The 493,878-nt window shown below is 44.8% G+C and overlaps 10 protein-coding genes across 15 annotated transcripts; 3 read left to right on the top strand and 7 right to left on the bottom strand.

The window, feature by feature from the left end:
* SLC22A14 (solute carrier family 22 member 14) lies at window positions 3,039–16,378 on the bottom strand. Its single transcript, XM_021071665.1, is given in 10 exon segments — window positions 3,039–4,084; window positions 6,243–6,417; window positions 6,420–6,445; window positions 7,053–7,161; window positions 8,836–9,050; window positions 9,298–9,765; window positions 13,292–13,460; window positions 14,337–14,491; window positions 14,702–14,808; window positions 15,556–16,378. Coding segments are annotated over 10 exon segments (2,130 nt in total). The 5' UTR covers window positions 16,111–16,378; the 3' UTR covers window positions 3,039–3,933.
* SLC22A13 (solute carrier family 22 member 13) lies at window positions 36,119–45,289 on the bottom strand. The gene is made up of 10 exons (XM_003132117.3): window positions 44,636–45,289; window positions 40,676–40,779; window positions 40,325–40,479; window positions 39,954–40,122; window positions 39,686–39,806; window positions 39,505–39,599; window positions 39,068–39,282; window positions 38,781–38,889; window positions 37,983–38,198; window positions 36,119–37,804 (listed from the first exon to the last, which is right to left on the bottom strand). Exons 1-10 carry the CDS (start codon window positions 45,011–45,013, stop codon window positions 37,606–37,608), a joined length of 1,761 nt encoding a protein of 586 aa, XP_003132165.1. The 5' UTR covers window positions 45,014–45,289; the 3' UTR covers window positions 36,119–37,605.
* OXSR1 (oxidative-stress responsive 1) lies at window positions 48,345–144,463 on the bottom strand. Of its 2 annotated transcripts, NM_214342.1 has the most exon segments (18): window positions 48,345–51,089; window positions 51,514–51,578; window positions 52,976–53,044; window positions 55,188–55,240; window positions 55,909–55,973; window positions 58,528–58,680; window positions 61,736–61,771; window positions 71,506–71,628; window positions 79,545–79,610; window positions 80,253–80,301; window positions 81,011–81,144; window positions 84,503–84,604; window positions 88,449–88,558; window positions 92,638–92,693; window positions 108,139–108,280; window positions 118,742–118,850; window positions 125,296–125,408; window positions 144,348–144,463. In NM_214342.1, coding segments are annotated over 18 exon segments (1,590 nt in total). In that variant the 5' UTR covers window positions 144,418–144,463; the 3' UTR covers window positions 48,345–51,014.
* On the top strand, window positions 145,164–200,458 carry ACAA1 (acetyl-CoA acyltransferase 1). Of its 2 annotated transcripts, XM_003132103.4 has the most exons (15): window positions 145,164–145,287; window positions 146,427–146,676; window positions 147,048–147,150; window positions 187,889–190,198; window positions 190,414–190,507; window positions 191,593–191,650; window positions 193,910–193,989; window positions 194,292–194,334; window positions 196,423–196,521; window positions 197,442–197,522; window positions 198,648–198,838; window positions 199,001–199,180; window positions 199,454–199,509; window positions 199,595–199,740; window positions 200,065–200,458. In XM_003132103.4, the coding sequence occupies exons 4-15, from the start codon at window positions 190,022–190,024 to the stop codon at window positions 200,138–200,140; spliced, it is 1,281 nt and encodes a 426-aa protein (XP_003132151.1). In that variant the 5' UTR covers window positions 145,164–145,287; window positions 146,427–146,676; window positions 147,048–147,150; window positions 187,889–190,021; the 3' UTR covers window positions 200,141–200,458. The 2 variants fall into 2 exon arrangements, with proteins under 2 accessions (XP_003132151.1, XP_020927323.1); XM_021071664.1 differs by lacking the exons at window positions 145,164–145,287; window positions 146,427–146,676; window positions 147,048–147,150 and having other exon boundaries at window positions 188,441–190,198; window positions 190,445–190,507.
* MYD88 (myeloid differentiation primary response 88) lies at window positions 185,734–188,351 on the bottom strand. The gene is given in 5 exon segments (NM_001099923.1): window positions 185,734–185,896; window positions 186,168–186,259; window positions 186,444–186,624; window positions 187,002–187,127; window positions 188,017–188,351. Coding segments are annotated over 5 exon segments (882 nt in total). The 5' UTR covers window positions 188,345–188,351; the 3' UTR covers window positions 185,734–185,741.
* On the bottom strand, window positions 200,331–292,092 carry DLEC1 (deleted in lung and esophageal cancer 1). The gene is given in 43 exon segments (XM_021071663.1): window positions 200,331–200,784; window positions 200,877–201,000; window positions 201,211–201,364; window positions 202,080–202,241; window positions 203,253–203,462; window positions 203,613–203,697; window positions 203,873–203,967; window positions 204,071–204,196; window positions 204,266–204,373; window positions 204,458–204,645; window positions 204,648–204,662; window positions 207,555–207,625; window positions 208,080–208,198; window positions 210,711–210,862; window positions 211,786–211,856; window positions 212,771–212,962; window positions 213,468–213,598; window positions 214,705–214,815; window positions 215,394–215,547; window positions 226,775–226,914; window positions 230,261–230,343; window positions 230,346–230,418; window positions 230,504–230,634; window positions 230,835–230,928; window positions 231,358–231,526; window positions 232,085–232,143; window positions 232,920–233,112; window positions 234,015–234,177; window positions 234,747–234,837; window positions 237,952–238,044; window positions 239,475–239,611; window positions 240,275–240,448; window positions 241,280–241,367; window positions 258,781–258,859; window positions 260,371–260,458; window positions 260,461–260,590; window positions 260,794–260,987; window positions 262,323–262,433; window positions 280,751–280,901; window positions 281,793–282,311; window positions 284,270–284,418; window positions 289,668–289,823; window positions 291,287–292,092. Coding segments are annotated over 40 exon segments (5,229 nt in total). The 5' UTR covers window positions 282,189–282,311; window positions 284,270–284,418; window positions 289,668–289,823; window positions 291,287–292,092; the 3' UTR covers window positions 200,331–200,660.
* On the top strand, window positions 292,352–313,721 carry PLCD1 (phospholipase C delta 1). Its single transcript, NM_001243589.1, is given in 17 exon segments — window positions 292,352–292,492; window positions 300,946–301,110; window positions 304,357–304,585; window positions 309,632–309,761; window positions 309,863–310,094; window positions 310,632–310,833; window positions 310,952–311,096; window positions 311,173–311,271; window positions 311,274–311,321; window positions 311,412–311,570; window positions 311,804–311,963; window positions 312,132–312,163; window positions 312,166–312,247; window positions 312,599–312,777; window positions 312,871–313,003; window positions 313,077–313,226; window positions 313,363–313,721. Coding segments are annotated over 17 exon segments (2,265 nt in total). The 5' UTR covers window positions 292,352–292,458; the 3' UTR covers window positions 313,449–313,721.
* On the bottom strand, window positions 314,020–333,435 carry VILL (villin like). Its single transcript, XM_003358368.5, is given in 22 exon segments — window positions 314,020–314,287; window positions 314,511–314,618; window positions 314,621–314,767; window positions 314,870–314,941; window positions 315,102–315,223; window positions 315,226–315,286; window positions 317,917–318,061; window positions 318,999–319,144; window positions 319,732–319,911; window positions 320,501–320,659; window positions 320,765–320,902; window positions 323,317–323,417; window positions 323,564–323,696; window positions 324,188–324,286; window positions 324,388–324,466; window positions 324,856–325,055; window positions 325,355–325,465; window positions 326,914–327,022; window positions 328,182–328,381; window positions 328,675–328,749; window positions 328,917–328,983; window positions 333,286–333,435. Coding segments are annotated over 21 exon segments (2,565 nt in total). The 5' UTR covers window position 328,983; window positions 333,286–333,435; the 3' UTR covers window positions 314,020–314,173.
* On the bottom strand, window positions 336,529–457,566 carry CTDSPL (CTD small phosphatase like). 4 transcript variants are annotated; one of them, XM_003358363.4, is made up of 8 exons: window positions 457,431–457,566; window positions 371,335–371,489; window positions 363,009–363,041; window positions 355,422–355,523; window positions 352,239–352,295; window positions 348,858–348,950; window positions 345,158–345,343; window positions 336,529–340,284 (listed from the first exon to the last, which is right to left on the bottom strand). In XM_003358363.4, the coding sequence occupies exons 1-8, from the start codon at window positions 457,507–457,509 to the stop codon at window positions 340,159–340,161; spliced, it is 831 nt and encodes a 276-aa protein (XP_003358411.1). In that variant the 5' UTR covers window positions 457,510–457,566; the 3' UTR covers window positions 336,529–340,158. The 4 variants fall into 4 exon arrangements, with proteins under 4 accessions (XP_003358411.1, XP_020927320.1, XP_003132160.2 ...); XM_021071661.1 differs by lacking the exon at window positions 457,431–457,566 and adding an exon at window positions 455,766–456,260; XM_005669358.3 differs by lacking the exon at window positions 336,529–340,284 and adding an exon at window positions 344,394–344,846.
* LOC110256264 (translation initiation factor IF-2-like) lies at window positions 457,508–468,565 on the top strand. The gene is made up of 4 exons (XM_021069198.1): window positions 457,508–457,518; window positions 457,556–458,009; window positions 462,849–462,929; window positions 464,002–468,565. Exons 1-4 carry the CDS (start codon window positions 457,508–457,510, stop codon window positions 464,056–464,058), a joined length of 603 nt encoding a protein of 200 aa, XP_020924857.1. The 3' UTR covers window positions 464,059–468,565.

Genomic DNA, 493,878 nt, shown 5'->3' with positions numbered 1-493,878 from the left:
AAAAATAATCAGAAATTGGAACATGAATTAGACAAATCAGAAATAAAATTCAGTAATTTATATCTGTCTGAAATTTTATAGATTTCATCTTGAGATATGTTAGAAATGAAATACTTCTCTCTGCTCTATCTCAAAGGTAGTACAATTTCTTTGTTAGATCAGTGGGGAGCTGTTATGAGTGAAAGTAAATGTTTTGAACTACAGCCTCTGGAATGGCAAACGTCATTCAGATTTGTTTGTCCAAGTCTGAAGGTGAAGGTTGAGTCCTGCCTCCAGTTAAATAAGTAACTTGTGCAGCTGACATTAAGACTTTTTTTGAGGCTGATTTTATGTTTATGTCTGGAGAAAAGTATAATGGACTTTGATGTTTGAAAAGATTCTAAAGAGCTCTGAGCAGAAAAGTGCTTATTTTCACCCAAGTGAACAGGCCTCCTGTTTCTCTGTTTTCACTCAACTCAGAAACAAATTTGATTTAGGAAAATTAGATGTTGATGTGGATATCTTGCATTTTTCTGCTTTTACTGCATTCATCCCTTGAGATCTGACATTTCCCCCTACTCCATGAGTGTTTAAAGCAGGTAATTAAACCCTGTAGTGCTGTATATCTAAAACGAAGGTCTGAGGGAGTTCCCGTCATGGCTCAGTGGAAACAAGTCCAACTAAGATCCATGAGGATACAGGTTCGATCCCTGACCTCACTCAGTGGGTTAAGGATCCAGCAATGCCATGAGCTGTGGTGTAGGTCATAGATGTGGCTTGGATCCTGTGTTGCTGTGACTGTGGTATAGGCTGGCGGCTATAGCTCTGATTCAACCCCTAGCCTGGGAAACTCCATATGCCATTGGTGCAGCCCTAAAGAAAAAAAAAAAAAAAGGTAAAAGGAAGGTCTGGGAAGATATGCTTCAAATTATTATTATTTTTTTTTTCTGTTTGCTTTTTGCCATCTCTTGGGCTGCTTCCGAGGCATATGGAGGTTCCCAGGCTAGGGGTCGAATCGGAGCTGTAGCCACCGGCCTACACCAGAGCCACAGCAATGCCAGGATCCGAGCCGAGTCTGCGACCCACACCACACCTCACGGCAATGATGGATCCTTAATCCACTGAGCAAGGCCAGGGATAGAACCTGCAACCCCATGGTTCCTAGTCGGATTTGTTAACCACTGAGCCATGACGGGAACTCCTGCTCCAAATTATTAACAATTATCTGTTAAGAGTGGGGTGTTGGGCTACAGTCTGCCGCCTACAAGACCTAGAGCCAGCAATAGAGATATCAGTGGTTTAATGGATGGGGGAGCTTACAGGTCTGAAGCAAGGTCCTGGAGTGACCCCCCCCCCACCCCTGTACAGCAGAAGGCAGGTAGGATGCAGCAGCAGGCTTCGATCCTGAGGAGAGGGAGGGTTACCAGCTACGAGGGGAACTGGTGCCAGGTAGGCTCATTAGTTACCAGGGACACCAACAAGGGGAACAGCTCCTCCCTGCTCCTTTGATAAGAACTATCAGCAGCTGGAGCCTGGGGGCAAGTGCAGAGTCAAGTGCATAGGGTACAGGTTAAGTGGCACCGGTCAGGCAGAGTGAGCACAGAGAGCAAGAGAAGAGCCACTTTGTGTGGCCAGTGGTGAGAGGCGACTTTTGCTTTAATTTAATTAATTAATTTTTTTGGCTGCACCTGAGGCATACAGAAGTTCCTGGGCCAGGGATTGAACCCACACCAGAGCAGTGACAATGATGGATGCTTAACCACTAGGCCACCAGAGAATTCCAACTTTTGTGTTTTGTTTATTGGGGGGTTTGGGGTTTCTCCCTCATTCCCTCCTTTCCTCTCTCTTTTTCTTTCTTTTTGCTTTTTTAGGGCTGCATCTGAGGCATATGGACGTTCCCAGGCTATGGCTAGAATTGAAGCTGCAGCTGCCAGCCTCTGCCACAGCCACAACAATGCAGGATCCGAGCCACATCTGGGACCTAAACCACAGCTCACGGCAACGCCGGATCCTTAACCCACTGAGCGAGGCCAGGGATCAAACCCACATCCTCATGGATGCTAGTCAGGTTTCTGCTGAGCCACAAGGGAACTTCCTAAATGTATATTCTCGAATGCTTTCATTAAAGAGTGGAAAGAAATTAATTTAACCCAAGTAGTGAGTAGAATTGTGTGCTCTAAAAATGTATGTTCAAGTTCTAACTCTCAGTGCCTGTGAATGTGACCTTATTTGGAAAAAAGATCTTTGCAGATGTAATCAAATTGAAATGACATCATACTGGATTAGGGTGAGCCCTAATCCAATGATTGCTGTCCCTATAGGAAAAGAGAAATTTATTTTTTTAGTTTTATTTGTTTTGGCTGCACCTGCAGCATGCAGAAGTTCGGGGCAAGGAATGGAACCTGAGTCACAGCAGCCAACATGTCATGGATATCTTTTCATGATAGAGCTTTATCATAAATTGTATTAGTTATTTAATCTGAATAGTAGCATCCCCTACTAAAAATGTGTTTTTCAAAAATGTGTATTTTTAATGTAACAAAGCTGTAGGGAACATCTTTGTGTACCCATATTTTCCTATGTAGGTAATTATCTTCTTTGGGTAAATCTGAGGGATTCCTGAGTCAAAGGGTATACAGATGCTAAATATTTGTACATATTGCCAAACTTCCCTCCAGAAATGCTGCACGATGTGCCCTCCTACCCACAGTGCAGAAGGGCATTTTACTCTGCTGCTTATGGCTCTCCCTCCGCTGATCTTTTTTTAAAAAACTTACATCCTGGAGTTCCCATCGTGGCGCAGTGGTTAACGAATCCGACTAGGAACCATGAGGTTGCGGGCTCGATCCCTGGCCTTACTCAGTGGGTTAAGATCTGGCATTGCCGTGAGCTGTGGTGTAGGTCACAGATGTGGCTCGTATCCCATGTTGCTGTGGCTGTGGTGCAGGCCGGTGGCTACAGCTCCGAATGGACCCCTAGCCTGGGAACCTCCATGTGTTGCAGGCCCTGAAAAGCAAAATAAATAAATAAATAAATAAATAAACAATAAAAATCAAACAGTTAAAAAAAAAAAAAGTTTCATATAGAGTGGAATGGGAGTTCCTGCTGTGGGAATGATCTGGCACTGTTTTGACCCCCAACCCTGGAGGTGAAGCCCACGGCCTGACCCAGATGTTTCCAGGTATGACCAATGGATGAGGGGTCGTGGACCCTGCATGGAGGCATCCTCACTCTGGCTGGGAAGGCAGCTTCACCCTCAGGGCAGTTGGGACTGTGAACCAGGGTTTGGGGGCTTATGCTCAGGGTGGTAGAGGTTAGAGGTCACCTAGGATGGAACCATCTCAGGGAAGGCAACCCCCTCAGAATGAGACTGAGATAGGTAATTCCCAAGGGCATACTTCTTTGGGAGCAGCAAGGGAAAAACTGAGAAAGTCTGCACCATGGCACAAAGGGAGCTCTGATTATTCCTTTACACTGCACCCCTGCCTTGACAGGTGTGCACCTATCGGGGGGCTGTGGAATTGTCCTCAGCCTGCACCTGAGTGGGAAGCCCACCCATGCTAGCAGACGCCTGGGCAAAAGAATGAGGACAGTGAGGAGGTGAGTGGCACCCCTGCCCACTGCTGGCCCACCCCTATACCCCAGTCAGACAACTCACTGCCCCCTAGGACATTAAGGACTCTGGAGGGTCCTGTCTTGTCCACTGGCCTTGGTCTCACTCTCCTCCAGACACAGCCAGTTTTGACCTAGCCATCTCATGTCCAGCATGCTACCTTTATTGGAATGAATTACACCCTAGCTCCCTGAAAAGGGGCCATTCTTGGATCTAGAGGACTGATCCTGCCCCTCAAGCTGGGGTGGGCCTGGAATTCATGGCATAGAATCCATGGCCGCGCATCCAACTACATGCACCCAAGATCATCTGAGGGTCTGGCCCTCAGTCCTCCTGTCCATCTATTTCCTCTTCTCTGGTATGAAAGACTGGTTGGAGGAAGAGTCTTGGTCTATATTCATCATCGTGGCATTGAGAATGGTGTTCTTGGTCACTTCCTCCGTCACATCATCACATACCATGTCCTCACTGGAAACATCATTGCTCATGGTCCTGAAGAAGCCAGTGGAGAAAAAGGTTATGAACTGCATTTTCTGGGGACTTGAGAAAAGCAGCACTGGCCAGACCTGGCCCTGCATTCCTGAGAAGTAGGGCTTTCCTATGCCTGCAGGTCCCCAGTCAAGCTTCGCCGCAAACCCATGAGGGACCCTCTCCTTCAGGATCAGGCCTGTCCCATCTCCCAACCCTAGCGAGACCCTTCACTCTTCAGCATCTTTGGGACACTGTCCACCAACTTCATCAGGAGCATTTACTGAGCACTTGCCTTGTGAAACACTGTGCTAATTACTCTGTGTGGGTTTTACCTTCCCCAAAACCCCATGAGAGAGGAAGGCCAGGCTCCATGTCCTTACCTCTCTGTGCCTTGGTTTTCTCACCTATAAAATGGGGGGTAATGACAGGACCTACCTTGCATGTGGTTGTCACTAGGACAAGGTGTCAAGGGGTGAAAAGGCATGTGTCTAGAATAAGACCTGACAAATGGGAATTGCTCAATATGGTTAGCTTTTTTGTTTTGTTTTGGCTGTGCCTATGGAATATGGAAGTTCCCCAGGCCAGGGGTTGAACCCACACCACAGTAGCGATCTGAGCCGCTGTAGTGACAACACTTAACCTGCTGCACCACAAGGGAAGTTCAGCTATTGTTACTACTAAGTTATCATTCCATTTTGAAGACATAGACATTGAGTCAGAAATATTAGGTAACTTCCCAGTGCCTAAGCTAGGAAGTGTGAGCAGTGAGAGAAATCCAGGCCTTCTGGCTCCTGGACCTGTGTTCTTTTTTTCTTTCTTTTTCTTTTTATGGCCACACCTGTGACCTATGGAAGTTCCCAGGCTAGGGGCTCTAATCAGGGATCGATGCTGCAGCTGCTGGCCTACACCACAGCCATAGCAATGCCAGATCCAAGCTGCATTGGTGACCTATGCTGCAGCTTGCAGCAACACCAGATCCTTAAACCACTGAGTGAGGCCAGGGCTCAAACCCACATCCTCACGACACTATGTTGTGTCCTTAACCCACTGAGCTACAACAGGAACTCCAGAGAGCCTGGTTCTTTACTATGCTGTTACTCTGCTGCAGGACCCTCCCATCTCTACACTGGGGCAAACACCTATTTGTTTTTCAAAAGTCTACGCAAATGTCACTTTCCCTGTGAGGCCTACCTCAACTCCCCAAACCAGAGCTTCTCCCTCCTGAACTCCTATAGGTCTGTACATTACTGTCAGAGTCCAGTGGTGATAGCTGTTTGCACATCTGTCCCCCTATAAGCTATGGCTTGCTTAAGTCTGGGGACTCTTCCTCTGACAGTCCAGCCCCGGTACAATGCCTAGCACATGTGGTGCAAATGAGAGTTTGAAAACAAGGCAAAGGGCAGGAGAGTAGTGGGGAGGAGTATGGAGAAGGGCCAAAGGCAGGGGCCCCTGTACTACAAGCAGAGGGCGCTGTGGGACATGCTCAAGTCCAGGGAGAGAGTTGGTTCTACCAATCATGACAACCTTCTCTGGGGGCACTTTGGAGACCAGAGACCAGAAATGCTCATAAAGCAGTTGGGTGGAGCCCATTTTGAAAATGGGGTCCTGGGCTGCAGGGGCAACAAGACCAGAATCATAAATCAAGACTGGGTCTTTTTCATTTGAAGATCCCTGGTGGTACAGTGGGTTAAGGACCCAGCATTGCCACTGCAGTGGCTCAGGTCACTGATGTGGCATGGGTTAGATGGCTGGCCTGGACATTTTCACATGTCACTGAGCTGCCCCCCCCCAAAAAAAAGACTAGGTCCTTGTTGAGGAACTAGGAGTCCAGAAAGAAAAGGAGAGGTACTCAGAAACCCTGGGAGGGGAGGGAGCCCAGAACATCTGCAAGGGCACCACCCAGTCCCAATAGGCACCAGAGGATGAGGACAGGAGAAGACCTGGCCCAGGCTAGGTCAGGAGAGTCAGGCAGGATGGGAGCTGGCACAGGCTGGGCTGGACAGAGGTAGGCGACAGCATCTAGGAGAGCTGGGGAGACTGCTATGGACATAGAACATCCTTGTGTCACAAGACCTTCCAGCAAAGAGGAGGGATGGACAGTCCCTGACATACTCTCACGGCCAAGAGCTTGAGAACCAGACCCTGTTCTGGCCAAAACCCAGGATCCTCACATACCTACCTTGTCAGTAGAGGAAGATGCTCCAGGCTATCAAGGAGGGGCTGATCTTGTGTTTCTGGCAGCTTGGAGCAAAGGGACAAGGCCATGGTGGCTGAGATGGTGCAGAGTAAAATGGGTAGGATGGTGGTGCTCTGGCTGACAAGCATCAGGGACAAGATGCCTCCAGCGCCCAGAACAGACACATTAGCCCCAAACCCGTCGCCCTGGAAAGGGAGGTGAGAGCTCACTTGGGGGGCTTCTTGGGCCCAGAGACTGGAGAGGATAGAAAAGACAGCTCCCCCATACCCCACACCCTCTTCTCTACCCTCTCCCAACTCAGTGTACAACCTTGGAGAATTAAGCTCTCCATGATGCAAAGTAAGTAGTCATTTCTCCATGGGGTCAGGAGTGGGAGAAGACAGACCCATACAGCATATTATGGGGATGTGGGGATGGGTGGGGAGGAGGATACATGGCCATCACCAGGGGCGCCCATGGAGAAGGGCCTGAACATCAGAGTGGCCCAGACACATTTCAGGTGGTCAATGCAAGTCAGGGACTGGAGTCGACTGCCTAGGTCCAAATCCCACTTCTGCCACCTGCTATGTCTGACCTTGAGCTAGTATCCTTATCTCTCTGACTTTGGGTGTGAAATGGGTTAATGACAGTGTTGGGGGGATTTTGTGTGTGAGGTTAATGGAGTAATCCATGTAAATTGCTTAGCAGGGTGCCTGTCACCAGGTGAATGCCCAGTCTTAGCAGCTGTTATTCATCTTGTTATTGCCCCACCCTCCCCAAGCCTCCATGACCATCACCCACCAGGCTGCCTACCTGAGGACAGTGGGGAGGAGCTCAGAAGTGTAGAGGAACAATAGGGTGACCGAGGCAGCCAGGCTGAACTCTCCAAGCACGATTATCAAGACCAAGAGGGATTTCAGCTCTGTGGCCAGACAACATGGTCACTTGAGTCTGTGGCCATGCTCCCTTGGGGCAGGCTGGGGAGGCCTGCCCATCAGCCCTCCCTCATCCCTCTCAGAAGGCACCTGAACAGTCCCCCCCCCCCACCTGGTCAGCTGGTCAGCAGACTCAGGCATTCAGTCAGAGGAGGGTCAGCCAGCTAGAGGCCCAGGCAGGCCAGGAGTTAGTGTATCTATAGGGAGAGAGTTGGTCAGTGGGGTGGGACCTCTGTGGCCAATCAGGTCACCATCTACTGTGTGGGAAACCCTGTTTCTCAGGCAAGGGCAGCTGGGAGCAGACCCTCCGCTCAGTGACCTGGAGCCAGGAATTTCAGCCCTCTCCTGTCAGCCTCTGCTGGACCCTCCCCTAGCCCCACTTCCCACCCCCACTGTCCCCTCTGGGTCTGGCTTTACTTGGCTCTGGGACTGAAATTGGAGATTTAGTTTTATTTATTAGGGATACTACTTCTAGTTCCTCTCACACATTGGAGAGTTGCAAACCTTTCTGTTTGACTCATTATAGACCTACTTTAGAAAAAAAAAAATAGAAATTTAATAATGGCTTCGTTTCCACCATTTTGTTTTAGCCAGTCAAAACTGCCAACATCTGGGGGAGGAAGGGTCCAGGTCAAGACACACAAAATTCCAGCCTGCAAGGAAGTGAGGGAGCCCCTTCAGGCAGACCCTGGATGCAGCCTTCCCCGACCCCGCCACCGGCCCCAGCAGCTGAGGTCAGCAATTCTGATCAAGTGAATGAACACCACATCTTTTTCTTTTTTCTTTTTTGCTTTTTAGGGCCACACCCGCGGCATATGGAGGTTCCCAGGCCAGGGGTCAAATTAGAGCTACCACAGCCACAGCAACACCAGATCCGAGCCGTGTCTGAGACTTACACCACAGCTCCAGCTCACGCAACACCAGATCCTTAACCCACAGAGGGAGGCCAGGGATGGAACCCGCAACCTCATGGTTCCTAGTCAGATTCGTTTCCACTGCACCACGATGGGAACTCCTGAACACCGGCATCTTAATGGCCATATCCTCAGCCCTGCCATGCTCTTCTAGCCTTGTGACCAGGGCCATACGCGTTGTCCTAGGGTTCTTTGAAATTTTGAAAATATTGCCAGCCCTTCCATTTCCTTCCCTACTTCTGAACTGGCAGGGTGCAGGGCTCTGGGCTCCCCCCTCCCCCACTGGGAAGGCGTGGCCTCAATCCAAGAATTGTTCCTGAGAGTTTGGCCCAATGTGATGCTCAGCCTTCAGTGGGCAGGTGGTTTATTTTCCTGGTGAGGATACAGATGAGACCGGGCTGGGGCAGCAGCTGCAGGAAACACTTTTGTTGCAGGAAACACTTTCAATTACTGATGTTGATTGGAATCCAGCAGAAGACAGCTGCCTGCTGACCTGCACGAGGACAATTCCTCTGGACAGCATGTCTTCCCTACTGGGCCCCAGAGCTGCAAGTGCCCTGTCTTGGGACCTCCCAACCCTGGAGAGGGCAACACTCTAGTGAATGGCTCCTGCTCAACTTGGGCCTCTGTGGGGTGGGGGGCTGTGGATGCATGAGGCTGACTCTGGGGGTACGGTTCACGGGTCAGGGCTGGAGGCGTGAGGAAGGGGTTTGAGGAAGCCAGAAGGCTGGGGGGTGGGTGCTCTACCTGAGGGGAGGACAAGGCTAAGGAAGCACAAGAAGGCGCCTTGGAAGAGAGTGAGCATCAGGCTCCACTTCCTCTTAAACCGCTCAAGCAGAAAGATGCAGCACAGCCGGCCGGGCACCTCCATGATGCCGGGAATCACTTGTGTGAGGTGGATGTCCACACCCAGCTCCTTCATCCTGAAGCTCAGCATGTAATAGCTGCAACCGAGAGCAAACCTGCAAGGAAGCCAGGAGAGAGACACTCAGAGGAAAAGACACACACAAGGCTGGGGCCAAAAAAATTAACAGAGGCAGAGGAAAGAGCAGCAGGGTGGCAGTGGGGAGAGAAAAAAGCACAAAGATCTGGGGGCCGGCCAGGGTCTGCATGCCTTGGTCCCCCACAGCCTGCCCACGCCCCTTCTCTCCCCAGATCCCTGGTCTGCACACCCATTTGCAGTCCCTGCCGCCAGCCCTGGGCACTCACCACATGGAACACAAAATCAAGGCCACCTGGCAGAGATGCTTGTTGCTATAGAAGTCTAGGATAGAGGCTTTAGCCACCTTCTTTCCGGGTAGCTGCAGGTACAGGATAAGCAGGACCAGCCAGAGGCCAGGCTGAGACCCCAGCTGCTTCCTCCCCGCACAAGACCCACAAGGCCCACCTGCCTCCCACAGGGCCAGCCTGGCCTCTGTCTTTCCCCTGGCAGGGTTCAATTTTGATGTTACCATTTTCCTCAGGCAGTGGGTTGGGCACGCCCTCTGGGCCGAGGTCCCACCTGGAAGGATGCGGAGGGAAGAGGCCCTCCCCACTCCTGGCCTGAGGCCTCTTACCTTACTCAGCAGACTTAAAGGAATGGTTTTCTTGTTCACGCCAGCTGCATAGCACAGCAACTGTGTGGCTTCCTCTAGCTTCCCTTTCGTCATCAGCCACCTCGGGGACTCTGGAAGAATCCTGCAGGGCCCGTCCTTTTCTTATCCATCACTCCAAGATGCTCCTAGCCCCATCCCAGCCTCAGCTGTGGCCGTCTTGCTCCAGCCTGAGGTGACTCACATGCTGGAGGCCTTGAAGATGACCACCAGCCTCTGCCCCATCCCACGCCCCCTCCTCACCACTGGCAGTAAGCCCTTCCCCAGCTACGCACAGTACCCACTGCTGTCCATAACACAATGGCCACTGGCTGCCTCTGCACTATAGCTGTCTTCCCCGCAAGCGCCTGAAGAGTTCTCTATTTTCTTTTTTTTTTTTTTTTTGGCTGCTCTGAGCCATATAGAGTTCCTAGGCCAGGGATCAGATCCCAGCTGCAGCCATGACCTAAGCAGCAGCTTCGGCAATGCCATATCCTTAACCCACTGTGACGGGTCAGGGATAGAACCTACATCCCAGTGCTTCCAATTCACTACCGACCCCGTTGCACCATAGTGGGAACTCCAAGTTCTCTATTTTTCTCTCCTCCCCCCTTTTGCCCTCCCTTTTTCTTTTATGGCATGTGGAAGTTCCCAGGCTAGGGGTTGAATCAGAGCTGCAGCTGGTGACCTACACCACAGCCACAGCAATGCTGGATCCTTAGCCCACTGAGTGAGGCCAGGGATCGAACCCGAATTCACATGGATCCTAGTCAGGTTCATAACCTGATGAGCCACAATGAGAACTCCCCAAGTTCTGAATTTTCTATCTCAGGGTCAACCCCACCTGTCCAGGCATACGGAGGGCACCAGCCCACACCCACTATTAGAGACTCCTTCTTAAAGGTGGGGATTTTCCTCTTTCCTCTCTGTTTCCTAACAGCCTGGAGAGTATGGGGAAGGGGCAGGACCCTCAGGTTTGACCCCAGGGCCCAGCCCTTGCCTCCGTGAATGGAGATCTCCACTTTGTCCCATCTCCTCCTGGCCACATCCTCCATTGCCTTTGACCTCAGAATAACTTTAGGCCTTCAGTTCTTCCCAGGCTGAAGAATCCACACAGACTAATATTTAAAGCTTTTTTTTTTTTTTTTTTTTTTTTGCTGCACCTACAGCATGCAGAATTTCCCTGGTCCAGGATCAAACCATTGCCACAGCAGTGACCCCAGCTGCTGCAGCACCACCACCAGATCCTTAACCCCTCTATTCCATGAGGGAACTCCAAAATGAGACTTTTCTTGAAACTAAGAATGATTGGAAAGAGATGGAACTTGCCCAAGATATTGTCAAGTGTCAGCGGAGGGACAGCTAACAGGACATGTCTGAAGTAAGTGTTTGAAGAAAACCGTGCCCCTTTTAATAAGCTGTCTCCTCATAGAATGTCAAACTATGTGGACATCCACCAGAAGAAAAAGCTAAAGAGATTACTGTGACGGTTTCTGGGGAAAGATATAAGGGCTGAGAGGAGCTGCCACTGTTGACTTATTTTTCATCAGGAATCTTTTGGCACCACTTGATTTTTTTGGCTGCATCTGCGGCATGTGGAAATTTCCCCACCAGGGATCAAACCTGCACCACAGCAGTGACAATGCCAGAACCCCAACCCCTGTGCCACCAGGGAATTTCTGGTATTACTGAATTTTTAACCATATGCACCTATTGCATTAATAACATTTATTTTTATTTTTATGATTTTTAAAAATTTTATGGCCTCACCTGCACTATATGGAAGTCCCCAGGCTAGGGGAAAAATCGGAGCTGCAGCTGCTGGCCTATGCCACAGCCACAGCAATGCCAGATCTGAGCCACATATGTGACCTACTCTGCAGCTTGTGGCAATGCCAGATCCTTAACCACTGAGCGAGGCCAGGGATCGAACCCACATCCTCACAGACCTATGTCAGTTCTTAACCACTGAGCCACAACGGGAATTCCTGAATTAATAACATTTAAAAAGTATTTTAAGGTCAATGAAATCCTCTTTCTTAGCCATGTGACAGAGCCACACCACCCAGCATCAGCTGTCTCCTCACATTCACTAGGGTATTTCAACAATTATCAGATGAGATCAGGCACATTCAGGGTGGTATGGCCATGAACTCAGTGACTATCAAAGATGGTCTCTAGCTTCTGCATGATTTGGCAGATCTCCAAGGCACCTATGTGCCCTCACTCTCAACTGGTAAGCCCACTTTTTATGATCCATATTGTGTATGGTGCAGTGGCTAAAAGGCAGGGGCCCTGAGGCGGAATTTCCTGGTGGTCTAGTGGTTAGGACTTGGAGCTTTCACTGCCGTGGCCCTGGTTCAGTCCTTGGTCTGGGAACTGAGATCCTACATCAAGCCACTGCGCAGCATGGCAGAAAAAAAAAAAAAAATGGGGGTTTTGCAGCCAGACAGTCTGAGTCAAATCCCACGTCTACTAATTTTTAGCTGTGTGACTTTGGGCAAATTATTTTGGCCCTCTGAAGCCTCTTTCCTTGCTCCCCACTCCAGAGACTCACACGTATCTTCTTTTAGGTGTCATGATACATGTGATCACGTCAAGATCGAATAGGATCTTTCTTCGCACACAACGGCCTGACCCTTAGCAAGATGATTTCAGCTTTCTCACTCTCACCTCCCTATCTGCCCTCTCTGTCCCTGTTCCTCTCCTTTTGCCACCTGCCCACAGCAGGCAGTGCCATCTTGCTCTAGTGCCCAGTCCCTCCTCCTTATTCCTCCAAGTTTTACTCTATCAGTTGTCCCTTCATAGTTTCAGTTGTTCAGGTCTGTGGCCTCCTTACAACTAAAAACACCAGACACCAGAGGCCCTTCTCTGACTCTGTCTAGCTGCTCACAGACGTCCCCGCTTTCCTCTGCCTGCTTCAGCATGACACTGGGAAAGTGGCATCTCATGGATGCCCCCCCCCTTTTTTTTCCCCAGCTCCTCCTCAACTTCCTGCCATTCCACGGAAGCACCTCAAGGTCACTAAGGCCAACAGACCCTTCCCCAGGCTCATCTTTCTTGCTTTCTGTTTGGTGTTTTTTTTTGTTTTTGTTTTTTGTCTTTTTGTCTTTTTAGGGCCACACCCGCAGCTTATGGAGGTCCCAGGCCAAGGGTCCAATTGGAGCTGTTACTACCAGCCTATGCCACAGCCACAGGAATGCCAGATCTGAGCCACATCTGCAACCTACACCACAGCTCACGGAGGCGCCAGATCCTTAACCCACTGAGCGAGGCCAGGGATCAAACCCGCAACCTCATGGTTCCTAGTCAGATTCGTTTCCGCTGGACCATGACGGGTATTCCTCATCTTTCTTGCTTTCAACCCTGACCATTCCCTTGTCTTGAACTCTTGCCTTTCAATCCTTTTCCTTCTGATTTTCTTACCACCTCTCTGACATCTCTTTGAAAATCTCCTCTGATGGGTTAATGCGGGTTTCAGAGGCTCTGCCCTTGGCTCTTTCTCATCTCATCCTATATATTTTCTCCCAGGGAAAATCCAATTCACCCTGCCCCTCCCAGGACGCTCCATACCCCCCAGTCTACAGACCATCAGACCCATCCTTGTGCACGCCCTGTATTCATTTGCTCACCAGATATAGGAGATGAGGAGGAATGCAGGTGTCCCACCCACCAGAAACAGCAGCCGCCAATGAAGAAGGTTGTAGGCAAGCCCTGTCAGGTACAGGACCCCCACAGCGAAAAAGCAGCCTTCCAGGATGATGGCATGGGCCCGGTGCATGCCCACTAGCCACTCAGTGACTGTACAGAGGCCGAGAGGACAAAATCAGAATCAGTTCAGAGTTCTCAGGGCTATGCCTGCACACGACCTTCTGAGATGCCCCAGTTCTATTAGGGACAGTTGAAAGTGGGCAAAAGTTCTTCTGCCTGCTCAAGATCTGGTCCTTCAAAGCCCGGCAATTGCCTCTGTGCCCCTAAGGCACAGTGTAAGCCCTTGCCTGAGCTCCCATCCCCAGACATAGCCTCCAGGCTGTCCTCAACCTGGCTGTTCCCTCTGAACATCTCCCAAGGGACCATGTACCTTTCATTGAAAAGGCCTGGTCTGGGCACAGGACCTTCCAAGAGGCCTGACATCCACAAGGCAAGGCATCGCTGTCCTTGTCTTGGCTCTTAGTGCTTCAGTGCTGTGGCCACTTAGACCTTGGGCTCTGTGGCTGACCCAGTTCCCTCTGGCTGGGCTCTGGAAAGCTCCCAACAAGAAGTAGTTTCCATACCAGGTGATGGCAGCTGTGAGGCTAAATGAATGTATGGGGACTTGGGGCTTTCGCACCACACAGGCCAGGGGAGACCCTAAGCAAGTCGATTAACTTCCTGAGGCTCAAATATCCTCCTCGGCTAAAGGAATAATAGAATAGTGCCCAGTGAATATAGAGCTACCAGGATTAAAAGAGACAATACATATAGAGGACTGGCCCTTCTTAAAGGCTCAATAAGAGTAAGTCATGGGCAGCAGGGTGTAGCAAGGGGCATGAGGGAAGAGATATGTGGGGTACCAGGAGGATGAAGGATACAGATTCTCTAGCATCTCTAGGCTTCTACTGCCTGCCCAACTAGGCCACAACTCCATCAGCAGTTCTGAGGGCTGGATCCACCCCCACCCCCCAGCACCCCACTCACTTAAAGACAAGCTGCTGGTGCTGTAGCCCACCACAGCCTGGGACACGAGGAAGCGGAAGAACAGATATTGATGAAAGCTTTTGACAAAGGCTGTCCCAAAGCCAAAGATGATCAGCTCCAGCAGTGACAGCAGGATGGCGGGGTAGCGGCCCAGCCTGTGGGGGTAGAAGGGAGGCTGCGCCACGCGCGAAGTTTGTGGACCTCCATGGTTGGCCCCAGCCCGTACCCAGCACCAGGTCTTGAGCCACCCATCTGCCTCCAGACAGCCCTCACCCTTGCTTCCCCCAAAATGAGATTCTTCAGATCTGCATGGCCATGAAGAGGAGGCAGGGGCGTCCTGGGGACCAGAGGGAACTCCGAGAGACTTACTTGTCACTTATGAACCGAAGATGAGAGCTCCTATCAAGAAGCCTGCCAAAAACATGGTCTGCACCATTTCTGGGTTCGGTTCCTTGCCGCACACCAAGTCAAACTGGAGGTTATACGCAGGGATTGGCCATGGACCTCCACGCAGGGCCTTCTAGGTCCAGAGACTGAGCCTCCCCCAGGGTGGGCCTTTTGGCAGAAGGGCCCTGGAACAGGGGCAGGTGGTTGTGCCGCCTGCCTCAGCCTGGTACCTGTGCATCTCATCCTGCATCTAGCAGTCTCTGGGGGATAGGCCTGGAGATTGGGACCAGAGACACAGGGACAAGAAGCAGGACAGGTGGAGAGGCAACTGAGCAAAGGCCAGAAACATTGAAGATCTTTTCCCAAATACAGATGTGAGGCCCCAGCCTGGAGAATCAGATTGGGCAGGTCTGTACTGTGACAGGCCCAGGTAGCAGCTTAGGAACTCCATAGGAGGTACCAGATCAAGGCTGCCGCTTTTTTTTTTTTTAATTTTTTAAAATTATAGTTGATTTATAATCAAAGCTGCTGCTTTTCCCAATCTTCTGTGATTTCGGAGGGCAGAGCCACCACTACAGAAGCAATCTCCTGGACAGATGACAAAGCCTGCCACCTGCCATCTGCCCCTGCCAGCTCAATCCACTCTAACTTCCTAGCTAAGATAGGCAAGACCAGGGCTAGGAGGCAGGAATCCTGCACTACTTCTGCCCTGGCTCTGACTTGGGGGTAACCTTGGGCCAATTGCTTCCCCTCCCTGAGCCTCCCTTTCCCCATCCATCCAGGGAGGGTGAGGGCCCTGGGGTCGCTACCGACAAGTCAGGACAAGGCATACCTCATTGATCAGTGATCGCCACTTGACCTCAGGATAGAACCACCCATCTTGACATGAGTCTGTATGGTTGAGGCCAAATTCGATGATAGTCTCCAGATCCCAGTCCACAGGCAAGTACATGAGACATGTCAGGAAACTGCCGTTGGGTGCTCGGGGCAGGGTCAGATTCAGCTGCTCACTCTCTGAAAGGCTGGGGTCCAGGGCCAATATCCAGCTGGTGTTGCAATAGGGCTTCTGGGGTGTGAACACGAAGAGGTCAGCAAACATGAAGAAGGCGGACAGGATGCTGGGAATGAAGGTGAGGGCCACCAGCCTCCGCTGGAATGTGCCAAACTCCCCCATGGCATCCACGATTTTGGCAAACTTATCATTCTGCTTGGCTTCGATGGCCCTTAATCTGCGTAATAGCAGGTCCAGAGACCTAGGAGGGGGGCTTTCTGTTGTCTCAGGTCGGTGGGAGTTCCTGAAATGATGCTGGGATTTGAGTTCTGCTCTGAAGTCGTTTTCCTTTGCCATCTGTTCAAAGAAAGGATGCAGCTCAGTCTCCACTGACATCACCTTTTAGATATTAGAGATGAACACAGCAGCCCACTGGCCACGAATGAGTCCCTCTGGCTTGAAACACTTTCGATTCCAAACTTGATGTTCTCTATGGTGCCCTCCTTTTCTTCTGAAGTTTCTTTGTTAATTTGTCCCATCCCCCACTGGCCTACCCATCCCTGAGGCCAACACCACAGCCACAGCAAGGCCAGATCTGAGCCATGTCTGCGACCTACACCATAGCTCACGGCAACGCCGGATCCTTAACCCCCTGAGCAAGGCCAGGGGTTGAACCTGCATCCTCATGGATACTAGTCAGATTTGTTTCTGCTGAACCAGGATGGGAATTCCAAGATTTTTTTTTTTTTTTTTGCCTTTTTTAGGGCCACACCTTCAGCAGCACATGGAGGTTCCCAGGCTAGGGGTCGAATTGGAGCCGTAGCCACCGGCCTACGCCACAGCCATGGCAACGCCAGATCCGAGCTGCATGTGTGACCTACACGACAGCTCATAGCAAGGCCGGATCCTTGACCCACTGAGTGAGGCCAGGGATTGAACCTGCAACCTCGTGGTCCCTAGTCGGATTCGTTTCTGCTGCACCACAACGGGAACTCCAAGATTGTTTTAATGTTTTAGAAAATGCTCTGCTTCTGTTGCCATGACTATGTTCTGAGATTTCCTGCAACTTCCCAACTGAAACTCTGTTCACACACACCCCACAGAGGCACCACAAGTCTTGCAAAAAGTAGGAGAGTTCTCTGGGCACCATCCTTAAAAATAAAACAAAACAACAAAAAACTGGCTTACAAGTGGCCAATAACTGAGGACAAGGTGGGTAGCTGGAAGACTTGGGCGCAGAGGTGGGGAGCCAGGGCGGGATAGGGTGACAGACAGCAGCAGAGGGCCAACCTGGGAAGAGAGATGAAGCGGAGGAGTGAGGTATCAACACTGACTGTGAGAATGTTGCCTTGGAACAGCGACAAGGGGAGGTGAGGCCAGGGATGTATATGGCAGGGACACGAAACTAAGCTTAAAACTCTTGTTTTGGGAGTTCCTGTTGTGGCTTAGTGGGTTAAGAACCCAACTAGTATCCATGAGGATGTGAGTTCAACCCCTGGCCTCACTCGGTGGGTTAAGGATCCAGCATTGCCATGAACTGCGGTGTAGGTCACAGACACGGCTCGGATCCCTCGTTGCTGTGGCTGTGGTGTAGGCTGGCAGCTGCAGCTCCGATTCGACCCCTAGCCTGGGAACCTCCACATGTCATGGGAGCAGCCCTAAAGGCACAAAACAACAACAACACAAAAAATAAGTTGTTGAAATAAACACATTAAAAGGAAGGTTAAAAAAATTCAATAAGAAGATTTAGAAGACAGATTTGATGGGCTTCCAGCTGGACGCCCAGTGGGAGGAAGAGAGAAGCAATACTTAAAGAGATAAAAGCAATTCGTTTTCTATTTTTATTTTATTATTTTTTTTTCTGGCCACCCATTCAGCATATTAAAGTTCCTGGGCCAAGGACTGAATCCGAGCTGGAACGGTAGCAATGCCAGCTCCTTAACCCACTGCATCAGGCTGGGATCACATCAGCCCCTCCAAGAGACAAGCCAGGTCATTAACCCCCTGTGCCACAGAGGGAATTCCATAAGCACTCCATTTTCTAAGACTTGAAAAACATGAACGCTTAGATTCAGAAAATGGCATATCCCGAGTAGGATAAATAAAAGAGAAACCCATTGTAACAAAGCCGCAGAACACCAGAGACAAAGAAAAGATCTTCCAATAAACTAGAGAGAAGACAGATTTCAGGGGGCTCAGTGGGTTAAGCATCTGGCATTGTCACTGCAGTGTCACTGCTGTGGTGTAGGTTTGATTTCTTGGCCCAGGAACTTCTACAAGCCTTGAGTGTGGCCAAAAAAAAGAGAAAGTGGTGGGCATCAATAATATGTCAGGACGGGGATGATTAGAGCTGAGATATCCTAAAATCAGTTGTTCAGGTGTAGGAGAGAGAAGCAAGATTTCAAAGTCACATTTTCATGATAAAATTTCAAGGATAACCACCACAATAACGTACCTAGAAAACAGTACTGGAAAAAAAGGTAGACTAAAAAGAAAACCTGAAACAAAAAACCTCAATCCAGAAAAAGTAAAGGAAAGAGAGGAAAAAAAGAAACATAGAGAAAGTGGATTTCAGTAATTGTGATTAGACAAATGAATCAAAATATATCAATTATCACTAGTTAAAAGAGATAGTTGGATTGAGATTGTTAAAAGTCAAATTCGGGAATTCCTGCCACGGTTCAGTGGAAACAAATCTGACGAGCATCCGTGAGGACGTAGATTCAATCCCTGACTTCGCTCAGTGGGTTAAGGATCCAGGGTTGCATGAGCTGTGGTGTAGGTCACAGACGTGGCTCGGATCTGGCGTTGCTGTGGCTGTGGTGCAGGCCAGTGGCTACAGCGCATCCTCATGGATCCTAGTCGAGAGTTCATTTTCACTGTGCCACAATGGGAACCCCCCAAAATTTGTTTTTAAATTAAAAAAAAAATCAGGAGTTCCCTTCATGGCTCAGTCGTTAATGGACCTAAGATCTATGAGGATGCAGGCTCGATCCTGGCCTCACTCAGTGGGTTAAGAATCTTGTGTTGCTGTGGGCTGTGGTATAGGTTGCAGATGCGGCTCAGATCCTGTGTTGCTGTGGCTGTGGCGTAGGCAGGCAGCTATAGCTCCGATTTGACCCCTAGCCTGGGAACCTCCATATGCCATGGGTGCAGTTTTTAAAAAGCAGAAAATAAAAAATAAAAAAAATCTAATTCATATGCTGTTTTTAAATAAGGTGACTAATATCTTCCATTTCCATAGTACATATTCAATTTATGTCTTTTGTTCTCGTGTAATTATTCATGGTGCCCTTGTCCCTCTTACAAGTGTCTTGATTTTGATGACAACTTGGTCATCCTGTAGGAAGGCAGACTCGAAACATAAGGACATGAAAAGGCTGAAGGTAAAAGGATGGAAAAAGTTGTATTAGGCAAACATCAATCAAAAGAAATCTGATTAAGCTATATTACTGCCACCCCCCCCCCACACACAAACCCATATAGTATCATTTGGAATAGAGACTTTAGTTATCTAAAACAAAAGTTTCAGGAGTTCCCATCGTGGCGCAGTGGTTAACGAATCCGACTAGGAACCATGAGGTTGCAGGTTCGGTCCCTGCCCTTGCTCAGTGGGTTAACCATCCGGCGTTGTCGTGAGCTGTGGTGTAGGTTGCAGACGAGGCTCGGATCCCGCGTTGCTGTGGCTCTGGCGTAGGCCAGTGGCTACAGCTCTGATTTGACCCCTAGCCTGGGAACCTCCATATGCCGCGGGAGTGGCTCAAAGAAATAGCAAAAAGACAAAAAATAAATAAATAAATAAAAATAAATAAAAACAAAAGTTTCAGAGTTCCCATTGTGGCACAGCAGAAATGAATCCAACTAGTATCTAAGAGGTTGCAGTTTCAATCCCTGGCCTCACTCACTGGGTTAAGGATTCTGCATTGCTGTGAGCTGTGGTGTAGGTTGCAGACTAGGTTTGGATCCCATGTAGCTGTGGCTGTGGTATAGACCAGAAGCTACAGCTCTAATTTGACCCCTAGGTTGGAAACTTCCATATGCCGCAGGTGCTGCCCTAAAAATAAAAATAATCCAATCATTTGTCAATGGACATTTGGGCTGTTTCCATTTCTTGGCTATTGCGAATAGTGCTGCAATGAACATGAGGGTGCATGTGTCTTTTTTAAGGAAAGTTTTGCACAGATGATTGGATTAGGAAGATGTGGTATATATACACAATGGAATACTACTCAGCAATAAAAAAGAACAAAATAATGCCATTTGCAGCAACATGGATGGAACTAGAGACTCTCATGCTGAGTGAAGTAAGTCAGAAAGAGAAAGACAAATACCATATGATATCACTTATATCTGGAGTCTAATATATGGCACAAAGGAAACTTTCCACACAAAAGAAAATCGTGGACTTGGAGAATAGACTTGTGGTTGCCAAGGGGGAGAAGGAGGGAGTGGGGTGGATTGGGAGTTTGGGGTTAATGGATGTAAACTATTGCCTTTGAAATGGATTAGCAATGAGATCCTGCTGTGTAGCCCTGGGAACTATGTCTAGTCACTTATGATGGAGCATGATAATGTGTGAAAATAGAATGTGTACATGTATGTGTAACTGGGTCACCATGCTGTATAGCAGAAAAAAAAAATCGTATTGGGGAAATAATTAAAAAATAAAATAAAACAAAATAAATAAATAAATAATAAAATAGAAACAAGGAGTTCTTGCCGTGGCGCAGTGGAAATGAATCTGACTAGGAACAATGGGGTTGCGGGTTCGATCCCTGGCCTCGCTCAGTGGGTTAAAGATCTGGCGTTTTGGTGAGCTGGGTGTAGGTCTCAGATGCAGCTTGGATCTGGCGTTGCCGTGGTTCTGGTGTAGGCTGACAGCTACAGTTCTGATTGAACCCCTAGCCTGGGAACCTTCATATGCTGCGGGTGCGGCCCTCAAAAGACAAAAGACAAAAAAAAAAAAATAGAAACAAAAGTTTCAGTACACCAAAAATTAATTTTAAATATACATGAAGTTAGTAAATGTCCTCAAATATTTAAAGCAATAAGGGATAAAATTCATGGAAGAAAGTGACAGCTCCACTGTCATAATGAGAAATTTGCTTGTATCTTTTTCAAGGGGTCAAAAATGTAAAAATTTAGCAAAGATATAGATTATTTTAATAACACAATTAACAAGCTTGATCTAATGGCTATTTATAAAATTCTGCATCTAACAATTAGAGAAAACACATTTTTCTCAGACCAACTCAAAGCATTTGCACAACTTTTTTTCTTTCTTTTTTAGGCCTGCACCTGTGGCACATGGAAGTTCCCAAGCTAGGGGTCGAATTGCAGCTGCAGCTGCAGGCCTATGCCACAGCTGCAGCAATGCCAGATCCAAGCAGCATCTGCCACTACTGCACAGCTTTTGGCAATGATGGATCCTTAACCCACTGAGCAGGGCCAAGGATTAAACCAGCCTTCTCATGTATACTAGTCATGTTCTTAACCTACTGAGCCCCAAGGGGAACTCCAACATTTGCAAAACTTTATCATGCACTAAACAATAAAGTCTCCAAAATTTCTTTTTATTTTTTAATTAAAAAGTTTTTTTATTTCCCCAATACATTTTTTTCTATTGTACAGCGTGGTGACCCAGTTACATATACATGTATACATTTTTTTCTCCCATTATCATGCTCCATCATAAGTGACTAGACATAGTTCCCAGTGCTACACAGCAGGATCTAATGAGATAAGCAATGGCTTATCCATTCCCAAGGCAATAGTCCTTGGCAATCACAAATCTGTTCTCCACATCCATGATTTTCTTTTATGTGTAAAGTTTGATTTGTGCCATATATTAGATTCCAGATATAAGTGGTATCATATGGTATTTGTCTTTTTCTTTCTGACTTCACTTAGTATGAGAGTCTCCAGTTCCATTCACGTTGCTGCAAATGGCATTATTTTGTCCTTTTTTCATGGCGCTTTAGTATCATTTAGGTTGTTTCCATGTCTTAGCTATTGTGAATAGTGCTGCAGTGAACACGCGGGTGCATGTGTATTTTTCAAGGAAAGTTTTGTCTGGATATATGCCCTAGAGTGGGATTGCTGGGCCATATGGTAGTTCTGTAGTTTTCTAAGGTACCTCCATACTGTTTTCCATAGTGGTTGTGCCAACTTAGATTCCTACCAACAGTGCAGGAGGGTTCCCTTTTCTCCACACCCTCTTCAGCATTTGTTATTTGTGGACTTATTAATGATGGCCATTCTGACTGGTGTGAGGTGGTACCTCATAGTCGTTTTGATTTGCATTTATCTAATAATCAAGGATGTTGAGCATTTTTTCATGTGCTTGCTGGCCATCTGTATATCTTCTTTAGAGAAATGTCTATTCAGTCAGGTCTTTTGCCCATTTTTCCATTGGGTTTTTGTTTTGTTTTGTTTTTGCTGTTGAGTTGTATAAGTTGTTTGTATATTTTAGAGATTAAGCCCTTGTCAGTTGCATCTTTTGAAACTGTTTTCTCCCATTCTGTAGGTTGTCTTTTCGTGCTTTTTATGGTTTCCTTTGCTGTGCAAAAGCTTTCCAGTTTGTTTAGGTCCTGTTGGTTTATGTTGCTTTTATTTCTATTGCCTTGGGAGACCGAATGAGAAAACATTTGTTAGGTTGATGTCAGAAAATGTTTTGCTTGTGTTCTCTTCTAGAGTTTGATGGTGTCTCGTCTTACATTTAAGTCTTTAAGCCATTTTGAGTTTATTTTTATGCATGGCGTGAGACGTGTTCCAGTTTCATTGATTTACATGTGGCTGTCCAGTTTTCCCAGTACCTCTTGCTGAAAAGACTATTTCCCATTTTATATTCTTGCCTCCTTTGTTGAAGATTAACTGACCGTAAGTGTCTGGGTTTATTTCTGTGTTCTCTGTTCTGTTCCATTGGTCTATATGTCTGTTTTGGTACCAGTACCACACTGTCTTGATTTCTGTGGCTTTGTAATATTGCCTGAAGTCTGGGAGAGTTATGCCTCTTGCTTGGTTTTTGTTCCTCAGGAATTTGCTTTGGCAATTCTGGGTCTTTAAGCAGCTTAATAATTTAAATTCTCATATATTTTTCATATATGTATAATACAGTTACTTTCATTTACACACTCTGCATTCCTTCCTGGGATCCCTCCATCTCCTAAATGATTTAAAAATTTGTTTATGATAAGGTTCACTCTTTGGATGTGAAGTCCTATGGGTTTTGACAAACACATGGAGTCATGAATCTTCCATTAGAGCATCAGGCAAAAGTTTCACTGCCCTAAAAAAAAAATCTTTGCTTCACTTATTAAACCCTCCTCTCCTCTCAAAGTCCTGGCTACCACTAATCCTAATCTTTTTACAGGGTATCTTGCCTTTTCCAGAACATCGTATAGCTGGAATCAAAGAGTATGTAGCTTTTTCAGACTGATTTCTTTCACTTAGAAGCATGCACTTAAGGGTCATTCATATCTTTTCAAGGCTTAATTGCACATTTTTAAAATCACCGAATAATATTTCAATGTATCCATGTAGTACAGCTTGTTTATCCATTAGTCTTCTGAAGGACATCTCGGTTGCTTACAGTGTTTGGCAGTTGTGAAAAAAGCTGCTATAAACATTTGTATGCAGGCTTTGTGTGGACATAGTTTTCAAATCAGTTGAGATGATTTGAAAGACACACTTTCAAAATGCTGGATCATATGGCAAAACTATGTCTAGCTTTGTAAGAAATTGCCAAATGTCTTCCAGAGTGACTATATACCATTTTGCACTCCCACCAGCAATGAAAGGGAATTCTTATTCTGTATCCTTGCCAGCAATTGGTATAGCCACAGTAATAGATATGTAGTGTTATTTATTTTTTCCTTCTTTGAAATTACAAGTCCCTAATGACAAATAATATATACCTTCATTGGTGAGTTTTCTCCTCAGATATTTTGCCCATTTTTTAATTGGGAGGTTTCCCTTCTTATTGAGTTTTGAGTTATTTGTAAATTTTGGATTCAAGTCTTTTATCAGATATATGATTTGCAAATATTTTCTCCAGTCTGTGGCTTTCCGTTTTATTCTCTTAACAGCATCTTTTTCAGAGATGTTTTTTATTTTAATAAAGTCCAACTTACCAATTTTTTCTTTTATATATTTTGCTTTTGGTGATGTATCTAAAAATTTATTGCCAAACCCAGGGTCACTTAGATTTTTCTCCTATGTTGTCTTCTAGAAGTTTCATATAGTTGTGTGTTTTACACTTAGGTCTATGATCCACTTCAGGTTAATTTTTGTAAAATGTGTTAAGATCTGTGTTTACATTAAATTTCCACACATGGTCATCCAATTATTCTAGTACCATTGTTGTGTTGTTTTGTTTTGTTTTTCCCTTTTTGGCCACCTTGTAGTATACGGAGTTTCTGTGCCAGGGACCAATAACTATAGCTGTGGCAATGCCAGATCTTTTTTAATCCACCGTGCTGCACCAAGGATCAAACCTACATCCTGGCACTGCAGACAAGCCACTTGATCCCGTTGCTACAGTAGGAATTTCCTAGTATGATTGTTGAAAAGACCCTCCTTTCTCCACTGAATTACCATGCTTCTTTGACCAGTTGACTATATTTATGTGGGTCTGCTTCTAGACTCTCTATTCTGTTTCATGGTTTCATGCCAATACCATGCTATTTTGATTATGGAAGACTTTTTTTTTTTTTTTTTTTTTTTTTTTTTTTCTGCACTGGTGGCATGTGGAAGTTTCTGGGCCAGGGATCCAAACTGCGCCACTTCAGTGAACCATTGTCAGATCCTTAGCCCATCGTGCCACAAGAGAACTCCTGATTATGGAAGACTTTCTAGCAAGGCTTAAAGTCAGGTAGTATGAAGCCTCCAACTTTGTTCTTCTTCACTGTTGTGTTGGATATCTAGGTCTTTTGCCTTTCCAGGTGAAATTTAGAATCAATTTGTTGAGGAGTTCCTATCATGGCTCAGTGGTTAATGAACCTGACTAGTATCCATGAGGATACAGGTTCAATCCTTGGCCTTGCTCAGTGTGTTCAGGATCTGGTGTTGCTGTGAGCTATGGTGTAGGTTGCAGATGTGGCTCAGAGCCTTCAATGCTGTGACTGTGGTGTGCACCAGCAGCTACAGTTGTGATTTGACCCCTGGCCTGGGAGCCTCCACATGCTGTGGGTGTGGCCATAAAAAGACAAAAGACAAAAAAAAATCAATTTGTTGATATTTGCAAAATTGCTTGCTGTGCTTTTGATTGAAATTATATTGCTGTGCTTTTGATTGAAATTATATTGGAAAGAATCGACATTTTTTTTTATGGCTGCACCTGTGGCATAAGGAAGTTCCTGGGCAAGTGGTCAAATCACAGCTGCAGCTGCCAGCATATACCATGGCCACAGTAATTCTGGATCCAAGCCACATCTGTGATCTACACTACAGCTTGCAGTGATGCCCGGTCCTTAAACCAGTGAACAACGCCAAGGACTGAACCCACATCCTCATGGACACTCTGTTGTGTTCTTAACCCTCTGAGCCTCAACAGAAACTCCTGAAATAAAAAATTCACTAGAAGGAAGCAATAGCAGAATATAGGAGGCAGAAGAATGAATAAGCAAGGTGGAGGACAGACTGGTAGAAATCATTGACACAGAATTGAATAAAGAAAAAAAGAATGAAAAGAAATGAGGACAGCCTAAGAGAAGTGGGACAACTTAAAATGCACCAACATTCACATTATAGGAGTGCCAGAAGGAGAAGAGAGAAAGGATCATTGAAAATATTTGAAAAGATAAAAGCCAATAACTTCCCTAAGATGGGAAAGGAATCACTCAAACCCAGGAAGCACAATGAATATCATATAAAATAAACCCAAAGAGTAATACCCTGAGACATATATTAATCAAATTGACCAATACTAAAGACAAAGAGCAGTTAGGGAGAAGAAACAAAATGCAAGGGAGCCCCCATAAGGTTACTGGTTCATTTTTCAGCAGAACCTCGGCAGACCAGAAGGGAGTGGCACAATATACCTAAAGTGATAAATGGAAAAAACCTCCAACCAAGATTACTCTACCCAGCAAGGCTCTCATTCAGATTTGAAGGAGAAACCAGAAAATTTACAGACCAGCAAAAGCTAAGAGAATTTAGTACCACTAAACCAGCTTTACAACAAATACCAAAGGAAATTCTGCGGGTGGGAAAGAAAAGGCCATAAGTAGAAACAAAAAAATTACAAATGAGAAAGCTCACTGGTAAAGGCAAATATATAGTAAAGGCAGGAAATCATCCACACACAAATATGCTGCCAAAACCAGAAATTGTGAGAAGAGGAGAGTACAAATGCAGGATAATGGAGATGCATTTGCAGTTAAGAGACCAACAACTTAAAACAATTCTGAGTATACATATAGACTCCTATATCAAAACCTCATGGTAACTGAAAACAAAAATCTATAGCAGAGTTTCCATCGTGGCTCAGTGGAAAAGAACCTGACTAGTATCCATGAGCACGCAGCAGGTTTGAACTCTGGCCTCACTCAGTGAGTTAAGGATCCGGCATTGCTGTGAGCTGTGGTGCAGATCACAGATGCAGCTCAGATCCTGAGTTGCTGTGGCTCTGGCGTAGGCCAGTGGCTACAGCTCCGATTCAACCCCTAGCCTGGGAACTTCCATATGCCACAGGGGTGGCCCTAAAAAGCCAAAAAAAAAAAAAAAAATCTGTAGCAAATACACAAATAAGAAAAAGCAATCCAAACACAACACTAAAGAGAGTCATCACACCACAAGAGAACAGAAGAAGGGAAGAAAAAAACCAACAAAAATAAATCCAAGACAAATAACAGGAGTTAATTGGACAGTGAGAGACAAACATCATATATTACTTATGTGTTGAATCTAAAAAAAGGATACAAATGAACTTATTTGCAAAATAGAAGCACACTCACAGACTTTGAAAAACTTATGGTTACCAAAAGGGACAGGTTAGGGGAGGAAGGGGTGGCCTTATGTTGGGGATGGAAATGTTCAAAATTAGGATGTGATCATGGTTGTACAACTATAAATATAATAAAACCGATTGAATTATTTTTAAAAAGTGGGGAGTTCCTGTTGTGGAACAGCGGAAACGACTCCAACCTAATATCCATGAGGATGTGGGTTTGATTCCTGGCCTCGCTCAGTGGATCGGGGATCCGGTGTTGCTGTGAGCTATGGCGTAGGTCGCAGACGAGGCTTGGATCCCACATTGCTGTAGCTGTGGTGCAGGCTGGCAGCTGTAGCTCCAATTCAACCCCTAGCCTGGGAATTTCCATGGGCCGCAGGTGTGGCCCTTAAAGAATTTTTTTTAAAAAGTGGTACTCTGTGGGAAATTTATAGTTTTAAACTGCTGTAGAATAGAAAATCATAAAAAATGAAAATTAACTAAATGCCCATGATAAGAATTGAAGAACAATAGGAGATTAAATAAAGTTAAAGGAAGGAGATTATATAAAGTTAAGATAGAAATAAAAGGAACAAGGACTTCCTGTTGGGGCTCAGAGGGTTAAGAACCCCACATAGCATCCATGAGGTTTGATCCATGGCCTCACTCAGTGGGTTAAGGATCTGGCATTGCCAGAAGCTGTGGTGTATGTCGCAGATGCGGCAGCTCAGATCCCATGTTGCCATGGCTGTGGCGTAGGCCTCAGCTGCAGCTCTGATTCAACCCCCAGCCTGCAAGCAGCTATTTAAAAAAAAAAAAAAAACAACAACAACAACAACAGAAAAAGAGAAAGAAATAAAGGAAACAGAAAACAAAAGCAGCAAGATGTGGAAACAACTAAGTGTCCATCAAGGGAGAAATGGAGAAATGTAATATGTGTGTGTGTGTGTGTGTGTATTATATATATATATATCTCCATTGAAATTATATTTAGCCATGAGAAAAAAAGTAAATCCTGCCATTTGTGACAACATAGATGGATCCTGGGGACATTGTGCACCTGAACATTCAGAGAAGAACAAATACTGCATTTTATCACTATACATGGAATCCTAAAATTTTTCTTTTTCTTTTTTTTTGTCTTTTGTCCTTTTAGGGCTTCACCCACGGCATATGGAGGTTCCCAGGCTAGGGGTCGAATCGGAGCTGTAGCCGCCGGCCTACACCACAGCCACAGCCACACAGGATCCGAGCCTCGTCTGCGACCTAAACCACAGCTCCTGGCAACACCAGATCCTTAACCCACAGAGAAAGGCCAGGGATTGAACCCGCAACCTCATGGTTCCTAGTCAGATTCATTTCCACTGCGCCACGACGGGAACGCCTTAAAATTTTTTTAAAAAGTCAAACTCATGGAAACAGAAAGTAGAAAAGGTGGTGGCCAGATGTTGGGGGTGAGGAAATAGGAAGAAGGTAATTACTCTCAAATAGAAGACGTGAAAAGAGTAATTACTTTCAACCCTATGATGAATAAGGTCTGAGGATCTAATGTAAAAACATGGTGATTATAGTTGATAACACTATATTGTACAAATGAAATTTACTGAGAGAACAAATTTCTCATCAAAAATATATAAATATGTGAAGTGATAGATGTGTGAATTAACTGAATGAGGGGAGTCGTTTTGCAATATATATCAAAGAACCATAAAGTACACTTAAATATCTTACAAGTGTATGCCAATTTTATCTTTAGCTTTATCTAGAATTTTTTTATTTTGTATTAATTTAATTAATTAATTAATTTTTTATCTTTTTTTTTTTTTTTTTTTTTTTTTTTGTCTTTTCTAGGGTTGCACTGCAGCATTTGGAGGTTCCTAGGCTAGGGATCTAATCAGAGTTTGTAGCCTCTGGCCTATGCCACAGCCATAGCAATGTGGGATACAAGCCTCGTCTGCGAGCCACGTCTGCGACCTACACCACAGCTCACAGCAATGCCGGATCCTTAACCCACTGAGCAAGGCCAGGGGTCAAACCCGAAACCTCTTGGTTCCTAGTTGGATTTGTTAACCACTAAGCCACGATGGGAACTCCTAGAATTTTTTTATTTTTTGTCATGGATACTAGTTAGGTTTGTTACTGCTGAGCTATGACACGAACTCCCTAAAAATTTTTTAATGTTTCAAATGCTCAGTGCTTTTTTTGGAAAGTTTCTGGGCCAGAGACCGAAACAGTGTGACCCAGGCTGCTTCAGTGATAACCCACTGTGCCGCAAGAGAACTACTCAAATGACGAATTTTATGTTTAGTATATTTTATCACAACAAAAAATGGTTTAAAATATGCATAAGACCTGTGTGTAAAGTAATTGCAAAACTTATAGAAATATGTTCAAAAGAATTAATGGAGAGATATCTCATGGTCACAAATAATAGTTGTCAATTATTTCCATGTTGATCTGTAGATTCAGTATAACTCCAGCGAAAATCCAAAATTTTTAAAAACATTTTTCTTTTTAGGTCCATACGTGTGGCATATGGAAGTTCCCAGGTTAAGGGCTGTATTGGACCTGCAGCTGCTGGCCTACACCTCAGCCACAGCAACGTGAGATCTGAGCCACCTGTGCAACCTACCTTGGGGCTTGCGGCAATGCTGGATCCTTAACCCACGGAGCAATGCCAGGGATTGAACCCAAATCCTCATTTTTTCTTTCTGGCTGCCGTGAAGCATATGGAGCTCCCAGGCCAGGGATCAGATCCAAGCCACAGTTGTGACCTATGCCACAAATGGACCCTTGACCCACTGTGCCGGGCTGGGGACAACCTGCCTCCCAGTGCTCCAGAGACACTGCTGATCCCATTGTGCCACAGTGGGAATGCTCCGAAAGATATTTTTTTGTGTGAAATCCTAAAATTAATATGGATTAATATGGAAGAACAAAGAGCATGGTAATACAATTCTGAGAAATAATGAGGAATGATTTATCTTTTCAAACATCAGAATCTATTTTAAAGTTATATTAATTAAAGACAAGGTGCTCTCAATGCAGGACTAGTTAAGTAGAAAGTCCAGAAACAGATCTATGGAAATGAATCTTGGTATATGGGGGAGAGAATACCATTGCAGATCAGTAAATGGAAAGAAATTGACATTGAGTTCCTGTTTCATGCCACAAACAAAAATTTCAGCCCTATTGAGGACTTGAATTTCAAGAACAAAACTTCTACTAGAAAATATAGGGAATGTATTTTTTCCTTTGAGTAAAAGTGATTTCATGATCAGGAGACAAAAGTTATACTATTTTATGCTAACTATAAAATTTTTTCTTTTTCAGCTGCACCTGAAAAAAGTTCCTGGACTAAGGGAATATGGAAGTTCCCAGGCTAGGGTTCGAGCTGCAGCTGCTGGCCTATGCCACCACCCTGGCAACAGCATATCTGAACCCTATTTGTGAACTCTGCCACAGCTAGTGGCAACACTGTTATCTTTAACCCACTGAGTGAGGCCAGGGATCCAACCCAAATCTTCACAGCACTATGTTGGGTTCTTAACCTGCTGAGCCACAACGGGAACTCCCATAAAATTTTAAATTATGGAGTTCCCGTCGTGGCGCAGTGGTTAACGAATCCGACTAGGAACCATGAGGTTGCGGGTTTGGTCCCTGGCCTTGCTCAGTGGGTTAATGATCCAGCGTTGCCGTGAGCTGTGGTGTAGGTTGCAGACGCGGCTCGGATCCCGCGTTGCTGTGGCTCTGGCGTAGGCCGGTGGCTACAGCTCTGATTTGACCCCTAGCCTGGGAACCTCCATATGCCACAGGAGCGGCCCAAGAAATAGCAACAATAACAACAACAACAACAGCAACAACAACAAAAAAATTTAAATTATGTTCGACTACTCAAAAGTGAAAATCAGGAGTTCCTACTGTGCACAACAGGATTTGTAGTGTCTCTGCAGCACCAGGACACAGGTTCAATCCCTGGCCTGGCAAAGTTGATTAAAGGATCTGGGGTTGCCACAGCTGGGGCATAGGTTGCAACTGCAGTTCAGATCTGATCCCTGGCCTAGGAGCTCCACATGTCACAGGGCAGCCAACGAAGAAAAGAAAAAAAAAAACTATAATAGTTAAAGAAGCTACAACTGGAAGAATATATTGCAAACATATATTACTGGTTTGGGGGAAAGGATCAAGAATATGTAAAGCCCATAGATAAGTAGTAAAAAGTAGAAAAAGGGGCAAAAGACATGAATGAGCATTTCAAGAGGAAATTTAAATAATTTAATTATATTCTCTTTAATAATAAGGGAAATGCAATTGAAGACCACGACATACACTGGAGTTCCCACTGTGGCACAGTGAGTTAAAGATCTGGCTTGTCCCTGGAGTTTCCGTCATGGTTCAGTGGTTAATGAACCTGACTAGTATCCATGAGATTGTGGGTTCAATCCCTGGCCTCACTCGGTGGGTTAGGGATCCATTGTTGCTGTGAGCTGTGGTGTAGCCTAGTAGCTACAGCTCTGATTCAATCCCTAGCCTGGGAACTTTCATATGCTGCAGGGGTGACCCTAAAAAGACTAAAAAAAAAAAAAAAAAAAAAGAGAGAGAGAATCTGGCTTGTCTCTGGGCAACAGATCCCTGATCCCATACAAGTGGGTTAAGGATCTGGTGTTGCTGCAGCTGTGGCATAGGTTGCAGCTGCAGCTTGGATTGGATCCCTGGTTCAGGAACTCCTATATGCCACAGGATATAGCCAGGGCTGGTGTGGGGAAGACCATGACATACACTCATTTGCTTGAGGAAACTTAAAAGGTATAATAATACCAAGTGTCTCTCTTTTGTATATTTCTGACAGTATTATTCATAGTTCCACTTTGGAAAATAATCTGACATTGATTTATAGAGCTGAATATTCTCATACCTTATGACCCAGCAATTCTACTCCCAGGTATATACTTTTAGGGAAAATTTGTCTATATGATCCAAGAATAATACCAAAATATTCATAATAACACACTTCAAATCTAAAAACAAAGTGCCTACATGCCCCATCAGTGGAGGAATGGATAAGTTGTAGTATTTTATATAGTGGAATACAATACAGCAATGAAAATGAATAAACATTAGCTACATCTGTTAAGACTTGACCAGCCATTGCTGGCTTTTAAGATACAAGGGGATGATGAGCCAAGGAATGTGGGCAGCCTCTAGAAGCTGGAAAAGGAAACAAATTCTTCTTTAGAGCCTCCTGAAAGGAATGCTGCCCCGACAACTTGCTTTTAGCCCAGACTCATTTTGGCCTTCTGACCTCCAGGACTATAAGGTATAGTCTATGTTGTTTAAAGCCACTAAGTTTGTGGTAATTTGTTACAGCAGCAACAGGAAACTAACACAGAGTGGATGGGCAGGGTTGGAGGGGGTGCATTGAATAGAGGACATTCCCAGGGACAGAGGAAGTTAAGGAAGGAGGAAAGGAGGGAGAGAGGAAACCTTTGCTCTGTTCAGGTCTGGAGCCAGCTTCTTCTGCAGGGTCCCCTTCAGTTCTTCCCAGCAATACCTGAATACCCACAGGGCCCTGACAATCTGCAAGGCCCTGAAGCACTTGTTCCCAAAGTCTGCTGCCAGGTGGACAGGCCCCAGGCAATTGCTTCTCAATGAAAAAGAGGAAACTAAAGTCTGAAACGGGGGCGTTCCCATCGTGGCTCAGAGGAAACGTATCTGACCAGTATCCATGAGGATGTAGTTTCAATCCCTGGCCTTGCTCAGTGGATTAAGGATCCGCCATTGCTGTGAGCTGTGGTATAGGTCACAGACGTGGCTGGGATACTGTGAAATAGGCCAGTGGCTACAGCTCTGATTCAACCCCTAGCCTGGGACCTATATATGCCCAGGTGTGGCCCTAAAAATACAAAAATAAAGTCTGGAACAGGGAGGTAGAGGCAGAAGCAGCCCCCCTTCTGAGGACAGGAAATGGCCTGATGCCACGCCTAAGAACTCACACTTCCTGGGAGGACAACCTGTTCTTTCCACAGACTCGCCACAGCTGAACAGACCCTGGCAGGCTCCCATCCACATCTGTGCTGAGAATGTGGCTCCACAATTGCTGAGTGTCATAATTGCCACCTTCCACACCCCTCCTGGTCCCTCCTCCCTGGAGACTGGACCACAATCCAGGCCCTGCCAGATCCATGGAATCAGAACACTTGGGTTCCATGGTTTCCAGGGAGTGGTGTCACAACAGGGCAGGGAGGTCCTGAGGTGGGGTGGGCATGAGGAGGACCTGCATTCTACTCTTGGGGCAAACTGGCCACAGGCTTTAGGGACAGAATGGGGCAAGGCAGGCTGGGAAAATCTCCACATGAGCCAGCCCTATGCCTCCATGCAGACTGTTCCCAACCGGTAGAGTACCCACCTCCTCATCAGGGACCCACCTCCACTGAGGGAAATTCTCCCATCCTTCTAGACATAACTTTCCCATCCCCAGCCCCCATGCCAAAGCGGGGGCGGGGGAATGAGAGGAGAGTGGAGGAAGAATAGGCCCTCTGCTCAGCTGTTCCCACATCTCCTTCCAGGGGAAGAGGGAGTATAGGCTAAAGATTGGGTGGTGGAAAGTCTGGGGAGATGGCTTCTCATTTTTCTGCTGTTAGGGAGGAGAAAGAAGGGATATATGCAGGGTGGAGGTTAGAAGTAGGCACTGGTGAGGAGTTCCCTTGTGGTGCAGCAGGTTAAGGATCCAACAATGTCACTGCAACAGTTTGGGTCACTGCTGTGGTATGGTTTTGATCCCTGGCCCAGGAACTTCCATGTGCTGCAGGAGAGACTAAAAAAAAAAGAAGAAGAAAAAGCCACTGGTAAGAGATGGAAAACAAGCTGACTTGAAAAGCAAGTAGGACTATGAGGTGCTGTTAAAGACCTAGATGAGGAGTTCCCTGGTGGACTAGCAGTTAAAGGGTATGGTATGTCACCACTATGGTGCAGGTTCAATCCCTAGTCTGGGAACTTTCACGTGCCTTGGGTGCATAAAAAATAAACAAATAAACAAAAAAACAGACTCAGTTGATGCCAGCAAACATGGATTCACAGAACAGACTTGTCAGGAGTGACCAGCAGTCAGGGTGCAGGCAGAGAGAAGGCAGACAATTAGACTCATTTGCAGCTATGGTTCTGGTATTCGGACAAAACCAAAGGGCGAAAGGGTTAAACTGTAGGGTGTTGGCAACAACAGACGTTTAGGTGATGGCTTATTTCCTCTAATGTCAGTAGACAGGTTGGAGGTAGGGAGAAAGTAACAAGTCAACAGACCATAAGATCCAATCAAGCCAAGAATGGTGTTATGGACAAATGTTTGTGTCCCTCCAATTTATAAGCAGAAATCCACCCCAGAGATTTGGAAGTGGGCCCTTGGGAGATAATCTAGTTCAGATTAGATCATGAGGGTGATGGTCATGAGGGATTAGAGAAGGTGGGAGAGAAACAGAGACAGATCTCTTTCTCTGTATGCATACTCGGAGAAAAAGGGGTGTGAGGGCACAGCAAGAAGGCGGCCGTCTGCAAGTCAGAAAATGAGCCCTCAGCAAAACCTGATTTTGTTGGCACCCTGATCTAGGATTTCCAGACTCCAGCACAGTGAGAAATGTGTTTTTGTTGTTAAGGCGCCCAGTCTAGAGAAGTTTGTTATTTCAGCCTGGGCAGACGGAGGCAGGAGGGAAGGCTGGGGCAAACAAGCCAGAGGATGGGATGTTGTGGTCAAGAGAACAGGATGTCTGGTTTGAGATTCGTTCATTCATTCACTTACGGGCCTGAAATTTTTTTTTTTTTTTTTTTTTGGCTGCACCCATGGCATATGGAAATTCCTGGGCCAGGGACTGAATTCAAGCCATAGCTGCAAATTACACCACAGCTGCAGCAACCTGGATCCTTAACCCAATGCACCACAGCAGGAACTGCTAGGCCTGACATTTTTGAAATATTGGAGGTGGAGAAGAATTTTCACAAAACGATTGTAGGAGCTGGAGTGGGAGGGTCAATATGAATCAGGTAGTTCTGGATGAATGAGGCCATCTGAGCTGGAGGTCAGGAGGTGGGAGCAAGGAAGCGACAGACAGAAGAGGTTTTTACAAGTAGGAAGAGCCGTAATGGTCCAGCAGCAGCAATGGGGAGCAAGGAGGCCCTTACCCCAGCTCCTGGGCATGAGACAATGCATGACCAGAGGAAGAGTCAGGAGATGGAGGAACCTTCTAAGAAAGTCGGACATGGAGTTCCCATTGTGGCGCAGTGGTTAATGAATCTGACTAGGAACCATGAGGTTGTGGGTTTGATCCCTAGCCTTGCTCAGTGGGTTAAGGATCTGCCATTGCCATTGAGCTGTGGTGTAGGTCGCAGACGTGGCTTGGATCTGGTGTTGCTGTGTCTGTGGTGTAGGCTGGCAGCTACAACTCCGATTAGACCCCTAGCCCAGGAACCTCCATATGCCGCAGGAGCGGCCCTAGAAAAGACAAAAAAAAAAAAAAAAAAAAAAAAAAAAAGAAAAAAGAAAGTCTGACACATGGGACCTCCTGCCAGATTAGGAGCAGCACTAACAAAGACAGGGGGTTGAGATCACAGGGGGAGCTGGGTGGGGTTGGGGCTAGGTCAGTGGGGCTGGAGTCACTAGAGACAACATGGAAGAGAGGGGAGCTGGCTGGGGAAGTGTGGGGGTGCCATAGGCACTGCACACTAATGCAGTGCACACAATTGCCAATAGAGGGGTCTTCATCTCAGAGGCTTTCTGCAGAGATGGGCACTGGGCCTGGTGGCCAGGGGGCTTCTCATGGGTAGAGATGAAGGAAATCTAGAAACTAAGTTCTCATAAATTAGCGGGTTGGGATTGAATATACACACTACTATATATATTAAATACATAGGTAACAAGGACCTACTGTATAGCACAGGGAACTCTACTCAATACCATGTAATAACCTATATGGGAAAGAATCTGAAAAAGAATGGATATATGTCCATGTGTAACTGGCTTATTTTGCTGTACACCTGAACCTAACACAACTTTGTAAGTCAACTATACTTCAATACAATTTATTTATTTATTTATTTATTTTTGTTTTTTAGGGCTACACCTGTGACATATGGAAATTCCCAGGCTAGGGGTCAAATTAGTGCTACTGGCCTATGCCACAGCCACATGGGATCTGAGCCACGTCTGTGACCTATACCACAGCTCATGGCAACACCAGATCCTTAACCTACTGTGTGAGGCCAGGGATGGAACCTGGATAAGAGTCAGATTTGTTTCCGCTGTACCACAACAGGAACTCCAAATAAAATTTATTAAAAAAAAAAAAAAAAGCTCAGGTCTCACCCAGGGCACAGGACAGGGGAGTGGCTTCAAAGGGTCTTCACCTCCTAACCTGCTTTCAGATCCAGCCTCTTTCCAGTTCTGCTGCCAGCACCCCACTTTGTCACCGATATGAGCATGAAAGGAGGTTTTAAGTGTTTCAATTAACTTTATTATTGTAATGACACCCTGCCGTTTTTCTTTGTTGGATGCTTTCATGCTGGATTCATAGTCCCACACTTACCATCCCTCCAGGCTGCTTAACAGGTGGGAGTGTGAGAGGAAGGATCTGAAAGAACATTTTGGGGGACTGGTAGTGCCAGTGGGAAGGAAACACTGGACCTCATTGGTGGGAGGGTGGCTGGAGATGCCTTTGAAGTCAAGGCATGGGGACTGGGGTCATTTGCTGAACGAGCTCTTTTTCCACCATGGGGTGACATAAGGATGTATGGTGTTCCTTCAGGGCAAATTGACGCTGGAAGAAGATAGCCTGGCATGAGGGAGCCTGGTGGGACCCCATCTAAGAGGGCTGTCCTCTAAAGTAAGAGGAGCCACACAGTGGCAGGAGGTGAAGAGGGGTCCCCAGGGTCTGTTGCCAGCACATTGCTCATACTAAGGACTGATGCAGAGGTCCTGGGAGGAGACTTGAGAACCCTCAACTACTCCAGTGGAAAAGGGAATTTTCGGAGCCTGCCAGGGCCACTGACTGATGATTAATGACTGCAAGTCCAGAAAGAACTACCATTAGAGGCTGCCAAGTAAGAAGACCTCTGCCCCTTTCCCTCAGCCTGCACGGATGCTGCAGGAGCCAGAATAGCAGAGCATAAAAAGCATGAGGGGCCAGAAAGGAAGAGAACTAACCCGCTCCCTCTCCCCATCATTGGTCCCTGAGGGTGGGGCAGGGGAAGGAGAAACTTTGAAGAGAAAGAGACTGAAGCTTCCATTCTTCCTGCATCAGTCTCCTCTCAGCTGCATCAAATGTCCCACCTTATCCAGACAGACCTGGTCCAGCTACTGGAGGAAGTACAACCTTCCCTTTTCCTTCTTCTTCTTCTTTTTTTGCTTTTTAAGGCCGCATCCATGGCATATGGAGGTTCCCAGGCCAGGGGTAGAATCAGAGCTATAGCTGCCGGCCAGAGCCACAGCCACACCAGATCCAAGCCATGTCTGCGACCTACACCACATCTCACAACAACACTGGATCCTTAATCCACTGAGCGAGGCCAGGGATCAAACCAGCAACCCCATGGTTCCTAGTCAGATTTGTTTCCGCTGCACCATGATGGGAACTCCAAACCGTCCCTTCTTCCACAGTGTTTCCTCCACCTGCCTGGATAAAGCCCACAATTTTAAGTGTGTTTCTCTTCCTACTCAAACATACTTGGGAGGCACTACCAGCTGTTCTGCTCTGGGCTTGACTGTGTTATCTTGGCAGGGGGATCCCAGATGGAGGGGATGAGAGCAACCATATTTTCCAAGAGAACAAGTTAAGCCCAAGACACACCCAAGACCCTAACTTAGAACAGGGCACCGGGGTGGCGGGGGGAGGGGGGGTACTCTGGGGATGAGAAAGGTTTTGCAAGGAGGATGTCTTTGGGACTGGGCTGGGCAGTGGCTGGCTGGCTCTGGGGCCAGCTCACAGAGTGCTGTCTCCATCAGCAAGGCTGGCTGAGCTCCCAGGTCCAGCTGTCTCCAGGGGAGTGTGTAGGCAGCTCTCTGCTGCTGCTGATCTGGCTTTGGAGACACAGTCAGAGGTATGGGTTGCTCCAAAAGCTACCCCCGAGCTGGAAGTACTTCCTGAGGCCTCCAAATCCCCTTCTGAGTCCTTCTGAGACCTGGAGGGAGTAAAAGGCCCTCACTGGCTGACCAGGAACTGGCCCCTTATTATTCTTCCTCACCACCCCTTCCCAGAGCAGGGGAATCATGAGGGTGCCACATGGGCCTCTAGGCAACAGTGGACAAGGATGAGGCCACTAAAGGGAGGTCTCAGGCTTCAGACAGCAAGCAGCTCACCGTGGGTAGGACTTTTGCTCCAGGTCATGGATGGTGTCCTTCAGGGATTGGCCACGTGTCTCTGGCAGCAGGGCACAGAGTAAGCCAGCCCCGATGGGGAGGATGCCGTAGATGAGCATAGGGGCGGCAGCATGGTACTCGTCCAGCATGATCACGAATGGTGTCAGGATGCCCCCAATCCTTGAGGGGATGCCCACCAGCCCCAGGCCTGTCTGCCTGCAGGAAGGCCAGTGCAAGCTGAGCAGCTTCAGTCCCACTGGGCCACAGCCCCAATCATGCTCACCTCCCCGGGAGAGCCCAGACCCCTCATTTGACCCCCAGAGGTCTGCAGGGTCTCCAGGCTCCTGCGCCCACCCAGCCTTCCAGCCTTCTGCTCCTGCAGTGCTGAACTTCTCCTAGTCCTATCATGCGGCCTGCGTCTTCCACCTCCAGGCCTCTCTGCCTGCCTGATGCACGCCTGCTCACCTATCAAGTCTCAGGTCAAAGGCTGCACCTCCTGACCACCTCCTGCCCCCACCAGAGTGTTCCTTCTGAGCCATTCACGGAATTTGGACCTATTCCATGTTCCAGTCCTGACAAGCCCAGGGTGTGGTCCCTCCTGTATCTGCCCTCCACTGCCTTGGGGACAATGTGGGAGCTGGGACTAGACAGAATGCTCCATGCCTCAGGCCCCATCCATCCCTGCTGCCCCAGAGCCAGCTCTGTAAGCTCTTTGGGGAATAGCGTGAGGGCATAGGAGGGATGGCCCAAATCAGGTCTCAGGAGGAGAAGAGCAGGAGTTGCACCTGCAACCCTTACCTGATGACAGTGGGGTAGAGCTCAGCAGAATACACGTAGGACACAGTAAACCCAGCGGCTGTGGCAAACTTGCCCACCAGAGCCAGCACAGTGATCACCACGGGCAGGTCTGGTGAAGGATGTCAGTCAGCCAAACAGACAGTAGCCAGCCCCATCACCTGGGCACTGACCCTGCCCTGCCCTTCCAAACTCCTCACCCCTTCTGTACCCAAACCCAGAGAAGCCCTCATTCCTCAAAAGGCAGCAGGTGCATGAGGGGAGGCAGTTGGAGGAGCCAGCCCTGGTACCTGCTGGGACAAAGATGATGGCAATACACATGAGACCACCCAGAAGCAGAGTCCCCATTTGGCTCCATTTGCGGCCCAACCTCTCCATCATGAAGATGCTAGAGTAGCGGGCAGGCACCTCAACCGCTCCAAAGATTAGCTGCGTCAGGTAGATGTCAAGGCCAAAGTCCCCCACCTTGAAGCCCAGGCCATAGTACACGAGGCTGTCCACGAACCTACAGAGTGTTCAAGATGTTGTGTCACTGCTGGGTGAAGGGACACCATCACACTTAGCAGGAGACCCCACCTTGGCCAGAAGTGACAACAGGAGATAGGAGCACAGCCAGGGAGAGATGCAGAGTTTTCTGCATAGCCCAGCCCAGACAGCCACCATCCACAGAGAATGGCAGCCCTTTGGCTTGGGCCTCAGGGAGGGCCGTGGACCCCTCTGCACTCACCAGACGTAGGAGAGAATCAGGGTGACCTTCCGGAGTTGGGGGTGTCGGAATAGATCCAGGGCATTCCCCGTGGGGCCGGTCTTCTCTGGGACCAGCTGGGAGGGAAGTGCAGAGTGAGGGGCAGGCAGGAAGGTCTGTGTGGTCAGATGAGGGGCAGGGCTGGCCCAGCTGCTGCAAGTACCTGGCTCAGGAGCTCAGGAGAGAGTTTTTTCCTGTTGACAGAGGCTGCCTTCTGGATCAGTTGTTTAGCCTCCTCTACCCTCCCATGGGTCAGGAGCCACCGTGCAGATTCCGGCAGAGCCCTGGAGGTCGGAAATGGCTGTGACCTTGGGACCTGGACCTGAGTCTTGCTACTCCCGCAGGAGCCTTCTAACACACAGCAACCCCACACACCTTGCAGGCTCCCACTCCCAGACGTGACTCCTGATGCCCAGGCAGTTCCTCCTCACCAGATGTAGAAGAAGAGCAGAAAGACAGGTGAGGCGCCCGCGATCTGGAGGAGCCTCCAGTTCCGGATGCCATAGGCGAGCCCGGCTAAGGCCATCTGTCCCACCGAGAAGGAGCACTGGGCCACAACCACAGTCCGAGTCCTCCAAGAGGGTCCTACCCACTCTGTAACTGTGAGAACACAGAGGCTGAGGCTGGGCTGGACCCTGCCCTCTCACTCCCTGCCACCCACAGAGCCACGTGTCAGGAGCTGTGGTCCTGGCCCATCAGTGCCACCACGTGAGGTACAGGTTGCTGACTGGTCCTACAGGCAATGTGGGAATGTGGCCACCCAAACCCCAAAGCCTGACAGCTTCAGGGCTCATATACTCACGGAGGGTGATATTGCTGAAGGTATATCCAGCAACGGCTGTGGCCACAGCAAAGCGCAGGGCCATGTAGAGCTCAAAGCTGGGCACAAAGGCTGTGCTCAGGCCGAGGATGCCGAAGAGTAACAGCTGGAGCAGCACAGTGATCTTCCGACCAATCCTGGGGTAACAAACAGGCAGGTCGAGAAGGGAACGTCTGAGGGAAAGAGGAACAGAGACCAGCCCCCAGCCCTGCCCTGGGCGCTCAGTCTGCGGGAGGATGCATGGCCCCACCTGGGAGCCCTGGAGGGGAACCAAGCCCTGGGCCCTGAGCCCAAGAGCGTGTTGGGGATGGGGGAGTTGGTCAAGGCTCTTACCAGTCGCAGAGGGGCCCAAAGATGAGCGCCCCAACGAGAAGGCCAGCCATGTACACTGACTGGGAGGTCTCCTTCAGGTGCTTCCGATCACAGACCAGGTTAAACTGGGGCAAACACAGGCAGGTGTGAGTCTAGGGGCAGCTGGGGCAAGTCTTTTTATCATCTAGTCCATCCAAGACAAGCCTCTCAGGACAGAAGTGGGGCAGCTTCCCAAACTGTATACCAAGGCACCTCAGGGCACCAGCATGAACTCAGGGCACACAACACGATACTTAGAATTATAAAGGGAAATACAATATTGATGTGATACTGCTAGCTCCAGAGAGTTCACGCAATTCTTTTTGGTGATATCGTATCTGTTTGAAGTCGTGTCTTTGGTGGTTGCTATGAAAACAAGCACCACTGTTCTTGTTTTCATAGCAGAAAATGAGGGTGGTAGGGTTCAAGGATCAAGGCGTCATGAGATTCCCAGTACATCCTATTAGGAAGTAATTGCATTTATTTTAGGAGGAAATGAAAATTTTCTCTCTGTTTATGTGTATTACGTATTATTATTTTTTAAACAGCCACTGAGTTGTTAGTACATAAATCCTTCTTAAGTTGCTTAGGACAAATTACTTAATACATGAAAATGTTAGGTATTTTTTTGGCCTGAAGATGCCGTGTAAAATTAGTGACCTGGTAAATCAACTATAAGGGAAAAAATAAAAATAAACTGGAAAAAAAAATGAGTGACCCACTAAGGACGCAAAATTTGGGAACATACGACAGTCACTAACTGTGTCTTCTTGACAAATCAGGTCTCTTCTCTGCAACATGGCACCACTGTGACCTCCTTGGGTCTTCCCAACTTTTCCCAACTGGTTGCAAGATCCCTGCAAAACTGCCACCATTCATAGGCAATCAGAATCCTAAGGAGCCCTTGCAGATCCCGTGCAGAAGCAGATTATGATGGAAGAACACAAAGCCCTGTGTGTATGCATGCACATGTGTGCCCCCCCGCTCCTCCCACACACAATCTGTTAGCTGATCTGCTAAAGTTTTGTTTTCCCATGTTCAAAATGGGGATGAAACAGACACCATAGTACTGGAGCCTGATAGGATTAAAGGAATTAGCCCATATAACACGCTTAGCACATTGGCTGTGCTGTCAGCAAATGTTAGCTCAGGGAGGGTGCCCTGGTCCCTGTGCCATGCGAGTCCTCCAAGGCTGCCATCCTGCTCAGTGGACACTATTTACTACCTCCTTGGGGTTAGACATCTCCTATCTTATCAAATCCTCCTCCTAACCGCGTGAAGGCTTATCATCTCCTCTGTTCTACAGAAGTGACAGAGCCTTGGAGAGATGCCAAGACCTACCCAAGTTCACATGGTGGTATCATGTTGCAGATGGGACAGAGATAAAGAGGGTCCCAACTTGGGACACTGGTCATCAAGTCATCAACCTCGCAGGCCTTAATGCCTCCTGTGCGCAGTTCTGTCTGAGGCCTGCCTCACACAGTGGCTCACAGAATCCCAGGCCCACTTCTTGGGGCATATCCCATCACACCTCCTTCCCCCATCCAAAACCATCAATGGCTCCCTCTGGTCTCTAGAGGAAAGGCCCAATTCCTCAGCACTCTATCTGAAAGAGTTGGTTCTTGCCTTTTCCCTCTCCCCCTTTTTATGTCCCCATTGCTCACACAGGCCAGGCATTTTTGCGTTCTAGACCCTAGAAATGGCTATTTTCTCTCTGCTTCCCCTTCCCCCCCATTTCTTCCTTGGTCCTAGGACAAACCATGCTATTGCTGCTATTCGCTGATGGGCTAGTTCCCTTCCTTTTCAGATATTTGTGTGGACAGGTAGACTGAGAAATGTGCTCTGTCCTTCACGAGCACACAGTCTATAAAGAAATATGCTATTTTCTTCTCAAATTCAGATTATGTTTCAGCTTACATGTGAAGCTGCTAGTTAGAGTAAGGAAACTTGGGATGTCAGCTCAGAGGGAGTCCTTCGAGGCAGTAGCAGCTCCCCTGTTGACATTTAGGAAACAGAGGTGGAGCCCTCACACAAGGTAGCCTCACTCTGGAACAGAGTGTGGGGTTGTCATATAATTCGGGGCACAAAGCACCAAAAGTGTACATTTCCTTGGGAGTCCCAGTCATTGGAAGCAGGTAAGGGAAAGGCTAAGAGGGCCAAGGTCCAACCCCAGGGTCAGCAAAGTCTAAGTTGGTGACTGAAAATAAAGAGAGATCCCTAAATCCTTGAGAACATCCATTCACTTGCCCAGCCCTACCCCAGGCACAGCATGTTACTGCTTCTTCCCAGACATGGGATCTGCTTCCTGTTACCAGGTCATTCTTTTGCTGTTCTCTATCTACAAAGGCCTTCTCCCCTTCTCCAACAACCATCTGGTCCCTTGGTGACCAGCTCACAAACCAACACTTTCAGGGAGTTTCCCATCCATTCCCTCTTCAGGAAGAAGCAAATTCGAGGCTGAGAGCCCACCTAGTCCTTTGTCCCTCTACAAGGAGCCCAGATCTTCCTGGGTTCCTGAAGAAGGCAAAGAGGGTGCCTCTGTCTCTGACCGTTCCTTGGGTAGTTAATGCTCAGTGGGTGTTGGTTGGATATCGTTGCATGAATAGTCCAATAGTGGCTGTGAACAAGGGTAGAGTTTGCCCTGAGCATTCTGGAAGTCAGCCTGGGCTTTAAGGGTGGTGATATGTGGCCAGATGGACAGAGTTTATGAGTATGTATAGAGGTAAGCACCCCCACAGCATCTACGGACCAATGAAGACCCGACCTATCGGGTGATGCTGGGGAGATGATGGAAAGGGTACTGAGTCAGACCAGCCTAGGCTGGGCTAGATCCAAGGGTGAGCAGAGTTCAAAGGCCACTATTCCTCCTTGGGATGGAATGAGGTGAAGGGTCAGGGCCTGGGGGTCAGGTTTATGGTCACAATTTGTTTGCTTATTTGTTTGTTTTTTGCCACGCTAGTGGAATGTGGAAATTTTTGGGTCAGGGATAGATCCCACACCACAGCAGTGACCTGAGCCCCTGCAGTGACAACGGTAAATTCTTAACCTGCTGCACCACAAGAGGACTCCCATGGTCACATATTAAAAAGGGAATGTTTATTCTCCGGGCTCCAGATTACCCTCCATGAAGGCTTGGGACTTGTCACTGCAGAGGTGAGCACTGCACAGATCTTCAACACCTGCCCCTCAGCTTTCTAGGCTATCTGTGCTCCCTGATTCCCACTAGGAACTGGGCAGCAGGGGTCCTGAATAAGACTCCCAGATCCACCCTCAAATCTTTATGTTGCTCTGGCCACATCATCTCCCCATTCTGTAGTGTGTGGGAGGCAGCCCTGCCTGCTCTGAGGTGGCTGTGGTAGGACCCTTGCCACTGATCTCTCAGTCCTGCCTAAGAGAATGCACTAAGCAAAAGCAAATGCTCAGTTATGTGCGGGACAAGTCCCGGAGTTCTGAGTGTCCTCCAGCATCTCAGAGGCAGGTGGGCAGGCAAAGATCTAGAGAGACAGCCTGAAGGCAGGAAGCTGGAATCAAGCAATCAGGAAGGCAGATGAGTGGATAGGGAAAGGGTAGCATCAGAGGGTTAGTTAAACACAGAAGATAAGCAGGCAGACGTGCAGGGGTGGACAGAAAGACCAAGGTAAATGGACAGGCAGATGGGAACATGGGAGAGAGAGAGAGGCATGAGGACAGGAGAGACAATTGGGAAGACAGGCAGAGATGAACGATAGATGGGCAGATGCTCCATACAGAGGAAATGGATAGAGAGGAAGATGGGCCAGCAGGCAAAGGACAAAGAGAAAGACAGGGGACCAATGGTCATTCAGACAGGGGGTGCATGAACAGCTATAGAGGCAGCCACCCCAGGGACTGAGAGCAGAGAGTCAGGCAGAAGAGCTGACAGACCCCAAACAGGCACAAACACGGACCAAAGGGCAGCCTTACCTCATTCATTAGGGACCGGGGCCGGCCTTCAGGATAGACCCAGCCTGTCTTGCAAGGCTGTGTCTTGTTGAAACGGTGGCTAAGGATGTCTTCCAGGCTGGCACCGTCAGGGGGTGGCTGAAACATGAGGCAGGGCTCGGGGCTGCCTGCAGCATCCAGTGGCACACTCAGTGCCAGTTGCTCAGCAGTGCTCAGGTTCAGAGTCTGGTTCTTGACCCAGGCCACTGAACAGTGGTGGGTCTCATCCAGGACCATGAAGACCTGAGCAAACATGTAGAAGGCAGTCAGGAAGTTGGGGACACTCAGCAGTATCAATAGCTGTACCTGGAAGCGACCAAAGGTGCCGATTTCAGCCAGGACCTCGGAAAAGTGAGCCATGGTCACTGGTCACCACCTCCTTAGTAGGACCACCAGACAGCTCTGCAGCTCACTCGGGCACTGGTTCTTCTGGGCAGTGGTGGCAGCTCCGTTAATGTTTAATCCAGCCTCACCTGACTCCAACTGTAACATCTCAGTTATCTAGCTCTGGTCTAGGAATGATAAAATATTATGAAAAAGAGTTCAGGGAGTTCCCACCATGGCTCAGCGGAAATTAATCTGACTAGTAACCATGAGGATGCGCAGGTTTGCTACCTGGCCTTGCTTGGTGCGTCAGAGATCCAGCGTTGCCATGAGCTATGGTGTAGATCGCAGACACAGTTCAGATCCCTTGTTGCTGTGGCTGTGGTGTAGGCCGGCAGCTGTAGCTCTGATTTGACCCCTAGCCTGGGAAATGCTATATGCCGCAGGTGCGGCCATAAAAAGCAAAAAAAAAAAAAAAGTCCATGACTCTGGCTTGGAGGACCTGAGGATGTTTTACAGACTGGGTGACAGGCACCACAAGAGGAAATTCTCAGGCCAGGCACATATCAGCAAGCTTTAGCCAAATGTTATGTGGTGCACAGCAACAACACCCCTAACTAACTGTAATATCCTCTACAATTCACACCAGCACAAACCCCTGCCATTATGAGAGAATCCAAATTCTGAGAGTAGTTTCAACACTGCAGGGCAGTGGGGGATAATTTAGCAGAGTAGCAATGACACAGGCTACATGTTAACTCTGCCAGCAGACCAATCTGGTCTCATGACCCTGGTCTTATTTTTCCCTGCAGGGTCTCTAGCATGCAGTGGTGGCAGTACCAGTCAATCTCAGGGTAGTATCAAAGCAAGGAGACCCATGAAGGGCATAAATGCCTTTCCTTTCTGCATCAAAGACAATTCAAGAATGGAGGCTGATTACGGAAGGGCTAACAGGAGCATCTTTGTCTCTATCTTCTTAAGGAAGAAATCATTAACACCCTCCCAAGATAAAAACAAATGCAAGCTGCCCAAGAGCAGCCCCAGCTACCCTGGGCAACCTTGGGGAGAATAGGCGGACAAAGGACAAAGCTGCAGCCCCAGCTGTGGAAGCCCCCATTTTGGGGGGTCATTCCTATAACTGGGCGGGAGTCAAGGTTGGGATGAGGCATAGCGAGGTGGCTGGTAGGTCAAGATTCTTACAGGACTGGGGACTAAGAGAAGGTAGGACCTCTGACAACAGGACCTTCTCAAAGATAAAGGCCCTCACCCTTTTTGCCCTTTTGCCCTCCAGTCTTACTGGAGGTAGACCCAGGGCTTGGAAGACATCTAGTTCAATTATGGGAGGTGGGGTACAAAACACGCTTGTGTATCACACTGACATTCACATATTTGCTGGTATATGCATCAGAAAAGCCTTTTCAAGTGTTTTGATTTTGAACCATTTTAAGAGATGAGTAGAGGTGCATGGGTCAAGGGAATGCAAGGAGCAAGGCTGTGCAGGGCAGTTCTGGATACAGTGGGCCTGTATCCGCTGCCTCTTAAGTAGTCAGCATGAAGGGAGGGTCCAGGCAGGGCAGAGGCTGGAAGGCACAGCCAAGGGTCCACGACCACCCCATCCCAAACTCCCCACTGTTCCCAGCCCCACCTCTTCTTCCTCACCTGGCTCCCTTGTGCGTTCTCATCCTTAGCACAGCCTTGAGTGAACTGCCAAGAAAGCAGATGATACCAGTGGCCATTGCTCACTTCTGTGCTCCCATTTTGGGGGAAACTGAGGAGGAGACAGGAGTCTGGGCTCCTCCTCCTTGTTTCCTCACTCTGATCAGGTAAAGGACTGTTGGTGCTTCCAGCTCCAAGGCTGCAAGGGGGTTGGAGACAGAAGACCGGAAGCTTGGCTCCCCGACTGATTTGGTGTGACCCTCAGTCTGCCTCTTCTACCTCTCTGGCCTCAATTTCTATATCCATGTAAAGGGAAAAGCTTGAGCTAGATGGTCGCTAAGGGTTCTTCCATTGCTTGGCTTGGGATTCTAAAACCACAGATAAATGATGAGACTCTGGATAGAAGAGTAGGACTTAACCAAAGGCAGTCCACAGTTGTAACTATGACCCCTAAATGCCACTGAACTTATTTGTCTTCTTCTTCTTCTTTTTTTTTTTGTCTTTTGAGGGCATATGGAGATTCCCAGGCTAGGGGTCTAGTCGGAGCTGTTGCTGCCGGCCTACACCACAGCCACAGCAATGCCAGATCCGAGCCACATCTTGGACGACACCACAGCTCACAGCAATGCAGATCTTTAAGCCACTAATCGACGCCAGCGATCAAACCCTCAACCTCATGGTTCCTAGTCAGATTCATTTCCGCTGAACCATGACAGGAACTCCTCTTATTTGCCCTCTTAACTCCGCTCCCCACCAGTCTGCTGAAGGCTCCCCATGATGCTTTAAGCCCACAACTGGCTCTGTTCTTTGAGGGAGCCCTCCCAGGCACATCATAGCCCTAGAGACTTCCCTACCCTGTGGTCTCACTGACCTGGGAGGATGAGCTCAAAGTAGTATAGGTGCTGGTCTCTGACGTCCCTGAGCAGTCTGGTCACCTCCACTGTCTTCTAGGAGACTGCAGGGTAGGACCAGGTTGCTCTGGCCCTTCCTGTGAGATCCCACAGCCTGTCTCTCTCTTCTTCTCTCCTTGTACCTGCCTTCGGTCAAGGGCACAACTAAGACCAAAGAGAGGTGTAACAAGAGTGTTCTAACCACTGGAGCTGCATAAGCTGAATGAACACACAATCACTGGCAGTCACCTGTGTTGGTGTGTTGGTGTATAGGTGGGGGTGGGGGAGGGTATTCCACAAACATCGCCTATAGAGAAGCACTGGATGGTATCTCAAGTCTCTTTGAAGTCTGAGAAGGACTCTAGTAATAAAAATAGGGGATAGGAGTTCTGGTTTCTGCTCCAAAATGTAAACGGCTTGAAAGTTGTCACTCTGTTCCAGCAGATAAAAAGCTGAACAAACTGAAAAGCAACAGTTCTTAGATCTGTCAGAGACTCCCAAGGGCTTGAATCTGGGATCTTTCTCCTGCCCAGTAGCATGAGCAGAATTAAACACAGAATATCAGTGCTGGAGTTCCACATCCCACCCTAACAAATTTCCCTAGGCAGATAACTCTCTCTTCTGAGATTTCAGTTTCTCCATTTGTACAATGGTTTTAAGTTCTTCTAGATAATTTGTAGATTAACTCATGCTCTTTATCTTTTTTTAGTTAGTGGCTTTTCTCTCATCCCACGAAAATTGAAGTTAGTAGTGATATCTTGACCCACTTCCCACTGCTCCTACCAAAAGCCACTAAAGTCAAGAATCTTTCCACCAAGACAGACAATTTATTCTTTATTGATTAAAAATGAATGAAACATGCAGCAAAGTACAAAGTCAAAAGAGAAAAAAAAAGGGAAGGGGGAAAAGTCAAATATTTTACATCTTCCATAATCTAGTACACGACACAAGGAGGAACCTCCATTTAGTGATATACCATTATTCTGTCCTCCAGATTATTAGAATATGGGCTGGCTCTAGGATTTTGCTCAAAATGTAAGCAGGAAAAAAACCCAAGAAATCCATTAGTCATTTAAAAAGACCATACATTTCACAAATAGCATTGGCACATGTTACCTTGTGCTCAGTCAGTCCCTACCCCAGGGACCAGGGCATTCTGAGGCCCTAGGGAAACAGGTGAATCCTGAACCACCGCTGCTGGGGAGAAGTGAGGTTTGCTCACTAGGTCACGTGCTGTCCCACTTGGGAAGCTTCTGTTCACTCATTTTTTCAGCATCACCGTACAAGTCGGCAAAGGGAGTCCACCATACATCATGCAGAAGAAGAAATAACACTGTTCTGGGGCTTGGTATCTGGCTCCTAATTCCCAGCAGGGCAAAAGGTGAATGGAAAACAAAAAGAAAGCCCCAGCCCACTTCTATTGTCACAGCTGTCCCACTGCAGTTCAAAGATAACGGCTGGCTAGAGAAATTGAACAGGGGGATAGGCTGTTGCTTCCTCCAAGCCTAGGCTCTCAACCACCTCCAAATAAAAGGCAGAATAGTGATGCCACCACCCTTTGTATTCATAAATAAGTAGGTTATGATGGGCTGATTTGAAATCAAAACACACATTCCAAGGTAAGCCACTAGTCTGTACCAAAGACACTATCCCTTTTTCATTATTTACTCCTACCTTCCTGTCCTTGTTCCCCCAACCCTCTTCTAAAAAAAAAAAAAAGAAAAAAAAGAAAAAGAAAAAAGGAAAAGAGAAAGCTAAATATCTGTCCAGAAAACTGATCAATCTTTTCTTTCTCCAGGCTCAGCAGGCTCCTTCCTTTTACTAATCCTGCTGCAACCTTGGACTTTGGTATCTGAACATCTAATCTATTTTCCTCCCAACCCCCATCCCAAACCATCCCCTCCTTTTCTTGCCAACAGCCATCTTTTCCCAACAAGCCATTATATCCAGGGCAGGTGAAGAAAGCCCATGACTAAAACTACAAGCTCAGAATGAAACAAAACTGTAGCAAGTCAGTTGTAGGGAAAGCTTTCCCAGGTGCTCCAAGAGAAAACTAGGTAAAGCAATCTTGTTATTCACAGACCAACAATGCTGGAGGGCTACCACGATTCTCTAAGAAGCAACTCTCCCCTTTCCATGGGGCCAAAGCCCATCTTTGTGTGTCACTTTAAGGCCAGATTGAGGATCTGTTTTATTTACAAAACTTGTTAGGGCTATCTGCAGTTAGACAGATAGCCCTCACTACTAGGGCTGTGAAACAGTAGGAAAAAAAGAAAAATCAACTCCACTGATGATTCACATATTGCATTATGAGTGCTCTTTTTTAAACCTAGAGAATAATTTATATTATTTCTGTAGAAAATCAAAACGAACACTGTCTACTCATAAATCCTAAAAGTCACGGCACATGTGGTTTCACTTTCCATCTTGGGTCAGGTTCAGCGCACAGAAGTGTGGACCCCCTCCAAAGGGTCAGTGCAGGAGAGGGGGCAGAAGGCAGGCCTCTCTGGCCCAGTGTGAATCTCCTTTATTGCTGTAGAAATCTCAGCCTGCATTTCCTCAGGACTTGGAGGCCAGGCAAATTGATTTTCATGGGAGGATCAAGGAGCAGTTTTTCTTCAAATTTTTAAGGTTTGAAAATAAACACTTCCACAATGATATGAGTTATGATTTCTCCTGTTCAAAAACCTCTGCTGGGAAAATTCTCTTCCACAAGCCATTACTTGATGTTTTCTCTAAAAATAGTCCAAAGTTCCACTGTGAAGGATCCAATGGCTGATGTTCGATTACAGTCAGTGTTTTGCACCAGCTGAAGTTAAGGCTAGCAACCCTTTCTGGAGGGAGTAATGAAGAGGGGTGCCTGAGAGCAGCTTCAGCAAAATGCTTAGAAACGTCATGAACAAAACTAGAACACAGTTTAGGCTGCCTCCATCTGAGGCTGTGCTTTTTCCTAACATAGGTTGCTAGAATTCATAGCAGATACAAAAAGAAAAAAAAAAAAAAAAAATCACTAAATTAAATCCTCTGGGCTCCGGCTGAACAATCAACTCTGAAATGCTACTTCGGTGGTGAAGAGATATCCTAAGATGCCCACTCCTGTCAGGTGTGGGAGAGTAAGCAGGGTGAGGAGGCCCAACACAGCTGTTACTTTGCACCCAGCGCCATCACTGGAGTAAGGCAAGACTGACAGACCTCCCCTCTGGGCTCTGAGGCACCCAGGCCACTTCTTAGATGCAGGAAGACAGGGAACATGTGCAGTACGTTTACCAACGGAACTCCTTAAAGGGATGCTGGCCACTGGTGATCCAACTTTTCTTGCCCTATGGGAAAAAGGGTAATGATGGCAGGAAAAACATAAAGACAGACCTCTAAAGCTCCTAGCTGGGAGGTTTGTTGCTGGGTTCTTTGGCAGTAGTGGGTTTAGGCCAACAGAAGCAACAGAGATACGCATGTGTGGAATCTCCTTAGGCCGCCTCTTCCAGGGCTGTGTTTTAGCTGATGCTGAGCTGGGCAAATCCTATTAGTTTACTGTCATCAGGAATATCCGAGCCTTCAACACCAGATGCCTAAGAACCAAACAAAATGAGAAGCTGTGGCTAGTTATAAACAAAATTACAGGTGGCAATTAAAACTGATACGAGGACTGCAGGAGGGAGGGCAGTGGGGGACAGGTCCCTGGGATACAAACAAGAGGTTGATAATGGTATTTCTTCCAGAAAAGATGGAGTCTGGATACAAAAGTGGAATCAGGTTCATTAACAATCTCTCTTGAGAATAAATAATCAAGGGCCTTGGGTAGGAGGCTTTCTGGAAGGAGAGGAGAAGGGAAGCTACTGAGGGAGACATCAGCTCAAGGCACTGGGGAAGCTAAACAAACACAATCCACCATCTTTTAATACTCTTATCACTCAAAGAATAGGGAAGTTGGTCTGAGGAGGCCACTGGTGTGCAAAAGGTGAGATGGTTTAACAAGAAGAAAGGGATGAATACCAGTTTGAAAGTGACAGAACGATTTGACTGGGGTTCTTCCACAATTTTCTGCAAATTAGCTGCCACTGTAATCATACAAACAGAGAAAGTAATGAGAAACTCAGTAAATACACTTTCAACCTTATTTAAAAAATTTAAATGGTAATTCAGAATCTTCTATATCAAAATAGAAGCAGAAAGATAAATCACTCCCCGAACAGAAGTTTTTTCCTATTTTTAATTTTTTTTTTTTTTTTTTTTTTTTTAGGGCCGCACCTGTGGCATATGGCAATTCCCAGGCTAGGGGTGAACTGGCGTTACAGCTGCCAGCCTAAGCCACAGCAACACTGAATTCTTAACCCACTGAGCAAGGCCAGGGATCGAACCTACATCCTCATGGACACTAGTCAGATTTGTTACTGCTGAGCCACAACGGAACTCCAGAAAGGTTTTTTTAAAACTCAACTCCAAGTAGCAAAATAAATCTTGATTCACTGAGAAATTAACTTTAAGATGCTATATTAAATTAGGAAAGACACTCAAGTGAAAGAGGCATGATTTGCCTATTTGTTGGGCAGAAAACCCTTGAATGGGAACTGGCCAGCTATGGCCCTCGGCTTGTTTCTGTTCTGTGAGCTAGGAATGGTTTAAAAACAGACACTTGGGGTGAGGTGAGGGGTGGGGGTGTGGGCAAAAAAATAACAGACACTGTATGTGGTCCACATATAGCAGACCTTAAACTATTTTGCCCTTTGAAACTGCTGACTTGCCCTAGATGATAGCCTTTTCCTTTAGTAATATGCACCCATGGCCTGACTGTGCCTTTTCTTATTTCCTGTTTTTTTGTTTTTGTTTTTTGTCTTTTTGCCATTTCTTGGGCCACTCCCTCGGCATATGGAGGTTCCCAGGATAGGTGTCAAATCAGAGCTGTAGCCACTAGCCTACGCCAGAGCCACAGGTACTCAGGATCCGAGCCAAGGCTGCAACTTACACCACAGCTCACGGTAACGCTGGATCCTTAACCCACTGAGCAAGGCCAGGGATCAAACCTGAAACCTCATGGTTCCTAGCTGGATTCGTTAACCACTGCGCCACGACAGGAACTCATTTCCTGTTTTTTTTTAGGACTAAATCTCTAATGATTTTTGCTTATCTCTTAGCTCCATAAGGGTTGCGTTTATCCTTCAAAATGGATTAGGTACGGCCAAGCTTACTCTAACTTATGACTTCTGTCATGGTTTCTAGCAGAGTCTCCCAGAGGCCTGGGTAAGTTTTCATTTACTATCATCAGGGGTCACAAAGGAAACTCAGAAACGAGATTTTCTTTTTTATAAGAACCTGTCCCCTGTACCTGTTATTCCACAAAACTAAGAACCATTCCAAGAACCATTAGACCTACTCAGGGGAATAAAAGTCTGGTTTTCAGATCCTAAGTATATATGCAGAGACATGGGAACACAAGAGCAGAACGCAAAGTAGTTACCTATTACTAAATCCCTTCCATCGACGAGGCCAGCAGAAATGAGTTCCTGGGAGACACCCTCTGCTGTATCTGTAAGGACAAAGAAGAAGGTCTCCAGTTCCTGTGCCTGCGTGTCCCTGCTAACTCCTAGAGCTGGTGTTGGCATGGCCAGAGGCTAGCTGCTAAATCCACAAAACCATGACGGCAGGTGGGACTTCCTCCCACACAAAGGTTTTTGCTGCCACCAGGATTATCTCAAGTGAGGGACTCTCACAGGTCTAGCTAGAAGGCAGAACCTGTAACAACCATAAGGCAAATATAGGCTCAATGTAAAGATAACTTTCTAAACGATGGCATAATTTAGATGAGTTCTTGTCCTTGTCAGAAGAGCACCTGATAGTGATGCTGCAGAGGAAACTACTAGTCTGAAGTCAATCCTGGACCCAAGCCCTATGAGCTCGGAGACACGACAATGAGTGTGTGACATCTCCGGGGCTAATAAAACAGAATAATTTAGTCTCAAGTAAATCTTTTTTTTTTTTTTTTGTCTTTTGTCTTTTGTCTTTTTAGGGTCGCACCTGCGGCATATGGCGTTTCCCAGGCTAGGGATCTAATCAGAGCTGTAGCCGCTGGCCTACACCACAGCCACAGCAATGCCAGATCGGAGCCATGTCTGCAACCTACACCACAGCTCATGGCTATGCTGGATCCTTAACCCACTGAACGAGGCCAGAGATCGATCCAGCAACCTTATGGTTCCTAGTCAGATTTGTTTCCACTGTGCCATGATGGGAACTCCCCAATTAAATCTTAAGAGAACAAATTGTAATCTCTTCTCTTTGGGGATTACACTCAAAGTTTTTTTGCTAAAAAACATTTTCTTTTTTATTCTGATGGGCTTTCCTTCATATCTTGTTTTTACTCCAGGTAGTACAATCTGAGCAATGGGTATATAACTAGAAACTAAAAAGATGAGGACAGAGTACCATCAGTTAACCTCATCTCCAAATGATTCCTTCCTGATGGCTAAAGAGAACCCCTGGAGGGAATGGGAGGACCTCTACTTGTACCAATGAGCAGTGATTTGAAATCGTACCTTAAAATGTGACTGTCTGGCTTTAAAAAGGAAAACAGAAACACCTCTGTACATATGCATTTGTTCTTTGCATTTGAGAGTGAGCTGCTCATGATACAGAGACAGCGGGAAGAGTAAGAAAGGCACATAGGACAGATACTCGCTGGCTTCGGGCCACTTCCCAAGAAAGAATCCTGAGTAACGAAGGCAAGAGAGAGAGAATATGCCTTGTTTGTGGGGAGAAGTTCATGGCCAGAAACGATGCATGACAGGGCATAGCTTCAGCTGGGGAGGAAGGGCATATGAAGCCCTGCTGCTTCTTTGCTGTCAGAGAGGACAACCATATTCAGTGATAAGAGCAGGAACTGTGCACCAACAGATTTGGGTATGAATTCCAGCTACATCTCTTCTCAGCTATGTGAACTGTAACCAGTTACTTTACTCTCTCTAAGCCTTCATTTGATCAACTATGCCATGGAGACATAACCTTCCTTTAAGAGCTGTTCTGAGAATCTAATAAGATACTGCTTAACACGATGCCTGCTGTATGGTAAGGAGCAAATCAGAGCTATATTCATTACTGTTTGTACTATACTCAGTTTGCTAAATGAGGTAGTAATAAATGAACTGCACTTTTTTGGGCCACAGCCATGACATGTGGGAGTTCCCTGGCCAGGGATCAAATCCATGCCACGGCTGTAACCAGACCCACAGCAGTGACAATGCCAGATCCTTAACCTGCTAAGCTACCAGGGAACTCCTGTACCAGGAACCCATGAACTTTTTTTTTTTTTTTTTTTTTTGCTTTTTAGGGCCGCACCCACGGCATATGGAGGTTCCCAGGCTAGGGGTCAAATTGGAGCTGTAGCTGCTGGCCTATGCCACAGCCATGGCAACTTGGGATCTGATCTACATCTGCGACTTAAAGCACAGCCCACAGCAACACCAGATACCCGACCCACTGAGTGAGGCCAGAGATCAAACCATATCCTCATGGATACTAGTTGGATTCATTTCTGCTGCACCACAATGGGAACTCCAAACCAGGAACGTTTTTATCTTTAAGAGCAAAATATATCTAATGGATAGAAACTTCACACACATTTCCTTAAATGACAAATGAGAGGTTATTTTGTTTTCAATGTTTTGATGCCTCACCTCTCCCAGGAGTAAATTCGAATCGAATATCATTTAGTTCTTTTTTTGAATTCCTATGAAAGAAAAAAAAATGTATTAAATGAGTTCTGAATTTATTTGTACAAATTATGCCTACATATACCAGCAAACTTTGCCTCCAGAAACATCTTTCTGACCATAGAATCATATGATTTGTCCTAATGAGCTCACATTAAGGGCTCAGAGCAAACAACTGAGTGATCATCTAACTGTCCTATAACCCTTCTAATTTATGTCCTTGCCATTCTTCTTCTTCTTCTTCTTTTTTTTTTTTTTTTTTTTTGCCTTTTCTAGGGCTTCTCCCATGGCATATGGAGGTTCCCAGGCTAGGGGTCCAACTGGAGCTGTAGCCGCCGGCTTACGCCACAGTCACAGCAACGTGGGATCTGAGCCGTGTCTGTGAACTACACCACAGCTCACGGCAATGCCAGATCCTTAATCCACTGAGCAAGGCCAGGGATCGAACCCGCAACCTCATGGTTCCTAGTCGGATTCGCTAACCACTAAGCCACAATGGGAACTCCGAGGTCGCTATTATTTCTGACGGAAATAATATACCTGCAAGCAAACAGCACTTGACACTGGGAGGATGCACAACCCTACCCAGCTGCTCTCAGGCACATATTACTAGAAGGAGTAACTTACAAGGAGAAATGAGCTTATTCAGAGTATTCAGAAAAAAAACAACAAAATGTCTGCTTACCGTAACCTTAGTACTAGACTGATTGGGATCTTGGTTTCTTGTGAACCTGCTCCTGAAGACTGAGCCTAAAAAAGCATTGAAAAGTATAAAGTCATTGCCTGGACTATTAAGTGTGGACGTGACTAATGTTCGTCAGTAGAGGACTTGTCCACTCAGCAGCATTTTCCTCACCTCCAGATGTGACTATCCTAGTCCCTAGGACACTCTCTGCTGTGGGAAGACATGTACTGCAAGGCAGTAACAAGAACTGAATGTCAGCCCGAGTCAGACACAAGTACAAAGGCAATTCTCAAACCCACGTGAAATTCCATACACAGCCACACTGCAATGCTGTATTTTTCAGAACCCTGTTCCCCTCCACAAGGGAAGAGAACATGAAGCTGGGTTTTTCCCTTTAAAAATCTGCCAGGAAGTTTCTGTGTGGCACAGTGGGTTAAGGATCTGGCATTGCCATAGCTGTGGTGTAGGATCGTTCCCTGGCCAGGGAACTTCCATATAGCGCAGATGCAGGGGGCCAAAAAATCTGCCAGTGTATCATACAACACATTAGGTAGGGTCTAAACTGGCTTGCCCTGGGGAATCCATCCAAGCTGGAATTTCTAGGTCTTTAAGGACTAAACTAACACTTTCTGAAAGCTATACAGCTGTCCCTGGAGGATATACATTCTATTTAAGCCCTTTATAAAATGAATCCAATCTTTCCATCAGTTTTCATAAGATAATCGCCTCTTTTCCCACATGATGGACAGAAATGGAAAGCTTGGGCGAAGAAAAGGTGAAATGAAGTTAGAACATGTCCAAGTGGAAGTGCTCTGAGTAGGGGTCTCTTAAAGCAGAGCACCACTGGGATGCGGAAGAAAACATCTACATTTCCATTTTTTTTTCTTCTCACCTGAATTTTGGGAAAAAATAAAACAAAAACATCGGCATTATTTAATAAATGAATAGACTCTGGAACTCTTACTCTCACCATGGAGCACAGGGTCACGTACTGCAGACAGTATTTGAAGTTTCCTGAGGGAAGTGTAGGGGCTACAGAGCATGGAGATTCCCAGGGGACCCCCATTCCCTCTGCAACTTTCACTGTGCTCTGATTTAATGACGTCTCTGTGTGCCTGATTGTGCAGATTCACAGATTACATCACCAGATTTCAATAAAATCAACCCCCACAAAACTGAGAAGTATTTTTTTTTGGCCATGCCCTCAGCACATAGAAGTTCTAGACCAGGAATGGAACCCCTGCCACAGCAGAAATCTGAGCCACTACTGGGACAATGCTGGATCCCCAACCCACTGAGGCACTAGGCAAGTCTTGACAAGTATCTTTTTCTTTCTACAGCCGCCCCTGCAGCATGAGGAAGTTTCCAGGCTAGGGGTTGAATTGGAGCTGCAGCTGCTGGTCTGCGCCACAGCCACAGCCATAGCAATGGCAGATCTGAGCTGTACCTGTGACCTACGTTGCAGCTCATGGCAACACCAGATCCTTTAACCCAATGAGCAAGGTCAGGGATGGAACCCCCATCCTCACCGATATTTGTCAGGTTCTTAACCTGCTAAGCCACAATGGGAACTCCGACAAGTACCTTAAAAAGATAATACAGGAAAATCACAGCTCAGAGACAGATTAAAGTAAACAGAAAAGCCAAAAATGATCCTTAGTGCCAGCTATATTCTGAACTTGATCATAATAATGACCTAATAAAAAGCTGACAAGACAGGGCCCCTCTTCTCCTTCACTTCTCCTGGCCTGGCTGGAGAAGGCCCTCCCTGCGGGGGTTCGGAGTAGGGGTCAGGGGAGCCCCTCTTGTTGCGGTCCAGTCCTCAGGTTGGTGCCCTCACCCACCACCCCACCCTAGAGCTTCAGGACCTCCCTTAGGTGCAGGTGGTTCCTGTTCCCCTTGGGTTCTCACTGTGGTGGTTCACCAGGGAGCAGCTCTCTTGAGGGGTCCAGCCAGTAAGGCAGGCAGGCCTGTTCCTCCTGTGGGGCCGGGTGCCACTGGGTAGTGCTCTGGTCCTGGTCCTCCTCGCTGCTTGTGGGGCGCATGCGGTGGGCCATGCAATGTGAATGGAGGCCATCACCCTTTTCAGACAAGTGCCTCCACTCCCCCCAATCTCCGCCATGAGGCAGCATGGGCTTTGCTCACCCCAGGCTTCCCCACACTGCGAACTACACCACCCAGCCCAAGCCCAGCTGGGAATGGTGCCTCTTGGGCTTCTGTGGGCAGAAGGGGAGACAGTGGGTGGGGGATGACGCAATGGGTGAGAAAGCCCCCTCCAGGGTCCCAAGAAGGAGCCTCCGGTGCTGGGCCTCCAAGTCTCCCCAACTGCTGCCCCTTAAGTGTGCAGTGGTGCAGTGCAACTGCCAAGGCTTGGGCAGAACCCCTTGCCGATGCATCAGGGGAAAAGTGCTGACGCCCGCTAAACTTTTGTTGGATATTTCCAACATTAACTTATTTTGTTGCTTAAGAACCTCTGCCATCCTTGTCAGACTTTCTCGTTTGCATAAAAGTAAAACTGTGCAAATAGAACTTCTGCCTTGTTTCAGAACCTACCTGGACCTCGACCTTCTCCCCCAGGTGGTCCTCCTCCCCCACCCAGGGCCCCGCAGCACCACCTACCTGGGCTGCCTGCACTGGAGCCAACTCTGCAGCAGGCGGCAGGGAGACCGGAGTCAGCTGCGCAGGCATCTGCCCTGCGGACTGAGGTAGATGAGCAGAAATCTGTTCTGGAACTTGGAGTAAAGTACCCACAGGGTGCGTGGTTGAAAACAGCTGTAACAAAAACACACAGGCAGTGCTGAGCCGTGTCTGCGACCTAGACCACAGCTCACTGCAACGCTGGATTCTTAACCCATTGAGCAGGCCAGAGATTGAACCTGCATCCCCATGGATTCTAGTCAGGTTTGTTAACCACTGAGCTGCATTAGAAGCCCCCTGTTTTTAAGAACTTTTTGAGGTGTAATTTATGTCCCATCAAATTCACCAATTGTAAGTACACAATTCAATGGTTTTTCAAAAAGATTGGGAGTTAACACCACAGTTAACTCCCAATCTCACACTTAGCCCCTAGGCAACCACTGATCCACCCTCTGTCTCTACCAATATGCCTTTTTCCAAACAAAAGAAACAACGTATAAACAAAATCATACAATGTATGTTCTTTTGTGTCTGGCTTCTTTCATTTAGCAGTTTTTTGATTCAGTCATGTTGTAGCAGATATAAGTAGTTCCCTATTTTCCCCTTCTTTGGGTTCACTGTATCACATTTATTTTAACACTACCATTTTTTTTTTTTTTTTTTTCTTTTTTGGCTGCCCGGTGGTATGTGCAGTTCCCAGGCCAGGGATCAGGCTGGGAACTGAACCTATGTCTCAGTGCTCGCAAGAGACCCCTAATCCCACCGCGCCACAGCAGCAACTCCATGTTTATTTTAAACTGCATTTATTCTATCCCCTTTGCCTAGCAAAACAGCACCTATAAAATACAAACTTAAGTTATGAAGTACAAAATAACAGAAGTAACATACTTTTATGTTAGGGACCCTCCATTACTTACAGAAAAAGAAAATCAACCAATGATTCCTTAACTTATCTGAAATGCTGTTTGAAATGGATGTGAAGCTTTATAATTAACATAAACATTAAATATTACTTTGGACGTTTGAAATATTTCATAAATTTTAATTATGTAATAGGAAAAAAGATTGATTCTGAGTATAAAACAAGATATTCAAAATTATAAGTTAGTGGGGAAAACAAAATCAATGCAACAGCTAAAATTTAGAGTTAAAGGAGGAAAAAATTAAAAGGGCAACGAGAGGTCTAACAGCTGTTATTAAAGTAATATCAAAGAAACAAGGAAGTAGAAAGTTCCCATTGTGGCTCAGAGAGTTAAGAACCCATCACAGCGTCCATAAGGATGAGGGTTCAATCCCTGGCCTCACTCAGTGGGTTAACTATCTGGCATTGCTGCAAGCTGCGACAGGTTGTGGATACAGCTCAGATCTGGTGTTGCTGTGGCTGTGGTGTAGGCTGGCAGGTGTAGCTCCAAAGCAATCCCTAGCCTGGGAATTTCCATGTGCCGCAGGTGCAGTCGATCAAGTTAAAAAAAGGAAAAGAAAAAAAAAAGAAAGAGAGACAAGGAAGTAAAATTTTGTGTTCACTTAGCTTCATAGGAAACCGAAAGTTACTAACTGGCTCTGGTTTTTGGTAGAAAAACAGAACTTTAAGATTAATTTTGAGGAGTACCCATCGTGGCTCAGCGGAAACAAAACTGACTAGCATCCAGGAGGATGCAGGTTTGATCCCTAGCCTCGCTCAGTGGGTTAAGGATCCAGTGTTGCTGTGAGCTGTGGTGTAGGTTGCAGACGCGGCTCGGATCCAGTGTTGCTGTGGCTACAGCTCTGATTCGATCCCTAGCCTGGGAACTCCATACACTGCAGATGGTGTGGCCCAAACACACACACACACACACACACACACACAAAAGATTTTTTTTTAAATGTTTATAATTATCAGCACTATTTCAAAAAAGACAGTGGCCTCCAAACTGCATGCACATATACGTTTACCTCTAAGACAGAAAGGTTATACAATACAAAGTAATGAGAGGATGTGAAGAGACTGGAACTTTGTGCACTGCAGATTGGAATGTAAAATAGTACAGCCATTACGGAAAACAATACGGTGGTTCCTCAAAAAAATTAAAAATAGAACTATCATATAATCCAGCAATTCCCTTCTGAGTATAGCCCCAAAAGAACTGAAAGCAGGGACTCAAACAAGTACTTGTACAGCCAAGTTCATTGCAGCATTACTCACAAGGGCCAAAAAGTAGAAGAAACCCTAATGTCCATTAACAGATAAATGGGTAAGCAAATGTGGCACACACACATGTATTATTCAGCGTTAAAAAGGAAACAAAGAGGAAATGTTACACAGATGACCCTTGAGGGCATTATACCAGTTAGGAAAATGCAAGATGCCAGTTAGGAAAGGACAAATACTCTATGATTCTACTTATATGAGGTACCTAGAGTAGTCAAATTCAGAGTCAGAAAGTAGAACGGATGTTGCCAGAGGCTGGGGGGAGAAGAGAATGGGGAGTCACTACTTAACAGGTACGGAGTTTCATTTTACAAGGTGAAAAGAATTCTGGAGATGGCTGGTGCTGACGGTTGTACAACACTGTGAATGTACTTTAATGCCAGTGAACTGCATACTTAAAAAATGGTTAAGATGGTTAATTTTATGTTATGTGTATTTTATCATAACTTATTATTAGTAGGCTCTCCTATCACACTGAGGCAATAACTACAGATATCAGAATCTATTTGACAAGAGAAGAGGCCAAGGAAAAAGGTGGCATATGACAAATTCCTGGACAGATTAATACACAAAGCCTACTTTCCACTTAAGCAGCCTAAGATAAAAACAGCACTTCATAAAATCAAGCAAGAAAGGAAGAACATTCTGTCTGGGTCCTTAGGCCAACTTTAAAAATTAGTGTAGTGGCACCACTTTACTGCAAAGGTCCATTCAAACTCAGAATCGATACTGGTAAATTTTTTTTTTTGGCTGCACCTGCAGCATGTGGAAACTCCTGGGCCAGGGATTGAATTCAAGTCGCACTGTGACTTATACCACAGCTGTGGCAACGCCAGATCCTTAACCCGCTGTGCCACAGCAGGAACTCCTCTAATAAAATCTGACTGGCATAAATTCTCATTTCCATTTGGGTACATACCAAAAAATGTGCTTAATGTTAAAACCAAACCAAACCAAAAAAAGCACACATACTTTAACGATTCAATAATCATATCTACTTACCTCAGAATTTGTTAATGACTCTTTCACTCTGGGAGACTAAAAAAAATACAAAAAAAGGAGGCTTGTTAACTTTGACAACTCAGGTTACTTGTAGTCAGTTCCAAACTGCATGCATGGAATGCTGAAATGCAAGTCAACTCCATTTCATTCTGATCAAGCAAGAAAGGAAGAACATTCTCATTCTTTAACTCATCGGTAATTCTAGTGAGAGTTTTCTGGAAAAAGAAAGCTGTCATGATACTACTGTATTCTTTGTTCAGGTAGCCTCTAATGCATCAATATACTTATGCTATTTTAAGAGTTCTGAACTTGAGGTTCATAAGCAAACATAATGAGACTAATTTCTCAGGCAGTATGGAGATCACATTCTTCAAAGTATAATTCTTTCTACTAATCATCAACATATTAAATGCATAGTATCTCAAACCAATGTAAACATTCAAGGTAATTATCCAATACATTCTCAAAGCAGAGTAATTCTGATTATGGACTTTAATGAAGAAATCTTTTTTTTTTTTTTTTTGTCTTTTTAGGGCTGCAACCAAGGCATATGGAAGTTCCCAGGCTAGGGGTTGAATTGGAGCTGCAGCTGCCGGCCTACGCCACAGTCACAGGCAAGGCTGGACCCAAGCTGCGTCTCCCACCTGAGGGAGTCTAGGGATTAAACCTGTGTCCTAATGGATACTAGTTGGGTTCGTTAACTGCTGAGCCTTGATGGTAATTCCTAATGCAGAAATCTTAAGCCAAAATTGAAATACCAATTATAATCTTTCATTTGAAAAATCTAAGCTAAATTGATTTAGTAAATCTTAAATTAGTAGTAATTCTGGAGCAACGTCTATTTAGATCTTCTCACCATTTTTCAGTTGTACTGTTTTCTGATATAAAGCTGTATGACCTGTTTGTACATTTTGGAGATTAATCCCTTGTCAGTTGCTTCATTTGCAAAGATCTCCAATTCTGTGGGCTATCTTTCGTATTTTTTATGGTTTCCTTTGCTGTGCAAAAGTTTTTTTTTTTCTTTTTTGCTTTTTAGGGCTGTTCCCAAGGCATATGGAGATTCCCAAGCTAGGGGTCCAATTGGAGCTACAGCTGCTGGCCTACACCACAGCCACGCAGGATCCAAGCCATGTCTGCAACCTATACCACAGGTCAAGGCAACGCCAGATCCTTAAACCACTGAGTGAGGCCAGGGATCAAACCTCCAACCTCATGGTTCCTAGTTGGATTTATTGCTGCTGCACCACTGCGGGAACTCCCTGCAAAAGCTTTTAAGTTTAATTAGGTCCTGTTTGGTTATTTTTGTTTTTATTTTCCTTAGGAAGTGAATCAAAAAAGACAATGCTGCAATTTATGTCACAGAGTGTTCTGCCTATGTTTTCCTCTAAGAGTTTTAAAGTATTCAGCCTTACATATAGGTTTGTAATCTATTTTGAGTTCATTTTTGTGTATGGTGTAAAAACACAAGTTAGTAGAAATTCTCAATATAGGCACTAGGGAATACAAATACCAACAAGTGTCAATTTATGATAAGTTCTACCAAGTATAAATTTAGACTTCTTATAAAGGTCAGTTTAGGTTTTTAAAATTTTTATTACCATTTTATTATGGAGACTCAAGATTCAGGCAATAGCTAATGTATATATAAAAGTATATGGCCAACACAAAATCTTTTACAAAAAACTTTATATTTGGAAATAATTTTAAACATAGAGAACTGTTAGAATAAGAACAATACAAAGAATACTGCTATACTCTTTACCCAGATTTATCCATTACTAAACTTTTCCCTCACCACTTTTTTAGTGCTTCCTTTTTAATATATATATAATATATATATAAAAAATACATATATATAAAATCAATTCTGTACCATTTTGAGAATAAGATACATATAATCATAGCTGTTTACCACCACATAGTCACTATTTCTTTCTTTTCCTCTTTTTTTTTGGCTGCACTTGCAGCATGTGGAAGTTCCCAGGTCAGGGATTGAAGCAGTGATCCAAACCACTGCAATGACATCAGATCCTTAACCTAATGAGCCTCAAGGGAACTCCCAGTATTTCTTTCTTTCTTTTTTTTTTTTTTTTTTTGTCTTTTTGCCTTTTCTTGAGCCACTCCTGTGGCACATGGAGGTTCCCAGGCTAGGGGTCTAATCGGAGCCGTAGCCACCGGCCTATGGCAGAGCCACAGCAATGTGGGATCCAAGCCTTGTCTGCAACCTACACCACAGCTCACGGCAACGCCAGATCCTTAACCCACTGAGCAAGGGCAGGGATCGAACCCGCAGTCTCATGGTTCCTAATCAGACTCATTAACCACTGCGCCACGAGGGGAATTCCAACCTCCAGTATTTCTTAAGAATAGGGATAGTCTCCTACATAACTTCACACAACTAAAGTTATCAAATTCAATAAGTTTTAAAAATAACACTCTAATTTAATAATCCAACTTCTCCAATGACTTCCTAATATCCTTTAGAACCTTTGTTGTTCTAGTTCAGGATGCTGTCTGGTATTATGTACTGAAGTTAGTCATCATGTCTCTCTAGATTTTTTTTTTAAAGAGCTGTACCCATGGCATATGGAAGTTTCTGGACCAGGGACTGAGTCCGAGATGCAGCTGCAACCTACACAACAGCTGTGGCAATAGTAGACCCTTTAACTCACTGTAATGGGCCATGGATCGAACCTGAGCCTCCTCAGTGACCCAAGCTGCTGCAGTTGGATTCTTAACCCATCATGCCACAGCAAGAACTCCTGCATTTTTTCAGTTTGGCACATAATCATTGCTCTTGCCTACTACACACTCCACTTGAATAGAATATTCCTAGCTTGTGGTCTGTCTGTTCCCTCATGTTTCAGACTTAAATGAATTCTGCATAGTGATGGATCCTTCCTATGGTATCATATCTTAGGCAGCCACATATTCCTCTGCCCCTCATATGTGATGCTAATTTTAGCCGCCTAGCCAAAGTATTTTCCAGTTTCTCAGGTATGCAGTAGCTATTTTTTCCCCACGCAACTAATGGGCAATCTGTAGCGAGACAACTTAAGACCTTGTAAATATTCTGTTCCTACATATTTATCAATCACTGATGATACTTGTCCAATTCAATCTTTACAATTGTTTTATGATAACTGTGAAATGATGAATTTCCCCATTCATTCCTACATTTACCAGTCAGCACTGGTGGGTTTACTGTAATGAAAAGTCATCCCGTTTCCCCCATTTACTCATATATCTAATTATCACTGGCATAAACATATAGATTTCTTTTTAAATAATTTATAACCACAATTGATTTTGGTGGTTAAATTATCCCTAATTTGGCCAGTGGGAGCTCCTTCAACCTGACTCTTATATTATTAAGAACTTTTCTTTAAATAAAAAATTTTTCTTTCTGTCAAAAGAAGATACTCCAGATTTATCATGTGATATCCTGCTTACACTCTGGAAATCAGACATTTCTCTAATGAGCCCCTGTTTGTTTAGTAGAGAACGACATTAGAAACCAAGATTTTGGCATAAGGCGTGCTTACTGTTACTGCTTTCCAGATGCTCTGCATATCTGATAATCTTTGTTTGGATGCTAGACACTGAATTTTACCTTGTTGCATGCTGATAATTTTGTATTTCTATAAGTCTTCTTAAGCTTTGTTCTAGAATACAGTAATGTTACTTGGAAGTGGTTTAATCCTTCTGGATCCTGTTTTGACGAGCTGTTAGCTGGCTCTAGAGCAGTATTCAGTCTAGGGCATCACATTATACCCCATCTCTGAGAACTCTACCAAATACCCTGTGAATTATAAATTTCTCCAGTTTAGCTGGTGGGAATAGGTACTATGCCTGGCTTTGTGAGTGCTCCAAATGGGTAGTAGTCTGGATATAGTCTGCTAAATACTCAATGCTCTAAGCTTCTTTCTCTGTGTAGCTCTCTCCTCTCTGGTACTCTACCTTTTCAATTTTATCTGCCTTGATCTCTTACCTCTATTTACTCAACTAAAGAAAACACTTCCCAAGCCATAATGAAGAAAATAACCAATCAAATAAAACTGCCCCCAAACCAACATGGATGTTAGAATTGGCAGCAAAGACATTAAAATAATTATAATTGGAGTTCCCATCTTGGCTCAGCAGAAACAAATCTGACTATCCGTGAGAACGAGGGTTTGATCCACGGCCCCACTCAGTGGGTTGAGGATCTAGTGTTGCCATGAGCTGTGGTGTAGGTGGCAGACACAGCTCAGATCCCAAGTTACTGTGGCTGTGGCAGAGGCCAGCAGCTGCAGCTCCAATTTGACTCCTAGCCTGGGAACTTCCATATGCTTTGAGTGTGGCCCTAAAAAGCAATAAAATAAAATAAAATAAAATTAAATTAAAATAAAACTATATTACATATCCTCAAAAAGTTAGAGACCTTGAAGATGCAAAAACCAACACCAATCAAGCTTCTAGAATATAACAACCAAAAATCACCAAATCAAAATTTTAGTATGAGGTCTGAGATAGAAAACAGAAAGACTGGATGGGATTAGTAGCAGATTTACACTGCAGAAGAAAAGATCAATGAATTTGTTTATTTATTTAGTCTTTTTAGGGCAGTACCCGTGGCATGTGGAAGGAGTCTATTCAGAGCTGTAGCTGCTAGCCTACAACACAGCCACAGCAATGCCAGATCCTTAACCTACTGAGCAAGGTCAGGGATTGAACATGTGTCCTCATGGATTCTAGTCAGATTCATTTCCACTAAGCCATGACGGGAACTCCATGATTACTGAATTTAAAGTCTAGCAATAGAAATTACGCAAAATGAAACTGAAGAAAATTTTTAAGGCCAATTAATAACCCTACAATTGCCTCTAAGTGGTCAAGTGAAGAGTTATATGTCTCTCCCTATTTATTTATTTATTTATTTATGCCTACACCATAGCCACAGCAACACAGGATCTGAGACACATCTTCAACTTATGCCACAGCTTGCAGCAACTCCAGCTCCATAACCCACCGAGCCAGGCCAGGGATCGAACCCACGTCCACATGGTTACTAGTCAGGTTTGTTACTGTTGAGCCACAACAGGAACTCCCATAGGTCTCTCACTTTAAATCAAAAGCTAGAAATGAGGAATCTTAGTGAGGAAGGCACGTTTAAAGCCCAAACAGGCCCAAAGCTAGGGCTTCTGCACCAAAAATAAAAGTTGTGAATGCAAAAGAAAAGTTCTTGAAGGAAATTAGAAGTACTACTCCAGTGAACACAGAAATGATTTAAAAAAACAAAGGAGTTCCCTGCTGGCTCAGTGGGTTAAGGATACAGCATTGTCGCTACTGCGGCACGGGTTTGATTCTTGGCCAGGGAACTTCCGAATGCCATGGGTGAAGCCTTAAGAAAATCAAAAGACTTAAAAGAAAACAGCTTTATTGCTGACTGCAGAAAGTTTCTGTGGTTTAGATAAAAGAACAAACCCACCACAACATTCCCTTAAACCAAAGCCTAACCCAGAGTAAAGTCCTAACTTTCTACAATTTTATGAAGGCTGTGAGGTGAGGAAGCTGCAGAAGAAAAGTTTAGAGGTTGGTTTGTGAGATTGAAGGAAAGAAGCCATCTCCATAACATCAAAGTGAAAGGTGAAACAGCAAGTGCAGATGGAGAAGCTGCAGCAAGTTAAACAGGTCTCTAGCTAGGATAATTAATGAAGATGGCTACACTAAACAATAGATTTTCATTGGAAACAAAACTGCCTTCCATTGGAAGAAGAGGCCATCTAGGACTTTCACAGCTAGAGAGAAGTCAATGTCTGGCTTCTAAGCTTCAAAGGACAGGCTGACACTCTCCTGCTGGAGGCTAATGCAGCTGGTGACTTTGAGTTGAAACCAACACTCATTTACCATTCTGAAAATCCTAGGGCTCTTAAGAATTATGCTTAATCTACTCTGCCTGATCTCTTTAAGTGGAACAAAAGAGCCTGGATGACAGCACATCTGTTTACAACGTGGTTTTACTGACTATTTTAAGCCCACTGGTGAGAGTACTACTCAGAAAATCAGATTCCCTTCAAATTTGACTGCTCATTGACAATGCACCTGGTTACTCAAGCGCTCTGATGATTTAAAAGATTAACATTTCCATATCTGCTAATACAACATCCATTCTGGAGCCCATAGTTCAAGTCTTATTATTTAATAAATACATTTTTGTAAGGCAAGAGCTGCCCCAGTGATTCCTCCGACAGATATGGGCAAAGTCAAAAGAAAATCTTCTGGAAGGATTCACCATTCTAGATGACATTCAGAACATTTGGAATTCATGTGCAGAGGTAAAATGATCAATATTAACAGGATTCTGGAAGAAGTTACCCAGGGATAATTTTGAAGGGTTCAAGATTTTGGTGGAGGAAGCAGCTGTAGATGTGGTGGAAATAGCAAGAGAACTAGAATTAGAAGTGGAGCCTGAAGATGTGACTGAACTGGTGCCATCTCATGATAAAACTTTAAAGGATGAGGGATGGAAATGCTATATAAAATTTGGTTGTGACGATCACTCTACAACTATAAACGTAATAAAATTTATTGAGTAATTAAAAAATAAAAATGAAATGATAATTTAAAAATTTTAGCATTCCCATTGTGCCAGGGACTCCTTAAAAATGCTTTTTATAAATCAATTCATTTAACTCTCACAACTCTGTGAAATCCGGGCTGCAGTTGTGACCCAAGAAACAGTTGCAACCTAAGCGGCAGTTGTGGCAATGTCGGATCCTTAACCCACTGTGCTGGGCTGGGGATTGAACCTGGGTCCCAGTGCTCCCAAGACACTGCCGATCTTGTTGCACCACAGTGGGAACTCCAGTAAAGTATCTTTAAATTAAAGTATGTACATTGTTTTTTTAGACATAATGCTATTATGTGTATAGTTTATACATAATAAACTATAGTACAGGGTAAATATAACTTTTATATGCCATGGAAAACCAAATAATTTGTGTGACTCATTCTACTGTGGTATTTGCTTTATTGAGGTAATATGGAATCAAACCTGCAATATCTTCTAAGGTATGCATGTACTAAAAGCCTATCAATCTAGAATTCCTCTACTCAGCTAACAAATCTTTTCAAAATACAGGTGAAATAGGGGATATTTTCAGATATAACATTTAAAGAAATCATTGCCAGCAGATCCACACCACAAAACTATTAAGTGGAATTCATCTGCAGAAGGAAAATGATATATAGATGGAAATCTGAATCTACACAAGTCCTTATTATGAACATGTGAATTTTGTCAAAAGTCTTTTTCAGGCTGTATAAAAATTAAGAATATAATTAATACTACAAAATTTCCTAATATTGAACCATCCTTATATCACACCACACTCGATTATGGTACATTAAAAGATAGTGTAATTCAACTCAGTGTTAAAAGACTCTCTTTTTCATAAAGTATACATGGTATCAAAAATGGCTATAAGGATAATATGAGAAATAATGGATAATACAAGAAAATCAAAAAGCTACTTAATCTGTGCACAGAGTATATATCATCTTTTCTTTTTCTTTTCTTTTGGCCGCCCTGCAGCATATGGAGCTCTCAGGCCAGGGATCAGATCTGAGCCACAGCCTCAAACTAAGCAGCAGATGTGGCAACGCCAGCTCCTTAACCTATGTGCTGGTTCAGGGATCAAACCCACGTTCCAGCACTCCCAAGATACTACTGATCCCGTTGTGCCACATTGGGAGCTCCGAGAGTATATCATTTTCTATGCAGCTTAGACACCAGTGTATTAGGTTATAAAAAGGCTACTGTGGAGTTCCCTTCACGGCTCAGTGGTTAACTGATCCATGAGGTTTCGGGTTCAATTCCTGGCGTTGCTTAGTGGGTTAAGGATCTGGCGTTGCCATGAGCTGTGGAGTAGGTCGGATGAGGCAGAATCTGGTGTTGCTGTGGCGTAGGCCAGTGGCTATAGCTTCCATGAGACCCTGAGCCTGGGAACCTCCATATGCCACGGGTGAGGCCCTAAAAAAAAAAAAAAAAAGCTATTGTAAGTATTGCAAAACTACCAAACTTTAAACAACTAAATTTCTGTTGTAGATAGAGAATAGTAATCAGATACTGAAAAGCTATTGTTTACCTTTCTAAATATTATTTGTTGGTGTGAGAAAAAGCATCATTGTCTCTCTCATGGGAAGCTAGAACAACAAGGTTCATGTAAATCTATCTCCCTCCGGCCACTTCAATGTAACATTACAAGAGAACATAAATTCGGAGCTCCCGTCGTGGCTCAGTGGTTAACGAATCCGACTAGGAACCATGAGGTTGCGGGTTCAATCCCTGACCTTGCTCAGTGGATTAAGGATCCGGTGTTGCTGTAAGCTATGCTGTAGGTTTCAGACGTGGCTCGGATCCCGCGTTGCTGTGGCTGTTGCATAGGCCAGAGGCTACAGCTCCAATTAGACCCCTAGCCTGGGAATCTCCATATGCCGTGGGTGCAGCCCTAGAAAAGGCAAAAAAACAAACAAACAAACAAAAAAAAACAAAAAAAAAAAAAGAGAGAGAGAGAGAGAGAATAAGAGAATATAAATTCAGAGAGGAATCATACAAAAAAGGAAGGCTGCCATAGTCTCACTTCCATAAAGAAAAAAAGTCGCAATCGTATACAAACAAATGTTTACATTTATTACCTTTTGAAGAGCTTTTTCAAAGCAAGAGCTTAAAAAAATTTTTGTCAATTTTCATTGGAAAAGTCTTTGAAAACTTGGTTCTCCTAAAGGACTAGTCTCAAAGACTTCATTTGGGAGTTCCGTCGTGGTGCAGTGGTTAACGAATCCAACTAGGAACCATGAGGTTGCGGGTTCGATCCCTGCCCTTGCTCAGTGGGTTAAGGATCTGGCATTGCCGTGAGCTGTGGTGTAGGTTGTGGACGCGGCTTGGATCCCGCGTTGCTGTGGCTCTGGCGTAGGCTGGTGGCTACAGCTCTGATTCCACCCCTAGCCTGGGAACCTTCATATGCCACGGGAGTGGCCCAAGAAATGGCAAAAAGACCAAAAAAAAAAAAAAAAAAAAAAAAAAAAAGACTTCACTTGAAAATAAGAACAACAAATATTCAATGCTGATCAGCAAGTCCTAACCGCCATCACAGAGCAGATTCTAAAAGAAGGCAGAGATATACCACCTGACCATGACTCACCCCACAAAAAGGTTCTTAGTGGTCAAAGCTATGATGCCTCAAATATTTCCTATACACATTTCTATTCTTGGCAATGAGTCCTAACAATCAACTTGAGGAATTCAATGCTATATAAGAGTGATGAATTAAAACAAGACCCTTGTCTACAATGCTTTTAGCAAAAAGTAATACACACACACACACACACACACACACACACACACTGCAGGATATACCAACTGAAGAAGAGGTGCATAGTTCCTCTTCAGGTAGAAGGTTACTTTCAAGTTCACTAATCTTCTCTTCTGCAGTGTTTAATCAGTCAATAATCACATCCAGTCTGTTTTCATCTCAGACATTATAGGTTTCATCTCTCAATCTAGGTCATTGTTATATACCCTAAATATTATCAAACAGATAGGCCAGTCCCCTTTTCCATTTAGAATTACTTGGGCTCCTATTAACAAGTTGTTCAAGGAAATGCGTCCATATTTTTTATATTTTAGCTGGTTAAACTGAACAGAACCACAGACTGTAGTATTACCTCAGAGGCTTCAGTCAAGCAGGTAGAACTCTAGCTGAAGCACATAGTTTAACAAAACTTACCCTGAGTTGTGAAATTGCTGCTTTCCCTTCTTCACTTTCTTCATCAAATTCATCATCACTCCACTCCCAGCCACCATCTTCTGTCTTATGAAGACGGCCACTGGAACCCGGTACTCTCCGAACCTATTCGTTGGGAAGAGAGACATGGACTCTGGCAGTATTTGACACTTACTATATATAAGAGTCAACCATATTTCTTTCTCTTTCTATAACTTCAACACAGTAAGCAGATAACAATCTTCCCCACAAATAAGTTGTCCCATAAAAATTCACACCCTCCATCTTTCACTTGCTTTCTGTTCATAATCTCCACTATTTATCTTTATTCACAACCAATGACTTTCCCTATATTTCTATACTCTGAGCCTGAACATCATACAAATCCTTCTTATGTGAAGTCACAGGTCAAATCTAATTAATGGTTTCATATCCTGAGACATTAAAAAAGAATGGAGAGGTTCAGCCCCCAAATAAACTCAAGATAAAGAAGATTCTGCCTTTTTTCCCCTCTAACTTCAAATTTTAAAGTCACAATTATACTTGTATAGTGTTTCAAGAGTACTACAGCTGTGAAAGACTTGTTAAGAAAAAAAAATTTTTGCATCCCCAAAGTCAACCACTTTTAATTCATTTTATCCTTTTGGAATTTACAGTTATTTCTCTAAGTAATTTTTTATTACCCCTTGATTTTTTGGTTTTAGGAATTATCTATTGGATTTCTCACTACAGAAGAGAGAATTTAACCCTATTATCAATCCCCTTGTCTTTTTTTCAAGACACATTGGTTTTTTTTTGTTGTTGTTTTTGTTTTCTTTAAGGGCTGAAATCAGAGCTACAGCTGCTGGCCTACGCCACAGCCACAGCAACATGCGATCTGAGACGCATCTGCAACTTACACCACAGTTCACGGCAATGCCGGATCCCAGACCCACTGGGCAAGGCCAGGGATTGAGCCCACATGTTCATGGATACTAGTTGGATTTGCTTCCACTGCACCTCAAAGGGAACTCCCAATATATTGTAATTTTGGTTAAATCAAAACTCAATGTTTACATAACATCATGAATATAAACTATACAGCTGAACCTTATTACATGTTATAATTACTTTTCTTCCCTGCATAACTTTTTTTTTCTTGCTTCTTAGGGCAGCACCTGTGGCATGTGGAAGTGCCCTGGCTAGGACTCGAATTGGAGCTAAGTTGCCAGCCTATGCCACAGCCATAGCAATGTGGGATCTGAGCCTCATCTGCAACCTACACCACAGCTCAAGTCAATGGCAGATCCTTAACCCACTGAACAAGGCCAGGGATCCAATGCGCATCCTCATGGATACTTAGTGGGGCTTGTTACCACTGAGCCACAATGGGAACTTCCCCTGAATAAACTTTTTTTTTTTTTTTGTCTTTTGTCTTTTGTTGTTGTTGTTGTTGTTGCTATTTCTTGGGCCGCTCCCGCGGCATATGGAGGTTCCCAGGCTAGGGGTTGAATCGGAGCTGTAGCCACCGGCCTACACCAGAGCCACAGCAACGTGGGATCCGAGCCGCGTCTGCAACCTACACCACAGCTCACGGCAACACCGGATCGTTAACCCACTGAGCAAGGGCAGGGACCGAACCCGCAACCTCATGGCTCCTAGTCGGATTCGTTAACCACTGCGCCACGACGGGAACTCCTGAATAACTTTTTTTATTTCTCCTGGAGTTAATACTTATTTCTTACTTGCCATATTTATCCCCAAATTCTCTCCCTGCTGTGTAAATCTTCTCTCACCATATTCATATACAGTAGGTATTCACTGGTATCATCTTCTTGAGGAAGCCTCTCACCAGAGCCTCCTGATCTGCTCCACCAGATTCACATCAGGTCTGGTACTCACTCTACCATCATTCAGAAGACCATGCTTCCTGGATCACATGACTTCCCTGTTCTTACTTTAAGCACTTCACTATTAGCATGGTGCATTTATTAAAGCCATGCATTTCTGAACATATCTTGATTCCATCCCCACACTTCATATATAGTTTGCCTGGTTAAAAAAAAAAGTCTGGGTTAGAAATCATTTTTTTCCATACTGTTGAACACACTGTTGCTCCCCTGTGATATGGCTTCCAGAGGTGCTACTGAAGTCATTATGACTTATGATCCTATCTCTGACCTTTTGATCTTCTCTGGAGGGCTGCAGGATCTTTTCACCTCCAGGATTCTGGTCTACCATAGTATGTGCCTGAGTCTTAGTGTATTTTCATTATTTGTCTGGGTACCTGGGCTCTTTCAATCTGGAAATTGATGAAGTTTTTTCTTTCTTTTCCAAAATTTCCTTTCTTCTGTTTTTCTCAGTTCTCTTTTTCTGGAACTCTTTTAAAAACTCAAATGTTGAACTTTCTTAAATAATTCTCTCATGTTCTCATCTTTTCTGTCATGTATCTCTTGACCTTGTGGCTCTCTTTTCTGATAAATTTCCTCAACTTAACCCTAAAACCTATGTAATGAATTTAATGTTTTCAATTTCCAATTTTCTGGTGGTGGTGCCATTCTCTAAATGCTTAGCATTTTTTGTTTGTTGTTATTGTTTGTTTGTTTTAATGGCCACATTTGCGGCACATGGAAGTTTCCAGGCCAGGGATGGAATCTGAGTCATAGTTCTGACCTACACTGCAGCTGCAGCAATGCTGGATCCTTTCATCCACCTCAACAGGCCAGGGAGTGAACATGAACCTCTCTAGCAGTCAGATTCTTAACCCACGGTGCCACTGTGGGATTCCTAAATGCTGCTGCTGCTTTTTTTTTTTTTCCTTTTATAGCCGCATGTGAAGCATATGGATGTTCCCTGGCTAGGGGCTGAAACGGAGCTACAGCTGTGGCCTACACCAGAGCCACGGCAACAATGGATCCGAGTTGCCTCTGCATGCTATGCTACAACCTGCAGCAACAATGCCGGATCCTTAACCCACTGTGCAAGTCCAGGGACTGAACCTGCATTCTCACAGAGGAAATGTTGGTTCCTTAACCTTCTGAGCCCCAACAGAAACTCCAGCTGTTGTGTGTGTGTGTATGTGGCTGTGCCTGTGGCATGAAGAAGTTCCTGGGCTAGTTACAGCAGTGACAACACCATATCCTTAACCCACTAGGCCTCCAGGGAACTCCATAAAGTAATAGTTATATAGAGAAATTTCATATATGATTAATTTGACCCTCTGAAGTACTGAAATTAAATGATTTTTAGTATACTGGGAGTTGTGAAACCATCTTCACAATCAAATTTAAATCATTCTCATCACTTTCCCAACTCCCCCCCCCCCAAAATCCCATATTCATTAGCACTCACTACCCATTTCTCTACAATTTGCTCAAGTCTGAGGCAACCAATATGCTACTCTCTGTCTCTAATACATTTGCTTATTCAGGATTTTCACATAAATGGAATAATACAATATGTCTTTCAATTAGTGTATATATATATTTTTGGTCCCACCTATGGTATGAGAAAGTTCCTGGGCCAGGGATCAAACCTGTACAACAGCTATAACCAGAGCCATAGCAGTGAAAATGTAAGATCCTTAACCTGATAAGTCATGAGGGAACTCCAGCATGATTTTTTTTTTTTTTTTTTTTGCTTTTTGCTTTTTAGGGCTGCACCCCCAGCACATGGAGGTTCCTAGGCTAGGGGTTGAACTGGAGCTACAGCTGCCGGCCTACACCACAGCCACAGCAATGAGGGGTTGGAGCTGCATCTGCAACCTACACCACAGTTCATGGCAATGCCAGATCCTTAACCCACTGAGCAAGGCCAGGGATTGAACCTGCATCTTCATGGACGCAGGTTCCTAGTTGGATTTGTTTCCACTGTGCCATGACAGGAACTCCACTCCAGCATTTTTTAATAGTAATCCATGTTATTGCATGTATCAATGTTTCATTCCCTTTTTTTTTTTTTTTTTTTTTTTTAAGGGCCGTACCTGTGGCATATGGAAGTTCCCAGGCTAGGGGCCAAATCGGGGGTGTGGTTGCCAGCCTACGCCACAGCCACAGCACAGCAATGCCAGATCTAAGCTGAGTCTGTGCCACAGCTCAGGGCAATGCCAGATCCTTAACCCACTGAGTGGGGCCAGGGACTGAACTCGGGTCCTCACAGATACTAGATGGGTTCACTACCTCATTCGTTATTATTGCTGAATAAAATATTCCACTTTATAGCTATATGATATTCCATTTTATAGCTATATGAGATTTTATAGCTATATAAGATTTTATATATCCATTTATCAGTAAGTGGACATTCAGGTTATTTCCATTTTACAAATAAACCTTCCATGAACATTCATGTACGTATTTTTATGCGTACATGTTTTCAATTCTCTTGGGTATGCCTAGCAGAAACATTTCTGGCTCATATGGCAACTTTAGCCTTTTGAGAAACTGCCAGACTATTTTATAAAGTGGCTGCACCATTTTCCATTCTCATCAGTAACGTGTAAGAGTTCCAATTTCTCCAAATCTTTTATCAACACTTTTTATTCTCTATTCTTTTTGTTACAGTTATCCTAAAGAACATGAAGTGGTGTCTCCATTGTTTTGTAAGGTATGAAGAAACTCAAATCACTCTGGTAGTTGCAAACAGTGATTTAACAGAGTTAATTTTTTTATATTACTCAATGAATTTATTACATTTATAGTTGTACAATAATCATCACAACCCAATTTTATAGCATGTCCATCCCAAACCCCCAGTGCATCCCTCCAACCCCCAACCTGTCTCCTTTGGAAACCGTAAGTTTTTCAAAGTCTGTGAGTCAGTATCTGTTCTGCAAAAAAATACATTGTATCCTTTTTTCAGATTCTACATGTAAGTGATAGCATTTGATGTTGGTGTCTCACTGACTGACTTCACTCAGCATGGTAATTTCTAGGTCCATCCATGTCGCTAAAGATGCTGGTATTTCATTCCTTTTAATGACTAATATTCCATTGTATGTACCATATGTACATCTTCTTTATCCACTCCTCTGTCGATGGACATTTAGGTTGTTTCCATGTCTTGGCTATTGCAAATACTGCTGCAATGGACATTGGAGTCATGGTTTTCTCTGGATAGATGCCCAGGAGTGGGATTGCTGGATCAAATGGTAGTTCTATGTTTAGTTTTCTGAGGAATTTCCATACTGCTTTCCACAGTTGTTGCACCAATTTACAATCCCACCAACAGGGTAATAGGGTTCCTTTTTCTCCACACCCTCTCCAGCATTTATTGTTTATAGACTTTTTGATAATGGCCATTCTGACTGGTATAAGGTGGTACCTCATAGTGGTTTTGATTTGCATTTCTCTATGAATGAGTAATGTTGAACATCTTTTCATGTGTTTTTTGGCCATCTGTATGTTTTCTTTGGAGAAATGTTTAGATCTTTTGCCCATTTTTTGATGGGGTTGTTTGGATTTTTTGGTATGGAGCTGCAGAAGGTGTTTATAAATTTTGGAGATTAATCCCTTGTCAGTTGATTCATTTGCAAATATTTTCTCCCATTCTGTGGGTTGTCTTTCTGTTTAGGGTTTCCTTTGCTGTGCAGAAACTTTTAAGTTTAATTAAGTCCCATTTGCTTATTTTTGGTTTTTTTTGACATTACTCTAAGGGGTAGATCTGAGAAGATGTTGCTGTAGTTCATTTCGGAGAGTGGCACTCTCTAAGAGTTTTATAGTGTCTGGTCTTTTATCTAGGTCTTTAATCCATTTGGAATTTATTTTTGTGTATGGGGTTAGGGAGTGTTCTAATTTCATTCTTTTCCATGTGGCTGTCCAGTTTTCACAGCACCACTTATTGAACAAGCTGTCCTTTCTCCATTGTATATTCTTGCCTCCTCTGTCATAGATTAGTTGACTGTAGGTGCATGGGTTTAATTCTGGGCTTTCTATTCTGTTCCATTGATCTGTCTTTGTGCCAGTACCATACGGTTTTCAGGATTGTTGCTTTGTAGTATAGTCTGAAGTCAGGGAGCCTGATTCCTCTAGCTCCATTTTTCTTTTTCAGGAGGTCTTTGGCTATTCCGGGTCTTTGGTGCTTCCAAACAAATTTTAAAATATTTTGTTCAAGTTCTGTGAAAAATGTCCTTGGTAATTTGATAGGGATTGCACTGAATCTGTAGATTGCTTTGGGTAGTATAGTCATTTTGATAATATTGACTCTTCCAATCCAAGAGTGTGGTATGTCTTTCCATCTGTTTGTGTCATCTTTGATTTCCTTCATCAGAGTAAGGTCTTTCGCCTCTTTAGGTAGGTTTACTCCTAAGTATTTTATTCTTTTGGATGTTAAACGGGATTGTTTCCCTAATTTCTCCTTCTGATCTTTCATTGTTAGTATATAGAATTGCAGTTAATTTCTGTGTATTAATTTTGCATCATGTGACTTTGCCAAATTCATGGATGAGCTCTAACAGTTTTCTGGTAGAGTCCTTAGGATTCTCTAGGTATAGTACCATGTCATTTGCAAATAGTGATAGTTTTACCTCTTCCTTTCCAATTTGGATTCCTTTGATTTCTTTTACTTCTCTGATTGCTGTGGCTAGGACTTCCAAAACTATGTTGAAGATTAGTGACGAGATCAGGCATCCTTGCCTTGTTCCTGATCTCAGCAGGAATTCTTTCAGCTTTTCACCACTGAGCATGATGTTCGCTGTGGGTTTGTCATATGTGGCCTTTATTATGTTGAGCAGATGCCCTCTGTGCCCACTTTCTGAAGGGTGTTGGATTTTGTCAAAGGCTTTTACTGCGTCTAATGAGAGAATCATATGCTTTTTATTCTTCAGTTTATTAATGTGGTGTATCACACTGATTGATTTGCGGATATTGAAGAATTCTTGCATCCCTGGGATAAATCCCACTTGTATCATGATGTACAATCCTGTATTTTTGGATGCAGTTTGCTAGTATTTTGTTGAGGATTTTTGCATCGATGTTCATCAGTGAAATTGGCCTGTAGTTTTCTTTTTTTGTGGAGTCTTTGTCTGGTTTTGGTATCACGGTGATGGTGACCTCATAGAAGGATTTTGGGAGTATCCCTTCCTCTGCAGTTTTTTGAAATAGTTTCAGAAGTAGAGGTGTTAGCTCTTCTCTAAATGTTTGATAGAATTTGCCTGTGAAGCCATTTGGTCCTAGACTTTTGTTTGTTGGAAGTTTTTTAATCACAGTTTCAATTTCAGTTCTTGTGATGGGTCCATTCATCTTTTCTATTTCATCTTGGTTTAGTCTTGAAAGATTGTACTTTTCTAAGAATTTGTCTATTTCTTCTAGGTTTTCCGTTTTATTGGCGTATAGTTGCATATAGTAGTCTCTTATGATCCTTTCTATTTCTGTGATGTCTGTTGTTACCACAGTTTAGAATTGATTCATCAACTGTGTAATATACCTTTTCCTTTTAGTTGATAGCAGAGTAATACCTAGCAGAGTGGACTAACAATATTTGCTAAAAGAATATATCAAAGAATGCTAAAGAAAGGATTGAAAGGCGTTCTCTTATTGCTCAGCAGGTTGAGATTCTGACGCTCTCACTGCAGCAGCTTGGGCTGCTGCTGTGGCATGTGTTCTGTCTCTGGCCCAGACACTTCTATATGCCATGGGCAAGGCCAAAAAAAAGAAAAGAAAGGATTGAAAATGAGTATTACTTGGAGTTCCCGTTGTGGCTCAGCAGAAACGAATCTGACTAGCGTCCATGAAGATGCAGGTTCAATCCTTGGCCTCGCTCAGTGGGTTAAGGATCAGGAGGTGCTGGGAGCTGTGGTGTAGGTCGCAGATGCAGCTCGGATCCCATGCTGCTGTGGCTGTGGTGTAGGCTGGCAGCTACAGCTCCAATTCGATCCCTAGCCTAAGAACCTCCATATGGCGTGGGTGTGGCCCTAAAAAAGACAAAAAAAAAAAAAAAAAAGAAAAAAAAAAAGACGAGTAATACTCATACTGTTAACAAAGTATTACTTAGATACACTTTCAAAATGTGAAAGTAAATCTACCCTAAGTAATTTCCCAGAAAAACTCAGTTAAATCCCCATTTACCTTTTTGGCTCTTTCAGAAATGGTTGGTGCTCTCTGCAATATTTTTTCTTGAAGATATTCTTTATTCTGGAGAGGAAAAATAAGTATTTTCTCTTACAAGAACTTTTTATTGAACAAAAAAGTTAACACAGAAACATTCACAATTAAAATGTGATATAGCAACTGTTTTATAAAGAAGTTTGAGAAAAGTTTCCATTCTTTTATTCTGAATTTCATGTAATGTATCACTACCATGGCTTTATACATTGAGACAGAGCTTTAGTGTACTGTGTGAGCCATCACTGATGAAAATTTTGTTTTATCAGATGTCCTTTGGAATCAAAGTCCCTCATTTCCAACTACAGTAACATCTCACTTATCAGTTATCCTTGGGAAATGAGATTACTTACTAGTTCAGTAGTAAACCCTAAAATTAGAGGTCAGTATTTTTCACATAATTTTTCACTGATTGTATTTATAATAGAAAAGTTTAACATTCACTTTTTCCTCTTACAGGTTTAGCCTGACATTTAAATTTATTTATAGGAAAAATACATTTATCTTAAATACCAAAGATAATTTTACAGTACCCTTAGCAATCATTTCACCTACCATCATTCTTCCAAAAATAATAATTTCAAGATAATACAACATTTGAGGAGTGAGCCTAATTTAGGTAATTGAGGACGGTCATATGAACACATGAAATCAAAAGTTAGAATTTCCTACCTTTGCTTTTTGGAAAAATTTGTGCCTCAACAGTTCTGCTGCTGTTGGTCTAAAACCAGAAAAGAAAGTTTTTAGAGTTAATTAAAGTGTAATATGGGTTTTCATTATTCAAAATGAAAAAATGATTTCTTGAGCAGCAAGGTAAAAAACTCAGTGTACTCCACTTTTCTTAACCTGCTAAAAAGTGAAAAGGATAAACTCAGTACAAGACACTGAACAGAATTTTAAAAAATCAAATAGCAATGTTCTGATAATAATTACTGTAGGTTCTTTCAAAAATTCATTAATAAAATGTTTATTTTTTTTTAAGTCAACTAATTTGGCAGAAGCAAGGAAATAAGTATGACTATTTGACATTAAATAAAACATTTGCTATGTGTATTTCTTTTGTTACTAAAATTGTAAAGTGCATTAAGATAGTTGTTTACTCATAACTTTTAAATGCAAATTGAAAACAAACCCTAGCACTAACTTGGCATTTTGGTGAGATATATATCTATATCTATATATATGATTATAAAAAATTAACAGGAAATAGCTTATTTAGGGTATACTCTATACTAAAAAGAAGGGAGAAAGTAATTTACTCAATTCCAATCTAATACAATGGTCTGTGTATATTTTTTCTAAAGTTTATATGCAGTTCCTTCGAATATGCAGCAATAATTCCCTGTGCATGTATGTATGTGATTCTTAGCCTTTCCCAAAGGTTTACATATTAGATCAAGAAGAAAAGTAAGCTTTATCTCATAGTCTACCTTTTTTCTGGATCCTTTTGAAGGCACAATGAAATCATTTTTCTAAATGACTTTCCGTATTTTTTCAGCATTTCTTTATCCTGAACACCAGTTTCCAAAGAAGGAGGATCATTCTGCAGTGTCAGCATTAAAACCTGTAAGAATTTTCAACATAATATAAACTTCTGAAGACTCATAAAGTAAATTAAATATTGTGGCTAAGATTTTCCAATAGAGACAACCTCAAAACATACAAGCAGAATTATTTTCTACAAGTTCACATCTAGGAGTTCCCATTGTGGCTCAACAGGTTAATAACCCAACCAGCATCCATAAGGATGGAGGTTCGATCCCTGGCCTTGCTCAGTGGGTTATGGATCTGGCTTTGCCACAAGCTGCAGATATAGCTCACAGACACAGCTTGGATCTGGCATTGCTATGGCTGTGGGGTAAGCTAGCAGCTGCAGCTCTGATTCAACCCCTGGTGTGGGAATTTCCATGTGCCACAGGTGTGGTTCTAAAAAGAATTAAAAAAAAGGTTCACATCTAGACAGCTGTTTTGATACTAGATTTTTTTTTTAGCTGTTTGCACATAAGTAATATCCTATAGATAGTTGGTTTCCCAGAAAATACACCTGTAAGGGCTCAACTGTATCAATGTTGTATGTCCTTCAGTTGGAATCCTTTCTTTGTGTTCTTGGCCCCATTCTTACACCAGCAACGTATCTTGGAGATATATATATATATACATACATATGTATATATATTTATTTATTTATTTTAATAGCAAAATTAAAAGTGTGACCTTGCTTACTTTATGTATTCATGGCTCTGTTTCAACATCACCCCTTGTAACCTGGCCTTCTCTTTCCATAACTCCTCAGAAATTTCATAGCAATCACTGATGATATCCTAGATTACACAACTACACAGTCCTCTTTCAGTTCTCATTCTTCCTGCCTTCCCTGTAGCAACTGATAATCTTCATTACTCTGCCCATCTTTTTTTTTTTTTTGTCTTTTTGCTTTTTCTAGGGCTGCTTCTGAGGCATATGGAGATTCCCAGGCTAGGGGTCTAATCGGAGCCATAGCCACCAGCCTACGCCAGAGCCACAACAATGCGGGATCTGAGCCGTCTCTGCAGCCTACACCACAGCTCATGGCAATGCCAGATCCTTAACCCACTGAGCAAGGGCAGGGACCGAATCCGCAACCTCATGGTTCCTAGTCGGATTCGTTAACCACTGCGTGCCACGACGGGAACTCCTACTCTGTCCATCTTAAATTTCTTCCTTCTTTGACTTACATGGCAACATACTATCTTGATGTAAAAAGATTTAATTAATAAAGGTCATATATACATATAATGGGATTTGGGTTGTTTTGTGTTTTTCTGTACTGTTTAACTTCTTAATAAAAGTATACATCATTTCTCTAAGGACACAGTCAGCCAATACTAACATCAAAAGGCTATAATCAGGGTTATTATTTGCTATTCAGAGTCAACTTATATTTCCTAAAAGAGAATTACTAAGGTTGGCAATATTTTTTATTTTGAGCAAATAGGTTAACATGTTTATGTCTGGCTACAATTGCAGCAGTCACTGCCTACAATGATAAAAAGTAAACCTTATCTTTCTCCTCTACCTCCCTTTAAAAAAGCCATTTATTGGGTCTAAAAATAGCCTCCCACCTTACAGTTTCAAAAAAAACCATCCTTTACAAAACCTTGTGAATATCCACTTACACCTAGCAGTTCTGACCTTTAGGAAAACCATGGCCTTAAAATATCATTAACCTTTTATATAATCAAAATTTCATTCAGGAGTCCCCGTCGTGGCTCAGTGGAAATGAACCCAACTAGTATTCAGGAGGATGCAGGTTCAATCCCTGGCTCCCCGGTTAGTGGGTTAAGGATCCGGCATTGTGGCGAGCTGTGGTATAGATCGCAGACACGGCTCATATCAGGTGTTGCTGTGGCGTAGGCCAGCAGCTATAGCTCCAATTCAGCCCCTAGCCTGGGAACTTCCATGTGCTATACCTGCCGCCCTTAAAAAAAAAAAAAGAAAAAAAAAATTCATCCATCAAACACATAGGTCAATATCCATGTTTAAATATGGAGATACAGAGAGGTTTTTACTGGATTTCTCTCTCTCCACATTGTCAGAGCCCTAAAGGGGACAGAATAGCATTTTAAAGGTTCTGAAGTGCACCAAGATCACAGAGATGTGAAATATCACTTTGACAAAAGTTCTCAATAGTGGTCACCATTTTAAACAGGCATAGGGCAATTTGCAAAGTGATGCAAGCTGAACTATAAACAACAGCTAGAAATACAAACAGATACAGAATTCATATGCATATTATAACTAAGAGATCATATAGAGAAAAATGGTTACTAATAGTACTGGCAGGACCATTTTGAAACATGAATTTATTACTAATACTGGAGACATTGGGATTAAGAACTACTCCTCATGGGATATAATAGGCCTTTTAATAAAAGCTGCTTAATGTCCTACCACAAAGCAAAGTTTTATTCAATAACAATGAGAATAATACATAGGTATGGTATAACGAACACTCTGAAAAGGATTATCTTACTTAATTTGTAAAAAGCACTTAAAGCACAGATAAGTGCTCAATGAATGGAAGCTGTAAGTACTATAACATGGAACCTTTGGGAGTTCCCATAGTGGCACAGCAAACACGAATCCAACTAGGAACCCTGAGGGTGCGGGTTTGATCTCTGGCCTCGCTCAGTGGGTTAAGAATACGGCGTTGCTGTGAGCTGTGGTGTAGGTTGCAGACGTGGCTCGGATCTGACACTGCTGTGGTGAAGGCCAGCAGCTGTACCTCTGATTTGACTCCTAGCCTGGGAATCTCCATATGCCAAGGATATGGCCGTAAAAAACAAACATGTAACCCTTCCAACAACCTTATGAAGTAGAAATGATCATCATCTCCCCTCTACACAGATGACTGCAGGGAACACACATTAAAATGAGACAGATCAGGAGTTCCCTTCGTGGCTTAGATGAAACGAATCTGCCTGGTAACCATGAAGATGTGGGTTTGATCCCTGGCCTTGATCAGCAGGTTAAGGATCTGGGGTTGCCGTGAGCTATGGTGTAGGTCGAAGACGAGGCTCAGATCTGGCGTTGCTGTGGCTGTGGCTGTGGTGAAGGCCGGCAGCTGCAGCTCTGACTCAATCCCTAGCCTGAGAACCTACACATGTCACGTGTGCGGCTCTAAAGAAAAAAAAAAAAGAGAGAGACACAGACAGATCAGGTCCTAATATCAAACTGTTACACAGTCAAGGGATGGTGAGTCATTATATAAAAAGATCAACTACAATGTAAAGTCATCCAATGCTAAATACCAAATATCTATAAGATTTTTAACTGCTAGAAGGAATTCAGGGCAGAATTCTATGGATAACAATATCAAAAAAAGTAGGAGTCTGAGAGAACTGGGACTTCAGTTGGGGGAGTACTTTGAATATGGACCTTACCTTCATTGGTGGATATTTATGGTAAGGAGCTGCCCCTGTGGCCAATTCAATTGCTGTGATCCCAAAACTCCAGATGTCAGCTTTGAAATCATAACCCCGGACCTGTAAACAAGAGAGAGACGTACATGATTACTTTTACCACCTTCGAAGCACATTTATTTATTTATTTTAGGGCCACATCTGCAGCATATGGAAGTTCCCAGGTTAGGGGTCGAATCAGAGCTGCAACCACTTGCCTACACCATAGCCACAGCAACATGGGATCTGAGCTGCATCTGTGACCTACACTGCAGCCCAATGGCAATGCAGGATCCTTAACCCATTGACCAAGGCCAAGGACGGAACCTACATCCTCATGGATACTAACTGGATTTGCAATCTGCTGAGCACAATGAGAACTCCTTATCACCTTAATTTTTATTTATTTATTTTTCATTTCACCTTAATTTTTAGAATGAAAAAAGCTGCAAAGGATGAAAGTATTCTTAAAGTTGTTGGTGTGAATATGTTGCCAAATATCTCTCCTTTACATGGTCACCAGCATACTAAATAAATATTCTAATTTTCTGTCCTAAGCAATATAGGAAGAAAAACAGGTTTTGGGGTGTGTGTGGTTTGAGATCTAAAATTAAAGCTCTACATTATGTCCCGCCTTGACATTAGGAAGGCCTCTAATGACCTAAACAAAATTTCCCTTCCCCACTCTCCTCCCAAGGACAAGGTTCCCTAAGTTCAACAATCCTGCTTATCAAATCAATCAGGTATATCACCTTGAGCAGCAGATGTCCACTTTGTGCCAGCCCTCAGAATTGTTCAAACAAGCCAATCACACCTTCACAAAGAAACCAAATGGCATCCCACATCCCATAGGCATACTACAAAGCCTGTCTCCTATAGCAACTGTTTATTCACTCCCTTCCTAAGTACAACCCTGTGAGGCATGCAGTGTCCTCTGCCTCCAGATATGTGTATATGCAAATAATAAACATCTCCCAGACTTCAGACAATATTACAAAGCCACAGTAATCAAGACAGTGTGGTACTGGTACCAAAACAGACATATAGACCAATGGAACAGAACAGAGAACACAGAAATAAACTCAGACACCTACGGTCAGTTCATCTTCAACAAAGGAGGCAAAAATATAAAATGGGAAAAAGACAATCCTTTCAGCAAGTGGTGCTGGGAAAACTGGACAGCCGCATGTAAATCAGTGAAACTGGAACACACCCTCACACCAAGCACACAAAAAAACCCCTCAAAAGTAAGACAAGACACCATCAAGCTCCTAGAAGAGAACCTAGGCAAAACATTTGCTAACATCAACCTTACAAGTATTTTCTTAGGTCAGTCTCCCAAGGCAACAGAAATAAAAGCAAAAATAAACCAGTCAAACAGACCTACTCAAACTGAAAGCTTTTGCACAGCAAAGGAAACCATAAAAAGCACAAAAAGACAACTTACCGAATGGGAGAAAATAGTTTCAAACAATGCAACTGACAAGGGCTTAATCTCTAAAATATACAAATACATTATACAACTCAACAGCTAAAAAAAATGACAACCCAAGTGAAAAATGGGCAAAAGACTTGAATAGACTTTTCTCCAAAGAAGACATACAGGTGGCCAAAAAGCACATGAAAAAATGCTCAACATCACTGATTATTAGAGAAATGCAAATCAAAACTACTATGAGGTACCGCCTCATGCCTGTCAGAATGACCATCATTAATAAGTCTACAAATAACAAATGCTGAAGAGGATGTGGAGAAAAAGGAACCCTCCTGCACTGTTGGTGGGAATGTAAACTGGCACAAGCACTATGGAAAACAGTAAAGAAGTACCTCAGAAAACTAAATATAGAACTACCATACGACCCAGCAATCCCACTCTTGGGCATATATCTGGACAAAACTTTTCTTGAAAAAGACACATACACCTTATGTTCATTGCAACACTATGCACAATAGCCTAGACATGGAAACAAACTAAATGTCCATTGACAGATGAATGGATTGAGAAGATGTGGTACTGGAGTTCCCGTTGTGGCTCAGCAATCAATGAATCCGATTAGTATCCAAGAGGACTCAGGTTCAATCCCTGGCCTTGCTCAGTGGATTAAGGATCCAGCATTGCAGTGAGCTATGGTGTAGGTCACAGACAAGGCTTGAATCTCTTGTTGCTGTGGCTGTGGCTGGTAGCTGCAGCTACAATTCAATCCCTAGCCTGGGAGCCTCCATGTGTGTGTGGCAGGTGTGGCCCTAAAAAGGCAAAAAATAAATAAATAAAAATAAAAAAATAAAAGAAGATATGGTATATATACACAATGGAATACTACTCAGCCAACAACATGGATGGAACTAGAGACTCACACTAAGTAAGGTATGTCAGAATGAGAAAGACAAATACCATGATATTACTTATATCTGGAATTTAATATATGGCACAAATAAACCTTTCCACAGAAAAGGAACTCATGAACTTAGAGAACAGACTTACGGTTGCCAAGGGAGAGGGGGAGGGAGTGGGATGGACTTGGAATCTGGGGTTAAGAGATGTAAACTATTGCCTTTGGAATAGATAAGCAATGACATCCTGCTGTATAGCACTGGGAACTATATCTAGTCACTTGTGATGGAACACGATGGAGGATAATGTGAGAAAAAGAAGGTATATACGTATGTGTGCCTAGGTCACTTTGCTGTACAACAGAAATTTGACAGAACACTGTCAACCAACTATAATGGAAAAAATAAAAATCATTTAAGACATTAAAAAAAATAATAATAATAGTAAATTGCTGTCAATCTCATGAGGTCCACTGTCCAGTGCTGTGCATTCAGCCAGCCCCATAACCCTAGGGTAGGAAGCCTTCCTTCACCAACAGGGTCAATAGAAACACTGCAACAGAATAAAAAGAAGATTTATATGCTACATACTGAGTTTGATATACTTATAAGACATGTGTGTAAAATATCTATAGGGAGTTGGAAATATCTAACTGCAAGCTTAAAAAACAAGACTAGACAGGATATAATTAAGAAATAATTAACAGATGGGAAGTGGAGATAAAAATTTCTAGTGAGTATGTAAATTCAAAGGATAAGTTCAGAAACAAGGCACTAGTAAGCAGTGTTGTTAAGTATTAGAAGGAAAGCCAGAGGAGAAGTCAGAGAAATGACCCAAGTAGGAGAAGAGTGAGGAAGCTAAGAAGTGAATAAAGAAGGAAAAGGTCAACAGTTTGAAAACCCATAAAGAATACAAGCAGCAAAAAATGAGCACTGGATTGGAGAATTAGCTGAGTTTCCGTTCAATAATGGGATGAGTGACATCAGACTGCAGTTATGTGAGACAATTGGGAAATAGGGACATGTAGAAAACTAGTCCTTCATGAGCCATAGCGATTAAGCTACATATAAAAAGATGAGGTCATTTAATTTGTACTAAGGAAAGTATTAAACCAATCATGATTATACCCTTCCTTGGATTGCCTTTCATATAAATATTGAGGTTTATATGTTCTTGAAATGTTCTAGAGGTTTTTTTTGGGGGAGGGGGTTGTTTGTTTTTTAATCATAGACCAAAGTCTTAAACAAGGTACAGAGATGTATTTCCCAAAGCCAAACCAGTAGACCAAACAAACGCAAACTATTCAGTTTGTTTGTTTGTTTGTTTATTTGTCTTTTTGCCATTTCTTGGGCCACTCCCGCGGCATATGGAGGTTCCCAAGCTAGGGGTCGAATCAGACCTGTAGTCGGCGGCCTACACCACAGCCACAGCAACGGTGGATCCTTAACCCACTGAGCAAGGCCAGGGATCTAACCCGCAACCTCACGGTTCCTAGTCGGATTAGTTAACCACTGAGCCATGATGGGAACTCCTTCGGTTTTTTTAATGTTCTAACAAAATCTTAAGTCATTTTAAACAAGATAAAAGACACAGTACCTGTTCCATAACTTCGGGTGCCATCCAGCAAGGGGTTCCAACAAAGGTCTTTCTCACTTTATTTCGGGTTATGTCACCACCAGTTGCTAAAAAAGCACTAACCCCAAAGTCTAAAATAGAAATACAAGAGCAAGGTATTAAAAGTACAGTAACAAATAGACAGGAAAACATTGTTATATAGTTATAGTTCTATAACACATAGCAAGACATTTTCTCCTCTTTCTGCAGAACTTCTTGACTAAATTAAGATACAGCTTAGGGGTTCCTCATTCCATTCCTCTCACCTCCACACATCATCATCTCAGATTTTTCTCCTTGCTCCAATTCATTCTTTTCATTTTACTAAACTGAAATTCTATATCCATTAAACAATTATTCCCACTACTCCTTCTCCCTAGCCCCCAGCAACCACCACCACTCTACTTTCTGTCTCCATGATTTTGACTATTCTAAGTATTTCACATAAGTTGGAGTTCCTGCTGTGGCACAGTGGAAATGAATCCAACTAGGAACCATGAGGTTTCGGGTTCGATCCCTGACTTTGGTCAGTGGGTTAAAGATTTGGCATTGCCATGAGCTGTGGTGTAGGCCGGCAGCTGTAGTTCCAATTGGACCCCTAGCCTGGGAACCTTCATATGCCAAGGGTGTGGCCCTAAAAAGCAAAAAAAATAAAAATAAGAATAAAATAAATAAATAAATAAAAAATAAGTATTCCATTTAAGTAGAATCATACAGTATTTGTCTTTTTATAACTGACTTATTTCACACAGCATAACATTCCAGGTTCATTGTGTTGTAGGATATGCCAAGATGTCCTTCCTTTAAAGGTGAGTGATATTTTATTGCATATATATATATATGCCACATTTTGTGTATTCATTGATCTACTGATGTACGCTTAAGCTGCTTCCACATTTTAGTCATTATAAATAATGCTGCTATGAAAATGGGTGTATAAAGAACCATTTCAAACAACAACAACAATAACAACAACAAAAAAAAAGACAAAAAAGACAAAAAAAAAAAAAAAAAAGAACCATTTCAGTCCCTGTTTTCAGTTCCTTGGGGTTATATACTGGAACATATAGTATTTTTATTTTTAATTGATATGAAGAATTGCCATACTGTTTGTTCCCCACTATAGCTGTACCATTTTATATTCCCCCCAACAGTGAACAAGGATTCCTGATTCCTCCGCATCCTCTTATTTTATATTTTTTTGATATTAGCCATCCTGTTGGGTATGATGATATATACTTCTCCCCGCTCAAAGCTTCATTTAAAGTTAACCTTCTAGTGAATTGTTCATTTCACAATACAAGTCATTGTACTTTTTAGCTCCAGAATTTGTTTGTGGTTTCTTTTTAGATTTTATCTCCTATTGCTATTTATATTTTATTCACACATCAATTTCTTGAGTTTTCCCATATCTTCCTTTAATTCTCTGAACATCTTCAAGATAGCTGTTTCAAAGTTTCTGTCAGTAGATATGCCATCAGGTCTTTTTCAGTGATAGTTTATGTTGGTTTATTTATTTTTTAGCATAAGCCATACTTTCCTGTTTCACTGAATGCCTTGTTATTTTTGTGTTGTTGTTGAAGAATGAACATTTGAATCTAATAATGCAGTTAACTCTGGAAATCAGATTCTTCCCCTTCCCCCAGGGTTTGCTGTTTTTTGTTACTGTTTTGTTTGGGGAGGTTGTTGTAGGCAGCATCTGTGTCAAGCATCAACCTGAAGTATAAACTTGAGGTCTTCTTGGATCTTTTTTGCACCTTTTTCTGGGCACATTCATTTAATTTCCAATTTTCCCTCCGAATGTGGTTGTTCTTTAATGTCTTAAAGTCTGGCTCCAAAACGGGGAAGAAGGGAAAAATGACGGGAAGGGAAAAAACAAAAAACAAAAAATGATGGCCAGTTAAGTCTCCTGAAAATCACATGGAAGGGAGAAGGTGCAATGACAATGGGGCCGCTGCCCATCTCTTTGTCTGCACCTCAGTAACCAGAGCAGATCCCTGGTATTTGGAGAATAGGGTCCTTTCTGGCCCCCATGGTTCCTTTAAGCTGTGTGCAAGCCACACCAAAAACATGCGCATAGCTGCCAGTCATGTGGCTGATGGATGAGGAATGAGTAGCTCTGAAATTGATCAAAATTAACTGCAATTTACCTTGCAAGTCTGCCCCTAGAATTTTCAAGCAATCAATGGACTGTGGAATTTCAAAACAGTAACATCAGACGGATTCTGCCAATTCAATTATTGTCTAGGTGGGGAGACAGAATTTAGGTGCTTTCTACTCTGCCATCTTCTAAGAATTCTCTTTTCTTTAGTTTCTTACCACTGGGTTTTGTTTCTCTAAACAATACAACATAATTGTGCCTGGTCTTGAACTCATATAAATGGAATCACAAGCTATATATTCTATTTTGACTAGCTTCTTTCACCCTATGTTTTTATAACTGATTTAACATTTTTCTGTAAATTGTAGTTCTATCCATTTTCACCACCATGTGGTATTCCAAAGTATAAATTAACTACAATTTATCCATTCTAGTAACAAAAAGCTTGGGACTGTTTCAAACTTTTTTTTTTTTTTTTTTTTTTTTTTTTTTTTGTCTTTTGTCGTTGTTGTTGCTGCTATTTCTTGGGCCGCTCCTGCGGCATATGGAGGTTCCCAGGCTAGGGGTTGAATCGGAGCTGTAGCCACCGGCCTACGCCAGAGCCACACCAGAGCCACAGCAACGCGGGATCCGAGCCGCGTCTGCAACCTACACCACAGCTCACGGCAACGCCGGATCATTAACCCACTGAGCAAGGGCAGGGACCGAACCTGCAACCTCATGGTTCCTAGTCGGATTCGTTAACCACTGCGCCACGACGGGAACTCCTGTTTCAAACTTTTAATGCTTATGAGCACTATAGCATGCTGAAGTATGAATTTCTGTACACCATACATCTAGAAGTGAAAGTCTTTGGGTATGCATATCTTAAACTTAATAAATAAAGTGTACTAATTTATACTCCCACCACCAGAGTGTGAGATTTTCCCTTGCTTTACATTCACACTGACAACTAGTGTGTTTGCTAGGTCAGCCAGTATAATGCGGTATCTCGAGGTTACTTTACTTTGCATTTAATTGATAACTAGTGAGGCTGAACATCTTGCATTCCATTTATATTCTCATGTCTTCATTATCTGATTTTTCCTTAATGAGTTCTTGTATATTCTAAATTTAAGCCCTTTATCAATGATTCATACTGCAAATATCTTCTCTAATCTGTGGTTTTGCCTTATTTTTCTTATTAATGGTGATAAACTATTCCTCTTTCAATGAAAGAGAAGTTTCTAATTTTACAGGAGTCAAATTTATCAGTATTTTTCTTTATGTTACAGCATAATATGGCTTAGTAAAAGCATGATGTGGTTTGGTTAAAATATTGCCTTAACTGAAGACATGAAGATGTATGCCTAAATTATCTTCTAAGGCTGAAAAAATAACTCAAGGTTTGGGTGATTATCTTCCTCCTGCCAAACACTTGATTATCCCAGCAGTACAGGACTGAGCTGAGGTTTTTTCAGATGATCTGCTTGTTTAACAATCCTGCAGTTCAGCCATTCTGGAGTCTCACCCTGGTAGAGAGGGTATTTCACCGGGAATAGCAACAGTGGCAGGCTTTGGCCTCCAACTCTTACTCTTCAATTCTGAATCTGCCAAAAGTATACTTCCACCTTTTCCTAACTGGCAAATACTTCATTTTCCCCAGGACAGAAGCAGCTCTGTATCAACTTTCTATAGCATATTTCTTCTTCTTTTTTAAAATTTATTTTATTGAAGGATGATTTATTAAAGTTGGTTTACAATGTTGTACTAGCATATTTATTCTTAAATGTAATGAGGCTTCTTGAGCACTCCTTTAAAGGGAAGTACTATGAGAACCCAAAGAAGATGACTCTAATAAGGGTAAGGAGTGGATAACTGGAAGGTAATGTGGAATGGTCAGAAAATGCCTAAGGTTAAAACTAAAGGATGAGTAGTGGAAGACATCTTCAGTCAGCAGGGATATGCTAACATAGTATATTTGACCAGAGATGGTCCATGGAACAGGAGAGAAAACCACCTGAGAAAAAAGATAAATAATGTGGTTCTACCGACCATTAAATTAAAACAAAAAGAAATACTAATCATTACCTGCAATCTGTACTGAGCCATCTTCTCCAAGGAGAATATTTCCAGCCTTCACATCTCTTTGAAAAAAAGAAAACCACACATTAAAAAACATCTATTCTATGAAATCACATGATTTAAACAGTTCACTATATTCACTGGCAGTATTTATTTATTTATTTATTTACTGCTCTTTTAGGGCTGCACCTGCGGCATATGGAAGTTCCCAGGCTATGGGTCGAATCAGAGCTGCAGCTGCCGGCCTACGCCACAGCCACAGCAACGCCAGGTCCGAGTTGTATCTGTGATCTATACCACATCTTGCAGTAACACCAAATCCTTAACCTGAGTGAGGCCAGGGATCGAACCTGCATCCTCACGGATACTAGGCAGGTTCACTTCCACTGAGCCACAACAGGAACTCCCAACACTGGCAATATTAAATGCTTGATTTTGCATTAAAGGGTATTAAGGCCAAGAGCAGTATTTTTTAAATTATAGTCACTTGTACTAGAATCCAAACTTTGTATACAGAAAGCTACAATACCATAGCTTTCCACTATAAAATCTGGAAAACCCAAGGTTATTAAATTCTCACTTGAAATAACAGTGGCCAAAGAATATGGCCCTCACTTACCCTCATGTTATTTCTTTTTCAAATACATTGATTTTTTTTCTACACCCTAAGATATGATCAAAATTTTTAAATGGTCCATATGCAACAGGGATTGTTCTACACCTATAGCATAAAATATGATAAAATTATTCAAACATCTCTGTTTTTATTAATAACTATAACAATTCAAGTAATACACAAATACATTCCTATTGTAAAAACCTAAACATCACTGAAAAGGTCAAAATTCATTTGACTACCATTCTCAAGTCCAATATTCTTCTCTCCAAAATGTTCAACCATTAAATCCACTTAACAGAATATGTTCCTGTGAAATAGCCAGGCTTTTCTTTCAACATAAATGATATTGTACTCTCCATTCAAATCTTCAACTTGTTTCCTCATGCAACATGTCAGTAGTATCTGACAAAAATCTATAATCTCTAAATTCTATGAGTAGCAAATCAGCTCCTTAATAACTAGAGAAACTCACAATGTAAATGAAATGTAAAGGGCAATTCTCTACAGCTTTGGTTATAATAACAAACCCCAAATGATAAGTTAGAAAGCCAACAAAAGAAGAAAGGTTAAATTAATTCTGTTACATCCATGAAATAGATTAAGGTCAATTAACCTGTTATGACTTCAAACACTCTCTAAGATACCTTAAGTGAACAAATCAAAAAGGACAGTACATGTTGTATGATACCATTAATGCGACACACACCCCTTTCCATATACACGAAACGCAAAAAAATCAATTTGGTTCCTTGGCAGAGAGGAATGGGGCTGGAGTCAAGGAGGAACAGTGTTTGATAATCTTGTGGGAATGGACTCATCTATTTTACAGTTAAAAATAAATATAATTAGGAGTTCCCGATGTGGCGCAGTGGTTAACGAATCCGACTAGGAACCACGAGGTTGAGGTTCGGTCCCTGCCCTTGCTCAGTGGGTTAACGATCTGGCGTTGCCGTGAGCTGTGGTGTAGGTTGCAGACGCGGCTCGGATCCCGCGTTGCTGTGGCTCTGGTGTAGGCCGGTGGCTACAGCTCCGATTCGACCCCTAGCCTGGGAACCTCCATATGCCGCGGGAGTGGCCCAAAGAAATAGCAACAACAACAACAACAACAACAACAAAATAATAAAATCTTCAAAATAAATAAATAAATATAATTAAATAAACAAAAGAGAGCCAGGTCTTAAAGTTAGAAAAGAAAGAAAAATGAGGTTAGCTCACGGAAGAAAGCCCTACTTGTCAGGGAAAAGAACCTGTGAAAAGCACAACACTTCATCCTTTCTCTGCCCCTGTCCTCGTTCCTCCATCCTTAGATATAACCATTCTCTGGTAAACAGTGAACAACTGTGTCACAACTATGTGTAGCAGCACCACTGTATCATGAGTATATAATACCTTTCCTATATACTAAAGCTTAAGGACATCACATTACTGGGTATTACGTTCTGCTTATAAATCCAAGAAATTTATAGGATCTTTCCCCAGAGGCTGACTTAGAATGGAAGTTAGCTCACTTTGCCCTACACACCTAAAGTCTCTGACCATGAACAAGACAGAACTGAGGATATTCCCTTCCCTTGGTGACAAAGACCATTCAACTAAGACAACCATGAACTTTCAACTCCTTTTTCTCAGCTCATGCATAATGACATCTAAAACAACAGAAAAAACAACGTACAGTTTTTTTAATTTTATAACGATTTTTATCTTTTCCATTATAGTTGGTTTACTGTGTTCTGTCGAATTTCTACTGTACAGCAAGGTGACCCAGTCACACATACACGCATACATTCTTTTTTCTCACATCATCATGCTCCATCATAAGTGACTAGATATTGTTCCCAGTGCTATATAGCAGGATTTCATTGCCTATCCATTCCAAAAGCAATAGTTTCCATCTAATAACCCCAAATTCCCAATCCATTCCACTCCCTTCCCCTCCCCCTTGGTAACCATAAGTCTGTTCTCCATGTCCATGATGTTTTCTGTGGAAAGGTTCACTTGTGCAATATATTAGATTCCAGATATGTGATATAATATGGTATTTGTCTTTCTCTTTCTGACTTACTTCACTTTGTATGAGAGTCTCTAGTTCCATTCATTTGGCTGCAAATGGCATTATTTTGTTCTATTTTATGGCTTAGTAGTATTCCATTGTGTATACATACACACCACATCTTCTTAATCCAATCATCTGTTGATGGACATTTAGGTTGTTTCCAGGTCTTGGCTATTGTAAACAGTGCTGCAATGAACATGTGGGTGCGTGCGTCTTTTTCAAGGAAAGTTTTGTCTGGATATATGCCCAAGAGTGGGATTGCTGGGTCATATGGTAGTTCTATGTACAGTTTTCTAGGGTACCTCCATCTGTTCTCCATAGTGTTTGTACCAATTTATATTCCCACCAACAGTGCAGGAGGGTTCCCTTTTCTCCACACCCTCTTCAGCATTTGTTATTTGAGGACTTATTAATGACGGCCATTCTGACTGGTGTGAGGTGTTACCTCATAGTAGTTTTGATTTGCATTTCTCTAATAATCAGTGATGTTGAGCATTTTTTCATGTGCTTGTTGGCATCTGTATATCTTCCTTGGAGAAAAGTCTATTCAGGTCTTTTGCCCATTTTTCACTTGGGTTGTTGGCTTTTTTGCTATTGAGTTGTATAAGTTGTCTGTATATTTTGAAGATTAAGCCCTTGTCAGTTGCATTGTTTGAAACTATTTTCTCCCATTCGGTAAGTTGTCTTTTTGGGTTTTAACGTTTTCCTTTGCTGTGCAAAAGCTTGTCAGTTTGAGTAGGTCCCACTGGTTTATTTTTGCTTTTATTTCTGTTGCCTTGGGAGACTGACTTGAGAAAACATTGGTAAAGTTGATGTCAGAGAATGTTTTGCCTGTATTCTCCTCTAGGAGTCTGATGGTGTCTTATCTTATGTTTAAGTCTTTAAGCCATTTTGAGTTTATTTTTGTGCATGGTGTGAGGGTGTGTTCCAGTTTCACTGATTTACATGCGGCTGTCCAGTTTTCCCAGCACCACTTGCTGAAAGGACTGTCTTTTTCCCATTTTATATTTTTGCCTCCTTTGTTGAAGATGAACTGACCGTAGGTATCTGAGTTTATTTCTGTGTTCTCTGTTCTGTTCCATTGGTCTATATGTCTGTTTTGGTACCAGTACCATACTATCTTGATGAATGTGGCTTTGTAATATTGCCCGAAGTCTTGGGACAGTTACACCTTCTGCTTTGTTTTTTTTTCCTCAGGATTTCTTTGGCAATTCTGGGTCTTTTATTGTTCCATATAAATTTTTGGATTGTTTGCTCTAGTTCTGTGAAAAATGTCATGGGTAATTTGATAGGGATTGCATTGAATCTGTAGATTGCTTTGCATAGTATGGTCATTTTTACAATATTAATTTTTCCAACCCAGGAGCATGGAATATCTTTCCATTTCTTTGACTCCTCTTTAATTTCCTTGGTGATTTTTTTTTTTTTTTTTTTGTCTTTTTCTTGGGCCCCACCCACGGCAAGTGGAGGTTCCCAGGCTAGGGGTCTAATCAAAACTGTAGCTGCCTGCCTACACCACAGCTCATGGCAACGCCGGATCCTTAACCAACTGAGCAAGGCCAGGGATCGAACCCGCAACCTTATGGTTCCTAGTCGGATTCCTTAACCACTGAGCCACGACAGGAACTCCTCCTTGATGAATGTTTTATAGTTCTAAGCATATAAGTCTTTCACCTCCTTGGTCAGATTTATTGCCAGGTATTTGACTTTTTGGGGTGCAATTTTAAAAGGTATTGTATTTTTGTATTTCTTTTCTAATATTTCATTTTTAATAAACAGAAATGCAACTGATTTCTGAGTGTTAATCTTGTATCAGCGACATACAGTTTAGTTACCTCCTCCTCCTCTGTGTTTTTGCAGCAGGCTGCACTGTAGAATGTTAGTAGAGCTCATAAAAATATAATCCTATCTCTGGGTCTTTCTCATTTTACCATTAGCCATATCTGGGCCTGTATCTTAATATATTTCTTTATCACCTGCACTTACTTGGTATTACAGTTAGGACATAAGGAGGACCTGCCAGATATTCATCAAACAGATTTAAATAACTAAGTAGAAGACACCTGCCTCAAATCCTCTTAAGGAGATAAGTGAAGCAGTAAGTCAATCCATCCATCCATCCACCTATACACCAAAATAGCACAGAGAACTCTACCCAGTATTTTGTGATAATCTATGTGGGAAAATAATCTGAAAGAGAATGGATGTGTAGACATGTATAACTGAATCACTATGTTGTACAGCTGAAGTTAACACATTTTAAATCAAATTCTTCAATAAAACTTTAAAAAATGAAAACAATGTATGAGTTTAAATAGCAATTAAATATTAAGAAAATGTCTTTAATCAGTTCAGTAATAGCAACTATTCCTGCCTATGCATAACATTCTGTCAGATGTTTAAAATCTCAATGGCATATAAGGAGAAATTCAAAACTGAGTAACTTTGGCTATATTAATAAGAAATCAAATTTTCAATTAAAAAAACAAAAAAGTGATTGTTTCTGAAAGTATTAAATCAATCAATTCATCCAACTAAATACCAAAAGAATTGTATTATTTTGTAACTTAATTGTTCCCTCCTGCTGTCCCAGCCCCCAATTCCCACATCTAATCTCTATTCTAAATATTAGGGTTATAAACTAATATGTTGTAGCTAAAGAGGACAACTATCCATCTAAATAGAAGACAATTATGGTATAGCTATATACAATGAAATACTACCAAAACTAATGAATGTGTTTGTTAATATGGGACAATCTGCAAATATATCAAGTGAAAAAAGAGTACTTCATTTGCCATTTGCCTTTTTTTTTTTGGTTGCATCTGAGGCATATGGAAGTTCTTGGGCCAGGGACTGAATCTAGGCTGCAGCTTTGACCTATGCCACAGCTGTGGCAATGTGCACTCCTCAATCCATCACACTGGGCCAGGGATTGAACCTATGCTGCCACAGAGAAAATTACTGGATCCTTATCCTGCTGTGCCACAGGAAGAACTACCCCCTCTTTGTTTGTTTAATGCAGGAGGGAGGGGGATATATACAGTAGGTTTAAACTGGCATAAAATTTCTCTCAAAGGATTCACAAGAAAATGGCAAGAAGTGGTTCCCTTTAGACCAGGATACTAGAGGTTCAGGGGAAAAAAAGAGACTTTTTTAACGCTTTACTTTTTAAAACATTTTTTTTGTTTGGTTGTTTTTTTTAGGGCTGCACCCATGGCATATGGAGGCTCCCAGTTAGTCTGCATAACTGGGAGCTGCAGCTACCAGCCTACACCACAGCCACAGCAATGCCAGATCCAAGCCGCATCTATGACCTACACCATAGCGCACAGCAACACCATATCCCCTACCCGCTGAGTGAGGCCAGGGATTGAACCCTTGTCCTCATGGATCCTAGTCAGGTTTGTTATCGCTGAGCCACGACAGGAACTCCTAGAAAAATTTTAGATGTACATAAAACTTGAGAAGACAGTACAGAGGCATTCTCATATACCTGACACTCAGCTCCCCCAATTACTAACATCATATATGAGAAGGGTACTTTTGCCAGGTTAATGAACCAGTACTGATGCATTGCTATTAACCAAGACCTACAATTTACTCAGGTTTTTTAGTTGTAACTTAATGCCTTTTTTCTTTCCCAGGATACCATATTCCATTTAGTTGTCATGTCTTCTTAGGGTTCCTCCTGTTTGTGACTTTCCTTGTTTTTAACGACTTTGACAGTTTTGAGGAGTAATGGTCAAGTATTTTGTAGGACACCCCTCTGATGGAATTTTTATGATGTTTTCCTCAAGATTAGACTGGTGTTGCATTTGGGGAAAGAAAAATCACAACAGTAAAATGCCATTTTCATCACATCATATCAAGAGAACATAGTATCAACATGATATTGAGAAGATTTGTCATGTCATACACCATTTTGTGCTGTTTAAAAATTTTAAGCCTTGTATTTGCATTACTCATTCAGATAATGTTTTCTTTTTCTCTCTTTTTTTTTTAGTGGCCAAACCTGAGGCATATGGAAGTTCCCAGGCCAGGGACTGAATCTGAGCCATAGCTGCAACCTATGCTGCAGATGTGGCAACATGGGATCTTTTGACTTACTGTGCCCAGCAGGTGATTGAACTGGATCAAAGCCACTGCAGTCAGATTCTTCTGTTTTGTTTTCTTTAGGGTTGCACCTATGGCATATGAAAGTTCCCGGCTGGGGGTTGAATCAGAGCTACAGCAGCAGACCTATGCCATAGCCACAGCAATGCCAGATCCAAGATGAATCTGTAATCTACACCACAGCTTGTGGCAATGTTGGATACTTAACCCATTGAGTGAAACCAGGGATCAAACCTGGATCCTCATGGATAAAAGTTGGATTTTTGCTAAGCCATAATGGGAACTCCCTCAAATAATGTTTTCTAAGTTTTTGTCTTATGTAAAACAACAGTAATCCATTTTCAATAGAGCCTACACTTTGGGTGACTATTTTTCCTGATACATTTCCCAGATACTCAATTCATATTTCCCTTTTCAAACCGAAAGTATAATCTATAGATTGGAGTGCTTCCAAGAGTAAAAGCAGGAGTTCCTGTCGTGGCACAGTGGTTAACGAATCCGACTAGGAACCATGAGGTTGTGGGTTCGGTCCCTGCCCTTGCTCAGTGGGTTAACAATCCGGCATTAGACCCCTAGCCTGGGAACCTCCATATGCCGCAGGAGCGGCCCAAAAAAATAACAAAAATACAAAAAAAAAAAAAAAAAAAAAAAAGAGTAAAAGCAGAGGAATATCATGAAGCTAAATGGCTCACTGGAAAACCAAGCACACCAATATGTCTTCACACAGAACAGGATAACAGACCTTTCAAGAAAAAAACTTATAACTGGGAGTTCCTGTAGTGGCTCAGCAGAAATGAATCCTACTAGGAACCATGAGGTTTTGGGTTCTATCCCTGGCCTGGATCAGTAGGTTAAGGATCTGGCATTGCTGTGAGCTGTGGTGTATGTCGCAGATGTGGTTCGGATCCCAAGTTGCTGTGGCTGTGGTGCAGGCCGGCAGCTGTAGCTTTGATTGAACCCTTAGCCTGGGAACTTCCATATGCCTTGGATGCGGCCCTAAAAAGCATAAAGAAAGAAGAAAAATTGTAACTAAGTATCTGAAAATCAATATAGTAGTCCTTAATGAAAGAACCTTTTTTGGAGTTCCCAGTATGGTACAGTGGATTTAGAATCTTGACTGCAGCAGCTTGGGTTGCTGTGCTGTGGAGGTGAGGGTTTGATCCCCAGTCAAGTGGAGTGGATTAAAGGATCTGGTGTTGCCACACCTGTGGCTCGGATTCAATCCCTGGCGTGGGAATTTCCATATGCTGTGGATACGACTGTTTAAAAAAAAAAAAAAAGTTTTTTGTTTTTTTTTTTTACCCCACCACTAAGAATACCAAAGCAACCCAGCAACCACAATAGTTAAATCCTTTGACAAATCTTAAATAGTAAGAACAGTGAGTTTTATTTTTCACAGCTTAATGCCATTTCTTACATGGCACTATTGCACCAAAGTTACAAATTCCTTTTAAAGTTAAAAGAAACATCACAAACATACTTGACTTTCTCATTAGTACAGAACACAAGTTTCTTCCCACTACATTTTTATGACTCATCAACAGGCAAAGTTTATGGAACACTTGATAAAGGCCAAGAGAAGAAACAAATCAGCTAACCTTTTTAAACTGGAAAAATACTCACGTAAGTAAAAAAGAGAGACAGAGAAAAGTTTAAGTCTAATTTAGAGACCTGATCACCCTAGTCAAACGCTCTAAAGATTAGAAGGTCAAGGAGAAAACCCAGGAGAGATGGAATAAAATTATTTGCCCTAATCCACCATGACACAAATCTACATGAAATAACAACTGGACTCTAAAGAGAAGAGAATAAAATATACTGAAAACATCCAAGGTTCATACACTTGGAATATATACACTTCTATTCATGTTCTGAGGTGAAGACTCTGACCTTTTGTGTGTGTGTGTCTTTTTTTTTTTTTAGGGCTGCACCCATGGCATATGGAAGTTCCCAGGTTAGGGGTCAAATCGGAGCTGTGTGTGGCCTACACCACAGCCATAGCAACGCAATCTGAGCCTCATCTGCAACCTACACCACAGCTCATGGCAACACGGGATCCTTAACCTACTGAGCAAGGCCAGTGATTGAGCCCGAATCCTCATGGGTACTAGCAGGGTTTGTTAATCACTGAGCCACGACAGGAACTCTAAGACTGACTTTTAAAGATAGAGATATGGATATATTAAATAAGACAACATATAGCTTATTTGAAGAATAATAATTCAGTGGCAGACCTAAATTCTACTGAGTTAGTAACTAAAAGCTATAACTGATATTGAACCAGTGTATGCCCAGCTTCACTGATTAGCCCACTTTTTCCTAGAAGGCTCTGCAAGGAGATTGCCTAAATTCAGATCCCAGCTCTCTCATTAGCTGGGTGACCACTGGCTTAACTCTCTTTGTCTGGGTCTGTCATTTGTAAAATAGGAAGAATAATAATAATAGTACCAACTCAGAAAGTAATTGTGAAGATTAATTGAGGAAAGCTTGGAAACATATTTAGAAAATGATTTCACACACAAGTTTCAGCGACTGCTAGTTGCCATTATCATGGATACCAGAGATCCACATTTTCTTAAAGGGCCAGACAGTAAATAGTTTAGGTTTTGTGGGCCACATGCTCACCATCACCACTACTTTGTCTCTGTAGTATGAAAACAGCCATAGACAATCTGTAAATGAGTAGGCATGACTGTGTTTTAAAAAAGAAACAAATAATTCAGCCTGTGGGCTAGAGTTTATCAATCGCTGGTGATCTCTACGGCTATAAAAAAATTTTTTTCCCTCTCACATAATAGTCTGGGCATGAATGACATGAATCTGGCATGGACTGACTCCATAGAGGCAGTGAGTGACTCAGGTCCCTTGTATTTTATTGCTTTACCATCTTTAAGTTCTTGCTGCACAGTCCATGATGCCTTACTACCACATCCACATTTCAATGGAATGAAGGAAAAGGGCAAAGAGTGGTTATGTCACTTTCTGTTAGCAGTAGTTCTCGGGGTATACGGCAGTGTTAAGGGACATTTTCGGTTGTCACAGCGGACACTGATGGAGTGGGGATGGGGAGTGCTACTGGCATGTAATATGTAGAAACCAGAGATGTTGCTAGATCCATTCTACAATGCACAAGATAGCCCCTACAACAAATAACTGTTCAGATCAAACATCAGTAGTGCTGAGGTTGATAAAACCTGTTAAGGGAACAACTTGGAAATAGTACACAACACTTCTGTTCTCATCACGGTGGCTAAAAACTAAATCTCACAGTCATATCTGGCCTGCATGGGAGGCTATGAAATGTTGCCCTTTTTCTGGATGGTCATCTTCCCAGTAAAAAAAAAAAAAAAAAGCCTTTTTTTCTTGTTCTAAAAGAGGGGAGGAGTTCCTGTTGTGGCGCAGTGGTTAACGAATTCGACTAGGAATCATGAGGTTGAGGGTTTGATCCCTGGCCTCCCTCAGTGGGTTAAAGATCCAGCGTTGCCGTGAGCTGTGGTGTGAGTCGCAGACACGGCTCAGATCCCGCGTTGCTGTGGCTCTGGTGTAGGCCAGTGGCTACAGCTCTGATTAGACCCCTAGCCTGGGAACCTCCATAAACTGTGGGAAGCAGCCCTAGAAAAGGCAAAAAAAAAAAAAAAAAAAAAAAAAAAAGACTAAATAAATAAAAATAACAGAGGGGAGACATATTAGAGGCCAATTAGCAGTTGCTGGCATATTTCCTTCTAAAAGATTACTCAAAGAACATGGAATCAAACTGAGGTATTAACTGAATTATGTTCACTGCTAGTATCAAGGTATGATACGCAAGGTTATCATCATTGAGAGGATAGGAATGCTGTTTTTCAGGGCACCTTTTCCTCTTGACAGTGTGGGAAATAAATTCCCAAGTGTTTACTCTTTGGTCATGTCCCCTTTTCAGTCATTTGTTAACACATTATTTTAACTAGATACAAAACAATTGATTACGTATATTTAAAACAATTTTTTTTTTCTTTTTCCTTCTTTTTTTAAGGGTTGCACCTGGGCATACGGAGGTTTCCAGGCTAGGGGTCGAATCAGAGCTACACCACAGCCACAGCAATAGTGGATCTGAGCCACATCTGTCATCTACACTGCAGCTTGTGGCAAAGCTGGATCTTTAACCCACCAAGTGAGGCCAGGGATTGAACCCGGTACTTTTTTTTTTTTTTTTTTTTGATTAGGTACAATTTTATTTCATCTTATTTTATTTTGGCTTTTAGGCCCGCACAAGCGGCATATGGAGGTTCCCAGGCTAGGGGTCCAATCAGAGCTAGAGCTGCCTGCTTACTCCACAGCCACAGCAATACCAGATCCTTAACCCACTGAGCAAGGCCAGGGATCAAACCCACAATCTCATGGTTCCTAGTCAGATTCATTTCCACTGTGCCATGACTCCATTTCAGATGAAAAATCCTATTGTCTTAAATATACAACTTCAGTGTTTCCATGATTTCTGGTTTACATATTATTCCTTAGAATCAACTCTTCTCTTTTATCCCCATAAAAAGAAAGCTGATTTACTTTGTAAGACTTAAACAGGTTGAAAATTTAAACAACTATAAAGAATTATTCAGAGTTCCCATTGTGACTCAGCAGGTTACAAATGTGACTGTATGAGGATGAGGGTTCACTCCCTGGCCCTTTTCAGTGGGTTAAGGATCCAGAGTTGCTGCAACCAGTGGTGTAGATCACAGACGCAGCTCAGATCCTGAGTTGCTGTGGCTGTGGCTGGCAGCTGCAGTTCCGATTCAGTCCTGAGCCTGGGAACTTCCATATGCTGCAAGTGAGGCTAGAAAAGAAAGAAGGAAGGAAGGAAGGAAAAATCATTCATTTTTTCCTAAAATGAGATACTTCTATAGATAGCAGGTTTCGCCTATTATACCTTGATTTTCTTTAAAATGCTTCTAGTCTCGGAGTTCCCGTCGTGGCGCAGTGGTTAACGAATCCGACTAGGAACCATGAGGTTGCGGGTTCGGTCCCTGCCCTTGCTCAGTGGGTTAACGATCCGGCGTTGCCGTGAGCTGTGGTGTAGGTCGCAGACGCGGCTCGGATCCGGCGTTGCTGTGCTTCTGGCGTAGGCCAGTGGCTACAGCTCCGATTCAACCCCTAGCCTGGGAACCTCCATATGCCGAGGGAGCGGCCCAAGGAATAGCAACAACAACAACAACAACAACAACAACAACAACAACAACAACAAAAAAAGACAAAAAGACAAAAAATAAAATGCTTCTAGTCTCAAGGTAACTAATCAAATGTTTTTGTGTTCAGGGAGGGGATACTTTGCTTTTTTCCTCTCCATTTTCTGATTACCCCTTAAATACTTGAGTTTTAGGAGTTCCTGCTGTGGCTCAGCGGTAATGAACCCAACTAGTATCCGTGAGGATGCAGGTTTGATTCCTGGCCTCATTCAGTGGGTTAAGGATCCAGCATTTGCCATGAGCTGTGGTGTAGGTCATAGATGTAGCTCAGATCTGGTGTGCCTGTGGCTGTGGCGCAGGCCAGAAGCTGCAGCTCTGATTTGACCCCTAGCTTGGGAACTTCCATATGCCACCAGTACAGCCCAAAAAGCAAAACAAAAACAAAAACAAAACAAAACAAAACAAAAAAAAAACCCAAAAAAACCCCCACCAACCTTCAGTTTTACAAGTTGGTAGTTGTCTGACTTTTTTTTTTTTTTTTTTTTTTTTTCTGCTTTTTAGGGCTGCACTGGTGGCATATGGAAGTTCCCAAACTAGGGATCAAATTGAAGCTGCAGCTGCTGGCCCAAGCCATAGCCACAGCAATGCGGGATCTGAGCCGAGTTTGCAACCTACACCACAGCTCACACCAATGCCAGATCCTTAACCCACTGAGCAAGGCCAGGGATCAGACCCGCACCCTCATGGATACTAGTTGGGTTCTTTACCTGATGAGCCACAAGAGGAACTCCCTAAGATCTGCATTCTTGGCCTTCCTCAATCAATAAAAATTGACAAAAGGCCAGAAAGGATAATTCAGGCAAGGCTTTATTGGAGCCCCTGCTGCAGCAGGGGGAAATAATGACAACAGGTGCCCTTGCTTGCTCACTCCTCAAGGGGCACAGAGCTGGTTCCTTATATGCAGTGAGGGTAGGGGCAGGTCCAAGAGTCAGGTGAGAGGAGTGGTTTAGGTGGTCTTCCCACCTTGGTGGTGGTGGTGTGTGCAGGGGGCATGTGTAGTACTCTACTCTTGCTTCTGACACCCTGATTTGCTCTTGGCTCTTCAGAAGAGGCAGCCTGGTTTTTAGCTCTTTTTGTATCTTCTTGCTTATAATTTTTCCCAAATGCATATGTCCGCAGTTATTTTCAGTCCCTTACAGTTGCTTTGTATTTTGTTGCTCGAGATGTTTGTCTAGTTGAAAGCACTGCAGCCACTGCAGCAAAGGGTCCAAGGTCCTAGGTCCCAACCTGTCTCAGGCTCAGCCGCTACCTCCCATTCTTCCATTCAGGGTAGTGACTGACCTAGGCCTGGCACCTCTTGGACCTCCACACAGTGGTAAAGGATGACCCTGGTTCAATGTCTCCTAACACCCAGCCCAGCAACAAAAGGTGGCCCAGAGAGGTGCATTTCATGTCCATAGGCAATACCAGAGAATGAATGGGAGCCCAACTAGCACAAGGTGGCCTAGCTCACAAGCTGAGCCCAAGGAAGTGCTCACGGACCCAAAGGCACAGCCACTATCTCCACCTTCCACCTAGCAGCATCTAGCCTGGGGAAATACACTCTGCTCCCATGGTGGCATCATCAAGAACTGAGCAGAGAGCTCCAGCAATGCCATGTGAACAAAACAAACTAGAACACCACTGCAAAAGCTCTAAAAATCAGGGCAATTCCTAAAATATATTATTTCAATATATTATTATTTAAATAGGATCAAGAGTCTTCTAATATAATATCCAAAACATTCATGATACAATAAAACAAAATTACTCAACATACCAAGAACTAGGAAAAACTTAAATAAGAAAAGACAAATCAACTAACATCAACACCAAGATGAATCAATTGTTGGAATTATCTGAGAAGAATTTTAAAGCAGCCATCATAAAAGTGTTTCTAACATGCAATTCAGAATTCTCAAAACGAATGAAAAACAGAAAATCTCAGCAAAAAAGAAAATAGCTAAAAAAAAGAACCTAATGAAAATTATACAACTGAAAGCCTATGACAACTGAAATAAAAAGCTCAAGAAATGGGTTCCAGAATAGAATGGAGAGGACACAGCAAAGAATTGGCAAACTTGAAAACAAATGGAGAATATTTTCTCAATCCGAAGAGAGAAAAAAAAGGTTAAAAAAAAAAAAGGAACCGAGTCTCAGGGATTACGCTACAATAACAAAGGATCTAACACTTCCCAGAAAAAGAGAAGAAATGGGTTGCAAAGTTATTCACAGAAATAATGGCTGAAAACTTCCCCAAACCAGTAAAAGTCAAAAACTTATGGATTTAAGAAGTTTGAGAACCCCAAACAGGATAGACCTAAAGAAATCCACACCAAGATATATCATACTTAAACTTCTGAAAACCAAAGACAAAGAAACACTCTTGAAAGTAGCCAGAGAAAAACAACATATTGCTCACAGAACACCAATTCACACGACAAATTTCTCATCTGAAACCATCCAGAAGGCCAGAATTAAGTAGCACAGCATCTTTTAGATGCTGGAAAAAAAAGAACTGCCAACTAAAAACTCTCGTATCCAGGGAAATCATTCTTCAGAAAGGATGGGGAAATAAAAATATTCCCAAAGAAGGAAAACCAAATCCAGGGAGACTCTACCTTTGGAATTCTTATTATCTGTACTCAGGGACTGAAGAGATATAAATAGCAGAAATATTTGAACCATGAACTGTTATACAGCTTTTATTTATTTATTTAGTCTTTTTAGGCCCCAAACCATGGCATATGGAGGTTTCCAGGAGCAACGTAGGACCTGATCCGTGCCTGTGACCTACACCACAGCCCACAGCAACGCCAGATCCCCAAGCCACTGAGTGAGGCCAGGAATCAAACCTGCATCCGCATGGATACCAGTCAGATTCGTTTCTGCTGAGCCACAACGGGAACTCCTCAAATGTTATTTGATTTTTTAAAAAGTTTTAATTTTATAACATTATTTACAAAAGTTTTTAATAATTTTAGAAAATGGTCATGATATAAGAGAAACCAAAAAAGAAACAGACAAAATTATACATATGGTTTTTTAGGATTCTTTTCTTTTGGCCACACCTATGGCATGTTGAAGTTCCTAGGACTGGCACTGGACCCACCCCATAGCAGCAACCTGAGCCACAGCAGTGACAACGCTGTATCTGTAACCTGCTGCACCCTCAAGAGAACTCCCATGGATAGTTATGTTTTAAATATTTTTAAGCATATAAAAGAAACTGGGAAGGAATATTCCAAAATGTTATCAGTGACTACAGATTGACTCCTAGTAGAAAATTAGGAGTTTGCCCTGTTTTTGCATTTTCCAATGTGACTTAAGTATTTGTTACTTTCTAAGTACTTACTAGCTGTGTAACCACAATGTACTGGAACTAGAAATGCAAAGAGCTCTGTTTATACTCAGAGATTATGATTAATTGTGCAAAAGAATGGGGAATGGCCTCAATGAAATGATACAGCCCAACTATCACTGCACTTATCCAAAAGAGAAGAGTGGTGTCCTTTACATACCTGTGAATCTGTCCATTTTTATGCAGGTATTCCAACCCCTCCAGCACTTCTCGGAGAATTGTAGCTATGGTAGCTTCATCTAGGACTCCACTTTTATGTTCCCCCTTTGCCACAATGTGCTTAATAATATCCAGAACAGAACCTGAAAAGAGAAGGCATGGTTTGTCATAATTTTCTTAACTCATTCAAAATAATTCCGAGCTATTTTGAAATCAATAAACTTAGCTGTGTAGGAAAGAAAGGAAGAGAGAGAAATGTAAGGAAATTCAGAAGTTTAAAATTAATAATTTATTCTTAATTCCACTCTAAAACAGAAAGCAGCCTGCTAATAACCAAATAGTAGTATTACACCAGCTCTTCTTTAAACTTCTAATGAGAATCTGAAAAAGGTAATAAGAGGATTTTTGATTGCTTCTGAAGAATCTCTCTAGAGATACTAAACCATGCCCTTGAGTATAAGGTATCACAAACCAGTTTAGGCTTCCAACACCAGATGAGAGTATGCAATGTTGTATGAATAAATACATAAAAACACAACTGAAATTAAGTCAAATTACACAAGAAAACTTGAAAGTAAATATCATATGTGTATGCAAACTAACTCAAGGGTTAAAATTATGTTTCTGGTTAATAAATAATAGAAATAAAACAAGGGGAGTTCCCGTCGTGGCGCAGTGGTTAACGAATCCGACTAGGAACCATGAGGTTGCGGGTTCGATCCCTGCCCTTGCTCAGTGGGTTAACGATCTGGCGTTGCCGTGAGCTGTGGTGTAGGTTGCAGACGCGGCTCGGATCTTGCGTTGCTGTGTCTCTGGCGTAGGCTGGCAGCTACAGCTCCGATTCGACCCCTAGCCTGGGAACCTCCATATGCCGCGGGAGCGGCCCAAGAAATAGCAAAAAAAAAAAAAAAAAAAAAAAAAAAAAAAAAAAAAGAAAAAGAAAAACGAAATAAAACAAGAAAAATATGAAAAGAATAAAAATGGAAGATCTCTTTACATAACACCCCAGATGTATTAATAACCCTATTCTTCCCAGGATGGGAAATAATATTTCTACTACTTAAAGAGAGGGAGGGAAAAGAAACCTATATAGTAATTAAAATCACAGCATGCTGGAATTCCCTGGTGGCTCAGCAGGTTAGGGATCCAGCATTGTCACTGCTGTGCCTCAGTTCACTGCTGTGGTACTGGTCCAATTCCTGGCCTGGGAACTTCCACGTGCTGTAGGCACAGCCCTCATCCTTACCCCCAACAAAAAAAATCAGATAGTCCTATCTACCATAACTGATGACAAAAAAACATCTGCTAGAGATCAGTAAGATTTCTGGCAGTGCAACAGCCCATAAAGATCACAGAACCAAAGCAAAACAATCTCTAATATTAAAAATTGTGCCAAGAAGTGTGGAACACAACATAAACTTCACAGAAAAGACTGTATGCCCGTTTCTTGGCAAAGACTTCAATGACCAAATTTGAAATTAAAAAAAAAAACAAAAAACAAAAAAAAAACCACTTCTGTTGAAAATACGCCCTGGTGAGTACTTTTTACTTCACACACTTAAAAAGAAAAAATGTACTTTCAAACACATTTGGAAGATGGAATCCCTGCAAACAGGAGAGGACTGAACCCATGCTTACTTTAGCTCCCATTTGAAATCCACTAACTTGATAAACTTGATAAAAAGGGCATACACCTAGAATAAAAAAGAAAACAAGAAAGAAGATAACAGAAGAGAGACAGCACTAACTTTCTGGAAGAGAGAAAGCAGAAAAAGTAACTGACTATGCAGAGTGGAGAAATTTGAAATTTTAGGGCCTGCAGAGGAGATATGGCAGTTAGAATAAAGGGGATCCCTAGCCAGAACTCAGAATACATCCACCAAGGACACATAAGGAGAAGGGTGGGGGACTGAAGGAAAGGGTTGAACACAGGAAAACTGGCTGAAAGTTCATATAAGGCAGAGTAAGATTTGAGATTCCTCCTCTTGACCCTGGAAACCAGGCCACTACCAATCCCCACCTCCAGCAGGAGACAGGCTAAGTTTACTCTCAGGAGACAAAGAACCAGGAAGGCTCCAGATTCTATATAATGTTTCCTAATATATTACCATAGTTTCCCCCTCTTATTGCTGAAATTGACAAGACTGTGATCCATGAAGAGGGGGCCTAAGGAAGAAGTTTTGTTCTGTTTAGTTTAACCAATCACACAACAACCCCCAAAGCAAAGCGACTATACCAAGTGGCCATATATTTCATTCTTCTGAGAAACCCAGGTCACAGAAGAACTGCTTAGTAAGAAAACCTGTATAAATGTCAGTTGAATGTTCACAATGCAAAGAAGATCTAAAATAAGGAATGAAAAGAAAGAAATCCCTACTAGAAAATAAAAACACAACTTATTCAACAATTAAGTAATATGAGATCTAGAACTAGGTGCCACAGAATATGTCAAGAGAGATTCTATATGACTGCCAGCTTTCAGGGAACTTCTAGGAGATCAAAGAAATGGAGCAACAAAGATCTTAGAGCACGTCAAAGTTATTACATCTGTATTTTTAAAGAGTTTGAAGCAGGAACTCCTTTCCAAAATCTTACAAGATTTTTATTGGTTTCACCTCATCCAGTGATCAACAGGGAAATTAAAGCAATACATATCCCAACACTGTGTCCGGAGTGGATATACCAAATAAGGCTTTGTAAGAAGCTCCATTGGAGTTCCCATTGTGGCTCAGTCATTAACGAACCTGACTAGTATCCGTGAGGTTGTGGGTTCTGCCCTGGCCTTGCTCTGTGGGTTAAGGATCTGGCTTTGTTGTGAGCTGTGGTGTGGGTCACAGGTGCAGCCTGGATCCTGCATTGCTGTGACTGTGGTGTAGGCCAGCAGCAACAGTTCCGATTCGACCCCTAGCCTGGGAACCTCCATATGTCATGGGTGCGGCCCTAAAATAGACAAAAGAAGCCCCCTCTTCCCTGGGATTAGAATGACTTTTCAGTTTTCATCTCCTAACAGTATGATTTTTAATGGTGGAAGGATGATCATGCCACTAAAGACGTTCATCTTTAACTGATGAATACTGGTCCTGGAAGGTATCCCCCTTTTTTTCCACATAATTTTTTTCAGCATCTTGAGGCATCTAACATGATGGTGCCTACAATCCTCCCTCCTCGAATATCAAAATTACAGAGAACACTTCATATCAACCAAGAAAAAGGTGAAGGTAAAGTATGCTAAGCAAAAGAAAACTGCAGACTATCACTGGATGATTCAAATTATTATCTAAAGAAAAGGAGTGAGGGAAGGCTCTATCAGCATAGCCTTTGGGCACAATCTGGAAGAAATATTCTACAAGGATAATCTGTTCTCGAACTTTAATAATGAAGAAATTACTTAACAAACTACTTAAAACATGCAGATTTCCAGACCTCACAGACTGCCATTCAAAAGATCTGAAGTAGGGCCCAAGAAGTTGCATTTTAACAACCTAGACTACTTGATGAACATTGCCCACTGAAATCCAAGAATTTCTTAGAGTGAAGGCAAGTAAATTAAATAATGGAAAACAAGAAGGATTTGGTACAAATTTTATAACAAAGCAAAAAATTAAAATGCAGATCATCTATTTTCCCAAAACCATCTCATGTCTGCCTTCGTAGTCTACGGCACAGAACATTTAAAAAGCAATGTAGAGTTCCCGTCCTGGCGCAGTGGAAACAAATCTGACTAGGAAGCATGAGGTTTCAGGCTCGATCCCTGATGGGTTAAGGATCTGGCATTGCCATGAGCTGTGGAGTAGGTCATAGACGAGGCTCGGATCTGGTGTTGCTGTGGCTGAGGTATAGGCTGGCAGGTGTAGCTCCAATTGGACTCCTAGCCTGGGAACCTCCATATGCCATAGGTATGGCCCTAAAAAGCATAAATAAATAAATAAATAAACAGCAATGCAAAACTTTAACTACCCAAGAAAATCATTACTAAATATTAAAATAATATTGGAGTTCCCGTTGTGGTGCAGCAGGAACGAATCCGACTAGGAACTGTGAGGTTGCAGGTTTGATCCCTGGACTTGCTCACTGGGTTAAGGATCCAGCATTGCTGTGAGCTGTGGTGTAGGTTGTAGATGCAGCTCAGATCTGGCGGTGCATGCAGTGCCTGTGGCATAGGCCGGTTGCTCCAACTCCAATTAGATCCCTAGCCTGGGAACCTCCATATGCCGAGGGTGCAGCCCTAAAAGACAATAAGTAAATAAATAAATAAATAATCTAAAAAAAATAAAATAATATTGAAGAAGTGGTGAAACAGCTGCTGGTTTAAGACACTTGTTAAATCTGATAATTAGAGTTCAAATTAATTATTCAGTCAACATGTTCATTTCCTCAGTTTATTTTTATTAAAAAAAAATTCTTTGAGTCAAAAATTGACTCACTTATTTTAGTTACCAGTACTTTTACCAGGAAGTTTTAACCAATCTTCAGTCATGACATGCTGTTTGTGTCTTCCTAAGCCATATAAATTTTCAAAGGGGCCAAAATTTGCTTGGTCTGAGTATTCTATTTCAGAACAACAGACATATTCTCCACTGTTGACCATCTAAAGCTGGTCACTCTTAATACTTTTTACGTGGGTCATACTTAGGGCCAAGAAGTTTCATACTTTTTATCTCCATTAGAAGATGACAAAGTTGAGAGCACCTCTAGACTACAAAAAAATTCATTAAGACAGTGAATTTAAATTAGATTTCTGTATTTCTGCAGTTCATCCCTTTAAGTCCTATAGGTACTTGTTTTCTTTTCCTTTCAGAAGCTTTCTTTTTTTTTTTTTTTTGTCTTTTGTCTTTTTTGTTGTTGTTTGTTGCTATTTCTAAGAAGCTTTCTTAATTACTTTTGATTTTAAAAAACCTTATGCTGCAGTTTGGTGCTAATAAATTGTAGAAATAGCTATCTAGATCAAAAGTAATTCTAATTTCTTTAAAAAAATGTTTTGTTTTTTTAAAAACTTAATGCATGCCACAGCAGCAACCTGAGACTCAGCAGTGACAATGGGAGATCCTTAACCCACTGCACCACCAGGAACTCCAAAAGTGACTCTAAATTTTTTTTTTTTTCCTTTTGCTTTTTAGGGTCGCACCTGCAGCATATGGAGGTTTCCAGGCTAGAGGTTGAATCGGAGCTGTAGCTGCTGGCCTACACCACAGCCACAGCAATGTGGGATCCAAGCCACGTCAGTGACCTACACCACAGCTTACAGCAACACCAGATCCTTAACCCACTGAGCAAGGCCAGGGATTGAACCCAAGTCCTCATGGATACTAGTCTGGTTGGCTAACCACTGAGTCATGACGGGAACTCTCAAAAGTGATTCTGATTTTTAAAGATTAATTTTCTGTATCAACAACTTCTAACATTTTATATCAGAGTTTTAATTGCTGAATTAACAAAAGTTAAGAATATTATAGTCATAATGAAGCATTATAATACCAACACCCTTAAACTTATTTTAAACGTGATGTCTACCTGGTCAATGGGCTTAAGAGTGACAATTGTAATTAATTTTACAATTTAATTAGTTTATTAAAATCTCCATCAGTACAATCCTGCTAAGTCAAAAATATGCTTTTGTTTTAAATATTTTGTCTGAAAGTTGATGTGAATGGGTGTAGTCTAAACACATTTGTTAACTCTGGCTTTCTTTTGTTTACTCATTTATTTAATGGCAGCACTTGTGGCATATGGAAGTTCCCAGGCCAGGGACTGAACCCAGCCGCAACCACAACCTATGCTGTAGCTGCAGCAATGCCGGATCTTTTAACCCACTGCACTGGGCTGGGGATCGAACCCATACCTCTGCAGCAACCCGAGCTGCTGCAGTCCAATTCTTAAACTAGCACACCACAGTGGGAACTCCTTATATTTTTTTAATTAATCAAAAGGAGCCCCTGCTTATCAATGGGCCCTCCTCACACTCTCTATGCTCCAGCTGTGATCCTCCATCAGTTCCCCAAACACACCACACTCCTCCATCCTGCCTCCAGACCCTCTCAATACAGTACTCCCTTTATATGGATCCCTTTTCCTTTTTCCCCATATATCACCTCTACCTCACATTTCACCTAATTATTACCTATCCTTCAGGTCTCCTGAAGAATATCACTTCCTAGGGCAGTTTTTGTCTATTCCACTAAATTTATTCTCCCTCAATAAAGTTAGGTTGTCCTGGTACTTGCTTCCATGACATCTGATAGTTCTTCATGGCACTATATACATGTATAATTACATAATTGTACCTTTTTCTTATTAGCTATAAGGCCCATAAGAACAAGGAACTAACAGTTTGATTAATGACTGTGTTGGTAATCAACAATTGATGAAAGGCATTTTAATTGAGCTATCTTGACAGTTTCCTCTTATTTAAATTTTTTAAAAGTTATCTTTAGTTCTATCTTTTGTTTTATAAATACTGTTTAAATATATCTCTTCATTTAAATGTGTGTTCACTTTATAGCTATAAAAGGTTACATTTTCGTAAAAAAAGATGCAAAGTTTTTAGTATTTTAAAAGTAACCGTTGGAGTTCCTCTGTGGTTCATCGGGTTAAGGACCTGGTGTTGTCACTGCTGAAGCTTGGATTGCTGCTGTGGCACAGGTTTGATACCCGGCCCAGTAACTTCCACATGCCATGGGAGCAGCCAAAAAAAAAAAGAAAGAAAAGTAACTGTTTAATGTAAGCCTAAGTTAATTATAAAAAGAATTAATGCCTAGAACATGTTTGAAATTATCATCTAAGAAATTTGCTGAGCGCTATGCTAGAAAATTTGGGCACTAGCCCAGGAAACTTAAGACCTGGAGGAACAGAGAGATATGTTTAAAAGATATCCTACACAGCTATATATCCTGCCCCTTCTGTAATCAGGACATAAAATCCCTGAGAGAAGAACAGTAACTCTTTTATTTTTTTTGCTTTTTAGGGCCACGCTTGTGGCATATGGAGATTCCCAGGCTAGGGGTCAAACTGCAGCTACAGCCACCAGCCTACACCACAGCCACAGCAACATGGGATCCAAGCCATGTCTGTGACCTACACCACAGCTCACGGCAATGCCATTTCCTTAACCCACTGAGCAAGGCCAGGCATCAAACCCGAAACCTCGTGGTTCCTAGTCGGATTTGTTTCCACTGCACCAGAACTCCTAAGAACTGTAATTCTTAAATTTTTTTTTTTTTTTTTTTTCTTTTTGGCCGCTGCACAGCATATGAAGTTCCCAGCCCAGGGATCAGATCCGAGCCACAATCATGACCTAAACTGCAGCTGCGGCAACACCAGATCCTTAACCCACTGTGTGGGGCCAGGGATTGAACCTGAGAGCCAGCGCTCCCAAGACACTGCCAATCCCACTGCACTACCACAGAAACTCCTAAAGAAAAAATTTTTTTGGAAAAAATATTCTGCTTAGCACTAGCAGAAAGAATGGGCTCACATACAGCTATGGATGAGAATTAAGCAGGCAATTTATTCCTATTTGTCAGGACTTTCTAGCAAAACATTAAAAACTTTGTATTACACATTGCTGTAAATTACAAATAAAGAAAATTATGCTATAGGTGATCAATAACGAAAGATACAGTATTACCTAATATTCCCATATCTGTCCATACTGAAAGAACCATGCTTGACCACCATCTTGAAAGGTGGTTGGTGTTAGCAAGGCTTCCAACCATCATATGAACAGGGCCTTTAACAAAGCAATCCAGTTTCTCCAGTGTGTCACTAATGGGATTGAAACAAAAAGGTGATTCTGGCTACACTGAAAAGCATCAAATAACAAGGGATTATTATTGATGACTAAAATTTCTTGTGCACCTACTACAGTCAGCACAATGGTAGATGCTTTACATATTCATCTCATTTACTCCTTCCCAATACCCTGAAATGCAGAAAGCTATCGCCATTTAATGGACAAGGAAATAGGTTCAAAGAGCTAAAAGTCTGCCCAATGACACAACTGCTAAGTAGAAAACCTGAAATTTAATTCTAAAGCCTATGGACTTTTCTGTAAAGCCTCTCTGGGAAAGTAAGGTATTCAGTGAGCAATGGTATTGAAATGGCAAATACACATGGATTCTCTTTTCTACAACACAACAATCCAAAATGGAAAATCACGTTCCCATATAAAATACGTATGCAAACAAGCAGCATATTAATGGAAAAGTTGGGCAGCTTCATCACTCACTCATTCTCTCCATCTTGCCACTTGATTCAAATTCACGCTGTGGCAAAATGTCTAATTTATTACAAGGCATGGGCCTTCAGGTACCAGGACAAAACTTCAGTGGTTACATATCAAGGGTCCACTGTTGACATCAGCAATATTTACATTTTATTCTAAGGACTAAAGCAGAAATAATTGTATATATAACACTGAAGGATAATACATACAATTAATTATGTTCATATGGGGGAACCAAGATTTTCTGTGTAAGAGAAAAGAGATAAAATATCAATTTAAAGTTTTAAAGGTCTGTAATGTCCAACCTGAATTGGAAATATTAATGTCAAATCACGGTTTGTGATTTATTTTTATTTTTATTATTATTATTTTTTGTCTTTTTGCCATTTCTTGGGCTGCTCCCGCGGCATATGGAGGTTCCCAGGCTAGGGGTTGAATCAGAGCCATAGCCGCTGGCCTACACCAGAGCCATAGCAATTCGGGATCCGAGCCATGTCTGCAACCTACACCACAGCTCACAGCAACGCCGGATCCTTAACCCACTGAGCAAGGGCGGGGATCGAACCCAAAACCTCATGGTTCCCAAAACCTCATGGTTCCTAGTCGGATTCGTTAACCACTGTGCCACAACGGGAAAGCCTGTGATTTATTTTTAATATGTGGTATTTCCAAGCTCTTTCAACTAGAAGCAGTAACAAAGTAGTAGTGACAATTATCCCAAGCATCCAAGTTATTCTTTCTAAATACCACTCCCCATAAAAAGGATTAGGGCTCCTTGGAGACTTGGCTGATTCTGAATCTGAGAAAAATAATGTAACTGTGAATCATTTATGCTGAACCAAAAATCAAGGAAGCTATCAAAGACTGATGGATTCATGTCAAAAGGACCTAAGAGTAAGCACCCACTGACAAAATTCTGGATAACCTGAGCCTGAGAAGAACAGAGGATAACTGATTGAAAGACAAGGAATATATAAAAACTTTTGAGTCTAGATAATGACACTCCAAAAAATGAAAGCCTCAATGTCAAAAAAGAGAAAAAAAACCCCAAAGAACCCTCTCATCTGCTACCACTGAAGCAATTTAATTATTAAACCTTTACTCTGAAAATTGGTCCTTAAAAAAAAAATCCAATTATATATCCTGCCTTTTCAGTAGGAACTACAGTACAGGTTAATCAAAAAGCTCCAGTTAGGAGTCTCCGTCATGGCACAGCAGAAACGAATCTGACTAGGAGCCATGAAGTTGTGGGTTTGATCCCTGGCCTCGATTAGTGGGTTAGGGATCTGGCTTTGACATGAGCTGTGGTGTAGGCCAGCAGCTGAAGTTCTGATTAGATCCCTAGCCTGGGAACCTCTATATGCTGTGGGTGCGGCCCTAAAAAGCAAAAAAAAAAAAAAAGCTCCAGTTAAAAAGGAAAATTTCCTCTACAGAGAAGAATGTAAGTTTAGAAATATATATGAATATATAAATACATATATATTTAAAATAGGATACAATATGAACAAGAGGGTTTGTCTGCAATCCCTCACAAAATAACTGATTCATACAAGGATTGTTAATGGACACTAAAAATCATAAGACATAAGCCTTTTAGGAAACAGACACTCACAATGCCCAAGTATCATTCCACAGATTATTTACTAGCTGTAAAGGGAAATAAAGCTAATTTTTCCATGGGGTAGCCTGGCTGTTACAACCTTAAGCAGTCAAAATTAACATCACACTCAAAGATACAACTAGACAGCAAGTACTACTTCCTGATGTGATGCAATATGAAGTACACAGCATCATCTACAACACATTCTCTCCAAACAAACCTTCAGGTCTAATTTCTTTTTTCTTGCCTTTTTGTCTTTTTGGGGCTGCACCCATGGGATATGGAGGTTTCCAGGCTAGGGGTCCAATCAGAGCTGTAGCCACTGGCCTATGCCACAGCCACAGCAATGTGGGATCCGAGCCGTGTCTGTGACCTACCTATACCACAGCTCACGGCAACACTGGATCTTCAGGTCTAATTTTAATTTGTAGGAAACACAGGAATATAAATCAGTTTAAACATCACCAGGAAGAAATAACCAGATAAATCCAGAACGTGGACATCCTACAAGACCTTCAGACCAGACCCTTCAACAAGTTTGTGTCATGGAAGAGAGGAAATGGAAGGGAACCATCCTAAAATAAGAGCAAGTGAGGAGACATGACAACCAAATGCAACAAGTGGAGCTTCTATCAGCTCATATACTTCCATGGTTAGCAGATACTGTATTCTTAGTATTTTCTCAAACACAAATGTCCATGAAAACCAAACCAGGATAAAAAGAAAAATATTTGTAATAACTTTCCAAACCATAGAAACGATACTTTATTGTACTCTACTCACCTCCACTTAGGAGCTTCATGACTAGCCACAGCTCATCTTTTACCACAAAAGACGTGTAGTAAGACACAATATTAGGATGATGGCACTGACTCATGGCTTGAATTTCTTTCTACAAAGAAGAGAAAACATGATAATTCATAATATGTAAGCTAAAACATAAGTTTATAAGTTACTGAATCCAGATTTGGGAATTTTGAGACTATGTCTAGGATTTCCATGGCCCTGACCTCCTCAAGCATGGTTAAACTGGAAACTGGCACAACACTATAAATCAATTAATTTTAATATTAAAAAAAAAAGAATGGTTAAACCAAAAAAACCACTTAGTGTTCCCACAGTCCATTCTGACCCTACCCTTTTCATTCACTATACAAGTAACCTCTAAAACCAGAAACACACACCACTTATCACACCCTGGACAGCACTACAGAGGCCTCCACTGGGACGTGTGACATTTTTACTTTAAGAAATGCCGTTGAAGAACCACCTTGAGAAATCAGGTTTTACAGTCATAGAGAATAATTACTAATAAACAGACAGTTGTTTTTTTGTTTGTTTCATTTCCCCCCCAAATATTGTTCCAGTGCATTTCTGTGAAATGATTAATAATTCTCACTTCAGGAGTTCCTGTCGTGGCTCAGTGGTTAACGAATCCGACTAGGAACCATGAGGTTGCGGGTTCGATCCCTGGCCTTGCTCAGTGGGTTAACGATCCGGAGTTGCCGTGAGCTGTGGTGTAGGTCGCAGACGCGGCTCGGATCCCACGTTGCTATGGCTCTGGCGTAGGCTGGCAGCTACAGCTCTGATTGGACCCCTAGCCTGGGAACCTCCATATGCCGCGGGAGCGGCCCAAGAAGTGGAAAAAAGACCAAAAAAAAAAAAAAAAAAAAAAAAAAAAAAAAAAAAGTGGATTCCTATACATGGTGGGAATTATCATACTAAATTGTAATTGCCCATTTATTTTTCTGCATCCTTTACAAAACTGTAAGCTCAATGAGAACTCAGACTCTGCATTACTGGCACTTATTGTTCCTGGAACACAGTATACCAATTTATCTCTCCCTGGCCTTGCTCAGTGGATTAAGGATCCAGCATTGCAGTGAGCTGTGATGTAGGTCCCAGCCATAGCTCAGATCCCACATTGCTGTGGCTGTGGCATAGACCAACGGCTGCAGTTCTGAGTCAACCCCTAGCATGGGAACTTCCATATGTGGCAGGAGTGGACCTAAAAAGCAAAAAAAAAAAAGGAGACTATGGAGGGGGATAAATTGAGAATTTGGTAAAACACCCACTAAATTACTAGCACAGTCTTCTGTACTAAAAGCTACATAAATATGAAGAATAAGGAGGAAGGAACTAATGTAAGCACCTGCCTACTGACATAGTTATACAGAATTTGAAGAGATATGTACATATGGGAGAGACAGGACAGCATGTATGTGCCAAATGAGCAGAGATTTATCTGGGTTTAACGGATACACACGTTATATATAAAAATAGATCAACAACAAAGGCCTACTGTATAGCATAGGGAACTATATTCAATATCTTGTAATAATTTTAAATGTAAAAGAACCTGAAAAAGAATATATATGTATGTATAACTGAGTCACTTTGCTGTATACCTGAAACATTGTAATTAACTATAATTCAACTAAAAAAAAAAAAACAAAAACAAAAATAGAAATAAACGAGCAAAATACCAACAACAAAAAAGAAGACTATCATAGGAGAGCCATAAAATTTAAAGATTAAAAGATCCTTAAATACTGTCTTTCTTCTCTGCTAGTCCTTTAAGGGAGGAAGAGGAATCTTCTTTCATCTTAATTCCTGTTGGAGTTATCCCTTTCCTTTCCAAGAGAAAATATATATATTTAGTGCTTGGCAAGAGCACTCATTCTGACTCAAATTTCCCAGTAGCTTCCTCTACACTCATAAGTGATTTCAAGTACTTCCTTGAAATTCTCTATTGTCTGTTAATATCAGATCTTTTGTCTGGAATGTTCAGTTCTCCATCTGAAGCATTCTGAAGCCATGTTTTGGTGGTAACTGTTCGTTTCTTCTTGAAACTTACTTGGTTTCTATTGTTTACTCCCTGGTTAGAAAACGTTCTCCAATATGGGTGGTTTTCCGCTAGGTCACACAATTCAGTGAGACCCCAAGGAAAGTTCGTTCATTCATTCATTCACTCAGAGTGAACAAAACAAAGTTCCTGCTATTATGAAGTGCTCTTTCTAGTACTAACAATTTTTCCATCTTCTAGTACTAACAATTTTTCCATCTATAAAATGTCTAGGTAATCTGTGTCTTCCTTTCCATTATCAGTCACTGCCTGAATTTAGAGTCACAGTATCTCTCTGTGAAAGCCCAGTGTTTCTCAACCTATGGGTTGTAATTTAGTTAGGTTGAAAAATAAATTTGGCAAATCACATTGAAAACAAAAAAGAGTTCTCTTATGGCCCAGTAGGTTAAGGATCTGCAATGCCACTGCAGTGGCCTGGGTCATTATTGTGGCACATGTTCAATCCCTGGCCTAGGAACTTCCAAGTGCCGTGGGTGTAGTCAAAAAACAAAAACGGAAACAAAACAAAAAATAAGATAGAAAATCAGAGTGTGTTCCACATAATGAAGAACAGTTTTATGAAAATGTTGAGTTATATTATACATATCATATATATGAATATGCTGTTCTTTGATGATTCTAAACCCCTGCCTGGCAAGGTCTCCATCTTTGCCTCTTCAACCACAAACATCTCCACAAAGGACTCCATCTTTGTAACTGGGAGTTCTCTTCTTCCTCTTACTTCAATACAAATTTATACTTTTCCTAGGCATTTGTCACAGTCTTGTACAACAGGCAAGGGTCTTAACTATTCAACTAGACTGTGAGCCTCCTGGTAGAAGGAAAGATATTTTAAGCCTCTTACTGGTCCCTCCAATGAAGGCAGTCCTAGCATCTACTAGAGAAGACTAAAAATCTCAATACAACTTCACTGTGTGCCTTTTTTTTTTTTTTTTGAGAAGAGTGAGTAAAATCTCTGGAGAAAATAAACACAGTAAGATTTGACAGCTGATTTTACTATCACACTTAGCAAAGGCTGTCAGACAAGAAAACACTATGACAAGAGAAAGGAGCAATACACTACTGTCTCACTAATAACTGTCACACAAAATAGACACCCATAGTGGCTTTACATTGGTACTCTCTGGAGAACCCACAGTACCTTTTCTGCACTATAATAAAGATACTTTTGAAAACATATTTTAGGAGTTCCCTTTGTGGCTCAGCAGTTAACGAACCCGACTAGGATCCATGAGGACTGCAGGTTCAATCCCTGGCATCGCTCAGTGGGTTAAGGATCAGGTGATGCCATGAGCTGTGGTGTAAGTCGCAGACATGGCTCAGATCTGGTGTTGCTGTGGCTGTGGTGTAGGCCGGCAGCTGTAGCTCCAATTCGACCTCTAGCCTGGGAACTTCCATATGCCATGGGTGCGGCACTAAAAAAAGCAAAAAAAGAAAACAGAAAAGAAAATATAGTTTAAAGTCAGGAGTTTCTGCCATGGCTCAGCAGAAATGACAAAAAAATAAATAAAAAAAAATTTTTAAAGTCATAACATCAAGAGTTCACTATGTTGAGAACCAATAAAATTTTTAAGGTAAACTGAAGGGCTTCCTATTTCTTAGAGACTCTGGCACTCAGATCTCAGTTCCTGACACCATTGCAAACAAAGGAGGTTAATGAGGCATTCTTTACATTCTTTTATATATATTTCTTCGGGGTTTAATGGAATCTTACCCACATACCCACCGAGAAAGCCAATTATCTTCAACTTATTTTAAATCACTTGCCCCTACCTTTTCTTAATTGCCAAATATATAAATACTGCATTTGCACTGCAATACTTATTGAAGTATCTGGCCAAACTTTATGGAGGTTTAACCAATTTTTTTTTCTTTTTAATAAGGTATATCAAGTTTGCATTCCTCTAAAAACACCCTAATGTAATAACAAATATTACTTTCAAGAATTGTCAACTGATATTTGAGAATAAATGTTCTTTCTACTTTTTTTTTTTTTGGTCTTTCTGCCATTTCTTGGGCTGCTCCTGTGGCATATGGAGGTTCCCAGGCTAGGGGTCGAATTGGAGCTGTAGCCACTGGCCTACGCCAGAGCCATAGCAACTTGGGATCCGAGCCATGTCTGTGACCTACACCACAGCTCATGGCAACGGCAGATCCTTAACCCACTGAGCAAGGCCAGGGATTGAACCCACAACCTCATGGTTCCTAGTTGGATTCGTTAACCACTGCACCACGATGGGAACTCCATGTTCTTTCTACTTTTGAACTAAGATTATAATCAATCATTTGTTAGTATTATATGAAGTGGAAAACAATACTTGAGTCAGAAAAGCCTGATTTTTAATCCAGACTCTGTTGGTTATCATGATATATTTCCCTCATTTATAAAATGGAGTAACTACCTATCTATCTCACAGAGATGTTTACAAGGTTAAAGTATACTTTAGTGCCCAGCACCAAAAAGATGTGTGGTATTATCATCATATGAACTTATTCAAGGTATTTAAACTCAGCCTCAGTTTCTTTAGTCATAAAGTAATAAATGATAAAACTTTCATTCATCCTAACACTACCCTTAAGAATTATGTAAAACAGGAGTTCCTGCTGCAGCACCCCAGGATCGGCAGCACCTTAGAGTGCTGGAACACAGGTTCAATTCCCGGCCCAGCACAGTGGGTTAAGGTGGGCTTATGTTGCAACTGCAGCTCAGATCTGATCACTGGTCCCTGAACTCCATCTGCTGCAGGGGCCAAAAAAAAAAAAAAAAAAAGTAAAATAACTGGCAAATGATAGGAATTCATATTGGACTTCTCAAATTCCAGTGTTAATATATAGATTAAAAATATTGTTTTTCTTTAACAGAATTAGTTTTCAGTTTAGACTTCTTTAATGATCACAGCAGTTCAAATGCCCAAACAGTGTTCTAAGGTATTGTGGGCATCTGAAAATCCAAGATCATGACATAGCATTTCCCTCGGCATCTCCTTCTACATGTCTGTTTTCTCACCAAGGACAGTTCAAGACAACTCCAGCAACCCAATTCTTCAGCTTCTGTTTATGCATCACGAACTCCTGAAGAAATACATTTCCCTTATCTGCTGAAAGTTCTATAATAATTCTATTATCTCTTCATTCCATTTATTCCCTAAATACTCAGTACAGACTATACTAGAAATAAAATCCAGTCTGGGACATTGGAAAGGCTTTGGGACTGTTAGATCATCCCAGTCCTAGGTCCTGCCCTTTCTACTACTAGCTGTAGTTGATAATTTCTTACAGAAATTATCTAACAATATTATTTCATATTTGTGTGGCAATTTATAGTTTTCAAGTACTGTATCATTTGATCTTCAAGAAAAACCTCATGAAGAACACACACAAAGCGATGTTATTTCCTTTTTAAGCCAAAGAACCTGAGGATTAAAAAGTTAAATGATTTGAAAAACTATCCCATTTCCCTTACTGAGCACTTACTACATACTTAAACTACTCTAGGTGTCATGGTGCATAAAAGAATTTCAAAATGATCCCTGTGTGACTAGCTTTTAACACCACAGAACCTCTAGTTGCAGCTGTGGACCCTTGGGACCCCCATCCTCCTCTCTGTCCTCAGCCCTTGGAGAAGCCAATGCTGCTGGGATGTGTGTGCGTGAGAGAGATTCTGTTGCTCATCGTGCATCAATGATCAGAATGTAGATTGGTACCATGTTCCTAAAAGACCAAAAGCCTTTTAAAGGATATTCCATTTGACCAGGAGTCACAATTGCATGATACTATTTTAAGGAAAGAAGTAGGCAAGCATTGTTTATAACAATATAAAGAAAATAAAAATCATCCAACACCAGAGACTAGGTTACATAAAAGTATTCAATGGACTACCACATAAGTACTGAAAACTATATTAACTCATACTTACAGACACAGAAAGAATTCTATGATAAATTTTTCAATGGGAGGTCCTGTCGTGGCACAGCGGAAAAGAATCTGACTAGGAACCATGAGGTTGCAGGTTTGATCCCTGGCCTCACTCAGCGGGTCAAGGATCTGGCGTTGCCATGAACTATGGTATAGGTCGCAGATATGGCTTGGACCTGGCATTGCTGTGGCTGTGGGTAGGTTGGCAGCTGTAGCTCCAATTTGACCCCTATCTGGGAACCTCCATATGCCACGGGAGCAGCCCTAAAAAAGAAAAATAAATAAATATTAAAATATTTTTTCAATGAAAAGACCAAGATATGATTACATTATCATAAAAATACAAGGATGTTTAAATGCACACATACAGCAAGTCAAACTTGGAATGAGAGGATTATGAGTAAATGCGTTTTCTCTAGTTACCTGGATTTTATAAATTTTATAAAAAGCATTACTTATTAATGAAGAAATCACAATTTTTTTTTAAAGAGAAATCAAAAACTCCAAGCTATTTCCCACTCTAACATGAATACAAAGAAATATGAGATGTGCATACCAGGAGTTCATCCATGCTAGTTTGACATTTCTCAAGGTTTATCCGTTTGATTGCCACTTTCTCCTTTTTAGGGGTACAATACGCTGCTTGGACCACAGCTGTTGCTCCACTCCCTAAAGATAAATATATAAGTGAGTAAATAAATTGATAGATACAAACAAGACATTCCTAATTCTTACACAATTCAAACAAGAGAATAATTCTTAACTTGTTCTTATACTCAACAATAGATGCAGAAAAACATTCTAAAAAGTAGACTATCTATAAAAGCAAAAGCCTCGACCATTTCATAGAACTGCCAATAAATACCAACATGCACACAAAAATAAAAATTGCTAGAGTCCCAAAGGTTCTAGAATATGACGACATAGGCTTCCATTTCCTTGCTCTTCTTCTCTGAACACAACTAAATTCCCTAGAAATAATTCAACAAACAATCATAAAATGATTCTGAAAGGTAGAAAGAAGCAGGTGGACTGACTAGGAACCTCAGGATGAAAGGAAAAGCACCACTGCAGCTCCCTGGGTTTGTTTGTTTGTTTGTTTTTAAACTCTCACCTATCCATGTTTGGGCACCAGAACAGCCTGCCTTCCAGAACCACCAAAAAGGATAGACAGACAAATAAACAAACAAATGAGAAAAATTCTTCTTTCTGGCCAAAGGACTGTAAAAGGGGAAGCTCAGCAGAGATCTAGAAGACAGATTCTCCAATCCACCCAACATACACAGCATTAGCAACAGCATCAGCAGGGTCTCCCCCAAATACCCAAACTGCATGCAGTAGGCCAGATTCACTGCCCCAATCTGCCCTTAGCAGCAGCAGGGAGAGGGGACAGGACCCACATCCACCAGTCAGCCTAGGTAATGTTTGCAGAGATTAAATAGGAGTTCCTGCTGTGCCAGAAGAATAAAGCAGTGCCAGAGCTCTGAAAACTAAGTTATCATAGGAATTACAAAGTTCACTAAAGTAGGCCAGGACTTACGCCTTAAACCTAAGCAGAGTAACTGCCTACTAAAAGAGAAATTTTAAATGAATTAGTGGTCTCCTAACATTAACATCCTAAACACCTGGATGTAATTTTAAAAAGAAGAAAATCACATGTCACATCAAGAACCAGGAAAGGAGTTCCCGTCGTGGCGCAGTGGTTAACGAATCCGACTGGGAACCACGAGGTTGCGGGTTCAGTCCCTGCGCTTGCTCAGTGGGTTAACGATCCGGCGTTGCTGCCGTGAGCTGTGGTGTAGGTTGCAGACGCGGCTCGGATCCAGCGTTGCTGTGGCTCTGGCGTAGGCCGGTGGCTACAGCTCTGATTCAACCCCTAGCCTGGGAACCTCCATATGCCGCGGGAGCGGCCCAAGAAATAGCAAAAAGACAAAAAAAAAAAAAAGAAAAAAAAGAACCAGGAAAAACACACAGAGTGAGAAAAGACAATTACACTGATACAAACACCAAAATGAATTACATTGGAATTATTCTGACAAGAATTTCAAAGAAGCCATCATAAAAATGCTTCAACAGTTAAGAATTCTCTTTATTTATTTATTGCTTTTTAGGGCTGCACCTGTACATATGGAGGTTCCCAGGCTAGGGGTCAAATCGGGGCTGTAGCTGCTGGCCTACGCCACAGCCACAGCCACATCAACACAGGAGCCAAGCCAAGTCTGCAACCTATACCACAGCTCATACCAGAGCATTAACCCACTGAGCAAGACCAGGGCTTGAACCTGCGTCCTCACTGAATGCTAGTCAGATTCATTAACCACTGAGCCATGACAGGAACTCCAAGAATTCTCCCTAAACAAATTTTAAAAACAGAAAAATCTCAAGAAAGAAACAGAAATTATCTTTTTAAAGTACCAACTGAAGGAATTCCCAAGGTGGTGCAGTGGGTTAAAGATACAGTGATGCTGCAGCTGGGGTGTAGGTTGCAGCTACAGTGGCTCAAATTCTATCCCTGGCCCCCCGTACTTCCATTTGCCTTGGGTGTGGCCATTAAAAAGAAAAAAAAAAAAAAAAAAGAGTACTAAACGGAAGTTATACAACTGAAACATAAAATTTCCAAAATAAAAAACTTGCTGGAGAAGCTCAACAGAAAAATAGAAATGACAGGATAAATTTGGTAAATATGAGGATAAACTCCATAGTTTACTCAATCTAAACAACAGGGAGAAAACATACTGTGGAAAAAAGAACAGAGCATCAGGGAGAAACAGGATAATAAAAGCTCTAAGTCCATGTGGTAGACAGAATATCCCCCACCCCCACATCCTAATCCTTGAAATGTTACCATAAATGGCAAAAAGACTTGGCACATGTTATTAAATTAAAATGAGAATGGAAAGATAATCTGGGTGGACCCAATCTAATTACAAAAGTCTTTATAAAAGACAAGCAGGAGGGTCAGAGTCAGAGAAGGTGAGACAATGAAAGCAGAAGTCAGAATAATGGGGCCATGAGCCAAGGAACAACTACTAATACATGCAGCAACATGGATGAACCTTGAAAACATTACACTATGTGAAATAAACTAGCGACAAAAGACCACGTACTGGTATGACTCCATATACATGAAATGTCCAGAACAGGCAAATCTAGAGATAGAAAATAGATTAGTGGTTACCAGGGACTGGGAGAAGAGGAGAATGGGAAGTTACTGCTTAATGGGTACAAGACTTCTTTCTAAAGTGAGAGAAATGCTCTGGAATTAGACACTGATGATAGTTGCAAAACACTGTGAATATGGAGTTCCCTGGTGGCTCAGCAGGTTGAAGGTCCAGCCTTGTCGCTACCGTGACACGAGTTTGATCCATGGCCGAGGAAATTTTGCATGCTGTGGACGTGGCCAAAAAAATAATAAAACACTGTGAATACACACAAAAAACCCCCACTGAATTGTACACTTTAATGATGGTTAATCTTATATTATGTGACATACTTCAACCTTTTTAAAAAAGACTACACTATAAACAGCTTCAGCTCATAATTCAATTTAGAAAAAAAATGGACCAATTCTTTGAAAACAACTATCAAAACTCAGCCAAGGGAGTTCCCGTCGTGGCGCAATGGTTAACGAATCCGACTAGGAATGATGAGGTAGCGGGTTCGATCCCTGGCCTTGCTCAGTGGGTTAAGGATCTAGCATTGTGGTGGCTCTTGCGTAGGCCAACACCAACAGCTCCAATTGGACCTCTAGCCTGGGAACCTCCATATGTGGTGGGTGTGGCCCCAGAAAAGACAAAAAGACAAAAAAAAACCCAAAAAAACAAAAAACCTCAGCCAAGATAACCTGAATAATCCTACAACTATTAAAGATATCAAATTTATAATTTAAAAGTTATTGGAAAAAACCCCAGGCCCAAATGGTTTCACTGGGGAATTTTATCAAACATTAAAAGAAGAATTAAAACAGTCATTTTATACCATGTTTTCCAGAAATGGAAGAAATGGGAAAACTTCCCAACTCACTTCATGCAGCCAGTATTACCAACACCAAGCCCAAACAAAGACCTTACAAGAAAACAAAATAGAACAAAACAAAACCCACAGACCAGTATCTCTCATGAACTTGGCTGCAAAATCCTTAACAAAATACAACTGATTCCAGCAATAGATAATATACCACAACCAAGTAGAATGTATTTCAGGTATGTAAGGCTGGTACAATATTTAAAAAAAAAAAAAAAAAAAAAAAAGAATCAGTGGAATACACTATGTCAACAGGCTAAAGAAGAAAAATCACATGATCATATCAAATGACACAGAAAAACTTTTTTTAAAAATGCAACACCATTCATGATTAAAAAAAAAAAAAGCTCTCAGCAAACTAGAAGAGAGGGAACTTCTTTACCCTCATAAGGAACATCTACAAAAATACTTATAGCTAACATATACTTAATGGTGCAGCCTTCCCTCTAAGATTGGGAAAAAGGCAAGGATGTCCATTCTCATCACTTTTACTAAACATGTACTGGATATCCTAAACAAGAGAATAAAGTAAGAAAAAGAAATAAAAGGCATCCAGATTGGAAAAGAAGCAATAAAACTGTCCCCATTTGTAGATGTCATAACTGTCTATGAAGAAAATCCTGGGAGCTCCCATCAGAGCTCTGCAGTTAACAAACCTGACTAGGATCCATGAGGATGCGGGTTCCATCCACAGTCTCACTCAATGGATTAAGGATCCGGTGTTGCAACTGTAGCTCTGATTTGACCCCCAGCCTGAGAACTTCCATATGCCACAGGCTCGGCCCTAAAAAGCAAAAGAAAAAAAAAAAAGAAAAAAGAAGATCCTAAGTAATCTCTAAGAAAAACTTCAAGAACTAATCTGAGAGTTTAGCCAGGTTGCAAGATAAAAGATCAACACAAAAACCTACTGCATTTCCTTATACAAATAATAAACAAGTGGAAACCAAAATCTTAAAACACAATGTCAGAGAACTCTACATCTAGGGCTTTAAAACTTAAATTTCTGGAGTTCCCATTATGGCTCAGTGGTAACGAACCCAACTAGTATCCATGAGGACTCAGGTTCGATTTGTGGCCTCACTCAGCGGGTTAAGGATCCAGCATTGCAATGAGCTGTGGTGTAGGTCACAGGTGTGGCTCAGATCTGGTGTTGCTGTGGCTGTGGCATAGGGTGGCAGCTAAGGCTCCAATTTGAACCCTAGCCTGGGAACTTCCATATGCCTCGGGTGCGGACCTAAAAACAAACAAAAATATATCATACAGAAACTTGTATATGAATATTCATAGCAGCTTTATTCATAATAGCTAAAAACTAGAAACAACTCAAATATCCTTTAACAGGTAAATGGTTACCATAGATGGGATCCAGTATTTCCACTCCTAAGAAAATGAAAAACATGTACACATAAATACCTGCATGCAGTTGTTCATCATAGTATTATTCATAAGAGCCAAAAAAAAAAGGAAACAATCCAAACGTCCATCAGCTGATGAATGAAGAAAATATGGCATACCATCAATGAAATATTACTTGACAATTAAAAGGAACAAAGTATTGATAAATGCTACAACGTGAATAAGCCTTGAAAATGTGCTAAGTAAATATGTCAGATTCAAAAGGCCATATATAGTGTAATTGCATTTATTTATATGAAGTACCCAGGAGAGGCAAGTCCTCTTAGGAGTCTTCTAAGCAAGTCCCAGAAGCAGAAAGAAGATCCGTGGTAGCCAAGGATTAAAGAAAGGGAGGAATGGGGAGTGCTGCAATAGCTAAGGAATATTTTTCTGGAGCTACTAAAGCGTTCTGGAATTAGATAGTGGTGACAGCTGCACAACTCTGTGAATTTACCGCAGTGTACAATTTAAAAGGGTAAATTTTATGGTATGTGTGGTATGTGAATTATATCTCAATTAAGCTGTTATTTAAAAAAAATCTGTCCAAGTATGCTACCACATTTCTAACATTAATGTGCTACAAACACTAAAAAACAAAAGCAATCTATATATTAGAACTATATCATTCAACAGAATCTCTGACTAAAACCACATATGTACAACACAGCAGTGACATGGATAAGCCCCAATCACAACGGCAATAAACTAAGTAAAACCTCTGCACAAAGCTCATGCAATGCAAAAGTCAAACTCCAATATCCAAGAACATACTTAACATTCAATGACATCATTCATCAGTGTACTTGAACTATTTTGACAATAGCTTAGGAACACTGATGCGTGGCTTGGTAAAAGGGATGCAACAGGGCACTATTGATATAGTCTGCAGCCTGCTTCTTGGCTGACAAGAGTATGGGTCAGAGTTAGGCAGAACCTTAGTGTTTATCACTAAGTTTCCTCCCTCTCCCGCCTTCTCCTCTCCTAATTCCTTCTGCAAGTAAACCTTGAAGAAAACTTAACTCTCTTTTTTGCCTTCAGTGAGAGGCCACTGCCCTACTCTGATAAACACCAGAGACAAGGAAGCTAATTATGCAAGTCACAGATCTAGAGGCATTCTCAACTCACAGAAGACACAAAGGGGCCAAAGAGGGTACTTTTGGTCCAAGATAACAGACATCTCCTAGTACGTAGATATCCCTGATTATCACTTTGACTTTCACAAACACACTATCTAGTGATATTCTTTTTAACCATTATTAAGTCTCAAACCAGTTATTCTACTCTCTGGATCATCCAAAATTGGTTATTTATTTTATGTACACAAAACCTGAAATACCAGCCTTAAACATACTAATGGCATGTTCTACCTAAACCAAAAACATGCTAGGGTTAAAAACAGAGATACAGGAGTTCCTGTTGTGGCACAGTGGAAAAGAATCTGACTAGGAACTATGAGGTTGCAAGTTCGATCCCTGGCCTCACTCAGTGAGTTAAGGATATGGCGTTGCTGTGAGCTGTGGTGTAGGTCGAAGAGGCAGCTCAGACCCTGCGTTGCTGTGGCTGTGGTGTAGGTTGGCAGCTGTAGCTCCGATTTGATACCTAGCGTGGGAAACTCCATATGCCGCAGGTGTGGCCCTAAAAAGCAAAAAAAAAAAAAGAGAGAGAGAGACATATGGAAATAACATTGTAAGTTTAGTTATTATTGATTGCCAGCCACTTTTTTTTTTTTTTGGTCTTTCTGTCTTTTTGCTATTTCTTGGGCCGCTCCCTCGGCATATGGAGATTCCGAGGCTAGGGGTCGAATAGGAGCCATAGCCACCAGCCTACGCCAGAGCCACAGCAACACGGGATCCAAACAGCGTCTGCGACCTACACCACAGCTCATGGCAACGCCAGATGGTTAACCCACTGAGCAAGGCCAGGGATCGAACCCGCAACCTCATGGTTCCTAGTCGAATTCGTTAACCGCTGCACCACAATGGGAACTCCAGATTCCTAGTCGCTATTAAACAGAATTAATTTCACTACCAATGAAACACTAAATAACAACTGTTTATAACTAAGGTAACTGTCTTTCACTCAATGATTCACTCACTTAAGAAACAAATCTCCTTAGGAAGAAGACATTGAATTCTGTTGTGATTTAACAAATGGCCAAAAGACAAGCTGCTATGTTTCCCAGACCTGATGATAAAAAGAGACTTGTAGGTTCCAGTTTTTCTATGCTAGCAATCACTTTCATTGATTTTCATATGGTCTTCCCAAAACAAATGCCAAAATATTACTCAGGAATTGAAAAACATTTTAAGGTACTAACATAAAGGATTATGGTAATGCTGTAAAAACTCACTACTTTCAATACCACTAATTCAGAATAGCCAATGATGTTCCATTTTATGTTAGAAAATATTTACTTCACAGAAAATAGCAACTGAGCATAAATACTAGGGAAGAACATCTGAAATTTTTATTTATAATTATTTTAATTATTCAACAACTTTTTGAAGCAAAGTAAAAACAGGATTAGAGATAAAACTTTTAAAACTATTTTATCTCTTCTTTAAAGCAGGTTCCTTCAGGAGGAATTTTTCAAATCAAAGTCAATTTACTGGGTTTCAACCATTATTTTTCTTAGAGTTAAAAAGAATTAGAAAACCCCAGTATGTATTCCCACTGTGGCGCAGTGGGTTAAGAGCCTGAATGTGGTGGCTCGGGTGACTGTGGAGGCGAGGGTTCAATGCCCAGCCCAGTGGGTATTGGTGTTGTCTCGGCTGTAACTCAGATTTGATCCCTGGCCTGGGAACTTCCATGTGCTATGGGTGTGGCCATTAAAAAAAAAAGAAAAGGTATTTGTAAAAGTTTTACTTAAGTGTAAGTACACATGCAAATGTGTAAAAGGTCATCTGTTAGGAAAGGTTTAATCCAGGTGTAGAAGCTACTGGTCTAATGCCCCTAAGCACTAGTCTAATATGAAGAATAATGTAATGGAAAGTGTAAAATGGTTTCCAATAGCACATCCTAACTCAAATGTTCACTATTTTTTTTTTCTTTTTAGGGCCGCACATATGGGACATATGGAAGTTCCCAAGCTAGGGGATGAACAGGGCTGCAGCTGCCAGCCTATATCACAGCCAGCAATGTGGGATCCCAGCTGCATCTGCAACCTACACTGACTGCTGCTCATGGCAATGCTGGATCCTTAACCCGCTAAGCAGAGCCAGGGATGGAACCCACATCCTCATGGATACTAGTCTGGTTCTTAACCCACTGAACTATGACAGGAACTCCAGACATTCACTACTTTAAGTGTTGTACATCCTCCATTCCCCAGGTCCCCACTTTTCTACTGTTCTTCTGTTCTCTCCTAGCTGGTTCTTTAACTGCTATTATGTACATTACACACCAGAATGGGATACGATTGAGCTTTCTCCCGAAATCCTTCAAACTGGGTAATTTCATCTCTTGAGAGAGAAAAGCAGCTGCCCAAATTTCAGAGTCTCTCTCCATATTGCCAAACCCAGGAATTTAAAAGAATAAGCAAGGAAAAAAAAAAAAAAAAAAAAAAAAAAAAGGATTTTATTCCTATCTGTGAAGAAAAAATAAATCAACGGAACCAAATCAACTGAAGTTACATCCCCCCAAATTTTGACAAATCATCACTATAACGATACCTATTCTAAAGATTTTAAATATTTTTAACACGTTTTGTTTTTGTTTTTTTGCTTTTTAGGGCTGCACCTGTGGCATATATAGGTTCCTAGGCTAAGGGTCCAATCGTAGCTACAGCTGCCGGCCACAGCCACAGCAACGCAGGATCCGAGCTGCATCTTTGACCTACACCACAGCTCACGGCAATGCTCGATCCTCAACCCACTGACTGAGGCCAGGGATCGAACCCAAAACCTCATGGTTCCTAGTCAGATTCGGTTCCGCTGCACCATGGTGGGGACTCTTTTAGTAAAATTTTACATTCACTAAAAAGCTAGCCCAGACTGTTCATTCTGTTCATTCTGAAAGACGTTGTTACCTGAACCATGGAAAATACAGGAATTTACAATTTCGTGAACCTTCTTCTGAATAAGCCCTCTTGTACGAATGATATTGAAAATTAAAGCTCCTAGAACTGGTGAAGCAGCTGTAAGAACAGTCATTATCATAAAGATCACACTATCTCTTCATACAAAGATGAAAATAAGGACACACTGCCATATGCTCTGAGTAATTATTCAAGCAGCCTGATGGTTTTACAATGAATCACCTCTCTCTCCTGATCACTCTGGTGATCTCTGTCTCAACGGAGAGTAACCCCCAGCCTTCCGGATGCTCCAGCCAAAAATTTTGGATACTCCTCACGTCTAAGGCAATGGTTTAGCTCTAATTTCAAAATGTTATATCCAGCATCTGGCTGCTTCTCCCCACCTCTCTCTCCAGGATAACTTCTTCCACCCTTAGGAAACTATTCTCCACACAGCACCCTGGGTTATCCTTTTAAATCATAAATCAGATCATAGTAACCTTCTGCTCAACACCCTGAAATGATTTTCAATCTCACTCAAAGCAAAAGCCAAGTACCACAATGACCTACCAGGCTTCACACCATCTGGTGGCCAGAACCATCCATCCCTACCACTTAACTCCCCTAATCCCTTCAGCCAGTCTCACTCTGCTACAGCCACCCCTCATCTGCTTATTTCTGAGTCAGATTTAGCATGCTCCTCCTTCTTCATGGCCTTTGCTCCTGCTATTCCCTCTGCTTAGACCAAACTTCCTGCAGATAACCACAACATTCATTTCTCCACCTTCCCCCAAATGTCACCTCAGCAAGGCTCTCCTTGACCTATTTAAAACTTATCTCTAATCCTAGCAATCTTCAACCCCTTTCCCTACTTGGTTTTTGTCCTTCATTACCACCACATTATAAATTACATAAAAGCAGGAATTTCTGGCTGTTAGCTTCACTGATGTACCTCTGGCATCCAGAAGAGTGCCTGCCTGATACACAAGAAGAGTTCAGTAAATATTTGTGGAATAGATTAATCAATCAAGTAGTGGCATATATTTTCAAGAAAAAAAATTTGCTTACTTGGGGCAGAACATACACAGGACAGTATTCACAGGCATTGCCTCGTTTTTACCAGCATGAGTGTTAGCATTTATTGAGCACTTACTCTGTGTGCCAGGTACTATACTGAGCACTCTCTACTTGCATTTCTTTTCTTCATCTAATTCTCACAATAGCCCCATGAGTTAAGTGTTATTGATCTTACAAAGTAATGGAAGCAAAAGTAAGATTTAGGTCATAAATTAGTAAAAGGCAGTGTAGGGTCTAGAAACCAAAATGACATGATGTTTCAACATCATGCTATTAATTGGTAGGCAACTGGCTCTTTAAAGCTAACATTTATTAACTGATACTGTCAGGTTAAAATATTTACTTGCAATGTCTTATTTAACTATTTTAATTCAAAAAAAACGGAGGCCAACATTTTTAGTGGCCTATCTAACATACAATTTTCCCTTCTTTAATAAGAGAACTTTGACCTATTTTATTTGAAGCAATAAAATGCCTGGATAAAAGGCTTCATTTCATTTGTAAATGGCCAAATGTCATAGTTCTGTCCAATAAAACAGAAATGTAAGTCACTAAGGCTTCGGCAAAGAAAACCCTTTGAAAGGGAACCAACTTAGTTGTCATGTGACTTTGTCCTTTTACCATATTCTCCTGGCCTGGAACACAAGCACAAGGCTAGGGGTGGAACAACTATCTTGCAACTGTGAGAATTCAAGTCATGTGCTAAGTGGAATAGAGTGAAAAACTATGAGCCTGGGTGCCTGATGCACCTAGGCTGCCATTCCAGTTTTCATTTTATATAAAGGGGGCAAAAAAAGTATTTTACTAAGCCACTATTATTTGCTTTCCATTACATGCAACCAAATGCTATTTGATACAACCCTGTGAGGTTGTTAGCCCAATGCAGGCCTCATTGAAAATGTCACCATTGCTAAGTCTTCCTATCAGGGAGAGAAAATACAGTAATCATTAAAGCATCACTCTACTGATAGAACATAATGTCTTTCACATTTACAGAGGGGCTAGAGGTGGGATCCCATAATTTATATTCAGAAACCAACATCTTAGACATCAAAATGTGTGGCTAGTGAACAATTAACGATAATTTAAAAGGAGAGGGAAAGTAGGGAATAAAGAATGTAAGCTGCTTTCACCAAAGTGTCGAAGGTTAGTGAATTACACCTTCCTAAAAATAGATCTTAAAGAACAATTTTCTAAACCTAGGCTGAGGTAAATGGTAAATATTTACCGAGACTTTTCAAGATACAAGTTAACAAAACCTACACAGCACAGCCCTTGAAAGACTTCAAACCATACAGTAATTTACATTTTATGGCGATGCCTAAAATTAGGAAATGAAAGAAGAAACAAAGAATGTTGGAGATAACCACCACCATATGGAGTACTAAATTCTCACTAAAAGCTTCCTACAAACAATAACACTTAATCCATACAACAGCCCTAATGACATAGGTACCATTATCCCCATTCTACAGACAAAAAACTGACACTAAAACCAGTTACATAAGGAGTCCCCTCGTGGCACAGTGGGTTAAGGATCCAACACTGTCACTGCTATAGCTCCGGTCACTACTTTGATCCCTGGCTCAGGAATTTACGCATGCCACAGTCAAAAAAACCCCACAAAGACACACACACACAAAACCAGTTACAGGAGTTCTCGTTGTGGTTCAGCAGTAACAAACCAAACTAGTATCCAGGAGGACAAAGTTTGATCCCTAGCATCACTCAGTGGGTTAAGGATCTAGTGTTACTGTGATCTGTGGTGTAGGTAGAAGACATGGCTCGGATCCTGCATTGCTGTGGCTGTGGTACAGGCTGGCAGCTGTACCTGTGATTTGCCTGGGAACTTCCATATGCTAGGGGTTTGGTCCTAAAAAGACAAAAACAAAAAACAAAAAACAAAAAACAAAACCAACCCAAACAAACAAACCAAAAAAAACCCAGTTACATAAACTGCCCAAGATCAAACAGGTAGTAAGAGATAAAGCCAGGGTTTGAATCCAGGTCAGTCTAATCCCAAAGCCCATACATACTCTTGCAACTGCTTCAACACACATCAAACACAGTAACCACCTGGTCAGAAATTCTAATACAGTAATTGGAGTTATGAAAGGAGCTCAGAAACACTGAAAAGATGAATGATTAATAGTGAGGCTAATACTACATCTTTTACGAATAAGCACATTTAAAGAACGCCAAGGAGTTCTGTCATGGCTCAGTGGAAACGAATCTGACTAGCATCCATGAGGACGCAGGTTCTATCCCTGGCCTCGCTCAGTGAGTTAAAGGATCTGGCACTGTCGTGAGCTGTATTGTAGGTCCCAGATGTGGCTTAGAACTGGCATTGCTGTGGCTGTGGTGTAGGCTGGCAGCTGTAGCTCCGATTTGACCCCTAGCTTGAGAACGTCCATATGCCACAGGTGTGGCCCTAAAAATAAATAAAATAAAATAAAATAAAAATAACATCCAACTTTTGCCAAAGCATGATTAGGATGATAAAACTGCAAATCAAAACTACTATGAGGTACCAACTGACACCAGTTAGAACGGCCATCATTAATAAGTACACAAATAACAAATGCTGGAGAGGGTGTGGAGAAAAGGGAACTCTGTTGGTAGGAATGTAAATTGGTACAACCACTATGGAAAACAGTATGGAGGTACCTTAGAAAACTATAGAACTACCATGTGACCCAGCAATCCCACTCTTGGGCATATATCCAGACAAAACTTTCCTTGAAAAAGACACATGCTCCCACATGTTCATTGCTGCACTATTTACAATAGCCAAAACATGGAAACAACCTAAATGTCCATCAACAGATGATTGGATTAAGAAGATGTGGTGTATATACATACACAATGGAATACTACTCAGCCAGAAAAAAGAACAAAATAATGACATTTGCAGCAACATGGATGGAACCAGAGACTCTTATTCTAAGTGAAGTAAGTCAGAAAGAGAAAGACAAATACCATATGATATCACTTACATCTGATATAGGGCACAAATGAACCTTTCCAAAGAAAAGAAACTCATGGACTTAGAGAACAGACTTACGGTTGCCAAGGGAGAAGAGGAGGGAGTGGGATGGACTAGGAATTTGGGGTTATTAGATGCAAACTATTGCTTTTGGAATGGATAAGCAATGAGATCCTGCTGTATAGCACTGGGAACTATATCTACTCATTTACAATAGAGCATGATAATGTCAGAAAAAAGAATGTACACATGTATGTGTGACTGGGTCACCTTGCTGTACAGTAGAAAATTGACAAAACACTGTAAGCCAGCTACAATGGAAAAAATAGAAACCATTATTAAAAAAAAGATGATAAAATTATTTAAAAGGAAGTCCTCTGAATTCCCAATCCATATGCTTTTATTATGTTCTAGGAAGAGAGTTCTCTTTTCTCTGTAGGACTTTGCCAGAAAAAGTAAGAACAAAATAAAATGTGATATATTAACCCCACAAAGACAGTTCTAAGTAGCACATGTGGAAAAAAAATTATGGTTCAAATAAATGTATGTGCTTTGATGAGAAAGAAGACACCATTATACCATTTCCTTAAAATACAATCCTTTGAAAATAGAAAATTCAAAAGATGCCCCAAACCATTTTTTTCTAGACTTCAATGATTTGTTTCCTGGAAAAAAAAGAATGTAATCTGAAGAAATTAAAAGATTCATTTTAAAAACTAATTAAATCTTATTACAAAATACTGTATTCCAAACATTGTCATGGAAGCAAAGCTGGAATAACAATACACCACTTTATTGAGTCTTGCTACTTGTACCAGGCTGTAGTTCAAGGGAAAACTTTTTTCCTGTTAGGAAGATGGGGTTGGACAGAGTGCATGACGAGTGGAGTAGAAGTACATTATGAACTTTCAGGAACTTATTAATGAGCAAGAAAACTTTATTTATTTATTTATTTATTTTGGTCTTTTTAGGGCAGCACGCATGGCACATGGAAGATTCCAGGCTAGGGGTCCAATCGGAGCTGCAGCTGCCAACCTACACCACAGCCACAGCAACACCAAACCCCAGCCATGTCTTCGACCTACACCACAGCTCATGGCAACACTAGGTCCTTAACCCACTGAGAGCGGCCAGAGAGCGAATTCTCGTCATCTTGGATACTAGTCGGGTTTGTTGTCACTGAGCCACAATGGGAATTCCAAGAAAACATTTTTTAAAAATAACAAAATAGAATGCACAAAAGAGATTAAATCCTATTACATCTAAAAGGGTTATCTGCAAAATATCTGCTCCTATCAGATTTTTTTCATTGTTAAGGCTATTTCCTTAGTTGGACTATGACCACCATCTTTGAACTACTCCCCAAAACCAATCAAAAGAAGATGCAGAAACAAGGGTCCTAGATTAGGCAACAGGAGAGTTGGATGCCAGGACTACCTCTGCCTGTAACTAGCTCTGACTGTACTCATTTTTACACTTCTATGTCTCAGTGTCTTTATTTGTAAAACAAGATGGTTCACTTTACCTCAAACATTACAGAAAAATTAACTCAAAATATATCAGTGGCTTAAATGTAAGAGCTAAAACTATAACAGAAGAAAATGTAAGAAAAAAAAATCTTTGTGGGAGGACTTCCTGTCGTGGCACAACAGAAACGAATCTGACTAGGAACCATGAGGTTGCAAGTTCAACCCCTGGCCTTGCTCAGTGGGTTAAGGATCTGGCGTTGCCGTGAGCTGTGGTGTAGGTTGCAGACACGGCTAGGGTCCTGAGTTGCTGTGGCTCTGGCGTAGGCTGGCAGCGACAGCTCCGATTAGACCCCTAGCCTGGGAACCTCCATATGCCGTTGGGAGCGGCCCAAGAAATAGCAAAAAGACAAAAAAAAAAAAAAAAAACTTTGTGATGTTGGGTTAGTAAAGATTTCTTAGATACAAGATAAAAAGCAGAATCAAAAGAAAACAGTGATACCTTAATCTCTATCAATATTCAAAACTTTTGTGCTTTAAAAGACACCCTTGAGGAGTTCCCGTTGTGGTGTGGCAGAAATGAATCAACTGGTATCCATGAGGATGTGGGTTTGATCCCTGGCCTCCCTGTGGGTTAAGGATTCAGTATTACCGAGAGCTGTGGCATAGATTACAGATATGGCTCAGATCCTGAGTTGCTGTGGCTGTGGTGCAGGCCAGCAGCAGTAGTTCCCATTCAGCCCCTAGCCTGGGAACTTCTATATGCCACAGGTGTGGCCCTAAAAAAAAGAAAGAAAAGAAAAAAAGACACCCTTGGAGTTCCCACTGTGGCACAGTGGGTTAGGAATCCAACTGGCCCAGAAACTTTCATATGCCTCAGGTGCAGACATAAAATTAAAAAAAAAAAAAAAAAAAAAAAAAAAACCTGAGAAAACGAAAAGACTAGGAAAAATATTTGATATCAGGAGTTCCCGTCATGACTCAGTGGTTAACGAATCTGACTAGGAACCATGAGGTTGCGGGTTCGATCTCTGGCTTTGCTCAGTGGGTTAAGGATCCGGCGATGCTGTGCGTTGTGGTACAGGCTGGCGGCTACAGCTCCGATTGGACCCCTAGGTTGGGAACCTCCATATACCACAGGTGTGGCCCTCAAAAGACAAAAAGACAAAAAAAAAAAAAAAAGATAACAAATGCTGGCAAAGATGTAGAGAAATAGAAACCCTCATACATCACTGATGGGAATGTAAAATGATACAGTCACTTTGAAAGTGTGTCCATTTTTTAAAAAGTTAAAACATACATCTAAAATATGATCTAGCAATTCTACTCAAGAAAGATGAAACATGTTAACATGAAGATTCGATGTAAATGCTCACAGCAACATTATTCCAAATAGGCAAGAAGTGGAAGCAACTCTATGTCCATCAAGTTGTGTCCAATAAAAAGGAATGATGTACTAATACAGGCTACATACAACATGGATGAACCTCAAAAAAATTCACACAGTAAAAGAAATCAAACACAAAAGATCACATATTATATGATCATATTTATATGAAACATCCATAAAAGACAAGTCTATAGACTGAAAGACTATTTGTTGGAGTTTCCATGGTGCAGCAGAAATGAATCCGACTAGTATCCATGAGGATGTGGGTTCAATCCCTGGCCTTGCTCAGTGGGTTAAGGATCCAGCATTGCCATGAGCTGTGGTGTTGGTAGCAGACATGGCTCGGATCCCTGCATTGCTGTGTCTGTGGTGTAGGCCAGCAACTGAAACTCTGATTTGACCCCTAGCCTGGGAACTTCCATATGCAACAGGAGCAGCTCTTTAAAAAAAAAAATTTGTGGTTGCCTGCAACTGGAGTTGGGAATAGGGAGTGACTGCAAATGGACATGAGGCATCTTTCTGGAACCATGAAAATGTTCTAAAATTGGATTGTGATGGTGATTGAACTCTGTAAATTTACTAAAAAAACTATAGTACTGTACACTTAAAACAGGTAGATTTTATGGTACATAAATTGTTTTTTAAAATGAAAAAATATCATGCTAAATGAATAAAGTCAAACACAAAAGACTACTTTTTTTTTTGTCTTTTCTAGGGCTGCACCCACATCATATGGAGGTTCCCAGGTTAGGAGTCAAATCAGAGCTGTAGCTGCTGGCCTACATCACAGCCACAGCAACACAAGATTTGAGCCATGTCTGCAACCTACACCACAGCTCACACAATGCCAGATCCCCAACCCACTGAGCGAGGCCAGGGATCAAACCTGCAACCTCATGGTTCCGAGTCGGATTCATTAACCACTGAGCCTTGATGGGAACTCCCAAGACTACTTATTATATGATCCCATTTATATGAAATGTCCAGAAAAGGCAGATCTATGGAGACAAAGTAGATTTGCCGTTGCCTGGATCTTGGGGTGGGAACAGGGACTAATTAATTGCAACCAGACACAAGGGATCTCATTGGGGTGATGAAAATATTCTAAAACTGGTTAATGCTAATTGGTGCACAACACAATAAATTTACTAAAAATCACTGAATTTTATACTTAAAAATGGGTAAAATTATACCTCAGAGTAATGTTGTTTTTAAAAATAAGGTGGTTAAGCACAGGTAACTATACTCAGTATCTTGTAATAACCTACAAGGGAAGAGAATATAAAAAAAGAACACAGATATATGTATAACTGAATTATTTTACTGTACACCTGAAATTAACACATTATAAATCAACTATATTTCAAAAAATTAAAAAAAAATAAGGTGGTCAAATCACATTGGCATTCTTAACTTTTTATACACAGACCATTTCGAGAATGAGATGAAGATTAACCCTATTCCAGAGGGCTAAGCCTCCCTTTTGTCCACTCACAGACACCCTCTTGGTCTGAAGACACCAAATTAACAAGTCTCTCAAGCTCTAGAGCCTTGTGCCACCTTAACAGCAAAGACATTAAAAACAACCACAACCCAACTCTTCACCCTAGAAAGACGTACTCCTTATCGGAAAGAAAAGCAAAGTTCCTTTTCTAAAATGACAGTGACCCCCTTTCTTCACTTTTTAGAAATCATTTTGGAATCTCCCTTTTAATCCCTTTCTCCAATATGAAACTGACTGAAGGAACAGAAGCAGTCAATCAAGACAGGGATCTAGCTAGCTGTTTTTACAACCAACCAGTACACATCAAAGACCCAGCAGGAAGGACCAGATCCATGAAGTGGCTTAAGGAAAAAGTTGTGATGTCTTTCAGATAAAACTTAGCCCAGATTTGTTTCGAAACAAGAGGCAAGTAAAGTGAAAAAAAGAAATGTGACGAAGTTTCTTTAAATACAGGCAGAATGCAATAAACACTCAAACCCCACAAGACCAGCTAAGGGGTTTTCATCCACTCTTTGTTATAAAACTAATTTTAGGACAGGATGCTGAGCTAGCAAAGTAGACAATCTCCTTCCTCCAACACACAGGGGTCTGCTCCTATCAGTTGTATTGAGCTTCTGTTTAGCTGAACCCACCCCCTTCTGATTTCTAAAATCACTGGATTATTGTTGTCCAACAAATACCCCCTCATCCCTGGCCCCCACGCTCCCTCAATCACTGTGCCTCTCAGAGAGAATTACAATCCATGTTTGTGCAAGTTTTGGTTTCTGCCAACTGGTATTCCCAGGACCCCTTCAAACCCATTTCACACAAAACAGCCAGACCCATCAAATCATGTCATGTTCCCCTTGAAGGCGCTCAATAACACTTAAAATAAAATTCCAAAATCCTCACCTTGGCTGAGAAGGTCCCTAAGATCTGGCCCTTCCCTTACTTTTCTATCCTTACCAGTCTTCGTTCAGGTCCTAAAACACACCAAGCTCCTTCCCTCCTCAAGGCCTTTGCATTTCCTCATCCCTCAGGAAGGAAAAATCTTCCTTAGGCTCTTTAAGACGGTCATCCTTCAGTGCTCAACTTCCATGTCAATGCCTCGGAAAAAACAACTTCCTTGAAATCGCCCCGACTAGGTCTCTAGGTTATTCTCTATCAGAACTTCTTGGTTATTTCCTTCCTAGCACTTGCCAAAACCTGTCATTCTTTTTATTTGCCTACTTATCTAATGTCTACCTCTGTAACTAGAAAGTCAATTTCAAGCAGTCGCAAGTTGTCTACAAAGCTCAGTGCTGTACTTGCAGCTTCATCTGGAGAGGATCCCTGGCTCCATCCCAGCAACGCCTGGCACTTCTTACAAGGATGCTGAAGTGAACAAAAGCACTCTATCCCATCACCCCCCAAATAGGGGGCCGTGTCCCAACTGCAATACCTCACTTCTCGAAGCGCCTTGTAAAGGCCTTTCCGACACCTGCACTTTTCTCTCCCAAACACACCTGTCGCTCAGGTTCAAACATCAGTCAGTACGCAAATCTCTTGGGAGCCCCTCAAACCCCACCCTGCCCCGCCGCACAGGAGCGCCACTCAAAGTAGCCTCCCTGCCTCGCACGCGCTGCACAAACGCAAAGCCTCACCCACGCGCCCTACCTCGCCCCGGGCCGCTCGAGTGCCCAAGAATATCTGAGGGTCCTGCCCTCCCCAAGCTCCCGCGTGTCACCCGCCGCCCAACGTAGCGCCTCCTCCCTCCAAGGCGACAGCTCTTACCAATCACCTCCTGCAGCTCATAATCGTCCTTGTTGATGGACCAGGGCAAGGCGCTGGAGTCCTCGGACATGACGGCGGCACCGCACTCGGTTCTCCCTCCAACTCGCTGACCTCTCCCGTCTCCTAGCCGCGCCTCTCCCCACCCCCAACCGCTGCTGCCGCGCCCCCACCAACCGCCTCTGGAACAGCCACTGGTCGGACGGCGCCTGGCGGGGGGTGTCCGCGCGGCAAAGCGGCGGTGGGCTCGAAACGCCGGCAGACCTCGTCTCCTGTTCCTCCGCGGCTGGCACTCCCCGGCTCGGCCCAGCGCCTGGCCTCGGCCTCCGCTGCTGCAGCGACACTAGCTTCGCCTGGGCCCAGCCCCTCCGTCCCGCCCTCCACCCTAGCCCCACGCACGGGCCAAACTTTCCCTTCTCCCTCCACCTGCCGACACGCAGCGCGCTGACGTCACCACGCCGGGCACGCCTCCATGGGCCACGCCCCCAGGCGCCATATCAAGAGTGGCTGGATAAAAAGCGAAAGCGCTTGGAGCTCGAGGAGGAAGTTGACAAGGGGAGGGAGGAAATGCTTTGGCAGGAGTTCGGCAAGGAACTCGGAAAGCCAGAGAAGAGCCTTAAATAGCCCAGAAGCTTTAGCCACACTAAGCATGGCAACTAAAGGGCGGTCGAGTAGAGGGGGCGGAGCCACTTCTGGCGGCTGGGGCACGTTGCCGTCTCCGCCGTCGCATTCATTGGCTTATTTGAGAAGGAATCAGAAAGGCAATAGGCGTGTGTGGACGTCACTCATAAATTAGTCCTGCCTCCAGGCGCTCGGCGCGCGGTTTGGCGACAGGGCTCCGATCTTTGGCGATCTCTGGTACCTTGATTGCTTTGCCTGGTTCCGCCGAGTGACGTCGCGGCGTAACCGTCACACCCTCAAGACGTGCAAAAGGCTCCGCAGGGTGTGGAGAAACCCTAGGGAGCAGCTGGGTGGGGTAACCTGGGAGTGTGGACGACTGCCAAATAGGATAAAAGGCCTTTGGCCACGGGACTGAGTGGAGCCGGAAGTTCACCGAAAGTGACGACACTTTCTAGGCGGAAGTTTTCTTTGCAGCGCGCGATATAGCATTTTCTCTAACCTTACGGGGCAGGAGGGTGTTCTGTCCCCTCTAAGCTTTGGGTCGGGAGCTCAAGTGAGCCCTTACCTTGGGACCTCAGAAGGTTGGCATTTTTCCCTTGATGTGGCTGGAAATACTAAACGAGTGAGGTTTGGCCCACGGTATCTGAGGTCATTTCAAGGGCCTTGACTTTTGTGTGACCTCACTGAACTTAAGTTTTCTCAAGTTGAACACTTAGGTCTTTGGGGGAAATTAATGAGGTGAAAATTGAACGCGCTTGGTAGAATGGAGACGAGAGTATCGATGTGGGTCAGGCTCGGTTGTGAACCCCTCTGAGTTGAACATCTTTCAGACCTGTATTAGTCATTAAGAACCATACCCTACCAGGCACTGGAAACCTTGTGCAGGAAATCCATTGACCACAAAACCAAAGCAGTCAACTGGGAGCTGCAGAACGAAGCTGTTAGCAGGTTTCCACCTGGTTGGTGGCATTGGATAATGTTTCACAGAGGAGACCCTGAAAAGTTCACATTGATGCCAACAGGAGGAATTTGAGAGGCTAGAATATCCAGTCACGGCGAAGGTGCTATTGTTCCCATGTCTGAAAGCATAGCACAGGCCTTGCTGTAAAGATTGGTTTCAGCTGTTACTACTGACACCTTTATTGCCATGTGTTTCTTGCCTTTCATTTGGCAGGGAGAAGAGAGATGGGGATCAGATCTGTCAGGAGATAAACCTGATGGTAGAGATTAGAAATCTCAAGGTTTTGGAGTTCCCTTTGTGGCTCAGTGGGTTATGAACCCATCTAGTATCCGTGAGGATGTGGGTTAGGCTTTGCTCAGTGGGTTAAGGATCTGGTGTTGCCATGAGCTGTGGTGTAGGTCGAAGACACAGCTCCGATCCAGCGTTGCTGTGTCTGTGGCATAGGCCAGCAGCTACAGCTCTGATTCATCCTCTAACCTGGGAATTTCCATATGCCACAGGTGGGGCCCTAAAAACCAAAAAAAAAAAAAAGAAAAAAGAAATCTCAAGGTTTGTACCAGAAGAAGTGAAACCATACAACTGAAATGGGACTTTTACTCAGCTGGAACTCAGACTGGGACCTGAACCCATGGACTAGGACTCAACCCACTGTCTTTTAACTGAAATCCCACACCTGGTCTCAAGACTTTATGAAGTTCAGGTTCTTTATGTCTTGTTGCAGAAAGAATTCATTGAGAGACGAAATAATAGGTAAGAAGTAGATTTAGAGAGATAAACATTCCATAGATGGAATGTCGTCCATCTCAACAGGTGAAAGCAGCCTTGAAATACGGGGTGGTTAGTTTTTACGGTGTGGGTAATTTTATAGGCTAATACATGGGAGAACTTTCTGTTTTGGAGAAAGGGGTGGGGATTCTCAGGATTTGGGTCACCACCCGCTTTTTGCGCTTTTATTATTAGCCTTGAAACTGGCATGGCCCAGTGGACATTGTGACTTAGCTAATGTATTACAGTGACAGTATAAAGAAGATCAAGTTCTACTGGAAGTTGAAGCATCTTGGGGCTAATTGATTCTAGCCAGTTTTTGTCATATAATAAATGGCTGCGTCATTCTCTTTAAGGTTGTGCCCTGCCTCCTTCCCTCCTGTTTCAGAAAGATCCATAAACTAGAGATTCTTAACCTGGATTTATTGGCCTGTGTGGACCATGGACAGCCTTCAGAAGGTTTGTGGGATTTTTTCTTTTTACTGCTTTAAAATTATGTGCAGAGTAGTATATAACACTGACCTAAAAATGAAAATTCAATTTGTTAGTTAACCAACATTCTTGGTGGTCACAGCCATTATATATTTGTTGATAGAGTCTTTTGTACATCCTCCATTCACAAAGCTTGATGGTTTAGTTGAGTCAGAACCTGCTCTGCAAATCTGGTGATTTTATTTCCCCTGTCTCCCAGGCTTTCTCTATGTGGCCTGATAGTCATTAAGATCACATGTTTTTTTTCCTCCACATCCTCTCCACATTTGCTATTTGTAGACTTTTTAATGATGGCCATTCTGACTGGTGTGAAGTGGTACCTCCTTGTTTTGATTTTCATTTCTGTAATAATTAGCAATGTTGAGCATCTTTTCGTGTGCCTACTGACCATCTGTATGTCTTCTTTGGAGAAATGTCTGTTTAGGTCTTCTGCCCATTTTTTGATTGGGTTGTTTGGGGGTTTTTTGTTGTTGAGTTGTTTGTATATTTTGTATATTGAGCCCTTTGGTTGTATCATTTGCAAAGATCACGTATTTTTAGTGAGCAAGGAATTGGTGGTTGTTTGAGGCCAGAAGGTCAACCTCAGTTTCTTTCTCAGCTTATAGAGTATCTTCTATGTGAGAGCACTGTCATAAACACTGGGTGTACAGTGGTAAACAGTGATTTAGTTCCGTTTTCATGGAGTGTATAGTCTAGTAGAGAAATAGTATACAACTAAGCAAACACATAGATAAGGAATTATGTTACAAAGCATCATGCACTAAAAGGCTGGTATATAGTGATAGAAAACTAAATAGTTAGGGAGTTTAGAAAAAACTCACTGAGAAAATAGAGGTAGCCAGCCATGCAAAGAGTATTCTAAACAGAGTGCAAAGGGATTTTAGGCACTTTTGAAGCTATTAATGAAGCTTTTATTTTGAAGCTATTTGGATTCCTGTTAGGCTGCTGGTCCTTGTATATGGCTCCCTCAGTAATCTTTAAGGAGATGAAGGGAAAAATAGGCTAAGGTGATATTATCAAAATTTCAGGAGTTCCTGTTGTGGCTCAGTGAGAATGAACCCAACTAGTATCCACGAGGATTTGGTTTGATTCCGGCCTTGCTCAGTGGGTTAAAGATCTGGTATTGCCGTGGCTATAGAATAGGCCTGCAGCTCCAATTCAACCCCTAGCCTGGAAACTTTCATATGCTGCACGTGCAGCCCTGAAAAAAAAAAATCAAAATTTCATCAACTCTTAAAGTATGACATATTTTCCTGAGGAGAGGGTCCTTGTTTTTCCTCACATTTTGAAAGGAGTCTTTTGTTTTCTTTTGGGTTCCTCCCAAAATTAGATTCTGAAAAGAGGATTTGGATGCAAATAGTTTAGGAGATGACCCTGAGAAGCACTATGAAGGACTGGAGAAGTGATATAGGAAAGGAAGGAAAGTCATCCAGGGGGAGATTCGTGAGGAGTGATTGTGTTCCACTTCAGAAACTGGAACACACCTCAGAATTGCCCCACTAACAGGCAAGGAAGCAGAGGTATTTGCCCACCAACCCTTTCCCCTCTTTAACAAGGTAATACTCCTGCACTTCCGCCCAGCTCGTGCTAGGAAAGCATGCTCCTAAAGTCAGAAAATATACTCAAGCAAGAAACACAGGCAGTCCTCCTCACATACTAGAACTCTCCGAAAACAAACTTCAGAGTAGGCCTAAAGGACATGAGTGGGTGTAGATAGCATCTACTTGCAAACTATTACATTTAGAGTAGATAAACAACAGGGTCCTATATAGCACAGGGAACTATATCCAGTCTCCTGGGATAGAACATAATGGGAAAAAAATTTTTTTTTTTTTGGTCTTTTTGCCTTTTCTAGGGCTGCTCCCTCGGCATATGGAGTTTCCCAGGCTAGGGGTCGAATCGGAGCTGTAGCCACTGGCCTGTGTCAGAGCCACAGCAATGCAGGATCCGAGCCATGTCTGCGACCTACACCACAGCTCACGGCAACACCAGATCCTTAACTCACTGAGCAAGGCCAGGGATTGAACCCGCAACCTCATGGTTCCTAGTCAGATTCGTTAACCACTGAGTCACAACGGGAACTCCTGGAAAATAATATTTTAAAATAGAATGTAGGAGTTCCCTTGTGCAGTGGATTAAGGATCCACCATTGTCACTGCAGTGGCTTGCACCACTGCTGTAGCACGGATTCTATTCCTGGCCCTAGAACTTCCACATGCTGTGGGCATGGCAAAAAAAGAGAATATATATATGTATAACTGAGTCACTTTGCTGTGCAGCAGAAATTGGCACAAAATTATAAATCCACTATAATTTTTTTAAAAAAGTCCTATACCAAACAAACAGACAACACGTACTACAGTATGAAACCCAGAGGTTGAGAATCAGTGACAGGGCTGAAAAGCCAGAGGGAATGTATATCCATGCTTCCTCTTCTTTCCCTTTTCCCTTTAAGCAACTCGCCTGTATTATGCTTTGCTTTTAGCACCTGTAGGGTGGAAGAAAAGGGACTGATTTCAAAACTAATGATGATGCCTCAGTGATAATTACAGCTTTAATAATGCTTTATAGGCTCCTTTCATGAAAGAAAGCTGAAGTCTATAAATTAATTATAAATTTCTGTGTACGTACAGAAAGTAGAGGCTTAGCATCAAGCCAGATTCTGAGCCAGAGAGTAGCTTCAGGGTTGCCCAGGCTGGCACTATGCCAGCTTGATAAACTGAAGCTGAATTGAGCAAAAAATGGGAAATGCCTGACTGAGATGGAGCAGGTTCCTAGGTGCATGCTACTTTTCAGACACTATTAAAGGTTTAGTATGTCTAAAAACCTCTTTCATTATTAGGATGTTTATTGTAGCATTATTGTGATAGGGAAAACTAGAGACAACCTTGGATAAAGTATGAATTGGTAGAGGATTGGTAATTGCTTGTATATATTATGTGGAGCATGTCAGGATCAATTTTTTTAATGTATTTTGGTATAATTAATGCTTGCTGAAGTAGCAACCCCAGATAAACTAAATAGTCTGGTTTAACTTAAAAGCTCATTGTTCTCACACACACCAAATTTGGTGTGTATGTCCCTAGTTTCTTTCCTCCAGAGAATTGGAGATTTTGGCTCCTTCTGTCTTGTGGCACCACCATCTTCTAGGGTCTGTTTAGAGTCTTCCACTGGACCCTCAACATTCAGCCAGCTGGTTCCCTGAGAGGGAGAGCACTACAAACGGTGGCCAACATTGGAAGTTGTGTTTGTTACTTCCTATGTTGTGTTGGTCAGACCCAGCTGTCTTAACCACAGCTTAAGTCAGGGAAATTGGGACATGGCTTCTTATGTGCCCAGGAAGGGGATGAGAACTTCTGTCCAAGACAGACAGGGTTGATAAGTAGTGTGGAGCTATCTCCTTCCAGCAACACTCTCTAGATTATAATAAGCTTAATTCAAGGAATGTGGGGTGAGGACCCAGTCTTCACTGGAGCAGAGATTGTAAAATGCAATTTTCAGGTGATATGTGTATTTGGTTTTAACCCTGATTGTAGCGAAAGCCCTGAAAGTAGCTGAGACTTGTTCTGGCCAGAACAAGTCCTCCAGGACCCTCCTGTTTCCACCATCTCCCCGCCTGACCCCTGCCCAGCCAAGGGGTTTCCATGCATGGCCTAACCTACCCACATGGTGGTTTGTGAGATGCTGTCCTGGCCACTGCATTCAAATCCAATATATACTTACTTAATAAGGTAAAAATTTTTATTATGTTGGTGAGCATATAGCCAATTTCTAACTTTGGTTACCTCCAAGCCATGCAGCTGACTTACTGAGGAAGAGGAGTAGAAGGAATATACTCTTTTATATATTTTGGATTTATAAATCCAAATATTACTTACTCAAAAGAAGTTAATTTAAGGAAGAGGACTGGTGGAGTTCCTGCTGTGGCACAGCAGGTTGAAAATTCCAGCGTGGTCTCTGCAGCAGTGCAGGTTCAATCCCTGGCCTTGTGCATTGGGTTAAGGATCCGGCATTGCTGCAGCTGTGGCGTGGTTGAAGCTGCAAGTCAGATTTGATCTCTGGCAAAAAGAAAAAAAAAAGGGGGGGGGGACTGGTTCAGTTCTCTTGTGGCACAGCAGGTTAAGGATCCAACGTTGTCACTGCAGTGGCTTGGGTCACTGCTGTGATGCAGGTTGGATCCCTGGCCCAGGAACTTCCACATGCCTCAGACATGGCCAAAAAGAAAAAAAAGAAAGGGGGACTGGTAAAATCATGTTCATCCATGCTGTGCAATAGTACACAGCAGTTAGAAAGAATGAGGTAAATTCTACGTACTGGAATGGAATGGTCTATAATTAAGGTAAACAAGCAAGTTGTAGATTTCTGCATTGGCTTAGTTTGGGCTACTATAACAATTGCCATAGACTGACTGAGTAGCTTAATAACAAAAATTTTTTTTTCTCACAGTTCTAAAATCTGGGAAGTCAAAGATCAGGGTGCTGGCGGATCTAATGTCTCGTGAAATCTTCCTGGCTTATAGACAGCCATCTCCTCATTGTATTCTCATGTGGCAGAGGGCAGAGAGCAGGAACAAGCTCTCATCTGTGTTTATAAGTCCTATTCATGAGGGCTCCACACCAGTGACCCACTTACCTCCCAAAGGCCCCACAGCTCCTATCCCAAAGGCCCCACCTTCTAACATCACATTGAAGGTTAGCATTTCAACATAAGGATTTGGGGAGATGTCGAGTGTTCCCGTCGTGGATCAGTGGTTAACGAATCTGACTAGGAACGATGAGGTTGCACGTTTGATCCCTGGCCTCACTCAGGGGCTTAAAGATCCGGCATTGCCGTGAGCTATGGTGTAGGTCACAGACATGGCTCCAATCTGGCGTTGCTGTGGCTGTGGTGTAGGCCAGTGGCTGCAGCTCTGATTAGACCCCTAGCCTGGGAACCTCCATATGCCGCGGGAGCGGCCCAAGAAATGGCAAAAAGACAAAGATATATATATATATGGAAAAGATCTGGGAGATGCATGAAGGTGCAATGCACATTTACTTTGTGTGTATTTGAACTATAAGGAGAAAATATAATACTAATACTATATAATACTAATCATGTAACTTTTTTTTTTTTTTTTTTTTTTTTTTGCCATTTCTTGGGCCGCTCCTGCGGCATATGGAGGTTCCCAGGCTAGGGGTCTAATCGGAGCTGTAGCCACTGGCCTACGCCAGAGCCACAGCAACGCAGGATCCGAGCCGTGTCTGCGACCTACACCACAGCTCACGGCAACGCTGGATGGATTGTTAACCCACTGAGCAAGGGCAGGGATCGAACCCGCAACCTCATGGTTCCTAGTCAGATTCGTTAACCACTGCGCCACAACGGGAACTCCTAATCATGTAACTTTTTAAAAGCAATTCATTAAGATAAATTTCACAAATATTTTGGAGGCCCATAAACATTAAGCCACAGCTGCATTAATAACTAAGAAAATGCAACTTAAAAGTAAAATGAGATACCATTTCATTTTCACCAGATAGGCAAAATTTCAAAGCTGAAGAGTACTAAGTGTTGGCCAAGGTGAAAGGCAACAGAAACTCTCATCCTCTGCTAGTTGGAATGTCTGTCTCTTTGTTTTTGTTTGTTTGTTTTTTGTTTTTTTGGGTTTTTTTTTTTTTTGTCTTTTTGCTATTTCTTGGGCCGCTCCCACGGCATATGGAGGTTCCCAGGCTAGGGGTCTAATTAGAGCTGTAGCCACCAGCCTATGCCAGAGCCACAGCAACGCGGGATCCGAGCCGCGTCTGCAACCTACACCACAGCTCACGGCAGCAACGCCGGATCGTTAACCCACTGAGCAAGGGCAGGGACCGAACCCGCAACCTCATGGTTCCTAGTCGGATTCGTTAACCACTGTGCCACAACGGGAACTCCGGAATGTCTGTCTCTTTGGAAAGCAGGTTGATGTTACCTAGTAAAGTAGAACCTGTGCATCCCCTATAGCCCAGCAATTCCACTCCTAAGTATATACCCTAAGTAATAAATTATATCAGCTTATTCTTTAATAGCTAAATAAAGGAAATCAACCAAGTAGAATGTAAAAATAATTATACAATGGATACTATATGTGGAAAGGTACTTATACAGGTACATTTTGAGAGAAACAAAGTAACGAAAGAACACATACAAGCATAATTACACTCACAAAGAGGCCAAGAGTATGCACAGTTGAATGTACTTTTCTGTATTATATAGTAAGAAGGGCAAGGAAACAGAAAAATGCAGTCTGGTGATTGACTCTAGGGGAAAGGAAAGGGCTGCAACCAAGATAGAGCACACAGAAGACTTGAAAGATTCAGGTAGTATGGCTATTTCTTAACTTGGTGAGGGGTACACAAGTATTCATTCCTTTGATATTTATGTGCTCTTTTAAAGTTAATTTTCTTTTTATGGTCACACCAGCATATGGAATTTCCTGGGCTAGGGGTCGAATCAGAGATGCAGTTGGGGCCTTCACCACAGCAACAGCAACACCAGATCTGAATCACTTTTTTGACCTACGCCCCAACTTATGGCAACACCAGATCCTTAACCCACTGAGCCAGTCCAGGGATTGAACCCACATCTTCACAGAGACAACGTTGGGTCCTTAACCTGCTGAGCCACAACAGACAGTCCGTATATTTCATAATGTAAAGATTGGCTTCTTATGTGTTAGGCAGTAATGTCTGTGATACTCTGAGATCTGCCCTTCCCTTCTTTCAAGCTGAGGGGAGGTCCAGCACTGTATCCAGCCTGTTTTTGTTGTTGTTGTTGTTTAGGCCCTTCCTCCTCCCAGGAATGCCACCTTTCTTCTGCCCCACCTGTCCGAGTCTTACTGGCTCTGCCAGTTTCAGCCCATGGTCAGCCCTCCCCTCCCCCATACTTGGAATGCTTTTTCTGAGATTGTTCCAACCCTGAGGGAAGTCACGTACACTTAGTACCTCACCCAGACTGTTTCTGAGCACTCAGCCTGTGCTGGTGTGTAATCATAGCCTTCTCTTATTGTGAATATTCTGTACTTCAAATTGGGTGGTGGATCAGCCATGAGAAGTGGGGGATAACCTGTGACTCGAGAGAGAGAGTAAAAGATTTTTGTGGCATTTTGGCTTTGGTGGTTGTTTTTGGCCCACCTTAAGCCCTACCAGCACAGCGATAGTCTAGAAAAGTATGAAGAGCTGCATTTCTCTTCCTTTTAGCAAAATTTGCAAAAATGTATATACCATTTAATTCTCAACCTTAGGCGTATCAGAATCTCTGAGGCACAGCTGTGGTTTATGAAAACCTTCAAAAATACAAGTATCATTATGTAAACTAGGAAACTGAATACTCATATTTATCTTCTGATAACTTGGTAGCCCTCACTCTCTGAACTCAGAAACTTGATAGATTCAGACAGCATGGAATTTAATACCTAGCTTCATTAAATTAATATAAATTCAGATAAAAAGCTCTATAAAACCTTCATAGCAGTGATTAGATTTAAGTGCCTGTAATGTACCAGACAGTGTACTAAGGGAGAGAAGTAAATACCTCACGTGGGAGTTCTGGTTGTGGCTCAGCAGGTTATGAACCCAGCTAGTATCCATGAGGATATAGGTTTGATCCTTGGCCCCTCTCAGTGGGTGAAGGATCTGGTGTTTCTGAGAGCTGTGGTGTAGGTCGCAGACGTGGCTCGTATCTGGCATTGCTGTGGCTGTGGTGTAGGCTGGCAACTGTAGCTCTGATTCAGCCCCTAGCCTGGGAACTTCTATGTGCCACAGGTGTGGCCCTAAAAAGAAAACAAAACAAAACAAAACAAAACTCAAAAACTCATGTAGTCAGTAAAATAGGTTTGTGGGGTTTTTATGCCAGTTTGACAGATGAGGAAACAAGTTCAGAAAGATTAAGAAACTTGTCTCCAGAAATTCCTAGAAATGCACAGCATTATTGTAAGCACTCAGTAAGTGATAGGTGTTACTTATTAGTAAGAAAGCATTATGGAGGTAGAGGTTGAGCAACAGTGTCACCTACCCTATGACTGACTCAGGTCTGCTTACTCAGGAAAAAAAGGTTTCTTCTGCCAGCTGCGTGGTATCATTCACACTGTCCTGGTGCTGCCTTCTTGCTGCCCTTAGCACTGCCAGATTTCTTACTGGAATGTCTAGGAAGGAAATAAAGGCTTTCTCTTTGATTCTCAGTGGTTGGTGAAGCCTTCTTTGTCTTCACCCAACCTGAATGTGTAAATATGGTGTTCAGGTCTACCAAAAGAAGAGAGGCCCCTGTCTGTCTGGGCATTCATTTGCAAATTTTAGGAAATCAAGAAATGGGGACAAAAATGCCCTATCCCATGCAGTGCCCAGACATTTGGAACTTCTCCATGTGCACAGCTATGAACAGTCCACCTAAAGATGAGATTGTTTTCCATCATAATAGGGGCCTGGGCCCTGGAACTGGTGTTAATTCCCTGGCTCTCCATGACCTTAGAGCAGAGTCTAAGTTAGGTCCACCCCATCAAGCAGACAGAGAAGATGTAATCCTACTATTAGCAGATTCTTCTGGTTCAGTCTTTTGGGGATAACTTCTTCTCCCTTAGGTAAAGGCTAATCCATTTAGCACCCCTACCTCCCAACCTCCCGTAGAATGTCTTACTGGACGTGAAGATAATAAAGCCCACATTAATTCCTTCCATAGAACTACATAAAAGTGTCCTATTGAAATGCCCTGCCCAAGAATTTAACTCACCCAAATCCTAGAGAGAAAAATAATTTTAAAGATGTAGTAGCTTTGTAGTAGCTATTGTAGAACAGTTGGTTCTGTAATGGGTCTTCTTATATACTGATAAGCCTCAGGACACAGTCTGAAAGCAGGAGAACAAAGAGGAACTAGCTATATATTGCATAAGCAGGGAGACTGTCATCAGAAAGTAAAGATGTTGAATCTGAAAATTTTCTTAATATGGAGTTGGGCAATTTCACCTGTAAACTGTGTGCGCATATTGTATGTGGTGTGTTAACATTTCACTTGGCAGGGAGACCTAGGAAAAAAACAAATTTGGAGTGCCAAGGACCCCCTTGGAGCGTTCTGGTGATGCACTTGCATGCACATGGGCACACGCAAACATGGCACTTTTCTGTATTAACTAACCAAGCTGTAGAAAATGTATGACCAGGTGTTGAGCGTGCTCACAGATTGCCTGGGGGAAAGGAATGGATCTTGGGACCACAACCCCTGGATGTAAAAAGGATAGGGAAGAAATTTACACTATGAAGATTTAGAGAAGAGGGTGGAATTCCCACTGTGGCACAATGGAATCAGTGATATCATGGGCACGTTGGGATGCAGGTTTGATCCCTGGTCCGACACAGTGGGTTAAGGATCCCACATTGCTACAGCTGTGGCATAGGTGGCAATTGCATCTCACATCTAATCCCTGGCCCGGGAATTCCATATGCCGTAGGGCATCCAAAAAGAAAAGAAAAGTGGGCAGACCCGAGGGCAACAGAGTAGAACCTGTAACTGGAATGTTGACACAAAACAGCCCAGGGAAGGGTCTTCATTTTTCAACAGAGATAAAATTTGACATGTGGATCATCAATATTATTGTCCTTGGAGGACCCTAATTCACAGTTTTCCTGCAGCTCTTATGTCAAAAGCCATGCCTTACTCAGACCATCATGTGCCTTGCATACTGTAGGAATGAAGCCCAACCCACATATAATGTCCAGACCATGAGGGTCACTGCATTGGGGGTAAAAAGAAGGAAAAAAATAGCTCTTGTTTTTTCCTACCTGCACGTGTGTGAATAGGAGAAACAGAAGGGGAAAAGGAAGCAGGGCAGGCAGGCTCTAGGGTCCTCATTTCTCCCTATCCGTTCTTCCCAATCCACCCAAATCTGGCCTAGGAGGAAACTACAGAAACAGCCAAAACAGATGAAGAAACTATGAAGAACCTGAGAACATTAGAGGCTTGTGGATTACTTCCCCAGGTATAGCTTAGGGGAGGCTATAGTCTGCTAAGAGAAGCCTTCCACTTGGATATGCATCACATCCAGTATACTGTAGGAACCATATTGTAGCAGTGATGGTGTGTAGAGTCTAGGCCACCGAACATCAGGATATCATACCTGGTCCCTCACAGCCTGTACCTGGTCTGCAGGAGATCAAAAGCTTCCCTGTGCCCCATGAAAGCAAGAGGAAGTGCTGCACAGGCTTGTGGAGAGAGTGGAAATGAAAAGGCTACAGAGGTAGGACTTTGTGGCAGAAGGCAAATGGCTGGGACCATGACTTCAGCTCTGAGTGCTGCAATCACACTCCAAAGGCCAGATCAGGCCCACTACATCTCAGGTAATTATGGAAACTTGGGAATCAGGCCAGATATTTCATGGCAGAACCAGAAGACAGTTCTCATAGGGATTCAAGGCAACTGCTTGCTTCTATAATGGGTGACATTTGAGCCTCTCCTTTCCTCACTCCCAGACTTTGACAAGGTGAAGGGGCCAAAGAAAGAGACCTGAGAAGCAGCATTTATTTAAGAGAGACCAAGTTACTCAAGAGACCGTTGAACCAAATAACCTAATATTTACTGGCCAGCCTAAATCTCCCCATTTCTACCCAGTAGGATGGGTGCTTATGGGAAAGATTAGGTTATAGAAAAGAAGTTTTACTGTCTTTGCACCTCTGAGTTAGAGGGTAAGTAAATGCACATCCCTGCTCCGACCTTTTTGTACTTTATATTATAGAGCAATATCAAGTGTTAAGTTAGAGCCAGCCCTGCGGTGAAGTGGACACACCTTCACAGCTGGCAGAGGGGCGGGGAAGGGGTGCCTTTGTAAATGAGCACTAGTGATTTGAAGCAGATCATGGGCCTAGTGTTCATCTGCAAAGTGGGCAGGACCCAAAGCCATGGCAATGACAGTGCTGAATCCTTAAGCTGCTGCACCAAAGGGAACTCCCTGCCTGTATCTTTTTGAATTATGATTTTCTCTAGATATATGTGCAGGAATTGGATTGCTGGATCATATGGTAGTTCTATATTTACTGTTTTGAAGAGCCTCTGTACTGTTTTCCATGGTGGTGGTACCAATTTATATTACCACTAACAGTGTAGAAGCGGTCCCTTTTCTTCACACCCTCTCCAATTTATTTTTTGTAGACTTTTTGATGTTGGCCATCCTGACTGGTGTGAGGCGACACCTTATTTTAGTTTTGATATGCATTTCTTTACTAATTAGTGATATTGAGCATCTTTCATTCTTTTTTTAGCCATCTGTATGTCTTCTTTGTCTTCTTTGGAGAAATGTTTATTTAGGTCTTCTGACCATTTTTTGATTGGTTTGTATTTTTTTTTTCTTTCTTTTTTTTTTTTTTTTGTCTTTTTGCTATTTCTTTGGGCCGCTTCCGCGGCATATGGAGGTTCCCAGGCTAGGGGTCGAATCAGAGCTGTAGCACCGGCCTACGCCAGAGCCACAGCAACGCAGGATCCGAGCCGCGTCTGCGACCTACACCACAGCTCACGGCAATGCCGGATCGTTAACCCACTGAGCAAGGGCAGGGACCGAACCCGCAACCTCATGGTTCCTAGTCGGATTCGTTAACCACTGCGCCACGATGGGAACTCCCTGTATTTTTTTTTTATATTGAGCTGCGTGAGATATTTGTATATTTTGGAGATAAATCCCTTGTCAGTCGCTTCATTGCAAAGATTTTCTCTCATTCTGTGGGCTTGTCTTTTTGTTTTGTTAATGGTTTCCCTTGCTGTGCAAAAGCTTTTAAGTTTAACTAGGTCTCATTTGTTTATTTTCTGTTTTTATTGTCATTACTCTAGGAGGTGGATCTGCAAATATATTGCTGTGATTTATGTGAAAGTGTCCTGCTTGTTTTCCTCTAAGAGTTTTATAGTGTTACATTTAGGTCTTTAATCCATTTTGAGTTTATTTTTGTGTACAGTGTTAGAGAATGTTAGAATGTAGGAGAATTTTTTTTTTTCTTCTCTGATTGTCGTGGCTAGGACTTCCAAACTATGTTGAATAAAAGTACCGATAGTGGACATCCTTGTCTTGTTCCTGATCTTAGTGGCAATGCTTTTAGCTTTTCACTGTTGAGAATGATGTTAAAGGTAAATTTGTCATATATGGCTTTTATTATGTTGAGGTAGGTTCCTTCTATGCCCACTTTCTGGAGGCTTTTTATCAGAAATGGGTCTTGGATTTTGTCAAAAGCCTTTTCTGCATCTGTTAAGATGATGATATGTTTTTTGTTTGTTTGCTTTGCTTTCTAGGGCCACATGTGTAGCACATGGAAGTCCCAGGCTAGGGGTCAAATCGGAGCTGCAGCTGCCAGCCTACACCACAGCCACAGCAACACCAGATCTGAGCTGCGTCTGTGACCTACACCACAGCTCATGGCGTAACTTAATTCTCAATCCATTCATCAAGGCCAGAAATCATACCCGCATCCTCATGGATACTAGTTGGATTCATTACTGCTGAGCCACAACAGGAACTCCTGATCATACGGTTTTTATTCTTCAATTTGTTAATGTGGTGTATCACACTGATTGATTTGTGGGTATTGAAAATCCTTGCACCCCTGGGATAAATCCCAGTGGATCATGATGTATGATCCTTTTAATATATTGGTGGATTCAATTTGCTAGTATTTTGCTGAGGATTTTTGCATCTGTGTTTATCAGGGATATTGGCCTGTAATTTTCTTATTTTACAGTATCTTTGTCTGGTTTTGGTATCAGGGTGATGGTGGCTTCATAGAATGAGTTTGGGAGTATTCCTTCCTCTGCAGTTTTTTGGAATAGTTTCAGAAGGTTAGATGTTAGCGCTTCTCTAAATATTTGATAGAATTCACCTGCAAAGCCATCTGATCCTGGAGTTTTATTTGTTGGAAGTTTTTATTTTTATTTTTATTTTTTTATTTTTATTTTTTTTGTCTTTTTGTCTTTTTTGTCTTTTTGTTGTTATTTCTTGGGCCGCTCCCGCGGCATATGGAGGTTCCCAGGCTAGGGGTCCAATTGGAGCTGTAGCCACCGGCCTATGCCAGAGCCACAGCAACGCGGGATCCGAGCCGCGTCTGCAACCTACATCACAGCTCACGGCAACGCCGGATCGTTAACCCACTGAGCAAGGCCAGGGACCGAACCCGCAACCTCATGGTTCCTAGTCTGATTCGTTAACCACTGCTCCACGACGGGAACTCCCCATAGGTTTTGGATCATTGTATTTTAATTTTCATTTGTCTCTAGGTATTTTTAAATTTCCTCATTGATTTCTTCAGTGAGCCATTGGTTGTTTAGTAGCATATTGTTTACTCTCCACATTTGTGTTTTTTAACAGTTTTTTTTTTTTCTAGTGGTTGTTTTCTAGTCTTACAGTGTTGTGGTAGGAAAAGATGATTTCAGTTTTCTTAAATTTACCAAGGCTTCATTTGTTGCCCAGCATGTGATCTATCCTAGAGAATGTGCTATGTGTGTTTGAGAAGAATGTGTATTCTGCTGCTTTCACAAGGAATGTTCTATACATATCTGTTAAGTCCATGTACTGCATCATTTAAGGCTTGTGTTTCCTTGTTGATTTTCTGTCTGGAAGTCTGTCCATTGCTGTAAGTGGAGTTTTAAAGTCCTTAGCTATTATTGCATAATTGTCTATTTTTCCTTTTATGGCTATCAGCATTTGCCTTATATATTGAGGTCCTCCTGTGTTAGGTACATGTATATTTACAATTGTTACATCTTCTTCTTGGATTGATCCCTTGCTCGTTATGTAGTGTCCTTCTTTGTCTCTTGTAACTATCTTTATTTCAAAGTTTACTTTGTCTGATATGAGTATTGTTTCTCTAGCTTTCTTTTGATTTCATTTTTTTGGAAACTGAGATTTACCCAGGCCAACCCATTGTTCTACCAAAATGGCTTTTTCTGGATGATAGGACATAGGGTGACACCAGGAATTCTGAGTGTGATGCCACTGTCACACTTCATTGCTATAGAATTTGTACCATAGCGAGTAGCAGGAGCAGTGTCATGTGAGATATCATGGCAGTGGATGAGGCATTTTGCAGATTCGTAAATTAGTGATAGTAGCAGAAATGCTGCAGGCAGTGAGACAAATCCATACCCATGATATGTGTCTCTTCCTGCAAATAACCTTTCCGCAACACGTTAACAAAAATCTTGTAACCAGGTAGTCTGGCTGGTCCCCCTGCAAATGGTGCCATTTCTGGGCTTAACAAAACTTCTGAACATTTTGGGCACTCAACAGCAGTATTCGAGGAAATGTCCAACATTAAATGCCTGAGTTAGAGAAGAATGGTTGCTAAGTAATGACCTCAGCTTTCATCTTAAGAAATAGTAGGGGAAAAGTAATTTGAACTCAAACAGAGGAAAAGAAATAACAACGACCAGAGGGGAAATCAATAAAATAGTAAACAAACAAAAAATAAAGAAAAGCAGTGAAACCAAAAATTAATTCTTTGATAAAAGTCTGTGCAATTGTTAAACCTGTAGTCAGACTGATAAGGAAAAAATAGAGAAGACACAAATGCTAGTATCAAGAATAATAGGTAATTGAAGTTCCTGTCATGGTGCAGCAGAAACAAACCCAACTAGAAACCATGAGGTTGAGGGTTCGATCCCTGGCCTCGCTCCGTGGGTTAAGGATCTGGCGTTGCCGTGAGCTGTGGTGTAGGTCGCAGATGAGGCTCAGATCTGGCACTGCTGTGGCTGTGGCGTAGGCTGGCAGATATAGCTCCGATTAGACCCCTAGCCTGGGAATCTCCATATGCCACAGGTGGGGCTCTATAAAGCAAAAAAAATAAAATAAAAATAAAAATAAAATAAGAATAATAGGTGATATCACTACACTTTTTGCAGATACTGGAAGGATTACATGGGATTATTATGAATAACGTAATGCCAATAAATTTAAGAACTTTGATAAATTCCTTGAAATGTATAAACTATGAAAGCTCATTTAAGAAGAAATAGACAATCAGCATGGGGTTATTTCTTTAACATTTTTGAATTTGTAGTTAAAACATCTCCCACCCACCCCAAAAAATGGTGGTGTAGTGGCAGGAGCCAGATAGCTTCGTGAGGTCAAGTGTTGTTGAGCCCTATCATCATGGCCATGTTGTAAATGGGTCTATTGACCAAGTACCTGAATATCTAAGGAAGAACCCATCTGATGTCCACAGGTTGGGACATTTTGGTGGTTTGTTTGTTTTTTTGTTTGTTTTTGGCCACACTTGCAGCATATGAAAGTTTCTGGGCCAGGGATAGAAGCTGTGCCATAGCTGTGATCTACACTACATCTGCGGTAATGCCAGATCCTTCACCCATTGCACCAGGCTGGGGATTGAACCTGGGCCATCACAGAGACATCACCAAATCGTTAACCTGCTGCGCTATAGTGGGAACTCCCTTGTCTTCCTGATGCTCGAGTCTCATCTACAACAGATGCTCTTGAATGAGCATTTATGTGGATATGAATATCTTCACATTCTGTGTATTTCAGATAGTCCATCTTTCCCTTAGAGTTCCTTGTCACCAATCTTCTAATCTTATTCTTTTTAAATTCCTGACCAGCTGGCCATCCTATTAGTGAGTCAAGTTAGCTATGTACCTTATTTAGATCTGCAGCAGAGGACTGCCCAGTGGAGAATATCCCTTCAGTGCTGGCTTTTGGAGCCACTCCAGAGTCAGCTGTGTTCCAGCAATTTCCTAACTCTGGATGGTTCTGGCAAGTGTGTATAGATTTGTCTGTAAAAGAAACCTGTGGCTTATTTTTCCCCCGATAACTGATCATATGTTTTCCTCTGGAAGGCATGGGTAGAATATTGTAGGAGGCATGTTTAAGGAGTGGCAATGGATAAAAGAGGTGCCAGGTAATTCCTGTGCCTTTGGCCCTGCCTAGAATATACCATTTTCATTTCACAATGTGAAGCTGATATGCCTCTCCAGTTTTATGATTCAGTGGACTGGGTAAAGCCCACTTCCTGATAAGTACCCTGAGTTGGTTGAAAATCCCCATACCTTGCCCTCCACCTGCTTTATTCAGTGCCACTACCAGTGGTAATTTGCTTATTTGTGATGACACTGCATGCTATGGATTGCCAGGGTCCCATTTCCCCCCAACAAGCAGGTTATCTGTGCATTCTTCATATACATGAGCAACTCAATTCTGGAATACCATTTTAAGGCTGCTATTGATACCAATTATGGTACCAGTCAGATCCCAAAAGCAAATAAATGGCACAAAGTGGATAATTTGAAGAGAGTTTAATAAAGCAGCTATTTGTAAAAGCATGGGCCAGACATAGGGAAACCAGAAGGAATTCCTCAGGGAACCAACCAGTCAAGGCCTGAAGGAGCAAGGAGGCAAGGGACTACTGGGATCAGAGAGGGTAGGTAAAGGAGAGATGTATCTAAAAATATCTGGAGCCTGTGGTAAAAGGAAGTTAGTCCTCAGCAGCCCCAAAAGAAAAGAGGCAAGGGAATATGTGCTCTGATTTTATTATCTTCCTGCACTCATCTCCTGCTGGTGCCTCCCATTGGCCAATCCCAACTGGAAACCAGTAGGCAAGGGAACCTGTTGATGTAATTCTTTTATTTTTTTATTACCCAATGAATTTTATTACATTTAGAGTTGAATACCGATCATCACAACCCAATTTTATAGCATTTCCATCCCAAACCCCTAACCCATCCTCCCACCCCCCAATCTGTCTCCTTTGGAAACCCTAAGTTTTTCAAAGTCCATGAGTCATTTTCTGTTCTGCAAAGAAGTTTGTTGTATCCTTTTTTATATTCCACATGTAAGTGATAGCATATGATGTTGGTGTCTCACTGTCTGACTACCTTCACTTAGCATGATAATTTCTAGGTCCATCCATGTTGCTGCAAATGACGTTATTTTCATTCCTTTAAATGGCTGAGTAATATTCCATTGGTATATGTACCACTTCTTCCTTATCAACTCCTCTGTTGATGGACATTTAGGTTGTTTCCATGTCTTGGCTATTGTATATAGTGTTGCAGTGTACATATATCTTTTGGAGTCATGGTTTTCTCTAGGTAGATGCCCAGAGTGGGGATTGCTGGATCAAATGGTAATACTATTTTTAGATTTCAGAGAAATCTCCATACTGTTTTCTACAGTGATTGCACCAACTTATATTCTCACCAACAGTGTAATGGGGTTCCATTTTCTCCACACCCTTTCCAGCATTTATTGTTCGTAGACCTTTTTATGACAGCCATTCTAGCTGGTATAAGGTGGTACCTCACAGTAGTTTTAATTTGCATTTCTCTACTAATTAGTGATGTTGAACATCTTTTCATGTGTTTTTTGGTTATCGGTATGTGTTCTTTGGAGAATTGTCTGTTTAGATCTGCCCATTTTTTGATGGGGTTTTTGTTTTTTTGGTATTGAGCTGTAGGAGGTGTTTATAAATTTGGAGATTAATCCCTTGTCAGTCAATTCATTTGAAAATATTTTCTCCCTTTCTGTGGGTTGTCTTTTTGTGTTGTTTAGGGTTTCCTTTGCTGTGCAGAAACTTTTAAGTTTAATTAAGTCCCATTTGTTTATTTTTGTTTTTATTGACATTACTCTAGGAGGTGGATCTGAGAAGATATTGCTGTGGTTTATGTCAGAGGGTGTTTGGCCTATGTTTTCCTCTAAGAGTTTTATAGTATCTGGTCTTATATTTAGGTCTTTAATCCATTTTGAATTTATTTTTGTGTGTGGTATTGGGAAGTGTTCTAAATTCATTTTTTTACATGTGGCTGTCCAGTTTTTCCAGCACCATTTATTGAAGGGACTGTCTCTACTCCATTGTATATCTTGCCTCCTTTGTCATAGATTAGTTGACTGTAGGTGCATGGGTATAATTCTGGGCTTTCTATTCTGTTCCATTGATCTATATTTCTGTCTTTGTGCCACTACCATATGGTTTTGATGACTGTAGCTTTGTAGTATAGTCTTAAATCAGGAGCCTGATTCCTCTACCTCCATTTTTCTTTCTCAGAAAGGCTTTGGCTATTCTGGGTCTTTTGTGCTTCCAAACAAACTTTAGAATATTTTGTTCTGTGAAAAATGTCCTTGGTAATTTGATAGGGATTGCATTGAATCTGTAGATTGCCTGGCTAGTATAGTCTTTTTGATAATATTGATTCTTCTAATCCAAGAGCTTGGTATGTCTTTCCATCTGTTTGTGTCATCTTTGATTTCTTTCCTCAGCATCTTAGAATTTTCAGAGTACAGGTCTTTTGTCTCTTTAGGTAGGTTTATTCCCAAGTATTTTATTTTTTTAAATGCAATGGTAAATAGGATTGTTTCCCTAATTTTTCTTTCTGATCTTTCATTGTTAGTATATAGAAATGCAGTTGATTTCTTTCTTTCTTTCCTTTTTTTTTTTGGTCTTTTTAGGACCACACTCATGGCATATAGAGGTTCCCAGGCTAGGGGTCCAATTGGAGCTGTAGCCACTAGCCTACATCACAGCCACAGCAATGCCAGATCCAAGCCATGTCTGTGATCTACACCACAGCTCACAGCAGTGCCAGATGTTTAACGCACTGAGCGAGGCCAGGGATCAAACCCTCATCTTTGTTGGTGCTAGTTGGGTTCGTTAACCACTGAGCCATGATGGGAACTCCTGCAGTCAATTTCTGTGTATTAATTTTGTATCCTGCGACTTTGCCAAATTCACTCATGAGCTCTAACAGTTTTCCAGTAGCATCTTTAGGGTTTTCTAGGTATAGTATCATGTCATCTGCAAATAGTGATAGTTTTACTTCTTCCCTTCCGATCTGGATTCCTTTTATTTCTTTTTCTGCTTTGATTGTGGTGGCTAGGACTTCCAAAAATATGTTAAATAGTAGTCAGGAGAACAGACATCCTTATCTTCTTACTGATCTCAGCAGGAATTCTTTCATCTTTTCACCATTGAGAATGATCTTATTTCTGGACTTATATATGGCCTTTATTATGTTGAGGTAGGTTCCCTCTATGCCCACTTTTTGGAAGGTTTTTTTTTTTTATCAGAAATGGGAGTAGGATTTTGTCAAAGGCTTTTTCTGCATCTATTAATAGGATCGTATGGTTTTTACTCTTCAGTTTGTTAGTGTGGCATATCAGACTGGTTGATTTGAGGATATTGAAAGAATCCTTGCATCCCTGGGATAAATCCCACTTGATCATGATGTACAATCCTTTTAATGTATTGTTTGATATGGTTTGCTAGTATTTCATTGAGGATTTTTGCATCTATGTTCATCAGTGACATTGGCCTATTGTTTTCTTTTTTTTGTGGTATCTTTGTCTGGTTTTGGTATCAGGGTGATAGTGGCTTTATAGAATGAGTTTGGGAGTGTTCCTTCCTCTGCAATTTTTTGAAATATTTTTAGAAGGATAGGTGTTAGCTCATCTTTAAATGTTTGATGGAATTTGCCTGTGAAGCCATCTGGTCCTGGACTTTTGTTTGTTGGAAGTTTTTTAATCACAGTTTCAGTACTTGCTACTGGTCCATTCATCTTTTCTGTTTCATCTTGGTTTAGTCTTGGAAGATTGTACTTTTCTAAGAATTTGTCCATTTCTTCTAGGTTGTCCATTTTATTGGCATATAGTTGCTTGTAGTAGTCTCTTATGATCCTTTGTATTTCTGTGATTTTTGTTGTTACTTTTCCTTTTTCATTTCTAATTTTATTGATTTGAGTCCTCTCTCTTTTTTTCCTTGATAAGTCTGGCTACCATTTGTCAATGTTGTTGATCTTTTCAAAGAACCAGCTTTTCATTTCATTGATCTTTTCTATGGTTTTCTTTTTCTATTTCATTGATTTCTGCTCTGATCTTTATGATTTCTTTCCTTATACTAACTTTGGGTTTTGTCTGTTCTTCTCTCTCTAGCTGCTTTAGATGTAAAGTTAGATTGTTTATTTGAGTTTTTTCTTGTTTCCTGAGGTGGGCTTGTATTGCTAAAAACTTCCCTCTTATATCTGCTTTGCTGCATCCCATACATTTTGGAGTGTTGTCTCTTAGTTGTCATGTGCTTCTAGGTATCTTTTAATTTCCTCTTTGATTTTGTCAGTGATCCCTTGGTTGTTCAGTAGAATGTTGTTTAGTCTCCACATGTTTGTGTTTTTTTGCAGTTTTTTTTTCTTGTTGTTGATTTCCAGTCATACAGCATTGTTGTTGGAAAAGATGTTTGATATCTTTACCTAGGCTTGATTTGTGGCCCAGAATGTGATCAATCCTAGAGAATGTTCCATGTGCACTTGAGAAGAACGTTTGTTCTGCTGCTTTTGGATGGAATGTTCTATAAATATTTATTAAGTCCATCTGGTCTAATGCTTCAGTTAGGGCGTGTGTTTCCTTGTTGATTTTCTGTCTGGATGATCTGTCCACTGCTGTAAGTGGGGTGTTAAAATCACCTGCTATTATTGTGTTATTGTCACTTTGTCCTTTTAAGGTTGTTAGCAATTGCCTTATATATTGTGGTGATCCTATGTTGGGTGTATATACATTTACAATTTTTATATATGCTTCTTGGATTGATCATTTGAATGTTATGTAATGTCCTTCTTTGTCTCTTATAATATTTTTTTAATTTTTATTTACTTATTTATTTTTGTCTTTTTGCCTTTTCTAGGGCTGCGACAGGCATATGGAGGTTCCCAGACTAGGGGTTGAATCAGAGCTGTAAGCCACTGGCCTACACCAGAGCCACAGCAATGTGGGATCCAAGCTGTGTCTGCAACCTACACCACAGCTCATGGCAACGCTGGATCCACAACCCATTAAGCAAGGCCATGGATCAAACCCTCAACCTCATGGTTCCTCAGATTCGCTAACCACTGCGCCAGGACGGGACCTCCCCTCTTATAATATTCTTAAGTTTAAGGTCTATTTTGTCTGATATGAGTGTTGCTACTCCAGCTTTCTTTGATTCCTGTTTCCATGGACTATTTTCTTCCATCCTCTCACTTTGAATTTGTATGTGTCCCTAGAAGTGAAGTGGGTCTCTTGGAGACAGCATATATATGGTTCTTGTTTGTGTATCCATTCAGCCAGTCTATGTCTTTTGGTTGGGGCATTTGGTCCATTTAAATTTAAGGTAATTATTGATATATATGTTTTCATTGCCATTTTATTAACTGTTTTGGATTTGGTTTTGTCGGTCTTTTTTATTCCCTTCTCTTGTTCTCACCTCATATGGTTTGATGACTGTCTTTAGCATTATGTTTGAATTGCTTTTTCTTATTTGTATGTGTAGCTATTGTAGATTTTTGGTTTGCAGTTACCATGAGGTTTTGATACAGTAGTCTATATATATATATACAAGATTGGTTTAAGTTGTTGCTCTCTTAATTGTAAAAACATCTTCAGTATTCTACATTTGTACACTCCTCTTTTCACGATTTCTGGTTTTGGTAACATATTTGTGTGGGGGCAGTTTCCTATATGTATGCCTTTACGTAACAGTGAGCCTTGTCAACTGTAATTTTTTTGTTTCAAGTTGAGGCCTTTCCTTTTACACCTAGAAGCGTTCCTTTAGTATTTGTTGTAAAGCTGGTTTAGTGGTACTGAATTCTCTTAGCTTTTGCTGGTCTGTAACGCTTTTGATTTTTCCTTCAAATCTGGATGAAAGCTTTGCAGAGTAGAGTCATCTTGGTTGGAGGTTTTTTCCCTTGCATCAATTTAGGTATATTGTGCGACTCCCTTCTGGCCTGCAGAATTTCTAGTGAAAAATCAGCCAATAACCTTATCGGGGTTCCCTTGTATGTTGTTTGTTTCTTTTTTTTTAATAATTTTTTTATTTTCCCACTGTACAGCGAGGGGGTCAGGTTATCCTTACATGTATACATTGCAATTACATTTTTCCCCCACCCTTTCTTCTGTTGCGACATGAGTATCTAGACATAGTTCTCAATGCTATTCAGCAGGATCTCCTTGTAAATCTATTCTAAGTTGTGTCTGATAAGCCCAAGCTCCCGATCCCTCCCACTCCCTCCCCCTCCCATCAGGCAGCCACAAGTCTCTTCTCCAAGTCCATGATTTTCTTTTCTGAGGAGATGTTCATTTGTGCTGGATATTAGATTCCAGTTATAAGTGATATCATATGGTATTTGTCTTTGTCTTTCTGGCTCATTTCACTCAGTATGAGATTCTGTAGGTCCATCCATGTTGCTGCAAATGGCATTATGTCATTCTTTTTTATGGCTAAGTAGGATTCTATTGTGTATATATACCACCTCTTCCGAATCCAATCATCTGTCAATGGACATTTGGGTTGTTTCCATGTCCTGGCTATTGTGAATAGTGCTGCAATGAACATGCGGGTGCATGTGTCTCTTTTAAGTAGAGCTTTGTCCGGATATATGCCCAAGAGTGGGATTGCGGGTCATATGGAAGTTCTATGTATAGATTTCTAAGGTATCTCCAAGTATGTTGTTTGTTTCTTTTCCCTAGCTGCTGTATTTTTCTTTGTGTTTAATTTTGGTCTGTTTCATTAATATATGTCTTGGAGTATTCCTCCTTGGGTTCATGTGCTTCTTGGATTTGAGTGAGTGATTCCTTTCCCATGTTGGGAAAGTTTTCAGCTATTATCTCTTCAGATATTTTCTCTGGCCTTTCTCTCTCTTCTCTCTGGTCTTTTCTCTCTCTTTTCCTTCTGGCACCCCTATAGTACAGATGTTGGTGTGTTTAAAGTTGTCCCGGAGTTCTCTTAGACTGTCTTCATGTCTTTTCAGTCTTTCTTCTCTTTTATGTTCTGTCAATGATTTCCACCAGTCTATCTTCCACCTCACTCATTTGTTCTTCTGCCTCCTGTATTCTGCTGTTGGTTCCTTCTACTAAATTTTTATTTCATTTATTGCATTCTGCATCTCTGCTTGCTTAATATTTATACCTTCTATTTCTTTGTTCAGTGTTGTTTCTAATTTATCAATTTTTGCCTCTAGTTTATTCCCAAGATTTTGAATCATCTTTTCCCTCATTAGTCTAAAGTCTTTTTCATAAAGGTTGTAACGTCCAGATTACATAGCTGTTTTTCTGTTTGTTTGTTTTTTCTTGTTCCTTTATCTGAGTCATAATTCTCTTCCTTTTCATTTTGAATAGATTTTTGGTGTGGTCTCCTTTTTCAGACAATAGTGTTATAGCTTCTCTTGCTTCTGATGTCTATCCCCCTTGTTGCTGAAAATGGTTCTGGGGCTTGCTGCAGGCTTCCTGATGGGAGGGACTGGTGGCTTCCCACTGGTAGGTAGAGCTGATTCTTATCCCTCTGGTGGGTAGGACCTTATCCCTGGGTGTGATTAGATGTGGCTGTGTGCCTAGGGTGGGGGGGTGGGGTCTTTAGGCAGCCTGTTTGCTGATGGGTGGGGCTGTATTGCCACCTGGGTTGTTGTTTGGCCTGGCGCTTCTCAGCTCTGATGTGTGTGGCCAGATTTTTTCAAAATGGCCCTCTCTAGAGGAACACAAGCCGATGATTATTCCAAGACTTTTGCTTCCATTGTCCTTCCCCCTCAGCGAGCCGCAGTCACCCCTCTTTTCCCAGGAGATCCTTCAAGCACTGCAGTCTGATCTGACATAGATTCCCATGTAGTCTCTGTTTTGCCCTGGGACCCAGTGCACATGGAAGCCTGTGTGTGCCTACCTTTCAAGAATGGGGTCTCCGTTTCTCCCAGTCCCATAGAGTTCTTGCACACAAGCCCCACTGGCCTTCAATGCCAAATGCTCTGGGGGCTCCTTCTCCCAATGCCAGATCCCCAAGTGTGGGGACCTGATATGGGGCTCAGAACTCTCATTCTTGCCCATGAGTCTCTGTGATACAGTTACTTACAAGACTGCGGTATGCCCACCTGGCATGTTTGGGGTTGCTTATATCACATAATCACCCCTCTTACCATTTTGATGTGGCCTCCGCTTTGTCTTCTGGTGTAGGATATCTTTTTTGATAGTTTGCAGTCTATTTGGTTGAAGACTGTTCAACAGTTGGTTGTAATTTTGTTGTTTTTATGAGAAAAGGTGAGCTCCAGTCCTTCTACTCTGCTATCTTAATCTCATCTGTTGATGTAATTCTGAAGATGAGTATTCTGGGGGCACAGAGCCTGGCAGAGAACAGGGGGAGGAAATGTGGAGGAAGAAACAGTTAGTACCTATCTAGCACACAACCCAAACTAGTTTAAACAAATAGGGAATTTACTGGCTCACATATCTAAACACTCAAGCTATAAGGCTTAAAGCAGGAACTCAAATGAGGTCACTAGTATCTAGTTTTCCCTCCTACAGGCTTCATACACAGACAAGATCTCCCATCATGCCCAAAGGTTGGCTCCAGTACTAGGAGGCTTTTCCTTTCAAGCACAGTGGAGTCTTATTAGAGGATTCATTGGGTCTCATTGACTGTTTGGATCACTTGGCAAGCCTGAGCAAATCCTGGTGCTCAGCATCAAAGAGAGGCATTGCTTGGTTTAGATCTGTGTTTGGGGCTGGGGCTGAGGAAAATTATGGTATATAACCTGGATAAAGAGAAAATGTTGACATCAGTTATTGAAAACACCATGTCTTCCCAAATGTATAAAGCAGAGCTCTACTGTCTTTCTGTACCTATGAATCACCTGGGGATCTTAAGAAAGTGCAGAACTTGGAGTTTTCTTGTGGTACAGGGGATTAAGGATCTAGTGTTGCACTGCAGCATCTTGGGTTGCCCACAGCTGTGGTTCAGGTTCATTCCTTGGCCCCAGAACTTCCCAATGCTGCAGATGCAGCAGCAGGGGAGGGGAAGAGTACAGAATTTGATGATTTAGGTTTGGAGTGGGGCCTAAGATTCACATTTCTGAAGATGATGCTCCCAAGTCCAGGGACTACACTTTGACCAATAAGATTCTATGGCTACACAGTCCAGTATGGTAGCCACTTGCCCCTTGTGGCTACTGAGCACTCAATCTGTGGCTAGTTTAAACTGAGGTGTGCTGTAAGTATAAAATACATTCTAGGTTTTGAAGGCTTAATACAAACAAAACCTAAAATCTCATCAATAGTTTTTATATAGATTACATATTGAAATGTTATTTATATATATATATTGGTTTAAATGAAATATGTTATTAAAATTAGTGTCACCTGGGAGTTCTCTTGTGGCACAGCAGATTAAGGATCTGGCATTGTCAGTACCTTGGCTCAGGTCACTGCTGTGGCTCAGGTTTGATCCCTAGCCAGGAATTTTTTTTTTTTTTGTCTTTTTAGGGCCACACCCACAGCATATGGAGGTTCCCAGGCTAGGGGTCTAATTGGAGTTGTAGCTGCTGGCCTACGCCACAGCCACAGCAACACAGGATCTAAGCTGCATCTGCGATCTACACCACAGCTCATGGCAATGCCGGATCCTTAACCCACTGAGTGAAGTCAGGGATTGAACCCGCAACCTTATGGTTTCTAGTCAGATTCGTTTCCACTGGGCCATAACAGGATCACCCTTAGCCAGGAATTTTTGTATGCTACAGTTGTAGCCAAAAAAACATGAAAAGTTTACTAGAGTAATACTCCAAAGGACTAAAAGAAAAAAGAAAAGTCTAAGCTCAATAGATACTTTAAACAATCTTGTTTCTGAATAAAATACACTACATTAAAAAAAAATTAATGTCAGAGTTCCCACTGTGGCTCAGCAGGTTAGGGACTCAAAGTTGTCTCTGTGAAGATGTGGGTTTGACCCCTGGTCTCACTCAGTGGTTTAAAGATCTGGTATTGCTGCAAGTGTGGCATAGGTCACAGATGTGGCTCTGATCCAGTGTTGCTGTAGGCTGTGCCATTGGCCACAGCTGCAGCCCTGATTTACCCCTGGCCCAGGAACTTCCATATGCCACAGGTTTGGCCATAAGAAGAAAAAAATTAATGTCGCCTGTTTATTTTCACATTTTTACCATGGCTACTAGAAAATTTAAAAATACACATGTGGCTTAAAAATTTTTTAATATACAATATATGTAAAAATACATAGTTCTGTAGATAGCACTGAGTTGTCCAGCTCTTGAAGGAGATAATTCTTGAAGTAGATGAAGGTGGTCTTCTTAAAACATTAATTTGCACTTATGATACCCAAGCCTAATAAAGCAGAGACCTCTTAAGAATCTCATGGGTCTTTAGACTTGCAAGGGCAGAGGATTAAGATGGCAGAATAGAAGGACTGGAGCTCACCTTCTCTCCTAAAAACAACAAAATTCACAACTAAAGCCTGAGAAATCTCCACCCAAATGGACCAGAAACCTTAAAAAATATATCCTGATCCAGAAGAAAAATAGGAGGCCACATCAAGAGGTAGGAGGGGCGATTTCGTGATATAAACAACCCCATACTTCCAGGGTAGGAAGCTCCACAGTCTGAAAACTTAACTGGTTCACAGAGACTCACCTACAGGAGTGAGAGTTCTGAGCCCCACATCAAACCCTCATGTGCAGGGATCTGGCACTGGGAGAAAGAGCCCCTGGAGCATCTGGCGTTGAAGGCCAGTGGGGCTTGTGTGCAGGAACTCCACAGGACTGGGGGAAACGGAGACCCCATTCTTAAAAGGCGCACACAGACTTTCACGTGCACTGGGTCCCAGGGCAAAGCAAGGTCTCCATAGGAATCTGGGTCAAACCTGACGGCAGTTCTTGGAGGACATCCTGGGAAAACAGGGGTGAATGTGGCTTGTTGTGAGGGAAGGACATTGAAAGCAAAGCTTTCCAGAATATTCAGCAGTGTGCCTTTCTCTGGAGGTGGCCATTTTGGGAAAATCTGGCCCCACCTGTCAGTCAGCCTGAGAAGCCCCAGGGCAAACAACAATCCAGGTGGGATCACAACCCCACCCCTCAGTAAACCTAAAGACCCCTCAGGCACACAGCTGCCTCTAATCCCATCCAGAGACTAAGCCCCACCCACCAGAGGGATTAGAATCAGCTCCACCTACCAGTGGGCAGGCATCAGCCCCTCCCATCAGGAAGCCTACAGGAAGCCTACAGCTAGCCCCCATACTGACTTCAGCCACAAGGGAGGCAGACACCAGAAGTAAGAGAGGCTACAACTCTATTATCTGTAAAAAGGTCACCACACCAAAAACCTATGAAAATGAAAAGACAGAGAACTATAACTCAGATGAGGGAGAAAGGAAAAATCCCAGAAAATCAGCTAAGTGATGAGGAGATTCTCAGCCTCCAGGAAAAAGGCTTTAGATTGTTGATGCTGAAGATGATGCAAGACATTGGAAATAAACTGGAGGCAAAGATGGATAACTTACAGAAAACACTGAGCGAAGAGATACAAGATATAAAACTTAAAAAGAGATGCAAAATACAATAACAAATAAAAAATTCACGAGAAGCAGCTAACAGCAGAATACAAGAGGCAGAAGAATGAATAAGTGAGATGGAGGACAGATTAGTGGAAATTACCGATGCAGAACAGAAAAGAGAAAAAAGAATGAAAATAAATGAAGAGAGTCTCAGAGAACTCTGGAACAATGTTAAAGGCACCAACATCCATATTATAGGGGTGCCAGAAGGAGAAGAGAGAGAGAAGGGGACAGAAAAAATATTCCAAGAGATAGTAGCCGAAAACTTCTCTAACATAGGAAAGGAACCACTCACTCAAATCCAGGAAGCACGAGTACCACATAAAATAAACCCAAGGAGGAATACACCGAGACACATATTAATCAAACTAATCAAAATTAAAGACAGAGAAAATCTTGAAAGCAGCTAGGGAAAAGAAACAGGTAACATACAAGGGAACCCCGATAAGGCTATCGGCAGATTTTTCAGCAGAAACTCTGCAGGCCAGAAGGGAGTGGCATGATATACTTAACGTGATGGAAGGAAAAAACCTCCAACCAAGATTACTCTACCCAGCAAGGCTCTCATTCAGATTTGAAGGAGAAACCAAAACCTTCACAGATAAGCAAAAGTTGAGAGAATTCAGCAACACTAAACCAGCCTTACAACAAATATTAAAGGAACTTCTCTAGGCAGAAAAGAAAAGACAGCAACAGGAAACAAAAATTCCGCAAATGACAAGGCTCACCAGTAAAGGTATATATACAGTAAAGATACGAAATCATCCATGCACAATTATACCACCAAAATCAGGAATCATGAGAAGAGGTGGGTACAAATGCAGGACACTGGAGATGAACTTGCAATTAAGAGAACAACAACTTAAAACAATCTCATATACACATAGACTCATATCAAAACTTCAGAATAACTGCAAAACAAAAATCTACAATTGATACACAAACAAGGAATCTCTGGAGAAGAAATATATCTCATAGTAAATGAGTGCATAATCCACCATGAAGGGGGTCATTTGACCTCATTCTTGGAATGCTGATGTCTTCTTAGATCTGATTCTGGTTTCCTCTCCATCAAAGAATTTATGATAATTATAATTAAATAATGCCACTGTACAATTAAATAATACAGTTCTATAATTGTATTATTAATAACCATTTCGCTCCATGGTACAATGTAAGGTCTATAATGTCTTGTTTATCACATCACCTAGAATGGTGTAATGCCTATATTGGGGAATCACTAAGATGTAACAAATTGTGAAGACATATTTATATAGTTACACTGTTTTTTAACCAATTTATGCATTTTATGTTTTACTTATTTTCAGAGGGTGTATTATTTTTGTTATTCTTACCAGTTATTTTTTTATTATGGTATATAAAATATCTAATGGTATAGAAGGCTTTCTTCTTTATAAATTTTAGTTGTGTAATATACACAATTTTAATATAATGCTAATTTTTAAAGAAAAATTGAAATGTAATAGATAATACTAAATAGTAAAGATGAAAGCCATACAAAATGGGATAAAGTATAGAATAAATTTCCTATTTGTCTCAGCATATTTTCCATTCCACTTCTCCAGTGGGAGTCACTTAATCTCTTTCTTAAGATCCATGATATAATAATCTGTGTGAATGTAATTGTGTTTAAATATATGTGTTTTATTCTGTAAAAAAAGAATAAAAATAAAATTTCAAAAAAAAAAGACCAAAAAATATATAGAGACCTGTCATATAATCCAGCAATTCCATTTCTGGGTATATATCCAAAGGAAATGAAATCACTATCTCAGAGATATCTGCACTTCTGTATTCGACATTATTCCCAATGGCCAAGATGCAGAAACACAGTTTTCATCAAGGGATGTGTGGATAAAGAAGCTATTTAAGTGTGTGTGTGTGTGTGTGTGTATTTGTAAATAGATATATTCCATCCATTAAAAGAGGGAATTATGCCATTTGGGAAAACATGGATGGACTTTGAGGGCATTATATTAAGGGAAATAAGTCAGACGGAGAAAGACAATATATGATCTTGCTTATATGTGGAATCTATACAAACCAAAAAACCAAAACCCATTGGAGAAAAGATCAGATTTGTGGTTACCAGGGGTGAGTGTTGGGGGGAGGGGAAATCAGAGAAAGGTGGTTAAATGTCCAAACTTGAAGTTATAAGATAAACAGATATTGGACATATGATGTACAACATGACGACTGTCGTTAACACAGCTGTATGATTTATAGAAAAGTTCAGAGTAGGAGTTCCTGTCATGAGTCAGTGGTTAACAAACCTGACTAGTATCCATGAGGACGCAGTTTCAATCCCTGGCCTTGCTCAGTGCGTTAAGGATCTGGTGTTGCTGTGGCAGTGGTGTAGGCCAGCAGCTACAGCTCCGATTCTACCCCTGGCCTGGGAACCTCCATATGCCACAGGTACAGCCTTAAGAAAACAAAAGACAAAAAAAAAAAAAAAAGTTACAAGTAGATCCTGGAGTTCCCACTGTGGCTCAGCAAGTTAAGAACCCGACATAGTGTCTGTGAATATGTGGGTTCAATCCCTGGCCTTGCTCAGTGGGTTAAGTATCCTGTGTTGTCACAAGCTGAGATGTAGGTCAAAGAAGCAGCTCAGATCCACTTCCATATGCCATGGATGTGGCCCTAAAAAGAGGAAAAAAAGAGAGAGAAATGTTTTTTCCTTGTGATGAGAACTCTTAGGATCTACTCTTTTTTTTTTTTTTTTTTTTTTGTAGTCACACCAGCAACATATGGAAGTTCCCAGGCTAGGGGTCAAATCAGAGCTGCAGCTGCTGGCCTACACCACAGCCACAGCAATGCGGGATCTGAGCTGCATCTGCTATCTATGCCACAGCTTGAGGCAATGCCAGATTCTTTACCTACTGAGCGAGGCCAACGATTGAACCTGTATCCTCACGGACACTAACCCGATGAGCCCTAACAGGAACTCGCATTTCTTTTTTTACTGATTTATTTTTGGCTGCACACAAGGCATGAGGAAGTTCCAAGGCCGGGAATGGAACCCTTGCCACAGTAGCAACACAGACCTTTGCAGTGACAGCACTGGGTCCTTAACTCACTGTGCCCCAAGGAAAATCCTTTCTTTTTTAAATCTATAGAAGATGATGGATGTTAAATAAACTTACTGTGGTAATCACTTCACAATGTATGTAAGTCAAGTTACTGTGCTGTATGCCTTAAATTTACATAGTGCTGTGTGTCAATTATATCTCAACAAAATTGGAGAAAAAGCAAGATGGAAAATTTTTCGTCATTGCATAAGCACCCAGGGGCTTTTGGTTTTTGCTTCATCCTTTTTTTTTTTTTTTTTTTTTTTTTTTTTTTTTTTTTTTTGCTTTTTTTAGGACCACATCCGTGGCACATGGAAATTCTCAGGCAAGTGGTCAAAGTTCCCAGCCACAGCTACACAGGATCCAAGCCTCTTTTGCAACCTATACCACATCTCATGGCAATGCCAGAACCTTAACCCACAGTGCAGTCAGGGATCGAACCCACATCCTCATGGATACTAGTCCAGTTCATTACTGCTGAGCCACAATGCTGACTCCCTGTTTTTACCTCATTCTTATATTGAATTTTTAAAAAACATTTGATCTTGAGATAATTATAGATTTAAAGGAAGTTGCAAGAATAGTACAGAGAAGTTCCTGAACGTTTCACACAATTTCCCCCCAATGGATAGATCTTATGTAACATCTTATGTACAGTATCAGATCAGGAACTTGACATTGGTACAGTGTGTGTGCGCAGTTCTTTGCTAGTTTATCACATGTAGGTTCTTGTAATCACCACCACAGTCAAGGTACAGAACTGTTACAACACCACAAACACCTCCCTCTGCTACCTCTTTACATACAGCACACACACCTCTTTCCCCCACTCCCCAACCATCCCCAACACCTGACGGCCACTAATCTATTCTCCATTTCTTTACTTTTGGTCATTTAGAGTGGAATTTCATCTTCGTTTATTTATAGTGTTTGGAGAATATCTGTTTGTGTAGATATTTAGGTACAATGTTTTTTTTTGTGTGTGTGTGTGTACATCTCAGTTCTGCTTATGTTGACATTACCAGTTTCAGTGAGAGACAGAAACCTTGCTTCCCTTTAAGTCCCTTTACTCTTCCCCTGTTTCTGTTTTTTGGGGTTTTTTTGTTGTTGTTGTTGTTGTTTTGTTTTTGCTCTGTAGGGCCATACCCAAGGTATAAGGAAGTTCCCAGGGTAGGGGTCGAATTGCAGCTGTAGCCATAGCCATAGCAAAACCAGATCCAAGCTGCATCTGAGACCTACATCACAGGTCATGGCAACGCTGGATCCTTAACACACTGAGCGAGGCCAGGGATCAAACCCATATCCTCATGGATACTAGCTGGGTTCTTAACCTGCTGATCCTCGACAGGAACTCCTCTCCCCGTTTTTTAACTATCTTAAATAGCTCCTCCTTACAAATTGAGAGCCACATCAAATGATATAGGAGTACTCAGGACAGGGGACACTGGACTGGACCTGACGTGCTTTGATCTTTTTAGGAAAGAGGAAATAAAGGGGACCAGAGTCCCTCCTCCCAGCCAGCTGTCACTTCATTTCTCCCTTTTGTTTGTGCTCTTGCTTGCAGTAGAAATTACCACAGTGCTCATCAACTTCCCTAATCTGTCCTGCACACAACCGTTAATCCTTTGCTTAAACATCAGATGTAATTTAGAAAACGCAAGAGAAGGAAAACATATTGAATTAAATTATTTCCACTCCTTTGTCCTTCCTTCTTGATACTCCACTTTTCTTTTCCAGTCATTTACTTTCTGCTTCAAAACTTCTGATAGCTATTTTTTTAAGGGCAAGACTGCTGTTGACAAATTCTCACAATTTTTCTTCATCTGTGAATATCTTGATTTTCTCTTCATTCCTGATTTTCTCTACATATGGGATTTTGAGTTAAGTTGTTTCTTTCAGCATTTGAAAAATGTTGTGCCGTTTCTTTTGACTTCCATGACTTCTGATAGGAAGTGTGGCATCATTCAATTTTTTTTTTCTATTATAGGGAAGTTGTCATTTCTCTCTGGCTGCTTTCAAGATTTTTCCATTGTCATTAGTTTTCAGAAGTTTGACCATGATGTGTCTTGGCATGAATTTCTTTAGGGTACCCTGATTGGGATTTTATCAGCTTCTTGAATATGTAGTTTATGTCTATGACGTATTTGGGAAATTTACAACCTTATTTATTTGAGTGTTTATTAAGCTCCACTTTGTTCTTCCTGTACTTTTGGGACCCGAGTGACACAAATAGTAGATCTTTTCTTAAAGTCCCCCAAGTTCCCTTTCTTTTTCAGTCTCTTCTTTCTGTTTTTAAGATTGGGTGATTTCTATTATTCTTTCATGAAGTTCATTTTACTATAGACTCCATCCAGTGAGGGTTTTTTCTTTTTTCTTTTCTTTTTCTTTCCTTTTTTTTTTACTTTTTTACTTTTTAGGGCTGTGTCTGCACATATGGAAGTTCGCAGGCTAAGAGTCAAATCTGAGCTATAGCTGCTGGCCTATGCCACAGCCACAGCAATGCCAGATCTGAGCCTTGGTGACCTACACCACAGCTCACAGCAATGCTGGATCCTTAACCCACTGAGCGAAGCCAGGGATCGTACCTGCATTCTCATGGATACTATTTGGGCTCATTATCGCTGAGCCACAACAGGAACTTCCTCCAGTGAGATTTTTATTTCAGACTTTTTTTCAGTTTTAAAATTTCAATTTAGGAGTTCCCGTTGTGGCTCGGTGATTAACGAATCTGACTAGGAACCATGAGGTTGCAGGTTTGATCCCTGGCCTTGCTCAGTGGGTTAAGATCCAGCATTACCATGAGCTGTGCTGTAAGTCACAGACTCTGCTGGGATCTGGCATTGCTGTGGCTGTGATATAGGCTGGTGGCTGCAGCTCCGATTCGATCCCTAGCCTGGGAACCTCCATATGCCGCAGGTGCAGCCCTAGAAAAGACAAAAAACTAAAAAATAAAAATAATAAAAAATAAAATTTCAATTTAGGCTGTCCCCATTTGGGCTCAGTGGAAACGAATCTGAACAATATCCATGAGGATATAAGTTCGATCCCTTGCTTTGCTCACTGGATCATGGATCTGGCCTTCCCCTGAGCTGTTGTGTAGGTCGCAGACTGGGCTTGGATCCCAAGTTGCTGTGGCTGTGGTGTAGGCTGGCAGCTATAGCTCATATTTGACCCCTAGCCTGGGAACTTCCATATGCTACAAGTGCAGCCCTAAAAAGGAAAAAAAAAAATCCAATTTAATTCCTCTTTGCTTGAGACTCTTTTAATTTGTTTGAAGTGTGTCTGAAATTGCTCACTGGAGCATTTTTACACTGGCTGCTTTAAAAATCTTTGTCAGGTAATTTCAATATCTGTGTCCTTTTGGTGTGAGCATCTGTTGATTATCTTTTCTTACTCAAGCTGAGATTTTCCTGGTGAGATTCAGGGTGAGATTTTTGATATAAAGAGTGATTTTCAATTCTGGACATTTCACTCTGGATCTTTTTTTTCTTTTTCTTTTCTTTTTTAGGGCCATATCTGCAGCGTATGGAAGTTCCCAGAACCAGGGGTCCAGCTGGAGCTACAGTTGCCAGCCTACCCCACAGCCACAGCAACACCAGATTCAAGCCTCATCTGTGACTTACACTGCAGCTCACAGCAATGCCGGTCCTAACCCACTGAGAGAGGGCAAGGGATCAAACCCACATCATCAAGCATACTAGTCATATTCTTAACCCGCTGAGCCACAATGGAAACTCCATTCTTGCTTCCTTTGTCATAGATTAGTTGACCGTAGGTGTGTGGGGACCTGCTGTACAGATCAGAGAACTCTACCCAATATTCTATGATAATCTATGCGGGCAAAGAATCTGAAAGATAATGGATTTGTGTGTGTATATATATGCCTGAATCTCTTCTGTTATACAGCAGAAATTATCACAGCATTGTCAATCAACTATACTTCAATGCAACGTTTTAAAAATTTTCAAAAAGGAGTTCCCATTGTGGCTCAGTGGGTTAAGAACCCAACTCAGATCCATGAGGACCCTGGCTTCTCTCAGTGGGTTAAGGATTCGGCATTGCCGTGAGCTGCGGTGTAGGTTGCAGATGCAGCTTGGATCTCACATTCCCTTGGCTGTGGTGTAGGCCAGCAACTGGAGCTCTGATTCAGCCCCTAGCTTGGGGATTTCCATATGCCTCAGGTGCAGACCTTAAAGAAAAAAAAAAAAAGAAAAAAAAAAAAAAAAAGGGAAAAAAAAAGAATTTGGCTGTTCTAGATACTTTTTATAAGTAGAATTATACAGCATTTGTCTTTTTGTAGATGACTGATTTCACTTAGCATAATGTCCTCAAGGTTCATCCATATTGTAGCCCATGTTAGAATTTAATTTCTTTTCAGGATGAACACTATTCTATCATATGTATATACTGCATTTTGTTTACCTATTTATCTGTCAAGGGATTCTTAAGTTGCTTACATGTTTTTGGCTGCAATTCATACATGTTATGAATACTGCTGCTCCAAATAAGGGTGTACAAATACCTCTTTGAGACCTTGCTTTCATTTCTTTTGGGTTTTACCCAGACGTGGCATTGCTAGATTATATGGTATTTTTATTTTTATTTTTTAGAGAATTTTCTATATTACAGCACCGTACCATTTTATATCCATCAATAATGCACAAAGGTTCCAATTTTTCCACATCCTCATCAAAAGTTATTTTCTGGATTTTTTGATATTAGCCATCCTAATGGGTACGAAATGCTATCTCATCATGGTTTTGATTTGCATTTCCCTAATGGTTAGTATCATTATAGATACAGAGCATCTTACATGTACTTTTCAGTTATTTGCATATCTTCTTTAGAGAGATGACTATTCAAGTCCCTTGTCCATTTTTAAGTTAGGTTGTGTATATATTGTTGTTAAGTTGTAAGAGTTCTCACTTATTCTGGATATTGATCTCTATCAGATATATGACCCCAAAATGTCTTTTTATAATTGATGTGTTTGAACCAGGGTCTAACATAGTCACACTGTATTAGTATATTTTATTGTTTAATCTGGAGGAAATCCCTCTTCCTGTTTCTTTCCCTTGCCCTTGACTTGTGGTAGAGTCTAAGCTCATTGTCATGTAGATCTGTATTTTTGTATTTTACCTTTGCTGCTGTCCTCCAAAACTTCCTGCTTTTGCCTTGGATATTTTCAGCAGTGAATTTTCCCTATTGGGAAAAGAGGGTTTCTCTATCAAAATTCCTAGGAGGCTAAACTAGAGGTGAGAAGAGGAAGCTTTCTTAATATCTGGGGCCCTGCTTATGGGGAGGTAGGCGCTGGAGGGAGGTGAGAGGGGTGTGAGGATCCAATGGGGGTGGTGAGGTGAGTGCATTAGGTCACCATCCTGACCTGAGAGAACAGGATCTTTCCTTGTGACATGGCCAGTGGTACCCAGAGGCCCCTCGCCATGACCAGGAACAGATCCAAAGACTTTCCCCTGCAGCCTTGGGGGCACAGGCAGGCCCTGGGAGTCCTGTCCTTACGACGCTGAGGCTTTGTTACCCAGGGGACACTGGAGAGGAAAGTCTGGCCTCAGGGATACCCTAGGACTCCTGAGGGCATGGGGTAAGGCTCAGAAGCCTCTGGCATCCGGGAGGCTCAGGGTCTAGGACATGGTAACAGAGACACAACCAAGGGAAAAGCTGTGGTACTGGTAATATCTGGGTGCTCTAAAAGATCACTAGAGTTATCTCTGGGTTTAGGACTATGATTTTTTTCCTTTATGTTTTCCAAACTTTCTCAAGTGAACTGTAAAAGAGTGGTACATTCTATTAAAAATAGGTCAGCACCTTTAGGATTAACATAGATATGCCCAAGGATATGGCCATCATTGGTAATAACTGAGTTCTCCAGAGACCTGCGAGCTGAAATGGGGATTCTCCAGACTCTCCTTGGAGCCTGGAAGAGCAGCCCCTTCCCACTGGCTCAGCCAGGACTCAAGAGTGTGGCACAATCCATGGCCAACTAAGCTTGGCAGAGCTCATCAGTGTCCCCAGCATTGGGAGCTCAGGCTGTGTTTTTTTTGTTTGTTTTTTTTTTAAGGGCTACACTCACGGCATATAGAAGTTTCCAGGCTAGGGGTCGAATCTGAGCTGTAGCTGCTGGGCTACACCACAGCCACAGCAACAAGGGACCTGAGCCGCATCTACAACCTATACCACAGCTCACAGCAATGCCGGATCCTTAACCCACTGAGCGAGGCCAGGGATCCAACCTGCGTCTTCATGGATACTAGTTGGGCTCATTACTGCTAAGCCACAGTGGGAACTCCCTGAGGCTGCTATTTCTAATTCTGCCTGCAGCCCTGCTAAGTTTGGGTCCTGTGAGGAGAAGGCCCGGCCTGCAGGAATTCCCTGCAAACCCACTGGGAACTACCCAAGGGGCCAGTTTCTCGTACCCAGGAGAGCCTTATCCCAGGTTACTGCTTCCAAACTCCATCCAGACAAAATGAAAACTGCTGATCCCAAAGTATAGAACTCTTTATTATAAACCTAGGGTACAGAAGGGGAGGTTACCAACAGAGGCATTTCTCAGCTCTCTTTAAAATTCTCCCAAAGAATACAAACCAGGTATGAAAAATACTTTCTTCAAATTGTTTTAAAATACTCTCCAATATCAACGTGGGGATAGGTGCCTGGCAGCTAAGTGCTTCATCAAGATCAGGCAGAGAGGGCCCTCCCGTCCCTCCTGAGACCTCGAGGTAAGGTGCTTTGCCCTACTCCTTGCTGGAGGTGAACAGAATGCCATTTCCTAGTAGATTTAGGGTCCTGAGTTCTATCCTGGGACAGAGACCCAAGACCATGACATTTCCTTCTCGAAGGAGAGTTCTAGGGAAACATACAAATCCCCCAGGGAGGGAAAATAGCTGTTGTCGCTAACTGGCTATGTGAATTCAAGCACCTCTTTCCTCACTCTCTGCTCCACTGAACGTGTAAATGCTGGCATTTCCAGAGTCTGGTTACGATGAAGAGGGAAAAAGAGAAAAAGAATACAAGCGTGTCCCATCTTTGTCCAGGGTTAAGCCCCCTCTCTGGTGGGACTGTCCCATCCAGCCGTATCCAGAAGCTGAACCCAGGGAAATGTGTGCATGAAGATGCCTGTATGTGTGTGCATGAAGGTGGGTGTGCACCTGTATAAGCGTCTCTGCGTGTGAGCTTGTATGTGTCCGTGTGTCCACAGGCTTTGGGGCAGGAGGCTCTTGTGTGGTCACTGTAAACTAGTCCCAGAAAACAACTTCGTAAGGCAGTTAATACAGAATATTGGTTGGAATGTTCTCTCTGGGCGGTCCAAAGAGGAAGGCTACCTGCTCATTCTGCCATGGTGAGCTGATGGAGATGTCAGAAGTTGGGAATCCCATCTCATGCAGGGCAGAGCTGAGCATGGGACCACAGGCACTTGACACAAATGAAAAGCAGTCCCAGACGCTCAGGCCAGTCTCTTGGGGACTTAGCACACTGGAGGTGGGCAGAGGCTGGGTGGAATCAAAGAGGCAGATGAGAGGTGGACCCATTGGGGAATCAGGCTTAATGCAAGATCTCCTTGTGCTGAGCCAGCCTGGTTCCCCATCTGTCCCTGGGGCAAGAGGAAGTGGGATGTGAGGTGGGGCAATGAGACCTCAAAGCATCAGCAGGCACCCTTGTGGAAGCAGCTGTCCCAGCAGTGCCATGGTTCCAGCAGTGGTCAGCATGTGCCAGGCCGCCAGCTCTCTCTCAGCCAAGATTTGTCTCCCCCAGGAGACTCAGAACAATGATTCCCTATTTCCCACAGTGCTTCGAACACAGCCACATAGTTCTCTACCGAGAAACTGAGGTCTAAGATGTGTGGATGGGTAAGAGCTGGCTCTTCTGGTCCACCTCTTAGTCCCAGCTGGCTCTGGTTTCCACTGTCCTGGCTTATAACCCAGCAAGCGGGCGTGCCACTTGCTGCTGCCTGTTCTGTTTAGGACATGAGATGTGATGTCCAGATATGTACAGTGGCTTCAGCTGGTCTGTGGAGTTGCCATGTCCAGGAATCAAGAGGCCAGTGGAGCACACACATTCCCCCTACAGCTGCAGAAGTACATGTACAGGCAGACAGATGGATGCACACCCAGGGACCCAGGGCAGTTCAGGGCAGGGATAGGGCCCTGGCAAGGCGAGTCCAGAACCAGGACTTGGTGCAGGGGTTGGTGTAGTCACAGACAGTGATGAACCGCAGGATGCTGGGGAACTCTTTCTTCATTGACTTGTACTTAACAGGGATCAGTCGTTTCTGATGGGCACCTGCAAGCCAAGGAGTGCAGAGCTGGCAGCAGGCTCTCACCCACGTGGGATGGGATCGGTCCCCAGTTCAGAGCTTAACAACAGCCCCCTTCCAACTAACCACCTCTGGCAGACACTCACCCACACAAAGGGCACTCATGTGCACACACAGAGTCATGTGTATAGAGACCTGCCGGAGTTCTTGGGGCTGCATCCATGGCCCTTGGTGAAGGAAGGCTGGCATTTTGAAACCCCACTTACTCCTCTGTGGCAAGAGCAGAGCGGAGCTTACCTGGAGAGAGGCTGAGTGCAAACTTAGTCTGGAAGTCACATTCCTTGCTTTGCAGGTAATCATCAGAGACAACCACTACCATCCGACGGCACCTACGGGAGAGTGAGCAGGCTGCAGGCACTGTGGTGACCTTGTTCAGCACACCCCCATGGGACAGCCTTTAGAGGTGTCCCCTGTTCTCAGGCTAGCCAGGGTCCAGCTGGGAGGATCTCAGCATCAGGATCCCTGGCAGGGCTTTGTACACCCACCCACTTGTCCCTTGGCCACCTAGCCAACCTCTTTTCAATGAGTTCACTAGCAATGGACCAGACGCAGGTGCCAGGCAGGACATCTCGGTCAGACACACATAACTTCAGCCGATAGTTGGTCTGTTCCAGCTGCCGGATCATCTCCTGCACAAACTGGATATCGCTGGGGCAGTAGCAGATGAAGGCATCAAAATGCTCAGGCATTTGCCCTGGGTGCAGAGCACAAGGGTTATGGTCAGAGCTCTACAGGATGGCTGGGGAGGAACCCAGTCAGGTGCCCCAAGACTAAGCACCCCTGGTCCCAGACCCTACACAATTCTGAGATGACACTATTCAGAGAAAGGGTCTTTCCTAGGAGAGGAAAGATGAGCACCCTACCCCCACCCCCCAGCTAAGCCCTAGGCTGACCATGAGACAGATACATCATATGAAACTGTCATGCCAAACCCAGAGATAAGACTACTACTCTTCCTGTTTCTTAGGAAAATAAAGCTCAGAGAGATTAAGTGTCTTGCCCAAAGTGCCACATCCATGCTCTTAACACCGCAGTGTCCTGTGGCCTAGGAAGGAAGTACTGGGCACTTACCCAGGGGGTCATCTCGAATGGTGATGCCTGACATCCAAGGGATGCTGCTATCTACAGAGTCCACCTGTAAAGGCTTCTCAGCTGCCTCCTGCTGCTGCTTCAGAATATACTTTCGGCAGTCCTCTTCTGTGAGGAAGAGACAAAGTGTGGCCAGCTCCCCAGAGGTACTCCGTGCCTCTTCCACAGTCCAGACCCAGCCCCTGTCCCACCTCCCAGGTCATGTTGGCTCCGGGGCTTCTCCAGCCCATTGGTGCCATCCAGAGTTTAACAGCTCTGAAAAGGTGAGCTCCCACCTGTCTCTGGCCATTGTAAAGGGATGTCAGTGGTGTTCTGGCTGTGATGGAAGACATTAAGTTCAGGCTTGTGTGTCTCTCTCTCTTTGCCCCCCTGACTCCCACTTCCTAGGTAGGGCTCCTGAGAATAGAATCCACAATCTGCTTCTTTTAGGATCCACAGCTGATGTGAGCAGGGCATATAAGAACTCAGGAGACTGGTGGTTTATGTGCAGCTAGGGCAGTGGCCCCAACCAAGCAAGGTGTGCCCATCTATGGGCCACTGTCCCCATGCCTGTGCAGATACGTGTCAGCAAGTAGCGGAAAAGGATGCATTTTCTAGGAACCTGAGGTTTCCAAGATTGTCAGCTTTCAGTCCCTTATCTGCCCTGCTGCTCTACTTGAAGCAGTCCCAAGTCCCCTACAGAGGATCCCAATTCTGATTCCTGGACCTGCTTGAAAGCCTTTGCCTGAGCTGTTTCCTTCCTTCTCTGCCTTTCCAGGCCTTCACCTCCTTTCTCTAGCCCCTATCATACCCGGCTATTGAAAGAGGGAACTGGTTCTGCGCGGTTCCCCCATACATGCTGCCTCCAGTGTCTCCCTCTTTACCCCTAGATTACCACCACCCTCCACCCCAGGCGGGAAAGGAGGGATGGATGCTGAGGCGAGTGAAGGTCAGCGCCTTCACACACCCCCACCCCCACCCTGGCAACTTGGATATGCGGCGAAGAGAACGTCCTCACCAATGCTGGGCCCCAGTTCCACCAGCACGTCGTCGCGGCCCAGCTTGGCAAGCAGCTCGAGCAGGCGGCCCACCGAGGCGCCAGGGCGTCCTTGCCAGTCGTCCAGCAGGCTGCGCGTGGGGTCGGGATGCGTCTCCAGCCGCCGGATCTCCAGGTACTCGAAGTTCATCTCCTCCGCCAGCCCAGTCCAGTCCGCAGCCACCTGCGTCCGCACGTTTAGGAAGAGCGACAGGCGGTGCCGCACTCGCACATTGAGCGCTGCCAGAGGCAGGGAGGACATGGAGGGGGTGGGGGGCGCGGACTCCGCTCCGGAGCCTCCTTCAGCCATGGCGGGCCGCCGGGGAGCCTCCGCGCTGTCGAGTCGCCTTGTGGGCCTGTGCTTCCTCCTTCCCATAAAGCCACCCCGCCCTCCTGGTCCCGCCCCGCCTGTTTCTCTTTCCGAGAAGCGCCACCCTGCCCTACAATCTGGAGCCCAGCAGATGTGTGGAGGTGGGGGACGCCCCGTCTCAGCTCTCAGGATCTCGGGGGACGGGGGTTGTGGAGCCTGGGAACCTGCCTTTTGAGGTCCGTGAAGCTGTCTTTCCTCCTGTCTTCAAGGGTCTGTTACGGCGGTGGGACGACGACCCTCCTTGGAGGGTTATAGGAAACAGGGACCTTGCCCTTTGCGTTCTGGTGGAATTACAACCTTTCCATTGGGGATCTGAGGGGTTCATACGGTCCTGCCCTCCAGAATGGTGGGGAAGGGGCAAGGGGACAGGCATCGGCTCTGCCGTCTCCCAAACACCAAATTTTGGTGGAACACGCAATCCTGCCTCTAAGACCACGGGGAAATCCTCGGCTGTGCACTCAGAGGTGGAGGTGGGAAAAGGCATACTGCCTTCTGGAGCCTGAGGACCCTTGAAAAGTGGGGGTCTCATCCTCCGTGATTGGGATAACAGGACACACTGGCCTTCCGCGTCGAAGAGAACCCCGGTACTACCCTCTGGGGTATGGGAAAACACATTTCCGCTGAGAGTCAAGCAGGCACCTGGCCTTGCTCTTCAGGAGGCAGGGAACGCCGTCCTGATCTGGGGAGTTTTGATTCATTCGCTCATTCGATAGGTATTTAGTGATCACCTGTTAAGTGTCAAGTATATTGCAGGCACCCTGGATACAGAGTCTTTCCCTGCCTTAGAGACCCCAGCCTAGTGGCGGAGGTGGGCACTAATCAAACCATCCCCAATGACTGTAAAATTGTTATTTAAAAAAAAGTATGAGGCCCTTTCTCCAGATAGGGAGCCTGTCTCATCTCGGCACCTTTATACGATCCGTTCTCCTACCGTCCCAGAGTTCCCAGTTCCTCTCGAAAGATTTCCCAGGAGAGCACAAGCTCGTCTGGGTTGGCTCTGGGCGGTCTCGGAATTATTTAGGTCCCCCAGCTTGGGGGAGACTGAAGAGAAAGTTAGGAAAGGGTAAGAGCGCCGAGCCAGAAGCTGTAGGCGGCGCTTCTGACAGGCCCGCCTTCTGTTTGGCGGCGGGCAGTGGGCAGGGTTGTAGGGAAAGGAAATCCTGGCAGTGGCGAAGTTTGGTTCAAGACACGGAAGGAACTTCTGGAGACCCGCCTCGGGTAGGCGGAGCTGCAAGCGGAAAGGTTTCGGAGCTGCAAGCGGTAAGGTTTCCGAACTGCATTTCTGGGCGGGGCTTCAGGAAAGTTCACCTACCGGCTCGCAGCTGCAGGCTCCTGTAGGCGGGCTTTGAGTGGAAAGATCCTCTTGGGTCCAGCTTTAGGAGGTTTGATTTGCGGCTGGGGGCGGGACCTCAGGCAAATTCGTCTTCTGGTTGGCTGGGGCGAGACTCTTTAGAGGGAAGGGCCTGTTAGACGCACGGAGCCGTGGGCGGGGCTTAGGAGCCGTGGGCGGGGTTTAGGACCCGGTGGACTTAAGTGTAGTTCCTGCGCGGGTGGTGGTCTATTGGCTTCGGTCTTCAGTGGTCTGCTGGCTGAAGATTTACCCCGCCGAGTTACGCGATGTGGAGGCTGCAGGTTGTGCTGGGCCACTTGAAGGCCCAGCCCACTTCGGATTTGGCGCCGGCGCCGCAGGCCGAACCTTGTAGCAGCAGCCATCCTCTGGCGTCGGCGGAGGACATAGTGGTGGTGCACGGACGGCGCACAGCCATTGGCCGATCCGGCCGCGGCGGCTTCAAGGTGAGGCCCCTGGCCCGGGGCGCTGGGTGTGAGACGGATGCCCAGGGAGGGCTGGGGTCTTGGTTCCTCTGTTCGGTTTCCCTCGGCGTCGGTAGGGTCTCCGCGCTCGAGCTGCGACCGCTCTCTCTGGGGTGCGACTTGGAGAGCGAGGGTTCCCGGGAATCCCGAGCTCCGCCGCCAGCGGGGGATTATCTCGGCCGCGCTTCTCGCTGCAGGACACCACCCCTGACGAGCTTCTCTCTGCAGTCATGACCGCGGTTCTCCAGGATGTCAAGCTGAGCCCAGCCCAGCTAGGGGATATCTGCGTGGGTGAGCACACTAATCCGGGCCTTGTGCTCGGGCTTCGCCTTCCCAACCCGCCAAACCCCTCCTCAAACATTGCTCCACCTGCCAGGTGTTTTCCCTGAGGGGAATGTCACAGATTCGAAGCAGCTGAATTTAATCATCTTTTTAGGTCTTCCGCCCTCTACTCCTGCCTCCGGTACCTTGTGCATATTTAGTACGGTATAAAGGAGGGGTGTCAGGTGATAGACATTTCAACGCCAAGAGTCTTGGCACAGGGGTTTGAGAACACCCTAGGAGACACAGAGACCAGGGTTTTCTATTCCTTCACTGGTTAAGGACGTCCTGTCTATGCAGAACAGAGGGAGCGTCAAAAACCATCTGGTCCAGGAGTTTCCTGGTGGCTGAGAGGGTTAAGGATCCGGCGTTGTCACTACATTGGCTCATGTCACTGCTATGGCACGGGTGCATCCCTAGCTGGGGAGCTTCTACGTACCACTGGCAGGGCCAAGACAAAGCAGAAAACAAAAAAATCGAGTCCAGCTTCTGACCTACAGATGGAGAAACTGAGGCCTGGGGAATTTTCAGCAGCGCTTAGACCTGAATCCAGTGCCTCTTGACCTTCAGTCCTTTCCCCACCTCTGCTGCTCCAGCCTGGAAACATAACATTATATAGTGAGAGCCTCATCATATAGATGCCACCCCTAGGTCAGGAATGATTGTTTCACCCCTGGAGTGCCAGCAGGGCTTGGTGGAGGACACTCAGGGTGTGCATTTTCAGAAATATTTTCCTGACAGACAGGACTACTTCCTTAGACTTCAAGCTTTGCACTTCATTCTTCTTTCCATGCTACCTTTAAATATAGGTGCCATGCCCAGTGTGTGCTGGTTTGGAAAAGCAGGGTGCATAGGAAAGGGAGTTTGGGCCTCTCAGGAATTGGATCTAGTGTATGGCCAGGACAAGCTGCTGGATAGCTGGCTCCCCTTCCTCCAGACCTTGAAATTCCAGTGTTTCTGGAAAAAGATCTGGAATGCCCCTTCTCTGGTGATCACAGCTGTACCTTAATGGCCAGAGCACTGCCTGGCACTGAATAGAGGTTTGTTGTCCACAGGAAATGTGCTTCAGCCCGGGGCTGGAGCAGTCATGGCCCGAATCGCCCAGTTTCTGAGGTAAACTTTTCTAGTTCTAGCTCTGGATTGGCCTTTCAGACTTATGTGTGGGTTTATGCTGCAGGGGACTCAGCCTGTTGGTGGGAGAAGATTGGGGTTGGGCATCAGACCTGGACGTAACGGGGCTCCTCAGTGCCCTGCTTTCAAGAACACTACCTTTCCCCTACTTTGAATGGAGGGCTTGTTACCCAACGCTGAACCAGAACAAGCAGGAGCAGAGCAAAAGTCCTCTGTGGCCTGATTCCCCGCCCCCCTCCCCCCAGTCAGCTTGTTTTGGCTTTTGTATGAACTTTGTCCTCTTGAGCTTTTTAGACACTATTTGGACAAGCTGGGACCTGAAAAGCATAGCCCATCAGCTGAGACTTGGGGATAGGGCGGAACCCCAGGATGAGGGATAGTCCAGGGGGCCCTGATGAATTGCCTTTTACCACTTGCTGTTCTGAGACAGGGGAAGACATTTACATGATTTTCACATGTAGATTTAAGAACCACTTAGCTTTGTTTTCCTAGCTGTGTGAAGAAGTAGTAAGAGGAACCTTAACCAGTGAAGGAATAGGAAAACTGACAGAACTGGGAGAAACTTGGAGAGACTCAGACTGCTTAGGCTGGAGTTCACAGAATCCCACCATCTGGCTCCAGTCTTAACCTTCCAGCTGCATCCTCTTTCAGCCAGCCCGTCAGCTGCTTTCTGCCCTAGGCTGGTCATTCTCTCCCCTTGCAGTGCTGTCCCTACCTCCTCTCTCTGTCCTAGTTAAATCCTGCCCACACTTTCACCATTTGGAGGGCAGGGGTGGCGTGCAGCATATGGAGTTCCTGGGTCAGGGATCAGATCAGATCCCCAGTTGCAACCTACACCACAGCTGAGGCAATGCTTAATCCACTGTGCCTGGCTGGGGATTGAACTGGGCTGGGGATTGAACCTGTGTCTCAGTGCCCCAGAGACACCACTGATCCCGTTATGCCACACTGGGAATTCCCAATTTCACCATTTTGACCTGAATTCCGCAAGCTTCTGGACTTAAAATGAGGGCCCACTTTCCAGTAGCTGGCTATGTGCTTCCTTTTGTTTTTCCTCTTTTTTGTGGGGGGAGGGCACGGTGTGGCTTGATGTGGGATCTTACTTCCCAGACTAGGGATTGAACCTGGGCTGCTGCAGTGAAGGTGTGGCTTGATGTGGGATCTTACTTCCCAGACTAGGGATTGAACCTGGGCTGCTGCAGTGAAGGCACTGAGTCCTAACCCCTAGACTACTAGGGAACTCCCATGGCCATGTGCTTCCTTGTGATGTGCTTTGCCGTCTTGCTCTGTTATTGTAGTCTCTGCTAGTTGATTCACTTTCTCTGTGTGGTCAGGCATCTCTGGAGCACTGTATTAGAAGCATGCCAGCATCGTTTGGGTGGTGCCTCATACTGAGTAGGTATTTAGTGAACACTTGGTGGATTGGATGAAGGGGTGGTAACTAGGTATGGGGAATTAGGGGACCCTAGGCTTCAGGGGCTTAGAAATCTATATACCAGAGAGGGTCTCAGTAAAGCCTGGCCTGAGTATTAGCCTAGGAATTGCCAACCCTGGCTGCATGTCTGAATCACCAGAGTACTTTCACCCCTGAGGTTCTGGGGATTTTTCCAGGGCTTTGTACCTTTGGCCAGTGCAGGTTACATTGGCAGGAACAGCCCCACTAGCATCCAGGGCTGGAACCAGTGTGAAAGCCTGGGGGGACCCACCAGAAGAAGAGATGTTAAAATACTTGGTGCCCATTGGGGTTCTTTGTCCAGCTGAGAACAGACTTTCCAGAGAGAATGGGAACATAAGAGGACATATGTTCACTAGTGAGGCTGGGGAGTGGGAATGGTTTCTGGCCTTATCCTTTAGATATTTCTTGTGCTCTGGTTCTCTGTCCCAGCAACAGGCCCACTTTGCTGTTCTTTGGGGGAAATAGAGATGGATAGTTTTCCTTTTTGACTCTTCAGAGGAAGAGAGAGGAGGTTTCTCTGTGGCCCACCCGGGCTTTTCTTGCCTTTGGGCTGTGCTTGGCCTTGGTTGGGGAGAATCACAGGCTGGGAGGGCGTGTGCTTGCAGAGTTGGGATTTGCCTGGTGTGGATCAGGCCTGGAATGGGGGTGGGGCTGCTAGATTTGTTCCCCTGGTCTTTCTGCCCCCCTGATGGGGCAGTCTTATTGGCCAGGAGCACAGGCCTGCTTTCCCTGAAAGCCTGGCAGGTGAGAGGGGGCTAACTCTGTGGTCTCACTTTCTATTTCAGTGACATCCCAGAGACTGTGCCTTTGTCCACTGTCAATAGACAGTGTTCGTCGGGGCTCCAGGCAGTGGCCAACATAGCTGGTAAGTTGTGACTGGGTGGGCTGAGTTGTGATGGCCACTGACCTTGGTCCTGGCTCTGTGGGTTTGGATCAGCAGAGTCATCGTCTGCTGGGTGAGCAGTAAGGATTTCTGAGAGGACCATAAGCACAGAAAGAGGGGAGCAGAGCCTCTCACCACAGTCCCCAGCCTTCTCTGGGCAGTCCTGGGTCTTCCATCTCAGGCTGGGGCTGAGTTCTACTTAGAGACCAGGTGGGGAAAAGGCTCCCCTGTTTCCAGGACAGATGAACTCTGGGAAGGATGTTTATGGAATGCTTTTGTTGCAGGTGGCATCAGAAATGGGTCTTATGACATTGGCATGGCTTGTGGGTAAGAATTTCTTTCTGCCAGAACTTATTAACCAACTTATAACAGTGAAACTAATTTTCATCTCCTGGGTTCTCAGAGGCCAGGATTTCAGGATTCTCCCCTGGCTGTTTCAGGGGGTTTGGCTCGGGGTGGTTCCTACAAATTCCACTCAGAAGCAACCTCCAGTTCTGACTTCTCAGGACTGCTCACCTCTCTCAGCACCATTGAGGAGAGGAACTTGGCATTGAAGAGCCTTCTCCCTGGGAAATGTGTCAGGCTCGAAATGTGGGCAAGCATTTTGAGAAAAGCCAGCACTTGGGTTTCTTTCTGGGGCCCTGTTGATTCATGATCCGCTGCTAAGAGAGAAATAGAAGTTTTGGTTCCCTAAAGCCAGGGACAGCTGCCTCTTACGGAACTAGTCTCTTCGTTTTATCAGGCTGTCTGTCCCCTACCCTGACCAAGGTGGAAACTTCTGCCTACTGGGTTCTGAGGAACGTGGTAAGATCTGTGGTGGTTTGGTCACTGTCAGCTGTGACTCCATCTTTGGTCTCAGCATGTGGAGCTGCAGTGGTACTGGGTGTGCCTCCAGGGAGAAAGGGGCATCTGATGCTAGGGGCTGAAGCCAGGGCACTGGTGGGCTGGGGGAGGCCAGCAGCCCTGGGATTCTAACATGCTCCATCACCTCTCAGTTCTTCTTCTTAGTGTTGCTTGATGGGAGCCCTACTGGGCCATCTCAGAGCTGTGCCAGTTGCATTTGCTCTAGTGCCCTGTGTCTGCAGTTGAAGCTAAGCCCAAAGAGCATACCACAGGGACTTTGGCCAGGCAAAGGCCATGTCCAGGCTGCCCTCTGGTTTCGCTCACGTCCCTCTGTCTTACTAGAGGAGGGAAGGGGGTGTGGGTAACCTGAGGAGAAAGCTGGAGCCTGTGTGAGTTTCCTAGAGGAGATCTGAGTCCCCAAGAAGGTTGATGACCGTGCTACTAGGGTATTAAGAGTCTGGGCCAGGGAGTTCCCCTGGTGGCACAGCAGAAATGAATTTGACTAGGAGTCATGAGGTTGTGGATTTGATCCCTGGCCTCGATCAGTGGGTTAAGGATCTGGCGTTACCGTGAGCTATGGTGTAGGTCGCAGATGCAGCTCGGATCTGGCGTGGCTGTGGCGTAGGCCAGCAGCTATAGCTCCAATTAGATCCCTAGCCTGAGAACCTCGATATGCCATGGGTGCAGCCCTAAATAAAAAGACAAAGGAGAAAAAAAAAGTCTTGGCCAGGACTGTCCCCCATGTCACAGGCTGACTCTTCCCCATAGACTTTGGTCAGGACAAGTAGTCCAGGATCTCCTAGGTGGGAATGAGCTCTGGAGGTGGACTTCCTAAATTTGGCTCCTGGCCAAGTGACCATGAACAAGTTCACTCAGCCTCTCTGGGCCTCAGCATCCTAATCTATAAAATGGGGATAACTGGCTTCGCTCTGTTGAAGCTGATGAGAAGATAAATGGAGTAGTAATGACAACTAACACTCTAGGGCATATGTCATATGACACTGTTCGAAAGTACTCTAGTCCCTGAAAAGACTTTTAAAAATAGCCCTGGGCAAATGAAATGTGTGCAGTCAAGATGATGTGTTAGCATCCTTTGAGGCCTTATGTTCTGCCACCTCCAGGAAGCCCCTTTGGACTACACTAAACTGAGATTTCGTCTTCTCTTTGGCTTGTAGCACCTTCTCATCGGTGTAGGTTAGCTTGCTCTTTGATGTGCAGCTTTTAAAATACTTGTCTCTTCTCTTTTCTGAATTTGTGGCCCCCGAGGGTAGGGCCCAGGCTTGTTAGATGTGTCCTTCACTGTGGCCAACACTGGGCCACTTCCCTTGGAGACTGCCCATGGGCTGCAGCAGCAGTTGTGTGGGAAGCAGGGCCCTGCTGAGGAATGTGGACTGTGCCCGGGGGTGGGGGTGTGGTGGAGGCGGGGCTCAGCAGCTCTGCACCCCCAGCTCTGGCTGGCCAGTGCATGCCCTGCCCCTGGGGCTCCCTGACAGCCCACTGGATTTCCAGGGATTCCCTGGCTGTTCCCTAGCACTTTCTCGGGAGTCCTACTGAAGCTTACCTCCTCCTCAGGGTGGAGTCCATGACCCTGGGGGACAGAGGGAACCCTGGAAATATTTCTTCACGCCTGGTGGAGAAGGAGAAGGCCAGAGACTGCCTGATACCCATGGGGTAAGTGCCCACCGTGTGCCTGTCCCCCTCAGCTCCCTGCCTGGCCCAGAGCAGGGCTGCGGGAACTTGGATGATCTTGTGGCCTCAAACCTTTGGGCCTGGTCTGCTCTGCAGGGACTTTGGGCATGGGACCCATCGCTGCCCTGACTTCCCTTTCCCCAGGCCTTCAGTCCATTCTATGCCTTTTTACATGTGGTGGAGCCTGTCACTCCTACCCTGAGGGGCTCAGTCACACAAGGCATAGTGGCAGCTGCACCCCAAACTCTGGAGGCCTAGAAAGTTGAGGAAGTGAGAGGCTTTTGCTCACCAGCCATGCTGAGGAGGGAACTTGGGCCCTGTCCAGGCAGCATCACAGGCACATAGCATTTGCAGAGCAGCTGAGATCCGCAGCCAGTGTCCCTGAGCTGCCCCCGCCCCCGGTCCACTGGCAGGGAGTCCTGGCTCCACTGAATGTGTGAGATGTGTGATGCCTCCACATCCAGGAACCCTCTCCGAGGGAAGCCTGTAAAGCCAGAACTGCAGGCCGGAAGGCCCCCTGTGGCTCTGGGCTTCCCAGGTGAGGGTAGGCTCCAGCTGCGGGGAGCAGAAAGCCCCGCTGTGGCCTCCCAGAGGGGATGTGTCATTGCTCATCTCCCCACAGCAAAGCAGTTTTCCTTGAGCCACTGGAGAAGCTGGCCAAGAGTTGGCTGTTAGCATCTCCACCCCTGCCTTCTGGTGTACAAGCTCCTAAGGGTCCAGCCAGCATCATCAACTCCCTCCCTGTGGCCCTAGCTCCGCCCTGAGTCGCCACTCCTGTCTCTGTGGCAGGGACTGACCCTCCTGCCCCAGCCCCGGGGGCCCAGAGTTCCAAGTGCAGCTCTACAGTCTGACCCTGACCCCAGGCCGGACCACGTGCGCACTCTTTGCTGTCTGTGTTCTAGGATAACCTCAGAGAACGTAGCTAAGCGGTTTGGCATTTCAAGGGAGAAGCAGGATACCTTTGCACTGGCTTCCCAGCAAAAGTGAGTACTGTTTGGGGTGGGATGTTTAAAGCGCTAGAGAGAGAGATTTTGAAGCTGTCTTAAGTGGTCTGGAGTGGAGCTGCCCCGAGGCCGCACCTGGGCAGTAGCCTCCAGCTCCCAGTAGGGGGAAATGGGTGAGAGCCAGGGCCACTGTGCCGTTGGCACTTCCATGTCCTGTTAGCTTCTGTTCACCCCAAGTGTCTTTCTAAGTGGGCCTCTGTTTCCTCATCTCTTCATTGAGAGCATAAGAGGGCCAGGGCCCTTCTTTAGTTGGCTGTGGTTTGGTGATGAGACACAGTTAACTGCAGGCTTTTCTGGATAACCTGGAGGGTGAAGCTGGCACTGCTAGGGCCCCTGGCATCCCAGCTTCTGGACCACTCCTGAGTTTGGGGTAGCATCATGAGGCAGGGGAAGGCTGTAGTTGGCAAGCCCCCAGCTGCCCAGAGAGGACAGCAAGAGGAGGGAGCAAAGCATCCAGCCAGGTTGGCTGCTCTGATGCAGTGGTTGTTAGCAACTCAGGTCAAGTAACTCTTGAGAATTTGGTGAAAGCTACGGCCTTCTCTTTGTGGCTATGCCCTGGGCCCTTATATTTTGCTCATAATAATCAAGGATCACCCTAAAATCCTTTGTGCTTTTATACTGTTTAAATACTAAGATGCATCAAGTAGTTTAGTATATGTCGTTTTAAATGAGTGGAAGTGGAACAGATAGAATTGAGCTGGTGGGACTGAACACAAAAGTTAGCAGAAACCTGCATGAATTTCCTTGGCTCCAGCTTCAGTTTGGCTTAGTCCTTCTTGGGTAAAGGGCTCAGAGGGGACCCCCCACTTCCAAACCTCCCACTCCCCTTGAGGTTGTGATACACCAGCTTCTGAAGATATAAGGTTCAGGGACAAGAAGGCCCTGTAAAACCCTTTGCTCCCCACTTCCAGGACAGGCAGGGTAGTAAGTTAGGGACCTGCCCAGCCCCTCTGCACTCCCCCAAGGTGTGCGTGTCCTGACATTTAGCAGCCTGAGCTTTGCATGTCTGTCCCAAAGGGCGGGGGCTGGAAGCCTCAGGAAGGGACCTCAGGAAGGAAGGTAACCCCACGGGAGCCTGAGCCTGGCTGTCCATGGTGCTGGCAGGGCAGCCAGAGCCCAGAGCAAGGGCTGTTTCCAGGCTGAGATTGTGCCTGTGACCACCACGGTCTACGATGACAAGGGCAATGAGAAGAGCATCACCGTGGCCCAGGATGAGGGCATCCGCCCCAACACCACCATGGAGGGCCTGGCCAAACTGAAGCCTGCCTTCAAGCAGGGGGGCTCTACCACGGCTGGTGAGACTGGGCTGTGGCAGGGGGCGGGGGTGAGGATGGGGCTGCTTCCATGCTGGGCATTCTCCATGGGGGGCCTGGAGCCACCAGGCAAGGTGCACGTGAAAGGTGTGGACCCCCTCAGCCCTGCCCCAATACCTCGTTAACCATGTGATCTGCCTCCAGGAAACTCTAGCCAGGTGAGTGATGGGGCTGCTGCCCTCCTGCTGGCCCGGAGGTCCAAGGCAAAAGAGTTGGGCCTTCCCATCCTTGGGATCCTGAGGTCCTATGCAGTGGTCGGGGTCCCGCCGGACATCATGGGCATTGGACCTGCCTATGCCATCCCTGTGGCTTTGGAAAAAGCAGGTGAGATGGCTCCTTCCCACCCTAGGTTTGGATCCAGTTCCTGCCTCTTGTGCTAGTGCCAGAGGCAGGTGTGGGCAGAGACCTGAGGTGGGCCTTGGGTGCTGCAGGGTGACGGTGGGGCAAGTTAGCACCCTGACCCCACAGCTGAGACCCACTCACACATCTGGAACAGGGACAGACACTATGGGCAGCCTACAGACCATGGGTAGTGTGAGGCCCCAGGGAGACTGAGTGGCCACTGGGTCAGCTCAGGCATTTTCCTCTCACCTGCAGGGCTGACAGTTGATGACATAGACATCTTTGAGATCAATGAGGCCTTTGCAAGTCAGGTGAGACTTTGTTCTGCACCATGGCCTGGGTGGTGGCGCAGGGGACTGGGGAGGGAGCTGCGGCTGACGCTCTGCCTCCCTTCAGGCCCTCTACTGTGTGGAGAAGCTGAAACTACCCCCTGAGAAGGTGAACCCTCTAGGGGGGGCAGTGGCCTTGGGCCATCCGCTGGGCTGCACTGGGGCTCGGCAGGTCATCACGCTGCTCAATGAGCTGAAGCGCCGTGGGAAGAGGTGAGGCTGACCCCCGTCGGGGTGGCGGGGCGGTGGGGTGGTGCGGATGGCCCAACTGACCAGCTGAGGTGTTCACACAAACTCCAAGGGGAGGAGGTGGGTGGGGTGCCTGTTTTCCCTGCGGGCTAGCCGTGCAGGGGAAGCAAGCATCTGCCACCCTGTGTGTGCCTCAGTGGGCCGGCTGGGCAACGCTCGCCCTGAGGTCTGGCATCTTCTGTGCCCGCGAAGGCCTTGGTCCACCCAGCTCAGCTGGGCCCGGGGAGAGCTTGGTGATTTGATTCTGCCCTTTCGGCTTTCACACAACCAACACATTTTCTTCCACAGGGCATACGGGGTGGTGTCCATGTGTATCGGGACCGGCATGGGTGCTGCTGCGGTCTTCGAATACCCTGGAAACTGAGGGAGGCCCAGACCAGAGGCACTACCCACTGCTCTGGTGGCAACACTACAGAAGTGATATCTGGGCACCTCTAGCACCGATGGTGGCAAAGCAAGGTGCCTCCACTAACTCGGATATTGTGAACAATGATGATACGGTACAGGAAGCGTGAGGTGTCACGCGTCTCTGGAGGGGAGAGAGTCGGCTGGGGTTGGGTCACCCAGCCCACAAGGCTACCATGTGGTTCCTGGGGGAAAGGGCCTGTGGACGGAATGTGCAGCAGACATAGTAAATGTGTTGTCTTAGTGGATGGGCTTTTTCCGAAGGTCCAGTTCCTGCTATGCTGGTCCTGCCTCTGCTCAGTCTGAACACCCATCCTTAAGTGCCCTGCTCTCCTGTGGGTGACCTACTCTTTGTACTGCTCCACCTCTGAGGACACAGGGCACACACAGACCTGGAAGGGGGTCCCTTCATTGCAGCGGGTGCCCAGCACACCTGGTTGTAACTCTCAGTGTGTTTATTTCTGGGATGGGGGTAGGGCCTAGAGCTGGTGGGGTGACTCATATTTCTCATCATAAGAGCCTTCACCCCTGAGCCTCAGGGTGCAGGATTTCTCACCAAGCACACCTTCTACCACCAATGTGGACTTGTACAGCTTACAGCTCCTGTGGGGAGCAGGGATTGAGATGAGGCAAGGGCCCTGGGCCAGGGCTCTGGGTCCCGCAGGCAGTGCCAGTGAGATGATGAGAGGCTGTACCTGGCAGTGAAGGAAACCTGGAGGGTGATGGAGGTTGGGGGTGCGTTGCCCAGTCGTGCCTCCAGCAGCCCACTGCTTGGGGAGACCCTGAAGGCCACAGGGTCCTTGTCTGGCTCCTGCTGACCTGCATAAGGGAAGGGACACACAACACAGGGAGCGGACTCCCACCCAGCATCTTGGCTGTGCGCTGCTGGTCTTGCCTGTGGGATTGGGGAACTGGCCAGCTGTGCAGAGATGCCCAGGTGGTCCTGGACAAGGGCACGCAGGACAAGGGCACAGGGCACGCAGGCCTGCAGCACAGGGGAGCAGGGAGCCAGTGGGAGGCACGACTCACCTGTCAGCACAGCCCAGTAGCTCCGGCAGCTACTCAGGTTCATCAAGTAGACCTCCCGGACCTGGTCCTGGTTCACGAAGCAGGTCCCGAAGTCCACCCAGCTGGTGGAGAGCTGCAGCTCGGGCACGGCCACAACAGCCCGCAGGGGCACCACCTAGGGGGACAGAGCCTTTAACTTGGTGGGGACCAGTGGACCTTGCCCTGGATGTCTCTGACGACCCCCAGTACTGTAGCGTGTGAGGTGTGTACAGGCAGCACCACCCTGGAAGGAGAGGGCCAGCACCGCCCCTAACACCAGAGGATGCAGATGGGTTTCTGTGCAGGAAAAGGGCCAGGAAGGCCTGAGCTGCTCTCTGATTCCCTCACCACCCCTGCCTTGATCCAGCTCTGTGGTTTCAGCTCCCTGATTGAGCCGCCCTATGTCCTCTTGGGCTCTGGGCCAGCTCACCTTTTCCCAAGGCTTCTTCAGCTCAGCTCCACACCACAGACCCTGACCTTGGGTCAGAGTCCACAGCAAAAGAATGAGGCCTGTGGTGTTTGTATCTGGTGCTTCAGTTTCCACACAAGCCAGAGACAATGTTTCTCAGTGTTCTATGTCCCACCCATCAGGCCATTTCTTTGGCCTGGTTTCTCCTTTCTCCATTAAACACTCTGCAGGCTTCGCATGCCACCTTCTCCAGGAAGCTTTCCCTGATTTTCCACCCTACAACATCCCATCTGGCTCTGAGCTCCTAGGTCAGGTAGGGATGGATAACCTTTCTCTCTCCATGCTCTTCTAGGGCAGACTGTCAGGGTTTGTTCCCCTGGGACTACATGAAACCCAGCCCAGTCCTACCCTCCTTGTCGCAGGTGACATGTCTAGGACTCACCTGAGTGGTCTGGTTGGTGTACTCCAGAAGCAGATTCTGAGTGAACACCATTTCTTTCTCTCCATTCGCGCTCTGCTGTATTGCCACTCCGGGCAGCATCTGGTCAGCTGGGAGCTTCTGATAGGAGAGTAGCTCCAGGGAGAGTGAGAAGGACACGTTCACCTGAGCAGATGGGAATGAGCTGGCACCTCAGGCTGCTGGAGGCAGTTCCCCCAGTGGACTCCATCCTTCCCACCTGTAGGCCTGGCGAGGTCCCAGCTCAGCCTGCAGTGTCCCCACACCATGCTTAGCATCTGTCAGTCCCAGGGACAGGGCCATGCTGCCCACAGGAGCTGAGGGGCCAGAGGGGTGGAGACAAGCAAGCCACCCTCCCCACCACAGGACCAGGGCTGTGGTCTGGTGAGGAGGCCCAGCCCAGGCCTGTGTCTTTGTCCTGAGAGCAATGAGGAGTTTCTGCTGGGTTGCAAACAGGATGCTGAGTGACCTCTGCCTTCCTCAGGGTCGCCCTGGTAACTGCAGGGAGGAGGCTGGGGAAGCTTGAGTGGGAGCAAGGACATGGGTTTGGAGGCCAAGGTGGAACTCAGGCCCCCAAGAGGATGGGGCTTGAACACATGGCTCCCAAACCCAGGCCTGTGGACCAAGGTCCACCAATTTACCCAAAGCACCTGTTACGACATAGATTCCTGAGGCCAGGTCCTCTCATCTGTGGAGTGGAGTCTGGGGACTGTATTTCTAATCTGTGTCCTAAAGGCTTGGAAGCTTGTCCTAAATCAAGATTCGGGTGTGGACTGAAGGGAAGGGAGATGTGCTCAGACACTGAGGAGGGGCAACAGCAGGGCTGGGTCTGCGCCTCATGACAGTGCTCGGGACCAGGACACTGGCAGAGGGGACAAAGGGAGGGGTCTCGTGTGCCTGGGACGAACATGTGTCCACACTGATAGTCTGGTGGTCCCGGCCTGAGCAGGTCTGGCGTGCAGAGGTGTTCGCTGGACAGAGTGTGTCTACCAGAAGTGCTCTCAGGGCACAGCAGAGTCGAATCTGCAGGCCGGATGCCTGTGCACGCAGACCTGTGGGTGTGCTCTCTGTACACAGACATGAGTGTTTGTGAGAGGTGACCTCCAACCTGGGTGAGTGTGCCCGCTGAGGGCAGGGACTGCAGAACCTTCCACTGACCAGCATGTTCTCCTGTGGGTAGAGGACCAGCTGCTTGCCCGTCTCCTCCTCGCACTCCTGCTTCCAGCCGGGGCCAGGAGCTCTGTGGCTGCGGCTCGCCCCATTTTGAGAAACGGAGAAGGGCTTAGAGACCAGGAGCCGGAAGTGGTGTGGGATTTCCGTTGTGTTGGTCAGCTTCAGGTGGTGGGTGGTCACCAGCTCACTCAGCACCTGGGCGGCCACAGGGGTTGGAGGTGGGGTGCAGGATGCATCTCACCCTCTTAGCACGTGGCTCTGGGGGAGGGACTCAGATTGTAGCCCAGAGGCCTAGGGGAACACTGAGGTCCAGGTACGTTGGGTCAGGGGGTACAGCACACTCACCCCAGAAGAGGGCTGCTCAGGGATGAGGTCACTGGCCTGCTGCCAGAACTCCACACTGCCGCTGTAGTCCAGCTCCACGCTTAGCCTGCCGGCAGCAGGCATGGCTGGGCCTCAGGCTCACATGGCCCAGGGCTCACCTACTGGCTTCTCCCTCCCATTGCCATCCTTTTGCACCCAGAACCCTGTCTGGTCCCCCGCAGTGCCCGGGAAAGTTATGCCCTTCGCGGCTGGAGGGAGGCCAGGCAGCCCATCCTACTCACTGCGCAGGCCTCACATAGCTGTGCAGATCCAGCCTCATGGGTCCCACTGCGAAGTCCTGCAGGCGGCGCCTCCTCCCCGGAAGTTCCCTCTCCATCTACGAACCCAAGCCTGATTACCGGCATCCCTGAGCTGAGTGGGCAACGGGCTACCCAGCAGAGAGGCAGCAGCGTGGCCCCTCCCAAGCCAGGAGAGCTCACCTCGTCATCCAAGCTCATGAAGCCCAGGGCATAGCCAATACACTCCACCTTGTGCAGGACAGCGGGGCCGAGGACCACAGGTGTGAAGGAGATGTGGATGGTGCTGCTGCCCCCTGCAGGGACCACCTGGTCCAGACACAGTGGCCTCAGAACTGTCCATGCCTCCTGGCCCCCACCAGCCCCACCCCGACTCACCACCTGCTTGGGGCTGATGGAGAACAGGTGGGCAGAGGGCACCCCCTCGTGCTCCTGCAGGACCACTGAGATGATCTTGGAGGCACTGGCACTGGAGCTGCCCTCAGCCTGTCGTTAAGGAGTCCCAGGCTCACGCAGGCCCAAGGCTCACTGGCCACAGCCCTGCACCCAGCACCCCCCACCCCTGCTCACAAACTGGGCAGCTTCGTGGCTGGACTCAGACACATTGGAGGGACATGGAGATCCAAAGGAGCTGCTGCTCTCAGGCGTCTCAGGGCACAAGAGGTCATTCCCAGCTTGGTCCCGTGGTGGGAAGGGCGGCCCATAGAAAACCAGCAGCTCCACCAGCCAGTCCTCCCTGTCTTCTGGAATGTAGGTTCCCAGTCCAGGCGGATGTCTGGGGCAGATGTCGGGGGAGAGATAAGGAAGCGGAGACAACTCTTCCCTGGGCCCCCACCTCCCTGCAGGCCCCCAGAGGCTGCCTGTTCTCCAGCACTAGTTGAGGGGGCTGCACCTCCTCTCTAATGCCACCACTAGGCAGTTCTTGTTTTAAAAAAATCTACAGGCTTATGCCATCAGCCCCCTCACCCCTTGCCCTGGATCACAAGGCCAGGTTTCACGTCCAGATGTACCAGGCTCCCTGTCCTCTCCCCACAGCCTCCTTCCCTTCTGGCCAATTTGCTGGCTCCCCTGGGCCCTCCAACCTGTGTTCCCTACTTTTTCCCCCTCCATCCATCAGCTCCCATCTGCTTTCACCGCCTTCCCTGGCCAGGCCAGTCCCTGGGGGCTGCTGTGTCAACTTTGCCTTGCCAGGATTCTCTTCTCTCTTTGCCACCATCCTTCTACCCACTGGGCAAAACCTAACCCTGTGGGAACTGAACTGACCTCTGAGCCCTTGTAAGAAAGTCCCCCACGTTCTGAACCACTTGCCACCCTCGTAAATCTGTCCCCGACCTAAACGGTGTACCCACTCTGTCCCTCAGTTAATTTAGCTCTGCCAACCTGCATCCTGACACTTGCCCTCTCCCTGGCCTTCTCTGACCCTCAGTGGGTAGCCCCATCTCACCTCCCAGAAGCTCCTGAAGTCCTATCCTGAGCCCCCACATCTGTCTGCATCTATCCCACTCACCTCCTGCATCTATCCTGTTTCTCAGGGGCCAGGTGTGACCTATCTCCCATCTTTCCCAGCTGTTTTCCAACGGCACTTAAGCAAAGTCAGAGGTTTCTTGAACAAGCATCCCTCTGCCAGACCACCTGTCCAGTACTACCTCTCTTCCCCACAGCAACGTGTAGGACAAGTGGTCCATCAGTGCCTCCCCCCATGGGCTTTCACCCAACCCCAGCTCACACGTGAGTCATGGCTTGCCCCTTGGGAATGCCTGGTGAACACACCCCCAAGGTCTCTGATCTAGTAGTTCCTGGGGTTATTACACAACATCTGCCTTTTGTACCCATCAAATCACTCTCATCATGGCCACCGATGACCCCCATAACCTAAGGTTCAGAGGGTCTCACAGGTAAAGAGAGAGAAATGTGCAAGAGGAAGAGAAGGTAACCAGGGATGGAAAGCAAAGTAGGAGAGAAATCTCAGACAAAGGGAAAATAGAATCAAGTCACAAAAAGCAAAATGAAAGTAGAAAAAATACAAAGTAAAATAAATCACAGAATAAAAATACATAGATTGAGATTTTAAAAAGCACAGTTCTCTGGGAGTTCCCATTGTGGCTCAGCAATGACAAACCCAACTAGTATCCATGAGGATGTGGGTTCGATCCCTGGCCTCACTCAGTGGGTTAAGGATCTGGCATTGAGTTGTGGTGTAGGTCATAGACTCAGCTCAGATCCCAGATCCAGTGTTGCTGTGGCTGTGGTGTAGGCCAGTGGCTACAGCTCTGATTTGAGCCCCAGCCAGGGAACCTCCATATGCTGCATATGCGGTCCTAAGAAGACAAAAGACAAAAACACACCATTCTCTGTTGCTTACAAAGAAACACACATCAAAGTCACAAATGGTGAGGGGCAAATGCGACAGGCAACCTGAGGAACAATGTTACCGTAGTGCAAGGTAGATTTTAAGCACTTAATGGGGCCAAAGAGGAATATTTCAGAGTGATAAAAGGCATCATTTAGTGAAGATTTTGTTCTCAAAATGCATCTAACAATATAGAAATTAAAACATAAAGCAGGAGTTCCCGTCGTGGCGCAGTGGTTAACGAATCCTACTAGGAACCATGAGGTTGCGGGTTCGGTCCCTGCCCTTGCTCAGTGGGTTAACGATCCGGCGTTGCCGTGAGCTGTGGTGTAGGTTGCAGACGCGGCTGGATCCTGCGTTGCTGTGGCTCTGGCGTAGGCTGGTGGCTGCAGCTCCGATTAACCCCTAGCCTGGGAACCTCCATATGCCGCGGGAGCGGCCCAAGAAATAGCAAAAAGCCAAAAAAAAAAAAAAAAAAAAAAAAAAAATAAAGCAAAACTACTAGAAATGCCAGGAGAGTGTGATATGATTTCAGTGGTTGACTCCAGGACACACTTTCCCCATCCAGTGGACAAAGATAAGCAAGGTCACAGAGTGGCCATTCCCTTCTATTCACAGCACGTTCCCTCGGATCCCCCAAGGAGCTTAAAAACCATATTGCTTAGGTGCTGCCTCTAGAGACTCAGTTCAGTCGGTGTGCAGTAGCCCAGCCTCAAGGTACTTTGAATCCTCCCCTGAGACTCTGGTTCTGAGCTGGCCTTAACTCGTCCTGTGGCTCATACGCTCCCTTGGGTCCAGTTGGGTCGCCTTCCTCCTGGCTTTGGCCTTGAACGCCCTCCATACAGTCCCCCAGCACTCTGGCCACTCTGCAGATATACTCAAATGTACTCAATGTGCCAGTAAGCAGGCCACGGTCATGTCTATGCCACCCATCAGGATGTTGCCTCTTTATCCCCAGTTCCTTGCAAGAACCTGGGGCTGCTGGCTCAAGGGATGAGAAAAGGTGACCCTACAAATTTCTGTCCCTATGCAAAGTGGGCCAGACGAGGGTGTCTGTGGCCCATGGACAGTGGGAGACCCCAGGTCCTACAGACAAGGGCAAGTCCTGTCCTTCAGGGTAGAAGTGGCTCTGACAACCCCCAATGGGCTTGGTCGCTCCCTACCTTGGTGCTCAGGGACCTCCCTCAGTACCCACAGGCCAACTGGGTTCCTGGGTCCCAGTCCCGGGCCATCAGCTTCCCCCAGCCCCATTTTCCCTCCAGCCCGCCCGCTACATGGCACAACCGTGAGTCCCAGTTTCCCTGGTGAGCGTCTTACCACAGGGGCTGGAATTATTCAGGCGAAGGGCCCGGGTGACTGTGTCTCCTCCAGACATCTGGGTGCCAAACCTGGAAGCAGAGACCAGGGCACACACCTCACAGGGGGCAGTCCCACTGTGGTCTGCCTTCACCCTGGAGTCACTGAGACCCAGGGCTGGAGGCCCTCTGCATGCAGTGCCTGGTGGACTGTGACCCAGGGATGCTCAAGGCCCAGGTAAGCCCTGGGCCAACTCAACAATAACACTGACCAAGCACACAGATCCCAGTTCAGTGGGGGTGAGGGGCCCTGTGTCTGGCCCAGACCCCGGGCGATACTGACAGCTCGTGACTTTTGTCCCATCAAAGCCCTTCGAGATGTGCAGATCGCAGCCATGCCTCCTGAGGGCTCTGTCCTCCAGGGTAGCCCTGGTCTGGGGCTTTCATGCTAGGTGGCATCAAATGGCCAGTTGGACAGCAACAAGTCAGCATGGGTAGCCTAGAGCCTTTCAAGGGTTGGAGGAGGCACAGGGGAGAGGGACGGTACCTGATGACAGGCTCCTTCTGGAAGTAGTCAGCAGTGTAGAAGGTGGGCCTCTGGGAGCTGATGGGGCAGCCCACCACCGCCATGTGCACCGGGATGACAGCTGGCGGCAAATCTCCTGCCTGCAAACACATACCAATTCCTGGTCACTCCTGTCACTGGCTGCCACCGTATCCCTTGGCTCCCCATCCCCTCTGCACAAGGCCTTCCTGCCTCAGCCAGCCCAGGGTCTCCACAGCCTGGTCCCAGCTGGGTGAGGACTCACTTCCTGCTGTCTGATGCTCACCCTGGACCCCCTAAGGGCCTGGGGCTACCTGGCTTCTCAGCTGCAGGTTTGCTGCCCTGCCTTTCCGCCCAGCGCCAGGACTCCACAGGTCTCCCAGCCCAATGGTCTTGGGCATCTTATGGCCCTTTTGATTCAATTTATCTTTTAAATGGAAATAACTTTCTCATTCTTCCCTGATAATAAAAACCAATCTTTTTTTTTTTTTTTTTTTGGCTGCACCTACAGCCTATGAAAGTTCCTGGTCCAGGAATCAAACCTATGCCATAGCAGCACCCAAGCCACAGCAGTGACAATGCCAGGTCCTTAACCCACTGAACCACCAGGGAGCTCCAAAAGCAAGAAATTTTTTCAACATTTAAAATAGAATATGATACCTATAATCCTACATCACCCCCAGCCTGACTCACTGTGAACACTTTAGTGTACAACTGTCTAGACAGACTTGTGTATGTAGAACACAGATATAAATGGAGCATTCTGGCAGGCTCTAGTTTGGATAATTTCCTCTTTTAAGAACATATGATAATTTTACTAATGAAGGCTTTCAGTGTCATTTAACAAGCTGTGCAAAATCCTGTTGTATGGACGTAGCCTAATGTTTTAATCCAATCTTCTCCTGATGGATATGGATGTTTCATTTGTTTCCTTTTCCCCCCTTCTACTATAACAATGCTGAGAAGAAGAGGAAGCCTGGGATGCCCACTGTGGTGCAGTGAGTTAAGAATATGACTGCATTGGCTCAGGTGGCTGCAGAGGCACAGGTTTGATCCCAAGCCCAGCACAGTGGGTTTAAGGATCCCACATTGCCGCAGCTGCATGTAGGTTGCAGCTCTGGCTTGGATTCAATCCCTTGCCCAGGAACTTCCATATGCCATGGGTGCAGCCATGAAAAAAAAAAAGAAAAGAAAAGCAAGTCTGGTACAAAGGTATTTGTCACATATCCACTTCTTTCCTTGGGGTGACTTTAAACGTATGTCCCAGCACACTGCACAAGTGCCTCTGGAGGGTGGCACATGTTTCCCAGCCCACCTGGCTGTGTGCGTGAGGACTCCTCCCCTGCACCCTCACTAGCAGCTTTTTAAAAATTTTTAAATTATTGTTGATTTATAATGCTCCAGCAACTTTTATACCTTGCTAATCTCAGGTATGACTTTAATTCTTTTTTAATTACCAGAGATGGTGGTAAATTTTTCATGTTCACTGGCCATCTCTATTTGTCATTTTTCAACTGCCTACTTGAGACTTTGCCTGGTTGGGATGCTTCTGCCCACCTTCCCCCCATTATTGTTAGTTATAAATGCTTTGGGTTTTTGTTGTTTTGTTTTACTGTTTTTGTTTTTAGGGCCATACCCAAGGCATATAGAGGTTCCCAGGCTAGGGGTCAAATTGGAGCTGCAGCTTCCAGCCTACATCATAGCCACAGCGACGCAGGATCCAACCTGCGTCTGCAACCTACACCACAGCTCACAGCAACACCAGATCCTTAACCCATGAGCAGGGCCAGGAATCAAACCCGCATCCTCATGGATCCTAGTCAGGGTCATTAACTGCTGAGCCATGAAAGAAACTCTGGTGTTTTTCGTTTGTTTGTTTGTTTGTTTTTAAATTTTGGCTATATCTGCAAATGTGGAAGTTCCAGAGCGGTGACTCAAGCCACAGCAGTGACAATGCTGGATCCATTAACTGCTAGGCCACCAGCAAACTCTGCCTTTGTCAAAGGGCACAGCACAATTTAAAGCAAATGTCTATCACAACTAAACTGTCCAATTTACTAAATAGTTCATGAAAATTTGTGCAAGAACTAAACAGCACAGGACTTTGTACACATTTCATCCCTCCACACTAAAAGAGGCAGTCCCCAGTGGCACCATCTGTTGTCTTATCCATCCCTGTACCATCCACAATCCAGGGGACGACCACACAGGAACCCACGCAGAGGCACTCAGGTCATACTAAAGGAGTGAGCACATGAAGGGGCTGATGGGGAATGAACGGTTGCATTAAGGCCTAGGCCAGACTGCACTTTCTCTCCACACTTGTTGCCCACGCCGGTTCTTGGTCCGGGCAGGCAGCTCATCGAACTCCTCTGCCCTCAGTGTGGCCTCAGCCTCAGAGGACCTCATGGGGAAATGTGTGGGCACATCTCCTGCTCGCAGGATCCCACCTGCAGGAATCCCAGTGGTTGCTATAGATGCAAAGGCCCATCCTGAGTTCAGGGGGAATCATCTTTCCACTTGGTGAGATCTGGGAGGCTGAGGGCCAGGAGGTGGGGGAGAGTGAACTTGAAGGTGCAGCCCTGGGTGGGGGACCCTGAGCTCCCAGGCGGTCACCTGCCTGTGTGCCCTTACCGTGCAGATGAGGTTGTCCCAGTATTCGCCCCACATGTTCGCACAGGCTGTGATGTCGATGCTGAGCTGCTGATGGGCCCCCAGCACGCCCTGGGAGAGGTGGAGAAAGAAGGCAGCGCCTTTCCCATGAGACAACATGCTTTCCATAAACTCTGGGGGAGAACCAGGAATGGGGACTCAGGAACCCAGGGCAGGAGTGAGGTCCAAACCCTCAAGTGTTAGCAAAGCGCCGAACCAGATAAGCCACCCACAGCTTCTCCTTGATCTGGTTGAAGATATCCTCCTTCTGGACACCTAGTGTCCAGGGTCCAGCCTCTCTCAGCTTCCATCAGGCAGGGTCCCAGTGGGAACCCTCCCTTTTTTCTTCCTTTTTGTCTTTTCTGGAGTTCCCTGGCCAGGGATCAGATCTGAGCCACAGTTGTGACCTATGCTGCAGCTATGGCAACACCAGATCCTTTATCTTTTTTTTTTTTTTTGTCTTTTCAGGGCCACACCTGCCACATATAGAAGTTCCCAGGCTAGGGGTCTAATCAGAGCTGTAGCCGCCAGCCTACGCCACAGCCACAGCAATGCCAGATCCAAGAAGCGTCTACGACCTACACCACAGCTCACAGCAACGCCAGATCCTTAACCCACTGAGCAAGGCCAGGGATCGAACCCAGAACCTCATGGTTCCCAGTCGAATTCATTTCTGCTGCACCACAATGGGAACTCCCAGATCCTTTCTCTTTTAACCCACTGTTCAGGCTGGGGATCAAACCTGCGTCCTGGTGCTGCAGAGATGCTGCCAATCCTATTGTGCCACAGTAGGAATTTCGAGCCCTCCCTTTTGAGCCACTGCCCATCCCAAATCAAAGCCAGGCTTTGGGCACAAGCCACATTTGCACTAGCTAGGAGATGGCCTCGTTTAAAAGAGGGAGCATGGTCAGGGGAAGTGTCATGGCCATATCAGAGACTTGGCTAGAAAAGACACAGAGAAGTGCTCTCTGGTCAGGGTCTCCTCAAAGTGGCAGCTGGCCCACAACCCAGGAAGGTCAAAGGAAAGCCTGCTCACTGCCAGCCCTGGGGCTCTTACCCAGCTGCTCACGCTTGGCCAAGAGCTCACGCATCCGAGCTGTCCTCAGCAGGGCAGGAGGCATGTCGGGGCTTGACAAGACAGGACACAGAAACAGCATCACCCTGGCCCTTCCCCAGACCTGAGTTGCCTCCCCTGGCAACTAGCATCCACCAGGTGCCCAGAGGAGGAAGGGGGACCTGCCTGCTCTTCCCAGGGGAGAGCTGGTCAGTCCTCTTCTTTACTTCTGCCCGTGGTCTCTGCTCCCACTGTCCCCCTCCCACTCATAGCATCCCAGATGCAGGTCACCCACCAGCCCCAGGGGTGCCTTCCCACCCACTCAGGGAGTTATAGAGCAGGGACCCCAGATCCCCAGGCCCTGGGTGACCCCTGGTTACAAACCCAGCCCAGCCTCCCTGTCCATTGCTCAGCCTTCTGCACCAAGCCACTTCCAGGCTTTCCTGCTGACACCTGTGCAGCACTGAGCATGTACTAACTTCCAGCAGCAGGCCGGTTAATGGCTTAGGAAGTGTTTGTGGTGCCTACCAGCACTGGCTGTCACTGGTTTTGAATTTGGGCGCCCCGTCTTAGGATTTTTGGTGGTGAGGCATCTGCAGCAGGTGCTGATAAAGTGCCTGTTTCTGGAGTGTAAGTACTTTCACAGTGGCTGATTTCAAGTTACAGCTTTGCACCCTGCCTCACTGCCACATCTCTGTCCAGTTCCCCAGCTACAGTAGCTCTTCCCCAACACTGCCTGGTTGATCAGAAGCCCCCCGCCTCAGCAGCCCAGGCTGAGAAGGGGCCACAAGGCCAGCCTTTCCCACAGGCCCGCTCAGGCAGCAGGGCCCTCTCCTCTCTGTGTTTCCCCATATCCACCTGTGTAAACCCTCTTCCCACACCCCATGCCCACCCGCCTCCTGCCCCCTGAGCCACACAGAGGCCCAAAAGGGCAGCCCTGGCCACGACCTCCCCAGAAACAGCCTCTGAAGTTGGATACTGGACGTACAGCCTGGGTTTTTGGCTCAGGCTGATGCCGGGGCTCCCGAAGTACTCAAACTTGAGGGTGAAAGGGGTCTGTATCGGGGAGCAATTGGTCAGGATGAGCTGGCGAGTCACGCGGGTCCTCAACGGCACTGTCGAGCCAAAGTCCAGGTGCAGCCTCTCCGGGTGGCCTGGCCACAGCTCTCTGCTGGGAACACTGCCCCATGCCCAGGGCACCAGGTTACAAGCCACTCTCGGCCCTGCTCAGGGAGCTGCCTCAGGTTAGGGATGCCAGAGCTGCCCAGAAGCCAGGCTCCATCCTCCAAGTCCTCCTTGTCAAGCTGCCACCCCATTGATGTACCCTCTGTGCCCACCCATGATGCCCAGAGAGGCTCCAAGCCCACCGACCCTCCCTGGCCAGGGGCAGACTGGCCTGTCTCCCAGGTGCTAGGCCTGGGGGGCAAGCCCAAGATATACCCAGCCCTGTCCCCTGCCATCCTCAACCTGCCTGGTCACCATGTCTCCAAGTGTGTGTACAAAGACCACACAGAGGGTGAGGATGGTGTGGAGGGGGCCCATGCCACAGTTTGTGAGTTTCCATGACAACACTGTAGCATTTTCCTGGCTGTAGGAATCAGCTGGGAGGAGGCAGGTATCACAGCCATGCTGGTCCTTTGAATGCTGCCTCAGCCCTCAGTCCCTGGCCTCGGCCCTGGGCTCACCTGCTGTCAGAGTCCTCTGGGGAGATGGCGATGGCCACTTGTAGTCCCTGGGGTTTCCCAGAAATGCCCAGAACCAGAGGCTCCTTCATGCCTGACACGTTACAAGGGAGGGCCAGATCCCTCAACTCTTCCTGTAAGAAAGCCCATCAGGAGTTCCCACGTGGCTCGGCAGTAACGAACCTGACTAGTATCTATGAGGACGCAAGCTCAATCCCTGGCCTTGCTCAGAGGGTTAAGGATCTGGCATCGCTGTGGCTGTGGTGTAGGCCAGCAGCTATAGCTCTCATTCATCCCCTAGGCTGGGAACTTCTATATGCTGCAGGTGTGGCCCTAAAAAGACAATAAAGAAAAAAGAAAAGAAAGGAAAGCCCATCAGACACCCATCACACAGGTAAGTCCCAGGACTACACCTCAGCTGGGCAGCCTCGGGTGGTCTCCTGCATACAGGCGCTTTGCTCTGGGGCAGGGGCTCAACACAAAGGCTTGTCCAGGTCATCTCTGTGAAGGGCTCCCAGGCCCTCCAGTGAACCACCATCCACAGACACAGCCTGTTGGACCCAATATCTGGGCAAGCCCACGTGAGGGGAGACCCCTCTGAGCAGACCTCTGGAGAAGCTTCACATTTACTTGAATAGGGCTGCTACCACAGAAATTGGCCCCTTACTGCGTAATGTCTGCTCTGTGCGGGTCTGGGCTCACCCATGTCACCCGAGAGCTCAGGCTCAGCTGTGTAAGGAAGCCCACTGTCCCCATGTTTGCCAGAGAAGAAGTGGGACCCAGGTGTGCTAGTCCCTGTGAGGAAGAAGTTTCTTTTTCCTCAAGAACCACAAATGGGTGGCCAGCCACCACCCAAGTCCTGAGTACACCCCGTTTGATGGCCCTCCTGTGGCCATCAAGGAGCGATGTCCAACATAGGGCCTGCAGGGGCAACAGCTCTGCCCTGCATCTAGGGACAGTTGGGAAGCGGAGCCCACTTGTCCCACCACAGAGAATGGCCCAGGAAGGGCCAAAGCTGGTGCCAAAGGGTTTCAGGGCACATCCAGGCCTGCTCCAGGCTTCCTGTCCCTGTATCCCTAGAAAGTAAGCCCAGCAGGAATGGGGCCCCTAGACCCAAATGCAAGAGATTTCTGGACTCACAAAGCCCAGGAGAGGGGTCTGAGGCAGACTGCCCAGTGGCACACACGCATACAGCCAGGGGGCCTGCCTGGTCTCGTGGGCCCCTTACCACCTCACTCACCTGGGTGTGAGTGGTCAACTCCAGGCTGAGCTGGCACTCCTCACTGGGGCCCAGCATGCCATGTCTGGGGGAGACTTTGGCTCTGCAGAAGCTGGCTTGGAGCCCTACGAGCTGGCAGACACATGGGTGAGTCACATGCTAGGCTCCCCGGACAGACCAGGGCCAGAGAAAGGGCTCAGCACCACATGCTCTGAGGAGGCTGGTGGACTGGGGGCCACAGTGAGATCAGTAGGGCAGGGTGCTCACGAGGGTGGGGGATAGGTCCCTTCTCTCTTCCCACCTACCCCCTTCAACCTCACACCTGCCCAGGGTCATCTGGACTAAACAGGCTGCCCTGGGAGGCACAGGGCAAGGCGAACAGGGAGCAGCTGCCTCTGATCCCCAAGGCACACAGGGCATTCACCCTGGGGGGGTGCCACAGCTGGGCTCCTAACAGTTGCGTGGACCAGTCACGGCCTGCGCTGGCTGGGAGGCCTAGCTGGTGGCCCAGAAACTCCTTCTCTGGCAGGGAACTGGAATTCCTGAAGGCCGGACAATGCAAAGCCAGGCCAGGCGTGCTGAGCCCTGCAAGAGCCCAGCGTTCCAGGCTGTGAGGGGATCTGTTCTGGGAGGTGTCTAGGGCCCACCTCCTCCTTCACAAGGGCCTCTGAGGGCTGCAGCCCTGGTTCCCTCAGCATGGGCCCCCTCACCTTGCCCCAATGGAACCTTGTGGGCAGCAGCGTGCCATTGATGAGTGTGATGGTCGCCTTGGCAGGCATGCCCAGGTAGAGGTTGGTGACCTGCACCTGGCTGCTCTGGAGATACGCATAGGGCTCCTGCACCTCAGCATACACAGGAAGGTAGCTGGGACACAAGGAAATAAAAGGCATACTCATCAGTAAAGAGGAAACAGGAGTTCCCTCGTGGCTCAGCGGTTAACGAATCCAACTAGGATCCATGAGGATGTGGGTTCGATCCCTGGCCTTTACTCAGTGGGTTAAGGATCCAGAGTTGCTGTGGCTCTGGTGTAGGCTGGTGGCTGCAGTTCTGATTTGACCCCTAGCCTGGCAACCTCCGTATGCCTTGGGAGCAAACCCCCCCAAAAAGAAAAGAGGAAACAGAGTTCCCTTTTGGTGCAGTGGGTTAAGGATCCAGCACTGTCACTGCAGTGGCTCTCATTGCTGCTGTGGCATGGGTTTGACATCTGGCCTGGGAACTTCCACATTCCACAGGCAAAACTAACATAAATAAATAGATTAATTTAAAAAAAGAAAAGAAAAGGGAAAATAAAACTGTCCCTATATGCAGATGACATGATGGTCTACATAGACAATCCCAAGGAATTTGTATTTTTAAAAATCTTGCTACTAATGAGTATTCAGCAAAGTGAGGGTAAAAATGAACATAGAAAAATCAATCACATTTTAATAGGCTAACCAGAAGTGTGTGGAAACAGAAGTCAAAAATAAATGCCATTTATAAGTGCTCCAAAAGTGAAACACTTAGTAAATAGTAAAACATGTGTAGGACTTGTGTGCTGAAAACTACAAAACACTGATGAAAGAAATCAAAGACAACAAATGGAGAGACAGAGTTCCTGCGGTGGCTCAGTGGTTAATGAACACGATTAGCATCCATGAGGATGTAGGTTCAATCACTGGCCTTGCTCAGTGGGTTAAGGATCTGGTGTTGCTGTGAGCTGTGGTGTAGGTCGCAGACACAGCTCAGATCTGGCATTGCTGCGGCTGTGGCTGTGGTGTAGCCTGGTAGCTACAGCTCCGATAGACCCCTAGCCTGAAACCTCCATATGCCACAAGTGTGGCCCAGAAAAGAAAAAAAAAAAAAGAAGACAAAAACAAATGGAGAGTCATCAATCACGGTCATGGATTAGAAGACTCAGCATAGATGTCAATTCTCCCCAGATTGATCATTTAAGCTTAATACAACAATTCTCATCAAAATTCTCAGCAAGGACTTTTGCTAGATATGGACAAGCCTATTATAAAATGTATACAGAAAGACAAAGGACAAAGACTAAAACATTTTTAAAAAGAAGAAAAAAGTTGGAAATCATTCTACTGGATGTTAAGACTTACTACACGGCTACAGCAATCAAGACAATATGCTATGAGTGGAGGGATGTACACAATAGATCAATGAAATAATATAGAAAACCTAGAAATAGACCCAAATAAGTCTGAGGTTTTTTTTTCTTATATAAGGAATGGAAATAATATGCACTTTTAAAAATTTTTTGTTTTTTTGGCTGCACCCAAGGCACACAAAAATTCGCAGGCCAAGGACTAAAACTGCATCACAGCTGCTTCAGTGTCAACACCAGTTCCTTAACCTGATGTGCCACAAGAGAACTCTGCAAACTCCTTAATTTTTAAATTTGAAATAACTGTAGGTTTACACGCAGCTGTAACAAAAAAAAAAAAATGCAGAGGAATCAGGTATACTCTCACCCAATTTCTCAGCGGTAACATCTTGCATAACTAACTATAGCACAATATTACAAGCAGGACGTCAACATGGATACAATTTAGCAACCTTATTCAGACCCCATCAGGTTTATAGGCACCCGTTTGCATGTATGTATTTACTTCCACACAATTTTATCACGTGTAGATACTCATGACACCACCACAGTCAAGATACAGGACAGTTCAACACAAGGATGTTTTATATTGTCCTTTTTTTTTTTTAACTACCCACCTCCACCATTTTTTTTTTTTTTGGCCATAAATATCTAGGTGTTGTTCACTTTGTTCAACATTAAAGGATTTTTTCCAAAAGACCAATGAACCATTACCATTTTGGCCAGCATGGGAATCTTCAAGAATATCAGGTAAGGAGTTCCCACTGTGGTGAGTAGAAATGAAACCAACTAGTATCCATGACAATGTGGGTTCAATCCCTGGCCTCGCTCAGTGGGTTGGGGATCTGGTGTTGCTGTGGCTGTGGTGTAAGCTGGCAGCTGTAGTTATGACCCCTAGCCTGGGAACTTCCATAGCCTTGGGTGTGGCCCTAAGAAGACCAAAAAAAAAAAAAAAAAAAAAAAAAGGAGTATCAAGTAAGAAAAGATTTGTCCCCAAAAAATGCCATAAAATATATTTGAAAATGAAGTTTAACTGTAGTTATCATTCTATCTTTTTCTAGCCACAGAAACAGACTGAGATATGTCATAGATTAAAAAGCCAATCAAAATACACAAATAGGCAAAATGCATTTTTAAAAAAATGATCCTACTGTATACTGTCTACAAGAGACACCTAGATTCAAAGATACAAGTAAGTTGAAAGTAAAAGGATGGAAAAATATACACCATGCAAACAGTACCCAAAGAAGAGCTACAGTAACTATTTTAATGTGAGGTGAAAGAGACTTTAAAACAAAAACTGTTACTAGACACAAAGAAGGGTATTTTATAATTACAGAAAGGTCAATCCATCAGAAAGATGTTATAATTTTAAATACACAGATATCTAATATCAGAGCCCCAAAATACATGAAGCAAAAGACAACAGAATTGAAGGGAGAAACTAATAATTCAAAAATAACTATTAGAGATTTCAATATCTCATTTTACACAATGGACAGAATAAATAAGCAGAAGATAAACAGAGAAACAGAAGACTTAAACAATGTTATAGGTCAGAGTTCCCGTCGTGGCGCAGTGGTTAATGAATCCGACTAGGAACCATGAGGTTGCGGGTTCAATCCCTGCCTTTGCTCAGTGGGTTAAGGAACCAGAGTTGCCGTGAGCTGTGGTTTAGGTTGCAGATGAGGCTTGGATCCCATGTTGCTGTGGCTCTGGTGTAGGCTGGCGGCTACAGCTCCATTGACCCCTAGCCTGGAACCTCCATATGCCGCGGGAGCAGCCCTAGAAAAGGCAAAAAGACAAAAACAAAAAACAAAACCCCAATATTATAAATCAACCAGATCTAACATATACATAACACTCTATGCAACAATAGCAGAATACACATTTCTCTTTCTTTCTTTCTTCCTCTTTCTTTTCTTTCCTTTCTTTCTTTCTTTCTTTTCCTTTTCCTTCCTTCCTTCCTTCTTTTTTTGTCTCTTTGTCTTTTTATGGCCTCACCCGAGGCATATGGAGGTTCCCAGGCATATGGAGGTTCCCAGGCTAGGAGTTGAATCAGAGTTGTAACTGCTGGCCTATACCACAACCACAGCAACCAGGTCTGAGCCGTGTCTGCGACCTACACCACAGCTCACAGCAACACAGATCCTTAACCCACCGAGAGAGGCCAGGGATTGAACCTTCAACCTCACGGTTCCTAGTCAGATTCGTTTCTGCTGCGCCAAGATGAGAACTTCCTATTTTCTTCCTTTTTTTTTTAATAGACAAGTAATAGATTTTTAAAGATAGGATGCTTGTGAAGGATGGAAGTGGGCAGGCGAGGAGGCTCTGCCTACATTTTTCTTACATGCACATAGAACATTTTCTGGACTAGACCATAAGATAGCTTATACAACAAGCCTCAAGTTTAAAAAGACTGAAATTATACAAGTATGTTCTCCAACAACAAGAGATCAAATTAGAAATCAGCAATAGAAAGAAATCTGGAGGACAAATATATTTGTAAATTAAGATACTCCTAAATAAACAAAAAGTTAAGAAGAAAAAAATTTTTGGAGTCAATATCCAAAAATCAGTGTAAAATACACATTAGTACAAAAAAGGACAAAAATGACTTTATCATTTCAAAAGATGCAGAAAAAACATTCAACAAAATCTAACACCCTTTCATGAGAAAAACAAGCAGCAAACTAGGAACAGAAGGGAATTGTCTCAACATAAAGGATACCTACAAAAAGCCTATAGCTCATATCATACTTAAAGTGAAAGACAATGTTTTCAAGATCAGGAACAAGGTAAGGATGTCTACTCCTGCCACTTTTATTCAACATTGTACTGACATATTATTAGGTCCATTAGGCAGGAAAAAGAAAAGAAAGGCATCCAGATTGGAAAAGAAGATGTAAATTATCTCTAAATGCAGATAACATGCATGATCTTCTATTTAGAAAACAATTACAAGTAATGAGTTCAGTAAGGCTGTATAAAAAGACTTGGGGGAAAAGAAAAATGGAGCTGGAGGAATCAGGCTCCTGGATTTCAGACTACACTACAAAGCAACAGTCATCAAAACTGCATGGTACTGGCACAAAGACAGAAATATAGATCAGTGGAACAGGATAGAAAGCCCAGAATTAAACCCACACACCTACAGCCAACCAATCTATGACAAAGGAGGCAAGGATATACAATGTAAAAAGGACGCTCATTCAATAAGTGTGCTGGGAAAACTGGACAGCCACATGGAAAAGAATGAAATTAGAACACTCCCTAACACCATACACAAAAAGAAACTCCAAATGGATTAAAGACCTAGATATAAGATCAGACACTATAAAAATCCTAGAGGAAAACACAGGCCAAACACTGACATAAACGACAGCAACATCTTCTCAGATCCACCTATCAGAGTATTGACAACAAAAACAAAAATAAACAAATGGGACTTAATTAAATTTAAAAGTTTCTGCACAGCAAAGGAAACCCTAAACAGCACAAAAAGACAATCCACAGAAGGGGAGAAAATCTTTGCAAGTGAATTGACTGACAAGGGATTAATCTCCAAAATTTATAAACAACTTCTACAGCTCCATACCAAAAAAACAAACAAGCCTATCAAAAAATGGGCAGAAGATCTAAACAGACAATTCTCCAAAGAAGACATACAGATGGCCAAGAAACACATGAAAAGATGTTCAACATCACTCATTATTAGAGAAATGCAAATCAAAACCACTCTGAGGTACCACCTTACACCAGCCAGAATGGCCATCATCCAAAAGTCTACAAACAATAAGTGCTGGAGAGGGCGTGGAGAAAAAGGAACCCTAGTACACTGTTGGTGGGATTGTAAATTGGTGCAACCACTGTGGAAAGCAATATGGAGATTCCTCAGAAAACTAAACATAGAACTCCCATTTGATCCAGCAATCCCACTCCTGGGCATCTACCCAGAGAAAACCACGACTCATAAAGACACATGTACTCCGATGTTCATTGCAGCACTATTTACAATAGCCAAGACATGGAAACAACCTAAATGTCCATCGACAGAGGAGTGGATCCAGAAGATGTGGTACATATACACAATGGAATATTACTCAGCCATTAAAAAGAATGAAATACCAGCTTTTTTGCAACATGGATGGACCTAGAAATTATCATGCTAAGTGAAGTCAGCCATACAATGAGACACCAACATCCAATGCTTTCACTGACATGTGAATCTGAAAAAAGGACAGACTGAACTTTGCAGAAAAGATGCTGACTCACAGACATGGAAAAACTTATGGTCTCTGGAGGAGACAGTTTGGGGGGTGGGGGGATGTGCCTGGGCTGTGGAATGGAAATTCTGTGAAATTGGATTGTTATGATCATTATTCAACTACAGATGTGATAAATTCATTTGAGTAATAAAAAATAAAAAAATTAAAAAAATTAAAGACTTGGGGAGTTCCCATTGTGGCTCAGTGGTTAATGAGCCGACTAGTATCATGAGGATCTGGGTTTATCCTTGGCCTTGTTCGGTGGATTAAGGATCTAGCGCTGCTATGAGCTGTGGTATAGGTCGCAGATATAGCTCAGAACTGGCATTGCTATTGCTGTGGCTGTGGTGTAGGCTGGAAGCTATGGCTCTGATCTGACCCCTAGCTGGGAACCTCCATATGCTGTGAGTGCAGCCCTAAAAAGACAGAAAGACAAAAAAAGACAAAAAAAAAAAAAAGACTTGCAAGTTTCCTTGTGGTGCTGGTGTGGTGTGGGTTAAGGATCTGGCGTTGTCTCTGCAGTGGCTCGGGTCACTGATGTGCAAGGACTCCATCCTTGGCCCAGAAACTTCCACTGCCATGATATGCAAAAAAAAAAAGGATCCTGTGGCCAGTGGTTAAATCTGATAACCTGGTTCGGTTCTCCTGCCTTGCTCAGTGGGTTAACGATCTGGGTTGCCGGAGCTGTGGTGTAGGTTGCAGACGCGGCTCGGATCCCGCGTTGCTGTGGCTCTGGCGTAGGCCGGTGGCTCCAGCTCCGATTCGACCCCTAGCCTGGGAACCTCCATATGCCGCGGGAGCAGCCCAAAGAAATAGCAAAAAGACAAAAAAAAAAAAAAAAAAAAAAAAAAGAAAAGAAAGTAAAAAGACAATCCTCAGAATGGGAGCAGATATTTGAAAATCTTATACTTAATAAGAGACGCGTATGCACAATACATAAAAAACACCTATACCTCAATAATAAAAAGACAATAAATTCTATTTTTTTAATGGGAAAGAATTCAAAAGATAGTCCTCCACAGAGGATATACAAATGGCCAACAGCACATGAAAGAGGGCAAACATTAGAAAGATTTGAATAAAATCCTCAGTGAATCATCACTTCACACACAGCAGGATGAGAACCATTAAAGGACAGATGGTAACAAGTGTTGCTGAAGTAAAGAAACAGGAGAGTGGGGTGGAGAAGGATGGAGAGGGGTCAGGACTGGCAACTATTGTCTTTGCTTTGTCTATCATTATTATGGTAAATACCTTATATTAACATCATGCACTATTTGTGAAATTTTTTAAATAAATAAATATAGGAGCTCCCACTGTGCCGCAAAGGGATCTGTGGCATCTTGGGAATGTTGGGACACAGGTTTGATTTTTGGCCGGGCACAGTGGGTTAAGGATTCCATGCTACTGCAGCTGTGGCTTAGGTTTCGACTGTGGCTCGGATCTGATCCCTGGCTGGGGAACATATGCTGCAGGGCAGCCAAACATGAAAAAAAAAAAAAAAAAAAAAAAAAAAAAGTAAATACTACCTCAGTGAGAAAAAATTAAAAGACAGGATCTAATCAGTTAACTCATGAAACAGAGGAAAACAAAACTACTACTTAAGACCCTGGAGAAGGGCCTAAGAGGTTCCTTGATGATGGAATGAGGCCTCAGAGGGCAGGTAGGCTGGGGTGAAGGGCAGGGGAGTCAACCAAAGGAGTGCTGGGGATTAGCTGGACAGTTCAGCCAGATGAGCTCCAGCATCACCCAAAAGACTGGTAAATCCTACAGCAGGATTCACCCCCACCCCTAACTGAAGAATGTGGTCGTGGCCCTGGAGAGAGGTCCAGGCAGATTCTGCAGTAACACTGGGCCTCTCTACTGTCCCGGATGGAAAACAACCCCAAAGGTCCTATTTGGGAAGGAAGTAATGGACTGATCCAGGTTGCTGGCTAGAGTGGGTTTCCTCTACTGTTTGTTTTGGGCTGTTTCCCTCAAAGGCCCCTTCCTTTCATGGAATTCAGGAAGCTGTACCTATACTTGCTTCCGTCCTGCGAAGAGGACTGCCCTCCACGCCCCCACCACCTCACACCCAGGACCCTGACACTACCAGCTCTTTATGCTAATCAACTTCCTCCCCCCAAACAGGAAAGGGCAGCCTGTTCTCGGAAGTAGGGTTCTCGGAAGTAGAAGAAACACCCAAAATTGAAGAAGGATTCCAATCCAAAATCTGAGCAAATAAAAATTTGTTTCCTTGGGGTGATCTGAGAAGCTGTTGCATCCCTAAGATGTGATAAAGACTGACTATAGAAAAGGAACAATCCACAAACACAAATGCTTGACATTTAAAAACATGATTGCCAAGGGCACAGTCATTAAGGCATTAGCCCTCTTCGCCTGGCAAAGCAATAAAACTATCTTTTTCTCCTTTTAAGAAAAAAAAAAAAAACAAAAACATGACTGCCAAAACAAGAGGTGGGTAGAAGTGGATAGGACATATGGATGAAACAATATTTGCAATGATTTGATAATTATTGAAAGCAGATGATGGATACACAGGGGCTCGTTACACTATACTATTTTTATATATGTAAGAAATTTTCCATAAGAAAGGAAGGCAAGAAGGGAGGGGGCTTTCAAACCTCCACTGTTTTCCTCTCAGAATAAAATGGTATTCACTCATTTAAAAATGCCATGGAGTTCCCATTCTGGTACAGTGGAAATGAATCCAGCTAGTATCCTTGGCGATATGGGTTTGACCGCTGGCCTTGCTCAGTGGGTTGGGGATCCAGCATTGCCGTGAGCTGTGGTGTAGGTCACGGACGAGGCTTGGATCCTTGCATTGCTATGGCTGTAGTGTAGGCTGGCAGCTACACCTCAGATTTGACCCCTAGCCTGGGAACTTCCATATGCCTCAGGTGTGACCCTAAAAAGGAAAAAAAAAAAAAAAAGCCACATATATAGTCAATTAATATTTGCCAAGAGATCCAAAAACACCCAATGGGGAAAGGACAGTCTCTTCAACAAATAGTGTTAAAAAAACTGGATAACCACTTATAGAAAAACAAAATTGAACCCCTATCTTTTACCATTCACAAAAATTAACTTGAAATGGATCAATGACCTAATACCATAAAACCGTTAGAAGAAAACAGAGAAGTAGATCTTGGACATTGGTCTTGGGGTCTTGGTGATGCTTTTCTGGATTTGACACCCAAAGCGTAAAAAACAACAAGAGCAAAAATTATCAAGTGGGGAGTTCTCTTGTGATGCAGTGGGTTAAGGATCCACCATTGTCACCACAGCGGCTTGGGTCGATGTTATGGTGTGGGTTAGATCCCTGGCCTGGGAACTTCCAAATGCTACCAGAGAGGCCAAAAAAAGATAAAAGAAAAGGAGAAGAAAAAAAAAAAATAAAGAGTGGTACTATGTTAAATTAAAAAGCTTCTGAACAGCAAGAGAAACAATGAATAAATGGAAAAGGCAACCTATCAAATGAGACAAAGTATTTGCACGCAGTGGACAAAGAATGTTGCCTGCCGTTTCAGTAAACAAAGAATATTTCAATCATCAAGCCATCAACCACTGCACCTGTCCCAGCAGTCACCCTAAGGGGAATTTAGTATGTAGAAAAAGAGGATACTAGCCCTAGGTGGTTAAGATGTATACCAAAGGAATGACTTCAATAAGCCCAGATTTTCCATCTTCCCATACACAGAAGAATACTAAAAGCATTAACTTGAGATGTCTTTTTTTGTGATTAGCAGTAATCTTTTGATGTTCCACTATACATTGGATATTTTTCCAGCAAAAACTCCTTTACATCCTTGCTTCTCCCTTACCTCTTTGGAACAGTCCCTCAGAGCTACTAAGAGGCTGCATTCTAGGGCTACAGTCTTCAGTGAGGTCCTCAAATAAAACATTTAGTTTTTGTTTTTTTTAGGGCCACACCTGTGGCGTATGGAAGTTCCCAGGCTAGGGGTCAAATCGAAGCTGCAGTTGCCGGTCTGCACCACCGCCACAGTGAGGCCAGATCCAAGCAATGTCTGCAACCTACTCCACAGCTCATGGACACACCCGATCCTTAACCCACTGAGTGGGGCCAGGGATCAAAACTGCATCCTCATGGATACTAGTAGGATTCGTTTCTGCTAAGCCACAATAGGAACTCTAAAACATAATTAATTCTCAATGTTTAGTATGTGCATTTTTTTCAGTCAATAACCCCATATATCTGATAAGGGGTTAATATAAAAAATATAAAAAGAATGCATATAACTCAACAGCAAAAAACCAATCAGATTACAAAACGGGCAAGGAACTAGACATTTTTCAGAGAAGACATCTAAATGGCCAACAGGTACATGAAGCAATGCTCAGCATCACTAATCATTAGGAAATGCAAATCAAAATGACAATGAGATATCACCTCACACCTGTTAGAAAGGCTATCTTCAGGAAGACAAAGGATAACAAGTGTTGGGGAGGATGTGGAGGAAAGGGAACACTTGTACACCACTGGCAGGAAGGGAAACTAGTTCAGCCACAGAAGAAAAAGTATGAAGATTCATCAAAATATTAAAAATAGAACTACCACCTGACCCAACAATTCCACTTCAGAGAATATATCCAAAGGAAATGAAAACAGGGTATCAAAGAGATACCTGTACTCTTATGTTTATTGCAGCATTATTCACAACAGGCAAGGTATGGAAGCAATCTAAGTGTTTGTCGATAGATGAATGGCTAAAGAAGATGTGACATTTGCATAGATTGGAATACCATTCAACCATGAAAAAGAAGGACCTTCTGCCATTTGCAACAACAGGGATGGACCTTGAGGACATTACGCTAAGTGAGTTGTCAGACAAAGACAAATAGCGTATACTATCACTTATATGTAGAATCTAAAAACGCCAAACAAAGAGTATAATGGTGGTTACCAGGGGCTAGGGGTGGGGGAATGAAAAAGATGCTGGTAAGGGTATAAACTTGCAGCCAGTAGGTGAACAGGTCCTAGAGATCTAATATGCAGTATGAGGATCATGGACAGCAATACTGTTTTACAGACATCAAAGTTGGTGGAAAGGTTATTCCCACCACAAAAAGGAAATGATAATTAGGTGAGGGAGGTGTTGGCTGAGGCTGCAATGGCAATCACGTTGCAACCTATAAATGAATCAGGTCAGTATGCTGTACACCGAAGCTGAGGCAGTGTGACACATGAATGACATCAATAAAAGGAAATATCAGGCACAATTATTTTGTAACCGTTCTGCTGGTTGTCTGCCAGTTTATCACTGTCATGAACACTCCAGCTATGAGCCTTCCATTAGGAGCACAAGGCTCCCGCTGAACATATGTAATTTTCTCTGGGAGTAATTTAGAAAAATTAATACTAGGTCGAGGGTATTGTTACCTGTACTAGGTAGCAATAACGTGTTGCCCAAAGCAGTTGCATTAATATACATTGCTTTAGCATGTATACACTAGAAGGATATATCCCATAATATTACCAGTGGGTGATCTCCAGATAATGGATGATGGATCATCTTAATTTTTTTCCATCATTTCCAATTTTTATAGAACACATATAAATACCTTTAAATTTTTATAGAACACATAAATACCTTTACATTCAGAAATGTCTATAAACAAGTATGTAATTTCACATAAGCTAAATAAATATGCCATGAATATGCATAGAGGGTGTTATAATGACGCCCTCACACCCCCTTACCTCCAGGCTCCATTTACCACCTCCAGCTCTAGGACAGTCTGCAGACGCTGGCAACGCCGGGCTTCCAAGGTGATGTTCACTCTGCACTCGCCCAGCGGCTGAACTTGGCCACTGGAGGGCTCGATGTCAAAAGGAGACGCCTGATGGGGGAAGTCAGTGGGAAGGATGAGGAGATGGGACACTTGGAACTGCAGGTAGCCGTGACCAACCAGGGTTGACCCCACGCTGCCCCTGCTCTTTAGAGAACTACTGAAATGCTGGACAAGGTAAGTGGGTGGGGAAGCAAGAACTCAGGATGGAGAGGACGAGTACTGAGTCTCCAAGAAAAGGAGGTGGGACCTAGAGATTATCATCCTAAGTGAAGGAGTCAGAGGGAGAAAGACAACTAGCATTTGATATCACTTACATGTGCACTATTACAAATGATGCAAATGAATTTATTTACGAAAAAGAAACAGACTCAAAGCCTTTGAAAACAAACATGCTTACCAAAGGGAAAAGGTGGTGGTGGGAATAAATTAGGAGGTTGGGATTAAAAGATAACACTACTGTATATAAAATAGATATAAAATAGATAATCAACAAGGACCTACTGTATAGCACAGGGAACTCTACTCAATATTCTATTTTTTCAGGGAGAAGCATGCACCTGGGGAGGGCTCTCCATGCCCTGCTCCCTGTCCCCAGCTGAGACAAGGGGCACTGGCCTGTGTGGCTCCAGGGCCCCAAAAGGGCCGCACAGCCCAGCAAGGATGTCACTGGTGTGACACTGAAAGATCACAACAAGAAGAGATGTTACTCCTCTTTGGTTTCCTCTTTCCTTGAAACCAAGACCATGAATGATCACAAGGCACCTGCCTGGAGGGAGACCTGGACCCCCTGCCCTGTGCACCCCCGCCTCCCACCCCAGATCCCGTGCGGTGCTGTCTCGGGCCCTGTGTTCTCTTGCTTTTGAGGTTTCACTGCCCTGGCACTAGAGGGAAGATAAGCTGGCCTAAGTCTGAGGAAAAGCAGCTGGCATGCTCTGGCCTGGCCTGCCAAGGCTTGGGTGCGAGAGTTTGGGCCTGAGCTTGGCTAGTAAGGAAAGAGCTTTTTGTGTTCTTTCTTTCTTTCTTTTTTTTCTTTCTTTTTTAGGGCCACGCCCATGGCAATACAGAGGTTCCCAGGCTAGGGGTCCAATCAGAGCTGTAGCCAATGGCCTACGCCAGAGCCACAGCAATGCAGGATCCAAGCCGTGTCTTCAACCTACACCACAGCTCAGGGCAACGCCGGATCCTTAACCCGCTGAGCGAGGCCAGAGATCGAACCTGCAACCTCAAGGTTCCTAGTCAGATTTGTTCCCGCTGTGCTACAACAGGAACTCCCTCTTTGCTTGTTGTTCCTCATACCCGTCACCTTTGGAGCCCGGGGGTGTGGCTGTGGTAAGGGGTTGGGTTTCTGGGTCCCTAGACCTGAACATATCTAACAAACCCCAAATCTCACCACTATTATGACTATCATTGCTGCACCCATGGCATCTGGAAGTTCCCAGGTGAGGGACCAAATCCAGCTGTAGCAATGCTGGATCCTTAATCCACTGCACTGGGCTGGGGACTGAACCTGAGCCGCTGCAGTTGGATTCTCAACCTACTGTGCCTTAATGTTATTTTTGAAAGTTCAAAAGGATACAGTACAGAGGACTGTAGAGACAGGATTGTTGCCAGCCTCCGTTAGGATATAAATCATAACAGAATGTGAAACTGACAATTAGTTCAATTATAAAATGTAGTATGTTCACAGTGAGGGAAAAACAGATTAGGGCCTCTGAGAACTGGGCTCTGATATGATTTTGCCACCTATTAGCTGTGTGACCCTGGTGAAACTGCTGTTCCTGTTTCTCTTCCATCAAAAGAGGAGGTTGGCTGAGGTCTGTAAGTCTCCAACTGCGCTCTGGGAAATCCCAGGGATTGCTCGGAAGTCCTAGGGCAGGGGAGCAGATGTAAGGAGAGGCAGGATGGGGCAGAGATGCCTAATGAGGGGGCCTCCAGGGTCCCGGAGCAGTGATAATTTGAAATCTTGGGCTTCTGTTGAAGCTTTCATTTGATGAAAAGATTTCTGCCTAAAAGTACTGATTCCATCTGCCCCCAGTCCCAATCCCAGCCTCTGGGGCTCCAAGATCCAAGCAGGGAGACCAGGGAGTCCTGGGAGAGACAGTGCTAACCCCAAACCTTGCAACAGGCCACTCAGCAATGGTGGTGGTCATGTGATGCACTGTCATCACTTCTAAGTGTCAGAGTGCCCAGCGGAGAAGTGAGGCTTTCAGGTAAAGCATGGCTTTGGGGAGTTCCCATTATGGCTCAGCGGGTTAAGAACTCAACTAGTATCCATGATGACATGGGTTTGATCCCTGGCCTTGCTCAGTGGGTTAAGGATCCGGCATTGCTGTGACCTGTGGTATAGGTCACAGAAGAGGCTCAGAATCTGGTGTTGCTGCAGCTCGATTCAACCCCTAGCCTGGGAACTTCCATGTGCCACAGGTGTGGCCCTCAGAAAAAAAAAAAAAAAAAGCATGGTTTGGGAATAGAAAGGAAAAGTCCTGAAGAAGGGAGGGTACATTTGCAGATGGGACTTACATGTGGCTGTGACTGTCTTTCCTCAGGTCCTGCATGTGGAAGTTAAAGTGTGTGGCCTTCTGACCAGGAGGGGGAGGGGCAGCAGGAAGGGGGACCTTGGTAGGAAGCAGTCAGAGGTAGGGTGCTTTCACCAAACACCTGGCAAGAGTCTCACATATGCAACCAGCACCTAAAGCAGCTCCCAGGGATCTACAGCCACCAAGAACTAAGGGTGGGTGTCATGAGCCAGGGATTGACAGTATTTCCCCTGCTGGTGGGTGGGGAAAAAGGATGCTTTGTGTGTCTTGGTCTTGCTCCAGATACAATATCATCGTATTTAAACACGATGCCATAATTTAAATGTGATCACGATAACACTTAGCCTTGTCTAATAGTTTCTATTTTCATAGTAAAAAGAAAAGTGCTATTTGAATGGAAATGATCTTCCTTTTGGAGCCTTTTGGTTCAGGCTGCAAGCCCAAGCCTGAACACCACCTGGTGGCAGGTACTCAAACTGCAAGCACACTCCCCAGTGGCTGGGAACCAACCTCTAGAGTGAGCCTGCCCCTCCCCAGAGGACTTGGAAGCTTCCCTCCCAACTCAGCTGCCTATTTTCTTCCTGACTCAGGCTGCTCTGACAGAGGGAAAAAGTCATGTTCTATTTTTGCATCAGATGGTAGAGGAAGGAACAGGAAAATCCAGTTTGGAGTTAGGCTCAGCTGTAGGAAGAACCCCAACTGCCTAGTGATGCGGAATGGGGGACACTGCCAGGGACAAGTCACCAAGTATGCTTTCCTCTCCTGGCTTCCAGGCTGTGTCACAGCTCAAATACCACGAGCGTTCATCACCTCTTGAGGGGAAGGGTGGTACCACAGGAGCCGCAGTCTCCACTTACAGCCTCGTGCCTTTCCTCCAGGCAGAGCCGGCTCTCCTTCATGTACCATGTGGCTGGGAGCTGGCTGACATTCTGGATCTCATGGAGTTTGTGGCTTTCTGCCCCAGGCGCAGCAACCCAAACTGAAGGGCTGAGATGTCGATGACGAGGGCAGGTCCCTGAGACACATCCAGAGGGGCCTGTCACTGGCCCTATCCCGGCCACCTCCAGGGCCAGCCAGCGGCCCAGACCCACCAAAGGCACCTTAAAGCCTGCCTCGATGTGTAACACCACCGGTGAGGGTGAGCCTTGGATTGCACACATCAGGTTCTGGCTTGTTGGGCCGGGGACACCTCCAGTAAAGTTCAACTCAAAATCCTCGACCTCATTGGGCTCTGAGAGAGAGGGGGCAGGTAGGCGGTGGATAAAGGAAGCAGGACTGGTTCCCCTGAGGGCTGGGCCCACATGCCTGGCTTTGCTGACGCCTCAACCACCACAGGGGCCAGGCTGCAGCTGGAGCTGATCCCCGGCCCACGGGGTCTTTCACTGAGAGGCCTCCTTCCCCAGCCAGCTCTGCCCATAGTCCCCGAAGTACCAATGGTCCCCATGCAGGGCTCCACTTCAATGATGTGGCCGTCGCTGATCTTTCCCCATGCGTATCTGATGGCTGACTTGCTTTTGTTCCACATCTGAAAGACATACCCCGACCTGGGTCCCCAGGTTCTGCCCTTGCACATTAGATCTGTACTTGCTGAAGGATGGTGGGCTTGTGGGCTCGCAAAAGGTCTTTTCAACACCCTTCTGGCTAAATCTTGGCCACCCAACAGCACCAACACACACGGCAGGGTTTGTGGATTCCATGTCTGGCCAAAGACCCATGAGCACAGGGATAGGTTCCACTGCCCTGTCGTCTGGAGAATGCTGGAAGGCTGATAAATGACAGACGTGCCCAGCCCAGCATCTGCAAAGCATGTGGGTTCTGGGGCTCTGGAAACAGCCTCATTCTCTTTGCAGTGGCCGCCACCACCACTGGCCCCTCCAGCCACTTCCTCCCAATGTGTGCCACCAAGTTCAGTACAATCCTGGCTAGCCTGGGCTGGGGAGAGACAGTGACATACCTTAAAATCCTTCTTCACGTTTATGCCAATGTAGTTCTCCCCGGGGATGATGAGGGCATACGGTTCTAGGTAAACGTGAAAGGGTTCCACCGAGCCTTTCACCTCGATTTCTAGGACGATCACGTCATCCATGGAGTATGAAGGGTGCTTCGTGTTTCCCAAATCCAAACTGAACACAAGCTCACCGTAAGCCACGCCAATATGAACCCTATCTCTGGTCTTGTGAAAAGAAAGCACCCCCCAGCCCATAGCTCCCAAGCCCTCTTCAATCAGAGGTCTCAGCAATGCCTTGAAAGAGATGGATGCGTGTGGCCTGGGACAGGGGCAGCCCCTGAGCCTCCAGGGACCACACTGCAGCAATGCCAGCCTGGAATCTCTATACCACTTGCCCCCCAGCCAATTTGCTCAGGGAAGAGCTGGTACAGGTGCTGCCGCAACCTCTCCTTTCTAATCACTAGCTCCCAAGGGCCACCAGCCTAGCTGCCGAGCTGTAACTGTGAGCCTGGGCACAGCTCCCGGGTTCCAGGGAGGTGCATCCAGTGAGCTCTGGTCCTGCATGCGGAGCCTGCTCCAGGACTAGGTGCCAGGACAAGGCAAGGGCTCCTACACACCAAAGCCTGAGGGGGGTCAGGCGGCTCATCCACTTCGCCCAGCACCTCCCCCAGCATCCCCAATGGACGAGGGGGCCCGCTGCCCACCCCTCAGCCAGGGCCCAGTTCCTGCTCACCTCGTGGGCTCCGGGATTTCCTCCAGCACCATCTGCAGCACACTGTGAAAATCCCTCGGCTGCCAGACAAACACAGCACCCTGAAGACCAAGGCCTGCCCCAGAGCGGGCTGGAGCCAGGGCAGGAATTCCTCCTCCCCCAGGGCCAGGCCACCAGAAGGGCCTTCCACAAGACACAGTGCCGCTTCCCTGCTACCTCCCTGTACCCCAGGGAAACAGGGGTGGCTTCCAGGACGTGAGCCAGGATTCGGGGATGGGGGCCACCATAGTTTCAAGACTGGCCTGCCCACCTCAGCTGGGCGTGGGGAAGGGGAGAGGAAGGAAAAGCTCTTGGCAATGCCCCCAACCTGTCTGAAGCACCATACCCTCCAGGGACAGACTGTGAGGTGGCAGGATGCCAGGTGGAGAGGCAGACCTGCTCTGTTAACAAGGCCCCTGGGCAAACCCCCCCCCACTCCCCTCTCCACTGTCACAGCCAGGGCTTCATGTTGGAAAGGGGGGCAGAGGGAACCTTGCCATGGGAAACCTGCACCTCACCCTCCTGGGGCCTGCTGGGTGGGGGCTGACACAAATGGCAACACCTATAAAGTAGGAGAAACACAGACGACACCAGAGCCGAGGAAACGAGCCCAGGCTCCTGCTGTAGACCCAGTATGTGTGGAATCAAGACCAGGCAAGATGACCTGCTTCATCTTGTGCACCAAACACGTCCATCCTCCAGCCCCACTCTTAGCTAAGTGCCGGCCTTGGCAGGGTCGGCTGTGGCTTCCATGTCACCACAGAACAGGGACAGAGGATGACAACATGTCGGGCCACCAAGAGGGGCCCATTTTAACCTCATGAGGAGAGAAGCTCAGCATGAACTCGTGGTCCGCGTGGGGGTTGAGAACGCCCGTCTGGGGCGTGATGGAGAAGGCTGTCTCCTTGTCGGGGTGGTACGTGATGCTGTCCATGGTGTAGCTCCCCCTGGCCATCTGGGGCCGCAGGTTGGGCTTCCTAATCTGCCAGTGGAAGGCCAGCTCCACGTGCCTGTGGGGGCGACCTAGACAGTCAGCAGTGGACCCAAGGCCATGTCCCAAGTCTGCCAGGCCCAGGTCCTTCCTTCCCTGCCTGGCCTGGCCCTGCTCCCGGGGTGAGCAGTAAAGGACCAGGAGCAGGAAGTGGCCAGGGCAGCCTTCAGGCCCTTCCCATGGAGGGTGAGGAAGCACACAGGGCTCAGGGAGTCTGAGTTGGAGACCTCCTGATACAGCCCCCTCCCATGCCCTGTGGCTGAAGGCTGGAGCCGCGATGACCAGGGGGACATGGTCAACACGAGCAGTGATGCTCGAGCAGTCAGGCACCCCCGCTTCCCAGACCTCAGGACATTTTTCGACCTTGTCTCCTACTCCAGGCCTAGGCTCGTGGGCAGCCTGGCCAGGACGCTTCCTGAGGTGTGTCCTGGTATAAAGCTGGCACTCAGAGGATGGCCGGGGAATAAACAGCAGTGAGAACTGAACCCACAGACTGTCGTGTCTGACCTGGGAATGAGGGTGTCTTCCCCTCATGGCTGGGTGGGACCTTCTGGAAAACTGTTCCTGGATAAGGACGGTCCAGAAGATCCAGAACAAACACTATCTAAATAATTCCCTGCAGTGCTGGAAATCTCATATATCTGCTCTGAGACGAGAGCCACTAGCTACACAGATGGCTACTGAGTACTTAAAATGTGGCTTGTGTCACTGAGGAAGTAAGTTTTTATTTTAGGTGACTTCCCTTTAAATAGCCACATGCGGCTAGTGGCTATAAAAACAGACAGTGCAAACCTGGATCCTTCCATCCTGTGCCCAGATTCCTCCTTGGCCTCGGGAAGGAACCTCCTGCCTCACTGGGACCCCAGGCCAAGTGAGAAAGGGGGCTGGTGTGTGCGGGGGTCCTGCCCAGGGGTCACTCACGTGGCATTTCTAATAATCAGCAGTTTGCTGGCTGTGGCCTGAAGGTTTTCAGGCTCAAAGCGTATGAAGTGCTGGGCTGTTAGGTCTGTGAGCTCTCCAGGCTCCGGCTGACTTTTTTCACCAGAAATATAGATCAGATCCAGAGCCACCAGCTGCCCGATTCCTGACAAAATAGGGGAGTGAGGCTTCACTAGGGCCGAAATCAGAACTCTCTGGCCCAAGGCTGTCACAGGACCCAGGCCACCCTCCACATGCAACTAGCTTTGAATGTTACCCCCCAGGAAGGGCACATGGGAGGGGACAGGGAGCCAGCAGCACACAGGTCCATGGACCCATGTGGGCACAGGCCAAAAGGGTAATGGAGCACATCGTGGGCACTAAATCAATGCCCGCTGAGTCAAACCGGATGGATGGTAGACAGATGGAGGGAAAAACAAGGGCATCTTAAATTCAGCAGACGTCCCCCCATTCCTGTGTGAGTCACTGGCAGGTTCCCAAAGGGGGTCACAGTGAGTTTCAAAGTGATGAAAGACTTCATCCCAGGTTTCCATTTCTCTCGCACTAAAAGGCCCCTTGGGACAGCCCTCAGATCACGGTGGCTTGGGTCTGAGGTCTGACTGGTGAGAGGCCCCAAACCAGATCCCAGTGCCTGGAGGCTGCAGTGGCCCAGCAGTACAGTCCCTGACACAGGCCAGCCACCTGTGCCGCCCATGGGGGTGCACCCCAGCCCACCTGTGGTCACCAGCTCCTTTATCTGGCAGTTGTCACACACGATGATGAAGGTCTGCTCTGCCTTTCCCAGGCTGGTGGGGAGGAACAGGATCTGGGGAGAGAAGGGCTGTCCTATTGTCTTCCCTTGAAGAGCTTTCACCCACCGCCCAGTCTCTTGTCAGCTGCTACCTCTCACTCTGCCCTCCACTTCCTGCTCCCCTCCCAGTCACCTCCTTGAGGCTAGGGATGGCTACACCTTGCTTAACCTTGTTCGTGACAAAAGAAATGGACATGAAAACCACCCAGAAGATCAGTGTTCCACGCCTCCGACTGGCAAAGAGCAGAAAGTTAGCTATCATATACGCAATGACAGGGTATCTTCATTGTCTTCAAAATAATCTACAGAGGTAGCCTGGGGTTTGGCGGGAGGATATGGAGGGGTATAGAGGTGATAAAGTTGGCAAAGAATTGCTAATGTTGAAGCTGGATAATGAGTACATGGGTGATCCTTAAACTAGTCTATTTTTGTATATGTTTAAAGTTTTTTTTTTTTAATTGTAGTTGATTTACAATCTCCTATTAGTTTCAGGTGTACAGCACAGTGATTTAGTTATACATACATATATAAGTATGTATATTCTTTTTCAGATTCTTTTCCCTTATAGGTTATCAAAAAATACTGGAGTTCCCTATGCTATACAGTATGTCTTGTTGATTATCTATTTTACATTTAGTAGTGTGTATCTTTTAATCCCAAGCTCTTAATTTATCCCTTTACCTCCTCTCCCTCTGGTAACCAAAAGTTTCTTTTTTATATCTGTGAATCTTTCTGTTTTATAAATAAGTTCATTTGTATTATTTTTTTTTTGGATTCCACATTTAAATTATATCATATAATATTTGTTTTTCTCTGTCTGGCTTACTTCCCTTAGTATGATAATCTGTAGTTTCATTCTTTGTATATGTTTTAAAATGTCCATGATAAAAACAGGTTTTTTTTTTTAAGTTTGATAGCTCACTGTATGGTATGAGAAAATAGGCACCCTCACATATTGTTGCTGGAAGGATAAATTGATACAAGCCACACCACGGGGATTTTGGCAACATGAGGGCAAAGACCCCTGAGTCAGCAAATCCACATCAAGGACTCTACCCTATGGGTGGGACAGCATGATATATGTATAAGCTATTTGCCAAAATGGCCAGAGATTAGAAAAAATCTTCCTGTCCATCAACAGGGGACAGCTGACCTAAACTATGGTTCATACACAGTGGAATACTATGCAGCTATAAAAAATATGAAGTGACTGCTAAAATATAGTGCTAAGTAGAAAATACGTGGTTGCAAAACAGAGTACCAAGTGGGCAACAATTTGTGTGAAGGAAAACGGAACCAAAGGAAAGGAAAAGCACATATCTCAGGAAGGGCTCACAAACCTGGTAAGGTTGTGGCTTCTGGGTGGCTGAGGAACTGGGATGAAAGGGAGTATTTTTCTGTGGATCTATTTGCATCTTTTGGATTTTTAATGATACAAATTTCTTTTTCTTTTTCTTCTTGGCTGTGCCTTGAGGCACACAGAAGTTCCCAGGCCAGGGATTGAACCCAGGCCACAGCAGTGACAATGCCAGATCCTTAATCACTAGGCCACCAGGGAACTCCCTGTGAATTTATTTCTTATTTGGCAATATGAGTAAATTTTAAAACAAACAAAATCCCAATCAGTAAACAAAACTTACATAGAAAGACAAAGGGGGAAAACCTTTTCTGACTCCCTTAATGCTCCCTAGAGACTCCTGCTGCCACCCTCTTTCTGTCCTTGGAGATCACAGGATGATGGAATGAGGAACATCATGGCTTGGACAGGGGTGACCAGTCCCACTTCCTTAAAGCCATGATAAGGCTCTGACAAGGCCTGGGCTACATCAAGAAGACCCCTCCCACACACACATTTAAACAGCAGATAAGGGAATAAAGCTTACTCTGCCTCTGCATTGGTCTCGTCTGACCCCAAGAGCCAAATTCTTATCAGGATCAGATCATCACAGACATAAACAAGACAGCATCACTCCAGGGTTCCAGAACAAGACCCCATCAGACCCTTGAAACTGAAAGCAGCTAATAAAGGACTTTTCACCTTGGCAAAGCAGGTTATGGCAGTGGTCCGCAAATTGTGCTCCCCAGAATCACCTGGGGAGCTTTAAAGATCCTATGCCCAGGAGTACCCTAGCGGAACAGCAGGTTAAGGATCTGATGTTGTCACTGATGTGGCTTGAATCACAGCCGTGGCATGGATTCGATCCCTGGCCTGGGAACTTCTGCATCCCGCGGGCACAGTCAAAAAGAAAGAAAGAAAAAAAATCCTTTGCCCAGGCCATACCTCAGACCAATTAATTCAAAACCTCAGGGCTGGGGTCCAGATATCAGTGTGCTTGCAAGTTTCTCGGAGCATGGCAAAAGGCACAGGTGAGTTTGATACCTACGGCTCTTGGCTCTCACCTGATGACATAGTGTAGGCCCCCTCCCCAGGAACCAGACAGCTTTTACTCTTGAATGCAGATGCCTCCTTCAACCGGCTAGTGAGGAAGATCACCGTGTTCAGGCAGCCCCACACCCAGCCACGGGCGGCCCAGAGTCAGACTCCTGGAGCAGAGCGCCAGGAAGACATCACCAGTTCTCACAGGCTCTACCGGGGACCAGTGAGCAGGTGTGCCAGGCTGAAGGGACCACAGAAAGGGGTCAGTTAAGACAGGAGAGACCTGCAGCCCAGAGGTCAGACTCTGGGAGCCTCTGTAGAGGTTCAGAATGAGGCCTAAGGAAGTCGGGCCTTGTTGACCGTACAATTGAAGATGAAACAGGAAGGAGAAGAAAGGTACCAGATTTGGGAGGGGGATGGTGATGGTGGTCCAAGACAGACTGAAGAACCAAGGGAAGACCCTGGAGGCAGCTTAGATGTCAGAGGAGGTGACATCCAGGCTCACAGGTGGACAAGCAGCGCTCAGGGATCGTGATGGCAATGCTAGGGCTTTCTGTACTTGCTCTGTGACAGAGGTCACAGGACAGTCAAATGACATCACCCCACAGAATGCAAAACCACTAAGGCTGGGACCTGGGAGTGGATATTTGGGTCACGAAAACAGAGGCAAATGAAATCACGCAAGCAGCTGAGTAGACAGCCACGACCAACCATGAGGAGGCAGAAATGCACGCCAGGGCCTCGTCACTTACCTCCATGAACACGGCCTGCCCTGGGGCCAGCTCAAACACTGACGGCAGGATTCCAAAGGGAGGTTGCTCAACGAAGCCAACGGTTGCAACAGACTTAAAGAAAACAGAAGATGACTCAACAGTCAAGAAGAAACTATAAAAGCCGGTGTTCGGCTGACAAACTTCCTTCCCTAAACATGCATTTTGTGATTTGAAGGGTCTTATGGATTAGCCAGTCCCATTTTGAAGAAACGGAGGCCCTTCCATTCAGCAAGCACTTAGCTGGCACCAGGCACCAGATGGGGTTCCGAGGGTTAAAGATGAGCATACCACGGAGCATCTGTAAAGACCTGTCTGCTGGTAGGAGGTACGAGGAGGACCACTGATGAGTATTTTAGGTGCAAAGCAGGAGGTGGGAAAGGCCTCCCCCTGGAGGTGGGCTCCCAAAGTGCAGTCCTTTCCCTACTGTAGTACCCCGTGTGCTCGTGTGCTCAGTGCCAGCTTCTGTCTGCCTCCACCCTGGCCCACCCCTGGCTGTGAGCTCCTGAGCCGAGGGAAGCTGCCATCCTGTCAGCAGGGCTACAGCCCCAGTACTTATACAGGAAGCCACTCGGCATGCTAGGGACAAAAACCCATGCCCCCAGGACCCTGCAGGTAAACAAAATGAGTGAAAGGTGCGTCTGCGAACATGTGATCCTCTAGGGTTATTGCTTGTTTTTGGAGATGCAGGTGCAGCAAAATCTCTCCGCGATGAGAATGGTAACAGCGTGAGCGTGACATTGGCATGGCTGCCACAGGGAGTGGAGGGACGGGAAAACAGGAGGGGGTGTGCATGTGCTTCTCAACTCCAGCCAACGGGGCCACGGTGCAGCCGGGCCCAGGGCCGCACACCTCCCAATTTTTCCAAGACTTGATATCAAGATTTTTAGGTAAAAATTTTTTTTTTCTTTTTTTGGCTGTGCCTGCAGCATGTGGAAGTTTTCCAGCCAGGGATCAAACTCACGCCACAGCAACGACAATGCTAATGCCCTAACTTCTAGGCCATCAGGAAACTCCGTGAAATCTATTTTTGAATGTTGGCTCAAAAAATGCTTGAAGCCCTGTGCCAAACAAATATGCACAGAGTTCAGCCAACAAGCTGCCAATGTGTGACCTCTGCTATATTCACACTTATTACGGTGACTATGTGACTGATGGACCAACTGACTGAATGTAATGAATGCAGTAACATCTGGGCCAGGCTCAGGTTAAGAGGCTAAGAGAGGTGATGCGCCCTCCCCAGGGTACCAGGGACATAACAAGGACTACAGCCCTGGACTCTGTACTTGCTGATGCTCATTGGACCGTTGCAGCTGGAGACAGAGGTTAGAAAATTCTGTGGATAACTATAAATATAGTAAAATTCATTCAGTTAAAAAAAGAGAGAAAAGAAAATTCTGTTCTGGCTGTTTCTAGTCCCACGTGCCATCAAGCCGGTCCCTCAGAGGGGTGATTTCCTTCGGGGGATCTGTTCTCTTTCCAGGTGGCAAACTGTGAGCACACACCCTGAAACTTGACGGCGGCCAGCTCTTTTTAGGCATGATGCAGAACTTGCCCACGCTGAAGCCCACGTTCTTGCAGATGAATCTGGCTATCTTCATTCCCCCAATGAGGCAGTAACCGCAGTCCAACACTGGTGACACTGCAGCCATGGGAAAAGAGGGGCAAGAGAAAGAGCATAGGCCTTAGGGTCATTCTCCTGAGGCCCTGCCCGAGCTCAGAGCAGCTGTGGAGGGGATGGATGGGGACATGCCCTGATGTCTACGCCCATAGAGCAGCCCAGTCTCAGGACTCTGTGAACTTCTGGCTAGAGAGCAGGAGTCAAGGCCCATGTGGATGCAGGCCTCAGTCATCGCCCCAGGGGTTGTGGTCAGAATCCCAACTTGAAGCCTGGGCCCAGCTGAAGAGGCTTGTAAACGAGGGAGCCTAGCAAAGCCAGCCGCTCCACAGCTAAAACAGGTGACACTCACTGAGGGCTTCAGGCACAGCTGCTTGCCTCATTGTGGCACAGACCCACTCAGGGTGGCCTTGAGCCAGCGATGCCTATGCTGGGATTAGCTGGGCAGCTGGCCTCCTCCCCTGATGAGTGTCATTCAGACTCAGCCTCCACACAGGAGCAGGACAATCAAGGCCTGACACTGTGGAGGGCTGTGCGGAAGCTGCTGGCAGGGCCCCCCCTCAGGACCTGGAAGCCCCTGCCCAAAGAGACCAGGCCACGTGCTGCCATGAAGAGGCCCTGAGGGTGAGTGCTCCTCAGAGGGGCTCGCAGGCCTAAATGAACCCCGGGGCAGCAGCGCACGCTCACACGTCAGCACTGGGGGTGGCCTCCGAGCCTGCAGGGGGATCAGAAGTGTGTGCGCTGACTGGGTCTCCACTAAAATAAAGTCATCAAAGTCCCCAAGGCAGTCGGGAAAAAACTGGACGATGTACTGGCAGGTCATCCCTGGAGCCACCATTCCACCTTCTCCTGGGAACATTCCTGTGGGTGATAAAAGCAACAGATGAGATTTTGGGAGCCAGCCACTGGGGCCTGGGCTGGGTTGATGTCCTGTGGGCAAGGCCATGCCGCTGGTGCTTGCCAGGGGAGCAGGCTGTGGGGGCAGGGACTCCAGGTAAACACCAGGGCCTGGAGTGAGAGGGTCTATCTGGAATGGTCAGGTGGGGCCACACCTGGCCCTTTTATTTAGAATTTATTTGTGGGCAGCAGAGAGGCATTTGATTTTTTTTTTTTTTTTGGTCTTTTTAGGGCTGCACTTGCAGCATATGGAAGTTCCCAGGCTAGGGGTTGAATGTGAGCTACAGCTGCTGGCCTACACCACAGCCATGCCAGATCCAAACCATATCTGTGACACAGCTCACAGCAAGACTGGATCCTCAACCCTCTGAGTAGGGCCAGGGATGGAAACCACATACTTATGGATACCAGTAGGGTTTGTTTCTGCTGGGCCACAGGAACCCCCAACATTTGAGACTTGTGAGTTGGGGGGACATGATCTAAGAACAATGCATTGCAGGAGCAGGAAGGCTGACTGGAAAGTGAAGAACAAGGGGGACTGACTGGGGGCAGTGACAGTGTGCAGGGCAAGGAGAGAGCAGAACTGAGCCTGGAGGGGTGATGGAGGGGCTGTTAGGACTGGGAGCCTTCACTGGAGGGTGGGCAGGAGGCGCTGCAGAACAAGAGGAAAGTGTGAGCTGGGACACAGCCTCAGGAGACACCTGAGGGCTGAGTTGGGGCGGGGAATGGGGTCACCCCAGAGCAAGCCCATGTGCAGTTTCCGGTCCATCTGGGCTGCTGCTACCCGGAGCTCACCCAATCCCAGAGAGAAGTAGGGCGTGGACGGCGGGAGGACTCGCAGGTGGCGGCTGGTGGACGTAGTGTTCTGCAGCGAGATCACCATCTAGTCAAAGGCAAAGCAACGAGTGTGGACCAAGACTGAGGGCTGGGTGCAGTTAATAATACAGGGATTGGGGAATGGGCAAATGAAATGAACTTGACTGCACATCGGTAACCGCTGAGCTGGGGGCTGGGTCCATGGGGTTTCATTACACCGTTTTATCCACTTTCATTTATTTTTAGAAAAAAAAGAACATAAAAGATAAACATGAAGGTGGGAACAGATCTGACCTAGTCTCCATCCGTTTAAAATAACAGCTACTATTTATTGAGTTTTTCCTATGAACCGCCTCAACTTGCCAATAACCACAAAAGGTGGGAACTATCCATATTTTATGCTATAGAAACTGAAGTTCAAAGAGGTTCCTTAACTGCTAGGAGCGGTAGGCTTGAGCTCAAGGCTCCAAAGTTCTGCCCACCTTGCATCTTACCTACTGGCCTCTTCCCACATAGCCCTTTGCGCCGCTTCCTCCCGTGGCCCAGCATGCAAGGTTGTAACTACGCCTCTCTCCATCACTCGGCCCACCCACTGATAAGCCCCGCTTCTCTTCCCCTCCCTTGGACTGGGAGAGGAGGGGAGGGCCCCTGTTAGGGAGGCCCCTAACCCCCACCAGAACTCGGCATGGTGCCTGGCACAGAAGAGGAAATCTTCACATGCACACACCTTTGGCTTCTAGTTTGTGAAATATTACACTGGGGGAAAGAATCATGATAAAAGCCATGTTTTCATCACCCAACTTAAGACATAAATCATTAAAAATACAGATGAAGCCCTGCCCCAGCCCCCCACCAGATAACAGCTCCATGAATTTGAAGCATGTCTTCATACTTTTACTCATGGGTAGGTATTCCTAAATCAATATTTAGGTCCATTTGGGGCTAGCACAGCATACTGCTTCAATCCACCTGTGAACCAGATCCAAGTGTGGAGAGACCCATACTGTGGTTTTAATTTTCATGTCTTGGTTATTAATGATTAAGAGGATCTTTTCATGGTTTACTTGTTTTGGGGTTTCTTCTTGTGTAATGAGTCTATTCATAGCTTTTGCCATTTTGCCATGGTACATCTTTTTCTTACTGGGTTGTAGGAGTTCTTTATAACATATTCTGTTACATATTTATACACATTTATAAGGTATATATTATAAACATTTCCCAGTTTATAACTTTATCTTTTGATGTAAACTGTCTGAAATTTTAATTTAAAATTTATCAACATTTTATTCAAAGTGTATATATACTTCAGTTTGAAGAGATCTTCCTATCTCTTCTCATTTTCTTCTTAAATTTTTGCTTGAGATCTTTGCTGGAAAGTGTTTTGTTTAGGCTATGGAGTAAAGGAGGGAATAAGCGATTTTGCTTATGGCAAGGGTGCCACCTCAGTTTTGCCTCTTCAGCTCTGCACCCATGCACGGGACAGCCCTGGCATTCTCCCCTCAGTCTGCTGCTATTCTCCAGGACAGGACACAGAGCTAGCTGCAGCCCCTGTTGCCATTTTGGCAGGAGCTGTTCCTCCTGTCCACTGTGTCAGGCCTCCAGAGAGCCTTGCTCCCAGCCACACAAGGCAAACCTCCAGCCAATGAACTGGAGGATCCAGCAGTTCATATGACTGAAGGGATGTCCCACAGGACAAAATAATCAACTGCACTTACTGGAGGTCAGCTCAGTAACACCTTCTTCTATTGGCTCTGCCTCTTTACATTCCTTTCCTCACCCCTCGCTAGAATTGTGAATGACAGCACATAATTTCACCACCTCAGGTTCTGCTTTATGGAGAACCCAGGCTCTGACACTTGGCATCAGAAGGGTCCTAAAACCATGGCCCCTTAGGGTATGATTCTGGAGCAGGCTTTCTCTCTGGTCTGGTGGTGATCAGGACTCTAGCTAGTGGGAAGCAGGCTGTGATGACCCCTGGTGTGCAGTGCCATCAGCTACTATGGCTTTCACCTTGGTCAACTGACTTGAGGTGCAGCCAGAGGTCAGACACTGAAATGTGGTAGCTATGGCGCAGCTGCAAGGTCTGGGAAGACAGTAATTATAAGGACTGTGGAGGGGCCAGCTTTCCTTAACAGCACTGGAAGCCTCGGAGGAAAAAAGTGATAAGCTAGGGCAGCCAACTGCCAACTCAAGGCCCACCACGATGACATTCCTTGCATTCCTGGTTACACACAATTTGGTCCTAGTATGTGTGTGTGTTTCTTTGTGCTTGATTTGGCTTGTTTTTTTTTAACTTCGTATTTCTGAAACTTTTACATGTCTTTAATGTTTACTAAAATATGGAAAGAAAACAAAAGAGAAAAAATATGAGACGTAACAAGCCCGCGGCTTATAAGGCTCAGGTTTCTATTCTGACCGTAACCCCTCAGCCTCCAGCACATGCAGCCTGGATCCCGCTCTGCCCCCATCTCAGGACAGAGAAGCTCTCTTATGCTCCACAGGAATGGACTTATGTTCTCAAGCAATACTGGCTTATGGTTGTCCTTGTCACACTTCCTTAGTTGTCTTTGGTGTCAAGGTAACATTAGGCTCTGTCTTAGTCCGTTCAGAATGCCAAACAAACTATCATAAACTGGGTGACTTATGAACAAGAGAAATGTCTTTCTCTCATTTCTGGAGGCTAGCAAATCCAGGATCAAGATGCCAGCATGGTTGCATTTGGGGGAGGGCCCTCTTCCAGTCTTAGCTGGCAACTTCTCACTGTGTCCTCATGTGGGGGAAGGGGCAAGGGATTTCTCTAAAGCCTCTTCATAAAGGCACTAGTCCCATTCACGACAGCTTCACCCTCATGCCCTAATAGTACCTCTCAAAGGCCCGCCTTCAATACTGTCATCTTTGAGAACTACGATTTCAACAAATCCTAACAAATTTTAGAGGGATACAAACATTCAGACCATAGCAGACCGATTAGCCAAGAATGCAGTTATGTTTCTTCTTTTTCTAGTCCCTGGAACAGTTTACTTGAGATAGGGATTAGCTTGAAGGTTTGGTGGTGTACCCCTGTAAAGTTATCTGGGAATGGTGTTTCTTTTGGTAGAAAGTTTTCTTTTGAAGTTATTTTCCGTTGTTTTTTTTTTTTGGGGGGGGGGTGTTCTTTTTAGGGCTGCACCCGCAGCATATGGAGGTTCCCAGCCTAGGGGTCGAATCGGAGCTGTAGCTGCTGGCCTACACCACAGCCACAGCAACACAGGATCCAAACCACATCTGTGACCTACACCATAGCTACAGCAACACAGGATCCTTAGCCCACTCAGCAAGGCCAGGACTCAAACCTGTGTCTTCAGGGATGCCAGTCAGATTTGTTTCCACTAAGCCACAACAGAAACTCCTGAAGTTATTTTCATCAAAGCTGGACAGCCACATAGTTTGAAGAACCAAAGAGTTCTACCAAGTTTTGAAAACAGAACTCTTGCTCTCTTTCCCTGCCATTTCCCACCCCAAATGTAAATACTTTTTCCTACTTGAGCTGATTATTTTGGAAGTTACTCCCATGTCTCCAAGCAGCATGCTAATTTTTTTTCAGTTTTAGGCATTAATTATGGATGGATGATATGGGTATTCTCTCTTTCCCAAAACCAGTTCACCATATGACATACCCTTCCTGTCCCCCATCTTCCTGACATAAGTGACATCACACTACTGGTTAGATCAGTAATTAACATTTACATCATTATTGCTATGTGAATGCTATTCACCACTGAGCATGAAATTCTCCCTTAATCTATTTTTGTTTTTCCTGGAGTTAATAATCAACAAATTATTTTGTTGCCTATGTACTTATCAATAATTTCATCTCTTTCCACTGCTCTACAAATCTCTTCCTAAGAAGTCCAAATATAACGGGGACTCTGATAAGGGTTACCTCCGTAAGTCACCCCCTCCTAGAGCCTTCCAGCCTCTTCCAGTCAGGACTGGTCACTTGATATACCTACTGCTAACTTTTGCCCAGGACAGGACAACTCCTGCAGCAGTTTTAAGCCATCCCCAGAAGATCTCTGACACTCCTACCACTAAGAGGTGAGGTCTATGAAACATCTCCTTGAGTCTGGGCCACTCTCAGTGACTCACTTGTAACCTACAGAAACGCAGAGGAAGTCACGACTTTCTCTACTGTTCCCAGGGGACCTCCAAGGTCAGGTCGTGAGGACTGATGCAACTTTCCTCTTGCTTGCTTGGATACTCACTTAGAAGCTCAGATCACTCACTGTGAGCTGCCTGCTCACTTGAGGCAGCTGTTCTCTGAGGAAGACCAGGCCACATGGAGAATCCATGGGCAGGTGCTCTGTTAACAGCTCAGCTGACAACCAGCAATGATTACTATGGGAGTGAAAATGCCTCATAATTCCAGCCCCATCTGTCAAGTTACCCCTAGGCACTGACTCTTTCCAACTAAGGTCTCAAGCATCATGGAACAAGTCATTCCCATTGTGCCCTGTTGGAATTTCTGATGCAAAGAATGTATGAGCACGATAAAATGGTTATTTTAAGTTGTGAAGCTTTGGTGAAATTCCCTTTGCAGCAGTAGTTACTGGAAAGCCCTCTCACCGCTATGAACCTGGGCATTTCCGTCACCCCTCTCCTGTGCTGGATCTCTCATTTCCCACATACTTTGTTTTCCTCTTCCTTGGTTTACTCACTTCTATAGGGGAGCATATACCCTAAGAGTTTCCTAAGAAAGGCTGCCCGATTCACAGATTCACACATTTTGGTGTGTGTCTTTTTTTTTTCAGGGCTGCACCAGTGGCACATGGAAGTTCCCAGGCTAGGGGTCAAATGGGAGCTGTCGTCGCTAGCCTACACCACAGCCACAGCAACTCAGGATCTGAGCCATGTCTGCAACCTACACCACAGCTCCCGACAACGCCGGATCCTTAACCTACAGAGCAAGGCCAGGGATCGAACCCGTATCCTCATGGATGCTCGTTGGGTTTCTTTTTTTTTTTTTCTTTTTTTATTTTTCGTCTTTTTGCTATTTCTTTGGGCCGCTCCCACGGCATATAGAGGTTCCCAGGCTAGGGGTCAAATCGGAGCTGTAGTCACTGGCCTACGCCAGAGCCACAGCAACTCGGGATCTGAGCCGTGTCTGCAACCTACACCACAGCTCACGGCAACGCCGGATCGTTAACCCACTGAGCAAGGGCAGGGACCGAACCCACAACCTCATGGTTCCTAGTCGGATTCGTTAACCACTGCACCACGACGGGAACTCCTCGTTGGGTTTCTTAACCAACGAGTCAGGACAAGAACTCCAGTTCACACATTTTTTAAGACTTGGAAAACTCGAAAATATTTTTATCCTTAAACTTATAGTTTAGAAGGGTAAATACCTGCTACGTTATAGTCATGCGTCCAACAGATGCAAGGTGCATTTCTAAGAGACATCACTGGACACAATTCAATTTATACAACACAATGTGGCAGACTGTATTTCTCTGCTGGGGAGGCTTTTGCTCAGGGGGAAAGCAGCACTGTGCTCTGAAGAAGAAAAGAACTACCTGATGTGGAGAAGCCTTAGGGGGACTTCCTAAGGGGAGGGAAAGGAGGGGAGGGGAGGAGTAGCCAGGAGTGTGAAGAGTCCCGAGGCCCTGCTGCCATGTGGGTACACCCCCGGGGGGAGGGGGGAACGGGAATGAGGTCTCAGCTAAAAGCCAGCATCTTCCACCATACACATGGAAGACCTCAGCCCCAGTTTTCTGGCTGAGAGCCCAGATATCACAGGGTAGAGATAAACCCTCCTCGCTGTGTACCATCTGATCAGCATGCAAATTGCTGATTCATACCAAGTCATGGGGCAGTGTGTTACATGGAACATTGAATATATTAAGAGAAACTCCAATAAAAGTTGCCATTAAAATCACGCCAGAAGACCAAAATATACAAACAGCTCATACTACTCAATTACAACAACGAAAAACAAACAACCCAATCTAAAAATGGGCAGAGGACCTAAAAAGACATTTCTCCAAAGAAGACATACAGAGATAGCCAATAGGCACATGAAGAGATGCTTGACATTACCAATTATTAGAAAAATGTAATTTAAATCTACAATGAGGTAAGACCTTACACCAATCATAATGGCCATCATCAAAAAACAACAGGGAGTTACCGTCATGGCTCAGCAATTAACGAACCTGACTACTATCCATGAGGATGTGGGTTCGATCCCTGGCCTCACTCAGTGGGTTAAGGATCCAGTGTTGCCATGAGCTGTGGTGTAGGTCACAGATGCAGCTCGAATCCTGTGTTGCTGTGGCTGTGGCGTAGGCCAGTGGCTACAGCTCTGATTGGACGCCTAGCCTGGGAACCTCCATATGCCATTGGTGTGGCCATAAAAATACCAAAAAAAAAAAAAAAAGTTTACCAACAACAAGTGCTGGAGAGGGTGTGGAGAAAGGGGAACCCGCCTACACTGTTGGTGGCAATGTAACTTGGTGCAACCACTATGGAAAACAGTATGGAGGCCCCTCAAAAAACTAAAAATAGAGTTGCCATATGATCCAGCAATCCCACTGATAGGCATCTATCTGGACAAAACTATAATTCAAAACAATACATATACCCCTATTTTCACAACAGCACTATTTACAATATTTAAGACAAGGAAGCAACCTAAGTGTCTACTGACAGATGAATAGATAAAGATGATGTGGGGTGTGTGTATACATATACAATAGCCTATTATTCAGCCATAAAAGCAAACAAAATAATGCCATTGGGAGCAACATAAATGTACCTAGAGATGATTATAGTAAGCAAAGTCAGTCAGACAGAGAAAGATAAATACCATATGTTATCACTTACATATGGAATCTAAAATATAACACAAATGAACACATCTATGAAACAGAAGCAGACCTACAGAGAGAACAGACTTGTGGCTGCCAAGGAGTAGAGTGGGTAGGGAGGGGACGGATTGGGAGTTGGAGATTAGCAGATGCAAACTAGTATATATAAAATGGAAAAATAACAGGGTCCTACCATATAGCACAGAGAACTATATTCAGTATCCTGTGGTAAGACATAATGAAAAGGAATATAGAGAAGAATATACATAGGTATAACTGAATCACTTTTCTGTATAGCTGAAATTAATTCAACACTGTAAATCAAATGAACTTCAATAATATTAGTTTAAAAATAAATTTAAAAAAAAAAGCCATGCCGGGAGGGAATATTTCAAGTACTTCGTTTTGTTTTGTTTTTCTATCGAGTACTTTTAAGCACAAATAGTGCTAAGTTCCAGAATGTAATACATCTGGGATATATGCCTCCCACTGTATCAATATTTATAATCCTGCAATTGGACCTGCCGCCACTGTGGTGACCTGACCCTAAGCCTCACTAAACAGCCACCAGATGCAGAGGTTTTCACAAGCAGAATGTTTTTCTAAGATTCTTCAGATGACTGTGGGAGAAGGGAGCTACAAGCATGGAATGAGAAGAAGCTCTGTGGAATCAGACTGTAATTAGAGGTATCAGCATGAAGTCATGGTTTTACACATGTGAGCACATGGATGTATACATGAAACTGTGTATACAGACATTTGTGTATACAGGGTTGGACCTGTGAAATGGCTGTTTTTTTTCCCACCTCTATCTGTTGAAACGATTTGGAAGCAATGACACCCCAGTAGCAAATAGCGGATCTAGCTCTTGGGTCTTAGATTTCTTTTTTTTTTTTTTAGATCTTGGTTTCTAAATACCATTCTCCACTAAAAGAAACCACAACTTCTTCGAAACTGATTCCAGAAATGGGACAAAGAGTACAAGATGAACCGGGGACATCTCGTGATGGCAGAACATAAGGAAGTGCCCAAGAAACGGCTAGATCATATCAAAAGAACACAAGAGACAGTTTGTAAGGCTCATACAAAGACAAACCTGGGCTAATGTCAGAAGCAAAATGAATGCTGACTGTAAATGACCTAACTACTCATTTTAGGCTAGACCAACATAACTTCATCATTGAGAAGGATTCTAAATATATGTGCCCTCACCAACAAGATGAACACACCACAACATCCAATACATTTTATAGTGTCTGGATACATATATATATATATATTTTTTTGTCTTTTTGCTATTTCTTTGGGCCGCTTCCGCGGCATGTGGAGGTTCCCAGGCTAGGGGTCGAATCACAGCTGTAGCCACCGGCCTACGCCAGAGCCACAGCAACGCAGGATCCGAGCCACGTCTGCAACCTACACCACAGCTCACGGCAACGCCGGATCGTCAACCCACTGAGCAAGGGCAGGGACCGAACCCGCAACCTCATGGTTCTTAGTCGGATTCGTTAACCACTGCGCCACGACGGGAACTCCCTGGATACATGTTTTTGAAAAAGATAAAATAATCATTTCATCATAGGGGGAAAAAACAATTACTTAACTATAACTGACCAAACTGATCCTTAAGATGCAGTCTCCTGGGTGGACCAACAATGACTGAAAATTAGGATACAAACTAGGTTCCAAATGTTTCTTATAATATTTATAATTGCGTGTGACTTCCAGGTGTTTAAATGTTGCTATGCCCCTAACATCAAATTGAGATCCAGTATGTTTCTGTACCAGAGACTAAAAGCCATATGGTAAAATCCTTCCCTCTAGAAACTTTTAAACAATTTTTAATTCTTTAAATTATAGTTGATTTACAATGTTTTGTCAAATTCTGCTATACAGCAAAGTAACCAAGTAATCTAGTTACACATATATATACAATCTTTTTCTCATATTATCTTTTTTTTTAGGGCTGCGCCTATGGCATATGGAAATTCCAAGGCTAGGGGTCAAATTGGAGCTACAGCTGCTACAGCTGCCGGCCTATACCTCAGCCACAGCAACGTGGGATCCAAGCTGCATCTGTGACCTACACCACAGCTCATGGCAATGCTGGATCCACAACCCACTGAGTGAGGCCAGGGATAGAACCCACATCCTCATGGGCACCAGTTAGATTTGTTTCCACTGCACCACAATGGGAACTCCCTCTCATATTATCTTCTATCATGTTCTATCACAAGAGATTGGATACAGTTTCCTGTGCTATACAGTAGGACTTCATTGCCTATCCATTCTAAATGTAATAGTTTGAGATGTGATTAAGATGGTGGAGTAGAAGGATTGGAACTCAACTTCTCTCATGGAAACAACAAAATTACAACCAACTGCTGAACAACCTTCAACAAAACAGACTGGAAACTGCTAAAAAAAAGACATCCTACTCCAAAAGACAAAGAGGAGGCCACATCATGATGGTAGGAGGGGTGATTACATGATATAAGCAACTCCATATGAGCTGGGTGGAGATACCACTGACTGGGAAGTAACTATACTGCAAGGGCTGACCCATAGGAGTGAGAGTTCCAAGCCCCACATCAGGTTCCCATGCCTGGATATCTGGCATTTGGGAGGAGTAGCCCCCAGAGCATCTGGCATTGAGGGCCAGTAGGGCTTGCGTGTAGGAGCTCCATGGGACTGGGGGAAATGTGAGACATAATTCTTGAAAGGCGCACACAGGCTTTATGTGCACTAGGTCCCAGGGCAAAGCAGAAACTCCACAGGAATCTAGGTCAGACCTGACTGTGATTCTTGGAGGATCTCCAGGGAAAACAAGGGGTGACTGTGGCTTGTGAGGGGGAAGGACATTGGAGGCAAAGGTCTCAGGAATAATCATCAGCGTGAAAGCCCCAGGAAGTAGGCATTTTGGAAAGATCCGGCCACACACATCAAGGCTGAGAAGCCCCAGGCCAAAACAACACACCCATGAGCAAAGAGGATGCCTAAAGACCCCACCCCCACCCCAGGCACATGGCCACCTCTAATTACACCCAGGGACAAGGCTCCACCCACCAGAGGGATAAGAATCAGCTCCACCTACCAGTGGGCAGCCACCAGTCCCTCCCATCAGGGATACTGCAGCAAGCCCCAGAACCAACTTCAGCAACAAGGGGGGGCAGATATCAGAAGCAAGAGAAGCTACAAAACTATTGTCTGCAAAAAGGAGACCACATCAAAAATCTATACAAATTGAAAAGGCAGAGAATTATGACTCAGATAAAGGAACAAGGAAAAAAAAGAAAGAAAGAAAGAAAAAAAAAACAGCTACATGATCTGGAGATTACAACCTCCATGAAAAAGACTTTAGACAAATGATAGAAAAATGATTCAAGATCTTGGAACTAAACTGGAGGCAAAAATTGACAAAGTAGAAGAAACACTGAACAGGAGTTCCCATCGTGGTTCAGTGGTTAACAAAATCAACTAGTATCCATGAGGATGTGGGTTTGATCCCTGGCCTTGCTCAGTGGGTTAAGGATCTGGCACTGCTGTGAGCTGTGGTATAGGTGGCAGACATGGCTCGGGTCCCACGTTGCTGTGGCTGTGGTGTAGGCTGGCAGCTACAGCTCCAATTTGACCCCTAGGCTGGGAACCTCCATATGCCACGGGTGCACCCCCAAAAGACAAAGACAAAAAAAAAAAAAAAAAAAGAAGAAGAAGAAGAAACACTAACAAAGAAATAAAAGACATAAAAATTAAGTTATCAGAGATGCAAAATACAACAAACAAAATAAAAAACTCACTAAAAGGAACCAATAGCAGAATAAAGGAGGCAGAAGAACAAATAAGTGAGGTGCAAGAGAGACTGGCAGAAGTCATTGACAGAACAGAAAAGAGAAAAAAGATTGAAAAGAACTGAAGACAGTCTAAGAGAACTCTGGGACAACTTTAAACACACCAACATCTATGCTATAGGGGTGCCAGAAGGAAAAGAGAGAGAAAAGACCAGAGAGAAGAGAGAGAAAGGCCAGAGAAAATATCTGAAGAGATAATAGCTGAAAACTTTCCCAGCATGGGAAAGGACACTCACTCAAATCCAAGAAGCACATACACCCAAGGAGGAATACTCCAAGGCATATATTAATCAAACGGACCAAAATTAAACACAAAGAAAAATACAGCAGCTAGGGAAAAGAAACAAACAACATACAAGGGAACCCCGATAAGGTTATTGGCTGATTTTTCACTAGAAATTCTGCAGGCCAGAAGGGAGTCGCACAATATACCTAAATTGATGCAAGGAAAAAAACCTCCAACCAAGATGACTCTACCCTGCAAAGCTCTCATCCAGATTTGAAGGAGAAATCAAAAGCTTTACAGACCAGCAAAAGCTAAGAGAATTCAGTACCACTAAACCAGCTTTACAACAAATACTAAAGGAACGTCTCTAGGTGTAAAAGGAAAGGCCTCAACTTGAAACAAAAAAATTACAGTTGACAAGGCTCACTGGTAAAGGCATACACATAGGAAATTGCCCCCACACAAATATGTTACCAAAACCAGAAATCCTGAGAAGAGGAGTGTACAAATGTAGGATACTGAAGATGTTTCTACAATTAGGAGAGCAACAACTTAAACCAATCTTGTATATATATAGACTACTGTATCAAAACCTCATGGTAACTGCAAACCAAAAATCTACAATAGCTACACACACAAATAAGAAAAAGCAATTCAAACATAACGCTAAAGACAGTATCAAACCACAAAAGGTGAGAACAAGAGAAGGGAATAAAAAAGACCAACAAAACCAAATCCAAAACAGTTAATAAAATGGCAATGAAAATATACATATCAATAATTACCTTAAATGTAAATGGACTAAATGCCCCAACCAAAAGTCACAGACTGTCTGAATGGGTATGAAAACAAGACCCAAATATATGCTGTCTTCAAGAGACCCACTTCACTTCTAGGGACATGTACAAATTCAAAGTGAGAGGGTGGAAGAAAATATTCCATGCAAACAGGAATCAAAGAAAGCTGGAGTAGCAAAACTCATATCAAACAAATAGATCTTAAAATTAAGAATGTTACAAGAGGAGTTCCCATCGTGGCGCAGTGGTTAACGAATCCGACTAGGAACCATGAGGTTGCGGGTTCGGTCCCTGCCCTTGCTCAGTGGGTTAATGATCCGGCGTTGCTGTGAGCTGTGGTGTAGGTTGCAGACGCGGCTCGGATCCCGCGTTGCTGTGGCTCTGGCGTAGGCCGGTGGCTACAGCTCCGATTCAACCCCTAGCCTGGGAATCTCCATATGCCGCGGGAGCGGCCCAAGAAACAGCAACAACAACAACAACAAAAGACAAAAAAGACAAAAAGACAAAAAAAAAAAAAAAAAAGAATGTTACAAGAGACAAAGAAGGACATTATATTATGATCAAAGGATCAATTCAAGAAAATATAACTATTGTAAATATACATGTACCCAATAGAGGAGCACCTCAATATATAAGGCAACTGCTAACGACCTTAACGGAAAAAGTTGGCAATAACACAATAATAGTGGGGGACTTTAACACCCCACTTACAACAATGGACAGATCATCCAGATAGAAAATCAACAAGGAAACAGAGGGCTCAAATGATGCATTAGATCAGATGGACTTATTAGATATTTATAGAATATCCCATCCAAAAGCAGCAGAATACACTTTTTTCTCAAGTGTACACAGAACTTTCTCCAGGATAGATCACATTCTGGGCCACAAATAATGCCTAGGTAAATTTAAGAAAACTGAAAATATAACAAGCATCTTTCCCACTCACAACACTATAGGACTAGAAATCAACTGGAAAAAAAATGCGAAAAACACAAACATGTGAAGACCAAACAACATGCTACCAACCAACCAACCAATGGATCACTGAAGAAATCAAAGAGGAAATTTAAAAATACGTAGAAGCCAATGACAACAAAGACACAACACTCCAAAACCAATGGGAAGCAGCAAGAGCAGTTCTCAGAGGGAAGTTTATAGCAATACAAGCCCATCTCAGGAAACAAGAAAAAACTCAAATAAACAACCTAACTTTACATCTAAAGCAGCTAGAGAGAGAACAGACAAAACCCAAAGTTAGCAGAAGGAAAGAAATCATAAAGATCAGAACAGAAATAAATGAAATAGAAATGAAGAAAATTGTAGAAAAAAAATCAATAAAACTAAAACCTGGTTCTTTGAAAAGATCAACAAAGTTGATAAACCCTTAGCCAGACTCATCAAGAAAAAAGAGAAAGGGCTCAATCAATAAAATTAGAAATGAAAAAGAAGTTACAGTGGACATCACAGGAATACTAAGGATCATAAGAGACTACTACAAGCAACTATATGCCAATAAAACGGACAACCTAGAAGAAATGGATAAATTCTTAGAGAGGTACAATCTTCCAAGACTAAACAAAGACAAAATAGAATAGATGAATGGACCAATCACAAGTACTGAAATTGGAAATGTGACTAAAAATTCCCAGCAAGGAGTTCCTGTGGTAGCTCGGCAGAAACGAATGTGACTAGGAAGCATGAGGTTGCGGGTTTGATCACTGGCCTCACTCAGTGGGTTAAGGATCTGGTGTTGCAGTGAGCTGTAGTGTAGGCTGCAGATGCAGCTCAGATTCTGTGTTGCTGTGGCTGTGGTGTAGGCTGGCAGCTATAGTTCCAATTCGACCCCTAGCCTGGGAGCCTCCATGTGCCGCAAGTGCAGCCCTAAAAAGCAAAATAATAATAATAATAATAATAATAATAATAATGATGATGATGATGATGAAAATAAATTTCCAACAAACAAAACTCCAGGACCAGATAGCTTCACAGGTGAATTCTATCAAACATTTGGAGAAGAGCTAACACCTATTCTTCTGATACTCTTCCAAAAACTGCAGCGAAAGAAACACTCCCAAACATTCTATGAGGCCACCACCTTACTGATACCAAACAGACAAAGACATCACAATAAAAAAAATTACAGGCCAATATCACTGATGAACATAGATGCAAAAATCCTCAACAAAATACTAGCAAACCAAATCCAACAATACATTAAAAGGACCGTACACCATGATCCAGTGGGATTTATCCAAGGGATGCAAGGATTCTTCAATATCCACAAATCAATCAGTGTGATATACCACATTAAACTGACAAATAAAAACCATATGATTCTCTCAATAGATGGAGAAGATGCTTTTAACAAAATCCTACACCCATTTCTGATTAAAAACTCTCCAAATGTGGGCATAAAGGGAACCTACATTAACATAATAAAGGCCATATATGACAGACCCAGAGCATTCTCAATGGTGAAAAAAATGAAAGAATCCCTGCTAAGATCAGGAACAAGACAAAGATCCCCACTCTTACTACGACTATTCAACATAGTTTTGGAAGTCTTAGCCAGGGCATTCAGAGAAAAAAAAGAAATAAAAGAAATCTAAATTAGAAAGGAAGAAGTAAAACTATCACTGTTTGCAAATGACATGATAATATACCTAGAAAATCCTAAAAACACTACCAGAAAACTGTTAGAGCTCATCAATGAATTTGGCAAAGTCACAGGATATAAAATTAATACACAGAAGTCGACTGCATTTCTATATGCTAACAATGAAATATTGCAAAGAGAAATTAAGGAAATAATCCCATTTACCATCACATCAAAAAGAATTAAATACCTAGAAATAAAGCTACTTAAAGAGACAAAATACATGTACTCTATATGAAAACTATATGCTGATGAAAGAAATCAAAGAGGACACAAATAGATGGAAAGATATATGATGCTCTTAGATTGGAAGAGTCAATATCGTCAACATGACTATACTACCAAAGGCAATCACAGATTCAAAGCAATCCTTATCAAACTACCAATGGTATTTTTCACAGAACTAGAACGAAAAACAATTTTTTTTCTTTTGTCCTTTTAGGGCCGCACCCACAGCATATGGAGGTTCCCAGGCTAGGGGTCTAATCGGAGCTGTAGCTGCCAGCCTATGCCAGAGCCATAGCAATGCCAGATCTAAGCTGCATCTGGGACCTACACCACAGCTCATGGCAATGCTGGATCCTTAACCCACTGAGCAAGGCCAGGGATTGAACCTGCAACCTCGTGGTTCCTACAGATTCGTTTCTGCTGCACCATGACAGGAACTCCTTGAAAAAAAATTTTAAACTTGTATGAAACACGAGAGACCCCAAATAGCCAAAGCTGTACTGAAAAAGAAAAGTGGAGCTGAAGGAATCAGTCTTCTGGACTTCAGACTATACTATAAAGCTAGTCATCGAAGCAGTATGGTACTAGCACAAAACAGAAATTTAGATCAGTGAACCAGGACAGAAAGCCCAGAGTTAAATCCACTGACCTATGGTCAACTAATATATGACAAAGGAGGCAAGAGTAAACAGAGGAGAAAAGACAGTCCCTTCAACAAGTGATACTGGGAAAACTGGACAGCTACATATAAAAGAATGAAATTAGAACACTCACTAACACCATACACAAAAATAAACTCAAAATGGATTAAAAACTTAAACATAAGGCCAGATACTATAAAACTCTTAGAGGAAAACACTGGCAGAACACTATCTGACAAACCACAGCAATATATTCTCAGATCCACCTCCTAGAGTAATGACAAAAAAACTAAAATAAATAAATGGGACCTAATTAAACTTAAAAGTTTTTGCCTAGCAAAGGAAACCCTAAACATAACGAAAAGACAACCCACAGAATGGGAGACAATATTTGCAAATTAAATGACTGACAAATGATTAATCTCCAAAATAAATGAAAATCTCCAGTAGCACAACACCAAAAAAAAAAAAAATAGCAGAAGAGCTAAACAGACAATTATCCAAAGAAGGCATACATGAAAAGATTTTCAACATCACTAATTATTAGATAAATGCAAATTAAAACTACTATGAGGGGGAGTTCCCATTATGGCATAGCAGAGTAGTATCCATGAGGATGTGGGTTTGATCCCTGGCCTCACTCAGTGGGTTAAGGTTCCAGTGTTGCTGAGAGCTGCAGTGTAGGTCGCAGGGGTGGATCGGATCCAGCATTGCTGTGGCATAGGCCAGCAGCTGCAGCTCCAATTTGACCATTAGCCTGGGAACTTCCATATGCCACAGGTTGGCTCTAAAAAACAAAAACAAAAAAAGAAACTGCCCCCCCAAAAAAACCAAAAAAAAAAAAAAAAAAACAACCCATCACTACCACCAACAAAAAACTACTATGAGGTACCATCTTACACCAGCCTGAATAGCCATCATCAAAAAGTCTACAAACAATAAATGCTGGAGAGTGTGTGGAGAAAACGGAACCCTTTTACACTGTTGGGGGAATGTAAATTGGTGCAATCACCATGGAAAATAGTAGGAGGTTCCTCACAAAACTAAAAATAGAATCACCATATGTTCCAGCAATCCCTCTCCTGGGCATCCATCTGACTCAAAAAGATACATGTACCCCAATGTTCATTGCAGAACTATATACAATAGCCAAGACATGGAAGCAACCTAAATGTCCACTGAAAAAGGAATGGATAAAGATGTGGTACATATGCCAATGGAATATTACTCAGCCATAAAAAGTAATGGAAATAATGGCATTTGCAGCAACATATATTTTCCTAGAAATTATCATGCTAAGTGAAGTTTAGTCAGACAGTGAGACACAAACATCATATGCTATCACTTATGTGTAATCTCAAAAAAGAATACGATGAACTTATTTGTGGGACAGAAACTGACTCACAGACTTTGAAAAACCTATGGTTACCAAGGGAGACAAGTTGGTGGGGGAGGGAAGGACTGGGGGTTTGCGATGGAAATGTTCTAAAATTAGGTTGTGATGATGGCGGTACAACTATACATACAATAAAATTCATTAAAAATAAATTTAATAGTTTGTGTCTACAAACCCCTTGTCCACACCACTCCCTCCCCCTCAGAAACCACAAGTCTGCTCTCCATGTCTGTGAGTCTGTTTCTCCTTCAGGATCTTTTGACCAAAATGAATGGAGTTGAGAAATTTTCATGAGGTGCAGACCTAGCCTAACTAAAATAAAGACGTTAACAGAGGACACTGGAAGACACAGTCTGTCACATATATTCCACAATTAATTTTCCAAGATTTTCTTGAGAATTCATTTTAAAAACCCTGAAGTTGCTTCAATACCATCATTCAGACTGCTTAACAACAGACAGCCCAAATGGCCTCTTACCCTAAAATTACACAAACAAGATTCACTCTTCCTAAGACTACAGATTTTTCCTTCCCCTCTCAGTTATAAATTCTAATTTTGCCTTTCTTCACTGACGACAGTGTGATGACCATTATTTCTCAAATGAGTATGCAGATAACTAAGTCCTCTATTAACGAGTCTTTCAATTCATGAATACAGTATATTTAGTGTGTTTGCAAATGTTTAATGACCAATACTTAGGCTGGGAGAGCCCTGGTTTGGTAGTGTTGGCTGATTTCTATGGTATCAACATTCCCAATATAGTCAATTTCAACGTATCATAATTTATAAATAAGGAAGCAGATGGTGTGGGATTTGCAAAGAAACAAGATTTCTACCTCATAAACCAGTCCAATTTTATAATCTGTGAAAAATCCAATTGATGGCTTAGCTAGAAACACTGGTGTATCAGCACAACTGTGGGAGGGTGAGAGAAAAAAAAGGCCGTTAGTGTCATCCCTATGACTGATTCATGTAAAATAAACACATCCAAGTCATCAAAGAGATGAACGTTTTTTGTCATTTGTTGGGTTTTGCTGTTAAAGCGGGTCACAAAGTAATTTTAACAGCAAGACTGAATCTTTGTGAGGCTATATGTAACTACATATTTCATTTCAAACTCTAGAGGCTTAAACAACAGTATGTAAACTGGGTTTTTAATATAGGTGCTACTTTTACTGGCAAATCTTTTCTAATTTTTCTTTTTCTTTTTTCTTCTTTTTTTTTTTTTTTTTTTAATGGCTGCACCCCTGGCCTATGGCAGTTCCCAGGCCAAGGACTGAATCTGATCTGCAGCTGTGACCTAAGCTACAGCTGCAGCAACACTGGATCATTTAACCCACTGCACGGGGCTGGGGATCTAACCCGTGCCTCTGCAGTGACCTGCGCTGCTGCAGATTCTTAACCCACTGTGTTACAGTGAAAACTCCTTTTCTAACTCTTCTTTTTTTCTTTTCTTTTTTTCTTTTTAGGGATACACCTATGGCATATGGAAATTCCCAGGCTAGGGGCTGAACTGGAGCTGTAGCCACCGGCCTACACTACAGCCACAGCAATGCTGGATCCTTGACCCACTGAGCAAGGCCAGGAATCAAACCCTTGTCCCCATGGATACTAGCTGGGTTCGTTATTGCTGAGCCACAATGGACCTCCCTAACTTTTCTTAATAAGACATTATTTGTCTAATAAAGAAACATTAATAATTTTAAGTTCATTAAAAATAAGAACTCATGTAGCAACTCAAACCCTTCATAAGGACAATTACTTAAATATAGCCAAAGGCACTCGAAGTAAAATTCCAACTTACACTAATTATTTGTAATTAAACAGATTTTAAACTTTTGACTTTTTTTAGGGCCGCACCTTTGGCATATGGCAATTCCCAGGCTAGGGGTCAAATCAGAACTGTAGCCGCCGGCCTACGCCACAGCCACAGCAACGCCAGATCCGAGTCACATCTGTGACCTATACCACAGCTCATGGCAATGCCGGATCCTTAAACCCACCAAATGAGGCCAAGGATTGAACTCACGTCCTCATGGATACTAGTCAGTTTTGTTACTGCTGAGCCACAATGGGAACTCCTAAACATTTTTTTAAATTACCTAAGATACATGAATTTAATGGAAGGAGCACATGGCTATAGAGATGCCTCCCATTTGATCCAGACTGTTCAGATATAAACAAAGGGCCGACAGTAACCCCTATTCCTCAAGACTCTGGCAGGTCAGAAAAGCACAAACCCAGGGCTCTGCAGACATCCAAAGTCCACACCTGTGGGTAGCCCTGAAGCCCTGCTCTATTCTGATAATGACACCCTGCCTCCCAAAAGTCTAGGACCCACCATAAGCCAAGCCAGCCCCAGGACCTTCTGAGTTTTCCTCTGCAGGGTCAGATTTTCTGAGAATATAAGACAGGAAAAGACGCACCTCTGTTCCAGCTCTCCATTCTGGAATTTTCCTCTCAGTGCTGGCTTCTTCGGAGGAAAGAGAAGAGACCTGCCTCCAAATGGAGTATTGGAGGGAAAAAGCGAGGGTTTTTCAGGAAGTGGTTCCGACTCTCCATTCTGGTGAGCAGAAGCCGCTCCAGCTGTCTCTGCGGTGCACGTAAATGGTTCATCCAGTTTTTATTCTTTGCTGAACCTGTTTTCTTAAGAAACACACAGAAAGGATAGAGTCAATGACAAAAAGTGTAGAGGGGCGTGTGTACTGACCTCTCACTGGCTGCATGACCCACAGATGGCCAAGGCAACCCCTCCTCTCCATTTCCTGTGGATTCACCTCAATGGAGCCCCTCCCCCCCCATCATCACCATGTCCCAATGCCCCTTCTCCCACAGGATTCAGTGCTCACCTTGACACTTTCTCTGGACCTGAGTTTGGCCTTAAAAGATGAGTCCCATGTTAGGCTGGCTATAGTGAAGTCCAGCTCGTCTTCAGATTGCGAGAGTGTCTTCCTGCACGCAAGCTGCTTGTTCAGTTCCTTCTTTGGGACAGAACGTTGCTCACAACTAAATGTCGGTTTTGAATATCCAGGATCAAAGATGCCTACGGCAGCAGGAAAATCAATTAAGCTACCATAACAAGGTCAAGGTAAGTTAGCTCATAAAACCACCAAAGACACAGTTTGGTTTTTTCCCCCTAAACTTTCATACTTCCTCCATCAGATGTAACTGCTTTCAGCATATCAATTTCTCCTGGAACTTACTCCGTGTCATCAAGACTGGGACTAGAGAGTGTTCGAATATCTGTTCAGCTGTTGAATACATTCAAGAACATGAGTAGACTGTCATCACACACGTGCATGTACACATAGCCCACGCAGGTGTCAACATGTTCTTTAAAAAGCTCACATGAGAAATCAACGTTTGTATGAGCTTTTTACACCTGTAAGATCAACTCTGAGGGTTAAATGAGAACTTCAGTATTGAGAGCGAGAATGCAATGAAACTGGTACTGCGTGCCCCCCCCCAATGTTTCTTAGCATTGTGCCAGGTAAGTCCTCAACTTGTGTTAACTCCAAACTTATCTGCTTAGGATAGTGAGTTTCCAACTAATTTTAGAATACCAAGGAGTTGCGTACACCATGGCACTTGCTTCTGCTACCTCCTCATGGCCTCTCCTCTCCATACAGCTCAGGCAGTCAGTGGGACTCTTTCCTCATCAACACCCCTGACTGATTCTCTCCACCCCAACCTAAATGCTCCTCAGCTCCAAACTCCCAGAGACCATCATAGAATCCCACTAACGGGGGCTGCCAACAAGCTTGTTTTCGGAGCTTGACACCATTAAGTCATCCTTTTGGATGTAGGATCTATGTGGTGACTCTTCTAAAACTCCACCTTCCTGATTAAGCCCACAACACAGCCTCCCACCCCATTCATTCTCAGAAGATCTGCCTCCCACATCATGGGAAAATGTGTCACACATACACACGTCTTCCTCTGCCTCCCTTCCCACCCTTCCCTCAATACTCAAAGCTGCTCTTGTCCTGTGAAGAAGATGGGAAACCCCCAAGATCCAGGTTCTGACTCCATCAGAAGCTTGCCCCCTTGCTCATTTGTGTCTTCAGACCTCCCTCCTCTGGTGTGTCCAACTACATTTATAAACATTTTCATATCTCTTGGTGTTGGGCCCTGACAAGAGCTCATATTCCACACTGAGGTGCTGAGACTTTGGTCTTGCAGGTGCGAGGAAGCTAGTGAGGATGTGGCATGCTCAAACTTGACCCTCCCAATAGTTACAATCAAAAGTAAGGAAAAGTGGGGCAAAGTCTATGAACAAGGATATGGAAGCAAAGGTGGCCAGTGTGGTCCTACTACTAAAGAATAAAGAGCTTCCTTGGAATGGTATCAGAGGCTCCACGGAGTACAGAGACATTACCTTTAGGTGCAGAGCAAAATGGTACAGTATCGCTGTAGTAATCATCTGGGCAGATCAAATGATGCTTCTGTAGCAGCTCATTGTCCACACACCATCTGAAGATGGTCTTCACTACATAGAAGGGAATGAGAAAAATATATTTCAAGGCAGACTGATGTTGAAGGAACTGCGCCAAAACTTTCTTCATCCTCTGATCCTAAACCACCTAATAAAATTCTTTCTTAGAGCCCTGTGGACATTCAGAGAGTTAAGAAACTATCCAGGCCAGCACTGGACACAAAATGGTGGAGAAGACTTGAGCTCTCCTCCTCTCACGAAAACACCAAAATGAAAACTAACTGCTGAATAACCATCAAAATACAAAAGACTGGAGCCAATCAAAGAAGTTATCATACATCCAAAGACAAAGAAAAAGCCACAACAAGATGATAGGAGGGGTATTTCATAATGCAATCAAATCCCATACCTACTCGGTGGGCAAGCTACAAACCGGAAAATAATTAGACTGCAAAGGTTCTCCCACAGAAGAGTTCTGAGGCCCACATCTGGCTTGCCTGGGGGTCTGGCATTGGAGAAAGAGCCCTTAGAGCATTTGGTTTTGAAGGCCAGCAGGTTTTGAGTGCAGGAGCTCCACAGGACTGGAGGAAAAGAGACTCCACTCTTGGAGGGTGCTCACAAGGTCTCAAGTGCAGTGGGATCCAGGACAAACCAGTGACTCCATAGGAAGCTGGGCCAGACCAACCTGCCAATCCTGCAGGATGTCCTGGGGAGGCAAGGGTCAGCTGTGGCTCACTGTGGGGGCAAGGACAGTTGTGGTGGAGGCCCAGGGAAAATTCTTTGGCATGCGCTCACCTGTAGATCACCATTTTGGCACCAAGACCTGGTCCCAACCCAACAGCCTGCAGGTTCCAGTGCTGGGACACTTCAAGCCAAAAGATCAACAAGATGGGAAAACCTGTACTCTGAAAACTGTAAGATGCTGTTGAAAGAAACTGAAGAGGATACAAAAAAAAGGAAATATAAACCATGCACTTGGATTGGAAAAATCAATACTGTCAAAATGACTATAGTACCCAAAGCAAACTATAGATTCAATGCAACCCCTGTCAAATTACCAATGGCATTTTCCACAGAACTAGAACAAAAATTTTTTTAAATTGTATGGAAACATGAAAGACCCCAAATAGCCAAAGCAATCCTGAAAAAGAAAAATGGAGCTGGAAGAATCAGGCTCCCTGACTTCAGGCTATATTACAAAGCTATAGTCATCAAAACAGTATGGTACTGGCACAAAAACCAAAATATAGATCACTGGAACAGGATAGAAAGCCCAGAGGTAAACCCACATATCCAAGGTCAAGTAATCTATGACAAAGGAGGCAAGAATGCACAACAGAGAAAAGACAGTCTCTTCAATAAGTGGTACTGGGAAAACTAGAGAGCTATATATAAAAGAATGAAATTAGAATACTCTACATACAAAATAGCATATACAAAAATAAACTCAAAATGGATTAAAGGCCTAAATGTAAGACCAGATTCTATAAAACTTCTAGAGGAAAACATAGGCAGAACACTCTTTGACATGAATGGCAGCAATAACTTCTCAAACCCACCTCTTAGAACAATTAAAATAAAAACAAAATTTAACAAATGGGACCTAATTAAACTCAAAAGCTTCTGCACAAAGGAAATCAAAAAGACAACCCACAGAACGGGAAAAAACTCTTCACGAACAAAGCCACTGACAAGGGATTAATCCCCAAAATATACACAAGGCTCATGCAGCTCAATATAAAAAAAAAAAAATCAAAACAATACAGTCCAAAAATGGGCAGATGACCTAAATAGACATTTCTTCAAAGAAGACATACAGATAGTGAAAAAACACATGAAAAGAAGCTCAACATCATTTATTATTAGAGAAATGCATATTGAGACTAAAATGAGGTATCAACAAACATCAGTTAGAATGGCCATCGACAGAAAGTCCTCAAAAAATGTGCTGCAGAAGATATACAGAAAGGAGACCTTTTCCACACTGTTGATAGAAATGTAAATTGGCCCAACTACTATGGAGAACTGTATGAGGGTTCTCTAAAAAACTGAAAATAGAGGAGTTCCTGTAGTGGCTCAGTGAGTTATGAACCTGACTAGCATCCATGAGGATGCCAGTTTGGTCCCTGGCCCTGAAAGGATCTGATGTTGAGCTGTCATGTAGGTAGCAGACATGGCTTGGATCCTGTGTTGCTGTGGCTGTGGCTGTGGTGCAGTCTGGCAGCTGCAGCTCTGATTCAACCCCTAGCCTGGAACTTCCATATGTTATGGGTGTGGCCCTAAAAAGCAAATAAATAAATAGAATTAAAATATATATAATAAAAATAAATAAATACAATTAAAAAATTAAAAATAAAATAAAATACCCTAAAAATAGAAATGCCATATGATCTGGCAAACCCACTTCCAGGTACATGTCCAGAGAAAACCGTAATTTGAAAAGATACAGGCATCCTAATGTTCCCTGCAGCACTATTAACAAGAGTCAAGATATGGAAGCAACCTAAATGAGCATCAGCAGAGGAATGGATAAAGACGTGGTACATATATATGCAATAGGATATTACTCAGCCATAAAGAAGAATGACATAATGCCATTTGCAGTAACATGGATGGACTTAAGACATTATCATGCTAAGTGAAGTAAGACAGAAAAAGACAAATACAGTATTGCTTATACATAGAATCTGATAAAAAAAAACAATATAAAAGAACTTATTTACAAAACAGAGACAGACTGATAGCCCTTGAAAACAAACTTCTGGTTACTGAAGGGGAAAGGTGGCAGTCGGGGGATAAATTAGCAGTTTGGGATTAACATATATACACTACTATATATAAAATAGATAATCAATAAGGACCTATTTTACAGGACAGAGAACTCTACTCAATAGTCAATAATAACCTATATAGGAAAATAATCTGAAGGAGAATGGAGATACATAAAAAACTGATTCACTTTTCTGTACATCTGAAGCTAACACTGTAAATCAACCATAGTCCAATATAAAATAAAAACAAAAAGCTAACCAGCAAGTGTTTATGTTGACTACTTAAAGAGTCCAACCACTGAACGAGGTTGTGCTGAGGTATTATTTGAACTAAAATATGGTTACTTGAAGAGAGGTCTATAACAAAACAGAGTTAAGAGAAATATGGTAAATTGAGTGGCCCTAACTCTTCACCCCTATCTGTATCCTCCCCATTCCCCGCCACCGCCATGTGAGCGTGAAGTTATTGGTCGTGGAGACAGTGTGCACTTCTTTGGCCTTGGCTTTGGCCGTGTGATGTTCTTTGACCATGAGATGTTGGCAGGAGTTTAAAATTTGATGGAGCAGCTGAGCCTTCCCTCTCAGGCCTTTGCCATCATCATGAGAAAAGTTCCTGCCCCTTCATCCTGGAGCCCAATAAGAATCCAGGTGGAACTGACCTGAGCTTCACCTGCAGCAGGGAGCCAAGCCCAGCTTCATCATCCAAGCCCCAAGCAACCTGCAGCCTCATAAGAGAAAACCTCATTTAATAGAGTGAGAAGTTGATAATAATTATCTATGGGTGACAATCCAAGAACCACAGAAAAGATATATTATTTAGAGGTTTCCAAAAGACAGAGCTAAAAACGGCCATTTCTGGCAAGTGGACTGAGGTGAGGTAGAGGATTTCTTTTTTCAACAGACTATTTTGTAGAACGCAGTATTAGGTCTGAGTCTGTGGCAAAACTGAGAGGAAGGTACACAGATTCCCCATATACCCCCTGCCCCCACACATACACTGACTCCTCCATTGTCAACATTCCCCACCAGATGATACATTTGTTACAACTGATGATCCTACTTGACACATCACTATCACACCAAGCCTGCAGTTTATGTTAGGGTTCACTCCTACTGTTGCACAGTTTATGGATGGAGGCTTTTTAATATCTCATTAGAGTTTTTCTAAACTATTTGATTTTTTAAAAAAACTATGTACATGACTACTATGGGTTTGGGTTTTTTTTTTGGCTGTACCCACAGCATGCCTAAGTTCCCAGGCCAGGGATCAAACCCGCATCACAGCAGCAACAACGCCTTAACCCACTGTGCCGCATGGAAACTCCTGTAAGTGACTACTTTGATTAGAATTAAGAAACAAGGAATTCCCCTGTGGTTCAGTGGGTTTGGGATCAGGAGTTGTCACTGCGTGCCACAGGTTTGATCCCTGGCCCGGGAAAAGCAGCTGTATGCCACAGGCATGGCCAAAAAAAAAAAAAAAAAAAAAAAAATTGAGGAACAAATAGGATAAATGGAAGACTTCAAAGTTTTCAAATTTTATTGCTTGCTCCATTAACCAACATGTTGCCTTTAAATGGCCCTTCCCTCTGAAATTTCCCTATAACCAAAAGTATAGTTGAGACAAGTGAAGGATATATGTTTCTCCTATCATGTGTATTAATTTAGAGATTTTTGATGTTTGGCCTAGTTACTGTACTAGTTAAGTTTTGATGAGGAAGACAGAAATCTCTATATATACCATATATAAAGGGGCTGAATCCAGAGGGTTACAGGTGGGAGAAAGGTCAGGGAATCCATCATGAACAACTTCAGCCAGCAGCACTGAAGCTTGGGGCTCTAGGGACATTATCTGGAACTGGCTACGAAATTTACAGCTGCTCAGTCACCTGCCTGCAACCACTTCTGGAGAACAGTCACCACTTCAAAACTCACCATGAGCCTCTTGTCAATGACCTATCCTGGAACCACAGGTAACAGGTCCATTCTGGGAAATGCAATCCCTGGCCCCTCCTTTGCAACAGAGACCTCAGCAGGGAGTGGCAGCAATGCCAAATTGACACAATCAGCCCAGTTTTGAAGGGCTCTGGTGATGGCTTATTTGAACTATTAAAAGATGAGATGGAGTTCCTACTGTGGTGCAACAGGATGGACCACATCTTGGGAGCGCTGGGACACAGGTTCGGATCCCTAGCCCAGCACAGTGCATTAAGGACTCAGCGTTGCCGCAGTTGCAGCTTAGGTCACAACTGGAGCTCAGATCTGATCCCTGGCTCAGGAACTCATTAAGCCACGGGGTGGCCAAAAAAGGGGAAAAAAAGATAATATACAACTAGAAAAAAGGGAAAGGCCATGGGTCAAGGAGATGCATCCTCTCTGCTATTGGCATTCTCTCCAGGATGTGGCCATTAGATGTGTGTGCAGAAGCAGGGGCAGTCCGTTGATCAGATCTTTGGGGAGTCTCTCTCCACGTCAGGCCTGAACCATGGGCCAGGGGAGCCTTGGGAACCCTGCCCCGGCTTTGTGACCAACTTCCTCTGCCTGGAAGGTTAGGATTCCCACGCTGACTCCGCTCCTAAGCAGGCTCTGCAAGAGGCTGGATGTTCCATTCTCCAAAAGATAAAGTGGACAATATACCAGCAGGGGAAGGGAATGAAAGTACAGGACATTATGCAGAATTCTGACTTTTCTCCCACTGTCTGGAGAATTTATACACATTTCCCATCTTGTGATGTCTGTATTAGCAGCCAGAGAAAGGCAGCTTCAGTGCCTCAGGGAAGAAAGGTTTCAGGGCAGTGTCCTTACCATCAATCATCTGAGTTATAGAAGAGGTTTCCTGGGTTACCTTGCCCTACCCTGAGGAGCAGGGACCAGAGGGGTGTCCAGGGAACTGGATTAAAATCTCTGCTTCTGCTACCTTTGAGATAAAAAACAATCTTGCCAGCAGAAGGCATAATGTCTGATTATAACTTAACATTATTTTAGGTAAAAGATAAAATGAAGGTCATTGGAAAACTCTCCTGATGCTTGTTTCCCACTTCTCAATGTGTTATTACACTTTCATTAAAAACAACTGTTTAATCTCCCCTGATCTCTAGCCAGAAGAATCCTACCAAAGACAGGGACAGTATCTGACTCCCAGGACTCAGGGGTCATCAGGCAACCAATAAAACCTCCTGAGAATCTACCCGGCACCTCCGCCTAAATCCACGACTGATGGAGAAGCCTGGCATGGCATAAGTGAGGAAACAGGAAGAGATACAGAACCTGCTATCTAAGGGGGCTGAGCCCCAGAGGGCACAGACCTGACGTAGGACAGGGCCTCCCACTCAAAGCTGCTCCCTAAGGGAAGTCATCCACATCCATGTGACACTGTGCCTAGTCAGCAGCCCTTCTCCTCCTCCTGACAGGAGAAAGAGATATGCTTTGACAACAGACACAAGTTCAAATCTGGATCCCAGCCCTTCTGAGCCATGGGAATTTGGGGAAATTATCTGGGCTCCTTTCTTAGTTCCTGTACCTGTAAAATGGAGAGAAAACCTACCTCAAAGGTTCGTTGGATGGATTCAGTGGCATAACCTATGGAAAGCATCTCAGCTGTCATCTGGGCCCTTGCAGGACCCCATATGAGCAACGCTTTCCTAAGCCACTGTATCTTTCACTTCTGCCTGCCTCCAAGGTCATAGATATGTGAGGTCTCCCAACCCTCAAAGCACTAGCTCTACGTCCTGGAGAATGACGATTTTCAGTGGTGCAGGAGGACAGATCAAAGTCTTTGAGGGGGCATAAAAGGAAATGCGGATTCCTGGTGAAATGGCTCATTCCAGGTCTGGGGCAATCAATACACAAGATGAATATGTAACACCTAGCCATTCCAGAAAGTAAGGCAGTTATCAAAGACAACCAATGTGATTCAAAGAAATCAGATGTTGACTTGAAAAAGACCCAATTGGCCAAAGATAAGACAATTTGAACATCAATAAGGATAATACAATTGTACTTATGAAATCCGTGAGTTCACAGTGGTATTTAAAACTGACCAAGGAGTTTCTGTTGTGGCTCAGTGGTAACAAACCTGACTAGTATCCATAAGGACATGGGTGCAATCCCTTGCTCCACTCAGTGGGTTAAGGATCCGGCATTCCTGTGAGCTGCAGTTTAAGTCGCAGATGCAGCTCGGATCTGGTGTTGCTGTGGCTGTGGCGTAGGCTGGCAGCTGCAGCTCCGAATCGACCCCTAGCCTGGGAACTTCCATATGCTTCAGGTGCAACCATAAAAAAATCCCCTCAAACATACCAAACCTCATTAGTCATCTTTGGAAGATGCTGGGGAAACCAAGTCATCACTTTAAAAACTGGCAGATAATAGCTATGTGTAAAAGAATGAAATTGTAACACTAACACCACACACAAAAATAAACTCAAAATGGATTAAAGACCTAAATGTAACATCGAATACTTTAAAACACTTAGAGGAAAATATTGGCAGAACACACTTTGACATAAATCATAGCATTATCTTTTTGGATACACCTCCCAGAGTAAGGAAAAATGAAAATAAAAACAAAAATAAACAAATGGAACCTAATTCAACTCAAAAGCTTTGCAGAACAAAGGATACTATTAAAAAAATAAATAAATAAAAATACAACGCACAGAATGGGAGAAAATCTTTGCAAACAAAGCCACTGGCAAGGAATTAATGTCCAAAAATAAACAAAAATCTTGCATAGTTTTATATCAGAGAAACAAACAACCCACCAAAACAAGGGGCAGAAGACCCAAACAGAATTTTTCTCCAAAGATGACATACAGATGGCCAAAAAACAAATGAAAAGATGCTCAACATCACTAATTATTACAGTAATGTAAATCCAAACTACAAGTTATCACCTTACACTAGTCAGAATGGCCACCATCAAAAAAATCTATGAACAATAAACCTTCTACACTGTGGTGAGAATTTAAATTGGTGGGAATTTAAATTCCTAATTCCCACCGTGGAGAACAGTATGGAAGTTCCTTAAAAAACTAAAAATAGAACTGCTTTATGATCCAGCAATCCCACTCCTGGGGATATATCTGAAGAAAACCACAATTTGAAAATATACATGCACCCTAATGTTCATTGCAGCACTGTTTACAATAGCCAAGACATAGTAGCAACCTAAATATCCATCAACCAAAGAATGGATAAAGAAGATGTGGTACAGGAGTTTCAGTTGTGGCTCAGCAGTAACAAACCCAACTAGTATCCATGAGGATATGGGTTCCATCCCTGGCCTCACTCAGTGGGTTAAGAACCGGCATTGCCATGAGCTGTGTTGTAAGTGGCAGATGAGGCTTGGATCCCTGCACTGCTGTGGCTGAGACAGAGGCCAGCAGCTGAAGCTCCAGTTTGACCCCTAGCCTGGGAACTTCCATATACTGTGGGTGCGGCCCTCAAAACAACAACAACAACAGACAAAAAAAAAGGGGGGGAAATATTTTAGTACCATTAGGATTTCATTATAACTTATAATCTCTGATAAAACAAGAGATGCAGGCAAAGACTGCCAGCACCATGAAAAGAGAGACATCAGACATATCCTGTACCTCCTAGAGGGAGCAAAGAGCACCATCTATGAAGTGGTCTTTCCCCACAAACTGAACTTAAACCTCATGATGTCTCTAGAACTAACTAGTGAATTTCAAAGAATATGGAATCATTAGAACAGGTTAAATTATACTACTACATTGATCGGCAAACATTGATCATAGGCCAAACTATGGGCAAGTGTACAGGAAAAATGACCCAATTTCTTTAACATATGAAGCTAGTATTACCAGAGAGGTGGTTGACTGAGAAGAGAGTTTTTGCTGCGTGCTAATGGTGTGGGGATGGAGCTTTGATATGGAAAAGAGATACTGGTAATATTTGAGAATATTTCTCCACAAAATACTAGTCAGTTATAATATAACTTGGAGAATTTGGAGAACCCTGGCAGGCACCAACCTGACCAGGTAATCAAGGTTAACATCACCCATCACCTGTGCCTCCTGATAGGCCGCAATAAGAGCACAGCATCGCATATGTGCTGCCACCGCCTTGGTCATGAGGAAACATCACAAATACCCTACAAACGAAAGGCCTGTCAAGAACTGCCAAGAAAGGAGAGAGGATTTGGGGAAATAGGAAGTACAAAGCACCAGGAGGAGTTCCCTTTGTAGCCTGACAAGTTAAGGACCTGACATTGTCTTTGGGAGGATGTGGATTCAATCCCTGGCCTTGCTCAGTGGGTTAAAGATCTGGCGTTGTCGCAAGCTGTGGCACAGGTCACAAATATGGCTAAGATCCAATGCTGCCATGGCTGTGCCAGAGGCCACAGATGCTAATCTAATTCAATCCCTGGACTGGGAACTTCCATATGCCACAGATGCCCCTGCAAAAAGAAAAACAAAACAACAAAGGACCAAGAGTCTGTCTCCTAATCTAGGCAAAAGTTGCACACAGAATCAGTCTAATGGAACTATTTTGTAACTATGGAGATGAACTATTTTGTAACTTTGAGGTGAATATTTGGACAGGAAATTTTAGTGAACTTCAGCTCTTAGCATAGTATCAGCTACCCATCCCTTACCCCCAGCCCCAGGGCAGGCTTCAGTGAGTATGTTTCTCTGCCATCTGCATACAGTGTGTGAGAGCCTGGGTGAGTCAAAAGGACCCTGTTCACCAAATACCAGAGATCTGTTCACTGACTGCCATTTACTGCTTCTGACCACAATGATGTTGGCAAAGAGGCATCTTCCTCTCTTGTATCAAGCCCTTCCTCCAGGGAATTAAAGGGCCATACTGATACATAATCTAACATTTGAAAGACAAAGACAAAGAGAGAATCTTGAAAGAAGCAAAAGAAAAGTGACTCATGCCACACAAGGGATCCTCAATAAGGTTATCAGTAGATTTCTCATCAGACATTTTGGAAGTGAAAAGGCAGTGGGCCAATATATTCAAAATGCTAAAAGGAGGAGTTCCTGTTGTGGCTTAGTGGGTTAAGAATCCGACACAGTGACCATAAGGATAAGGGTTCAATCCCTGGCAGCACTCAGTGGGTTAAGGATCTGGCATTGCTGCAAGCTTCTGTGTAGGTCATGGATCCTGCTTGGATCTGGCATTGCTGTGGCTGTGATGTAGGCCTGCAGCTACAGCTCCAGTTCAGCCTCTAGCCTGGGAACTTCCATATGATGCAGGTGTGGTGCTAAAAAAAAAAAATAAAGAAAAATACTCAAAGAAAAAAAAAAACTATCAAACAAGAATCCTGTAACCAGTAAAACTATCCTTCAAAAGTGAGGGAGGAGTTAAGACATTTCTTGAAAAACAACAGCCAAGGGAGTTTGTTACCAACTGACCAGACTTGCAATGCTCAAGGGAGTTGTGCAAGATGAAATGAGATGACTCTAGACAATAACTCCAAGCCATATGGCAAAATAAAAGATCTCAATAAAAATGATGAAAATTTTCTACATGATTTAAGAGACTATTCAATTTAAAGGGGAAAAAACTATTAAAGCTAATAAAAAAGCTGGTAACATAAAAATCTATTATATTAGCTAGGATTACTGTAAAAGCTAGTGTTATAGTAATCTTGGTTTTAGACTCCAAGTCTGGTTTTCTAGATAAATGAAGAGACTAATGCATTTAAAATAACTATTAGTTGATGTTTCTAGGCACACAGTGCATTAAGATATAATTTTGTAACATCAACAACTAAAAGGGGTGGGGATGGAGATGTAAAGAAACTAGTGTTCCACACATTGTTGAAGCTAAAGATGGTATAAATTCAAATTAGTGTGTTATAATTTCCGGCTGCTAAATGATTTAATCCCTAAGGTAAGTACAAAGAAAATAGCTATAGAAGATAGTCAAAAGGAAATAAAAAAGAAATTTAAATATTACACTACAAAAATTGACTAAATACAAAAGAAAACAGTAATGCAGGAAATGAGGAACAAAAGATCCTTTTATGCATACAGAGAAAAAAATAGCAAACTGAAAAAAATTCCTTCTTATCATAATTACTTTAAATGTACATGGATCCTGGCCCACAGATTAAACCCTACCACAGATGTTACCCAAGCCACATCAGTGACAACAGCATATCCCTGAGCCACCAGGGAACTCCAAAATAGTCTTTAAATCAAAAATATTTAGAAGAAACAAAGAAGGATATTATATATGAATAAAAGATTCAATAGAGCAAGAAGATGTAATAAGTACAACTATTTACATACTTAATGGCAGATATCAAAATAATCAAGCAAAAACTGACAGATTTCAAGGGAGAAATAGACAGTTCTACAACAATATTGGAGATTTCAATACCCATTTACAGTGACAGATATAACAACCAGACAAAAGGTAAGTGAGGAAACAGAGGACTTACCCTAATCAAGATCTAACAGACACATACAGAACACTCTACCAAACAATAGCAGCATACACATTCTTCTCAAGTGCACATGGGACATTTCCCAGAGCATGTGTTTGACCACAAATTAAATTTCAATAGATTTGAAAAGATAGATATTAGGAGTTTCCTTGTGGAGCAGTGGGTTAGGAATCTGGTTGTCACTGCAGAGGCTGGGGTTGCTCCTATGGCACAGGTTTGATCTCTGGCCTGGGAACTTTCACATGCTGGGGGCGCAACCAAAAAAGTTTTTATAAATAAAAAAAGACAAATATCATACAAAGTGTATTCTCCAACCAAAATGGGATAAAGTTAGAAATCAATAACAGAAGGATAACTGGAAAATTCACTAAATTGTGGAAACAAAGGAATGCACTTTTTAATAGCAAATGGAGGAGTTCCCGTTGTGGCTCAGTGGTTAACGAATCCAACTAGGAACCATGAGGTTGTGGGTTTGATCCCTGGTTAAGGATCCAGTGTTGCATGAGCTGTGGTATAGGTCAGATGCGGCTCAGATCCCGTGTTGCTATGGCTGTGGCATAGGCTGCCAGCTACAGCTCCAATTGGACCCCTAGCCTGGGAACCTCCATATGCCGCAGGAGCAGCCCTAGAAAAGGCAAAAAGACAAAAATAAATAAATAGCAAATGGATCAAAGAAAATTAAAAATACTTGGAGATAAATGAAAATGAAAAAAAAATCAAAATTTATGGGACACAATAAAAGCAGTGCTAAGGGGGAGTTTTACAGCTATAAACATATAAAGTGAGAAAGATCTCAGATCAACGACTTAACTTTAGAACTAAAGGAACTGGAGAGAAAAAAAAAAAAAAAAAAAAAAAAAAAAAAAAAAAAAAAAAAAAAAAAAAAAAAAAAAAAAAAAAAAAAAAAAAAAAAAAAAAAAAAAAAAAAAAAAAAAAAAAAACTAAACTGAAAGCTGCCAGAAAGAAGGAAGGAAACAATAAAGATTAGAGCATAGATTAAAGCAGATAACAGAAAAAAGAGAAATGAAAGTGGGGACATTACTACTGATTCTACAGAAATAAAAAGGGTTATAAGTGAATATTAGGACCAACTGTACACTAACACATTGGATAACTTAGATAAAAGGGACAAATTCCTAGAGACACAAAGCCTACCAAGACTAAATCATGAAAAAACAGAAAATCTGAGTTGACTTATAGCCAGTAAAGTGACTGAATCAATAATAATAAAAAAAAAAATCTCAAAAAAAAAAAAAAGCCCTGAATGCAATGGTTTCCCTAGTGAATTCTAACAAACATTTAAAAAAATTACTATTAATCGTTTTCAAATTTTTCACAAAAACTGAAGGGAACATTTCATTCAAGAGGCTAGCATTACCCCAATATAAAGCCAAACAAAGATACTACCAGAAAAGAAAACTACATCCCTTATGAACACTGAGACAAAAATCCTCACAAAATACAAGCAAATCGAACTCAGCAGCATATTAAAAAGATAGTTCACCATGACCAAATGAGATTTATTCTGGAATGCAAGGATGGTTCAACATACAAAAGTTGATTGATATAATATACCACATTAACAGAATAAAGGTGGGGGGGGATCACATCATCTCAACTGAAGCTAAATAAATCTTGAAAAAAATTCAACTCCTTTTCATGATTTATAAACACTAAAAATCTAAGAATAAAAGGAAACTATTTCAACATAATGAATGTCAAAGATGAAAAGCCACAGTCAACAACATATTCAGGAAAGACTTAAAGCTTTTCCTCTAAAATCAGGAACAAGGCAGGAATGCTGTTTTCATATGCACACTGTGGTATATGGGATGAGTGACCAATTGGGACCTACTGTATAGCACAAAGAACTTTACCCAATATTGTGTGATAATCTATATGGGAAAAGAATATGAAGAAGAATGAATTTGTGTATGACTTTGTTGTACAGCAGAAATTATCACAACATTGTAAAACAACTATGTTTCAATAAACTTTGAAAAATAAAAAAAAAAATGTCTGTTTCACCATATCTATTCAACACAGAAGTTCTAATCAGAGAAATTAGGCAAGAAAAAGAATTAAAAAGCATCCAAACTAGAAAGGAAGCAGTAAAATGATCACTGTTTGTGGATGATACAATCTTATATATAGAAAATCCTAAAGAACCTCTTAGAATAAGTAAATCCAGCGAAGGAGCAGGAAAAGTCAACACACAAAAATCAGATGCATTTCTGTTCCCATTGTGGGTTAAGAATCTGACTGCTTGGGAGTTCCCATTGTGGTGCAGCAGAAACAAATCTGACTAGGTATCCATGAGGATGTGGGTTTGACCCCGGGCCTTGCTCAGTGGATCAGGGATCTGGTGTTGCTGTGAGCTGTGGTGTAGGTTACAGATGCAGCTCAGATCCCATGTTGCTGTGGCTGTGGTGTAGGCCAGCAGCTGTAGCTCAGAGTTGACCCCCAGCCTACGAACTTCCATATGCCAAAGGTGGGGCCCTAAAAAGCAAAAAACAAAATAAATAAATAAATAAATAAAAAAGAATCTGACTGCAGCAGCTTGAGTGACCCTGGAGGCATGGGTCTGATCCCTGGCTCAGTGAAGTAGGTTAAAGGATCTGGCACTGCCACATCTGTGGTGTAGGTTACAGCTGTGGCTTGAATTCAAACCCTGGCCAGGGAACTTCCATATGCCATGGTGCACCCATAAAACTGAAAGGGACAAAGAAATGGGGGAAGGTTTAAACTCCACACAAAAACTACCAGAACAGATAAATGAACTCAGCAATGTAACAGGAGACAAGATTACCATACAGAAACCAGTTGATTTCTTTACACTAACAATGAAATACCAGAAAAGGAATGTAAACAAACAATCCCTTTTAAAATTGCATCAAAAAAATAAAATACTTAGGAATAAACCTCACTGAGAGGTAAAAGATTTATATTCTGAGAAGCACAAAACATTAACAAAAGAAACTGAAAATAAATCAAAGGAAAGACATCCCATGCTCTTTGATTGGAAGAATTAATATTGTTAAAATGATCATACTAACCAAAGAAATCTAGAGATTTAATGCAATCTCTGTTAAATTACCCAAGACATTTTCCACAGAACTAGAACAAATAATTTTAAAACTTACATGGAACCAGAAAGACCCAGAATTGCCAAAGCAATCTTGAAGAAAAAGAACAAAGCAGGAGGCATAACCAACCAGGCTTCAGATAATATTACAAAGCTATACTAATCAAAACGGTGTGGTACTGGTAAAATGACAGACATAGGATCAAGGGAATGTAATAGCCCCAGAAATTAAACCACACACCTACAGTCTGTGACAGAGAAGGCAAGAATATCCAACTGGAAAGACCATCTCTTCAGTAAGAGGTGTTAGGAAAGTTGGAGAGCTGCCTGTAAATCAATCAAGTTAGAAAACACCCTCACACCATACACACAAAAAACTCAAAATGGCTTAAAGACTTAAATGTAAGACATGACACCATAAAACTCCTAGAGGAGAACATTGGCAAGACATTCTGTGACATAAATCATAACAATTTTTCTTAGATCGGTCTCGGAAGACAATAGGAATAAAAGCAAAAAATAAATAAACGGGACCTAATGGGACCTAACTTATAAACTTTTGCACATCAAAGGAAACCATAAACAAAATGAAAAGACAACTTGCAGACTAGGAGAAAATATCTGCAAAGGATGAGACTACAAGCGCTCAATTTCCAAAATAAACAAACAGCTCATACAACTCAATAACAAAAACAAACAATCTAAAAATGGGCTCAAGACCTAAACAGACATTTTTCCAAAGAAGACATACAGATTGCCAAAAATCATATGAAAATGCTTAATATCACTGATCATTAGAGAAATACAAATCAAAACTACAATGACGTGTTGGCTCAGCAGTAACAAACCCAACTAGTATCCATGAAGATGGGGGTTCAGTCCTTGGCCTTTCTCAGTGGGTTAAGGATCTAGCATTGCTGTGAGCTGTGGTGTAGGTCACAGATGCAGCTCCGATCCTGCATTGCTGTGGCTGTGGTGTAGGCCAGCAGCTATAGCTGTGATTCCACCCCTAGACTGGGAACTTCCATATGGTGGGGGTGCGGCCCTAAAAAAAATTCATTTAAAAAAAATGACAATGAAGTGCCACCTTACACAGGTCAGAATGCCCATCATTAAAAAGTCTACATGGAGTTCCTGGTGGCCTAGTGGGTTAAGGATCTGGCATTGTCACTGCAGTGGCTCAAGTCACTACTGTGGCTCGGGTTCAATCCTTGGCTTGGAAACTTTCACATGCCATAGGCAAGGCAAAGAAAAAAGTCTACAAATAGCAAATGTCTGAGGGGGTGTTGAGAAAAGAACCATCCTACACTGTTGGTGGCAATGTAAATTGGTACAGCCACTACGGAGAATAGTACAGAGGTTCCTTAAATAACTAAAAATAGAGTTTCTATATGATCCAACGATCCCACTCCTGGGCATATGTCCAGACAAAACTATAATTTGAAAAGATACACACACTCCTATGTTCACAGCAGCACTATTCACAATAGCCAAGACATGGAAGTAACCTAAATGTGAATCAACAGATGAATGGATACAGAAGATCTGGTCTAGGAGTTCTCTTGTGTGCTGTGAGTTAAGGATCTGGCATTATCAGTGCAACATCTTGGGCCACTGCTGTGGCTTGGGTTTGATCCCCGGCCTGGGAACTTCTGCATGCCTCAGGCACAGCCCAAAAAAAAAAAAAAAAAAAAAAAAAAAAAAAGATGTGGTCTATATATAAAATGAAATATTACTCAGTCATAAAAAAGAATGAAATAATACCATTTCCAGCAACATAGGACCTAGAGATAATTATGTTAAGTAAAGCAAGAAAGAAAAAGATAAATATATTATGTTAACATTTATATGCAGAATCCAAAATATCACACAAATGAACATATCTACGAAACATAAACAGACACACAGACATAGAAAATAGATCTGTGGGTGGTAGGACGGAAGGATTGGGAGTTTGGGATTAGCAAATGCAAACCATTAAATAAAGAATGGACGAACAACAAGGTCCTACTGTATAGCACAGGGAACTATATTCAATATCCTGTGATAAAACATAACAGAAAAGAATATGAAAAAAGAATGCATATGTATAGATATATATATGCATAACAATCACTTTGCTGTACAGAAGAAATTAACACAATATTGTAAAAAACTATACATCAATGAAATTTTAAAATTTAAAAAATTTAAAAATGGATTAGAATAGATATTGCTCCAAAGAAGATATGCAAATGGCAAATAAGTATATGAAAAGATGCTCAACATCACTAATCATCAGGGTAATGCAAGTCAAAACCACAATGAGGTATCACCTCACACCTGTCAGGGTGGGTACATTCAAGGGAAAAAAAAGAACAAACAGAAATTACTAGGTGTTGGTGGTGAGAATGTGCAGAAATGGGAATCCTTGTACACTGTGGAAAGCAGTATGGTGGTTCCTCAAAACATTAAAAATAGAACTAGTATATGATCTAGCAACTCCACTTCTGGGTATAAACCCAAAGAATTGAAAGCAGGGTTTCAAAGAGATATTTGCATATCCGTGTTCATAGCAGCATTATTCACAACAGCTAACACATGGAACCAATCCAAGAGTTCATCAACTAATGAACAGATAAGCAAAATGTGGTATATACATACAATGGAGTATATTTTAGCCTATAAAGGAAGGAAATTCTGACATAGGCTACCACATGGATGAACCTTGAGGACATTAAGCTAAGAGAAATAAACCAGTTGCAAAAAAACAAATACTGTATGATTATACTTTTATGAGGTACTTATAGCAGTCAAAATTATAGAGACAGAAAGTAGTATCTAAGGATAACTTGACCCCCTTGCTGTACAGTGGGAAAATAAAAAAAAAAAATAAAAAAAAAAAGTAGAATGGTGATTGCCAGGGGCTGGGGTAAAGAGGGGGAATGGGAAGGTATTGTTTAATGAACAAGGAGTTTCAGTTTTACAAGAAGAAAAAAGTTATGGAGGTGAATGGTTACAATGTTTGTACAAGATTATGAATGTATTTAATTGCGCTCTACTGTATGCTTAAAAATGGTTAAGATGGAAAATTTTTTATTTTTATTTTTTGTCTTTTTAGGGCCACGCCCGATGCATATGGAGGTTCCCAGGCTTGGGGTGGAATCCGAGTTGTAGGTGCCAGCCTACACTACAGCCACAGCAATGCTGGATCTGAGCTGCAACTGAGACCTACATCACAGCTCACAGCCATGACGGGAACTCCTGGAAAATTTTATGTTATGTGTATTTTACCACAGTAAAAAAATTGGTGGAAAAAAAAAAGAACTGTCAATAACATGAAACACAGGGGCGTCCCCACTGTGGCGCAGTGGGTTAATGATTGTGTTTGTCTCTGCAGATGCACCGGTTCAATCTGATCCCCTGCCCAGGACCTTCCGTATGTTGCAGGGTGGCCGAAAAATAAAAATAAATAAATAAAAAGACAATTTAAAAAAAGAACAGGAAAACACCAGAGAACTGTTCCAAATGAAAAGTCTAGGGAGGAGTTCTCTTGTTGGTGCAGTGGTTTTAAGGATCTGGCATTGTCACTGCTGTGGCTCAGGTCAAAGCTGTGGCATGGGTTCAATCTCTGGATCCAGAATTTCCACATGCCATGGCCAAAACAAAAAAAAAAATCTAGGGAGTTCCCTGGTAGTCTAGTGTTTAGGACTCTGAGCTTTCACCACTGCATCCCAGGTTCAATCTCTGGTCTGGGAACCTTAAAAAAGTCTAAAAATAAGACCTGACAGTAACATGCAACACAGCTTCCTAGACAGGATCCCAGACCAGAGAGGAGAAAGGGGGGCTGTGAGACAGCTGGTGAAATCTGTATATGATGCTGCACCAAGCTGATTTCCTGGCTTAGGAGGCTGTATGCTGGTCTGTAAGAGAGTGTCCCTCTTCTGAAGACATTGCTGCTGGAGTGTTTTGTGGTAATGAAAGATCATATATGCAACTCACTCCCCAAATATTCAGAAAAAGGCTAGAGGGTGGGTAACTGAGCAAATACAGTAAAACGTTAACAGCTGGAGAGTCAGGATAAAGGACATCGCGGAATCATCATACACACCTGGAGGCATCTTGATGAAGGGCTCAAGGACCTGTACTTTGGCCTGGTGCATGGCCCGCTCTTTCTCCGCAAGAGCCCGGGCACGGGCCTGAATGATATGTCTCTCCAACATTTCCACCTCATCCAGTCGCTGCTTATAGAGATCCCGAATCTGGCAGGTGGAGGACCAGTTGAACAGAAATATGGTGAGAAATAAGGTTTTTTCAACCTCACCCCAGCCTCGGGGCTCCCCGTGAAGCATAGAACCACCACAGAACTGCAGACACCATCTGGTATTCTCAGACAGACGTAAACACGGAGACCGACAGCAGGAAAGGGCTGAAAGCTTTTAACGTCAAGTCGGTAACAGAGCCAAGACTGAAACCCTATCTCCTGGCTTCACAGTAAAGAGAGCTCCCATCCAAACTCTGAAATACCAAATACAAGGGAGTATGCTCCTTGTGGTAGAGGAAGAGTTGTCATCCAGATGCACCTTCAAGGAATGACATGCTACCTGGCTGCAGGGCCCATAGAGTTGACTTCAGCTTCTTGAAAACACTCAGCTGAGACTCTTTTAAGGGAGTCGAAGGCAGCGTGGCCAGCAATCAGCCTCAGCAATGAGGACTCATATCAGCTGCTTTTCTCGTTATGCAGATGAGACAGCAGTAGTTGCTGTTCCAGAGATTGGGTGTGTTAAAATCTGGGCATGAATACCGTGGTTAAGACTCTAGTTTCTGACACAAAGGCAGGCAACGCAAACGAGGATGTAAAATAAAAGACAGGTGCTACAGATACATGCAGCACGTGTGTAGAATGTGTGTATTTGCCTAGGGGCGTGCATAGCGTCCTTCCACTAGAATATCGGATACATTGCACCATGGACTTGGTCTGCTCTTTCCCGGCTGCATCCCCAGTGCCTGAACAGCGCCTGGCACTTGGCAGGGGCTGACACTTGTCGAGTGGCTGATTCGCGCCCTGGGCGCCCCTGCACGGCTGCAGAAGCAAAGACGCCCCGCACCAGGTGAGCAAGCGGAGGAAGGCGCGAGACACAGGGCTGTGTTACCTGTTGCAGCTGGTCCACGAACTCCTCGTGCCTCGCATCCTCACTGCCGCGGGCCTTGATCAAATTTGCGCTCACCTCCTCGCCGATCACCTCGGAAGTGTACAGGTTACGGAAGACGCCGGTGAGCAAGTACGAGATATCTTGGGTGCGCAGCGAGGTGGGGCGCAGACGCAGCAGGTGCGGCTCGGAAAGCGGCGGAAGCTCAAGCGGCGGGATGCGGACGGGCCGGGCCCCGAAATCGTGGTGAAAGGACTCGGAGTAGGCGATGGACGACAACCAGGTGCACTGGCTGGGGCTGCGGATCCGGGCCAGACGCTGGGTTGGCGTCCACGTTGCCCCCGCGAACGCGTAGGACCCAGACTCTGCGGACTGCAGCTCTCGCCTTCCAGTCTCCATGGCAACTGAGACGCCGCTAAATCCCTGCCGCACTTCCGGTTCCGGACCGCCTCTTCCGCTTTGCCTTGGGTTCTCAGTGCTCTTAAGCCTTCATCCTCATGAATATTTGCACAGCAGCATCCCCTTTATGAAGATGAGCTTAGAGTTAGGTATCAATGGAGAAAGGGTTAAGTGGCACAGCCAGGCCAGTCTGATTGCAAAAGCCTCTATTTACCTTCATCTGCCCATTCTCTAAATATTCAGTATTTATTAATTCGTTCATTTAAAATTTATTGGGAGTTTTGTAGTGGCTCAGCCATAACCAACCTGACTAGTATCCATGAGGATGGGTGTTCAATTCCCGGTCCCACTCTTGGGTGAGGGGTCAGTCAGTTGCCCTGAACTACAGTGTAAGTCACAGATGCAGATGCAGCTGGGATCTGGTTGTTGTGGCTGGCAGCTGCAGCTCCGATTTGACCCCTAGCCTGGGAACTTCTACATGCCATACTTGCCGCCCTAAAAAGCGAAAAACATAAAAAACTAAAAAAAAAATTTTTAATGTATTTACAAAGATTCAAAGGAAGATGTTGCTTCCACCCTCACAGATGTGTGTGTGAGTGAGAGACCAGGGTGGTGAGCGGGAAGGAACAGGAAAACAATTGCAGTTTAGTGGGTTAAGGTCAAGGTGGAGATAAATGTTGGTTTTCATGGAACCATAAAGGACAGGAACTTAGTCTGCAGAGGGAGTGTGTACAGTGGTTTTTTGGTAGAGGTGAAAACCAAGCAGAGATTGAAAAGAATGAGTCATCTAGAGAGTGGAAATTAAAACTACAATGCAGTCCCATTACACATTTAGTAGAATGTCAACAAACTGAATGAATGAATGGGTGAAAATCAAATAAGTACAGGTAAGGATATGCAGCAACTAAAATTCTCATATGCTGCAATGGGAATACCAACTAGTATAGCAGCTCTGAAAAACAGTTTGGCAGTAACAAGTAACAAATACATCAATTCCACTCTTAGATGCTTTTCCAAGTGAAATGAGAATGTTTGTGCTCACAAAAACCTGTGTGAAAATGTTTATAACAGCTTTATTCTTAATCTCCAAAAACTGGGAAAAAAACAAATGTCCTGTTCATTGGTGTCAAGATAAATAAACCGTAGTACATCTAAACAATGGAATACTCTCAGTAGTAAAGATGAAAACAGAGTAGTGATACACACAACAGCATATATGAAAATAAGTGCATTATGCTGGGGAAAAGAAACTATTCTCAAAAGGCTACATATACATACCAAATGATTCCATTTATAGGAAATCCATTTACAAAAATGCAGACACATCAGTGGTTATCAGGAGCTGGTGATGGGAGCTAGTGTTGGCTTCAAAGGAGCATGAGGAGATTTCTTGGGGTGATGGAACTGTTCTACATCTTTTTCTTTTTTAAACTAAAATGTTCCCAATAGTCTGCATGCTAATGAAGTAGCAGAAAGAAAACTTAGTGGGGATTTTTTTTTTGTCATGTTCATGTGTTCTGCATCTTTTTTTTTTTTTTTTGTCTTTTTAGGGCCCCACCTGTGGCATATGGAGGTTTCCAGACTAGGGGTCGAATCGGAGCTACAGCTGCCAGCTTACACCACAGCCACAGCAATGTGGGATCGAAGCTGCATCTATGACCTACACCACAGCTCATGGCAACACTGGATCCCCAACCCACTGAGGGAGGCCAGGGATTGAACCTGCGTCCTCATGGATGCTAGTCAGATTCATTTCCGCTGAGTAATGATGTGAACTCCACACGTTCTACATCTTGATTGTGGATTTGTTAAGACCTCGCAGAACAGGAATGTACACCATAAATGGTGAATTTTACTGTATATACATTATACTTCAATTTTTTAAGTGAATAAAAAAAGAATGAGTAAGAGTAAGCAAGGAGAGAAGGAACATATCACTCCATGCAGAGGGACTTCATTGTGCTAAAGCTGGGAGATTGCAGCACATGTGGGAGGAAATGAAAGAAGCTCAGGGTGTTGAGGTACCTGCTAGGCAAGGGCCAGATCATAAATGAGCTTATAGGAAACATTAGGGAATTTACCTTATTCTGAGGCCAGTAGGAGGGCCACTGAGGGTCTTAAGCTGGGTGTGTGGTGGTCAGCTCTAAGTTTTACTGAATTCATTCTGGTTGCTCTGAGACAGCCAACTGGAGGCAGGCAAGAGGCATCAGAGAGCTCAGTTGGGAAACACCTGCAGGGGTTAGGAAAGAGATGAAGGACACTGGGATTCATATGAGAGAAACTGACTGGAGATTGATCTGAAAGATAGAATTGACAGGACTCGCTGATGGACAATGGGAGTGAGAGAGGGGAGGGGCCGAGAATGATGCCCAGTGTGGGATCAGGTAGGTAATGTCATCCACGGAAATGGGGAGAGGCCTGCACTTGTCTAGGCAGCAGCCTGACATCACAGTGACTGTCGTCCTTATCACAGTGTGGCTTCTGCTCTTTTTATTACCGCTGGGGTGAGCCTGTACCTTCCAGCCTGAAAACCACTTCCTGAGATGAGGCCCAGGATGCTCGCCAACAGAAATGAACCACTTCTGCTTCTCTTGGTCAGGGCTGGCTCCCTCATCTCTAATTTCCAGTGTCTGTTCCATCCTCAGAGCTAGGAAGCCAGGGCCCCTGTTCTGGATTGTGTACCTGATCCTACTCTGACTCTCCTTGAGCTGCACACTTTCCCAGAGTGAGGAGGCCACAAGGCCAACGTGATATGCCCCATGCCTGCTCAGACATCGTGAAGCCACTGACCTGTGCAGGTCACTTCTTTTTTTTTTTTTTTTTTTTTGCTTTTTAGGGCCGCACCCGCGGCATATAGAGGTTCCTAGGCTAGGGGTCAAACAAATGGGAGCTACAGCTGCCAGCCTACGCCACAGCCACAGCACCGCCAGATCTGAGCCGAGTCTGAGACCTACACCACAGCCCACAGCAACGCCAGATCCTTAACCCACTGAGCAAGGCCAGGGATCAACCCTGTGTCCTCATGGATACTAGTCAGATTCATTTCCACTGAGCCGTGATGGGAACTCCCCCTTGTCCCCCTTTCCTCTATGCTTCTTCATCTCCACCCTCGGCTTCCTCTCCTACTGGTATCTGTCTTCCTGATACACTGGATTCATCCCTGATTCCGCTGTGCCCAGCAACCACTTTGTCTTTGCTCTGTGACTAAATGAATAAATGAATGGTTCCAACCCTGCACCAGTAACAAACGGCACCAACCCCTTTCCTTATGAAGACCTTGTCAGCATAAAGGGAATTTCTTAAACTGCCTTCTTCCTTTTTTTTTTTTTTTTTTTTTTTTTTGGTCACACCCTCCACATGCAGAAGTTCCCAAGCCAGGGATCAAACCCAAGCCACAGAACTAACACCTCCAAATCCTTAAGTGCTAGGCCACCAGGGAACTCTGACTGCTTCATTTTATAACCTGTTCTGCTGACCAGAATTTTTGTTTATCTCTGGATTCTTACACACAGTTTTGGCCTTTAAATTTTTTTTAATGTTTGAATTTCTAAAGTTATACATCGTCATGGTAAAAAAATATTCTAATAGTACAAGAGTTCCCATTGTGGCTCAGTGGTTAATGAATCCAACTAGGAACTATGAGGTTGTGGGTTTGATCCCTGGCCTTGCTAAGTGGGTTAAGGATCCGGCGTTGCCGTGAGCTGTGGTGTAGGTCTCAGACGTGGCTGTGGCTGTGGCATAGGCTGGTAGCTACAGCTCCAATTAGACCCCTAGCCTGGGAACCTCAATATGCCACGGAGCAGCCCTAGAAAAGGCAGAAAAAAAAAAAAAGACCAAAAAACAAATATTCTCATATATTCTAATAGTATGTAAAAAATAAAACTGTTTTCCTCTCAATCTCTTTCCTTGGATTATTTCTATATCTTTCCAGCTATTGTTTCTGCCTATACAAACACAAGTATCTATAAAGGGTTTTTTTTTTAATTTTTAAAAAAGCACCAATGACATTATATTATGCATTATACATATTGTCTTGCAATGTGCTTTTTTTTTCACAGCAACTCACAGAGGACTGTTTTTATGTTTTGTTTTGCTTTTGCTTAACAGATGCAGGGGAACCCACTGTATGGGAAGTTATTTAACCAGGTCCTTGCTAGGGAGTGTCACCTTATATCATGTTTCTGTACATAATATACGGATGATATCACAGGATTAAGAATTGCTTGGCCAAAGCATATATACATTTTGATATTTGGGATATTGCCAAATTGCCTCTGAAAGATGATCCCAGAATAGACTCCCGCAAGCAGAATGGGAGGACTTGTGGGCATTTTAAACATCTTTGAACCATATCCCAAATTTTATTCCCAGCCCACATTTCCCTCTAAAGCTCCAAACTAGTACATCCATCTTGACACCTCACCTTGGCTTTCTGAAAGCACCTCAAACATGGGTCCACAACTGAACACCTGTTCTTCTTCAGTCTCCCCATTTCAGCTTCTGGGAACTCTCTGCTTTGACTGGCCCAGGCCTAAAGCCTAGGGTCATCTCTGACTCTTTCTTTTACAGTCCTCACTGGTCAATCCTGTTGGCTCTCCCATCAAGTTGTATCCCAAATCCTTGCACTTATAACTTCCATGCCTACCACTGGGCCTGACCCACCATCCACTCTCACCTGAATCGTTGCAAGAGCCCCTTCATTGGGCTCCTTGCCTCAGCCCTGTCTCTCCATGTATGATACCTTCCAGCAGCCAGAGTGATTCTTTTTCTTCTTTTTTTTTTGTCTTTTTTTAGGGCCACACCCACTGCATATGGAGGTTCCCAGGTTAGGGGTCTAATTGGAGCTGCAGCTGCCAGCCTATGTCACAGCTCATGGCAATGAGGGATCCTTAACCCACTGAGAGAGGCCAGGGATTGAACCTGCATCCTCATGGATACTGGTCAGATTCGTTTCCACTGAACCACAAAGGGAACTCCCCAGAGTGTTTCTTTTAAAACGTGAATTAGATCATGTCCCTCCTTGACTTAAAACCTTCCAAGTGCTTCCCATTTATCCCTAGGTAAAGGTGGACACCAAAGAAGGCCCAGCAGGATTAGGTCCCATTACCTCTCTGGCTTCTCTCATTCCCCTCTCCCTCTATCCCTCTGTTGCAGCCACACTGGCCTCCCTGCTGGTTCCCCAACACACTAGATGCACTCCTGCCTCAGGGCCTTGGCACTGCCTGTCTCTTCTGCCTGGAATCCTCTTCCCTTAGAACCTCTGAATTCCCCACTCTCTCACATCCTAGAAGTCTTTGCTCAAATGTCACTGTCCCTGTAAGGTCCAGCCTGCCCAACCTATTTAAACTATAACTCTCTCTCATTCCTGAATTCCCTTATTTTTAAATTTTTCTTACATATAATGTGCTATACAATTCGTCTTATGTTTATTATCATGTCTCCTTTGTTTCCATTAGAATTTAACTCCACAAGGGTAGGAGTTTGGAGTATATTTTCTTCACTGAGGATTCCCAAACCTCAAAAACAGTGCCTGGCACACAGCGAGTGCTTAATAAATGTTTGTTGAATAAAATAGCCCTTCAATGTTTTCTTTAGTTCACAGACTCCTTCAGCATGCCTTCCCCCTCAGGTGGGCTGGGCCACGTCTCCTCCCTCTGACTATTCCCCACACTGAGCACTAGATTCTGCCTGAGGGGTGAGGACTGGGACTTAGTCCACAGTGAAATGAACATCATATCACACAACAAAGGAAACCATTAAAATAAACCAAAAAGACAACCCACAGAATGGGAGAAAATTTTTGCAAATGACTCAACCAAGGTCTAATCTCCACAATATACAAACAACTCAAACAACTCAACAACAAAAAAACAAACAACCCAAATGAAAAATGGGCGGAAGACCTAAATAATCATTTCTCTAAAGAAGACATATAGATGGCCAGCAGGCACATGAAACAATGCTCAACATCACTAATTATTAGAGAAATGCAAATCAAAACTGTAATGAGGTACCACTTCACACTGGTTAGAATGGCCATCATTAGTAAGTTTACAAATAAAAGATGCTGGAGAGGGTGTGAAGAAAAGGGAACCCTCCTGCACTGTTGGTGGAAATGTAAGTTGGTACAACCATTATGGAAAACAGTATAGAAATACCTCAGAAAACTAAATATAGAACTACCATATGCCCACTACTGGGCATATATCTGGACAAAACTTTCATCGAAAAAGATACATGCACCCGTATGTTCATCGCAGCACTGTTCACAATAGCCAACACATGGAAACAACCTAAATGCCCATCGACAGATGAACAAAGTAGGAAGATGTGGTACATATACACCACAGAATACTACTCAGCCATAAAAAAGGACAAAATAATGCCATTTGCAGCAACATGGATACAACTAGGGACACTCATACTGAGTGAAGTTAGAAGAGAAAGACACCACATGATATCATTTACATGTGGAGCCTAAAATATGGCACAAATGATCTGTCTACAAAACAGAAAATATCGGAGTTCCCGTCATGGCTCAGTGGTTAATGAACCCAGTGAGGATCCATGAGGATGCAGGTTTGAACCCTAGCCTCTCTCAGTGGGTTAAGGACCCAGCGTTTTACCTGAGCTGTGGTATAGTTGCAGATTTGGCTTGGATCTGGCATTGCTGCGGCTGTGGCATAGGCCGGCAGCTGTAGCTCCAATTCAACTCCTAGCCTGGGAACTTCCATATGCATGTGCCACAAGTGCAGCCCTAAAAAGCAAAAAACAAAACAAAACAAAACAAAAACCAGAAAAGACCATGGACATGTAGGAGGACTTATGTTTGCCTTGGGGGAAGGGGAGGGAGTGGGATGGATTGGGAGTCTGGGGTTAGTAGAGAAAACTGTTGCATTTGGAGTGGATGGGCAATGAGATCCTGCTGTATAGCACAGAGAACTGTATAGCTAATTACTTGTGATGGAAAATGATAGAAGATAATGTGAGATAAAGAAGGTATATATGTGCATGACTGGGTCACTTTTGCTGTACAGCAGGAATTGACAGAACATTGTAAATCAATTATAACAAAAATTTTTAAAAAGCCTATCACATCACATTCACAAATGAATTTGCAATAAATCCCACAAATATAATTATGGAAAAGTAACTGGCAATCAGCCCATAGAGTCCTGGCATTACCACCCAGCCCAGGAAGCCTGTGATCCATCACAGCAGCCTGGATCTCTATGCGGTCAGTAGCAGCTGCCTGGTGTGATCAGAGCACAGTCACTTTGCCATAGCTGCTTCCATGGGAGAGGCAGCCTTTACTTTTCCTCTGGATGTATGTGGGTGCAGGACCCACAGGAGGGAGCTCAGAGGAGGTTTTCCAGCCCTCACAAGCATCAGGGTCCAAGGGCTTCAGGCCGGGCCCTGTGCCCACCATGGGTGGAGGGTGTTCCAGCACCATGCTTGGCCGGCAGCATTTATTCTTACCAGGTAGCCAATGTCGTCTGTTATTTCAGCCAATTCCCAGGAGGATTGCAGCTCCTGATGCAGAGCTCCCAGAGGTGAAGGGATCTGCTCAGTCTCACAGTGGGAAACTGCAGAACCAAGATTTAAACAGCCCTCCAATCGGCTGTGCTCGAAAAACTAGGAGGAGGCAGAATAAACATCATCCACCTCACCTACCCAAGCTGGTCTAGGTTTGTGTTTCTGGGGGAAGGGCTGGGCAGGGTCAGCTCTGAAGCAAATCTGGAAAGTTGGCATTCTTGGGTTGATCCTCCCCCTTCTCTAGGCCTCTTAGAGAAGGTAGTGGCGGAGGGGCCAAGAAGCAGGACTTGGGGGGGTACCAGCTCTGACACTAGGTTTCATCCATCATCCCAGAAGCCCTCATACCCACCCTCACATACACATCGAAGACACGATGGTCAGCTGGGGGTGGTGGGATGCCTGAAACTCCATCGGACAACTAGTCTCTGGGCACACATGGCCTCTCTGTGCTGCTGAAAGCTCCGTGAGTCACCAGGATCTCAGGGCATCTTGCAGAGGCAACTGAGAGCTGGATTTTAGGGGGGTAATTTAGGCACCTAGCCAGGCCTGGGCCCACAGAGGGCCTTGGTGGTTAAAGGGCAGAGGGAGCAGAATCCAGCAAATGAGGTTTGGGAAAAATCCTCTTGCTAGGCCTCTAGCCCATCCACACAGAGATGCACAGTCCCATATGCCACCCAGGCTTACGCACAGCAGAAGTAAGCAGAGTGTCTCCAGCCTGTGAGGGAGATGGAGGGCAGACTGGGGGTGGGGGGGAGAGTCCCAGGGAACAGCTGCCCCACAGGGCAGAGCAGCAGCCTTGTTTCTCTGAGTGGCATGTGGCCCAGCCCTCTTTTCTGGCAGAACCTGGCTGCGTGTGCCAACTCTGAGTCAGCGTGCCCACTCTGCCCAGCAACCCCAGGCTTGGGAGGAGGCCTCAGCTCCTCTGCCTGGGCCAGAGGCCAGAAGAGGGCCTGCACGAGGCAGGTTCGGTGTGTGCAAAGGAAGGGCCAAGCTGGAGCCCCCACCAGATAATGCTCTGGATTGGGCTTGGGGCTCAGAGCTGGGAGGTGATGTGAATAAACAGGAATGATGTTTAAGATGAAGGTTCAGAGCCAACTGCTGCTGTCAGAATTTCATTATGTCTCTGCCTGGAAAGAGAAGCAGGGCTTAAGGAGGCCTGACTTGCTGACTAGAGGGGCCGGCAGGCCCCTGGGGATGTCAGAGGTCCTGGGATTAGCCCCGAGGTCAGAGGAGGCCCCCAGGGGAGCAGGCCTGGAGGCAGGCATCCTGGCCGGGTAGAAGGAGGGCGAGGGCAGAGAAAGGACCCCTCATCCTCCCCGCCCCCAGGCTGGCGCTTCAAAAGGATGTCTTGTGTGGACTTGCTCATCCCTGAGAAAGCAGAGAGGGCTCTTATAGGGCTGCTCCTGATGGAGAGCAGGCCGACTGAGGAGAGTGCCAGATAGAGGGCTACATCCCCCCACCCCACCCCCGGTGTAGGGGAGGCATACAGAGGGAGTGGGAACTCCACAGCCAGAGTCTCCAAAGTCCCGACCAGTCTCAACCATAAGGATGGGAAGACTCACCCTCTGGCAGGCTGACATCCCTTCCGGAGGTATTCAAGGCCACCTAGGCCTGCTTGTGCCTAGAGAGGGAAGGGCTGGGGTCCGACTGGTTTTGCTGGACTCTCACACTGGCTTTATCAACCCAGGGGGGCTATGGGGGGGGGCCTGGTGGGCACAGCATCCCCAACGTGGGAGGTATTCTGGGGGCTCTCCCAAAAGTCAGTAGGCAGCAGAATCCCTGGACTTTCCCTTAGAGTCTCTAGGTACCTATAAAGAGGGTGGCTGGGTTGCCAGACTTGAAGGTGGGAGTGTGTGTGTAAGGGGGGGGTGTCCATGTAGGGACGCCTTGCCCAGACAGCCTCTTGGGAGGCCATCCATAGAAGGAGCCCTGGAGATGCCCAACTCTGCCCCTCACTCCGCTGTACAGATTGCCAGGAGTTTGGGGCGTGAAGGGCTCAAAGCCAACCTCTCTGAAGCTACTTGCTCTAAGTTTTTACTGCCTCTGCTCTAGTCCCCACCAAGGGCACTTCCGGTGTTAGAAACTTCCCAGCGAGACTGGAGGGGACCCTTCTACAGAGTAGGTTCAGGCACGCCTCTCCAAGGATCTAACTTGTGCCTTGCACCCGTTTTGCAGAAGAGAAAACAGACATCCGGGGGGCAGTGGCTGGCTGCCTGAACTCTGAGGCTCCCTTTACGCAGCATCACGGTAGGGCGTCTTAAGTTACGAAGTCCCTGTCCCAGAAGGACGCCAGATTCTTCCGTGCATCACCCTAACCCCGGCAAGGCGCCCGCAGGCAGGGCGTGGGGCCCCACCGCCCTCGGTAATGACAGGGCCCGCGGCCTGTGGGTGGCGGCAGCGGAGGAAGCCAGAAGCCAGAGGGATCTGGCTATTTCTGGCTGGGACGCACCCACCCGCCCCGGCCAAGGTTGGCCCGGCTTGCTGGCCCCCACCTCTGCCCTCCTCCACGATCCCCAGGAGGGGCGGGGAGAGACGCGGGTTGGAGGGCCCAGGGGGCGGGGGCGGGGGCTCGGGCGGGGGGCGGAGCGGAGTCCCGGGCCCACCTCCAATCTCCTCCCCTCCGCAGTCCTTTCGGGTCCCTCCACCGCACTGCGCTGGGACCCTAGGCCGCCAGCGCTGTCGCCGCGAAGAAGTGTCCCGCGGCGCCCCCCTCCCGCCGCGCCGCCCGTCGGGCATGGACTCAGGCCGGGACTTCCTGACCCTGCATGGTGAGTGTTCGGCAGGCACGCTGGGGTCCCCGCCTGAGCTGACCCTGAGCAAAGCCTACCGGCCCTGGGAGGGGGACCCCCGGCTCCTTCGGCCTCCCTCTGCCCCGCCCCGGGCCCGCCCCTCGGCTCTTTTGTCGCATTGAGGAAATCTCGGCCCTGGACCGCCGGACACGACCCTGGGCGTTTCCAGGCTTGTCTCCCAGGTCTGGCGGGTGGGGCGAGGAGAGGTGCAAGTCTGAAGATGACCCCCGGCCTCGCTGCCTCGGGGACTACTCTTCTTATCCTGGTCACGGAAGGCTGGGCTCCAGGGTCTAGCGTGCTTTGAGGGACCGAGGAGGGAAGGAACCAGCATCCACGAATAACCGAGTTCTCTCCGCCTCGTCCGGGCCGCCCGGAGAGGCTCCCCAAAGCCCAGGCGTGCCTGGACCGCGTCAGGTCGCGTGGGTGTGGCGGGGTGGGAAGGGTGGGGCGAGGTGGTTTACAAGGTTGGCGGAGGTCTGGCTGTGCCGCGGTAGCTGCCCAGCGCAAGAAATCGTAGTCAGCGACGCTCGGGCTGGGATGAGCAGCCCAGTCGCCCCCATCTGCGCACCCTCCTGGCCGGAATGGCCGGAGTCTCAGCTCTAACTGCCTGCAGCTCCTCCTTTTGTCCAGCCGAGCTCCGTCTCCCCGACCCACGGAGAAAGAGTCTAGGCCAGCTCCTTTCTGCATCGCTGTGTCTTCAGGAGAGAGAGCAGCCGCTGGTTCTGGACATCAGGGGCTGGAGGTCTTCAAGCTGCATAGGCCCCTCAACCTGTACCTGGCATTTCTCTGTTCCAGCCTGGGGACCCACCCACTCTTAGGCGGCTATGTCTTCCTGCTCCCCCAGCCAGCTCTGCAAACCCTCCCCCTCTCAGCCAACCACTGCTTAACCCCACCTCCCTCTGTTTTCTAGTACCCTGGCAGTTTGCTGCCCACCACCTATCCATCTAACCCATGCATGGAGAAAATAAATGGGAAAGAGAAAGGCAGGGATGTCCACTAGAGATCTCCCTGGAATTCAGAGAGACTCAGAGATGTTATTTTCAGCCAGCCTCCCGTCTGTCTCATGGTTCCTGGTTGGCCCATATCTGGTCCCCATGGCCCAGAGAGACCTTGCTCAGTGCCCGGAGCTGTTACCCTCATACCAGTAGTCTAGTCTCCTCAAGGCAGACTCATCCAGCTGGGTCATGGGATCCCTGCCCTTTCCAGTGCTCCTGTGTCTCCCCTCAGGACAGAAGTGAACTTAGTGTCCTGCCAGACTGGTAGGAAGGGAGGCTGGGCAGCTCAGGGGATCACAGCAGAGACATCTGCTTTCTCTCTCATCATTCCTTAGCTAGTGCTGTCTACCCTGCAGACCCCCTCTTCTGTGCCTGCTTCACTCAGACCTCCTATAAGCCCTCTGGTCACCTCTGGCATAGCAGGCGCCTCAGCTCATGGTGGAATGGGCTCCAACCTCAAGCATCTGTGCCTCTGTCCAGTCTCTCTCCCTGGGCCCTGGCCTCTTCCCTGGAGAGGAAGCCGTGTGGAGGCTCAGTCAGCACCTCCCAGTCTTATGGCATAGGCTTGGCTGCCCTGGCCCATCCTGTTTGCTACCTTCCTCCCAAGTGCCTGACTGTCCAGCCTTTGCTGCAGAGCTAGCACAAACACTGCAATCCCAAGCTGTTTCCTGAACGCCCTGCCACTTCTAGCTCATCACCCCAAATTACCTCCCTTAACTCTTTCGTTCCGCCTGCAAACCAGATTGGGAAGCAAGAATCTGGAAGGAGAACTGGTGGTGAGAGGGGGTGGTCATTGTCCTGTGCTGTTCCAGGTCGTTTACACTTCCATTGCAGTGTTTGCACCCCTTTCCTATTCGGGTCCCCAGCACTGGACATATGCTGCAGGACCACACTCTCTGGCTTGGGGCATTGAGGGTCTGTTACAAAAAGGCCCCCTCCATTGTCCCAGGGGGAGGGGGTCCACCTGGATGAGGTTGCCCTTCAGTCCTCACCCCAGGTGCATGCAGAGGCAGTGTAGTACCCAGTCACAGATTACAGGGGCAGACGGCCTGCGTTCAAGCCTTAGCTTTTTCGTCTTAGACATATCCCTTGATTTTTTTGCATCTGCGTCCTCATCTGTAAAATGGGAGATAATATCTCCTCCAAAGGATTGCAGTGAGGACTGAATGAGGTAGCACATATAAGGCAATAATGAGACCACTGCCTGGTACCTAGCAGGTGCTTGTTCCTGCAAGAGGCTTACGCCTTATGTGACCATGCTCTGTGAGTTCTTTGTAAGACAAGGGGACATAAGGTAGTCCCTAGCCAGGAAGATTGTGACTTGATCTGGGCTTAAGAATCAAAGGGCTCCTTCTTGTGCCCTTGGAGCTCTCAGACTGGTGCTCTAGTCCTCTGGCTTCCTCGCTCTACCCTGCTTCCTTTGTTCTCTCCATTCTAGCCAGGGATGCCCTGGCTTCTCCAGCAGCTCCCCAGATGTATCGAAAAGGACTATGCTTCCCAAAGCCCTCCCCTCACTGAACACATTCACCTTCACTGACTTGCCCAACACTGAATCCCTCCTGCCCCACTGTAAAAACCGGTATTTGTGAAAGTGGAAGGAGGGGTGTAGGAGAGGCCTCATCTAGATCCCAGGAGACCTGAGCTCCAATCCCAGCTTTGCCTCTACTTTCACTGTGATCCCGAGCAAATCCCTGTGCCTGTGTGGACCTATTTTCTCATCCATGGGAAAGCAGTACCTATGGCACAGGGGATGTCGTGAGGGTCAAGCACTAGGGGCAAAGGAGATCTAAGTTGGCAAAGAAGCCAGTACCCCCAAAAGATAATGCCATAATGGCAAGTTGAGGTGGCCAGCCCTCTACCCACCTCAATCATGTTTCAAAGCTGTCTGTCACCCAGGACACTTCACAGACCCACTGATCCACCTTGATCTTAACTATTTTGTACCGTAGGCCACTTTGGCAGTGAGGTGAAGGCTGCAGACCCCTCCTCAGAATCATATTTTATATATATATATATATATATATATATTTTTTTTTTTTTTCCTTTTTAGGGCTGCACTCGCAGCATAGGGAGGTTCCCAGGCTAGGGGTCGAATCGGAGCTGTAGCCACCAGTCTATGCCACAGACACAGCAATGCCAGATCCAAGTCATATTTGTGACCTGCACCACAGCTCATGGCAACCCTGGCTCCTTAACCCACTGAGTGAGTCCAGGGATCGAACCTGCCTCCTCATGGATCCTAGTCAGATTCCTTTCCTCTGTGCCACAATGGGAACTCCAGGATCATATTTTAAATGCAAAATAAATAAAATACTTAAGAATTAAAAGAAAGCAAATTATATTGATATGTAATTCTATCCATAGGTCCTCAGGGAGTTCTTGGTCCCCTGGCTAAGATCCCTGGTGTGGTTTCTCTAAAACAGAGGTTTCCCCTTATACTCTGTTTCCCCCTTTCTCCAAACAAATACCTAGTCTGTGCCCATATTCCCGTTCATCTATATTAATACACATTCTTGTGATGTATTATTCTCTGTGGTGGGACCTTAGGCAAGTCACTGTGCTTCAGCTTATTGTTATTATTGCTGTGCTTGTCTGTGCTAATAACTGGCTTTACCAGTGATTCACTGTCATTGCTGGTAACTAGAGCTTCAGCAAGGCGAATGAAAGAACTATTCAGAGGCAGAGAGTAAAAGCAAGGAGTGAGTCAGGTTTCTTGATGGTGTCCTGACCTTGGCACACAGTAGGGGCTCAATAAATAATTGCTGGGCAAATGAAAGGGAGGTTGTAACTTAACATGAAAGGTCCCACTGTTTCCAAGCACATTGGCAGCACAGTTTCGTAGAGTTGGAGTCCTTCTCTATTTATCCAAGCAAGCCCGCGTTAATGGATTCATTTTTAAGATCAGCATTTTTTCAAGAATTCATTCGCATTTGGAACCTTGGAGATTATCCCACTCAGGTAGCAAAACTCTTTTAGAAGGAAATAAGCCTGCCTGAGGTTTACAGTGAGACAACAGCCCGCTAAGTCACAATGGATTCGTTGAGTAATTACGGTAAAATACTTGGCGGGCTCTGCTGTCTGGTCTGGCTCTGCCTGACCCCGCCCCACCCGGTTCTCTGCTAGCCTCGGGAGCCCAGGCCGCCCAGGCCGCCGCCCTGCCGGGTCTTCCCTCCTCTGCTCAATCTCGCCCAGTCCTCGCATCCTCCAGCCAGGCCCCCAGCCGAGGAGGGTTTAGAATTCGCCGCTCAGGCTCCGCCCTCACACCGCCTCCAAACTCGAGGTTCCCGTCCGAACACCGCCTTTCCAGTGAGGGACCCTCCCCTGTTTCGTCCCCTGGGCCCCGGCTCCGCCCCTGGTCGTCTTCCTGGGTCTCACTCTGCCCCACTTCGCGTCCCAGACCCGGCTCCTCCTGCTCCCCACCTCTTTGGCTCTGGCTCCACCCCAATCCTTTTTCTGGGCTCTGACTTTCACCACTGTTCTGCTTCCTGGGTTATGGATGTGTCCCACTCGGCCTCTGGGTCCCGGCTCCTCCTCCAGGGCGCCCCGCCTCCCGGTTTCTACCTCCTCCCACCCCCAGCTTTGATTCCACCCTGGCCACACCTCGGGGAGGTGTCGGTCTTGCCCTTCAGAGCTGGCTCGGCCCCTCAGCACGGATTTCTGGTATCGCCCCGCCTCTAGAACCAAGCTCTTCCCTTCAAGGCCCCGGCCCACCCCGGTTCTAGCCCGCCCATCTATGCCCAGTCTCCGCCCCGATTCTCCTCCAGGGAGGCGGCTCCCGCCCTAGGGCCAGGGCTACCTTCTGGACGCCACACTGTCCCGGGCTAGGTTTAGCTGGCAGCAGGGGCAATGAAGAGCGTTATGCAGTGCCTGGGGGTCCAGAGGAGCCGGAGCCAGGGGCACTCGAGAGAGCTCTACCTGCAGGAGCAAAGCCTCAAGGTGGCAGCGCTTAATGGGCAGAGGCTGGGTAAGGGATGCAGCCCCCCTCCCCTCTGGATCTGCGGAGGCTGGGAAGGCAGCTGGGTCAGGACACACGCTGTACGTTCCTGGTTTTGGGGATTGGACCAGTTTAGTATTTCTTTGAGTGTGTGAGTGTGACTCAGGGTGGGGCTCTGTTTGCAAGGGTGGCATGAGGCGTGAGTACTGGGGGGACTGGCTACCATTCTCCTGATCTACCTCAGCCCCTCCAGAGTTCTCTGCCCTTTGCCACCCCCAAACCATCCTGTTTACAAACCCAGTGATTCTGTCATTTGTATAGCACTGGGAGCCGCTGTGCAGGAATGATGATATGTAACACTGTATAAACAAGTGGCACGAGTGTGACAGTGTGCGACCCAGTGTGATGCTGTGTACCATGTGTAACTGTGGGTGACAGATGTGACAGTGGGTGATCCAGGTGACTGATGCTGTCATTCTGTGTTATGGTATGTGTGTTCCTTGGATTTTCTGTGGTTACTCTTTGTGGGGGCTACATAAGGTAATATTTCCTTAGCACTGACCCTGTGGGCAGGCTTCTGAGTCCTGACTCTTCCATGTAACTTCCTTCAGCCTCAGTTTCATCCTCTGTAAAATGGGAACAATGACAGTGCCTTCCTCATAGGGTTGTTGAGGGGATTAAATACATGTGCTGAGAACAGGGTCTTATCGAAGTATGAACTATTATTATTACAGCGGCTACTGTTATTATCATGATGACAATGTTCTGGCACTGTATGTTGTGTGGTGATATGTAACTGAGTGTGCTGGTGTGATGTCTTGTGATTGTGTATGTGTGTAGCTATGTCTGTGTAGCTGTGTATTGCTCTGGGTCCCAAGCTCAGTATGCCTCCATTCTGCATCACCTTAGGTACATGGGCATCACCTTAGGTACTTGGGCAGGGCTCCTGGCACTGCCCACCTGGCCTCCCATTAGCACTGCAGCCCACTGTGCACTTCTCATGGCCACCTCACTGCATGAAGCTACAAGGTCAATCCAGGAGCCCTGAGCTGAGGCCCCTCATCAACACCCTCCCACAGGAGGAGGAGGTTCTACAGTTGAGTAAGCAAGGCTGGGTGAGGGAGGGGTTCCCACAGACCTTCTGGGCGCTAAGGGAGCAAGGGTGGTGGGGACAGGCAGCCCAGAGGCCTCAGAAACAAAAGGGCTTCAGATGAGGCTCAGAGATGGAGATGCCTGCTGGCTTTCCCAGCGGACCAGAGGACAGTGGCTATCATCAATACTCCTTGGGACCGAGGTTATTCCGGAAGCCATGTCGGCAGCCAGGGGACTTATCTCTGCCTGACTGCAGACGGGGCAGCAGCCTGGCTCCAGGACAGGATGAACATGTCATCTTTTCAGTGTTTTCCAGAGCGGGAGGGCGGGGCTCACCTTCTACCTTCCAACCCCGTGCCCTGGCTCCCCCGCTCCCGGCTGTGCCACATGCAGTGGCTTGACCTAATGCTCCAGCTGGGGGGCAGGGGGTGCAGGCAGAGAGTAAGGAGATGTCCCTTCTCTTCTAAAAGGTCATGGAAAACCGGGCTGAGCTGAGGCAGAGGCGCCTCTCGCCTCTGGCAGCTGAGAACTAGCTTCCCTTTCCTCTGTCTTGAGCCCCATAGACAGAACTCCCAGTTGAAGACATCCTGCAGGAGTCCCTTCCTCCTTCACTGCCCCCCCCACCACCACCACCCAGGGCAGAAGGGAAATGGACACTAAGGCAGGGGGTGGAGAGACTTAGGACAAAGGTGGTGGAAGGTGACATCAGACTGTCACCTCTGAGGAGGCCCTGAGCCTCCTCCAGCTCTGTTCTCACCCAGTGCTGGTGGGAAAACAGAGAGGGAAGGAAGTTGCCTAAAGCCATGGTTGGGGGAGGGTGTTAGTATGGGGTGCTGTTCCTACTGGAGACAGGAGAATGGGGAGGGATAGAGTCGGGGTGGGTGGCTGAGGCCCTGGGAAGTGGTCCAGAAGATGTGCAGGACCTGTATGTGTGTGGAGCAGGCTGGCTGGGGGTAGGGAATGGGAACATGGGTAAAATCCCTCAGGGTCTGGGGATCTGGTTCAGAAAAGAAGAGCTTATAGGTGTCGGCACAGTCCCCTCAGACTAGACCGGTATGGTCCCTCATGCCACTACTCTGACAGGGCAGAAGGATAAAGGTTGCTGAAAAGCCACACAGTTTTTGTTTTGGGGACAGAAGTGAGGTGAGATGGTCTATTGGCCCTGACCAGAGCTGACTGCTGGACTACATGTGGCCAGGGTGATATGTCTAGAACTAGATGTATCTGTCTCTATGTTACACTGATGAATCATGATGGTGGTAGTGGGGGGGGGGGTTCTCCTTCGTCACAGTTGGTACAGGGTCTGCTTGGGATGACAGCTCCTGGGGAGCCAGGCCCGTTCCTACTGTGCCTGGCAGAATGAAGGGAGCCTATGTCTCAGGCCAGCCTGGGTCTCTGAAGAGAGGCAGACAAGAGGGTGCCAGGTAGCCAGGGTCCTCCCTTCCATAGGACTCTGGGCCAGGTCCTGCCTCAGTTTCTGAAAGGGCTGCACTGTGCCTTAGACCCAGGACACCCAAGGACTCTCAGAGACAGACTGGGTAGGGACAGGGAGCCCAGAAGGCCAAACACAGGCCCCATTGGGCTCCTCTGTCTCTTGTGGGGGCAGGGATAATCAACCTACTCAAGCAGGTCTAATTCAGGGGTAGAGGCAGCATGAGTGAGGGTGCTGGGGATGGGCACATGGGTCCTACAGCAAGCACAGTGTGGAACCAAGCACTGCAGCTGCGGTTGCCTTGAGAGCTCCCCAGATTCATGCATCACTCCATTTAACTGTAGAACTTCCCTTCAAGGTGGATGCTATACTCAGTTTACAGATAGGCAAGTCGAGGCCCTGAAACATGAAGTCACTTGCCCAGGTCACGCAGGGGTCAGGAAGCGACCTGGACCTAGCACCAGTGATTCCAGAGTCACGGGACTTGGAAAGCCACTGGACTCATGATGCTCTGGGGTCCATTTCCATCTGATTCTGCCCCTTTTCCTTCCTGCTCTGCCCCATCTTTTGGTCCCAGCTTCCTTCAGGGCACTCTGATCCCTAAGTACGCTGGTGTGGGGCCCACTTTGTCTTTCAGGGCCGGGCCATTTCTGAGGGGTCTGGTTCACCCAGGAACCAGGTGTTTTTGGATTAGCTTCCCTCCCTTGGTCCATTCAGCTGTAGGTGGCAGGTCATAATGTTTACAATGAGGCTTTGAGTAGGCGGTTATCCTAAGGTTTGCACTGCCTTGGCTAGAATCATCGATATTTTCCTGGAGAAGGCTGGGCTCCAGAATCAAGTTGGAGTAAGGGTGGCAGAAGGAGAAGTGGACAGAGAGCTGAGGATGAGGCTGGTGAAAAATGAACTGAGAAGATCCAGAGGTGGGCATGGCCAGCTGGGACACTACGGGAGGTGGCCTCTTACCAGCTCTGCCCCCTAGGCCTACAGGATGACAAGGACCTACAGGCACTGCTGAAGGGTGGCCAGCTTTTGAAGGTGAAATCTAACTCATGGCGGAGAGAACGCTTCTACAAGTTGCAGGAGGACTGCAAGACCATCTGGCAGGAGTCCCGCAAGGTCATGCGAACACCTGAGTCGCAGCTGTGTGAGTGCCCTGGGCTGAGGGGGAGGGCGGGGTGTGGAACCTATGCTTGGGTGGGGAAACTAACCCTGGCTGGGGTGGGCCGGGTGAAGGTCAGCCATGGACTCGACCAGAGGTAGGGAAATAGAGGCCTGGCCTGGCGGGCTGTGGATCAGTCATGCAACCAGGACCAGATACGGAGAAACTTGAGGACTAGACTAGACTCCAGACTGGGCTAGAGAGGACAGGCATGGACCAAGGGCCACAGATGGAGGATGCTAAAGCCTTTGGGGATAGGAATACATGGCCGTGACCACAGGTGGGGAAAGCCAGGCTCACAGGGAGGGAGGGAGCTAGACAGTATTGCCTGAACTCACAGGTATCCACCCAAATGTTTGTGGAAAGGAGCGAAACTGGGCAGACTAGGATTCCAGGTGTGGTGAGGCCCAAAGTCCGGGGGGGAAGATAAGGCCCTTCCGGGTGTCAGTGGCCAGGATGTGAGGCGGGGCCACAGGAGGCAGCTCCTCCCTGGGACTGGGGCCAGAATAGGGAGGCTAGGGTGGAGCAGGGCTGGACTTGCAGAGAGAGGCTTTGGCTGGGCAGTGCCCTTGAGGGTGTGGGCCTGAGGGCTCTCTGGAGCCTGCAGAAAAAGCCCAGGAATCCAAAGCTCAGGCATGCAGATGGAAAGTGCATCCCGCAAGGCCTAAGGGAGAAAGCTCTCTAACTGGTGTCCTTTCACGCAGATTGCCCTAAAGATTTTGTAAAATGAGAGGGCCCCTCTGCACCTTTACTTGGTGGGAAAATTTTAGATCAAAGCTATCCAAAAGAACTTTCTATGATAATGGAAAGGTTCTCCATCTGTGCTGTCCAATATGGCAGCTATTAGCCATCTGTGGCCATTGAGCACGTGAACTGTGGCTAGGATAACTGAGGAAACTGAATTCTTAATTTTAGTGAATTGTAACTAATTTATATTTAAATAGCCACATGTGGCTGGTGGGCAGAGAGAGCACTGCAGCTAGATTTCACACAGCCCAAATCCCTGGAAATCGCTCGCCCATTCACCTGTTCTTGGCTGTGGGGGGTGCGGGAACAGGCAGGGTCAGCCCACTGGCAGGTCTACGGGGAGTGAGTCCAGACACAGGTGACAGGGTCCAGGTGGGAAGGGAGCAGAAGGAAAGGGAGGGTACCGAGGTGGGGTCTGCCAGGCACCCCCAGGCATTGGGCAGAAACCTGAGAAGGTATGGCCTGCAGGTCTGTGGCAGGGCGAGGGGGAGCCAGGAAGGGAGGAGGGTCCCCTAGCTGGGTCCTGGGGGCTGTGGGCCAAGGGAGGTTTCTGAGCTGGGCAGGACAGAATCAGAGAGGATGGAGCCAGAAGAGCTTTCAGAAAGCTACCCTGAGTACATGTCTGTCACCTGATGCAGGAGTGACCGCCTCTGCTTCTGTCTGTGGCACCAGTCAGGCTCCTTCACAGGCCCCTGCCCTGATACTGGTTTCCTGTTTGACACTGGCGGGTGGCGGCACCGTGGGAACCGGGCATCTTACTCTTGAGCCCTGGTATTTCTGAGTGCCCAACCGCCAGCCGGTACACGTGCATGGTTCCCAGTGTATGTCTGGCACTTGGTGGGGTGGGCAGGGGGCACACAGAGAAGTAGGAGGTCCATGCCTTTTCAGACCTGAGCTGGAGAGCTGGAAACCTCATACAGGGACAGCTGTGAGCTCAGGCAGGAGGAGCATCCCAGGCAGGTGGCCCGGTGTGAGCAAAGGTGCAGAAGAGAGAACGAGGAAAGGGCCTGAGTGAGGTGCCTGTGCCCTGAGAGGAGGGCCTCAGAGGCACAGATGGGGCGCTGGGCTCCAGGTGTGCTCAGGTAAGGAACATAGCAGGAAGAGGCTCTTTTCCATGGCAGAAACAGAGACAGATTGGCTGAACACGCGGGTCAGCTGCTTCCCTCCCCTGGGTGAGCAGTGAGACTGCCCTCCCAGGGAAACTGAGGCCAGGAGCGGGGGAAGTGGAGCAGGCTCCCCCGGTCCCAGGTCTCTTTGCCTCTGCTTCCTGCTCCCTAAGCTCTGGTTCCTGTAGGCAGACAATGATTATCAGCAGGGAAGGCATCGCCCGGCCAGGCTTCCTGTTTTCACTCTCAGCCCAGGGCAGCTGCAGCTGGTGTGGGGCCAAGCGGGCCAGCGGGCCGTCGCGGAAGGATTAAGCAGGGATATCCCCTGCACCCCAGATGGCCCAGGGTTAACGTGTTCCCACCGGAGAGTCTGCTGCCTGGGCTGGCACGGGCCACACCTGTGGGGCCTGCAGGTGGCCAGGAGGCGCCTGGGCTCCCAGTGTAGGTAGCCATAGGGAGAGCCAGAGCTGGTCTGGGACGCAGGACAGATGGGATGGGGATGGCTCGGGATAGGGATGCAGCAGGGGCAGAGCCCAGCTGGTGGCAGTAGCTCCCAGCCAGGCCAGGGAGGGCACCCTGAGGGTGAAGCGGGCCAGCAGCACCTTGCTGTTCCCTGAAGCTTGCAAGGCTGGGCTGCAACAGGAAGCACCCCCTGGCTCCCAAGGGCAGAACGATGCCATCCCAGGCCCCAAGGGGCACCCTCCAGTCTGCCTCCAGGGATCCTGGAGCACCATCCCTGCCAAGGAACTCCCTGAGATCAAGACACATACAGATCCATGTAGGGCAAGGCCCTGGCTGCCCCCTGACACAGTACTTCTCCCTCTGTCCCCAGACCCCATGGCCAGGGCTGACCAAGGGTAGCAGTCAGGAGACTGGAGCCACCCTCCTGAGGGGTCAGGAGAGGGAGGCTCTCGTGGCCATCTTGAAAGGAGGACGAGCCCAGAGTCAAGTACAATCAGAAGAGTGTGTGGCCTCCTCTCTGTCACAGGCCCCAAGCTCCAGAATGGTCTCCATCTCTCTGTCTGAGAGCCCTGTCCCAATCTTTTCCCAGGGGCTCCGTTCCCTCCCAGCAGGGAAATGGGGCAGGGGGCAGGTGGCAGGACTCTAGGTGCCCTTCCCACCCTAAAGGCAGCCTCTCTGTCTGCCTTTCCCTGGGCGTTTCCACTCTGTTCACTATAGCCGTGTCCACTTCAGTCTCTGTCCTTCAACCATCCTCCTGCCTCTGTCCTCCCTCTCTGGTTCAATGCCTGAGCACCAGTCCTGGCTATGTCTCTAAGCTGCACTTGCTCCCCATGCTGGGGCACCAGCCATGCTGGGGGCAGGGCTTGGCCTCATGGCTCTCTCTGCCCCCCACACCCGACCCGTCTCCTCCCTGCAGTCTCCATCGAGGACATTCAGGAGGTGCGGATGGGGCACCGTACCGAGGGCCTGGAGAAGTTTGCCCGGGACGTGCCTGAAGACCGCTGCTTCTCCATCGTCTTCAAGGACCAGCGCAACACCCTAGACCTCATCGCCCCATCACCGGCTGACGCCCAGCACTGGGTGCTGGGCCTGCGCAAGATCATCCACCACTCAGGCTCCATGGATCAGCGGCAGAAGCTGCAGCAGTATCCTTCTGGTGGCGGTGGGTCCAGGCCCAGCCTGTGGCTACTGGCTGTGGTTGTCCCCAGGGCAACCTGGGTATGGAAGATACCTAGCTCGGGCCATCACACCAAATACTGTAGGTGGGTGCTTTAAACAATAGGAATTGATTTGCTTACTGTTTGGAGGCTGAAAGTCCAAGGTCAGGGGGCCAGCATGGTCTGGTTCTGGTGAGCTCTCTTCCTTGCTTCTAGCCTTCACATGGCAAAGAGAGAGAGATAGGGATTAGTGTCTCTTCTTACATATACACTAATCCCATCATGAGGGCCCCACTCATAATCTCACCTAAATCTCTCAAGGCCTCATCTCCAAATATATCTCATGGGGGGAGCAGAAAAGGTACTGGAGCCCAAGGGCCAGATAGCAGTGCAGCCTCCTGAAATCCCCCATCCCCCCTCTGTAACCAGCATGGAACTGAGAGGCTGGGGATGCTGAGGGGAGCTGCCTGCTTCAATGGGAGACCTGATCTTGGATGTTTTAATTATGTTTCCTAGAGTGACTACATTTTTTCCTCTCTGGGAGTTTGGGAGGCCATGGTCTATTCACACTTACCCCCATAGCCTGTGCCATTCTTTGGGGAGTGATGGGGTTCTCCCAGGACTGGTAGGTAGGCCAGTCCCTAGGCTTGAATCTAATCTACTTCAAAATCTAGGTGTAAAATAATGTACTAGTCTATGATTCAAAGTGTTTGGGCTTCTGGTATATAGGATTAGGGTGGAACCGGCACCAGTGCTTTGTTTTTTTTTTTTTTTTTTTTTTTTTTGACAGCTTTATTGGGATATAATTCATCTTCTTAAAGTGTACAAGTCCATGCTTTTTAGTGTAGTCACAGAGTTAGGTAACCATCAACCAATAACTTTAAAGATTTTTCATCACCCCCCAAAAGAAACCCCATACCCTTTAGCAGGCTACATTTTCCCACAACCTCAGCCCTTGACAACCACTACTTTACCTTCTGTGTCTATATATTTGTCTCTTCTGGACATGTTATATAAATGGAATCATACAGTCTTGTGATTGGCTTCTTTCACTGAACACCATGTTTTTAATGTTCATCCATGCAGTGGCATGCATTAATACGTCATTCCTTCTTATGCCTGATTCTATACCATTGTATAGTTATTCCACATTTTATTTATCCATTCAGCAATAATGGACATTTGGGTTTCTGCTTTTGGGCTTTTCTGCATAGTGCTGCTATGAACATTTGAGTAGAAGTTTTTGTGTAGACATATGGTCTCATTTCTCTTGAGAATTTCTGAGTCTTACGTTTACTGTATGTTTAATTTTTTGAGGAACTGCCAAACTGTTTTCTAAAGAGGAAATTTACATTCCCACCAGCAGTGTATGAGGTTCTGAGTACTCAAATCTTCGCTAACCCTTCTTGTTATCTGCCTTTTTTATTACAGCCATCCTTGTGGGTTTGAAGTGATATTTCATTGTGGTTTTGATTTGCATTTCCTTGATGGCTAATGATGTTGAGCATCTTTACATGTGGCTACTGGCTATTTGTATATCTTTTTGGAGAAGCAGCTATTCAATAGGTCCTTGGCCGATTTGTTGTTGTTACGCTCTTTTTTAACAGAACTATTTATTTTAATTTTTAATTGTGGTAATACATATGTAAAATTTACTATCTTAACCAGTTGGTTTTGTTTTTTGTTTTTTGCTTTTTTTGTTTTTTGTCTTTTAGGGCCGCACCCGAGGCATATGGAGGTCCCCAGGCTAGGGGTCCAATCAGAGCTGTAGCCGATGGCCTACGCCAGAGCCACAGCAATGCCAGATCCGAGCCATGTCTGTGACCTACACCACAGCTCACGGCAACGCTGGATCCTTAACCCACTAAGCGAGGCCAGGGATCGAACCCGAAACCTCATGGTTCCTAGTCAGATTCATTTCTGCTGCACCATGACAGGAACTCCTATCCTAATCTTTTTTAAGTGTACAGTTCAGTAGTGTTAAGTACATTCACATTGTTGTGCAGCCCATCTTCAGAACTCTTTTCATCTTGTTTTTTTTGTTTGTTTTAAAGATTTTAATTTTTCTATTATAGTTGATTTACAATGTTCCATCAACTTCTGTTGTATAGCAAAGTGACCCAGTCAGGACCCAGTCACACACACACATTCTTTTTTTCACATTATCTCCATCACGTTCCATCACAAGTGACCAAATATAGCTCCCTGTGCTATGCAGCAGGATCTCATTGCTTATCTACTCCAAATGCAGTAGTTTGCATCTACTAACCCCAGACTCCCAGTCCATCCCACTCCCTCCTCCTCCCCCTTAGCAATCACAAGTCTGTTCTCCAAGTCCATGAGTTTATTTCTTTTCTGCAGATAGGTTCATTTGTGCTGTATATTAGATTCCAGACATAAGTGATATCATATGCTATTTGTCTTTCTCTTTCTGACTTACTTCACTCAGCATGAGTCTTGAGTTCCATCCATTCTTTTCACCTTGTAAAACTAAAACTCTGTACCCATTAAATAGTAACACCCCATTCCACCCTCCCCTGAGCCCCTGGCAACCACTGTTCTACCTTCTGTCTCTATGAATTTAATTACTCTGCTTCCTCATTTAGGTGGAATTATACAGTATTTGACTTTTGGCCACTGGCTTATTTCACTTAGCATAATGTCCTCAAGGTTCATCCATATTGTCGCATATGTTAAAATTTCCATCCCTTATAAAGGCTGAACAATATTCTACTGTATGTATGGCCCACTCTTTGCCTATTCACTTATCCATTAATGGACACTTGGGTTACTTACACCTTTTGTCCACTGTGAATAATGCTTTAAACATGGGTGTACAAGTGTCTCTCTAAGACCCTGTTTTCAATTATTTTGGATATACACCTAGAAGTGAAATTGCTGTTTCCTATGATAATTCTAATTTCTGTTTTTTGAAGAACCACCATACTGGTTTCCATAGCATCTGTACCATTTCACAACCCCACCAACAGTGCACAAATGTTCCAATTTCTCCACATCCTTAACAACACTTGATATTTTCTTTCTTTCTTTCCTTCCTTCCTCCCTCCCCTCTCTCTTTTTCTCTCTTTTTAAGGCCGCACCTGCAGCATTGGAAGTTTCTAGGCTCAGGGTTGAGTCGGAGATACTGCTGCTGGCCTACACCACAGCCAGAGCAACACGGGAGCCGAGCCGTTGCTGCAACCTACACCATAGCTCATGGCAACGCTGGATCCCCAACCACAGAGCAAGGCCAGGGATCGAACCTGCATCCTCATGGATACTAGTCGGATTTGTTGCCACTGTGCCACAATAGGAACTCCGGTATTTTCTTTTTTCCATAGATTATTTTCTTTTCTTTTGCTTTTAGGGCGATACCCAGGACATATGGAAATTCGCAGGTTAGGGGTTGAATTGGAACTGCAGCTGCCAACAACAGCCTCAGACACAACAATGCCAGATCCGAGGTGCTTCTGCGACCTGCACCACAGCTCACAGCAATGCCAGATCCTTAACCCACTGAGCAGGGCCAGGGATCAAACACACATCCTCATGGATACTAGTCAGATTTGTTTCTGCTATGCCACAATGGGAACTCCTTTAATAGGTATCTTACAGTTTTGATTTGCATTTCTCTAATGATTAATGATGTTGAACATGTTTTATGTGCTTTTGTGCATCTTCTCTGGAGAATGTTTATTCAAATCTCTGGCTAATTTTTTTTTTTTTTTTTGGTCTTTTTTGCTATTTCTTGGGCCGCTCCCGCAGCATATGGAGGTTCCCAGGTTAGGGGTCTAATCAGAGCTGTAGCTGCCGGCCTACGCCAGAGCCACAGCAACACAGGATCCAAGCCGCGTCTGCAACCTACACCACAGCTCACGGCAACGCCGGCTCTTTAACCCACTGAGCAAGGGCAGGGACCGAACCCGCAACCTCATGGTTCGTAGTCGGATTCGTTAACCACTGCGCCACGACGGGAACTCCTCTGGCTAATTTTTTAATTGGGTTATTTATCTTTGTATTATTGAGCTCTAAGAGTTTTTGTTTTATTTTAAATACATTCTAAATACAAGTCTCTTATGAGATAAATGCTTTGCAAATAATTGTTCCCATTCTGTGGGTTCTTTCTTTTTTTGTTCTATTTTCTGAAGCACAAAAGTTTTTTGGTTTTTTGTTTGTTTTTTACAGCTGCACTCATGGCATGTGGAAGTTCCCGGGCAGATGGAATCAGAGCTGCAGCTGTGAACTATGCCACAGCGCAGCAATGCCAGATCCTTTAACCCTTTAATCCACTGCTCAGGGCCAGGGATTGAACCCACACCTTCACAGTGACATGAGCCACTGCAGTCAGATTCTTAACTGACTGTGCCACTGCAGGAACTCCCACTATCATGTTTTCATTGCGCTCATGCATTTCCATTGCCTTTTTCTATAGTGAGCTCTCTGTTTTCTGTGGAATATAGCATGAAGCTCCCCTTTTTCTGTTACCAAAGTCAAGGCTGATGAGCGAAATAAAGGGAAAGAAATCAGTGGCCCAATAATGACACCATGATCCAGGCTTTGTTTTTGCATGTGATGTCCCCTCCTTCTGATCAGTGGCTTAAAATGTGCTGTTTCCTATTAAATAAGCCTCAAGTTGTTTAATCAAGTTGGGTAACAATTATATACTGAAAACCAGAAAGACATACCTTGAAACGTGAACAGTAGTAAGAGGGCCATGGGGGCTTTGTTTGCTTACTTTTCTGCATTTTATAAATTGTCTGTAATGAACCCTTTAGAGTGAGAAATGTCTTTGAAATTTTGAAAGGGTTCAAAGCCAGAATATAGGAAAAAGACCCCATCATCAGATGTCACATTTCATCCAAAGAGGTCACTAGGTCTTGCCCCTGAAATGTGGATGTGCCAGTAAGTTGAGCTTGCAGGGAGCTGTGTCAACAGGGATTTCAATCTGCCTGCACTCAGAAGTTAACCATGAGCTTGAACCGTGGCTCTGGCTGGGGTACTGGGGCTCCTATTATTTCCTTACATCTTGCCCAGCTGGATTCACTCCTGCTTGCGAAAAGCTGACAAAAACAAGGACAACAAGATGAGCTTCAAGGAGGTGCAGAACTTCCTGAAGGAGCTCAACATCCAGGTGGATGACAGCTATGCCCGGAAGATCTTCAGGGTGAGGCAGGAAGCGAGGGCTGGGTGTACCTGGCAGTGGGTCCTTGACCGCAGCCCTGGGCCTGCTCTGAGCCCTGCCCACCTGGTGTCCTGGCTCTGCAGGAATGTGACCACTCTCAGACGGACTCTCTGGAAGATGAGGAGATTGAGACCTTCTACAAGATGCTGACCCAGAGGAAGGAGATTGACCGCATCTTTGAGGAGGCTGCTGGCTCTGAGGAGGCCCTATCAGTGGATCAGTTAGTGGCGTTCCTGCAGCACCAGCAGCAGGAGGAGGCAGCGGGGCCTGCCCTGGCACTCTCTCTCATTGAGCGCTATGAGCCCAGCGAGACAGGTGAGGGCCCCAATGGGTGGGGAGATGGCACCCCAAGAGTAGGTTGCTGGAGGGAAGCGGGCTTCTCAGCCAGCCCCAGGGCCCTTGGTCAGAAATTCCCTGCCCCAAGAAAGCAGGCCAATGGGAGGCAGGGTTCTGGCATCATGACCCCTCCCCCAGGAAGGAAGCTAGGGGAGGCTGGAAAAGCAGGTATTTTTCCTGCTTCACTTCTTGTGCCCGTGCAGGGCACAAAGCTTTAAGACTTAAGATGGGGGCCCTGTCCTGGAGAAGGAGGAGATAAGGTTCCACCTCAGAAGGCCTCACAGCATGTGGGACAGAAGAGGAGAACACAGGGCTCACCCTGGGTAGTTACCGTCTGGTCCAGAGACTCAAACGTACCCCCTTCCAAGAGCTATCAAGGATCTGTTTAGGATGGGAGACTGGGGAAGTGGGGGCCCTCTGCCCAGGGCAGTGGCGCCAGAAAGGTCCCCTGACCCTGGGAGGAGGCTGGCCTGCGAAGGGCTCTGACCAACAGCTCTGACGCCGCCCTCCTCCCAGCCAAGGCGCAGAGGCAGATGACCAAGGACGGCTTCCTTATGTACCTGCTCTCCGCCGATGGCAGCGCCTTCAACTTGGCGCACCGGCGGGTCTACCAGGACATGGGCCAGCCGCTCAGCCACTACCTGGTGTCGTCCTCCCACAACACTTACCTGCTAGAAGACCAGCTTACGGGGCCCAGCAGCACAGAAGCCTACATCCGGTGGGGCCCCGCGGGCGCGGGAATTGTGCACAAGGCGGAGGCGGGGCTAGCGTGAGGGGCGGGGCCGGCATGAGGGTGCGGGGCGGGACCGAGGGTCTAGCCGCCACCCTACCCACAGGGCGCTGTGCAAAGGTTGTCGCTGCCTAGAGCTGGATTGCTGGGATGGGCCCAACCTGGAGCCTATCATCTACCACGGCTACACCTTCACCTCCAAGATCCTCTTTTGCGACGTGCTTAGGGCCATCCGGGACTACGCCTTCAAGGTGGGCGCGCCCCTGGGGGTAAGGAGGGGGATGATCGGAGCTGAGCAACACTCCTAATCTACCCTTGGGCCTCCAGGCGTCCTCTTACCCAGTCATCCTGTCCCTGGAGAACCACTGCAGCCTGGAGCAGCAGCGCGTGATGGCGCGACACCTGCGCGCCCTCCTGGGCCCCATGCTTTAGATCGGCCATTGGATGGGGTCACCACCAGCCTGCCTTCTCCTGAGGTGCCTGGCGGGATGGGGTGCCCAGAGGAGAGGGTAGGGGACTGGCGGGGAGGCTAGCTGGGTCTTGACCAGCTGCTCCTCCATCCTTAGCAACTGAAGGGGAAGATCTTGCTGAAGGGGAAGAAGCTTGGGGGGCTTTTTCCTCCAGGAGGGGAAGGCAGCCCAGAGGCCACTGTGGTGTCAGATGAGGATGAGGCCGCAGAGATGGAGGATGAGGCAGTGAGAAGCCGAGTGCAGCACAAGCCCACGGTTAGAGGGGGAGTGGCTGGGGGCAAGGGAGGAGGGAGCAGCCCTGGGGCCCTCCCGCATCATTACCCTCCATCACCCCGTGGGATGTTTGCCTTGTCCGGGTTCTCTATGGCTGCCATTCAGACCCTCTGCCCCCTCTGTCTCCTTCTCTCTGTCTCTCTGGGTTTCTGGCTCTCTCAGTGCCCACCTGCCCCAACCTCTGAATCTAACCCGGGCCTCCCCATGGCCCCCAGGAGGACAAGCTCAGGCTAGTGAAGGAGCTCTCCGATATGGTCATTTACTGCAAGAGTGTCCACTTTCGGGGCTTCCCCAGCCCTGGCACCCCCGGGCAGGCTTTCTATGAGATGGCATCCTTCTCTGAGAACCGCGCCCTCCGACTGCTCCAAGAGTCAGGTGAGCCCAGCCCTGCATCCCCAGGCTGCTGTCCATCTACCTGACCACCTGAGCTGGGCAGGGCCCAGACTGTCCCTCTCTTCCTCCACTGTTACCGGGCGGAGCTGGTGGGGAGGGGCTTGGGCTCACCAGGAGGCCTCCACTTCTGATCAGCTCCAACTCCCTCAGGAAACAGCTTTGTCCGCCACAACGTGAATCACCTAGCAGGATCTACCCTGCTGGCTGGAGAACGGACTCCTCCAACTATAACCCCGTGGAGATGTGGAACTCTGGCTGCCAGATTGGTACGGGCTGGCTGAGACGGGGAGGAGGCCTGGGTGATGGTTTCTGCCTGGAGGGCCAGGGGCCAGGAGCCTCTGGGGACCTGGGCAGAGCCAGATACAGGGATTTGTGGGCTCAGGATCTGGCAGTCTGTTTGGAAATATCCCCCAGCAGCACATGGCAGCATCTGAAATCTGTCATCCTTTGAATCCTGGCACCAGAAATGCATGGGCGTTGGTGTGGTGGGTCAGGGAGGGTGGCAGGTGGGTATCAGGCATCAGAGTGATCCTGGACCCTGCTTTTGCTTAGGACTCTGTACCCCCAGTATTTCTGAGGGCAACCCACAGCCTCTGATTGCTCTGTCCTGCCCTTAGTGGCCCTGAACTTCCAGACACCTGGGCCAGAGATGGACGTGTACCAGGGCCGCTTCCAGGACAACGGGGCCTGTGGGTATGTGCTGAAGCCTGCCTTCCTGCGAGACCCCAACTCTGCCTTCAACTCCCGTGCCCTGGCTCAGGGGCCCTGGTGGGCTCGGAAGCGGCTCAGTGTCAGGGTATGGTCGGCCACAGGAGGGACAGGTGCCCACAGGCCTCCCTTCTCCCCCAATCCTATCCTGAACCCTCCACTGTCCCCCACCTTCCCTCAGGTCATCTCAGGGCAGCAGCTGCCAAAAGTCAACAAGAATAAGAATTCAATTGTGGACCCCAAGGTGACAGTAGAGATCCACGGTGTGGGCCGTGATGTGGCCAGTCGCCAGACCGCTGTGGTCACCAATAACGGTATGTGTCAGGCCAGTGTTGGGCCCGGCTTCTGGAGCCCGTCTGTGCTGCTGACACAGTGCCTGCCCCCTAGGTTTCAACCCTTGGTGGGACACGGAGTTTGAGTTTGAGGTGGTTGTGCCTGAGCTGGCCCTCGTGCGCTTCGTGGTGGAGGATTATGACGCCTCTTCCAAGAACGACTTCATTGGCCAGAGCACCATCCCCTTGAGCAGCCTCAAGCAGGGTGAGTGTTTGTCAAGGGAGGGGACAACTGGGAGGGGGGTGGCATCTCTTGGGCGGGGCCTGCTGTCCCTTGAGGTACCCTCCCTGAGTGACCCAACCTCTCTCCATGTGCTCCTGCCCGCCCATCCGCCTGCTAGGATACCGCCACGTCCACCTCCTGTCCAAGAATGGAGACCAGTACCCGTCTGCCACCCTCTTTGTGAAGGTGGCCCTCTGGGACTAGGCCTGGAGAGTCTCCGGGGGGCTGCCCCGCGCGGAATGGGCCCACTGTCCACATCTAGGGGGCAGGACAGGGGCTGCTCTCAACCTCTCGCTCAGAGCTGGCGACCCCGCACTGCCTTCAGCTCCAACCTGTTTTCTGTGCTGCTGCCTCTCGGAACCCAGGAGCTGGCCCCATGCCTGGAGCTGTCCCCAGTTCCATCAGGAATGACACTGCAGCCCTCTCCACCCTCACTGGCCCTAGGTTGAGGGATTTTATAAAAATCCTAAGAATAAGTCCTGTGGTCTCTTTACCTTCATGCCAGAAAATTCCCGTAAATTGCATACATGCGCGTGCGTGCCTGTGCGCGTGCGTAGAGTACCTCACTCCACTCCTCCACACTCACACTGGCTCAAGGAGGTCCTCTGTCCCCCTAGGCAGGAGGGACCAGGATGAAACAAAGCTCTCCATGGTGGAGGATACAGAAGGCTCAGTCTTTGGAATGTCCCAGACTAGCCCTCCAGCCTGAGGCCCACTCCCCCCCAAGGTGGACCTACTGAATGACCCATCCAGACCTGAAAACCCACTCGCTACACCTTGTGCAGACCACAGACTTTTATTTAAGTGACCCAGGAGTCTCTGAGTGGGGAGGGCCAGGAGGTTCTGCCGAGAGTGTCAGGTATGGGTGGGGGAGGTACCCTCAGGGGTCTTGGCTGTGTGGGTGGCACAGACAGGGGTAGGGCCTGGGTTCAGAAGAAGCCAAACTGCTTCTTCTCCTGCTGCTGCCTCCACTTGGCCATGCTGTAGAACTCCTCCTTGGACTTCCCAAAGATATCTTGGAAGTCCGAATCTGAGAGATAGGACTGGGGTCGGGGGGTGGGGGAGGAGTGGGTGCAGAGATGTCAACTGAGCCCAGAGATGTCATCCTCTCCCACATCTCCCTGCCCATCACCCCCTCTGGGACACACATCTCCCTGGGCCCCTGCCCATTGCCTACTATCGGTGGCTCATGCCCCAGGTGCCTCCAGCTCAGCCTCAGATCACTAGTTCTGGGGCAGTGAGTGGCAGGGGGTCTCAGGCACCCACCTCCTTGTGGGCCGGGTCCACCCCCTCTGGCAGGTCCTCGGCGGCCTGGTGCATCAGCTGCTCGCGGGGCAGGCCCCCGTTGCTCACGGCTCTGGGGCTGCCTGGTAGCTGCTGGTGCTGCTGGTGCTCCTGCTGCTGCCCCCCACCTTGGGGCCCAGCTCCAGCTTGTTCTCAGAGCTGTTCTCAGAGCCCCTGAGGGCCCACAGGCCTGGCCTACCGGTGCTGGGACATTTGGACAGCTGGAAGTTGCTGACATCCTGTCAGGAGAGGGGACTCAGCTGGGGAAGATGGGCTCCCATGGGCTCCTTTCCTGGACCACGCCAGCCAAGCCCGGACCCCCAGGAGGACCCAGTACTCACTGCTGTTATCTTCGAGATGGTAGATACGGCTCCCAGGCTGCCCTCTACCACCTCCTCATAGGACTGGTTGTTCTGAGGGCAAGAATCAGGGTAGGGGAGGAGGGAGGGGCACCAAGGGGCCCAGGTTCCCCCCACAGGCTGGTGGTCTTTGGGCAGGGCAATTGGCTCCCCTCAGTCTGCCAGGGCAGACTGCTGGATTAGGGAGGGGATGGGGGGTCCAGGCCTCACTCACGGTCCACTTGTAGGGGTCCCAGGTGCGGAACCATCCAGTGAAGATGGGAGGCTCGTGGCCCTGCTTGACCAGCACGATGGGCGTGGCCGGGCTCCTCCCTGCTGGGTGTGTCTTCAGGTACTTTGGCCCCAGGACACTGCCTCCTGCTTCCACTGGCTAGCAGCTGCCCCCAGCCACAGGAAGATCTGGGCCACAGACAGGGTCTTGCCTTGAGTGGTTGGACCTGACCACTTCCCTCCCCGCCCTGTCCATGTGTGGTCTCAGAACCACCCCCACACATCCCAGCCAACCAGACACACCCAGCAGGCTGGCTGCACACCCACACACCCATAAATGTGCCAGAAGGTCACAGGCATGCAGGTGTTTGGTCAATCCATGAGTATTTACTAAGCACTGATGATCGTGTGCCAGGCACTGTTCTAGGTACTGGGGACTCAATCATGAAAAAGACGAAAATCCCCGCCCTTATAGAGCTTTCATGTTACTGGCAGAGATACGAAAATAAGTAAAACTATGTAGCATATCAGATGAGAAAAATAGGGCAGAGAAAGAAGAAAAGTGTGGTGGGGAGTGGGTTTTTTCAATTTTTTAGGGCCACACCCACAGCAGTTCCCAGGCTAGGGGTCTAATCAGAGCTGCAGCTGCCAGCCTACACCACAGCCACAGCAACACAGGATCCAAGCTGTGTCTGTGACCTACACTGCAGCTTGCAGCAACACCAGATCCTTAACTCACAAGCGAGATCAGGGAACGAACCCACATCCTCATGGATACTAGTTGGGTTTGAAACCCACTGAGCCACAATAGGAACTCCCTGTCCCTATTTATAATTTAAATTAAAAAATTTTTTTTTAATTTAACTGACTTTTTTTTGCAGCCACACCTGCAACAGACAGGAGTTCCTGGGCTAGGGGTCAAATTGGAGCCACAGCTGCAGACCTATGCCACAGCCACAGCCACAGCCACAGCCACAGCAGATCTGAGCCACATCTGCAACCTACGCCGCAATCTGCAGCAATGCCAGGTCCCAAACCCACATGTTCTTGGACACTATGTCAGGTTTTTAATCCACTGAGCCACAATGGGACCTCCGGGTACTGTCATTTTAAATTAGAGTCAGGGAGAGCCTTACTGAAAAGATGACATCTGAGTCAAGATCTGAGGGAGGAGGGGGTATGACTCACGTGTATGTCTCAAAGGAAAGTGTTCTGAACAGAGGAAATATGTGGTGCAAAGGCCCTGAACATGCCAGGAGGCCACGGTGGCTGGAGTGGGGTGAGCGGGTAGAAGGATTAGGGCCGCTGGTCACAGGGCTGGAGGGAGGGTTTGGTTCAACTCTGTGTGAGATGGGAGCCTGAAGGCCTCCTGGCCACATTCACACAGAGTCCCCAGCATCTACATGGACACGACGTCCATCGCCAGCCACCAGACAGCAAATCACAGCCACGCACTGTCACCCGCACTCACACACAGCTGCACATAAACCAGTCACACTGGATCACACAGCCAAGCACAGCCTGAAAAACAGAAGTAGCCTGAAACACTACCACATCCAGCCACACGGCAATATGATTAATCACATGAATACGGTCACTCAGGCACTCACACCCGTAGCTGGTCACACAGTCTCTCTCTGACAGTGTCACCAGTTATGGCGCATCTGATCAGTTATAGCCAGTTACTTGCCCGCACAGCCATTAAACACAGCTGCATACACAAAGGCAAATATAGGTACACAGACAAACAAATGACAATGAAAATACAACCAAATCACATCTATGGGATGGAGTTCCCTGGTGGCTCAATGGGTTAAGGATTTGGCATTGTCACAGCTGTGACTTGGGTCACTACTATGGCACAGGTTTGACCCCTGCCTGGACACTTCTGCATGGCACAGGCGTGGCTAAATAAAATAAAATCTATGGGATGTAGCTAAAGCAGTCCTAAGAGGGAAGTTCAGAGGGATAGAGGCCTTCCTCAAAAAACAAGAAAAAACTCAAATAGGAGTTCCCGTTGTGGCGCAGTGGTTAACGAATCCGACTAGGAACCATGAGGTTGCGGGTTCGGTCCCTGCCCTTGCTCGTGGGTTAACTATCCGGCGTTGCCGTGAGCTGTGGTGTAGGTTGCAGACGCGGCTCGGATCCCGCGTTGCTGTGGCTCTGGCGTAGGCCGGTGGCTACAGCTCCGATTCAACCCCTAGCCTGGGAATCTCCATATGCCACGGGAGCGGCCCAAGAAATAGCAACAACAACAACAACAAGAAAAAAACAACAACAACAAAAAAACAAAAAAAAACTCAAATAAATAACCTAACCTACCACTTAAAAGAATTAGAAAAAGAACAAGTAAAACCTAACGTCAGCAGAAGGAAGGAAATAATAAAGATCAAGGAGGAAATAAACGAGAGATCAAATGCAGTCACATGGAGGCATCTCTCTCTCACACACAGACACGGTCACTTTACGGCTGCCCACGCAGCACCAACATGTCAGCCACAGGCACTTGCTCAGTCACCTGAGCTCACAAATACCATCATAAAGCAACAGAGTTACAACAAACTACACAAATGGTCACGACGACACTGGTATCCCAGACACACACCCATAGCCTCCCTGGAATACAGAGTCATCGCTGCTTTCATCCATGGTCACACAATCGCCTAGTCACTCAGTATCACAGTGTCACAGACAGACACTCACTCGCAGCCTTATATGCAGTCACATGGGTAGAGACACAAAGTTACACACTCACGCCCAGTTACACAGGTTCAGACACACCCCATTCCCACCCCAGCCAGGCACCCAGGCTGCCACACCTCCTGCCAGGTGTCCAATAACATGACGTCATACTTGTCCAGGTCTTCTTGGCTAAAGAACACCACTTCTGTGAGGACTGGGGGCCCCGTCTGGCAGGAGCACTCAAACAGTCGTGGCTGGAAGTCGGACACATCCTCGGGGAGCCTGGCCAGCATGACACAGGGTGGTGAGGGGGGTAGGGAGAGCTCAGCCTCTGATCAGCCTGGGCCAAGCCAGCCTCAGTACAGGGGCCCCACCCCAGGGGCTGGGACACAACCCCTCAGCTTCCCCCATCTCCTGATCCACTCCAGGGATGCCCCACCCCTCTGTGGGCTTCCACGTCCCCCTGTGTCAGTGGGGCAAGCAGGTTAGGTGATCTGCCAGCCACTATGGCACAAGGGCCCCATGAGTTTTCCCAGCAGGGAGGGGATGGCTGGCTCATGGGGAGGGAGGGCCTAGCTGGAGCCCTGCCTCTGCAGGAGGGAGGAGATGCTGGTTCCACCCCTGGCGGGAGCCCAGGAATCCAACCTTAGGCTGAAGGTGGGAGAAGGGAAGCTAGGCTGAGGGGGAGACAGTGGCGCTTAGGAGCAAGTGACCTGGGGAAGTATGGCACATAGCTGGGCTCCACAGACACACAGAGTGGCCAGCACTCCGCTCCCTGTTCCCTTTGAGGCCTCACTCTGCCCTACCCTCTAATACACACCCTTATCCATTTACCCAGCACACATACACACTACTCTTGCACACTCCACACACGCTGTTGACCCGTATATCATACCACGCCATACTCTGGGGATGGTGGGGTTGGGGCATGGCGCTTTGCCCTCTGGCCCTCTGCCAATGGGATGGTCTGTGTCAGGGACCAGGCAGGGAGCATATATGGCCAGCAGAGGGCGCCACAGCCCTGCTATCCAGCATCCTGCTCCAAGTTAGGGGGGAAAGAAATGGGCTGTGCTCCTGGGCGCCCATGAGTTGAGGAGTCAAGAGTTCTCAGTTCTAGTCTGGCCTCTCCACCTCCCTGTGTGACCTTTAATTAGTCACCACTCTCTTGAGCCTCAGTCTCCTCTGGGTCAGGACAGCACCCTCCTCCCAGCCTTGTCACCTCTTGCTGCTAGAGTAGGGCGCTGGGCCCCCCAGGGCCTCCCAGAAATGGGGAGGCTCCTGACCCTCCAGCACCATCTCCTGGTTCTTCATGGAGATGACAGTGGCCACCGTCCGTGCCATCTCACGCTGGTCACCGCTGCAGCCCTGGCAGGCAAAGAGGGGCTCAGGCCCTGCAGGGGAAGGGTCCTCACCTCCAGCCCAACATCCCCCACGAATGAGGGTCTGTGGGGAGCTGGGCCTGAGGCACTGGAGGCCCAGGCTCATGAATGGTCATACATGACCAAGGGTCTTCCTTCCTCTCCCTCCTGGCCTCAGTATCCTCAGCAAACCAAGGTCACAAAGATCGGGACCCTCCTGGGGTCCAGAGCACAGGAGGGGGACCCCCAGACTTGGAGATCATTCATGGTTTATGCTGAAGATCAGAGGAAACCCTGGCAACCTGGACTATGCCTCCTCTTTTTCCCAAGAGACTTGGGAAGGGACGCGGTCCCTGCATGAGGCAGTAAGGAAGGGAGGCAGCCTGGGCTTGGCCTGGCTCTGACTCATGGACACCCAGGTCCACCTGTCACTTAGTAACTTCCCCCAGGTTCCAGAGGGGTTGCTGTGGCCTCTCCCCACCTCCCTCCCAGCCTGAGGCTTGGATTTGACATCATCCTCCAGTGTAGCATGGACCCGTCCCTGGCCTGGCACCACTGCCCTGGGCATGAGTCAAGTGGTCATTGCTGGGGTACCTTCCCAAACCAGAGGTAGCAGAGGCCAGCTGTGACCAGCAGGAAGATGTCATTGGAGTTGAGGGCTGAGGCACGAGCTGGCACCTCCATGGTCTGGGTGTTGCAGCTGTCGGTGCCTTGTATGTGGAAGAGCCTCGTGGCGGACACTGGCTGGCCCTTCCCAATGGGGCCAGCACTCCCCTACAAGAGGACAGGATATAAGGCTGAGGCAAGGGCTCCTGGGGCCACCCCACTCTCCTGGTGGGGAACAAACTTCCTCAGGACCAAGGACTCCCTCTCTGTGTTTGCTTGTCTTTTTAGGGTTGCACCTGCAGCATGTGGAGGCTCCCAGGCTAGCGGTCAAATCAGAGCTGCAGCTGCTGGTCTATGCCACAGCCATAGCAAGGCCAGATCTAAGCCAAGTTTGTGACCGACACCACAGCTCACAGCAATGTCAAATCCTGAACCCACTAGGCAGGGCCAGGGGTCAAACCTCATCGTAATGGTAACTGGTTGGGTTTGTTACCACGGAGCTAAAACGGGAACTCCAGGACTCCCTCTCTTGAAGCCACCTGTGTTTTCTGGGCCCTCTGAGTGTAGAGGGTGAAGGTTCCCTCAGTCTAGAATAGGGAAATTGGCCTTTTCTAAACAGACCCCTCTGAGGGTTCACCCTCGGAACTCATTCAAGCACCAAGAAGCTGAGGGATGATAAGCTGGGCCCCTGGCCTACAGAGAAGGACACACAGAGGAGCCAGAGAGGCTGTGGCCAGGGAAGCAAGGTGGGACCTACCTGAATGACCACCAGCTGACCCTTGAAGATGGCAAGGAAGTGAGGGGGCTCACTGCCCATGGTCACGTGCTCCTGTACCAGGGCTCCGTGGTACATGATGTCTAGCTCCTCAGCGTTGCTGTTTAGGGCCTTGATCTTGTGCACAGCAGCCTGGAGGCCCTGCGGGAAGGAGTGGTGAGGGCCTGGTGCAGCTCCCAGACCCCATTCTCAGATCCTCAGCTCTGGGGCTTTAGGGTTCCCACCATCTCCCTCAGGCCGGCGCACCTGCCACAAGTATAGGATATACTGGATGAGGCCCATCCTCTGGTACGTGTAGAGGACAAGGTAGCAGCTGCCTGCACACAGCTGCCCATGATGCTTGGGGTCCACGGACTGTCTGCAGGAGTCCTGGATGCACCACACCTGGGGAGCAGGGGACCAACAGGTACAGGTGGTGCCTCCACCCGAACCAGCCCACCTATCCTGGGTCCAGCCAGGAAACAAGCTTGGCCCCAGCCCTGCACCTACCTCACACTCTGTGCTTCCCCATGGACCCCGGGACCCAGCACACTCAGGCCAGCCTGCTCTCAGCCAGGACTCTGAGATGGCCTGTGGGACCTATAAGTGGTGAGGACTCCAGAAGCTGCCACGTGCCAGCACAGCCTGACTCCACCAGCCATAGTCTGGGTTAGGGCCAGGCAGGTCTTGCACAGGTGCTCGCTGCTCAGTGCACAGCAGAGGCTGGGTAGAAGCAAGGCCTTGGGGCTCTTGGAAATAATTTTTTTCTATTTTCTTTTTCTTTTTTTTTTTTTCTGCTTTTTGGGGTTGCACACATGGCATTTGGAAGTTCCCAGGCTGGGGTCAAATTGGAGCTGCAGCTGCAGGTCTATGTCACAGCCACAGCAATGCTAGATCTGAGCCACATCTGCAACCCACACTGTGGCTCATGGCAACACCGGATCCTTAATCCACTGAGGGAGGCCAGGGATCACACCTGCACCCTCGTGGATACTAGCTGGATTTGTTACCACTGAGCCACACAGGAACTCCCAAATTTCCTTTTTTCAAGTGTCACGTAAAAAGCAAAGCCTGTTCAAAGACAAAGGGAAACACTTTGTCACACTTATCAGTGGGATTTCTTGTTCCTGTGTGTAGCCGAGCACGGGCTCTGGGCCAGGCAGACCCCAGTCAAACCACACTGGCAGGAGACCTTTCTGAGCTTCAGTTTTTCCCACCTGTAAAGTGGGGCTAACAACACTCACCTTGACAGGCAAGAGATACCTGGGCTTCTTGTGCTCTCACAGAGCCTGACAGCTGTCTCTGGAAAAGACCAGAGCACCCAGAATCCTGTACTTTGCAGAAGCAGCTGACTCCAACCACACGCCTCTAGTTGTAGCACTAACCTGATGGCCAGGCCTCCTGGCTCCAGCCCTTCCCATGCCTGTCTGTCCCCCAGCCTGCTGGCAGGGGGGGGGGGTCCTTCCTGCCTTTGTACTTAGGGTCTGGGTGCAGATCCCTCTATTCTCCTGCTTGTCCTTTTCTTCACTTTGCTGTCTCTCCTCTTCTCTCTCTCCTGGTTGCCCCTCTGTCTCTCCCTGGGCACCCCACTTCTCTCTGATCCCTTTTCTCCTCTCCCTGTGCCCTTAACTCTCCATTCTCTGCACCCCACCTCCCCCCCATTCTGTCCCTCTTTTTTTTTTTTTTTTTTTTGCCTTTTAGGGCTGCACCCACAGCATATGGAGGTTCCCAGGCTAGGGGTCGAATTGGAGTTGTAGCCGCCAGCCACAGCCACAGCCACAGCAACATAGGATCTGAGCCGTGTCTGCAACCTACACCACAGCTCACGGCAACACTGGATCCTTAACCCACTGAGCGAGGCCAGGGATTGAATCCGTGTCCTCATGGATCCTAGTTGGGTTCGTTAACCACTGAGCCACAAAGGGAACTCCCTGTCTCTCCTCTGTCATTCTCAGTCTCCACTGTCTCTCCCTGACCCCCCTCCCTATCCTCTCTTACCCTGGCCCTCCTCATCTCAGTCTCTCCCCATTCACAGCCCCATCAATCCACATGAGGGCAAATGTCACAGGGAATCTTGGAGAAAAAGTATTTCCTCTGACCTTGGCCTACTTTAAGAACTAGCACCCCTCACACAAGCCCAGTTGTCCTGTTCCTATAATGTCACAGCACCCCCATACCAGCATCAGGGTCAGTGGGAGCACAGCTTTTACCCCCATTTTATAGATAAAAAAACAGAGGCCCAAAGGAATTAAAGGCCATTCCCAGGGGTGAGCCAATAAGTCAAGATACAACTCTGCCCTGTACAGAGCCAGCAAATGGCCCCCAATCCCTGCATCTCCCAGACACTGCTCTGAGACCAGGTGGGTGGCTGACTGTGTGACTGTGTGTTGGGGGTGGGGTGTGTGGGGTGTGTGGGCCTGTGATCACATGTGATGTAGAGTTTGTACAGTGATATGTTTGCAATTATGCTGTTATTAAGTACAATTACAAGGTGTGAGTGTGTGTGTCTACATTATAATATGTATGGTTGTGTCATACACATGACAAAAGGGCACCATTCATCGTTTGAACATTACTGTGCTGGGTGCCATGAGTGCTACCGAGCAGGCAGCCATGGCTGTGTGTGACTGTAGCTGCGACATGTATAAGCTGGCTGGGGGAGGGTGTGTTTATACGCACACAAGCCCCCAGGTGCCCCTAATTTTGTGTAGATGTGCACCTGGGTGTACCTGGGTCACTTTAGCCGCAATGCGGTTCACCTGAAGTCACAGTCTGCACCTGTGCGCCCATCATCCCTCAGCCAGGCCAGTGTCCCTTACCTCCACCTTCCCAGAGCCATCATCCACCATTCTGAGCTGGGCCGCTAGCTCAGGCTGGCTGTGCAGCTTGCCCACGTCCAGCTTTACCTGAAGCAATTTACCTGAAGGTGAAACAGGGTGTCACTGCCCTGCCCCTCCAGTCACGCCCCCTCACCCCTCGCGCGCCAGCCAGGCCCCGCCCCCTCCGGTCCCACTCCGCCCACGACTCAGAAAGCTCCGCCCCGCCCCCAGCCACGCCCCCTCGTGCCTCGGTGGTTCTTGTTCCCGCGCTGCTCTCCAGACCACGACTGGAATAGCTGCTTAAACGCAGCTGACTCAGCGCCGTCGTCCACCACCTCCACGTTGGTGTGGCTCGGGTAGCCTTTGGCCTGGATGAAGCCCTGTGGTAGGGGCTCTGTCAGGCGTGCGGCCCGAGGGCCCACTGCTCCGCTCCACCCGCGGGACCAGCCGGGCCCTGAGCAGAGTTAATTAACCAAGCTCGTGACCCGCTTACGGAGCTGGCACCAGCATTACCGACTTCTCCGAGGTCCCTGAGGACAGGCGGGGTCCCCTTAGTCCGGGCCCCCGAAGGGCCGGCTATGGCAAGCTGTGTCTCCTCCCTCAGACAGGGCGGCCAAATCTCCAAGCTGAGACCCCACGGCAGGGTTATGTCCTCTTCCATCAGACAGGATTCCCAGGGCAGGATGTATCTCCCCCGCCCCCTTGCCCCAGGGTGGGCTACCTTTCTCTTTAGACCCCAGGACATGGATGTCTCCCAGCTTAGACTGCATGGTGGGGCCATTTCCTCCCTCAGACCCCAGGCAGGGCTGCCTCCCCATTCAAACCCCAGGGCAGCGCTATGTCCCTCTGAGACAAGGCTCCACAGCCTCACCAGGGCCCGGCTGAAGGCAGCTTTTTTCTCCTGAAGGCTGGACATGTGTCCCTGCCACACATAGATCTTGAAGCCACCTTGGTCCAGGATGTAGCAGTCCTGGGAGCAAAAGAGGGACTGGTCAGTAGGTGATCCAGACTGAGCTGGGGCTGTGGGATGGGTAGGGAGGGATATGGTGGCTGTGGCCAGGCCTGCCTCACCTCCTTCTGAAGTAGATCTTGGGTCAGTGGGCAGGTCGCCAACTCCTGGAACACCAGGTCCTTGCCCTTCTCGTAGACACTAGGGGAAAGGCATCCATTTGGGGAGTTCAACTCTTCCCTGGCCTGGTGCCAATCCAGCTACCACCACCACCCCCAACCTTCCACCCAGAGGCAGAAGGCATGGGGGCTGGAACCCTGAATTGAGGTCTTCACTGCAGCCTTGCCCTGGAGTCTAGGCAACTCTCTGGTTCTCTTGGGGCCTCGCTTGCTCTGCTTATACAATGGGTTTCTCAGAAAGGCAGCCATGCAAGAGAACAGGCTGGGCCCAAAGTACCACACGGCTTGCCCCAGAAACACCCAAGATGTTTCTAGAGGGCTTCCTAGAGACACCATGTTATTGCATAATGATGATGGACCTCCATGCCTGGGCTATCCCACCCACCTCACCCACTCCCAAGGTCTGCTCACTGGTAGATGCGGACACTGGCCTTCTGCACCTCGTTGATACTCTTGCTGGGCATGGCGGCACGCAGGTTGCCCACTCTGCGACCCAGCACAGCTTCCATGATCTGCATGAGCTCAGGGGCTTCAACCTCATCGTCCACTATGCCAATCTGTGCACGACCACCACGCTCCCTGTCCTTGAGGCTGCGGGTCAGGGCCAGGCCCTGCGGGAGAGGACATGGCAGTCGGGGAACTCCCCAGCATGTTCCCTTTACCTCTTAGGCAGTCCTTCTAGATCCTTCTTGTCACTGCTCAGCTCCCAAAGACCGGGGGCAAGGGAGGTATCCCCTTATCCTGGCATCCAGGGGTACCGCCAGTGGGGGATCTGGACTCAGCTTATAGGTGCTTCTCAACTTCTAAGGTGGAGAGCCAAGCTTGCCTCTTTGGGTAACTGGAGGGCGGACAGTTGGAGGACCCCTCTCCCCCAAGTCCTGCATCCCTTGGTCCCGGGGAAGATACTGACTCGCGCTTTCTCAGCAGTGCTGGTCTTGGGCCCATTCCACTGGATCATCATATTGCCCAGGTCTAGCAGGAAGATGTCATCCTTATTAAAGCTGTTCCAGGAGAGCTCCACCTTTCAGAGCAGGGGGGAGGGTGTCAAGGAGGGAGACAGAGTGTCATACCACCTACACCCAGGTGGAGGGGCACTGCAGCCTGTCCCTGCTTATGTGAGCATGGCTCCGGTGTATTACTTGTGTGCAGGAAGCTGTGTGTAACTGGGTGAAAGTGTGAGTGTAACACTGCTCTGATGGTGTGCAAGTACACATCTGTGTAACCACGTGAGACCCTGAAGGTCATTCTCTGGGTGTGACTGGGTGCATCTCTGGGCATGTGTGACTATAGGTAATGCTGTATTTCACAGGGTGTCTGTGACTCTGACACTTCTCACTCGATGCACAGGTGTACATGGATACAGTGGGGCACAGGTATCAGTTTATTCACGTGTGTAGATGTGTGTACATGTGCATCCAGTGTGAATAAACATGTGAGACCCTGGATGACAGTGCATGTGTGCCTGGGGACAGTGTATTATCTGGGGATAAGGGCAATTATCCCAACAGACACTTTTGAGAGTAAAAGTGGAGGCTGGGGCTCTGAACAATTATGCCAGGATATCAAGCAAAACCTGGGGCTGCATGGTGGCTCTGCAGGCTCTGGGATGTGTGGTCACTGAATCTGTGGGTGACACTGTGTGAGCCTGGGTGGGATCACCTGTGAGTCACAGAGCTGCCACACACCATGCAGACAGTAATGTGCACCACCCAGGGGTCACCATTAGCATCAGAGGCAGTAAACTTTTTTTTTTGGTCTTTTGTCTTTTTAGGGCCACACCCATGTCATACGGAGGTTTCCAGGCTAGGGGTTGAATCAGAGCTTTAACTGCTAGCCTATACCACAGCTGCAGCCACACCAGATCCTTAACCCATTCAGCAAGGCCAGGGATCGAACCCATGACTGCATGGATATTGGTCAGGTTTGTTAACATCTCAGCCACAACGGGAACCCTAAGATCAGTATAAATATATACATTTTGCCACGCTTGTGGCATTCAAAAGTTCCAGGCCAGGAAGCGATGTGCCACAGCAGTGACAACCCAGATCCTTAATACACTGAGCCACCAGGGAATGCTGCAAGATCAGAGTAGCCCCAGGCGCAACAGTGGAGAAGCTGTGTGTGCCTATGGGTGACAGTGACAATGTGTGAGAGACTGGGGCTGTGCACCCCCCCCCCAAATCATGCCGCTTCCCACGGTGCTGCTTACAAGGCCATCCACGTGCATTATCCTGTGTGCCTCACCTCCCTAGTTCTCAACACGCCCATGAGACAGATGATGAAACAGAGGGTCAGAGGAACCCTGGCAGGGGTAGAGCTGGAAGCCTGCCTCTGCCTTCTCTCTTCCTCATTAGGATGGGCCATTGCGGAATGTGGTCCCCCTCCCCTCACTACCCTCTACACTTCCCTATACCCCAGGACCTACAGTCTAGCTGAATCCAAGGTCAAGGGGCACTCCTAGCAGCTCACCTCGGTGGCCGACACGGGCTTCCTCCCTCTGATGCACAGCAGTCGCTGGATGTTGTACACATTGGTCTCCACATGCTTGCGGCCAGAGGCCAAGCCTCCCTTCCTGTAGCTGAGGAGAGCATGGGGTGCCCTGTGAGATCATATGCTGCCGCATGCAATGGTAAGTGCAGATGTGAACACGTGTGTAGGCATGTGGACATATATGGGGTGGCCTGTTTTCTGCATATGCGTGTAAATATGTGTGCATATGTCTATACTATATACGTGTATTAATTTCAACAGAAATAACTGAATATGGACAATTCCCTAGGACTTAATCTAATCTACTGCAATTATTTTTTTTTAATTTTATTGGAGTATAGTTGACTTACAATGTTGTATTCATTTTAGGTGTACAGCGAAGTGATTCAGTTACACATATATATATACTCCATTATTTTTTCCCATATAGGTTATTACAGCATATTGAATAGATTTCCCTGTTGCAGCAATTAATTTAATAAATATTTGAAACAAATTTGTTTACATATTTACAGCAAAAGACATGTTTCTACTGAGCACAGTAGGATAAAAGCAAACTCAAAACAACATTGGTGTTTCTTTCTGGGTATAAATCCAAAAGAAATGAACCATGAATGTCCATGCAAAAACTTGTACGCCGTGATGAATAGTGAGCAACCTTATGGCAGTAATCATTTCACCATCCATGCAAGTCAAACGGTTATGCTGTACACCTTAAACTCATACAGTGCTATATGTCAATTGTATCTCAATAAAACTGGGGGGGAACCCAAACCTTGTACACGAATGTTAATAACAGTATTATCCGTAACAGCTAAAAAGTGGAAACAACCCAAATATCCATTAGGTGATGAATACATAAATAAAATGTGGTCTGTCCATACACAGTGTGGTATAATTCCAATAAAAATGAAATATCCAGAAGAGGCAAATCTATACAGACTGGGGGAAGGGACTGTTGGGGGAGCTGGGGAATGCTGCTAAAGGGCACCGGGTTTCTTTTTGGGGTGATGAAAATGTTCTAAAATTGTGGCAATGGTCACACAGGTCTGTGAACATACTAAAAAAAACACTGAACTGTATACTTGAAATGGGTGGGCTGTACAGTATAATTTGTACTGTCAATAAACTGCTACCCCTTCCCTCCCCAAAGAAAACACCGCACACACTGTGGTGGTGCTGAGGGTGACCACTGTCCCAGGGTGCCAGCCCGCCCACCGCTCCTTCCCCTCCCGCCCCTCACTCACATGATTCCGGGGCGGAAGTAGCTGTGGAAACAGGCCGACTCATGGCCCTGCACCTCGCGGTGCTGCACGGTGGCGCCACCCAGCGCCTCCTGGAGGTGTTGGATGAAGGAGCCGGCCGCGGCCAGCGCCTCAGGGTCGGCCAGCTTCCCGACCCAGTAGTGCAGGTCTTTGGTCGCCCCCTGTGCGGCCTCCTGGGGGACCTAGGGCCCAGGTGTTTGTGTCTGTGTCTGGGTGTGTGCTGGGAGGCTGAGGGATGGGGTGGGGCCCGAGGGATGAGGCGGGGTGGACATTGAGGTGAGGCTGTACCTTGGTCAGGTGCTTCCATGGACGGGAGATGGAGGATGGGGTGGGGAGGGAGAAGAGGCCTCAACAGCAGCAGCCCCCTCGCGGGCTCCCAGCCCACCTCTTCCCAGGAGATCTCTGTCTGCACCATCAACCCCCCTCTCCGCAACTGGGCCATGCCCCGCCCCCTTGGAGACGCCTCAGTGCTCACGCGCAGGACGATGTAGCAGTGTTCCTCGAAGAAGTTCCCATAAGCCTTCTCGGGGACCGGCACCATCTTCAGGTTCTGGGAGAGAAGGGTGCCTGGCAACAACTTGGGAGTGCCCCTCCCCCCTCAACCACGACCCTTGGGGTGAGGTGGGGGAGGGAGCTGGAGTCGGGGGCCCAAGAAGCCTAGTCACTGGGACACACACACTCTCTGTGGTAGCAGCTCTTGTTTGGCCGTGTGCTCACCTCGATGATCCATATGTGGAGGTCCCTCTGGTTCTTGATGGCCGAGAGGCCCTTGAGGGTGTCCATCCTAGGTCGAGAGGGAGTGAGCGAGGAAACAAGAACCAGAGTCCTCAGGCCTCGGCCACCTGTGCTCTGGGCTCCAAGCCAGAGCCCTCCCCACCCACAGCTCTCCAAAGCCCCTTCATCATAGCCTGTGTCTTTCATGAGGAAGGCTACATAAACACAAGAGCCGGCAAACCAGGACAAGTATTGCAGACATTAGCTCAGAAGCTTTGCAAACAGGTACCTGGCTTCTTTTCTGTTTGTGCTCTTGAAACAGAGCTGAGCTCTGTGGGCACTGATAGGCTTTGAGTCTATGGACAACCTCTGCAAACAGCCAGGGAGTTCGAAATAGGCTTTGCAGACACAGGATCTGCAGCCAGGGATAGTCCCTATAGATGGTGATAGACTATGCAGGCAGGCAAAGGCTCTTCTAGTAACAACAGAGGCTGCAGGTAGGGACAGAGTCTGCAAATGGGGACAGGCTCTTGAAGTGAGACAGAATCCTGTAGACAAAGACAGTCTCTGTACCCAAGGCAAATTGGCATGGGTCTTCCAGACAGTTAAGGAAATGGCTGTGCAAAGAGTCATAGCACCTGCAGGGAGGGATAGGCTATACAGGTAGAAAAGGGTCTGAATGCAATCACAGGCTCTGCCAACAGGGACAGCTTCCTCAGACCCAAGAGAGGGATGCAATGGGCACAGTTTCTGACAAAGATGAGTTCCGTTGACAGGGACCACCTTTGTAAGGACAACCTCCACAAAGAGGAGGGAAAGGGAAATTCAGACAGGCTGGGCAAACAAGCAAAGGTTGTGAACACTGAGAAAGGCTCTACAAACAGTCCCAGGTCCTGCAGGTATGGAGGGGCTGTGCAGAACTGGGAAAAGCTTTGCAAATATGGCTGGGGACAGACCCTTAAGACAGGGACTCTTTGTATAAGGGACCATCTCCGAAGATATGGACAGGCACATTGATAGGCAAGGCTCTGCAAACAAGCACAGAATCCCCACTTTGAGAAATGCTTCCAAGACAAAGGCAGGCTCTGAAACAGGCCACAGCTTTCTAGGCATGGTCAGGCTCCACATTCAGGGACAGCCTCAGGAAACCACCTCAAATCCTACATACACGGAGATAGGAACAGGCTGGGCAAGCACTTGTGAGCTCTGCGGAGAGATCCAGGTTCTGCAAAGGGCATGGTTCTGTAGACGAAGCCTCTGTAGATGGAGACTTTACAGATAGGGAGAGGTTTCGGAGACCACACAGACTCTGAAAACAGACAGCCTCTGTTAATGTGACAATGTCTTCAGAGGGAGCAGGATTTGCTGCAAGAAGCCAGCAAGGGAATCAGTTCTGTGTTCCAACGCAGATGCCCTAGACATGGGTAAGATCTTGAAACAGGACTGGGTTCTATAGACAGCCCAAGGTCTGAAAATAGGGACAGGATGAGTTCTGGAAACAGATAGTCTCCGTAAATAGGGACAGTCCACTAACAAGTACACGTGTAATTAGGAAGTGACTGTGCAGACAGGCATGTGCTCTGCCAAAAGGGAAGTGCGCTGTAGAAAGACACAGGTGCTTTCAGACACAGCGACCCCTGGTGGTGAGAAACTTCATAGCAGTAGAGCCTGCAAGCAAAGTTTCTTTCCTGGGAAGTTCAGACAGGCTGTGCAAACAGGCAAAGGCCCTGACAAATCCCGTGGACTGTACAACCAGGGCTCGGGTTCTGCAGACAGAACGAGGCTCTGAAATAGGAAAAGACTCTTTGAACAGGGACACAGTCTAGAGATAGAAGTACTTCCTGCAGAGGAAACAAGTTCTGCTGACAGGGACAGGTACTATAAACAGACAAAGCTTGGTAAACAGGGACAGAAAAGAGGTGTCCCAGGCAAGGACGCAGGACAAGCTCAGTAGAGAGGGATAGGCCTTGGTGCCAAGCAGCTTCTGCAATAAAAGAATATCTCATCCATGGGGAAATAAGGACAGCCTGTTTAAAAAGATCTCAAAATAGGCTTAGGACAGAAAGAGGCTCTATAGATGACACAAAGGCTCTGCAAACCCAGGACAGACTCGGCACACATGGACTGTCTCTGAAGATGGTGACGGACTCCACAGTGACTCTAAGTGACAGGTTTAGCTCACTTGAACAGTTTGGGTAAATCAGGCCAAAATACACTCAAATTCTTGAAACAGAGCTGAATGCTTAATAAACACAGCCACTGGCTCTACAAACAGCAACTTGGCTGTGCTCCATAGTTCTGGGTTTGCTCAGGAGAAAGAAGCCTGGAATGAGAGGAGTCTGGGGATCTGGATTTTGTTACAAGTCGGCAGGTGACTCTCAATGACCTGCACCCCTCCCAGGGTTCCTGCACGCCTCCTTCAGGAACCTCTGCATCAGGTCTGGTCATTCCTTCACTCACGGAAGTTCTTTCAACGTGTAACCTAAATCCTGCCAGCTACAATTTTTCTTTTTTGCTGCTGCTTTGCCCAACAGACCCAGGAGTCCTTCCGGAATGTCTCATCCCTTGTGGCCCTTGAGTAGTGTTCCCTTCCCTCCCCACTCCACTCCAGCCATGTCATATCAGCAGGAGGAACACTCTTGACCCTGTCTGACCAAGGGACTTGGGTGGGAGAGGAGATACAGTTACAGAATCAGAGGCATAGCATAACAGGTGTCACCGAGTGGCTTACATTCCTTATGCCTTTGTCCAGGTGGGGCCCAGGCCCCGGTGAGCTCACAGTGGAAACACCCAGCCCTCTCAGAGACGGCCAAGGTGCCCATGGATGTGGGGGGAGAGGTGAGAGGGAGCTTCCCAGAGGAGGAAGGGCAGATGGGGATCCTGCTGGGGCTACAGCTGGCCCCCTGAATCTGTGCTGGAGACCCTGTGTGCTGATGGTCAGGTCTCCCTCACTAGAGCAGAGGAATCTGAGGCCAGGGGCTTGTCCTCAAGTTCCCTGCAGCTGCCTGACACCCAGCAAGATACTCAGCCTGTGACTGCAGGAGTGAAGGTCACATGTGCTCTCACTGCACCCAGAAGAGAGTCACGGTAATGGCCTGTTGCTGTGACAGAGACATGAATGACAGGCAGACGAGTTGACCACCATGTGGTGGTGGTCTCAAGCAACAGGAAACACGATGACATCTAGTGACAGGCATGGTGACATTTGGTGGTGACTGGTAGAAGAAGTGACTTAGTGATAGCGACCAGAGCACAGGCAGGCAGTGACCAGAGGTGCAGACTATAGGCTGTAGGTCAGGTTAAGGGTGAAACAGTGACAGAATGACAGGAAGACTGGCTGGCTCAGCACAGGGGTCACCAGGGCCCCCTGTGGGATAGGGAAGTCACACTGTGGCCAGAAAGCTGGGACTGGGCTGGTTTCACCGGAGGGAAGAACATCACCCCCAGGGGGCTGGAGGATGCCCGGATTCCTAGGGCCAGCCTGCAGATCCAAACTCTCAGGCACCCAGGGCCTGAGGCCACATCCCCATGGAACCGGTGCTTACGGCTTCCAACTGGTTTCTAGGGGATGGAGAAGGGATGCTCAAAGGGAGGGGGCACTCTCAGCACCCTCTTTATCCCCCAGGCAGTCCCTTCTTCCTCAGGGACCCCTGCCTCCCCAGAGTGTCCCCTCAGACCAACCAGGCTCTCCCATGGAAGATGTCCCCTTGGGAGCTCCCTTCCATCACCCTCACTGAGTGGGGAATCCTCACTCCACTGTCTCCTGCTGGAAGCTCCCTTCTTTCCCTGGGGACTCACTTCCTCTCCACCCAGGGCGCCCTTTCCTCCTCTGACACCCCTCTCTCCCAGTGCTCCTTCCTCGTCTGGGTGCCCTTCTGTCCCCAGTGGGTGCCCCCTTTCTCCTCCCATGCATCCTCCCTTCCCAGGGCCCCCCTCCTGACTTCTCCTCCCCCTTTTAGTGCCCCCTTCCTCCAGCAGCCCCCAGTCCCCAGGCACCCCCTCTGGTACCCCTTTCTTCCTCCACTGTACCCCTTCTCTCTTCTGGGGCTCCTCCCACCTGGGCACGCCCTTTCTTCTCCAGGCCCCCACCCCCACGCCCGAGTCTCCTCCCAGCTCTGGTGCCCCTTTCTCTCCACCAGGTGTGTAACTTCCTCTTTCAGAGGTACCCGTGAAAGGGCGGACTCTGAGGTTGCTATGCCTTTCAGGAGAGCAGGAGGGGTGCTGCCTGCCGGAGTGGGAGGAGGGGGCAGGGCCTGGTCCCCAGGGGTGTGGACTCTGGGAGACGGAAACCCCCACCTTGAAGAAAATCCGCCACTTTCTTCCCTGAGGGTCCTTCCGGCCACGGCCTCCCTGCCCCCACTGGTGTTCTCACCTGCCGGGCTGCTCACTGCCTTCCCCAGTTCCGCCGGCTCCTCCGCAACCCTGATCGCAGTGACCGCACGCTGCCTTTGCTGCTGCCGCTGCTATACACCCCTATTTAGAGCAACCCCTCCCTCCCTTGGTCCTGGAGTCTCCGCCCTGCCTGGGCCTACCTGCTGGAAACTGCTGGGGCCTTCACCCAGTGTGTGGGCAGTGCTGGGCCTGGCACAGAGCCAGGCTCTGCCCAGGACTCCCCCTCCACTGTAACTCAATCCCTGTTCCCGCCCTGCAGGACACACCCCGGCAGACTGGGCATTTATACTTAAGTCTATCAGTTAGTCAGTCAACAAATATTGACCCAGCTCTTTAAGAGCCAGCAGGGATGGAGGGCTGAACTGGGCCAAGATGTGGGGCGTGGAATCCACTGTGAGGGTTCCTGATCCCTGACCTCCAGAAGGCTCGGGCACCCTAGCAAATGTTAGGAGGAAGCAGGACCAAGGCTGGTGGGGGAGGGGGTGGCAGTCTGGCTCTGTGCCATTGAGGTCATTTCAGAAGGTGGGGGAAGCCGGCCAGAGCTTCCTCCAGCATCTCGGCTGTCCTCCCCACCCCCAATTCGGGCTCGCAGCCAGGCACAGCCCTCTTTAGGGAGCCCTGATACCCATCGTGGGAGAGGCCAGTCCAGCCCTTGCAGGGAAGACGCCTCTCCCACACCTTGGCTGCCCCCTCCTTTCCTTCCTGATTGCCGGGTGGGGGAGGAGCTGGAACTAGAGGCTTCCAAAAACTCAAGGGGCACAGCCCCCCCGACCTCAGGCCACTGGTCTCAGTGGCAGCCATGGTCTAGCCGGAGTGAATGCTCCTTCCAGTGTGGACGCACTGCTCAAACCTGCCCGTTGGCCCCAAGACCCCTTCCCCATATCCAGTTCTCATGCCCACTGCTCCCTATCACTGGGTGGAGGGACGCTAGGAAATCTGAGTCCATCTGTGCCCAGGAGGGCCCACTGCCAGTGTGTGACTGTGTTTAACAGTTACTAGGGTCCCGTGTGTAAGGGAGGCCCATGTCACGTCCCTGGCCAGTCCCTGTTTGTGTCTGACCTCTTGGATGTGAGAGAATGCCTGTTTGAGACTCTGTTTCTGTTTATGGTTTGTGACACTGTGTTTGGCCCTGCCTCTGCCTGCGTGTACCTGCCCCCCTTCTCCTTGTGTCCCCATGCCCAGCACGATCTCGTGTACTCACGTCCCCTTACCTCATCTCAGACTCTCTCTCTGTCCACCCCGGTTGGTCTTTGTTCCCACACCCTCTGGAAATAGCTCTTTCTGAGCCTCCAGAGCCCCCTCCCAAAGCTGGGGGTTGGCTCCCTGTCCTTACCCCCATTCCTACCAACCAGGGACTCCACAGACCACCCCTTCCTCTTGAAACCACCCACAGCCCAAGTTTTCTCCCCTCAGCACTGGCCATTCTGCTGTCTCCTTTGGGGCCTTTAGATGCCAGCAGGGATAAAACTCAAGGCTTAATCTCTGTCTCCTTTCTATTTCTCTCCCAAGTTCTAGGCCACGGGCTGTAAATACCATAGAAACGCGAGTTGCTCTTCTGACCTCGACCCCTACTCCTCCTAAACCTACCCCAGCCTTCACCTCCTTCACCTAGTCCCATCTCTCCTGGCAGATCTGCCCTCCCACTTATCATCCTCCTCAGGCCTCTCTCAGATGCACCTGCGCAGAGCCTCCCAAATGGCACCAACATCCACTGGTTGCTGGGGGCTCAAACCTGGGAGCCATCTTGGGGTCCTCTCCTACTCACCAGACTGGCCAGCGACTGGTTCATCCCCAAAGCCAGAAGGGTGTTCAGCTACCCCTCCTCCCACTCGGCCACACTCCCACGGATCCCAGCTTGGAGTCAGAAGGGTACTAAACTTAGCTTGCCTCAGCCAGCACATCCCTGGCCATAACCTCCATGTCCCACTGACCTGTATCCACCCCCGCCCTCGTGGCTCACCCTCAACCTCGCCTGATGGTCTGTTTTTTCCTCCCCAGGCTTATCTTGGAAGGCCCATTCCGCTCCCCTTCAGTGTTGAGGAAAGCCTCCCCAAGTTCAGAGTGGGAGTGGCGGGCACTGGACGCCAGCCCCGCCCAAGGCCCCGCCCATCCACCCCCTGCTCCCAAGTTCCCTACACTCTGGTTCCCAGGGCTTATCTCAGGGCTTATCCGAGTCCTTCCTAACCAGGTGCTGGACGTTGCCTCTTGTGGTTTCCTGGGCGGACACGCACAGTGCTCCGTGGTCTCTGGGATGAATATACATGTCTGGCAGAATCCTGTATCCCTGTGACAGAGAGAAGAAACGGCAGAGCATTGTCTCACTGGCCTCGGTTTTCCCATCCACAGATGGGAATGAGACCCATTTGCTGGAATTCCCTTCATGGCTCAGCGGTTAATGAACCGGACTAGAGTCCATGAAGATATGAGTTCAATCCCTGGCCTCACTCAGTGGGTTAAGTATCCAGCGTTGCCATGAGCTGTGTGGTAGGTCACAGATGTTGCTCGGATCCTGCGTTGCTGTGCCCTAGGCTGGCAGCCGTAGCTCCATTTTGATCCCTAGCCTGTGAACTTTCATATGCTGCAGATGTGGCCCTAAAAAAAAAAAAAAAAAAAAAAAGACCGATTTCCTGAGATCACCGACCCTGGTGTTTTGTTATCTAAATTAGATAAAGTTCTGAGAGTTGTGAGGTTGTGCCCAAGGCACTACCAGGACTTCTTAGAAGAGCGAGCCCTCAATTTCCCACACAGAGGGCCTGGGCTGAGGGCAATGTTTGAGGATGTCCCAGGGTGAGAAAACTGTCTTGGATATCCTTGCTCTCTTTTGGTCCCTTACCATTCTTCATCTAGTAACCACAGCATCTCAGCCAGTGTAGCAGGCAAGGGCTATGCGTTAGGTACCACACTCGATGCCATGGCTCTGAGGGGGTAGGATGGGGGCTACCGTTTCCTCAGGCTGCACTTGAAGTTCTGTGGGTAGGCTGGAATCCTTGCAGGAGGATGGTGAGCCCGAGGGAGAGGTGAAGCCAGGGTCCTAACACTGGGCAGACTGGTTTCCTAGCTCCCCTCCGGTCAAGGCTCATGGCTCTGGTGATTCTGAGGCCCTGCTCCCACCCTCCCGTGCTCTCCAGAAGCTGGGGCACCGGCACTGGTGCCAGAGTGAGGCTGTGCAGCTGGGAGAGAACAGTGAGGAGAGGCGCTAAGAAGCAGTCCACCCACAAGAGGGCGCAGTTTCACGTATTTATTTTTGGCAGGAAGGAAATCATTGCAAATCTCTTGACCGACAATGCTCGCCCCTGGAAACGTGCACATTCTACACGTAGTATTTCCCAAGTGATACTAGATTGTTTATCACATTCAAAAGTCCAACAGAAACCCATGACAACCCAGACACCAGCATCTCCACCATTTGGGGAGGGGGTGTTACTTTACAGAGAAGCTCCCTGGTGAATGAGACAGGAACGGATTTACAGTAAATTAGGAACAGAGGCAGCCAGTTGATTTTGCACAGGTAAATGCAAGCACTTCAAACTCTCCACTCTTCTCAAACCCTGGCATGCCAGCTGTCCATCACAGCACCTTTAGAAGCAGAGGCACAAACGTCACGAGTGTTTGACCATCGGGCTGTGTGGTTCTGGATTTTATGAGAAAGCCATCTTTAATATACAGAGTTGTAAAATGTTGCCAGGTTATATATAGACTTACAGTTTCCTTTATATAAAAAGAGTTCAAATGCTGCAACCACGATAAGTCAGTGTCATTAGGGCATCCTCATGTCTCCAAAGCCATCTCATCAAAATTGCACCACGTCAAAGGAGCTTCCCCACCATCAGCGATGACAGGTGGTGTTTCTTTTAGGTACACATAGTGTTTACAAACAGCTAATGGGTGAAACCACGGACCAACACGTAGAATTCCAGAGCAGTGGAAGACAGAGCAGTAACAACGTTAAGTGTGCCTGGGCGCCTCCGCTCCAGGCCCGGGCAGAGATGTCCTAATATCACAGGGGCCGGGGTCCCCGACCCACAGTATCCTGTTCCAGACCTTAATGTTAAAAATACTTGTCCAGGAGACCGTATTTTCACCTGATACAAAAAGGACCATGGAAACTCAGGAGGTCAGATTTATCATTTGGCAAAAAAGAGGTGGTGATGGTGGGGCGGGTATGGGTGGGGGTTGGGGGGGCAGGTTTAGGTAACATGGGAAGTCTATGGCACAGAGAAATAGCTGATAGGTTTCATTAGGTTTTAAAGCCCACAATTTAATAAAAGGTAATAATTAAAAACAATACCCGTATTTATCTCAAAAAACATAAACCCCAAACATTCATCTCATTTCTTGGCCTTACGTTAGAATTCTATTGCTTCATTTACATGTAGGTGATTAAAAAATATATATTGATATAGATATTTTGATTATATACATAAAGCAGAATCAAGGGTTAAAGTAAGAATGGAATTTTGGAGCGTGGTCAAATAAGGTGCACAGAATCCAGAGCCCTGCGAGGGCCTGCTGCCCTCCCGAGACATTCTGTGTCTATGGTGGCAGGAACCGGGCTCCACCCCCAGCAGCTCTGCCCCTGCTCAGTGCAAGGGCGCTCACGGTCTCTGCAACTACTAGGCGAAGCGTCTGGCTCAAGCCTGCCAAGTGTCTTCACTCCATCAGAAGTGGGGCACAACTCCCTGGTTTGATTCCCTTGGAATATTCTAGAATTTCAGTCCTCTCTGCCCCCTGTTCCAAATGAGACCATGGATGCCAACTAAGAAGGGGCCATGGGTGAGGGTCTAAGGCTCTCAACAAGACGGATTTCTGTGTGGACGTCAACACATGACAGACACTTGACTGCAACATTCAAGACATTTAAGGCAGTGGGTTCATTTAATGACTAGTTTTCCAAATCAAGGTGTATGGCGTGTGCAGACCCTGCCACATAACTGTCATTTTCTGTGGTCATGCCTAGCAAGGGGCTGTTTCTATTTTCACTGGCATGTGAATTACTGGGTTTGGAACTCTCAGAATGTGGGGAGACCTGGTTACCCCTGAATACTTTTCTTCTGAATTCAAGGCAGTCTGCTGACCAAAGTGCTGCTGGGAGGATGTGATTGGCAGCTGGCTTCACTAGTTTGTGAACGAAAGCAAAAAGAAATTTTACCTTGACCCCCCCCCCCCAATTTTCCAGTCTCATTAGTGCCAGTTGCTCCCACTAGAACTCCGGCCTGACGCACAGAGGACTAAGGCAATGGTGCCAACATGAAAGGGTTCATTTTAATTATTTTTAAGGGCAATACTTTATAGACTGTCTTCTGATCAAACGAGGAACATGGCACTGCTTAAAACATCTCACTGGAAAAGGCTGCACAGGGAGCCCCGGCTCAGGGAGGGGGGCTCCTCCTCTCCCTGGCTCTGGGTGGTGGGTCCCACCTCCAGACGCCATCTCCCTAACCCTCGGCTCAAAAACAGGCTGTGCTTCAAAAGAGCCCAAGAGATGGATTTGGGCCCACGCCAGTGTGGTGACTGGCGGGGACCCCAGGTTCTCCAGAGAGAACGGTCAGCTTATCACAAGAGCTGACGTGGCTGACTGCAGTTTAAGATGAGCCCCACGCCGGTGAGCTGTGCTGGCCCTTTTGTCTTTGTGTCCTCCTGAACTCCCGAGGCTGATGCCAGGGAGGGAAGGCAGTCTGCAGTCTGCAATGGGGTGGGACACCTATGTTTCTGACCCTGTCCTTGTCTGCAGCTTAGCAGTGAGCAGATTCTGAGCATAGGCACGGTGGCAAAGAACAGTGTAACAGCCGCTGGTCAATTCCATTTGGTGGCAGCGCGGTAGCAGCAAAGAAAATTCCCAAACATCTTCACGTGTATCCAGCTTTTGGAAAGGAAAGATCTAAAAATCAATAGACAGATTTTTTTTTTTTTCAGGGAAACTACCTAAGGGTTTCAGAGTTTCCTATAACTGCTCTACCCCCAAACAACAACAGCCAAACAAAAAACGTACAGAAGTATGGCAGTAGTGTGAAAGCAGAAGTGACATGATGCCACTTGTCAAGGGGAAAATGTGACCTCAAGACAAATCTGTCACCATCGGAACTTATAAGAATAATATAAAAGAATCTATCGTTTCCTAAAGCATTGAGCCACACGATTGCAGAATACATTCCAAACTGGGTCAGAAATGAATTCACACACTGACACAGTCACAAAATCTCGTGGCGGGAGCCCGACCCTGCCACATGCCACAGGTGGTCAGAGCGGCACACCTGTTGGGAGACAGGCTCCCATGACACACCCCATCCCTGTCACCCGCCCCCCTCCCACCCCCACCTCCCAGGTTTTAGAAAATTGTCATATTTATCTTAGAGAATCTAAGACAATAAAAGACTAAAAGATGTCTGGAAATATGTCATATAGAAAAATTAACTCTCAGCTTAAAATAACATTCAAAAAGGCACTTCATCCTGTAGGAAAGAGATTCTGAGTTGGGTCAGCTCCTCTGAGCTGGGGTCGAAGGGGACAGGTTGTCTGCTGGAGGGGAGGACAGTTGAAAGGAAGTCTGATTGATATCAAGCTTTTTTTTTTTTTCCATTTTTTTTCCTTTTTGGTATGTTTTAAGAAAAGCAAATCCAGTAAAATGCATGTCCCTTTATGAAATTCGTTAAAAGAGTTTTTTTTGTTTTTTTTTTTTTGTTTTTAAAATAGTTGCTTCTGTTCTTAAAAAAGAAACCAGGTAGGTATGGCCACATTCACCCTGTGGCCTGGAGCACAGGGTGTCCTCATTCTCAGCTCCCGGGGAGCGGAGGCCGGGCGGGTCCCAAGGCTGAGGTCCTGGAGGGCATAGGCGGGCGGCGGCTGGAGGCCCGGGCTACCTACTGCAGAGTCTGTGAAGCATGCTGTACACATCGTCCTCCTGGCTCAGGCCCTCAAAGAAGGGGATGAGGTCCAGCAGCTCTGTGTCCGTCATGTCATCGAACCAGGACTGCACAGGCACCTGGAAGACAAGTGTGTGGAAGGGGCAGCAGAACTGTATCCAGGGCTGGGGGCTGTTTCTAGCCTGATGAGGTCCCTGTACTTCTTCTTCTTTTTTCTTTTTTTTTTGTCTTTTTAGAGCCGCACCTGTGGCATATGGAGGTTCCCAGGCTAGGAGTCGAATAGGAGCTACAGCTGCCAGCCTACACCACAGCCACAGCAATGCCAGATCCAAGCCGCGTCTTCGACCTAACCATAGCTCATGGCAACGCTGGATCCTTAACCCACTGAGTGAGGCCAGGGATCAAACCCGAGTTCTCAGGGATACTAGTCAGGATCCTTGACCACTGAGACAAGATGGGAACTCTCCTGCACTTTTTTTTTTTTTTTTTTTGGCTGTGGGACCTCAGTTCCTAGACCTGGGATTGAGCTAGGGCTGCAGTGGCAAAAGTGCCAAATCCTAACCACTAGACCACCATGGAACTCGCAAGAGTCACTGTACTTTTAACATTTGCCTTTGGTAAGGAGGCGGGTATCCTGAAATTATCATCTTGTTTTTGTTTTATTATTATTTTTTTATTTTTTTGCCACACCTGTGGCATGCAGAAGTTCCTGGGCCAGGGATCAAACGGGACAGCAGTGATAACGCTGAGTCCTTAACTGTGAGGCCACCAGGAATTGCATCACCACCTTGCTTGTTCTCCCATTCCAACGAAAATCAATCCAAATCTACTTGATTCAAGAGATGGTCCAGGAAGGCAAAGGTTGCAAGTATTTTCCTGCAACAGAAAAGGTAGCTAGAATGCAGGACATGTGAGAACTAGCCTAGCTACTTGCCAATTCCAAAAAGCTCTGTTTACTGCATCAAATCAGCTCCTTGCACCTCAGAGCACTTGGAGCCAAAGGTCACCGGCCAACCACTGACATCAGAGAGCCCATGTAAAAGCTATCAAAGGGGTTCCTCTTGGGGTCACCGTGCCAGACCGCATGACAAGAAGTGGACCATGTCCTGCTTAGCAGTGATCAGACAAAATTCAGGATATTCTGAAGCTGGGGAAAGATAGGATTTTCCCTTAGTTTTACACATAGGGGTGGGGAGGCTAGTGGGTAGTAGCTAGGGGTGCAGAGAAGAGCTATAAAAAAAAAACAAACTTAGGGGAATCCAAAAAAGTTTAAAAGTAATATTTTTGACCTTTTCACAAATCTAGAGGCTGCTTAGAAACCTACAATTCATTATGCAATTTAAAAAAATAAATGACATAAGGATTAAGCAAAAATGACTACTCCTGGGGAAGGGGCAGAAATGGGAGAGAGGAAAGCAATGGACCTAAGACTTCTCTGAATTTATCGTTGTGGATGATTTTACCGTTAAACCATGTAAACGTGTTACATAACTGAGTTAAAATGAAACCATTAAGGGGAAAAAAAAAAAAAAGCAACAAAGAATGAACCTTAGTGTAGGAGTTCCACTTCTGGCTCAGCGGAAATGAACCCCACTAGTACCCATGATTCTGGTTCAGTGGAAATGAACCCAACTAGTCTCCATGAGGATGTGGGTTCGATCCCTGGCTCCGCTCAGTGGGTTAAAGGATCTGGCATTGCCATGAGCTGTGGTGTAGGTAGAAGACATGACTCAGATCCTGCGTTGCTATGGCTGTGGCATAGGCCAAAAGGTACAACTCTGATTTGACCCCTAGGCCTGTGAACTTCCATATGCCAAGGGTGTGGCCCTAAAAAGAAAGAAAAAAAAAAGAACCTTAGTGTATATAAGGTTAGTGACGTGACCACAGACAGGATGATTTCAAATGATTCTGAAACAGAGTACTCTGCAAATTTCTCAAAAACCCTAAATGCATTTAATTGTCTTATTAATAGTAATATTAAAACAATGCTATCTTGAAACTATTAAGCATATACTATAGAATAAATCAAATATGTAATGATGTTAGTATCTTTAGGAATCAAGAGTTTCAGCATAAGAGAAGGAGACACAAATACAAAAAACCAAATTAAATAAAAACTGTTACAAGTGAATTGGAAAACCAATATGAATTTATGAATTTCTTTTCACTCTAAAAATAAGTATATATTAGCTCTGCCCGGTTAGAAAGGGCTGGGAGCAAATCCCAGTTACAGTGAGAATCCACCCAAACTCTGGTCTCTAAATACCATTTTCACTCCATAGAAAAATGGCTGATTCCAGTGCTAGAGCCAAGAAGTGGACAAGATGAGCTTGGAACATCTTATTGGACCAGAAAGCAGGAAGCTATCAAAGATTATTGTTACTTGAACGGGCATCTGCTGGCCAAAGATGAACATTTGAATGTACTAAAGAATAATAAATTGATTAAATTATAACCAAAAAAACTCCGTGAGTTCATAATGGTATCCAAAAAAAATCCACTACTTTGGGCATTTGTTAGAGCATCACCTCATCACTATGAAAACTGCAGAATTAAAGAAAAAGAACCAAGACTTCACTCTGACTTCCTTGTTCAAACATTCAAATAATTTTAGGGTAACCAAGTAGTCAATGAGAGCAAGTTCAATTTGAAAAAAAAATAGAGCCAATCCCTGTTGTGGGATTAGTGGGTTAAGAATCTGATTAGTGTCAGCGAGGAAGCAGGTTCAATCCCTGGCCTCACAAAGTGGGTTAAGGATCAAGCACTGCTGCAAGCTGAAGTGTAGATTGCAGATGTGGCTTGGATTTGGTGTTGCTGTGACTGTGGTGTAGGCGGTCAGCTGCAACTCTGATTCGACCCCTAGCCTGGGAGCTTCCATACGCTGCATGTGCAGATGCAAAGAGGAAAAAAAAAAAAAAAGAATTCCAGCCAATAAATGCAGAAAGGATGACAGAATTTAGAAATCACCATTTTGCAATTCCTAATGAAACAGCAGATGTAGCTCAAAGGATCATCGACAACTGCTCAAATTTTTAGATGAAAGGTTGATGGGAAATTTAAAAATGGATGGATCAGGCTGACAACAACTGACACCAGAGATCAATTTAAAACCTTTCTTAATAATTTTTTTTTTAAATTTGTCTTTTTAGGGCCACACCCACGGCATATGGAGGTTCCCAGGCTAGTGGTCCAGCTGGAGCTGTAGCCGCTGACCTATACCACAGCCACAGCAGCGTGGGATCTGAGCCACATCTGAGACCTACAACGCATCTCACGGCAATGTCAGATCCTTAACCCCTTGAGCGAGCCCAGGGATCGAACCCGAGTCCTCATGGATGCTAGTCGGGTTCACTAACCACTGAGCTACGATGGGAACTCCAATCTAAAACCTTTAAAAGTGAGGGTGGTTGGGGAGCTTAGGGTGAATAGATACAAACTATTGCCTTTGGAACGGATTAGCAATGAGATCCTGCTGTGTAGCACTAGGAACTATGTCTAGTCACTTATGATCGAGCATGATAATGTGCGAAAATAGAATGTGTACATGTATGTGTAACTAGGTCACCATGCTGTACAGTAGAAAAAAATTGTATTGGGGAAATAACTATCAAAAAAAATAAAACCTTTAAAAGTAGGACAACCTGACATTATATGCCTTGTGATGTGGTACCACAGAAAGTACACAATACCAAAGCATGTGTGGACCTTCTTTGGATTCTGAATCAAATGACCCAAATGTAAGAAAACATTTCAAGATGACAGGAAAAGAGGAGTTCCTGCTGTGGCTCAAAAGTTAACAAATCTGCATCCAGGAGGACTCAGGTTCAATCCCTGGCCTTGCTCAGTGGGTTAAGGATCTGGCATTGCCATGAGCTGTGGTGTAGGTCGCAGACGTGGCTCGGAGCCTGTGTTCCTGTGGCTGTGGCGTAGGCCAGCAGCTACAGCTCCGATTTGATCCCCAGCCTGGGACCCTCCATATGCTGCTGCAGGTGTGGCCCTAAAAAGCAAAAAAAAAAAAAAAAAAAAAAAAAAAAAAAAGAAAAACAAAGACTGGATATTATTAAGTAACTGTTTTGTCAGATGTGATAAGGGAATTAGGATTATGCTAAAAAGTAACTCTTATCTGTTAGACACTTCACAAAATACATTACGGTGAATTTGATCAACTCATTATATTGAAATATAATAAACAATGACTATACACTAATTAAATCTCATTTGAACTCTATTTTTTTTTTTTTTTTTTGGTTATAAGTTGAGAACAGAGTTCTAGCCTCAAAGAAAAGGAGCTTGGGTAGGCTTTTGTTGAGTCTGAGGTCTGGGCTTGGGCAGACGTATCCTCTCTGGACAAGCAGTCACCGGCGGGTATGTCCTTTCCTCCCTGGAAATGAAGGGCAGGAGGTGGGAGGGCATCTCTCCTGCTCTGGGTCAAGCTGCCATGCTTCAGGAGTTTTATGTAGGAAATGTTCCCACTGTCTGCTTTTTAGACATCATTACAAGGTGGTAAAGCCTGGTGGCCTTATCTGAAGACCTCACTGAAGTGTTTTATTCATTCTTAATACTTCTGTTGAAGAGGTCACCTAGGCCTTCTCAGTCTTCAGGGGTCACAAAGTCCTGGGCAGCTGCCCGCTCCAGGAGGCTAATGACAGATGGAATCTTCTCCGTCACAACGCCAAAGATGCTAAGAAGATACAGGCTCATTCAGCACTCACCCATCGCAAGCACTGTTCTAAGTGCTTTTCATGCCCTGCCACACTGAATCCTCCCACAACCCTATGAGATCAGTAGGCCTATAGCCCCCATGTGACAGATGAGGCTCAGTGAGGTTAAAGAACTTGGTCAAGGTCATGGAACTGCCAAGTGGCAGGACTGGGAGTTCACTAAGGAAAAGGCCAAGAAACCCTAGGCAGGTGCTTGAAGGTAGAAAAGGGGTGCCACCTGGCTAGAGAGCTCAGATCGCGGTCCGTGCCCTTTCTCTTGGGGGCTACTTACTGCATTCTCAGGATGGAAGATGTACGAGGCAGGAGAATTGTCCACGATGATCACTTTGCTCAGCTCCCGTCCCAGGCGACTCAGGTCTTTCACATAGTTCCCACGATGGAAAACACAGGATTCTCGGAAGAGCCGGGCCCGGAACACACCCCAGCGGTCCAGCAGGTCAGCCACGGGGTCTGCGTACTGGAAATCAGGTGTCTCGGTGAGGGCTGGGTGCCCAGAAAAGCCCAGAAGCCCTGACCTCCTGCCGCAAGATCCACATTACTCTTCTAAAAAGGGATTTAAATAGTTGGGTATGTCTCAAGATCCTGGTTATTTTCCTGACACCCTGGATTCTTCTTCCATTTCTCTCACTTCTCATATCCAATCCATCAGAAATTCTTGTCAGTTCCAACTCCGAAACTGTCTTGAATCCGCCAGCATCTCTCTGCGCCGTCACTGCCCTCGGTGGGGCCTCTGTAATCTCTGGCCTCCAGAAGAGCCTCCCTCTTCCCCTCGGGCCTCCTTTCCACCCATTCACCTCGCAGCTGTCAGGGCGGCTGCAGGAAGACATCTGTCAGACCACATCACTTCCTGCTGCACTGGAACGTGGACCTCGCTTCCTCAAAGGATTCTGAGCAGCCACAGAGCACAATTCCTGCTGCCTCTGAGCTCCACCTCAAGTCACTCAAGCCACCTGGCTTTGCACATGGTCAGAAACTGCACCAGCGTCTCCTCTGCATGAAACACTCTCTCCCAGCTCTTTGCATGAGCTTCTCCTTCTGCCTCCTCATTTTTCAGACCTCGGCTTCCCTGACCACCTCCCCAGCCTGCCTGCACCCTCCTCCCTGGATACTCACTGGCCTCACAGCCATTGTGCCTCCATAGACCTCACCACCACCTGTGAGATAACTACCTTATGATATGTCCCCTGTCAGGTCCTAGGCCTTGCCTGTCATGCTCCCCACACTATCCCTAGCACCTTCTGGGTACCCACGTCATGGTAGGGGCTCAGGAAATATCAGTTTCATCAGTGAAAGAAAGAGCAGACCGGGAATCTGGCTTGTGAGCAAAAGGCCATGCTGCCCCCCAGAAGTGCTCTGGGCAGGTGCTCCGCCCAGCCCCTGTCTGTCGTAGGGTGGTGCCCAGACACCACTTCCATTTAGGTGAAGCCAGGAGGGTCAGGGGAGGGAGTATGAACCCCACTCACAATGGAGGCTCATCCTGGTAGACCCTTTCTCAAGGAATTTCCCCAAAGTAGGCTAAAGATAAAGAAATAAAGAGGTTATTTTTGAGGGAAAAATCTTCATAAATAAAGATGTCGACAAGACTGGATCAGATTGAGTGGCTGGGGCTGGAGGCAGCTCCAAGCTAGGTGAGGCCATGCCTCAGCGCCACAACCCAAGTGAGGGGCACAGCCAGGGGTTCCTAGGGGCCCAGAGGCTCTGCCGGGGAGGTGGGAGGTACCCAGGGCTGGTGGTATTGGGAAGGCCAGCAGTGGGAGACACAGCAGCCCAAGTGCAAGCAAAGGCCGGCCCGGCTGCAGGATGCAGGGCTACACGCAGCACCCTGGCTCCATGGGCAAGTCCTTCTCTTTCCAGAGACAACCTGGTGGGGCAGAGTCCAGGAGGAGGCTGGATTTCCTGCTGACCAAGGAGGGGGAGCTCAGGGCACTGCAGTTTTCGGCTGGTGAGGGTAGCTGGGTGTCACATGGGCTTTGGAGGGGGCTGTGACTCTAGCTAGAAAAGATGATTAATTTCCTCATAATCCTTAACGCTGGCAGTGGCATACATCTTTCAAGAGAGTGCCTGAGTTTGGGGCTCCAGGCCTTAGAGATGAATGTGGGGAAGGTAAACTTCATGGCGGGCAGGGACTGTCTCGTTTGTCCTCTTCAAGATCCCTAGCACCTAGCACAGGGCTTGACACACAGTAGGTATTAAATACACACTTTCTGGGGGACTGAATGAATGAAGGACACTGAGACGAGAAAGCAGGCACTGAAGGGCTCTGACTGCCAAGGGTTGCCATAGGCCCCTGGGTGGCAGGCCAGGAGGTCCTCTGTATCAGTGGTGCAGGCCAGGGGCTGAGCCTGGAGCCAAGAACTGGGGAGGACCACCTGTCAGCAGAGCTTGTGCACCAGGGAGGAGAGAAGCTAGAAGGCTGCCCTTGGGGGCTGATTCAAGGGAGCCAGCCTGGAGTAGCAGCCAGAGAAGGGCTGAAGAGACAGATGGAGGGGCAGGTGGGAGCGGTCCTGGAAGAGAGATCGAACAAGGATGTTTAAGCGAGAGCTGGGGATGATGCCAAGTAAGAGAGCTTTCAATCTTGCGGAAGGAAAAACAGCTCTCAATCCACTGGCACCTTGAGCTTTCTCAGCACCCCCAGGGCACTGTCAGAGGAGCTGTCGGGCACGACGGCACAATTAGTCTTGGTACTGTTCATCTGAGAGTACCCACCAGGGATGAGTATGCTCTTCCTGAGGCCACGCCCTCTTTTTAATATGCAGAAATCGGCCCAGGCTTTGGATTCCCTCCACCAGCCCGTGCTTTACGGCCTCGTGGGTGATGAGCCTGGCAGGATGTGAACAGGTTGGACTCTCTCTTCTCTCAGCCATGACAACGAGATGGCCCAAACCAGCAATGCCCAGCACTAGGAACCTAGGGGAAGACTCCCTTATACGCAGTGAAGGGAGCCACCCAGACACAGAACATGGGGGAGGAAGCTGTCTGAGTCCTTGGAGCAGGTCTGGAGACAGGGAGATGGCTCACCTGGGACCCATCATCTTTGGGGCCATTCAGGGTCCCTCAGAGGTCCATGGACACACTGGCAGTGCCACCAACAAATGGATGGTGTTGGCCCCATCAGGCTCAGGCTTTGAGACACGGTCATGGCAAGGATCTCTTCCGGGGAGCCAGCCCTGTGAACCTGCTGGTTTCCTCAAACAGAGGGAGAGGGCAAAGAAACCACTCTCTTTGCTCAGAGTCAGTGTGCACACTGGGTCAGAGAGTCACACCAAGCCACAGGACCAAAACATATGTGAAAGATTTTATCGTGAATAACGGTGGTAATAAACAATGAACACCAGAAGCACTTACCATGTGACAGCACCCAGCACAATGTGTAGAACACAGCAGGTGCTCCACAGACCCGTGCTGAGTAGGAGTCAGGCACTGTCTCAAGCTCTTTATGGGTGTTATTTCATTTGAGCCACCCAATGAGGCAGATGGACTCATCTCCATCTTACAGGAGAAACTGAGGCAAGAGAAGGGAAGCAACTGGCCCAAGGGCCCAGGACCGGGGGCAGACAGAACTCTCATTCCACCCCAGCAGGTGGATGAACCTTTAACACTTACCTCCCCCTGAAACCCATGGAGGCTAACCCCAGGGAGTGGAGGCCTGAGTCTCTAGTGTTTGGTTGCCAGTCAACAGATGGGATGCAGATGCCCTGTCAAATGCTGGACATGTCTGGCTTCCTGGTCGGTGGACAGCCAGCTTCTGTGGCTGCATGCAGCTACTTCATGGAGCATTTGTTCCCAGAGCTCCTGTCACTATGGTAACCCTGAAGCCTTTCAGGCTGGTGCTGCGCATATGGTCTGTATCCATCTCATCTGGGGTGGGAACCTGTCACCATGGAGACAGCTCCCCTCACCTTAGCAGAGGGGAGCTTGACAGACAGAGGGCAGGGGTGGAAGGGCTGGATGGAGCTGGCAGCAGGACCCACCTTGGCCAAGCTGGCAGTAAAAAGCACACACTCGAAGAGCTGCCCCATCCTCTGGAGGAACTCGTCCACGTGTGGCCGCTTCAGCACGTACACCTGCAACGGCAGGGACAGCACACTGGTCAGTCATAGCTGTCCCTGGGGATGGCCTGGGGCCCAAATGCCCTGAGAATGGAGAATTCCTAACAAGGTTCCCTCCTCTTTCCCCCAGGCCTGGTGCAGTCAGTACAAGGGCTGTGTGGTGCTTCAGACCAGATGCGCCTCAGACTGGGCTCTGGGTCTGAGTTCGGAGCAGATGCCCTTCCCAAGGGGGAAAGGGAGGCTGGCCATGCTCTGGAGGGTCTGGGGGACTTCCAGAACCAGCGGGCAGGAGGACTGGGCCTCATCTGTGTGAAATGACTCCTTCATTTTGCATATGCTCTGGGGTAGTCTTTGTGGTGGAGGTCAGAGCTTAGTCCACAGCCCAGCAGGTCTTGGATGGCTCTAGTTGCTGCCTGCTCTCCCTAGAACACCTCCCTCCCCAGGAAGGCCTGCAGCGGAGGCGCAGGCCCAGCAAAGCCACAGGAAGGCCCTTCAATGTTGGCTTGGGAAAACGTCTACCTGACACCACAACGTTAACTCTGTTTGGGTCTCTTATAGAAGCAGATACCTCAAGGGACGTGAAGCCAGGCTACTCCCAGGCCCCAGTAACCAGCCATCAGAGGGCAAAGAGCAGCCTTTCCTAGAGTGGCTGGTCTCTGCTTCTGACTGGGGAGCCTGAACCATGGAGCTAGGAGAGAGGCAGAGCTGGCGAGAGAAGATAGAGGAGGTGGGAGGAGGAAAGAACTAATTAAAACTTGAATAAATTCATTTGAAATCAGCTACTTCCCTAAAATAATTCAAACCTGTTAAAATTCAATTTGATTCATATTCACTGAGCCCCAGCTCTGAGCTCAGCCTGAAGCAGTTACAAAGATGAATGGAACGCAAGCCTTGCCCTTGAAGAGCTCACAGTCTAGAGCAGACATACAGAAAAATATATCAAAATAAATATGCATAATGAAAGCTGTAGTAGAAGGATAATTAAGGACCATTACCCCCCATCTCAAGGGGAAGGAATCACAAAAGGGGACATCTGACCTGGACCTTGAAGGATAAATAGGAGTTCACCAGGCTGATAAGGATGAGAAGTGAGCTTCTAGGCAGAGGAAACAGTATGAATGTGAGACCTAGCCTGAAAACACTTGGGGTATTAGAGAATGGTCAGAGCTCTGCATGACCAGCCCTTCAGAGGCAGTGATAGAAGAGGAGGAGAAGAGGCTGAAGATGAAGTGTGAAAAGCAGGAGTATGTTGGGACTGTGATCAGCAGATGAAGCAGGCTGTACACTCTACAGGAAGAGTAACAGAGGGGAATGGGGCTCTGCCCCATACAGAGGAATGTACACAGACACAGGGCTTGGAGGGAAACCCGTGCCTGATGGAAAGGATGGGCGAGCATAGGTGTGGGGCTGAGAGGGGAGTGAGGGGCCAGAGAAGCAAGATGTCCTGGGACAGGGGTGCCAAGAGGGTTCCGAGTTGCTGAGAGGCCTGGGTGGGGCCTGAAGGCAGGGCCTGAGGCCGTAGTAGCTCCAGGCTCCCCTTTGCTCATGTGACTGCTTGGTGCTGGCTGTGGGTGCAGCCTGCAGTCCTCAGTCTCCCTGGAATGCTGCTCAGAGAGGTGAGCTTTGCTACATGTGAAGGGCAAGAGACTGGTTTTGGAACTCTGGTGTTGGTGCGTCTGGCAGAGAGGAGGGTCCTGGGCCCGGAGGCTGGCATCCAGGCCCGCGTCCGCGTGCAAGTAACCAAGAATAGGCCCCTTGGGACCTGCACAGCCTATCCTGGGTTACTTGAACGAGGCCACGGCCTTCGCCAGGGCCTTGGTCCCGCTCTGGGCGCCTGTGGCTTCATTCCCTCAGGAGAGAGAGTTTGTGACCCCAGCTCTGGGGTATCTACCGCCAAGTGAATTACAGCACAGTCTGGAGAGCTGGGGGAACTGGCCGGCTCCTTGGAGAATGGGCTGGCCAGAGCAGATCGGGACACCAGGGCCATGCTCATAGTCATGAGGAATGAAGGATTAATTTCTCTCCTAATTCCTACCATGCCAGTGGGCAGCCTCTCCTTTGTTCATTTTGTAACATGAGCCAAGATAATAAATGCAGAAGTCTTAACTGCTTCTCAGATGCTGAGTTAATTCGGCTGATGCTTCTGCAAATGTTAAATGCCCAAGTACCTGCCATTTTGGCTCCCTGATGACTTTTAAAAGCATGAAGTGTGGAATCACTAGGGAAAGCGCTGCCTTTCCCAGGGATGGGTTCCCGGCAGGACCTTCTGGCAGGGGAGGAGAAGAGCCCTGGGTCAGGGGCAGGAGACTGAAGCTCTCATGTTTATTCTTCCTATGGTATGACCTTGAACTAACTCTCTCTCCGGCTGAGCCTCAGTTTCCCCCTGTGAACAACGAGGTGGCTGGGCCAGCTGATTCCCAAGCTCTGACACCCTGCATTCAAGGGCAAAGACGTTACTGACATCATTAAGGAAAGACATCCTGCTTCAGCCCAAGGTTCAAGCACCAAGGGAGCATTTTTCTCCTGAGATATAAACACACCAGGCCAGAGACTCTCCATTTAAGACCTTGGGATTGACAAGGAAGATGACCCTGTGATCTTGGAAGATGATCATCCCTGTGGAAAACCTACAGTGTTTTCCTACCATGTGTCCAGTATTTCATAAATGAAACTATTCCCGGAGGGGCTTCATGCAAAAAAAGGAAAATAAGGAAAAAAAAATCAGAACAAAGATGCATGCCAACTGACTAAGGCACCTTTATTTAAAGCTGCCTGCTGATCCAAAAATGTCCCCCCTTCCTCCTTTCCCTTTTGGGTTGGGTTTTGCTAAATATCCACTGGCAACAACGATGCAGAAGAGACAAGATCAGTCTGGAGTGGCTGGCATTGGAAATGGACAACTTTCCCCCAGAATCTACTGTAAGTGGGTGACTAGTGACCTTTTCCTGTTGTCTGCGAGAAGGGTAGCCAAAAGCAATTACATGGAGAAATTAAGTAGACCATCAAGCACGGCCAGTGGGGGACAAGGAAACTTCTAAAAGTCTGCATCAAATCAAAGTAACATTTGAACTTGCAACCACATCCAATATTGACAAATAGATTATAATTTCTATTATAAATTCAGTGTAAAATTCATCTAAGTGAAAAAAAAGCAGAAAATCATTGCATTTTAAAATAAAGTTTGCTTCCTTTTGATTTAGTCATAAAATGATTACTGAAATGGGAATTTAGAAATAAAGTTCATAGGAAATGTAATTCCTAAAAAATGCGAACTGAAACTCAGATTTAGCTTTGATTTCTTACCTGATGTATAGTTCCATCGATTTCAACGGGAACAATAAAATCAGCATTACTAATAGGCTAGAGAAAAAAGAAACTATAATTAGTATGTCTCAAAGAACAAAATAAAACTGGGCATTTTAGCACCAAAAAAGCTTGCCTGGACCAATGTTTTTATTACGGGAAAAGACAGTTCAGGAGGATGCTGAAGCAAGTATGCCTTGGTTCCTCAAAATAAACATAAGGAAGAAAGCACATTATTTTATGTTCTGAATACTGTTACATTTTCAGCATCTTGGTCCAAACTCTTAATCACCTGCTTGGCCCTAACGACAAAGTATGGCATACCTGGTTTGGGAGCAGGGCTCCTCAAACTCCCTATTTAGTCCTTCCAGGATAGCAGGAACCTCTGCTGGCCACCAGGGGGAGGAGGTGAGAGTGTGAAGGTCCCTGAAGACAGTGCTGTTTGCTGAGGGGGGAGGGGTATCATTTGCACTAGACTCACAAGTACAGGCTGCCCTGTGAGGGACTGCTTGACAGATGCTTGGCAGGACATGGACCCAAAGCAAGGCCATAGATATGTGGGTTGAAGTCAGAGGCCAGTGACCACGACCTTGGGCAGGCTCTTTTCCCTCTGGACCTCAGTTTCTCCTATCTTCCACAGCTACAGCAATGGGTCTGATGAGTGCCCACGGCTCCATTCAGCCCTAGGCATCAATGATTTTAGGCCTTGACTGGTACAGTAGGGAGAGACAGCCCACCCTAGACTGCTCAGCTCTAGGTAATATAATACCTAGCACTTTTGCATATTTAAAGTAACTCTGACAATATATACTACCTAGCATTTGCACAAACTTTGGCATATTTAAAACAACTCATTGACAATATGAATTTGAATGACACAAAATTCGAATATGATTTTTTGGTAATCTCTGTTCTCAGTGATGGACTCATAGACAGTTCTAAATGGAATTCCACAAATTAGGTAGAAATGAACAGGCCCAAGAGAACCACCACACCACAAACCCTTGGGACAAGCAGGAGAAGGACAGAGGGAGGAAGAACATGTGTGTGGTGGCCACTGGGCAGGGATACGGGATACAGGGTCTCTGGTCAGAATCCAAACTAGCGCCTGCCTTTAGGCCCAGCACTATACACACATGTTGTTCACTGATATGTAAACTGTAAAACGTGGAAAATACGAGATCACAGAACATTACTCAGCACTCAGTAGAGAATGTGAGGCTTAAGATCATAGCATCTTCACTCTGATAGCTGGAAGGCTGAGTTTGGTATTTTATAATTTCATGACTAAAATACAGAATCGAGCTAGACAACAAAAGACTGAAGGAAGAAACTCTCACAAGGCATGAGACTATGGAGTCATGTTTCACAGAGTATATAATAAGAGGAAAACAGCTCCCAGCTCAGAGCAAGGACCTGCCCTCCATCCTGCACTGGGGTAAATAAGGCTGGGCCAAAGCCAGGGCTGTAAACTTGGGTCCACAGGCTTGGGTGTTATACAGCTGTATGGTTTCAAGGAGAGCAGTTCACATCTTTCAGATTCTCAAAGAGCTGTGAAATACCCAGAACATTAAAAACCATATAATAAAGAATATTCTGCTTGCAAATGACAGCAGGCCAGGGAGGGAAGCAATGAAGAGATGCTGTTCGCATCAGCCTACTGCATCAGTGTCCTCTGAGCAGGCCCTGGAGACAGCAGGGGCTGCTAAGACCCTGCCTCTGGAGCCAGAAACTCTCTGTAATCTCGGGCTGTGTGACCAGCAATGCCCACACTCCCAGAGCTGCCTGGAAGGAAGCTGCCTATGCTGCAATGGCAGCTGACCCCTGCTCTAAAGGGCTTTCCTCCTGAGGGACTTGAAAAAGTCCTGAGCATCCTGCTCACAGGGGAGAAAAGGCTTCCCATGCTGTTCAGAGTTGAGCTGGGATAGAAAGTCACTGCAGCTCCAGGACCAGCCCTGGAAGGGTTGTGGGGGTGGGGGTGGGGCTGGACAATGATGGACAATGTCCCTATTGCCCCCGTGGCCAGCCAGGTCCTGTCTTGCTGCCAAGGCTGAGTATAGCCCTGCCTCCATTCGCCAGAGGACTCTAGGACAACCACCTGGCCTTGTTCCATCATGGAGGATTCTGCCTAGAGAGAAGCAGGCCCAAGGAGGGATGTTTCTGAAAGAATTTGATGGCTCTTCTGCTTCCCAGACAGCTGTCAAGGAATGACTGGCTGGTGTGACATACACTCCATCTTAGATGGTGTCTTTCATGTCTCTCGGCAAAGAAAGGGGGGGTTACGGGCTGGGGGCAAAAAGAGAAATGTGGTTTAACTGGCTAGTGACAGTAGAACAGTTCATTGCCAGAAATACCCTAATGAAAATAGGATCAGGACCCTAAACACCCGCTTCTTTTCCCCAACACACCAATCCCCTATTTCCAAACCTTTTCATCACCTCCTTCTTCTAAGCAATTTCAGAAAATGGAAAAAGGATGATCTCATTTCTTAGTAGTGTCGGGACAGCTGTTTCTGCACGGAGGCTCTTGGGGAATCTGGAGTCTTTGCTGCTCCTCTGGTGGGAGATGGACAGAGAGCAAGGGAGGTCGTGCAAATGGACACTCTCTTAGCTATGAGGCTCGTGAAAAGTCCCAGCATCTTCTTGTCAAGACAATGGTCAAAATCAATGGCTAAATCTGTTCAGATGCCATAACTCTGGACGTCTTCAGAGTTGGACATCTTCCAAAACTTGGTCTGGGAAAATGTCCAGGAAAGTAGGCTGCTTGACACTTTTCAACAGTGCCTCCCTTTGCCCCTCCCAATAAAACATACAGCCCATACAGCACTCTGGCTACCCTGACAAACACACAGCAGTGTCCTAAAGTACTGATGGCCTTGTGGCACCTGAAAAGTAATTCTGCAGGGGGTAGAGTGTTGGAAAACTCAAGTCTCATAAGTAAGAATGAGGTCTCCAGGATATTGGCAGCCCAGTGTTTTTTTTTTTTTTTTCCTGCCAAACTATGTTAATATTCAACTGCTTGAGTTAATGTTCACCTGAGTTAATAAGCAACTATTACTGGGATTTCTTGATGAACAGTGAGGTTATATGCCAATGACCACATGCTTTCAGCCTCTCTATTTCTCCTTTTCCAATACAACTGTGACCAAATCACAAAGATCATTAATTGTTGATGCTGATTTACCTTAAATGAACTGTGCACCAATGTTTCATCTAAATCAATGACCACACACTTCTTCCCATAGTCAAGCACCGTCACCTCTGGAAGGAGGTATTTAGCTGGTGGCTAAAAGGGGAAAAAAATATCATTACCTTTATATAAAAGATAAACCAATTCCCTTATCATTGTATTATACTAAGTCAATGAAACCTCCTTTTGAAACCAAACGTTTAAGTGCCTGGTCAAGCACATCATTGAATTTTATTAAAAACAGTAAGAACAAGCAGTCTGCAGTTGCAGTTTACCAAACAAATACTGTGTCACATCTGAATGGTTATTATGAGGGCCTGGGCTTTGAAGCCAGACAAACTTGGGTTTGAGTATGAGCTCTATTTGCTTCTCGGCTGTAAGTTGAGATAATAACACCTACCACGAAAGGCTGTTATCAACTATAATTGCAGCAAAATGCCCAGCAGCATCCTGCCTGGCACATGTACAGTGGCTTTAGTTATTATTAAAATGGACTACATGAAAATAAATGCTTAATTATAACAGTTATTCTAGCCATGCAGGCCCATATTCTGAGGTCCTATTTCATCTGAAATTCACTGTGGTATATAAGTATATTTTAAAGCAACCTAAATGTCCATCGACAGAGGAGCAGATAAAGCAGAGGTGGTGCATATACATGATGGAACATTACTCAGCCATAAAAAGGAATGAAATAATGGCATTTTCAGCAACATGGATGGACCTAGAGATTATGCTAAGAGAAGTTAGTCAGACAGTGAGACACAAACGTCATATGCTATTACTTGTATGTGGAATCTAAAAAAAGGATACGATGATCTTTGCAGAACAGATACTGACTCACAGACTTTGAAAAACTTATGGTTACCTAAGGAGACAGTTTGGTGGGGGGAGGGATGGGGTAGGGGTTTGGGACAGAAATGCTATAAAACTGGGTTGTGATGATCATTGTACAACTATAAATATAATAAAATTCATTGAATTTAAACCCAAAAAAGTATATTTTAGAGCTACATTGGCCCACAGCTTTTTTTTTTTTTTTAATGACTGAAATCTCCAAAAAACTTTAAGAGAAACTATAGAACCACCAGGAAAATGCAATGCGAACTGCCCCTCGATAATAGAAAACAGAAATAAAACTGGTCCGTGAACCCTGCGTTGTGCCTGCCCCACTGTGCTATATAATATTTTTTTTTTTCTAGGGCCGCTCCCGCGGCATATGGAGGTTCCCAGGCTAGGGGTCTAATCGGAGCTGTAGCCCCTGGCCTACGCCAGAGCCACAGCAACGTGGGATCCAAGCCGCGTCTGCAACCTACACCACAGCTCACGGCAATGCCGGATCGTCAACCCACTGAGCAAGGGCAGGGATTGAACCTGCAACCTCATGGTTCCTAGTCGGATTCGTTAACCACTGTGCCACGACGGGAACTCCCAGTGCTATATAATATTGATGAATATGGCATTTTCATGCCTTGGAGGGATAAAATGTCCCTGTCTCTGGAAGTTACATTTTAATCCACTTGCTGTGTGTTAACCAAAAATCCATTTACATGTCCTTGTAGTAGCTTCGAATCTTACGAAGAAGAGGTCATAAAGAGTTAATAAAATGCCAGGTATCTCCAAGCCAATCTTGATCTTGACACTCCATCTTGATGTAGAGTATTTATTTCTTGGGCCATGCTTTCTTCTAGAAATGATGTGCAGTATTTCAGTTTATTTTGTGGCATATTCAGTATCCAATGTTAACGAGTTATTTTTTGCCCTGGAGGAAGGTCAAGCTCTGTTCCATTTTTAACGCAGAGCAAAACACAAGAAAATATCTGTCCCTAGCCACTGAAGAATGGACAATTTCGCTTATCCAATAAAACAAGAAAAAAAGAAATCAAGAGGTATTTTCTTTAAATGGCTATTTCTTTTCCTTTTCTTTTGGTCTCAGTTGAACATCAGTCAAGGAATTAGAGTTAGTTTTGGACTTTAGCTTGTTCAATAGTGAATGCAATGTAGGCGGTCAACAGATTAGGTAAATCTGCAAGTGCAATGATGTCTTGGCTGAAGGGATTGTCTAGGGCTGAGCAGGAATGAGGGCACGTGTGGGGACAGGAACATTTCTAATGCCAGGTGGGCTCTTTCTACTGAATGTGGGTGTTTCATCCTCTCTAACACCACCCTGATGGCCTATCAATAACCAAGGCTCTAGTTCATGTTTACCAAGCAGCATCCCTGACCAGGTGGGCACTGGGAAAAGACATGCCTTAGATTTGGGGCATGGGATCCAGGGTCCTGGAAAGGACTCTGTCCTTCATTACACATCAGTAAGCAAGCAGGTTTTATTTAAAAAAAAATAAATTTGCAAGTAGTTGTTCTTTATCAAAAAGAGGTTTAAAAAGGCAGGGTGCCCTGAGCCCAACAAATGAACATAATAGAGAAGACTGGGGTTATTTCTATTGTGTGGGCCATAGCAGAAAGCAATTGTGCGACTAGAATAAAATTTGTCTTTGTTTTTTTTTTTTTTGTTGTTGTTGTTTGTTTTTTTGGCTGTGCCTGCAGCATGTGGAAGTTCCCAGGCTAGGGATCAACTCCACGCCACAGCAGCGACCTGAACCGCTGCAGTGACAATGCTAGATCCTTAACCCACTGAGCCAGCAGAGAGCTCCTGTTTTCATTTCTTCTTATACAATTATGTAATAAACATACTCTCACTGTAAAGGACACACACCTAAAACACAAGTATTTCCTCTTCCACGTCCCCTTTCTCCTTTCCCCAGATGCCTCTCTTTTTAGCTTGATGTGTAATGGGTTAGATTTTTCTCTATGACTTTATATGCTAAAACAACATTTTAACTTTATGTAATTGTTAGCCTGGAAAATAAGGATCTAGAACGTCTATTCCCAGCATATCGGAAAACATCAAAGATCTGCCAAAAGTGGCTCAGTTTTTTTCCAAACCTGAGAATAAAAGTGACTTTCTTCGCATATTTAACCCACACTTTACAAGCATTCTCTGAGTTAACAGTAAGGAAAAAGCCTCACTGCATTATTCTAAGGGAGAAAAGAACAAGCAGCGTGAGAGGCAAAGTAAGCAAGCTATTGATTTAGCATTTGTGCTGCAGAGAACAAGGCCAGGCTGGGGCAATGCGCTAGGAGGGCTCCATTAATCCTTCCCCCATTTCCTAAATGCACACAGCTTCTCTGACTGAGAGCCTGGCTCTTAACAATGCAAATTCTTCAGACCCATGGTAAGAATTCTTCTGGACAGCTGTGTCCTGGAAACACATAAGGACACTGGATAATTGCACTAGTGTTTTGTTACTTCAATTGATCTGTTCAGGTGATGCTTGAATCATTAACTAAAAACATGTCCTGAGGCAAAATTTCTCTCAGGCCATTGTAAAGTTGAAGAACAAGAATAACATTAGTTAACCAAAAGAGCCTTTTCTAAACAGAAAGACTTGCTTCAAAGCACAGGTGGGCACTGCCAGGGAGGTAGGAGTGGGTGTAAGAAATCCTGGGGCGGGGATGAGGGGAGGTTTGGGGAGGGCGTTCATTCCAGTGCTCCTCCTGAGACTGGATGTGAAATTCCCTATCCTTGGTGGCCAGCCCTGGCAGCCAGGAATATTTAATCTAAGGTACCCACCTCATAACACACCCTCACAAACCTTATGAACAAAGTGCCTCTTCTTGCTACATTGGATGGCTGTCTGTGCACTGACTTCTCAGGCTCTGAGTCTGCACCCTGTGTCCCTGGAGCCTCAGGGCTCTGGGCAGAGCTCTCAGGGCTGCTATGGAGGGAGCACATGCAACAGCTCTAACTAGGAGCTGTCTTGCTTATACACTCTCCAGAAGGTTTGGTGGAAAAAAGTATACTACTGCTTATTAAAAGACCTAGGCCAACAGCACAGAAACATAACTGGTAGAAAGCAAATTTTTCCTCTCCCCTTTCAGCATTTTTGGGCTCAGCTTCACTGTCAGCCATGCACTGTGAGCATGAGAGTGGTGTATAACTCGAGCAAAAGGGCGTAAAAAGTAGGTACAGGTCTCACTGGAGCCAAAGTATCCGAGTGAGCACTTTCAGCATTACCACTGAACTTCATGGTTTCTGAGCTTATTCCTCTGGACTTTTCATTTCCCTTCAATACCCTTCAATACCTGACCTTTACTGGAGAAACCAGCTGCTAACCAGATATATTAAGGGGTCCAAATTGCAGTTTGAAGCTAGGAGTACCAAGTAGAAGGTTTAAGATCAAGTCCAGATAAAGAAGGCATTTCCAACAGGTGTACAAAAGATGGGTTACTCAGTAAATGATGCTGAGACAGCTGACTTGCCACCTGGAAAAGGAAATAAAGCTGGATTGCTACTTCATGCCCTCCAATAACAAGATCCAGAGGGATCAAAGATTTAAGTGTAATGATGAAACCACTAAAATACCAGGAGAAAATGTAGGTCAAGGTCATAGAATGAGGAGATCTTTCTAAGAATGACATAAAGTTCAGGAGTCAAAAAAGATAATTCCCCTACATAAATAACACTTCTTTGTGGCCAAAGGGATTATAAACAAGGCCAAAAGGTATACCAAAAATTTGGGGGAAAGTGCTAATTGCCCCAGAGTTTAGACAAGAAAAAGTATAAACTCTAGAAGAAATGAACAGGGAAGAAGAAATACATATATGGACAATAAACTTGTGAAAATATGTTCATACTCATTCATGAAGAAACGCAAATAAATCGATACCGTTCTTTACTTTCAGATTAGTAAAGATTAAAATACTTGATAATTACCATTTTTGATAAGGGAATGGACAATCCCATATACCTTTGGTGGGATGTAAATCAGGCTTTGGAGGATAATTTGGCTTTTATCTACCAAAAATGCAAAACATGTCCTTTGATCTAGCATCTCTACAACTAGGAACTGATCACCCAGATATTATTGCTCAGGTGAAAAACACATACGCACAAGAATACCTGTAATAGCACAAAAGTGGAAATAAGGTAAACGCCATCAAATACATGTAAAACAATGCGGTAGATCGTTAGGTACTAATATTTGGAAAGATGTTCAAGGTAGCTTGCTAAAAGCGAAAAACAACTTGCAAAATTCTCATTTGTTTAAATATGCCTGTGTTGATTTAGCAAATTTCTGGAAGGATACATAGCAAATATTAAAAGATTTACTCTAGGGAGTGGGACCAAGCCAGGGAATTTTTTTCCCCTGTTTTAATCTTTCAGTATTTTTTAAAATCATGAGTTTGAATAATGAAAAATATGAATAATGAACTGAATAATGAAAAAATAAGCTTAGTAAAAAGATCAAAAGACCAAGCCTACACATACAAACAGCAGCATGAAAATTTAAAAAGGGGGATTCCTGAAGGGAGCAGCAGAGATAAGGACCCTAGCTGGATCTCCTCTGGGCACTCACAGCCTCAGGGGCACCTTTCATCTTCAGGGCCTAGGAAAATCTTTGAAGGGGTGTCAAACCTGGTTTGCAGGCTCAGCACAAGCCTGGATTTCTGCTCCTATGTGGCAGTACTCCAAGCTCTCAGGGGCTCCCAACACTAACCACGTCACTATGTGGTCCCAAAAGTGCAGGGCTAATGTTTATAGGACCTGAGGCCTCAACAGATGGGTGCAAATTTTGCAGGGGACCCCAAGGCTTGAATCCTCGGGCAGAGCTAGCCTCCAGATGGACTTGGGCTCAGGGCTGCATGCTAAGCAGTTAGTGGGGATCAGACAGTGCCCATCCAGAGAACTGCTTTTTGGGAGGTGATAATTCAAAGATGCAAACTACTTTAGCTAGGCTTTATTTTCCTGCAAGACATTTCAGATTCATCAGCTCTTACCCAATGTCTAACAGGTAGGAGGAGTTAGCAATTTAAAGACCTAACACTGGGCTAAATTATACAAGGTATCTTTTTCCTCTGGGCTATTTAATCCCAGGATTCTAAGAAGAGATTTGTGGGAAAAGGGTCATTTTTCTGTTTTGACTCTGCCAAATGCTCTGATGCAGCACTTAACTTTATACATGGCTATGAATTAATTCTGAGAAAAAACAGGGCTATCAGAGTATCAGAGATAGGGAGAGAGATGCCAACTGCTGTCACCTGTTGAATGTAGGCCCCTTTGCAGGAAAAATATACAAACTACTCTGTATAAAGATTAAAGAGAGATCTCTGCTATCAATCCCATTGGGTATCCTATTCAAACACTGGATAAAAGTCATGCCGACTGATCCATCTTTTTGATCAAAGTCAGTTCCCAACAAAGCCCAACCCCTGGGCATGCTGGCAAAGTCAGAATTACTTCACAAACCCCTGCACCTTGTTAATCAATGGAAGTTAAAGTTGTGAAAAAAATGCAATTATCAAAAACCTTTTGGGCAATTTATAAGTGACACATGCCTTACCAAATTTGGAGTCAAACTGTACTCAGGAAATCCATCATTTCTTTCAATGTAAGATTGTCATGTCTCTTGGATGTTCCCAGGAAATATGTGAAATCTGAACCAGAGAATCTCTATGGATTAAAACATCAATTTATGGACACCTTAAAAAACCTAAATCCTTCTCTAAAGACACAGGACTATTTGAGAGATTTTGTTTGATGTCGACATCTCAACTACACATTTCTTTGGGGAGTTGGTCCCTGTTCTGCTCCTTGCTGACTGGCCTAAGGCTTCACGGCTCTGCTGGCAGAGCAGAAGGAAGATAAGGAGTGGCAGGACAGCATCTGTCTGAGAGGTGGCTGGTCCAGGCCTGTGCTAGGGTCAAACACTGGTGCAAGACTGAAAACAGAAGTTGGTGGCCCAAGGGGGCACCTGGTTTGGGGCAGAGCAGCAGTACGGCCAGCTGGCAGGAGCTGGGACAGGGGGTGGCATGAGAGGGGAGGTCCTACAAATTCAAGGAGTTGGACTGGGATGATTTTTCTGATCTCAGAGCCATGGCCAAGCGACACTGTTGAATAGTCAAAAACTGTCTGTTCCCCTCGAAGGAGGGCCTCATGAACCCAGTGCACTGTTGCAAAGAACCCTGATGAGGCAAAAGTACTTTCTCCTAGTCTACGGAGTGGGGCACTGCTGCCTTAGCTTATTCAGTGCCCGGGCGGCCTTTTGCAGAGAGAAAGGTGAGAATCTGGTTTATAGATGCTGGTTCCATTGCTGTTCCTGAGAAAAGAAATTTGTACAGAACTTCCTGCTCACAGTTTAAAATGTGGCTTCACCTTTTTTTTTTTTCTTTTCATGGCCACACCTGCAGCATATGGAACTTCCCAGGTCAGGAACTGAATCTGAGCCTCAGCTGCAAACTGTGTCACAGTTGTGGCAACACCAGCCCCTTAACCCACTATGCCAGGCCGGGATTGAACCTGCACCTCTACAGCAACCCAAGCCACTGCAGTTGCATTCTTAACCCACTGTGCCATGGTGGGAACTCTCGCTTTTTTTTTTTTAAACACAACAGAGCTGTTTATACCACATGATTAAAACTCAATATAAGCAAGAACATTTAAAAAATCTTTTATAGTAGTATGCCCAAAGCTACAAGACGCTATGAAGGTTTAAATAAAAATTTGATAAGTATACATACACTTGGTATGGGAATGACCTGCCTCTGGTCACCCTGAGGAAAAAGAAAAAAAAGTCATTGTCAGGTTTAAAGAGACATAGATCACATTCTCAAAAGAAACTTCAAAGCACTCTCAAGTACAGCAGGCACATGACTGCTCACTCTGTACCCGGCGGTATTTAATGAACAGGAGGAACCCAAAGGTTTTCCACCGTTAGGGCCCTGGATTCTACGCTGCCTTCCAGACAGCCTCTCCCCTGACAAACCAGGCCAGGTCCCTGAGGCTCATAAATCATCTTGTTTATTTAAATAGTGCCTCATTTACTCCCAGGAATTTAATCCTTAATTGAAAAGTTAAAAAAAAAAAAAAACCCAAAACCGAGCAACCCATATTTTACTTGATCCATGAATCTCTTTAATAACTGGCTTGTTTCTTCTTTTAAGTAAGTTTTTCCCTAAAAGACTTAAGTCATTACAATATGCAGGGAAAAGAAGACAGTTCCATCAGACAATGAGGAACCCAGTGGCCACCTGGGGTCGGTCCTCTTTGAGGGGAAGACTGGGCAGAGGGTACAGGCAAGGTGCAAAGTTTCCTCCAAGGCCAGAGGCATGGAATGGATTTCCCATTAAGGGGAAGAGAACCTATATCTGTACAGAGTGTTCAGAGAATTCAGGCTCTGAGGAAGGGCTTCAACCATTACTTAACCCTGGAATGTCAGCCATTCCAAACCTGGTTGTTGGAAACACATCATTTTAGCATCATTAAGAAAAGCTAATAAAAGAACATATGTGTCTCCACTGAGAATTCCCAGGGTCTGTGTCTCCTTTTCTTCTTCAGATGGTGAGATGGGAGGTAATGAACCACAGTGTCGTGGTCCCTGATGAGATGCACTGTTCCACGTTCTCTCACATTGAAGGATTTACCAAAGTGTACCCATTTTTATTGAGGAGTCACTGGTGACTGGGGTCTCATGGGAAGGCACCATTCCTGACTGTCAACAGTGGCAGGTGGCTGACACCTTTCTCAGCTCTGCTCGACTCAAAGAACCATTTAGCAACTTCCTGACAATCTCCAGCCCCTCGTCATCACCCCTGCAGTATGACAGCAACTGGAATCTGCTTCCACATCCACTGAGCTTGAGTTTTATGTTCCAGGTGTCCTGACCAGGTGAGCACAAAGGGCAGAGTCACCCCACTTTGATACGGCTCGTTCTATGGGGTCTGGTTTCATACATGGAATAGTCACAGATTATGCAAATGATGCACTACTCAGAGTTAACTTACTTCTTTAAAAAGCCACTTAGACAAATGTTAATTGAAGGAAGTTTTCATGAATGAATACTTGGTCCAGGAAGCTCTCATCTCTGCCAGAGGAGCTGCCTCTAAAGGCCTTTATTCTCTGGTAGATGCAACTAAGGGTTCCAGGAAATCTTCCAGGGGTACAAAACCATCTTCTCATTTCATTTAAGCAGGTATTAGTTAAAAATAACTTTTACTATGACAGCAGTGATTCTTCTCTTTTTTTATCCTCTATAGGCTTAAGGTAAAAACTATGTCCCCTTTATTCACAGTGATTCTCTACATCAATGATTTTTTTATTATTATTATTTTATTTTTATTACTCAAATGAATTTATCACATCTGTAGTTGTATAATGATCATAACAATCTGATTTCAGATTTTTTTTTTTTTAATGGCTGCATCTGCAGCATGTGTAAGTTCCCAGACCGGGGACTGAATCAGTGCCACAGCAGTGACCCAAGCCACTGAAGTGGCAATGCCAGATCCTTAACCCTCTGAACCAACAAGAAACTCCCCTACAGCAATGATTTTTAAATTTGGGCAGGGAGAGTTTGAGGCAAGTACACTGAGGGGGAGATATCTGAATGGGGCTGTGATAAGGTTTAGAGTGGAATCTCGTCATACAAATTCCACTGATATATTTTGCTACACCAATATAGCGTAATGTTTAATGTCTCTTAAGGCAAGTTATCTCTTATTATATTTTCCTAAAAATTTCTCAGATATTCTTAGACATTTTTTCTTCTATATAAAACTTAAGTCTTCCTATCCAGAAGCACAGTACATTTCTCACTAATAAGCACTCAAAACTTTTTAATGATTCTCATTTTTTGGTAGTATTTTGGGTTTTCTATGTAAATAATCACACCATCTACAAATAAAACTGGCTTTGTATCTTTTCCACACGTAGACCAATTCTTTCATTTTCTTGTCCTATCACATTAGCCTGTACTGCCAATGGTTCTCCTGTTGTTTGCTGTTTATTTCTAGAAGATAGCTTTTGACCATGTTAAATGGTTTTCTTCTATGTATCTGACTGTACTGTTGATTGGCATTTAAAGGTATATGGCTATTATACACTTCATTCATTAGATCTTTTATCAGAAAATGTCACTCTTTCTCTTTTTTAATGCTGTTAGTTTTTGAATTTGGTTTTGTCTGATATTGATTCTTTTGCCTTTTCTTTATTTGATCTGCTTTGTACATTTTGCCCATCTCTTTATTTTCTAACTTTTTATTTATTTATTTATTTTTTTTGGTCTTTTGTCTTTTTGTTGTTGTTGTTGCTATTTCTTGGGCTGCTCCTGCGGCATATGGAGGTTCCCAGGCTAGGGGTCCAATCGGAGCTGTAGCCACCGGCCTACGCCAGAGCCACAGCAACGCGGGATCCGAGCCGCGTCTGCAACCTACACCACAGCTCACGGCAACGCCGGATTGTTAACCCACTGAGCAAGGGCAGGGACCGAACCTGCAACCTCATGGTTCCTAGTCGGATTCGTTAACCACTGTGCCACGACGGGAACTCCCCTAACTTTTTTTTTTTGGTTTCACTGTATATTAGATGCTGGATCAGAAACTATTAGCCAGCTACCCTAACAGTTTTCTTTCTGGGCACATGGTAGGATTACACTTATCCATGTTTCTTAAAGTTAGGTGTAATTATGTGAACTACTCTGGACAATAAAATGTAAGTTGAAACAAATCTTGTTACTTCTGAGCGAAAATTTTAACAGCCAGTGTTCACCAAATTCCTTTTCTTCCTGATGTGAACAATCGTGGAAGCAAAATATGGGCCTTCCTTAGTCTGGTCCATGAACGAGGAGGATAAGACAGAGTTATGTAATATAATAACACTAGCTATTAGTCACATGCGACTACTTAGCACATGAAATATGGCTAGTCCATATTAAAATGTGTAAAACATACATCAGATTTTGAAGAATTAGTAAGATAAAAGAATGTGCATTTTATCTCAGTGATCTTTTTTCTATTGATTACACACTGAAATAATATTCTAGATATATTGGATTAAATAAAATCTAATATTTAAAAAAATTTTATGGCTGCACACCCACTGCATATGGAAGTTTCCAGGCCAGAAATTGAACATGTGCTGTCACAGAGACAATGCGAGATCCTTAACCTGTTGTGCCACAGCAGGAACTTCAAAAAATACATTATTAAATCCATTTTATCTTTCCAAAAAGATTTAAAAGATGAGGCTACTAGAAAAACTTATATAACACATGTGGCTCACACTATATTTCTATTGGACAGTGTTACAGAACAGATGGCCCAACAAAACCATGATAAACTTGTAATATGAGAGAAAAACAAATTTTTATTGTTTCAAGCCTTGGGGGATTTGAGGCTGTTACTGAGCATGACTGAACTCACACTGACTCTACATCTACTCAGTCATTCTTTTCTCCTTTGTGAAAAGAACTCTGATATTGTTGGGAGCAGGAACCTGAAGGTTTAGATCTGGCCAATAAGACATCAGGTTTTGATGGTTTCCTGTGAAAGCATTTACTTTCCATAAAAGGGACAGATATGGTGAGTGCTACTCCTCCCTCTTGTCTTCCCTTAAATGTGGAGATGATGTCTGAAGCTTGTGATTTGAGAGTATATATAACAAGCATGAGAATGAAAGCAAACATGCCCAGGACAGTGGGCCAGAAAGATCAAAAGACTGAAGAACAGAAAGAATCTGGGTGCCTGATGGCATCAACAGGCATCTAAACTCACCCCAGCAACTGCCAGACTTAGGCTTTTTATGTAAGATAAATAATCTCCTATTTGTCTAAGTCATTATTTGTCAGTTTTCTTTTACTTGCTGCCAAAATCATTTCTACCTGAAATAGGTATATTCTTGGCAATAGTATCCAGCTGAATTTGTCAAGCCAATTTGATAAAGTCTTGGTCTTTTGTTAGGAGAATTTGGTTCATTAAACTTGGTATTATGCCTACTCTGTTAGGCTTCCTATTTACAATATTACTTGTTCTTTTTCCCTTTCTTTAATTTTGATCACTTGTTCATAATTCTGTTCATTTCCCCTTTCACTCTCTGTGAATTCTCAGGATCTATTTTCTAATTGTGCTACAGTTCTATTCCTAATAATTGTATTTATTTCTATGTTTTCTATAATTATATTATAGCTGAATATCAATCTCACGTAGGTTTTCTTTTGCTCTCTTGAGAAATCATTCCATATCTGAAAATGTACTTCTTTTGCCTTAATAGATAAATGATATCTCGGTCACACACAGAATTTTCCGTTTGTAACTCTTCTCAGTAGCCTGTAAACATTTTTTTTTTTTAATTTTTTCATAGTCTTGCAGTATTGCTGATGAGAAGTCTGGTACTAGTATAATTCTCTTTTTGTTTGAAAACATCTTGTTCTGGTAGCTTGTAAAGACTTTCTCTTTATACTTAAATTTCAGAATTTTAACCATATATCAAGGCACGTGCATCATGCTTGCCCCCACTAATTCTGCTGTAGATTTGATAAATTGTCTCAGTCTGCATATTCAAGGTTTTTTTTCAGTTCAAGAAAATGTCTTCTATTATTTATTATTCGTCTGGAATTTCTATTACTTGCAAGTTAGGTCTCCTAGATGCCTTTTCCCTGCTTTCACAACGACCATTTCTGTGTTTCTGGCCTGAATTGCAAGATATTTCTTGCACTTGCTCTTCCAGGACATTAATGCAGTTCTCTGCAGGGACTATTCCAACTCATTTTCTTAGTGCATTCACTGAATTTTTGTATTTAGAAATCAAGGGGTCTTTTAAGTTCTAAAAGTTATTTTTGAACTCAAAACTCATTTCTTGAACTATCATCTTTTGAGTGGTCTACAAAAGTTTTCTTCCGTTAGTCCTATCTCAGTAAGGGTGCCAAATGCTAGATTTTCAACTTGGACTTCCCGGGCTGTGGTGAATGGGGGAGCACTTGAGGGCCGGGCTGTATTCATGGCCTAGCAGAGCCTGAGTTGACAGAGCAAAAAACGGGGAAGAGAGTCCCTACACTACTGGGCTCCTGTAGGGCAATTCAGCTCATCAGTACAGCCCCTCCCAGCACCTCCAGTGGGCAGTGCAGGCCCTTTCCAAGGGGTCTGCAGGCTCCCACTGGCTGGTTGACCTCACAGGACTACATATTTCAAATCTTCATCTTAGAACTCTAAGAGACGCAAGCATTTTCCTTGGTTGGTGGTTCCCTGCTTCTCACTCAGTATCAGAGAGCATGAATCCTGTGCCTAATCTTTCTCCTGGAGAAATGAGGAAAACTGTAGGCCCTGATGTACTTCCCAGGCTCCACCAGAAACCTCACCTGGGATTATCCAGAAAGGGAATTTAAATGGTCAGAGCCACATGCTCAAGCTGTCATCTTCCCAGAATCCTCTTCTACACATTCACATGTACTTTCAAAATAATCTATTTTCTAAACACAAAACCAATTTAAGCTTCTTTGTGAAAACTGGGAAAAGAAAAAAGAAAAAAGAGGTAGAACCCTATAAACCAACTATAATGGAAAAAATAAAAATCATTAAAAAAGAAAAAAGAAGTAAAGCACAGAGAGGAGAAAATCCCACATAGAATCCCACCAGTCTGAGAAAATCTCTTCACATTTTGGTGTACATCATTCTAATCTTATAAATGCCATAGATAGACTTATAAATATTCTTGCCTACTATATTTTAACCTTTTTCCCCTAAGTGATATATATTGAACATTTCCCTATTTCAGCAATATTTATGAGATGTCATTTTTTTTTTTTTGTCTTTTTTGTTGTTGTTGTTGTTGTTGCTATTTCTTGGGCCGCTCCCGCGGCATATGGAGGTTCCCAGGCTAGGGGTCGAATCGGAGCTGTAGCCGCCGGCCTACGCCAGAGCCACAGCAACGCGGGATCCGAGCCGCGTCTGCAACCTACACCACAGCTCACGGCAACGCCGGATCGTTAACCCACTGAGCAAGGGCAGGGACCGAACCCGCAACCTCATGGTTCCTAGTCGGATTCGTTAACCACTGCGCCACGACGGGAACTCCCGAGATGTCATTTTTAATAGCTGTATACTATGTAATCATATGATTGGTGCATTGGCCTGTTATTATTTTATCATCAAGTTGCTTACAATTCTGCAATATTATAATTTATGCTGGATAGTATCTTATAGCTAAATCTTTGTACATTCATAATTACATCACTAAGGTGGAAAACTGCTTGTATGGACAAATAGGTATATTTTTAAGATTTTTGAGATCATACTGCCAAATTTTCTTCAAGAAAGGTAACCATTTAACATTCCTATCAATAAGTAATCCTCTACTTCTCTCTCACTATCCTGATGCTGAACCCAAATATTACCTTTAAGGAGTTCCCGTTGTGGTTCAGTGGTTAATGAATCTGACTAGGAACCATGAGGTTGCAGGTTCGATCCCTGGCCTTGCTCAGTGGGTTAAGGATCTGGCGTTGCTGTGAGCTGTAGTGTGGGTTGCAGACGCGGCTCGGATCCCGTGTTGCTGTGGCTCTGGCATAGGCCGGCGGCTACGGCTCCGATTAGACCCCTAGCCTGGGAACCTCCATGTGCCACAGGAGTGGCTCAAGAAAAGGCAAAAAGACAAAAAAAAAAAAAAAAACCCAAAACCCCCCCAAAAAACAAATATTACCTTTAAATCTTCTAATAGTTTGATAGATGGAACAGGAGATCTCATTGTTTTAGTATTTCTTTGATTACTAACCACACTGAACATTTTTTCTCATGTTTACTGACCAACTGTATTTATTTTGTGAGATGTCTGTTCATGCCCTCTGCTCATGTAATCTGGGATGTAAAGTTTTATGACTTTTGTGGCCTCGATCTTGACTATCCTCACCATGAATAATCTCCTTTTTCTCTTTCAATAATTTTTACCCAAAATTCTAATCTGACTGATATTACCATTGTACTTCCTGCTTTCTTTTTGGTTATACCTGTGTGATGGCTTTTTGCTCATTCTCTTTTACTTTGTTCTAAGTCATTTTGTTTTGAATATGTCTGTTAGATAGTATGTGGGTAGAATCTTTTTTTTAAACCTATTGTGATGATCTGACTTAAAATTCCTTATTTGATACATATAAAAAAGAATATATAACAAATACATTCATTATTAAAGAAGGTAGTCACATCTATATATATATATACATATATATATATATATGTATATTTATTTATTTATTTATTTGTATTTTTAGGGCTGCACCTGTGGCACATGGAGGTTCCCAGGCTAGGGGTCAAATCGGAGCTGTAGCTGCTGGCCTACGCCACAGCGATCCGAGCCACCTCTGCGACCTACAACAGAGCTCACAACAATAATAGATCCTTAACGCACTGAGAGAGGCCAGGGATCGAACCTGCATCCTTATGGATGCTGGTCAGATTCGTTTCCACTGAGTCACGATGGGAACTCCTCCATTTATATTTATTACTAGCTCTTTTCCAAGTCTCTATTTCTCCTCTACTCTTTCCATTTCTTTTTCTTTCTTTCTTTCTTTTTTTCTTTCTTTCTTCCTTTCTTTCTTTCTTCCTTCCTTCCTTCCTTTCTTTCTTTCTCTCTCCCTCTCCCTCTCCCTCTCTCTCTTTCTTTCTTTCTTTGCTGCACCCATAGCATGCAGAAGTTCCTGGGTCAGGATCAAACCTGCATCACAGCAGTGACCAGAGCCACAGCAAAGACAATGCCAGATCCTTAACCTGCCAGGCCACTAGGGAACTCCACAGTCTTTCCATTTCTTGGTCGGCCCCTGGCTCCTTAACATTCTGTTTCATTCATTCAACTTCCCATGAAAGAATGTTATAAAAATGTGAAATGACACTTATAACTTGCACCAAATATGTTCTTTAGTGGCTAAATGGGATAACTGACATAGCCTTTAACAAAAAAGATGACTTTTTTTGTAATTTCAAATCTCCAAGTAAATGGCTGCACACATACTGTCACAGATTCTCATTAAGGATGTTGGTCAAGGATGGGACAGACACGTGGCTACAGCAGTTCTACATCAACACTGACCTTCTGAAGCCCACCATTCTCCTCCACCAGTGGCGGAAGCACACTGGGGCTGCTGCCTGGTGGGGCCTCCACATTATAATCCCGGAAGCAGCAGAAGAAAGAACTGAGGATGCTTCGGCTCCTCTGCTTCTTCAGGCTGACGTTGCACTGGGATGCTGGAAAGACAAAAAAGCACAGTGTGGCCAGCTGCATCATGCACTTGGAGCTGTAATGCAATGGGAAAACCTTAATGAGCAGTTGCCCTGGAGTCCTGATTCCAGGAGACCTACTCAGGACAAGAAGACAGGGGCCACTGGGAAGTTGCTCTGAAAGATTATTACGGGAATCCTAGAGAACCAGATGGTCAATGGAGTTTAGTCCTGCTGGCTGGACAGAATTCTTCTGGCCTTGGCCCAGTGGTGGCTGCTTGCTCATTAACTGACCCAACCCCAGGGTCACGCGCCATCTACATTCCTGAACCCAGCGGATAAGGTCTCCCAACCCTGCACGAAGCACTACTTCAAAATATAGATCCTTGCAGGCACAGATCTCTAAAACTCTCTGAGAAGTGTTTTTCTGTTAAGGGTACCAAGAAAGAATCACTTTGAAACTGGGTTCTTGGACACTCCCTGCTCACCATGGAAATGACTAACTTCATGGTGTATTAAATAAGATGTGTGAGGGCACAAAGCAGCCCTCTTCTTAAACTCTGCCATTTGTCAAGAAATTGATGGAGCCTCGACCCACAGAGCTCAGGTCTGAAGGCTTCCATTACCCTTGAAACAGACACAGCAGGAGAGGTGGAAGAGAAGGTCAGGGCCAGCCAGGGTAAAGCCCATCTTCATAGGACCCGGGCCACACAGTGCCACATTCAATCCCTGGCCTGTCCTGGACTAAGGCTCTGGAGGGAGGGACAGATCCTTGCTGTTACCCAGGGCTCAAACAAGCCACCACAAGTCAGAAATAAAGCGCAAAAATTAGTACAGATGAGAAACACACCTCGGGGGAGGGGACTAACAACTTGAAGGTGCAGGAGCATTTTGCCTGGGAATGCAGCCAGGGCTGTCCCACCACATACCACGTCTGGGTGGGTCAGCAGCACTGAGGAGAGGTACCATGCCTGGGATGCATGGGAATCATCACTGTAGGAAATTGTTAAGTCCACATGATAACTGTTAGAGTCTCTCTCTCCCACAAAGCGTTTCTGGCACAGTTCCTTTCTATACACTTGTGTGATCTGTATAGCACCCACTCTCTCAAAAGATCACAAAACCTTTGCGGAGAATCTTGGGGTACTCCTCTGCCTGCAGCAAAACCAAATGCCTTCAGATAGAAGTTCTGAAAAAGTCCTAAAAGGTTGTTTTGCCAGCATTCCACAGGCATGGATGGTCTCTCCCCTGGGTTTAAGCAAATGGTCTAGTTAACAGAATTCAAGTGAATTAAAGTTCCCCATTCACTAAAGATGAGCTTTAGACCCACGAATCCCTGGAAAAGCTGGCTTTTTTTTTTTTTCCCTTTGTGAATCTGCAGGTGCATGGCACAGGGCAACTATCTCCTCACTTCAGGCCCCACACACCAGGCCAGACCAGGCCACGGGGACCACCAGACACAGAGGCCTCCCACGCAGCAGGGGTGCAAGCCATGATGATCCCTGTATCCTGAGGCCTTCCCTCTGGGTTCTAGAACTTTACAGTCCTCATTTCACAGAATCCTCAGAGCTACCCAAGGAGATAGGTGTTACTGCTTCCATTTTACTGCCAAGAAAATACAGCTAGTAATTGTGTGTGCCAGGATCTGAACCCAAGTGGGCCCGTGTCCAGAGTGCGTGCTTTCCCCATGCACCACGCAGAAGACAAGTCTAAAACAACTCAGGTCAGATTAAGGGGGAAACATGCCAAGTGGGGAGAAAAGTGCAGCCAATAAACTCATATTTAATATAAACAAATGGTTAACCCGCTTGGTGTTACTTTGGGTGTTTCAGTTTTTATCCCTCACTCAAACAGTTTAGTCAGAGGAAGAAAAAACTGTGTCTTCCTTGCCTGAGAGCACATTTCTCTGCAAGTAAACAAGTTGTTTGTTCATGTCTCGGAGACACTGAGCAGTCAACCCCCAGGCTGGGCAATAAAAAGGCCTGCAAAATGTACTCTCCCAGATCATGTAAATCTTTCCCATAATTAACTAACTAACAAATAAGTTAATTTTTTTTTTTTTTTGGCCTTTTTAGGGCCACACCCATTGCATATGAAGATTTCCAGGCTAGGGGTCTAATTGGAGCTAAAGCCACCGGCCTACGCCATAGCCACAGCCACACCAGATCCGAGGCACATCTGTGACCTATACCTCACGGCAACACCAGATCTTTAACCCACTGAGCGAAGTCAGGGATCGAACCTGTGTCCTCATAAATACTAGTCAGATTCGTTTCTGCTGAGCCACGATGGGAACTCCAACGAGTTAACTTATATGCTTAAAAAAATATTCCTGACCCTGGAAGTATTTATGATTGACACCATAAGATCACTTGGAGTGTAGCAGCCACTAATAGGGCTGGGGCTCACTATTTGTTCCAGTTGCTTGGGATGCTGTCACCCCCGACTGGGAAAAGGCAGCTCACTCAGTTCTGCCCTCTCTGTAGGAAGAGGTGAAGGAGCCCAGGTGGTCTCATGTCCAGGCATCTTCCTGCTAAATTAGGTTAGTACTAGGGCCTGTAGGAATCTCAAGGCAGTTGGGGCTTTCTAGTTTCCTAATTACCCTTGGACTGGGCTGGTGCTCAGGCTAGCCAGGGAGATGGGTGGATGTCCACAGGGCCAGCCTGAGCCTCACCCCACCCATGGCACTCGCTGTTCCTGCAAGGTCAAGGTGGGGCTGTCTGGGTCTCTGGACCCTGCTGCCTCCCACCCCAGCTGCTGCCTCTCTGCCAGTTAGAATACAAAAGGCCTTTGATTCACTTACCATCTTCTAGTAAAACGGTTTCAGTTGATGTATGGAGTCGAAATCTATATTTTAATGGCCAAATGTTTATCATAGATCAAAAATGCTAGATAAATAATTGTATCTCTGACTTGCTCATAATTGTGCAAAACAAATGGAAAGATTATAATAGAGAAAAGATGGGCAAAAATATGTCACAATGTTAAAAGTACTTGTCAGACACTGGGTATTTACAGCTCTTCCTTCTGTATTTTCTAAATGCTTTATGGTAATTACATTTTACTCTAACAATGGGTAAGAACACAGCCTTGTTAAGCTTTCTTTCAGCAACTTTGTTAAGCTGAGGAGAAACCATATCCTACTCCTACACCTAAACCCTAGGCTTACTCCTTTGTTTTCTACTCTATGTCTGTGAAGCAAAAAACAGGCAACAGCAGTGTCATAAGTCTTGCAGGAGGTAAATGCCGTCCTGCTCCCTCTCTGTTCTTAATCAAGACTTGGCCTCTCACCACCTGCCCTCACTTGCTCCTTTGAAGGTCCCTTCTCAGATAACATGAGAGGTCTCTTGGTGGCCCAGGTAGCCAGCAAGAAGGTCTTTATCAGAATTGGATATTAAAGACAGTTTAATGCACATATCTTCTGGTTACACTGGTTTGGAGCATATGTTAAAAGAGTAAAGGAGGGAATTAACCACTTTGAACACCAGTCGAAAACATTTCTCAAAGATTTCCTTTTTTTTTTTGGTCTTTTTGCCATTTCTTGGGCCGCTCCTGCGGCATATGGAGGTTCCCAGGCTAAGGGTCCAATTGGAACTGTAGCCGCCGGTTTACGCCAGAGCCACAGCAACTCGGGATCTGAGCCGTGTCTGCAACCTACACCACAGCTCACGACAACGCCGGATCCTTAACCCACTGAGCAAGGCCAGGGGTCGAACCCGCAACCTCATGGTTCCTAGTCGGATTCGTTAACCACTACGCCACGATGGGAACTCCAGGTTTCCATTTTTTAGCTTAAAGACTTAAATATAAGACATGACACCATAAATTCCTACAAGAGAACATACACAAAACATTCTCTGACATAAAACTTACGTCAGCATTTTTTTAGGTTGGTCTCTCAATACAACAGAAATAAAAGCAAAAATAAACAAATAGGATCTAATCAAACTTATAAGCTTTTGCAGAGCAAAGGAAATCATAAACAATGCGATACGAAAAGACAATCTATGGACTAGGAGAAAACAGTTGCAAATGATGCAACTGATAAGAGTTTACTTTCCAAAATATACCAACAGGTCATACAATTCAATAACAACAACAAAAACCCAATCAAAAGTGGGCAAAAGGCCTAAACAGATATTTCTCCAAAGAAGACTTAGAGATGACCAACAGACACATAAAAAATGCTTGATATGGCTAATTATTAGAGAAATCCAGATCAAAATCACAATGAAGAATCACCCCACACCAGTCAGAATGGCCATCATTAAAAAGCCTACAAATAATAAATACTGGAGAGGTTGTGGAGAAAAGGAAACCCTCTTACACTGTTGGTGGGAATGTAAACTGGTGCAGCCACTATGGAAAACAGTATGGAGGTTCCCCAAAAAACTAAAAACAGAATTGCCATATCCCAGCAATCCCACTGCTGGGCATATACCTGAAAAAAACCATAGTTCGAAAAGATACATGCACCCTAATGTTCACAGCAGCACTATTTAAAATAACCAAGACATGGAAGCAACCTAAATGTCCAGTGAGGGGGTTCTTTTGTGGTGCAGTGGGTTAAGGATACAGCGTTGTCAACACAGTGGCTTGAGTCACTGCTGTGGTGTGGGTTTGATCCCTAGCCTGGGAACTTTTGTAGCTGCAGGAATGGCCAAAAAATTAAAAGATAAAAAGAAGTCCATCAACAGATGATGTGGTGCATAGATACAATGGAATACTACTCAGCCATAAAAAAGAATGAAATAATGCCATTTGCAGCAACACGGATGCAACTAGAGATTATCACACTAAGCGAAGTTAGAAAGAGAAAGGCAAATACCATATGATATCTCATATGTGGAATCTAAAATGGACTTATTTACAAAACAGAAACAGACTCACAGACATAGAAAACAAACTTATGGTTACGAAAGGGGAAAGGGGGGAGGGATAAATTAGGAGTTTGGGATTAGCAGATACATACTATTATACATAAAATAAACAAGGACCTATTGTATAGCACACTGGGAACTACATTCACTATCTTGTAATAACCCATAATGGAAAATAATCTGAAAAAGAATCTTTTATATTATTTATATTTCATATTATTTCATATGTATATATCTGAATCACTTTGCTGTACACCTAAAACTAACACAGCATTGTAAATCTATTTTTCATAAAAAATTTTCATTTTTAATCAGATTAAGGAGGAAGACGTCATTGAAAATCATTCCAAAGGTTTCTGTTGCTTTCCCTTGATCATTCCCCCCTCCTATCACACCTGCACCTGCCCCCTCACTTCCGGTTTTCTCATGGTAGACTCCTCATCATACTGACATCCTACTTCCCCTTCTTCCTCTGCTCCTCTCCTCACTTCTCAGAATATCCCTGTTCTTTAGGGGTTGGTTCAAAATCTACCTTTTGGAGGAAGCCCACTCCAGCCAGTGGAAGGGATCAGCCATGGAACTCCCATTCCTCTCTTCCAACTACCAATTCATCCGCCTGCCTGCTGGACTGACATGGCCCCTGGATGCCTCCTAGGAGCCGCTCAGCCAGCATGTCCCCTCTTAACTCAGGGCCCCAATCTCCTAGTCTAAGCATCGATCCTCCTCCCTCTCATTAAGTTGTTGGCGTGGGTATCCTTAGCAGCCCCTAAGTCTGTCCTCACAAGCCCCTGTCCTGGTCTGATCCCAGCTGGGGCCCTCATCATCTTGGGGCCTGGAGAACAACAGCGGTGGAACTTGTTTCCTTGCTGCCAATTTTGTGTCCCATATAATGACATGATCTACCTCAATGAAGCCCAAGAGGTGAGGAGAATGTTTGATGGATCTGAGTGTGGCCCCTGAAGTCACCTTCCTAGGTGTAGGCTCAACCAGCAAATGGTTGGGACTTAAGTGACGTGATTTCTTAAGTGACATGATTTCTCCTTGTCTGAATAATGGGGACAATAGGCTTGTTGTGACAATTTAATGAGTTCTTAAAAAATACTGAGAACACTGCCTGGCACAGAACAAGCTTTTCATAAACGTTAACTCTTATTACTACCATTATTAGTCTCTTAAAAGCGTTTGCTCTATAAAGGAACTGGGGTTCTCTAGGTAAAGCATGGCTCATAGGCTGGATTCTGTGGATACAGTCTGTTCCCTGGCATCTGACAACTAGGAGGCATAACTTACTATAACAGATCCTGGTTACTTAAATTGTCATTTAGAAAGGAAAACTAGAAAAATTTCAGAAGTGACTCTACTCAATTGCTCTAAAAACTATAGAGAGGTAGAGATGAGGAAAGAAAAGGGAGAGGGGTAAGTGTCCAGATAAATGCTATTGGGGGCTGTTGACCTGCTTTCCCTGAGAAAAAGAAAATGCTTTCAAGTCAAGGGGAGGAAGCACCTACTCTCTCCCACCCACTTCCTCAACTCCCGTCTGCTGAGCTCTGGACCTGCCCCATCTGCATCTGACCCAGGGGCTCCTCGCCCCAAGCTGTGCATCAAAAAGGAGCACGTTCCGTGTGTGGAGGACCCATGAGGACCATGCAAGGAGGCCAACAGACCCATCAAGTCTCCTGCAGGCTCTCCTATTGGGCTGTTATACGCCACCATTTCCCCCAGGCTCTGGGAGTGCAGGCCTGTCAGAAGGACTATCCTCTTCTCTTCCTTAGTCCTGCTAATGAAGACACACTCACGGCTGGTCCCAGTGGCCGCCCTTCATCTCACACAGACTGTTGGCCCACAGAATTGGAAATCCACAGGGAAGGAAGGGGAGAACCCTGGCAGGGTCAGATGGGGTGACCCTAAGACTTAAGTTTCTCCATCGCTCTGAGCAGTCCTGGGTGGGGCAGAAATCCCTGGGGAAGGCTGTCAAGAATTGGAGATGTGGGGTGTGGGCCTCTGCCATGCCCATGGCGTGTGTGACACTTGAGGACAAACAGGCACATGGCTGTTTTCTGGATTCCTCTTGGGAACTAATGCTTCTCTTGAGGCCCCTGGACTTGGTGTTATTGAAGCCCAGCAGATAAGGACCCTGCTTCCCACTCCTACACATCCCCCTCTTTCTCCTCCAAGGGCCGGGGACCTCCCATCCTCTGGCAGAGAAAAAGAGGGGCTGAGAGAGAGCCTATGGATGGGGTGGGTGACACCGGATGCATAGATGGTTGCCTTCCTTGAGTCTTTAATCCTAAGGAGAGACAGGAAGCCTCTCAAATACCTTCCTGGCCTCTCTGGGCAGAGGGCTGGCCCAGGTTAGAACCAGTATCTTCAAAGCACCAGCTGCCGACAGGGAGCACAGGAGACATCTGCCCTGTCTGCCCCCAGAATCCATGACCCTTCTTTCCCATCAAAGTTGGGAGCACAGGAGACATCTGCCCTGTCTGCCCCCAGAATCCATGACCCTTCTTTCCCATCAAAGTTCCACCAACTTCCAGTCCATTCCCAAAACCTGTCCAATCAGAGGCACACGACTGGCTCAGGGGTTGGTGCACGACCCATCTGGGCCAAGGAAAGCCTGTCCCCGGATTCAGCTACACTATTGTTAGAACTGTTCTCTTTTTGCTGGTTTGCTAAGCTGGCAGGACGTAAGCCTGGAGCCACCAGGGGCCATCATGGCCACCAAGTGAGAAGCACTTTCCTGAACACATGAGCTGAAACTGAGGAAAAAGTAGCTGAGACAAGGAGAAGGGCAGGGCTCTGGGGACTTGGTTTCAATAAACTGGACCTTCCTGGAATTTTCATCTATATAAGAAAATAAATCCCCTTTTCCTTTTAAGCCAGCATGTATTGAGGTTATGTTATTTGCATTGGAAAGGATTATCCCCGAAAACGTGGGCTCCTAGGCTCAGCAGCGTAGAAACACTGATGATTCACAAAAGACACGCATACCCAGCAGGAGAGACCCTTGAATGACGATCCTGATACAGTATGCATCCTGCTGTGATGGGGCAGCACAGGGCACTGCTGGGGCCCAGAGAAGGGCACACAGTCCAGACTTGTCGGGGGGGTGGGGGGAGTGACTTTGTAGGAGAATTGTCTTCTAAGCAGGGCTGACAATTTTATAAAATCATTGGAGGGCAGAAAGGAGGGAAACAGCAACGTGTAAAAGGCCTGAAGTGAGAGGGAACATGACAGAGTTGAGAAATCAAAGTGGTGAGGAGTATGAGATGGGGGTGATGACAGCAGGGACCTTGTAAACCTTGGTGATGAGTGTGGATTTCATCCTATGGGCACCGGGAGAGCACCGGGCAGATCTGCAGTACAAATGCCGTGGTTTGACTTCTACGGCTGAAACTGAGTTTAAATTTTAAATTATGACTAATGCATGCTCTCAATCTGCATCGAAGATTTCCAGGATATTTGTAAATCACAGACGTGGATGCTTGTGTAAAGGGCCTACAATGGAATTTCTTATTTAAAAACTTGCTGGAGTTCCCGTCGTGGCGCAGTGGTTAACGAATCCGACTAGGAACCATGAAGTTTCAGGTTCAATCCCTGGCCTCGCTCAGAGGGTTAAGGATCTGGCATTACTGTGAGCTGTGGAGTAGGTCACAGATGCGGCTGGGATCCCACGTTGCTGTGGCTCTGACGTAGGCCGGCAGCTACAGCTCCGATTGGACCCCTAGCCTGGGAACTTCCATATGCTGAGGGAGTGGCCCAAGAAATGGAAAAAGACAAAATAAATAAATAAATAAATAAAAACTGGCTTTATTTATTTATTTATTTTTGGCTGCACCTACAGCTTGTGGATGTTCCTGGGCCAGGGGTTGAACTCATGCCACAAGCAGTGATGATGCTGGATCCTCAACCTGCTGAGCCACAAGGGAACTTCCAAAAAGCGACTTTCAATGCAAGTTACACGAAAAGAAAATGGAGGAGTTCCCGTTGTGGCTCAGTGGGGAGGGAACCGGCATCAGATGTAGATTCAAGCCCTGGCCTTCCTCGTGGGTTAAAGATCCGGTGTTGCCACAAGCTGCAGTGTACATCTTGCTGCAGCTCCAATTCAACCCCTAGCCTGGGAACTTCCATATGCCACAGGTGTGGCTCTTAAAAAAAGAGGGGTGGGCTTGAGAATACATCTGGGTTCAAGTCTCAGTCCTGACATTTGTTAGCCAGTGAATTCATCTACCCAAGCCACATCAGCAATGTGGGAACCATAACATCTACCCCCACAGGATTGTTGTGTGGAGGCAGCAATAACAGGTATGTTTGTGTAAGAGAGAAAATCTACCAGCAGCTTAAGGCATAGCAATAAAAGCTTATGACTGGTTTAGGTCCAGTGCAGTGTCTCACTGGGAACAGAAGCTAGCTTGTATTCAGATAACCATCCTCACAAAAACAGCTTGGCTTTATGAGAAAACACGTAGGCAGACCCATTTTGGTTTTGGTTATGTGAATTCTAAACTTAGGACTTGAAGGAGCTCTTTAAAACTCTACCTCCTAGCTAGTGAAGGTTTCTTTGTCTAATAATAATAATGTTAGAAAGTAAACAAACAAATAAGAAGCAGCTCCACATGAGAAGCTTAAAATAAACCCCAGGATTTGGGCTTTTTCGAGGAAATCTTATTGAAACATGGTTAGAAATAAAGTGCTGTAATTAAAAACATGGACTGTCCAGGGGAAAGTCCACCAAGGCTGATGTTGGGGTTTGGTCCCTCAGTGGGAGGAGAGGACTTGTTTATGTCAACAGATGGAAGGTATCTCTGAACCCACCACTGGGTGGTATGATGGTCTGAGAGGGAGGCATTTCTTTTTTCTTTTTCCTTTTTTTTTTTTAGGGCCACAGCTGCAACATCTGGAAGTTCCCAGGCTCGGAGTCAAATAGCAGCTGTAGCTGCCAGCCTACACCACAGCCACAGCAACTTGGGATACGAGCTGCGTCTGTGACCTACACCACAGCTCACGGCAATGCCAGATCCTTAACCCACTGAGCAAGGGCAGGGACCGAACCTGCAACCTCAAGGTTCCTAGTCGGATTCGTTAACCACTGAGCCATGACGGGAACTCCGAGGGAGGCCTTTCTAATCATTCTCTCCTACTGCCTGGAGAGCTGACTGGTTCCCTTCTATACCCAGAAAGTGAAATGTTGACCCCAAAAGCCAGTGTTCCCTAATTAGTGTGACAGCTGCCCAGGCCACATAACTGCTGACCTTTTACAGTAATTCTTGATTGGGACATGGTTTAGATTCCAGATGTGGAGAGGCTTATGAACTTCCCTGAACCCCTGACTGCAGCACGACAATCACGACAATCTCTGGGTCTACCCCAGTTCAGAGCTTTGCACACTCTCCTCTGCAAGCACCCCACCCACCTGTCTTTATCTGTGATCTGTCCTTGAACTCCCAGTGCCCCACACACTATACCATCAAAGGAGTAGTTCAGGGTCAAGACAAAAGCAGCTGAAACATAGGTGGAAATGTTTGCTACTGACTATGAATCCACCCCGTCATTCAAGTTTCTCCCTAAGTGAAGAAACTGCATTTCAGCAGCTACAGAGGACAAAGGTGACCTTTCATTTTCACACTGCCAAGCCAGCCTATGTGTTGGTATAAGTTCCTGACCACCAAATCCAGAATAAGACAATATCTAGAGGAAAACTGATTTCACATACAAAGTCTCCTGCTAATGTGTCAAAGCATTAAAACCTCAGAACCAGCTTCTTTTCTGTCACAAGAGCAGAACTGAGAAAGATACTGTGTAGCAGATTTGTGCAGTCCACATGTTTACAGCAGAATATTAAAATATGTGGACACTGGAGTTCCCTGGTGGCCTAGCAGTTAAACATCTAGTGTTGTCACTGCTGTGGCTCGGGTTCGATCCCTGGCCCAGGCCCTTCTGCATGCCATGGGCACAGCCAAAAAAAAAAAAACCAAAATGAAACAAAACAAAAATATGTGGACACCGACACTGTTGTGCCTGCAAAACAGCAGTTTCTCAAAGTAAGGCTATTTCTTCACATGTGGGGATGTCATGGCATATTACAAGCCTGAAGAGACCATGTAGCGAATTCACAACCTACATTACTACATAAAATGCTAAACGCCTTTTTTTTTTTTTTTTTTTTTTTTTTAAACGGGAGGCGAGCAGTTCCTCATTTAAGTGAATACACCATTTCTTCTCTTGCAGAACTGCGCTGCAATCTCTGGCATGCATCCCAGGGCCGTGGTCTGGAATGGGTGTCTAACAGGAAATTCTGGGCAGTCTATGCATACATTACATTCCTTTCCCACCCCGAAAGAGTTGTCAACAAACACAACTTTGCTCTGTTTGATTAAAAAGGGGGGGAGGGAGTTTGGGGGGGCGGAGAGAGGCCAGGGCACAGACCTCACAGAGTTCAAAAGCAGATGTGGTTGTGAGAATCCAAACTTCCTTTTCTCCTAGAAGAAGGACTTAGTTACCTTCTAGAGATGTTCAGTCAGTCCCTAGTCTATTTCTGAGTCATAGATTTGCCCAGGGAATTGCACCCAACACTCTGAAAGAAATACACCTTGGGCAGCTCTTTCTCTGCTGCAAGCTGTAACTGGCAGTGGTTCTTTCAGCCAGTGAGGTAAAGGGGAAGAACCCGTAAGGGCTGAGGGCTAAAAACTGGGCGGGAGAAATTCTATTCTCATCCTCCTGAGATGGTGGGAGGTTGTCCCCCCCACCCCCACCAGGTTCACAGTGGGTTCGTAATAGCCCATGTTAGCTGAGAGCCTTGCTGTAGGAGGCCCTTGACATAAATCACCTCTGGCCTTCACTGGAAGAAAACCAAGACTCAAGAGCATACTGCGCAGTGAGGGCGCTGGGGGTCAAGGCCAGAGCAGCCTGACTGGAGGGCGTCCGGCCTTCCCACCACCCATTCCTGCATCTCCCTAGCACTTTGCAGGTTTGAGTCTTATTTCCAGGGAGAAACTCTAACTCTGAATATGAGGCCTTGTGCCATCCCCGCATTCACTCCAAATACCACACTACTGAAAACTCTAAAATAACCAATGATACTCCTGCAGCCCTATTAGCTGAAGCCACTATGAGTTGTTCCACTATGAACATTTTTAGATTTCATCAGATATCCTTCTATAATCTTAATTTTGATTGGCTGTACTGTATTCCACTGTATGGATGTGTACTGTGCTCTACAGTAAACTAACTCTGGACATTTATGTTGTTTCCCTTAAAAACGTGTCACAATAGGAATTCCCATCGTGGCTCAGCGGAAACAAACCTGATAGCATCCATGAGGACGCAGGTTCAAGCCCTGGCCTCACTCAGTGGGTTAAGGATCCTGCTTTGCTGTGGGCTGTGGTATAGGTCGCAGATGCAGCTCAGCTGACGTTGCTTTGGCTGTGGCATAGGCCAGAGGCTACAGCTCTAATTTGACCCCTAGTCTGGGAACCTCCATATGCCATGGGCACAGCCCTAAACAGACAAACAAATAAAAAAAAGACTTAAAAATGTATCATAACAAATATTGTAATTCCTTTGCAACTACTGTGCTGGGAACAAGTCAGTTGTTCATCAATGTGGGACAAAATATATATCCCCTGTGGGATATTATACAGCTATTAAAAGAAGACTACAGCTCCAAGTGCACTGACAGTAGTTAACACTTAAACAAGATTCACCAAGGCATTGTTCTATGTACTTTACATACACTGACTCATGTAATCCTTTCAGGAAACTTATGAAGTAAGAACTATTATCATATTCATTTTATAGATGAGGAAACTAAGGCCCAGAGAGGTTGAGAAACTTGCCCAAGATAACACAGCTACTAAGCAGTAGACTTTATTCAAACCCAAGTAGACAAGAGTTTAATTTCCACACTATTTTGCCTACAGATAAGGGAGCACACTCTGAGATATATTAAATGAGAAAAGCAAGGTACAAATGGAATGTTACAGAGTGCTACCATTAACCTTTAGATACACAATCAAATAAATTAACAAAATTAAAAACACAAGCATGTTCATATTCTTCTATGTACAAAGAGCATATCTAGAAGGATTTATAAATAACTGGTTACCCCATGGGAGAGAAAAGGAAGACACAATAGAAGGGAGGGAGAATGACTTTTCACTCTATTTCCTTTAGTATCCTTTGGCTTTTGTTATCAGTATTAAAATAATAATTGTATATTGCATATTGTGCATTAAAATAAGAAAAAATGAAAACATCAAAAATAATAGTGCAGTAAGCATAGTATACATAATTTTATGGGCACATTTGATATAGACTCTAGGAAGAAATTCCTAGAAGGGTAATTGCTTTTCAAAGACCAAAGTCTTGGGGTGTTTCTCCTTGGATCAAACACTCTCTGACATAAACCACAGCAATATCTTCTCAGATTCATCTCCTAGAGTAATGTCAATAAAAACAAAAATATGCAAATGGGACTTTTAGTTAAACTTACAAGTTTCTGCACAGCAAAGGAAACTCTCTAAACAAAACAAAAAGACAATCCACAGAAGGGGAGAAAATATTTGCAAATGAAGCAACTGACAAGGGATTACTCTCCAAAATTTATAAATAGCTCCTACAGCTCAATACCAAAAACAAACAAAAAAACAAACAACCCCATCAAAAAATGGGCACAAGATCTAAACAGACAATTCTCCAAAGAAGACATACGGATGACCAAAAAACACGTGAAAAGGTGTTCAACATCACTCACCACTAGAGAAACGCAAATCAAAACCACTATGAGGTACCGCCTTACACCAGCCAGAATAGCCATCATCCAAAAGTCTACAAACAATAAGTGCTGGAGAGGGTGTGGGGAATAGGGAACCCTATCACACTGTTGGTGGGTATTTAAATTGGTGCAACCACTGTGGAAAACAGTATGGAGATTCCTCAGAAAACTAAAAATAGAATTCCCACTCCTGGACATCTATCCAGAGAAAACCATGACTCAGAAAGACACATGTACTCCAATGTTCATTGCAGCACTACATACAATAGACAAGATATGGAAACAACCTAAATGCCCATTGACAGAGAAGTGGATAAAGAAGATGTGGTACATATACACAATGGAGTATTACTCAGCCATTAAAAGGAAAGAAGGAGTTCCCATTGTGGCGCAGTGGTTAACGAATCCGACTAGGAACCATGAGGTTGCGGGTTCGGTCCCTGCCCTTGCTCAGTGGGTTAACGATCCGGCGTTGCCGTGAGCTGTGGTGTAGGTTGCAGACGCGGCTCGGATCCCGCGTTGCTGTGGCTCTGGCGTAGGCCGGTGGCTACAGCTCCGATTGGACCCCTAGCCTGGGAATCTCCATATGCTGCGGGAGCGGCCCAAGAAATAGCAACAACAACAACAACAAAAGACAAAAAGACAAAAGACAAAAGACAAAAAAAAAAAAAAAAAAAAGGAAAGAAATAACGGCATTTGCAGCAACATGGATGGACACAGCAATTATCAAATAATGAGACACCAACATCAAATGCTATCACTGACACGGAGAATCTGCCAAAAGGACAGAATGAACTTCTTTGCAGAACAGATACTGACTCACAGACCTTGACAAACTTATGTTTTCCAAGGAGACAGGTTGGGGGGTGGGGGATGCACTGGGGGTCTGGGATGGAAATGCTATAAAATTGGGTTGTGATGATTGTTGTACAACTATAAATGTAATAAAATTCATTGAAAAAAATCATGAGAAAAAACACCAAAGTCTTTGAAAAAAAAATGTCAAGCCTCTTGATATCTATGGACAATCTGCCACCAAGAGATGAGGTGTCAATGTATACCCCCTCTATTAAGCTGAATGTTGAAAATGGCGACTCACTGCTGCTTTAATGTGCATTTCCTGGAATGCCATCCAAGTTCTACAATTTCTCTTTTGGTCAACTCTATTTCTTCTTTTGAGAACAGTGCTTATATATATATTTTTACCTATTTTTCTATTTTTTTTCTTTGACTTGTAAGGTTTCCTTCATCTTATATCAGCAACACAATCCTTGAGCTGTTTCAACACTGGAAATTGTCTATTTGTTTTCAATCTTTTACTTTTTTTTTTTAATAGTAGTTACGTATGCACAGAAGTTTTAGTTTTTAAGCAGTGAAATCTAACAATTTTTTAAATGATTCCTTCTCATCCTAATATACTATTCCTTAATATTTTCTTCTAGTTCTTTCTTAAAGTAAATAAAGTAATTTTTGGGGGGTCTTTTTTGGGCCTCATCCCAGGTACATGGAAGTTCCCAGGCTAGGGGTCAAATCAGAGCTGTAGCTGCTAGCTTATACCACAGCCACAGCAATGCAGGATCTGAGCTGTGTCTGTGACCTACACCACAGCTCATGGGCAATGCCAAATCCTTAACCCACTGAGTAAGGCCAGGGATTGAACTTGCATTCTCACAGATACTAGCTGGGTTCATTACCACTGAGCCACAACAGGAACTCCCTCTTTTTTTTTTAAGTAAATATTTTTTATCTCTTTGGAGTTTATTCTGGTACACAGTAAAATACATGAATCTACCTCCCCCACAAATGATTAATCAAATATACTAACAATATTTACTGAAAAATTATCCTTATACATTGATTTGGGCATTCTATACTGTTCTACTCTATCCCATCCCACTCCACTCCACTCCCCTGCTTGTGCCAGTAACACATAGCTTTGCTACTGTAGATTTATTGCTTTGTATTTAATGGTGCCAATCTTCCTTCATTTATTTTTTCAAAAACTTCTGGGACAGTCTAACTCTTTATGCTTCCAGATGAATGTCAGAATCACTTTATCAAGTTCTAAAATATACCATTGGGATTTAGTTGCATTAGGCTAATGAAATATACATCCACTATTTCTAGTTAATGCCATTAAAGTAATTAAAGGAAGGTTAAAATGATAAAGTTAAAAAATCTATTTGTTGCACCTTATTCCTAAAAACTGTGCCAAGATTAAAAGTAGTCTTGGTTATCAACTTAAGACAGATTGTTATAAGATGTTTTATATAAATTCCAAAGAAGATGCCTATAGAAAAGATAAAAAGAAAATGAGAAAGGAATAAAATCATTTCACCACACACACACACAAAAATATTGGGAGTTCCTGTTGTGGCTCAGTGAGTTAAGAATCCAACACAGTGTCTGTGAGGATGCAGGTTCTATCCCTGGCCTCACTTAGTGGGTTAAGAATCTGGCATTGCTATAAGCTGTGGTGTAGGTCACAGATGCAGCTTGGATCTGGTATTGCTATGGCTGTGGTTCAGGCCAGCAGCTGTAGCTCTGATTCAACCCCTAGCCAGGAACTTCCATGTGCCTCTGGTGTGGTTCTAAAAACATAAAAATAAAAAAGAAGAAGAAAAGTCTCAAGTAAATAATCTAACTACATTTCAAGGAATTAGAGAAGAGCAAACTAAGCCCAAAGTTAGCAGAATAAAGGAGGTAACAAGGATTAGAGTAGAAACAGAATAGAAAAACAACTTTAAAAATCAATGAAATTGAGGTGGTTATTTCAAAAGACCAAAAAAGTTGATAAACCTTTAGCTAGACTAACAAATAAGTAAAATCAGTAATGAAAAAGAAGACATTACAACTGATGTTACAGAAATAAAAATGATTATAAGAGACAACTATGAACAAATATGTGGCAACAAATTGGATGACATAGAAGAAATGGAAAAATTCCTAGAAACATACAACCTACCAAAACTGAATCATGAAGAAAGGGAAAATATGAACAGTCCAATAATGGATAAGGAGATTAACACAGTAATCAAAAACTTCCCAACAAAGAAAATTCCGGGGCCAGATGGTATCAATGGAAAATTCCACCCAATATTTAAAGACGAAATTAATGCCAATCCTTCTCAAACTTTTCAAACAAATTAAAGAGAAGGAAATACTTGAAACTCATTTTATGAGGCCAGCATTATCCTGATAACAAGGCCAAAGATATCACAAGAAAAGAAAACCTTAGGCCAATAGCCCTGTTGAATCCAGATGTCAAAATCCTCAACAAAATACCAGCAAACCATTAAAAGGACCATATACCATGACCAAGTGAGATTTATTCCTGGAATGCAAGGATGGTTCAACACACAAAAATCAATCAATATAATATACTATAGTAACAGAGTGAAAGATAAAGATCACGTGATCAATAGGTGCAGAAAAAGTATTTGACAAAATTCAACACTATCTCATGATAAAAATAATTTAAAAAACTAGGATTCAAAGAAAATGAACTCAATATAATATAGGTTATATAAGAAAAGCCCACAGTTAACATCATACTAAGAGTAAAAAATAAGAGGCTATTCCTCTAAGATCTGGAATAAGGCAAGGATGCCAATTTTTACCACCTCTATTCAACATGGTATTGCAAGTCTTAGCGAGAGCAATTAGGCAAGAAAAAGAGATAAAAGCATCCAAATCAGAAAGGAAAATGTAAAATGATCTCAGTTCACAGATAACATGATTTTATATACAGAAAAACTTAAATATTCCACAAAAAACTATTAGAACTATTAAATGAATCCAGCAAAATTGTTGGGTACAAAAATCAATGTATAAAAATTCACTGCATTTCTATCCACTTGTAATGAACAATCCAAAAAGGAAGTTGAGAAAACAATTGCATATACAATAGCATCAAAAAGAATACACTACTTAGGAATAAACTTAACAAAGAAGGCAAAATTTTCTACACTACAAAACAATGCTGAAATAAAGAAGACATTAAAAATGGTAAGACAGCCTGTATTCATGGATTAGAAGACAATAATTGTTGGAGTTCTCTTCATGGCTCAGCGGTTAATAAACCAGACTAGGATCCATGAGGATGTGGGTTCGATCCCTGGCCTTGCTCAGTGGGTTAAGGATCTGGCTGTGGTGTAGGTCATAGACATGGCTCAGATACGGTGTTGCTGTGGCATGGGCCGGCATCTGCAGCTCCGGTTCAAGCCCTAGCCTGGGAACTTCCATGTGCCGCAGGTGTGGTCCTAAAAACAAACAAAAAACCCTAGATATCCACATGTAAAACAATACAATTGGACTCTTATACCATGCACAAAAATCAACTCAAAATGGATTAAAGACTTAAATGTTGAAACCTAAAATTATAAAGCTCCTAGAAGAAAAAAACACAGGGAAAAAAACTTCATAACACTGGTCTTGGCAGTGCTTTTTTGGATATGACACCAAAAGGACAGACAATGAAAGCAAAAATAGACAAGTGGGACAACATTAAACTAAAGCTTCCTGCACAGCAAAGGAAACAATCCTTTGTGAAAAGGTAACCTACGGGATGGGAGAAGATATCTGCAAACCATATGCTTAGTTAGAGGTTAATATCCAAAATATATACGGGACTCCTACAACTCAACAGCAGAAAAATTCCCCAAATAATCAGATTTTTTAAAATGGGCAATGGACTTGAATTGACATTTCTCTTAAAGAAGATACATAATGGCCAACAGGTGTATTAACAGATGTTCATGATCACTAATCAGGGAAACATAAATTAAAACTATAATGAGGTATCACCTTACAAGGAGGTGTCACTGTAAAGATAACTATTATCAAAACAAAACAACAAAATAACAAGTCAAGGATGTGGAGAAACTGGAACACTTGTGCACTGTTGGCAGGAAAGTAAAATGGTGCAGTTGTTGTGGAAAACAGTATGGAGGTCCCTTAGGAACGAAAAATCTCCTATTTTTAATAGTAAAAAATATTATTATTATAGGTTACAGTAATCCCACTTCTGGGTACTTATCCAAATGAACTGAAAACTGTATCTCAAAGAGATACACTGGCATTCACTGTAGCATTATTCACTTTTGTCAAGAGCTAGAAGCAACTCAAATGTCTATCAGTGGATGAATGGATAGAGAAACTGTAGTGTGTGTGTATAATGGAATACTGTTCAGTAAGAAAGAAGGAAATACTGTCATATGCTACATATGGATAAACCTTGAGGACATTAAGCAAAACTAAAAAGTTCCAGAGATTTGATGCACAACAATGTTCATATAGTTAACAACACTGTACTGTGCACTTAAAAATTCATTAAGAGGGTAGATTTCACATTATGCGCTTTTTTTAAAAAAACACATGAAAAGAAAGAGTGGCTTTGGGAGGAACACAGCTCCCACTGATGGAATGAACACCTGTTCTGTCCAAGAGGCTCACATGCTTGGCTTTATGTAATCCTCACCTCCTGTAGGAATCACCACCCTCATTTTAGTGGCTGAGGATACAGGCACTGAGATTTGGCCCAAGAATGCACTGCTATGTACCAAGTGGAAGAACTGGAATTTGTACTCAGGCTGTTACAATGCAAAGCCTACACCTTTCTGCCCACTGTCATTATGACCACTGGGATCTCTCTCTTCCTCTAGCCTGTGAGTGACCTGAGTGCAGCGGTGTGGCTTCTTTACTCCTGGCTCATCACCACCATCACCCAACAGTGGGCACTGCGAGTATCTTCTAGGTAACGAATGCATTTGCTTCTTGTGGATGAGAACCACAGTTCATTGATAAAATTCCACTAACACCTGCTATTATTGGGTCAATCTTCTTACAATGAATTTAATTGTTATTATAATTTTTAAAATTTTTATGGCCACACCAGGGCATATGGTAGTTCCTGGGCCAGGGATCGGATCCAAATCACAACTATGACCCACACTGCAGTTGCGGCAATGCTGGCTCCTCCAACCCACTGCACTGGGCTGGGGATTGAACCTGCACCTCCACAGTGACCTAAGCTGATGCACGCAGACTCCTAACCTAACCCACTGCACCACAGCAGGAACTCCCCAAATGTATTTAATTAGAATTACTAAAGTATTTGTTTTTCTCAAATACCATATGATATCACTTATATCTGGAATCTAATATAAGGCACAAATGAACCTTTCCACAGAAAAGAAAATTATGCTCTTGGAGAATAGACTTATGGTTGCCGGGGGAAGGAGGAGGAAGTGGACTGGATTGGGAACTTGGGGTAATGGATGCAAACTATTGCCTTTGGAATGCATTAGCAATGAGAGTCTGCTGTGTAGCACTGGGAACTATGTCTAGTCACTTATGATGGAGCATGATAATGTGAGACCATAGAATGTATACATGTATGTGTAACTGGGTCACCATGCTGTACAGCAGAAAAAAATTGTATTGGGGACATAACAATTAAAAAAAATAAGAATATTTTAAAAAATAACAGGAATTAAGTCCATAGAAACTTTTGACAATTTGTGTCTTGCAATGTATTCAGTGTCATGCCTAGTAGTGAAATGTTGTGTACTTAGTTACAAGATAACGTAGACAAGATGAGTTTGGATTAGAGTTTGCATTATTGATTACTGATCTGACCTTAGTGAAGGAAATACTGGCCCTTAGTGAAGGAAATACTGGCCATTGACATAGCCATCTCAGTAATTCTATCAATCACTGTATATTTGAGTGAGTAGCATTAGGGCAGGAAGACTTGCCCCCGGTTTTTTTTGGTACAATGTTATTTCTTCTAAAAGTGTTTTTCTTGATTCATGTAGACCTTGGAGTAAAAGTCTTCAAGGAAACTTAAGTGTCTAAATGAATTATGTTCATGTTGTTTAAATATAGGTTTTCCAAGTGTTAAGCAAGTTGCTGTATGTTAATCATTTGCATTATTCTTGCATATGGAAGAGCAAATCAGCTTTTCCCTATCTGGCAAGAAAAATGTTGTGTTGAAATAAAATGCAGATAACTGAGTTCCAATTTCATCAGGGGAAAAAAAAAAAAAAAGAATTACTAAAGTAGCAAGGCAGTTCACCCAGAATATTCCACTTCTACCATGGTTCTACAATTAAAATGTAACCGTATCTACATTTTTTTCTCTAATCAATCTTACCAAATATGGGGTAACAACTGAAAAAGGAATTAATCACCTCAAGTAATGCCTCATGAGTCCTCAATAATATCCCTCAAAGCACGGACGCTTCCCTATGCTAAAAATACAAAAAAAGCTCAAGTCAGTCCATCAGTAAAACTTCAATTCTGACCTGGGTTGCTAATGACCAACTCTGTACAAACGTGACTTATTCCAAGTCTCTGCTCTCTGTGAGGCAAGACCTGGATGTCTGGTTATTCTGCCATGAGGGTTCCTTGATCAGAGGCCCTCCCACTCTTACCAGTCAGTTCAGTGTACCTGACGACAGGAACTGATATTCCTAAGTTGGTCCCATTGCCGCACCTGGGCCTTCACCTGCCCAGGGACAGCAGGAAATCTCTGGAATGGTTTGATTTTCAGAGCTGGAGGATCTCAGAGGGCACTGAAGTGGGTGGTTTCTACATGAGGACCTGGGATGTAAATTGTGAGTTGGGGTCTCTGGGAGCCCAAGCAGCAACACAGATGCAGACTCATGCGGAAATGCCACATTCTGCGGCCACTGGGAAGACACACACCCACATGTGACACTCAGTAGCTGTTTCTTACTCACATTGTTAAAGGGCTTCTACGTCTCTACTAACAAATGAGAACAAAAATTAGTTCCCTGGGTTCCCGCTATGGCACGATGGGTTGGGGATCCAGCATTGTCTCTGGGGCAGTGCAAGTTTGATCCCCAGCCTGGTGCAGTGGGCAAAGGATCTGGTGTTGCTGCAGCTGCAGCTCAGATTCAGCTCCTGGCCTGGGAACTTCCATATGCCGCGGATATGGCCAAAAAAGGAAAAAAAACCCAAAACTCTTTAATAGCTTATCTGATAGACTTATATGGGGTCCATGATACAGGTAGGGTTGAGAAAAAAATAACAGCATTTCTTGTGCGGGCGGGAAACCCACAACCTCACCCACCTTGGTTATTTCTCTCAGTTCCCTGGTGTAGCTTCAGTTAAGGTTCTCCCATCTCCTTTTGCTCCGCTCATTTCGGCTTTTCCAGTTTTATCTCCATTTATCTGTGCAGTATGTTTTAGCCTCCTTTTGTTAGCCAGGCTACCATCTCCTCTGTGATTTTTAAAGCCCTCAGAGACCTCCCCCGCCGCCACCCAGTCACTACTGGTCATTCTTCTGGGCTCACGTAGCAAGACTGTCAGCCCCAAAAGGCAGTAAATTCATCCAGGATATGTTTATTTAGTGTCTGCTGTGTCACTATGCAGGTAGTATCCCAGGTGCTGAGGAACAGAGCATTGGCAAAATTTACAAAAATCCCCGCCCTCATTGAGCTTACATTTCAAGGGGAAGAGACAGACAGGAAACAGATGTGTAAAACACAGAGTAGGTCAGATGGTGACAAATACTGTGGATCAGAGTAAAGCAGGGAAGAGGTTCAGGAGTGGTTCATAGATGCAAACTATTGCCTTTGGAATGGATTAGCAGTGAGATCCTGTTATGTAGCACTGAGAACTATGTCTAGTCACTTATGATGGAGCATGATAATGTGTGAAAATAGAATGTGTACATGTACGTGTAACTGGGTTACCATGCTGTACAGTAGGAAAAAACTTGTATTGGGGAAATAACAATTGAAAAAGAGGGGTTTGTATGTGTGTTGTTTTAAATAGGGTATTGGGGGAAGACCATACTGATTAAGTGACATCTGAGCAAAGGCCTGAAGCAGGTGAGGGGGAGCCTTCTGGGCTTAGCACAGCAGGTGCAAATGTCCTGAGGTGGGATTGTTCTCAGCATATGTAAGAATATCGAGGGGTCAGTATGGCTGCAACAGAATCCCTGAGGGCACAGTGGTAGGACAGAAAGTCAGTAGTGAAGGGTGAGGTTGGAGCCTGGAGACCACTGGAAGGACTTGGCTTTTCCCCTGAGATGGGAAAGTTGCTCGAGCAGTGCAATAAAAATGGCAGGCTTATGGCAGGGCCTAAATAAGGCTGCTGAGGGCCAAAGTCAGTCCGCTGAAGCTACTACCCCCAAGGAACACTCCTGCCTTTGGAGAACAGCCAGCCACCCCCGAAACTGATGTTTCTCCTCCTGTCCTTTGTAAATCACTCTCCAGTGGCCTCCACACACACCTCAGCCAACATTCCTCCAGCAATGTTTCCACATCCTGACCTCTCAACACCTGCCCTGTTCCCAGGACCAGATACATACTTTGCAGGATCCAGAACAAAATGCAAATGCAGGGGCCCTTGTTTAAGAAGTTAGAATTTCGAGATGCTAACAACAGAGTATTAAACCAAGGGCAGGCCCTCTGTGAGGTATAGGTCGGACCAATGATGTCAGCCCTGCTCATTCCTATTAGATCCAAGAAGGCAGATGAAGGCAAGGAAGGCCTGGAATGCAGCCCCCTCTGCCTCCTAGTCAGAGGGTAGGGGAACAGCAGCCCTTGCTACATTCTGCAGAGAGCTGCATGTGTCTGGGTGGAGGAGAAAAACACGCCCAGGGGCCAGTGCTGGGAGGGTGCCCTTCTACAGGGCAAGGACAGCCTCCAGGAGGGGAAAGCTTGACAGTGACAGCTAAACAGAGATGTTTCCTGAGTGCCTCCTGTCATGGAGGGAAAGGAACCACGCAGGATGATGCAGTCAAACATGCACAGTGGTTGGCTGAGTCTTCCCTTGGGCAGAGCAGTCATAGCCAGGGGAGGTGGGTCTGCAGCTGAGCCCGGAAGCCGGGACATAAGGCATGTAAAGGGACATTTATATGGGAGAAATGGAAAGTTATAAAGGCAAGCAAGTAGTCAGTGTGTTTAGCGGTGATGAGAAGGCCAGTTTGGCTGGGGGCAGAGGAGGTGAGACCAGGTGAGCTCAGAGCAGGGAGGGCCTTTAGCCTGAAAGTGGGGGGGCGGGGGAAGGTTGAGTGAATTCTTTGGGGCAGGGCAGGGACAGGAGGAGAGTTGTACTCTTGGAAGGCTTGTCTGACAGTGTACGGAGGACAGAGGAAGGGTCATGCAGGCAAGGGCAGGGAGTGGGTACCCCCCCAAACTATCTGGGTAGAGCCTTCCTACCATCAGCAGTGGGGCTGCACAGAGGGACAGACAAGAGAGAGGGCTTAGGTGCACATCTGCAAGCAACCAACCACAAATAAGACGACTATACACCCCTGAGACAAAGTTCTCTGGCCAGATGCCCAAACCACGTGCATCCCACAGAATTCCTAATTTTAGAAACCAGACTGGAACTTGTCTGACCAAAATAAACCTGGCCCCAAATATTTACTTTTGTCGTTATTTTGCAGGCAGGAAGACCAGGAAAGCCGCTGCACGTTTTACACGTTACCCAGCAGGGTAACTCCTCAGGTGCTCTCTGGTACAGCCTCGCTGGGAAAGGCTGGCAACCACGATGCTGGGGGTCTCTGAGGACAAGTAAAAGCTGCAGGCATCAGGTCCACCAATCACTGTTCTTCAGTCTCTCAAATATCAATTTGGGACTTCATAACCCTTTCGAATTCCTTTTTCACATGGAAAAATAAGCCCTCCAGTTGTGGGACAGCAACCAAAAGGGACAAAAGAGCAGCTGGCAAAATTTATTTTCATCATATAAACAGGACACATAGTACTCCTTCTCTCTCTTTAGGCCAAGTAATGGAAACAGCTTTTGTATGAATCATAATGAACTTGGAACTCTTACCTCAGGAATTTTAAGACAAAAATAAAATAAAATAAAATAAAATCTCACCTTGGACTATACCTTTGAATGTTATAAGGCAAGAGGCTTGCTGTTCTCCTTCCCAGTTTTTTTTCAAACATAGAAACCTTTTCCTGTTTCAATTTGTTTTAAGAGAAGCGGTAAAAGAAAAGAATTTATGCTTGCAACATTATAATTAAAATAGGCATGCGCTCTCATGGATATAGACAGATGTCTTCAGATTAATTTCGAAAATTCCTACTACATATAAAATAGATAACTAACAAGGACCTCCTGCACAGCACAGGGAGGTGTGCTCAATGTTCTGTAATAACCTACATGGGGAAAAGAATGGATATGTGTATACATATAGCTGATTCACTTTGCTATTAACCTGAAAGTAACACAACATTGTAAATCAACTATAACCCTATAAATATTTTTAAAAACTGCATATAATCACAAAATTAAAGTTTAAATTTAAAAAATCCCTGCAAAGAAAGTTTTTTGGGAAAATTCCATCAAATCATATGCTTGTGTTGTTTCCTTCCTACTACCGAAGTTTTCTGACAGCCTAAATGAGTGATTTAATACTGTTTGGATTTTGAACTTGTTGGTGTGCTGTTTCATTCCAAAGACATTTTGAGAAAATCAAGGAATACTTAGAAGGAAATATGCACATTGACAGCCTATAGTTTTTAACTGTACCATTTTAATTCCCTTAAGAGCATGACTTTATAAGAAATATTTTTAGTTATTTGTTCCTTAACCAGGAATTTTCCAGGGTATCAAGCCTTTATAAATGGGAACACGTTAACAAACAATCCCAAGAAACTGCTCTAGATAAAAATGCATAAACCACATATTTCAAAATAAACACCCCATTTTGGGGACTGCACATGGAATAAGAAGTACCATGTGACTCTTCCTACACAGAGTTCCACTCTGGCAAGATGGGATATTTTAAGAACACACTTGAACTATCAGTTAGGATGGCAGCCTCTCCGCAGGCTTCCTAGCATCTTCAGGGTTTCCCAAAAGAAGAGCTCAGGGCTCCTTCCTCTGAATACTTCGATGTCACTTCAAGAACACCAGAAACACAGATACCAACCCCAGCTTTTCCTCCCGCATCCCCCGCCATCAATCAGCCACTGGCCCCAGCTCTCCTCCCCATCTGCTCAGCCGTCACCTTGGCCCACGCTATCAGGGACCTCTGCCACAGTCTGAGGATGACAAGTCTCTTCCACCCACTCTTTCAGAGTCATCTTTTCTGAAATGCAGTTGTGGTCAGGCCCCTTTCCTGCTTGCAACCTGGCTCGGCCTGGGTTCTTGTACTGTGACGCGAGATATGGTAACACAGGGAAGCGAAGGCTGCCTGGTGAACTCACCCCTTACCATCCAAGAGGGAAACGCTGCCCTGGCTTGTCAAATATCCACATGCTGCAACAGCCCTGCCAGGCCGGCGGGCTGTGAGCCTGGGCTGGGCTCCAGCCTTGAAGAGGGCCCCGACACAGAAACACACACTTCAGTGTTTCAGGCCAGGGGGTGGCAAGGCCCCAGCTGGTAAGCAGGTTGTGCTCACAAGGCTCACTTGCCAATCACCTGTTTGGACCCTGGCATGTTATTTCCCATAAATCCCAGGTGACAGAGTGACAAGTTGCCCATGCTGGCCCAGAAGGGCGGGTTTTAACCCCTAACTCAACACAGCCACATGTGCAAGGAAAAAGAGAAGCAATGTATTTAGTAAAGATTTATCTGGCGCCAAAGTAAGAAAGCCTGCTAGCTCCTTAAATAAAACAATATCCCAATACTTCCCTAATGGATGGTGGAGGGAGAATCTCCAGATGGGCTGGAGCAATTGGAGTTCCAGCCCAATTCTTGTCCTGATATCCACACTCACTTTGGGAATCTGACTGGTCACTGCTGCCCCTGCTTCAGGTGCCTCAGGGTGCCGCTTCCCAGACCACGTGGACTCAGTCTGGGGACCGACCTTGGCCTTCATCCTGCCCAGCACCACAAGCCTTCAGTCTCAGGACAGCATCCAGGAGTCAAACTCAGATGGGGCTGCCCTCAGGTCCCACTACCTCTGCTTCCCCAAGTGGAGGCCTGTATTCTCCAGGACCTGGGAAAGAGTCCTCAAGCATATCTGAACTCCCCAGAGGCAAGGCCCCAGACAGAGGGCAGAGAGGGAAGAAACAGGCTGTCCCAAGATGACTGCAAGTTGTAATGACCACTCCCTCACAGGGGCATGTCCCCCACCATAAAGATGAGGCCTCACAGGCCTTCGAAATTCGTAAGTCTACATCAGCACAAAATCTGCAAATATTTTGTGTGTGTGTCTGTGCTCAAGTGTGGTGGTGGGTGGGACTGCTTTCTCACACAAACTATGTGCCAGGCATTGATTAGACACTGAGAGATTAAAAACAGTTAAGTAAGGAAATATTTCTCTCCTTGAGAAACTTCCAACCTGTGGAGGAGACAGGTACAGACCCAACTACCTATAACAACAACAGGTCTCTCACCCCCGTTCTTCGTCCTGACTGTGGAGGAGACAGTGCGAAGGGACACCCTGCTGTGACGGTCAGCCCAGTATGGACGGAGGTGCCACTCCTCAGATGGGAGCCATGGAAAGAAGCTTGGACAGCAGCTGGTCTCCAAAGCCTTTTCCCTCGGGCAAGTCACTGAGTCAATCACAACTTAAACTCTGTTATGTGGGGAAAGAAGTGGCCCTGCGCTGGCCTCCTCCAGAAGATGCTGTGAGGAAAAGGTGACACAATGGAGAAGAAAGTACTGGGATAACCAGACTAGGACAGGCAGAGACGACTGGCCCACGGCCCTCCTCTCCTGCATCCTTCCCTCTCTCTGGAGGGTTCTGGCTCCTGGGCTTACAGAAGCCCAAGGGGCACTGATTCCAAGCCCTAGGTATAGGAGAGGGCTCAGGACAGACTGGTCCCAGGACACCAGGTGACTGAAGGCAGGGAAAAGACCAGAACCGGCTGAAGGATTAGGTCCTCTTCAGCCCAAGTGACAAATCAAACCAAAACATTCGCTCCATTCCCCACAGCAAGTGCAAGGCATCTTCATTAAGTCCTCTGGGACTGCTGAAAGCCCTACAGCACGGGGGTCGAAGAGGATGTGGGATCTTAAACCAGATGTTATTCTTCCCTCAGAAAAGGTCACTGTTTTGAAAAATCTCAGTCTTGAGGAGGATGTTTCCAAACTGAAAATGCCATCAGCGCCTGGCCCGTCGCCACCCACGGACCAAGCGAGGAAGAGCCTGGACACCCACGCCTCCTGCTGGGGCCTCTGCGGCCCCCACCACTGATGTGAACCCTCGAGGCAGATGTTCCACAGCCTGGGAAACACAGCTGCTCTGAGGAGGAGCAGAACTTTAGAACCACCAAAGCTGCCAATTAAAAGGAGGGGAAGGCTGCTTCTTTCTTCAGCAGCCTGAGCAGCTCACATCTCTGCTTCCAGCACCAGACAAGTGAGCTCTGGAGAGAGCTGGCCCCACGCTGCTGAGTCTCACGGAGACCTGGCATGTCCAGAGCACACTCTATCTTCTGGAAGGAAGGTCTGGGAGTTCATTTCTGGCAGCCAGGCCAGCCTGGCCCCCACGACATGGTACTGTGGCGCATCTCCAACAACCTAAAGCAGAGACCATGAATTCCTGTCTTTCATCCATCCTCACTATTTAGCTGAACCCCTCTGCCCTATGGAGGTCTGAATAACGCTCCCCTGCAAAGAGAGCCACATACCAACCCCCAGAACCTATGGCAAAGGGAAGACGCAGATCCGTTTAAATTAGGGATCTGGAGTGGGGGATTATCCTGGTTTCTCCAGATGGATGCTACATGTAATCACAGGGCTCTAAAAGGATGCCAATGGCCAACATAGAAAGGAGGAGGTGTGAGAGGAAAATGAGAGTCTGGGGTCACAAGCCAAAGAACGTAGGCAGCCTGGAGCAGCCAGAAAGTGAAAGAAGTCCATTCTGTCCCCAGAGCCTCCAGAAGGACACCACTCTGCCAACACCTTGACTTTAACCCAGGGAAACTGACTGGACATCTGCTCTCCAGAGCTGTAAGAGAATACACGCATGCTATTCAAGCCATCATGTTTGTGGTAACTCCTTACAGCAGCCACAGGGAAGGAACCCCCTCCCCTCCCCCCGCCACCGCCCCAGAGACTGAGGCACCCTTAGGGCTTCCATAACTCCTTGTCCTCTTGAATTAGCTCTCTGGACCCTGACCACTTTTGCTGGCTCCCTTCTCCAACTGTCCTGTGAGCATCTTCACTTGTCTTGCCTACCAAGGAGAACGTACTGCAAACCCATCTTCCTTCTCGGGGCAGGGCCCAGTCAAGCACAGCCCCTGGAACCCAGGACCCTGATGGAGACGCCATCATCCTGAGGACAGGGAGCCCTGCCCCCTCTCATTCTGCCCAGCAGACCCCTCCTCAGCTGCGGGCTCCTCCTGGTTGCTAATGCTCCAGCTCTTGAAACTGCAGCCACCCCCACCAATTCTTCAACTTCTCCAGGACCCGGTTTGGGATTAAATAACCCCTCCTGGAAATGGTCCTCAACACCTGCCCCACCTACTTCCTATTCCGGTTTCTACCTCACACTTCACTTTTAAAATAAATATGGAGGTGAAAATATATTCAGAGAATCTGTCCTGTCGTGTTGTGTTAATTATCAACTTGAGGCAAAATTCCAATACTGTTTTCCCAGAGAAGGGAAAAGCATTAAATCCTGTATTGAGGAAATGGTTCTGAATGTCCTAAGGAAAAGGGTCTTATCTTGGATAAGCAACCAAGGATCAAGGATCCTCTGCTCCGGAGACCAATAAGTGCACATTCCCAGGAGTCCAGCAGTCCATGGTGGAGAAACTTCTATAGAAAAGCGTAGTTTTCAAACTTTTCTCTTTTTATGGCCGCACCTATGGCATATGGAAGTTCCCGGGCTAGGGGTCAAATCAGAACTGCAGTTGAGGAGTTCCCGTCGTGGCGCAGTGGTTAACGAATCCGACTAGGAACCATGAGGTTGCGGGTTCGGTCCCTGCCCTTGCTCAGTTGGTTAACGATCCGGCGTTGCCGTGAGCTGTGGTGTAGGCTGCAGACGTGGCTCAGATCCCGCGTTGCTGTGGTTCTGGCGTAGGCCGGTGGCTACAGCTCCGATTCGACCCCTAGCCTGGGAACCTCCATATGCCGCAGGAGCGGCCCAAAGAAAAAGCAAAAAGACAAAAAGAAAAAGAACTGCAGTTGCCAGCCTACGCCACAGCCACAGCCATGGTAACACTGTATCCAAGGCACATCTGCCATCTACACCATAACTTGTGGCAACGCTGGATCCTTAAACCACTAGCCAGGCCAGGGATCGAACCTGCATTCTCATGGAGACAATGTTGGGTTCTTAACCCCCTGAGCCACAACAGGAACTCCTCAAACTTTAAAATATAAATGGCTATCCATTTAAAAACAGTAACTCATAGACTTCCCTCATGGTTCAGTGGGTTAAGGATCTGGTGTTGTCACTGCTGTGGCATGTTGGTGTTGCTGTGGCCCTGGCCAAACAAACCCCCCAAACAAATAAAAACAGCCACTTTTACAAGGAACCCCAATCCAAAATACTAAAAACTGGGAGGAGCTACTCTGCGTGGGAGGAAAAGGGGGAGGAGAGGAGGCAGGAAGAACTGCATCTGACCCACCCCGCCCAAGGGAGATTCTACAGCCAACCCCAAACCACTGATATTATAAACAATCTACTGTTTACATGATATACAATCTGTTACATAATACATTAACACAAATCCTATTTCAATAAAAGGTGCTCTTGCTCCTTCCACAAAGTCCCCTAGTGTTCCACGCTCATTATTCTTTTCCCTTCTAAAGTGGGAGCTCTCTAGAGCCAGGGAACAGTGTTTTCTTCATGATTCTGACCAGCTAACATCAGAGGGCCCAGATCATAAAAAGTCCTTATTGTTTGTTGGGTGAATGAATCAAACTGTTTCCAAGCTCCAGGCACTGTCCTTTAATTAAGACTCCATGAGCTGCAAAAAGGCAAACAAACAAACCAACCCAACTGGCCACAACTAAAGAACACAATCGCTTTGTATCACCAAAATGCCATTTAAGTTTTGGTCTACCTAAATCAAGAAAATTAGTGAGGAGGGAGCTATTAAGAGAACTGATTGATAAGAAAACAGAATGTGGCTGGAAGGACAATGAAAGCAGCCTTCTAGAAACTTGTGACATTCCTAGAGAGAGGTGGACCTCATTTATACGCTGGAGGGTTGCAAGAAATACCTTAAATGCAAGAAGGCTTGGCATGTTCCACATGTGTCCCTGAAGGTAGTGAGCCAATCTTGGAGCAGGGGCAGGGAGCTAAGAGAAGACCAAGCACATGGCATGGTGAGGGTGGGGGTGGGGGGCCCATGGGGGATGGGACAAGGACCCAGCCAGCCCTAGCAGACCTCAGCTGGATGAGGCAAGCGATGGGGCAGGTCCAGCAGGGATGGAAGGGGCTCTAATGAATGGGACTCTGAGGAATGTCCTAATGCCAGGTGGACTTTAAGTTCCATAATTAAGCCACAGGGGAATGAAGTGACCTGCACAAAGTCAGAGTTGATTAGAGGAGATGGGGCTGGAAAAGATCTCCAGGCCCTAAGATTTTCTCTCTCATCCAGTGAAGCAAGGGTGCTTGTAACTGAGTCTAGGGAGCATATGTCCCTCCTGAAGCATCTGGTGTCCCCCACCTCTGCTTTTGTTCCATCTCCTCCAACTTGGGATGCCTCCCAGGTTTTCCTTCAGCCCCTATCCTTTCTTACCTTTTAAGGCCCAGTTTTAAAAACATTTTTTGAAATCCTTCCCTAAAAACACCAACCAGCACTTCTCTGCCCAAATTCCTACTATGACTTTGGGATCTTGGTTCATCCAGTTCTTTTCTTGAATTTCCGCTGTCAAACACAATAGCACTGAATTTTATAATTGGTTCATTCATGTCTTATTCAACACCCCACTGCCCAGACACTCAAATTAAGGTTGAACAAATAAAAGAATAGAGGTTTCATCACTTACAGTCTGTCTCTGGCTGAGAACAGGCAGTGCCTGAGGCTTCCTTTACCCTCCTTTGAAAGTTCTAAATAAAAGTATGATGACCGAGTTACACTGTGTACTGAACAGAAACATTTCATAGTAAAACCGTATCTAGTACACTTCAGTCTGGCATTTGCTGTTGGGCTACATTGTCACCTGGATGATATCAACCTAATAAGGTCTAAATTTATTCATCTATATTGGGATATAATTTAGGACCATTTCTCAGCAGATAATTTCCTAAATAATTACAATGCGAGTGTCTAACAGTTTAGGGCAAAAGATGTGCCATCAATATTAAACAGGCTACACAAACGCTTTCTTACATTTCATTTGTGTGTGTGTGTGGAAAACTCACTCTACATGAGTAAGATTATTCTTACTCTGCCAAGGTCTATCTAAAATGCCACAGCAGTTTAAGGGTGAAACTTCTTCTCTGTCATTGGATTGAGCTCCTCAGGAAAGGGAGTGAGTGTGTGCTCTATCCCTCTCACCTCTGTCCATCCCTGGGCTGTGTCCCTGTCCTCACCCAGAAGCAGGACCAGGTGACACCTTGGTAAGTGTCTGCTGAACAAATGAATGAACAGGCAAATGAAGGTGTGTGCCGCCCAGTCAAGTAAATGCCCTGTCCTTTCCACACAGGCAGTGGGCATCAGCACAGGGTCACTGGGAATCTCTTCTCGACAAGGACCTAGAAAGACGTGATGAAGTTGGAAGAATTATGGCATCTCAGTGTGACAGAAAGGAGCAGGACACCCAGGTACATCCAGACTTTGCCTGTGACTTGGGTGCCCAGCATGTCAATGCCTCCTCTCTGGGCCTCACTTTCTCGAACCCTGATCTCATTTAACATCACCTGCCGTCCCACCTTCCTGTCAGAAGAGTTGTGAAGAACAAACAAGATGGTTTATGGGAATGTACTTTATATGCTCTAAGGCACCATGTTAGTTTCCTCGGGCTACCCTATTGAAGTACAAGCTGGGTAGCTTAACACCACAGAAATGTACGGTCTCGCGGTTCTGGGAGTCTGAAAGCAAGGTGTCAGCAGGCCATGTGCCCTCTAAAGCCTGCAGGCACAGTCCTTTGCCTCTTCTAGCTTCTGGGGTTTGCTGGCAATCTTTGGCTTTCCCAGCTTGCGGATGCATTATTCCAATCTCTGCTTCCATCCATCACACGGCCATCTTCTTTCTATGTGTCTCTATCTGTGTTTCTGCTCCCCTTCTTATAAGGACACAAGTCACGCTGGATTAAGGGCCCACTCTACTCCAGTATGACTTCATCTTAACTAATTATATTCGCAATGACCGTATTTCCAAAAAAGGTCACATTCTGAGGAACTGGGGGTTAGGACTGCAACATATCTTTTGGCAGGACACAATTTAATCCACAATAAACACCATGTGAACAGAAGCACCACATTTAAAAACCAGGAAAATAATTAGACTAGGTAATTTGGACTAATATTCCTGCTGAGAACAAGAAATGCTGGAAAAATGTTTTTTAAGTTCTGCTTGAAGTTATGGAAAATTAGCAGGCAGTGAAAAATAACACAGCCAAGATTTTGGAGCAGAGAGAAATAGAGAGGTAAGCTTGACATTTGGGGATGCTCTTCCTCTAAGAATGCCTGCCATTTCTGGAAGAGTTAGTACAGAGGCTGAAAAGCTGAGCATCACTCTGGACAGCTTGTGGAACCAGAGAAACTAAAACTGGAGTCCTGTTCCCAAAGTGCTACACACTGAGAGTAAAGATGAACCACAGGCAGACCAGTCCTCCTGGTGCAGAAGTCCTCTTAGTCCCTGAAACTGGGCTACAGTGATAACAGACCACGGGTACTCCAGGGGCCTGACAGAGGAAAGAGAAATTCTCCCTCAAGGAAGATAACATCCTCCAAGGTCCCAAGTTATTTCTGTAAGTTTTCATCTTTTTTGGCTGTGCCTACAGCATGCAGAACTTCCTGGGCCAGGGACTGAACCTGCACAAAGGCAACGACCTGAGCCACTGCAGCGACAATACCAGATCCTTAACTTGCTGCACCCCAAGAGAGCTCCAAGTTTTCATCCTTTGCCTGAGTGCCATTGATATCTGGCACTCAATGAAATCTAACCAGGTAGATGAATACATAAGACATTATGAATGGGTTTCAAGATTAAAAAAAAAAAAAAAAACCCCGGCAATAGAAACAAACTCACAAGGGCTAAAAATAAAGGTGTTAGCAGACACAAATTTTTTTTTTAAACTATGCCTAATATTTTCAGAGTTGAGAGATAAAATGGAAAAGTTTTTCTGAGAAGTAGAAACAAAATAAAAAGAACACATATAAATTCTGGAACTTAAAAATAATATAACTAAAATTAAGAATTCAATAGATGGGTTTAACAGCAGCTTAAACACAGCTTGAAGAGAAAAATCAGTGAACTAAATGATAGGGCCAAAGAAAATATCTAGTTTGAAACTCACAGAGACAAAAGGGTAGAAAAGAAAGATGAGAGGGTAAGAGATATAAGAGATACAACAAGAAGGCTAATAGATCTGTAATTAGAGTCACAGGAGAGAGGAGAGAAAATTGGGCAGAAGACATAACGGCCAAGAATTTTCAAAACTTAAGAAAGACATCAAGCACAGATCCAAGATCTTAAATGGATGAGTCCCACACAAGACAGATAAAAAGGAAACTATACCTAGGCATATCACAGTAAATTGCTGTGCACCAAAGACAAAGTGAAAATCTTAACAGCAGACAGAGGGGGAAAAGATGGACTGTCATCAAAGGAAGAACAATGAGAATGACAAGTGACTTTTTAAAGTCAAAGTACTAAAAGGAAATATCTAGATGTTTAAAGGACAAATACCAATTTTAAACAAACTCTTAACAAAGAAATAATACCAATCTTACACAAATCCTTCCAGATAACAAAAAAGAGGTATTTCCCAACTTATTTTATGAGACCAACCAAACTATGACATAAACATCTGGTAAAGACATTACAAAAGAGTAATATCACAGACAATCTTTGTCATCAGCATAGATATAAAAATCCTGAACAAAATACTAGCAAAGTGAATTCCGCAATATATAAAAATGATAATACAGTATATCACAAGCAAATCGGCTTAATGCAGGAATGCAATTCATCATATTACCAGACTAAAGGGAAAATCATATCAGTAGATTCAGAAACCTAATTTGATGAAATGCAACATCTATTTATGATAAAACTCACTGAAAACCAGGACTAGATAAGGACTTCCTGAGTCTGATTATCTGGTATTTATAAATAACTATACACTCATCATACTTGAATGTAAAATGCTGAAAGCTTTCTGCTAAGATCAAGGACAAGACAAAGAGGCCTGAATTACCATGTCTATTCAACATCATACTGGTAAAAAAGAGGTATAAGAAAGAGAAGGGAAAACCCCGTTCACAGATATTTTGATTGTGTGCATAGATAATCCAAAAGAATCTTCAGATAAATTTCTACCATCAACAATTAAGAGATGTAAGGTTGGGAGATATAAGGTTAGTCTAGAAATATCTCAAATTTCAAATCACTAAAAATAAACAGAAAAGGAAAAAATTTAAAGTTGAATTGACACTAAAACCCAATATAAAATATCTAGGAATAAACAAAGATATGCAAGACCTATATGTAGAAAATTTTTAAATGTTAAGTGAAGAAATTTTTTTTTTTTGGTCTATTTAGAGCCACACCCACAGCATATGGAGGTTCCCTCCCAGGCTAAGGGTAGAATTGGAGCTGTAGCTACCAGCCTACACCACAGCCACAGCAACATGGGATCTGGGCCATGTCTGCAACTTACACCACAGTTCATGGCAATGCCGGATCCTTAACCCCTTAATCCTTGAGCAAGGCCAAGGATCAAACCCGCACCCTCATGGATACTAGTCAGGTTAGTTAATCGCTGAGCCAAGATGGGAACTCCCTATGAAGAAACTTTTTTTTTTTTTTTTTTTTTTTTGTCTTTTTGCTATTTCTTTGGGCCGCTCCTGCGGCATATGGAGGTTCCCAGGCTAGGGGTCGAATCGGAGCTGTAGCCCCTGGCCTACGCCAGAGCCTCAGCAACGCAGGATCCGAGCTGCGTCTGCAACCTACACCACAGCTCACGGCAACGCCGGATCGTTAACTCACTGAGCAGGGGCAGGGACCGAACCCGCAACCTCATGGTTCCTAGTCGGATTCGTTAACCACTGCGCCATGACGGGAACTCCAGAAACTTTTAATATCCATAGAAAACAGACAGGCATACCACGTTCATGGTTTTGAAGATTCAGTTTTGTAAAGATGTCAATTCTCCCCAAACTGGTTTACAGATTCCAGCAAATCTCAATGAAAACCACAGCAGTTTTTGTTTGTTCATTTTGCAGAAACTGGAAACATAATCTGATTCTAAGATTTATAAGGAATGCAAAAGGCCAGTAACAGACTTTTTCCACTGGATATTGGAACTTATTATTGAGCAACAGTAAGAAAGCGTAATTTAGGCAAAAGAATAGAAAAACAGGCCAATATAATAGACGAGAAAGGGCAGAAACAGTCTCAGGCACGTATTTATTCACACACAGAGAGACCAATGCTGCCAGATTTCTGGAGCAACAGCCCCACTCTGGAATACTCCTGGGGCAAGGTCCTTCCCCTCTCTGCACCTTGGTTTCTTCACCTATAACATCTATAATTGGGACTAGGTCATAAAATTCTGTTTTGAAATAAAAATAAACAGATTAATAAGCATTCCTAGTTTGTAGAGTGTATCCAGTTCTTATTTCCACCTGAAAGCAAGACCATTTGCCAGGAAACCACTCCCCTTCTGCTTTCCGGGAAAAAGGAAATAGAGTGATTTAGGCCCTGTGTCCTGCCACCTACAGATTTTGGTCCAAAATATTCCAGGCAGTTGCATAGAAAGAGTATAGCCCGGTGAACCATGCAGCATTCGTTCGTTTAGGAGGCGTATGAGGTAGTGGTTGAATGGGTAGAGCCTGGTTTTAAAATACTATTTTTTGGAGTTCCCTCATGGCTCCACAGGTTAAAGATCTGGTGTTGTCATTACAGCACCTTGAGTCACTGATGGGGGGCAAGTACAATCCCTGGCCCAATCCTTGGCCTGGGAATCATGCCATGGGATCGGCCAAAATAGCAATAACAGTAACAATAATAATAATTAATAATAATAACAACAATGCTGTTCATTTATATACCTATTAAATTTCTAATCAAACTAAGCTTTCTGAGCCTCAGTTATCCTTATCTGTGGAAGGACAGTTACGGTGAAGATTAAATTGAATAATGCTTATAAAGTACTTCCGAGAGTTTCTAGCACATAGCAAGCTTTAAATAAGTGGAAACCATTGTTGAAAACACACTGGGGCTGGGTGGTGATGAAGACAAGGTAACAGAAATAACCAACTAGACTTGTGAGGGTTTATCACACAGTGTCTAAAGGATGGTTAATGTTCAATAAATACGTGTGCTCAGGGGAAGTTACTAATTTACTGGGCTCCCACAAACTCTTGTTTATAGCATCACACTCCCTCTGTATTAGGAATCACTGGATTCCTAATACATTTCTGCCTTCCACTATTACGGAAGATTGGGCTTGCTCCCAAGTCCCCAAAACACACAATGCCTAGCAACATCTAACACATTTTCCTTTCCTCCCATCCTGAGCATCTGAGGGCCCCTTCCTCAACTTGTACCTGGGTAGCCTGTGGCCCAGCTAACACCTGGTTCATCTACTGAGGGTCTACCTTACCCCAAAGACTCCTAATACAAAACCGCCTATATGGGAAATATTTTAAAACCAACAAGAGGTGGGGTACTACAAAGTCCTATTCCAGAACTTACACCCTGGCCTGAAAACGTCTGCCTGGAAGGGAGGTGCAGACCGGGTTGATTGCAGGAATAGCTGCGGTGCTTTGGGTCCTTCTCTGCTGGGACAGTCCTATCACCTCTGGACCTCATCCCCCAAAATACCATAAGCCAAGGTGCTTTGCAAGTCACAGATTAATATGCTATGCTGTAATTAACTGGAGAGGTGTTCCTTTTTTTGGCCATGCCCATGGCATGCAGAAAGAAGTTCCTAGGCCAGAGATTGAAGCCATGCCACAACAGTGACCTGAGCAATTGCAGTGACAACACCGGACCCTAAACGATTAGGCCACCAGAGATCTACTGAGGAGGTTTTCCTAATGGCAGTTTTTGACAGAATCTTGCTCCTCCCTTTCTTTGTAGAGGGTTTCACCTGCCACCCAGGTGTATGGACAGCCTCCTGATTCCTACTGCTACTCCTCCTTCTGCCCTTTCCATCAAGAGAATCTGAAACCTATCTTGGAAATCCACTAAATGGTTTTTAAAAACATTTTTGTCTAGTGAAATCTCTGCTGCTTGTCAAGGGTTCTTCAGGTTGGGCATTCTGTGGGACTAGAAACAGCTCACCTGCACCCAGGTAAAGAAGAGCTTGTTAACCCTCCATCCCTCAGCCCTCTGTGTGCCAGCCGTACAGCTCTACTTCCCTCCAGGGTCCTCCCTCCATGATCTTGCTGAGTGACCACACGGAAGTCTCAGTCTGCATCCTTGACTCAGTTCTGAAGTTCCAAATGCTCTTCAAATTGCTACCCAAAGTAGTGATATCCCCAATTTGTGCAACCCAAAGAGGACTACATTCGGACAATATTCAGTGGAAAAGCGAAGGCGGCAGCTGTTGTAACTCTCTCTAGGACTCACACTTTGCTTGAATTTCCTGAGTCCAGCAATTAACCAAGTCAGTCTTCCATGCTAAACTGTTTGGAAAGAAGCAAGAGCATTAAGTGATTTAAATTACCTACACCCTCACTGTAAGCTCTGTACCATCCCAGCACCCTTGAGAGATACAGGACAACATCACCCAACAAAACCCCATTTACAGCCACAAAGCAGAGCAGAGGCCTGGACTTAGCACACATGACAGGAGCCTTGACCTTGGAACCACTGGAGCTTGAGAAGGGCTGAAACCCACATTCTCACCTCCCCAGGCATCAGGGCCCACATTCACATGCGGTGAGCTCATACCTCTCTCATCAGCCCTTGGCCTCCACCTGTGGCACAGAGGCATCCAGCCTCTATGTGTTTCCCTGGGGCAAAGGGACAGTGATTTTGGTGGCAAGCAAACTTTATCCCTGGGAATATGGTCCTGAATTAAAAAAATAAAAAGCCAGTAAGAAGTATTTATACTATTTTACAACTAATTTTTCAGGAATATGTCTGCTGTCCTTTAGATGCATATTCTTCACAAATAGCATCTACTTCTAAGGAGCTGAGAAATTTCACAAAACTATCTTTAAATGGAACTTCCAGATCTTGGACTAAAAGCATGCAGTCTAGCCTCTGAGAATCACAGGCTCAAAGGGAATTTAGCAAGTAAAATCTTGGGACCTTATGCTAACTACTAACTACTGTATAGTTACTATGTGGTGTAGAATGCTGTTAATACTTCACTCGTACTTTCCATTTAATCCTCTTAACAACCCTATGATGTGGTTATTATCCTCTCATTTTCCGGATGAGGAAGCTGCAGCACAGAGAGGTTAAGTCACTTGCCAAACATCACATACAGAGCTAATAAGCAGTGGAGACAGGCTCTGAATCCAGGCAGTCTGGCTCCACTGCTTACATCTTAACTACTATTCCCGGAATGTGAAGAGAATAGGAATGCGTGATACATTCACTCTGTGGGAAATAAAAGTTTAATGTTTGATCGGCATACATTTAAGATCCATTAGCATCAGCTCATGGGCACCACGGTCCTGAATTCCAGCAAGGGTGACTTGCCATCACTTTATTACCTCCCCACAGGTGGGGCATGGCATCACCGCCCTGCTCAAGATCACAGAGCCCCATGATCATGATCGCAGAATCCCTGGTGGAAAGGGCCAGACTTTCTTGCTGCAGGAGGAGTCAGAGATCTGCGGTTACCCATCCTGGCCCCTTTCTATCCCTCCTGCTGCTGACGGAAAGAACAACTCCACATCACGAAAAACAGGAAGCTGGTGAGCAGATATGCCAGAACAACAGGTCTACTGTTCCTAGCGACTGGCCTGAAGCACAGCCACTGCCGCCTCCCTCAGGCCTCTGCCTGGAAGGAAGCACCAGCTCCAGGGCAGGGTTGGGCGAGTGCTGTGGCTTGGTCCTCCTAACCTGCTTGGTTCTGGAGGGCAAGGAGCAGGGGAAAAAAATCCATGTTTACTGAGCTCCCACTGTGCCAGTGTTTGTTCATGATTCCTGTCCACACCCAGAAAATGGTACCGTAATTTCCTGGCATAAACGAAGGGAGTGAGGCTCAGGGAGCTTGATTTGCTCAGCCAGGACGTCACAGGCAGGGACTGGAACACGGGTTTGTTTACCTTCCAAGGCCTCAGTTGGATACACTTCTTTTTCATCCTGCTGTGCCACAAAATTTCTTTCTCAAATTTAAATATATATATATATATATATATATACACACATGTACATATATATATATATATATATATTTTTTTTTTGTCTTTTTGCTATTTCTTGGGCCGCTCACGCAGCATATGGAGGTTCCCAGGCTAGGGGTCGAATCGGAGCTGTAGCCAGCGGCCTACGACAGAGCCACACCAACGCGGGATCCGAGCCGCGTCTGCAACCTACACCACAGCTCACGGCAACGCTGGATGGTCAACCCACTGAGCAAGGGCAGGGACCGAACCCGCAACCTCATGGTTCCTAGTTGGATTCGTTAACCACTGCACCACCATGGGAACTCCAAATTTAAATATTTTAAAATGATTTTTATTTAGCCAGCAAAATCAATAAAAACATCAATGAATCAGTATCAGTTTCTTAAAAAAAAAAACACTCTCTATAAAATTTTGAAAGTTTTGGAAGGGCAAACAAAATAGCTGCAGAATTGTGACAAAGATTGAATATGAGCATTGGGTAAGGCTACATACAAATGGGAAAGAACAGCCCAAGATCACCTCCATGAGCAATACATGAATGGAAAAACGTGGAAAATTTTCAACCTCATTATCGATCAAAGAAATGCAAAATTAAATCCATGTATATAAACTATTAAGCTTCAATGAAGAAGCTTGGTAATGAAGAGCTTATACAACAACATTGGTACGAGCACATGCTATTAGAAGTATAGATTACCACTATCCTTTTGAAAGCAATTCAGTAATTTGTACCTAGAGTCACAGATGCTTCTGTACACTCTTTCACCCAGTAATTCCATTTCCTGAGACTACCCTAAGGATGCATTTAAAACATGAAGACGTTATATGCAGCATGGATGCCTCTTTCCTGCATTACTTACAAGTGGAGGATAAGTGGAAAGCAGCCTAAATGTCATTCTGGTAAGTGTTGGGATACTTAGTCAATAAAATATTACTCACCCATTTAAAACAATATAAGAGTCTTTGCAGCAAAATGGAAAAATACTGTTAAATGCGACATCAAGGAGAGAATATTTGGAATAAAGATGGAAGAATGTAACTTTTGTAAAATGTCATTAGGTAGACAGGAGATGATCACTGCGACAAAAAATTACGCATGACACGAGACTAAAAGGAAATATATCGAAAAGAGAAAAGCTGGGGTATTGTTCAAAATATTTTATGCAGGCTCTTCTGATGGGTCCATATGCACGTGCCATATCTTCCACTTTCCATGAGGCACTTTTTAAGCAAAAGAGAGCCACAGTTAGGATGGTACTCTTGCCTGTTGTGATGGACACTTGCCCACTTGGAGGGCACTGCCAGGTGGCGAGTTTCCAGAAGGGAGCTTGAAGGGCGGCACACAGCATCCCTTCTTTCATGTGGTTTCTGGGCAGCGTCTGTGCTGCGTTTGTGTTCTGACCCTACAAAGGTTACTTTTGATCCATTAACTGGTTGTGGTTTAGGGGCTACAGTGAGGGCCAAGAGGAAACTAAACAATAAAAGCTTTTTAGAAGTTTCTTTTAAAACCTAAAAGGAAAGAAAAGCTGTAGATTGTGTTTTTGTTTGGTGCCTCAGGAGCAGAGGGTCACCGGCATCACCCAGCAGTTCCGGGCACACAATTAACACGGTCTAGGCAAAAGCTCTAAGTTTCTGTGTATGTTTTCCTCCCTGGAGCCCACTTCCATCCCCGTCACCCCACAGGCAAACATGCTAATGTGCTTGAGGTGTACCTTTATGTTTGCTCACAAAACACAAGACGGCTCTTCCTGTGTGCCTATTTTTACCTCATGGAAATATTAGTTTGTGCATCTCATTTTAATTTTCCACTAGACACTCCGTTCTTTAGCTCTTTCTCACTGCTGTGTGCACAGTTCCCAACTGCTATGGAATAGACACAGTGAGGTTATGTGTCCACCAGGGCACTGAGTGCTGTGCCATCTCCCGGTTGTCCTTCCTCAACTCCCCCCCGCCCCCGCCTGCCGTGGCTCAGCAGAGGGCACAACACAATACCAACAGTGCCCAGCGAGTGTGATGGAAGCTCTTTAAACACCTTGATTTCTTTTTAAAGAGACAATGCATTTGACATTTGTAGTTTTCTCTCTCTCTCTCTCTTTTTTTAATGGCCACATGGGCAGCATATGGAAGTTTCCAGGCTAGGGGTCAAATTGGAGCTGCAGCTGCTGGCCTACACCACAGCCACAGCAACATGGGATCCTTAACCCACTGGGTGAGACGAGGGATTGAACCCACATCCTCATGGACACTAAAGCCACAGTGGGAACTCCTGTTTTTCTCAAGCATGTATTTTTCCAAAGAACAAAATAATGCCATTTGCAGCAAAATGGATGGACGTAGAAATTACCATACAAACTGAAGTTAGAGAAAGACAAATATCATATGATGTCATTTAAATGTGGAATCTAATAAAAATGATACAAAAGAACTTGTTTACTGAGTCCCACTATAGTATAACAGGATTGGCAGCATCTCTGCACCACCAGGACACAGGTTGGCTCCCCAGCCTGGCACAGTGGGTTAAAGGATTTGGCATAGGTCATAACTGCAGCTCAAATCTGATCCCTGGCCCAGGAACTCCATATGCTGTGGGATGGCCAAAAAATGAAAACAAAACACAACAAAATTTGTTTATAAAACTGAAACAGACTCAAAGATTTGAAGCCAAACTTACAGTTAACAAAGGGGAAAGGTCAGGGAGAGGGATAAATACAAAGGTTGGGATTAACACATACATACTACTGTACATGAAAGAAATAACCAACAAGGACCTACTGTATAGCACAGAGAACTCTACTCAGTAATCTGTAATAACCTATATGGGAAAAGAATCTGAAAAAGAATGTATAAATGTATATGTATAATTGATGCACTTTGCTATACACCTGAAACACAATAAGTCAACTATACACCTATATATATACATTTTTTTAAAAAAAGAATGTTACTTTCTTGTATGTCAGGAATTCTCTGTGCTAACTTTAATACTTAAGAATATACAAATTTTATTTCATTATTTATTTTTATTTATTTGTTTATATTTTTGCTTTTTTAGGGCTGCACCCACAGCATATGGAGGTTCCAGGCTAGGGGTGTAATTGGAGCTACAGTTGCTGGCCTACACCACAGCCACAGCAATGCCAGATCCAAGCCATGTCTGTGACCTACACCACAGCTCTTGGCAACAGCAGACCTTAACCCACTGAGGGAGGTCAGGGATTGAACCTGCAACCTCATGGTTCCTAGTCAGATTCGTTTCCACTGCGCCACGATGGGAACTCCCATTTTTTATTTTTTTGACCATGGCATGTAGAAGTTCCTGGGCAGGATCTGAGCACAGCAGCAATATGAGCAGTGGCAGTAATACCACAAGTTCCCACAAGGGAACTCCAAGAATACATAAATTTTGAAGGTATACTCTTAATTTTCTTTATCCCCTCATGGACCTAGTTTGAGACAGCTGCTTTGAGAGGGGCCATGCCTAAGACCCTTAAGGTCTAGATCTGAGTTCCAGAATGGCTGAAGGCTGCCATTACCCTTTGATGGCATGATTCTGTAACTTGGTGTCTCTGAGGTCAAGCTTTGATCCTGAAATTGACACTCTGCGAGCCATGTATGTCTCAGCAGGTGTGCACAGCAGGAAAGGGTGAAAGGAAGAGGGGTGACCTGGGACAGAAGCAGGGGCAATGTCCACACAGAGCTCTGTGCCCTGTTTGTGACCCTGGCACAATAAAAGCTATTTACTATGACAAGTCTCTTTGGTCCCGAACAGGCACTTTCCTTTGCACCTCATAACAATCTCCTGTGGGCCTAGGTAGGTGCCGGTGGCTCTGGGCTAGGAGGAAAGAGGCCAAGGAGACTTGCTTAAACTCACACAGGTAGAAAGGTGGGAGTGATGGTCCAGCCCCCATTGGTGTGGCTTCCCCTTGCTCTCCCCTCCACCATGGGGGGACAGCATACCTGTGCACTCTTTGGGAATTGGGGTTCAAACAGTCTGCATCTGCCAAGGCACCAGTGATCCTTGTCCTAGTGACTCTGGGCTCTGGGGATTGAATTTCTCCCAGTCCCTGCCTCCCATGATCCTGGTGAACCAGGCCCGGAGGCACCAGTGAAAAACGGGAACCCCAATGGGCCAGCTCCCCCTTGCTCATGGGCTTCTTTTTTTGGAGCTGGAAAAGATCTTAGGAATCATATCCGCCAGGGTTCTGGCAGGAAACAGACGGCCCTCTCAAACTGGGTAATCTGAGGAGAGGTTAATAAAAGGACCATTTATAGAGGGGTGGGCGGGGGTGGGGGAACCACAGTGCAGTGTTCTGGGATCAGTACCAGTGCCATGTTGACATGCCAGGACCGCAGGGGCCGGGAGGAGAGGCCGCTGGAACCCAAGGCAAAGTGTCCTTCGCAGAGGGCTGCCTCCTAGGGCCCAGACCTAGGACCTAAGGGGTAGGGGGAAGGAGTGAGAGAATCAAGACTATGGCTTCGCCCCACCACCCATCCCAACTCCCTCCAACTGGTCTTCCAGCCCTGCTGGTTCTCCCATGGAGTAAAGCACCATAGGGGCCAGGGCACCAGGGGCCCACTCATATAGTTTCCTTGGTCAGCTTCTAGAGCACGGAGCAGGGCGGAGAGAGGAGAGTGGCTCTGAGGGCCAAAGGGAAAGCTTCCACCACAAGAGGGAAGGAAGCCAGCCCCTGGCTTGAAAGGTACTGTGCCCCTGGGGCAAAGGTCTGGCCCAGAGAACTGAAGGAGGCGCTGCAGTGCTGGGCTGGGCACTCGACCCCTGGGTGCAGGTCCACACTCCTCTGCTCTCCATGGGACCCAAGGGTGCCTCTGCCGCTAAGCATGACTCAAACCCTGAAGGACAAGAGGCCTTCCGCTCAGCTGGAAAGTGCTTATTTCTCCTGATGGACGGTGCATTCCAAGGCTACGCCTCAGGGTACAGTCACACTCACCTAGAGCCATTCCCCCAACCACACCTGTGTGCCACACACACCTCTGACTGGGAGTCAGGGTGCTCACAATTTAAAGGGACCAGCACAGAATAAAATTTTGCGGCAGGTGTAGCAGCAAGCAAACACAAAGTGGGTGGGGAGAGCAGGCCCGAGGTTCTGCAGTGAAGCCCGTCTGTGGCATAGGGAGAGAGGAGGAAAGTCCTGCATCCATCCCTCCAAGCAGATAACCAGGCCCCGGCCCTCACTGAACCGGGAGAGCGCCACCCACTCCACTCACATACAGAAATAGCTGTGCATTGACCCATGAGTTGCCCATGCATGGAAAAAATCCTCCAGGATATTTTAAAAATCACAAGTTCTTCCAAGCCTTTTTAAACTGACCGAAGAACTGGCTGGCTAAAAAAAGGGCAAATTATTGAGACCCTTTTGGTAGGCGTTTGCAACAAAAGATCAAAATGTTATTTGACCCTCTGTTTCCCTATATATTCTATAAACTTTGCCCTCTTTATGAAACAAGACAGGCCTCTCAAGTCTCTGGATAATAGGCTTATCTCAAGACACCATTAAAAGACTATCAGTGATACTTCTTTTAATATTGCATGCAGATCATGGTAGCTCTGCAACTATGAAATTAAAAACACCAGGGAACTCTTGTTTGGCTTCCAAATTTTCACATTCATTCATTCCATGTCTAAATGTTTCCTGAGTCCCTGTGTTTAGAGCTGTGTGTAGGACAAAGTGTAACAAGATCCAGCGAGGCGGAGGGTGGGGGGGGTTGGAAATCACGAAGGAAGGTTCTCCCACCTTCTGCTGATTCTCATAGGCAGTGAGGAGGCGCACAAAGCTTCCAAACAGAGGCGTGATTAGAGCGCATCATGTTTTGGCAAGTTGTGCCGGAAAGATGTACAGGATGATGGTGATGAGACTGAGAGGCAGGAAGCCTGCTTAGGAGGCTGTCGCAATCCTGCAATCAAGGTTTGAGGATGGGGAGAACACCACTTCCCCAGACCAGGGATGTGGGGCAGGAAGGAGCAGAGATTTGGACCAGGTCAGCCTGGTGCAGCAGGGAGATGGCCCCTGGACGCATGGGCTAGAAAGGGACTCATGGCCACAGACATGATTTCTCCACAAAAAGGAAGCAGCGCAGAGAGCTGCGGGTTGAGTGCCAAGAGAAGGGTTAGCTGGGCCATCCTTGGTGCCACTGATGGGTTCCCCTGATGACATCCCTGCCACTGTGGGTCACTACACCTGTGAGCTGGTTCTCCCTCTGCACAGCCTGTCATGCTGAGAGCTTCTTTCTCTGTATGGGTGAGTTTAGGACCTGGGCTCGTCCCATCACTGCTGCAGGTCCCTTCCTCTGAAGCCTGATAGAGGGTCTGACCCCTTCTCCTGGGTGTCTGAAAAGGACCAAGTGAGGACACTCCCTCAAAGGGAATTCGTGCTAAACAGTAGAAAAAAGAACCATAACCAAAAAAAAAAAAAAAAAAAAAAAAAAGAGAGAGAAAAGAAAAGAAAAAAACCCAACCCCCTATAACCAGGTTGGCTCTGTTCAGCAATCTGGTTCTCTCTTGCTCTCTTTTTCTTTTTACGGCCGTACCTGTGGCGCATGGACGCTCACAAGCTAGGGGTCGAACTAGAGCTTCAACTGCCAGCTTACACCACAGCCACAGCCACAGCAACTTGGGATCTGAGTTGCATCTGTGACCTACATCACAGCTTGCAGCAACACCTGATCCTTAACCCACTGAGTGAGGCCAGGGATTGAACTCGCATCCTCATGGGTACTCTGGCTTTCTTCTCTGCTTAAAAATGCAAATGTCACATAACCAAGTTCAAAGTTTCAAAGGAGGGCTATTCTGCTGGCAGTCTGATAGGCAGGCAACCCACAAAGCCAACTTTATTCTACAGAATTCTTCAGGTTAAGGAGATTTACTACACAGCCCTCCAGCCCTGGCCAGGCCAAAGGAGAAGATCTGAAGCCATGAAGGGTGTGGTGGGATGTGGGGAGGAAGTCAGTGCATCCAGTGATTTTCTGTTCAAACCATTTGAGCCTATGAGTGTGCTGCTTGAATAAACCAGCTACCCAGTGGTGCTGGCAGTGGCAGGCTGGCTTGGGGACCTGGTACCAGCCAGGAGCTTGCCCCAGCAGCAGCAGCACTGCAATCCACTGGAGCTTCTCTGGGCAAGAGAGTGAACACAGGGTGGACAAAAGAGGGACGCCTGGGCTTCCATCTAAGGGGCCAGGGGCTCGGCTTAGCGCTAGGCCAGCATAAGCCCAAGTGGAGAGGAGACTGGTGGAGGTGTGACACAGCTCTGTGACTGTTCACCCAGACAGTCTCGTGATCACTCTTGTGATAACAGGGCCTCCTTGTCTGACTCTTGCCTTTGACCCTACCCTCAGGGCGCAGGTGTGCTCTCTCTGGCCCAGACCGACACAAATAACCTAAAAGGGCTGCTGAGAGAGAGAGGAGCCTTTACTCATCAACCCGCCTCCATCTCTTCCCAGATCACCAAACTCAAACTCTAGCTCTCACGTCCTGCGTTGCCTAACAGCTCGCCCCCCTCCCTGCCCCTACCTCCAAAGGCAGTCCCACACCTCAGGGTTCAAAGCTGTTTTGCAGCAGCAGCAGCTGTAATAACAGCCACAAGGAGGCCTCTGGAGTGAGTCACAGCTTCCAAGAATGTGCACACACATTCCCACCTTTGCCCTAACAACTGCCCCTCACTTCTCAGCAGCCTGGGATGAAGGCTGTGGCTTCCGTGATGCCTTATGACATTTATGCATATACACATGGAAGAGAAATTTAAAAGGCAAGAAGAAAAACCTTAACACACTAACAGGAGTTAACATCCTTAAGTTGTGGTATTGTGGATGACTTTTGTGGCTCTACACCCTTCTATATTTTCGAAGATTTCAATAGTTCCTTTTACGACCATATGAAGAATCCTTATAAATAAGTAGAAGAATGGGGAAAGTGTGTTCATGACAGAAGTTGTGGCGCTGCTATTACTATTTGGACAGAATATCTGGTTTCGAAACATGCTGTTTGCTAACAAACAGAAAGTGCACATTTCATGAAATGTTTAAAAACAGAAGTGAGTCCCGATGTGGCTCTCTTTAATCCCAGGAGAGGAAAAGCACCTGCCTCCCTTGACTGTATTTGGTCTGAAGGCACATCCCTTATCCCTTGCAAGTAGCTCTGATCCGTGACCCTGCACACTGATTCCCTGAGAGAACACCCTCTTTATAAAAGACCCCGGGGGTTCTGAAAGTACTCTGCACTGATTCCATCAACAAATCTGAACACTGACCATCTCTGCTCCAATTACAGAGCACAAATATGTGAGACTCTTGGACAAGTGTGGCTTGGTGTTCAAATTTTTTTTTTGTTTTTTTATTTATTTATTTTTTTTCGGCTGGGCCTGTGGCCTATGGAGTTCCCGCGCCAGGGACTGAATCCAAGCCAGACCTGCAATCTACACGACAGCTGCAGCAACGCTGGATCCTTAACCCACTGTGCTGGGCTGGGGATTGAACTCGCGTCCCTGATTGCAGCATCAATCCCACTGCGCCACAGCAGGAACTCTTCATATGGTTTTGATGAGGTCAGGATATGGTTTCTTGCCCTCATAAGATAAAAACTGAATGAATGTTTAGAAACTGGTTTTCTCTGCAACAACTCTCTGCATAATCAGCACTCCAGCAAAGATCAAACTTGGGTCTTTGGAACCAGGTTGATGCCGGTCATCACACCACTACAGCAATGGCCAATGTACCGATGAGCACACTCTGGGCTACCTTTCTTTCTGTTTTTCCTCCCAAAGAGTCTGAGTTCTCAACCTCATACAACTTCTCCTGCCTATCATTTCTTTTCTTCACATCAAATGCTTAACCTCAATGGAAAATAACAGTGGAAATGACAGTATTTCTAGCATCTTTCCTTCTTTCTTGACACAGGTATATGTCCCCCTAGACCTGGGTGCCTAGAGATGAAAGTTCATTTTTTGTCACTTACCCAATGGTTTCATACATTTGGGACTCCCCCCCGCCTCCCCAGGCCAAAGATCAAAACACATCAGGGATTATAATAAAACGGTTATTAAAAACTTACACAGCAACAGATTTCCTTTTCGACACAAGAACTTGTGTTGTCCCATGTAATTTTAAGATTGTGTTTCCTTGCATTTGGGAATTACCAGCATTCTGTGAAGAGTCTCATTTCAAGTTGGGATTATTCAGACCCATCTGTGACACACGTCCAACAACTAGATGCTCTCGTGAGAGGGGAGATGCCCTGTAAGGTTTCCCCCCATAAGCCCCACCCAGTGTAAGGACACAATCACTCATTTTTTCCCCACAATGTCAAAGTTCAATAGCTTGAAATGTTACAATCTGTGAAAAGCAACATTACCACATAGCAATAACTACAGCTCTGACACTCTGAATATGGAATCTGTAGCATATCTAATAAGTACCAGCCAGGCTTTATGAAGAAAGAGTTGGCTAGCAGAACAACATAATGAACACTGCAGGAGGAAATATTTAATCTGTTTGTACAAGAACTTTTTCCAGCCATCAGATCACAGAAAGCTGGAACTGGATGGACCTTGGAAATCTTCTAATCTAATTCCTAAATTAAAGCTGGGGCCTGGGCACTCCTCCAAGGGGGTGTGACTGGAATAAACCCTTACAGTGGGAGGCGGTGAGTAGGGGAGTGTGGGCCTCCCATGTGGACTTCCTGCATTTCTGGATAACATTTGGGTTAAAGCATTCATCTTCCTCCCTTGCTCAATGACACATTTTCTGTCTCCTCCCTGTCTACCGAGTAAAATCCAAACCTGGTTTTCAAGACTCTGGTTCCACCTTGCCAGCTTTATTTCATATCCCTCCAAACATCTGCACAGGCTCCTTTCTGTACTCTAGATACCATCTTCCCTGCTGAAGCCCACAGTCCTGTTGGCATCTAAAACATCCCTTCCTCCATGCAGCCTCCATGGTTCCTCCAAGCCAATACACTCTCAATGCTCAACAATCTCACCAGCAGCTTGTCCTTAGCTCCATTAGAGAACATATGGCATTCTGTATGCTATTATTTGTATATTTGGGTTAGGGGGGTTATTGTTTTTTTTCTTTTTCGGCCACACCTGTGGCATATGAAAGTTCCCTGGACAGGGATCAAATTCCAGCTGCAGCTGCAACTATGCCACAGCTGCAGCAATGTCGGACCTTTAACCAACTGTGCCGGGCTTGCATCTCAGCAGTGACCTGTGCCTCCACAGAAACACTGTGCCACAGCAGGAACTCCTGTATATTTGTTTTATGCTTCATTACCTCGCAAGTTTCCAGAGGACAGGGAAGACACCTGATTCATATAAATTAATTATTGCACAGTCCTTTGCCTTTACTAGCTCTCAAGAAACTCAAAACAAATATATTCATAACATATTTTTTTGGTCTATAAGAGCAGATCCCAGTAAAATTTCAACTCACTACATTTTAGTAATTCTGTGTACATGGAATTAAAAGCACACTTTTTCTGCACCTTTTCTCCCCAACATTTTATTATGAAAAAAAAAATTTCAAATGGACAACAAAGTATGTTTAAAGCCACCTAGATTCTACCATTAATATTTTACTCTACTTGTTTTATCACACATATCTATACACATAGCGATTTTCTGTTCATCCATCAGTCCATCTAATTTTTTTGATATATTTCAAAGTAAACTACATATATCAGAATTTCCCTAAATAATTCAGCATGCCTATCACTAACCACAGTTCAGTATTAATTTTTTTCTTTCCAGGTAAAATGTATATTCAATGAAGTGTCCAAATCTTAAGCGCACATTCACTGAGTTTAAACATATACATACAAACACATAACTAAAAAAACAAAACAAAACAAAAACACACTTCTCTTCCAGGAAGAACCAATGTTTTGATTTTTTTCCCCCACCATAGACTAGTTTTGCCTCTTCTATAATTTCACATAAATGGAATCCTAGAATTTACACTCTTTTTGTGGAAGGCTCCTTTCACTCAGCATGTCTTTTAGTTTCATAAGTACTGGCGCAACTATCAGTAATTTTCTCAATATTGCTGAAGAGTATTCCATTACATAAATATCTATTATTTATCTATTTTCCCATTGATGGGGATGCCTAGGCTTTACTTGTGTTCGTCAACATATATTCCAATTTCCCTTGAATAACTAACTAGGAGTAGAACGGCAGAGTCAAAGAGAAGGGTTTATTTAGTTTTATAAGAAATGCCAGCCATGGAGTTCCTTTCATGGCTCAGTGATTAACAAACGCAACTAGGAACCGTAACGTTGTGGGTTTGATCCCTAGCCTCGCTCAGTGGATTAAGGATCAGCGTTGCCATGTAGGTCGCAGACACAGCTGAGGTCGCAGCTCCTGAGTTGCTATGGCTGTGGTGTAGGTCAGCAGCTGGGGTCTAATTTGACCCCTAGCCTGGGAACTTCCATATGCTATGAATGCAGCCATAAAAAGCCAAACAAAACAAAACAAAACAAAAACAAAAACAGAAACAAAAAAAAAAAAAAAGAAGAAGAAGAAATGACAGACCTTTTCCCAAAGTGATGATGCCAGTTTACATTCCTACAACATTGTCTGAGAGTTCCAAATGCAGTGGGAAGGTTTCTGATGTTGAATTAAACTTTAAAAAAAAAATAAACACAGAGATACACATATTTTGTTTCACCTTGTGTCCATTACGATGAGTTGTATTTTACAAAGAATATGTACAGTTCATCTAAATTGTTTAGTTTTTGGCATAAAGTTGTTTACAATATTCTTCTATTATTTTTTTCACTATTTGTAGACTGATAGTCCCTTATTCTAGATATTGTAATCTGTGCTCTCTCTGTATTTAATAAATTTTATAGATCTTTTAAAAAATAAAACATTTGGATTTATGGATTTTCTCTATTTTGGGGGGTCTACTTTCCAGTTTATTGATTAATGCTCTGATATTTATTGTATCTTCCTATTACTTATTTTGTGTACTTTTCTTAAAAGGAAAACTTTAGTCATTGATTTTTAGACCTATGTTGTCCAATATGGTAGCCAATAACCACATGTGGTATCTAAATTTAAATTAATTTAAATTATACAGGAGTTCTCTTGGGGCATAGTGGGTTGAGGATCTGTCACTGTCACTGCAGCGGCTGGGGTTGCTGCTGTGGCATGGCTTGGATCCCTACTTCTGGAACTTCTTCATGCCATGGGCATGGCCAAAAAAATAAAGATAAATTAATTATATAAATTAAAAATTCAATTCCTTAGTTACACTAGTCACATTTCAAGAACTTAAGAGCCATACACGCTAGTGGCTACCAGACTGGACAATATATATACAGAATATTTCCATTATCACAGAAAGTTCTATTAGACAACATATTTTTCTAATTTAAATATTTAAAGCTATAAAATTTCCTCTATGTACTACTTTAGCTGCATCCTACAAAATTCTGATTTGTTATGTTTTCACTACCATTAAGTTAAAAATATTTTCTACTGTGATTTCTTCTTTGGCCCATGGATTACACACACTGTGTTGTTGAATCTCCAAATATCTAGGGTCTCTCTAGATATATTTCCGTTACTGATTTCTAATTTAATTCCATTGTGGTCAGAGGACATACTATATTCCCCATATATTTCAAACTTTTAAACTTTACTAAAACTTGTTTTGTAGTTCAGCATTTTGACCAACTTGGTAAACATCCCATGTGAATTTAAAAGAATGTATATTCTGCTGTTGTTGAATGAAACATTCTATATCAATTTTGTTTATGCATTCATCTATGCCTTTTATGATTTTTTTTTTTTTGTATAGCTGTTCTATCAATTGCTGACAGTGGAAAAAAATCTCCAATGCTGAGAAAATTTTTTGTTTCTCCCTTTAATCCTGTGAATTGGTATGTAAATTGCTGCATGGCAACTTTTACTCTGCTGGAATGAAATTAAAGGTTTTGACTAAAAGATTTATAAAGCAGCTTTCTGGATTTCATTAATATGTTGATGTCCACAGTGAACTACATTGCACATCTGGGTGTTAACAGTAGTGTTGTTTACCAAGACCCTAAAAATAAAGAGTTTCCTCTAGAAGTTTTCAAGTTCTATGTTTTTAACTACTTAGATATTTCAAACTTGCTAATCTAAACTAATTATGGGAAGGAGCAGCTTGCATTTTAAATGTTCTTTAAAAAATATTTTTGGCTCTACTTGCGATATGGCCAAGAAAGCTCCTACTGGACTGTTTCTCCGGGGGAAAATAACTACAAACTCTAGAGAAAAATATATATTAAAAAAACAACTACCTGAAGGCACTGTGGAAAGATGAAAAGTAGATAGATTGTAGAAGGCTGACACTTAGAAGAAGGGAAAAGATTTAGATGTGTTTCTCAATTTTATGGCTTCTAGCCTGGTGGTAGGCTGCAGTCAGTAGATGGCTAAAACTCCAACAGAAATTGGTAGTCCTTGGGGCATAGATTTTTGGACAACCACAGCCACTGGGAAGTAAAGCAGGAACCCCAGAACGTATAAAACCAGAAAGAAAGAGCCTCAAATTCTGTGTAAAAACTGCCCAATATCTGGCTGACTCCTAAACCAGGCAGGTAAAGGGCAGGCTCTAAGTACCCTGGCTAAGGATAAAAGAAATGACCCAAGAATTGAGGTGCTGCCTGAGAAACAGAGTTTGTGATTTTAGTTCAGCCAAGCTAATTGATAGATAGCTAAGGCAAAAAACAAAATAAACAACAATCTTCCCTCATAAACTTCTTCAGAAGAATATAAGAGAAACCACAGTATTCATAACATAGTACTAAAAGTTCAAAATACACTCCAAAATTGTTAAATATACAAAGATAAAGCAAAATGTAACCCTACCTCAAGGAAAAAAGATAATTGGAGTTCCCACTGTGGTGCAGTGGGTTAAGAATCTGACTGCAGCAGCTCAGGTCACTGTGGAGGTATAGGTTTGATCCCTGACCTGGTGCAAAGGGTTAAAGGATCCAGCATTGCTACAGCTGTGGCTTGGGTCACAGTTATGGCTCAGATTCAATCCCTGGCCCAGGAACTTCCATGTGCCACAACAGCAGCCATAAAATAAAAAACCTAAAAAAAGAAGAGGAAAAAGGACAACTACTAGTGATCTCAAAGTAACTTAGATGTTATAATTAACAGATAAGAATTTTTAGTCAGTTATCATAATTATGTTCAATGGCCTAAAAGAATATATGAAATATATAGGAAATCTTAACATGGAAATAGAAACAATAAAAAGAACTGGAAATTTTTGAATTAAAAAATTCAATATATACAGTTTTCGAAATAAATCAACTGGATGAACTCAGCAGAATGGAGATTATATAGGAAACAGTAAAAAAATTTGAAGACAGGCTGATAGATATGATCCAGTCTGAGTAACAGAGAGAGGAAAAAAAAGACTGAACAAAAAACAATGAAGAGAACATCAGACCTGTAGGACAACATCAAAAAGTCTACATAGGTATAACTGTAGTTTCAGAAAGAAAAATGACAGAGTGGGGTGGAAAAATAGTTGAAGAAATATGGCTGAAAATTCTTCAAATGTGGTATAAAACCTAAATTTACAGATTCATGAAACTCAAAGAATACCAAGTAGGACAAATACAAAGAAAACAAAGAGAAGAAAATCTTGCAGTTCCCCTTGTGGTGCAGCAGAAACAAATTTGACTAGTAACGAGGACACGGGTTCAGTCCTTGGCCTCACTCAGTGGGTTGGGGATTGGCTGTTGCCATGAACTGTGGTGTAGGTCATAGACGTGTTGCTGTGACTGTGGTGTAGGCCTGCAGCTGTGGCTCTGATTAGACCCTTAGGCTGGGAACTTCCACATGTGGTGGGTGTGACCCTAAAAAGCAAAAGAAAAGAAAATCTTGAAAGGAGCCTGAGAAAAGATACCACATTACATAAAGATAACAATGATTCCAGGGACCATAGACTTTTCATCAGAAACCAAGGAAGCCAGAAGATGGTATAATAGCATCTGCAGGGAAAAAAAATCTTCAACCCATAATTCTATATCCAGTAAAAATATCTTTCAAAACTGAAGGTTAAATAAATATACATTAGTCATATCTTTTAGTCACTACTTTTCATGTTATACTAAAAATTGGTGAGCCCGTGCAGAAGTTTGCACACCAATTCATAGAAACTTTAAGATACATGTTTTAAAATTAACAGTAATTAAAACATCAGGTGAACTGGGAGGAGGGAACAACAAAACAACCTCAGTTTTTCCTTTAATACTGAATAGTGGTTAATAAGTTATTTTTATGTGATCTGACCTAAGAATGAGAGTCATTTACATTCCCCCAGGATTTCTTGGTCTAAATCATCTCTTCTTCTTCCTCCTTTCCCACAGTTATGCCACTAAGAAAATGAAGGAATAGTCATGTTTATTCCTCTAAACATGATTCAGAGCTAGAGAAAGAATGCAGAACTGGCCATTAAAAACTCACCTGCTAAGGTTCAAAATGAAGGGTGGGCAAACTATCAGGCCTGAGGAAAGAAAACAAACAGGCAAAGGTATTCTGAAAGGGCTCATTCAAGCGGAGAATCAACTGCAAACGTTGCGACTGAGTCAATATTTGCATTAGAAATCTCAACCCGAATTAACACATTTGTGGAACGTGTTGGTCCAGAAACAGTTCCCAGGAGAGTTCTGGAAGTCTGACCTTCTCCTGCACATATGCTCTGACTTTTATGAGTTCTCTTAATATTTTTTAAAGCTGCTGCTAAGTGTTAATTTTTGTTCAAAGGATTACCAAACAATCTGTTGGTAACATAAAGATTCCCTTCACATGGGCCTTCCTTAAATCTAGAAGCAGATTGTTTTCCAAACAGTTAACATCCCATGCTGCTTGCCAAGCACAGTTATTAACTAGCCTCTGATATCTAAACAACAGCTGTGTTCTGTCCTGCTAAAGGGCAGCCTCACCCAGACAGTGACTCTCCAAAGGTCAGCTGTGTTCTGCAGCAGGAAGTCCACTCCGCGGTTGGTGGCACATGCCGGCACAACGGAACAGTCTATGTTTGTCCCAATTCCCTTTCCTCCCTTTTGGCTAATCTTCAACTGGTTGTAAATGTTGAGCTTGTCCTGCACAGGAAGCGGGGGCCTCAAACTTCATCCTGCATGCTCACTGCCGCTCTTGCTCTTACACACTCTTTTCACTCAGCATCATCTCAGAGTGGCCACCGAAAACGGTGCTGATGACAAAGGTCCAGAAGATGAAGTAAAAACACTTGCCTCAGAAACAAGTACATTTGTCATGTATTTATTAAGTGTCAGGCACTGTTTCAGGTCTTTATTACAATAACCCCTCTCCACATTCTCCAACTCCCCTAAGGATCGTCCCTCCCATTTTATAGGTAGGGAAGCTGTAGTTGCTCAAGCATTTAAATGAACTTCCCATGGTCACATGGCTTTGAAGGGAGGCCATGAGACTACTCAGTTCTTTTTGTACTCAAGTCCAAGGGTCTTCCTGCTCTGGCAACCTTCAAGAGTAGAGACATTCCAAAAAAAAAAAACAACAAAAAAAAAACCCTTGTCATATTGATAGGAGGTAGGTGGAAAGGTGATTTAAAAATTCACCTGGAGGAGTAAATGCATATGAATAGCTAATGTCATTTTAATAATAATGATGGACGTGTCTTTGCAGATATTAAAATATATCTCATAAGGTTAATGCATACCCACATAGTGCCTGGCTGATATTAAGGACCTAATAAATGTTAGTTACCGTTATTATAATATGCTAAGTATGTTTCATACATATTATCTCACTTGACTTTTTTGGGGAGGGATATTATGATGACAATTTTATTCCCATTTTATAAATCACAGGAAACTGAGGCACAAAGAGTTTAAATAACATGCTGAAGGTCACAAAGTAAGTAAATGGAATATCTGTAATCTGAACTAAGGCAATCTGACCTCTAAGTTAAGAGTGCTATTTTAACACTAATACTAATATCAGAAGTCTGGGAGAATATTTTTGGCCACACCCAAAGCACACGGAGGTTCCCAGGGCAGAGACTGAATCTGAGCCACAGCAGTGACAATGCCAGATCCTTAACCTGCTAGCACCAGGGGACTCCAAAAGCCAGGGAGATTTAAATGTTCATCAATAGGGGACCTAGATAAATCTAAGTGCATCAATATACAGAATCGTTCTGATAAGAGGCAGATCTATACGATATAAAAAGATGTCTATAATTTACGTCAACAGAACAAGCTGCACTGCATGTCATTTTTGTTGAACAATAACCATATACATGTAGTCACAGTTGTTTGTGAAGTGTACAAAGTTGTACGTACATAAATATGTACTAGCCTTTTTGGTTTCATATTGTTTCAATCTGCTACAAGCAAGCTCTACTCCTATAATAAACAAGCAAGGCTTTTAAAAATGGCTCGCTACCTAGAAAAGAAAAGAAAGATGTTCTGTTCAAAGGGAAAATGCTTCCATAAACAGGTTAAATGATGACCAACTGAAAGTGCAAGAGGTCCTCCCCAGCTCTTTTGGTTGGTACAAGAGTTCCACGATAAATGGCACTTTGAACTGGGAATAGAAGAGGACAGCCTGGGATTCGATGCAGACCAGTCTACACAAACAGCTGTGTCCTAGCTTGTGGCTGGCCCAGTGCCCTGCATGCCTGTGTGTAGGAGTAGAAAGGCTTTTCCTTGTATAATCACTTCCTTCCGACAGTGCTGGTCAACAGGAGTAAGGGACAGAGCAGTGAATGGTTGCCTATCACTTCGGTGTGAGTGGCTCCATTCTGAGGAGACTCGGTGAGCCCAGACAGATTGTGCTGCACTGGGGTGAGTCCCAGACTTACAATAAGGCACCTCTGGTCAGCAGTGATGATGGACAGAGAGAAGGTCACCCCCTGGGTGAGGGGTGAGGATGGGGGTGGGGTGGGGGGAGGGAAATCTGGTCCATTCCATGTTCTCTCACTAGATCACTGAGTCAGGCCAGCTAGAACACTTAGGACCACACCCCAACTTCAACCAGGGGCAAGGGTGGGAATGGGATGGTCCAGTGTGCCAACTCTGCTCCCTGAGGCAGGCCTGGAGATGCACTGTTGAGTCACAGCAGCGAGCCTCACATGTTAAAGAAGTGGAATTGTCATCTGATGCTATATTGAGCTGGTTAGTGAATTTCAGGTAGAATTTCCCTGAAGCTGCCTCAATAGCAAAGTGGCAAATTGTTTTCCAAATCCACCTACGGAAGGGATTTTCTCCTTAGCTTCCTTCCTCTTTCCTCCCTTCCTGTTATGAAGCACACCCCCCTGTTCATCTGAAACTTGGTATGACTCTGGCAGGAGACAAGCCCAGTCACGTGCCAGTGGACAGGGACGCTATCCTGTGACAAGAAACCTGGAGACGGAGAGCCTGGATCTGCTGAGACTCTGACTCTGTGCTCCCATAAACTGCGCCGCTAACGCCTGTGATGACAAAAGCTTGGATGATGCAGGTGTGAGTTTCCCACTGATGGTCAAACTTTTGACCTTTTCTCCCCTTTTAATTAACTTTCATTTTTATCAGAGCAAACAAAATCACAGGACTTAGATCAAATTGCTCAAAAATACTGAAATAAAAAAATTGCTCCAAGGCAAACATTTTCAATGCTTTCAGCTTTTTAAAAAAACCAAAAACTATGCTAATATTGCCATTTCTTGACTTATCTATCCTTCACCTAGTAACTTTCTGTTATAATTGTTTTAATTTTAGCTTTTATACCACCTACCACATTTCTCCTTCCCTTATATTATTATGATAAAGATCTGTTCATGGAAAAGTCAAAGAGTTTACTGTTTTTTCTCTCTTGAGTAATTTTTTTGCTTGGAGTTAACACTTCCCCCTTGGTTTCATTTGCTTAATTTTCTGTGCATTGACCTTCAGATTTTTCCAAACACTCTACCTGAACGATCAATATATATACAAATATTATTTTCCAAATGGCTAAGAACAACAGACGATCTGTGAATTCTTCCAAAGTAGCTGGGCCTATTTTATACACATTAAGGTTCTCTGGGTTGTTTCCTTATGTTGGTTCCTTGCCTTCTGGGTTTTATTTCTTTTTCCTTTTTTATTTATTTCCTCATTTTGCTAAAGTACCTATTGTGGTTGTTTCCTAGAAAAGGATCCACAGGAAGCAAAATTTTGAGTGCTTGCAGCTTTAAAAATATCTTTGTTCTTATCCTCATACTTAATTAAAGTTTGGCTGAACATAAAATTCTATATGGAAAATAATTTTTCCTCAGAATTTTGCTGACTTTGTTCTACTGTCTTCCAGCTTCCAGTGTTGATATTAAGAGCTCTGATAGCATTCTGATTTTCCTTCATTTGTCTGTGACTAGTCTTCCCCCCAAAGCTTTTATAATGCATTGTTTCTGGAGTTCTGCATGTTGATGACAGTGTATCTAGGCATGGGTAGTTTTTTTTCATTCATTATGCCAGGCTGTAGATTGAAAGCTCCTTGACCTTCAGTTCTAAAATTTTTCTTGTATTACTTCTTTGATATTTTCCTGCTCTCTATTTTCTGTGTTCTTTCTCCTTGAAACTCTTATTCAGATATTAAAACTCCTGGATATGCCATTTAATTTTTTTACTTATTATTTCTCCTCTATTTTCTATCTGTTCATCTTTCATTTTGCCTATTGTTAACTTCCTGATTTTGTTTTCTAGTGTTTATATTTAAAAAGTGATTAAGTTAGTTACAGTGTTTATTTTCCAATATTTCCTTCTTATTCTCAAATATACTAATTCACTTTTTAAACACTTTATTGTGGAAAATGTTAAACAATTTGGTTTTCAAAATAATGTCTTACACATATGTGCTCAGTGAGACTTTACAACCATTACCCTTCCCCTACAGCACTGTGTGGTCCATGGTCCACACCAAGAAGGTATTAGGTGAATAAACGAAAGTTATAGCTGGCCAAGGCCCCCTGACTTCTGCCTGCCACCTGGCCATCAGGCTACCATTCTGACCTCCCACAATGCTTGGACAAGCAACTTTAAAAAGGAAATATATTCATCTTCAATTTCACTCTCATTTGTAAATATTAACAAGTTTATTTATTTTTGCCTTTTTTTTTTTTAGGGCCGTATCAGCAGCATATGGAGGTTCCCAGGCTAGGGGTCCATTCAGAGCTGTAGCTGCTGGCCTATGCCACAGCCACAGCAACATGGGATCCAAGCCACATCTGCAATATACACCACAGCTCATGGCAATGCTGGATGCCCGACCCATGAGCAGGGCCAGGGATTGAACCCACATCCTCATGGATAATAGTTGCATTTCTGCTGCACCACCATGGGAACCCCCCCAAAAGTATTTATTTTTAAAAGACCTAAGGCAAGGTTATGGATTTCTAACCAACAAGGCTTTCCTGGGCCTCATCCAGTCCCAGGGACTTACTGCACAGCAGCTTTTTGCTAAGACAAGAGGCAGACTACCAAGTGCTGAGGTAATCTTTCAGCCGGGCCTGGCTGCCAGCAGCCCCCATAGCACTCTCCCCACCCATGAACCTAAAGACCCTGGTTTGAGCCCCATCTCCAAAAAGTCTGGGCAACCAATGGCCTCCTCTGGCTCCGCAAGGAGATGAGGATGATCCTTGGTCTAAAGATGGCTCTAGAAAAAACTGACTTTTTGGTCTCTAGAACTTTTGAACATTAGACACTAAGCAGTCTATTTAAATGTCAGTGTTCCTTTAAAGAAACTGCACACCTCAAACAGGGCCGTCTAAAAAGTATTTTAGTGGCTAGCACATGAGATCCCTTGCTAAGTGCTCATACACTAGCATCCCTCGTCCCCTAACAGAAATAAGCCACTGGAATCTGCTTTCTAACACCCTTCTAGAACTCTCCCGTACTTGGAATCTCAAGCATGGCACCACTGCGTCTGAAGTACCAAGCAAAGTTAACTGGCAATGGGATACAGGAAGGTGGTGTTTTGGTAACACTCTAAGTTGAATTTTTCACATATAAGTTTGATAAAACCTAACTTCAAAGACTGATTCAGCTTTGTGAGGCTTTAGAGACCGATGCAAATGTACTTTTAGCTTAAAAACATTACCAAGGGGGGAGAGAAACCTGCAATATGACTAATATAAGACAAACTTTCATATCGCTCATTGGCATTAGCCTGAGGATTAACATTGGGAGATGCTTCTCCTGCTGTCAAGCTAGCAGGTGCCAAATGTCCCAGGGCAGGCATGCATCTCCCAGACCCCAACTTCATGAAGCCTGCAGCCGTTGCCATGTCCTTCTGCTATCACACCCTTCACTCCAGCACCAACACATTTTTTCAAAGCACCCTCTCCCCCACCTCTGGCTCTGCTCATCTGCGTGGTTGCAGCCTGTTATGTAACTGCCACCTTACCAAAGCACCAAAATGCTGAACTGCTGTAGAGCTGTTAAATTATGCAAGACTTGACCTTATTGCTAGGAAATACCTAGCATATTTTAATTGTCTTCGGAGGTCCGGGCAGCATTCTGAAGAGCAATTACTACATTATTAGTCATTCCCCTGATCTCTGCTCATTCACCAAGGAGGAACTGATAACTGGACTGATAACCCTGGAGAGCAGTGAGTCACCTCTTTAGAGTCTCATTATTTCATCACAGTTTTCATGAAATAATTGTAACAACTGTGATTCTTTACTGAACACTGACTATGTGCCAAATGCTGTTTCAAGAGTTTTTTATCCATTAATTTGTTATCCTTGTAACCATACTATGGGGTAGGAATTATTATTTTTATTTTTATCATATGATTTATATTATACAATTTAATTTTTATAATATAATTAACTTCATAATTTTCACTCTCATCTTATGGATGAGGAAACGGGGTCAGAGGGATGTCAACAGTCACGCAGCTAGAAATGGTGCATGGAGGTACAAACTCGGGCAGGCGGTGGGCTCAGAACTTGGCACCAATCACCACACAATGGCTCTTCCTCCCTCGCCCTGGCTGGGCTGCGCAAGCTTGCTTTGGAGAACCCAGGCACATGTTTGGGTTTTGAGTACATGGATGTCTTCCGACACAGACACAGCTGTCAGGCCACAGAGGCTGGGCATCCATACTTCAGAAGGCACTCAGAACACCTCAGCCAAGTGGGGTATTTCCAACAAGAATGGAAACACTCAATATTACACTCGATATTTTGCCAAGGTGTGCCTAAAAGGACTTGGAAAATTAACTTGGCTCTTGGGGCCAAATGGTCTTGCACATCAGGAAGTCAGCAGCTTGGGCCCAGGATGGCTTGGGCCCGAGAAAGCGCATGGGCCACAGCCCTGCACTGCTGCTGTCACACTCTGCATGGGGAGCCAGATAGGGGGGTGACCCAAACCTGATCCTGAGGTGGAAACTTCAGAAAAACTTGACAGTGTCCACAGGGACAAAACCAGGGAACTTAGAAAGCAAAACCAAAGACAAGAGTTCGCCTTCTCACAGGTAATGTGAAGGCTCCAACATCAGGACCATCCAGGGAGTTTCACTGCAGATACTCAGGTCCTTTGCTAGACCTAATGAATCAGGGTTTCCTCCTACTGGACGTAGACGTCTGGATTTTTAGCAATCTGATATATTCTCAACAATGATGCCACTGCTTTGGGTCTCTGGGGCTTCGTGTCCAGATATCAGATAAAAGCTCTATTTTAAAAGCAATATTCAATTCAGCAAGTAGCATTCAGACTTGCAAACCAGGGTTCTAGTCTGCTCTATTAATGGCTTGCTGGTTGACTGTGGGGGTGTCTCTCAGCATCTCTGAATTTCAGTAAGATCAGGGGACTAGGTTTCTCCCAGCTCTAAATCCTGTGCTTCCTACTGAGTGTGCCTAAGTAACCTTATCACACCTAAGTGCTCACTGACACAACCGATGAGGCCCTAAGAGGAGTGGTCAGATGAGTACCTGGAAAGGCAAAGACCAGGTAGCATGGGCTGCAGTAGGTCCTTGACAGTGGGGAGAACCTGGACTGGGAGGCCATCCTGGCAGGGCAGGCGTCACGGAGCCCCAGAGGTGAGGATGGGGGAAGTGAGCTGGGAGGGAAATAAAGCACATTGAAATTAAGGGAAAGGTCTGGAAACAAGTTTCCAGGTTATGGAAGCCCTGGAAAGCCAGGGAGGGGATGCAGCACACAATGAAAACTAAAAAGGGGGGCGACAATAGAAAGGGCGTTTCAAAGATGCTGTGGCAGCCTCTGCAGGATGAGAAGGCGGGGTTGGGGGTTGGGGAGGGCCTGGGGGCTGAGCTAGGAAGTGAAACTTGTGACCCCAAGGACAAGCTTATTCTGTGGCCTTGACCTGTGGGCCTCCTGATCTGTGGGAACAGGAGGGGAGAACATGTCAATGGGAAAAGCTCCAGGACTCTGGGACTGTGAGTAGTTCTTAGGATTCTTTTTGTTTACTTGTTTTTGCTTTTTGGTTATCTGTAGTTTCTGTTCTCCCTGGAGTGAGCTGATATTGCTTTGTGATAAGAAAAAGAAACATACACTTCAGCATTTCCTTTGGGAAACCAGCAAACAAGTCTCCATCCCTTTGCAGCTCAACCCTCCCTCTCACTAGTTAGGGTCCCTTTAGAACCCCTTTCTCATACTTTTTTACCCAATCATCTGCACCCCATGCCCCTGTCCCTTTGCTAAGAAGCTTCTGCAGTGCATTCCTTCTCCTCTTCTGGAACATTCCTTCAGCCAGCCTTCTAGGCTGCAAAGCCTCACAGCTGCGAGAGGAGGCTTCTCTTGGGGTCCAGGGTCCTGTCTTAGGAAAGAAGGGCAATAAACTCCCCGCTGTCCCACAGTGCCTCTAGACCAGGACTCCACAGCTCTTTCCATCAGGCCCTCTCTGAAGTCTTTCTATCCTTGAAGCCAATCTCTTAGTACTTGCCTCAAAGTCTTCTCTAAAAGAATTCCTGTCATCATCCTGAAAAATGCTCCCATCCATGACGAAGACCACTGGACCTTCTAGCATCACCCTGGACCACTGGACCTCCCAGCGAACCCTCAGACCTTCCCAACTTCTATGACTACTCCTCTACTCCCATGGCCACCAAGCTGACCTTCATGCCTCCTAGAAGATGTCAAACTCTGACAAGCCACCCTGACCATAAGCACCTGTCCTTTGGCTTCTTGGATGTTCATATTCCAACTAAATCCCCAGTCCTCGGTACTCTGCCTAATTCACTTTCCTTCCAAGCATCCTGGATAAACTAAAGTCAATTACTTAAATTGACCTCATCAGTATCCTGAATTCTCTCATCCTCTGAAGTCTGCTGAGACATTCTCTAACCTGGTACCAATAGTACTTTCCTCCTAGAGAAAAACTGCCCAGCCACACCACTGGGCTCCTTTACCAGAATTCAGTAAGGCCTCCAGGTCACTCAACGCTTACAACCCAGTGAATCCCTCTCCTACTGTCCTACTCACCACTTTCCTCAAGACCCCTGCTCCATTCTCATTGTTCCCACTCTTGGCAAAGAGTCTCACCTCTGATTTCACTAAGAAATTGGAAGCCATGAGTTAAGAACATTATTTTCCCTTCTCTTTGGCTCTGAACTTCTCCATATCTTCAGTCATCTTTCCTCCTTTCTGGAAAGAAATATTTTCCTGCCCCTTGAGGGCTAAGTTCTGTGTCTGAGTTCAGGCTTTCCTTGCTTTCAACTGATTACCCCCTTTGCTATAGCTTCAAGCGCTCTTTCTTTCCTGGCTGTTCCCCATGAGTCAAGAAAAATGCTTTGACGCTCTCCATCCCTACCACCCTCTCATCTTCTTGTTACTGCCAAGCTCTTTAGAAAGTTCTGCTATTTTTATAGAAATGATGCATGTTCGTGCAAACATTTAAACAATACCAAAGAGCAAAATGAAAATAACTGTTACCCAATATCCTAACACCCATAGGTAGCTGCTATCAGAAATTTGATGACCATGCTTTCAACTTATTTTCTATGTACACATTCATAGATACATGTATATATTTAACACAAAAGAGGCTACACTGTACATGCTCTTTTGTGACTACTTTTTGTAACCAACTATGTCCCCTAGCATAATCTATAGCCTATTTTGTAACTACAAAAGGTACTGCAGGGAATGTAAATAGCACAATGACTTCCTATTCACTACTTATCTGTCCCCATTTTTTTTGCTACTATGGATAATACTATACTGAATATTTCTCCATTTGTGAAATTCTTTATTTTTGGCAACTCCTTAAAAAGGGGTAGTTAGATAAAATACACTTACAAATTTATGTTTGATAAATACTATACTACAGTCTTCCAGAAAGGCTGTACTAATTTAAACTCCTAACAATCGTTGTCATTTCCCTAAACTCTTTAGAACCTGAGTTTTGTTCATGTTTAAAATTTTTATCTAATACCAAGAATGAAAAAAGGGACAGTACTACAGATTCTAAGAGAATATTCTGAACAACTTTCACCCATAATTTTGAAAAAGATGAAATGGACAGATGCCTAAGAAAAAAAAAATGAGTCAAAACTTAGACAAGAAGAAACAGAATATTCAGTCCTACATATATTAAGCAAATTAAATCTATATTTAAAAACCTTGCCGTAAAGAAACTTCAGGCCTCAAAGGGCTTCACCAATGTAATCTACTAAATATTTAAGGAAGAAATAATACAACCTTATACAAATTCTTTCAGAGAATAAAATTCTCCAATTTGTTTTTTTGAGGCCAACATAATAACCTTGATACAAAACCACGGAAGGACATTTAAAGTGAAGAAAGTCACAGTCCAATCTGTTTTGGACATAATGATAAAGTTACAGGCACTGTTAATATCATAAGGGTTTGTTGCCAGCTACTTAATAACTGAGAAAAATGCTAAATTTTAAGAGGTTAATGAAAATTAAATTTTTAATATTTTTCCTAACCAAGCTGATGGGTCCCTGAATTCACCTGTAGCCCACGTGAGGATCTGGGGAATCCAGGTTAAAAATCCCTGCCCTAAAAAAAACAGGGCTGCAGGCAGCCTGGCCCACAGGGGAACCAGAGCTCCCATCCAAATGGAAACCCCACCAGTTCAAAGCCCCACTGAGGGTCTCTGGGCCAGGGATACCACAGGCCTTCAAACATGCTTTCAGTGGATTTCTTTTAAGATAACTCCTCTCGATTTTGCATTTCACACATTTCTTTGTTCTCCTTCCAGTATGATTTTCTTTTGCTTAATATAAAGGACTTGACTCAATGTTTCAGTTCCTTTATTCCCAAAATAAATTCCCATGATGACAGGGTAGAATTGGCAAATCAAGCAAACCATTCCTTTGATGACACCCAGGCTATTTGACTACACATTTGTAAATAGAACATTTTAAACCAACATGACTTTTGTGGCCAGCACTCTACACAAAGCCAACTTGGCTCTAGACCAAGCACTCATGACACCCTCTGCAAGGTCACCTGAGAGAAATAGAATAGGGCTGGGGTGTGACCTGGCTCCATCCTGCAGACCTGGCACGGCCTCAGCTAGAACTGAGGATGACCGGAACTCCCTCCGGAAAGCTCAGTGACCAAGTGTTTTGGATGTCTTCTTGAACACCCTTCTGCTAGGAAAGGAACCTGCTGAATTCAGTAACTGCATTTTTACCTCTTCTTCTGAATTTATCTCTGTGTAAAGGAAATCATAGTCTTTAAAATTTACCTTAATGTTCAACTAAAGTCCATGATTAATATTTTAAATTATGAAACACTAAGACATACAGAGAAGTAGAGAGAATATAACAGAATAACAATATCCTGGGCAGCTACTCAACTCCCAGATCTTGGATCACTTAACATTTTGCTGTATTTGTCTCAAGAAAATATGTTCATTAAAAAACAAAACATTAAAGCTACAATGAAAGCTACCCATGTGCCCTTCTCTGGTCCCGCTCTCTATCCTCTCTCTCCAGAAATAACCGCTATTTTGAATTTAGTATTCATCATTTCAAGAGGTGTTTCTGTAGTTTTATAATATATGCATATATCCACACACTCTACAGAAGCTATTTTTGCAAGTTTTCAAACTTTTATGGTATGGTATCATACTCTACATGTTATTATGGAAACTGCATTTTTGTTCAACATTCCATTTCTTAATTTTAGCCATGTGAATAGATGTAGCTCCGGTTTATCCTCTTTAATTGCTGTATATGATTTCATTGTCTGAACATATCTTTATTTATTTATCCAGGATTTTGTATTTATAAGGTCTCTTCTAACTAGAGCTCATCCCAGCTCCTCAAATGAGCATATACCTAAAGAATCAAGTAAGCCTCTAAGCATTTGCTTCTTTTGAAGTCATTCTTAGACAATGAGTGCCACGTTTAAGGGAGGCCAAGCACTTTACAGTGATGCTTTTGAGTTAAAGAATCAGCGGGTGGGGGCAGTCGGGTATTTCACTAAAGTAGTTCTATAGTTAAATGCTTTTTTCCTGGCTGTAAAACAGCCAAATCTAATTCTTTGGCCATAGCAGAAGATCTCTAAGCCACTAAAATCTTTTGACAAATTTCTTTCCACCTGAAATAGTTCCACTAGAGTCCATCTTCTGCCACTTGGAATTCTGACCAATATACTGGGATTCAAGCATCTTTAAGAGCCACCTTAGCATCCTCTTCCTCTAAAAATATTTAAAAGTTCACTTTTAGTTAGCTACATAGTTAGAAATAGTATGCAAGTATTAACAGTGAAGCCCTTCACTTCTTCCAGAATTTGAGAGATAAAAGGTCTTGGATTATTAACCTTTACTATAAACTTAACTTCTCTCATTTCTACGACTCACTGTACACAACTGAACATGAACCAAGGTGAAGAGGATTTTAAGAGTTAACACCAAGACTCAAGGAAACAAAATTTGTTATATAAATAATAGAACATGAATTGTAAGAAAATGTGGCCTGTCAACTTGGGTGAGCCCTAGACTTTATCCTGTTAAGTATGCTGACTGGCAGAAGCAGAAAGAAGCATATTTTGGAAAAATATGGTTGCTGTCTTTCAAGAGGTAGATCTCAAAGGGCTTGTGATATTCTCTAAATATTTCCTAAATTTCCTTTAAATGGAGTGAGACAGGTTTAACCCTTGGCTCTACTATTTTGTAGGGGCATCTCTACATCATATGGGCAAGTTACTTAACCTCTCTGAGCTTCAGTGGAGATCATAATACCTACATCTTAAGGCTGCTGGAGGATGAAATGAGATACACATGTGAAGTACTTGGCATCTAGTGGTCATAAAATAAGTGTCAGCTTCCATGGCGCTTTGCATATCCTCTTCTTAAAGAATGATGCTGAGCACCTCCAACACATGGCCAGGGCTCATACTGCTGTGCATCCCAAGTACATGGCACAGGTGATCAGCACACAGTGGGTGCTCGATAAATGTATACTGACTAAATGAGCTAGAGATAAGAAGAAGAAAGAATGTTTATTAAATACTGATGTGTTTATATGCACTATATACACACATATATTATTTAATCCTCATAATCACCTTATAGTAAGGTATATATTACTATAAGATGAAGGCTCAGAGAGATTAAGCAACTTACTAAAGTTCACACAACTCGAAAATGATTGAGCTGGAATGCAAACCCAAGACTGTGCCTTGAACATTATACTCTACGTACTGCATCCTGTTCAGTCAGTGCAGGAAAGTGTCAAAAGAAGGTGAGATAGATCTTAGCAGATGACTAAGAATCTATTAGGCATGTAAAGGAAAAGGCATCTAGTAAGAGAAAGCAGCACATGGGCAGTGGAGTAAAAATGCAGAGCACGTTTGGGTTCAGCAAGTGGTTCATCACTGCACTGAAAGGGATGCCTGCAGGAGGTTGTCAAGGTGGTCTAAGGTCAGTTCGTGAAGGGCTGTGGGTTGTGAAACATCATGTTTTTCTCTTATGGCCAATGGGGGACCACTGAGAAACAGCTTTAAGCTGGCAGCCGCATGATGAGAGCTCCGCTTTGGAAATGTACATCTAGCAGCCACATGGAGGAAGAGCTGGAATAAGAGCTCAGACAGGAGACTAGAAGATAGAAAAGAACCTGAGCCATTAGCCCAGCCTTCTGCCTCTGAGATGCTGGTCATCTGACATTATTTTCTAAGCCACGTCTTAATGTTCATTCTCCGGGAAATTTCTTCTAGTTGACTTACCTGGTGGCAAAAGAACTCAAGCTACCCAATGACTGCCTGCCTCTACCCTTCTGTTAAGTATCATAAGCATTTCCTTTTGGGGGGCAAATATCTGGACAGCCTGAAAGGTGTCCAGAGCCCAGGCCCTCTCTGCAGAGCAGAGGCTTCAGCACATTTATTTCTGTTCTGGGGATATTATATTCTTTTGTTCGCCTAGAGTCCATCAAGATAGTCACTATTTTTATACCATTGTATAACTCTGGGAGTCTATATTTTAAACTCAAATGCACTTGTTTATCTTATCTTGTACTTTCTGCACTAGCTTTCTGCAGGAGGATACTCAAGATGAGAAGAAATTCCCAGCCCCAGTTTTAAACATGGAAAAAGATATACTGTACAAAATCTGTTTGGGTAAGTTCCTAAAAAAGAGTGGAGAAAGTCATAGGTTTTGCCTTTCAGAACACCCTTCACTGCAAATTACAGAGTAAATCTGCCTGGCCAGATTGTAAAATGTCTTGGTCTTCTCTTCTGCTTAAATCATGACCAAAAATTTACTTCTGAGGGAGGGCTTGCAACTATATTAAGCTTAACACTGCTTCACATTAAGGAGGCTGATCAAAATTTAAGAAGAGAATAGAGTACAGAAATAGACCCACATATATGCAGTTGACTGATTTGTGATAAAGGCTTAAAGGCAAAACAACAGAGAAAGAAGAGCCTTTTCCTTTTTCTTTTCTTTCTTTCTTTTCTTTTTCTTTGTTTTTTCTTTTATTTTTTTAGGGCCACAGGTATGGCATATGGAAGTTTCTAGGCTAGGGGTGAATCAGAGCTGCATTTGCCAGCCTACGCCACAGCCAGAGCAATGCCGTATCCAAGACATATCTGTGACCTACACTGCAGCTCAAGGTAATGCCAGAGATAAAACCTGAAGGGCTGTGGGTTGTGTACTCTCATGGATACTAGTTGGGTTCTTAACCTGCTGAGCCATAGAGGGAACTCCAAGATGGCCTTTTCAATAACTGATGCAGAAACAACTGGACATTCATGTGTAAACAAATAGGCTTTAATTTCTTCTCTTCAAATGACATCATCAACATCTCCCACCCATTAAGATAGCTACTATCCAAAAGACAAAAAATAAATACTGGTGAGGGTGTGGAGAAACTGGTACCCTTGGGCACCTGGTGGGAATGTTAAATGGTATAGCTGTTGAGGAACAGCAAGTATGGCGGCTTCTCAAAAAGTTAAATACAGAATTACCAGATGATGCAACAACTCCACTCCTGGGTATATAACCCAGCACAGTGAAAGCAGGGACTGAAACATAACTGTACACCCATATTCACACTAGCATTATTCACAATGGCTAAAACATGGAGGCAACCCAAGTATCCACTGACAGATGAGAAAATACCCAAAATGTGCTATATTTTAGAGACCACATATATGAAGATATACAATACATATATTCTCTCTCTTGCTGGAATATTATTCATCCTTAAAAAGGACTGAAATTCTGGCATGCTAAAAATGCATCAACCTTGAGGACTTCAAGTGAAATAAGTCAGTCATGAAAAGACAAATACTGCATGATTCCACTTACCTAGAGGAAGCTAGGGTAGTCAAAATCAGAAACAGAAAGTAGAATGGTGGCTGTCACAGGCTGGGAGGAGGGTAATGGGGAGTTAGTGTTTCATGGAGACAAAGCTTCAGTTTTTCAAGATGAAAAGAGTTCTGGAAATGGATGGTGGTAATATGTGCACAACAACATGAATGTACTTAATATCACTTAAAAATGGTAAGATGGTAAATTTTATGTAAAATCTGCTTAACCACAAAAACAAACTGGAAGATCAAAGCTGTTGCTTAGAGAATGAAAAGAAAAATCACAGACTGTGAGAAAATATTTGCAAAACATATTTAACAAAGTACTTATATCTAGAATATATAAAAAACTTTCAAACTCAGTAATAAGAAATCAGTATTTTTTAAACTAGCAACAATCTGATCAGACCCCTTACGAAAGAATATATCTGGGAGTTCCCACTTGTGGTTCAGTGGGTTATAAACCTGACCTCAGGGATTACAACCCCATGAGAATGTGGGTTCAATCCCCGGCCTTGCTTGGTGGGTTAAGGATCCAGTGTTGCTGTAAACTGTGGTGTAGGTCACAGACGCAGCTCAGATCCCACATTGCTGTGGCTGTGGTATAGCCTGGCAGTTGCAGCTCCAATTTGACCCCTAGCCTGGGAACTTCCGTATGCTGCAGGTGCGGCCCTAAAAAGAAAAAAAAAAATTTATCTGAACGACCCTTGTTAGGAAACAAATTAAAACACAGTGAAACACCACTACATGCCCATCAGAATGGCTAACTTAAAAAAACTGACAATGCTAAGTGCTGACAAGGATACAGAACAACTGGAACTGTCATACATTGCTGGTGGAAATGCAAAATGGTGTTGCTTCTTTGGAAAATAGCTTGGCAATTTTTAAAATAGAGTTAAACATATATTTTCAAACAGGCAAACAACTGAATACTACCCAGCAATAAATAGCAACAAACTACTGATATAGGCAACCATCTGGATGAATTTCAAAAGCATTAAGCTAAGTGAAAGAAGCTAAATTCGAAAGGCTACATATATATCACATGACTCCTTTAATACAACATTTCAGAAAAGGAACAACAGGGGAAAGAAGAGATCAGTTGTTCGGGGCTGAGTGTGCAGGGAGGATGACTGCTAAGAGGTGCAGGAAATATTTTGAGTCATGGAAATATTTCATGATTGTGGAGGTGGCTACACAGCTGTATGAGTTTGCCAAAGCTCACATAACTTGTAACCTTGGGTTATACCAAAAAGGATGATTTTTATTGCTTGCAAATTTGCATCATTAAAAAATTAAACTTAAAAAAAATTCAAGGAGTTCCCACCTTGGCACAGTGGGTTCAGAATCCATCTGCAGTGGCTCAGGTTGCTGCAGAGGTGCAGTTTTGATCCTGGCCCAGTGTGGTGGTTAATTAAAGGATTCGGTGTTGCCACAGCAGCTCAAATTCATTCCCTGGCCTGGGAACTTCCATATGCCATGGCCATAAAACAAATTCTTTAAAAAATTCAAGAAGTCAAGCCTATGTCATGAAACAGAGTATCCCGTGGAAGAGAAAAATTTATGTTCATCAATAAGCGCTTATACTCTCGACAGAGTCAGCAGCTCCTCCAGATGTATACTTGTTTGATGACTGCTGTGAAATGCATTTGTTCTAACTGAAACAAAAATGATTACGTTGAGCTGTTTCCTCAAAAACGGGAATGAAAATACAGCTCTGACAGAAGTCTATGGAATTAAAAGTCAATGGTTTCTGACCTGAACATATGAGTCACACACTTAGAACAAATTTATGATACGCTAAGCATGAAAGCTGAATCTTGACCAGATGCACAGGGAATATCACATACAAGTCCAAGCACAGGATGAACTCTTAGAGGAATACTGACCTCTCTGATACTAAAAGGCTATATTTACGCAAGCCATGGTGACAAGGTAGTGTGATTTGTTCTTCAAGATACCCTGAAACACTGAGAGCTTAGGTTAAATACTAATTTTGAAAGCTAAGAATAGACTCAACCATTACCTATTAAGCCACTTCTCTCCAGTTTTTAAAGGGCTTTAAGTATCAGGATTTTAAAACATTTTGGCAAGTAGCCTTAAAACAAATTACAAGAAACCTTTCAGTTTCTAACTTGAAGCAGGTACTCAGGATCAAAATGAGCAATTACTTACGTGATTACATGATCCTTAGCATCCATAAAGACCATTGCTTATTAGGTCCTGGCTTCAGAGAACTATGCCACCAGTGTTTCTGTCTTGATCCCAAATATGAAATTGTTCACATCCCAACCCAGTGCTACAAGCAGTTCCTAAGCCTTTGCTCCGTAATGTTATCTCAAAGCCATAAAGGCAAATATTTGTTTAATTATATTTTAAATAAAGCACTGAATGTGTATCCTCATTTTTAAAATAGTAACATATATGTTACAAGATTAAAGGAAACTATTTAATGAAAGTTGATTTTAAAAAGAAAGCTAGGTCATTAAAAATACTGAACGTTAGATATCCGATAAATCATGATTTAAAATCTGGAAAATAGGTTCTGGGGTGTATATTATACATCACCATTATCCAAGAGAATCTCTACATTCCCTTTTTAAGTAGCTATATACTGCTCACTTAGCATCATACATTATTGCCAAAGCAAGTGAAAAAATTATATATGTATATTTAAATCTAGAATCATCGTGGGCTGCATGTTTCCTGACCTTTGCCAATTCCTGGATGAAGGGAATAGTGAACCCACTGGCCCTGGGTTCACTATTCCCCCATTCCCAATATCACTAGAAAAGAAAAAGCCATTTACCTCACTTCTGGGTATCTATCCAAAGAAAATAAAATCATTATCTCAAAGAGATAGCTAGACTGCCACGTTCATTGCAACATTATTTATAATAGTCAAGACATGGAAACAACTTAAGTGTCTACTGTCAGACGAATGGATATCTATCTATCCATATACAGGCATGCTATTCTATAAGAAGGAAATTCTGCCATCTGCAACAACATGGATGGACCTTAAGGGCAGTATGTTAAGTGAAGTAAGCTAGAGAAAGACAAATACTTTATGGCCTCACTTATTTTGTTTCTAAAACAAAAAACAACCAAATTGATAGAAAAATAGATCAGATCTGCACTTGCCAGAGGCAGAGGGTGAAAGACGGGGGAACTGGGTGAGGGTAGTCATAAGGCACAACCTTCCAGTTATAAGATAAATACACACGAGGGACGTCCCATACAACATGACAACGACAGTTAACAACACTTGTGGAATATTTGAAAGTTGCTAAGAAAGCAAATCCTAAAAATTCTCATCATGGTTAAAAAAAATGTTTTTTGGTAACCATATGAGGAGGTTTAACTAAACTTACTGTGGTAGTCATTTCACAATATATATGTACATCGAGTCATTATGCTGTATCCCTTAAACTTAAATCATGTTGTATGTCAATTGCATCTTAATAAAACTGGAAGGAAAATAAATAAACAAAACCTCAGGACTGAACTTGAAGCTGTGAGTTCCTTCTTCTGAAAATCCAGTCCTGCCCTTGTGAATGGAGTTCCCTTCCAACCTGGGCCACTCTGGTCAAGTTCAGCCTGGGACAAGTTTCTGGAGCCCTCAGACTTTCTTCCAGGCCAGTGCAGACGGGAAGCAGACTTTTCCAGTCGGTGATCAGTGAGCCCTGCCTGGTGGTCATGGGCACTGAAACCAGGGACAAGATCCTTTGTGTTTACCCCAGGAGGACACTTCTGCTTACTTAAATGGATGCTTGCTCAATTGAAAAACAAAATGAAAGATAAGATATGGGTTTAAACATGCGTGCCAATGAAACAGAATATTAGATCAAACATACATCTAAATCAGGATACTGAAGAATTCTGATCTAAATTCTGGTGTTGAGACAAAAGTTTATGAAGGCATCCTTTGAAGGTGGGTTCAACAACAGCTGCCACTGAAGCCCTACTGATCCAGACTTGATTTCACACTGAATTCATTATCATTTCTCTTTTTCAGGAACAATCAAGATTCTCAAAGCACTAACTCAATTTGACTTTTACATTGGCCATTAGCACATTGTTGAAATAAACCTTTAAAGTGACACCGTTCTAACTCTAGCCTTCCTTAAAACACATAATTTGGATAGGTCTAAAAATTAATCAGGGGACTTCTACTTTCAAGAAGATGGAGTAAACATATTTCTTCCTATTCTTTCCACTGAGTACAACTACAAACCCTGTTTATACAGCAAACATAAGGAGACTGACAGGCAGAGAGAAGAAGGCAGAGCAGCAAGGGACCTGCTGCGTCATCGTGGTGGTCCCCAGCTTTTCTTTGCTTCATATAACCCAGACTTTGAGCTAAAGGAGCCGGATATGGGGGAAAACCAACAGCTGCAGACAAAAATGTCCTCTCAAAAGCCTACTCTTTGTAACCAAAGGACCAGAAAAGGGTAGTCCAGCAAGACAAAAAACTCGCAGATAATAACTGCTCTAGTGCAATGAGCAACACACATACAGTGTGGCCCCTCCTCTGCCCACACCAGCCAAATCTAAGAGGTATATAGAATTCCACCCCCTTTAGGGTGCAAGGAGGCACCCCATAACCTTTTTGAGGTAGTGTCACAGAAGATCATGGAGGGAGAAGAGAACTTCATCCTAGGCAGCTGGTAATGAGTCCCCTCCTCTCCCAGCGGTGCCAGTGGATAAGATGCAGCCAGTGTGGCCTTCCACCCTTCAGTGGCAGTAATGAAGTGTTCCTCCCTGCCCCACTGGAGTGGTGCAGGCGGAGAAATGCAGTCATAATGAGACCACTCCCACTGCAGTTGAGCAGAGACGAAGTGAGAGCCGAAAATCCCTTCCCTGCCTAGCAGTTTGTCAACAGACGCCAAGTGGAGATCTTGGATTTCTAGTCTACCTGGCAATAATGCAGTGCTTCCCCTTCTCTGCTGGAGCACTGTCAGAGAAAACTACCTAAAACAGAGGGTTTAAATAAGATCCAGGAGTTCCCGTCGTGGCGCAGTGGTTAACGAATCCGACTAGGAACCATGAGGTTGTGGGTTCGGTCCCTGCCCTTGCTCAGTGGGTTAACGATCTGGCGTTGCCGTGGGCTGTGGTGTAGGTTGCAGACGCGGCTTGGATCCCACGTTGCTGTGGCTCTGGCGTAGGCCAGTGGCTACGGCTCCGATTCAACCCCTAGCCTGGGAACCTCCATATGCAGTGGGAGCGGCCCAAGAAATAGCTAAAAAGACAAATAAATAAATAAATAAATAAGATCCAGAGTCTCATAACATAATCTGAAAATGTCCAGGTTTCAAATGTAATTCACTTGTTACACCAAGAGCCAGAAAATCTCAAAATGAATGGAAAAAAGACAATAGATGCCAACAAGAAGACAGAGAATGTGCACTTATCTGACAAAGATTTTCAAGCAGCTAAGGTAAAAGCAATTAAGAACATATTTAAAACAAATGAAAACAGAAAGTCTCAGCAAAGAAACAGAAGGTCTTAGCAAAGAAATACAAAATATAAAGAAAAACTACGCAGAAAATTTTAAACTAAAAAATATGAAGGTTGAAACAAAAAGCTCAGTGGATGGGCTGAAGAGCAGAATGGAGGGGATGGGGGGGGTGGGAGAAGCTATGAATGTGAAGACAGAACAACAGAAATTACCCAACCTGAATCAACAGAAAATATTAAAAAAAAAAGAATAGTTAGTATTGATAAACCTGTTGGACTACAACAAAGGATCTAATATTTGTGTTATCAAAGTCCCAGAGGAAGAAAAGAAAAGGGAAGTGCTGAAAAAGCACTTCAGGAAATAATGGCTGAAAACTTGCCAAATTTGGCAAGAGACAACCTTACAAACTCAAGAAGCTGAGTGAATCCCCAGCAGGATAAACCTGAAGAAATCCAAGCCAAGACATATCATAGCTAAACTTCTGAAAACTAAAGATGATATATCCACTTTGGAAGACAGTCAGGAGTTTCTTAACAAGTGAAAAATATTCTCACCATACAATACAGCAATAGTGCTCCATGATATTTATCCCTATAAGTTGAAAACATGTCTATAGAAAAACCCACACAGATGTTTATAGATAGTTTATTCATAATTGTTAAAACTTAGAAGAACCAAGATGTCCTTCAGTTGGTGAATGGACAAACTGTGGTGCATCTATATGATGGAGTACTAAAATGAAATGAACTATTAAGCCATGAAAAGATACAACAGAACCTACTAAATGAAAGAAGTCAATATGTAAAGGCTACATATTATATAATTCTAAACATATGACATTCTGGAAAAGCTCAGTGGTTTCCAAGGGCTGGGGGTGGTGAATAAACAGAATACAGAGGATTTTTTTAGGGCAGTTCAACTTCTGTATGATATTATAATGATGGACACATGTCATTATGCTTTTGTCAAAAACCATAGAATGGGGAGTTCCTGTTGTGGCTAAGTGGGTTGAGGACCCAACACTGTCTCTATAGAGGATGAGGGTTCAATCCCTGGCCTCGCTCAGTGGGTTAAGGATCTGGCGTTGCTGGAAGCTATAGTATAGGTCATCAATGAGGCTCAGATCTGGCATGGCTGTGGCTGTGGCTGTGGCTGGCAGCTATAGTTCTGATTTAACTTCTAGCTGGGGAACCTCTATACGCTGCAGGTGCAGCCATTAAAAACAACAACAACAACAACAAAATATAGAATGTATAACACTAAGAGTGAATCATAACATAAACTGAGGAGTTAAGGTAATTATGCTGTGTCAATGTAGGTTTATCAATTGTCATAAACTGGTGTAGGATAGTGATAGTGGGGGGAGGCTGTGCATGTGTGGGGTCAGAGTTCTATATGGGAACTCTCTACCTTCTGCTCAATTTTTAAAAATGTTCTAAAAAATAAAATTGATAAAAAAAAATATTTAGGAGTTCCCATTGTGGCTCAGCAGTAATGAACCCAACTAGTATCCATGAGAATGAGGGTTCAATACCTGGCCTTGCTCACTGGGTTAAGGATCCGGCATTGCCGTGAGCTATGGTGTAGGTCGCAGACATGGCTCGGATCCTGTGTTGCCATGGCTGTGGTGTAGGCTGGTGGCTACAGCTCCAATTCAACCCCTAGCCTGAGAACCTCCATATGCCGTGGGTGTGGCCCTAAAAAGCAAAAAAAAAAAAAAAAAAAAAAAAAAAGGAGGAACGGAATTGGGGGAGGAGGAGATGGCTGCAGAGCAGGGAGGAGTGAGGGCACAGGGAGAGGAGAAAAGGGATTAGGGAGAAGTGGGGTACCCAGAGAGAGACAGAGGGGCAGCCAGGAGAAAGAGGAGAGGAGAGACAGCAGAGTGGAGAAAAGGACAAGGCAGAAAGAAGGAAATAATAAAGAACAGATATCAATTAAGTTGAAAACATAAAAATAAAGAAAACAAATGAAACAGAGGCAGTTCTTTGTAAAGATCAAGAAAATTGAGAAACCTCTATCAAGCCTAATCCCTCTCTCCACCCAAAAAAAAGATGGAAGACACAAATTATCAATATCAGGAATGAAACAGAGGATATTAGAAACAGAAGCTCTTAGTTCAGACACATCAAACAGGTAATAATGAACTAATACTATGAACAACTCTACACACAAATTCGACAACTTCAATGAACTGGATCAAATTTCAAAAAACAAAATTGACACAACCTACCCAATATGAAAGGTATTAATTTGAATAGCTCTATAATTATTAAAGAAATTGAATTTGTAATTTAAACTCCCCCCCCAAAGAAATCTCCAGGCCCAGATGATTTCACTGGAGAATGAGCACCAATTCCATACAATCTCTTCCAGAAAAGAGAAGAGAAATACTTTCCCGATTTATTTTAAGAAGCTAAAACCAAACCAGATAAAGACCAATGCAAAAAGGAAAATTTCAGATCAATATCCCTCATGAACACAGATGTAAAAATTATTAGCAAAATACTAGTAAACAATTCACTAATATATAAAAACAATTATATACACCACCATTAGGTTAATTCTAGGCATGTAAGCTGGTTCAATATTTTAAAATCCATCAGTGCAGTCTATTATGTTAACAGATAAGATGCAAATTCACATGATCATATCAACTGATACAGAAAAAGCATATGACAAAATTCAGCATCCATTTTTTTCTTTTCTTTTTATGGCCACATCTGTGGCATATGGAAGTCCCCCAGGGATAGGGGTCGAATCAGAGCTGTAGCTGCCAGCTAAGCCACAGCCACAGCCACATGGATCTGAGCCTCATCTGTGACCAATGCCGCAGCTTGCAGCAATGCCAGATCTAAAAGCTACCAGGTGTGGGCAGGGATCAAGTCTGCATTCTAATGGAGACTGCCTTGAGTTCTTAACCCACTAAGCCACATCAGGAACTCTGTCACCATCCATTTCTGATAAAAACCCTCAGAAAAACTGGAATACAGGAGAACTTCCTTAACTTGATAAAGATATTCAAAAAAACAACAGTTGACAATATACTTAATGGTAAAAGACTGAAATGATTTCCTACTGAGAACAAGGCAAGAATGTCCACTCTTATTACTCAACATACTTGTCTAAGTTCTCATCAGTGCAATAAACCAAGAAAAAGAAATAAAAGGCATACAAATCATAAATGAATAAATATGTGTTCTTATTTGATGACATGTTTGTCTGTTAAAAACCGCAAGAAACCTATAAAAGCCTCTTATAACTAATAAGTGAGCTCAGCAAAGTCAAAGGATACAAGAAAAACATACAAAAATCAATTGTATTCCTATATGCTATCACTGAACACACGAACAACAAAATTAAAAACACAATAAAATCACTTTAAAAAAGAAACACCTGCATGCAAATCTAACAAAACATTGATAGGACTTGCATGCTGAAAACTACAGAACCCTGATGAAAGAATCAAAGAATATCTAAATAAATGGAAAGACATACTGTGGTTATGAACTGGAAGACTCAACAGAGTAAAGATGGCAATTCTCCCCATATTAACACACAGGTTTAATTCAATTCCTATTCAAATCTCAGGAAGCTCTTTTTTTTTTTTAGATATAGACAAGATTATTATGGAATTTATAAAGAAAGACAAGGGAACTAGAATAGCAAGAGCAATTTTGAAAAAGAACAAAAGTTGCAGGACTCACTCTATCCTATTTCAAGACTTAAAATACAGCTAAAGTAATCAAGACTGTAAAACAGGCAGAGGGATGGACACATAGATCAGTGGAACAAAACAAAGAACTCAGAAAGACACCTACATAAACATGCCGAACTGATTTTTGACAGAGATACAAAAGAAATTCAAAAGAAAGAGAGCCTTCCTAACAAATGTGGCTAAAGTGACCAAACAGCCAGAGACAAAAAGTTGAATCTAAGCCAATCATCTTCTAAAAAGTTAAATCAGAAAAGATCATGGTCTTACATGTAAAATATACAACTACAAACTTCTGAGGAAAGCATATGAGAAAACCTTTGAGATCCAGTGCGAGATAAAGAGTTCTTAAACTTGATATCAAAAGCATAATCTACAGAATAAAAAAACCTGAAATATTGTATCTTATGAAAATTAAAAGAATTTATAAAGAAAGACAAAGGAACTGGAGCAGCAAGAGCTATTTTGTTCTGCCAAAGATGGTGTTAAGGAGGATAAAAAGCTAAGCTACAGATAAGGAGAAAATATTTGCAAACCACATATTTGACAAAGGACTAATATTTAGAGTATGTAAAGCATCCTCAAAACTCAACAGTAAAAAAAAAAAATCCAATTGGAACTCAGGCAAAAGACAGAATGGGCTATCTAACCAAATAAAATATACAGAAGGAAATGATTACATAAAAAGCAGTTCAACATCATTAGCCATCAGGGAAATGCAAATTAAAACCACAATGAGATACCACTACACACTTATCAGAATGACTAATATAAAAAAGTGACAGTGACATAAAAGGCTGGATGTGGAAAAACTGGATCACTCATATACTGTTGGTGAGCCTGTAACTGGGTATATTTAATCTAGAAAATGGTGTGGCCATTGGCTTTTCTTTAAAAAGTCAATATGCAACTACCCTATGACCCAGCAACTCTAGGCCTGGGTATTTATCCCAGAGAAACGAACACTTATGTTTACTCAAAAACCTGTCCACTAAATGTTTAGAGCAACTTTATTTGTAATAGCCCAAGTCCAGAAATGATCAGATGTTCTTCAAAGAGTGAATGATTAAAGTGTGGTATATCTATGTCATGGAATACTACTCGGCTATACATAGAATACTATTCAGCAATACAAAACAACCTGGATGAAAATATAGAGAATTATGCTGAATGAAAAAGGTCAATGCCAAAAGATCACCTATTGTTTGATACCTAAAATGACAAAATTTTAGAAATGAAGAATAAAGCAGTGGTTGCCAATGGGCCGAGAAGGGGGGGGATGGGAGGGAAGCAGATATGGTTATAAAATGGCACCACAAGGGATCTTCTGGGAGATGGGATTTTTCTGTATCCTGACTACATCAACGATTTTGTATTAAGATTGTGCAAAATGTTAATACTGGCAGGAAGTTGGCGGGGGGTAGGGAGGAGTCAGAATCTCCGTGTGATTTCTTACAACTACATGTAAATCTACAGTTATCTCCATATAAAAAGTTTAATATTAAAAAGTTAATCAAACTTGATCTACTTCAAATCTGTTCCAACATCTGAAATAACTATTGCTTCCAAGAATCTTCTCCTTGCCATAATTTTTTTTAGCAGCCCAAAGGTTAAAGGTTTCTGAGCAAAGCTTAAGTGTTGCAAACATTTGGGGAAAATATACTTAGCATTTTGGGCCAAAATTCTGCCAAAGGAAACTTGCCTGCAGAAATCTTATCAAGGGATGCGTGTTAGCTTACAAAATAATTAACTGTTCAGCAAGAGTTGATATGCTCTTGATAATATTGCATGTTAAGTAGGGGTTTTTATTTTATTACTGGTAAAGCCCCTTAAATTATTTATTTTCTTCCTAACATCTATGGGAAATTTTTTCTTTTTTAGTTAAAAATTCATCTATAAAACACAAGTGCATTTTCATTAATATTTAAACAAAAAGGCAAAGTTCCCTCACTTCCCATCCCAGTCTTCTCCCCAGAGAAAATTATTGTTTGAAGTATTTTCTACAGATTTTTTTCAGATTATTTTTTGTGTATTTCTAGACGTGTACAGTTTTGTGTGTGTCTGGTTTTTTAAAAATAGAGGCAGGATCACACTCTTTATATTGCTCTTCAAATTCCTTCTCCTCCTGCCCCCCAAACATATACTTTAAAATGTCTTGGACATTTTGCACATTAGTATGTTTAGATATAATTCAATTCATTCCTTTCAAGTGCCTTGCAGTAGTATTCTGTGGTACTGATGTTCCACAGTGGAATCCTTTGACACTTAGGATGTTTCCAGTGTTTGCTACTGCAAGCAATGTAGCCATCAGTGAAAAGCCTTGTACCTGTTTGAGCACATGTGAAGATTTCTCCAGGAGAGAAATCTGAAATAGACCTGGAGCTTTGCAGGTGTGACCAACATTGCTAACTGGATGAACCAACAGCTGTTCCCACCCATTCCCAATCAGCTTGTCCTCTCCAGCCTTCCACAACAAAGGCTGGAAAAGCTGGCCACTCATTTTCCCTGCTGCTAGGAGTGGCTGTGACCCAGTTCTGGCCAATTAAACATCCACAAAAGTCTGCTGGGCGGTCCCTGGGAGTGTTTTTGCTTTCCAGGTAAAAAGGGCTGGATGTGACTGGCACTGTCCCTTTTTCCTGCCCTGAAGGTGGCTGTGGTGTTTGGAGGGGTGACAGCCACGTTACAACATGCAGGAAAGTCAAGAGAATCACAGTGATGTCAGCCCTGATGTGAATGAACTGTTGAACCAAAGCCAGAGGCAGCTACCTCCAGTCTGCCTGTTACGTGATAAGAATAAACTCCTATCAGGTTAAGCCAAAGCATCAGTCTGGCTTTCTGTTACTTGCAGCCAAATGTGTTCTGAAATGATTCAGTACTAAATTACTCTTTTGAAAGCCTGTACTCACTTTATTCTCTCACAAAAGTCTATAAAATATCTGTTTCCCAAAACTTTCGTTTACTCCGAATGTTGTCAATCACTTAATGTTTAACCAACCTGACCTATGAAAATATTTCACAGCAAGTATCACTGCATACACTTATGAGACATTCAAATTATCTCTTCTAAGGTTTTTCTTGTTCACATCTCTCGATCACTTTTCCACTATATTGTCTGACTTTTTCTTACTGATCTGTAAATTTCCAGACAGCCAAGCAGGTGGAGCTAAACTCATGGGGAAACTTGTCTCTGCATCTTTACCGGATCAATCAGGTCAAACACAATTACAAAACAAACCTGCTGTGACAGGCCACACCTCTGATAGGGACAGTCATCTCTGAGTGGTGCACCACCACGTGGCAAAGTGTCAAAAAGTAATTCAACTTGTGTGAAACACCCTCCAGCCCATGCTTAGTACTTCCTCTGAAAATCTACACCTAGATTTGTGTGGAACAGGTACACACCAGCGAACCAGGCAAAATCCTTAAGAGACACCATCTCATTTAGGCCCCAAGTCAAACCCAGGAGTCAGTCATTATTATTCCTATTTTAAAAACAAACGATGAAAGTCAACTTTTAAAACCAAAAGCTTCTTCCCTACCACAAAAACTTAAAAACATTCCAGGCCCCATAATTAAAAAAACAAAATGATTAAGTGTTTACCTAAAACGTAAATGGTGTAAAATAGACTGTGCATGTCTGTAACAACATGCTTAAGCAAGAAACATTGTTGAACCTGTTTAGTGGTTTATGACTCTGAAGAAGCTAGTACAAAGTTTGGCTCTAAACTTTACTGCCACATTATACAGTCACCAAAAATTATTCCCAGTTTTTTTAAGTGAAAAACTAAATCGAGTAGGATTTCAATGCTTCAGCAAGAAGGACCTACTAGCTAGCCAGCCCACCCCAGAGCAGCAGATAAGGAATTTCTCTAATCAGTTACCTACCAGCCAATGTGACATTAGAAAACAAACAAAATAAGCAGTTGAAGACAATATTGTCAACAATGTAAACAAGTTGAATAGAACAAGCACCACCCTTGAGTATTTGTACATGGTTTGGATTTTGGGTAACTGACTCCACTTTTAAAAGCCCAGCAGCTAGAGGAAAAGAGAAAGTTGGAGAGTCTTCTACTCCTGGAAGCAGGTAGGGAGCAGCACAGAGGCTGAAGCCCTGACATATTTCCTTGCCTTCTGTGACACCTCTCCTCATAAGAGCTGTGGATTCTCTCTCTGGCAAAACCTCACGCAAAGCACTCAGTCCACAGCGGGAGAGGAGCAGAGGCATCAAGTCTTCTGGATGCCTCCTACCAAACTGTCCCTGAGGGACGTGCTCAGCTCAGAGCCCCAAGAACTGACAGCCACAATGGTAGGAAGGCCAGACTAACCAAGGCACTGCCTACCTGGGCCCCAGGGAGACATGGAGATTCATGTGGAGCATCCTCTTGCAGAAATCTTCAGCCCATTCCTAAGGCACAGAAAAATGCCTGGGGAGTCTGAATTCTAATTTTACATAGACGAAAAGAAGTCTGCAAACACATAATGCTTAAGGTCTGTGAAAGTGCAAACGGGCTGACAGATCTCCAATCTAAGGGTGTCTATGGTGGTATCTTGCATTTTCCTGGTGGGCTTGCCTAGGGGTTCCTGCTTGGGGAAAAGGCAATGGCATGTTCCTCCCACCGCACCCCACTCCTCAGTAGGGCTGCACACCTCACTCCACCAGCACAAGGGTAATGACACATGGAAAGAAATCTGACTCTTTGCCGAAGTCAAAGGCCGGGCTTGGAAAGGGGAGGGTGATCCTGGTGGGCTGTTCCTGACCTGGGTCCGGGTATTTGCAAGTTGGAGAGCTGGAAGCTTTAGTCACCAGAACAAAACAAGCCAGATTCCTTGGCCCTTCAAAACCGTCCAAGCCTCAAGGCAGCTCACTAGAGGGACAGTAAACAGGGCACGTGAGAGAAGGGGACAATATATCTCCAAGGGGGCAGGGACACAAAGGAAAAGAGAAAAAGGAAACCAAAGAGGGTGATGGGGCCAAAATGTGCTGAAGTCAAACCAAGTGATGCAGCACAGTGCTGGCTCTCTGGGAAGGGACACACCTGGCACCCAGGGGACTTCTCCAGTGCCTGATAGAGCTGGGTCCTAAAAGGGCCCATGGAGGACAAGTCCTTGCAGATGGTTCCAACAGGCTGGTGTCACTGAGACACCAAAGAATCAAGGAAGGAGGTGGCTTAGCAAAGCTCCCCCCACAGCACTGCTCCCCAACTAAACACCCCAAGCACACAGTCTGTCTGGTGCACACATTTAATACAGGCAGACCCACATACTGCACACACAGGCTTGTGGTCAGGCATAGCACACACATAGCCTCCTTAGATGTGAGTGCACACACACACACTCTCCCAGTCGATGGATACAACATATTCAAACTGCCAGTTGAGTGCTATAGTTACACAATCATCTGCACATACAAACTCTGTCGGGAGTGAACACATACAAACCCCAGGCTCAGGTAAGGAGGTGTGTGTGTTTGCGCGCACACACACACACACTCACTTCACAACCTCCTAGTCAGATGCACACAAACCTCAACATTAGGTACACAGCCTGTCAGGGAAATCCACACTCACGATCTGTTAGGTACACACACGCCTTTACCATCTCTTGGTGTGTGTACAAACACAACACACAAGTGCACATAAACTCAATCTGCCAGAGACACACACTCACAATCTCTCTGTTAGGTGCACACACAACCTTCCAACCTCTGTCTCCTGCATACACAAGGCACACACGCTTCCAACATGCCAGGAACACAAATACAGGCACGCGTGCGCTCACAACTTCTTGGACACAAACTCCCAGACCGCAGGGTCACCCGCATATCACAACCTCCCCGGGAGAGGCGCACACCCCCTCCCGCCCGCACCCGCACGTTGGCCGCCTCCCTGCGGCGCAACCCGCACCCACGCACCCTTCCCCCAGCCCGCGCCGGCGCCCAGCAGCCAACTCTGGCCGCGCGGGGAGTGCCCACGCCCCCGGGCCGCCCCGCCCGCGCCCCTCCTCACCTTTTTCGCCGGAGCCCGGAGCCCGGCCCTCGTCCTCCTTGGGGTTGGTCACCTGGGTGATGATGGCCGGGCCGTCCATGGGTGCGCGGCGCGGCGGCCGCCCGCCGGCCCGGCCCCCCCGGCAGCCAGGCGCGCGGATGCGCGGCGCGGGGGGCGCGCGGGGCCGCGGGCCAGGGGGGCGCTCGCGGCCGCCCGGGCGCGCCCGCCGCCCGGACCCGCGCTCTGGGAGAGGCGGCCCGGGCCCGCGCCCCCGCTCCCGCCGCCGCCGCCGCCGCCGCCGCCGCCCCTGGGCTGGAGCGGCCGCCGCCTCGTCACCATGAACCCCGGAGCCGCGCCCGGGAGAGCCGCGCACGGGGAGGCGGAGCGGGAGGCCCGGCGCCGCGGGAAGCGGGAGCGGGCGAGGGGGAAGGAGCGAGCGAGGAGCGAGGGCGGGCGGGCGGGAGAGAGGGAGGGAACGAGGGAAAGCGGGAGGGCGGGCGGGTGGGTGTGTCCCGGCCCGGGGACCGGCCTCCGCTGCCGCCGCCGCCGCCGCGGCCCGCCAGCCCCGGGGGGAGAGGGGTGCGGGGTGAGACCAAGGAGGTGAGTAGAGAGCGGGAGGGGGTCTTGGGCAGACGAGTGGGGTGAGAGGTTTGAGGTGTAGGGGATTCCAGAAGGGTCCTGGAGGTAGATATGAGGGCCGGTGTGTATGGGGGTGTCAGAGAGGTCTGGGGAAATGGGGTGAGCTGCCTGGGGTTCGAGGGCCGTGGGGAGGAGTCTGGCAGATGAGTAGTCTGAGGGGCGTAGAAGGATAGGCAGGGGCTCTCGGGGGTGCAGGTAGGGTTCGGAGCGGTGTTCGGAGTGAGGCCCTGGGGGTCGAGAAGGGATCGCATAGATGCGGGAATGAGGAAGGCCCTGGGAGGGCTATTTACTGGGAGAAGGCGGGAGGAGTAGTGGGTAGATGTGAGGGATGGGGTGGAGGATCCCGTGAGGGGGTCTTGGCGGAGATGGTGGGTGTGGGGCATTCCGGCGCAAGAAGCGAGTGGTTAGAGATGTCGGCGTAGAGACCAGCGGATTGCGGAGGTAGAGGCTGCTGAGAGTAGTCCCTTACACCGGATCGTGGAGGGTCCAGGGCGCTGAAGAGAGGGAGGACCCGGTGGTGCGAGGAAGGTTCGGAGGAACCCGAGCGTATGCGGAGTGGCGGAGGGGTCCCAGGGAGTGGGGAATCCTGAAGGGTCCGCAAATACAGGGCCCAGGACTGAGCAGGGGTCAGGTCGCGGGATGCTGGAGCTGGAGAGTGCCCGCGTGCCGGACGGTCGCTCCTCGAGGATCAACCTCCTGGCACTTGGGGATTGTGGGCGTCGAGCGGAGGCTATGGGCGTTAAGCCCGGCCTGAGAAATGGGCATTTCCCGGTGCTCTGCAGTAAGGGAGCCGGAGTGGGGGTGGCCTGTGGTGGGCCAAGCTGAGCAGGGAGTGTGCTTCTGAAGACCAGCCAGCCACTGTTGGGTTTGGGGCGACAGCCAGAGCACGAGCATGACGGGAAAACGCCCCCTCACCCTTGGAGGGTCAGAGCCCTTTCGCGCCCGCGCCTCGGCGCTCCAACTTGGAAGCCGCACAGGCAGCCCTGTAAGCCACCGGGGGCAGGGCAGTGCCGCAGGGGGGCGGGTCCGGGGGCGGGTCGGTGGCGCTCGCGCGCGCTCTCCACCAACCAGGAGGATTTGGGTGGGCCTGCGGAGCGTGACGTAGGTGGGCCAGGCTGAGTGGATGGACTGCGGCGTGGAGCGGCCCACCTTCCCCGCCGGGTTGCGCGCGCACCTCAGGCCTTGTAGGCGACCCGGTCCCTGTAGTGGCTTCAAGGAAGTCAGGCCTTTAGGACCTTTCTTACCCCCCCAACCCCTGGAGCCTGGAACTGGAGGCAGATAAATCGCATGCACACTGAGATAAACAACGATACTCTCCAAAGTTTTCAAGTTCACTTCCAAAAACGTCTCTCACAGACCTAGCTGGTCTCTGCACGGGTGGAGCCCAGTGAGGGTCCCAGTGTGGGAGATAGCCCTGGGAGAGGGCTCCTGTGGCCGAGGTGGATGGGAAAACACTTTAGGGGAGCTGCTCTAAAAGGTAATTAGGCAAGCTGTGGAATTTTGCCCCAAGTCCACGACCTCAAGTGACATCCTGGCTTTGAGTTTGTGCATGGGTCCGGGCCAGTTGCCTTGGCATGTGCTCAGCTGCTCTTCTGTTGGCACCTTAGGGACCCCAGTGAATTGCAGAGCCATGAAGGTTGAAGTGAAGTGCGCTTTTGGTTAGAAAGGCAAGCCCTGGTGTAAGCAGCCCAGGCTCCAGCGCATGCTCGTCCTAACCCAAGTGCAGATCACATGAGGGGCCCGTGGTACCAAGGACTGCCTGTGTCCCCAGGACTAATGCTCTTCGCCTTTGTTGTGAGGATATGGCTGGCCCAGGGGCTGGCGAAATAAAATTTTCTCTGAGTTCAACTTTTAAAAACTACTGAATTCTAAGGGGTCAGAGAGGGATCTTCCAAGATAGCTGTGCAGAGTGTTCTGGTTCTCCTGCAGTTCTTAGTATATAAGCACAGAGACCAGTATCACTACTGCCTGGCTGATGAAGAATCTTATTATGCCAGGGCAAAGTGATGATAGCATTTGAACTCACTTGAGGTCTGGATTCCTTTTGCTTGGGGGATTGCCAGAGCTTCTGCTCACTTAAATGAGGCTGGGAAGGAGCTCAGGGGTACAGGGCCAAAGGAAGTGATTTCCATACACAGAATGTCTCCTGTCTGGCCTTTTTTGGAATAAATATTCTCCAGAACCCTCCCATAACAATTTTCCCTTACCTGCATTCTCCATCTTCCTCAGCTTCCTGATGTCACCTGAAAAATAAAAACAAAACCTATCTTCACCCAGGTGTTTGTTTCAAGTTCAAGCAAGAAAGAAACTTGCTCTCTTTCAACTTCTTCCCTTCTGTATTCTATAAAATATTAATAGAAATCAAAGGAAAAGTTCATCCAAAGCCCTACCACCCTATTTTCCCTGTCCTTGCCTATGTATTCACATAATTTTTATATAGCTATTAAAAACCATTGTTAAAATTATAAGGTGAGCATTTTTCCATGTGGTGACATAATCATTATAACCTCCATTATAAATGATTGCATAATACCTCACTAAATGAGTCCTGGATAAGACAGTATCTTGGTTTTACAGATGAAGGAAAGATTCAAAAATTTCTCTTGGGACAACTGATTAACCATGAGAAGAAAATACGTATTTACCTTAGTCCTTACAACATATCAAGATTGATCAAATAATTAAATATTGAAAACTCCCATGTATCATGAGATATATGGGAAATCTCTATACCTTCCACACAATTTTGCTGTACACCTAAAACTACTCTTGAAAAAAAATAAGGTTTATTTAAAAGAAAATAAAATAGGAGTTCTTGTCATGGTTCATTTAATGAATCCAACTAGGATCCATGAGGATGTGGGTTCGATCCCTGGCCTTGCTCAGTGGGTTAAGGAGCCAGCGTTGCCATGAGCTGTGGTGTAGGTTGCGGATGTGATCTTGGATGGTGAAGACCTAATAATAACCAAAACTCCAGAAATTACAAAGGATCAGATTAATAAATGTGTTCATTCAGCAGACATCAACAGAGTGCCCCCTATATGCGTGCCCCCTATATGCTGCTAGATTCTGTTCTAGACAGAAGGTCTCAGAGTTATCCAAAACAATGGTTAGGGAGCTGGGCCATCATACTCATCAGTCATAGCTAAGCGCTGTCCTGAGGGGTTTTAAGCCCCCAGGCACTTGGGGCTCTCTGGAATGGGAGCTGAGTGGCCCCAGTGACCAGAGGACAGGTGCTAGCCATTGGAAGCCACAACACATGCAGCCCCAGAAAGGGAGGCAGTAAACAGACACAGGAAAAGGGATCTAAAAGGACCTGAACAGAACATCAGAATCTTAGGTCAGTCACATTTCCCAAACTGCTACCATGCAGTGTCCTTGCACTATTTAATATGTTTCTTTAGCTTAATTTTTATTTTTATTTTTAATATTTTATTTTATTGAAGTGTAGTTGATTTACAATGTTGCATTCGTTTCTGCTATACAGCAGAGTGACTCAGTTATACATGTATACACATTCTTTTTCATATGCTTTTCCATTATGGTTTATTACAGGATATTGAATATAGTTTCCTGTGCTATACAATAGGACTTGATTTATCCATCTACATAAAATACTTTGCATCCATTAATACCAAAATTCCAATCCATCCCTCACCCATCTCCTTCTTTCCAGGTGTCTGTGAGTTTGCTTCTGTTTCCTAAAAGTTCATTTATGTGAGATTTTTAGACTCTACATATAAGTATACTATTATAATGGGCTTTCATATCTCTAGCACCTTATTTTAGAAATAAAATATTACCAGCATAAGAGGAAACTCTCAGGGTCTTTGCCCCTGCCTTGTCAGACACTCTTCTTGAAAGTGTGGCCATGATCATTCCCACATCGTAAATTTTTTATTTTTATTTTTTAAAATAAAATTCATTAAATAGAAAATTTTAGTGGATAATATTTTTTAAAAGGTAAATGGAAAATGTAAGAGGGACAAGAGGAAGGGGGCGGAGACTGGGCTACTAAGGTTGAGGGGGCTGGAGACTAGGGCTGGCAAGCTTGGCTCCAAGGGCCAAGGGCAGGAACAGTGGACAGATGGAAGTATTGGGGAGGGCGACCTCGTCTGGAGTCTCTGGGAGAGCCCTGGGGAGAGTTCCAGGGGACAGCTGGACCAGAAGGTGACAGATAGAATTGAGGCTGCCCAGAGGGTGAGGGAGAGCCTGCCCTTGACAGAGGAACACTGGGTTTGAGATCCAAGGGAGGTGGTGATTTGAGGAAGGGGAACTGGGAAGGGGAGGGAATGAGTGTCCCAGGTAGAGGGAACAGCATCGTGTTTCCAGACCTAGAGGTCAGGGAGCATGCTAGAGGGAAAGTCGGCAGTGGCTGGAGATTTCGGCTCTGGTGATGTGTAAAGCAGAGACTTCTAACTCAGGAGAGGTTCCTATGCCTTACTCTGGGGATTGGGGGAATGAAATATTCAGTATATGTTTAGAAAGGTCCTGCTGCTCGACAGGTTGGGTCAAGGGCTATGCAAGAGGCAGGGAAACCCAGAGAAGATGCTGCATGAATCCAGAAAGGAGTGGACAGCAATGCTCTCTGGATGTGCTATCCCTAGCCTGCCCCTGCCCTGCTCTCAGCCCTACAGGCTCTCTTCTTGGTCTGCTTTTTCTCTTCTCTGTGGGCGTCTCAGTCTCCCGTTTTGTGTGTCTGCGACCTGGTTCTGTCTCAGCACCTGCGTATCTATGTCTCTGTCTTTCTCAGCATCTAACTGCATGTGCTTCTGGCTTAGTCTTCCCAACTCCTTTCAGGAGCAGGGCCTGAGGGCACCAAGTATCCCCTCGGGAAAGGAGTGGAAGCAGGATCTGGGCAGATTCCTGATGGTCAGTCAGGTGGGTACAAACCTGAGCCCGCCCACAGTGTCTTTCTTGGGGTCACCGTGGGACCTGGAGGAGGTTCTGCCAGGCAGCTTTCCCTTTCTCCTACTGTGAACCAGACACAGAGTTTGAAATCAGCTCCCCATAGCCCTGCCATAACTTAGGCAGGATGAGCCACCCCCACAGAGGTCCTTTCATATATCCTCCAAGTGTATATTGGGTCCTTTAGTGTGCCAGGCTTGGGCCAAATGCAGTAGGCAGTGTGTCCTCAAGGAGCTCACAGCCTAGTGGAAGAGGCAGGGGAATAATCAAAGGATGGCACAAAATAGAACGGATTTACTCTCCTGGCAGTGCAGGGAGTCCCCACAAAAGAAATGATGCTAACAAAGTCATTTCTGGAGCCCTCAGAATCTGAGTAAGAGCACTTTCCCATCCACGGTATCCACAGAGAAGGCTGCATATAAGAACCAGGAAAACATAATGATGGGGGAAGAGGTTGGGGTCTTGAAAGGCCAGGTTGAGTTTGGATTTTAACCCATGGGTAACCCGGAGCCATTAATACTTGAGCCAGGAACAGGCATCATTTAAGAGACTAAGTTCAGAACTGTGGGTTGAAGTGAAAAACTCAAGCCAGCATAAGCAACAATAGAAGGGAGACTCTTTTGGCTCATGTAACGAAACCCCCCTACAGGCCAGGGGTAGATCGGTCTGGGAGCACCTCCCCTGAGTGGAGGAGCTGGAGGTCCCCAGGGGCAAGGTGTGAACTCTCACTGCCCTCCCATGACCTAGAGGATCAAGGAATTACTGGGGAGCCCCAGGGCTTCCTTATGCCCAAGACATTCTATCTTGTCTTCCCACTCAAGTTGCTCCAGAACATCATCCTTAAGGCTCCCAACAGATCTATTTTTGGCCCTTAACACTGCTGCCCTCCACCCCCCACATCCTGACTCTTGCTTTCCAAAACCCTCTCTCTCCCATCACACATGGGTCCCTCCCATCAAATGGGTATGTCCACTGACACTTGGGCTTCCCAGCCATTGTCTTCCTCTGCTCTTGTCCCCAGGGACGTTTTCCATCTCTTCCACAGGTGGGACCTGTGAACAGTATCCTTCCCATCTGGAGACACTTCAACTCGCAAGACTAAGGCCCCCCGGAAATGGCCCAGTGGACCAGCAGGTGTAGCCCGCCCTCTGGTGGCCCCCATGTTTTGAAGTCCTTTTCGTGTGCCCAGGTGGAGAGGGAAGCTGGCCCCTCACCCTGCCAGCTCCCTGGGGTATACCCTAGCCAGAGTGGGCTCAGTTGTGTCCCCCATTTCACCTAGCTGTTGTGATGTGCACAGCTGCTCAGGTTTCTTCAGGGTATTAACAGAAAATCCCTCAGGAATGTGAGGGCCTGTGAGCTTGTCTGGAGGTGTGGAGGGCAGGGGAATTAGAGTGATGTGTTTCACTTGGCAGCCAGTCTTGGCATGGGAGGGGAAATGGCAGAGTGAATGCTGGTTGCTGGTGAAGGAGAAAAAGGCAGTTAGCCAGGGGTCCCAAGCACAGACAGAACAGGATGCCTGGAATAAAGGTGGTGGTCAGAGGGGGTTTGGGGGAATGTGAGAGCAAGACACAGCTGGGTCTGAGATAGACTCTGGGGCTGGGGGCTGAGATCTTACATCATCAGGGTACTCAGAAATCCAAGAAGCCTTCCTGGAAGAGGACACCCTAGCCGCTTCCCTTCTACCTCCAAAATTCCAGACCTGCCCTGGCCAGAGAACCTGGGTGGATGGAGTAGACACAGCCCTGCGTTCAGGTCCTCCCTGGAGCCTTGAGTGTGGGGAAGACATGGCCTCACCCTGAAAACCTGTTACAAAGGAAGAGCTACAGGACAGAGTGGGCAGGGCAGCCTTGCATCTGCATCATTGGCGGGAGTGGCTTTGGCTCCTGAAGGGGTGGAGTCCCAGAGTCTCAGATTGATTCGGAGACTCTGGAGCCAGTGGACCCCCTGGGGAGGGCCCCATCCTTCTAGCCCCCACATGGATTGCCCCTTTGACACCTGCCCTGGATCGAGCATCAGGTGTTACCTGGCCGGGCTGGTGGAGGCTGCTCAGCCAGGTTCCTCATCCCCCGGGGCTGGCCCAGCCCCAGGTCCCCTCTTTGCTACTTGACCTGTGCTTGCTGAGGCTGCGTAAACCAAGGGGGATGGACCAAGACATGCTCACAGTCTGTGGCATGACATATTTCATGGGCAGGTCTGGTCACAAACACACATCTTGGCACACACAGGAACAAGCTCATTCGCACATGGGCTCAAATGCATGCCAGGACACAGGGCACGCACGTGACAATGCTGTCTGCCCAGGCTGGTTTCTGCCACCTTGGCACTGCCCTCCCTCGCCCTCTGGCTCTCTCTGGCCCAGCCCAGCCAAGTACCACCCTGCCCCTACCGATCCCCTGGAACCCCCCGTCCCTGCCCTCCTGGTCTTGGACCCTTCTTCATGTACATGAACACAAAGGAAAGCAAGGGATTGTCTGCAGGCAGTTTCTATTTTTCACACAAACTCCCCCAGAGTCTTGGGGGGAGAGAAGGCCTGGCTATCTCCTTTGGAACAAGGGGAGTGGAGAATACAGAGAGGGTAAAAATATAAGATCTCAGTAAATCAGCCCATCTCCTGACTCTGCTCTCCCGCCCTCCTCCTCCTCCTTCTGTCCCTCCCCCATCCTCCCTCCACCTCCTTAGCGTCCCCCCACCACCCCCTGCCACACTCAGGCTCACTGCATCCTCCTGCACCCCTGCACGCCCGCCCCCCCCCCCACTGGCAAGTGCTCCCTCCTCTGGGCCTTGCCTTTGCAGGCAGGGACATGCAGATGATGGTCTGTTGCCAGAAGGCTCTGGAATGAGTGCAAACCAGAAGGGAACATCTGTCCAGGTCTGAGCTTGGCATTGGGACTGAGAAAGTGAACTTTCTGGACATTTTGTGACAATTACAATCATTTTAAAAATATTAAAAGATTTTTGGAGAAATGGAGATTCTAGCCACATGGATATGGCCAGATCTTGAGTGTTCACCAAACTCTTTAACATTTTCTGTCTCTACAAGTCCCTTGATGGCCTGTGGCAGGAGAAATGAAGGTGGGTGGGTATCCCCCATCCTGCTTGCTTTCTATATGCCAAGCTCTGGCTGGGTCCCAGGTGCTGCCAAGGGGGAGCGGCTCCCTCAGCTGCAAGGAAGAGACTCTCTTAGGGAAGGGTCAGCATGAAGGTCTCAGAGCAGGGGTCTCTGCCCCATCCAGGGCCTCACAGGAGCCCAGCTCAGACCCTGGAGAAACCCACCAACCCAAGGCCTCAGGGATGAAGACATCCTACTACTGACCAGCGCCACTCCAGCCAAGCACTCCTGTTATTCCAGAAGAAGTCATTTGCCATGAATTTGACTCATCTGGATCTTCCATTGCTGCTTCTCTTAGGGTCTAACCACTTGTCTCTTGCTAGCAACTCATTCTCCTAACTCCCAGTTTAAATTCTGGAGAGAGAATTTGTTTGGCTTGGTTAATTGCTATTGTTCAAGGTACTGTGGTTATATAAAGATTACTCTGAAAGTTAGCAACTTAAAAAATATTCCTGGGCATATGACTTACAATTTGGGCAGGACTTGACAGGCATAGCCCATCTCTGCTTTACATGGTATCACCTGGGCTGCCTGAAGGCTGGGGGCCAGAATCATCTGAAGGCTCACTTTGTCATGTTGCAGTTGATGTCAGCTGTAGGCTGAGACCCTTGGGCTCTCGGCTGGGAAACCTACATGGTTAGATTAGCCATGTCTGTTATTTGCTATGCTCTGATGTTTGGACACCTTGAGGCTTTGCTGACTCTGGAGCGACTGCCCACCCCTCTGCTAGAGAAAGCAAAAACTGCCTTATAAACACGTCTTTCATATGCCAGCCAATCAATCCAGAGCCCATTTCCCCAGCTGCATCCTTCATGGAGCTATTATACTCCAGGCCCCTATCTCCCTAATCACCTCAGGACCAGGTCTCAGACAATTAGAGATAGTCCCTCCACCCCAGAGCCCACTGCGATTATTCTAACTAGCCCATCCTAAACCTGCTAATCCTGCTCACCTGTTCCTTTCCATGGAAACTACAGTAAAGCCTCTTGCCAGTTTTCCTCTCTCTCTGCCTCCCGACTGACCCTGGTGCTTCCCTGTGTGCCCCGACCCCATCTCCCAGAGGCATGGTGCTCCTCTTGGCCCTTGCTCTTGGAAACTCTGTGCATAACAAACTGTCCTTTCAGTGGCAATCACCTTTTGTTCTTCTGTCATGAATAATAAAACACACATTTTAAAATGATGGTCTCTCCAGTGGCCTGGACTTACTCACATTGTGGTGGCTGAGGTGCCAGGGTGAGTGTCCTCCAAGAGAGAGTGAGACCCAGGAGGAAGCCATATGACAGTTATGACCTAGTTTCAGAAATTCCTCAGAGCCACTTCTACTGCCTTCTGTTCACCATGGCAACCACCAAGTCCAGGTTCAGGGGGAAGATAAATGGACTCCACCTCTTGACAGGAGGATGGCAAGGTGATGGAAGAGCGTGGCCAGCTTCAGAATGTTCAGTCTGCCAATCCTTCCTTTCTGGGCAGGGCTGTTCATGCCAGACCACCCCCAGACCACTGGCCAGCCAGTGGTTGGGCTGCTCATAGGTCAGATGTTCAAACCCACCTCTATGCTGCACTTGGACCTGAGCAGGAGGGGCCCTTGCCAAGGACCTGGTGCTTTAAGGGCTTAATGCATCTTCTCCTTCACGGAGTGAGAAATTTGTAGGATAAGGGGACAGATGAAGACTTGAAGTCTGTAACACCCACCAGCACTGTTTTAGAACACACTCGGGGTACCCCGGGGCCCATGATTTCCTACTCGAGCAGCTCTGAACCCGCCTCTAAGATCAGCATGCATTTCTTCACTGAATCTGTTTCTTGGGGACAGACCTTATCAGTGATGAGGAATGACCATCATTGGTGAGGGTGGCTGTCCACAGGGGCTCGGGGGAGGTTAAGGATGCAGCCGGGATGCACAGGTTGAGGAGAGTCCAGGTGTGTGGATGTGGGGTCTGCTCCCAGGCTAGGGGTCAGATTAGAGCGACAGCTGCCAGCCTACACCACATCTACAGCAACGCCAGATCCAAGCTGCATCTGCAACCCACACCACAGCTTGCAGCAACACCAGATCCTTAACCCACGAGTGAGGTCAGGGGTTGAATCTGCATCCTCTTGGATACTAGTTGGGTTCTTAACCTGCTGAGCCACAATGGGAACTCCTGGGTTTAGGATTCTTGGCCTGTGCTCACCTTGGGCTTTGGACTTACTTTCCTCAATCAGGAAAGTACAATCTCAGAGTGAGAAGGGCGAGGTAGCAGCAATGTCCCCTGGATCAGAATGCAAACTGATTTAACACATCCTGGGTCTGGCAGATTGGGCTGCACCCTCAGATAAGACCATCCCACATGCTGCACGGAGGAGGAGCATGTGGGAGGAGGCCCTGCTACTCAGAAAACCTTGATGTGCCAAAACCCACATTTTCCCCTCCAATACTGGAAACACATTTTTCTTCCTTCCTAACTTAATTCAAGTTTAAAGTTTCTTTCTTCTTTTGTTTTGATCTTTTCTAGGGCTGCTCCCGTCGGCATATGGAGGTTCCCAGGCTAGGGGTCTGACTGGAGCTATAGCTGCCGGCCTACGCCAGAGCCACAGCAACTCGGGACCCGAGCCACATCTTCGACCTACACCACAGCAACACCAGATCCTTAACCCACTGAGAGAGGCCAGGGATCGAACCCGCAACCTCATGGTTCCTAGTCAGATTTGTTAACCACTGTGCCACAACGGGAACTCCTAAAGTTTCTTTTTTCCTTTACTTATACAAACATATTTTCCTCATAGGTGGGGTTCTGAAAGATTCTTAGATTAACCCCGCCCCGCTGCCCTCCATGATGCGTTTGGCTGAGATCAGAAGCCAGAAAGCAAGGTTGCTTGCAGCATCTCTTCAAAGGCAGCTGAAATGCAGGACTTCTGCCAGGGAAGGCTGCCTGGACCACAGCTGCTCTTCTTCAGTTCTGAGGACTGGGGCTTTGTTCACATTTAAATTCCTTTATTACCAAATTGATTATTTATATAAGGGCTGTCTCTGCAGCTTCCTTGTTGGTGCTAAGCTGATTTACAAGTTCCAGATGCGGGAAAGCATTCTTCAGCCATGGCAATGGTTGTTATCAGCAAGACCTCCCTCAAAATCAACTCAAGAAAATAGCTTTAAACTGGAGACTGCAAACTGGCAGCCCCCAGGCCCCTGCTGGTGGCAAACATGGTTTGTTGTTGTTTTGTCTTTGCTTGTACAGTGCAGATTCTCACAATAGGTTTTTTTTGTTGTTGTTTTATTTTTGCTTTTTGCTTTTTAGGTCCGTACCTGCAGCATATGGAAGTTCCCAGGCTAGGAGTCAAATTGGAACTGCAGCTGCCAGCCTACACCACAGCCACAGCAATACTAGATCCTAGCCATGTCTGCAACCTACATCACAACTCATGGCAACACTGGATCCTTAACCCACTAGGGAGGCCAGGGATTGAACCTGAGTCTCATGGATGCTAGTCGGGTTCTTAACCCACTGAGCCCCAATGGGAACTTCTGTTTTGTTTTTGTTTTTAAATAATTATAGACTAACAGAAACTTTGTAAGAATAAAGAATTCTTGGAGTTCCCGTCATGGCTCAGTGATTAACGAATCCAACTAGGAACCATGAGGTTGAGGGTTCGATCTCTGGCCTTGCTCAGTGGGTTAAGGATCTGTGTTGCCGTGAGCTGTGGTGTAGGTTGCAGACATGGCTTGGACCCTGAGTTGCTGTGGCTCTGGTGTAGGCCAGTGGCTATGGCTCAGATTCGACCCCTAGCCTGGGAACCTCCATGTGCCGCAGGAGCAGCCCAAGAAATGGCAAAAAGACAAAAAAAAAAAAAAAAAAAGAATTCTTATATACCTTCAACTAGATTTCCAAATGTTAACCTTTTTTTGGTCATGCCCTTGGCATACAGAAGTTCCTGGGCCAGGAACTGCTTGTGCCACAGCAGTGACCTGAGCCACAGCAGTGACAATGCTTAATCCCTAACCACTAGGCCACTGGGAACTCCCCAAATGTTAACTTTTCATCTTCCCTTATTACCACTTGCGCAATTTGAGAGTTAGTTGCAGACTTACTCCTAAATGTTCAGTGAATATTTCCTAAAAAACAAGCCTAGTCTCTTGTATAACCATGTAGTTATCCAATCAGGAAATTAACATTGTTACAGAATTATTATCTAATCTACAGACCTCATTCACATTTCACCAATTGACCCATTCTGCCCTTTATAACAAGAAAAATTTTATTTTTTCTGGTCCAGGATCCAATTTAGGATTATGCTGTCATGTTTCTTTTATTTCCTTTAATCTGGAAACAGTTCCTTGGTCTTTGTCTTTCGTGACCTTGCCAGTTTTAAAGAGTACAAGCCAGTTATTTTACAGGCTATTCCTTAACAAGGGTTTGCCTGTTGTTTCCTCAAGATAAGATTCAGGTTATGCATTCTTGGCAGGAGTGGTCCAGAAGTGATGCTGTGTTCTTACGAGGGCATCACATGAAGAGGCACGTCATATTGCTTTCCTGTGGCAAGACTGGTAACACTATTGGTAATATTAACTGGGATTATTTGCTTAAGGCAGTGTTTCTAAGGTTTATTTTATCCCACTGTAAATTTTATCCCTTTGTGCTTTCCCCTTTCTAATGAAAAGGCTTTTTGTGGGGAAATGCTTTGAGACAATGCAAATATCCTTCCTCTCATCAAATGTTTAGCCTCTGGAGTTCCCATCATGGCTCAGCAGTTAACGAACCCGACTAGCATCCATGAGGACAGGGGTTTGATCCCTGGCCTTGCTCAGTGGGTTAAGGATCTGGCGTTGCCGTGAGCTGTGGTATAGATCACAGATGTGGCTCAGATCCCATGTTGCTGTGGCTGTGGCACAGGCTGGCAGCTACAGCTCCGAATGGAACCCTGGCCTGGGAACCTCCATATGCCTCAAGTGCAGCCCTAAAAGAGACAAAAAGACAAAGAAAAAATGTTTAGTCTCTACTTTTAGTACCTGTTGATGATTCTTGCCTGAAATGGTAGTCTTAGCAGGATTTTCCCCATTTGATAAGTGGGCTCCATTCAAGTTGGTTTTTGTGTGTGTTTGACATCTGCTCATTATTCTTTGAGCTCTTCCTGACTTTCTGGCCAACAAGATGTTCCAGGATCATCTTATCCTTTACCTGCACTGGTCCTGACTCTGTTATCTGTCTAAGGAGGCTTGATTCTTTTTTTTTGTTTTTTGTCTTTTGTCCTTTTAGGGCTGCACCTGCGACATATGGAGGTTCCCAGGCTAGGGGTCAAATCGGAGCTGTAGCTGCCAGCTTACACCACAGCCACAGCAACGCCAGATACGAGCCACATCTGCGACTTACACCACAGCTCATGGCAACGCCATATCCTTAACCCACTGAGTGAGGCCAGGGATCAAACCCGCAACCCCAAGGTCCCCAGTCAGATTCGTTTCCACTGCGCCCATGACGGGAACTCCGGGAGCCTTGATTCTTTTCACTGGAGCCTTTAGAGACCAAGATCTGGGTGTTAGATGTGTGTTCACCGCTACTGGGGTGTTATTGTTTCTAGGCTTACTCAGTGGACACAGCTATATAAATTTATCTCCTATCTATCTATCTATCTATCTATCTATCATCTATATCTATATTTGTTTCTCTGTTCATCCAATTCCTAACTAACACCACACATTTCATTATAGCCTCTTCTCTTCCCATATTTGAAACTTCCATCTCTGGCAATGAGAAACTTGACTCCTATAATCCATAATTTAGTTGTATGCTCAGTCTTACACGACCCAGCAAGTATCTGCAGAATTGCTAAACCATTCCAAAAAAATCCATCCCACTGAGTGGACTTCAGTATTAACAGTTTAACAGTTATCTTTGTCTTTTGTCCAAATACTTTATTCAAATGTTATTTGGGTTTGTTCCTCCACCCCCAGGTCGGGGCCATTTTTTTCTGTTTGTATTCTCTTTTAGGCTTTTTCCCCATGTGTTTGATTTTTGGGGGGAGGGGGATAAATAAAAAGTTTTTATAGTCCCCAAAGTTAGAACTTCACAGAAAGGTACACTCAGAGAAGTGCCGCTGCCCCACACTTTGTACCTCACCCAACCCCATATCCTCTCGACTCTGTTTCTTCTACCCTAACGCTTTAGCTGCTCACACTCATTAGTTTCTGGCTTATCCTTCCTGGGTTTTGCTTTCTTGTTCTGTATAAATAGCACATACATGGATATATTACGATTTCTCATTTCCTACATAAAAGGTAGCATACAATAGATACTTATTTGGGCCTTTCTTTTTCACTTAGCAATATAGCCTGCAAATCACTCCATTTCAGTTCATAGAGATTTTCCTCATATACATATCTTTGGTGACTCCTCTGATGTGTGGAAGTTCTCAGGCCACAGACTGAACTTGTGCCATAGCTGCAGCCTGAACCACAGTAGTGACAGTACTGGATCCTTAACCCACTGTGCCACTGGGGAACTCCCTTCCTCATTTTTTTTTTAAAACCATACTGCATAGGACTATTTTAAGGGTAAATCCTTGGATAACTGAGTCAAAAGGTAAACACATGTGTAGTTTTCTTAGGAATTGCTAATTTCCTTGAAGAAAGATTGTATCAACTTGCATTTCCACTAGCAATGGATGAGAGTGCCTCTTTCCCCCAAAGCCACAAGATGTGTTGTCATATTTAAACATTTTGCCAATCTTCTGCAAAGAAAATGGTATCTTAGCCTAGTTGTAAATTTGCATTTCTCTTATCATGTGAGTGAAACATATTTTCCTGTGTGTATATATATATATATATATATATATATATATATATGTATAAAGTGAACTGCCTATTGATGTTGCTTTCTCATTTTTATATTTTTAAGAAATCTCACTTCCCTAATATTTTAGAGTACTATCTTTTCTTTTCTTTTTTTTCGGCACCCACAGCGTACAGAAGTTCCTGCGCCAGGCAGTGAACCCATGCCACAGCAGTGACAATACTGGATCCTTAACCCACTGAACCACTAGGGAACTGCTAGAGTTCTTTCTATATTAAGGATATTGGCCCTTTATCTGTGATATAGATTGCAAGCATTTTCTCCTATTTTGTCATTTGACTTTTCTTATGGTTTTTTTCCCCACGAAGAAATTTTTAAGTGGTCAAATTTACCAATCTGTTCTTTATTGCCACTGAATTTTGAGTCAGAGTTAGAAACCATTTCCCTACACGCAGACTATGAAGGAATCCATCTAAATTTTCTTGTAGTACTTTTATGGTTTCATCTATTATAATTAGAGCTCTGATCCACCTGGAGTTTATTCTCTTGTAGGATGTAAGATAAGAATCTAGCTTGTTCTTTGTCCCATGGTTGTCGTGTTGTCCCAGCACCATTTATTAAAAAGTTAATCTTTGCCCCAGTGATTTGAGATGCCACCTTTATTGTACATTAATTTTCCATATGTACTGAAGTTGATTTATGGGTTTCTTATTCTGTTCTGTTGGTCTGTGTATTCATGCACCAATAGCACACTGTTTTAATCACAGAGGCTTTAGAATATGTTTTACTGTCAAATCAGGCCAGTCCCTGATGTTCGCTATAGCTTTTTTCACCTCGGTATTTTCCAAGATATTCTTGCATGTTTATTTTTCCATATAAACTTTAGTAGCAACTTACCTGGCCCCATTAAATAATAATGTGTCTTCAAATGTTCCTAAAAATTTTGAATTAGTTTCCACCATTTAAAATGGGGGGATAAGGGGGAGGGAGTGGGAGGGATCGGGAGCTTGGGCTTATCAGACACAACTTAGAATAGATTTACAAGGAGATCCTGCTGAATACCATTGAGAACTTTGTCTAGATACTCATGTTGCAAAAGAAGAAAGGCTGGGGGGAAAATGTAATTGTAATGTATACATGTAAGGATAACCTGACCCCCTTGCTGTACAGTGGGAAAATAAAATAAATAAATAAATAAATAAAATGGGGGGATAATCACATGAAAATATGGATTTCTGGTTTCTCTTGAAAATTGGGGATCTTTCAACATGGACTCTCTCTTTCCATGTGATCCCAATGTTATAAAGCAGACCAGTAGCTGCAGCATTTACACAGCCCCTGTGGTCTCTAGGACTACACAGCACCCACTATGCCCTCTGACTTCTCACCCATGACCTTCGCATGTTTAAGTTCCCTACATGACATGTGAGTTGGTGTCTCAGGCTTTAAATGATCAGGAAAGTTATACATCATGTTAACCCTTAGTCATCTATTTCTCTGTCTCACAATAAAATATTGTGAAAGGGCAATGTCTGTTTTGTTCACTGCTGCATTTCCAGGGCCTAAGAAGAGCGGTGAGGGCATAGTTGGCACGTTTGTTTAGTGAATGAGTGTTTACAGATAGGAAGCAACAAATGATAAAAATGCATTCTCTCTTCACAAAACCATGGAAAACACATTAAGTAGAACCAGGACTTGGGTGGGAGTACATTGGTATAGCCCTTATAGAGAGCAATTAGGCAGTTATGTGACAAAATTACAAATGCATAGATCAGTTTTCCTCATGGTTCTACCTTTAAAAATTTGTCCTAAGGTATATTTGCACACAGGCAACATAATGATATATGGGGTTATTTACTGCAGTAATACTAAAAGACTGGAAAGAAATTACATTTTTTTCAAAAGAAGGCTGATTATATAAAGTATGGTTCATCCATACATGAGAACAATGGAATACTATACAGCGATAAAAGAACAGGAATGCTTTCTGTGATCTGAGAGGAACACAAGGTGCAGAATAGTATATATAGCAAGCTTTTATGTATAAAAGGAAAAAAACAAAGATCCATATTCATACTTGTTTGTAAGCACATGAAGAAAATCTGGATTGACTCATAAAAACAAATAACAGTGGGAATTCCCATCACGGCTCAGTGATAACGAATCTGACTAGTATCCATGGGATGCAGTTTTGATCCTGGCCTTGCTCAGTGGGTTAAGGATCTGGCGCTGCTGTGAGCTGTGATGTAGGTTGCAGACATGGCTCGGATCCCGTGTTGCTGTGGCTGTGTTGTAGGCTGGCGGCTATAGCTCTGATTCAACACCTAGCCTGGGAACCTCCATGTGCCACAGGTGCTGGCCTAAAAAGACAACAACAACAACAACGGCAACAAAGAAAGAAAGAGAGAGAGAAAGAAAGAAAGAGCAGTGGTTAGTTGTGGGGCATTGGAAGTGTGGTAAAGAAACTGAGCAGGCTGGGACAGGATAGGAGGGACTTTCTCTCTTCTCTCTTTTTGCCCCTGAGTCTGAGGAGTGGGTTTAAACCAAAAATGTATATACGAGTACGTAATGTATACACACATACAAACACACATGTATACAAACAACGGCTAAACTAAAAGGACAGTAGAGGAAGCCATTAGCCCTCAAGACCACAACTACCAGGTAGGATCTACAGGGACAACTGTGTGATGAAGACTCTAGGTCACTCACTGGAATGTCAGCCACTCTTGCTAGAAGATGATCTACGATGCACGTTAATTCCATTTGACAGAAAAGGCAATGAAATATTTCCACTCCTCCTATCCTGCATTCAGATAATCCCAGAGTGCACTTTACAAATTGACAGCCAATAAACCACTTCACCCAGTGGAGAAACAGAGAATTCCGAGATGAAACAGTGATTTCTTTACAGCAGAATAGCCCCCCTCCTCCCTAGCCAAGACTTTATGATTAAAAAAAAAAAAAGAGTGAAATACTCCAACTAGTGAAACTGGGAATTGAGCAGAGAAAGAATTATTAACTATAGTTCTAGAATGGAAGAAAGCAAGATCTTCTAAAATATTAAAATGCAAATTCAGGAAATCTTGAGAGAATAACACAGGTCTTAAATATTATAAAGGTTTGGGTACATGGCATGTGATCAACGTGAAATGAATTTTAAAAAAGAAAATGTATTAAGCTGAGTGCTGTTACTCAAATAAATTATATGACTGAATCTGTATCTTTTGTAGCATTTATCAAAATATTTTATATTGCAGAGCCCAGAGAATAATGAGAACTAACGCTGGGCAGATAATATTTTGGATGGATGGATGTCTCAATAACATCTCTTTTGTCCTTTTTTTGGTTTACAGATAAATTTTTTTTTTGTAGGATTGCCACTGTTTCCTTGGAGTTTTAGCTTCCTTTAAAAAAAATTCTCAAACAGCAAGCAATTCTGTTTTACACTTTTGCAGATATCTAATAACAGATTTTAACATTTTTGATATGTAAAATACTAGTGTTTTAATTCAGAATGCCATAGCTCAAAGTCATATGTTCAAAGCAGAATATTAATTTTCAAAAAAATTTAACATAAACCACCTGAAAGTAAAGGTACTTTGGTACAAGGAAAAGTGTTTTCAACTCGTGGGCTCGGAGCATTCAGTGAAGCATTCATACACACATATATATAGACACAGATGTGGAAAAGAATCCATATTGGACACCTCAAGAATATAAACAGCTTAGAATCAAAGTACGTCTTGGTTGCCTTCATAAGAGGTATTTAGAACTAAGATATTTTTCTAGTAATTGGCAATGACATTGTAAAGAAAACGTTGCCAGCGATGCCCACTGACTTAGTGGTATTTCACCCACTGCTACAAGGGAATTAAGAGTGAATTGCCTTGACAATGACATAGTTTGGGAGGGTGATTGGGGAAAATAGGTTGCAAAAAAGTCCACAGAGAACAGCACCATTTTCGTAAGGATCACGTTCTACACTTCGTCATCATTCTCAGTCTCAACAGTTCTGCAACTCGAAATGGATGCCTAATGTAAAAATTGCTTTTCTAAGTTTATGGTTGAAGTATTTTTGTTGTTGTTTTTTTAAATCTTGTTTCTTTCCTTTCCTTATTATTCCCACTAATTTCATCACTTACATTCTTGATTATTGTTACAGGTCAGCCTCATTTACCTGATATTTTAGGAAGTCAAATGTTCTGCTCTGATAAATAGCAAAAATACCACATACCTTCGAAACAGTTGTTTGAAAGGCTGCACTGTTGTGTCCTGAACACCAGGAGGCAGCAGGTAGCCAGATTCTCCTCTTGCTTCTCAATTCAGATTCTCAATGGCGAAGTGCCGCCTCCCACACATCCCTTTTGCAATTCGTGGGTCCCATTCATTTCCTCACGTGTGCCTCATCAATGCCCCACATTTCACATAAGGGATCAGATAGTTTGTGGACTGAGTAGATTTTACAGTTCGACAGCCCTCAGGGTCCTGAGGCTGAGTTTTGGCAACCTCAGTTCTGTGGCTGCAGGAGACAGAAGCATCCTTTAGCTTCACCAATGAAAATCCCTTGTTCCTCGAATTTGCCTAGAACCAAGAATTCAGAATTTGAGCTCCTTGTTCTTCATTAAGTTGTCCACGGTGGTCAGCAATAACAGCTTACCTCACAGTCCTTCAGTTCCTCGTGCTCCTCCGAGCGTTTCCATCCCTCCCCAAGCCTTGCCTCCATTCCAGGGGACTCTTTCCTTGACACTCAGCCTGGGACTGCTGGAGCATCACCCTCTAACATCTCACTGCCTCCGGCTTCTCCAGATGGCTTCACAAGCCCAGCCTCTTTGAGGCTCTGTTGTTTGCAGTCACTCTTGATTCTGGTACATAGATCGGAGAGGATTATCTGTTTCAACAAACAGAAGATGCTTTGGCTAGTTTAAGCACCAAGTCAATGTAGAGGCTTAGAGAATGAGGCTTGGTTCATAGCCAGGAATGGGACACTGATTACATTGCTGAAAGGAATCTAGAGTGATTTTATTTTGGTTTTGTTTTTATTTTTGCCCAGCGCACAGACCCTGCGACACACTGCTTGTGCCTGGTGTGTGGTGGTACCTGGTGGATGGGCTCTGCCACTGCTGGCTCAGAAGCCTCATGGCTTTCCACCTTTGTCCGTCCTCTGTCACTTACTTCCAAGTCCAAGTCTTGTGCAACTGCTTTTCATCATGAGTGTCTGGGTTTCAAAGGAAGCTGAAAATGTGACTTTCTAATTTGAAGAGGCAACAACATAAGATGGGAAATGCCTAAAGTATATCAAAAGTTATAATCTGCAGGGTGGCTAAAAATATCCTCTACAAAGTCTAAATGTTAAGTCATGACATAGGTTCCAAAAATCAATTGTGTAATTATCAGGGGATTAGACATTCCTTAAATGTCTACTAAGAATGGAGCGAATAAATAAAATGCTGTCAAATCAGGGAGTTCCTGTTGTGGCTCAGTGGTAATGTACCTGACTAGTATCCATGAGGATGTGAGTTCGATCCCTGACCTTGCTCAGTGGATTAAGGATCTGGTGTTGCCTGTGAGCTGTGGTGTAGGTTGCAGATGTAGCTCAGATCATGTGTTGTTATGGCTGTGGTGTAGGATGGCAGCTGTAGCTCCAATTTGACTCTAGCCTGGGAACTTCCATATGCTGCAGGTGCAGCCCTTAAAAAAAGCAAATTAATTAATTAATTAATTAAATGCTGTAAAATCATATCATGGACTACAATGTCATTGTTTTAAAAGGGAATGAACTGGGAATTCCCTGGTGGCCTAGTGTTTAAGGATCCAGAATTGTCATGGCTGTGGCACAGGTTCCATCCCTGTTCTGGGAATTTCTGTATGCCATGAGAAACTTTATATAGATATTTCTTGATTTATGATGGGGTTAACCCATTGTAAGTTGAAAAGATCTTGAGTTAAGAATGCATGAGGGAGGGAGTGGGGTGGTTGGGGAACTTGGGGTTGACAGATACAAACTATTGCCTTTGGAATGGATTAGCAATGAGATCCTGCTATGTAGCACTGGGAACTATGTCTAGTCACTTATGATGGAGCATGATAATGTGTGAAAATAGAATGTGTACGTGTATGTGTAACTGGGTCCCCATGCTGTACAGTAGAAAAAATTGTATTGGGGAAATAACTATTAAAAAATTTAAAAATAAAATAAAATTTACAAATTATTTTCAAAAATGTATTTAACACATCTAACCTACTGAACATCAGAGCTTTGCCTTGCCTCCCTTAAATGTGCAAAGAACACTTACATTAGCCTACAGTTGGGAAAATCATCTAACACAAAGCCCATTTTATAATGAAGTGTTAAATATCCCATGTAATTTATTGAAAACTATACTGAAAGTGGAAAAAAAGTATGGTTGTCTGGGTATAGGATGGCCATAGGCATATCATTTGTTTACCCTCATTATCATGTGGCTGAATGGGAGCTGCAGCTGCCAGCAACACAAGAACATATCTTACTGCATATTGCCAGCCAGGTAAAGATCAAAATTCAAAATTCAAAGGATTATTTCTATTAAATGGGTATCCCTTTCACACATAGTGTAAATCAAACCATCGTAAGTGGGGAATCCTCTGTATATGTTACCAATGAGGCAAGACGGTTTCTTCCAATCATCCTGGAGTGCTTCATGAAAATGTCATATAAACACAATGTTTAGCAAAACCAGCAAGTAAAAATGATACATAGAACACGACAACATTTTTAAGTTAAAAACTTGTAGAGCAATACTCTGTATTGTTCATGGATTCATATCTATAAGTCTGTGAAAATGTAAAAATGGACTGGAAGGACGCATTCTGAATTTGTAGTGGCAGTTCCCTTAGAGGCCAAACGGAGGAGGATAGGGCTAGGGACTGGGAACAAAGGGGCTTCAACTTCATCAAGAATGTTTTGTTTTTAAACTACAATGAGGTATCACCTCACACTGGTCAGAATGGTCATCATCAAAATATCTACAAATAATAAGAGAGGGTGTGGAGAAAAGGGAACCCTCCTATATTGTTGGTGGGAATGTAAGTTGGCACAACTACCATGGAGAAGAGTACGGAGTTTCCTCATAAAACTAAAAATAGAGCTACCACATGATCCATCAATCCCACTCCTGGGTGTATACCTGGAAAAGATGAAAACTCTAATTCAAAAAGATACACACTGTGACTTTGCTAAATTCGTGGATAGGCTCTAACAGTTTTCTAGTAGAGTCTGCAAATAGTGACAGTTTTACTTCTTCCTTTACAATTTGGATTCCTTTTATTTTACTTCTCTGATTGCTGTGGCTAGGACTTCCAAAATTATGTTGAAGAGTAGTGGCCAGAGCGGACATCCTCATCTTGTTCCTGATCTCAGTAGGAATTCTTTCAGCTTTTCACCATTGAGAATGATGTTCTCTGTGGGTTTGTCATATATGGCCTTTATTATGTTGAGGTAGGTTCCTGCTATGCCCACTTTCTGAAGGGTTTTTTTATCAGAAATGGGTGTTGGATTTTGTCAAAGGCTTTTTCCACATCGATTGAGAGGATCATATGGTTTTTATTCTTCAGTTTGTTAATGTGGTGTATCACACTGATGGATTTGCGGATATTGAAGAACCCTTGCATCCCTGGGATGCATCCCTGGGATAAATCCCAATTGATTATGATGTACAATCCTTTTAATGTATTGTTGGATGCGGCTTGCTAGTATTTTGTTGAGGATTTTTGCATCGATGTTCATCAGTGAAATTGGCCTGTAGTTTTCTTTTTTGTGGTATCTTTGTCTGGTTTTGGTACCACGGTGATGATGGCCTCATAGAAGGAATTTGGGAGTATCCCTTCCTCTGCAATTTTTTGGAATAGTTTCAGAAGGAGAGGTGTTAGCTCTTCTCTAAATGTTTGATAGAATTCGCCTGTGAGGCCATCTGGTCCTGGACTTTTGTTTGTTGGAAATTTTTTAATCACAGTTTCAATTTCAGTTCTTGTGATTGGTCCTTTCATCTTTTCTATTTCATCTTGGTTTAGTCTTGGAAGGTTGTACTTTTCTAAGAATTTGTCCATTTCTTCTAGGTTTTCCATTTTATTGGCGTATAGTTGCATATAGTAGTCTCTTATGATCCTTTGTATTTCTGTGATGTCCGTTGTTACTTCTCCTTTTTCACTTCTAATTTTATTGATTTGAGTCCTCTCTCTTTTTTTCTTGGTAAGTCTGGCTAAGGGTTATCAATTTTGTTGATCTTTTCAAAGAACCAGCTTTTCATTTCACTAATACACAGAAATTGATGGCACTTCTATATACTAACAATGAAAGATCAGAAAGAGAAATTAGGGAGGCAATCCCGTTTACCATCGCATCCAAAAGAATAAAACACCTAGGAGTAAACCTACCTAAAGAGACAAGAGACCTGTACTCTGAAAACTATAAGACACTGATGACAGAAATCAAAGATGACACAAATAGATGGAAAGATTTACCATGCTCTTGGACTGGAAGAGCTAATATTATCAAAATGACTATACTACCTAAGGCAATATACAGATTCAATGCAATCCCTATCAAATAACCAAGGACATTTTTTCAGAGAACTTGAATGAAATATTTTAAAGTTTGTTTGGAAGCACAAAAGACCCAGAATAGCCAAAGATATCCTGACAAAGAAAAACGGAGCTGGAGGAATCAGGCTCCCGGACTTCAGACTACACTACAAAGCAACAATCATCAAAACCGTATGGTACTGGCAAAAAGACAGAAATAGAGATCAGTGGAACAGGATAGAAAGCCCACAATTAAACCCACGCACCCATAGCCAACTAATATATGACAAAGGAGGCAAGAATACACAATGGAGAAAGGACAGCTTGTTCAATAAGTGGTGCTGGGAAAACTGGACAGCCACATGGAAAAGAATGAAATTAGAACACTCCCTAACACCATACACAAAAAGAAACTCCAAATGGATTAAAGACCTAGATATGAGACCAGACACTATCAAACTCTTAGAGAAAAACATAGGTCAAACACTCTCTGACATAAACGACAGCAACATCTTTTCAGATCCCCCTCTTAGAGTATTGACAATAAAAACAAAAATAAACAACTGGGACCTAATCAAACTTCAAAGTTTCTGCACAGCAAAGGAAACCGTAAACAACACAAAAAGACAACCCACAGAATGGGAGAAAATCTTGCAAGTGAATTGACTGACAAGGGATTAGTCTCCAAAATTTATAAACACCTGTAGCTCCATACCAAAAAAACAAACAAGCCTACCAAAAAATGGGCAGAAGATCTAAACAGGCAATTCTCCAAAGAAGACATACAGATGGCCAAAAAACACATGAAAAGATGTTCAACATTACTCATTATTAGAGAAATGCAAATCAAAACCACTATGAGGTACCACCTTACACTAGTCAGAATGGCCATCATCCAAATGTCTACAAACAATAAATGCTGGAGAGGGTGTGGAGAAAAAGGAACCCTAGTACACTGTTGGTGGGATTGTAAATTGTTGCAACCACTGTGGAAAACAGTATGGAGATGCCTCAGAAAACTAAAAATAGAACTCCCATTTGATCCAGCAATCCCACTCCTGGGCATCTACCCAGAGAAAACCATGACTCATAAAGACACATGTACTCCGATGTTCATTGCAGCACTCTTTTCAATAGCCAGGACATGGAAACAACCTAAATGTCCATTGACAGAGGAGTGGATCAAGAAGATGTGGTGCATATACACAATGGGATATTACTCAACCATTAAAAGGAATGAAATACCGGCATTTTTAGCAACATGGATGGACCTAGAAATTACCATGCTAAGTGAAGTCAGTCATACAATGAGACACCAACATCAAGTGCTTTCACTGACATGTGGAATCTGAAAAAAGGACAGACTGAACTTCTTTGCAGAAGAGATGCTGATTCACAGACACTGAAAAACTTATGGTCTCTGGAGGAGACAGTTTTGGGGGTAGGGGGATGTGCTTGGGTTGTGGAATGGAAATCCTGTGAAATTGGATTGTGATGATCATTATTCAACTACAGATGTGATAAATTCATTTGAGAAATAAAATAAATAAATAAATGAAAATTGAAAGAAAAAAAGAAAAGATACACACACTCCAATATTCACTATGACACAATTTATAATAGTCAAGACTTGGAAGCAACCTTAAGTGTCCATCAACAGATGAATGAACAAAGAAGATGTGTGTGTGTGTGTGTGTGTGTGTGTGTGCATACATATATATGGAGTGTGTAAGTAATATATATTACTCAGCCATAAAAAAGGATTAAGTGGAATTCCCATTGTGGCACAGCAGAAATGAATCCGACTAGGAACCATGAGGTTGTGGGTTCGATCCTTGGCCTTGCTCAGTGGGTTAAGGATCTGACACAGCTATGAGCTGTGGTGTAGGTCACAGACATGGTTCAGATCTGGCATTGCCATGGCTGTGGTGTAGGCTGGCCGCTATAGCTCTGATTAGACCCCTAGCCTGGGAACCTCCATATGCCATGAGTGTGGCACTAAAAGCAAAAAAAAAAGAAGAAGTATTACCATTTGCAGCAATGTGGATGGACCTAGAGATTATCATACTAAGTGAAGTAAGTCGAGAAAAACAAGTATTATATGATATTGCTTATTTGTGGAATCTAGAAAATGAGCTTATTTATAAAACAGAAACAGACTCATAGACAAAGAAAAAAAACTCATGGTTACCAAAGGGGAAAGGGGTGGGGATAAATTAGGAGGATAGAATTAACAGATATATACCACTATACATAAAATAAACAACAAGGATTTACTGTATGGCACAGGGTGCTTATAGATTATAATTAGCTAAAAAAGAATAAATAAATAAATTAATATATATATATATAAGTATATATATATCTGAATCAGTTTACTGTATACCTGAAATACAATACTGTAAATAAACCATAGTTCAATAAAAATATTTTTTAATATTAAAATAGTTGATACATTGGAGCAGTTGGACTTTCATAGGCAAAATAATGAATTTCAATTCAAACAATGAGATACCACTACATATCTATTAAAGCGGTGAAAATCCAAAATGCTGACAACCCCAAATGTTGGCAAGGATGTGGAGCAATAGGAACTCTCATTCACTGTTGGTGGGAATAGAGAATGGCAGAGCTACTTAATTTTTTAAATTATTTTTATTTTTTTCCATTATAGTTGGTTTAACAGTTTTCTGTCAATTTTCTACTGTAGAGCAAAGTGGCTCAGTCACACATACATATATACCTTCTTTTTCTCACATTATCCTCCATCATGCTCTATCACAAGTGACTAGATATAGTTCTCAGTACTACACAGCAGGATCTCATTGCTTATCCATTCCAAAGGCAAAAGTCTGCATTTATTAACCTCAGATTCCTGGTCCATCCCACTCCCTCCCCCTCCCCCTTGGCAACCGCAAGTCTATTCTCCAAGTTCATGAGTTTCTTTTCCGTGGAAATGTTTATATGTGCCACATCTGAGATTCCAGATGTAAGTGACATCATATGGTATTTGTCTTTCCCTTTATGACTTACTTCACTCAGTATGAGAGTCTCTAGTTCCATCCATGTTGCTGCAAATGGCATTATTTCATTCTTTTTTATGGCTGAGTAGTATTCCATTGTGTATATATACCACATCTTCCTAATTCAATCGTCTGTCGATGGACATTTGGGTTGTTTCCATGTCTTGGCTATTGTGAATAGAGCTGCAATGAACATGAAGGTGCATATGTCTTTTTTAAGGAAAATTTTGTCCGGATATATGTCCAAGAGTGGGATTTCTGGATCATATGGTAGTTCTATGTATAGATTTCTAAGGTATCTCCAAACTATTCTCCATAGTGGTTGTACTAGCTTACATTCCCACCAACAGTGCAGGAGGGTTCCCTTTTCTCCACACCCCCTCCAGCATTTGTTATTTGTGGACTTAGTAATGATGGCCATTCTGACTGGTGTGAGGTGGTATCTTGCGGTAGTTTTGATTTGCATTTCTCTAATAATCAGTGATGTTGAGCATTTTTTCATGTGCTTGTTGGCCATCTGTACATCTTCCTTGGAAAAATGTCTATTCAGATCTTTTGCCCATCTTTTAGTCGGGTTGTTGGCTTTTTTGCTGTTGAGTTGTATAAGTTATATATTCTAGAGATTAAGCCCTTGTCAATTGCATCATTTGAAACTATTTTCTCCCATTCTGTAAGTTGTCTTTTTGTTTTATTTTTGGTTTCCTTTGCTGTGCCAAAGCTTGTCAGTTTGATTAGGTCCCATTTGTTTATTTTTATTCTTATTTCTGTTGCTTTGGGAGACTGACCTGAGAAAACGTTTGTAAGGTTGATGTCAGAGAATGTTTTGCCTATGTTCTCTTCCAGGAGTTGGATGGTGTCTTGTCTTATATTTAAGTCTTTAAGCCATTTTGAGTTTATTTTCGTGTATGGTATGAGGGTGGGTTCTAGTTTCATTGATTTGCATGCAGCTGTCCAGGTTTCCTAGCAATACTTTCTGAAAAGACTGTTTTTCCCCTATTTTATGTTCTTGCCTCCTTTGTCAAAGATTAATTGACCCTAGATACCTGGGTTTATTTCTGGGTTCTCTATTCTGTTCCATTGGTAGGTATGTCTGTTTTGGTACCAATACCACACTATCTTGATGAGTGTGGCTTTGTAATATTGTCTGAAGTCTAGGAGAGTTATGCCTCCTGCTTGATTTTTGTTCCTCAGGATTGCTTTGACAATTCTGGGTCTTTTGTGGCTCCATATACATTTTTGGATTGTTTGTTGTAGTTCTGTGAAAATTGTCATGGGTAATTTGATAGGGATTGCATTGAATCTGTGGATTGCTTTGGGTCATATATCCATTTTTACAATATTAATTTTTCCAACCCAGGAGCATGGAAAAATTATATAAAAAATTTCCATTTCTTTATATCTTCTTTAATTTCCTTGATTAATGTTTTATAGTTCTTGGCATGTGAGTCCTTTACCTCCTTGATCAGGTGTACTCCCACGTATCTGATTTTTTGGAGTGCAATTTTAAAAGGTATTGTATTTTTGTATTCCTTTCCTAATATTTCATTGTTAGTGTACAGAAATGCGACTGATTTCTGAAAGTTCATCTTAAATCCTACTATTTTGCTGAATTTGTTGATCAGTTCAAGTAGTTTTTGGGTTGAGTCCTTAGGGTTTTCTATGTATAGTATCATGTCATCTGCATACAATGACAGTTTTACCTCTTCTCTTCCTATTTGCATGCCTTTTATTTCTTTGTTTGTCTGATTGCTGTGGATAGGACTTCCAATACTATGTTGAATAACAGTGGTGAGAGTGGACATCCTTGTCTTGTTCCAGATTTTAGTGGAAAGGCTATCAGCTTTTCTCCATTGAGTATTATATTTGCTGTGGATTTGTCATAAACGCTTTGATTATGTTAAGGTATGTTCCCTCTGAACCCCCTTTGGTAAGAGTTTTTATCATGAATGGACGTTGGACTTTGTCAAATGACTGTGTCAAGTGCTTTTTCTGCATCTATTGAGATAATCATGTGGTTTTTGACTTTTCTTTTGTTAATGTGGTGTATGATGTTGATTGATTTGCATGTGTTGAACCATCCTTGTGAACATGGGTTGAATCCCACCTGGTCGTGGTATATGATCTTTTTGATATATTTTTGGATTCAGATGGCTAAAATTGTGTTGAGTATTTCTGCTATATTCATCAAAAATATTGGCCTATAATTTTCTTTTTTGATGGTATCTTTGTCTGGTTCTGGAATTAGGGCAATGGAGGCATCATAGAATGTCTTTGGGAGTGTTCCTTCTTCTTCAACCTTTTGAAAAAGTTTGAGGAGGATGGGTATAATTTCCACTTTGTATGTTTGGTAGAATTTGCCCGTGAAGCCATCTGGTCCTGGACTTCTATTTGTAGGGAGTGTTTTTATGACATATTCAATTTCATTTCTAGTGATCAGTCTGTTCAGTTGATCTATTTCTTCTTGATTCAGTTTTGGCAGGCTGTCTTTAGAAAGTTGTCCATTTCTTCCAAGTTGTCAAATTTGTTGGCGTACAATTGTTCATAGTATTCTCTCATGGTTTTTGGTATTTCTGTAGTATCTGTTGTGACTTCTCCTTTTTTACTTCTGACTTTGTTTATTTGGGTTTTTTCTCTCCTCTTCTTGATGAGTATAGCCAGAGATTCATCAATTTTGTTTACCTTTTCAAAGAACCAGATCTTGGTTTTACTGATTTCTTCAATCATTTTTTAAATCTCTATTTTATTGATTTCCTCTTTGATCTTTATGATTTCCTTCCTTCTGTTGACTTTAGGTTTTTTTGTTCTTTTTTTTTCTAATTCATTTAGATGTTGGGTTAAGTTGTCAATTTGAGATTTTTCTTCTCTTTTGAGGAAGACCTATATTGCTATGAATTTCCCTTTTAGTGCTTTTGTGGCATCCCATAGATTTTGAGTGGATGTATCTTCATTATCATTTGTCTCAAGATATTTTTTAATTTCCTTCTTGATTTCCTTATTGACCCATTGGTTTTTTAGTAGCATGTTGTATAGTCTCCATGTAGTAAGTTTTTTCTCATTTTCCTGTGGTCAATTTCTAGTTTCATGCCATTGTGGTCAGAGAAGATACTTGAAATAATTTCTATGTTCTAATTTCAAATTCTAATTTGTTGGGGTTAGCTTTGTGCCCCAGTACGTGATTAATTCTTGAGAATGTTCCATGTGCACTTGAGAAGAATGTATATTCTGATTTTTTTGGATGTAATGTCCTGAAAATGTTGATTAAATCTAAGTTTTCTATTGTGTCCTTTAGGATCTCTGTTGCCTTATTGATTTTCTGTCTAGAGGATCTGTCCATTGTTGTGAGTAGGGTGTTAAAGTCTCCTACTATGATTGTATTCCCATCAATTTCTCCTTTTATGTCTGTTAGTATTTATCGTAGGTATCTGGGTGCTCCTATATTAGGGGCATATATATCAATAATTGTAATATCCTCTTCTTGAATGGATATTTTAACCATTAAATAGTGTCCTTCTTTGTCTTTCTTAATGACCCTCATTTTAAAGTCTATTTTATCTGATATGAATATTGCAACTCCTGCTTTCCTGTCTTGTCCATTGGCAGGAAATATCTTTCCCCATCCCCTTAATTTCAATCTATATGTGTCCTTTGCTCTAAGGTGAGTTTCTTGTAGGCAGCAGATTGAAGGTTTTTGCTTTTTTATCCAATCCGCCACTCTGTGTCTTTTGATTGGAGTATTTAGTCCCTTGACATTTAAGGTGATTATTGATAGATACATGTTTATTGCCATTTTAAACCTTTTTTTACCAGTTGATTCTGTTTCTCTTCTTTTCTTTTTTGAGTTGGATGGTTTCCATTTATTTTATGCTTGAGTACTTTTCTTTTCAGTTTTTGTAAATGTAATGTTTGGTTTTGATTTGTGGTTGCCCTGTTTTTTAAGCACGTTAAGCCCTTCCCATATCTGTTTGATTTTGCCTGATAGTCATATGGGCTTAGACACATCATTAAAATAAAAAAAGAACCTGTATTTTCTTACTTTCCTTCCCCACATTGTATGATTTTGATGTCTTTTTTTTTTTTAACATCTTCATGTTTAGCTCTGTATGCTGGCTTTTTTTAAGTGATTGCTTTCCAACTGTGGTTTCCTCCATCCTAATTCTTCTTCTTCTCTTTTCTCTCTCTCTCTCTCTCTCTATTTTTTAATTTAGAGAAGCCCTTTCAGTATTTCTTTTAGAATCTCTTTTAGCTTTTGTTTGTGGAGAAATTCTTTATTTCCCTTCTAATTTAAATGATATTCTTGCTGGATAGAGTATTCTAGGTTGCAATTTTTTTCCTTTCAGCACTTTAAATACATCTTGCCACTCTCTCTGGCCTCTAGTGTTTCTGTAGAGAAATCAGCTGATAGCTTTATGGGGGTTCCCTTCCTTATAATTAACTCTTTGCTTTTCTCTTGCTGCCTTTAGAATCCTCTCTTTAACTTTTGCCATTTTTATTATAATATGTCTTGGTGTGGGTCTGGTTTGGGTTCAGCTTGTTTGGGGCCCTCTGTGCTTCCTGTACCTTGATATCAGTATGCTTTGGATTTGGAAAGTTTTCAGCCATAATTTCTTCAAATATATTTTCAATTCCCTTTTCTTCTTCTTTTCCTTCTGGAATTCCTATTATGCGTAGATTGGCCTGCTTTATATTATCCCATAGGTCTCTTATATTGCTTTCATGTTTTTTCATGTCATTTTCTGTCTGGTGTCCTGACTGAGTGATATCCATTATTTTATCTTCCACGTCACTAATTCGTTCCTCTGCTTTATTCATTTTGCTCTTTATTGCCTTAAGCTCAGTTTGTATCTCTGCAAATGAATTTTCTAGTTTTTCTTGGCTCCTCCTTATGTTTTCTAGTTCCTTTCTAAAGGGAATTTGCATTACTGTTAATATCCTCTCTTAATTCCTTCAACATTTTCAATACCTCCCTTTTGAACCCCATGAGTGTCAGGCTGCAGAGGTCTGTTTCATTGTTGTCTGCTTTAGGTGAATTCTCCTGTTCCTTTAACTGGGGATGGTTTCTGTGCTTCTTCATCTTGCTTGTGTTTTTCTTTCTCTGTGAGTTCGGGGAAGCCAAACTGTAGTCTTGTGATGTTACTTCTATGCAAGAATACCCCTTTGTATTTTTTTGGGGGTTACTATTTATTTTTGGTGTGGGAGTTTGAATATTTGCTGTCACTTTCTTTGGTGTGAGCAGGCTGTTGTTCCCAGGATGCTCAGTGTGTTTTCAGGGAGAAGGAGGCAATGGGTAGGGCCAGCAGTCAATGCCTGGTTGTTGGGCTCTCAATAGCAGCAAAGACCTCTGGAGCCTGAGTCTCAGCACCCAGCCCCTGCCCAAGCGTTTCAGGCTGTGCTGTCAGGGCCTGTGGTTCAGATGATCTGTGTGGCTCTCACTCTGCTTTGCTGTTCTCAGTCCAGCTGCTATGCTTCTCTCAGCAACTTTGAGGTGCCGCTAAGTCAGCTGATCTTTCGTCAGTTAGGTGGCTTCCCAGGAGGTGGGTTCCTTTTCTCCTTCACAGCTTTCTCTCAGGAATGCTAGTCCCATCCTGATTCCTTTTCTCTCTCTTTTTTTCTTTTGTTCTATGCAGTTATGTCGAGTTTCTTGCCCTTTTTGGAGGTTTAAGTTCTTCTGCCAGCATTCAGTTGATGTTCTGTGCAAGTAGTTTTACATGTAGATGTGTTTTTTTGATGCGTTTGTGGGAGAAGATGTGCATGACCTCTTACTCCTCCGTCATCTTGCTCTGCCAATTGCTACTTTCAAAAAGAGGTTTTTGTGGAGTTCCCATTGTGGCTCAGTGACTAACGAATCTGACTAGGAACCATGAGGTTTCAGGTTCAATCCCTGGCCTCGCTCAGAGGGTTAAGGATCTGGCATTGCTGTGAGCTGTGGTGTAGGTCACAGATGTGGCTCGGATCCTGAGTTGCTGTGGCTGTGGCATAGGCCAGCAGATATAGCTCCGATTAGATCCCCCTAGCCTGGGAACCTCCATATGCTATGGGTGCGGCCCTAGAAAAAAGCAAAAAAAAAAAAAAAAAAAGTTCTTTGTGAAACGAAACATACTTTGCCACATGACCTGGTGATTGTACCCTTGAGTATTTACTGAAATGAACTGAAAACTAACATCTATATAAAAACCTGTATACAGATATTTTAGCAGCTTCATTCATAATTGCTAAAACTTGGAACTAACCAAGTCACCTTTCAGTAGGTGAATGCATACATAGCAGTGGTATAATGGAAAATAGCTATACCATGGAAAATAATTCAGTGCTAAAAAGAAATGAGCTCTCAAGACATGAAAAAAACATGGAGAAAAACTTAAGCGCTAATTTACTAAGTGAAAATAGCTAATTTGAAAAGGTAATATACTATATGATTCCAGCTATATGTTAACATTCTGGAAAAGGCAAAACTATGGAGAAAATAAAAAGATCGTGACTACCAGGGATTAGCCAAGAGGAAAGAGGAATAGACAGAACATAGAGGGTTTTTAGGGTAGTGAAACCAATCTGTATGATATTATAATATGGATACATATATTATGCCTTTGTTAAAACTCATTGAATTTATAACACCAAGAGTGAGACCTAATGTAAACTCTGAACTTTGTTGATAATGATGTATCATTGTAGATTTCTTGATTGTAATAAATGTACAATTGTGATGCTGGGTGTTGGAAGTGGGGGAGGTGGAGAATGTTTGGAGGTGGGGGGTATAAGGGAACTAATGGTACTTTCTGCTTAATTTTGCTGTGAACCTAAAACCACTCTTAAAAATAGTCTATTGAAAAGGCAAAAAGGCCAAAAAAACAAAAACTGTGAAAAACTTAAACCCCATACCTTATATGAAATGAACTCAAAATGGATCGTAGATTTACATATAAAACTATAAAGCTTTTAGAAAAACATGTAGGAGAAAAATTTCACAATCTCAGGTTAGGTGAAGCATTTTTAGACACTAAAAACATGATCCATAAAAAAGTAATTAATTGATAAATGAGAAGTAAGTTACAGACTAGGAAAAAATATTTCCAAACTACATATTTAATAAGGGACTAGTGTCTAGAATACATAAAGAGTTCTCAAAACTCTGCAATAAAACATCAAACGCTCTGATTAGAAAACAGGCAAAAGACTTGAGAGACATTTCGCCACAGGGAATATACTGGCTCAAAAAGCACATGAAGAAACTGTTTGGCATAATTAGCCATTATGAAAATGCAAATAAAACACACCATGAGATATTATGCCTATTAGACAGCTGAAATAAAAAAGAGTGATCAGGAGTTCCCATCATGGCTCAGTAGAAAGGAATCTGACTAGTATCCACGAGGACACAGATTTGATCCCTGGCCTTGCTCAGTGGGTTAAGGATCCAGCATTGCTGTGAGCTGTGGTGTAGGTTGCAGACATGGCTCAGATCCCAAGTTGCTGCGGCTGTAGGCTGGCAGCTACAGCTCCTATTGGAACCCTAGTCTGGGAACCTCCATATGTCACAGGAGTGGCCCTAAAAAGACAAAAAAAAAAAAAAAAAAAAAAAAGTGATCATACCAAAAATTGGTGGGAATGAAGAGAACATACATTTTTCATACATTGCTGGTGGGAGTGTAACATGTTATAGCCACTGGAAAATAATTTGGCAGTTTCTTATAAAACTTAATGTGTAGTTACCTTACAGTTAAGTAATCTCACTTTTAGGCATTTATTATCACAGAGAAATGAAAACTTAGGTGCTACAAATCCTGAAATACAAATGTCAATTCGTCATTATTTGTAGTAGCCCCAAACTGGAAACAACACAAATGCCCTTCAGCAGATAAATGGTCCGACTGTGGTACATCCATACCATGGACTTCTATAGAAATACAAAGGAACATAATTTTTTTTTTTTGTCTTTTTAGGGCATATGGAATTTCCCCAGCTAGGGGTTGAATTGGAGCTGCAGTTGCCAGGCTACACCATAGCCACAGCAATGCCAGATCCAAGCCTCATCTTCAGCCTACTCCACAGCTTGCAGCAACACCAGATCTTTAACCCACTGAGCAAGGCCAGGGATGGAACCCACATCCTTGTGGATACTAGTTGGGTTCTTAAGCCTCTTAGCCCCAACGGGAACTCCAGGAACAGATTATTGATACCTATAAAAACTTGGATGGATCTCAAAGGAACTATAATGAGTGAAAAAGCCAATCTCAAAGGTTGGCTAGTCTGTAACTTGCTTCTCATTTATCGATTAGTTTTTTTATCAGTCATGTTTTTGTTTTTGTTTTTACCACAATTAAAAGAAATTCAAATGTTTTTGTTTCTCTGACCCCAGTCAGATAAAAGCTATTCCAAGTCCACACAATGTTTGGCAAAGCAAAGTTTGGGCACACGGTTCCAACACAACGTTTGCAAACACCAACGAACAGATTGCTTTCCAGTTTGGCTTTTTTTTTTTTTTTTTTTTTTTTTTTTGTCTTTTTGCTATTTCTTGGGCCACTCCCGCGGCATATGAAGGTTCCCAGGCTAGGGGTCAAATCAAAGCTGTAGCCACTGGCCTACGCCAGAGCCACAGCAACGCGGGATCCGAGCCACGTCTGCAACCTACACCACAGCTCACGGCAACGCCAGATCGTTAACCCACTGAGCAAGGGCAGGGACCGAACCCGCAACCTCATGGTTCCTAGTCGGATACGTTAACCACTGTGCCACCACGGGAACTCCTCCAGTTTGGCTTTTGACTGCATTTTCTCACAGGAGCAGTGTTATGAATAGTACCTTGTCAAGTCAAAAAAGCCTCCTCAATCCATAATGTACCTGAAGGATAGCACTAGGATACTAGGGCTGCCGCTATGGTTACCACCAAATGCATTTTCTCTGAGAAACGGAATTCAATTTTCTCAATGGAAGTGGGATGCTTCCTCTTCCCACTTTCCTCTCCTGGCTGAAGAGGGCTTTCCACATATGGCCGTTTGTATGGGAGACACAGATGTAAAGGGAGTGCTGCCCGCAGAGAAAATGAAGGCATGATTTCTGTGTATAGAAGTAAATCTGACTAGAACCTACAAATGGAAAATCTATGATTCCATTTATAAAACATTCTCTAAAAGACAAAATTTGACAGGTGGAGATTAGATGAACAGTAGTTAGGGATTAGGGATGGTGGGGGAAGGGTAGAAAGAGGGAGTCCCTTTGTGGTGCTCAATCCTTAAAAACAATTTTTTTTGGGGGGGCCACACCTGCCACATATGGCAGCTCCCAGGCCAGGGATCAAACCTGTACCACTGCAGCAACAACGCCTGATCCTTAACCTGCTGCGCCACAAGGGAATACCTAAAAACACTTTATTAAATTGTGATGTAATTGACATGTAACATTACATTATTTTCAGGTGTACAACATAATGTGGTAATTAATCTTGATTGTGGTCATGGTTATAGGAATAT

The sequence above is a fragment of the Sus scrofa genome, chromosome 13, assembly GCF_000003025.6.
Source record: "Sus scrofa isolate TJ Tabasco breed Duroc chromosome 13, Sscrofa11.1, whole genome shotgun sequence".
NCBI lineage: Eukaryota > Metazoa > Chordata > Mammalia > Artiodactyla > Suidae > Sus > Sus scrofa.
The sequence above is the reverse complement of the archived record's forward strand: the minus strand, read 5'-3'. Positions and strand labels throughout refer to the sequence as shown.

Bases quoted from the DNA above. Each gene is read 5' to 3' on its own strand.
- SLC22A13 (XM_003132117.3), bottom strand. From the start codon at position 45,013: ATGGCTCACTTTTCCGAGGTCCTGGCTGAAATCGGCACCTTTGGTCGC. The intron at 40,480-40,675 runs GTAAGAGCCTTG...TTGTTACCCCAG, and splicing joins TTTGGGCCCCTCTGCGACTG to GATTGGTCGGAAGATCACTG. The intron at 38,199-38,780 runs GTAAGGGTTGCA...GCCTTCCTGCAG, and splicing joins CTCTACCCCACTGTCATCAG to GCAGACAGGCCTGGGGCTGG.
- OXSR1 (XM_021068550.1), bottom strand. From the start codon at position 115,852: ATGATGGTTGGAAGCCTTGCTAACACCAACCACCTTTCAAGATGGTGG. The intron at 80,302-81,010 runs GTAGACTATGAG...TTCTGGTTTTAG, and splicing joins CAAAAGGATCCAGAAAAAAG to ACCAACAGCAGCAGAACTGT. The intron at 55,241-55,908 runs GTAAGCAGACAT...TTTCTTTCATAG, and splicing joins AGTCTAGTACTAAGGTTACG to GAATTCAAAAAAAGAACTAA.
- ACAA1 (XM_003132103.4), top strand. From the start codon at position 190,022: ATGTGGAGGCTGCAGGTTGTGCTGGGCCACTTGAAGGCCCAGCCCACT. The intron at 191,651-193,909 runs GTAAACTTTTCT...TTTCTATTTCAG, and splicing joins CGAATCGCCCAGTTTCTGAG to TGACATCCCAGAGACTGTGC. The intron at 193,990-194,291 runs GTAAGTTGTGAC...CTTTTGTTGCAG, and splicing joins GGCAGTGGCCAACATAGCTG to GTGGCATCAGAAATGGGTCT.
- LOC110256264 (XM_021069198.1), top strand. The intron at 458,010-462,848 runs GTGAGTAGAGAG...AACTCCTTTCAG, and splicing joins TGCGGGGTGAGACCAAGGAG to GAGCAGGGCCTGAGGGCACC. The intron at 462,930-464,001 runs GTGGGTACAAAC...TCTCTTCCACAG, and splicing joins GATTCCTGATGGTCAGTCAG to GTGGGACCTGTGAACAGTAT.
- CTDSPL (XM_003358363.4), bottom strand. From the start codon at position 457,509: ATGGACGGCCCGGCCATCATCACCCAGGTGACCAACCCCAAGGAGGAC. The intron at 363,042-371,334 runs GTCAGTGTTGAT...CTTTTTCCTCAG, and splicing joins AGAATGGTGGGCTTCAGAAG to GGTGACCAGAGGCAGGTCAT. The intron at 348,951-352,238 runs GTAAGAAATCAA...CTGCCGTTGCAG, and splicing joins TCGATGGAACTATACATCAG to GTGTACGTGCTGAAGCGGCC.